At 44.1% G+C, this 564,080-nt stretch overlaps 2 protein-coding genes and 1 pseudogene across 2 annotated transcripts; 1 reads left to right on the top strand and 2 right to left on the bottom strand.

Annotated features, from left to right (window-relative positions):
* On the top strand, nucleotides 88,087-411,396 carry OSBPL10 (oxysterol binding protein like 10). Its single transcript, XM_018038204.1, has 12 exons — nucleotides 88,087-88,517; nucleotides 182,494-182,669; nucleotides 188,546-188,625; nucleotides 236,828-237,019; nucleotides 326,273-326,483; nucleotides 339,561-339,727; nucleotides 374,357-374,506; nucleotides 387,278-387,755; nucleotides 401,995-402,181; nucleotides 404,292-404,474; nucleotides 407,673-407,826; nucleotides 410,071-411,396. Exons 1-12 carry the CDS (start codon nucleotides 88,237-88,239, stop codon nucleotides 410,113-410,115), a joined length of 2,304 nt encoding a protein of 767 aa, XP_017893693.1. The 5' UTR covers nucleotides 88,087-88,236; the 3' UTR covers nucleotides 410,116-411,396.
* LOC106503406 lies at nucleotides 150,330-150,744 on the bottom strand (annotated as a pseudogene).
* Nucleotides 430,343-531,036, bottom strand: STT3B (STT3B, catalytic subunit of the oligosaccharyltransferase complex). The gene is made up of 16 exons (XM_018038213.1): nucleotides 530,241-531,036; nucleotides 478,744-478,852; nucleotides 474,880-475,167; nucleotides 463,501-463,566; nucleotides 461,886-461,985; nucleotides 453,552-453,650; nucleotides 452,412-452,558; nucleotides 451,298-451,346; nucleotides 447,144-447,298; nucleotides 443,507-443,718; nucleotides 441,910-442,097; nucleotides 441,108-441,279; nucleotides 440,060-440,233; nucleotides 437,440-437,553; nucleotides 435,172-435,384; nucleotides 430,343-431,993 (listed from the first exon to the last, which is right to left on the bottom strand). The coding sequence occupies exons 1-16, from the start codon at nucleotides 530,540-530,542 to the stop codon at nucleotides 431,913-431,915; spliced, it is 2,469 nt and encodes an 822-aa protein (XP_017893702.1). The 5' UTR covers nucleotides 530,543-531,036; the 3' UTR covers nucleotides 430,343-431,912.

Here is a 564,080-nt window from a genome sequence, read left to right as displayed (position 1 = left end):
GAATATTGAAGCAGTTAGGCGGCTAAGTGATGTGCTCATATTTATCTTTTAGATGATCATTCTGGCTGCATTTGAAGGGATGGGAGGAGGGGAAAAGTTAAGGATGACTTGCAGATTTTTGACTTGGGCCACCAGTTGGGTGACTGGTGGACGGGAGTGTTGCACCTAATAATTGCCTTGTTTTTTTTTAGCTCACATGTTTTTTTTTTCTGCTGTTCCTTAAGGTTTTATCATTTGCTCTGTTGGATCAAGTGTATTCCTATCAGTAATTTTCCCCAAATGACCAAGTGTGTTGGCTATTTTATAGATTCCATTTTTTTCCCTGGAGATTTCTTTCCCGCCGTCATCGGTCTCTTTCACCATCCTGACCTACTTGTTCTCCAAGCCTGCTTCTTGGATCCCATGTCTTTCTTCTTGGATTACTCCTTAGTTAAGTACAGCGCATCAGTCAAGAACTTGGTAAACATTCTGTTTCTAGGTCTTTAATGGTTTTGTTCTGACCTCACCTTGATACTGGACTAATATGACATCCGAGGGTAAAGATCATTTTCTCTCAAATTATGGAGACATTATTCATTGGCCAGTGATGAAGTGAAGTAAGTATCCAGTATCCAGTATCCAGTGATGTGTGAAGTAAGACAGTCCAGAGCTGATTCTTTTTGTCCTCCAGAATCCATTCCTTTTTCCTTTCATGAAAAGGAGATCACATTTCCTAGCCTTTCTTGCAGTGCACTCTGGACAGATGACTAAGCTCTGGCCAGAAGTTCCAGGTTGTAACCTGGAAGGAATCAGCATCCAAAGTCCTTGCACTTTGCCCTTTTCCCTGAGGAGGGATGCAGAAGTGATGGAGGAACCTAGGCTCACTCCCTAAACTCAGAACTAGCAGCTGGACTGTGAGGATTCCTGACATGCCCTTCCAGCTCTGGGCTCCTCTGCTGAGCTAAGGCAGGAGCTGGGAATAAATTTGTACTTTGATTACCATGCTCCATTTTCTGTATCTCTGTTTGAAAGCCACCTAGTCTATTCCCTGCTACACTGTTCCTTTCTATATGACCTGCTTTTCTTTCTTCGAAAGTTTTAGGATCTTCTTTTTATCCTCAGGGTCCTGAAATTTCATGATGATACTCCTGTCCTGGGTCTGTCTAAATCCAGTGATGAACTTTCCATTGGAATTACTATGTTTTTCAATGCTGTGAAGATTTCTTGTCTCATTTCTTCAAGAACTAGCTCTTATCCACTTTCTCTGGAGCTTCTGTCTGAAACTTTTATCATTTAGCACTTGTCTTCTTCTCCAAAGTCTTTTCTTTCCTCATTTCTGTTTGCCTGCGCCCATTCTACCCCTGACCCCCCAATTTTCTGGATCCTATATTGCAACTCTTTCTGGGCGTCTTTCATAAAAGGCTTTGTTAGTGGTTTCAGTTTCTAAGAGTTCTCTCTCTCTTTTTCTTTTATCTCTTTGAGCTTATTAAGTATAGGTTTTCCCCCTTCGTTTTCTTTTGTTTTCGCATTATCCTGTGAGTGCTATCTGTCAGGGCAGAGGGTTTTTCAGATGTTTGGTCTTGTGAGCTGTTCATAGTTAAGAGTGAGGCACCGCCAGGCGCGTTGGGCAGGCTTGTCAACAGAGAGGGGCTGGGTGGGTAGCAGCAGGTCCCAAATGCCGTTATCCTAACCACTGTTCTCCAGAGCAGGTTAATTTCTCAAAGGGAGAGTTCTGTAGTTTCCTGGCAGAGTAAAGGCCGAATGCCTTACTGTCAAAGGTGAAGGGAGAAAAGATCACACGCATACTCCAAACTCACTTTCATATATAAAGATATTATTGATTAAAAAAATTTTTTTTAATTTGGCTGCATTGAGTCTTAGTTGTAGCACACAGGCCCCAGAATTCTTGGGCTGCGTAGCTGTGGGGGCCCGGAATCTTAGTTCCAAGACCAGGGATGTAATACATGTCCCCTGCGCTGGAAGGTGGATTCTCAAACCACTGGACTGCCGGGGAAGTTCCTGCTTTTTATTTTTTGAATGATTTTTTTTTTTTAATTGGGGGTGGGCTGGGCAGGGAACAGTGTTTTTTTTTTTAATTTTTTTTATTTTGGGGCTGTGTTGGGTCTTTACTGCTGTGGGTCTGTGTGTGGACTTATCTTGTGGCACAGGCTCTAGAGGATGTGGGCTCAGTACTGAGGTGTGTGGGCCTCTCTAGTTGCCACATGTGGGATCTTTGTTCCCTGACCAGGCATCAGACCCACGTCCCCTGCATTGGAAGGCAGAACCTTAACCAGTGGACCACCAAGGAAGTCCCAAAGATATTATTGATTCACTTTAGCGAGCCGGGGATGATAACACAGGCATATTACAGCACATGTGTTTATTTACTTAACAGATATTTGTAATGACTCCCTCCTCTGTGTGTGTATTTATGGAACTGGGAAGGCAAAACTGCGAGAAACGCTGTCTCTGCTTTGGTTGGTAGCAGCTATGATCAAAGTACATGTTCAGACAGTGACTGCTGTTATGGGGGTGGTGTATTTTGGCATATTTTTCACCTGTATTTTGTGGGGAAGTGTGGAGAGTGGATGGAGGAGGGACTGTTTCTTTCTGCTCATTTTATAGATATGGGGTTTCCCTTCCTGCTTGTTCTCTCTCCTGCCCCCTCCCCCACAAAAACCCAGGTCTACAAATTATGTCAGTTGCTCAGTCTTGTCCCTGCCAGGAAACCACAGAACTCTCCCTCTGAGAAAGGAACCTGCTCTGGAAAACAGTCGTTAGGATAATGACATTTGGGAGTGCTTCATGTAAAGGAGAGCCGTGCCATTCAGTCCAAGTTCCCCTCTTGATGGATGATGAGCCAAAAGACACAACTGATCGAGAGACGGAAGGATTTACTATTTGCAGCAAGTAAGGAGAATACTCAGAGAAGGCGATGGCACCCCACTCCAGCACTCTTGCCTGGAAAATCCCACGGGCAGAGTAGCCTGGTAGGCTGCAGTCCACGGGGTCGCGAAGAGTCGGACACGACTGAAGTGACTTAGCAGCAGCAGCAGCAAGGAGAATACTGGAATCTTCCCCAAAGCAGTCTTCCGGAAAAGCAAAATGGGAAAGTTTTAAGCTAAGAGAACATACATACTAATGAAGGGGCTCGAGCAGAGGAGTCAGAATGGGGGCAAAGGTTGACAGAGTCCAAGTTTCAGTTGATTGAAGCCACAGTGTCTGTCAGAAAAGGCCAACATCATCATCCCTTTGGTTCCAATTGACCAGCGGTTGAGTTCCCAGCGGAAGTTTAAATTCTGCGAAACAGTGCAAGAAATTTCTTCAGGCAAATCTTTACCATGAACTAGAACTGGGAGTTCACAACTAATTTGTTATCTTTGCTACTGTTACTTTTCTTTCTTTGACATGCTGGGAGCCAAGTAGGATTAGTTCCCCAACTAGGGATCACAACTGCGCCCCCTGCACCAGAAGCACAGAGTCTTAACCCCTGAGCCACCAAGGAAGCCCCTACTGTTACTTTTCTTGCCTGATGACAGTTGTTTGTTCTTTTGTTCCCTTAAGATAAATACTGTTGAGACCCATTTAAGGGCAAGGATTGTGACCAGGCTTAGATAACGCAATTGTTGTTGTTTAGTGGCTAAGTTGTTTCTGACTCTTTTGCAACCCCATGGACTGTAGCCCACCAGGCTCCTCTCTCCATGGGTTTTCCCAGACAAGGATACTGAAGTGGGTTGCCATTTCCTTCTCCAGGGGATCTTCCTGACCTAGGGATCTAATCCAACAAGTCTCCTGCATTGATAGGCAGATTCTTTACCACTGAGCCACCAGGGAAGCCCACTAGATCACAAGTAGCTTAGGCCAAAAATGGCTTCTCTTCTCTCAAGAAAGACATCAGGGGACCCCTCACCTTATCTGGTTACAAGAGCAGAAATTGAAATGGCTTAGATGGGACTTCCCTGGTGGTCCACTGGTTAAGACTCCATGCCTCCATGCAGAAGGCACAGTTTCAATCCCTGGTCAGAACTAAGATCTCCCATGCTATGCTGCACCACCCTCCCCACCCCCCACCCCCCCCAAAAGAAAGAAAGAAAGGGCTGTATACAGAGCAAGAAGGGAAAAGGGAGCAAGTCAAAACCAGGCAGCCTTCAGAGCTCAGGTCTCACTGTTAGGCACAGGGAGGATTGTAAACTCTTCTTTATAAACTGTCACTTTCCTTCCAAATGTCCCATCAGTGAGTCCAAGAAGCTTAAATTCAAACAGATTCAGTACAGAATTCAATAGAAAGGATTGTCTGAAGATAGTTGAAACTCAGCAAGGTGTTTTTGTGGTTTTGTTTTTTGAAAAAGAGACTAAGCGGTTCCATCATCGAGGGTGGAGTGAGCTTACAGGAAGCTTGGAGGCCTTCCAGGTGGGACACTCCTGGGGTAGCATTAAGGGGTCTGAAATGAAGAAGGAAGCCTTTGACAGTGTGGGAGGGATGTAGAGAGCATGACTGTGTCTGTTTGGAAGGGGAACTTCTGCTGCTTTAGCTGAGATCTTAGGGATCTCCCCCATTCCTACTGCAAACCATCCTGGGTGGTCTTGGCTCCCCTCCATGCAGTATTGAGCAAGCTGAAAAGTTAATCACATCTAGCTGAATTGAAAGGAACTCCACCCAGTCCTTTGGGACACATTTATCCATTTAGAAACCCTCTTGTACTGTCCATGATCTCTTTATTTTGCCTTCTGAGACTTCAGTCTTTGTTCTCAGCTTTTCCTTTTTGATGTCTTTTCTCCCTACTTGCCCCTAGGTTTTAATGGTTTTAATTCCCCCATGCTCCCAAGATCCACCTTTATGGACATTTCCTGAGCTGTATATCTTCCTTTATTCCAATAGGATCCAGACCCTTCACCTCTCTTGCCAGTTAAACTTCAGGCAATTGTATAAAATATGGAACAGATTACTGATATATAAAGAGCTCTTATAACTTACTAGAAAGAAAACTGAATATCCTAGTAGAAAAAATGAGCACAAGGCATGCAAAGAGAATGTGTAGCAGCAGAAACACAGATGGCCAGTAAAGATATAAAAAGATTCAGGATAAGAGGTAATATTCAGGTGATGAAGACAGCAGGTAACCTTTTTAAAATTTATCTATCTCTTCTAAATTGTCTATAACAGATATGCATTACCTCTATATGAAAGAACAACAATAAAATATTTTCAAAGCAACTGGGATTCAAGTCCTGTTTTGTTCGTCTTGGCTGAGAAGTTTTAAAGGATAGAACAGGTTTTATGTATTCCCCATTCAAAAAACATTTACTGGGCTTCCCTGGTGGCTCAGCTGGTAAAGAACCCGTCTACAGTGCAGGAGACCTGGGTTCAATCCCTGGGTTGGGAAGATCCATAGGAGAAGGGAACGGCTACCCGCTCCAGTATTCTGGCCTGGAGAATTCCATGGACTGTATAGTCCATAGGGTCGCAAAGAGTCAGACACGACTGAGCAGCTTTCACTTCCACTTCCTGATGGTCCAGTGGTTAGCACTCTGTGCTTTCACTGCTGAGGGTGTGGGTTTGATACCTGGTCAGAGATCGAAGATCCCACTTGCCATGTGACCCAGAAATAAATTTTTTAAAAATGTAAGGAATCTGCCTGCAATGCAGGAGACCCAGGTTCAGTCCCTGGGTTGGGAAGAGCCCCTGGAGAAGGGAATGGTTACCCACTCCAGTATTCTTGCCTGGAGAATACCCATGGACAAGGAGTCTGGCGAGCTACAGTCCATGAGGGTTGCAAAGAGTCGGACATGCCTGAGTGACTAAACACTTTCACTTTTTACCTTTGAAGAAGGTGCTGTCATCGTGTCTGACTCCTTGAGACCCTGTGTACTGTAGCCTGCCAGGCTCCTTGTCCATGGGGATTCTCTAGGCAAGAATACTGGAGTGGGTGGGTTGCCATGCCATCCTCCAGAGGATCTTCCCAACCCAGGAATTGAACCAGGGTCTTCTGCATTGCAGGCAGATTCTTTACCAGCTAAGCTACCAAGGAAGCCTCCTTCTCTGCGTCCTATACAGCTGTTTCCATTCTTGGACAGACAAAATGGAGGGAACAGTTATATTATCTTTTTTTCTGGTTTTGTCAGGTACAGAATCTCTATTCCTAAACGGGAATGGTAAGAATTTCTGATCCTGCTTGACAGAGGAGATAAGAGATTTTTGAGCAGGCCTCTGATATTTTAGATCCTGTTTCGAGGGGCAGCTGCCTTCAGAGGGAGCTGATAAGGACTCAGCGCTGATGGTTTCCTTGTCAGTTGGTTCTTGGAAGAGAAGCCAGTCTTGGGGTGAATATGATTTGTGGGAGACATGGGGAGAGGACCAGGCAGAGACAGAATAGGCCCCGTGGAAAGGAAGGTTCTTAGCACAGGGGTCTCAGAGCAGAGGCTTGATGACTCTTCGTAGGAGAAGAAAATCTGCTAGCAGGGCCCATCCTTGGTGGACCAGGTGCCTTAAGGCTGCTTTTCTACTCTTGACATTCTGTGACTCTATTTATCAATGCAACTGTGCCTAAAGACCCACTGAAAAGACCAAGCTGAGGTTATTGTGCCCACTTTTTTAAAAATTGCACAATGTGAGAGTCCCAGGTTCAGTTTTATTGGGCACAGGTTGAGGACTATAGCCCGGGAGACAGCACCTCAGATAGGTCTTCGAGACTGCTCCAAAGAGGTGGCGGGAGGTGGGGGAGATCAGTGCAGATGTGACTTTGGTGAAGGGGGAGTACATGCAGTCAAGCACATATTTCTTACAGAAGGTTTCTGCTAGTCACAAGGAGCAGTCATCACCATGAAGGATTTTAGTGCTTTTCTAGATATGAGGAGAGACAAGAATTGGGCTCATAAAGTTGGCTCCTGAAAGTATCTAACTACCCTAAGACCTGTTTTCCCCAGAGCACAGAGTGCCTCATCTCTTTCGGGGAGGGTGGGGGTGGGGGGGTGGAAATCAGCAGCTGTAGCAGCACGTGATTTAGTCCTTGTCAAGGCAGATGCCGAGTGCCGATTTGTGGTTGACAGTCACTTGCTGCACACTACCTGCATTGTGCCTGGGCAATTGGCCCCAAGGGGAAGGCAAGGTGGAAAGGGATTAGAATGGGAGTTCAGTTTATGCCCTTTATCAGGACTGGATAAGGATCAGGAGGCAACTATCCAGGACTGGCGAGGAATTTGAGGGATTTGAAGAATCCTAAGGGACAAAGTATCTGTTGATGGCTTCCACTGAAGGGCATGAATCTTTCAGGAAGTTCTTGTTCTGAACAATCTAGCCTTTTGTCTGGGCAGAATCTTTTTGAATGGCAAAGTCATGCTAATGAGGGCGGTGGAATTCTAAAGTGAAATCAACACAGCCTCTAAAGGAGATGTGGGGGTCAGGTGGCTTCAGTCCTCAGGGCCCCAGCTGGGTGTTGGGGGAAATGGTTTCTGTTCTCCTTTAATTCCCAGATGGTGCTAGTGGTAAAGAACCCACCTGCCAATGGAGAAGACATAGAGACCGTGGGTTCGATCCCTGGGTTGGGAAGATCCCCTGGAGGAGGGTGTGGACAGAGGAGCCTGGCGGACTATAGTTCATGGGGTTGCAAAGAATCGGACATGACTGAAGTGACTTAGTACACACACACACACACACACACACACACACACAATGTTGAATGTAACAGAAGAGTGATCCTTTTTGTACATTTTAACTCACCTAGCTTTCCCAGGCTGGCTCCTTTACTGAGAATAGGACACAGTAACTATCAATCAGTTCACCTGCATTTAGATTTCTTCTTCCAGGTGAAATGAAAGTGAAGTCGCTCGGTCGTGTCCGACTCTTTGCGACCCCATGGAGTGTAGCCTACCAGGCTCCTCTGTCCATGGGATTTTCCAGGCAATAGTACTGCAGTGGATTGCCCAACCCAGGGATTGAACCCGGGTCTCCCACATTGTAGACAGACGCTTTATCGTCTGAGCCACCGGGGAAGTCCCTTCCAGGTGAGGCCTTATACAAATCAGCCCCATGTTGTTCTGTGTCCCAAACTCTTTATGTAAACCGTTCAGTTCACCTGTCTTCTTTTAGTATTTACCATGAGGCAGGCTCTTTGTCAAGCATTTCACATTCATTCTTCATGTATTTATTCATCCAACAGTTTTTCAGTGAGCACTTATTTGGAGTCAAGCAGAGAACTAGGTGCCAAATACACAATTGTGACCAGCTCCTGTTTATCCTCCAGGAATCTCATCTCCAAAGCAGTTCTGAGGGAAATTGTGTTTATGTCCTTTATGGAGGAGGGTACGGGAGTGCAGAGTGCTCACATGATTTGTCTGTGTCTTCCGGGTAGCACATGGTGAGTGTGCAGCCACCCTGGTTAATCTAACTCTGATGACCCCGCCCTTAACCTCTGGCATTGGTCTCTTTACCTGGGGCCTGGTCACTGTGATGGAAAGGCCCAAAGATCCCAAGCTGTGGAGCTGTTAGGGAAACCCCACTGACTGGAACTGGCCAGGCACCACTGTAACCATTTTCATGAGTTACTTTACGACAGGAGGTCCTGGTAAGGAACACAGAACTAACATGCCAATACCAACTGGAAGAGTTCGGGAAAGGTCAAAAGGAGATGCCACATGTCCTTCCACTTCCAAGAATCCTTCTTGCTGGCATCCACCTTGGCTGGGTGTCACCAGGAAGGACCCAGAGTCAGAATGAGTGGCCAAAGACAACCTGGAAACTAATCGTATCACCACAAAACCTGAGACTGTGAGCCACGCGGCAGAGTAGCTCTCCTGGTTCCCTTCTTCGTCCGCCAGGGCGCCCTTTTCCAATAAAGTCTCTTGCTTTGCCAGCCTGTGTGTCTCCTGGCATAATTCATTTCTGAGTGGTAGACAAGAGTCCCCTCTCGGGCCCTGGTAGGGGTGCCCCTTCCTGCAACAGAGCTGAGACCCTAAACTTCTCCTTGGGTCCTTGTCTTCACATGGCTCTAAACCCTTTGCTGCCTCAGCAGCCTCCAGCCCGGTACAAAATTAAATGGGGAACTAACTGGTCACTGGTGCTAAAAATAGTCAGCAGCCACCTCACGAGAGATATTTCAGATCAATATCATGCCTCACTTCCTCCAGAGGGAATGCAATGTTCTGCTGTTCTACCCTTGAAACCTACCCAAGTTGACTCAGCAACCAAGAAACAGAACTGAACTAGAAATGGGGACTTCCCGGGCAGTCTGGTCTGCTAGGCCTCTGTGGTAGGCCCTTTCACTGCTGAGGATCAGGCTTCCTCCCTGGTTGGGAAACTAAGATTCCCACAAGCCACATGACATGGCCAAAAAAAAAAAAAAGAAAGAAACCTAGAAATGACTTAGGGCTACAATCCAAGTTTTATGACATCCCACTGCATGGTGTTTTGAAAGACTGCTATTGTGCCCATTAAGACTAGGGAATACATAAATATTTTTAGTACATAAACTGCTGTGAATCGAGGTTATCCAAGATCTGTGACTAACTTTAGGATCTGTGTTCTGGCAGTATATTCAAGGTAAGACATACTGGAAATAGATAGACTTTATTTGAAATGCCGAAGAATCGATGTTTTTGAACTGTGGTGTTGGAGAAGACTCTTGAGAATCCCTTGGACTGCAAGATCAAACCAATCATTCCTAAAGGAAGTCAGCCCTGAATATTCATTTGAAGGACTGATACTGAAGCTGAAGCTCCAATACTTTGGCCACCTGATGCAAAGAGCCAACTTATTGGAGAAGACCCTGATGCTGGGAAAGATTGAGGGCAGGAGGAGAAGGGGAAGACAGAAGATGAGATGGTTGGATGGCATCACTGACTCAAATAACAGGAGTTTGAGCAAACTCCGGGTGATGGTGAAGAACAGGGAAGCCTGGCATGCTGCCATCTGTGGGGTCACAAAGAGTCGGACATGACTAAGTATGCAAGATGAAGCTCATAATAGTAAGTCTTGGGACTTCCCTGGTACTCCAGTGGTTAAGACTTCCACTGAAGGAGACATGGGTTCAATCCCTGGTCGGGGAACTAAGATCCCACATGCTACGTGGCAAAAAACAAAAATATAAGTAATAGCAAATCTTTTGCTGTGTCAACTGAAAAAAAAAACAAAAACAAAAAAAACCGCACAACCTAAAAGTTGAGAATTCTGTTTTATTTGGTGGATAAACCTGAGGACTTTAGCTGAGGGTACAGTTTCTCGGATGCTCTGAGGGACTGGTCTGAAGGGCCAAGGGAGGAGCCAGGATATATTGGGTTTTTTTTGTTTTTGTTTTTGAAACAGAAAATAGGTAGGCAGAACATCAAAAGATTGCTGTTAACTAAAGAAAACCAGACATCTCAAGTTAATAAATTTAGCACTTTTCTCTGTATGGAAAGATGCAAAAATCTGAGATAACTGAAATCACCCCTTTGATATGCACCTTAGCTGTCTAGGGGCTTCCTGGTGGCTCAGAGGTTAAAGCGTCTGCCTGCATCTGCCTGCAATGAAGGAGATCTGGAGATTCCTGGGTCTGGAAGATCCCCTGGGTCTGGAAGATCCCCTGGAGAAGGAAATGGCAACTTGCCTGGAGAATCCAATGGACAGAGGAGCCTGGTGGGCTGCAGTCCACGGTGTCCCAAAGAGTTGGACACGACTGAGCGACTTCACTTTCACTTTCTTTCTAGCTGTCTAGGACCAGGGTCCTGTTTTGGTCCATCCTGAATCCCCTCAGGGCCCACAGCAGGTGGTGACTTCAGTGGCAACCATCTGGCTTCACCCTGACTTCCCTCAGGGCCCTTGGGGGAGGATGGAGGTGTCTCTGCTTTTTAAATATACTGTTTAGGTTTATCATAGCTTTTCTTCCAAGGAGCAAGCGTCTTTTAATTTCGTGGCTGCAGTCATGGTCCACAGTGATTTTGGAGCACAAGAAAATAAAGTCTATCACTGTTTCCATTGTTTCCCCATCTATTTGCCATGAAGTGATGGGCCTGGATGCCATGATCTTAGTTTTTTGAATGTTGAGTTTTAAGCCAACTTTTTCATTCTCCTTTCACCTTCATCAAGAGGCTAAGTTCCTTTTCACTTTCTGCCATAAGGGTGATGTCATCTGCATATCTGAGGTTATTGCTATTTCTCCCAGCAATCTTGATTCCAGCTTGTGTTTCATCCAGCTTGGCATTTCGCATGATGTACTCTGCATATGAGTTAAATAAATGGGGTGACAGTATACAGTCTTGATGTACTCCTTTCCCAATTTGGAACTAGTCCTTAAGGTGAAAAGGTTTAATTTGCCCAAATTCTTCTTTCGCTTTGTGTCTTGAGGAGAGTGTTGTCATTGAACATCGGCATTTACAAAAGTTCTGAACTATTAGTAAGCGTTGTCTTTGTGAAACCATTCATTTCACATGCAGGGAACCTGAGGCCCAGGGAGACTGGGTGGTCTGATGAAGGCTACACAGCAGGTTTGGGTCAAGCTGGTCAAACACCAAAGCCCCCAGCACAGCCAGTGATCCTTGGGTAGCTCCTTTGTCTGCATTATCTCCCCCCTCATTTTTAAAAGCTATTTTATTATAATTAATCAGTTTGTTTGCTGCATCCAGGTCTTAGTCTCCACACATGTCTGTGTTGAGGCACACAGACTCTCTAGTTGTGGCGTGAGGGCCCAGTACCACAGACTCAGGCACAGTCGTTCCCTGACATGTGCGGTCTTAGTTTCCTGACCAGGAATCAGACCTGAGCACCCTGTATTATAAGGCGGATTCTTAACACCGGATCACCAGGGAGGTCCCCTACTCCTTGTTTCTGGTTCGGAGTGTCAGGAGCACCCCAGATTTCTGCCCTGGTTTCCTTTGGTGATGCATTTCCTCCAGGGTCACTCCTGCTCACGCGCCCCCCCGCCCCCGCCACCGTTCCTTCCCAAGCTCTGCTCTGTGGCGCCGCAGCCAGACTGAATCTCACGTATTGAATCTCCAGCCTCAAAGTAGCCGTCTCCTTTCTCCCTAAGTAGGCTTAGTTGCTCTCCAGCTGTACCAGTCCAGCAACTTGGCCTGGGACAAGACCTGAGACTGGTTGAAGGGAGAGTGGATTCCTGAAAGGGCTTTAGGCTGTAAGGACCTCAGGTTTTCCCCCACAAGTGACTTTGCCTCAGACAGTGATAGCTAAGTAACTTTAATTTTTCTGCGGTTATTTAAAAAGCATTTCTTCAGTACTCATTTATGATTTCACTTACCTAACAAATATTTACAGACTCCTACTCTGTGCCAGGCCTGGGGCTAAGTCCTGGAAATAGAGTGGTTCAAGGGCAGACACCATCGTTGTGCCCACAGCACTTACAGTTTGTCTGGAAAACAGATACTAAACACACACTCGGGACATCCCCGATGATTCAGTGGTTAGGACTCAGCGCTCTCACCACTACAGCTGCGTGTGTGCTCACTCGTGCCTGGCTGTTTTCGACCCCATGGACTGTAGCCCACCAGGCTCCTCTGTGCATGGGATTCTCTGGGCGAGAGTACTGGAGGGAGTTGCCATGCCCTCCTCCAGGGGATCTTCCCGACCCAGGGATGGAACCAGTGTCTCCTGCACTGGAGGCAGGTTCTTCACCACTAGCGCCGCCTCATGTGCCATCTCCCACTATGATCGCTTCTAGAACCTTAGATTAATTTTACCTGTTTTTACAATTTGTGTAAATGGAATCATACAGCATATCATCTTTTCTGTTGCCTTATCGTTTTCAATGACTGTTTTATTCCATGTATCATGGACTGGATGTGTGTATCCATGTATGTGGATGTATCATAATTTACTTAACCAGTCCCCTTCAAATGGTACTTAGGTTGTATCTAATCATTTACCATCATGAACAATGCTGCAATAAATTCTTCATCAATAACCTCAGCATAGTTCCAGTATATCAGGGATGTTTTTTAGCTGTGACCACTAGCACCACCTGAGAAGCCCACAGGTATCCTAAGAACTAACTAAAAGCTGCGCAGACAGCGAGGATGTTGCTTATCATACTCAGAAGTCTGGAAGCAAGCAGTCCCAGCACGGATGAAGGTCAAGGCTGGTTTTGTCCCCTTTCTGCTCTGCCATCCGCAGGGTTTAGCTTTATCCCCTGGGCTAGGTCCCCTCTGGATCCCAAGATAGCTGCCTTTTGTATTCCTTGTCCTGTGAACATTCTGTTCATATATTTTGTTAACTTGTCTGTTAGGTTGCTGTTTTTTTCGCTTAAATTTTAACTCTTAAAGCTCTTTCAGTATTGAGTCGTTTCTCTTTCCAGCATTCATGGGCTACTCCAAGTTGTCTCCTTGTCATTTAGGTCACATTTGTTCCACTTGAAACTCAATGGCTGTTTTGACCGATCACTGCTCTTTTTAATGCATTTCACCTACTTTTTAGTGTCCTTGATTTACTCTTAGTGTCAGTTTCACCTTATTTCAGAATGTCTTTCTTTCCTGTCTTCCTTTAATGTGTCTGAATTGTCCTGATACATTTTTAAAGATGTCAAATAGATTGTCTGCTTGACCAGAAATCATGCTGCCTGAAACTGAGAGTGTAATATTATTTTTTAAAAATATTTATTTATTTGGCTGTGCCGGGTCTTAATTGCAGCACAAAGGCTCTTTTTTAGTTGCAGCGTTCTATTAATAACTCTCAGTTGTGGTGCAGGATCCAGTTCCCGACTAGGGATCAAACCTGGGCGCTCTGTGCTGCTGAAAGCTCAGCGTCCCAGCCACTGGATCACAAGGAAGTCCTGAGAGTATAATATTGCATTCAGATAGCCCAATGAGTTCATTTGATGCATGCTTACTGACTTAGAACCTGTTAAAACACATAGAAGTAGTCAGAACTAAAAAACCCCATACTTCCCCATAGTCAAAACACATTTTCAGTACTTTTTCTTCTCAATTTGTTAGTTATCTATTATTATGTCAGTGCTTTTGTCTGGATATCTCATTATGAAAACTGTCAAACATACAGAAAAGTTGAAAGGATTTTTACAGAGACCATCAATATAATACCCATATATAACATCAGGTTAGATTCTATAACAGACAACATTTTGTTAAAGGTGCTTTCACTTCAGTTCATTCACTCAGTCCTGTCTGACTCTTTGCAACCCCATGAATTGCAGCACGCCAGGCCTCCCTGCCATCACCAATTCCCGGAGTTCACCCAAACTCCTCTCCATCGAGTCGGTGATGCCATCCAGCCATCTCATCCTCTGTTGTCCCCTTCTCCTCCGGCCCCCAGTCCCTCCCAGCATCAGTCTTTTCCAGTGAGTCAACTCTTCGCATGAGGTGACCAAAGTATTTGAGTTTCAGCTTTAGCATCATTCCTTCCAAAGAACACCCAGGACTGATCTCCTTCAGAATGGACTGGTTGGATCTCCTTGCAGTCCAAGGGACTCTCAAGAGTCTTCTCCAACACCGCAGTTCAAAGGCATCCATTCTTTGGCGCTCAGCTTTCTTCACAGTCCAACTCTCATATCCATACATGACCACAGGAAAAACCATAGCCTTGACTAGACGGACCTTGGTCAGCAAAGTAATGTCTCTGCTTTTGAATATGCTTTCTAGGTTGGTCATAACTTTTCTTCCAAGGAGTAAGCATCTTTTAATTGCATGGCTGCAATCACCATCTGCAATGATTTTGGAGCCCCCAAAAATAAAGTCTGACACTGTTTCTACTGTTTCCTCATCTATTTGCCATGAAGTGATGGGACTAGATGCCATGATCTTCATTTTCTGAATGTTGAGCTTTAAGCCAACTTTTTTCACTCTCCCCTTTCACTTTCATCAAGAGGCTTTTTAGTTCCTCTTCACTTTCTGCTATAAGGGTGGTATCATCTGCATATCTGAGGTTATTGATATTTCTCCCAGAAATCTTGATTCTAGCTTGTGCTTCTTCCACTCCAGCGTTTCTCATGATGTACTCTGCATAGAAGTTAAATAAGCAGGGTGACAATATACAGCCTTGACATACTTCATTCCCTATTTGGAACCAGTCTGTTGTTCCATGTCCAGTTCTAACTGTTGCTTCCTGACCTGCATATAGGTTTCTCAAGAGGCAGGTCAGGTGGTCTGGTATTCCCATCTCTTTCAGAATTTTCCACAGTTTATTGTGATCCACACAGTCAAAGGCTTTGGCATAGTCAATAAAGCAGAAATAGATGTTTTTCTGGAAGTCTCTTGCTTTTTTGATGATCCAGTGGATGTTGGCAATTTAATCTCTGGTTCCTCTGCCTTTTCTAAAACCAGCTTGAACATCTGGAAGCTCATGGTTCACGTATTGCTGAAGCCTGGCTTGGAGAATTTTGAGCATTAGCACATACTTATCCAGTTAACCATCATCATCAATTTATTTGATTTTTAATGCATTTCAAAGTTGTAAACATTGGGACAATTCCATTCATATCATTAATTAGAGTTCAAGGTTTGTTTACAAATTTTTTGAGGTAAAATATATGTGCAGTGAAATGCACAGATCTTGAGAGTACTATTAGATAACTTTTGAATGTCAGTGGTTTCCTGAAAACACCGTGGATTGTCAATCCTCTGAATGATTCCTATCATCACACCCACACAAGTGAAAGGGGAAGTTGCTCAGTTGTATCCATCTCTTTGCAGCCCCGTGGAGTATATCCTTGGAATTCTCCAGGCCAGAATACTGGAGTGGGTAGCCTTTCGCTTCTCCAGGGGGATTCTTCCCAAACCAGGGATCAAACCCAGGTCTCCCGCATTGCGGGCAGATTCTTTACCAGCTGAGCCACAAGGGTAGCCCAAACCTGGAGTAATGGCATTTATTCTTAGACTTTATCTGCTCACTCCTAGTTGATACTCTTACAAGTCCTGTCTGAGATTTTGTTTCATGGGGGAGGGACAGAGGAGGATGCTGAGTCACCAATCCCCACCCCCACCCCCACCCCCACCCCCCTGCCGCCCAGTTTCACTTCGGGAAGACGGTGTGGGAAATCTGAGAGGCTGATGGAGTTTTCAATGTACAGAGCCAATACCGCCTTTAAAAATGCTTGTCAGGACTTCCCTGGTGGTTCCGATGCTAAGACTGTGCTTCCAATGCAGGGGGCCAGGGTTTGATCCCCAGTCATCAAACTAGATCCCACATACAGCAATTAAGACCCAGCTCAGGAGGGAAAAAAAAAAAGCTTGTCACCTCTGACTGCAAGCTAAATGTCAGTTTTTGACATCTGCCCCAGCCCGCCTCCTCTAGGTGGAAAGCCAGACTGGCAGCCCTTCCCTTGTTGACCTTGCCTCCATTGGCCAAGGACTCTGCTGTGTACCCAGAGCTTCACCTTCTGCCCCCTCGCTCAGGCTCTTTCACAGCCATCTCTGCCGGCTCTTTGCAGATGGATCTGTTAGTATTAACTCAGTTATCAGTTCACTCTTATCGCAGTCACCACAACAGCTCTTACTGAAATTTACTTTTATGATAGACATGAATGGAATCTGGCTCCTAAGTGACTCACAAGTGTTTCCCTGCCTCCTGGAAAAAGCCCAGCTGAGGCTGTGTGCAGGGGGAGTTGGAATGTTCACTGGCAGGAACCACACTCTGAAATGCCTTTAGGAAACCACTCAGGACTCCACCTAGACTTTCTTACTCACATGAGTTCCAGGCTCCTACCCTGTGTCATGTCAAAAGGAAAGGCCTCTTTTATTTTGTAAACTTGTAACTATGACCAAAAAAAAAAAAAGGCAGGTTAAGGGAAATGAAATACTGTAGGTTATCTCAGACTGCAAATTAATTAATTAATTATTTTTTTAATTGGAGGTTAATTGCTTTACAGTGTTGTGTTGGTCTCATACAACGATGTGAATCAGTCATAATTATATATATATCCCATCTCTCGAGAGCCTCTCTCCCCTCCCCTACCCGCTCTAGGTCATCACAGAGCAACTGAGCTGAGCTCCCTCCTGCTATACAGCAGCTTCCCACTAGCTATCTATCTTACACATGGTACTGTTTACTTATGGGCTTCCCTGGTAGTTCAGCTGGTAAACAATCTGCCTGCAATGCAGGAGACCCTGGTTCAATTCCTGGGTTGGAAAGACCCCCTGAAGAGGGGATAGGCTACCCACTCCAGTATTCTTGGACTTCCCTCCTGGCTCAGTCAGTAAAGAATCCGCCTGCAGGTCAAGAGACCTGGGTTCGATCCCTGGGTTGGGAAGATCTCCTGGAGGAAGGCGTGGCAACCCACTCCACTGTCCTTGCCTGGAGAATCCCATGGACAGAGGAGCGTGGCTGGCTATAGTCCATGAGGTTGCAAAGAGTCAGACACGACTGAGCAACGAACAACAACAACCATGTTCCAGTTACAACTACTGTATAATCAGCTGCCCTAAAGGTTAGTAGCCAAAAACGATCATTTTGTTACGCTCACGGACACTCTGTATCAGGAATTCAACAAGAGTGCAACGGATTCCCTAGATAGAAACGCTTCAAGGCTGCCGGTGACCCCACTGCTGGGGCTGGAAGTATCTGGAAGCGTCTTCACTCCCATGTCCAGTGGTTGGTGTTGGCTACTGGATGTGACCTTTGTGGGGGTTGTCAGCAGGATACCTGACCTAGGCTTCTGTGTGCTGGGGCCTTCCTCAGAGCATGGCAGCCGGACTCAGGATGTGAAACTGATAGGTGTGTCTCCGGTGCTCCAAAGAACTCTGGTGCAGTGGTCCTTTATGTCTCAGAGCAGAAAGGAGTTCAGTGGGAGGCCCTGAGACAGAGCAGAAGTGATTTACTAGAACAGGATGCTGGTGCCCTCAAGTGCTCAGTGGGCTACATTTTTATGATCGAAGAAAGAGGGGGAGGGTAAGAGGATCTTTTTTGTCTTTCGTGAGTAGACATCACGTTTCCAGCATCAGTTCCTCCCCCAAGTTGGGCACGGAGTTTTCTTGTCCCTGTGTGGTCAGGCCAGGACTGCCGTAGCACTTTGGAAAAATATTTTCAGGTCTCAGTACAGTGAGGGCCTTTCATTTTGAAAAATCGCCTTTCCATAAATGATTGTTTTTTTGTGTGTGCACAGAGCATGTTTGGGGGGTCATTAACTTGATGCTGCTGCTGGGCAGGTTGTAGGCCTTATTCTCTGCTGTTGTTTTATTGTTTGGGGGCACTGTGCAAAGAACATGTCTTAAGGGCCAGAGATCGTGTTCTGAGAGTTATTAACTCACTGAGCTCACTGGGCAGGATGTAGGTCTTATGACACCATTATTTTATTGTTTTGGGGCCTGGCTTGTGCTTCTGTTGCATGGTTTTGTTGCTAAACAAGCTAGCTTGATTTTATCGTTAAGCCAGCCAATTTGGCTTTGATGCCAAATTTGATGCCTAGCGACTTGTTTTTGCTTTGTGAGTCAAGCAAGCCCACATTGTTTCAGAATTTTTCCATTACTTTCTTGAGGGATCATTAGTCTTATTGCGGTCTCCCAAAGCCCCCATGAAGTTTCTTGTCTATCTATAATTTCCTGATAGGGTTTCTGAGCTAATAATTTGATTATCCTACTCTCTCCCTGTCAGATGTTTCTAACTTGGTGGCTCAGGGCTTCAAAATGAGTGCTTCTGGAGAACCAGGCAGAAGCCGCACGGAGTTTTCCAATCTAGCTTTGAAAGTCACAGGGTATCACTTCCACTTCATTCTGTGGGTTACAGAAGAGCCACGAAGGTGTAAAAGACATAGACCCTCACCCCTTTGTGGGAGGCATATGGCCGTTTAAACACTTGTCCCCAGTGGGCTGAGGAGGTAGGGGGGCTCGTGGAGTGGTCTGTGTGCTGGAGTTTCTGGCGTGGAGCAGAAACAGGCAGGAAATGGGGCTGTGGATGTGGACGGGGGCCCTGGTGTGAAAACCCTTTACTGCCTTTGTGACAGGCACTGTCTCTGATGCTGTGTATCACAGGAGAAACAGAGCTTCGTTTTTCTGTGAGTCAGTCTGCTTCTTCTTTTGAGAAATTCCATCAGGGCGTGGAGACTTAATCTTGGTTCTGGAAGATCTCTGCCGCTCTGGATCACTGCAGCCCAGTCCCCCTCCTCCCTTCTCTGGGGAGTATGCAGTGGGGAGGGAGCCGGGTCAGGGTGAACTGCGGTCCCACCTGGCATCTGCCCGGATGTGAATGCCCGGCTTTGTCCCGGAATGTGATTCGCGTGTTGTCCCTTCCTGCTGTTCTTCTGCCTTTGGATGTTTATAGATTTACTACTTCTGCCTGCACTGAGCCTTACTTGCTGCGTGGGGCTTTTCTCTAGTGGTGGCAGCAGGGGCTACTCTCTAGCTGCAGTGCATGGACTTCCCATTGGGGTGGCTTCCCTTGTTGCAGAGCCTGGGCTCGAGAATGCATAGACTGAGTTGCCCCTCAGCAAGTGGAATCTTCCAGGACCAGGGCTCGAGTCTTCTGTACTGGCACGTGGGTTCTTAACCAATGGACCACCAGAGAGGCCCTGCTGTTCTTCTTGAGATTGACTCTAGTTCACCTAGAACTGTCTGTTCACTGGACTTGGGGGTGGGGGTGGTAGAAAGGGAATTCGGCTGCTCTCCTGCACCACCCTGGGGCTGCAGGGAACTCTGGAGGTGCTTTGCTATCTTCTCTGTCTACCGACTGCCATTCACTCCTGTGCCAGGCCAGTTGCACAGAGACACAGAGGTAACAATCAGGCTCCTTCCCCGCTGTTGTTGTTCAGTCGCTCAGTTGTGTCTGACTCTGCCACCCCATGAACTGCAGCGTGCCAGGCTTCCCTGTCCTTCACCGTCTCCCAGAGTTTGCTCAGACTCATGTCATTGAATCGGTGATGCCATCCAACCATCTCATCCTCTGTCATCCCCTTCTCCTCCTGCCCTCAATCTTTCCCAGCATCAGGGTCTTTTCCAATGAGTCGGCTCGGCTCTTCACATCAGGTGACCAAAGTATTGGAGCTTCAGCTTCAGCATCAGTCTTTCCAATGAATATTCAGGGTTGATTTCCTTTAGGATTGACTGGTTTGGTCTCCTTGCAGTCCAAGAGACTCTCAAGAGTCTTCTCCAGCTCCACAGTTCAAAAGCATCAATTCTTTGGCACTCAGCTTTCTTTATAGTCCAACTCTCACATCCATACATGACTACTGGAAAAACCGTAGCTTTGACTAGACGGATCTTTGTTGGCAAAGTGATGTCTCTGCTTTTTAATATACTGTCCAGGTTTGTCATAGCTTTTCTTCCAAGGAGCAAGCATCTTTTATTTATTTATTTTTTAATTTTATTTTTATTATTATTTTTTATTTTACTTAACAATACTATATTGGTTTTGTCATACATTGACATGAATCCGCCACGGGTGTGTATGAGTTCTCAATCCTGAACCCCCCTCCCACCTCCCTCCCCATATCATCTCTCTGGGTCATCCCAGTGCACCAGCCCCGAGCCTCCTGTATCCTGTTTCAAGGCTGCAGTCACCATCCACGGTGATTTTGGAGCCCAAGAAAATAAAGTCTGTCACTGTTTCCATTGTTTCCCCATCTATTTCCCATGAGGTGATGAAACCAGATGCCATGATCTTCATTTTTTGAATGTTAAGTTTTAAGCCAGCTATAGAAGCCAGACTTCCCCTCTAGACCCTCTGAATCTATCTGGTGTCTCTCCCTCACTCCCTTGCCTCTCAAAAATCCAAGTTCCCTCCCCTGCCAGTTTCAAGTAGAAGCTGCACTGAATTGCTATTTCAGATAAAATTGAGAGATACCATTCTTTGGGGAAATTATTTTACCATTTTCCTTATCTTTTTTCCACCCCAAGCAAGGATTCCTTAGATTCTAACCCAACATTAGTCCCCTGAGGCTGAGAGTTTGACCACATCCTTCCAAAACCTTTTATATTTATGCCCAGAGGATCTCACTTTTCCAAACTCAAATGTAAAGATAGGACTCAGGTCCTGGAGTCACCCCATCCCTGAGGCAGAGCTGAGGGAAGGACAGCTTCTCCCGAAAGAGAAGGTCTACGGAGTGGGAGTGAAGAGAGAGAGAGTGATCATCTCATAAAAAAACTCCCATGGCTAACCTGGTGAGGGAGACACAGAGGCCCCACTCAGAGCCCCCTCCAAGGAAGGCCCCCCAGCTCTGCAAAGTACGTTTGTCTGGCAGCTTCCAGCTTCTACAGGATCTGCCTCAGCTTTTTTAAAAATTGTGGTAAAATATACATAACATAACATTTACCATCAGTATATTTAGTACATTCACAATATTATGCAGCCATCACCCCTAACTGGGCCCAGAACATCTCTGCCCCCAAGGAAACCCCAAATGCATTGAGGCAATCCGTCTTTTGCTCCCTCCCCCCAGCTCCTGTCAACTTCTGATCTCCTTTCTGTCTCTGTGGATTTGTCTTTTCTGGACATTTCATATACATGGACAATAAGGCCTTTGTAGCTGGTTTCCTTCACCTAACACATTTATAGGTTCCTCCACTGGCCATTGTGAACAATACTGCCATGAGTATTTGTGGGTAAGTTTTCATTTGAACACCTGTTTGAGTTATTTTGGGTATGTTAACTTAGGAATGGCCCTTCAGGGTCATGTGGTAGTTTTATGTTTAACTTACTGAGGAACCACCAAACTGTCTTCCACACCATTTTACATTTCCATCAGCAATGTTTAAGACTTCCAATATTTTCACATCCTCGTCAGCACTTGTTCTGTTGTTTTGATCATAGCCGTCTTAGCAGGTGGGCAGTGGTATCTCATTGTGTGTGTTCTTAAAGGAAAAAAAAAGTATTTATTTGGCTGAGTCATGGCACACGGGACCTTTCGTTGTGGCACGTGGATTCTCTCGTGGTGGTGCTCAGGCTCAGAAGTTACAGTGCAAGGACTTCCTTACTCCATCGTGTGTGGGATCCTAGTTCTACCAGGGATCTAGCCTGCGTACCTTGCATTGCAAGGTGGATTCTTAACCACTGGACCACTAGGGAAGTCCTTCATTGTCCTTTTGATTTGCATTTCTCCAATGATTAATAACAGTGAAGACCTTTTCATTTGTCCCTTAGCCATTTGTATATCTTTGAAAATATGTCTATTCAAAGTCTTTGCCCTTTTTTTTTTTTTTAGGTTTTTTTGGGGGGATGGTGATGAGAGGGGCTACACCTGGTGGCTGGTGGGATCTTAGTTCTTCCACCAGGGACTGAACCCTGGGCCCTGGCAGTAAAAGTGCTGAGTCCTAACCACGGGACCACCAGGAAATTCCTGTTTGTTTTCTTTAAATTCAAGTATAGTTGATTTACACTGTTGTGTTAGTTTCAAGTGTACGGCAAAGTGATTAAATTTTGTATATGTACATATATATCCTTTTCCAGATTTTTTTCCTTTATAGGTTATTACAAAATAGTGAATGTAATTCATTCCCTGTCCTACATGCTAGGTCCTTGCTGGTTATTGTTTCTTCTTAAAGCAATCTGGGTAATTTTTCTGGAAGGAGCTGCACACACAGCTTGAGAAATTTCCCCAACCAGGGATCGAAACCAATCCCCGTTCAATGGAAGCTTGGAGTCTTAACCACTGGACCACCTGTAAAGTCCTGGGTAATTTATATTTTCTGCAAGTTCACCAATTTCACTTAAATTTTCAAATTCATTACTTATAAACATGCTCACATATAATCGAATTTTATAATCAAAATTGTGTCATATAGGAAATTTAGAAAAGAGAAAACAAAAACCACTTATAATTAATTTAAAGAGAGAATATCACTATTAACATTTAGGGGTATTTCCTCTGTTTTCTTTTAAGTTCAAAACAAATCCTACATCTTCATTTTTATACCTCTGTTAAAATACAATGCAACAGGGCCAAAATGGAGTCAGTTATGCTACACCTCATAAATACCAAAGGATCTTAATTACAATTTCATCCTCTCCCAGAAACGGAATCGACTTTTTTGTTTTTTTTTTAGCTGCACTGCGTGGCTTGTGGGATCTTTGTTCCCTGACCAGGGATTGAACCCCAGGCCCTCCACAGTGCAAGGGCAGAGTCCTGACCATTGCAGGGAACTGCAGGAATCTTAAGCCAGTCAATCTGAAACGACCTGATCGACACTGTCAGGCAACCTGCCTGATAGACCACTATAGTCCCCTAAAGGAACGTGACTTTACAGTCACCAACCCACTTTTTTGCCTAGTACAGCTTCCTTATTCCTGCTTCCCTCTGGCTACAAAAATCTTTCATTTTATTGGTCTGCCATAATAAAGAATGGAATCTTGCTATCTGAAACAACATGGATGGCATTGTGCAAAGTGAAAGCAGTCAGATAAAGACAAATACTGTATGATTTCACTTATAGGTAGAATCTGAAAATGAAAGCAAATGGGCAAAGATAGTAAAACAGAAGAATATTCATAAGTACAGAAAACAAACTGGTGATTGCCAAGGGAAAGCTTGAGGGATGCATGAAGTAAGTGAGGGAGATTAAGAAGGACAAGCTTCCAGTTAGAAAATAGCAAATCACAGGTATTAATACATAGAATGGGGAATATTGTCAATAATATTGTAATAATATTGCAAATGTATGGGTAACAGATGGGAGCTGGACTTACCTTGGTGATCGTTTTATAGGGTATAAAAATATTGAATGACTGTGTTGTACATCTGATGCTAATATTGTAATTCAATCATTCTTCATTAAAAAAAAAAAGTCTTCCATTCTGTGCAGCACCTCAGAGCTCCTTTCCATCTGCTAGATTAGATGCTGCCTGGTTTGAATCCATTTTTGCTCAAGCTCCAAAATTTCAATAAGCCTCAGTTTATTTTTATACATCTCCTTTAGAATTTCTATTTTCTTTTCTTTTTTTTTAAATAAATTTTTAATGAAAGCTCTTTTGATGACTTCTTTAATAGCTCCTAAATTTTTTATATTAATCTTTTTCTTTTCTAGGTAGTTGATTAATAATTATTTTATTTTAATTTACCTTTGTAGTTTACTTGGAGTAGTTTTTCAGTTTATCCTCACTTCTAGATAAGGTATTTTGTCCTTTTATTTTATTCTTCTGGTCTAGGGTGTGGTTTTATTTTGTTTCGAACAGCTTTGTGTGTGTGTGTGTGTGTGTGAGTATGTTTAGTTGCTCAGTTGTGGTTGACTCTTTGTGACTCCGTGGACTGTAGCGTGCCAGGCTCCTCTGTCCATGAGATTTCCCAGGCAAGAATACTGAAGTGGATTGTCATTTTTTCTTCCAGGGGATCTTCAGAACCCATATCTCCTGCACTGGCAGGTGAATTCTTTACCACTGCACCACCTGGGAATCTTAAACAGCTTTATTGAATTATAAATTCAAGTATCATAAAATTCATCCATGGTTAGGTGGACAATTCAGTGATTTTCAGTAAAGGTACTGAGTTGTGCAACCATCACCACAATCCACTTTAACACATTTCTGTCATGGCGTTTCATACCTCATGGCTGCTTTTTGTTTCTAATATTTATTTGGCGGCATGGGGTCTTAGTTGTGGCACACGGGATCTTCACTGCGTCATGTGGGGTCTTTTCGTTGGGGTGCATGGGCTCTCTCATTGTGGCACCAGGACTCCAGGCTACCCAGGCTTGGTGGTTGTGGCACGTGGGCTGTGGCATATGGGATCTTCTCCGACAAGGGATCATACTTGTGTTCCCTGCATTGGTGGGTGGATTCTCAACCACTGGACTGCCAGGATGTCCCAGTAACTCACGGCTGTTTGCAGTTAGCCCTCCTCCCCAGCTCCAGCCCCAGGCAACCCTTCATCTGCTTTCTGTATCAGTAGCGTTGCTCTTTCTGGATACTTCATGTAATGGAATCATATAATATCCAGTCTTTCCTGCCTGGCTTCTTTTACTAACCCTAATGTTTCTGAGGCCCACCCATGGATCAGTTGTGGCTTCCCAGGTGGCACTTGAGGTAAAGAACCTGCCTGCTAATACAGGAGACATAAGAGATGTGGGTTTGATCCCTGGGCCTGGAAGATCCTCTGGAGAAGAAAATGGCAACCCACTCCAGTATTCTTGCCTAGAAAATCCCATGGACAGAGGAGCCTGGCAGACTACAGTCCATGGGGCTGCAAAGAGTCAAACACGACTGAAGGGACTTAGCACATTACCTGTGTCAGTACTTCTGATTTTTTAGGTTTATTCACCTACACTTTTCTGGTGGTTTTTCTCTAGATTCAGGCAGAAATTAGCACTTTGCCAAGGTCTCCAGAGGACCTTTCGCAAATCTCTGGGACTTTCTCTCAGCATAACTCCTTGACTCCTGGTTCATCACTCCAGATTTTTTTTTGGAAAGATTTTGTTTATTCACTGACTTATGACCGTGGTGTGTCTTCACTGCTGTGTGGGTTTTTCTCTAGTTGCTGCAGGGAGGAACTGTTCTCTAGTTTCAGGGAGCAGGCTTCTCGTGGCAGTGGCTTGTTGTGGAGCGCTGCTTCTGGGGCACGAAGGCTTCAGGAGCTGAGCTACATGGGCTCAGTAGCTGCAGTTCCCCGGCTCTCCCCCCACAGTAGGTGCGGTGCATGGGCTTATTTGCTCTGCTGCTCCCCTCCATGTGGGATCTTCCTGGGCCAGGGACCGAACCTTTGTCTCCTGCATTGGCAAGCAGCTTCCTAACCACCGAACCACCAGGGAAGCCCCAGATCCTTCAGCTATTTTGTAAACTGTTTTGCTCTTAAATTTTGGCAACAGTGTGTTGTTTTTTTTTTTTCCCCAGAGTCCTCAGAACGATGCTCGTTTTCCTTTCAAAGCTGCAAAATCTCTTCTAGGATGTACAGATTCTGCCCTCTGTGAAGTGGGAGATGGTCAGCAAGCAGGTAACTGGACTCTCCTTACCCCTTTCATTGAGGCAGGTGTCAGATTTCTGATGGAGAACCGAACTGCACTGTCTTCCACAACAATTTCTGGGGGCCTATGCCGCTTTCTTCTGACAGAAGGAAAACTGTTTCCCGGCTGCTGAACCAGTCCAGGAAGCTGCCCACAGTGCAGTGAGAAGGCTGTCTGCCTCCTGCTTGCTGGGCCCAGCCCTCCTAGTGAGCTGGGAGGCACAGTCCCTGTTGGCTGGGGTGCGTGTGGAGCCCTTTCTTCCAACACTTACTGTTGGGGGTGCTGCTTGAGAGGATGCTCACTGCCCAAGATGCAGTGGGTGCATCAGTAATGGTAGATGTTGTCATTGAATGGGGGCAGGTGGGGGCGGGTCCGGGCAATGATGCCCAACTTTGGTTTAGACTAGCTTAGATCAAACTAGCTTGCCAAAACTAGTCAGACTCCGCGTAACTCTTTGATCAGAATGGGGATACAGTAGCTTACTTTTTGGCTCTCCACAGTGCCGAGAGCCGAGTGGATACTGCTACCAGTATGTTTTACAATCAAAGGCTGCATTTAGCAGAAAGGTCTCTTAGGCTTTGCTGTGTGACCTCTGTTTTTCTTGTCTTTCTGTGTCTTTCTGAGGAGCAGCATCTTAGCAAGTTGGGAAGCTGGTGATTCACCCTCTGTTAGCCTTGAGGCAGTCTAAGGATTTTGTATTTGATTGTATGCATGCACTCACTCAGTCATGTCCAACTCTTTGTGACCGCATGAGACCCCATGGGCTGCAACCCTCCAGGATTCTTTACCCATGGAATTTTCCAGGCAAGAATACTGGAGTGGGTTGCCATTTCCTCCTACTAGAGATCTTCCTGGCCCAAGAATTGAACCCATGTCTCCTGCGTCCCCTGCATTGGCAGGCAGATTCTGAGCCACCTGCCCATTTGATTGGGCGGAAATTAATTTGAAAATTCTTGACAGTTTCAAAATGGAAGCGGAGAGGTGAGTGGGTCCCAGGTCAGATTCATGACAGGGATGCAGACTAGTCATGGAGTTCCTGCTATTATCTACATAAGACAAAACAGTGGCCTGGCCAGGACAGGGCAACTGATATGGAAAGGAGGGAAGAGTTTCTTATGTTTTCCTTAAAACTTTTTTTATTGTGGTAAGATATACGTAACAGTGAGGTATGTGGAGTAGTCAGATATGTAGAGATAGAAAGTAGAATGATGGTTAGTTAGCAGAGGTGTGGGGAGGGAGAATGAGAAGGTAGTGTTTAGTGGGCACAGAGTTTCAGTTTTGCAAGATGAGGAACCTCCCTGGCAGTCCAGTGCGAACACTCCAGGCTTCCAGTGCAGGGACCCCCGGGTCCATCCCTGGTCAGGGAACTAGATCCCACACGCTGCAACTAAAAGTTCGCATGCCGCAACGAAGATCGAAGATCCCCAAACTGAGTATCCCAGCACAGCCAAATAAATAAGTAATAAATTAAAAAATCTTTGCAACCTCAGGGACTCTAGCCTACCAGGCTCCTCTGTCCATGGAATTCTTCAGGCAAAAATACTGGAGTGGGTAACCATTCCCTTCTCCAAGGGAACTTCTCAACCTAGGGATTGAACCAGGTCTCCTGCATTATGGGCAAATTCTTTACCATCTGAGCCACCAGGGAAGCCTAATAAATAACATAAATATTAAATGAAAAAGTTACAAGATGAAGAGTTCTGGAGACGGATGGTGGCGAGGGTTACACAGCAATGTGAACGTACTTGATGCCCCTGGACTGTACACTTAGAAATGCTCAAGGTGGGAAATTTCATAACATAGACTTTTAACCTCTGTTTTCTGTCTATGGATTTGCCTCCTTTTTTTTTTTTGCTTGTTAAATCTGAGAACATAGCTTTAGTTCTTTCCCTGCTAGAAGGTTGAGGGACCGAATGAATGGAGATTCTCTTAAGGGCTCTTCCAAGCTTTCTTTTTCTCAATATTTTTATTCATTAAAAAAGAACATGAGTATCTGTTCCTTTTGTATAGATGACACATCTGTTGTGAGTTTTGGTTGTGACATATTTTTTCCTTTTCTTAAATTTATCTGTAGTTAATTTACATGGGCTTCCCAGGTGGCGCAGTGGTAAAGAACCCGCCTGCCAATGCAGGAGATGCAAGAGATGAAGGTTCGATCCCTGGGTCAGGAAGATCCCCTGGAGGAGGGCATGAAAACCCACACCAGCGTTCTTGCCTAGAGAATCCCGTGGACAGAGGAGCCTGGAGGGCTGTGGTCCATGGGGTTGCAAAGGATCGGACACGACTGAGCCACTCAGCACATATACATACAAACTTGATTTACGGTACTGTGTTAATTTCAGGTATTCAGCTGAAAGTGATTCAGACACACACATACATGCGTGCGTGCATGTGCACACACACACACACACACACATATGTAAAAGCTTTTTCAGACTCTTTACCATTATAAATTATTACAAGATACTGAATGGAGTTCCCTGTGCTATAACTAGGTTCTTGTTGTTAATCGAGTTCGTGTATAGTGGTTTGTATCTGTTAGTCCCATATTCCTAATTTCTCTCTCCCCTTCTCGCCCCTTTGGTAACCATACATTTGTTTTCTATGTCTGTGGGTCTATTTCTGTTTTGTTTATAGACTTATTTATATTGTTTTTTATATCCCACATATAAGTGATATCATATAATACTTGTTTTTAACTTACTTCACTTAGTATGATACTTAACATATTTTTTTTCTATAAAATAGCCTCCATGGTATATCCTGCCTCCTCATTTTCCCATCTCAAGGTTCTCTCTGGGTGAGGGGATTGGGTGCGGGGCGTGACTGTGTACCTGATGCAACTGAGTGTAGACACTGCTGTTTCTGTAGAACAACCTCAGTGATAGGAGAGGACCTGTTGGTCATGTATTAAAATACTTCACAGGACTTCCCTGATGGCCCAGTGGCCAAGACTCTGTGCTCCCAATGCAGGGGCCCCAGGTTCGATCCCTGATCAAGGAACTAGATACCACTTGCTACGACTAAGACCTGGTGCAGCCAAATAAATAAATATTAAACAAAAATACTTCACATTTACCAGCATTATCACTCTGTACATTTGTGTATATATATATATATATATATATATATATATATATATGTCAACTTCTTTTTCTTAGACTGTGGAATAGTTGTATGCACTATACTTATTTTGATGTGTTTTATGGATTTTTGTAGTTTGAAATTGACTTACCATGCACTGATGAATACTGATTCTCAACAATTGTCTGACATAGTATGAATAGCTGTGAGCTCGAGGACACTGAAGCCGTGGACTGAGCCTGGAATTGTTGCCTCTTGGCAAGCAGTGTCTTGACCAAGGTTGACTGAATGCAGGCGGCATAGTAGGTATTGCCCTGAGTGAGTGAGTGAAGTCGCTCAGTCGTGTCCGACTCTTTGCGACCCCGTGGACTGTAGCCCACCAAGCTCCTCTGTCCATGGGATTCTCCAGGCAAGAATACTGGAGTGTGTTGCCATTTCCTTCTCCAGGGGATCTTCCCGACCCAGGGATCAAACCCAGGTCTCCCACATTGCAGGCAGACGCTTTAACCTCTGAGCCATCAGGGAAGCCCCAAGACCAATGCAAGTCTCCCACTGTGTGGACTGGGAGCAGTACAGGTATTTGTTTTCCCTGAAATAACTACAATAAGCTCCATCATTTGTTTGTTTTTTAAATTATTTATCTGGCTGTGCCAGGTCTTATTTGCGGCACTCAGGATCTTCCATCTTCATTGGGGCCTGTGGGATCTTTAGTTGAGGCCTGTGGGATCTTTAGTTGAGGCCTGTGGGATCTTTAGTTGGGGCCTGTGGGATCTTTAGTTGGGGCCTGTGGGATCTTTAGTTGGGGCCTGTGGGATCTTTAGTTGAGGCCTGATCTTCAGTTGAGGCCTGATCTTCAGTTGGGGGCATGTGGGATCTTTAGTTGGGGGCATGTGGGATCTTTAGTTGGGGCATGTGGGATCTTTAGTTGAGGCATGTGGGATCTTTAGTTGGGGCATGTGGGATCTTTAGTTGGGGCATGTGGGATCTTAGTTGAAGCCTGTGGAATCTTTAGTTGAGGCATGTGGGATCTTTAGTTGAAGCCTGTGGGATCTTTAGTTGGGGCATGTGGGATCTTTAGTTGAAGCCTGTGGGATCTTTAGTTGGGGCATGTGGGATCTTTGGTTGAAGCCTGTGGGATCTTTAGTTGGGGCATGTGGGATCTTAGTTGGGGCCTGTGGGATCTTTAGTTGGGGCATGTGGGATCTTTAGTTGGGGCATGTGGGATCTTTAGTTGAGGCATGTGGGATCTAGTTCCCTGACCAAGGATCGAGCTTGGGACCCCTTGATTAGGAGTGCAGAGTCTTAGCCTCTGGACCACCAGGGAGGTCCCAAGCTTCGTTTTCTTTACCGAGGGGACTCTTGGTGTTGAGTTTTCATCAGTCTCAGAGCTTGTGATTGACTGGACTGTTAACTATTGATTAGTTTTCTTGGAGGACACCTCGGAACTTTTGGAGAGGAGGACATTTGTGCTTAATATGAAGCCTTATTCCTCACCTTGCCGCTCCTCTTTCTTAGCGCTAGAGACAGAGCAAGAAAGTCTTATAATAACAAGGGCTCTTATTGCCTTCCCATCTTGAGGGCAGCGCATGTTCTCACTCTGGGCTAAATGCCCCATAACCCCCGTCATGAAGGGTATGAATAGCTATACTGGAATCTTGTCTTTTTTTTTTTTTGCCTTCTGTGGAAGTTGATGTCACTTGTAGCTGACAATGAAATGTGAATCTGAAGATTCTTAGGTATTTTGTTATACAGCATTCTTTGGCTGCAATTCAGACCTTGTCACCCTTTGACCAGGGAAGGTATTCCTTTGCTTCATTCACTGCATCTACAGACATTCCTTGAGTGCCTTTTAGATGCCGGGTATTTTATAATTGGGCTTCCCTGGTGGCTCAGTGGTAAAGAATCCTCCTGCAAAGCAGGAGACGTGGGTTGGATCCCTGTGTTGGGACGATCCCCTGGAGAAGGAAATAGCAACCCACTCCAGTATTCTTGCCTGGGAAATCCCATGGACTGAAGAACCTGGTGGGCCACAGACCATGGGATTGAAAAGAGTTGGATATGACTTAGCAACTGAGCACATTTTATCATTAAATTTCTAACCTGAGGACTGGTGTTCATGGTTTGCCAGGTTTTAAATTCTACTGGATAACTAGGTTTCAAGTTAATTAACTCTAGCTAAAAAATTAGACTTCCTATTAAGATGAAAATTAATTATATAAGATTAATACAGATAACTGAAAGCCTTCCTATATCTGAAACAGCTCTTAAGATCCTCAAATTTTGACAAGTTGGGCCAAAATTATTCTATCAAAACAAACAAACAAAACCCCAACCAACCCCTATGAGCTTTAATACGCATTGCAAATTGTTTTATGGTATGGGAAATTACAGAAGTATTCACACAACTTGTAAAATCTAAGTGAACTTTTTAGGAAATCCATCAAATTGTGGATTGACAAGCCCTTAAATATTACTACCGACGACCACAGGCATTAATAATTCAGAAGGCTGTTGTTTTTTTTTATGTTATCACTAGAAGTATATGGGATATTCTTGAGTAAAGACATGAATTTTTATTCAATGAAACTCCACAAACAAAAAATCTAATTTTTTGCAATTCTGTGCTAATAGTGAGTGCATTTGGGAATGTGCCAGAGGTTAACTTTTCCTATTGTTTTTCCTGGGCTTCCCTGATAGCTCAGTTGGTGAAGAATCCGCCTGCAATACAGGAGACCCTGGTTCTATTCCTGGGTTGGGAAGATTCCCTGGAGAAGGGAAAGGCTACCCACTCCAGTATTCTGGCCTGGGGAATTCCATGGATTGCTTCTCCTGTTCTGTTAACAGGAATCTGAAACATAGTTCCATTGGGTTGAAGGTTAGCATGCAATTCTATGCTGCACTGGATTCTGAAATACGCTAAGATTTCCAGCTCATTTTCCCATTGTACTCCTATTTCCTATTTTTCATTGTTTGCTTTTACATATATGCTTTTCCTCTATCAGTTTTTTCCCCTCTTGAGTTCATCTCCAAATAGTCATTTAAGAGTTATTTAAATATCATTAAATCAGCTATACTTCAATGAAAAAAATAAATTTAAAATAATTAAATTAATAAACAATTTGTAAAAGCTACTAACATTAGAATTTTATGGATTCTTTCAGTGTATTCTTCTGATTAAATAATGGAAGACAATCTAAAAATCTTGTTTTTTTCAAGAAGTTAGCTTCTAGTCCAAATCACATCTTTTAAAAAAGTTATGTTCATTATATGAAAAACTAAAAGTTCTAAATACCAATGACCTTGGTTTCATCTGTGAGCTTATGGTATATTCAGACAGGACAAACCCTGCTGCTCTCCCTGAAATTCTGTAATTGTGAAGTGTTTAGCTGTTTTTTGGTAGGCGAAGTTCACTTCAGTTCTCCTCGATTATTTTCAATCTTTCCCTGGTTAAAATATTTCACATTATCTTATCACCCCCTTAAGATAAAGAAGTACTTTTGGACAAAATGTGATTCCAGCCAGAGAATATTTTATGTAACTTAAGGGTTAGTAAAATTTTATTACTTGCTTCCTCAAGAAAATCTAGATACTATCAATTTAGCCTCTAACCTTCTTTGACATAATCCTCACTCTCACTTTATGACAGTCTGTTCTGTTTTATTTAATGGTTTAATAGAATCATGTTTGGAACTGGCTGGAAAGCAATTGCAAGAAATGGTTTACAGGCTACTTTTAATGGGCAGTGTTAGAGGATTTATGGCTCTCAGCTCTAACATTATTATTGTTATTAAAAATTATTTGTTGATTGCTGGTGGTTTTGCTTGGAGTCACATGAGACATAAAGAAGCTGTAATCATTGCCCTATGCTCCATTATCCAGCAAATAAAAGCAATGTGTCTCCATATGGTCTCTCTGACTCTATCTGAGCTATATCTCCCTGTAGGGAATGGATATTGCTTAGTGTGAGGTGATGCCTTTTCACCTTATTTTCACTGACTTTCTTCCCGCAAGTATTAGATTCCATGGCAGTCCAGTTGAACTCCCTAAGAGAAAGTACTGGAGTGTCAAGGTGTACCAGTGACCTCTGCCTGCAGGTCACGTTGCTTCCTGATGCCAAGTCGAGCCTTATGCTGCCCTTGCCCATGTCAGAGAGCGAGTATTGGAGATAACCATAGAGGTCAGAGTCACTTAAAACTGACTGGAAGAGACATTTCCCCACAGGATGAGATAAAGGGATTGCTTCCTTCACATTGGCAAGGACACTTGACAAACTCTGCTTGTGCCCAGGTTGATAAGAGCTGTCTCTATTTTATTTTTTCGCAGCATGTGGGATCTTCGTTCCTGGACCAGGGAATGAACCCTCTCCCCTTGCACTGGAAGAGTGGGGTCTTGACCACGGCGTCACCTGGGAGGTCCCCACTGTCTCTCTTAGGCTGGGCTGTGCTTGCCGTACATTTTATTCTCTGCAGGCCTGTTTACTGGACAGACAAGGGCAGGTGCCATGGGGGGATGCTCTTGGCTCCAAAGGCCCTGCCCCTTTTGATTCCAGCTGAAAACAGAGTTTCTAAAGCACAGTTTTTCAGCTCGCTAAGGAAGAAAGGAAGGCGGAAAGGAGAAAGGGACAGAGGCATAGAAAGAAGGAAGGGCCAGAGGAAGGAAGGAAGGCAGTTAGAATCAGGCAGTCACTCAAAAAGATGTACTATTTACTCATTTATATTGAAGTCTAGTTGATTTACAATGCTGCGTTAATTTCTACTGTACAGCAAGTGATTCAGTTATACATACATACATATGCATTTTTAAATAGTCTTTTCCATTATGGTTTATCATAGGACACTGAATATATAGTTCCCTGTGCTATACAGTAGGACCTTGTTGGTTATCCATTCTGTATATAGCAGCTTACATCTGCCAACCCTAAATTCCCACTCCATCCCTCCCCCAACCCACTCCCCCTGGGCAACCACTAGTCTGTTCTCTATGTCCATGATTCTATTTCTGTTTCATAGACAGGTTCCTGTTTCATTTTGTGTCATATTTTAGATTCCAGATATAAGTGAAAGCATATGGCATTTGTCTGTCTCTTTCTGACTTGGCTTAATGTGATAATCTCTAATTGCATCCATGTTTCTGTCAGTGACTTTATTTCATTTTTTATGGCTGAGTAATATTCCATTATCTGTATGTACCACAGCTTCTTTATCCATTCATCTGTCCATGGGCACTGAAGTTGCCTCCACGTCTTGGCTGATGTAAATAGTGATGCCATGAACATAGGGGTGCGTGTATCTTTTTGACTTACAGTTTCATCAGGGCTCATTGCAGGACCACATGGCAACTTTATTTTTAGTTTCTAAGGAACTCCATATTGTTCTCCACAACAGCTGCACCAACTTACATTTCCACCAAATGGTGTAGGAGAGTTCCCTAGGCTCTCTGGTGGCGAGGCAGGGTTGGGAGGAAAACATAGGTAAAATATAGAAGGAACCCTCCCCAACCAGAGTACAGATAATTAGGATGAAACATGTGTTCCATACCCACAGCACAAGGTCAAAAGTGGGAAGTGGCGCTGGGGAATCCAGAGGACAGAGGAGACTTCTAGCTGGTCTTCACACTATCAACAGGGACACAGCAGACTAAAGACGCTTCGTTGCTGTTGTTTGCTTGCTAAGTCGTATCCAACTCTTTGTCACCCTATGGACTGCAGCCTGCCAGACTCTTCTGTCCGTGGGATTCTCCAGACACGAATACTGGAGTGGGTTGCCATTCCCTTCTCCAGGGGATCTTCCCGACCAAGGATTGAACCTGAGTCTCCTGCATTGGCGGGCGGATTCATTACCACTGAGTTGTCAGGAAAGCCCACAAACGCACCCTACTTTCCACGGTCTCTCTTTGCTCCTACTTTGCATCAATTCTTTCTTACAAAAAGAGCATATTTCCTAGCAGTGGAAAAGGAAAGGCAACAGATGAAGAGGGTACCAAACATTTAGCAATACAAAAGAGGAGAGAAGGAATCATGGAGCGCTGAATGTTTGCTTCCAACCACCTTAAAGAGGGTTAAAATATAAAAATCGTGTCTTTGTAACAGTCCTTCCTTTTCAAGAGAAAGGAGAAAACACAGTTTATATTGCAGCGCAGTGTGCATATTACGTGTGTGGACATGCATGTCTATGTCCAAAACACAAGTTTTAGAAACTGGTACTTAAACAGTGCAAATATTCTGTATCATCTGTTCTGTAGCCGGTGGCTGGGATGTAGAAGGTAAGAGAAGACAGCCCCCTGGTCTTTGGATGAAGCGCTTGGTGTCGTTTACCGAGATGGAGACAGTGGGGGAGGGAATTTTTCAGACGTTTAGAGAGAAGCAAATGCATGGCATGAAGATTTCTGGCTCGGGCACGTTATGCTAGTGTTGCTTAGGATGGCAGCACTCACACATTTTGGCCGTGACCCACAGGTAGACAGACATTTGAAGTCAAGATCGAGCTGACCCCCCACATCTACCTGTGTGAGCACATGTGTGTGTTTGAGAGGGCGTCTGTATTTCCCCCTTCCTGAGCAGGACCACGTGAGCTCTAGGCTGAGAGGTGGGTTGAAAGATACTAGCTAAAGAGATGACTGGGTAAAGCGATAGGGCCCTCATGAACAGGGAGGAAGATTCTCAAATGTTTTCCCTCTTTCCAGGCTGAGCCTGCATCCATATTCAGGACCCCCTTCCAGAAGCCAGTGACTAGGTATTTTCTGACGGCCAAGGTGGCTGAAGGTTGGAAGATGGCTCTCCATTCTTCCCTCTGCTACACCAGGAGCAGAACAGGAAGGACGAAACTCTTGCTGTGTTATTGCTGTTGCTCAGGCCCTCGGTTGTGTCCGACTCTCTGTGACCCCATGGACTGCAGCATGCCAGGGTTCCCTGTCCTTCACCATCTCCCAGAGCTTGTTCAAACGCATGTCTGTTGAGTCGGTGATGCCATCTAACCATCTCATCCTCTGTTGTCCCCTTCTCCTCTGCCTTCTGTCTTTCCCAGCATCAGGTGGCCAAAGTGTTAGGTAGAACAGGGAAAGGAGTCCAAAATGGTGGTGGCTATAAGACAAGGAAGGGAAAAGCCCGCGAAAATAAAACAAAAGAAGGTCCGAGGACCGGAGTGAGGACCTCAGGTAAAACAGACAACACTCCTGGCTGGCCCACTTTACACAGGACAGGCCCAGGGAGAGATGAACATATTAACAGAGGAGCCAGAGCCAGCTCTCTCTCCCGCGCACTGGGGCGCTCTTCTCCTCGTGTCTTTAGATCGACGTGCCCTCACGCCTCGAAGATGGATTTTCCTGCCACCTTCTAAATAAAATAGAGCTGTAACACTGAGCTGTAACACTGATTTGTCTAAGAGCAATAACACGGTCCATTCGAGACCTGGGAGTTATAACACGGTCTATCCAAGACCTGAGAGCCGTGACACGCCGAGGAGGCTTTAATGTCCGTCCCTCCAAGTCTTTGTTGTGACGAGACAAAGAATCGGGGAACATATACTCGTGTGACACAAAGGTTTGGAGCTTCAGCTTCAGCATCAGTCCTTCCAGTGAATATTCAGGGTTGATTTCCTTTTGGATTGACTGGTTTGATCTCCTTGCAGTCCAAGGGACTCTCAAGAGTCTTCTCCAAAACCACAGTTTGAAAGCATCAATTTTTCAGCGCTTGGTCTTCTTAATGGTTCAGCTCTTACATCCATACATGACTACTGGAGTCTTGCTGTGAGAAAAAGCTAAATTATGATGCCTGAAGGAGCGTTTCCATTTTCTGCAGGATTCTGCACAACATCCTCCTGGTTAAAATCTGAACACATTCCAAAAAGAGTTTAAAAAAAGGAGGGGCGGAATTCCCTGGAGGTCCAGTGGTTAGGACTTCAGGGTTTCACTGCCTTGGGCCCAGGTTTGACTCCTGATGTTGCAGCCAAAGGAAAAAACACCCAAAACCTCCAAAAAAAAATCTGAACACAGTTCAATTTTCTTCTAGTTTTTTGAGCTAAACGTATTGAAAAATATAGAGAAAAATTTAGCAAATATTCCCATTTACAACACCAAGTTTTTTTTTTTGTTGTTGTTGTTGGTTGGTTGCTTTTTTGACCTCAAAGCCCGGCTTGCAGGATCTTAGTTCACTAATTCAGGCTGTCATCAGTGAGAGAGCTGAGTCCCAACCACTGGACCGCCAGGGAAGTTCCCCAGCATCAGGAATTAATAATTGATCTGTTTGTCTGATATGCATATCATCTTCTTATTAACAAATATGAAGCATTATAGATGAAGCCGGAGTCCCACCCCTATTCCTCTCCTCTCTTTGCCCTGACTTCAGTCAGCCCTGATGAGTTTTATCTGTGTTTTCCAATCCATATTTTATAACATTCATACATAATAGCGAATGTAGGGTATTAATTCACAGACTGTTTTATCAATAAGGGACCGCTCCACAAGCCATGGCTATTCTCACTCAAGTTTGTGTCCCAGAACTCCAGAGCCTGTCCTCTCTGGACATGACAGTAGCCTGTCTGGGGTCTGAGGCAGATCTGTGGATGTGGTTGCAGTGTCTCTGGCCCAGGAGTGAGGGTGTCACTGAGGAAGTGAGGGGGACCTCTGGGGAATTTCAGTCCTGCCTGCTTCCTCCACTTAGCGCGCTCGGCTGAAAATAGCAGAAGCTGAGCACCACCTGCAAAGTTCAGCTGTGAAGGCTCCTATTTGGAAATGAGAGAACGTTAGTAGCATCCCTGGTCATTTTCCAAGAACAGTCTTTGTTCAAGATGCCAAAGGTTCTGCAGATATCAATTGATGCAGGGTTTTCTTTAATGACCAGTGCTGTGTGTGGTAGGAAGCCCCCTAGGGTACCTGTCATTAAGGGACCTTTCAGACACACATACTTCCTTCAGCTGTCCCTTTAGGCATTCCTATAATCACATTGTTCACTTAAAAAAAAATACAAAACGTGAGTTGTGAGTTAAGCTTTACTGGGGACAAAATGAGGACTGCGGCTGGGACACAGCACCTCAGGTAGCTCTGAGAGACCTGCTCCAAAGAGGTGGGGGGTGAGAAGAAAGTCAATGTGTATATGATTTGGTGAAGGGGGAATTCATGCAACAAACATTTTTCTTTGCAAAAGTCTTCTGCTAGTCAGGAGGAGCTGATGTCATCATGCAGGGATTAACTGCTTTTCTAGATATGAGGAGATACAAGAAGTGGGCTGATAAAATCAGCTCCTGAAAATATCTAACGATCTGAAGACCTGTTCTCTCAGTTTTTCCCAGAGCACAGAGTGCCTCATTCCTTCTCTTCAACCTGACCTACTATCAGGAGGGTTGAAAATCAGCAGCTGAAGCATTACCTGATTTAATCTTTGTAGAGGTACATGGTGAGCTCCCGTGACAAGTACCGGTTTGTAGTTGACAACATCAATCTGGGTTCTACGTTGAAGTCATATTAAGCAGAATAGAAACCCCTTACGGACTTTACTGGTGGTCCAGTGGCTATGACTCCAGGCTATCAGTGCGGGAGGCACGGGTTCTATTCCTGGTCGGGAAACTAGATCTTGCATGCCGCAACAAAGACTGGATGCATCCAAGTAAATAAATAAAAATAAATATTGAAAAAGAAAAAGAATTCCTTAAAGAATATTAAAGTTCTTACAGAATCTTAATGAGGACCAACTCTTGAGCTTAAAGGCCATGGAGCCAGGAACAGTGGCCTGCTCCCAGGATTTCTTCCAACACTGAGCTTGTTTCTGTGACTCTCAGCTTGTTTGTGACTATGTTTCCTTATGATACAAGCACTTTTATGAAATAAAAATCTGTGCATGTGCGTGTGTATAGGAATACTTAATTGTACATGGTACAAAATTCAAAAGGTATGGAAAGGATAAACAGGAAAAAGAAGTCTCCTTTTTTTTGATGAAAGTGAAAGAGGAGAGTGACAAAGTTGACTTAAAGCTCAACTTTCAGAAAATGAAGATCATGGCATCTGGTCCCATCACTTCATGGCAAATAGATGGGGAAACAGTGGACACACTGGCTGACTTTATTTTTCTGGGCTCCAAAATCACTGCAGATGGTGACTGCAGCCATGAAATTAAAAGACTTGCTCCTTGGAAGGAAATTTATGACCAACCTAGACAGCATATTAAAAAGCAGAGGCATTATTTTGCCAACAAAGGCCTGTCTAGTCAAGGCTATGGTTTTTCCAGTGGTTGTGTATGGATGTGAGAGTTGGACTGTGAAGAAAGCTGACTGCTAAAGAATTGATGCTTTTGAACTGTGGTGTTGGAGAAGACTCTTGAGAGTCCCTTGGAGGGACCAGTCCCTCCAAGTCCATCCTGGAGGAGATCAGTCCAGGGTGTTCATTGGAGGGACTGATGTTGAAGCTGAAACTCCAATACTTTGGCCACCTGAGGAGAAGGAGCTGACTCATTTGAAAAGACCCTGATGCTGGGAAAGATTGAGGACAGGAGGAGAAGGGGACAACAGAGGATGAGATGGCTGGATGGTATCACCTACTCGATGGACATGGGTTTGCGTGGACTTCGGGAGCTGATGATGGACAGGGAGGCCTGGCGTGCTGCGGTTCATGGGGTTGCAAAGAGTCAGACATGACTGAGCGACTGAACTGAACTGAACTGAACTGAGTGCCAGATATATACACTGAGAACAACAAAATATTGCTGAGGGAAATGAAAGAATATATAAATAAATACACATCAAAGTTCATGGATTGGAAGACTCCTTATTGTTAAGATGGCAATTTCCCCAAAACTGACTTAATTCAATATAATTCTTATCAAAATTTCAACAGACTATTTTTTATAGAAATTGATAAGCTGATCAGAAAATGTATATGGAAATACAAATAACCTTGCAGAGCCAAACAGTTTTGAAAAGGAAAATCAAAATTGGAGGATTTCTGTTGTGCAATCTCAAAACTTATTAAAGCTCCGATATGCAAAAGGTATTATTATGCCAGTTAGGGTACCAGTATCCTGAGATGTGCTACAGAATTGATGAATCTTGAAAACATTATGCTAGGTGAAAAAAGCCAAATGCAAGAAACTACATATAGCATGATTCCATTTATATAAAGTGTTCAGAAAAGGCAAACTTGGGACATATGTATACCTATGGCTGATTCATGTGGATGTATGTCAGAAACCAACATGATATTGTAAAGCAATTATCTTTCGATTAAAAATAAATTAAAAAAAGTAGATCAGTGGCTGCCTGGGGCTAGATATGGATAGTGGGATTGTCTGCAAAAGAGCTCTAGGGAATTGGCTAAAGGGATGTTCTAAAAATCAAATGTTGAGACGCTGCATTTCCAATGCAGGAAGTGTGGTTTGGGGAACTAAGGTTCCATATGCCACTGATAAGTAAATAAATAAAGTGGGTAAGAAACACTCTTTAAAAAAAATAAAATTTGAATGTGATGATCATTCAACTTTGTAAGTCTACTGGAAATGATTGGGTGAGTGAATTTACAATGGGTGAATTTTGTGATATATAAATTGTACATCAATAACGGAGAAGGCAATGGCAACCCACTCCAGTACTCTTGCCTGGAAAATCCCGTGGATGGAGGAGCCTGATGGGCTGCCGTCTATGGGATCGCACAGAGTCGGACACGACTGAAGTGACTTAGCAGCAGCAGCAGCTGCAAGAAACTATGAAAATTGCTTATCAAAGCCAACTGTATCCTATAAGTGGAGAGACATCCAGATTTCTAATGTTTCGAGTGTGAGGCTCCTTGAGTCTGCTTCTACTGAGCTCTGTGAGTGGAAATTGAGAGAAATCTCTCCATGACTTTGGAGTCTAGGTTTGATCAACTATCTGGCGCCCACTGTGAAAGCAGAGGCCCTTGCTGCCGTAGCCAGAGATCTGTAAGTGTGGTTTCTATTGTCTAGTTAAGCAGAAATAAAGGATAAGAAAGGAAACGAAGAATCAGACCACAATTCAAGCTATTGGTGATGGAGTCAAGTGGAGATAACATGAGGAAAGATGGCAAACAAGTTCGTATTTAACAACTTGTATAACTGCTTTTAAAAAATATGTTGAATCTTTTTTATTTTAAAATTTTATTGTCTTTAATTTTATTATTATCTGTATTTATATATTTATCTGGCTGCTCCAGCTTTTTGTTCCAGCACATGGAGTCTCCCATCGTTGAATCTTTTATCTTCGTTGCGGCATGTGGGATCTTTATTTTATTTTTACTGGAATATAATTGCTTTACAATGTTGTGGTAGTTTCTTCTGTACAGCATCATGAATTAACCATATGTATGCATGTGTCCCCTCCCTCTTCAGCCTCCTCCACACCCTCCTATTCCACCCGTCTAGGTTGTCACAGAGCACCAAGCTGAGCTCCCTGTGCCAAAGCTGTGACATGTGGGATCTAGTTCCCTGACCAGGAATCGACCCCAGGCCCCCTGCATTGAGAGCGCAGAGTCTTAGCCACTGGACCTCCAGAGAAGTCCCTGAATAATTTTGTATAACTCACTTCTATTCAGTTATTAACATATGGGGCTGATCCCCATTAAGTGGTCTGCAGATATTCAGTGTATGAAAACACCAAGGTAAGAAAATGCTTTCTATTGCTACTACATAAGCAAAGCTTGCATGATCTTTGTCATCAGTGTTTCTTTGCCAGTGTTTTCCTTTCTCACAGCTTTTCCTCCTACCACACATATCTGCTTATTTTGAATTTTTACCTCTTCTTAAAGACCTAACTCAAATACCACTCCATAGCTCATTTCTTCCTAGAGCTATGATTATTTGTGTAAATAGAGGATCAAGCATGCTTGTGCACAAGGAAGGGTGCGTTACTGGTCCCGCCTCTAGGGCACCTCTAAGTGCTTGTTGCATTGAATGGAATGTACCACCCCCTAGTGGCCGAATAGAAAAACAACCTCAGCTTTTCAGAAGGATGGCCCATTTCTTCCAACTCTTGTGGACTTTGGAGGGCTCAAAATTTGTGGAAATCAATTCAAGAGTTTTGAGGGCGATGTTCTAAAATTGGAATGTGGTGATGTTTGCATGACCCCCTCAAATCAAGAGCGGCTTGGACTCTTTCTTGGCGAAGTGAAGTGGCTTAGTTGTGTCCGACTCTTTGCGACCGCTTGGACTTGAAGCCCACCAGGCTCCTCTGTCCATGGGATTTTCCAGGCAAGAATACTGGGGTGGGTTGCATTTCCTTCGCCAGGAGATCTTCCCGACCCAGGGATCGAACCCAGGTCTCCCGCATTGTAGGCAGACGCTTTGCCTGTGGAAATCACCTTTTTTCCATTTCCACCCCGCTCCCTACTCCTCTATCACTTTTCCCTTTTCTCCCTTATGGACCTTCCCCCACCCTTGTCACCAATTTTGATGTCTTGACCCTTCACTTCTTGTTATCAACATTTCACTACTCAGTTATTTGAAATTGTGATTTCCTTTTGATTTCTGCTTGTTTATTATATTCAGTTGTTCCCAATGTGAACACACAGGAAGCATTATTTTCTTTTTGTTATGTTTAAAGGACTTCCCAGGTGGCGCTAGTGGTAAAGAAGTCGCCTGCCAATGCAGGAGACATAAGAGATGTTGGTTTGATCCCTGGGTCGGGACGATCCCCTGGAGGACGGCATGGCAGCCCACTCCAGTATTCTTGCCTGAAGAATCTCATGGACAGAGGAGCCTGGCGGGCTGTGGCCTGTAGGGTCGCGAACTGAAGTGACTTAGCACACACAGGACACAGTGGGGACTTCCCTGGTGGTACAGTGGATGAGAATCCACCCGCTAGTGCAGGGCACACGAGCTTGATCCCTGGTCCTGGAGGATAATTGCTTTACAATATTGTGTTGGTTTCTGCCATATAACAAGGTGAATTAGCCATAGGTATGCATATGCCCCTCCCTCTTGAACTCCCTCGCTCAACCTCCCTCCCCATCGCACCGCTTAGTCTAGGTTGTCACAGAGCACCAGATTTGAGCTCCCTGCGTCATACAGAAAATTTCCACTGACTGTTTAATGTTACATGTGGTAATATACGTATGTTTCCATGCTGCTCTCTCGATTTGTTCCGCTCTCCTCTCTTTGCAGGCTTTGTGATGATAGCTGTTCTGACTGGTGTGAGAGTAGTCACAATGAGAACTACCTCGTTGTCGTTCTGATCTGCGTTTCTCTAGTAATTAGCGATGTTGAGCATCTTTTCATATGACCGTTGCCCGTCTGTGTGTTGTCTATGGAGAAATGTCTGTTCAGGTCTTCTGCCTATCTTTTTGGGGGGGATTTTTTTTCTTTAATATTGAGCCTCAGTCTGATCTTTGTTCCCACTGCGCATCTACTGGTGCACAAACCCATGTACAAAGGTGATTTCCAAAGTGCCGGGATCAAACTTCTGTATCATAAAGTTTCAGCAACTCTTTTAAGAGTCTGTAATCACTTATTTCTTTAAGTTTAGAGGTATAGTTAATGTAATTGCTCAGAATTCACCTGGCATGATAGAATGTTAAAGACAAGAGCGTTAGAGGCGGTCAGATGATTAAAAATCTTTATTAACAGGGACTTTGCTGAGACTTCACGCTCCCAATACCTGGGGCCTGGGTTAGTTCCCTGGTTGGGGAACTAGATCCCACATGCCACCACTAAGACTTGGTATAGCCAAATAAATATCCCCCTCCTTTTTTTTTAAAGGAAGGAGATATAGGACTTCCCTGGTGATACAGTGAATAAGAATCCACTTGTCAATGCAGGGGACATGGGTTCAGTCCCTGGTCTGGGAAGATTCCACGTGCCGTGGGGCAGCTAAGCCCATGAGCCACAGCTGTTGGAGCCTGTGGGCCTAGAGCCCCTGCTTTACAACAAGAGAAGCCGCAGCAGTGAGAAAACCTGTGCCCAGCCGTGAGGAGTAGCCGGCATTTGCCACAACTAGACGAAGCCCCCCAGCAGCAACGAAGACCCAGCGCAAGCACAGATAGACAAATTAAAAAACCCATTAAAATAAAAAAGGAGAGATATTAATAAAAACGATCTTTATTAATGAATGAGAAAATAGAGTCTCCAAGGTGAAGTGACTTACTTGATGTCACACAGCTTGCTTGTAACACAGCCAAGATTAAAACCCAGGTCTCTTAAATTCCAGTTTTGCGCACTTTGCAGAGCTCTGTGCAGTCTAAGCACAGTGTGCCAGCAGTGAAGCGTGGCTCAAAGAGCCAGGACCTTGGAACCAAACAGAAGTTATTGGAAACTCAGCCTTGCTACTTGCTAAATCATATTAGATAAGTTACATAAGCATGTCTCCTCCTCTGTAAAACTGATAGACTCTTGCACTGACCTTATAAAGTTGTTGTTTGAAAATTAAAAATATAAAACACTTAGCATAGGGAAAATATGTAGTTCTATAAAAAAATAATTATCCTTTGAGACCAGTAGATTGTAATAGCTAAGACAGTGATCTCAGCTTAGAGTCAGACAGCTGCTGGTTCACCTTGTAGAGCCTTTGGAAAGCCATGTAACTTCTCTGGATGTTAGTTTCCTCATCTGTAAGATGGGAATAATAATAACATTTCTCTTTTTGAGAATCTAGAAGCCTGAATGAAATAGTGCACGAAAAGTCAGCGCTCAGTAAAGAAATGCCGTCATCAGCATCCCTTCCGGCTCCCCGTGGCAGCTCAGACCTCCTAAAGAGCAGACCACTGGACTAGAGAATTTAGTCTAGGAAGTCTTTTATTAGAAAACAGTGTTTCCTTTCCAAAGTGGTGAAGTTTGCAAGGAGAGCTGCAGTAATGACTTTTTATTGTCAAATGAGTATTAATCACCACGTGTGAGCCATGGGGCTGCTGGGTGAGCTCTTCTTTAACTCCCTCAATAACACCACGAGGTAGGGCTCAGAATACTCAGATGCAGACAGATGGAGTAACTGACCAAGGGTCATCCTGTGTGCATGCTCAATTACTCAGTTGTGTTCAACTCTTTGTGACCCCAAGGACTGTAGCCTACCAGGCTTCTCCATCCATGGGATTCTCCAGGCAAGAATACTGGAGTGGGGTGCCATGCCCTCCTCCAGGGCATCTTCCTGACTCAGGGACATCTCCTGCATTGGCAGGTGGGTTCTTGACCGCTGAGTCACCAGGGAAGCCCCAGGGTCAGCCTAAGACCTTCTAAGTTTCATTCCAGTCCAGGTTGCTCCAAACTCTGTACCATTCCACTGCACTATTTTAATTCTGCTTCCCCAGCTGAACTGTTGGGAGAATTAAAACCTGAAACAGAAAAATTATGCTACGTTTCGACAACCTTTTTCAACCACTAAAAACCAGTAAGAGATAGCATCTGTACATGCCTTTTATAATGTCAGGAAAAGCCCTTTTCATGTTTAGTCATCCCACCAAATGTCTTAAATATTCCTAAATGTAGCTTCTACCACAATAGGCTTTTCCTTTTTTTGGCCACACTCCAAGGCATCTGGGATCTGAGTTCTCCAACCAGAGATCAAACCTGCACCGCCTGCAGTGGAGGCACGCAGTCTTAACCACTGGACCCCCAGGGATGTCCCCGACAATTGGCTTTAAGAACCTGTGTTAGTTTGCTAGGTTGCCATAACGCCATAACTAAATGCCACCACCTTGATGACTTAAACAGCAGAAATCTCTTCCTCACCTTTCTGGAGGCTGGAAGTCCAAGATCCAGGCGCTGGCAGGTTTACTTCCTCCTAAGGCCTCGCTCCTTGGCCTGCAGATGGCCCCGCTTCTGTGCACTCGCACCCTGGTGTCTCTTCTTCCTCATGTTGTGTTTATCTTTGTGGGAAGAACACTTAACTTGAGATCTAGTCTTTTAACCAGTTTTTAAGTTCAAAACACTGTATTGTAAACTAGGTTGTACCCAGAACTCTGGTACCTACTCACCTTGTGTTAACAGACATTTATACCCTGGTGTTGGAGAAGATTCTTGAGCGTCCCTTGGGCTGCAAGATCCAACCAATCCATCCTAAAGGAAATCAGTCCTGAATATTCATCGGAGGGACTAATGCTGAAGCTGAAACTCCAATACTTTGGCCACCTGATTCTAAGAACTGACTTATTGGAAATGACCCTGATGTTGGGAAAGATTGAAGGCGGGAGGAGAAGGGGATGACGGAGGATGAGGAGGTTGGATGGCATCACTGACTCAATGGACATGATTTTGAGCAATCTCCAGAAGTTGGTGATGGACAGGGAAGCCTGGCATGCTGCAGTCCCTGGGGTCGCATGACTGAGCAACTGAACTGAACTGATACCCATGGAACCACATCTCCCCATTTCCGCCTCCCCTGGCCCCAGCAACCACCATTCTACTCTCTGCTTATATGGGTTTGACTACTTTAGATTCCTCGTATAAGTGGAGTCACCCAGTATCTGTCCTTTCGCTATTGGCTTATTTCACAAAATGTCCTATAGGTTCCCCTATGTTATTGCGTATGGCAGGATCTTCTCTTTTTTTTTTTATGTATAGAATGTTTTTTGAAGTATTATTTGTAATGACAAAAATGAACATCATAAAACATCTCATTATAAGTTTTTGCTTAGACCAACTATGCTTTTGACTTGGATGGAATACTGTTAAATCATGTAATATAGCTTTATAGTATACATAGTATACATCAAAGTGCTAAATTAAATCTCTACACAATGTGGGATGATATTCACCTGTGTATGTGTGTGTGTGTGTGTGTGTAGTAGGAAAATATTAGGAGAAAGTGAAAGATTAGCAAAATGAGCATATAATTGTATAGAATTAGTCAAGTGTGGGTTGTAGGATGATGTTTTTTAAAGGCTGAATAATACTCCATTCTCTCTTTCTCTGTATACAGCATATTTTGTTTATGCATTCATGTGTCTCTAGACATTTAGATTGTTTCCACATCTTGGTTATTGTAAATAATAATGCAGTGAATGTGGGAATGCAGATATCTCTCCACGTCCTGGCCAACGCTTGTTGTTTTTGGTCTTGATAATGGTCATCCTAAAAGGTGTGAGGTGAGATCTCATTGTGTTTTTTAAAAAATCATTTTATTTATTTGTTTATTTATGGCTGTACCAGGTCTTCATTGGTGTCTGGGCTTTTCTGTAGTTGCAGAGGGTGGGGGTTATTCTTCGCAGCAGTGCAAGGCCTTTTCATCGGGGTGATTGCTCTTGTTGCAGAGCGTGGCTCTAGGGCTCTCAGCTCAATAGCTGTAGTTCCCAGGCTCTAGAGCACAGGCTTAATAGTTGTGGCTTAGTTGCTCCGAGGCATGTGGGATCTTCCCGGATCAGGGACTGAACCCGTGTCTCCTGAATTGGCAGGTGGACTCTTTACCACTGAGCCCTCAGGAAAGCCCTCATTATGGTTTTGATTTGCATTTCCCTGATGCTTCCTGATGCTGAGCACCTTTTCACATACCTGTTGGCTATTACATGTTTTCTGTGGAATGATATCTATTCAAGCGCTTTGTCCATTTTGTAACTGGGTTGTTTGTGTTTTTGATATTGAGTTTTACAAGTTCTTTATATATTTTGGATACTAACGCCTTATCGGATGTATGATTTGCAGGTGTTTTCTCCCATTCCATTGGCTGTCTTTTCATTTTGTTGTTGGTTTTCTTTGCTGTGCTGAAGCTTTTCATTTTGATACAGTCCCATTTGTCAATTTTTTGCTTTTTAAAAATAATTTGTTTTTATTTTTTAAAATTTTAATTAGCTAATTTTTGGCTGTGCTGGGTCTTCATTGCCGCACATGGGCTTTCTCTAGGTGCAGTGAGCAGGGTCTATCCTCTTCATTGTGGTGCATGGTCTTCTCAATGCAGTGACTTATCTTGATTTGGAGCATTGGCCCTAGAAGGTGGGCTTCAGGAGTTGTGCCACGTGGGCTTAGTTGTTCTGCAGCGTGTGGGGTCTTCTCAGTCTAGGGATCGAACTTGCGTCTCCACCACGAAGTCCTTCTGGACCACCAGGGACTGGACTACAAGGGAAGTCCCTCTATTTTTGCTCTTGGTGTCAAAAAAAAAATTATGTCAAGAAGCTCTCTCTCTGTTTTCCTTTAGGAGTTTTATAGTTCCTGATATTACATTTAAGCCTTTAATCCATTTTGAGTTGATTTTTGTGCATGGTATAATATAAGTGAAAGTTGTTCAGTCATGTCCAACTCTTTGTGACCCCATGGACTGTAGCCTGCCAGGTGCCTCTGTCCATGGAATTCTCCAGGCAAGACTACTGGAGTGAGTAGCCATTTGCTTCTCCAGGGGATCTTCCCAACCCAGGGATTGAACCCAGGTCTCCCACATTGCAGGCAGGTTCTTTACCGTCTGAGCCACCAGGGAAGTACAATTTCATTATTTTGCCTGTGGATTCCATTTTCTCAACACCATCTGTTGGAGAGATTGTCCTTTTCCCATTGTGTATTTGGCACCCTTATTCAAGATCAGAAATCCCTTATGATTATACAGTGGAAGTGAGAAATGGGTTTAAGGGCCTAGATCTGATAGATAGAGTGCCTGATGAACTATGGAATGAGGTTCATGACATTGTACAGGAGACAGGGATCAAGACCATCCCCATGGAAAAGAAATGCAAAAAAAGCAAAATGGCTGTCTGGGGAGCCCTTACAAATAGCTGTGAAAAGAAGAGAGGCGAAAAACAAAGGAGAAAAGGAAAGATACAAGCATCTGAATGCAGAGTTCCATAGAATAGCAAGAAGAGAGAAGAAAGCCTTCTTCAGTGATCAATGCAAAGAAATAGAGGACAAGAATAGAATGGGAAAGACTTGAGATCTCTTCAAGAAAATTACAGATACCAAGGGAACATTTCATGCAAAGAAGATCTCGATAAAGGCCAGTAATGGTATGGACCTAATGATATTAAGAAGAGGTGGCAAGAATACACAGAAGAACTGTACAGAAAAGATCTTCATGACCCAGATAATCATGATGGTGTGATCACTCACCTAGAGCCAGACATCCTGGAATGTGAAGTCAAGTGGGCCTTAGAAAGCATCACTACAAACAAAGCTAGTGAAGGTGATGGAATTCCAGTGGAGCTCTTTAAAATCCTGAAAGATGATGCTGTGAAAGTGCTGCACTCAATACGCCAGCAAATTTGGAAAACTCAGCAGAGGCCGCAGGACTGGAAAAGGTCAGTTTTCATTCCAATCCCAAAGAAAGGCAATGCCAAAGAATGCTCAAACTACAGCACAATTGCACTCATCTCGCATGCTAGTAAAGTAATGCTCAAAATTCTGCAAGCCAAACTTCAGCAATACGTGAACCGTGAACTTCCTGATGTTCAAGCTGGTTTTAGAAAGAGGCAGAGGAACCAGAGATCCAATTGCCAGACATCCGCTGGATCATGGAAAAAGCAAGAGACTTCCAGAAAAACATCTATTTCTGCTTTATTGACTATGCCAAAGCCTTTGACTGTGTGGATCACAAGTAAACTGTGGAAAATTCTGAAAGAGATGGGAATACCAGACCACCTGACCTGCCTCTTGAGAAATCAGTATGCAGGTCAGGAAGCAACAGTTAGAACTGGACATGAAGCAACAGACTGGTTTCAAATAGGAAAAGGAGTACATCAAGGCTGTATATTGTCACCTTGCTTATTTAACTTATATGCAGAGTACATCATGAGAAATACTGGACTGGAAGAAACACAAGCTGGAATCAAGATTGCCGAGAGAAATATCAATAATCTTAGATATGCAGATGATACCACCCTTATGGCAGAAAGTGAAGAGGAACTAAAAAGCCTCTTGATGAGAGTGGAAAGAGGAGAGTGAGAAAGTTGGCTTAAAGCTCAACATTCAGAAAATGAAGATCATGGCATCCGGTCCCATCACTTCATGGGAAATAGATGGGGAAACAGTGGAAACAGTATCAGACTTTATTTTTTTGGGCTCCAAAATCACTGCAGATGGTGATTGCAGCCATAAAATTAAAAGACACTTCTTGGAAGAAAAGTTATGACCAACCTAGATAACATATTGAAAAGCAGAGACATTACTTTGCCAACAAAGGTCCGTCTAGTCAAGGCTATGGTTTTTCCTGTGGTCATGTATGGATGTGAGAGTTGGACTGTGGAGAAGGCTGAGTGCCGAAGAATTGATGCTTTTGAACTGTGGTGTTGGAGAAGTCTCTTGAGAGACCCTTGGACTGCAAGGAGATCCAACCAGTCCATTCTGAAGGAGCTCAGCCCTGGGATTTCTTTGGAAGGAATGATGCTGAAGCTGAAACTCCAGTACTTTGGCCACCTCATGTGAAGAGTTGACTCATTGGAAAAGACTCTGATGCTGGGAGTGATTGGGGGCAGGAGGAGAAGGGGACGACAGAGGATGAGATGGCTGGATGGCATCACTGACTCGATGGACGTGAGTCTGAGCTGAACTCCAGGAGTTGGTGATGGACAGGGAGGCCTGGTGTGCTGCGATTCATGGGGTCGCAAAGAGTCGTACATAACTGAGCGACTGAACTGAACTGAACTGATGTTACTGACCTGGGTTCTTGGACTCTTTATTCAATAGGAATTGATAAGAGACCAGAAGGGGGATTTAGGCAAGCTTTATGGGACTCATGCTGTAGCAGGAGGGAGCAAAAACAAGTAAGTGGTGCCCTTTCTTGCTCCCCAAGGTGGGGTGAGCTGGTTGCTTATATGGGGTGAGGGTGGGAGCAGCTTGGTAGATCAAGCGGGAGGGGAGGCTGAGGAGGTCTGCCCATCCCCTGGTGGTACTGTGTGTCACGATAGTGCAGAAGACCCTGCCTTTCCTTCTGGCTCTTCAAAAGTGGCAGCTGGATTTTTGGTCTTCCTGTATCTTGTTGTTCATAATTTACCCTAAGGTGCAGGCGCACAGTTATTTTTAGTCCCTTAAGGTTTCCCAGAGAAACCGTATTCTGTTGCTCGAGGAGACGTTTGTCCAGGCGCAAGCACTGCAGGAAAGCGTCCCAGGTCCCAGCCCATCTGGGCTTTCTCTTCTGTCCCTTGGTCAATACGTTTGCTTTTCTGTCATACTTTTAACTTCTGTGGATTTGCATTAGATTTTGAAATCAGAAAATGTGATACCTCCAGCTTCATTCTTCTTTCTTGCAATTGCTTTGGCTATTTGGGATCTTTTGTGATTCCACATGAATTTTAGGATTATATTTAATATTTCCCTTAAAAATGTCATTGGGGATAATATTGAATCTATAGATAGTTTTGGATAGTATGGGCATTTTAACAGAATTAAATTTTACAAGCCATGAGCACGGGCTGTCTTTCCATTTATTGGCGTCTTCTTTAATTTCTTTCATCAATGTTTTGTAGTTTTCAGTAGGCTAGTCTTTTATCTCCGTCATTAAATTTATTTCTAAGCATTATAATTGGGAGTGTTTTCTTATTCTCTTTTGGATACAGTATTAATATATGAAAACACAAGTAATTTTTGTGTACTGATTCAGTGTTTTGTCACTTTATTAAATTCGTTTATTAGTTCTAGGAGTATTTGGTGGAATCTTTGGGATTTTCTACATATAAGATTATGTCATTTGTGCACAGAGGTCATTTTGCTTCTTCTTTCTGATTTGAATGACTCGCATTTCCTTTTCTTGCTTAATTGCTCTGATGAGCACTTCCAATACTATGTTGAGTAGAAGGGATGAGATTGGGCGTCTTTGTCTTGTTCTTGATCTTAGAGGATCAGTTTTTCAGTTTTTCAGTGTTGAGTATGATGTTAGCTATGGGCTCTTTATACCTGGCCTTTGTCATGTTAAGGTAAATTCTTTCTATAACTAGTTTTTGAGTTTTCAGTCATGAAAGATTTATGTGTGTGTGCGGGGGTGGGGGGTGGGGGGGTAGAGAACGAGGGCTGGGATTCCGGTTCCATCATCTTACTGATGTCACTCCTCTTCATCTTCTTATAAGAACACCAATCCTATTGCATTCAGGCCCCACCCTTTTGGCCTCATTTAACTTTAATTACCTCTTCATAGGCCTAGCACCAAATATAATCACTTTGCGAGGGTCAGGACTTCAACGTATGAAAATTTGGGGAGAGGGGGACAATTCAGCTTATTAAAAAATCCCAATTTTTATCCTTTAAGTAATAAGAGTGTTTTCTATAAATACTTGCAGAAACACTTTGACAGGCACAGTCATGAATTTTGTGTCCAAGTCTGCAAAATTATAGAATGTGAGTGCCAGAGGGGACCTTACGGATCATACTTTGGTGCCTTGAATTTTTAGTTGATGAAACTTGGAGCCCGGATGGGGATGAGTCTTGTGTGTAGGTCACACAGCTGGGACTCACTGGCACCCATACTGGAGCCCAGAATTCCCATGTGGAATAGGGCTCACTCGATTGCAGGGCACCAGGCTATTTCAAATCTGATTTTGTATGTGGTATTGTTCTTGCTGTTTACCACTTTGAATTTCACCAACGCTTTATGCCTAGGCAGATAGCAACTTGCTCCTGCCAAGCATTTTACTTGGAAATATAGTGTCTCATTTAGTCTCCGTAGAGAGACCATAACATTTCCTCATTTTATAGATAAGGATGTCTGAAAGATTAAGTCACTTGCTCAAGGTTCTCCAGAGAATAAGAGACATAGCCTGAGGTGGATGTAGAGTTGAAGGTTTATGTGCTGGTGAATTGAATCGCTTGTGTGTTTGCCGCCTCTGAAAGCTGAGTCATCAGCTTCTTTCTCCGATCCTATTTGACTTATCTCTTCAGGTTCAACAACAGGCAGTGAAAGCGGGCAACTGCAGACCTACACAGGGCACGGGAAAATGATTCTTTTGTTTTGCTTCTCATGCAGAAAAGGATTGAGGGGGGAAAACAAATAATTTCTGCATGACAGGGCCTGGGCCCAATAAGCTGATGGGCTACAGAATACTTTGTAACAAAAACACTTTACAGTGATGGTCAGAATAACCTGTCCATGATTTTTAAAAATCGAAACGATGTAGAAAAGTGTAAAGGAAGAATGAATTTTCTCATCTTCCTGTTTCATCCTCAGTTGCATTCTCCAGAGGTGATTATTACTGCTTTCATGCATGTAGTCGGAAATATATTTTAAGCACACATAAGCACATATCTAATATATGTAAATTATAGTGTAGAAGACTATGCTCTTGTTCAGTAATATACTTTTTTAATCCTTGACAGTACATCTTTGACATCGTTTCATATTAATATATGTAGTTTCATTTCATTCTTCTTAGTGATGGCAAAATATTTCGCTGCAGAAATATACCACGATTTATTTAATTATTCCTGTAATAGACTGAGGGCTTCCCAGGTGGCGCAGTGGTAAAGAATCTGCCTGCTATTGCAGGAGACGAGGATTTGATCCCTGCCTCAGGAAGATCCCCTGGAGAAGGAAATGACCACCCACTCCAGTATTACTGCCTGGGAAATCCCATGGACAGAGGAGCCTGGTGGGCTGCAGTGCATGGGGTCACAAAAGGGCCAGACACGACTCAAGCAACCAAACAACAGCAATAATAGACTGAATGATGTCTCCCCTCAGTGTCCTTATCCTAATCCGTGGAACCTGTAAACGTTACCTTATTTGGGAAAAAAAAGTCTTTGCAGCTGTGATTCAATTAGGCATCTCGAGATGGGGAGATTATCCTGAAAGATCTGGGTGGGCCCTACGTGAATCGCAAGTGTCCTTCTAAAAGAAAGGCAAACAGGGACTTCCCTGGTGGTCCCGGAGTTAAGACTCTGCACTTCCATGGCAGGGGGTGCAGGTTCGATCCCTAGTCAGGGAACTAAGATCCTGTATGCTACGTGGTGCGGCCAAAAGGAGAGAAAGGCAGACAGAGATTTGACTCACAGAGAAGAAGGTGATGTGAAGACAGAGGCAGAGATTAGAGTGTTGTGACCACAAGCCAATGAATGCCAACAGGGAGCCCACCAGTCCTGCCAAAAACCTAGAAAACAAATGCAACCCTCTGCAGCCCTCTTTCGTCTCCCTTGCTGCTGGAGTTCTCGGCGTGACAGCCGCACTTGAATAAAAGGTAGATGTGCCGACCGTGGAGCATGCTTCCCAGCGCTCTTACTGCCGCCTTCCTTATTGGAGCAGCGTTGTAGAGCCCAGTCACAGGCTGTGAGTGCTCTTTTTAAAAATATTTATTTATGTGTGTCAGGTTGTGGTTTCCGCACTCGGGATCGTTGCATCATGCTCTCTAGTTGAAGTGAGCAGGCTTAGTTGCTCGGTGGCATGTGGGATCTTACTGTAGTTGCCCGACCAGGGACCGAACCTCCATGCCCTTCATTGCAGACAGAGTCTCAACCGCTGGACCCTCAGGGAAGTCCCTGGCTGTGAGTGTTGAGAAACCACTTGGGAAGCCTGAGGGCCTGGCCTTTGCATTTTTGTGTCCCCTCACTAGCTCTGTGGCATAAGAGGTGTTTGTGGTGACAGTGGGGCAGCCCCCTGCCCTGTGGGTCCCGGCTCCAGGTGGGCGCTGCCAGCTGCTTCTCAGTTCTTCCTCTGAGAAGAAACAGTGCCCCTGAAAACAGTGCAAGCAGTGCCCCTGGTCTGCTCTGGGAGGCGTTCCTGCAGACCCGCCCTAGCACCTGCGTCTCCATCCCCTTTACGACTTTGTTGTTGCCGTTCAGTCACCTACTCAAGTCCGACTCTTTGAGACCCTGTGGACTGCAGCACACCAGGCCTCCCTGTCTGTCACTGTCTCCCGGAGTTTGCTCAAGTTCACTTCGGTGAAAGCATCCAGCCGTCTTATCCTCTGTCGCCCTTTTCTCCTTCTGCCATCAGGCTTTCCCAGCATCGGAGTCTTTTCCAATGAGTCAGCTTTTATGACATTATAGGCACCCAATTCCTTTTATTTAGTTAGTTATTTTATTTTTTTAATGTTTTAAAAAATGTATTTATTTATTTGGCTGTGCTGGGTCTTAGTTGCAGCATGTAGGATTTAGTTCCCCGATCCAGGGGAACCTGGGCCCCCTGCATAGGGGCATGGAGTCTTAGCCACGGGACAACGAGGGAAGTCTTCCCAATTCCCTGTATTTAAATACTTCCTGCTTACGTGACCTCTTTGTTGTTGTTGTTTAATCACTAACTTGTGTCTGACTCTTTGAGACCCCATGGACGGTAGCCTGCCAGGCTCCTCTGTCCATGGGATTTCCCGGGCAAGAGTACTGGAGTGGGCTGCCATTTCCTTCTCCAGGGGATCTTCCCAACCCAGGGACTGAACCCACGTCTCTTGCGCTGGCAGGCAGATTCTTTAGCACTGGGCCACCAGGGAAGCCCTCTGTGACCTGTCATATGCAGTTAAACCCTGACTAGTTTCAAGGCTACCTCACAACTACAGATACAAAAATTCTGAATTAAATATTAGTTAAACCTACTGGTATTTATGCATAGATATGGATGTGTGTATTATACACACACTTATACAGACATACATACATAATGCAAGGACCTTAGGAAATCTCTATGCAACTGACCCTACTAATAGATTAAAGGAGAAAAATCACAAAATTATCATAATATAGAAAAAGCATTTAGTCAAATTAAACAACTCATGATAAAAACTCAGAAACTTAGGAATAGATTATGGTTGTTTTGTTTTCTTGATAAAGGCTATCACATTAGTGTACAGTGACCTGCTAAAACAAAAAGGTGTGAACCGTGGCTCAAACAAACACATTTTTTCTTTCTCACTTAACCCTCTCACTGCGAGCAGTCCTGGTCTAGGGGATGGATGGCCCTCTCCATGTCATCGTTCAAGATTCCAAGTTTCTCCTGTGTCGTAGTTCCAGCATCCCCTGGGCGTGTCATTGTCTGTAGTGAAAGCTAGGTGGCTGCCATGACCAGGTTCCAGCTGTGAAAAGACATCATGAAGGAGGCATGCGCAGACCCAGAATGACTCCTATCATTTTACATTCCAATAATGATAGTTTAGACGCACGGCCTCGTCCAACTGCAGACACGTCTAGGAAACGTGCCAGGCTCCAGCTCTGCCGCCTGTGTACACAGCTCCAGCTTTGCATGGCTGTGCCTACCTTAGTCATTTGTGAGGGTGCCCCTGGTGGCAGCTCATGCCATTCCTGGGACCTTAGAGACCTAGAGGTCGGGGGAGAAGACCTGAGTGGGTGATGATGAGTCACCATCTGGCGTTTCTTGAACACATACTTGCTGGGAACACTGCTTCCACAGTCCAGGGAGTCCCGCCCTGCACTGCCCAGAATGGACCTGCGGAGGCTCTAATCATCTCGAAGCTATCAAGGGGGATGAGGGATGAATCCAAACATGAAGGAGGTTAAAGCCGTCAGGGGCTGACATCCAGCCCTGGGAGGCAGGGCAGGCAGGATCCAGCAGAAACCATCCTCCCCTTACCACCTCACCAGACGGCTCTGTGCCTCAGTCGTCCCACGCAGCCTCGCTGGAGCCGCACTGCACGGTCCTGGCATCACCGTGTGATGCTCTTGCCAGCCTGGGAACATACTCCCTGTTTGCTTTCCCCCGATTTCCTGCTTTACTTCTGTGACTTTGCTTCCTTGGGTTCGCTCTTTTCCCCAGTAGGGTGTCATCACGTAAACTTTTACCTTAGATTCCATTTTCCAGGGAAGCTGGGCTGATATGTCAATGAAGAAAGGAAGGATGGATTATGGTAAACAGCCAGAGTCTTTATATCTAAGATCCATAGAAAACATCTTACTCTAATGAAGAATTTTAGATGCATTCCATTAATATTAGAAATAAGGGAGAGATAGGACTTCCCTGGTGGTCCAGGGGTTAAGACTCCATGCTCCCAATGCAGGGGGCATGGGTTTGATCCCTGGCTGGGGAACTAAACCAAGAAGGGAATGTCAAGCCACTTCAGTATTCTTGCCTTGAGAACCCCATGAACAGTATGAAAAGGCAAAAAGATAAGACACTGAAAGATGAACTCCCCAGGTTGGTTAGGTGCCCAATATGCTACTGGAGATCAGTGGAGGAAAAACTCCAGAAAGAATGAAAAGAAGGAGCCAAAAAGAAAACAACATCCATTTGTGGATGTGACTGGTGATGGAAGTAAAGTCCAATGCTGTGAAGAGCAACATTGCATAGGAACCTGGAATGTTAGGTCCATGAATCAAGGCAAATTGAAAGTGGTCAAACATGAGATGGCAAGAGTGATCGCTGACATTTTAGGAATCAGTGAACTAAAATGGACTGGAATGGGTGGATTTAACTCAGATGACCATTATATCTACTACTGTGGGCAAGAATCCCTTAGAAGAAATAGAGTAGCCATTATGGTCAACAAAAGAGTCCGAAATGCAGTACTTGGATGCAATCTCAAAAACGGCAGAATGATCTCTCTTTGTTTCCAAGGCAAACCATTCAGTATCACGGTAATCCAAGTCTATGCCCTGACTAGTAATGCTGAAGAAGCTGAAGTTGAACGGTTATATGAAGACCTATAAGACCTTTTAAAACTAACACCCCCCAAAGATGTCCTTTTCATTATAGGGGACTGGAATGCAAAAGTAGGAATTCAAGAAGCAACTGGAGTAACAGGCAAATTTGGCCTTGAGTACGGAATAAAGCAGGGCAAAGGCTAATAGACTTTTGCCTAGAGAACATAACTTCTTCATAACTTCATAACTTCTTCCAAGGAGTAAGCGTCTTTTAATTTCATGGCTGCAATCACCATCTGCAGTGATTTTGGAGCCCAAAAAAATAAAGTCTGACACTGTTTCCACTGTTTCCCCATCTATTTCCCATGAAGTGATGGGACTGTACAGCCAAATATATAAACAAAATTTATTTTAAATATGGTACAAATGACAAAGTTGGCAGGTGGCTCACAGGGAGATTTTTACATCCTCAAAAAGTCACACACAAATACTATCCAGATTATAATGCAAATCTAATAGAGAAATGTACATAGGGACTATCCAAATGGCCAGCAGTTACTTGGTTAGGTAATTGAGAAATGCAAAGCAGAATGAGGTATCACGTCATAGCTTCTGGGGTAGCAAACATTAGAGTCAGACAGTTCCAAGTGTGGGCCTCTGGAGAGCAGTGTGCCCACACTTAAGGATGCCACATATATGCCAGGATCTAGCCATCATGCTTGTGGGTAAGCATTCCAGAGAAAACTTGCTCATAGCCCACGAATGGGTGGGTTCATGGGTGTTCATCTCAGCATTCTTGAGGTATTGAGTAGGTGGAAGCAACCAGAATTTAACAAGAGGGTGATGGAATAGGGCTATGGAATAGATCAGCCTATGGGTGCTTTTCAGCAGTTAGGTAATATAAACTCGATATGCAAGTGCATCCTGGGAAGATCTTATTTATTTACTTATTTAAGCCAAAGTATAGTTACTTACAATGTTACTTAGTTTCAGGTGTATAGCAAAGTGATTCAGTTATATATACATATGTATCTAATTTTTTCCAGATATTTTTCTCTTACAGGTTGTTAAAAAAAATCGAGTATAGTTCCTTGTGCTATACAGTAGGTCCTTGTTAATTATCTATTTTATATATATTAGTGTGTATATGTTAAGCCCAACCTTCTAATTCATCTCTCCCCACTTGGGTAACCATCAATTTGTTTTCTCAGTCTGTGAGTCTATCTCTGTTTTGTGTATAAGCTCATTTGTATCACTTTTTTAAGATTCCACCTATAAATGATATCATATGATATTTGTCTTTCTTTGTCTGACTTACTTCATTTAGTATAATAAATTTTAGGTCTATCCATGTTGCTGCAAATAATATTATTTCATTCTTTTTTAAGGCTTAGCTGCATTTCTTTGTATATTGTTTAGTGGCTCAGCCATGTCAGACTCTTTGCAACCCCACAGACTGCAGCACTTCAGGCTGCTTCCCTGTCCTCGCTTGTGTATACATACCGTATTTTCTATATCTATGTGTCTGTTGATGGACATTTAGATTGCTTCCATGTCTCAGCTATTGTGCTGGGCAGATCTTAAAATCAAAGTGTTGACTGAAAGAAGCAGATTCAGATATCTGGCGTGATATGACGTCTGTATATTTTAACATACTTTAAGCAACATATGCAAGAATACTTACCAAGTCCATTAAATCCGAGGAGGAGGGGAGGGAATAGGGGTGGGAACCGCAGGGAGAAAAAAAAAGGGAGACTGATGTAGATGCTGTGAGCTGAGGAGTATGATTAACTCAATTTCTGCACCTGTTTTCAAAAACCAATTAAAACTTGCAGCCCCCCTTCTTTTTGATGTCGTTGCGTCTGCAGCGTGCCCTGCATTGCTCTCAGGCCTCGGCACACTTTGAAGCACTGATTCTGCTTCTGTCGCTGCTCGAAGCTGTGAGGGTCCGGGGAGCATCTGTGTCAGTCACCCTCTGCCAGTCTCTGGGTACCCGGCACAAGCTGGTGATAAATAGTTTTGTTGACTGAAAACTCAGAACACTCTGGAAACCAGCTTATGTTTCTCGAAAGCTTAGAAACATAGTCAAACCAAAGAATGTGGTGCTTTGAACTGAGCTTTTCTAAATCTCCTCCTGCATATTTTCAAGGCTCAGGGCTGGGAAGCAGGTCCTAGCTTCCATCCTCGTGTTGTCTCCCTGACTGGCTTCCCCCTGCTCCTCTGGGTTCCCACCCCTCTCCAGCCGTGCTCTCTCTCTAGGTGGGAAAGTCAGCTGATGGTGGCCTTGTTGTCCGTCCTTCCTGGTGATGGAAGCCAGGAGGCAGAAGTTTGTCTATCTTGGCAATCATCCAGCCAAGGCAGGCCAGGGAACTGCGCTCTCCAGCTTCCTACCCCCCTCCACCCCCGACCCTGACCCCTTCCTTGGCCTTCCGGGGACCCACTCTGCCCTGGGGGTAAAGTCTCTACCTCACATTCAAGTCCTTCCAGATCTGCTTAGCCATCCGGGCCTCAGCTTTTGCTACTTGAACTGGTATGATTTGCTTCCTTACCCAAGGGTACAGCTATGGTCACTCTTTCTTTATTTGGCTGTGCTGGGTGTTTGTTGCTGCTCTGGGTTTTCTCTAGCTGCGGTGAGCGGGCTTCTTACTGCCACGGCTTCTCTTGTTGTGGGCTCTAGAGCATTCAGGCTTCAGTAGTTGCGGCAGGTGGGCTCCGTAGTTGCAGCCCCCAGACTCTAGGGCGAAGGCTCAGGAGCTGTGGCGCACGGGCTCAGGTGCGATCACGGCTTGTGGGATCTTCCCTGACTGGTGGTCGAGGCCATGCCTGCTGCACTAGCAGACAGATTGTTTAACAGGGAGCCACCAGGGAAGACCACGGTCACTGTTTTTTAGATTTTAAAATTCAATAATAAGTGACTTGAAATAAAACAGTTACAATTAAATCTAAATAAACTTTCTTGGACTTGGTGCCTGAGGAGGCAGTTGATTGTTCCACCAACCTTGGGTCTGTCCCTCTCTGCTCTGCAGTAAGTAACAACTCGCTTATCTCACTTTCTCAAACTCAGCTGTTTGGCAGGGTCAGCAGGTTAGAAAAGCCCTTTCAGCATTAACCCCTGCACTAGCAGTTTCCACCCCGTCTCTCCAGACCCATGGTTCTCCCTTCTCCACCCTCTCTGGGCCCTGGGAGGCCTGCCTCTGCAGACAGCCTCTGCAGGCCCTTCACGTCCGTAGTGAAGAGACCAGCAGGAGGACTGGCCTGTTTCAGGGGGCAGTCTTTGCCCTCCAGGAATGATGCCACCCACAGCGAAACCCAGGACTCTCCTGCAGGCCGCCCTACTCCCTGTATCACTTCATCTGCAGTCTCATTGTGCTTCCCTACAACTCAGCACTGGTTGAAGGCCAGCCTGGCTCCCCCTGTTACTGAATCCAAGCTGGCTGTACTTATCATGCCAATAATTGGGAGAGGAGGTGTTGAGGCAAGGAATAGCAGCTTTATTTGGAAAGTCAGGCATCCAAGAAGATGGGGGACTGGAGTCCTACAGTGCCATCTTATTGGGTCTGGATGCCCGTTTCTTTTATAGATCAGAGAGGGGGAATGGGGAGGCAGTAAAGTAAAGTGGCCATTCAGTTCAGCTCAGTCGCTCAGTCGTGGCCAACTCTTTGTGACCCCATGAATCGCAGCACGCCAGGCCTCCCTGTCCATCACCAACTCCCGGAGTTCACTTAGACTCACGTCCATCGAGTCAGTGATGCCATCCAGCCATCTCATCCTCTGTCGTCCCCTTCTCCTCCTGCCCCCAATCCCTCCCAGCATAAAAGTCTTTTCCAATGAGTCAACTCTTTGCATGAGGAGGCCAAAGTACTGGAGTTTCAGCTTTAGCATCATTCCTTCCAAAGAACACCCAGGACTGATCTCCTTCAGAATGGACTGGTTGGATCTCCTTGCAGTCCAAGGGTCTCTCAAGAGACTTCTCCAACACCACAGTTCAAAAGCATCAATTCTTTGGCGCTCAGCTTTCTTCACAGTCCAACTCTCACATCCATACATGACCACTGGAAAAACCATAGCCTTGACTAGACGGACCTTTGTTGGCAAAGTAATGTCTCTGCTTTTGAATATGCTATCTAGGTTGGTCATAACTTTCCTTTCAAGGAGTAAGTGTCTTTTAATTTCATGGCTGCGGGCACCATCTGCAGTGATTTGGGGGCCCCCCAAAATAAAGTCTGACACTGTTTCCACTGTTTCCCCATCTATTTCCCATGAAGTGATGGGACCAGATGCCATGATCTTCGTTTTCTGAATGTTGAGCTTCAAGCCAACTTTTTCGCTCTCCTCTTTCACTTTCATTAAGAGGCTCTTTAGTTCCTCTTCACTTTCTGCCATAAGGGTGGTATCATCTTCATATCTGAAGTTATTGATATTTCTCCCAGCAATCCTGATTCCAGCTTGTGCTTTTTCCAGCCCAGCGTTTCTCATGATGTACTCTGCATAGAAGTTAAATAAGCAGAGTGACAATATACAGCCTCGATGTACTCCTTTTCCTATTTGGAACCAGTCTGTTGGTCCATGTCTAGTTCTAATTGTTGCTTCCTGACCTGCATATAGGTTTCTCAAGAGGCAGGTCATGTGGTCTGGTATTCCCATCTCTTTCAGAATTTTCCACAGTTTATTGTGATCCACACAGTCAAAGGCTTTGGCATAGTCAATAAAGCAGAAATAGATGTTTTTCTGGAACTCTCTTGCTTTTTTGATGATCCAGTGGATGTTGGCAATTTGATCTCTGGTTCCTCTGCCTCTTCTAAAACCAGATTGAACATCTGGAAGTTCACGGTTCACATACTGCTGAAGCCTGCTTGCAGAATTTTGAGCATTACTTTACTAGCATGTGAGATGAGTGCAATTGTGCGGTAGTTTGAGCATTCTTTGGCATTGCCTTTCTTTGGGATTGGAATGAAAACTGACCTTTTCCAGTCCTGTGGCCGCTGCTGATTTTCCAGATTTGCTGGCATACTGAGTGCAGCACTTTCACAGCATCATCTTTCAGGATTTGAAATAGCTCCACTGGAATTCCATCACCTCCACTAGCTTTGTTCGTAGTGATGCTTTCTAAGGCCCACTTGACTTCACATTCCAGGATGTCTGGCTCTAGGTGAGTGATCACACCATCGTGATTATCTGGGTCATGAAATCTTTTCTGTACAGTTCTTCTGTGTATTCTTGCCACCTCTTCTTAATATCTTCTTCTTCTGTTAGGTCCATACCATTTCTGGCCTTCGTTGAGCCCATCCTTGCATGAAATGTTCCCTTGGTATTTCTAATTTTCTTAAAGAAATGTCTAGTCTTTCCCATTCTGTTGTTTTCCTCTATTTCTTTGCATTGATTGCTGAAGAAGGCTTTGTTATGTCTCCTTGCTATTCTTTGGAACTCTGCATTCAGATGGGTATATCTTTTCTTTTCTCCTTTGTTTTTTGCTTCTCTTCTTTTCTCAGCTATTTGTAAAGCCCTCCCCAGACAGCCATTTTGCTTTTTTGAATTTCTTTTTCTTGGGGATGGTCTCGATCCCTGTCTCCTGTACAATGTCATGAACCTCATTCCATCGGGCACTCTATTTATCAGATCTAGTCCCTTAAATCTATTTCTCACTTCCACTGTATAATCATAAGGGATTTGATTTAGGTCATACCTGAACAGTCTAGTGGTTTTCCTTACTTTCTTCAATTTAAGTCTGAATATGGCAATAAGGAGTTCATGATCTGATCTGCAGTCAGCTCCCAGTCTTGTTTTTGCTGATATATAGAGCTTCTCCATCTTTGACTGCAAAGAATATAATCAATCTGATTTTGGTGTTGACTATTTGGTGATGTCCATGTGTAGAGTCTTCTCTTGTGTTGTTGGAAGAGAGTGTTTGCTATGACCTGTGAGTTCTCTTGGCAAAACCCTATTAGCCTCTGCCCTGCTTCATTCTGTACTCCAAGGCCAAATTTGCCTGTTACTCCAGGTGTTTCTTGAATTCCTACTTTTGCATTTTAGTCCCCTATAATGAAAAGGATATCTTTTTTGGGTGTTAGTTCTAAAAGGTGTTGTAGGTCTTCACATAACTGTTCAACTTCAGCTTCTTCAGCACTACTGGTTGGGACATGGACTCAGATTACTGTGATATTGAATGGTTTGCCTTGGAAACAGAGATCATTCTGTCGTTTTTGAGATTGCATCCAAGTACTGCATTTCGGACTCTTTGTTTACCATGATGGCTACTACATTTCTTCTAAGGGATTCCTGCCCACAGTAGTAGGTAGAATGGTCATCTGAGTTTAATTCACCCATTCCAGTCTATTTTAGTTTGCTGATTCCTAGAATGTCGACTTTCACTCTTGCCATCTCCAGATTGACCACTTCCAATTTGCCTTGATTCATTGACCTAACATTCCAGGTTCCTATGCAATATTGCTTTTTACAGCATCAGATCTTGCTTCTAAGTCTTGCAAAATATCTCCTGGTTTGTCTGGCCTCGGTTAGAGGATGTGGGGATGTGTTCATTTCTTCCTTCCCACAGCCTTTCACAGGTGGGCAGGGTCGGAAGATCTCCCTGTGAGCTGAACAAAGGCACTTTAGTTTAACATTCAGACAGAGGGGCAGGGTTCCGTGAGGCAGGCCATTATGTATGCTTACAGCTACAGACAGCATCCTTTTAGTAAGTGTAGTAGCAAAAGCAACAGAAAGCAAAGGTTAAAGTGAAAGAAACAGATCCAATATGGAGTCAGGTTTTGCTCTTCCCTCTTATGCCTTGAATGTTCTCAGGAAGTAGGGTAGGATGCTTCAAGGCCAAGTCAACAAAAAAAACTTGCTCTGCAAGGATGAGCTGTGCCCCTAACCAGGGGCCTCAGGAAACGGCAGCCTGAGGGGTCCCCTCAGCAACCCCATGAGGGCTCCTTGCCCTTCACTTGTGCATACATAGGAAGACCATGCGAAGAACTCCTCTCTGAACCAAGAACACACACTCCAGGGTGACTGTGCCTTCCACCTTTCAGTGGCAAGAGTCTGGTATAAACTTCAATTAACTGTGTTATACGCCTCCTGCCTCCTTCCCCCCCTTACTAGGTGTATGGTGTGTGTGTGTGTTTTGGCTGCACCATGTGGCCTGTGGAGCTTCTCCGACCAGGGGCCAAACCTGTGTCACCCGCAGAGGAAGCATGAAGTCCTAATCCTGGGTCGCCAGGGAAGCCCCTTGGTGCATTGTTGATTCACCTCCTCCAGCTGGCCACCGTCTCTCTCTTAGGCCTTTGGCCAAGTCCTGACCCTCCTTCCCACCTTCATTTGGCCAACTCCAACTTTCCCCAGATGGCGTCTACCTCCTGCAGGCATCCCTCCTTAACCTCAGTGTAAATGAAACCCCTTTCTGCACTATGTTGTGATGACCCGATTGTCTGTGGCCCTCAGTGAGACAAGAAAAAGTAAAAGTTAGCACAGACTGTTAAAATCTGCCTGGCCACCCATCGGGCTAGGGTAAAAGACACATAAAATCCATTCCAGAAAACAAAAATTAATATTTCTTTCAAGGACACTGTAGCTATCAGTTTGCCACACATAAATGTATCAGAGGAACACACTGTGTACCTTAAACTTACACAATGTTACATGTCAGTTAAAAAAAAGATGTTTAAAAAAGTGAAACATCCCACTGGGATGTGTGTCTAAGTCATGACAAAGAGGGGAGTCTCAATACAAACCAGGTATGCAGTTTACAACCCAGGTGCTGAGCTTCAGATAAGAGGTTTTTGGACATGACATTCCAAGGCTATCATAACTTTGTTTCTTAAATTTTTTATTTTATTTATTTATTTGGCTGCACCAGATCTTAGTTGTGGCATGGGGGTATTCGGTCATTATTGCTACATATAGGATCTTTAGTTATGGCATGTAGGATCTAGTCCCCTGACCAAGGATTGAACCCGGGCCCCCTACATTGGGAGCATGGAGTCTTAGCCACTGGCCCACCAGCAAAGTTCTTATGTATTTTATATATAGTAATGTACAGTGGAAACTGTGTCAGACTTTATTTTTCTGGGCTCCAAAATCACTGCAGATAGTGATTGCAGCCATGGAACTAAAAGACGCTTACTCCTTGGAAGGAAAGTTATGACCAACCTAGATAGCATATTCAAAAGCAGAGACATTACTTTGCTGACTAAGGTCCGTCTAGTCAAGGCTATGGTTTTTCCAGTAGTCATGTATGGATGTGAGAATTGGACTGTGAAGAAAGCTGAGCGCCGAAGAATTGATGCTTTTGAACTGTGGTGTTGGAGAAGACTCTTGAGAGTCTCTTGGATTGCAAAGAGATCCAACCAGTCCATTCTAAAGATCAGCCCTGGGTGTTCTTTGGAAGCAATGATGCTAAAGCTGAAACTCCATTACTTTGGCCACTTCATGAGAAGAGTTGACTCATTGGAAAAGACTCTGATGCTGGGAGGGATAGGGGGCAGGAGGAGAAGGGGACGACCGAGGATTAGATGGCTGGATGGCATCACGGACTCGATGGACATGAGTCTGAGTGAACTCCGGGAGTTGGTGATGGACAGGGAGGCCTGGTGTGCTGCGATTCATGGGGTCGCAAAGAGTCAGACAAGACTGAGCGACTGAGCTGAGCTGAACTGAATGTATATGTGTTGACCCCAGCCTCCTAACTGGAAGGGGTAATTCTCCTGGACACATCCTGGCCAGATGGTTAAATTTGCCCCTAATCTTGGGTGTTCCTTGGTTTCAAGCCCAGAATCCCACCTGGAACAACCGGGGTAGCTCATGCCTGGAAGCATGAGTAGGACAGCCAGGCTTCAGGAAGAACAGACCCCTACTTGGATCTGAAGGTGTCTTTACTCAAGGGCCCCAGTGCTACAAGTTGCCTTCTCCCTGCCCTTCAACTCTTCCTGTTTGTTGGCTTGATTCTCTGTTCCTGCCACTGGCCTTGTCCACACCCTTAGCACCACAGTTGCCAAGATTACCCGCCCCAAGGCCACCCCCCAGGAGAGGACGGTCTGTCCGCAATCTCAGTTCCAAGGATTTCCAGGGATGACTTTGAGTGGCCTGCTTTAGGAAGATGTCCACCTCAGAGTATTCACGTGTGACCGTGTAAGAAAAGGGTCTTTGTCATGTAAACCCCTTGGCTGGAGTTGGGAAGGGAGCAGTTCCAGGAAGAAGGGAGAGATGCTGGGCACAGAAGCAGAATGTTGGAAACTGAAGTGTAACCTACCTGGAAGCGGTCAGACTGCATGACCTGGGGGACAGGTGAAGGGAGGGGCTGACGCTGTGCTGAGAACAGTGCTATGATTTGACACAGATGCTGTAGAGTTACCTGTAGAGTGAGTTAGATAAGTGATGGGCTCACATAGATGTAGTCATTACCCTTCACCTGTGGGCCTGTGTGCTGGCTTCCTTAGAGATGCCGTTAGCCCTCTGAGAGACTCTCTGGAGAGGTATCGTGGGCTTTTCCTGCCCCTCAGTTTCAGATAAGGAAGCCCAGAGAGGTCACAAAGCTGTTGAAGTAGCAGAACCAACTGGAGGCAGTTTGATCCTATGGAATGAACCTTTTTTTTTGTTTTTATTAAAAAAAAATTCTTTTGGAGTATAGTTGCTTTTCAGTGTTGAATGATGTGTATGTTTCTCCTGTATAGCAAAGTGAATCAGCTATACATATAGACATATCCCCTCTTTTTTTGGATTTCCTTTCCATTTAGTTCACCACAGAGCATTGAGTAGAGTTCCCTGAGCTATATAATTGGTTCTCATTAGTTATCTATTTTATACATAGTATCAATAGTGCCAACAAAGGTCCCTCTAGTCAAAGCTATGGTTTTTCCAGTAGTCATGTGTGGATGTGAGAGTTGGACTATGAAGAAAGCTGAGCGCCAAACAATTGATGCTTTTGAACTGTGGTGTTGGAGAAGACTCTTGATAGTCCCTTGGACAGCAAGGAGAGTCCAACCAGTCCATCCTAAAGGAGATCAGCCCTGAATATTCACTAGAAGGACTGATGCTGAAGCTGAAACTCTAATCCTTTGGCTACCTGGTGCAAAGAACTGACTCATTTGAAAAAACCTTGATGCTGGGAAAGATTGAAGGCAGGAAGAGAAGGGCATGACCAAGTATGAGATGGTTGGATGGCATCACCGACTCAATGGACATGAGTTTGAGTAAGCTCCAGGAGTTGGTGATGGACAGAGAGGCCTGGCGTGTTGCAGTCTATTGGGTCACAAAGAGTCGGACATGACTGAGTGACTGAACTGAACTGAACAGATCAATAGTTTATATATGTCAATCCCAATCTCTCAATGCATCCCAACCCCGCCTGCCCCCTTGTGGCCATATGTTTGTTCTTTACGTCTGCGTCTCTCTGCTTTGCAAATAGGTTCGTACCATTTTTCTAGATTCCATATATATGCGTTAATATATATTTGTTTAACTTACCTCACTGTATATGAAAGTGTCTAGGTCCATCCATGTCTCTGCAAATGGCACAATTTCATTCCCTTTTATGACAAGTGACATTCTATTGTATATATGTACCACATTTTCTTTATCCGTTCCTCCGTTGATGGACATTTAGGTTGCTTGCATGTCCTGGCTATTGTAAATAGTTCTGCAACGAACATTGGGGTGCATATGTCTTTTGGAATTATGGTTTTCTCTGGTTATATGCTCAGGAATAGTACTGCTGGGTCATATGGAGTTCTATTTAGTCTTTTAAGGAACCTCCATACTGTTCTCCATAGTGGCTGTATCAGTTTACATTCCCACCAAAAGTATAAGAGGACTTCCTTTTCTCACACCCTCTCTAGCATTTACTGTGTGCAGATTTCTTCATGAGGGCCATTCTGACCAGTGTGAGGTGATGCCTCATTGCAGTTTTGGTCTGCATTTCTCTAATAATTAGTGACGTTGAGCATGTTTGCATGTGCTTCTAGGCCATCTGTATGTCTTCTTTGGAGAAATGTCTATTTAGGTTTTCTGCCTATTTTTTTCATGGGGTTGTTTGTTTTGATGATTTTAAGCCTCACGTGAAAGTGAAAGTCGCTCAGTCGTGGCCAACTCTTTGTGACCCCATGGACTATCCAGTCCACAGAATTTTCCAGGCCAGAATACTGGAGTAGATAGCCTTTCCCTTCTCCAAGGGATCTTCCTAACCCAAGAATCAAACCCAGGTCTCCCGCATTGCAGGTGGATTCTTTACCATCTGAGCCACAAGCGAAGCCCAAAAATACTGGAGTAGGTAGTCTACCCCTTCTCCAGTAGATCTTCCTGACTCAGGAATTGAACTGGGGTCTCCTGCATTGCAGGCAGATTCTTTATCAGCTAAGCTATCAGGGAAGCCCTGAGCCTTGTGAGCTATTTGCAAATTTTTGGGGTTAATCCCTTGTCGGTCACATCATTTGCAAATATTTCTCTCCATATGTGGGTTATCTTTTGGTTTTTGTTTATTGTTTCCTTTGTTGTGCAAAAGCTTTTGAGTTTAAGTAGTCCTATTTGTCTATTTTTGTTTTTATTTTCATTACTCCAGGAGATGGGTCAAAAAAGATCTTGCTGTGATTTATGTCAAGGAGTGTTCTTGTTTTCCTCTGAGAATTTTATAGTGTCTGGCCTTACATTTATATCTTTAATCCATTTTGAGTTTATTTTTGTGTATGCTGTTAGGATGTGTTCTAAGTTCATTCTTTTACATGTAGTTTCCCAGCACCACTTATTGAAGAGACTGTCTTTTCTCCATTGTGTATCCTTGCCTCCTTTGTCATAGATCAGGTGACTGCAGGTGCCCTGGGTTTTCTCTGGGCTTTCTGTCCTGCTCTGTTGATCTATATTTCTGTTTTGTGCCATACTGTCTTGATGATTATAGCTTTGTAGTATAGCTTGAAGTCCATAGCCTGATTCTTCCAGCTGTTTTTCTTTCTCAAGATTGCTTTGGCTATTTGGGGTCTTTTGTGTTTCCACATAAATTATAAAATTTCTTATTCTAATTCTGAGAAAAATGCCATTGGTGATTTGATAAGGATTGCATTGAATCTGTGGATTGCTTTGGGTAGTATAATTATTTTCACTATATTGATTCTTCTGATCCAAGAACGTGGTATATCTCTCCATCTGTTTGTGTCATCTTTGGTTTCTGTCATCAGTATCTTTATAGTTTTTCGAGTACAGGTCTTTTGCCTCCTTAGGTACATTTATTTCTAGTTACTTTATTCTTTTTGTTGCAATGGTAAATGGGGTTGTTTCCTTAACTTCTCTGTCTAATCTTTCATTGTTAGTATATAGGAATGCAACAGATTTCTCTGTGTTAATTTTATATCCTACAACTTTGCCAAAATCATTGATTAATTCTAGTAGTTTTCTCGGTCACCTTTAGGATTATCTATGTATAGTATCATGACTTTTGGTTTTGTAAGCACATTTTATAATGGAAGTTTGTAAGTAACTCTGATCTTAATTTTCCTCCTGTATCTTGAGTGATAACTCGTCTGAGCAGAATGGCCACGGCACAGTGAAAAGGGAGAGGGAGGAGAGGGAGGCCAATGCCTGTATAAGACCCAGGACAATGAACACCACTCACCAGGAACAGGAAGAAAGCCTCAGATAGAATAACGTGGTACAATTAAGGAAGGCAGAATGAAGGCTGAAATTTCTGATAGGGACATAGTCTCTCCCACAAAGATAATCATTAGACCATGTGACTCAGACCTTGAGAAACAGCTGAGGCCACAGCTTAGCTGTTTAAAGGGAAAGAGAATTAGTCTTGAAGAGGCCTCTCAAGAGCATTTCAGCACTGATCTCCAGTGAGGGAATCGGACAATCCTTTTGATGCCCTGTCTTTAGGGCCAGCCTTTGTGACAGCAGTAAATTAAAGAGTCAAATTGGAGAGTTCCCTTATAAAATAGCCTGCTGTGTGGGCCTTATTTCCCTGGCAAGTGGGTGTGCCCTGGGACGTGCAAAGCTGTCAGGGTAGTGAACCTATTCCTGACACTGGGACATAGTTGAGAGAGCCAGGTTTTCTGAAACCCACAGCAAGATAGATGAACGGCTTACGATTTTTAAAAACGAGTTCGTACCCTTTTTTGGGAGGGGGGGAACACCTCTTAGAGCATACATAGATAATCACCTTTATTGAAAAGAAAGAAAACATTGGGGGTCACGTCATCACCACTGATGTGGAACCCAGTGACGGGGAGGCCAGCAAGGCAGAGAAAAGGAGACTTTTGGGTGGTGCCACACCCAGGTAGCTGCTGAAGCCTAGATACAGACCATTGCTGGAGTTAAAATAATGTCATCCAGAGAACAGAGGAGAGAGAGCTGATCAAGGCTGTAAGACCCAGAGCAACGAGCAGAGCACAGACTAAGTGAAAAGCAAAAATTAGACCCTCTCCAGGAGATTATCATCCACACCTGACTGACTCGAACTTCGCAAATTATGCCCTATTTTCTCTTTCATGCACCTTCCTCAACCTTGCGTTTTCTTATGAGTGCAAATTAGTTACATAGATATTAAAAGTTCATTTATACTAAAGTGCAAATGACTATCCAAAGCTGATAGGTACCCTCATTTGGAAGAATAAATTTTACTTATCCAAAACAGTAGAAAAAGAACTGAGATAGTTGGAAACTCTCCAATAGTGGTGCATACCTAACCAAAGGGGGAAGAACTCTAAGGACAGAAAAACTGAGAGAGTTGGGTCATTAGAGAACAATCAGAGAAAGGAGACTAGAGCCAGAGAGGGAACAGGCAGAGTTCCCAGTATGGACTGAATTAATGGGTAGCCAATTAGAAATAACAGCTGTAAAACAGGAAGTCCAAATTACTACATTTGTAATTTCTGTATCAGAATTCTTGGAAAATATCCAGTGAATCAGATAAAGTGATTGAAAATTGCCATGGGCTCTTTTTTAAAAAAATATCTGTTTATCTGTTTGGCTGTGCAGGGTCTGTTGTGCACACGGGGTCTTGGATCTTTGCTGTGGCATGTGGGTCTTTAGTTGCAGCATGTGAGATCTAGTTCCCTGACCAGGATCAAACCCTGGCCCCGTGCATGGTGAGCACAGAGTCTTGGCCCCTGGACTGCCAGGGAAGTCCCAAACTGCTTATGGGTTCTGCTGGTGAGAATGAAGTATCTCAATGCATGCAATCCCAAATTCATATACTTATGAAGTTCTCTTTCTGAGCTGTAAACAACTCTGCTCCAGTTCTGACCATTAACCATTCTGTCTTGGCAGCAAGGCATCAACTGACTCAGCACTCATGTGGAATATTTTGTGAGTAGTTTTCATTTGGTGGGCTGAACCACCAGTGGAGAGGTATGCTGATGGGGGTGTCACTTGATTCCATCTTCCTTTTCATCGGGGTGGGGGGGAGATGCTGAAAGGAGAACAAAACCCAAACATGTCCTCTTATTTTTTTCAATACTCTACAGTTCACAAAGCATAACACAAAATACCTTATTCGAACCTTAAAACAGCATCCATATTTTTCCAGTGAAAACACTGGGGCTCCAAGAGAGAGGGTTGGTTCCCTCCATGGCAAAGAAGAGGCAAAGCTGCACGCACACGGAAGTCCTCTGGACGCCAGGTGCCACTAAGCCACAGCCCTTTGAGCTCCCATCCCCAAACATTTGTCCAATGAAATCTGTTATAAGCAGGCTATTTGATATGGGAAGCAAAATACAGAATTCTCCTTCTGTCTGACATCTGCCAATTCACTAACACCTGTCTCTAAAAAATGAATGATGTTCATAAATGATTATGAAGAGACTATTAGGACTTAAACACTGTCTATTGCCACTGTAATAGTCATACGTATGGGACTGTGCTAGGCACATAAATCGGGCATGATTTTATAGCCAGAAATAATTTACTGCATAACGTCTGCCAGTAAATTCAAGCATATGATGATCCTAAATGTGTCTCGTCAGGAAGTAAACCACTCAGCTGTAGAAAGGGCATGATAACTATAAATAAAAGCACCTACCTTTGCATCAAGATGAATCTCCATGATCACTTCTTTCCTTTGGGCTCCGGTCCCATTGTAAATGGGGAGTCTTGTGGGGAGAAGGGGAGAAGCCCTTGGTTTTGCTTCAGTTCTCCAAGATTCACGAGCTCACGGTTATCTGGAATGAAGTTTTCACAATGAGCTTTCTACCTGTCCAGAGATACTTAGGTTTTTGTGTGTTGTTTCAGCATGTTGAATGTCACTCCCTGTGCTTAGAGTAGGAACTTGCCTTTTATCCATTCTGTATATATTCATTTACATCTGCTAATCCCCGAATCCCGATCCCTTCCGTCTGCCTCGCCCACCCCAGAACCACAGCTCTGTTCTCTACGTCTGTGAGTCTGTTTCTGCTTTCTAGATCGGTTCATTGGCGTCATAGTTTAGATTCCACATGTACTGATATCTGACAGTATTTCTCTTTCTCCTGACTGACTTTGCTTAATACGGTAATCTCTAGGTTCATGTTTGTTTTTATTTTCAAAATTCTGCACTCTCTGGAGTGGAGTGTGGGGGTTTCTCTGTTTACTGCTTTTTGGTCTTCTGCTTCAGGCAAATTTGTGTTCTTTCTTCAGTAGTTTCAACCTACTGAGATCGACTCGAATGTTAAGATTAATCTGAAAAGAAACATCAATACATGGCAGTACCTTCTGTCTACAATGCCTCTCTTTCCCATGACTGGGGAGTACAAAGATACGTTATAGATTTCCTGGAGAGTGGTCTTTTCTCTTTTTTAAACTTTGTAGAAACCAATCCTTAGATCTATGGATAAAAGCTTTAATGTCCACGGACCCCCTTTCTTCCTCGGAAATTTGTATCTTGAAAAAATTTAGATGAGAACATAGGTTGGCTTATATTTAGAGGCAGAGAAGGGCTCAAGTTAGGAGGTTGAGAAACTCTTTAAGTATTAAAAAAAATAGCCCACAATCCTGTCATTGTTCTCTCACATGGGAGAGCAGAGAGAAACCAAGAATCCTCCCCAACAGATTGTAGCAAAAAGAAAGTCACAATTTTCAGCTAAAAAGTGTCCTTGGATAGATGTTTTTCTTTATAGGAATGCTACATTGTTTTATCTTATTTTGCCTCTCTGGCATATCTTGCCTGTTTCAGCGGTCTGCCAGTCTGGTTATAAAGGCTTAGCCACTGGGAAGCTGGATTTTGCACACCACTTATTAATAAAGCTGAATTGAAGTGACTCCAGTGAAGAACATTCAGCAGGAGACTGGGCTCCAATTCCATCACCATCTCACAGTGTGACCCTGGGAAAGCCTCCTCCTCTTTCTGGGTTTCCTTTTCCTTTTCAAGAAAATGCTAAGATTGGCTTCCTCCTGTTTCCAAGGCTCCATGGAGCACTTCATCAGGTGGCGAGTTGAAGGGGATGTCGTGGATTGTCATTACTGGTGGCTTTCTACTGCAGGTGCCCTCAGCATTCATCACACCCCCTTCATATCGCTGCATCTTTCTATGGATTCTTTTAACCTGGGGCATTTGTTTCCTGGCCCTTTAGGAACCTCAACATTGTTGCAGAAGAAATGAATATCTAGATTGTTTCTTTCTTTAGCAGTAACACAGCAGGCATTTGTAATGAATTTTCAATTTATAGAGGATTTTCACATTTGATATCTCATTTATCCTCAGACACTCACTGTACTGTAAACTGAGGAGACACTGGCACTCCTTTCTAAAAGGTCTGGGAAACCTAACAATTTGAGCAGCTAATAAATATGCCCATAGACAGACATCCATCCATCCATCCACCCATCCTTCCTTCCATCCATCCAGCCATCCATCATCTGTCCTTCCTTCCATCCATTTGTCCTTCTGTTCTCTGACATAGGGAACAGATTTCCCAACATGAGGGTGACCCTTGACCTCATCTATCTTTTCTTCCTTCTTTTAAAAAATTTGTTTAAAACTCACATTTAATAAAATTTACTCTCTTTTGGTGGACAGTCTATGAGCTTTGACAAGTGCATAGAGTTCTTGTATCCACCACCAATCCTCATAAAGAGCAGTCGCATCACCCCACCTCCCTCCAGAAAAATTCTCTCCAGCTACCTCTTTGTAGTCAGACCCTGGCTCCACCCTTACCTCTTGGCAACCACTGATCTGTTCCTTGTCCCTATAGTTTAGACTTGTCCAGAATGTCCTACAAATGGGATCCCAGTATGTGAGTCTGGTTTCTTTCTGTTAGCATAATGCATTTGAGATTCACTTGTGTGGTTGCAGGGATCAATAATTGCTCTCCCTTATTGCTGAGTAGTTGTTCCTTGTATGAAAGTATCAGTTTTGTCTAGTTTTCAGTTCATTCCCCAGTTGAGAGACAGCTGGGTTGTTTCCCTGTTTTGATGCTTATGAATAAAGCAGCGGTAAACATTCATCTAGAGGTTTTATTGTGAACATAGGGTTTTGTTGCACCGAGATAAATATCCAAAGTGGGATAACTAGTTTGTGTGTTGTTTTTGTTGTTCTACTTGCTTACTTATGTATGTGTTTATTTTTTAAATAACATCAATTTATAATATTATATGTTTCATGTAGGCAATATTGTATTTCTACTTCTGAATGCCCCACAATGTGCTCCCCACCAAAAATTTGGTTTCCATCCTGTATACCCATTTCACCCTCCCTTCCAGCCCCCGCTTCCCGCCATGGTAGCCAACACTCTGCTCTCTGTATCCATTTGTTTGTTTTTTTGGTTTGATTTATTCATGAATTTTGTTTTATTTGTTGTTTTTTTAAATCAATTCTTTTATTGAAGTGTAGTTGAGTTACAGAGTTGTGTTAATTTCTGCTGTAAGCAAAGTGATTCAGTTATACATAGATTTACATTCTTTTCAAAAATATTCTTTTCTATTATGGTTTATCATAGGATATTGAATATAGTTTTCTGTGCTGTATAGTAGAACCCTGCTGTTTGTTAGTTTTTTTTTTTTAATATTAAACATGTTGACAGTAACCAATAAACAATCTATAACAGGAATATAAAAGAGTTTTATTTAGCCAAACTGAGGACTATAGCCAAGAAAAGAGACTCTGAGGAAACTCTGAGAAACTGCTCTGGAGAAGCAGGGTTTTCAGCACAGTTTTATATCTTGTCAGAACAAAGAACATCAAACAAGAGGGATACATTCCTTCAAGGTTTCAGAACAACAGGTCAGCATGTGCACAGTGAGTCAGCATGGCCTTCGTTCCTGGGAAGCAAGTCTTATCACCAAAGGAGAACCAGCATTTGCATCCGAGCAAAGGAGGCATTTAATCTTTATTTTTAACACAGACATTCTTTACTTCTAGTCAATGTGCCCTTTCCTTTAGTAATTAAAGAAAATGTACAATGTATGTTTAGTATTCCAAAATAGGTTATTTTAGTCAGCATAAAATTTAAGTGAACTCATGTTTTATTTTTATGTTCGTTTGACATCCTTATAAGTCAATATGTGAAAATTTCTTTTATTATACATGTGAGTGAAATCATACAGTCTTTGTCTTTCTCTGTCTTATTTCACTTGATAAGTGTAACTTTAGAAAAACTGCCAAAGTGTTTCCCAAAGTGGTGGTCCTATTCTTACCAGCAATGTACAAGCATTCCAGTTACTCTAATTCTTCACTAGCACTTGGTATCATTAGTTTTTTTGTGGTGTGAGTGTGTATGTGTACCATGCTGATAGGCATGTAGTATATCATTGTACTTTTAATTTGCATTTCCCTAATGACTAATGGGCTTCCCTGGTGGTTCAGACAGTAAAGAATCTGCCTGCAGTGGGGGAGACTGGGATTCGATCCTTGGGTCAGGAAGATCCTCTGGAGAAGGAAATGGCTACCCACTCCAGTATTCTTGCCTAGAGAATTCCATGGACAGGGAATCCTGGCAGGCCCTGTCCGTGGGGTGACAAAGAGTTGGACGTTACTGAGCAACTACTGATGACTAGCGATGTTGAGCGTCTCTTTATGTGCTTATTTACTATCTGTATGTCTTATGTGATGATTATTAAAATCTTTCACCATTTAAAAAATAAGGCTGTTTATTTTCTTAGTTCTACATTTTGAGAATTCTTTACTATTCTGGAGACAAGTCTTTTCTTGGATATGTGACTTGCAAATATTTTTCCCAGTCTGTGGCTTGTCCTTTGATACTCTTTGTAGTGCTTAAAAAAATATATTTGTTTATTTGGCTGTGCCAGGTCTTAGTTGCAGCATGTGGGATCTTTTAGTTGCCAGCATGCAAACTCCTAGTTGCAGCATTTGGGATCTAGTTCCCTGACCAGGGATCAAACCTGTGTCGCCTGCATTGGAAGTGAGGAGTCTTAGCCACTGGACCACCAGGGAAGTTCCCTTATCAGTGTCTTCGCAGGGGAAACTTTTTTCTGATAAAGTCCAATTTTCCATTTTTAACTATGGATCATGCTTTCAATGTGGTGTCTAAGAACTATTTTCCTGATCAGGTTCACAAAGGTTTCTCCTATTTTTTTCCCTAAAGTTTAAAAGTTTAACCTTCCACACTTTGGTTTATGATCCATGTTGAGCTAACTTTTGTATAAGATGTAGGTAAGTTTTATAAAGATGGGCTCGATAAAGGACAGATATGGTATGGACCTAACAGAAACAGAAGATATTAAAAAGAGGTGGCAAGAATACACAGAAGAACTGTACAAAAAAGATCTTCAAGACCTGGATAATCACGATGGTGTGATCACTCACCTAGAACCAGACATCCTGGAATGTGAAGTCAAGTGGGCCTTAGAAAGCATCACTACGAACAAAGCTAGTGGAGGTGATGGAATTCCAGTTGAGGTATTTCAAATCCTAAAAGATGATGCTGTGAAAGTGCTGCACTCAACATGCCAGCAAATCTGGAAAACTCAGCAGTGGTCACAGGACTGGAAAAGGTCAGCTTTCATTCCAATCCCAAAGAAAGGCAACGCCAAAGAATGCTCAAACTACTGCACAATTGCACTCATCTCGCATGCTAGTAAAGTAATGCTCAAAATTCTCCAAGCCAGGCTTCAGCAATACGTGAACTGTGAACTTCCAGATGTTCAAGCTGGTTTTAGAAAAGGCAGAGGAACCAGAGATCAAATTGCCAACATCCGCTGGATCATGGAAAAAGCAAGAGAGTTCCAGAAAAACATCTATTTCTGCTTTATTGATGATGCCAAAGCCTTTGACTGTGTGGATCACAATAAACTGTGGAAAATTCTGAAAGAGATGGGAATACCAGACCACCTGACCTGCCTCTTGACAAATCTGTATGCAGATCAGGAAGCAACAGTTAGAACTGGACATGGAACAACAGACTGGTTCCAAATAGGAAAAGGAGTACGTCAAGGATGTATATTGTCACCCTGCTTATTTAACTTATATGCAGAGTACATCATGAGAAACGCTGGGCTGGAGGAAGTACAAGCTGGAATCAAGATTGCTGGGAGAAATATCAATAACCTCAGATATGCAGATGACGCCACCCTTATGGCAGAAAGTGAAGAGGAACTCAAAAGCCTCTTGATGAAAGTGAAAGAGGAGAGTGAAAAAGTTGGCTTGAAGCTCAATATTCAGAAAACGAAGATCATGGCATCTGGTCCTATCACTTCATGGGAAATAGATGGGGAAACAGTGGAAACAGTGTCAGACTTTATTTTGGGGGGCTCCAAAATCACTGCAGATGGTGAATGCAGCCATGGAATTAAAAGACGCTTACTCCTTGAAAGGAAAGTTAAGACCAACCTAGATAGCATATTCAAAAGCAGAGACATTACTTTGCCGACTAAGGTCCATCTAGTCAAGGCTATGGTTTTTCCTGTGGTCATGTATGGATGTGAGGGTTGGACTGTGAAGAAGGCTGAGCGCTGAAGAATTGATGCTTTTGAACTGCAGTGTTGGAGAAGACTCTTGAGAGACCCTTGGACTGCAAGGAGATCCAACCAGTCCATTCTGAAGGAGATCAGCCCTGGGATTTCTTTGGAGGAAAGGATGCTGACGCTGAAGCTTCAGTACTTTGGCCACCTCATGCGAGGAGTTGACTCATTGGAAAAGACTGTGATGCTGGGAGGGATTGGGGGCAGAAGGAGAAGGGGACGACAGAGGATGAGATGGCTGGATGGCATCACTGACTCGATGGACGTGAGTCTGAGTGAACTCCGGGAGATGGTGATGGACAGGGAGGCCTGGTGTGCTGCGATTCATGGGGTCACAAAGAGTCGGACACGACTGAGCGACTGAGCTGAACTGAAGTTTCGTATATATATTTTTGTGTATGAATGTTCAGTTGTTCCAACAAATGTTTCAATCATTTGTTGAAAAGATCACCCAGGTAGGCTCAGTGTGATCACAAGGATGCTTGTAAGAGGGACGCAGGAGAGTCAGAGTCAGAAGTGAGATGATGGAAGCAGAGGTTGGTGTGAGGCCATTGCTGGAGGGGGCCATGAGCCAAGGGATACAGGGACCCCTAGAAGCTGGAGAAGGCAGGGAACTGATTCTCTCCCAGAGCCTTCAGAAAAACACATGCTCCTGTCTGCCAACACCTTAATTATAGCCAGTGAGACCTATTTTTTGATTTCTGATTGCCGTAATAATTTTGTGTTGTTTTAAAGCCACTAAGTTTGTGGTAATGTTTTATGGCAGGAACAGGAGACTAATACAGAAGGCACCATTGAATTGTGCTTGCCCTTCTGTCAAAAGTCAATTGGCTATTCTGTAGTTCTACTTCTAGATTTTCTATTCTGTTGCATTTTTCTATGTGTCTATGCTTTTGCCACTGATATATCTTTTTTTTTTTTCTTTTAGTCTGCCCTGAATTCTGTTATTTTCCCTGCTTCATAGCTTCAGGACATGGAAAATTTGGTCAACAGTAGCAAGAAGGAAATAACAGAAATAAACATCAGAAAATGACAAGTTTCAAGGTATCCATCTGTTGTAGTTATCTACTGCTGGGTAACAAATTATCCCAAATTCAGTGGCTTAAAGTAAAAAGTCTTATTGTCTCTCAGTTTCTGAAGGTCAGGAATCTGGAAGTGGCTTAGCTGGGTAGTTTGGCTCAGGGGCTCTCATGAGGTTGCCGCCAAGCTGCATGTCAGGGCTATACTCGTCCTGAGGCTTGGCCAGGGAGCACCTACGTCCAAGGTCACTCATGTGGCGGTCAGCTGGCCTCCAAAGACTTGCTTCCAAGATGACTCACATAGTGGCTGGCATGCTTTTAACTCCTCTCTGTAGGCTTTCTGGGTGTCCTTATGACATGGCAGCTGGCTTCTCTAGTGTGAGTGATGAGAGAGACAGAGAGAACATTCACCTAAGACAGGGAATCACTGCCTTTTTATAACATAACCTTGGGCTTGATGGCTCATCACTTCCATCAATGTTTTCTGCACTAGCAGTGGGTCACTAAGTCCATTCCACACCGAAGGGGAGAGGAATTAAGCTCCACCTCTTGAGAGAATTAAAAAAAAATTTTATGTTGTTATTTAGCTGTGCTGGGTCTTAGTTGAGGCATGTGGGATCTAGTTCCATGACCAGGGATTGAAACTGGGCCCCATGTATTGGGAGTGCAGAGTCTTAGCCATTGGACCCAGGAAGTCCTATTATTACAGAATTTGTAGACTTTTCTTTGAAACCACTATAGTCTGGCCACAAGTTATTTATATTCCTTCCACATGCAGAACACACTCATCCACAAGGACCTCGAAGACTCTCCTCCCATCACTGCACCAGCTTGAAGTCCAGAATCATGTCCTCTGAGTTGGGTCTAGGAAAGGAGAGGGTGATCGGGGTAGCTCCCTAATAAGATGAGCTCCTTGAGTTCATTCCTGCACCCTGTACATCTGGAGAAAGGTTGTCTGCCCTCTCCCTCCTCCACAGTGGTCAAAAGACACCAGACACAGGATAACTCCCCTGATACTCTAGTTCAAAAACGGCGAATGGGAGGCAGGAAGGCACCAGTGGTCCACAGCGATTCTAGAATCCAGTCAACAGGTTGTAAGCCCATTGCAAGTTCCTTGATTGCTTCTCTAGACCTGGGAATGATCTTCTGAGGTCCCCGACTCCTCCTCCAAACCCTTGGTTCTGCCTCCCCATTGACCTTCCCTCTTCATAAAAGGTAACGTGACTTTGCTCTGTTTTCCTAACCCCAGTTCATAAAGATTTCTTCTACACTTTTCCTTTTAAAAATTTTATCTATTTCTTTACTTTCAGCTGTGCTGGGTCTCCATGGTGTTGCGCGGGCTTTTCCTAGTTGCCCCGAGCTACTCTTCTTTGCGGTGTGCGGGCTTCTCACAGCAGTGGCTTCCTTTGGGGAGCACCGGCTCTTGGTGCCTGGGCTTCTGCAGCTGTGGCCTGCAGGCTCAGTAGTTGCGCTGGATGGGTTTAGCTGCTCTCCAGCGTGTGGAATCATCTCAGACCAGGGATCGAACCCGAGTCTCCTGCATTAACAGCTGGATTGTTAACCACTGGACTGCCAGGGAAGTCCATCCTATGCTTTCTTTTAAAAGTTAACATTTTTATGTTTCACCTTTTAGCTTTTGATTACTTTTGAGGTCATTTTTGAATAAAGTGTGAAGTATGGGTTTCTTGATTTTTTTTGCATATAAATGTCCAATTGTTTCAGCACTGTTTTTTGTTTTTAAAAGAACTGTCAATTTTCCATGCACCTTTTTTGATTTTCTAAGAGTCTGAGGAAGAACAGCTTTCTGTGGGTTCCTGTTGCAAGGAATACGAAGATATCTTCCTCTTTTACTTGTAGGACCTGAAGGGATGTGGATACAGTGCAAGTTTTCCTTTAAGTTACTATGGGAACCTGGAACATTGCCATGTGGACCCCTCCCTGGATGTCTCGGAAAGTCGGCACCTTTGTGGAAATTCGACAGAAGTGACCCTGTGCCAGTCCCCAGACCAGGCTTCCAGAGGCTTTGCATGCTTCCTCTCTCTGGAACCCTCTCCATACCCCGAGAACAAGCCCAGGTGAGGTTTCCAGAGGATGAAAGACCCTGGTGAAGACAGAGAAGCCAGCTGTCCCAGCCACGGCCAACCTAGACCATTCAGCCATTGCTCAAACACTCGAGGAGATCCAGACAGGAGCAGCAGAGTGAAAACTGATTCAGGCTTTCTGGGAGAATTTTATAATACATGAGCCATGTTTATAATAGGCAGTTTGACCCAGTCATTACAATTCCAGTATCTGACTCTAAGGAAATAATTTAACTAACGTACAAGGTTATTTTAGGAACATTTTTTTTTTTTCTATAATAGCAAAAGTTTGAAACACTACAGAGTGCCTCACTAACGGGATGATTAAATGAGGATGCACATGTACAGAATTATACTCTGAAACTTTTACAAATATACAGCTGATATGTAGGTGATACATATAGATGATAGAGCTCTAAAGGGACCTTTCTATATCATATACTTTAGTTAACGAAACATTTTAGAAAGCATATATTTTATAGCATGAGCCTTTATTTATTTATTTGGCCACACTGTGTGGCTTGCAAGATCTTAGTTCCCCAACCAGGGATCAAACCCAGCCCCCCTGCAGTGGAAGCTCAGAGTCCTAACCACCAGACCACCAGGGAATTCCCATTATGAATGTGTTTTTGAGTAAGACAGTCTGTAGCTACATTTCTGCATAGAATAATGTCTGGAAGAATATACATATAAATTATTGACAGTGATTTCCTCTGGGGAGGTGTTACAGGTATATTTCACTTTCCACAATGTATCTTTGTGTATATGAATCTTTACAAATGAATGTCCATTTTAATAATCATCAAAATAACATAATTTCCATTTTGGAAAATATATGTGTATATGGCTGTACTGCTAAGCTGCATGTGACCCTTGTAATGATCTGATTTTCCTGGATGTAACCCTCAGGGTGGTCCTCAGGGAGCTGCTGGTTTACATGGTGGCGGGCTGTCCCTACTCTCACTGGGGTGTTTTCAGCTTCCCAGCAGATGGTAACGTTGTGTGGACACGCCAGAGCTGAAGCCCAGGCAGCAGGCTGTGTGTGCAAGAACAGTGGACTTGGCATCAGAAGACCTGGGTTCAGGGTTCGTGTCGGCTCCTCCTTTTCTGTTTCGGTCGTGCTCTGCAGCTCGTGCCGGCTCAGTTCCCCACGGGATCAAACCTGTGCCCCTGCAGTGGGAGCGCCGAGTCTCCACCACTGGACTGCCAGGCAAGTCCCTTAGCAGTCCCTCCTCCTCTCTGTTTCTTCCGCAGTAAAATCAGGCTTCATTCATCAAACAATATGCATTTATGGAGGATTGCTGCATGCAGGCCTTGTGGCTAAGTGCTAGGGGCCCCAGCTCCTGCGCTGCTTTTCTTCCCAGTGGTGACAGAAGAGTCAGTTCCTACATGAACCATAACGGGAAATGGAACTCCAGGCACTGAGCTGTACTTCCAATGGTTTCATTAAGCAGAGGAAAGGAGACTGGATCCATTAGGAAGCAAGTGGAACAGCTCAGTGGTGAAGAAGTCAGGCTCATTAGCCAAACTGCCTGGGCTCAAATTCTAGCTCCAGCAAGCCGGGGGGAATCTTTTTCTTCTTGTAAAGTGGTTTCATCCAGATATTGTAAACATATTTTATTAAATTTTTAACTTTGTTTCTATGTATCTTATTTTTTAAATAGTCTTATTTATTAAATTTTGGCCGCGCTGGGTCTTAGTTGTGGCACTCAGGATCTTCGTTGTGGTGAGAAGCCTTAGTTGTGGTGCAGGGATTAGTTGCTCCTGGGCAAGTGGGAGCTTAGTTTCTGGGCCAGGAATTGAACCCATGTCCCCTACATTGGAAGGTGAATTCTTAACCACCGGACCACCAGGGAAGTCCCTAAGTTTTTTGTTAAAATTTTTAATTGAAATATATTAATAGTTGATTTACAACGTTGTGTTACTTTCAGGCTTATAGCAAAATGTCTAAGTTTTACTATGTATATATTATATATAGTATTAGCTTCTTTTCCATTATAGGGGGGTGTTGCTTAACATTTCTCTGATTCAGTTTTTCTCCACCTGTAACACAGGAGCAGTAACTGTATGCAACTCTTGTGGTGGTTGTAAAGATTAAACAAGTTACTGTGTATAACACATTTGGCACAGTGCCTGACACATAGTAGCTGCTCAATAAATATTAGCTGTTACTGTTATTACTCGGTAGAGAGCACATTAGATCAGTTGCTGCTAACACAATCGTGAGCAAGTTGAAACAGAGGGTTCTCTCTCCATTTGTGGCTTTATTTATGACCGACTACGCCAGTGACTACCTACTCTTTATTTTTTCAAATTTATTTTACTGAAGTATAGTTGCTTTCCAATGTTGTGTTAACTTCTAGTGACCACCTACTCTTGCTGGTCCATGAACATTCTCCTAAGACTTTATGTGCCATTGGCAAGAATGATAGTCCCAGCTAGAGGAGGGGCTCTGAAAACAATTACTGGAAACTCCAGACCAGCTCGCTGGGTCCATGTGGAGAAGCTAGAGTAGTCGGTTCCCTCCTGGTGGTGACTGTTTCTGCTTATTATTTGAAAAGGTGTGGTGTTTGTCTTTTTGTTCCAATCATGTATGGCTTCCATTCCCAAATTCTTCACATGACCCAAGATGGCTGTTAGATTTCCAGTTGCTCTACTTACATTTGTATTCTCCTTAATGATTTATGCAGTCTGGGTAAGTTAAGGAAATAAGTCCTTGTTTTGGGTTTGTAAGCTTTACCGATGTTTTTGCCAATTTATTGTCTTTTGTTCTCAAGCTGTTTTTCTCACGTGAAAAGAATTCTGCAAGTATCTTTTCTCAATTTGTTATACTATAGTGGGTCAAGAAGACTTTCTGGAAGAAGTAACTTTGTTTAAAACTCCAATGATCCAAGAATCCTACTCCTGGGCACGTATCTGGAGAAAACTCTAATTTGAAAAGTTGCATGTACCCCAATGTTAATAGCAGCACTATTCACAATAGCCAAGATGTGGAAGCAACTTAAATGTCCATCAACCGGTGAATGGAGAAAAAGGCATGTATATATACACGCATACACAATAGAATGTTACTCAGCCATAAATGTACTCTTGCCTGGAAAATCCCATGGATGGAGGAGCCTGGTGGGCTACAGTCCATGGGGTCGCAAAGCGTCAGACACGACTGAGTGACTTCACTTTCCCTTTTCACTTTCATGCATTGGAGAAGGAAATGGCAACCCACTCCAGTGTTCTTGCCTGGAGAATCCCAGGGATGGGGGAGCCTGGTGGGCTGCTGTCTATGGGGTCTCACAGAGTCGGACACCACTGAAGTGACTTAGCAGCAGCAGCAGCAGCCATAAATGAAACAATGCCATTTGTAGCAACATAGATTGACCCAGAGGTGATCAGACTCAGTGAAAGAAGTCAGACAAAGACAAATATCATATGATATCAGTTACATGTGGAATCTAAATATGATACAAATGAACCTATCTATGAAATAGAAACAGACTCAAAGACATAAAACATTTTTGGTAACCAAAGGGAAAACGGGGTGGGAAAGGAATAAATTAGTTCAAGGTTAGTGGATAAACGGGGTGGGAAAGGAATAAATTAGTTCAAGGTTAGTGGATACAAACTGCTATATATAAAATAGATAAACATGCTGTGCAGAGGAACTAACCCAACCTTATAAAGCAACTATATGCCAATAAAAATTAATACAACAATGAATTAATGCGTTTATTAGTAAATTACAAAAATCAATAAAATAGTAAACAACTAGGTCCTACTGTGTAGCACTGGGAACAATATTCAATATACTGTAATAAACCATAATGGAAAGAATGCAAAAAGAAATATGTATATATACGTAAAACTGAATCACCTGAAACTAACACAGCGTTGTAAATCAACTGTGGTGGTTTAGTGGCTAAGTCGTGTCCGACTCTTGCGATCCCATGGACTATAGCCCGCCAGGCTTCTCTGTCCATGGGATTTTCCAGGCAAGAATACTGGAGTGGTTTGCCATTTCCTGCATCAATGGATCTTCCCAACCCAGGGATCGAACCTGGGTCTCCTGCACTGCAGGCAGATTCTTTACTGATTGAGCTACCAGGGAAGCCCCCCAAATAGACTATACTTCAGTTAAAAAAGAACAATGATAACAAAACCCCCAATTCCATGGGTGAGGAGCTCAAGCCTGGTGAAGAGGCAGAGAAGAGCGGGGACATGTGTGCCCTTCTTGGTCATGGCCTTGCTTCTTCTTGCAGCACATCTGCTCCATTCACCTCTCGCCACTAACTTACCTCCTTGGCCACGTCTGATCCCACACAGCTGGCCTGCTCTTGGAGCATCCTGGCTGCTATGGTCTGATATCTGTGTCCCCTCAAATGCCTACGCTGAAATCCCAATACCCAATGTGATGGTATGAGGAGGTGGGGCCTTTGGGGGGCGGTGCTTAGTTCATGAAGGTGGGGTCAGCGCTCTTGTAAAAGAGACCCCACAGAGCTCCCCAGACCCCTCTGCCATGTGAGGACACAATGAGAAATCTGAAGCCCGCAAGAGGGTTCTCAGCAGAACCTGACTGTGCTGGCTCTTTGATCTTGGACTTCCAGACTCCACAACTGTTAGAGATACATTTCTGTCGTTAATAAGCTCCCAGTCTGTAGCATTCTGTTCCAGCAGCCTGCACAGACTAGGACACAGGCCTGGACTGCTCCTTTCAGCAGTAGCTCCTCTCTCCTGCAACGGGGCTGTCTCAAGGGTCTCCCTTTTTCAGTCCAAAGTGAAACTTGGCTGCAGTGGCTCATCCAGTGGACTGGATAGGATGAAGTGGTAGTGGCTGAGGTTCAATGATATGAAATTAGATGATGGCACCTGCCCGCTTGTAGCTGGATCCTCAGGTGGCAGGCCCCCATGTGGGGTGCTGTCTGGGGGTGTAATGACTGACACATGGCTCAGTATGTGCCCACTTCCCTGTCCTCACATCAGTGAAGGGCTTCACACACACTCACACACAGACCAGCTGGCTCAGGCACTGTTATGCTGTGGTATCAAAATGGTTCCTGAAATCTCAGCAGCTGACAGCAAAGACTTTGTGCATGTGGCCAGTCAAAGCTAACTGGCTTCAGCTCTGTCACACATTTCCTTAATCCAGGACCCAATCTGAAGGACAGCCTTGAGCTGAGACACACTGCTCCCCTAGAAGGAGGGGGAGAGAGATGGGGGAACCACACGATGGCCGTTAGACTTATGTTTGGACGTAGCATCTATTATATCTGTTCAGTCCACTGGCCAAAAGAATTCCGTGGCCAAGCCTGAGGTTCATATGGACGGAACATATTCCTCCCATGGGAAGAGATGGTATTTTAAACCAAATAAACATTCTCATCCCAGCCACTAGTAAAATTAGTTCCATTTTGCAGGTGAGAAGACTAAGGCTTAAAGAGGTCACTTGATCAAGGCCATAGATTTGAATTCAGCCCTGTCTGGCTTCAAAGTTCAGTCCTTTCTACCATGCAGTCTTGCGGTTGGGGGGATGGGTGGGTGGTGAGGCTATCTCTTTTTATACTGTGTGGGCACTTGGGATTGTAACTTATTTGGGGGCACAACCGTGTCTCACCAGCCCCAGAAGCTTCTCCATGAAAATTTCTAGAACTGAGCCACCTTTGAAAGCTTCCTGGAAAGATACCGAGGTAGAAAAGGGTCAGGCCTGGAGAACTGGCCCCATGAGAGCTGACTCTATTCCATTTAGTAATATTTAACTGTTGAATTATTTACCTGTGTTATGAGTTCCTAGGTAAGGACCACCTATCAATCTTTTTGTTTTCGTGTGTGTGTGTGTGTTTGTGTATGTTGGGGGTGGGTAAGATCCTCAAAGCTCTTTTCTAGGTAATTTTTAGAAACTTACAGATTGCATTGGATATTTATATGCACAAAAATGATGAGTGCAGTGGAGAGTGTAACCCATCTAATTTTGCAGAAGAGCAGCAACTCCGCTTTAGATTTAGAAACCCAGCTGCAGCTCCGTGTGCCTCCACTGAGGGTGGGGGCAGAAGTTACAGTCAATACACAGAATACTTTGCTCTGTGCGTAGCTATCTGTGATCTCTCGAGCTTTCAGTGCAGTCTGACCCATTTCGGAGCCTCTGGTTCCCAAGTGCGTCGTGCTGTCTTGATAACACCAGGTATGGTTGGATTGGCTAGGTTGACGTGTGTCCGTCAGTGTAGGGATTAAGGTGAGGCCAGAGCTGCGTCCAGGACGCTCAATTGAAGGAGGCGCTTGCAGGAATCCGAGCACTCTTGCCCCACTCAAATCCTAGCCCGGGTGTCCACTGTGCGTTTCTCACAACTCCAGTGGGTGAAAACGCCCGGGGCGAGTTTACCTGCCTTCTTCTCCCCTCCCCTCCCAGACACGCAGGAGAGCCCGGAGGACCTCCTAGTCCTGTTCCTCGGCTCGGCCAGCGAGGTCGATGTCCAGGTGACCGTGTACGTGTGTCCGGCCCAGGCTCGGTGCGGAAGACATAGAGGAGTTGCGTGTGACCGGTGTTAGGCCGGGCGGGTCCATATCCGGGTGGACCCAGTGGGTGGGGCCGCTCCTCCCGCCAGGTCCCGAGGTGGGTGCGGGGGTGGGCAGTGACGCGCGGAGATTCCCTTTCGCACCTTCCCATCGAGAGGGGGCGGCAGGGTGTGGATTCCGGGCGTGCCCACCCTGCGGATCGGCTCCGAGAGCGCCCCGAGCCCCGGGCCTGAGCGGCCCCGCGGACTGGCAAGCAGATCAGGAAGACCTGGAGGAGGGCTGGCCGAAGCGGCCACCCGCTCCGAACTTGCCAGGGAAACTAGTGCGGAGGGAGGGGCCGGGGCCGCGACGGGGGAGGGGCGGCCGCAGCTGCATCCAGCCCCTTTGGCTTCCTTCCCAGCGCTCCTCGCCTCCTCCTCCTCTTCCTCCTGTATGAGTCAGGCGTTTCCCGGGGATTTGGAGCAGCCACGCGCGGCCCGGGCTCCCGGAGCTGTAGCCGCCGCCGCGCCAGGAGCCCCAGCGCCGGGGCCGCCACCGCGGCGGGCCCCCGCGTCCCGGGCGCGCACGGACCATGGAGAGGGCAGCCCAGGGCGCGGAAAGCGGCGGGGGCAGCAACAGCAGCAGCCGCAGCAGCAGCCGCGCCACCTCGGCGGGCTCCTCGCCCTCCTGCTCCCTGGCGGGCCGGGGGGTCTCCGGCAGGTCGGCGGCCGCCGGGCTCGGAGGCGGGGGCAGCCGCAGCAGCCCGGGCTCGGTAGCCGCTAGCCCGAGCGGGGGCAGCGGCCGGCGGAGGGAGCCGGCGCTCGAGGGCGTGCTCAGCAAATACACCAACCTCCTCCAGGGCTGGCAGAACAGGTAACGCGCCCGCCGCCCGCCCCTCCCTGCGCGCTGCTCGGTGTGACTGTGAGTGTGTGCGCGCGCGATCGGGCCGCCGGCTAGCTGGGGCGGCCTCGGCACCCGGGCCCACGCCGCGTCCCCGCTCCCCTGGGTGCGCCGCGACCCCACCCCGGGCCCACATCGCAGGGGCGGGGAAGGAAGGAGAGCCTTGGCACATGCAGGGACCGGAGCGACCGGCGAGCGCGCTGGTCCCCGGGCCCTGCCGGCTAGCGGCTTCCGGCACCGTTGGAGGAGGACTGAGAGCGGGGGGCAGAGGGGCGTGCGCGATGCCTGTACGTAAGCGCTGGCCCCATCACGCCAATTCTGTCTGGATCCTAGTTCATTTAAAACTTTGTTGTTTAAAGACGCCACCACCCCCAGAAGTCAGCCAGTTATCCTCGGCAGTTTCCGGGGCGCGCTAGCCCCTCGCCCTGTTGGTGGCCGAGAGACTCCGGTCTCTGCGACGGAAGTTTCGTGTTGTTTTTTCTTTGACACTCTCTCCCCTTTCGAAATGGGCAGTTCGCTGTTTAAGTTGTTTTCTCCCTTAAGGTGTCTCCTGAAGTTCCCTGCTCACTCTGCTCTCCCACTTGGGACACGTGGAAGGAGGGGTGTTAGGGCAAGGGGTCGCGGTGTGTGTGGACCGAGGCAGTAAGGAACCCTTGAGAGGAGCAGATGGGGCTCTGCGTTTATGTGTAGGTGTGTGTGTATAGTTTTTCAAAAACAAGTCAAAAATACCAATATCCACGCAAGGAGAGTGGGGCTTTTTGGAGAGTTTGTTGATGAGATCTGTGTCAGGTCCTTAATAGCCCTTGAATATGAGGTCTTGTGGTTCTTAAGGATGCTTGGGAACACGTGTACACCCGTGGCAGGTTCATGTTGATGTGTGGCAACACCAATACAGTATTGTAAAGAAAAATGAAGTAAAATTAAAAAAAGAAAAAGAAAATCACCACCACCAAAAAAAAAAAAAAAAAAAAAAGGGTGCTTGCGAGATTTGCATCACATCCCGGGAGCTATTGCTTATCTCTGCTAGTGACTAGAGCACTTGGCGGTCTCTTCCTCTGTAAGCCGCAGAATGTCTCCAGCTGAAACTGCAGGCAGTTATTTACATGAAGCTCTACTAGGGGAAAGTGTTAGTGGATCCGTTTTGTCTGGACTCTTTGCTACCGCATGGACTGTAGCCCGCCAGGCTTCTCTTTCCATGAACTAATTCAGACAAGAATACTGGAGTGGGTAGCCATTTTCTTCTCCAGAGGATCTTCCCGACCCAGGGATTGTACCAGGGTCTCCTGCGTTGCAGGTGGAGAAGGGTGACTTCCTAAGTAAGGAAACTGAGTTGATGTTGTAGGCAGAGAACTTTCCCCAGAGTTTCCTTGGAGATCTACTACTGTGTTAAGGGAAGCTGCACCTTAACTTTGGGATCCTTTGATTTCCCAAAATAGCCCCAGTGTCAGTTCTTGAAAGCTGAAAAGGAAATAGGTAGAGTGCCAGAGAGGAGGCAGATGAGAGGACGGAATCTGATTTCAGGTCCTGGTAATTGCCTTGTTAATGGCACCTGGCTGTGCCTTGCTTGTGTAGCATTTGGTTTGTGTGTTGGACAATCACCTTTAATTCTTTTTTTTTTTTTTTCCCCTGAAGTAATTTATGAAGCCAACAGAGCTTTTACCCTGGATTAGTTATTTCACTTGGGGATGGCATTTTTCCTGCAGTATATATTAAAGGATTTGTTCTTTGGAGTGGATTTAGGGGAAATTGGAGTAACTCATGCTTTTGTGTAATTAAATCCTCTGGAGTATTTAGGTTGAAGCCCAGATTGAGAAGAAGCAAAATTTATAACAATAATAATACTACTAACAGCAACAACAACATATACTTGATTGCAGGCTACACAGGTGAAATGTACTGTGTATACTGCAGAAGTCTCATCTGTATTGAATTTGTTTACTGAGGGTTATAGCTGGCTGCCACTGTTTGTTCTTACCACAGTAGACGCATTTGTCTCAAAGCCTACCATTGCCTTCAAAAGCATTGTCTCTCCCTAGTGGTCAGTGTCTCATTGGGGTTTGTTTCCCGCTGTGGCCGAGGGTGCATCAGTGATCCGGAGAACATCTGTGATGGCTGTGTCCGCATGCTTCTCCCTCCTCAAGGGGTTTTAGAAAGGAGGATCTGGACCAGTGAAAAGGAACAGGGAAGAGAACAAAGATGGAAACTTTGAAAAATATTCGCTCATCCATTTATTTATTCAGGCACTATTTTATGGAGGCCCTGCTGTGTGCCAGGCACTGGGTCAGCAACTTTGGAGCTCCTGCTGTGTGCAAAACACATAGGCATCTTTTCATCATGTAGTGGAGGGGGTCACAGGATGCAAAAGTGGAAGGAAACCTCACCCCCACCCCCCAGGGGAACGCCTTGGTGTGAGTAGTTGGGCTGAGTCAAGCTCCCTGCATTTGGGGGCCTCATGGCATGTTCCTTTGCGGGTTTTTTTTTTTTCTTCTTCTTCAAATTGTCTGCAGCTAATGATGGATCTCCAGCCACGAAGTCCTTGGTGAGGCTGCTGTCTGTTGGTAACACACCAGCCACCCACCAATAGTTTTCACCCTGGTGTCTGCTTGCACATCCCCAAGTTGTTGTGAAGCTTGTATTTTAACATTCAGTATCATATTCTGCCTTAATTTATTTGTAGTGCTCTTATCCTCATCTGCAGTCCCGAGGAAGGCATTGTGGCCAGAATACAAGATCGGTGACATAAAGGGGGATGGCAGGAGGGAAAGCTACACGTGTGGGACTCGCCTAGGAGAGCACGCCCAGGACACTTGGCGCTCTTGTTGGCTGAGAGGGTGCCACGTAATCAGAGTGCGGTGGGGAATCCCCGTTAAGGAGTTTCTGTAATCCATTTAGTATAGTTTTTTAAAGGAAATATTTCAGACATTATAGCATGGTAGAGATTTGTAGGATGGCAAGAAAAAGTGCTTGCATTCTAACTTGCTTCAGTCATCTCTGATTCTGTGCAACCCATGGACTGGAGCCCCACCAGGCTTCTCTGTCCGTGGGATTTCCCAAGCAGGAATACTGGAGTGGGTTGCCATGCCCTCCTCCAGGGGATCTTCCTGACTCAGAGATCAAATCCTTGTCTCACACCGCCTGCATTGGCAGGTGGGTTCCTTTCCATGAGCACCACCTGGGAAGCCCCATTAAACGTAAATACCTCTAACAAATAAACACAGTTTCAGAAGGAGGTAGGTGCTCATAGATTAAACATTTATTTAGGGAATTCGTTGGTGGTCCAGTGGTTTGGAGTCCATGCTTCCATTGCTGCGGGCCTGGGTTCGGTTCCAATTTGGGAAATTAGGATCCCACAAGCAACAGGGCATGGTAAATATACATTTATGAAAGTTTGGAAGTGTGAAAGTGTTAGTCACTTAGTCATGTCCAACTCTTTGTGATCCCATGAGCTCCTTTGCCCGCCAGGCTCCTCTGTCCATGGGATTTCCCCGGCAAGAATACTGGGGTGGGTTGCCATTTCCTTCTCACATATATATGAGATATATATCATATATATATATCAATATACAAAAAAGATGGTGAAATAAAGACATGTATTTGTGGAAATTTGTGTGGATCTAGTGTCTTTGCGGATATTCACATTTTAATCTAGCGCACGATCTTTTCACCTGCTTTTTGAGTTTCATGGAGTTTTCACCCTGGAGTGAGTGTACCAGGGGGAGAGTAAACCCCAGAGACTGGGGAGAGTCAGGCAGATGCCATATCACACGTGGCCTTGTAGGCAGGGGAAGGATTGAAGACTGTTCCAGTTTCACAGAAGGATTTTAGGCAGGGAGGTGACCCGGTCTGCGACTTTCAAGAGCTTACTCTGGCTCCTGTGTGGAGATGAGAGTTTTCAGGAGCAGATTAGGAAGCAGAGAGGAGCGCAGCGTGGCGGTCCAGGCAAGAAATGCTGGGGGCTTGGACTCTGGGGCCAAGGGAAACGGAGAAAGGGACAGATCTGGAGTGGGGAGGGGGGACATGGCTGATGGATTGGATGCTGAGGTGAGCGAGCAAGAGGGGCCAAGGATAGCATAAACTTTTTAAAAATTGAAATATAGTCGATTTACAATGTTGTGTTTCAGCTGTACAGAAAAGTGATTCAGTTTTCAGTTCAGTCGCTCAGTTGTGTCTGACTCTTGTGACACCATGAATCGCAGCACACCAGGCCTCCCTGTCCATCACCATCGCCCGGAGTTCACTCAGACTCACGTCCATTGAGTCCGTGATGCCATCCAGCCATCTCATCCTCGGTCATCCCCTTCTCCTCCTGCCCCCAGTCTCTCCCAGCATCAGAGTCTTTCCAATGAGCCAACTCTTTGCATGAGGTAGCCAAAGTACTGGAGCTTCAGCTTTAGCATCATTCCTTCCAAAGAAATCCCAGAGCTGATCTCCTTCAGGATGGACTGGTTGGATCTGCTTGTAGTCCAAGGGACTCTCAAGAGTCTTCTCCAACACCACAGTTCAAACGCATCAATTCTTCGGCGCTCAGCTTTCTTCACAGTCCAACTCTCAAATCCATACATGACCACAGGAAAAACTATAGCCTTGACTAGACGGACCTTAGTCGGCAAAGTAATGTCTCTGCTTTTGAATATACTATCTAGGTTGGTCTTAACTTTTCTTCCAAGGAGTAAGCGTCTTTTAATTTCATGGCTGCGGGCACCATCTGCAGTGATTTTGGAGCCCAAAAAAAGTCTGACACTGTTTCCACTGTTTCCCCATCTATTTTCCATGAAGTGATAGGACCAGATGCCATGATTTTCGTTTTCTGAATGTTGAGCTTCAAGCCAACTTTTTCACTCTCCTCTTTCACTTTCATCAAGAGGCTTTTGAGTTCCTCTTCACTTTCTGCCATAAGGGTGGTGTCATCTGCATATCTGAGGTTATTGATATTTCTCCCAGCAATCTTGATTCCAGCTTGTGCTTCCTTCAGCCCAGCGTTTCTCATGATGTACTCTGCATATAAGTTAAATAAGCAGGGTGACAATATACAGCCTTGGCGTACTTCTTTTTCTATTTGGAACCAGTCAGTTGTTCCATGTCCAGTTCTAACTGTTGCTTCCTGATCTGCATACAGATTTGTCAAGAGGCAGGTCAGGTGGTCTGGTATTCCCATCTCTTTCAGAATTTTCCACAGTTTATTGTGATCCACACAGTCAGTCTTTGGCATCGTCAATAAAGCAGAAATAGATGTTTTTCTGGAACTCTCTTGCTTTTTCCATGATCCAGCGGATGTTGGCAATTTGATCTCTGGTTCCTCTGCCTTTTCTAAAACCAGCTTGAACATCAGGAAGTTCACGGTTCACGTATTGCTGAAGCCTGGCTTGGAAAATTTTGAGTATTACTTTACTAGCGTGTGAGATGAGTGCAATTGTGCGGTAGTTTGAGCATTCTTTGGCATTGCCTTTCCTTGGGATTGGAATGAAAGCTGACCTTTTCCAGTCCTGTGACCACTGCTGAGTTTTCCAGATTTGCTGGCATGTTGAGTGCAGCACTTTCACAGCATCATCTTTCAGGATTTGAAAGAGCTCAACTGGAATTCCATCACCTCCACTAGCTTTGTTCTTAGTGATGCTTTCTAAGGCCCACTTGACTTCACATTCCAAGATGTCTGGCTCTAGATTAGTGATCACATCATCATGATTATCTGGGTCGTGAAGATCTTTTTTGTACAGTTCTTCCATGTATTCTTGCTACCTCTTCTTAATATCTTCTGCTTGTGTTACGTCCAGACCCTTTCTGTCCTTTATCGAGCCCATCTTGCATGAAATGTTCCCTTGGTATCTCTAATTTTCTTGAAAAGATCTCGAGTCTTTCCCATTCTGTTTTTTTCCTCTATTTCTTTGCATTGATCGCTGAAGAAGGCTTTCTTATCTCTTCTTGCTATTCTCTGGAACTCTGCATTCAGATGCTTGTATCTTTCCTTTTCTCCTTTGTTTTTCACCTCTCTTCTTTTCACAGCTATTTGGAAGGCCTCCCCAGACAGCCATTTTGCTTTTTTGCATTTCTTTTCCATGGGGATGGTCTTGATCCCTGTCTCCTGCACAATGTCACAAACCTCATTCCATAATTCATCAGGCACTCTATCTATCAGATCTAGGCCCTTAAATCTATTTCTCACTTCCACTGTATAATCCTAAGGGATTTGATTTAGGTCATACCTGAATGGTCTAGCGGTTTTCCCTACTTTCTTCAATTTAAGTCTGAATTTGGCAATAAGGAGTTCATGATCTGAGCCACAGTCAGCTCCCGGTCTTGTTTTTGCTGACTGTATAGAGCTTCTCCTTCTTTGGCTGCAAAGAATATAATCAATCTGATTTCAGTGTTGACCATCTGGTAATGTCCATGTGTAGAGTCTTCTCTTGTGTTGTTGGAAGAGGGTGTTTGCTATGACCAGTGCGTTCTCTTGGCAAAACTCTATTAGTCTCTGCCCTGCTTCATTCTGTATTCCAAGGCCAAATTTGCCTGTTACTCCAGGTGTTTCTTGACTTCCTACTTTTGCATTTCAGTCCCCTATAATGAAAAGGACATCTTTTTTGGGTGTTAGTTCTAAAAGGTCTTGTAGATCTTCATAGAACCGTTCAGCTTCTTCAGCGTTACTGGTTGGGGCATAGACTTGGATTACTGTGATATTGAATGGTTTGCCTTGCAGATGAACAGAGATCATTCTGTCGTTTTTGAGATTGCATCCAAGTACTGCATTTCGGACTCTTTTGTTGACCATGATGGCTACTCCATTTCTTCTGAGGGATTCCTGCCCGCAGTAGTAGATGTAATGGTCATCTGAGTTAAATTCACCCATTCCAGTCCATCTTCGTTCGCTGACTCCTAGAATGTCGACGTTCACCCTTGCCATCTGTTTGACCACTTCCAATTTGCCTTGATTCATGGACCTGACATTCCAGGTTCCTATGCAGTATTGCTCTTTACAGCATCGGATGTTGCTTCTATCACCAGTCACATCCACAACTGGGTATTGTTTTTCCTTTGGCTCCAACCCTTCATTCTTTCTGGAGTTGTTTCTCCAGTGATCTCCAGTAGCATATTGGGCACCTAATGACCTGGGGAGTTCCTCTTTTGGTATCCTATCATTTTGCCTTTTCCTACTGTTCATGGGGTTCTCAAGGCAAGAATACTGAAGTGGCTTGCCATTCCCTTCTCCAGTGGACCACGTTCTGTCAGACCTCTCCACCATGACCCGCCCGTCTTGGGTTGCCTCGTAGGCATGGCTTGGTTTCATTGAGTTAGACAAGTCTGTGGTCCTAGTGTGATTAGATTGACTAGTTTTCTGTGAGTATGGTTTCAGTGTGTCTGCCCTCTGATGCCCTCTTGCAACACTTACCATCTTACTTGGGTTTCTCTTACCTTGGCGTGGGGTATCTCTTCATGGCTGCTCCAGCAAAGCACAGCCGCTGCTCCTTACCTTGTTTTAGATATGTATGTATATATATATATATATATATATATATATATTTAATGTTCGCTTCCATTGCAAGAAGGATAACTCTTGAGTGTGTAGGCTGGGAGGTTGAGGCATCCTTTATGGAACCCAGGGTCACAGGGGACGCACCTGCCTGTGGGTCGGATGGCGGACGACCAAGAGTTCTGTTTGCGCATGCTCAGTTTGCGAGGGGCAAATCTAGCATGGACTTGACAGTATGAACTCTCATGTGCCCTAAGGCTGAGTTTAGTCTTCGGCCAAAACGGAACTGCTTTGGGGCTGGTTTTAACATCTAGTGTTTTAGGGGAAATAATTTCTTATCGGATCTGGGAAGTGATATTTAAATATTTGAGGGTTTTCATCACCATTCAGTTTTTGATATTTGGAGGAAAAAAGACTGCAAATGTGGAGCCAGCCTCTAATTCTTTCTTGGGTGATCGGTGAGGTTGTGGGAACTCAGGAAAACACTGAAAGGCAAATCTTGAATAGGACGAAGAGGACGAGTACTGGCTTACGAAAACCTCAGGCCAGTGGACACGCATTTGGACAGTTAGAGCAGTGCGGACTCTGGGTCAAGTCCTGGCCTCAGTATGGAGCACACCTCTTGCCTTGGGCCAGCTCCCTAATTGCCCTGGGCTTCCGCTTTCCCGCTTGCTTAAATGTTGAAGACAGTGTAACCTCTGCTCTTTCCTTCAGTTCAGTGTGGGGATTAAATGAAGACCCTGATGTATAAGGGGCTGAGAATAGTTCAGGATCTCGGCTATTCTTGGATCTTCAATTTGCCCCTACTTTAGCGGACCTTTTCCAGCCCATAAAACTCTTGGTCTCTTTTTTGCATGCTGTGATGGCTCTGGGGTTCCATTAGCATAATTATCACAGAGTTCTTTGCAGAGAAGATGATGGGTTCTTTGAGGGGCAAGAGGTTATTTAAAACTTGGAACCAGGCATTTACGTTTCTGTTGGAAGTGACTTCCTTCCTCCTCCAGCCTCTAAACCCCGTCTCCCTGTCATGCTTTTCTCCTCCTTAACCCTTACCACCAGCTGACACGCTCTGTAGTTTACTCTTTTGTCTTTCTGCACTAGGTATTAGCTCACTGAGGACAGAGAGTAATTTTGCTTGTCTTGTTCTCTGCTGTATCCCTAGAGTCTAGGACGTGGCATATAATAAAGGTTCAGTAAGTGTTACCAAATGAGTTAGCAAGTAAATGAATGACAGAAAAGACAAGCCAGGATTTAGTTCTGTTTTGGCCAGCGTTTACCACTGTTATTGTAATTCTTAACTCTACCTGCTTATAGATTTGTCCTTGAGTTAGTGTGTTTATCATTTGCTCTGTTCTCTGCAACATGTCTTCTGGGTCAGCAGACATGCCCATCCTGACCTCAGACCCACCACAACCCACCCAAGATGGACCTTTAGGAACCAGATATCCAGGGCTTGCTTTTCACTTGATCTGTATTAACATACTTTGAGAAGACAGTGTTTAGCTCCTGGCATAATTTCCCAGGGTTTGGGGGCCACTTGGCCCGTTTAGCAAAGTCAGTAGAGGCATATATTAACTTCAGAAGTAATACTGCATGAAAATGAATGCTTTTTGAGAATTCCAATAGTTTTAGAGACAATTGGTGGTGATACCAGGGTTGAGAATCACTGTTCTGGTTTAATGTTCTTGTCTCCTCGTGCTCCGAAGGATTTGCACATCTTGCTGTCTGGGTTGTCAGATTGTTCTGACTCCCCACTTACATTGTTTAGGGACATTAGATGGCTTCATTGACAATAATTATAAAAGAAGATTGCTTAGATTACAAAGCTGCATATTATTTCTATGTATTGTATGTAATATATACAACTATATATGTATAAAATATACAATAATATATGCATAGAATGTTATCCTATATAATATATACAAGGGGAAGAGGGCATGGGAGGATGAGATGGCTGGATGGCATCACTAATGTAATGGACATGAACTTGGGCAAACTCCGGGAGATGGTGAGGGACAGGGAGGCCTGGCGTGCTGCAGTCCATGGGGTTGCAGAGTCTGACACAACTGGTGACTGACAACATTATATTGTATATGTTTTGTACTATAAACCTATATGTATATAACACATTATATATAATATATGTAATGTATGCCATATGTTAATCACGTCCTGTGGGATTGGCTGTCCTCTCACCCCTGCCTTTTTAAAGTGTACATGTATTTGATATTTATATCAAATGGGCTTCCTTGGTGGCTCAGATGGTAAATAATTTGCCTGCAATGCAGGAGACCCAGGTTCGATCTCTGGCTCAGAAAGATCCCCTGGAGGAAGGTATGGCAGCCCACTCCAGTATTCTTGCCTGGAAAATTCCATGGGCAGAGGAGCCTGGCAGGCTACAGTCTACGGGGTCTCAAAGAGTCGAACACAACTGAGTGACTAAAACACACACACATGCACGTGCGTGTGCATACTTGTGCACACACCCTGAATGGTTATTTTTTTCCCCTAAGATGAACGTGCATCCATTGTGCCATTTGAAAATGTTATCGAGGAAAAGGAAAGCTGCCCATACCTTCCCACATAATCTCTGAATAACTGAATTTTTGAGGGTAAATTTTAAGTCTTATATATTCATTCAGAAAAATACACAACTCCTGAAAATACATAGTTCAGTGAATTTTCATGCACAACCAGATCAAGAAAAAGCAGCCCCTTCATCCCATCCCTTACTGTCATCCCTGACCCCTGTAGGCGCCCCTATTCTGACTCCCAATACCGTATATTAGTTAGGCCTATTTTTAAATTTCAGATCGTGATGTGATCTTTTATGTCTGGCTTCTAAGCCCCATTCATGTTGTGGTCTGTTTATTTCCATTGCTGTTTGGTATTCTGTTGTATGAATGTACAAAATATATTTGTACCTATTGTAGATTGACATTTGAGTTCCTCCCAGTTTTGGGCTCATGTGAATAGTTTTGGGAAATACATGCATACCTGTCTGTGGGTGGTACCTAGGTGTGGAGGTGTTACAGGTGTCCCACTCACGAGAGGCATCCAGAGAGTTTTCCATAGTGGCTGTGTCTGTTAGTATGCCACCAGAAATGTGAGCGAGTTCTAGGTGCTCCACAGACTCGTCCATACTTGACATTGTCTGTTTTCTTTGTAGCCAATCTGGTGGGTGTGTGGCGGTATCTCCTTGTGATTTTAATTTGCCCTTTCTGATGGCTAATGAAGTTATTAGCTTTCTAATATCGGCTTTTTTCTTATTAAATTGTGGAATTTCCTGTGTGTTCTGGGTCTGAGTTCACTGATAGGTTTCTGCACACATGGGCACAGGTGTTCTATATGCAGAGAAAGCAACTTCTTTCATGCCGTGGTTTGCGAGTTCATCTCTTACTAGTGTCTTGATAAACACAGATTCTAGATTTTAATGTGGTCACATTGTCAATGTTTTCCTTTTACGGTGGGTTCTTTTTGAGCCCTGTTTAGGACATCTTTGCCTGTCTCGTGGTCATGAGATGGTCTGTGACGTTTTCCTGTTTTAAAATATTTACTTTTATCTGTGTATTTGGCGGTGCTGGGTCTCAGTTGCAGCGCATGGGGTCTTCTGTCTTTGCGGCGGCGTGCAGACTCTCTAGTCGATGTGCGTGAACTCTTCAGCGGCAGCTTGCAGGGTCTAGTTCCCTGGCCAGGGATTGAACCTGGGCCCCCTGTGTTGGGAGCGTGGAGTCTTATCCATTGGACCACTAGGGAAGTCCCTATAACATTTTGTTTTCATTAATTAATGAAAGCTTTCATTAATTTTATAATAGTGAATTAACTTCTCAGACGTTGGAGTTGATACCGGGGGAATGTGGGCCGCTGGCAGAAGCAATATGACCTTAAGGCTTCCAGTCTGTGTTAGTTTTCCTACGGCTCTTATAAAAAATGACCCCAGACTTGGTGACTTAAAACAACAGACATGTATTGTTTCATGGCTCTGGAGGCCAGAAGCCTGAGGTCAGTTTCACTGGATGGAAGTCAGGGTGTCGGCAAGGCCGTGCCCCCACCGGCTGCTCTCAGGGAAGGTTCTTCCTGCTCCTTCCAGCTCCTGCTGACTGCCAGCATTCCTTGGCTCGCAACTGCATCGCCCCAGTTTCTGCCTCTGTCTTCCTGTTTCCTTCTCCTCCCTGTGTGTCCGATCTCCCTCTGCCTCCCTTTAGAAGGACTGCTATGAGTGTGTTTAGGGTCCGCTTAGAGAATCCCTCATCTCAAGACCCTTGAGTTAATCAGCCCGCCATTAGGGCCTCCCAGGTGGCCAGCGGGAAAGAACCCGTCTGCCAGTGCAGGAGACCCAAGAGACAAGGGTTTGAGCCCTGGGTCGGGAAGATCCCCTGGAGGAGGGCATGGCAGCCCACTCCAGTGTTCTGGCTTGGAGAAGCCCATGGACAGAGATTCCAGGCTAGGGTCCGTAGGGTCGCAAAGAATCAGACACGACTGAAGCGACTTAGTATGTGCCAGACACTTTGCCGTATAAATCGACAGTCATAGGTTCCAGGAATTAGGATGTGAACATCTTGGGGGTGGGGAGTGGCGTTCCCGCGGTCATGAGTCCAAAGTGGTTCTTAAGCTCTTTGGCTCCCTTCTCTGTCCACCTTGCCTACCTTCCACTGGTTGCCATAGCGACAGCCATCTCTTTCAGGGGAGGGCACAGGTTGCTGTCATGAGTGTAAGTGGGCTTGTTAGGCCAGATTGGTGGGCTCATTCATCTCTGCCTGGACAGAGCCCTTGGGCAAGTATTAAGTAGGTAATATTGTGTGGAAAATTGTTTCTAATGCCCATGAGTAAAGCTAATTTCTTTTAACGGGCCAATCAGAGTTTCTTTGGGGTTTCTTTAAATACTAATTGAGCAATCAGTTTTGGAAGAATACATGTAATAATCTGTGCTTTCCATTTTGTCAGAATGACTCATTAGTCCAAAGACTTCTTTTTCAAGTCATAAGAAACATGCAATACGATAATCTTAGATGTTCCATTTGAATTTTGATACTTGTTTATAGCATATAACCACTGCGATTCCAATCCCAGTACTGACCCAAGAGAAATGAAGCTCACGTCCACACACAGACTTGTACATGAACAGCAGCTGGGTTTGTAACAGCCAAAAACTGGAAACCACCCAAACACCCACCTATGAGTAGACGGATAAGCAAAGTGGTATATTCACAGATACACTACGACTCAACAACAGAAAGAAATCCCGTATGAATGACTGATGTGGCAGCAAAGAGGACTAAACTCAGATCTTTCTGAGTTAAACAGACCAGACTCTGAAAAGGATAAGCTCTGATGGTTCCACCCACTGATACATGAAACCCAAAGAGACAAAATGAATTCATGGTGATAAAAATCAGAAACAGATTGCAAGGGAAGGGGATGGACTGGAAAGAAGCACAAGGAACCTTCCTGGGGCTGAATTGGTGGTCACTTTAGACCCAGTATACAGATGTTTCTCAGACCTTCCTCCCCCTGCGCTGGGCCAGGTGACAAACGGTTTTATCTGTGTAGTGGATGCTGGTCTCTGCTGGGTGTCCATCACATGGCCTGGCAGGGTGTGACCCATCAGATAACAGTTTGAGAACCCTGGGAGGAGAGGAGAGACGTGGGCCTTTGTGTCCTGAAAGCAGGATTGAGATGGTTGTGCTGGAAACGTGGGAGGCTCTCTGCATGTTTCCTCTGGGTGGCTCCTGATGAGTTTCGGGCCGGCCAAGACAGAGGTAGAAAGAAAGCCGTCCAGAATTTGGTGTTTGATAACCCAGACTTGATGGGATTTGGTCACAACCCAGTGCTGTATTTGTGCCTTGTGCAATGATACCAAGAACAACACTGCGATCAGGAAACGTGCACGATTCTCTTCTTTGAAGGCAGTTGAGTCACGAATAACTTTTTCACGCTGGGCGGTCGTTTCTAGAGGAATGTGTTTGTGTGTGGTTTGGTCCCTTTCTAGAAATCTTTTGATGAACATGTAACAAGTTGAAAGGCCCCGACATCAGTTTTTTTTTTTTTTTTGGCCGCACTGGGTCTTCGTTGCTGTGCACAGGTTTCCTCTGGTTTCAGTAAGTGGGGGCCACTGTCTGGTTGTGGTACGTGAGCTTCTCTTTGTAGTGGCTTCTCTTGTTGGCAGAGCACAGGCTCTAGGGCGTGTGGGCTTCGATACTTGGGGCACTTGGGCTTGCCGGCTCTACAGCGCAGGGCACAGGCTTAGTGGCCCTGAGGCACGTGGAGTCTTTTTAGAGCAGGGGGTCAATCCTATGTCCCCTGCGTTGGCAGGCAGATTCTTAACCACTGAACCACCAGGGAAGTCCCCAGCATCAGTTTTTAGTAACTCTTTCCCAGGATGTGTCAAGTGTTTAGGCAGTGCTGGTCACGTGGCCGGTGAACCACGAGCAGGGACTGGGAACCGCCCAGGACGCCATGGGATTCAGGTTCTCCCAAGTGCAAGTGGGACTCGGTGCTCTGTGTGAGTCCCTTGTTCCAGAGGAGTTAGGTGGATTAGGCGATGGGTACATCCCTGTGACGGTCACGCCGCCAGAACCGTGGTGGGCTGTGAACCGTGCAGGGAATGCCACCACGAAGGTTTTCCTGGGCCCTTTGTTGCTAACTAGAATCTAGACAGAAGTGGGAGACTTTCCAAGTCCTGCGTGACACACACACACTGCTCTGTGTGGAAGGGTCACACCCCACGTACTTGTTGAGGGCCTTGTGTGTAGATGCCGAACGCCGTGCGGTATAGCCAGAGAAATCTCTAATTCAAAGAGATGTGTGCACCCCACTGTTCAACAATAGCCAAGACATGGAAACAAGCTAAGTGTCTGTCAGCAGTTGAATGGATAAAGATTTGGTACATACGCATGATGGAATCTTTGCCATAAAACAATGAAATAATGCCATTGGCAACAGCAGGGATGGACCTCGAGGTGATCATACTAAGTGAGGTAAGTCAGACAGGGAAAGACAAATACTGTAGGGTATCACTTATACGTGGCATCTGAAACATGACACAAATGAACAAATTTACAAAACGGAAACAGGTTCACAGACATGGAGAACAGACTTGTGGTTGCCAGCGGGAGATGAAGGGAGTGATTGGGAGCCTGGGACCGGCAGATGCAAACTCTTATATGCAGGATGGATGAACAACAAGGCCCTACTGGATAGCACAGGGAACTAGATTCAATATCCTGCAACAAACCATAACACAAAAGACCATGCAGAAGAATATATGTGTGTTTAACTGAATCACTTTACTGTACACAGAAATAAACATGCGTTGTACATTAACCACGCTTCAGTTAAAGAAAATAAATAAATGCCCTGTGAGATGTGAGAGATGAAAGAAAACAGCACAGGTCCTGCCTTACAGGGCTGGCAGCCTGTAACAGGTGGCAGACTTTTCCCGTAAAGGGTCACACAGTTAATATCTGGCTTTGTGGGCTCCACAGTCTCCATGGCAACTCCTCTACTCTTCCATTGTAAACAAGCGGGTGTGTCTGTGTTCCAATAAAACTTTGTTTACAAAGACAGATGGTGGGCTGGATTTAGCCTATGGGCTGTGGTTTGACCATCCTTGGTCTGAAGTGACGTGCAGACCCCTTGCTCAGGTAGTCGGGGCAGCTGAGTGTGGTGGCTAAGGGTAAGGATTCTGCAGTCCAGCAGCCTGGGCTTGCACCCCAACCTTGCTGTTGACTATTAATACCTGTGTGGCCTTGGACCAGCTATTTAGCCTCTCTGTGCCTTGGTTTCTTCATCTGTAAAATGGGGATGTTACAGTGAGTGTGTCATAGGGTTGTTGGGATCAGCTGCCAGACTTCATGTAAAGGGCTTAGAATAGGGCATGGCACATGGGAAAGGAATGGCTACCCACTCCAGTATTCTTCCCTGGAGAATCTCATGGACAGAGGAGCCTGGCGGGCTACAGTTCATGGGGTTGCAAAGAGTTGGACACGACTGAGCGACTAACACTTCTATGATATGGGGTGGGGTGAGCAGTGGTAATGCTCCCCGAGAAGAAGCTCCAGGGGAGAGTCCCATCTCCACTTGCGGATAGCAGACAAGTGGCAGGAGAGGGGAGACCTAGGATCTTGAAGAGAGGGGTTCATTGTGCAGCCTGGGGCTTGGGGAGGGCTTCCCTGGTAGAAGCTCTGTGGGTACAAAGGTTGGGAGGTATGGAGTGAGGGAGATGGTTTGGTATGGCTGGAACTTGGGTGGTATGTAGGTTTGGCCAGGGACCAAACGGTAAAAGCAGCCCATGTTGGAAAAACCTGCTTCCTGAAGGACTCTCAAGCCACCGACAGCACAGGTCATAAAATGTCAGTGCTTTCAGAACCAGAAGAGATACCTCTGTGGGCCCAGGGGCCCTTGGATGCTTTAGATTTACAATTTAATCCCTAACATGAGATCAGAGGTGCTACAGGTCTATCCAGCCTCCCCTTCTTCTATAGTCATGGAGCCCTAGTTTTTAGCTGTATATGTGCTTTATCCTTGAGAAAACTATCTTTGCACTGCACATTCCCCCTTATAGGAAACAGAATTGTCACATAATAGTTTCCTGGAACCTCCTTTGTACCTTTCCCCCTTTTTTCTCTTTCTTAAAATAAAGACATGTGGCCAAAACTGGAATACAGATGTGATGGCTGGAATTGCAGCAGTCATCTTGAGTCTTTAGGCAACTGGAATGAAGGCCATAAAGACAGAAGGCACCTCTGAGGACTTTGTTGATCAGGAAAGTGAAAGTGTTGGTTGATCAGTCGTGTCTGACTCTGTGTGACCCCATGAACTGTAGCCTGCCAGGCTCTTCTGTCCATGGAATTCTCTAGGCAAGAATACTGGAGTGGGTTGCCATTCCCTTCTCCAGGGGATCTTCTCGACCCGGGGATTGAACCAAGGTCTCCTTCATTGCAGGCAAATTCTTTACTATCTGAGCCACTGGGAAGCCTCAGTTGATCACCTCACAAATCCTGGGCTACTATCTTCTGGAATTTTCTATGATGGACATAATAAGCCTCACTTTTAAGCCACTCTTCACAGCCAAATCTAACCCTGACTGTTGCAGGTGGGATCTCTATTTTGCAGGTGTAGAAACTGAGGCACAGAGTGACCTAAGTCACCTTGCTGGTAAATTGCGGAGTCAGGATTGGTCTGACTCTGGAGCTTGCTTTCTTTTCACCGCCCTGGAAGGAGCTTGGAGACCTTCTCCCCACTCATTTTATAGATGAGATCACTGAGGGCTTTGCCTCAGGGTAAAGCAGCCAGGCATTTCACTGCAAGGCAGTCATTGCTCAACATTATTCCTGTTCGCTCTCTCCAGCCCTGGCCTTCCCTGAGAAGGGCCCCTGTGCTGTCATTAGCGATTTTCTAGCCCAGCATCGAGTGGCATCTCTTTCTGTGAGTAGCTGATGTTTGGTGGGTTTTTCCTGGTCAGAAGCAGGCACTTTTTCGGGCTGTGTGTTCAGAACTTTCACCGCCTCGTCCCTTGCCTCCTGCAGCCCTTTGGAAGGTCTTTCCATGCCTGTCCTGTCCTGTCTTCACTCGGGCTCCCAGGACAGGCTGAGGGGGCTCTTGAACCCTGTGAGTCTTAGGAAGCTCTGGCCGGAGTCTTAATTGCCAGGGAGGCCTCCCAAATCCACACTCCCAAGTCAGAGTGTGGACTTTGGGTGAAGTGGGATCACATGTTTTGAATGCATTTTGCATTTGGGATTCTTATGTAGCTGGGTTCCACCCTATTACTAATGCCTTAAAAATGGGCCTCCCGACCCCTTTGGCGAACTTTACTTGGGCGAACTTTACAGAGCTTTACTGTGTACGTGTTCCAGCTGACTCATTTCATGGATTGAGCCTAAAAAATGGAGCTGGACAAAAGCCAGTTTGTGCTGTGAATGCTGTTGAGAGGGTATTGTTGCACCCATATTTTATATCTGTATCTGTATTGTACTGCGTTTTGTCACTTTTTATACTAGCAATATTCTTGTGGTCATTTTTATTCTCCTGGCTAATCTGCACCTTTTTCCTTTTTGTGAGAAGTCTGCCCTTGATACCTTGGCCCAAAGTGCGTTGTAACACTGTTTTAGTCATTTAATTAATTTGGAGTTTCCTATAACTGAAATTTTTGTTAAACATCAGTTTCTGTGATACCCTTGGAGTGAGCTGAAATTCAGGAAAAGAGTATTGAAAGCCAAAACTCTACATTTTTTTTTTCTCACATTTTTCTCACAAGATAGGATTGATATAAAAGTGCTTTAGAAAATCTCTATGTCAGAGAAACAGAACTAAACTTATGGAATCAAGCTTAAGCCTGGGGGAAGTCATCTTTTTGAACATAAGCGTAGCATAACCTAACTAGAAAGAGACTAAATCGCAGCTGCTTATGTCATGAAATTGAATTTCTGCTTATCTAGAACTGGCTTCCTTTTCCTTTCCAGCAATGTACCAGTTATTGGTATTCTTAGTGTTTTTTGTTTTGTTTATTTCCGTCTTTAGTTTTGCTTTTTTAGTCTGAAGCTATAAATTCCTTTTGAAAACTACAAAGTGTACATTTTGTACTAACTAAATATAACTTGTGATCTGATTTTGTGTGTGTGTGTGAATGACATTATTACGCCAGAAAATTTGTGTGCAGTCTATAGCTAACGGTACAGTATCCATGTTAATTGTTAGATTTTAATATTTGTACACTGAAGGATTTAGGGGTGAAGGGGCATTATTTTGGCAACTTATTCTCATGTGGTTCTGGAAAAATATATGTATAGAGAGAAAAGATAACTTTGTATCATTGTTGGAACTTTGTTAAAAGTTAGCAAGAATTTGTTTGGCCCCTTTTCCTTTTTTGGGCTGCACTGGGCCTTCCCTACTGTGGTCAGGCTTTCTCTAGTTGCAGCACGTGGAGGCATCTCCAGTTGTAGAGCATGGGTTCTAGACTGCGTGAGCTCAGTAGTTGCCCTATGTGGACTTAGTTTTTCTGTGGCATGTGGGGTGTTAGTTTCCTGAACTAGGGATCAATCTGCATCCCATGCATTACAAGGCAGATTCTTTTTTTTTAAAATATAATTTATTTATTTTAATTGGAGGTTAATTACTTTACAGTATTGTATTGGTTTTGCCATACATCAGCATGAATCCGCTGTGGGTATACATGTGTTCCCCATCCTGAACTCCCCTCTCTCCTTCCTCCCCATACCATCCCTCTGAGTCATCCCAGTGCACCAGCCCCAAGCATCCAGTATCATGCATCGAACCTAGACTGGCGATTCGTTTCAAATATGATATTATACATGTTTCAGTGCCATTCTCCCAAATCATCACACCCTCTCTCTCTCCCACAGAGTCCAAAAGACTGTTCTATACATCTGTGTCTCTTTTGCTGTCTCGCATGCAGGGTTATCATTACCATCTTTCTACATTCCATATATATGTGTTAGTATACTGTATTGGTGTTTCTTTCTGGTTTACTTCACTCTGTATAATAGGCTCCAGTTTCATCCATCTCATTAGAACTGATTCAGATGTATTCTTTTTAATGGCTGACTAATACTCCATTGTGTATATGTACCACAGCTTTCTTATCCATTCATCTGCTGATGGACATCTAGTTGTTTCCATGTCCTGGCTATTATAAACAGTGCTGCGATTGGGGTACACATGTCTCTTTCAATTCTGGTTTCCTCGGTGTGTATGCCCAGCAGTGGGATTGCTGGGTCATAAGGCAGTTCTATTTCCAGTTTTTTAAGGAGTCTCCACACTGTTCTCCATAGTGGCTGTACTGCTTTGCATTCCTACCAACAGTGTAAGAGGGTTCCCTTTTCTCCACACCCTCTCCAGCATTTATTGCTTGTAGAACTTTTGGATCGCAGCCATTCTGACTGGTGTGAAATGGTACCTCATTGTGATTTTGATTTGCGTTTCTCTGATAATGAGTGATGTTGAGCATCTTTTCATGTGTTTGTTAGCCATCTGTATGTCTTCTTTGGAGAAATGTCTGTTTAGTTCTTTGGCCCATTTTTTGATTGGGTCGTTAATTTTTCTGGAATTGAGCTGCAGGAGTTGATTGTATATTTTTGAGATTAGTTGTTTGTCAGTTGCTTCATTTGCTATTGTTTTCTTCCATTCTGAAGGCTGTCTTTTCACCACTTATCCTCAATGGTGAAAAATTGAAAGCATTTCCCTTAAAGTCAGGAACAAGACAAGGGTGCCCACTTTCACCACTACTATTCAACATAGTTTTTGAAATTTTGGCCACAGCAATCAAAGCAGAAAAATAAAAGGAATCCAAACCGGAAAAGAAGAAGTGAAACTCTCACTGTTTGCAGATGACATGATCCTCTACATAGAAAACCCTAGAGACTCCACCAGAAAATTACTAGAGTTAAGCAATGAATATAGTAAAGTTGCAGGATATAAAATCAACATGCAGAAATCCCTTGCATTCCTATACACTAATAATGAGAAAATAGAAAAAGAAATTAAGGAAACAGTGGGAAACAATCCCATTCACCGTTGCAATGAAAAGAATAAAATAGGAATATATCGACCTAAAGAAATTAAAGACCTATATATAGAAAACTATAAAACACTGGTTGAAGAAATCAAAGAAGACACTAATAGATGGAGAAAAATACCATGTTCATGGGTTGGAAGAATCAATATAGTGAAAATGAGTATACTACCCAAAGCAATCTAACAGATTCAATGCAATCCCTATCAAGCTACCAACTGTATTTTTCACAGAGCTAGAACAAACAATTTCACAGTTTGTATGGAAATACAAAAAACCTCGAATAGCCAAAGCAGTCTTGAGAAAGAAGAATAGAACTGGAGGAATCAACCTGCCCGACTTCAGGCTCTGCTACAAAGCCACAGTCATCAAGACAGTATGGTACTGGCACAAAGACAGAAATATAGATCAATGGAACAAAATAGAAAGCCCAGAGATAAATCCACGCACCTATGGACACCTTATCTTTGACAAAGGAGGCAAGAATATGCAGTGGGTTAAAGATAATCTCTTTAACAAGTGGTGCTGGGAAAACTGGTCAACCACTTGTGAAAGAATGAAACTAGAACACTTTCTAACACCATACACAAAAATAAACTCAAAATGGATGAAAGATCTAAACCTAAGACCAGAAACTATAAAACTCCTAGAGGAGAACATAGGCAAAACACTCTCCGACATAAATCACGGCAGGATTCTCTATGACCCACCTCCCAGAATACTGGAAATAAAAGCAAAAATAAACAAATGGGACCTAATTAAAATTAAAAGCTTCTGCACAACAAAGGAAACTATACAAGGCAGATTCTTAACCACTGGACCACCAGGGAGATTCCTGGCCTATTTTTATAAAAAGACTATGGGGCATGCAGCATATACTTCTTGGCTGAAGGTAGCATGTAGCCAATAAAAATTACCCAGTTTGCCTTAACTTTAATCTTCTCAAGTGGCCACTAAGGCAGCCATTCTGTGGTCTTCATCCACTACTTTTTGGAAGCTGCTTCAGGGGTGATAAGATAGACAATTCCAGGTGTTAACTGGTGGAAATTGTTCGTGCCTGTGAGCAGCTGTCCATGAAATTAGGTAAAGCTGCAGTATTTGCAGCTCGTGGAAAGAATGTTCAACCAAAGGCTTGGATGATTTGTGTGTTTATCCCTTTCCTGTTTAGTTGTTAGTTTTCTTTGCATGCCAACCATTTTGTTTTCCATCCATAAACAAGACGAAGTGGGAGGTATATTGCTTGTTCCCTCTGTGACATAGAAAGAATGAATTATCATTTATAACCACTTTAAACCTACAACTTTATTTAATAAATACATTCTGTTATCTAGAATTATGGTGATCTTTGTTGTAAAATTACCTGTAAGCATTCGTTGAATAAAGAGGACAAAGGCAGTGTGTCTTGGGAGTTTTGCGTGATGATGGACTTGCTTCTGGGAGCAGCAGCTCTGGGCTCACCTGATGGCCGTGACTTCGGGGCTGTAGATGAAGGCTTTGGGACTGGGTGTGGGCTGTTCTCAGACCTTTTCTCCTCTTCCGCTGGTTACCCTTCCACACTGTTGATTGTGTCCTTTGATGCCCAAGAATTTTCAAGTTGGATATAGTCCCGTTTGTCTGTTTTTGCTTTTGTTGCCCTTGCTTTTGGTGGCATAGTCAAGAAATCATTGCCAAATCCAATGTCATGAAACTTTTCTACTATATTTTCTTTTGGTATTTTATAGTTTTAGGTCTTATATTTAGATATTTAATCTGTTTTGAGTTAATTTTTGCATACAGTGTAAAATAAGGGCCCAACTTCATTCTTTTGGATGTGAATATCCAGTTTCCCCAATACCACTTGTTGAAGAGACTCTTTTTTTCCTGCTGAGTATTTTTGGCACCTTTTTCAGAGATCCTATGACCACATAGAGAACCACATGCTGTATGGGCTCTCTTGTCTATTTCATTGGTCCACTTGTCTGTCTTTATGTCAGGACCACATTAAGATGATCACTGTAGCTTTGTAATGTGTTTTGATATTAGAACTGTCAGCCTTGTTCTTTTTTAAAATTATTTTGGTTCTTCAGGGTCCCTTGAGATTCTGTATGAATTTTAGAATTTTCTATTTCTGCAAAAAAAAAATGCCACTGGGACTTTGCTAGGGTTTGCACTGAATCTGTAGATCACTTTGGCTGGTATGAGCTTCTTTAAGATAGTAAGTCTTAAAAAAATGTTAAGTCTTTCAATCCAAAGACATGTGGGTTAGCTTTCCATATATTTATATCTTCTTTAATTTCTTTCAGAAATGTATTTTTAGTGCATAAGGTTCTCACCCTTTTGGTTAGGTTTATTCTTCTAAAATTTTTTTTGACGTTTAGTTGATTTACAATATTGTGTTAGTTTCAGGTGTACAACAAAGTAATTCAGTTATATATATATGTGTGTGTGTATATATATATATATATGTATGTATGTATATGTTTTCAGCTGCTTTTCCATTGCAGGTTGTTGAATGAAAGGTACTGAATATAATAGTTTAGATTTATTATTAAGTATTCTTTTTGATGCTATTGTAAACAAAAACCGTTTTTTTCCTGTTGATTAAAAAAATTATTTATTTATATATTTTCCTCCCTTCCCCCTAAAATTTATTTTTAATTAGAGTATATTGTTTTACAATGCTTTTTGATTTTTGCCATATATCAGCATGAATCAGCCATAAGTATATACATGTCCCCTTCTTCCTGAACCTCCCTCCTGCCTCCCTTGCTCTGTTGATTTTTTTATCTTGCAACTTTGCTGAATTCTTTCATTACTTCTGACAGGTTTTTAAATTTTCTGTGGCTCTTCAGTAGTTGTTATACATGTCATTTGCAAAGCTAATTTTACTTCTTCCTTTCCAGTTTGGATGCCTTTTATTTCTTTTTCCTGTCTAGTTACTCTGGCCAGAACCTCCGATCCTCTGTTGAATAGAGACGGTGGGAGTGGGTGTCCTTGCCTTGTTCCTGATATTAGAGGAAAAAGCTTCAGTCTTCTGCCGTCGAGCATGGTGTTAGCTGTGGACTTTTCATAAATGGCCTTCCTTATGCTGAGATAGCTTCCTTCTGTTCCTAGTTTGTTGAGTGTCTTTATCATAGAAGGGTCTGCTACCTGCTTTTGCAAAGTGTTATTGAGACACACTCATGCCCGTTTGTTTACACATTGCCCATGTCTGTTGTCACTCTACAGTGACAAAGTTAAGTAGTTGCAACAGAGGCTTTGAGGCCAGCAAAGACTGAAATGGCTACTGTCCGGCCCTTTTCTAATCGCTGCTTTCGGCTGTTAATGTGGTAAATTACATTGATTGCTTTTTGAATTTGAACCAGCCTGGCTATTCTGGGATAAACCTCACTTGGTTATGGTGTGTTATACTTTTTAATGTTGTTGGATGCAGTCTGCTAATATTTTGTTAAGGACTTTGGCATTTTTCTTTATGAAAAGTATTTGTTTACAGTTTTCTTATCCTGTCTTTGGTTTTGGTATCAGGGTAATGTTGGCCTTAAAATGAGTTGGGAAGTATCCTTGTTATATTTTCTGGAAGAAATTGTGTAGAGTTGGTGTTATTTCTTCCTTAAATATTTGGTAGAAATCACCAGGGAAACCATCTGGCCTGAAGATTTCTTATTTTGGAAGGGTTTTTAACTACAGATTCATTTTAAAAATAGTCCTAAAGCTATTCAGATTATCTGTTTCATCTTGGGTGTGTTTTGGTAGTAAATGCTTTTTGAGGAATTGGTGCATTTCTTATAAATTGTTGAATTTATAGGATGTATAAAGTTACTTCTATTATTCCCTATTATCCTTTCAATATCTTTGAAGCCTATAGTGATATTCCCTTTTTCTTTTTCCTATTGTTGATAATTTTATGTCTTTGACAGTCTTGCTAGAGATTTACTTATTGATCTTTCTAAGAACCAGCTTTTTGTTTCATTGGTAGTTTTTATTATTTTATTAAAAAAATATTTATTTATTTGGCTGAGCTTGGTCTTAATTGCACCACACAGGATCTTCAGTGTTTGTTGTAGCATGTGGAATCTTTAGTTGCAGCCTGTGGGATCTAGTTCCCTGACCAAGAATCAAAACCAGGCTCCCTGCATTGGGAGAATGGAGTCTTAGCCAATGGACCCCCTAGGAAATTCCTATCGTTTTCTATTTAAAAATTTTTTACTTATGTGCTAATCTTCTAAATTCTTTCCTTCTGCTATTTATGTTTAGTTTCTTCTTTTCCTAGTTTCTTAAAGTAGAAGCTTACATTATTGAATTCTTTCATCGTTTCTAGTGTAAATATTTAATGCTATAAGTTTCCCTCAAACACTGCTTTAGTCGCCTTCACGTGTTCTGATATGCTGTATCTTCATTTTAGTTTGGTTCAAAGTATTTTCTAGTTTCCCTTGAGTCTTTCTCTTTGACTCATGAATTATTTAGAAATGTGTTAATTTCCGAGTGTTTGAAGATTTTTCTGTTATCTTTCTGTTACTCATTAATTTCCTTATGGTCAGAGAACATACTTTGAATTAATTCAGTTATTTAATTTTTATATGGGTTGTTTTATGACCTTGGTTATGTTCTATCTTGGTGAATGTTCCATGTATGCTTGAAAATAATATGCATTCTTTCATTATTTGGAGAATTGTTCTGTAAATGTCAATTAGATGCAGTTCACTGATATTTTTTCAGTTCTTCTATGTCCTGATTGACTTTAAAAAGTCTTTATTTCATAATTTTGGAGCCGTGGTCTAGAAAGAAAGCATAACTCCTGCTTACAATGTCATATGTATTCAAGATTTCCCCTAAATTTGTGTTCCTTCACAGACTGCCTTATTTGTATATTTAATTTTCTTGAATATAACCTGCATAAAGTCCTAGGAGCTTGATATTTGTCCATTTTGGGGGAAAGCACACAAACATTACAGGGCAGAGTGCTCTTCACTTTATTTTATGAGGTCTTCTCGCTGACTGTCTGGCACCTGCCATTATTTTAGGTAAATTCCTGAAAAATCAGTTTTAGAGCTACTTGGAAATGTTTTTGGACAGTTTAGCTCAGTCTAATGTGGAATTAATGTAAATATATTGATTACCAACTGAAGATTAATAAAAAGAATTATGCACTGGTTCTGGGAATTCCCTGGTTAGCGTTTGGGGCTTTCACTGCCATGGGCTCGGCTTCCATTCTGTAAGCTGTGTGGCACAGCCAAAAGACAAATATGTGCATTGACTCTACTGAGTAGGTGAATGGCCACTGAAGATATTCTCAGACCAGAACTCCCCCGTTAAGAGTGCCAACTAGACTGAGTCCTGGGGAGACATCTGTGCAAGAAGCCTTTAGATAAGCCAGGCTCATCCATCCCCTTAACAAGGGGTGGATTTCCCTGTATCCGCTAAGACTTCCACTCCAGCTTTGACTATGCAAAATCTTCAAAATATTTTGAGCCTCTTTTGGGGCGGGGTGGACCTCAGACCACATCTGTAGAAAAGGGGTCATTAGACCTCTGAGCCTTCCGTTAGACGCCCCCAACTGAGGACCCTAGGCTGGACTGGGGTCTGGTCTCACACAGGCAACACCTTGATTTCTCTCCTTTTCTCCCCATCCCAGCTTGTGAATGATGTCAGACTGTGCATTCTAAATGAGGGTGATAGAAAATGGTTCCTGGGATGATGGTAGTGAAAATGTGTTAGTTTTTAATGTATAAAATGCAGATATAGATAAGAGTTCATAAATAGATGTACGGTCTATCTCTTGTATTAATTTTGTTGCAGGGGGAGGACACTGAAGGAAATTTGTCTGAAAAGCCTCCCTAGGAAACTGACGATGATAACAAAGGTTGAGAAATATTGCTTTAAACTGAAGATGCTGAGAGAGGCACCGAGCTGAAGGGCTACTGGGATTTGAACAATTTCTGATTGAGGGGGGTGGAGAGTGATGCTTCAGAATTTTATTACAAGAAAATATTTTTATCCAGAGACTTTCAGTGACTGAAACAAAAGGAAAATAGGCCTAGGTTACATCATGACTGTGAGGTGGTTGTTAAGAGCTTTCTTAAATAACACAGGGAGAATTTCCTTCTGCCTGGAGTCCTTTAGGAAAGGTCCTGTGGGAAGTAAACCAGGTCTCCTGGGAGGCTGTTAGTCCACGGGGTGGCTGAGGAAGGAGCCTTCAAATCAGTATTTTAAGACCCGGGATCCGTGTTTTACCACCCATTCTCCCAGCGGTTCAGACGATTGGCAACATTAGAGTATGGAGTGTGTATTAGGTAGTTCTATTGAATCACTGTTAACTGTCAGAAATTAATAATTGCACTGTGGTTATATAAGAGAATGTTCTTAGGAAATACATAATAAAGTATTTCAGAATAAAAGGAGATGTCTGTGCTTCACAGTGGTTCCAGAAAACCAGTCTGTAAGGAGGAGGGAGCTGGTTAGGTGTGGATGGAGGGGCGGAAAGGCAGGGGCAAGGGAGGAGAGGAGAGGGAGAGAGCCAGGGTTAGGCAAAAGCAAGTGCCAGAGCATCAGTGCCTGTTGAGTATGGGTGAAGGAGATGTTGGGCTATGCAGGTGGTGCTCATGGTAAAGAAAGAACCCACCTGCCAGTGCTAGAGACGGGGATCGGATCCCTGGGTCATGAAGATCCCCTGGAGCAGCGCTTGGCAACCCACTCCAGCATTCTCGCCTGGAGAATCCCGTGGACAGAGGAGCCTGGTGGCCTACAGTCCATGGGGTTGCAAAGAGTTGGACACGACTGAGCGACTTGGCACACACGCAGTACACAGAAGTTCTCTGTAATAGTTTTTCAACTCTCTGTAAGTTTGAATCGTTTCAGAGTACAAAGAAAAAAAATTGAAAAGTAAACAAGAAAGCGCTTGCCTTCTTTGAGAAACATGAGTCACACTGTGTCCTGTGATGTTATTTGATGTGATGCTTTATTTATTTATATATTTTAATTGAAGCATAGTTGATTTACAATGTAGTGTTAATTTCTGGTGTACAGCAAAATGATTGTTATATATGTATATTCTTTCTCATCTTCTTTTTCATTATGGTTTATCGTAAAATATGGAATATAGTTTCCTGTGCTATATAGTAGGACCTCTTTGTTTATCCATTCATATATAATCGTTGACATCTGCTCATCCCAAACTCCCAGTCCTTTCCCCCCCGCCCCATAATATTATTTGAAATTGTCAAGTCATTGAGTAGTTTGCGTAAAATGTCACTATATTGCATGGTCCTGGGGAGCAGGTGTTGCTACAAGTCCTGGCACAACGTGGGGCTGTAGTAGGCGCTCAGTAAATGTTCTTTAGGACGAATGGAGTCAGAGCAGCAATGGCGTGATCTGGGAGTTCGCCTTGTCCTGGTTTGCATGTGTTTCCCTGGACACACCTCTCCGTGCCTCTGTGAATTCTGTGAAAATCACCAAGTGGACAGGGTTTGTCTCAGGAACGTTGCATTACAGCTAGTGATACGGAAGAGACTGAAACCCTGATTTTAGGCTTCTTGCTGGGAGAGGCACCCAAGCCACCTGGCAGACGCCCCTGCCTTGTTGGTTCCCATTACAGTGCGACGTCTTCACGACACTGTTCAAAGTGAAAGTGAAAGTGAGGTCGCTCAGTCCTGGCTGACTCTTTGCGACCCCATGGACTGTAGCCCACCAGGCTTCTCTGTCCATGGGATTTTCCAGGCAAGAATACTGGAGTGGGTTGCCATTTCCTTCTCCAGGAGATCTTCCCGACCCAGGGATTGAACCCGGGTCTCCCGCATTGTAGGCAGACACTTTACTGTCTGAGCCACCAGGGAAAAAACTGTTTAGGGAGAAGCTAAAGTTACTTTTTTATGGTGAAATATATATGACATAAACTGTATTTATTTTGCTGTTCATTTTTGACTGCCCTGGGTCTTGGCTGCTGCGTGCAGGCTCTCTCAAGGTGCGAGGTGCGGCCTTCTCGTTGCGGTGGCTTCTTTGTTGCCGAGCATGGGCCCTAGAGCGTGGCCTCAGTGGTGTGGCACACAGGCGTAGTTGCCCTGCAGCATCTATAACCTTCCTAGACAGGGGACTGAAACTGTATCCCCTGCTGGCAGGCAGATTCTTAACCACTGGACCACCAGGGAAGTCCCCATTTCAACCTTTTTGAAATGGACAGTTCAGTGGCATCAAGGACACTCAAACTGTTGTGAAACTGTGGCCATTCTTTATCTCTAGAAGGTTTCCATCCCCCTAAACTGAAACTCTGTATTCATTACACAGTAACTTATTATTTGCTTGACAAGCCATTTATTCTCCAGAATTATAATTGTTAGTGATGGTAGGCTCCAGGACCCCAGGTCTCAAATTGATGGCACCGAGAATAGAGAACTTAATTTAATTAATTATCTTGCTGCTGCTGCTGAATCGCTTCAATTGTGTCCGACTCTGTGCGACCCCATAGACGGCAGCCCACCAGGCTCCCCCGTCCCTGGGATTCTCCAGGCAAGAACACTGGAGTGGGTTGCCATTGCCTTCTCCGAATTATCTTGCAGGAGGACACTAACAAGTTTAATAGGAACATCTACTGCCGGTTGATAGAAATTAACTTTCCTTGAAGATTATAACATACATGGGAGGAGGGGCAAGAGAGGGTAAGGAATTAAGAAGTATGAACTATTATGTAGAAAATATGCCACAAACTAACACAACACTGTAAAGCAACTATATTCTAGTAAAATTTAATTTAAAAATAGCCACAAGAATGTATTTAAGTTAAAAGACGCTTACTCCTTGGAAGGAAAGTTATGACCAACCTAGACAGCATATTAAAAAGCAGAGACAATACTTTGCCAACAAAGGTCTGTCTAGTTAAGGCTGTGGTTTTTCCAGTAGTCATGTATGGATGGGAGAGTTGGACTATAAAGAAAGCTGAGCATCGAAGAACTGATGCTTTTGAACTGTGGTGTTGGAGAAGGCTCTTGAGAGTCCCTTGGACTGCAAGGAGATCCAACCAGTCCATCCTAAAGATCAGTCCTGAGTGTTCATTGGAAGGACTGATGCTGAAGCTGAAACTCCAATCCTTTGGCCACCTGATGTGAAGAACTGACTCATTGGAAAAGGCCCTGATGCTGGGAAAGATTGAAGTCTGGAGGAGAAGGGGGTGACAGAGGATGAGATGGTTGGGTGGCATCACTGACTCAATGGACAAGAGTTTGAGTAAACTCTGGGAGTTGGTGATGGACAAAGAGGCCTGGCGTGCTGCGATTCATGGGGTCTCAAAAAGTTGGACATGACTGAGCGACTGAACTGAACAAGAATATATTTACAGCACAGAGAATACAGCCAATATTTTATAAAAACTAAATGGAATATAACCATTACAAATCGTGAATCACCATTTTGTACACCTGTAACTTATGTAATATTATACATCAACTATACATCAATAAAAATTCTAAAAAATTATAACATACACTGTAATATATACTGTTTACAGTGAAACGTAAGAGCTCTAAGGCTTTTTAAAATACTTCTTAAAATTAACCGAATGGAGGCATAATTAGCAGACAGATGTACCTGTTTTCAGTGTATAGTTTGATGACTTTTGTGTCTTTTTTTGTTTTCTTAATACACATTTTATTGCATCCTTGTTTTTTGGCAGTGCTGAGGTCTTAGTTCCCTTACCAGGGATTGAACCTGGGCTCTTGGCAGAGAAAATGCTGAGTCCTGACCACTGGACTACCAGGGAATTCCCTTATTCTCTATTTTAATGACTTTTCTGTCTAGTTATAAAAGTATTATTTCATGTTCCTTATACAAAACTCAGAAAATTCAGAACAAAGAGGAAATACAAGACAAGAATGATCTCCTCTCTTTCTTTAAAAATAAACTCTTTTTTAAAAAGCAGTTTTAGGTTTCATGCAAAATTGAGTGGAACTGCAGAGTTCCCATATACTCTCTGCACGTCCCCCCAGCCTCTCTTATTACATTTTAAATTTTAAGTGACATCTGCCTGCTAAGATACAGTTCAGAGCTACCAGCCTCCCAAACTTCCTGCGGGTGGGGGGTCCACTTTTCTCCCGGAGCCTCGTTGGCACTTGGGTTCTTCCTTACCTTGTTTGGTGGCTCGTGACAATGTCATGTCAGGAAGGCAGCCACGGGGTTTGTGTTTGCCTGGTTTGTCTTCAGTATTTGATGGTTGAGCCAGCAGGTGATTGGAACAGCTTGAGAATTCTGTTTGTTACAGACTTGCTTAGAAGTATTCATTTGCAGTGAGTTCTACATGGAGACTCTTAAGACGGCTCTGGACAATAAAAAAATAAAGCTCTGGTTTCCTGATGAATGATTAACCGAGAGAGGCACCTGGGTATTTTTGAGCTATGAGGTGGTTTATGCTAATTTTCAGACAGCTTTTGTGTGCAAGCAGGTTGTGTTCCAACTCTTTGTGGGTGAGTTCTTTTTGGACTTTGGAGTGTATTTTCCTTTCAAAATGAGGAAGAAGGATTAAAGAGGATGGTTTGTGGTTAATTTCTCCCAAGTGGTGAGCAACATTTTATGTGTGTATATGTGTGTGTGTGTGTGTGTGAGTGAACGTGGGTTATACCCTTGAGAGGCAGAGAGATGGTCACACAGTCTGTTGTAGCAGTTTCCAGAAGTCAGGAAGGTTCAGAGACACTTGGTTTCTGAGCCGATGGAGGGGAGACAGAGCAGCGAAACTTCCATTCTTACTGGGAACTGAATAGTTACAAGCTGTGGGGTAGGGGAGGCGGTGCTGCATTTTGTAAACTAACTTGCAACCTTCTGGTGTCCATTGTAGCCTTGCTTTCTTATTGAGGTCAATTGGATCTGAGTTGGAAATTTGGCCAGACAACAAAATATTTAAACTGTTTTCCCCTATTGCATCTCATTTCCATAGTCTGTTTAGGATCCTAATTGATGCAAATGCTCTTGTTATCCTGAATGTGATTGAATGCAGGGTTCTAATTTAATTTTATATCAGGTTAATAGACCCACAGACATAGAAAACAAACTTATGGCTACCAAAGAGGATAGGGTAGGGAGGGACAAATTAGGAGTTTGGGATTAACAGATACACACTACTGTATATAAAAGAGATAACCAACAAGGACCTACTCTATAGCACAGGGAACTATATTCAGTATCTTGTAATAACCTATGATGGAGAAGAATCTGAAAAAGAATATATATATGTGTGTGTATATAGTTGCACATCTGAAACTAACACTACATTATAAATTTAACTGTATTAAAAGTAGAAACAAAATTTACATCATGTTGTTAAACTTGATTAGGGTATCTGAGGGTCTGAATGACCAGTAGGGTGTGGCTGGTGCCAGCCTTACTTTATGTGGTACCTCTGACATCCTGAGCAACATGAAGAGGGTGTTTTATTTATTTATTTATTTAAAATATTTGCTTATTTATGTGACTTTTGCCAGATCTTGGCTGTGGCACATGGGATCTTTAGTCGTGGCATGTGAGATTTGATTCCCTGACCAGGGATTGAACTTGGATCCCCTGCATTAAGAGCACAGAGTCTTAGCCACTAGACCACCAGGGAAGTTCCAGGGAGAGAGTGCTTGGTTAGGTTGCTGAAACCCAAAAGCAAGCTCAAGAAGGAATCTCCAAGGCTCCCGATTTGCAGGATCACTGGATCTTGATCTGTTTGTTGCTCATGGAAGCTTTTTGTGTAATTTTAAAAGTTTTCAGCCGGACACTAAGATGGTCACCTCTGTGCCAAGGAGTTTGGAAGAACTGTTTTTACAGTGGAATACATCTGATCCCCAGGAGGGAGAGTTTTGGTCTTCTTAACTGATACGCAACTTTTCTATTCTCTGCATTGAAGAGAACCTGATTGTAAGTAACTCTGTGACCGCATGTTACAACTCAGCAATAATCCTAACGTTTTACCACTGTCTTTTTCTGGAAGCATTTTCCAAAAGAAATAAACAGTAAAAGGCAGGCGGAGGCTGACATTTTCCTTCTCAGGGCATCATTCCAGGACCCTGAAGATCCTCAAATAAACTTGCCCTCATCTCACAGGTAAGGAAGCAACCCCAAAGAGATGACATTTAGTTCAAAGTTATACTCTGGCTTTGTGACAGTTAGAACAAGAAACTGCCTCTCTGCTCCTCAGACAATTTTGGAAAAACTCCAGAAAAGTGATGCTAAATAGGATCTTTCTGCCCTGTGGTTTCGTTATACAGCAAAGAATACCCACTGGTTTCTCATTAGCTGGCTGGTGCCCTGAAATTCATTCAGTGTTCTGGTTTATTTATTAGCTGTTTTGAGTGATGGAGAACAATTTCAAAATGTGAAGAGAGCTATTCTTGAACCCTGTGTTCCCGGGGTATGAAAAGATTGTGTTCGGATATCTCATCTCTGAGCCTGATGTTAATTTCCTCTAATATATTGCAAAGAATAAGTCACTTTTTATTTTTTTTTCTTTTGGGCATGCAGCTTGCAGGATTTTAGTTCCCTGATCAGGGATGAACCTGGGCCCTCAGCAGTGAAAGTGCTAAGTGCTAACCACTGAACTTCCAGGGAGTTCCCTATATTGCAAAGAGAACTGGGTTTAATAGTTGCTTTTATTTTTCCAAATTATGAATAAACCAGCTTTTACAACTGCTTCGAATCTATCTGTAGATATACAGGTATCTAGCATCACTCTTTCTGGTGATGCTAGAATAGAAGATGCACTTCTGAGTCCTGAAAGGCGCCTAGCTAAATCTGATTATGTTGCATTGCACAGTTGAGGCATTTCCCTGGGGACTGGTGTTTCCTCCCAGGTCTTCAGTTCAGTTCAGTTCAGTTCAGTCGCTCAGTCATGTCCGACTCTTTGTGACCCCATGAATCGCAGCGTGCCAGGCCTCCCTGTCCATCACCAACTCCCAGGGTTCACTCAGACTCACGTCCGTCGAGTCCGTGATGCCATCCAGCCATCTCATCCTCGGTCTTCAGGACAGAATATTCTTTGGTCATTTGGCAGTGATTCTACCCTGACCTTGATGTGCTGGCGGATGTGACATGTTTGTTTCTCTTGCACCTCCACTCTTTTTTAAAAAAAATCTTTGTTTATTTATATTTTGGCTGCATTGAGTCTTTGTTGCGATGCATGGGTATCTTTAGTTGTAGCTTGCTGGCTTAGCTGTTCTGAGGCATGTTGTTCTCAGTTCCCAGGCCAGGAATTGAACTTGTGTCCCCTACAGTAAGTAGAAGGCAGGTAGTTAACCTCTGCACCACCAGGGAAGTCCCACACTCCTCCACTCTTGAAGAATGGTGTCTTGGACCATACCGTGGCTCCAAGAGTCGGGTTGGCAGACTCTTTCTGTTAAGGGCCAGATAGTAAGTAATTTCAACTGTGCTCTTGTAGCATGAAAGCAACCATGGACAGTACGTCAATAAACAGGCGTGGCTGGGTTTCAATAAAACTTTATTTACAAAAAACAAATGGTGGGCCAGATTTGGGCTATGAGTCTTTTTTTTTTTTTTTTGCTGATCTCTGGCTTAGTGGTGTTTTAGAAAACAAGATTTGAAGTCCCATTGGCTTCTATGGGTGATGGAGGAGAGAGAGAATCCAGTCCTCAGGACATAAACATCTCAGTTGAGATTTAGCATCCTTAGTTGGAAAGATGCTTTTGTATCATTTTTCAATAACTTCTCAGTTGTTATAACCAAATGGCTTTTTTGGGAAAAAAATCTCCCTGAATCTCACTGCTTTTGGGATCATACCACTGTATTTTCATTTTCGTACATTTCTTTTGAGTCCTGTCATTTTGTGCTTTTCCTTTCGCAAAGCCTCGATGTGTATGCATACCAGTTGGTTTTATTCAAGAGCAAGATGCACCCACATATCTGACAGGTGCAAGTACATTGCGATCTAGTAAACCCTAAAAGGTATAAATGAGGTTTGGCAGAGAAGATTTTTTTAAGGACTGATTTGTGAGGAGCAGTATCATTTTCTTTGTTTTTGACTTTTTCAATAAAAGAGTTATAATTCACTCTTTTCTTAAGCCATGCAAAAGAACAGTAGTCACAGGGCCAACTATTGGAAGAAATTAAGCCCGGATCACAGTGACTCAGGTACAGGTCCATTCAATGCCAAAGTCACCCTGTGGCTCTGAGTCACCTTTGTGGTCCCCAGGTTTCAGGGTGGCGTGAGCCTGCCTGCACCCTTGCCAACAGTTCCAGAAGCTAGACTGTAGCATGTTTTTTTTTTTTTTTCCTTCTTGGTTGGTGCACCCAAATAAACCAAGAAACAATGACCACACTTCAGTTTCCCTCTATACGATGTGACTCTAAAGATGTATTTTCCTAAACATGAATTCTCAAATATGTATCTGCAAGAATGGCAGGAGTGCTGCCATTGCTCAAATTATTTTGAAAGCTCCTTTTCTCCTCCCTAGAATTGCCTTCAGAACCAGTGACAAGCCGCCACAGAAAAGAATTCTGACTGCTTTGTGGTCTTACCTCATTTTTGACTAAAAATGGCCCTGATTTGGTTTCAGCTATTTCCCAGTTTTGTAACCATGCTTGGAGCAGTTGGATTTGTCTCAACAAAGCTAAAGGTTTTGGGTAATGACAATAAACCAGGAGCCCCTGAGGGTATTTCTTTGGAGGAAAAAAAATATTTACATCTGTGTAAACTGTGATAGTTAAAAAAATCTCATGCCTTTGTAGATCATTAGACTATCCTCAAATCACCATGCCAACATGGCTTTTGAATGAGATCATCCTTACCCACTGAAGGGGCCTCCAAGAATGACCTGCTTTATTCCAGATCCCAGTCCAGGGTCCTTGAAAGGCCTTCACTTTGTGTGTGCTCTCTTGTCCCTGGGATATTTGAAAGTCTCTTCTAGGTTTGCTTTTCTGGGTGTCTGTGCATGTATTCCTAGAAGCTGACAGACCATCGTGTGTTCTATGCATTCCTTTCATCCTCTCCTGCCGTCCCTCCAACATGGACAGTGGGAAGCTAACATCCTGTTCTGGGGGGTTTTCTTGCCTGGCAGGCAGTGGTGTAGGCTTGTAACTTGGGAGGCAGTCTCAGAGCTGCTCACAGGCAAGGTTAGGATCTTTGTCACAGACAGTAGCTTCCTTCTAACCCGTCTAAGCAGTAGGTGATTTACTGGACAGTTTTAAAGTATCTGTGGGAGAACCAGACTTTGATGCTTCATGTTCAGCAGTGACACAGCTTAGGTCCAGATTGCAGCCATAACATGATTCTAACTCACTTCTGCCCCAGTACCTGTGACACTAGAGGCAGAACACTAAACCCTCTGCACAGCTGCTCCAAGGCATCAGACACCCCTCCCACTGTCTTGCAGCAAGTCCTGACCTAACCTGTAGCTGCTGTCTCCTGTCATTCCCCTCTGCCTTTTTAATCTTGTATGGCTGTCCAGTGGCTAAGACTTCACCTTCTAATGCAGGGAGTGCAGGTTTGATGCCTGGTCATGGAGCTAAGACCCCATATGCTTTGTGACTAAAAAAATCAAAACATAAAAAAGAACAGAAGCAATATTGTAACAAAATTTGATAAAGACTTTTTAAATGATCCACATTCCCGCCCCTCACGCCCCCCGAAAAAATCTTGCATGAGTGTGTTTCCTTGGGAGAATCTAGCTGCAAGGGAGTCAGTGAAGGCAGTGTCTAACTTTCTAACCTCTGCAGAGCAGGAAGGTGGGTGGGCTGGAAAACTGCTGGATGGTGCTGAACTTTGCAGTATTTGTGACCCAGAGTGTATGCACAGAGGTGATGGCTAAACTTCTGGTGGGTAGATAGATTCTTGCAGTACAAAGAACAGAAGGGGAATTGGGTGTGGGAGGCTCATGGGGACCGTTGGGAGAATTCAGTGACTGGAATTCAGGGCAATTGTTGGTGCTGTTACCCACTGGGTGGCAGGTGGCACTGCTGGGCAGGAGTGGCCATTGGCCATGCCTATGCCCTTGGCATGGTCCTCACCTTGGAAAGAGGGAAGAAATGCTGAGTTTATGTTGCTTTTTCTTCTGTAGCCTTGGAGTTTTGAGGCTGGCAGAGCCAGTTCCAGTTTCCAGCCTCATAACCACAGGTATGTTATTACTCCACTCTGAGTTTCAATCTGCTCCTCTATAAAATGATAATATGCTTACCTTGCAGGGAGATGGCGATTGCAAAATCAGCAGACTGTCTAACACACACTTCTAATGCGTGGTGGTTGCCCAGTGAATGACTGCTCTTGTGCTCAGCATTGCCCTGTTTCTCTTTTCCATTTGTCTGAGCAGCTCACAGCTGCCTTAAACCCCAGTAAGTACAGTAGCTTCTGTGCTTTTTGTTAGCCTTAGCTTACCTTCTTCATCCCCTGTATGTCTCACTTGCCCCTTGCTCCCTGATCATTTTATATGAAAAATTGCAGACATATAGGAAACTTTATAGAATTGTACAGGGAACACACATGTAGTGATCATTTGGATTCTGTAATGAACATTTTTAAAATTTTAATTTTCTTCAGAGATTTTTTTTTTGATGTGGACCGTTTTTAAAGCCTTTACTGAATTCGTTACAATATTGCTTCTGTTTTGTGTACTGGTTTTAGGGCTTCAAGACATGTGGGATCTTAGCTCTCTGATCAGGGATCAAGCCCCCATCCCTTGCACTGGAAAACAAGGTCTTAACCACTGGACCATGAGGGAAATCCCTACAAGGAACATTTGATTATACCTGCTTTAGCGCATAGCTTCCCATGTATCCATTCATCAACCCGTCTTCTTTTTCTTTCTTTCTTTCTTTCTCTCTTTTTTTCCACTGTGGTGTGCAACTTACAAGATCTTTGTTCCCTGATCAAGGATTGAACCTGGGCCCTGGCAGTGAAACCACAGAGCCCTAAACACTGAACCACAAAGGAAGTCCCCTTTTTATCTATTTATACATTTCTAAGTAAGTTTCCAATGTCAGTACACTGCCCTGTAAATATTTTAACATGCCTGTCATGAACAAATATCATTAATGATGTTTGTTTGCTGTTTTTTTCCCTTCATGTAAAATCTCACAGTGAAATGCATGAATCTTAAGTGTACTTTCGCTGAGTTTTGACAGCTGCATACACTTGTTACTCAAAGCCCTCAAGGTACAGAACATCACCACCTGCCCAGAAAGTTCTGGTGCCCCAGCCCCTCCCATCACGGGCAGCCACCAGTCCATTTTCTCCCACTGGAGATGAGTTTTGCCTAGTTTAATATTTCATATAAATGGAACCAGACAGTGGGTACAGTCGCTACTGCCTGGCTTCCTCTAGTCAACATAACATGTTGGGGCTCGTCTGTGTAGTTGTGTCTTATCTGGCACTGATTGCTTCTCATCGTTGAGTCCGCAGCTTTAAAATCATTGCTGCAAAACAATGATGAGCCTTCCTCGTGGAATTTGGAGGTCTTTCTTATTTCTCATTTCCAGCCAGATGGCATCAATGCACAAAGGCTCTTTGTAGCCAGGTAGAGTAAAAGGGGCTCCGAGGCCGTTGGGCCCACTCTCTTAAGAGTCTCAGCATCTTGGCCAGGGCATCCTCTCTCCGATCCATTTCCCTCCCATCTTGAGACTACTGTCAGTGGGGGTTTATGTGCAGGAGGAATGAGAGGGCTGGTGGATGGGCACCTTTGATATTTGACTGTCTTAGGCTTAAAAGAAGGATGAGACTTCCCTGGTGGTTTAGTAAGATGCCATGCTTCCAAAGCAGGAGGCGTGGGTTTGATCCCTGGTCAGGAAACTTAAAGATCCCACATGCCACACTGCCCCCCCCCAAAATCTGAATGATTTTTGTTATTGAGGATTTCATTATGCTAAGTACGTGCTAGAAATAGAAGACCAGTTGGGTGCAACAGCTGGAGTTGAAAACAAATTCCTGTTTAGCTTTTCTGTTAATGAATTAACCAGAACCTGAAGTTGCTTAATTCTCTGATAGAAAAAAGAATCACTGTCTTGCTTCTTGTCCCTAAGTTTTTGTTTTGTCTCTCCCTTCCATCCTTCCTTCCTCCTTTCTCCTCCTCCATCTCTCTGTCTCTGTCACACACACACACACACACACACACACACACTCATGTTTGTATATTTACATATAGTGACTTATCTGAAAGTTCAGGCAGATCTTTTTTCAAGGTCATTGAGATGTTTGAGGGGCAGAAGGAAGAGGGTGGGGAAAGCTTGGTGCGACTTGATGATAAGAAGCCAGTGCCCACTCTCTGGGGCCAGGTTATTAAGTGATGTGGATGAGTTTTGGATACAGCAAGGGTACATGCTGGCACCTGCCTTGTTCTCTCCTTCACAGGGGTTCTGGAACCTGCCTACACAGGAGACATGTTGGGTACGATGTTACCAAATCCTTCCTGTCCTGGACCAGCTGAAGCAGGATGTGACCCCCAACCCCACCACCGCATGCTTGTGCTAAGCTGCTTCAGTCATGTCCTCCTCTTTGCAACCCCATAGACTGTAGCCTGCCAGGCTTCTCTATCCATAGGATTCTCCAGGCAAGAATACTGGAGTGGGCTGCCGTTCCCTCCAGGGGACCTTCCCGACCCAGGGATCAAACCTGTATCTCCTGCATTGCAGGTGGATTCTTGACCTGCTGAGCCATCGGGGAAGCCCCCCACTCCCCACCCCCATTGTTAAATGGGAAGCCGCAGCTTAAAATCACGTGGGGACCCATTTTCACATACATTATCGCCGCTAATCCTAATAATCACCAAAGGCAGGCAGGTTTTAGTAAGATCGTATTTGAGCTGAGCCAGCTGATCTCAAAATGGACATTGGAGCAGGGGGCAGTCTGACTGTAGTGGCCGCGTTCTTCCCGTTACCACCCTCCCTTTATGTGGACGGGGGTCACGGCAGGATTGGTGTTTGCTCGTTCATTGTTCACCATCTGCCACGTGTGACTTGGAGGTGTTTGGTGGGTCCCTCCCTGGGGGAGCAGTGGACTGGGAAAGAGACCCTGGGTGTGGTGTGGAGTCCTGGGGCACAGAGGGAGCATGGTGGAGGGGTACCAGCTCTGGATGTGGTAGGCAAAGAATTCTTTCTGGAGGGAGCACATCTGCTTAGAGTGTGGAGGTGTGAGAGAGAGCTCAAAAGCTGAGAGCCAGCCAGGAAAGAAGACCCAGGACCTGATTACTTTATCACCTTTTCCATAAAATGATTTCTCAGCCCAACCATCAGTGCACTATGGCGTGGCTTCTCACCTGTACCAGGGAGCTCTCTGCGTTTGAAAAACTGAATGAAGATGCTTCATCATAGGTGTTCTTTAAATTGCAAATTTCCTTGAATTTTAAAGGATTTTTTTCTGCTATTTTTTAAAAAAGATTTTGTTCAGTATAACCACATGTTAAGAAGATGTTAAAAAAAACCCCGAGACTGTGACTGTAGAGCTGAGAAATCCTGAACGAAGGCTGCTTACGTCCCACCACTCCTGGAAGGCACAGGTGTTCTGTAAGAAGAGCTGAATCTTATGAATTGTCTGTAGTTTTTTTCTTCCTGGTGGAAACCTTGCAGTCTAGCATAGTCTTAAAAGTCTGGGCATTACTTAAAAGCCCAGCTTTGTGCCTTTCATTTACCTGCTTGCTTGGAAGTTATTTCTAAACCTCAGTTTCCTCATCAGTCAAAAGGAGATTGGTAATAATACTGCATATGATCCAAAAAATCATTTATTTACTGTTTGTTTCCACTTTGCAGTTTTATACTATCAGAGACTGAATAGGTGATTATTTTTTCTTGTCTTTTTAAAACATTGAAGTATAACCGGTTGACAATGCCGTTTTAGTGTTGAATGTATAGCGCAATGATTCAGTTATATATACATATATATGTATACACTTTTTCACATTCTTTTTCATTATAGGTTGTTATAGAATATTGAGTATAGTGCCCTGTGCTATACAGTAGGACCTTTTTATGTATCTATTTTATATGTAGTAGTGTGTATATGTCAATTCCAAACTCCTGATTTATGCCCCGCTCCCTCTCCCTTTCCTGTTTGGTAACTATGCATTTGTTTTTTTTATGTCTGTGATTAGACTTCTTAATTTTGCTAGGCTACTGGGTATAAATAGTAGCTCCTTGATGTTTTAATTTGTGTATATATGATTCTCAGAAAGACAGTCACTTTTCATTTGTTCAAGCATCATTTTTTTCCCTCTTTTGTGAAATTCCAGCTTGTGTCTTTTTGCTCAGTTATCTAGTAGGTTATTTATGTTTTTCACATTGGTTTATGACTTCTATTTTTGTTTTTTAAAAATTTATTTATTTGACTGTGCCGGGTCTTAGTTCTGGTGTGTGGGATCTTGTTCCCTGACCTGGGATTGAACCTGGCCCCTGCATTGGGAGCATGAAATCTTAGCCTCTGGACTACCAGGGAAGTCCAGTTTATGAGTTCTTTATATATTCTGAATACTTATCCTTTGTTGAATGTATGTGCTACAGATATCTTTTCTTAATTGGTAGCTTGTCTTTTAGCTTTATTTGTGATGCATTTGGAAAACAAATTCTTATTATTTTTGTATTATCTTTATTATGCTTCCCCATGCTGACAGCTGCTCCCTTCACTGACAGAAACAGCCATTACTTCTGGCAGGCTCATCTCAGACGCCTGGGATGCAAACACAAACAAGCATAAGTAGAATTTCCTGCAGAGACCTACTTTTTAAAAACTGCTGATTCTCAGATCACTGTGTCAACCCACAGCACAACTGACAACTCAGATTTTTCCCTAAGAGTAGCTCCCAGCTCCAGTCTAAACCCAGTCAGTCCACAGATGGCAACCTCAGGTCAAAAGGTTCTTAATTTTACTGTGATGGGATTTCTGTATTTTCTTTCCTGGTTAGAAATACACTCTTTTAAAAGACTGGAGTATAGTTGATTTATAATGTTGTATTAATTTTTGCTGTACAGCAGGGTAACTTAGTTATGTAAATATTCTTTTTCATACTCTTTTCTGTTAAAATTTATTGCAGGATATTGAATATAATTCCTTGTGATATACAGTAGGACTTTGTTGTTTATCCATCCTATATATAATAGTCTGCATCTGCTAACCCCAAATTCTCAATCCAACCCTCCCCTGCACCCCGTCTACAAGTCTGTTCTCTGGTCTATGAGTCTGTTTCTGTTTCGTATATAAGTTCATTTTAAATATGCATCATATTTTAGATTCCACGTATAAGTGGTATCGTATGGTATTTGTGGCTTGTCGCTTGTCTGACTTACTTCGCTTTGTATGGTCCTCTCTAGGTCCATCTGTGTAGTGGCAAATGGCATTATTTCCTTTTTTGGTGGCTAAGTAGTATTCCATTGTGTATATGTACCATTTGTTCTTTATCCATTCATCTGCTGATAGACATTTAGGTTGCTTCCATGTCTTGGCTGCTGTAAATAGTGCTCCTGTGAACATAGAGGTGCATGTATCTTTTGAATTATGGTTTTGTCTGGACATATGCCCAGGAGTGGGATTGTTGGATCATACAGTAGCTCTGTGTTTAGTTTTTTGAGGAACCTCCACACTAATAGTGTAAGAGGGTTCCCCTTAGAAGAATATTCTTTATTTTCTGCTGAAAGTTCCAGATGTTTACCTTTCTGAATTAAGTCCGTAATCTTTCCGGACTTCTGTATGAGTGGTGTGAGGTAGGGATTCAGTAGCCTTAGGTGTTTCCTGCACTATGTTCCCAAGCATGCAGAGGAATGTAAACACTCCAGCTCCTTACACAGTTCTGGGCACATGCAAGGTATTCTGTAAGGGTAGGTTATCGCTATTGTGACCTTCATTCGCCTGGTTTTTCTGTTGATGAGTGCATTTCTTCATGAAATCATTGATGCGTGTATTTTAGGAAAGACAATTGAGGCAGATTTGTGTTGGTTAAGAAACCAACCTGTCCTCCACAAACTCTGACCTAGTACTATCAGAAACTTGATCTGTGAGTTTAATCAAAGGGTAAATCATAATTAATGAATTAGTTGATTTGAGCATCTATTTCCTTTTGGATGTGGTTGGTGATTCAGGATTTCTCTGGCATCTTACAGAGTACCTTCTACCTCCGCCCTTGGGTAATCAGATAGTCTTTTCTCATAAGGTTCATCTCATTCCTTTGGAATTTGCTTGTTGAGCTTTGTATTGCCAGAGATGTACCCTCTAAATACATGAAGACAGGGGCTGGGGCTTCAGCCAGGGTTCTGGAAGCTCTCCTGAAGTTCATTCCTGCTTGAATATCTTGGAGCAAATTGTTCAGGTTGCCCAGAAATCTTGCTTTGGGGGCCTTTTCCAATTTCTCAGCTGTGCTGTAGTGGAAAGGAGAAGCAGAGAAGTACTTCTTGGAAAATTAAAACTGCTTGGCCGTACTCCTGGGACACATTGAGTGCACACAATGAAATCTGGAAAGTAAAACATGAAACTTTATAAGGTGAGCATAAAAAGCACTGTAAAAATTGGAGGAATGTTGTCAGTTATATGGCTGAGGATGGCTGCCCGTTTATTGCTCGGGTGTGGTCGGGGAAATCCACTCTGAGGCTGGAGGGCTCCTGGGCAGAAGGCAGATGGAACCACGGGCTGCTGTTTGTACCAGGGAACAGCCACCCCAGTGCCTGGGAGAGCAGCCTTCAGCCCGGGTTGCAAAGTTGCACAGCATGCTCAAGGCTTTTCAGAGGTGCTCAAGCACCTTGTGGAGGTAAATTTGTTAACCTCCTGCCAATTTCCAGGGAGGCAGAAAGATGGAAAGATTCATGGTCAAGAGGGACCTTTCTCTCTTCTCCCTCGGTGTTGTTCTCATGGACTTCTGGAGTGGCTTCTGTAGCAGATGTTGTCGGTACCCTGCCTGGATCCCCCTCTTGGCCTTGTGTGCCCCATGCTTGGCTGCAGCAGGGCCAGCTGCTAACACCTCATGCCTGGATCCTTCACTGGAAGATTCTGCCTTGCTGGAGAGCAGCTGCATACCCTGGAGACAACTGGAAGGAAACGTCTCATTCCCTACCTTGGAGTGCCCTGTACTGAGTGGTGGACATCAGTGACTGATGTCAGTGATTGGGGAAGAAAACCCAGCCCTTAGCCTCTGGGCAGCACAAAGTCTATAGTCCAGGTAGCTCCGGAGCTCCCTGCCAGATCAGACGGCAGCTGGCCTGCTCTCAGCCCTCACCTTTCCCTGTCCATGCAACTCCCCCACTTTGCTACAAGTTTCTCCTCTTTCTCCAGCACCCACTGGTGCAAGAATTGCCATCTCAGGCTCTTCTAGGGAGCACGACCCAAGACAGTCTCCTCTGTCTCTCCTCTCTGGGTGTCACACTCGGCTCTGTCCGTGGAATGTTTACATTGAGTCTCTTCTGCCCCGCGAGGTTGTTCGGAGGGCTGATCTCATGTCTTGGCCTCCTTTAGACTTCCACTATCCTCCTAGCTCCAAGCCCCATTCACCCTCCTTAATCATCGCACGCATATTTCTTGTCTTGGCTTCATGGCAATGACATCCGCTGAATTGCTGATGCCAGAACTTTTGTGACTCTCTCATTCTCTGTCCGATACTTAAACAGCCACCTGAGCCCTCGCTGCCTCTCTGTCCTTCTTCCTGCCCTTTACCTTGGTGTAGATGCTCCTCACTCTGGCCTGGACACTCATGGTCATCTTCTTTTTTTAAATATAAATTTGTTTATTTTAATTGGAGGCTAATTACTTTACAATATTGTACTGGTTTTGCCATACATCAACATGAATCCACCACGGGTGTACACGTGTTCCCCATCCTGAACCCCTCTCCCTCCTCCCTCCCCGTACCATCCCTCTGGGTCATCCCAGTGTACCAGCCCCGAGCATCCTGTATCGTCCATCGAACCTGGACTGGCAATTCATTTCACATATGATATTACTGGCCTCCCTGAACCCAAGCTTGTATTCTTCAGCACTGTCTCCATGGGGACCGTCCCAAAGCCAGTGGAATCCATAAAGCTCTTAGCAGCTTTCCATGATCTCCAATGAAATACATGCTCTAGTACAGTGGTGCCCAGTACTCAGCCCCAGTGTCCCACCCCCCGTCTCGCTTCCTGTCTGCCCCCCCACCCCCGAAGCCTGGCAGGTGCTTTGAGGTTTTTTTTTTGGCTGTGCTGCATAGCTTGTGGAATCTTAGTTCCCTGACCAGGGATCAAACCTGTGCCCTTGGCAGTAGAGGCATGGAATCCCAACCATGGACCCCCGGGGACGTCCCAGGCGCTCTGTCCTTTGGTAAGGGCTACGCACAGGCAGGAGCTGTTACCACCTTGTCCCACTGTGCGGTGGCACTTTTCACACGGCAGGTCTGTCCATCTGCCCATGATGCTGAAGCCATGTCTTACTTATTATTGTGTCCATAATAGGAAGCCCCATATTTTGTACACAGGAGGCAGGAAGTAAAAAAAAAAAAAAATGTAGTTTGAATATAAAAAAGAATGTATGTGTATAACTGAGTCACTTTGCTGTACAGTAAGATCGGCACAACACTGTAAATCAGCTCTACTTCAATTAAAAAATAAATTTATTTAAGTATTGAAAAAAATCATTCACCTTTGACTGTGCTAGGTCTTCATTACAGTGCGTGGGCTTCTCACTGTGGTGGCTTCCCTTGTTGAGGCGTGTGGGCTTAGGTGCCCTGTGACATGTGGGATCTTCCCGGACCAGGGATCCAACCTGTGTCCCCTGTTTTGGCAGGCGGATTCTCATCCACTAAACTACCAGGGATGTCCTACAAACTTTTTAATTGAGTGGTCTCTGATTTTTTTTTGTTATTAGTAAAATAAAAGTTTTGAGTTCCTCCTCCCTTCTTAATACTTGATAGTGTCTGCTGTTTCAGGAGATACCTCACAGCACGAGGTAGTCTGAATTCAGTTATGCATTTCAGTAATTTGGATTTTATTAGTTGCTGTGGGATCCGCAGACTTTTGAAAAATAACCATGTATAATAACACATTATTCCCATCAGACAAGGGTCATAAGAGCAAACGCTTTGCAGAGCTTAGGCCCTCCAGCTCCAGGTCAAGGGTGGCAGTCTTGGGGTCCTGAGTGGTCAGGAAGCCGGGCTGTGGGTCCACACCCCACATTGGACAGGGGAGCCGCTGCTCAGCTCTGGCCTCTCGCTGCCACGGCTTCAGTGTGGGCCTAAGGTTGACGTCCTTGGGTATTTTAAGAGGAACCAGGTGTGGATTTTTATGAGAAGCTCTTATTTTTTAAAGATAGGCATCTGGTTCAAAATTAAAAAACAAACCAAAAGAGGACAAAAAAACCCAAAATAAAACAAAACACCATTTTCTGGCTGAAACCAAGTGGACTCGTGGACTTGAGGCCGGATCCTGTGTCTCCTGCTGACTGTCATCGGGAGCTCTGGTCTGCGTGGTTCCCAGAGCACGTCTGTGGGGACTCTGGGCCCCCGGTTGCTGGTGCTGCCAGTGGGACCGTAGCGTAGACCCAAGTCCCTGGTGGGGTTTTGACCCCTCGCTGGCTGATGTGGAAGGGAAGTTTAGGGAATTGCCTTCTGTGTAGTGACTCCCAAGTCCGCTTTGTGGGTGTGGCTTGTTCCCTGTTCATGTGAAGCCCCCACCCTGGCCCGGATGGGGCTTGTCTCTAAGTGACAAGTGGGTGTCACTCATGGGATTTGTTTTAAAATCACCATTTGGTTTCTTGATGTGTTTGTTGGTGAAGTGGTGGAGGGTGGACCTGCCCTTTCTACTAAAGCCCAAGCTCTGGATTTTTCTAAGTAAATATGTTGTAGGCATTAGAGTTGCCTTTAAATCTATCCAAGGTTGGGTGGAAATGACAGGGGAGCATTGGGAAGTGAGGGCCGCTATAAGGAAGAAGGTGGTTTTCTACCAATCTTCCTCTCCACGTGTCTCTATGTGAATATATTGGTGCTTTGGCAGGTCTGTTAATTCAGAATAGGGCTTTCCACTTGAAAACTTATTTTGACAGAAGCTCACCTCTCCGGTCGTCCAGTCTGGTCACATTCTTTTCTTGAAATTTCTTGTAATTGGAGGGTAATTGCTTTGTAGCATTGTGTAGGTCTCCGCTGTACAGCAGTGCGAGCCAGCCGCAAGTGTGTTATGTCCCCTCCGACTTGAGCCTCCCTCCAGTGTCGCCCCCTAGGCTGTCACAGAGCACCGGGGTGAGCCCCTGTGTTGTGCACACACTTCCCGCCGGCTGTGCTTTACACATGGGGGTGTGCCTGCTTCATGCTGCTCTCTGTCCCACTGTCTCCTTCCCCCATGTCTGCATTCTTGCAAAGAAAGTTGTTACCACACACAGTGTAAAAACAGTTCTATTCTCCTGTTCACTTTTAATTTTGATAATATTTTATTATACTTTTTACCATTTTTAATTTTAATAATTTATGTTCTTTTTACATTAAAACATGACATTTAGCATTCCTGGTGGGAATGCAGATTGATATGACACTGATGGAAGACAGATGTACAGTCTTTTTTAAAAAAATATTCATTTGTTCATTTGACCGTGCTGGGCCTTAGTTGCCAAAGATCCTTAGCATGCAGCATCTTTGATCTTCGTTGCAGCCTGTGAGATCTTTAGTTGTGGCATATGAATTCTTCGTTGCGTATGAATTCTTAGTTGCAGCATGTGGGATCTAGTTCCCTGACCAGGGATTGAACCCGGGTCCCCTGCATTGATTGGGAGTGCAGGATCTTAGCCACTGGACCATGAGGGAAGTCCCAGATGTACAGTCTTTATCAGCCTTAAGAGTGTTCATGTAGTTTGACCCAGTAATTCTAATATATCATCTGATGGCAATTAGAGAAGTCCACCAGAATACTAATAATGCGTGGAGATGTTCACTGATGTTATTTATAACCATGAAAAATGGGGAATAGCCTAAATAGGGCAATAGTTAAGAAAATTATGCTCCACCTGATGAAATACTATTCAGATATTAAATGATGTTTCTGAAGAACTTTTAATGACAGCAGAGTTCATGCTCCTAAAATACTGTCAAGGGGGAAAAAGCTGGTGTGAGTGAAAATATCCATCTGTGTCTAACTGGACGGTAAAATTTTCATGGCATATTCCACAACATTAGCAGTGGTTTTCTTTGGGTGGTATAATTATTCTTCAGAGCTTCCTCAATGAATGCCTATTGCTTTTATAATCACGAAAAAATTAATTTTTTCCTTTTAAACTATGAAGAAACTATCTGTTGTGTGACCCAGCAGTTCCACTCCGAGGTGTATACCCGAAAGAACTGGCAGCAGGCACTTGAACAGACACTTGTGTGACAGTGTTCACTGCAGCGTTAGTCACAAGAGCGAAAAAGTAGAAACAGCCCAAGTGTCCCACCAATGACTGGGTGAGCAAAATGTGGTCCCTCCATGTACTGGACCGAGATTCACTATAGGCTGGTACGGTTCTGAGACACACGACAGTGTGGATGAGGCTTGAGAGCACTGTGCCAAGTCAGGTAAGCCAGGCACAAAAGGACAAACGCGATAGGATTCCACCTGTATGAAATTCCTAGAGACAGAGGGCACCAGGGGCTTGGGAATGTAAATGGGTACAGAGTTTCTGTTTGGGGTGATGAAATTTTGGAGGACTTTCCTGGTGGTCCTGTGGTTAAGACTCCGCTGACAATGCAGGGGCATAGGTTCTATTCTTGGTTGGGGAACTAAGATCCTGTGTGCCCTGAAGCACAGCCAAAAAGATTGAAGGCAGAAAAGTTTTGTGAATAGATAATAGTGATGGTTACACAAGATTTTGAACATAACTAATGCCGAAGAATTGATGCTTTTGAACTGTGGTGTTGGAGAAGACTCTTGAGAGTCCCCTGGACTGCAAGGAGATCCAACCAGTCCATTCTGAAGGAGAACAACCCTGGGATTTCTTTGGAGGGAATGATGCTGAAGCTGCAACTCCAGTACTTTGGCCACCTCATCCGAAGAGTTGACTCATTGGAAAGGACTCTGATGCTGGGAGGAACTGGGGGCAGTAGGAGAAGGGGATGACTGAGGATGAGATGGCTGGATGGCATCACGGACTCGATGGACGTGAGTCTGAGTGAACTCCGGGAGTTGGTGATGGACAGGGAGGCCTGGCGTGCTACGATTCATGGGGTCGCAAAGAGTCGGACATGACTGAGCGACTGAACTGAACTGAACTGAACTAATGCCATGTAATTATACACCTACAAACTGTTACATAGAAAATTTTATAATATGAATTATTGTTGTTCAGCTGCTAAGTACTGTCCTACTCTTTGAGACCCCATGGACTGCAGCACACTAGGCTTCCCTGTCCTTTATTATCTCCTGGAGTTTGCTCAGATTCATGTCCTTTGAATTGGTGATGCTATCTAACCCATCTCATCACAGTAGAAATAGTCAGAAAAGACAAAACTGTGTTGGCTGATTGGGCCATGTATTTGCTTTGACTGACAGTGGCTGTCAATCATGGTTCGTTTATCTCCATTTTTGTGTTTCACTTTGACGCCACAAATACCCCTGTGCTGTGAATGTGTTGTTTTGAAGGTTTTGGGTGCCAGGCTCAGGTCTAGAAAATGGAGCAGGGGGTTCATGTGCCATTTAGGAGAGTTTAGGAGATTTATAAAGGGAAAGGTGTTACTCTTCATCTCAGGCCGTATATTGAGTTTTTGCCAGGGAGGAGAAGGAAGAAAGGAAAGGTTTGGTGATAACTGGCAGCCCATAACAGTTCTGGAATATTCAAAAGTATTCTGGCAGATCAGACAGCCCTGAAGAAATACAGCCAGTGCATTTTTGCTTTGGAAATTCATTTGGCAGCAAGAAGTGCTGAAGGAAGAGCTTTACTTATATTCTCTGCTTCCTGATATTTAAGGAATTCATTTCACTTGCAGCTTCACATGAGCGCATTTTCTCTCCCTTGTGAAGGGGAGGCGGCGCCCTGCCGAGACACGAGAGAGGGTGGGTGGTGGAGGCTGCTTTTCCTAAAGGTGACTTCTTAGCCATCCATCTAAAAACGCTTATGGAAAGGAAGCAGTTGGGGTCAGCCGGGATCTTCAGCAGGCAAGCAGCCAGATCCCTCTCAGGGGAGTTTGAGGTGTCTAGACATGATGCCTTTGAACTATGGATGCATTTCCAGATCATTGTTCAGCTCTTCGCTGCTTCTGCTGGAATTTACACAGTTCACAGAGGTGTGTTGGACGAACGCTCAGCTCCCTTAAGTCAACTGAACAGCTGAGCACTTTTCTGTGCATCAGAGTCTTGTATCTTCAGTATGCCTTCCCTGAGATTTATTTACTTACGTAAGATGACTGTCGTTTTCTTTTTCTCTTAGCTTTTGGAGTAAGAGCTAGCTGAGCCTGTGTGTGTTACTTTTCTGTTTTGTTTGCGGCAGACCCTGATATAGTACCGTCTTCTCCTGTGTCTAAGTAGTTATTGACGTGTTCAATATAAAATATTTATTTTTTGTTTTGGAGTTATTTCTCCTTCAGTATTAATATTGAATGTTCCCATCTCTCTATGTTTAGCTTGAGGAGAAAACATGCTTTGAGTATTTCACTTTCTCATTGAACAAATATTGAGGATTTGCCTCTCCTCAGTTCTCAGCCCACCCAGCAGTGACAGGCTCTCAGACTCTGTCCTCAGGGAGTTTATGTCCTGGGGAAGCAGATGGACAGGTACATTTCAGAGTCAAAGGGGCTGTGCTATCAATAAGCACAGGGTGTGATTGGAGCCCAAGAAAGGTGTCTAATTTAATATTGAGCGATTGGGAGGACTTCCTGGAGGAAGTGACATCCACAGAGTCCTTTTTTTTAGTTTTTTTTTTTGATGTGGACCACTTTTAAAGTCTTTATTGAATTTATTACAGTATTGCCTCTTCTTCTTCATCTTCTTTGTTTTTTTTTTTTTGTTTGTTTGTTTGTTTTGGTCCCAACACATGTGGGATCTTAGCCCTCAACCAGGGATCAAATCCGCACCCTCTACATTAGAAGGCAAAATCTTAATCAGTGGACCACCAGGGAAGTCCCCCACATTGAGTCTTGAAAGATGATAGGAGTCAGCCACATCAAGGGTTGTGGGGCTGCGCAAAGTGGAGGAGGCCAGAGGTGAAAGGGGACATTATTCATTTGGGAAGATTTAAGAACTTCAGTGTGAGAGTAGTGTAGCCCATAAGGGAGGGTCAGGGAAGAAGGATTAAGAGTGAATATTGGAGAGGTGGGTAGGTACAACCTGAAGGTCACAGGACTTCCAGAAAAAATGTAAGCACAGAAATAATTTGATCAGATTCTAATTTTTTTTTCCCACTCTGTGCGGTCCTGTAGGATCTTAGTTTCCTGACCAGGTAGCGAACCCGTGCCCCTGCAGTTGAGTCCTAACCACTGGACTGCCAGGGAGTTCCAATTTTAATTCCAGATTTTAATTTTAGCAAACTTACTCCAGCTGGAGACACATAAATAAATAAATACGTGTGTGTGTATGAGGTAATATAATTATCTAAGTAAAATGGCCAGATTTTAGTCATTGGGCAGTTTGGTTGATGAGTTTTGGCAATCGTATACACTCATGTTACCACCACCCCAAACCAGATATGGAACATCTCCATTCTTTCAGAAAGTTCCTTCATGTCCCTTTCCATTCAATCACCCAACTTTCCCCCGCCCCAACCCCTACCCTGGCCACTTTCCGACTTTTATCTCTAGTTACGTCTTTCTTAGAGTTCCCATAAGTGATGTCACACAGTAGAGGCTCTGTTGTGTCTGACATTTTTTCAGTCAACATAATTTGAAAGTCATCCACATCATTGCATTTGTAAGTAGAAGCTCCTTTTTATTGCTGAATTAGTTATTGTTAAGTTAGTTACTGCTGATATCATTGTATGAATGAACCAGTCTTCAGTTCATCCAGTCTTCAGTTGGACATTTGGGTTGCTTTTAGTTACTGGTTTTGATAAATGAAGGTGCTATAAATGTTCTTATGCAAGTCCTTTTCTGGGGGAATTCTATTTTATTTGTCTCGGGTAAATAACAGTGGGATTTCTGGGTCTGCTTATCTTCTAAAGAATATATATGAGTTGAAGAGCAACAGGGAGGCTATGGTGTATGGTCCAACTGAGAGATGAAAGTGTCCAGAAATAAATCCTGCAGGTGGAGCACGGTGAATAAAATCCCTGTACTGAGGAGCTGAATAAATAGGAGGAGGTGATGAACAAGATGGAGACAAGAGATGAGAGGCTCACTGGCTGTGGGAATGAATGGCAGTGTTTTCTCTGAGCCAGTGAAGGAATGCAGGAGGGCAGAATGGTTGGGGGGGGACAGGTTTCATTGGGGACCGTTAAGTTTGAGATACTTGGCAGAGGAGGGAGGGCCGAGAGGCCATGGACTCTGTGGAGGGTGGAAGAGCGGCCTGGCCAGCAGGGGAGGAGCAGACAGTGGTCACTGTGGAGACGGTAGCGGAGGCCATGGGATAGAGGAGATGGCTGGGAATGGGAGAAAGACCCACCTGAGACGGGGAGAAGATGCGATAACCTGCCACCCGTGGTGCAGCACTTGGTTTCGGAGTGTATGAAAGAACTGCTTGCTATCAATAAGACAAAGATGACAGTCTCATAGAAAATGGATAAATGGTGTGTGTGTACTCAGTGCAGACGTGTGACAGACCCGCTTGGATTTGTGCTCAGGAGCGGAATTACTGCCCTTCTAGAGAGGACGTTCGTTATTATTAACAACGTCCATAGAAAAACAGTTTGTTTGATGCTGTAATAATAGTGAACGTCCTCTCTAGAAGGGCGATAATTCTGCTCCTGAGCACAAATTCCAGTGGGTCTGTCACACGTTTGCACAGAGTACACACACGCCAGGGTTAACAGCGACACTGTTTCTATGCACATGAATTGCAGGCAGCCCAAGGGCCCACCAGCTACAGAATGAATGAACTGTAGTGTAGAACAGGATGCATGAATCCCACAAACAAATGGCAACCCACTCCAGTGTTCTTGCCTGGAGAATCCCAGGGACGGGGGAGCCTGGTGGGCTGCCGTCTATGGGGTCGCACAGAGTCGGACACGACTGAAGCGACTTAGCAGCAGCAGTAATGTTGGGGGAACGAAAGCAAGCTGCAGAAGAACATGTGAAACATCTTAAACTTGAGTGATGTATCATATATTGCTTAAGGATTCACATCCAAGCACAGTAATATTGGGGGGAAAATGTAGAATTGGAGTTGTGGTTTCCTCCAGGAGTCCCTGCTCTTATCTGGTCAATGATGCTTTGTTTTCTTGATAGATGCTGAGTACTTGAGTGGTCATTGTGTGTCTGTCTGCCTTTTTTGCATTGCTGGGTGATTTTAAAAGGGTGGGAACCCAGGACAGAACCTTGGGAGCACCCACATGTACTCAGTGGAATTTGAAGTGTTCATTTTTTTTTTTTTTGGCTGTGCCACATAGCTTGTGGGACCTTAATTTCCAGACCAGGGATTGAAACCTGGGCCCTCAGCAGTGGAAGTGCAGAATCCTAACCACAGGACCACCAGAGAATTTCCAATTTAAAGTGTTCTGACTCTGACTTACAGTAAGAAATATTTTCTGTTCCACATATACACATGTAGACAAGTTCCAACAAGATGCAGAAACCAATGTTTAATGAAAGGTCTTTATTCTTTCTTAGGAGATGTATCCTAGTAGTTTCTATTTTATTTCATTTTCTTTAAAAAAAAAAAAAAAACTTGGGTTGCAACTCTCTATGCCAGTGGTTCTCAAATGGGAGTGATGCTGGTTTGATGATGTCTGGAGACATATTTGCTCTGTGTGACTGGCGTCTGGTGAGTAGATACTTGGGATGCTGCTGCACAGCTTCTAAGGCACAGGGTGGCCCCCACAACAAAGAACCATGTGGCTAAAATGTCAGTAACACCAATGAGAAACTCTGAGTTGATTGCTTGAAGGTTGAAGACTTACAGTTTGAAAAGCAGTGATGGAGGCAGGGGAAAAATACATCATCCAGATACAAGGACAAGCAGGAGCGTGTGTGGGACTAGGAAGTGGAGAGAGGAATAAAGGAGGTCGGTCTGAAATGTGCTGGTGGAGTTTGGCAGCTAAGACCAGGCTGGTGTGAGTTTTGCCAGAGGTGCGGGGAGGGAGGCCAGAGTTAGCAGAGGGGAGAGAAGATAGCAGAGACATCTCTAGAAGCTTGGCTGTGAAGGAGAGAATGATAATTAGAGCAGATTGTAGGTTGGAAGCAGGATGTTTTTCCCAAGATGGTAGTCTTGGCACATTCAAGTGGTGTCGGAGGGGAGGATGGTAGAACAGTTTGAGAGCATGAGGGGAGAGTGCCTGCCTGGGAAGTCAGGAGTGGATGGAGTCCCAAGCAGGCTAGGAGGGAGGGAAAAGGGCGCAGAGGAAGAGGAGCATGGGGTGTGGAGCAGGAAACTGAAGGCATTCTTGCTTCATTACTCTGTGAGGCAGGAAGTGAGGCCATTTTCTGAGAGTGGAGAGGTAAAAGGCGGAAGCGGTGGGTTCCACGGTTTGCGTAAGGTGGAGGAGGTTTGAAAAGACCGTTTGAAGGGCCTGGGAGAAATACTGAGCAGGTGTTCTGGGCAGCTCTGAGGGCCTCTTGAGAATGAAGAGCCATGAACCTGTTACACCATCAGCTTTAGCAAATATGTGGTTTTTTCCTTGGTGTTGACTGACCTGGAGATGGGCACAGAGGAGGTGATGGGATTTGGCTGGGTGAGTATATATGGAGCAGAGCAAAATTGAGATCCTTGGCCAATGAGTGGTCAGTGGAAAATGGAGGAGGAAGGAGATAGAGACAAAGGACTCAAGAGAAGTGGGAAACAGAGGGACCAGCAGATTGGAGCATCAGGTTAAATGGGGGCGTTGGTGTAGTCAGTGAGGCTCTGAGAGAGGTTTGACGGGAAAGGAGTTTATAGAGGATGAAAAGAGGTGGAGTGAGGTGTTTGGAGGTCTGGCTAGAGGTGGAGCAGTTCTGAGTGGTGATGGGAAGGTCCAGGTTGGATCTTTGGGAGGAAAGCAGTAATGCAGAGAAGAAGCTTATAGAATGAGGACAAGAGTCAACTAGGCAGAGTGCTTGGGGACTTCTAAGGCCGCTCAGAATGACAGCTGGACTTGGCATCTCAAAGAAGATGAGCCAGGAGACAAGGTCTTCAACTAATGGGAGAGAAGGGCTGTTAGGAAGTGTCACCCAAGGGTGGAAGCTCTTTGTTTGGCTTTGTGGAAGAAGAGGGTATGGTGTGGTGCCATCAAAAGTGGCTATTTCAGCCAGTATAGGAAGAGAGGAAGAGAGGTTGGGGTAAGAGGTGGTTCCAAGGGGTATGGGAACAGGAATCGAGATGGGAATCAGGATGGCGATATGGGTCTAAGATTGTGGGAAAGGGTGGCTGGGGGCAGGAAGGAGCTTCAGCTTGGTGTAGGGCAGAGAGGCATGATGGGAACAAGTAGCCATGTGGTTCTCTAGCTCCCCTCGTGGTTGGGAGGATCCCGTCTCCTCTCTGGAAGCAATTTGGGAAGTGTTCTGCTGGACCTAAAGTGATGCTCTCCTAATTTCTGACCTGGAGCGAGTTGGCTATGCCTTCTCTTTTGTGAGTGCTGCTGCTGCTAAGTCGCTTCAGTCATGTCTGACTCTGTGCGACCCCATGGACGGCAGCCCACCAGGCTCCTCTGTCCACGGGATTCTCCAGGCAAGAAGACTGGAGTGGGTGGCCATGTCCTTCTCCCTTTTGTGAGTGATGAGCCTCTAAACAGGATGGAGAATCCATATGGCTAGGACTTGGCACTCAGAGGTCTTTATGGCATCTGAATGTTTTATGGTCCTTTGTCTTTCTAGAGGCCTGTCTACTGGAGATGTGAATATTCCCAATTACTTTTTTTTTTTTTCTTTTTGTTTTCTAGAAAACAGGAGCACAGGAAGACCAGCTCAGTTCAGTTGGTTTAAGGGTTCAGTTCCATTCAGTGTCTCTGTAAGGTGGTGTTCTTGCAGGAAGGGCCTGAGAGTGGGCTCTTGTCTAACACTTGGAAATGAATTGTCCAAGGAGACATATGAGCTGACAAAGCAAAAGATTTTATTGGAAAGGTACCTGGGAGGAGAGTGATAGGGTAAGCGAACCCAGGAGGACCGCTCTGCTACGTGGCTCACAGTCTCAGGTTTTATTTTGATTGGATTAATTTCCAGGTTGCCTTTGGCCAGTCATGCTGACAGAGTCCGTCCTGGTGGCGCATGCATTGCTCAGCCAAGATAGATGGCAGCGGGAAGGATTCTGGGAGGTGGTCAGATACATGGTGTCTCCTTTTGACCTTTCTGGAACTCTTCTGGTTGGTGGTGGCTTACTAGTTTCTTGTTCCTTACTAGGACCTCCTGTCATGGAGAAGGCAATGGCACCCCACTCCAGTACTCTTGTCTGGAAAATCCCATGGATGGAGGAGCCTGGTGGGCTGCAGTCCATGGGGTCGCTGGGAGTCGGACACGACTGGGCGACTTCACTTTCACTTTTCACTTTCATGCATTGGAGAAGGAAATGGCAACCCACTCCGGTGTTCTTGCCTGGACAATCCCAGGGACGGGGGAGCCTGGTGGGCTGCCGTCTATGGTGTTGCACAGAGTCAGACACGACTGAAGTGACTTAGCAGCAGCAGCAGCCTGTCATAAAATAACTCATGCAGATGGTCACTGTGGTGCCTGGCCAGCGTGGGCAGTTCCAGGCAGTACGCTTCTCCTAGCAGTGTGAGAGCCATGTCTGGTTCTCTCGGCAGCAAATAAACCTTTCCTGTTACAGCGAATGGACTTCCGCTGGGGAGTTGCAATGCATTTTCCTTTAATGGCTTAAATGAAGTGTTGCCTTTTTCCATGAAAGTTTTATATATTTGACCTATTTAACTTTTTTCTTTCAGGAAGTAAAAGATGGCATCTTCTTACTTCTCTTCCAGAAAAGAGAAACATTGGATTTTTTGGCAAGGAAATAGTATGGGTTCTGTGGAAAATTGATGGGCTTTGAAAATGAGAAAAATGTAGTTCTTCCCCCCTTTTTAAAAAAAAAAAATCAAAGTGAATTAAAAGAAATGATTATTTTAATGGAACTAGGTATGACTGAGTGGCTTTCTTTCAAAAGCTTTAGTATCAGGATGAAAGATTATGCTTTGAATGCTTCTCCTGTGTTTTTCCTGAAAATATGAACATTTCTTCTTGGAAACAGTACTGGCATCTGTAACAGCATTTAATTAACAGCAGCCTCCGTCAGTTATCAAAGAATGGTGTTACTGAGTCCAACCTCTGTCTGCTCACTGCATGACAGACCAATAATCTGGAGATAGGTGTTGAGGCAAAGAATAGCAACTTTATTTGGAAAGCCGGGCATCCGAGAAGATGGAGGAGTAGAATCCTAGAGTACATCTTATCAGGGTCTGGATGCCAGTTTCCTTTCTGGAACAGAGGAGGCGGGGCGTAGGTGGTGAGGAAGTAAAGTTAAGTGACCGTAAGTTTTGCAAAATATCTCCTGGTTGGCCAGCCTCGGGGAGGGGATGTGGGGATGAGTTCATTTCTTCCTTCTGGCAGCCATTCACAGGTGGGCAGGGTCAGAATGTCTCCCTGTGAGCCGAACAAAGGCACTTTAGTTGAACATTCTGGCAGAGGGGCAGGGTTCCCCACACAGCCGTTATGCATGCTCATAGCTACAGACAGCGTCCTTTTAGTGGTTGTAGTAACAAAAGCAACAGAAAGCAAAGGCTGAAGGAAACAGATCCAACATGGAGTCAGGTTTTGTTCTTCCCTGTTACAATGGTGGTTGAAAAAAATTGAGTAAAAATTGTATAGAAAGACTTCACTGGTGGCTCAGTGGCAAAGAGTCTGCCTCCCAATGCAGGAGGCATGGATTCAACCCCTGATCCAGGAAGGTCCCGTGTGTCGTGGAGCAACTAAGCCTGCGCACCACCGCTATTGAGCCTGTGCTCTGGAGGCTGGAAACTGCAGCTACTGAAGCATGCGTGCCCTCGAGCCTGCGCCCCACAAGAGCAGCCACTGCGGTGAGAAGCCCGGGTACCACCGCTGGAGAGGAGCCCCCACCTGCTGCAACTAGAGAGGAGCTGCTGCAGCAGCAAAGGCCCAGGACAGCCAGAGATAAAGAAATATACATTAAAAAATTATAAAATAATATACAGGAAGAGCTTACTCAGTGCGAAACCTCAAATTGATTTGTTAGTGTAAGAAAACGGCAGAAGAAAGAAAAGTAATTAAAGCATGAGAAACGGAACCAAAGGAGAAGTGAGATCTTGGAGAAACTCCAGAATGGGCTTTTAAAGGCCAGGTTGAAATGTTCAGATGGGGGAAATGACAGAATTTTAAAAAAAGGTCTGGAGTTGAGAAGGGATGGTAGAAAGGAGATGCCTTTGAAGGCATAAAGGGGAAAGAGATGTTTTTTCCCACTGGAATTGTGACTTCACATAAAAAATGAAAACATGTCAGCTCCTGATTGTAGAATTCTGTCACTTCATTTTTTATTTCCAGAATGCTTTAATGCAGCATATTTTCTCTACCTTAAGTATGAAAACAGACTCCTTCTTACAAGTATTTTTTCTTCTTTTTGTTTCCAAAGCAGTGTGTTCCAAGATCCGTTGTGCCGAATGGTGTTTCAACAGGCTGTTCAAAGGAAATAAGGAACTTTGTGTTCAAATAAGTTTGAGAAGTGTTGTGTTAAAGCAAGTTAAACAGGTTTATTTACGGCACAATTTTTCAGCGACTTTCATATCAGACATGCATCTTTGAATTTCTAAGATTGGGTGGATCTTTTAGATTTCTAAATAACCATTCCATCTCTTGTTTCTTTCTGGTATTCTGGTTTTGCTGTAGGTAGCAATGTACCTAGTTAGAAATTTTCACCTCCCTGGACTCCTTTGACATTAGAGGTGACCCAGTGCTGGCCAAAATAAGATGTCAGTCAAGTGTCTGCAGGGCGTGTCTTCCAAGGAAAGCCATTGCTTTCTCGATAATCAGGGTACAAGGACACGGACACACGCCTGTGCCATGGTCTGTTCTAAGCTTTCCTGCTGGAATGAGCTCTAGCCAACTTGCACCAGGAGAACAAAAGCCACGTGCTAGGCATGGCCTATCAGGAAGCTGGAAGCAGTTCTTGATGGCTTCCTGAAGCTGCCCCACGGGCCTTAGACATTCCATCTTGGGCGAATTGTTCTGGTCGAAAAATAAAGGCCTATTTGTTAAACCATTGAAGCTGAGTTTTTATGACCTATTGTTGTTCAGTTGCTAAGTTGTGTCCAAGTCTTCGTGACCCCATGGACTGCAGCAAGTCAGGCTTCCCTGTCCTTCACTATCTCCCGAAATTCGCTCAGTCTCATGTCCATCGAGTCGGTGATGCCACCCAACCATCTCGCCCTCTGTCTCCCCCTTCTCCTCCTGCCCTCAGTCTTTCCCAGCATCAGGGTCTTTTCCAGTGAGTCGGCTCTTTGCATCAAGTGGCAAAAGGATTGGAGCTTCAGCTTCAGCATCAGTCCTTCCAGCGGATATCCAGGGTTGAGTTCCTTCAGGATTGACTGATTTGATCTCTTTGCTCTCTGAGAGACTCACAAGATGTAGCTGAATGCAATCCTAATTCGTATGAGGGTAATGTAGGAAGCAGTCTTTGAACTTGTTTAGACTGTGGGGACTTCTTTTGTTTTTGAAACTGTATGGAAGACCCTTTGGGAAATGCTGCCTTCAAGAAGAGAGGAGGGAGGGGTAGATTAGAAGTTTGGGATTGAGATGTACACACTACTGTGTATAAGACAGAAAAACAGCAAAGATCTACTGTATGGGACAGGAAATTATATCCAGTATCTTATAATAACCTATAATGGAAAAGAATCTGGAAAAGAATAGATTTACGTATATGTATCACTTTGTTATATACCTGAAACTAACACAACATTGTAAATCAACTATACATATTTTAATTAAAAAAAAAAAGGAACAAAAAAATATGGATACAAAGGTAGTCATAGATATTTAGCCCTTTTTCTACAAGTATGAATTTTCTGATGTTTTTTTGTGGAATATATGTTTTGAATTTTTTTTTCTTATCTCTGATCAGATGGTACCAGTATTCCATAAACACAGACCTGATAATGGATTGACTTTTGAACAGTAGTTTTTATATTTCTATCTTCTCCTTTCAACATCTTTTGGTACCTTCAAGTTAAACTTCCAGTCTTGATGGAGTTATGTGGGCGTGAATGTGTATTCTGGGCCGTTGTTGTGCAAGTCGGAGGTAGATGCCAGGGCGTGTGTCATCTGAGTTAAGAGCAGAGTATTGGGGCGTGGGGAGGGGTGGTTCACACAATAATTATTGGCTGGCAGCATGCAGATAAACTTTTAAAAGTCACCTTGATATATGAGTCAGTCCTGAAACTCTCAATTAGTGGCTTTTCCGCACCCCCCTCCCAGCCCCAGGCAGGTTAAGATAGATGCCAAATGAACAGGATGCTTCGGTTATGTATTGCCGGGTTTTTTTTTTTTTTTTAAATCAGTCCCTCTGAATCAAAGTTTTGTAAGGACCTGAGTGCTCATTTTTCTGTAGGGTTTTCAATAACATCTGCAAGTCTGTTATTTTTCTTAAAGATTTTGCGCTTTAGGATAGAGGTGATGTTATAAATGTAACTAACGTGATCTCATCCCTCGGGGGTTTCATGACCTTATTTTACTGGTTGTGGCTCATGTTTAATTTATTCTCTCTCTTTGTTCTTCATGTTGATTATGAGGCATAGCCCTTTGGGGCTTTTAAAACTTTTCACCCCTCACCTGTGTGGCTTCCTCCCAGTTCCTGAACAAGGGTTAGGGGTTGTGGTGAGTGAGAGGAACTCCGAGGCATGAACATACAAAGATATGAGAATTCACAGGTGCAGATCTCTGCTTTCGTACAGCAAGTCCCCTGCATACAAACCTTCAAGTTGCAAACTTTCAAAGGTGCAAAGGTCAGGTGTGAGTGAAACTGCAGCTTGCCCTCCATCTCCCGTTGCTGACGACCCTTCAGCTCTACCATCTCCCACCTCCTCTCCCTCCTCCGGTCAGTAGCTCTTCTTGCCTGTTCACTTGGTGTCAGCCCCTGTGGGCAAGCTGCTCTACTGTCCTACTGTACTGTAGGTATTGTACTGTAAGACTTAAAATGTTTTCTTTATTTCTTTTGTATTTGTGTTTGTTTTTATGTAATATTTGTGGGAAAAGTATTATAACCCTATTGCAGTACAGTGCTATAAAGCTGATTGTCTTAATTGGATACTTACGCTAACTTTGTTGGTGCCTGTGTGCTCAGACATGTCCAACTCTTTGTGACCCCATAGGCTGTGGCCCACCAGGCTCCTCTATGGAATTTTCCAGGCAAGAATACTGGAGTGGGTTGCTATTTCCTACTCCAAGGGAAGCTTCCCGACCCAAGGATCGAACCCACGTCTCCTTATCTCCTGCATTGGTAGCTGGATTCTTTACTGCTGTACCACCTGGGAAGCCCTCGACTTTCTTGAATTTATGAATAAATTGGACTTTCAGAAGCATTCTGGAAAGAAACTTGTTTGTATGTTAGGGACTTCCTACAGTAAGTGGAAGGAATTCCTCCATCATCCATTCACTCAGACTCTTATCCAGATAAGGTGTTTCTGGTTAATTGCTTCATACAAAATTTCCAGAAGAGCTGAATTAGAAGAGGCTGGAGACGAAGGGGCAGGCAGGTATACCGACTGCAGCAGGAATGATGGTTATAGCTTAGTGGGTGGCCCTGGAATGATCACAGGAGAAAATCAGCCAGCAGGGGCCGTTTCGTGAAGTGCTGGCCTTCTGTCCCTTCTAAACAGGCTGAGAGAGTTGTATTAGTACAATAGTAAAGTAGTTACGGTGACCCTGGGCAACCAGGAGAAGCAAATTTGACACAGTTTATTCAGTTTATGAAGGCAGAAAGGTATGTAGGGTGTTTTAGACTCAGTTATTGGGAAATTTTACCAAACAAGGATTCAGTTTTTATTTGTTTGGCTGCAATGGGTCTTAGTTGCAGCACGCAGAATCTTTGGTTGTAGCATGTGGGATCTAGTTCCCTGCCTAGAGATCGAACCCAGGCCCCCTGCGCTGGGAGCACAGTCTTAGCCACTGGACCACCAGGGAAGGCCTCAAGCAGGGATTGGAGAGCACAGATTCCTGTGAATAAGGAAGCATAAAAGATTTGTTTTAAGGGAAGCAGTTAAGTAGTTGGTGGCCAAGTTTTTCTTTAGGAATTAAAAAGATTTTGTGGTTGAAAATATCTTCTAAATATTCTAGAGTTTCTCTTACATATAAATGGCCTTGGTTCTGATGATAGTTGAAGAAGTTTTAGGTTCAGCTTTTGTAAAGAATACCGTTTTAATCTACTTTATTATTATTATTGTCATTCTTTAAAAAAAATTTTTTATTGGAGTGCTGCTGCTGCTGCTAAGTCACTTCAGTCGTGTCCAACTCTGTGCGACCCCATGGACTGCAGCCCACCAGGCTCCTCCGTCCATGGGATTCTCCAGGCAAGAGTACTGGAGTGTTTTTATTGGAGTAAGTTGTGTTAGTTACAATGTTGTGTTACCATGTTGTGTTAGTTTCAGATATACCACAAAATGAATCATTTGTGGCTCAGCTGGTAAAGAACCTGCCTGCAGTGTGAGAGACTTGGGTTCGATCCCTGCTTTGGAAAGATCCCCTGGAGAAGGGAAAGGCTACCCACTCCAGTATTCTGGCCTGGAAAATTCCATGGAGTCCATGGGGTCGCAAAGAGTGGCCACCACTAAATGACTTTCACTTTCACACGTATTTATATATCCACTTTTTAAAAGATTCTTTAGTCCCCCCCCAACCCTGAGGCATTTTATTTTTATGTATTACATCCCTGGAAAAAGAATCCAAGGATTTTCCCTCCTCTGTGTTTTTGTCTTGCTTCTTCAGGGTCCGTGATGCCGGCTGAGGTTGTCAGTACAGTAAAACCAAGCTGACGGAATGGGCACAGATTGTTCCGCCATTTTCCTTGATCCTTGGATTGTACATCAAACCTGGGGCTGCTCACTCCACACTTGCTTAGCTTGCCTGGGAGGTTCACAGCAGTTATCCCGGCCCATGATCATCGATGATTTCAAATTCACCAGTGTAACCATGCTTCATCCTCACAGTTAGAAAGCTGGTGATGGCTTTGGAGCACGGCCTAATAAGTACCCAGTGTTTGCCTCTCTTTTCGGTGTTGCTGATATTCTTGAAATATCAACAGTGGACATTCATGTGCACCATTCTGGCGGCACCGAAAGAGGACAGAAAGAGATTCTTTAGTTTTAATCTGCTGTAGATATCCAAGGTCAGTGACTCAGGAATGGTCCAGAATTTATGGCTTTTATTTCATCTTTGGTTTTGTATATGGTTGAGGTTGTCCCTTTCTCCTGCTGCCCACTTCGGTACTGTTCATATGTTGGATTAATAACTTCTGCTTGAGAGTCGCGTTCAGAGTGCTCTGTGTAACACTGTATCCACACTGCTCTTCAAGCCAATTCATGAATCTTTACAGTATGCCTGTGTATTTTTCCTTGTCTTACATTACCCTGACTCCTTGGGTGTGTTGGCTTTCTGAATATGTTTATGGCAAATGGGCTGAAAATTTTCATGACCTCTTCTGTCATCCAGAATTTGTAGTAACTTTATGAGGAAGTGAGCTGAAATTTTAAATTTGTTCCAGAGTTTCTCAACCTTAGCACTATTGGCATTTGGGGCTGGGTAAGTCTTTGTTGTGGGGGGTATGATGTGTGTGTTGTAGGATGTTTAGGAGCATCTCTCCACACACTAGATGCCAGCAGTCTCTGCCCTAGTTATGACAACCAAAACGTTTCCAGACATTGCAGATATCCCCCGAGAAGCCAAAGTATCTGAGCTGAGAACCACTGGTTTATGATAGACAAAGAATGGCTTTTTGTTATTGTAAGAAAATGAACAAGCAATTGGAGACTGCTAACTGTAGGACAATTCCAGCATCAAGCGAAGTGTACAGAGGAAACATTCTTCAAAGAAAACATAGGGGAAAAACGAAATATAATACTCTGTGATAAAGGCTATCACAGATATAAAGATGAGGGAGTGGTTACCTCTGCAAGAAGGAGGTCAGCAGAAGCACGGAAATGGCAGAGAGGAATGCGGTGGCGATGGTTTTCACAGCAGAGAAGTCCCTCACGAATGAAGGGTAAATGACGCTATTGCAGCCTGCCTTACTGTGCTGCTTGTCCCAGCACAGGTGTTAGTGGCATTCCTCTTACTCAGAAACGCTCTGTTTTGAGCAACACATGGTCGCTCTGATAAGAGCTTAGAGACTTGAACACTCATGGACAAATGATGTATTTGAGGTGTAATTCATCCTCTGATTTGTCAGAGTATAGTTTGGGGGTGGAAGGAGATGTAAAGAATGGCTGGAGATGAGGTTGGGACCAGAGGCAGAGGGCCCTGGGAGATCTTGGATGCCGTATTATGGAGATTGGACTTGCTCCATACATTCTAGGAACCATGTCGAAGCTTCCACATGAAGCCGAGTGTTAGGAAGACAGCCGCAGGGGAGATAAGCTTTCTGAGCCCTTGAGACATTTCAGTGTGATCCAGATGGGCCGTGCATCTCCCAAACACTTCCCCTTAGAGAAAATAGTTACCCGGAGAAGTGATTCTTGGCCACATTTTACTTGGTTGCATCCAGGTTCTGTTCCTGAGTCCAGGCTCATACTGCTCACTGCACAATAGGCCAGTAAATCGAGAGACAGGGTGTTAGGGCAAGGAATAGCGACTTTATGCAGAAAGTCAGCAGCCTGAGAAGGTGGTAGACTCATGCCCCAAAGAACCATCTTCCCTGAATTAGAATTCAGACTGAAAGGAGAGAGTGTGGCAGGTAGTTGCAACTTCTTGGTGCAGGAATCCTGCTACCCAGGTAGATCTGGTCACAGTGTTCCTGTAAACCACCACCAAGACAAACGTTATTCTCTATTCTGTAACTTCTTATCTCTGTATGAATGGAAGCCTGTTAATTACCTTTAAAGGTCAAGTCTGGGAGGCAGAGCCTTGAAAAAGGGTTGGCCTGTGTATTCCAGGCTGTAGGCAACATTCTTTTGCGAGAGGTGCAGGCTAGGCACACGCAGCAGAGCGCAAGGGTTAGAGCTAATGGGATAGGTCCCACATGGAGCCAGATTTGTTACCTGTTACAGGACTGTTTACACTTACGTGACTTTCAACCGAGTTTCTTTAAGCAATAAGGAGGCTTACAGCGGATTCATGTAGATTTTTCTTCCTGACTTCTGAACGAAAAGGTTTCCTTCTGTTACTGAAATTTGAATGGATGGCAACTGTTTGAGAGAAAGAGGGAATGAGAATGAGTCATCTAATTCAGTAGTTGGCAGAGTACGCCCTGTGTGTCAAATCTAGCCTGCTGCTTGTTGTCAGCAAAGTTGTATTGGAACAGAGCCATGGTCTTTCATCCATTATTGTCTACGGCTGTTGAGTGCTACAGAGGCAGTGAGGAGTTGTCCCAGATGCCCAAAGCCTGCAGTGCCTAAAATTACCATCTGGCCCTTAAGAGAAAAAGTTTGATCCAACTGAATAAGATAACTGTTCTTGTGAAATCACCAAATCACTCAAGTATTTTTCACATCATCACTCTGGCGAAGATACTTTCCAAATAGACTAAATTAGGCTGCTTCTGGTACTTGTGTTTGTTCCAAGTGAGGCTTGTGTTTGCAGTCCTACAGTAGAAATGGTATTATCCAGGATTTTACCTGAGAGAGCCATAATGCTCTAGAGCTTGGCGTTGCTGTCTTCCAGGAACTTTCGAATGCACTCACACTCCCAGCTCCCGAGCCCGTGCTGATGGACCGCGTGCATGCTGGGGCTGTGCGCCTACCAGGGCTCACTCCATCCTGGAGGTCTCTAACACTGCTGCCCCGTCGGCTTTGGAGCGTGTCTGGCAGCGTTTCTTTTTAAACTCCAGAGTTAAAGCCATGAAGGACCAATATATTTCACACTTTCAAGTTTTTTTTTTTTTTAAAGAAAAGTGTTATTTTACATGAATTTGTGTGATAGAGAATATTTTTGGCTTTTAAAAATACAAAAGAAAAAAAAAGTATTTGGTGGCCTCATGCCTTTCCTCCTCACAATCTTCCCGTCTCCCCTCATTTTAATGACGATGTTTATTTGTTTACTGCCTTTCAAAGTGACGCTTGTACTCTGATTCATAACAGGTTACGCAGCGGTGTCGGGTAGAAAGAGGACTTCTGAAGAGACAGCCAGGGACAGCTAGCTATTCACCAGAGACAATGTTAATTAAGCAAAACTGGTGGCCTCCTGCCCCCTTTCCAGACTGGATAGCTTAGTTTATTTGTGGGATTTGGCTGCTTGCCTGCAAGGATTCTCCAATAAAAGGAGAGTGATTACCCAGGGAAAGCAGTTTAGATAAATGCAGAATGCTTGTTCAGTCCTTTGTGGTCTTTGCCCCTTGTTCTTTCTCTGTGAAGTGTTCACATGAGGGTTTCCTTCATCTCACACTTGCTCCTTTAAAGTTCCAAGTGATTTTGATCCACTGTGAACCCCTCACATTAACTGCTTGAGATTTTTCTGGAAATTCCTGGTGTCACTAAAAATAGCTTCTGTTTTGTGCTCGGAAAAGTTCTTGCTGCTGATGGCTGGTAGCTGCATCTTCAAGTTAAGGAGTTTTGGCCAGATATGGGTGCGTTTGTGAGATGAAGAATTCCACCTGAAAGGAATTCCCTGGCAGTCCAGTAGTTAGGACTCAGTGCTGTTGCTGCCGAGGACACGGGTTCAATCCTTGGTGGGGGATCTATGATCCCTCTAACCACATGGCATAGCCTATGTGTGCTCAGGCATGACCAGCTCTTTGAGACTATAGCTTGCCAGGCTCCTCTGTCTGTGGGATTTTCCAGGCAAGAATACTGGAGTGGGCTGCCATTTCCTACTCCAGATGGCAAGGCCAAAAATTAAACAAAACAAAACAAAAAACCCTCAGTCGCACACAAAAGAGCATTCCACCCCAGCAAGACGGAGCTAGCTACACGTGAAGCCAGCTGGACTGGGGCCTAGGTCACTGTGACACTCCGGACACTGACGGTCCAGGCCCTTGTCTGCCTTCTTCTCTTTCTTCCCACTTTTAAACAATTAATAGAATTTTTACAGAGCACTTTTGGGTTGACAGAAATGCAGCTGGCACAGAGAGTTCCTGTATACTCCCCACGCCACCCCCACAATTTCTCTATAATGAGCATCTTATTTAATGTGGTACATTTGTTACAAGTAGTGAACTAGTATCGATACCCTATTAATATGTTTAATTTTTGGCTCTGCCATGTAGCGCGTGACGTCTTAGTTCCCCGACCAAGGGCTGAACCCTTGTTCCCTGCAGTAGATGCGTGGAGTCCTAACCTCTGGCACCAGGAAAGTCCTGTCGATACCCCATTATTAACTAAAGTATATAGTTTGTTCAGATTTCTTTATTTTTTTTAACTTCCTGTCCTTTTTCTGCTCCAGAATCCCATTCTAGAGACCACATTTCATTTACTAGTCTTGTCTTGACTGTGACAGTTTCGTCAACTTTGTTTTTGATGACTTTGACAAGTTTGAAGAGTGCCATCAGATACATTGTACGATGCCCCATGCTGGAATTTGTTTGATGTTTTCCTCATGGTTAGACTGGGGAGGTGGGTTTTGAGAGGAACAGCACAGAGATGAAGAGCCATTTTCATCCCATCATATCGAGGGGCCACATGTATGAACGTGATTTGTGACTGTTGCTGTTAACTTTGATCGCCAGGCTAGGAAGTAGGGACTGCCAGTTTTCTCTGCTGTGACGCTTCTCTTTTTCCCACCTTTCTCATCCTGTGCTCTTTAGAAGGAAGTCACTATGTGCAGCCTACACTCAAGTAGAGAGTTATGCTCTCCTTCCTGGAGGGAAGTGTATCTACATAATTTATTTAAACTTCTTTTGCATGGGTGATTTATCTGATCTCCATTTAATCATTTATTCATAGCAGTGTGGAATCCTGGGTTTTTACTTTTAGCTTCGGGTTATGGTCCAGGATTACTTTATTTTGCTGCTAAAATGGTTCCGATGTTGACCTCTTTTGGTTGGCTTCTTTGTCATCTTAAAGCGCCCCCATCCTGTGGACTTTTTTGTTTGTTTTGGAGCACTTCCTTACTTTCTGGCACTGGGAGACCCTCCAGGCTCCTCTTGTGTGTTTCCTGCTCCCGTCCTGGAATCAGCCGTTTCTCCAAGGAGCCGGGGTGTCTTTTACTGGAGAATGGCGTTAGAGACCAAGATCCAGGTGCTAGGTGTGCTTGCTGCTAGTGGGGTGTCATGTCTTTTAGGACTTCTCAGCTGACAGAAGAAAAAATTATTTGTGTGTGCTAAGCTGTATGGGTGTGTGTGGGGGTGTGTGTGTGTGTAACCATCTGTATCTGTACATGAGTTTGACCCTAGTTTAACATTACTCATATCTCCAACTCTTAATACATCACCATTTGATCACTCTAGACTCATCCTCTTGTTTATCTGCAAATCCCCAGTTTAACAGTGAGAAACTTGGATTTTACCTTCTGACATTCGTTTACTTAATTCCATTGTACATGTACAGCAGTATCAGAATTGTTAACGGGTAGCTCTATGGGAAACAACTTTATCAAGCAGAATACAGTGCTCGGGTGTAGTTTCCTTTGTCTTAAGTCTTACAGACCTCACTCATTTCCAGTTACTTAGGTGAGCGCCTCCTCCCGCTCCCTTCAGTGAGGCCGTTTCATATATCTGTAGTATAGTTAGATTCTCTTCTCACGGTCTGGCCTCTTTCCTGAAATCCCCTGACATCCTGAACGATTTCCTTTCTTACTTTGCATACACCAAGCTACATTGTCTGTATTGCATGTTCCTTGGGTTTTGACAAATGCATGTTGTATCCACCATTATGGTGTCGTACAGAATGCTTTCACCACCTGAAATGCCCTCTGCTCCATCTATTGGTTTCTCCCTCTTTCCTCCCAAACTATTGGCAACCGCTAATCTGTTTGCTTTCTCCATAGTTCTACATTTTGTTCCTTCTGTTATAAAAACCCTTTGCCTGGGCATTCCCTGGTGGTCCTGTGGTTAGAACTCTGCGCTTTCACTGCCAAGGACTGGGTTCAGTTCCTAGTCGGAGGACTAAGGCCCCACAAGCCACATGGCATGACAAAAAACCTAAACAAGCGAACAAAACAAAAAACCTCTTACATTTGCATCTCTGAAGTGAGTTTCCACTGAGGATGAGCAGTCGCTGGGAGCTTATGGTCATCATCCTGCTGCTCTGGGAGGTACAGGAACGTGGACTTCTGTTTGGAATAAAGCAGTGGATAATTAGGATAATGTATTGGGGGACAGAAGGATAAATTGGGAATGTGGGATCAACAGATCACACTACTGTATATAAAATGGAGTGAAAACACAAGGACTGACTATATAACATGCTGCTGCTGCTGCTAAGTCACTTCAGTCATGTCCAACTCTGTGCGAGCCCATAGACGGCAGCCCACCAGGCTCCTCTGTCCCTGGGATTCTCCAGCCAAGAAGACTGGAGTGGGTTGCCATTTCCTTCTCCAATGCATGCATGCATGCCAAGCCGCTTCAGTCGTGTCCTGTGGACAGCAGCACACCAGGCTCCTCTGTCCACAGAATTCTCTAGGCAAGAAGACTGGAGTGGGTTGCCATTTCCTTCTCTGACTATATAACATAGGGAGCTGTATTCAATACCTTGTAATAAGATAAAATGGAAGAGAATCTGAGAAAGAATACATATATGTGTATATATAAATATACACACATATATAACTGAACCACCTTGCTGTACACCTGAAATATTGTAAATCAACTGTATTTTAATTTAGAAAAAAGAAGCCGCCACCACCACCACCACCACCAACCAAAAAAGCATGTTCAATGAGACTTTCTGTGTGGCTTGGTCTGGGGGGCAGTCCTGCCTTGCATGTATCTCCAGCCTTGTTTTCCAGCCCAGGATAGGAGTCCCCACTGGAGACACATTCTGGAAGCCGTTCCTCCTGCTTTGAGGACTGCCTCCCACGGACCCTTGTTTATTGCCCTCTCTTGGAAATTTTAAGTTGGAGAGACAAGCGACCAAGGTGGCTTCTTGGTGGAATTCCACAAGGTGCCACCTTGGGAGCTGTAACAGTTGTGTTTATCTCTGGAGAAGCAGAGATTAGAATCAGAGAGAGACCGCGTCCTTTCTGTTGGCTGGATTTCCGGTTCTTTGCTCCTGGGGCCTTCTGAGGCCTGCCTGCCTCCCTCGTCGCCTTGAACCCGTTAGCCAGTCACCGGTGGTTTCGCTCAAGAAAGTTCAGATTGGTGTCTGCCATTTGCAGTGAAGGAGCGCTGATGGAGCCGTCTGTGTTTCAGTTTGGTCTCCTCTGCCAGGTGCTGTGCTGAGTGTCTTTGGTGCATCAGACTTACATGGCTAGTACGGTGTTACTTACTAGTCTGTGGAAGAGTCAGAGGGCCAGCGGTTGAGTCAGCCCTGGGGGAGCAGCACCTGGGCAGCAGAGGGGGGTCTGTCAGGGGGGCAGGGCAGGGTGGTCCACACAGAAGGTGCGGTGGGAGCGGAGGCCCAGACTCAGGGAGTGGAGTGATCTCAGCAGTGTGGGGCGTTTGACCTCCATTGGCACTGGCGGGGGCTGACAGGCAGGTGGGAACAGGGCTCTGAAAGTCCCATGCCGTGGACTTTGCCCTGGAAACCCGGAGTCAGGAGCAGGCTCCTGGGGTGGAGGCCGTCTCTTTGTTTTGCCTTGTTCGTGCAGATATTTTTAAACGTTCAGTTGCCATGATTTAAAACTCAAATGCTTTCATTCAAAAATCTGGATATATAAAGCGTAATTATTCAAAACTTTCTGAAGAATTAGGTGATCTTGCAGTAGTGGGGCTGCCTCCCCACTGGCCTTACAGAACAGAGTGTGTGCGCCCCTGTTGCCGTGTGTTAACTGATCTGCTCTATCCGCTGACTCATCTCCATCCTTGCAGTTTCGGCCACCCAGCCGGAGGCCTTGAGACCAGGATGGCTGGCTTGCTCCTTATTGTTTTCTGTTTAGTTGGCAGGGCTGCCAATAATGACCACCTTACCATCTTCATTAACCTTTTTCCTTTCTGAGGTTATTTTTAATTCCAAACATTAAAAAAATTTATTTGGCTGTGCCAGGTTTGGTTGCAGTGCGTGGGATCTTGCCTCTCAGTTGCAGCATGCGGGATCTAGTTCCCTGACCAGGGACTGAACCTAGGTCCCCTGCGTTGGGAGCGTGGAGTCTTAGCTGGACCACCAGGGAAGTCCTGACAAGAATTTTAGGTCAAGAACATCTCCAGCATATGCTCTTAAGGGGGCTCATTTCATTTTCCAGGAGACTTGTCTTGGTGTCTTTTTACATTGTCATTATTAGTATTTTTAAAAAGCCCAGAAAGAAGGTTTAAAATCATAACATATTGGCTAAGTGAATTGACAGTGTGTTTTTAGTAACAGAAGATGTCTTTTATACTTGGAAAGGAACATTGACAGTCAGTTGGAATTTATGTATCTTTTTCAGTGATTATTCAGTTTATTAAAATTGTAAAATTTTAAATCTAATAAACCCAAGATCAACTTGTGAAGATCATTTTATTTATTAACTAGTAAATTTTTATGTTAAAAATTGTTTCAGTTCTTTATCACCATTCACTTAACTTCTAAATGTAACATTAAATTCCTTAGGACTTTTAGCTCCATACAGACTTAATTGGAATCCTTTAATACTTTAAACTGTAATCACACATTTAAAGAATCTGCTTCTTAGACTCACAGACAAATAGATTGGTGGGTGCCAAGGGGGAGCGAAGGTGAGAGAGGGGTGGATTGAGAGTTTGGGATTACCAGATGCAAGCTAGTATATAGAGAATGGATAAACAACAAGGTCCTACTGTATCGCACAGGGGACTATATTCAGTGTCCTGTGATAGATCATAATGGAAAAGAATATGAAAAAGAATTTAAAAAGCATTAAGCTGAAGAGTTAAAGATACAAAAGGAGAGATAAGTGGTCATTTTCAGGGAAGGGCCAGCTCGATGAATCAACACAGTTGGATTCTTCAGCATGAATATGAAAACCCACTGATTTTGGTTTGGTTAATTGAAAAGAGGAAGGGAGATTAACAGGTGCCTGAGAAGTAATTAATCACAGATTTGTAGAGCTTTTATGTTGCGGGGGAAAGGTCGAGTATTGAGTGGAACAAACATTTGCATTTTTATTGCACGGATTAACATAATCCGTGGTGAGTGGTGGATTCTGGGAAATGATCGTTTCGGGGGATGGTGGTAAAAAATTGACTTTGAGTCAGTTTAGAGGGAGGTTGGTTTCTGAAGAAGGTATAGGGTATCTCATTTCTGCTCTGCTCACGAGAACAAAGGCAGCATCATGTCTAAGAATCCTGTCACATCTGACCCCTCTGATTTTAGAGGCAGGGGAATGGCCTCTCTCTAAAACCTGCCAGATCCACCCAACCAGAAAGAAAAACCAGGTAGGAACATTTTACGGCTACTCTACAATTGAGGAAATATGTGGGTAAGAAGTTGAATAAAATCTGTACACTGCTTTTTGCATTTTGACTAATTCTCTGGTGTTCTAGGATGGAGGCCCTCTGAGAAGAATTTAGTATCTATCAATGGGGGTTTTAGACTTTTTGATAGAATTTGAACCATGTCAGAGTAAATGGGCTTCCCAAATGGTGCTAGTAGTAAAGAACCCACCTGCCAATGCAGGAGACGCAGGAGACACAGGTTTGATCCCTGGGTTGGGAAGATCCCCTGGAGAAGAACATGGCAACCCACTGCAGTATTCTTGCCTGGAGAATTCCACGGACAGAGGAGCCTTGTGGGCTACAGTCTGTGGAGCCGCAAAGAATCAGACATGACTGAGCTTCTGAGTGCGCGCACGCGCGCACACACACACACACACACACACACAGTAAATAAAAACTAACTATGCATTAATAATTGACTTATGGAGACAGTGCTGGACCCATGTTGAGGAGATCTTCACCTAGCTTTATGAGGTGTAATTGACATACCTGGATGTCAGTGTATAACTTTCAGGTGTAAGAAGTGATGATTGGATACATGAATATATTGCAAAATCATTGCCGGAATAAGGGTAGTCAGTACATCCATCACTTCATTTAATTACTGTGTGTGTTAAGAGCAGTTAAGGTTTACTTTTTCAGCAACTTTCAAGTGTGTAGTATAGTACTGTTAATAGTTGCCATGTTGTACATTAGATCCTCAGAACTTACTCACCTTACACCTGGAAATTTGTATTTGAGGCATAAACATGTACCTGGGGGCTTTGACCAGCATTCCCATTCTTCCACCCCTTAAGCCTTGGTGACCACCAGTCTACTCTCTGTTTCTGTGAGTTTGCTTTTCTTCAGGTTCCACATGGAAGTGACACCGTACAGATTTCTCTTTCCCAGACTTAGTTCACTTAGCATGATGCCCTCAAGGCCCCTCTGTGCTGAGGGGTGCTGCAAGACAGGAATTGGGAGGGGAGAGGGTGTGGAGACAATAATGGCGGAGCAGGACAAGTCTCATTCGTGGTCATTTTTACGCTGTTCTCATCCACCAACTCTTTATTAAATGCTGTGTTCACAATCCTGTCCTGGGGGCCTCCCTGGTGGCTCAGTGGTAAAGAAGCTGCCTGTCCATGCAGGAGATGCGGGTTCGTTCCCTTGTTGGGAAGACCCCTCATGCTGTGGAGCAGCTCAGCCTGTGCGCCATGACCATTGAACCTGTCCTCTAAAGGTGGGGAGCGGCAACTGCCGAGCCCACGCACCCTGGAGCCCATGCTTTAGTTTTTTAAAAAAATGTTGTCCACATTCTGTGGCATGTAGAATCTTAGTTCCCCAACCAGGGACTGAACCTGGACCCCTGCTTTGGAAAGCAGAGTCTTCCTGGAATGCTGAGGAAGCTCCTGTCTAGTCCGTTTTCTGAGTTAGCGTGTGATCTAAGATAGCCTAAATTAATACATGCATAGAAATGTTGAACAGTTTGATTTTACTTTTTTATGTATTTGTGTTTATAAATTAGTACTACTCATGTGACCACTTATGCCCTCTGCCTTGATTTACAGAGGACTCATGGCTTTTGTTTATGCTCCCTGATCTGCTTTGTTGTAAATTAAAAGCAGAGAGTCTAGGATATCTCAGTCCATGTGGTGTTAACAAAATTCTGGTTGGATTGTAGTATATACATCAGTTGTCACTATTTTTTTGCTTACTTGTTATTGAAGCATAGTTGATTTACAAGTGTTAGTTTCTGGTGTACAGCAAAGTGAGCTGTTTATATATATCCACATCTATTTGTACCTGTGTTCTTTTTCATATTCCATTCTGGTTTATCACAGGATACTGAATATACTTCCTGTGCTATACGGTAGGACCTTGCTGCTTATCCATCCTGCCCATGGTGGTTTGCATCGGCTAATCGCAAATTCCCAATCCAACCCTCCCCTGCCTCCCCTCCCTCTTGGCAACCACAAGTCTGGTTTCCATGTCTGCGAGTCTGTTTCTGTTTTGTAAATTAGTGCATTTGTATCAGTTGTAGATTCCACCTATAAGTGGTACTGTGATATTTGTGTTTCTCTAGTTCAGTTCACTTAGTGTGATCATTTCTGTTGCATCCATGGAGCTGCAGATGACATTATTTCGTTCTTTTGCATGGCTGAGTAATATTCCATTATATATATATGTACTGCATTTTCTTTATCCGCTCCTCTGCCGATGGGCATTAGGTTGCATCCGGGTCTTGACTGTTGTAAATAGTGCTGCAGCGAACATTTGGGTGCACGTATTTTTTCAAGGTATGGTTTTCTCCAGATATACGCCCAGGCGTAGGATTGCTGGATCATATGGTAACTCTATTTCTGTTTTTTTAAGGACCATCAATACTGTTCTTCTGAGTGGCTGCACCAATATACATTTGTCTACAGGTGCTCAGCAGAACTGAGTAGTTAAGGCAGAGACCCTGTGGCCCACTGAGCTTAAAATATTTACTTTGGGGACCTTCCCAGAAAAAGTTTGGTATTCCTTTTCTAGGGCCTCTGCCATTGGCCCTGAGGTCAGCTGTGCATGTCTGTACAGCCAGGGACAGGGGCAGTGGGGTGCTGGCCAGGCTCCGTGTTGCATTTAATAGGGACCTTCCTTTGGTGTCCTGAAAGGCCGTGCCATTGTGATACCAAAATCAAAGTAATAGCCCAAGTGTGGCAGACCTTGAAACCATGTTCTTTGATTAAGGAGAACATTTTATTCCGGTCTGTGTTTGAAATGAGAGCCTGCTGGCTTACAGAATGATTGGGAGAAAGGAAAGAGAGGCCCTTTAATTCATGAAGTGGATTAAATTGAAGTAGAAGGCAATTGAAGCATGCTATAAATATTGGTAAGTCTTGGGAGACTTAGGCTTGCTGTTGAAGGAAGTGACATTTTGCAGTGGAAGACCAAGCCGTATTTCAACAGGACTGCCTCTGATCTGGGCCACATTGTGTTTGCCAAAAACAGCAGATTGGGGCGCATCTCTGGACTCCTGGCCTCCCTCTGAATTCTGTAGTTGCCTTGTCCCTGCCTGAAGCCCATGTCCCTGTGTTAAAAGGCTAGAGGACGAGGGTGCTACCGGTGGTCCTCATCTCTCCAGGGCAGCAATCACTTGTTTTGCTCAGGCTTTGCTTTTCAGTGCCTCTAACTTATCAGATTTTCTTCTTGTTTTAGTGGATGTTACGTGGTTGGTTTCAAGGCTGCAGCTTGGAGTGGCGGCAGTTCAGGGAGATGGATGTGAGGTTCACAGACAGCACAGTAGCCTGTGTCTCACTTGGGATGTGGAACGGCTGGGGAACAAGAGCCAGTGTGGACACTGAGGTTCTATGGAATCGCAGAGCCTGTTTGACCGGAAATTGCTGGGCACCAGAGTCTCTGCTGAGTCAGTCAGTCACTATAGGAATGCAATTTGCGTTTTTTTGCTAATGAAATAATTTGCTGAGAGGAGGCTATTTAGTAAGCCATTCCCCCCTCCCTGCTTCTTTTTTTTTTTTTTTTTTAACCTTGAGCGGCACCAGGCATTGCTTTCATCAGCCACAAGAGTCATCGAGTTAATGGAATCTTTCATTTCCATTATATTTGTTCTTTTCCCCAGGACTAATTTCCAGGTGCCTCAAAAACAGCCTCACAAAACAGTGCACAAGACCAGAAACCAAATTGAGAGGTGTTCTGGCTGAATGCCAGCGTGTTTCCCTTGGTGGAGAACACTGGTTGGAAACAGGAGGTCATGGTGATAAGAGGATGTAGCCTGTTAGTATGAAGGAGAGTGGGTGTGGAGATGAAGCCGTGAGAGGCTGCTGGAGGCCAGGCCCTGCCGCTGGAGGAGGCCATGTGAGCCTCAGGTTACTTTCTTCACCAGCCTCGAAGGAGGGTTCCTTAGCTCAGCCTATAGAAAGGAAAATTAACATCACTAAGAAGTGGAAGCACTCCGGCTCTTTGCAACCCCATGGACTATAGCCCGCCAGGCTCCTTGGTCCATGGGATTCTCTAGGCAAGAATACTGGAGTGGGGTGTTATGCCCTTCTCCAGGGGATTTTCCTGACCTAGATCCAACCCACGTCTCCTGCATTGCAGGCAGGTTCTTTACCGTCTGAGCCACCAGGGAAGCCCAGTGTCACTGAGTCCTGATGCTATTGTTGGAGGGTGGAGGGTATGAAGAGAGCCCACTGAACTGAGGAGGTGTCTGCAGGTAGAAAAACGAGGCAGGGAGCTCTATAATCCATGGACCAAGTTGTTACGGGGAACTTACAGGGTGAGGTGGACAGTGATCTAGAAGCATTCCTAGAATGCTAGACACCCTCTGTACCTCCAAGGGGCCACTAGGATGGTTTTAGATAACCTGGGGGTGGGGTAGATGCTCAGAAACAGCACATGCCTTCCTAAATTGAGTTTATGAAGGGTAACTGTTTGCACGGGTGCCAGGAATATGTCAACCAAGGTCTCTTATCATTGTTTGGGGGCTAACAGAGCATGGAGGCCACCTGGTCCTAGTGATTATTAAACAATACCTCTTGACTACAAAGGCCCTAATGACAGAGGTGGGACTTACCGCCCAGTACAGTCCTGGGTGGGGTCAGCGTGAGGGCAGGAAGAGCTGCCTGGGCCCAAGATGGCGTCAGTTATGCTCACAGCCGTACAGTTGTATGTTTAGGTTTTTGTTTATTTTTATTTATTTATTTGGCTGTGCTGGGTCTCAGTGGCAGCACACAGGATCTTTGGTGAGGCATGTGGGATCTAGTTCCTTGACCAGGGATTGAACCGTGCATTGGGAGTGCAGAGTCTTAGCCGCTGGACCACCAGAGAAGTCCCAAGGTTCGTTATTTTAAGAGACCTCATTCTACAGTGAGACTTCTTTCCAGCGACCTAAAGTCAGTGTTACTGGATGGCTCTTGATGCTGTTGAAGAGGTGATCCCAGGTTTCTTGTTGCTTACAAATCACGAGTTAGGTGAGAGCCAAGCTGTGTGCAGTGCCCGAGTGGAGCTGCTGCCCATCCTCTCTTCCATTTCTTTGTCCCCAGTGCCGCTGTCACCTATTGGAGATCAATATCTTCTGGTACTTAAAACACATCCTGGCCTATGGGAACAGAGTATCAGATCAGAGAACTGATGGCCGCAGTCCAGAGAATCACAGGCTGTGGAGAGTCAAGCAAACATCTTCAAATAATAGAAACCAAAGTCAATGCCGGTCCTTTCCTTAACCTCATCCTCACTGTGGACCATGGCCAGTACAAGCAGGCCACTGACACAGTGGAAATGCCTGGCACCCACATCCCTGGCTGGACACCCTGTCTCTGAGTCAGGTTATCAGGACACAGGTGGACAGGACACCCTGTCTCTGAGTCCCAGGCTGGACACCCTGTCTCTGACTCAGGCTATCGGGATGCAGGTGGAGGAGAAAGGAGAAAGGGTTGTTTTTTAAGTTGTGCTGGAAAATTCTACGTGGCTTATGTATACATGTTACATGTGGTCCGTGGGGGGTACATCTCTGCCTGGACTTTGGCAGTTAGCTCCTGATGGACCTCCCAGCTTCTCCAGTCACCTGCTTAAGCATTGTTCCGGAGTGACCCTCTAGTGTCAGCACCCTCGGGAGGCCTCCCATCTTCCCGGGAGTAAAATCTGAGGTCCTTAGCACAGTCTGCAAGGCCCTGTGGCTTCTGGCTCCCTACCAGTCCGCTCCCCTCCCTGGCCCCCTCGCTTACCTGCTCCTGTCACGCCTGCGTTTCTCCCGCTTTTTTCCAGCGTGCCCAGCCTGCTCCCACCTCCGATATCGTACTTCCTGCCTGGAACACAGTTTCCCCTTCAGCTGACACACCTCACCCGTTTCCTTCTGGGCTCTGCTCAAGTCCTCCATATAGACAGAGCTTCTCTGACCTGGGGAAATTAGAATGCGCCAAATGGCAGCCTGTTTTTCACTTTCTGACACTGTATTTTTACATATTATAGGTCTGTAATTTCTGTCCTCCCACTGAAATGTCAGCTCCATGAGGCAGGATTACCTGTTTTGTTCACTTCTCTGTCCCCAGCATCTAGAAGAATGCCTGGCAGTGAATGTAAACACGAGTTGGGGCAACCTCATTATTGAATGAAATAAGCAGTGGACCAAAAGTTCTAATAGTTGGTCCTAGTCCTGGCCCCTCTATCAATTAGCTGGAAATCAGGGGGAAATTTACCAGCCTTAGGTTTCCTGTTGGTAAAATAGACTGAAGAATATCCCCTCCTGCTTTAGGAGATGATGAAATGAAGTCACCAGACGAGTGTGTTGATGCTGAGTGCTGGTCAGGTTTGGGGCTATAAGATCCTTGAAAGGTAGATTCTCGGGGACCACTGTCTCCATGTTGCTTGCCACCCCGCCCGGCAGAGACCCTGGAGTAGGTACCTGGCATTGCATAGGGGGTGTGACCTATGACCTAGCAGAGAGACCTTTCAATAAATTATGACATCAGTAGTTCAGAGGGAGGCTGGGCAGTTTCCCTGCTTCTCCAGAGGGTTAGGGAAATGTTTAGCTTCCCACAGCTGTGAGCATTCTCTCGACATAAAATCTTCTACACAAGTGGGTTTGGCAGGCAAGCTGTCTTCAATGAGTGATGGGTCTTCAGAATCAAGTTTGCCGTGAGGGAGTTCTCCGTTAGCCATGGGTGGCCTCACACCACGATCGTCGTCATCAGGTGCAGCTGCTCTTATCCCTGAAACTCGAGTCCGATCTGCTCGTGGTCGGGGGACTGGGGGCTCAGGGTGGTCCCCAGATGAACTAGGTCTTGAATGGTTGTGGATTGATTATTCTGCGGACTGGCTGGTCTTTAATCAGGGATAAGTACACTGGGTAAGAGGCAGTCAGTGATGTTAACTTTCCCACCCTAGTGTGGCATCTTAGGCATATTCATAGACCTAAAAATGTCCTTGATGATGGAGAATGGTCCTGATGTTAGAGAGTTTTATATTCTGGTTGTGATGGTGGCGACAGTAGATAAACGAGGACAGTGAATGATAAGGAAGCGACAGACACTGTTTTGTTTACTGACCGTCACCCTGGCCCATCAGGGGACATGTGTTAGAGTCCTCCATATATGAGATTCTGTGCTGAGCCCAGAGGGATCCTCCCATCAAGTGACGTGGCCCTGAAGGAGTTTCCAGGTTAGGTGTCAGAGATGGTCATGGAACCTGATGATGGTGATGCTGGTAATAATAATCGTAACAGTTAATAGGGAGCCAAATGATTTCCCACTTTTTCAGCCCCACCGGTCTGCTGCAGGGTGGGGGCAGGAGGTTGATGAAAGAGATTCGTTCTGGTTGGGAGTGGTAGGAGCAGGTGGGTCATGTATCTTTTATGAAAAACAGTTTAAGAGGTGGTTGAGGGAGGGCATAAGAAGCTCCACGAACGCCGTGAACAGAAATTGGCTTTTCATGAAGTGGACTGTTTCGTTTGCTCTTGCTGGGCAGACTGAAGTGGCAGGTAATCGACGGGGCAAGAGAAGGAGCTGGCATGCTGCCTGACCTTGGTCCTTCCACCTGTCTTCTGTGTGTTTGTGAAACCTCACACAGCTTAGCAGGGCAACCCCCAAACTCACGCTGTCCCCACAGGAGAGGGGATTAACAAGGTTGAACAGTGGCCGCTGGTGGTCAAAATTCAGGCTGGACCAGAAGGTGGAGAATACACGTCTTGTTTTCCCCTCTTTGGGGGATGGGAGGGGTCAGAACAGTGACTCAAGTGACAGTCTCTTGGCGAGGAAGCCTAGGCTGTCTTGCTGAGAAGGCTTCGGTGTTTGTCCTGGAGATGGTGTACTGGTGATTTCAAAGTAGATTCAGAAAATATCATTTTTGTTTGGGATTTGGTTGATGTTTACTAGTCTCCATCGGAGAAGACGATGGCACCCCACTCCAGTACTCTTGCCTGGAAAATCCCATGGACAGAGGAGCCTGGTGGGCTGCAGTCCATGGGGTCGCTAGGAGTTGGACACAACTGAGTGACTTCACTTTCGTGCATTGGAGAAGGAAATGGCAACCCACTCCAGTGTTCTTGCCTGGAGAATCCCAGGGACGGGGGAGCCTGGTGGGCTGCCGTCTATGGGGTCGCACAGAGTCGGACAGGACTGAAGCGACTTAGCAGCAGCAGCAGCAGTCCCCGTGCTCTCCTCTCATTAGGCCTTAATCTCACTATTGAGATGAGCAGCCAGGAGGCTGTGGGATGGGGTGCTCTTTATGGGATGCCGTGTGCTCTGACACGGACAGGTTTGCTGTCGTCACGTGACTTGTGTGTATCCAGTACGAGATCACAGGATTCTCCATGTAAGAACACTGGAGTGGGTTGCCATTTCCTTCTCCAGGGGATCTTCCCTTCCCAGGGATCAAACCCGCGTCTCTGGTGTCTCCTGTATTGGCAGGCGGATTCTTTACCACTGTGCCACCTGGGAATGCTTCTTTTAGGCAGAATAGAAATAATATCTATGTCACAGAGCTGTTAGCAAATAGAACAGAGTAAATTAAATTCCATAACCTGCTGTTTCTGACGATAAAAACAATGAAAGCTCTTTCCTTAATTGTAAAATGAAAAAAATAAGACCACAATTTTTGAAGGCAATTGCTAAGTATTGCCTTAATATATTATTTGAGAAATAACTGTATGTATATGTAATTTCTATATGTAATATATATGTTGCTAGCTATGTGTCAGACACTGTTCTCAGCATTTTACAGAAAATAACTTGTTTAATTCTTAGAAAAGCCCTGCGAGATACATACTTTTCTAACCTGGCTCCTTTGTTGCATGTATTTTTGTTTTTTGGCCACTGTAGACATGTTGGCAGTGGCCTCTAGAAAAATTCTTTCGAGAAAAACTTCAAACTGGGAATTCTGTCCACTCACCCTGATAGCTCAGTGAGTAAAAAAAAACTGCCTGTAATGCAGGAGACGTGGGTTTGATGCCTGGGTTGGGAAGATCCCCTGGGGAAGGAAACAGCAACCGACTCGCTGTATTGCCTGGAGAATCCCATGGACAGAGGAGTCGGGTGGGGTCACATGGGGTCACATGGGGTCACATGTGGTCATGCACGTTGACTGGCTGTTGGCAGCGACACTGCCTCTTCCCCAGAAAATCGGGGAGGTTCCATGTTTCCTTGAGCTCCTTGGCAGAACACCGGTGACTTCCGGCGCAGATCTTGACAAGGTCAGACCAGGTGGGAAATGATATTGACTCAGGCTCCCTGAGAGAGCGCGTGTGGAGAGTGGGCATGTGTGGACAATTGGGCCTTTGTGTCCCCCGCTTGGGACTGTGTCCCCAGAGAGGATACTGTGCTCACAACTCCCAGGAGGACCTGGTGACCTCGTGGCTTTATTTTGCCCTTGATGTTGTGCTCATGGTGGCTCATGTTGCTGGGAGGCCTTGGAGCATGTGTTGGAGAAGCAGGTGAGACTTTACTCTTGTTTGGGCACGCTGGACCCCTTCACGTTAGTCTAATGACATGCCAGGTAGAGCTAGCCAGCGCGCGACTTCCCTTTGGGATGTGTTTTTCCAGGGCCCTTGGCGGCAGCCAGATCTGAGCTGCCCGTTGGTCGCGTGAGCTGCTTCTTGCATGAGTGCCTGGGGCTAGTTGCCAGGCTGGTCCTGTCCTTCCCCTGCCCTGAGATCCGCAGGCGACTACGATGCTCCTGCTGAGTGTTCGGTTCCCTGCAGGGCTGGGAGCCTTGGGATCTCATGCTGGGGAAGGTAAGCAAGCTATAGACTAAAGCCGGGTGTAAGCAGGATCACAGCAGGTGTGGAGGACCCAGGGAGAGAGTGGGTGGCCGGAAGAAGCAGGAGGCGTGATCTCTCCCGGGTGAAACCCATCAGCCTGGTGAGAATTCTGTGGACCGTCCCATTTAGATTTTAGCACTTTCATCTTCTCTCCTTCCCATCTCCTAGGTGTTAGCTGCCTGCAGAATACTGTGAGAACTTGGCCCCAGGCAGCTCACTGGTCTGAGCAGACATCCCGTCTTTGCCTGCACTGGGCTTTGTTGCTGCGCGTGGGCTTTCTCTAGTTGCGGCAAGAGGGGGCTACTCTCCAGTTGCGCTGCTCAGGCCTTTTGTCGCTGTGGCTTCTCTGCTTGGGGAGCACGGGCCGTCGGTGCTCGGGCTCCGGTAATTGTAGCTCATGGGCTTAGCTGCTCCACAGCATGTAGGGGTATTCCCGGACCAGGAATCAAACCCGTGTCCCCTACATTACAAGCTAGATTCATAACCAGTGGACCACCAGGGAAGCCGGACATCCCACCTTTGACGTGAAGTCTGAATAGTCAGCATTTCCTGAGCAGCGTGTCCCTCCTACCCCACACCTCTGCTTAGAAGGTGCTGGAAGGCTGAGACAGGCAGGGTGGTGCAGGGGTTAGGGGAATACTGCCTGGGCTCACATCATCTCTGCTGATGGGCTGTGTGACTCTGGTTTCCTTGTGGTTAGTAAGGGATAGTAATGATACCTACCTCAGAGAGGGTAGGTGGGTGTTTTTGTTTTGGTTAACCTTAAGATCCTTCTTGTTTAGTCTTTATTTATCTATTTTATTGAAGTGTAGTTGATTTACAATGTTGCGTTAGTTTCAGGTGTACAGCAAAGTGATTCAGTTGTACATACATCTATATTATTTTTCAGATTCTTTTCCCATCTGAGTTATTGCAAAATATTGAATACAGTTCCTTGTGCTATTATACAGCAGATCCTTGTCGATTATATTCTATATGTGGTAGTGTGTATCTGTTAACCCCAAATTCCTAGCTTACCCTTCCCCCTCCACCTTTCCCCTCTGGAAGCCTTCAATTTGCTTTCTGTGTCTATAGTTCTGTTTCTGTTTTGTAAATGAGTTCATCTGTGTCTTTTCTGAGATCCCACAGTAGAAGTGACACCGTGTGATTTGTCTCTGTCTGATTTACTGCTCTTTCTTAGTATGACCATGTTGCTGCAGATGGCATAATTTTATTCTTTTTAATGGCTGAATAATATTCCATTGTACATACATGATTTTTTTTTTTTTTTTTTTGCTTAGTTGTTTCAGGGTTGCTGTAGGGGATCCACAGATTTCAGAGGCTCATGCTCTTTTTAACTTGCTCCTTCACCATTCCAGGGTGTGGCCATGTCCTCAAAGTTCACAAAGAGCGTTGGAGTTCCAGCTGCTATGTCTGCCTTCCAGCAAAGCAAGTAGAGGAGGGGAAGGAGTCTAATCCATCACTATTCTTCATTAGATAGAACTTAGTCAGACGGCCACATCTAGCTTAAAGGGAGATCGGGAAATGTATTCTGGCACTGTGTATTGGCTCAGATAACAACTGGAGTTCTCTTGATTTGAGAGAGAAAGTGATTATCTTATAGGTAGGAAAGATAGTCAGCTGTCACCGCTACATCTGGTTTCAGACCACAAGCTAATTGAGCCAGAGCCGAGGTTGTAACCCTTGCTTTCAACCCAGAGATCTGTCTTTCCACTGACCCCAGTAAAAATGGAACATGAGTATCGGGAAGCAGCCGGTGGACTTAGACAGTACATGTTTGCAGGAAAAGAGAAGTTCTTTTCCTGTCTCCCTTGGGCTTGCATGCCAACATGAACTGATTTGCTTTATGGTAAAGTCAGGGTCATGGGAATCCTTGAGTCTTGAAATATACAAATAGATCCGTGTGTGGTCACAGGGAAGACATGTTTCTGTCCTTACCTTACTGACATCTTGTTAGCACTTGACATGGCCGATCACTCCTGCCTTCGTGAATGTTCTCTTCCTGGGGTTCTGGTTTTCCTCCTGTCTCTCCGTCTTGTTCTCTTCATCTCTTTTTCCTGTTTAATGTTAAGAGTTCCTCACGTCTTGATGCTGGGCCTTCTCCTCCCTGTCTTCTCTTTCTGTGCAGGTCTCAATTGTGTCTTTAGCTCTCTTGGCTACTTATTGTCAGATTATTCATCTTTAATCCCTATCTGGACTCCAGCTCCATTCATCCATTTGCCAGTCAACACCTCCCAGAAGTTGTAAAGGCTTCTGAAGTGTAAATAGCCCCCAGATGAAATTCCCAGGCCCTTATCAGGTCTTGTCAATTGTACCCTGGCAGTAATTCTGACACCTCCGCCCTGGTCTAGGATATTGCCAGGATTGCTGAAGTTTTAAAAACACTTTTATTAAAGTAGAATTTGAACACTATAAAATTTACCCATTGCAAACATACAATTCAAGAATATTTAGCTAATTTATAGTGTGCAACTATCATCAAAATCCAGTTTGAGAACATTCCTATCACCAAAATAATTCCCTCTAGCCAGAGTGTAGTTAATATGTTCTCATCCTCAGCTCCAAACAGTCACTTGCCTGCCTGCCTGTTTCTTGGTTTGTTTTTAGCATGTGGGGCCTTAGTTTCCCAACCAGCGAGCAAACCTGTGCCCCCTGCAGTGGAAACATGGATCCCTGAACGCTGGACTGCCAGAGAAGTTCTTATCCGCTTTTCTCTCTATAAATTTCCCTTCTCTGGACACTTGATATACATGAAATCATACAACGTGTAATCTTTTTGCATCTGGTTTCTTTCACTTAGCGTGTTATTTCTGAGGTTCACCCACATAGCACGTATCAATGTTGTGTTCTTTTTATTGTCAGATAGTATCCCGTTGTGTGGATATATCACACAGTTTGTTTATCCATTCACCAGTTCATGGACATTTTGTGTTGGGAAATCTCTAGCTGGGTCACATTCTGCTTTCTTCTTAACATGAGACTCTCAGCACAGCTAAAGTTGTGTGTTCATTTTTGTAAATACCTTATTGTTTCTTGGCACATTTTCCATACCCCCATCAAATCAGAGACCTTGTCCTGTACCTCCTATGTATTAAATTTTTAAAAAATTTTCATTTTATTTGCTTTTATTTATTTCTGGCTGCGCTGGGTCTTCATTGCTGCCCCTGGGCCCTTCCCTTCTTGCAGAGAATGGGTTCTAAGCGTGTGGGCTTCAGTAGTTGGGGCACACGGGGGCTTAGTTGCCCCGCAGCACATGAAATCTTCTGGGCCCAGGGATCGAACCTGTGTCCCCCACGTTGGCAGGCAGATTCTTAACCACTGGACCACTAGGGAAGTCCCCTCCTATGTATTTTTAGCATTTAGCATACAGTGCCTAGCAAGTATGGTACTCATTAAAAAATATATATCTATATATATATTTTAAGAAATGAGTGAATTCTTAGAAATAAGACTTAGTTTTGGAACCAAAGCCAAATTCTTTCAAATTTAGCTGGGTTTATGTAAATTCTCTTTTCTTTAACCATAGAATGAGTAAATGTATCCACAGTGCTCTATCCATATCACAGAATGTGGTCCAGCTGACCACATGTGAGAACCTTGTCAAATCATATTGCCACAGCACCTCCAAGAAAAGAGCAAACACTGGCTCTTGTTTTAAGTTCTATCTTGTCGGCTTTGTTGCCAATGAACTAAACCGCTGATATAGAGTAATATGAGCATGGGATCCGATTCACTGTCTGCATTTGGAAAAGTGATGTGGACGCTGGGAAGTTCTTGTTTTATACCCACTCGGACCTTGAGGCACAGGGATGGTGGAACAACAGTTCAGAAGAGAACGAGCCAGCTTTCTGCCTTTGCAGATGCAGGACTTGGGGCTCTGAGTGGATGAGTGCCGTGGCCAAGGTCGCAGAGTGAGGACCAGTGCTCTCAAAGTGTGGTCCCGCCTGCAGCATCAGCATCCCTGGGAACTTGCTGGAATTCTCTGGCTCCACCCAGACCTCCCGAATCTGTGGGAGGGGCCCAGGAACTTGTGTTCTTAATAAACTTGCAGATGATTCCGATGTAGCAAATGTTTGAAAACCACAGGTCGAACCAGCCATCTTCCTGCCGGATCACACCTCTTTCCTCTATGCCACGTAGCCTGTAGGGAAAAGTAAAGGATGCTTTGATCCAGGGACAGTGGAGTTTAAGGTGTGATTTCACTGGATTTGTGTTGTTTGGTTGCTAAGTTGTGTCTGACTCGTGTGACCCCATGGATTGTAGCCCACCAGGTTCCTCTGCCCATGGATTTCCCAGGCAAGAATTCTGGAGTGGGGTACCTTGCCTTCTCCAGGCGGATTCAGTTGGATATTTAGGGGCAGAAAACCTGAGCCTAGGGGCCTGACTCTGATCCTAACTGCTTCCCTGGTCTCCACAGGCCAGCTTTCCATCTCTCTTCATCCTGGTGGGCACCAGGCTGCCCACACACTTTTGCCCTCGGGCTTTAGCCAGTATTCTCTTCAGTGTGATTTGATGGGTATGTTCAAGATTTTAGTGTAAAGCAAAGACGTGATTCAAGGCTCCGCCCATCTCAAGGATTCCCAGGTAAGTTCCCTGTGTTGTCCATGGCAAGAATGAAAGTGAACCGTGAGCATTAAGATGGGTCTTGACATTTTACAGTTTAAAGTAGTAGTAGTTGAAGTTCTTAGCCAGTGGACTTGGAAACTTGAGTGAACAGGAGTTCAGGAGTGCCTGCATTAACCCTCGTTAGAAAGGTCTCAGTTCTTGCTCCCGGAATGTAATGACCTGGTCTTCCAAGGCAGATGGAATCTCATCATACATGAGATCCAAGTGCAGTGCATCCAGTCTTGTGTTAAAAATTCACTCCTGCTTTGTCAGGCGAGGTGGTCCACGAGGCAGCGGCCGCTCGGCCTGGTCCCTGGGGCCGCTGTGCCCAGGTGAACCTACATGGTGCTAGTGGATGATCCAGTTGTGCAGAAGCTCCATTCCCGGTGACATAATTTTTCGTTAAATCTTTCTCAAAAACACTCCCGCAGTGACAGAGCCAAGGTACCTACTGCCTGAGCTGTTGTGATTTAGGAGCAGGGCTTCATCTCTTTCACACAAAGATAAAATAAGGTCAGCTCATATTTAAACAATACGTTCCGCCTTGTTGGCTGGGCCCACAGTGCTCAGATGTTTGCTGAATGAATGATTAGGGGGAAAAGCTTGAAAGGCTAGGGGGAAAAAAAGGGGTGTGAATAACACGCTTAAGGTTTTTATCCTGATTCGATTTTGCACTGGTTTTTTCTACTTGTCTAGGGCTTCCTTGGTGGCTAAGACGGTGAAGAATTCACCTGCCATGCAGGAGACTTGGGTTTGATCCCCTGGGTGGGGAAGATCCTCTGGAGAAGGGAATGGCTACCCACTCCAGTATTCTTGCCTGGAGAGTTCCACAGACAGAGGAGCCTGGAGGGCTATAGTCCGTGGAATCCCAAAGAGCTGGATACAACTGAGAGACTAACGCACACTAGGGAAATTTTGAAATTCATATTCCTGATTTCCTGATCTCAGCCACAAAGATTCCGATTCTCTACGGGATGGGAGTCTGGAATCCACATTTTAAACTAGCTTCTCTGCTGATTCAAAAGCAGGGAATAGCTGACCCAAACTGTAAGAACATTCTTTTTACAAGAAGACAGTTAAATACTCTTTTTTAAAGCTCTGCTTTATTGGTTGTCTTTTGTTTTATTTATGGCTTATTTTTAACTGGGGATTGTTTAAAATTTAGAAATATGTGTAAATACTTTTCTTTATGGTTTTGCCTCTCCTGTTTTGGTGCCTTCCCCATGCTAACAGTTTAAAAATACCCACCCATATTTTTCCTAATATGAATATATTAAGTTATATGATATATATAATGTATTATTAAAACTAATACTACTAGTTTTTTTTAAGTCTCTAACATGTCAGATGTTGTTGTGAGGTCTAAAGATTGGCCCTGTAAAATTTTTACTTTTTGATGCCGTTTTTAGCCAACATTTTGCAAAATGTTCCATGCACATTTAAAAAGTTTATATTAAAAAGTTTGTGTGTGTATTTTTCATTTGGGTATGTAATTATTTGTAACATTTAAAACAAAACTTGGGAATATATTGTTTTGAATCTATGTTCCCATTCATTTTTACATATCTGTCCAACTCTGGGCAAAAGGATTCTAGACGTCTCCTAATCTGATTGTGTTTTATTTTTTTCTTATATTTCTGTAAGTTTCAACCCTGTGTTTTTGCATCTTTGTGGTGAAAATGGTACTTTAATCAACACATACTGTCTGAATGGTTTTGAGCCTTGGGCCTTACGGCTAGATTGCCTGATTAAAATCTACGCCATAGTTTCCTCTCTATAAGATCGGGAGCGTGCTGTTTACCTTTCCGCACTTGAAATTTTCATCTGTAGAAGAGGCAGGTAGTCAGTCACTCAACCAGAGAAGGATCTTTAGCTGGAGAACAAGGCCGCTGTTGCCAGGGTCAGAACAAGGCACAGGTGGAATCCGGGAGTCTGAGCAGGAGCTTCTCAGAAGGCAGAGGGCCTCGAGTATGCAGATTTCTACAGAAATTATGATTCCGTGAAAGATTTCCAGGACATGCCTTTCAGAGTACAAAGTGATTTTGGAATATAAAGAATTTGTCTGGGTGAGGTCCATGGGAGTTTGTCACTGAGCTGTGTTCCCGAACCATGATGTGTGAATATTTGGGCTGGAGACTAGCTTCTCGATCAATAATTAGTGTGGGGTTGGAGGTAGAAACAGAGGGCCTGGGAAGGTGAGGCAGATCCCAGCAGGTGGAACACCAGCGCTAGCTGGGTCCTGGGCCCGGGTGGGCGAGGCCTTGTGCCTGGCGTGGAAGGAAGCACGAGCCCCACATGGAATGGGAGGGGCCCTTACTCCCTTCTAGAAATAGTAACCTGGGTGTCAAAGGTGTCTGCTCAGGCGTCAGGGGCTGGGCAATCACCTCCCTTCTCAAGCCCTTTCCTCTTGTTTTAATTTTCACTTTTAAGTTTAGATGAAATGGCGTAGCTTTTTGTCAGTATCAGCCTGTCTGGCGAAGTTCCTCTTCAAAAGAGTTTTTTTTCACTGCAATTTTTCCGCTTTGTAATTCTCTTGTAGTTTGCTTGTGATTTCTGCCTCTTGGCATGAATGAGCTGCTTCCCCCTCTGTTCCACCACCCCCACCCCAATCCTTTCCCTTTATTTTTCTGCTGCTAACTGGATGCTGATGGCAGTTGGCGCGCCTACCCGCTCCCAAAGTAAAAATGTCAGATTTTCAGCTTTCAGATCCTGAAGTCGAACCTTCATGAAAGTAACGCAAATGGGAATTAAAGGCTACAGGTGTTGACATATGCCTCTCCTTGATGCACGGATTGGAAAGCAGTTAAGCCTAAGGGCAGCCGCCTTGTATGTACGCATGCGCAAGTGAGTGTGACTGTGTGCACGCAGGTGTGTCTACGTGCAAGCACGTGCTCACGTGTTTCTGAAGCAGTGGCTGGTTCTCAGCCTTTTCGAAGTGGGCCTGCTGCTCCCCGCGGGTCCCAGCTTTGGAACGGGGCTAGGTTGCCACTCTGAGCCTGGCCTGATGAGGACTGACGGCTTGTCTCCTAGGTTGGTTTGATGTCTCCTCTTTTCCTCTTCTCTCTCCCCGACACCCTCCCTGGTTTGTGAACAGAGCCCGGAAAGTATGTTCCCTTCCTATACAGTTAGGCTCACCTGCTCATCAGTCAAGATGCAAACTGGAGCTCGAGATGATGATTATTAGCACAGAACCCACTCTAGGAATTAGGCTCGTCCTACTCATTTCTCCAGAACGAAAGGCCTTTAGGAAAGTTTCAGGAGTTTATCTGGCGTTAGCACTTAATTTGGTGAAGCCTTGTCCCGAAGCGCGTTTAACTTTTCCATTTAGGATGAAAGCTGTAAATTTCTGATGCAGCAATGCCTGACAGAGCTCTGACCCTGTGGGAAACCAAATGTAATTTCCTTCCTCCCAGGGGATGTGACCCCCAGGCAATGCGTTTCTTAACGCTGGGTGGGCAGCTCCTACCTACACGTGACAGCTGCTAACTCAACTTTCAAAGGCGGTCCTGGAAGAACGCTTTCTGTTTAGTCTGTTGCAATTTTTAATCGGATATTCTCCCGTCATTTCCTTCCAAATAGGATCGAATTTTTAACTGTCTTTAGAAAAAAAGTAAATTATTGATAACCTTCTTTAGTGCACCTGATTCAAACCTGTATTTTCACTGAAACTGTTTTAGGAAGCAGTGGAAATGTGTGTTTGGTTTTTGTTTTTTGTCTGAGTCAGGGTGTTAGAATTAACATGTCATTTTGAAATAGGCAATGTGAAAAATCATTCATGTGTTCCCATAGCCTGCATAATGTGTGCTCTTTGGGTTATTCTGTCATCCTGATTGAGGGGAAAAAAAAAAACCAAAACCAGAATTCAGTTCATTTTTTTGGTACCAATTTGGTTCAGTTCATTTTTTTCAGTTTCTTAGTAATGTCCTTTGCAGATATATGGTTGGTATGAATGAGGTGAGTGTGTGAAGCTGCCTCTGGGAGCCGGAAAGGCTGATGGGCCTGGGTGATGAGCGGATGGAGCAGAAAGGGAAGAGGTGTTGAGTCTTTCTCCATTCCAGCAAGGGCGCAGGGTGGATGGGGAGGGTCAGGGTGTGGAGGGCAGCTTGGCTTACGCCTTCTCCTTGAAGCTTGTTGAGGCTGTACGCTACCTTTTCTGCTTTCCTCTGTGTAAAGGGGGCGTGTTTATAGATGGGAACCCTGCACTTCTGCCAGGGTGGTTGGGGGGGTGCAGGGGGTGGAGACACAAAATGCTGTAGGACGAGGTTCCTTCCCTACACTCTACAGATCATTGCTCTCAACGCTCTGACCTGCCGGGAGCTGCGTCTGCCTACCGGCAGTCACTGTGACAGGAAATACAGGCCGCGTTGAAACCATGACTCCTAAAGAGAAGGCAGGGTCAGCATTTGAACAGCGTGACCCCTGGTGGCTCAGAAATCACCGCAACTCCTCTCTCATGGATAGAATTCGGTTTTCACATCTGTAGGGTACGGGAGTTAGAGAAGGCGAGGTTTGGAAAGATGGAGCGGGCACTTTACAGGAACAGATCACCTTTAATGAGGCCAGAAGGGGCAGCAGTCAGATTCGTGAGCGGCTGCACTGACCGAGAAAAGAGGAAGTATACAGAGGCATGTATGTGGAAAGCTACTGTCTTAAGGGGCCTGTTCTTCTCCAAGGTTGTTCAGAGTAGTTCTCTCTTAAACAGCTGGGGCAAGGAATTCTGGAGCTCGGCCAGAGGCTGGACCGGCTGGGAGCTGGAGTAATCAACCTTAACGTCCATTTTTTTTCCCCTTCGGGTGAGAGAGTTCTTTGTTTTGCATAGAGTGGTGGGGAGGACCGGAGGGGAGCTTTAACTCCAGGCTATTTTGAGCCGTGTAACTTTCCTTCAGCATCACAGAGAGGAGGAGCAGGAGGACACGAAAATAGACGTTTTGAAAAGGTTTTTGGTGAGTTTGCCAGGCTGACTCCCATCACAGATCTGAAGCATAAGATAAGCGGAAGCCTCTTTCTCATCCTCGTGGAAATGATAAGGGTGGTTTTTAGCAGGTGGCTGTCCTCCAGGTGGTGGTTCAGGGGCCCAGGCTACCCTCTCTGGGGGTCCTTGGCACACTCATTGTGGATCCCCAGTGGCCCCACAGGATGTCTCCCTCCCAACCTGTGTGAGTGTCTGTCTGTCTGTTGTGTGCCTGTCCTGCGTTTTACTTCCGCTCACTTTCTGTTGCCACAGCTCACATGGCCACACATCCCGACAAAGAAAACCGGGAGATATGTTCTGTCCTTGCATCTCATGTCTCTTGGAAGAAGTGGGCGGGATTTGGTGATGAGCTGTTAGTTTAGACCATGCTTCTCAGACTTGAGCTGCATCAGAGTCACCTGGAGGCCTCCTTGACCCCTTCCCCAGTGTTTCTGATCCAGCCGGCCTTGGATGGGGCCCAAGGATTTACGTTTCAAACAAGCCTCCAGGTGACTTGATACTACTGCTGGACCCGGGACCACACTTTGAAGAGTCCTGGCCCATGACGGCATCTTTGTATCTTGATTTATCCACGGTGGTGGTGGAGACCAGAAGTATAGCCTTATTTTTGTGACCCAATAGAGATCGGAGGGGAGGAGACAGGTAACCAAGATAGTCTTGGCCAGGACTTTTGGAATGTTACAAATGATTAAAAGTGGAAGATTTCTTGGAGGAACTGGCGTTCTGGAGGGTTGAGACCTGGGTTGTTGGGTGTGCCTGCCCTGTGGACTGGGAATGCGGTGGCACCTCTGCGGGCAGGCAGGGCGACTTCCAGCTGCGCTTGCTCTCTTGGAGCCCGAAGGTTTGGAGAATGAAGCACCTTAGTGGGTAAGGAGAGGTGACCCGGAGCAGGGGGTGAAGGAGGACTTGTGGGATACTCAGAGAGTTTGCCAGCTGGACTGAACCCGGTGTGGATGTGGACACAGACAAGCAGGACTTGGATTTGGAGTTTCTTTGAGTCCCAGCACCTGAAAACTGAGGGATAGTGATGGCTGTCTGTTGGATACTGAGAGAATCAGGGTGGCAGTTGGTAAACTTTCTTAGTTTGTGGTGCTTCAGTCAGTTCAGTCGCTCAGTCGTGTCCGACTCTCTGCAACCCCATGAATCGCAGCACGCCGCCTCCCTGTCCATCACCAACTCCCAGAGTTCACTCAGACTCACGTCCATCGAGTCAGTGATGCCATCCAGCCATCTCATCCACTGTCCCAGTAGCATATTGGGCACCTACCGACCTGGAGAGTTCCTCTTTCAGTATCCTATCATTTTGCCTTTTCATACTGTTCATGGGGTTCTCAAGGCAAGAACACTGAAGTGGTTTGCTTTTCCCTTCTCCAGTGGACCACATTCTGTCAGCTCTCTCCACCATGCCCGCTCATCTTGGGTTGCCCCACAGGGCATGGCTTAGTTTCATTGAGTTAGACAAGGCTGTGGTCCTAGTGTGATTAGATTGACTAGTTTTCGGTGAGTATGGTTTCAGTGTGTCTGTCCTCTGATGCCCTCTTGCAACACCTACCGTCTTACTTGGGTTTCTCTTACCTTGGGCGTGGGGTATCTCTTCACGGCTGCTCCAGCAAAGCGCAGCCACTGCTCCTTACCTTGGACGAGGGATATCTCCTCACCGCCGCCCCTCCCGACCTCTAGGCCCTCTGGCACCTGCGCAGCCACTGCTCCTTGGGCGTGGGGTTGCTCCTCTGGGCCGCCGCCCCTGGCCTCGGGTGGGGTAGATCCTCTCAGCTGCTCCTGCGCTGTCGCAGCCTGGCACTCTCGGCTGCTGCCCCTGACCTCGGATGCGGTTGTGGTGCTTAGAGGTTAAGAAAATGCCCTGCGGTTTCATTTATTAAAGCAGTCATCTGCAAACAGCTTCATGTACATTTATGTCCTAGCAACTCAGTAGCCATTTGAAAAAGGGATCACCATAGAAGAACAATACGTTTCTGTGTTAAGAACCGTAGTCACATGTTAATGGACTGCGTGTGTCTGCAGATTCCAAACTGGCTGAGTTGTCTGTGTGCTTGGTATCTGACTTGCAGGCATCACTGTGTAACCCTCAAATATGGGACATATTTTCAGCTGCCTGTGCGAGTTCCCAGTGGTGACCCAGCTGCTTGGGTGCATGGATTGAAAACTGGAATCTGGTAGTCTTCCCCCTTCATTGATTCACTGAATAAATACTGTCAGTGAGGTGAGAGGCACTGTCTGTCTCGGGATAGGGTAGAGTCGGGGGAGAGGGCCAAAACCAGACATTAAATTGGATAATCCTGCGTGGGTGGAGCAGACAGTGGGAGGCGGGGAAAGCCGGCAGGGGCTATGCTGAGCCTCCGGGCTCCAGGGGGAGTGTGGGTCTCTGATGAAGACAGCTTGTGGAGAAGGGCAAGTTGTTTGGACTACTTTCTGCTGATAGATTGTGAGTGTTGATAGGCCAGGTACTCAGCTCCCAAGATTTGTTTTAGCCATTCAGACAACTAGCAGTTGCTCTGTTTTTCCCGTGGTTATAGACTCCAGTGGCATTGTGGCCTCCCAGAGCAGAGGGGATTCTTGCCCTGTTGTGTGAAAAGTGTTCTGTGGAAGGACTCGCTGGAAGTTAGAGAGCTTTGTGAGCACCTTTAGTTCCTGGTTGGACCAGCCCTGGGGCTCAGGCCCCATACAGCGCCCAGGCTGCCCCGGAGTCCAGCCCAGCTTGCTACTTCCAGGGTGTGAATTTCAGGTGTTCCCGCGAAATCACGTCCAACCTGTTACCAGATTCTGTATCCCAGTGCCTTGCTCTTCTTTATCATCCCGAGGCTCACGTGTATCTGTGGGCATCGTACCATATCCCAAATGGGCCTGGCCTTTGTTCAGGAGCCACGATGAGCTCCATTCTGACTTAAGAATCAGACTCTCTTTCACTCCCCAGGGTTGGCTTGTGTGGGTGTCTGGCAGGGACTTTTAGCTCCCAGCATCCTGGATTGGGACCCTTGATGTCAACATAAGGATTCTGTTCCTCTTCTTTGCTCGGAGAGAAAACTGACACCCTGTGATCTCTCCGCCCAGGTACTTTGTGCTGGATTTCGAGGCTGGCATCCTGCAGTATTTTGTGAACGAGCAGAGCAAGCACCAGAAGCCTCGAGGAGCCCTGTCTCTTTCCGGCGCCATTGTGTCCCTGAGTGACGAAGCACCCCACATGCTGGTCGTGTACGCTGCCAACGGGGAGATGTACAAACTGAGAGGTATGTTCACCTCCTGGGAAGCTTGCAGACGGGCCTCTTGGATTCACAGTTAACATGGTGATGGCGGTCTGGTTTTTCAGTTTTTTAAAAATCACCTTTAATAGTTTGCCGTATTTGAGGACTCTGGTGACGGACACTGCCTGTCCTCTTGAGGTGGGGAGAGGAGCTGAGATTAGGAAGTATTTGTCCTCATTAACCAAGGAATTAAGGACAAATGCAAGGTGAGTGATCTCAAAGCTGGCTGAACCTTAGGACTTCAGCGGATTTTTCATATTAGCTCAGTATATATTTGCTTGTACCTTATATAGTGACTCTTCAGTGCCCATGAGGCTGTGCTCTAAAGATAAAAGAAGGCTTTCCCCGCCTATTTTTTTTTTTTTTTTGTGGCTGCGCTGCGTGACATGTGGGATCTTCCAGGACCAGGGATGGAACCTGTGCCCCTGCAGTGGAAGCGTGGTGACCTAACCAGTGGATCGCCACGAAGTCCAAACAAGTCTTTTAGGGATCATGGTGGGGACCTTCCTGGTGGTCCAGTGGCTAAGACTGCCTTGCAATGCAGGTGGTGCGGTTTTGATCTCTGGCTGGGGAAGCTGGGATCCCTCAGGCCTTGCAGCCAAAAAGCCAAAACATGAAACAGAAGCAGTATGGTAACACATTCAATAAAGTCTTTAAAAATGGTCCACATCAAAAAATATATATATAAAAAAATAACATCTTTTATTTATTTTTTTAGAAAAGGGCCATGGTGCCCTCCACTCAGAGTTTCTCTAGAACCAGCTGTTAGTAAAGGCCCCTTCACTTGTACTTTATTTGGGGGGCTGCATCAAGCAACTCATGGGATGTTAGTTCCCCGACCAGGGATTGAACCCAGACCCTCAGCAGTGGTAACGCTGGGTCGTAACCACTGGGCCACCAGAGAATTTGCCCTACTTGTACAAGTACAAGTGGCCCTAGAGCCTGGCGAAAAGCCAACTGGTGTTATTTCCTGTTGTCTGCTGTCTCCCCTTCTCTTTGCTTCTTGAAAGCCAGGAGCCCAGCATTTGGCCACAACTGGAGGTGCTAACTGGGCCTTCCCCAGGGGCTCAGCAGTAAAGAGTTTGCCTGCACTGCAGGAGATGCAGGAGGCACGGGTTTGATCCCCGGGTCGGGAAGATCCCCTGGAGGAGGGTATGGCAACCCACTCCAGTACTCTTGCCTGGAGAACCCCATGGACAGAGGAGCCTGGTGGGCTACAGTCCGTAGGGTCACAACAAGTCGGACACGACTGCAGCGACTGAGCAAACACACACACACACACGGAAGAACTAGCCACCACCCCCACCAAGGCATACCCACTGCACAGATTTTCAGATGGGGCACACTTGTCTGCGGTGATGTGATTTGATTGCTAGACCATTCTACCAGCATTCTGTCACAGGAGCATTGCCGGAAAAATAGTTGTCTTCTCATAGGATAACAAAACCGACCCCCAGGTGCACATTTGGTCACATGTGTGTGCACACACACAGTCAGTGTTGTTAAGGTCTGAGGAAAGAAGTGTCTGTTAAGTGCTGGGAGGTGGTTGGTGATCATACCTCTTGTGTGTGCTCAGCCATTCGGTCATGTCTGACTTTTCTGCAACCTCATGGACTGTATAGCCCACTAGGCTCCTCTGTCCATGGAATTTCCCAGGCAAGAATACTGGAGTGGGTTGCCATTTCTTCCTCCAGGGGATCTTCCTTACCCAGGGATCAAACCCCTGTCTCCTGCATTGCAGGTAGATTCTTAACCGCAGAGCCACTGGGGAAACCCATGCCTTTTCACGTATTTATTTAAGGGAAGGCTGAGTACAAAGAAAGGGCCCCTCATTCTTTGTGCTTGACCTGGGGGCTGGCAGTGGTGGGTTGGCCTTTGCAAAACCAGACTGAAGGCTTTGATTCCCCAGCTCAGAGCCCAGTGTTTGCTGACTTTCCTCCAGGCTTTGCTACCAAGGGGTAGGCTAAGCTGTGTTTCCTTTATTATATTTGTACTTTATTTACTTTTGACTGGAGAAGACTCTTGGACAGCAGGGAGATCACACCAGTCAATCCTAAAGGAAATCAGTCCTGAATATTCGTTGGAAGGACTGATGCTGAAGCTCCAGTACTTTGGCCACCTGATGCAAAGAGCTGACTCATTGGAAAAGACCCTGATGCTAGGAAAGATTGAGGGCAGGAGGAGAAGGTGGTGACAGAGGATGAGATGATTAGATAGTAGCACTGACTCGATGGACATGAATTTGAGCAAACTCTGGGATATAATGAAGGACAGGGAAGCCTGGTGTGCTGCAGTCTGTGAGTTGCTGCAGTGAGTCAGACATGACTTAGCAACTGAACAACAACTTTTGATCAAGCCACAAGGCTTGTAGGGTATTAGTTCCCCGACTAGGGATCGAACCCAGGCCTTTGGCAGTGAAAGCTCAGAGTCCTAGTCACTGGACCACCAGAGAATTCCCTCAGGTTCCTTTATTATCTGTATACAAGTCATATCTCAGGATCTGTTAAAAAAAATCCCCAAAACTTGTGAAATAAAAATGCCTTTAGTTGAAGAAAGGTTTCCGTTTTGGGGAACCATGAGAAGAGTCGTGTTTTCTTTTGAGATTCACGCAGTGCATGTCCTGCATTTATATGGTCCTTGGTTTCGCGTTGCTGTTTATTGGTTAATAAACTGTCAAAGTGGAAACAATCGCAGGTGAAAACCTTAATTGCTTTCCCTCCCCCCAACCCAGGGCTGTCAGGGTTTGTAGAAATGACACAATCCTTACAGAAGAACAGTCTAACCAGTTTGCCAATGGAGACATCTTTTTGCCTTTTAGTTTTTCTCTAGATTATCAAGCCCCAAACTTTTTTTTTTTAGGATAGTTTTAATAGCGAACATCAAAGTTTTATTATCTGCATGAACTAATCATAAGGGCTAAATTTAGCTTGAAGTTATCCACTACAACAAATGCAGGATACATTTCCGCTGCTTTCTGGCTGGTCCTTAGTCCATCCCCCAAGGATCTGGGCATCGATTTTCTCATTTCACATCTCGCTACACATAGAGATGAATCTTGATGTTAATAGATGCACAGCTTTGAGGAATGTTTCTGGGGCAGAGCCTTTGGGTACTGCCACAAACCAGCAATGTTTCTGAAGAAAATGACTCTAGTTTTTGCAAAAATCCTTTTTTCTTTGGAGTTGAGGTTCACCGGGTCTACACTTCCAGATTTCTTTACCTAAAGCTGACAAATGACACTGAGGTTCATTTTTGTAAAAAGTACAGACTTATAGGGGAATCATTCTGTTTTCTGCATAGAAAATGTTTTCAACATTTATGCAGTATTCTTTTAAAATATGTATGCAGTAAGTTATGCAATTAAATTAATTTGGATTTTATGAGACCCTGTTATGTATCCATGGTCTTTTAAGAAAATGAGTTTGTATATTTGAGAGATGGGGCTGTAGATGGAAGATGGTGATGATGCAGTTGACTTATCCTTAAGTCTCTTTAGGGGACAATTGAGGGTCTCTGAGGCAGCATTTGGTACCTTGTTCTGTCCAATCATAGTAACCCTTGAGAACACATATTAAAATGATAATTCAGCTGAATGCTTATTTTGCAAAGGCTGATAACTCCACAGTACAACTTCAGTAGATAACAGAGGGGCCCTGAGTCACTGCACTCTGATCTTCCTATTAGCCACGTGTGGCGGCAGCATTAAAAACAATCATGTTTGGTCTTCTCTGCGGCTTTTTAAAGAAGTAAAAAATGCTTCTGCACAGTAGGTTAAAAACTGGCCAAATTGTTCTTAAGCATGTCAGAATACCTTATTAACATGGTTTAAGAGGGAATTTGGGGGTTTCTTCTTCAGGGAAGCCTCCCTTAAGCACTTGTCCTAGGACTATATCAGGTGCCCCACTATATAATGAAGCAAGGTGTTTTTGTGTGTGTGTGTGTGTGGGGGTTGTCTTTTCATTTCTGGGCTTCCCAAGTGGCTCAGTGGTAAATCCACCTGCCAGTGTAGGAGGCACAAGAGAAGCAGGTTCGATTCCTGGTCAGAAAGATCTCCTGGAGTAGGAAATGGCAACCCACTCCAGTATTCTTGCCTGGAAAATCCCACAGACAGAGGGGCTACAGTCCACGGGTCGAAGAGAGACATGACTGGGTGACTGAACACACACACCTACCCACTTTTCATTTTGTTTAGTGTTTCCTTTACTGTGCAAAACCTTTTGAGTTTAAGTAAGTCCCATTTATTTTTGTTTTTATTTCCATTATTCTGGGAGGAAAAAGGTCTTGCTGTGATTTGTATCAGAGAGTGTACTGCTTCTGTTTTCCTCTAGAAGTTTTATTGTCTCCAGTCTCCCATTTAGGTCTTTAACCCATTTTGAGCTTATCTTTGTGTATGGTGTTAAAAGAATGGTCTCATTTCATTTTTTTACACGTAATTGTCTGGTTTTCCCAGCACCATTTGTTGAACAAACTCTTTCTAACTTTAATGTAGACTTGCCTTCTTTGTCATAGATTATTTGACCATAGATGTATGGGTTAAAGGTATTTTTTTTTTTTAAATTTGACTGTGCCAGGTCTTAATTGTGGCATATGGGGTCTAGTCCCCTGACCTGGGGATTAAGTTCAGGCCCCCTGCATTGCGAGCACAGAGTCTTAGCCACTGGACCACCCAGAAAGTCCCAGGTTAAGATGTTTTAACAGGGCATCTTTGCAGCCGCTTAAACATGCCCCACCAAAAAGCAAATTCCACCTCTTACCCTCTTCTAATGACAGGAAATCTTATTCATTTTTCTTCTGCTTGAAATTTCTGAGTTTGTTGTTTATTAGTTGAAAATGCCTGGAGAATCCCAGGGATGGCAGAGCCTGGTGGGGTCGCACAGAGTCGGACATGACTGAAGCGACTTAGCAGCAGCAGCAGTTGAAAAGAGACATTTAAAAAAATGTGTTAGGGTAATAGAAATGCTACAGTGTGGATGAACCTCAAAAAATGTTAAGCTAAGTAAAATAAGGCAGTCACAAAAACCCACATATGCATGATACCATTCATATGGAATGTCTAGAATAGGCAGATCTCTGAGACAGAAAGCAGATTAGCAGTTTCCTAGGGATGGGAGAGGGGGTGAGAGGAGAGAAATGGGAAAAGACTGATGATGGGAACAGGATTCTTTGCAGGATCCTGAAAATATTTTAAACCAAGATTATGGTCACAGTTGTACTATTCTGTAAATATATTAATACTCAAAATCACTCCATACTAAAAACAGGTGAATTTTACGTATGTAAATTCTATCTCAGTAAAGCTGTTTAAAGATCTGTTAGAAATTTAAAAATATCTATTTGTCTATTTAACTGTGTTGGGTCTTAGTTGAGGCATGGGGGATGTAGTTCCCTGACCAGCGATCGAACTCCAGCCTCCTGCATTGGGAGCCTGGAGTCTTAGCCACTGGACCACCTTAGAAATTTTTGTAAAAATAATATAGGTGTACTGATTCAACTCAGTTCAATTGCTCAGTTGTGTCTGACTGTTAGAGGCCAGGCTTCCCTGTCCATCACCAACTCCCAGGGTAATGTACTGATTCCTTTTGGAGAAATTGATCTGTATAGATAGGCTCAGTGAATTCCATCCAGGAAAATGAAATTCTGAAAATGCCTTTAAGTTTCTCAATAGAACTGTAGAAGTTTCTTTAAAAAGAGAGGGGGAGATTTTTGGTTAAGACTTGGTGTCTGCTGTTTTTTGCCATGAGTACAATCTGTGTTTGCCTTGCCTTCCTTCATCTCCAGGCCCCCAAGCCCTCAGGTGTGTGTAGAAACAGGCTGGATGTGTTTTGGCTCAATTGCTACAAGCCTTTGTTTCTCTATTTCAGCTGCTGATGCAAAAGAAAAACAGTTCTGGGTGACTCAGCTTCGAGCTTGTGCCAAATACCACATGGAGACGAATTCGAAGGTAAGTAACTGCAGAAATGGAGGGTCCTGGGGGGCAGGTTGCCCCAGCTCGGATGGCTCCCCTTCAGCCCAGGATCAGCTTCTTTGGGGAGCTGTTTTCCATATTATCTTTAAAGTTCACCACCATTAGGAATTCATACTTGTCCTGTGACATTTACTTTGAAAGCCGAGAGACAAGTGGGAGGATTTGCTTGTAGAGTGAGGGGGCAGGCATACACTTGATGGGAGCTGATCCTGGAAAGACACTTCTAGAGCTTCCTGTGTTGTCTGGTTAGGCAGCCGGTCGTTGGTCTGCAGAGAACTTGAGCAGGTGGTTTCACTGTGGCAGCAGAGGAGTCTGGTTTACTGTTCACGAAGACTCGTTGTCTCAGATCCTTAAATAAGATGAGGCCCCAGATTGTTAAGGCGCTTGTGCCTCTAAGTGTGTCTGCATGTTCTCGGGCACTTCGGCATCCAAGTGGGACTTAGTTTCTCTTCAGGATTCAGTCTGAGATCTTGGGTCAGATGTGCAGGGGGTAGGAGGTAGGAGGTAGGCATTCTCAGGGATTATTCAGAGGATCTCTTGTCACTAAATACAGAAAATAAGTCAGAGAAAGTAAACCATCTCATGTTGCTCATGCGTGCGTGCTGTCGCTTCCGTCTGACTCTGCAACCCCAGGGACTGCAGCCTGCCAGGCTTCTCTGTCCATGGGATTCTCCCGGTAAGAATACAGGAGTGGGTTGCCATGGTGCCCTCTACGGGGTCTTCCCCGACCCAGGGATCAAACCAGCATTTCTTAGGTCTCCTGCATTGGCAGGAGGGTTCTTTACCGCAAGTGCCACCTGGGAAGCCGGATATTGCTTATATGTAGAATCTAAGAAATAAAACAAATGAATATATGTACAAAACAGAAACAAACGGACTTGGAAGACAAACTTGGGGTTACCGAAGGACAGAGGGGAATTCAGTGTCTTGTCATAACCTAAATGGAATATAATCTGAAAAGGTCACTTTGCTGTACACCTGAAACGAACACAGTATTGTAAATCAACTATTTCAATTAAAATGTATAAAAAATAATTGCCCGATGAATTTATTCAGGGCAGGAAATATTTGTTAAAATTATTCAAAGGGCTCCCCGTTTATATCATAAGTTCAAGCTTAGTTATGATATTCAGTTGCAGTCTTTTTCTGTATTCCACGCACCTGATAGGAAGACCCACGCTCAAAACTTCTTAGGATTCCATTGCTTGTGACCTGTCTGCTCGTGGAGATGTCTTGTATAGGTATACCTCTGTTCTGCCTCCAAATACAGCCTGAAATGACTTCTTCACAAGGATTCGTTCATTTTTTTTCTTTCTTCTCCTTGACTTGCTCACTACAGCTGCACTCACTGTAATGCCTTTAGGCTTGCCCCCACTGGTGTCTGGGTAACCATAAGGAGGGCCGCTTCTCTTTTAGAAAATGTATTTTATTGAAGGATAGTCGATTTACAATGTTGTGTTAATTTCTGCTCTGCAGCAAAGTGATTCAATTATATATGCATTCTTTTTCATATTCTTTCCCATTATGGTTTATCACAGGATACTGAATATAGTTCCCTGTGCCATACAGTAGGAGGGTTTTTGTTTAGCCATCTGTATATAATAGTTCGCATCTGCTAATCTCAAACTCCCTGTCCTTCCCTCTCCCACTCCCGACCCTTGGCAACCGCAAGGCCAGTCTCATGTCTGTGAGTCTGTTTCTGCTTTGTAGATAAGTTCATTTATGTCATATTTTACATTCCACCTCTGTGATATCATATGGTATTTGTCTTCATCGGCCTTACTTTACTTCGTATGATCATCTCTGGTTCCACCCACGCTGCTGCCAATGGCATCAGTCATTCTTTTTTATGACTGAGTCATATTCCTGTGTGTGTGTGTGTGTGTGTGCACAAACACACGCACATATTCTTCATCCATTTATCTGCTTATAGACACTTGCATTGCTTCTGTATCTTGGCTGTTGGGAAAAGTACTGTGTGAACACTGGGGTACATGTGTCTTTTTGAATTACGGTTTTGTCTGGATATACGGTAGGGCCCCACTTTTAAAGCTTTTCTCCCTCTGGCCTCCTTTATTCTCTAGGAATCACAGTAGGCATTCTGGGCATTTCATCAATATTTTATAAATACCTAGGCAGGGCAATATAAAGTTATTTTCTTTTTCTATGTATCGTTTTACTTTTTGTAAAATAGAACAGAAGGGGATAGGATACAAAAGACGTATCTTTACCTGTTGCTCATTGGACGTGACTTGGTGAATGAGTCTAGTAAATTTAGGTGTGTGTGAGTATGTGTGCTTGGATCTGTAGCTCTCAGATGTTGAAAACCTCAGGTGTTTTTATACAGATGGATCCTATCATGCACACTGTTCGACATTTTGTTCTTTTCATTCACGAAGATATCTTGGAGATTTTCCCCTACTGGGTATCTGCATCTACCACTCTTGTAGGATGGCCAGATGCTGTTCTGAGGGGTGGATGTCAGAGCTTTAAGCCTGTCACTGCTGGATGCTTAATTTGATTGTGGTTGTGGTACCTGATGCTGTAATAAACGTCTTTGGACACTCATCTTCTAGTGCCTCTAGGGGTGTATGTCTGTGAATTTATATCAGTGGAAGTACTGGGTCATGGAGAATATGTCTTCTAAATTTTCATGCTGTTGCTGCTAAGTCGCTTCAGTGTGTCCGACTCTGTGCGACCCCATAGACGGCAGCCCACTAGGCTCTGCCGTCCCTGGGATTCTCCAGGCAAGAACACTGGAGTGGGTTGCCATTTCCTTCTCCAGTGCATAAAAGTGAAAAGTCAAAGTGAAGTCACTCAGTCTTGTCTAACTGTTAGCGACCTCATGGACTATAGCCTACCAGGTGCCTCCGTCCATGGGATTTTCCAGGCAAGAATACTGGAGTGGGGTGCCATTGCCTTCTCCCTCAATTTTCATAGTCATTGCTAAATTGTCTTCTTCAAAAGTTGTCCTGATTTGCACTTCCATCCGTTCTGCGTGTAAGGATGTTTCTTCCCCCTCTCACTAACCATAGCTCTCACGAGTATTGAGTTTTTGATAGTCTCACAGATAAGAAAATGGACCCTCGTGATTTTCATTTTCACTTCTAAAATCATGACGAGCTGAGTATATTTTCAGCTCTGGCCACTTGTGTTTCTTTTATGTAAACTGCCTATTTATACCCTTCACCCATTTTTCTGTTGAATTTGTCTTTTCTTCTTGATTTGCAGTAGCTGTATATGTGTTAAGTCTATTTGTCCTTTGCCTGTCATTTGTACTAGGTATTTTCCCCAGTAGGTAATCTGGATTTTGACTTTGAATACATTCTTTTGCTATGTAGAATATTTTTGTAGTCAAATTTACAAACATTTTCATTTTGGGGTTTTGAATTTGCATTGTGTTTTGAAAGAGCTTCTCTGTTCCAAAATTAAGAAAACATTCTTCAGTTTTCTTGCAGTGAATTTGTAGTTTAATTATCGTGTGTAAAACAATGGATTCATTTGGAATTTATTCTGGGTGTAAGAATTGAGGTGGGAAAACCAGTTTTAAGTGTGTTGATGTTTTGAGAGATCACTGCAGACCCAGTGTTAGTAGAAATAGTTGAATCTGAAGATTCTCGGAAGGAGTAGCTTTAACAATCTGGATTGATCTGTTAACATTAAAACCCAAATAAATAATAAATTAGAAGTTAGGGCCTGTAGCCATCACTGCTCATTTATAGCATAGCAACTGGGATCAGTTAGGGAAGAATCATTTTTAAATTGTGACCAGACCTTGTAATGCAGCAGAAGTATGATCAAGTCCAAGTTTGCTCAAGCAGAAGCAGTGAAAATTAAGTTAGGCCTGAGGTGAATATCAACTTGATAACCGGTTCACTGAAGGATGGCTGTTGAGTTTGTGTTGTGCTTGCTGGGAACGCAAGTTAAGCCTTCCCTTCCTTGGGTTCCTCTCATCCTCTCTGAGAACACTATCCATACAGCTGCTTGGAATTTTACCTTTAAAAACAAATACTGTGGGACTTCCCTGGTGGTCCAGTGGGTAAGACTTTGCTTTCCAGTGTAGGGGGTGTGGGTTTGATCCCTGGTTCAGGAAGCTAAGATCCCACATGCCAGGGACATAAAACAGAACATCGTATACCCGTGGCAGATTCATGTCAATGTATGGCAAAACCAATACAATATTGTAAAGTAATTAGCCTCCAAAAAAAATAAATTAATTAATTTCATGAAAAGAACATAAAAAAGAAACCAGAACATAAAACAGAAGCAATATTATAACAAATTCAATAAAAATGGTCTTTAAAGATGGTCTACATGAAAAGAAAACCCACTTAAAAACACTTCACCTGCTATCATATATTAATGCATGTATATGGGATCTAGAAAAATGGTTTAGATGATCTTATTTGCAAAGCAGAAATAGAGACAGACGTAGAGGACAGAGGTATGGACACCAAGGGGTGGGTGGCGGGTGGGAGGAAGTGGCAGGTGGGATTGACATGTATACATTATTGATACTGTGTGTAAAATAGCTAACTAATGAGAACCTACTGCACAGCACAGGGATCTCGACTCAGTGCTCTGTGGGGACCTAAGTGGGGAGGAAATCCAGAAAAGGGGGATATATGTATATGTGAGGCTGATTCACTTTGCTGTAGAGCAGAAAGTAACAACGTTGTAAAGCAACTATACGCTAATAAAATTTTTTAAAAGCTTTTTTGATTTAGAATCAGCCGTTGCCTGGAACAGATATTTAGGCAGATGAAGTAGGGTTATTATTCAGACTCAACCTGGTGAGAATGTTGAGAGAAATAGGATTTATTTGGGACTGCTCAGGGCTTTAAGGATGACCAATCCAGCCCTAGGCGCTTGGACAAGCTCCTCAGAGACAACAGGTGTGTTTTGATGCATTTGTGAGTGTGTACCTGCTTTCCCATAGGCTGTGTTCTTTTCAGATGGTCACACAGAGAACTTAGGGTCCTTCAAAATCAACAGAAGCAGATATCGGAGGGTGGGGTGGCGTGTTAGGGGAACTTATGAATAATACAGGTTCCAGGTTACTTTGCCCTGTGTGGGAAGTGGGATGATGAGGACAACAGCCAAGCCGTTGAAAAGTGTTTAAAGGAAAATCAGATTTTGAAGGTTGTAGTTTTACTAGCTTTCATTCTGGCCAGGTAAAGGAATTTTCAGAGGCTCAACTGGATGGAAACTTAAGGTGTCTCTTAACACTTCTTTGGCTTGTCTCATCCAGACATGGAAGGTGTATTTGCTTGTGGGGGTGACCCATAGACTAGGTTCATGAGTCTCCTCTGATGCTAACTAGACGTTAGTACCAGGGGCCACTCACTAGTGGCAAAGAACCTGCTGCCAGTACAGAAGACTCAAGGGACATGGGTTCGATCCCTGGGTTGAGGAGATCCTCTGGAAAAGGAAATGACAACACACTGTAGTATTGTCTGGAGAATCCCATGGACAGAAGAGCCTGCCGGGCTACAGTCCATAGGGTTGCAAAGAATCGCACATGACTGAGCCGACTGAGCCCAGGCACACCAGCTCCCTTACCTTTCGGCTCCGAAAGGATGAACACGTGACGGGAGGTGAAGGTTCTCGCTGCCTCTGAAGTCGAATCTCCAACCACCCCCACAACGGGGGGAGAGAGAGGGTGTGAGGTTCAAACTCTGGGGGTGCCCAGGGCTCCCTTTATGCTTAGCTGCCTCCTTTCTGACCAGCGCCCCCATCCCCACCAGAAACATACTCTTGTTACAAGTTCACTGCTGACAGCTTGTGAAGGCATCTTTCCCCGTGTACTGGAAGTAGCATTTTTAAAAAATCTGTGAATGTTTCCTATACACAATGCCAAACATTCAGAAGATAGGAAAGTATAAGGAAGGAAAAAAATCGCCCCAATCCCAGCTGCAGACCTAATCTCTGATGATACTGTTTGGGTGTGTATCCTTCCAGACCCTTTTCTCCGCAGGGACATAGCGGTCGCGTGGCTCCACGTGTGGGGCCGGCCTTCCAGTCTTTTCCACATGTGCCTGTGCACACAGGCCCACGCTTCTGCTCGGGAGGAGCCCGCCTCTCCTGAGGATGGACTCTGAGACCAGCTTTGTCTGTGGGTCTGTCCTCTGTGTCTGGGCTGGTTTGTCTTTACAGTGACTGTACGAGGTCGTGATCTTGACCTGTGTCTCAGAGCATTTCTAGGTACTTCCTTTTATCGTCCTGTCACTTGGCATCCTTTATTCATTTTCCTGCTCTTGTTTAGATCCAGATGGAAACTTGAGGACACAAGGGAAGTCCTTTTTTATTTTTTTAAGATTTGCAGAGTATGTATCTTTTATTTATTCATTTGGCTGCGTCGAGTCTTTGCTGTGACATGTGGGAGATTTGTTGCATCCTGTGGGATCTTCCGTGGAGTTGTGTGGACTCCAGAGTGCGTGGGCTCAGGAGCTGCGGTGTGCAGGGCTTAGTTGCGCGCGTGGCATGTGGCATCCAGCCAGGGATGGAGCGGGCGTCCTCTGCATTAGAGGGCGGATCCCTTTTACTTTATTTTAAGATTTGTTTATTTTGGGCGGTGCCGGGTCTTTGTTGCTGCACGAGCTTTTCCTGGGAGTGGCGAGCATCTGCCCTCTAGTTGCGGTGTGTGGGCTCCTCGCTGCTGTGGTTTCTCTTGTTGAAGAGTACCGCTCAATTGTTGCGGTGCCTGGGCTTGGTTGCTCCGTGGCACGTGGGATCTTCCCGGACCAGAAACCAAGCCCACGCCTCCTGCCTTCTTGGCAAGTGGAATCCTAACCACTGGGCCACCAGCGAAGGCCCAACAAGGGAAATCTTGCCTGAGATGGATCCATCTAAAAAAACATGGAAAATGTAACTTAAAAATCTATGGGGATATTAAGTAAGGAAAAGTAGATATTTGGGGGCATTTGAAGTAGTTCATAATATTGTATTTGAAGCCCTTTGTTTGGGTCAGAAGGCCCAGTTCTGGCTCCATCCTCACGTTACTATTTACCGCTCCAATGATCTGGTTCCCAGGCTGACTTCTGCGAGCAGACCACAGCCAACTCATCCCCTCAGGAATGCAGTAGGTCCTAGGAAATTTTATCTGGTAGCGTTTGAAGACACTGCAGTGAGATCAGATAGATATATGGTTAGGTCTCCTCATCCTTGCTACCATACCATCTACCAGGGGTTTGAAGACACTGTGGTGAGATCAGATAGGTACATGGTTAGGCCGCCTCATCCTTGCTACCATACCATCTGCCATAGGTTTGAAGACACTGCAGTGAGATCAGATAGATATATGGTTAGGCCTCCTCATCCTTGCTACCATATCAACCATAGGTTTGAAGACACTGGGGTGAGATCAGATAGGTACATGGTTAGGCCGCCTCATCCTTGCTACCATACCATCTGCCATAGGTCGCTCAGTCGAGTCCGACTCTTTGTGACCCCATGGACTATAGCCTATCAGGCTCCTCCGTCCATGGGATTTTCCAGGCAAGAGTGCTGGAGTGGATTGTCATTTCCTTCTCCAGGGGATCTTGCCAACCCAGGAATCGAACCCAGGTCTCCCGCATTGCAGGCAGACGCTTTACCGTCTGAGCCACCAGGGAAGCCCACAGGTATATGGTTAGGCCTCCTCATCCTTGCTAGGGAATTCTAAATTAAAACACAAATTTTGGGGTAGAGGATTATGCTGATTTAGAAATGGAGGAACGTGATTGTCTAATATAGATTTTTAAATTCATTATAAATCTTGGGAGGTCTTGAATGAGCTGGAAAGCTGCTGAGTTTCAGGGAGTGTTTATGTAAATATTCATGGTGGAAGCTGCCCGATTCACAAGTATCTTTCTTTTCCCTTTGTTTTTTCCCCTTCCGCTGGAATGATAGTTGATGTACAATTCATGTGAGACTTCTTGGTTTAAGAGCACCATCTCCTCCATGGGAGGGGGCGTGGCTGGGGTCTGGTGACCCCAGGCCTGGGCAGGACTTCTCTTCTCTCCTGCAAGCTAGTGTCCAGTGAGGACCTGCCCATCTTTCATAACGCCCCTGTGGCAGTGGGCCCTAGCGGTACAGTCCCTAACTCTCACCCCTGTTTTTGTCATGACATCTGGTCTACCTCCCCTGTCTCAGTGATGTAGGGGTTCCATCAGGGCAAGACGGGAGGGTTATTGGACAGAAAGGAGGCTGAAGAGTGATGGGATGGCAAACTGGCTCACACTGGTCACCTCCATGTCCCCTCTGGCTCAGGAAAGCATGCTCTGTGAGCACCTTCTATCCTAAAAGCACAGGAGTAGCTGTGCTGGTGACCTCACCCCTGGCAGCCATGTTGCCAGGTGCAGGGAATCCAGTTGGGGTGGGCGGGGGGAGGCTTTTGGAGATTTTATCTGGGGAGGCGTGGGGGATGTGTGGACTATTTCTGGGGGAGGCTTATCTGTTTTGGGGAGGTATGGGTGGGGACTTGGATCAGACTGTGTGTGAATTCCACAGCCTTGGGTGAAGAATGAGGAGGAGATGCTATTTAATGGGTTCTCCCAGGAAACTTGGTTTCTGCTGATGAATGACTGCAACTCTCCCGACTGTCTGCTGCCCTGGGGTGTGAGCCAGAGGGCTTGGGGAGGTGGTTAGCTGTCTTGGCTGGGGGCCCCACTACAGGAAGCACCTGCTGCCTGAACTAAACCAGTGGCATCTGCAGACTCTGAGACCATGTGCTTGTGAGGGACTTAAGATGTCATCCGGTCCTGGCCCCACCTTCTCCCACCATCTGCACAGAAACACGCACCAGAATATTTACGGTAATCATGAAGACATGTGAGCTGGTCTTCTCAAAACAGCCCCCGCTTCTGTTCACCTAGGCTGGCTCATTGAGAGAATGCTAAGAGTTGGGGGAGAAAAATGACGAAGGACATCAAATACTTCTCTTTTATGAGTAAACAAATTTGAGATCCCTCTGAGCCGTTTGAACAGCTCAAAAGTAATAGAATGATTAAAAAGTGGGAAAGGAACCCAAACTCCTTCTGCTCCCTGTGTCTAAAAACAGTGGCTGTAAAGAATAGGACAAGCATGCGTGTGTGTGTGCGCTCAGACAAGAGGTAGGTCCTAAATCTGTGCGGTCCAGTATGGAGGCCTCAGGCCAGGTGAGGCTGTTTAAATGGAAATTATTTGAAATTAAATCTGAAATCCAGTTTCTCAGTCTCGGCCACTTTGCAGAGCCTCAGGAACCATGCTTGGCTGATGGCTATACAGTGCAAGGACAGAATGTTTTCCATCATCACAGAAGGTTCTGTAGGGCAGAGCTGATGAAGCTCCAGTTACGGCTTTATGGTTTCCAAGGAGGAGCTTACCAGTGTCCAGTATAATCTGTGCTTGTGCCGTAGACAGTGTTCTGTTCTCTTTAAATCTGAAAATGTTGATTGGCACTCCCCAACCCCTCTGCCCTTGCTTCAGGGCTTCCCCTGCACCCTCCTGGTCGGGCGTTCTCGTCTACCCCCCCAGCCTTGGCACTGAACATCCTACTCACTCTCACTTCTCCCATGGCCTTGTCTGTGCAACAGGGACCCTGACCTTACTTGTCTGAAGCCGGAACAGGTGTGATCAGACTCCTCTCCATACTCTCCGCACTGCAGCTGTTCACCAGGAAAACTAGTGTTAGCTGTTTTTTTAAGCTTTTATTTGCCGTTATCTTTTTGCAGAATTTATTTCCCGGCCATAAGTTTTTGTTTCTTCGGTTTCTCCTGGAATATCCTTTTTCTTCTGTACAACCTCCTCTCCTTGTTTAGGGCCAGGTTGCTCTTTTTCGGTCAGGATCACCTCAGTGTGGCCGGGAGAGCTCATGTACGGGTTGATCCGACTGTGAGCTCTGTAAGTCCTGCGCCCCGTCTTGGGGGCTTTGTTCTCCTGGATGTGCTCGTTGTTCAGGGGATCTGCATCCAGATCCCAAAGTTCAGCATTACTGTCTGTGGGGTTTTTTTTCCGATTTTTTTGTTTTTTGGACTGAACCCTGTGGCATGTTGCATGTTCCCTGGTGAGGGATTGAACGCACACACCCCGCACTGGAAAGGTGGAGGCTTAACCGCTGGACCACCAGGGAACTCCTACTCTGCATTTTTGAACACGTGCAGTAAAAATTCAGCGCTCGTGTGGGGCCAGCCGCCTGCATCCATCCCCACTGTTGGACTTGGGCACACCTACCAGCTCTTTCACTGGATCAGCAGAGTGGGGTCCATCACTTCTGTAAATTTAGGGCCATCCTCCACATACTCGGTGGCTTTTTGAATACGCGTATCATTTACCGCCTGGGCAACTTCACAAGTGTTCTTAAAACGAGCGTGGAGCTCTTGATTTGCACGGTTTTGTGGCGGTTTTCTGGGTCAGGTGAATAGCAAGCCGTTTTCAGTGGTTACCTCGAGGCCGCGTACGGGGAAAGCTAGTCTGAGCTTTTGCGAGGCGCCGAGGAGCAAGGGCAGGGTGCCCGTGGGGCTGCCCGCTGGGGCGCACGGCCTTTACCGCACCCTGTCCTCAGACGCAGCCCAGAGCCGCCCCCCACAGGCCAGGCCTGCTTTCTGCCCACCGCTCTTCCAGACACTGCCCCGGCCCCACCCCCGGGCACACCCCATCCTTCCTGCTTCTGCGCTGCCTGCTGCGCTAGGAGCCGCCTCTGCCTCTCCTTCCTGGTGAATAACCGTGTGGTCGTCCAGGTACAGGTTCTCTGATGCCTTCGTGACCTGCCTGCTCAGAGTGGATCTGCCCTCCCAGTGCTCCTGTGCGTACCAGGACACACCTGTATGACCGCGCTTCTCACGGTAAGGGTGTGTGTGTGCACGCGCGCACACCCGCGCGCATCAGCTGTGTCCTTAACACCCAGGACTGTGGGGAAATCAGGGCTGCCGCCTCCGTATCTGCCACTGTCACGACAAGTCGCGATGGAGATGAAGCACTTGGTGCATTTGAAGCGCTTGGTCATCGTGTCGGCGCTGCTTCCTCTTCCTCAGTCCTCCTGGCATGTGTATGAGTAACAGGAGTGTTAGTGGGGTACTGGTGCTGGATTTGGGTTCCCTCAATTATATCCACGTTATCACAGTCTAATTTTTCTTGACTATTACAGTATTTTATATTAAGTATTTGAGGATTCTTTTTTTAAGAATACAGTTGTTTTACAATGTTGAGTGTGTTTCTGCGGCACAAGGAGGTGAATCAGCTATTTGTATCCATATATCCCCTCCCTCCTGAGCCCACTCCCATCCCTCCCCCAGTCCCACCCCTGGAGGCCATCTGAGCATAGAGCTGAGTTCCCGGTGCTCTTCAGCAGCTTCCCACTAGCTATCTGTTTCACACTCAGTAGTGGAAGTTTTTTTTTTTTCCTTAAGGTAAAAAGTGTTCTGAGCTTCCTGTAGCCAAAAATCATTCAAGAGTAACAAAATGAATCCTGACTTTTTTTTTTGAGAGAAGAGAATAGCAATCAAAAGGAGCATATTTTGGGGAAAAGGAGATAATAGTGAATGGACTCTATCAGCGTATTTCCATGTGGCAGATACTAAGGGAGGGGCTTTCCCTGGGTGATCTTTGGTATTTCTCCCAGTAGCCCTGCGAGGCAGGTACAACTAATTTATTACCACATTTTATAGGTCAGGACAGAAAGGTTGACAATATGCCTGCCCATGCCGAATAGCTAGCAAGGACTGCCATCTTTTAAAAAAGATTTGAGATGTAATTCACATACTGTAAAATTTACTCTTTAAAAGTGTAAATTTAGTATATTTGTGGAGTTGTACAGCCACAGCACTCTATCAGCCCAGAATCTTTGATCACCCTCAAAGGAAAACCCCCTGTGCCCATCAGCAATCAAGTGTCCTCCTCCAACCGCCTCCTCTCCCAGCCCCTGTTAACCCCAAACCACTGTCTGGATAGAGTTGCCTGTTCTGGACATTTCATGTAAACAGGGTCATTATCTATGTGGCCTTTTGTGTATGGCTGATTTCACTTAGCATAATGTTTCCAAGCTTCTTCCATGTTGTAGCATGAATCAGGACTTCATTTTTTTTTTCTTTTTCTTTTCTTTTTTTTTTTAATTTTTATTTTTACTTTATTTTACTTTACAATACTGTATTGGTTTTGCCATACACTGACATGAAGCCACCACGGGTGTACATGAGTTCCCAATCTTGAACCCCCCTCCCTCCTCCCACCCCACATCATCTCTCTGGATCATCCCCGTGCCATTCTTTTTTTAAAAAAGATTTTTATTTATTTTAAATTGGTGTTCAGTTGCTGTACGATGTTGTGTTAGTATCTGCTGGGCAATAACATGACTCAGCTGAAAGCACACATACATCCCCGTTCCTTCCTATGACTGGATAGTATCCCATTGTTGGGATATGCCACGTTTTTACGCATCAGTTGATGGATATTCGGCTGACTTTCACCTTTTTGTTGTTATGAATGGTGTTGCTGTGAACGTCTGTGCACAAGTTTTTGTGTGGCTGTATTTTTTTTCCAGGTATATGCCTACAGGTGGAATTGCTGAGTTGCATGCTAACTCTGTTTAATTATTGGAGGAGCTGTCATCCTGTTTTCCAAAGCAGCTGGCCCAGTTTACGTTCCCCGTGAACGAGGGCTCCAATTCCACCACCTGTTGTCAGCTCTTGATTTTGTCAGTTTTTGATTATAGCCATTCTAGTGGGAATGAACTTGTATGCCATTGTGGTTTTGATTTGCATTTCCCTAATGACTGATGTCATTACTTTGCCAACAAAGGTCTGGCTAGTCAAGGCTATGGTTTTTCCAGTGGTCATGTATGGATGTGAGAGTTGGACTGTGAAGAAGGCTGAGCACCAAAGAATTGATGCTTTTGAACTGTGGTGTTGGAGAAGACTCTTGAGAGACCCTTGGACTGCAAGGAGATCCAACCAGTCCATTCTAAAGGAGATCAGCCCTGGGATTTCTTTGGAAGGAATGATGCTAAAGCTGAAACTCCAGTACTTTTGGCCACCTGATGCGAAGAGTTGACTCACTGGAAAAGACCCTGATGCTGGGAGGGATTGGGGGCAGGAGGAGAAGGGGACGACCAAGGATCTGAGTGAACTCCAGGAGATGGTGATGGACAGGGAGGCCTGGCATGCTGCGATTCATGGGGTCGCAAAGAGTCGGACGTGACTGAGCTACTGAAGTGAATGACTGATTATAGTGGGCCTCTTATCACATGCTTATCACACACATTCATGTATCTTCTTTGGAAAAATGTCTACTTAAATCATTTGTCATTACTTAGTTGTTGGGTGGTGAGGGTTCTTGATATATTCTGGCTATTTAGACACATCAGATACATAATTTGCAGATATTTTCTCCTATTCTGTCACTTGTTTCTTCACTTTTCTCATCTTTTTTGACATAAGTAAAAGTTTTGAAAACAAATGGGACATCGATATAGTGGAGTAGGGATTGGGGTTAAAGGACCTGGTTTTTGGCTATGCCTGGACCACTCGCAGCAACTAACCAGTCTTGTTGTTTAGAGTAACTTAATCTCTCTTTTAAATTAAAATAATTTTTTTTTGGCTGTGCCACGCAGCGTGTGAAATCTTAGTTCCCTGACCAGAGTTTGAACCTGGGCCCACGGCAGCGAAAGTGCTGAGTCCTAACCACTGGCTCACCACGGAAGTCCCAGAAGAGAAATTTTTACCTATTTTAATAGCCAACATTAAAATGGATGGAAAGTTGAAGAAAAACACTCTGGGGGAAGGTGTACCATTGTGGAACCAGTCAACCAGTCAAATACAAAGGACTTCCATGGTGGCCTGTAAACAAAAATCCACCTGTCAGTGCAGGGGACACAGGTTCTATCCCTGGTCCAGAGAGATCCCACATGCTGAGGGGCAGCTAAGCCCATGCTCCACAACTACTGGATCCCAAGCACCCTAGAGCCTGGCTCTGCAACAGCAGAAGCCGCTGCAGTGAGCAGCCCACACACCGCAGCAGAGGAGTCCCCGCTGTCTGCACCCAGGGAAAGCCTGCATGCAGCAGCAAAGACCCAGTACAGCCAGAGATAGATAGAATTATTAAAGAAAAACAAACACCCCCCAAAAAAGCCAGAGCAAGTAGAAATACACAACATATGGTCTTTGGAAGGACACGCTAGGGCCTTATAGCAGTGGTTGCGTCTGGGAGAGAAGAGGGGGAACTGGAGATTTAGAGTTGAAAGAATGTAGGGATTTTGATACTATTTGACATTTTCATGTTGTTAGTTGACATATGTAAGTTACTCAGATGGTTAAACTCTGGCTTCATGAAAGTTTCCCTTTTAAAGAGTGCTGCTGAGGCTGTGTGGTTAAGTGCTGTGGCTCGCAGGCCACAGTCTCGTTGGCTCTTTATCTGCAGACAGAACTCTCCCAGGCAGCCGGTGGTTCACCTGGCTCTCTTTATAGTCTGCCCTTGAAAGTCTTAAAAACCAAATGTTCTTGAAGATATTCGATAATTCCAGATTCCTGCCAATTCACAGGAGGCTTCTATTTTTGTTTCTTTGAATCGATTATACTTGCTGTGGTTTGAGGTGTTTAAAGTTTAATGCTGTTTAGGGGAAGAGTTCCTTTCCCCCACCCCTGTGTTTGAATTTATCAGTGATGAGGGGCGAGCATGCCTGCCCTCTTGCTTGGCTGAAACCTCCAGTGTTGGGGCAGTTGGCAGAGGAGTAGGGGGCCCCCAGGTGGGTTCAGGGTTCTGCAAACAGAGCTTCTCCACTGGAGGTTGAAGGGAGTTCATGCTGATTAACTGATAACATTTTTAGAAATCCCATGTATTAAAAAGAAATTCAACTCATTTATCTTACTGTGTAAATATACTAGCTTAATTTAATATTTAAACATGTTTTCTTTCTTTCCCCAAATTGTTGGGTAAAAAGCGAGATGAATTTCATCTTCTTTTGAGACCCTCAGGTAGAAAGGGCCCCAGGTTGAGAAGCAGAGCATCCTGAGGTTCTGTGTTCCTCAGTAGCAAGTCTGCATGGGGAAACATCCAATATGGTGGGTTTGAGCTTGATAAACTCCCGGAAGTAAAGCTGGACAAGCCCATCGGAGGATTTACTCTTCTTGGCTCCATCTTCTTGTTTCCTGTTGTTGGGCAATTTTACTTTCATGTTCTATTAAGTGCAGTGCCATTTTTCTTTTAGAAGTTTTCACAGATAATTACCCTTCTTGTACTTAAAACTAAGTGTAAAAGCATCACCCTCTGAAACACACCATCAAATTAGGTAAATAAAACACAGTTTAAGAACAGCTTTTATTAAAACGATAAAGTTTGGAAGTTTTTATTGTCTTAATAAAGTGCAACAATTTTGCGTACCTTCTTGAGCATAATTTTAAAATTAAGCTGCCTGCCTTGCCCAAAAGGGAAGTGTTAGTGTTACCGAGGAAGATGATGTAAGCTAAGGAGGGAAGAGGGTTTTGTAAGTAATAGATCTTTCATGTGTTAATGTAGGAGAATGAAAATATTTGGAAAGTGAATGGAGCAGTGTGGCCTTAGTATCAGTGGAGTGGGTTCTGGGCTGGAGCACCCGTCTAACCCACCCACCCACTGGGCTTGGGTCCTCAGGGTGACTGTGTAACCCCACTTTGTAGTTTTCTTGGCTCTGCCAGCCAGCTACACCCCCAGCTTCTCTGGCCCTTGGTACAGATTTGATAATCCTAGTTCTCTACCACAGACTGTACCCCCAGCCTCATCTACTCTTAGCTGCTTTCAGAGCCCCCACAGACTCTTTGGCACCCAGCTGGAGAGGTTATGAGGCTACCCTTTGGAGTTAGGACACAGGGACATTTCCGGTGACCCCTGAGTTCTATTAGTAGGTTGGCATTCACCTTCAGGATCTTTCTTCCCTCTGAACCCCCCTTTGGCCAGGTCGGCAATTGGAAAAGTTTGCTGATGCTGAAACCAGCATTTAAGATGTATCTTTTTCATGCATCTACTTGGCAGCTTCACTTCTCATTCTTTAAAGAATATTTATTTGTTTGGCTGTGTCAGGTCTCAGTTGCAGCCCTTGGGGTCCTCGTCGTGTAGTGCAGGGTATTTCATTGGGGCGCACGGTCTCTCTAGTATGGTGTGCAAAGCTGTAGTACTTGCGGCGCATGGGCTTAGTTTCTCCTCGGCATGTGGGATCTCAGTTCCCTGACCAGGCACTGAACCCTTGTCCCCTGCATTGCAAGGTGGATCCTCAACCACTAAAGCACCAGGGAGATCCCTCGGCAGCTTCTCTTAATGGCATCTTCTTTTTATCCCCTTGCTGCTTGGCAGACCTGAAGACCTCTTAGAATTTGAAAGCTGTTTCCTCTGTGCCCTGGATGGCAGGCATTTATTGAGCTCCTACTGTGTGCAGTACACTTTCCCTGGCACGCTCTCCTTTACAGCTTATAGGGTAGCTCCAAGTTCTTAGATCCACGTCGTGTATTACAGTAAAAAAAGGCAAGAACGACAACAGGAAACTATTTTTGTTCCGTGGAAATAGTTTGTTTAGATGCCAAAAAAGAACATGTTCTTGTGATCATAGTGATGAGTGGTGTCCTGAAATTCCTAAATTCCTTCCACTCAAATCACCTGTGACCAGGGTCCCTTGGCATCTGCACTGCCACCGTCTTTGGCTGCATCATTCTTTGCTGTGAGGAGCATCCTGAGTGCTGTTAGACACGCTGCGGTATCCCAGGCCTCCACCCACTAGATGCTAGTAACACCCCCAACACAGCTGACACCCAGAACAGTCTCCAGACTGCAGATGCTTCTTGCTGGGGAGGGGGACTTGGGGGAGGAAATCCCCCCTAGTTGAGAACTGCTGCCTTGTATAATATTCCCAACAGTCCTAGGAGGTAGGTGTCACCCTGCCTCACTAGGACCTCACTGAAGAGGAAACTGAGGCTCAGGAAGGTCCAGTGGCCCCAGGGCTAGGCCGCAACTGACTGAGACCTGAAGCCACGCCCACACGGCTGCCTCTTCCCCGAGACTCTGCTGGGCCTGAGGCTGCCGGAAAGCTGCTTCAGTGCACAGGGCGCAGCCAGGCCTGTGGGGCTGCAGTGCACTTGGGCCTCTACTCTTGGGAGAGCCCTTGTTCTCTTGCCAGGCGTGAGACAGCCCATCCATCACTTCTCGAGACCCCTGGGCCGCTCCCCCCACAAGGGACACAGTGAGGAACTAAGGAGCTTAACAGTGGAGCACGGGTGCATTGGCAGTCCCGCTCCACCAAGCCATCTCGGGTTGGAGGAGTTCCTCAGGCCCAGCCATGGAGTGAAGGGGACCCCACACTCTGCAGCCTTGGACCCTAGCCAGGATTCTGCTCAAAAAACCTGAGAAGATCTGGTGGGACCCTGGCACGTGTCTCTGAAGTAGAGTCTCCCGCACGTGCTATGCTGCACTGGTGTGTGAGAAGAAGCAGAAAGATTGTTTGCTGGAGGATGAAGCTTGGCGGCCCGTGTGTGATCTGGGCTGGGCCCTGGCCGGGAGCTCTGGGCCTCCCTGTGGGCTGCGGCCACTCAGCCACTGTCAGGACCCCCAGCAGCACGTCCTCCTGCCTCATCCCACTGTGGGTGGGGGCGGAGGGAGGTTCCTGCCCACCCCCTCATCCCTGCTCATCGAAGGTAAATGGGGTCCTGAGAACTGCAGAGGGGGTTTGAAGGGCACATTTACTCATCAACTCCCCTTCATGTCTACCTTGGAGAACATGGTCTAGGCTCCCAGGGCCCCAGGGTTTCTGCACATTTTAAAAATTTTTTGTATTTATGCGGAATCTTAGTTTCCTTATCAGGGGTTGAACCCCTGCCTGTTGCGGTGGAACTGCAGCGTCTTAACCACTGGACTGCCAGGGAATTCTCTGCACATTTGAAGCTTAAATATTCTTTCTGCTAGTGTGATGCACAGTCCAGAATAACTGAACTTGAGGAGGTGTTTCTTTAGAATCTGATTTTTGAAATAAAAGAGTCCTGGAGTTGGTTGACCTTGGAAATAAGAAAAAAATGATCCTTGTCTTCTCTCTTGTGAAGACTTGCTGCTGATTCAGCTACTGACCTCAGGTGGCTGCTTAGATTTGCAGGCTTTTGAAGCCAACACGAGTGGTCATGTGAGTTGCCCCTGCTCGTCTCAAAATACGGGATGATGTGCACACAGCACGTGAGTGGGGACAGCTGAGCTCCGAGAGCCAGGAGACGGGGGTGTTCTGGTGGTGCCACCCCAGGCCTTGACCTTGAGCTGTTTGCTTTCTTTTATACCATAGTGTCTTACTCGGTAACAGAGGTGGAGCCTGCCTGCCTCGTGTTTTGTAGAGATACTGCAAGAAAAGTAAATGAGTACTTTCAGAGAGGCTGAATGAGAGCGGCTATTCATATTGTAATTATGATGATGACGAATAGTTTAATTGTCAGCTTTGTGTGTTCAGAGTGCCCACGAGGGTGACTTGGGGTGGGGGTGTGCTGCAGACCTCTGTATTTCTGTTGGAAAAGAAGAAAGCGTGTTTCTTTTGCACTTAACTTTCAGTTGGAAGTGGACAGAAAGTAGAGTTCAGATTTGCTTTTTTACGTGTTGGAAGCTTTCTGCTTGCTCTCGGCCCTTCTGTTCAGTTCCCATCCTGAAAGTCAACATCTTAGGCACTGCTTTCGACAAGACAGGGAAACGAGGCCCTCTTTCATGAACTGTTTTGAATTTTACAGAGTTGCTTTTCTGTTTGTCACGTGATAGTCCTGGGAATCTTTCCATGCCGGTATATGAATCTGTCTTAAAAAAAATCAGCTGCATGGAATGGAATGGATGTGTCATGATTCTCTTCATAATCTCTCCATAATCTGGTGAGCATTTTCTGGGTACATAATGGACCCTTGAATGGAGAGAAAGACCTGCTTTATGTGTGCTACGAAGTGATAAGGCTTGTGAGTCTTAGAACAAGGGGATCTCCCAGTCTTTCTTGCCTCTGTATGCCTGGAGTTTGTGGTTCAGCTTCTTTGGGCCTCAGGTTTCCTTTTTAAAATTAATTTTCATTGGAGTATAGTTGTTTTATGGTATTTTTTTACTGTCTCCTTCGTTTTTCCTTCTAGAGATTTGGACTGGAAGGTATTCTCAGATCCTCTCCAGCTTTCAGTGTTACCAGTTCATCCTGAGAGCTCATGTGCTAGTTATCTCCTGCTGTGTAACAAACAACAGACGTGCTAAAACAGAGTGCTTTGAGACCACCACCGTTTTACTCAGCTCACAGCCACGCTGAGCCCCTCGTCTTGCCTGAGCTGAGCCCCGTGGCTCTCGTGTGGTCGGCTTACATGTCTGTAGTCGGCAGGTGGGTTGGGCCTGGTGTTCGTGGATGGCCTGACTCATAATACTGGCTGTTGGCTGGCAGTTAGGATGGGAGTCAAAGAGTGTTTCTCAGCCCCTGGCAGGCCACCCTGGTTCTGGTCACAGCTGGCTGGCCAGGGTTCCCAAAGGAGAAAGAACAGAGGCTGAAAGGCCTCTTGAAGCCTTGGAGTGGAACAGACATAGTGTCACTTCCAGCTAGACACCACCCCTCTCCCCCTGCCATGGGAAGAAGTGCCAAGGATCGTGGACATGTTTATAGTTTTGTTTTTTTTTAATTTATATATTTGGCTGCGCCGGGTCTTAGTTGGGGCATGTGAACTTTTAGTTGCTGCAGCTTGTGGGATCTAGTTCCCTGACCAGGGATCGAACCTGGGCCCTCTGCACTGGGAGTGTGGGGTCTTAGCCCCTGGACCACCAGGGAAGTCCTCCATGTTTATAGTTTAACGTACCCTATTAACTAACTGAGCCATAGAAGAACAATGAAAGATGGTAGAAAAAGGAGGAAGAAGCAAACAGAAGCTGGCCACAGAGATTTTAAGGACTGCCTGTGAGGGGTAAATGCCCTTTATATTTAAAAAAAAAAAAAAAAAAAAGGCAACCAAAAAGCCCTTCTTGGAACTACTACTGTGTATATGCTAAGTGCTTTCCCCAGCACCAAGGCTATGAGAACAGATTCCATGTGGCTGCTGCACTGAGACTATTTAGTGTGGACTTTGGTGGCTAAACAGCAAGTCATAATCTAGAACAAAGGCCAGTGCTGTGCAGTCCCAGAGGAAGGGCCTCTCTGTTCTGTCTGGAGGGTGAGAGAAGTTTTAGGGGGATTTGGTTCAACCAGCATGAGTGAGTTGATATTTACTGCAGAGAGAAGGGCTGGAGTGGGCTTGGGAAGAGGGTGGCAGATAAAAGACACAGCGTGAATGGAGGTTCTGTGACCTGGAAGGACAGAAGGATTCAGGATCAGGAGATGGTGGGGTTGGTGAGGTCTGAGTTTAGGAAGCAGATGTGGCGAGTGTCACAGACGTGATGCCTAAAATGCTCATCTCATCTCTGAGAAAGATGGAGCCAGACAGGCTTATGAGCTCTTTTTACTTTTTTTGAAATGGTGAAAATGAACCGGACGTTTAACATTTCCACTGAATTTGTCCTTGTGTGTTTTGGAAGACAAGATAACGTATTTGTTTTTCCTTGTCTTCATTTCTGAGGCACTTGTTGAGTCTCTTACATGTATGAAGTGAAGTGAAGTGAAGTCGCTCAGCCATGTCCGACTCTTTGCGACCCCATCGGCTGCAGCCTACCAGGCTCCTCCGTCCATGGGATTTTCCAGGCAAGAGGACTGGGGTGGGTTGCCATTTCTTTCTCCAGAGGATCTTCCCGACCCAGGGATCGAACCTGGGTCTCCCACATTGTAGATAGACGCTTTACCGTCTGAGCCACTGGGGAAGTCTATGTCATATACCAAATCTGTTACAGTGAAGGAATAAGATTTATCTCTTATTTAGCCCTGGCTGCTTCCTAGATGCTAAGTCGATTCAGTCATATCTGACTCTTCGTGACCCCATGGACTCGAACTTGCCAGGTTTCTCTGTCCATGAAATTTTCTAGGAAAGAATACTAGAGTGGGTTGCCATTTCCTTCTCCAGGGGATCTTTCTGACCCAGGGATTGAACATGTGTCTCTGAAGTCTCCTGCATTGGCAGGTGGGTTCTTTACTACCAGTGCCACCTGTGAAGCTTCCTAGATGCCTTTGAGGTAAACGAGAATAGCTGCAAAAGCCCGATGAAGAGAACATTGGCATCTTATTGTGTACTCGAAGTGTGTTCTTTCTTTCAAGCGGCCTAGACACACGATTCTGGGGAGGATGATTGCTGCCTGGGATCATAGACGCTTAGTGCCGGCCTGACAGCCATTCCTTCTTTTTTCTTGCCACTGGAACCCTGATTTGCTCCACAGGCAGTGGTCTCAGGCCCGGCAATGAACTGTGCTTGGTCTGAGCCCCTCATGGCCAGTACTCACCCACCAGCCCCTCCTGTAGCTGGGGATGGTCACAAGACCCATTTTGAGCAGTTGGGTGTGAGGAGGAGGCTGCTGTGGGCAGAAGGGGGATGTTTTTGATTTTGGTTGATGAAAGAAGAAAGCTGCAGAAGGAGGAAGTCCCTTAGTCTCATCTCCTTTCCTTCCTACTCTGGGTATTCACATGTGATGACTTGGAACCCGGAGCAGTGGCAGCCACTGTGTCGCCATGAGGGACTGTGCTTTGGGCCAAAGCCACTACACCTAGGGTGGCTGAGCAGAGGGGTGGAAAGGATCACCAAATGGACTCTGGGCCCACTCAGCTCCGAACTTCTTGCTATTAAAAGGATCCTAAATTTCAGGCCCATATCAGTTTTGTTACCTGCAGCTTTTCGTAAATGATAGGAAAATGTCATGATCAAGAATATGATTAAATAAAGAAGAGTACCAGGTTGTCTGTACCTTTTATCCAACCCCGTTTTAATGTGTGGGAGGGCAGTATTACAGACCATTTTGCTGTGCTTTTAGATGGCCTGGCATCCTTAGCTTTTGGTTAGAAATGCTCCCAACTATACTGTGTTAAACCTACAACATGGGCAGAGAGGTGACAGCAAGGAGTGGGCATGTGGGGGGCAGGCATTGCTCCCACTGATTCTGGGGCAAAAGCACCATTAAGAGAATGGGCTCTGGCAGGGGACCTAGTTTTTCTTCAAAATGTAGGCTTCTTTTTGTTTTAAACACAGTAGGTGAGTTGAGGGTGGTAGAGCATGAGTTGTTCTTTTTTTTTTTTTTTTTTTTAAAGAACGGAGGAAAAAAGTCCCTGGGTGGAGTTAGAACCAGCCTAATGGAAGTTGGGATCTTCACCTTCGGAAGGAAAGTTGTACGATGTTTTTAACTATGACCTTGTACCTGCCATATAGCCATTACTTGAACAAGGGGTTGGGGGAATGGGTATTTCTTGCAGGGAGAACACATAGTGACAGCATGAGAGAGAACAGTGTGTCCCTGAGAAAGGGTGGGTGGTCCACAAGCGGTAAGGGGGAGGGTTAGAGACCTGGAGAAGAGATGACGAGACTTACGCCAGTCTCCATAACCACCCCACCCTCAGGACCTAACACGAAAACACCAAACATTTATGGCAGGTGTCCTGGCATATAAAACGATTGTGAATAACCTCATAGGGCACAAATTTGCCTGTTTAACTTTTTGTCAGGAAGGCCTTTATGGGATGCCTTGCTGTGTGTTCCAGCCATTTCAGCCTGTTGTGTAGAAGCTGGGTGGGCCAGGGCGCTGGGGAAGGAGGGTGGGCGTGGCCCCACTCAGTGTCTGGGCAAGGAGGGTGGGCGTGGCTGTCCATGTCCTGCCTCCAGAGGTGGGCGTGGCCCCGCTCAGTGCCTGCCTATGGCGTCCAGCCCTCTCTGGATGCTGCTCCCAGCCTTCTTGCTAGGATCCCTCCAACCCTAAAGGCAACCTAGAGGTTGCATGAACCTCCAGGATGCCTCACCCTTCTCTGGTGGTTCTTTCTGTTCTTCTGTTCTCTATTTAACCAATTTTCCCAGTTAAATTCCCCATGAGAAATCTCCAGTTTCCTGATTGGCTCAGTTTTGTATCTCCCAGTGTGCACGCTTCTGCGTGGAGGAGGCCCAGTTTGGACCACCTGTTTGGAGCACTTCCTTGGGTCAGCACAGATGTGGACTGGGGTGGTGGCCGAGAGTGGGACAGGAGTGGAGAGCTCTGAACAGGGAAAACTAGACATGAATAGTGAGAAGTAGAGTGGGGAGGATTTAGGATGACCTGTGAATGGCGGCTGGGCCAGGAGAAGCCAGCCTGTGCTGGATGATGTAAGAAAGGGGGAAACAGGGCAGAGAGAAGGGTCTTTTAAGTGAAGGCATTTTTTGGGAATTAATTTTTGTTGGAGTATCAGTTCAGTTCAGTCACTCAGTCATGTCCAACTCTTTGCGACCGCATGAATCACAGCATGCCAGGCCTCCCTGTACATCACCATCTCCCGGAGTTCACTCAGACTCACGTCCATCGAGTTGGTGATGCCATCCAGCCATCTCATCCTTGGTCGTCCCCTTCTCCTCCTGCCCCCAATCCCTCCCAGCATCAGAGTCTTTTCCAATGAGTCAAGTCTTCGCATGAGGTGGCCAAAGTACTGGAGTTTCAGCTTTAGCATCATTCCTTCCAAAGAACACCCAGGACTGATCTCCTTTAAAATGGACTGGTTGTATAGTTGATTTATAATGTACATTATGTAATGTACATTGTAATGTATATGCAAAAGTGCTGTACACTTTTCTGCTGCATAGCAAAGTGGCTCAGTTATACATGTATCCACTGTTTTTTAAATTCTTTTCCCATATAGGTCATTACAGACTCTTGAGTAGAGTTTCCTGTGCTATACTGCTGCTGCTAAGTCACATCAGTCGTGTCCGACTCTGTGTGACCCCATAGATGGCAGCCCACCAGGCTATCCTGTCCCTGGGATTCTCCAGGCAAGAGCACTGGAGTGGGTTGCCATTTCCTTCTCCAATGCGTGAAAGTGAAAGGGAAGTCGCTCAGTCATGTCCGACTCTTCGCGACCCCATGGACTGTAGCCTACCAGGCTCCTCCACGGATTTCCCAGGCAAGAGCACTGGAGTGGGGTGCCATTGCCTTCTCCCCTGTGCTATACAGCAGGTCTTCATTAGTTACCTATTTTATGTGTAGCATTGTGTATATGTCAATCTCAGTCTCTCAGCTAATCCCCCCTTTCTCCCTTGGAAACCCTGTTTGTTTTCTGTCTCTGTGACTCTTATTTCTGTTTTGTAAATAAATTCAAATGAAGGCATCTTATAGAAGATTGGAAATCTGGAGTTCGTTAGAGGGCTGACATTGGGTATTTGTAATTCCTGTGAGTAAAGGCAACAGTTGAAGACACAGAAAGTGTCCTTTGTAGAGAAAGGTGTCTGCGTGCTGTCACTTCAGTCACTTCCAACTCTTTGCGACCCAGCAGACTGTAGCCCTCTGTCCATGGGGATTCTCCAGGCAGGAATACTGGAGTGGGTTGCCATGCCTTCCTCCAGGGGACCTTCCTGACCCAGGGATTGAAAAGGACATGCAGAGAATTGCAGACTGGCTCTCAGGGTTCACCCACAGCTGCTGGTGGAGGATAACTAAGAAGACCTCCGTGAGGAAAAGGGTGTGTGTGCAGATGCAGGAGGGATCTGGAGAGGGTGTATATCTGGGAAACTTTGAAAGGCCGGGAATGCTGGGTGGCCTCAGAGGCTGCAGAGGAGAAGTGTAACTGGGGAAAAGCCTTCCAATTTGCCCCCGAGGAAGGTCGAGAGAGCAGGATGTTTATATTTAGCCACCAGCATCAGAGAAATTGTTTCAAGCAGGGTTTTTTAAAAAAGCCATTTCTTAACTGTATTACTGTTCAGCTGCCCCAGAGTTGCCCTCCGCGAGGCACCCATCACATCTTCTCAAGGCCCCAACCCGCTCAGTGGCACGGGATCCTTCTCCAGGTCATGAAGTGATGCTCACGTGAGCAGGAGACTGTCAGTAGGCCAATGCTGAGACTAAGAGAACCTGCCTGGGGCGCCCACGGAGGCGTGGGGATCTCTGGCGAGAATCGGCTTGCCCACCCCTCCCTCTCTCTGGGGTACCTGGACTTGTGTGAGAGAGTCTCTTCGTGCGTGCTGATTGGAACCTGTGCCTGGCAGCATCACGGGCTGAAATCGGCACTGCCCCCTCCCGCGTTTCTGTGCTATGTGTAATACGGTCGGCATCAGAGGAAATTCCAGGGCAATAGAATTAATTGAAGTTTTTCATTTATGAAAGTAGTATAATTGGAATAAGAAAGCTTGGAAACTAGAGGAAAGAATGGCACAGTTTTGCCAGTGCAGAACTCCCACGGTTAGCAATTTGTGATAGTTCGTGCAGATAGTTTCTACTCTTACGTTAGTTGACTTACACAAAAAGTTTTGCTACAAAAACTTGAGCTGAGGTTTGTAAATGCCTTTCAGTTTTTATTCCTGGGTTTACAGTTCTGCCTGCATGAAGGGGAAGTACGATCAGCCTTAAAATAAGTTCCATAAAAACTTATTTAAAAAGAAACAAAGAAGCCCTTTCAAGGTGAGTAGGAGGACATGGGGAGAGGCTGGCAGACACGGATTGTGTGAGAGTCGTCTGTGCAGGGTAGTCTGATTCTTAAGGCATCAATCATTTTTTCTCATTTTGTAAAACCCAAGATGAAGTTCAAATAACATGAAGCAACCATTTTTTTTTTGGCTGCACCTCACGACTTGTGGGATCTTAGTTGTCTGACTGAGGATCTAACCTGCATCCCCTGCATTGGAAGGAAGATTCCTAAATACTGGACCACCAGGGATGTCCCTGCCTTTTGGCTCTTGTGAATAGCACTGCTGTGAATATTTGTGGATGTGTACGTGTATTTGCGTGAGAACTTGTTTTCAGTTCTTCTGGGTGAGGCTTTCATCTTGCTCCTCACACCCTGGGTTGTAAAGTAAAATCGTAGATTGAGGAAGACCACTTAGATCCTGGGAGCTTTCTGTGGGAACCCGCACATATTGCCGCCTGCAAAGCATTTCTCTGCTTCGTATTGATTTTGGTCACCATCCCAAAGTTGGAGAGTCTTTTGCCCAATTGAGAGTGATTGGTCCTTTGTTCTAGGAATCCTAGTTCAGCATCTTCTGTGTGTGGAGGAAAATAGAAGACGGAGTCTCGTCGGTCTTGTAACAACTGCTCACAGGGTCAAGCAGTCTTTTGCTGTCCTGCCTGTCAGCAGATCTTAGTTCCACAGCCCCAGGTCCCGCAGTCCTGCCATTGCTTCAGACAGGGTGTACCTTTTAAAGGGATGCATATATATATAATTTATTTGACTGCGCTGGGTCTTAGTAGCAGCATGAGGGATCTAGTTCCCTGACCAGGGATTGAACCCGGGCCCCCTGCATTGGGAGTCTGCAGTCTTAGCCACCGGACCACTGGGGAAGTTCTGAGAGGTTTGGGGAAGTTCTTGTTTGTTTGGCTCACACCTGAGGGTCCAGGGCTGCGGGCAGCTGTGGGATCATTAAATGTGTGGCTCCCCATGTCCTGGAGGTGTCCTACCGTGAACTTTTTAATCAGTTATATTCTACTGACAGTCTCTAGATTGGGCCCTTGTCTGGAAGTGTAACTCTGTATTCCTCAATATAGTTCTTTAACGATGGAAGGAGGAAATGAAATGTGATGTCATGCTGATGTCACCTAGGAGAGTAAATCTGGATGGGAAAGAGAAGAGGGTCAGCAAATATCAGATTTGATGACAGGTTAAAGCCAGCATCCCCTTTCCCCCTGTAACAGTGCATAGCTATTGTTTTTGGTTCTTGTTGTTCTGTTGCTAAGTCGTGTCCAACTCTCTGCGCCCCCATGAACTACAGCACACTAGGCTTCCCTGTCCTTCGCTATCTTCCGGAGTTTGCTTAGTTAGGTTTTGGTAGGTTCTCCCACAGGGCAGAACCTGAGAGATGAAGGCTTGGGTGCAGGATTGTGGAGTTAGGGAAACCGGCAAGAGGGAGATATGGAAATTGACAGAGGCAGCCAAAAATCAGGTTATCGTGCTGGTTACCCCTGAGGGAGATGTAACCAGAATCACCATTCACCAGTGTAGGCATGTGCTTCAGAATTCTCCACCCCAGGTTTAGAAGATGGGATCATTTATCCACTGGCTCCCAAAAAACCCAGTGATCAAGGATTTTCTCTTGCACTTTAAGAAATTTATTTATTTATTTTTGCTGCGATGGGCTTTCTCTAGGTGTGGCGAGCAGAGCCTCCTCTGGTTGTGGTGTGGGGGCTTCTCTTCTTGTAGGGCACAGGCTGAGGGCTTCAGTAATTGTGGAGCATGGGCCTAGTTGCCCCCTGGCAGGTGGGATCCTCCTGTACCAAGGATCGAACCTGTGTCCCCTGCATTGGCAGGTAGATTCTTAACCACTGGACCACCAGAAAGTTTCCACTTCTTTTAGCTGCACTGCATGGCATGTGGGATGTTAGTTCCCTGCCTAGGGATCGAACCTGCATCCCCTGCAGTGGAAGTGCGGAGTCTTAACCACTGGACCACCAGGGAAGTCCCTCTCCTGCAGTTCTAAGTTTGCTCTTGAAACCTGCCTTGTACTTCTCAAAAGTTGATTCCCATCGACTTTTTGAATTGGCTCCCATAGAACAGCCCCAGGTCAGAAAGTAGGAGTTTTAAAATTTTAATTAATTAATTTGACTGCACTGGGTCTTTGTTTTGGCATGGGAACTCTTAGTTGCAGCATGTGGGATCTAGGTCCCTAACTAGGGATCGAACCTGGGCCCCCTGCATTGGGAGCGCAGAGTTAACCATTTTGCCGCCAAGGAAGTCTTGAGTAGGAGGTTTTAAATAGCTCAGCCAAGGCTGGTACTAGCATCTGGGCACTGCTGGATGCCTCAGAAACTGTTGGAATGAGAACGTGGGCTGGGAGGATGGAAGGCAGGACACACTTGGGTCTGGCACATGCCATTTCTGCATCCCCCATCTCTCTCTCGCTGCCCCCTGCTGCTGTGTCTCTCAGAGCCTGAGGAATACCAAGAAATGCTAGTATCTGATCACAGAGGATTTTCTCAGCCAGGTTCCATGAAGGTCATGTATTTGCCCCAGTGCGTTCATGTCTTTTTTCTCCTGTTACTTATTTTGATGGAACTAAGTCACTTGATCTATTCAAGTTACTAAGTGTTAAGACAGCAGGAAGCCAATTAGATTTTAATACAAGACAAAACCCTCTTGTTAAAAATGACTGCTTTGAACTCTTCAGCAGGTAGTGGGGTCTCTGGAGACAGTGAGGAATGAGGAGGAAAATCTCTCGTGTACCATCACGCAGGGAGCGGTCAGAGTTGAACTCTCCCCTTCATGTGCCCTCGAATCTGTTGTAACAGGGAGACATTAGCCCAGAAGCAGTTTGAGTCCTAGAAGGACCTGCTGTGTGTCTGTGAAACCCAACAACTTTGCATCCACATTTCCCATGAGGGTCAGGCTGTCCTCCTCCCTGTCCCCTGAGTATTAACGTGTAGCCGACCTGCCCAGGTACAGACAGCTGGAGCCTATTCTACCTCCCCTGTGATGAGCGGGAGCTCTTGGCTCAGCCAGTGTTGGCGCTGGTGGTGTCATGCTCACTCACTGGAGAGCAGGGTTTAACCCCAGGGCTGACACTCCAGGAGAAGTTCTCTCAGCTGATGGCTTGGGGGTGCTGTCTCTGAATGAACAGCAGTTGGCTAAATATGGAGAACAGTATGGAGGTTGTAAAAGGCCAAAAATAGTTACCATCAGATCCACTAAGCCCACTCCTGGGCCTACATCTGGAGAAAGCTATAGTTTGAAAAGATACATGCACCCCAGTGTTCATTGCAGCACTGTTTACAATAGCCAAGACAAGGAAGCACCCTAAGTGTGCATCGATGGAGGAGTGGGTAAAGATGTGCACATATACGATGGAACACTGCTCAGCCGTCAGGAGGAACGAAACAGCGCCATTTGCAGCAACGTGGATGGACCTAGAGATGGCCATACTGAATAAATAAGCCAGACAGAGGAAGAAGACATCACGTGGAATTGCTTGTATGTGGAATCTAAAAAAAGTGGCGCCAACGAACTTATTTTGCAAAACAGAAATAGGCTCACAGGTTTAGAAAACAAATTTACGATTACTGAAGGGGTAAAGGATGGAGGGATAAATTAGGGGTTTGGTATTATCGTGTACACATTAATATACATAAAATAATCAGCAGGTACCTACCATATAGCACAGGGAACTAGACTCAGTATTTTATAATAATCTACAAGGAAAAGAATTTGAAAAAGAATATATACACACATATATAGTATAACTATATAGTATAACTACTATAGTATAACATATATAGTATAGTATATGTATAACTGAATCACTTTCCTGTGTACCTAAAACTTAACATTGTAAATCAGCAATACTTCAATTGAAAAAAAAAGGAAACCTTCAATTTAAAATATTAAAAGCCCCAGATGAACAAGTGGCTAAAGCTAGGAATCATGACCTTAAACACGTATTCCATTTTAACTTAAAATCCCAATCTTCGGATGTAGTTCCAAGGCCCTTTCACCAAACCTGTGTTTATTGGCAGAAGCCTGCTTCTTCTCTTCTGTAGAAAGCGTATCTATAATGTAATCTGTTTTGGTTTCTTTAAAGGACAGAGCAAACTAATTACAGAATCTTTCTAGATTTTTCGAAATGGTTTCTAATATTTTACAGCTACCCTGAGCACATCTAATTCAACAGCAGTTTCTAGCAACTTAGCTCTGTTGACATTTTTCAAGTTATCCAGCTTAGTTTCATAAGGACTTTGTGATTTCATAAGGAGTTCATTATATGTCTGAATTATTTTTCATCTTTATGTTTTGTCAGTTTGCTATGTAAATTATTCCAGTAAAATAATACATATACCAACCTCAACAGAGTGGGGACTACGTCCAGTTGGCTCTTTGTCGTCCTCCCAGCTCACCTGGAGGGTAGAAGCGTGCAGACATCACTGGGCCAGGGGTGGGTAATGTGACCCTGTGAGCTGTTAGCATCTGCTGGGCTGGAGGATGGATGGAAGGAACGAAAAGGGGTGAGAAATTCAATTACTTGGTTAAATTGAGAACATTGAGAACATCCACTGGAGCTTTTCTGACTCTGCTACCTGATATGCTGAGACTGGGCATTGCAAAAATCCCCACGTATAATCTTGCCTAAACCTTTCTCTGGGTTGCCTCTAATGACAGACTCTCTGCATGGAAATTACTGGTGCCCACTGGGGGTCCTTCTGGCTCTCCAGCTTTGCCAGATACTTATTTGCTGGACCAGGTCCTGCAGATTTCAGTGATTGGAATGATGGGGCCAAGTGCTTAAACCACTTATACTTCTAATGACAGCCTGTCTCAGATTCTTCGAGAAAAATGGAGAGATCCGAGAGTGAGTCTGGTTCTTTTCCTTTGTGGTACAGAAATCAGTTGCAGGGGAAAATAATCTTTTGGGCTCTGTATACTTGTCAAGTCTTGTGTCTGGTTTCTTAAAAATTCTAGACACAAAGTCTAAATTGCTTTGTGTTTTAAATCTTATTTGCAGAGCAGATAGAGAAACACAGACATAGAGATCAAACATATGGGTACCAAGGGGGAAAAAGGGCAGGGGTGGAATGATCTAGGAGATGGGGACTGACATGTATACATTATTGATACTATGTGTAAAACAGATATTAACTAATGAGAACCTACTGCATACAGGGAACCCTACCCAGTGCTCTGTAGTGACCTAAACGGGAAGGAAACCCCCCAAAGAGGGGATATATGTTAGCGCATAACTGGTTCACATTGCTGTACAGCAGAAACTAACACAGTATTGTAAAGCAACTATACTCCAATAAAAATTAATAATAATAATAAGCCTAGCTTAGTTTTAGCGTAAGCTTGTGAACCTTCCTCTCACGTTGATGGCTCAGACGGTAAAGCGTTTGCCTGTAATGTGGGAGACCTGGGTTCGATCCCTGGGTCTGGAAGATCCCCTGGAGAAGGAAATGGCAGCCACTCCAGTACTCTTGCCTGGAAAATTGCATGGACTGAGGAGCCTGGTGGGCTAGTCCGTGGGGTCACAAAGACACGGCTGAGCGACTTCACTTGGTGAACTTACAGTTTGTTTCTCTTTGGTAAGAAGTGCTTTTCGGAAACTTAGGGAGGAGTGATGATGGCTCAGTGGTAAAGAATGTTTCCGCAATGTGGGAGACACAGGTTTGATCCCTGTCCCTGGGTTTGGAAGATCCTGGGCTTGGAAAGATCTCCTGGAGAAGGAAATGGCAACCCATTCTAGCATTCTAGCCTTGGAAATCCCACGGGCTGAGGGGCCTGGCAGGCTACGGTCCATGGGGTCACAAAGAGTCAGATATGACTGAAGCAACTAAACACTTTACTTAGGTGCAGGATATTGACATGTGTCTGTTACATGCATATAATAAGTCCATCGGGAAGGAAAGGGGCAGATATCAGTAGCTTCAGAGTTTCTGATCAGATACAGCATTTTCAGGAAAACTAGCTTCCTGTGGGTTGCGTGCATGCATGCTAAATCCCTTCAATCATGTCCGGACTCCTTACAACCCTGTGGCCTATAGCCCACTAGTCTCCTCTGTCCATAGGATTCAGTCTCCAGTATTCTCCAGACAAGAGTACTGGAGCGGGTTGCCATGCCCTCCTCCAGGGGCTCTTCCCGACCCAGGGATTGAATCCACATCTCTTCTCTCTCCTGCATTGGCAGGGGGCTTCTTTACCACTAGTGCCGCCTGGGAAGCCCCGCTGTGGGGTTAGTCAGGTGCTGTTTACCCAACTTCCCTGAGCTATTAGCAAATCTTGCGTTTCCATATTAACTTCAATGGTAATACTGAACTTGAAATACATAATCAGTGGGATTTTTTTTCACAAATCCTGTAGAATTCTGCATGCAGCTGAGGCATGTTGACAATGGTGTCATTGAATGTTTTTCTACAGGAAGCATTTTGAAACCCAAGGAAGAGTGCCCTTTGGAGCTTCATGCTTTTGTCCCTGAGCATTTGGGGAGGAGGTAATGATCTCTAAGTAGATAGGAGTGCATCTGTCAGAGATTAGTTATTGACTGTAGGAAAATATCACATTTGCTTCTTGAAACGTTCTGTCTGAGAATTGCCTGGACTTTTAAATCCCCGTTGCTGGCTCGACCTGCTGTAAGTGACAGAAGCTGAAACATGAAATCAGAGCTGCTCTCCCCACATGTTATGGGGTGATCATTTATAGAATCTCTTGGCATGCAGTCTCCTTTTGTTCTGTGATTCATTCCTGGTATAAAACACCTTCTGGGTTGATGATACTGAGAGGTGAGAAGAAATAGGGAAGGGAATAAATCATGAATATACCTGGGTACCCATCTGCAGGGCAGTAGTAATACAGTTTTACTATGAAAATGACCCAATGGATGTGATCTGTGCTGTATAGACATATGTAAATTCTATGCAAATAACCATTTAATGCCTGAATGTGGCCCCGAGGAAGAGAGCTTCATGGCACCCGGTGTTCTTTTGGCTCATCACTCCGAATGCCTGAATCAGCCCAGGCGATACCAGGTGCCGTGGCCTGCCTGGCATTGTCTGCAGCAGCTAGTACAGGAGCGCATTTCTCCAGTCGTTCCCTTCTCTGGCCTCAGCTCCTGCTTTGCTCACTTCACCCCAGACGTGCTGTCCTCCTTTCTAAAACATGCCAGGCAGACTCCTGCCCCAGGACCTTCCTGTTGCATTTCTGCCTGGAACACTGCCCCCCAGTTGTCGTCCTGGCTCACTCCTTTGTTTCACTCAGCTCTTTACATCAGCTGTCGCCCTTTCTCTAGGCCTTCCCTGGCCACGGATCTAAAACTGGAAAGCCCTCCTATCTCTGCCTGGGCTTCCCTGATGGCTCAGTGGTAAAGAATCTGCCTTTCAGTCAAGCAGATGCGAGTTTGTTCCCCGGGCTGGGAAGATCCCCTGGAGAAGGAAATGGCAACCCACTCCAGTATTCTTGCCTGGGGAATCCCATGGACAGAGGAGCCTGGAGGAGATGGTCCACAGGGTCACAAAGAGTCAGACGTGACTTAGCAACTAAACAGCAACTGTGTATTACTTTAATTGTTACTCCTGTTTCAGGTTATTCTGTAATATCTAAAACACTTTCTTTTATGTCCGTCTCTGTCTCCCCCAAAAGGCTGCTTCCATGAAGGCAGAGCTGTTCATCTATTTAGCTTATTGTTTTATCTTTGTTGCTCAGAGCAGTGCCTGGCGCATAGTAAACTGAAAGTGTCAGTCACTCAGTCGTGTCCGACTCTTTGCGACCCCATGGACTGTAGCCTGCCAGGCCCCTCTGTCCATGGTATTTCCCAGGCAAGAGTACTGGGTTGCCATTCCCTTCTCTAGGGGATCTTCCTCACCCAGGGATCAAACCCTGGTCTCTTGCATTGCAGGCAGATTCTTTACTGTCTTAGCCACCAGGGAAGCCTGCCTGGCACATAGTAGGCGCTCAATAAATACCTGTTGAATCTCTCAATAATGTGTGTTGGTTGCTGCTGTACTCAGTTACGTTTTGAACATTTTAGGTCTTGTGTATAGTTAAGCAGGAGTGGTATCTTTTCCAGAGTCTGCTGCCTCTTGGGAAAGGAGAGGAGATATTCAGCGAGTCATTGATATTTTTAAAATTAGGTTTTGGGGCAGGGAGCAGTGGTGTAATCTGTGGTTAAAATTGGGCTTGAGGGATTCATTGCTCTGATTTGCTGCATTCGTAGTTCTTACGAGATGAGGCCTGCGTCAGGTTCCGCAGGGTGCATGGTGGCTGGTGAGACACCGTCCTGGGCCTGGGGGAGGTCACGGTCTTGGGAGGACACTGGGGCCTGGACAGACTGCCTCTGGGTAAAACGCACTAAGTGCTATGAAGAATGTGAGCTGCGTTTTATCCTTGACATCTCTAGACATACCACATCACCTCCATTATTATGGGTAATTTATTTAAAATGATTAAATCAGTGTGTTTTGGCCTTAAGGAGCTCATTGTTTAAATATTTGAGTATTTAAGTATTTGAGAATGGGCACGCTGTATAGGGCTTTGATATTAAAAAGAAAAATTTCACCCCAAATGCTAACTAAGCTATTAGTTATGGTTACAAAGAGGGGTGGTGACTTTTTCAGACCTCAGTTGAAGAGAATGATGAATCACTCTAGCCAGTGCAGTGGGCTGCAGAAGCAGCTCGTGTGAACTTGAGTCTCAGCTCCATTGTTTCCGGGCTGTGTGACCCGGGGAAAACTGTGTCTCTCTGTGCCTCATTCCTGAAATGGAAACCGTAGTACCTGCCTCGTGGTGTTATAAAGATGGACTGTAAACCTTTAACGACTTACATCATTTGAAGATTTATTAAGTCCTTATTATAATTCATAAAGTGATATAAGGTGTATATTACTTAACAGTTTATGGTATGTAGTGGGTATCATAAGTTGTCATTCAGTTGCTCAGTTGTGTCTGACCCTTTGTGACCCCATGGACTGCATCCCGCACGCCATGCCTCCCTGTCCGTCACCAACTCCCAGAGCTTGCTCAAACTCACGTCCATTGAGTCGGTGATGGCATCCAACTATCTCATCCTTAGCCATCCCCTTCTCCTCCCACCTTCAATTTTCCCAGCATCAGGGTCTTTTTCAATCTTTCCTTTGCATCAGGTGGACAAAGTATTAGAGCTTCAGCATCAGTCCTTCTAATGAATATTCAGGACTGATTTCCTTTAGGATTGACTGGTTTGATCTCCTTGCAGTCCAAGGGACTCTCAAGAGTCTTCTCCAACACCACAGTTTGAAGGTATCTATTTTTCCACGTTCAGACTTTTTTATTGTCCAGCTCTCACATCTGTACATGACTACTGGAAAAACTGCAGCTTTGACTAGACAGACCTTTGTCGGCAAAGTAATTTCTCTGCTTTTTAATATGCTGTCTATGTTGGTCATAACTTTTCCTCCAAGGAGCAAGCGTCTTTTAATTTCATGGCTGCAGTCACTACCTGCAGTGATTTTGAAGTTCAAGAAAATAAAGTCTCTCACTGTTTCCACTGTTTCCCCATCTATTTGCCATGAAGTGATGGGACTGGATGCCATGATCTGCGTTTTTTTGAATATTGAGTTTTAAGCCGGCTTTTTCACTCTCCTCTTTCACCTTCATCAGGAGGCTCTTTAGTTCCTCTTCGCTTTCTACCATAAGGGAGGTGTCATCTGTGTATCTGGGGTTATTGATATTTCTTCTGGCAATCTTAATGCTACCTTGTGATTCTTCCAGCCTGGCATTTCACATCATGTACTCTTCGTATAAGTTAAATAAGCAGGGTGACAGTATACAACCTTGACATACTCCTTTCCCAAGTTTGAACCAGTCTGTTCCATGTCCAGTTCTAACTGTTACTTCTTGACCTGCATACAGGTTTCTCAGGAGACAGGTAAGGTGGTCTGGTATTCCCATCTCTTTAAGAATTTTTCACAGTTTGTTGTGATCTACACAGTTAAAGGGTTTAGCATAGTCAATAAAGTAGAAATGGATGTTTTTCTGGAATTCTCTTGCTTTTTTGATGATTCAGCTGATGTTGGCAATTTGATCTCTGGTTCCTCTGCCATTTCTAAATCTGGAAGTTCTCCGTTGACATACTGTTGAAGCCTAGCTTGAAGGATTTTGAGCATTACCTTGCTAGCATGTGAAGTGAGTGCAGTTGTGTGGTAGTTTGAGCATTCTTTGGCATTGCCCTTCTTTGGGATTAGAATTGAAATCTGATCTTTTCCAGTCTGTGGCCACTTCTGAGTTTTCCAAATTTGCTGGCATATAGGGTACACTTTCATAGCATCATCTTTTAGGATTTAAAATAGCTCAGCTGGAATTTCATCACCTCCATTAGCTTTGTTCGTAGTAATGCTTCCTAAGGCCCCTTGACTTCACCGTCCAGGATGTCTGGGTCTAGGTGAGGGATCACACCATCATGGTTATCTGGGACATGAAGATCTTTTTTTTATAGTTCTTCTGTGTATTCTTGCTACCTCTTAATACCTTCTGCTTCTGTTAAGTCCATACAGTTTCTGGGTATCATGTAAGTGTTAGCTATTATAAATATACTTGTAAATAAAGTTATAACCATCATTACTGGATCATGGAAAGCTCATCAATCCAAACAAGTCTTCTCGTAAAAATTTTTTTGAAGAAACTTATAATTATTTTCTTTTTTCCTCCACTCTCGTTCCCCTCATCCCTGTCGGTACCGATTCCTAGGATATACCCACGTCTTTGTTTGCCTTGTATCTGTGTTTTGAACTTGACGTAAGTGGTATTATCCTTACTGTCGTCGTCTTAAAGTTTTCTAACTCAAAAGTACGTTTCAAATTTTACTGATGTTGCTCTGTGCACATCAAAGTCATGCCTTCTAACTGTTGCATGTATATTATTGTGTGAGGTCTGTTATTTATAGATTCTTACTGCTGTACACCTACATTGGCTCTGACTCCCCACCCTCATTAGCTGTTAACGCCTTTGTATGTATCACTGTATGTATATGATTGGGAGCGTGTTTGTTCAGTGCCTGCCCAGAATGTTTGAGGATCGTAAGGAACACACATCTCTCTTTTCACAAAATTCTGCTGTCTTGCTACCAGAACGGCTGTAGCAGTCTGTCCTCCCGCTAGCACTGCAGGGGTCCAGTTTCTTCCTTTCTTTTCCATTATTTGGGAATGTTTGGCTCTTTGGGCAAATCTGGTGGATGTAGAATCTCCTGATTATTTTAGTGTGTATTTCTCTGATTGTCTCGATACATTGTTAGCCACTCAGGCGTCTCCTTCTATATAATGCCTGTTCTTATCCTCTGCACATATTTTACAGTATTTTCTGACTTCTTTTTCTGGGAGCACCTGTTATATTCTAATATTAGTCTGTCCTCTCCCAGTCTCTGCACACTTGTGATTTTTCCAGTTTCCTCATGGAATCAAAATTTATTCACAGTGTAGTCAAGTCCATCGAATTGTTCTGCTTGTGATCTGAGCCTTTGGTCTTGATTCAGAAATGCTTATCTATAGATTACAGAGTTGAGCTCCTACCTTGTCTTTTGTTAGCTTGTGTTTCTGCTTTTTACATTTAGATTTTTGCCTCTGTATATACCCTGTGAGGCAGAAAACCAGCCATATTTTTGCTTTCCCCAGTAACATTTGTTCTGTCCTACTGATTTATGGTTTGGGATTCCCTGGTGGCCCGGTGGTAAAGAACCCGTCTGCCAATGCAAGAGACCCAGGTTCGATCCCTGGGTCAGAAAGATCCCCTGGAGAAGGAAATGGCAACCGACTGCAGTATTCTTGCCTGGAGAATCCCATGGACAGAGGAGCCTGGTGGGCTTCAGTCTATGGGGTCACAAAAGAGTTGGACTCAACTTAGCAACTAAACCACCACCATCACTGGTTTATGGTGCTGTGTCTGCAGTATACCAGATTCTCATGTATATGTAAACTTATCTCACACCCTCTTTTCTAGTTCTCACTGCAGTTGCTAGTTCCTGCATGAATACCACATATAATCACTGTGGCTTTGCTATTTTTAGTATTTGCATCTGTTGGGAGGGTGATCCCCTCTTCTTTTTCTGAGAAAAATTTACTTGACCCTTCACAAACCTTTATTCTTCTATTCATGTATTATACTAAATGTGTTGAGTTGCTCAAGAAATCCCACTGGAATTTTTATTAGAAAAACAATATAATTATTTGGGAGATTTGACATCTATAAAAGTCAGCTATAAATACTATAAAGGTGTTGCTCCATTCATTCACCTGGCCTGTGTGTCTTCATTTTCTTAATCCTTCATGGATTCTTTTTTCACAGAATTAAAAGAACTTCTGAATTAAAGTTTCATGTATTCGTTATTGGATTAATACCTGTACATCATAATTTTTATTGTTATTATGAATATCTTATTTTCTACTGTATTTTCTGGTTAGTTATTGTCGATACAGAGGAATGCTGTTGACTTTTCTAAGTTTATTGTGTATCTGGCAACTTTGGACTCACTAATTTTCTTTTTGTTTTCTGTAAAATGGTCACATGTACAATCAGTGACTGTTTTTGTTCCTTCTTACTCTTCTACCTCTTTTTTTTGGTTCCTATTTTGTTGGCTCATGCCTCTAGTACTGTCAAACAGTGATGATATTGGAATCCTTATCTTGTTTGTAAGACTAAAAGCAATGAAACTAAAATTTTTATAGTAAGTGTGGTGTTTACTCTGGGTTTTATGTGGTGGCTCTAACATAATTAAGTTAAAGAAACTTCTAGTTCTTGTTTTCAGAGTTCTTTTTCTGTTAAAAAGAAAGTCTTTGTTAAAGATTTAATGAAGCCTTAAAAGCCTTAGAAAGTCTTTGTTTCATGTTATTTACAAACATATATTAAATAAGATGATTTTCTTGGAGGATCTGCAGTTCTAAGAGAATATAGTACACATTTTGCTTTCAAAGGAGTGTTGTGTATGTATTTTTATAACAGGTGAATGTGCAAGAGGCAAGGTGAAAATGGATAATGGATATCAGCTTTCATCCTTTCTATCAAATATTTTAATGTGAACCTTGTGTCAGACACGGTTTTTTTAGTTTAAATTTTTATTGAAGCACAGTTGATTGGTTTCATGGGGTCGCAAGGAGTCGGACACGACTGAGCGACCGGACTGAACTGATTAGTTTCTGTTGCACAGTGAAATGTCCGTTGTAGATGCAGCCTCTCTTTTTTAGATTCTTTTCCCATATAGGCAGTTTTATAGAGTACTGAGTTGAGTTCCCTGTGCTATACAGTGGGTCCTTATTGTTGTTGTCCAGTTGATCAGTCATGTCCAACTCTTTGCCACCCCATCAGCTGCAGCATGCCAGGCTTCCCTGTCTTTCGCTGTCTCTGAGTTTGCTCAGACTCTTTGTCTGTTGAGTCAGTGATGCCATCCAAGCATCTCATCCTCTGCTGCCCTCTTCTACTCTTGCCTTCAATCTTTCCCAGCATCCGGGTCTTTTCCAATGAGATGGTTCTTCACATCAAGTGGCGAAAGTATTGGAGCTTCAGCATCAGTCCTTCCAGTGAATATTTGGGTCCTTATTAATTATATCTGTTTCATATGTAGTCGTGTGTATACGTCAATCCCAGTCTCTTGATCTGTCCCACCCCTCTGCCAGACTCTGTTTTAATGATTAAGTCCTCATTTAATTGAGAAGGACCAGCTGGATGGGCTGAGTGTCAGGCTCTTTGGTTAAATCTTGAACGAGACTTGTAGTCTGGGTCCTCCTCTGGTATGCTTCATTCTGCCTTGTTGAGGCTGTAGTTTTTAGATCTATAAAGTGGGAGGAGTAGACTTGAAGTTTCTTCTAGCTCTGAAATTCTGTAATTTCACAGGAGGAGGAATGGAGAGAATGGGACTTGGACAGTAGGAGGGAATCCTCATGCTCTTAGAACAAAGCATGGAACAGGAGTTTCGGGACCTGGAATCACAAGGTCCCCAGCACGGGATATGGATGAAAGAAGCAAGAGCTGAGAGGGTAGATGTATGGACGGTTTTAAAATTGTGCATAGGGACTTCCCTGGCGGTGCACTGGTTAAGCGGAGATGGCAATGGCACCCCACTTCAGTATTCTTGCCTGGAAAATCCCATGGATGGAGGAGGCTGGTGGGCTACAGTCCACGGGGTCACAAAGAGTTGGACACAACTGAGTGACGTCACTTTCACTTTTCACTTTCATGCATTGGAGAAGGAAATGGCACCCACTACAGTGTTCTTGCCTGGAGAATCCCAGGGACGGGGAGCCTGGCGGGCTGCCATCTATGGGGTTGCACAGAGTCGGACACGACTGAAGTGACTTAGCAGCAGCAGCCACTGGTTAAGAGTTTGCCTTCCAACACAGGGGATGTGAGTTTGATCCCTGGTTCTGCAATTAAGCTTCCACATGCTGTGGGGCAACTAAGCCTGTGCTACAACTAAAACCCAGTGCAGCCAAATAAATAAATATTAAAAAAATAAGGTTGCATATAATCATTTTCTAGGTGGATCTGGAAAATGGCAGAAGGTGAGGAAGTGGGGAAAAAAGGATTTTGTGTGATAAGGGTGCCAAGTGCATGAGACCAGTGCTTTAAGCCCATTTGGGACCCTCAACTTGATCTAGACGGAGGTTTGGGTCAAGAGTATGGGTTAGGGATTCTGGAACAGTTAGGTTAGCTGTAAGAGAAGAGTCAGCAGAATTTATTTGGGGGCTGAAAATGTTGAGAGAGAAAGCAAGCTGGAAATGTCAAGTTTTCTTTCCTTTTATCTGCAAGAACTAGAAATACTGCACTTGCGTGTCCCAATTTTTCAGAGATCTAGCATTTGCATGTATAATCAGGGTGATATGTTTAGAAACAGGAGAGCGCCCGCCTCTCGGGGGAAAACCATGACTTTTCCTTTGCACACATGTTTGCACGCATTTTTATGTGTGTATTTTAAATCTTAGTGGAACGTCTTTAAGATGTGTGAAGGATTCGCAGAGGACAGTGGAAGAAATTTCCAAAGCTTGCAGCCCAAATATGTGAAAACTAAGCATTAAAACTATGGCTTATTTCCTTTCTTCCAAAAGTACACATACCTCAACGTCAACCAAAAGAGAAAAAGCCTAAAGTTTTTAAAATATTACATTCAGGGCCTTAAAATTATTCAGAATTTTGATTTCCTGGCAGTCAGCATCTGAATAAATGTGGAATATTTTTAAAATGAATCTATTCTACTAAATATTTGGCTTAATAGCTTCTTAGAGATGGTTTCATTTGCCCTTTTTATTTTTATTTTTATTTTTTTTAATATTTTGTCACTTCAGCTTAAAACCTAGAGTAGAAATAAAATGTTTTAAACTGGGCCATTTTCCAAGTTCATTCCCAAGATTAACTATTCAAAATTATACTCAGCTCTCTCTTATTTTCCAAACTCCTGCCCTAGTGGCTCAGACAGTGAAGAATCTGCCTGCAATGCAGGAGACCCAGGTTCAATCCCTGATGAGGAAGATCCCCTGGAGAAGGAACTGGCAACCCACTCTGGTATTCTTGCCTGGATAATTCCATGGACAGAGGAACCAGTCCATGGGGTCACAAAGTCAGACACGACTGAGCAACTAACACATGTATTTAGAAATGGCATATTATTTTTTTTTTAAGAGGAAGAGGGAAAGAATGTGATGAAATTATTTGAGTTGGTTGAATTTATTTTTCAAAATTGTAACCAGGCCAGTTTGATTTCTCTGCCTTCCTGGAGCTATTTGACTGAAATCTAGTGTCTCTTTTTTCCCTTTGCTGTGGAAGAATTCAGGGCCGTGAGGAAGATGTGCACCAAAATTAAATGGCATTTGCAGGCTGTTATAATTTTCTCTCTGAAGTTTTTCCCATCAGAAAAATCTTCTACAGAAGCAGTTGCCACGGACGTATATTTGAGATAACCACCTCCCTTACTCCTTTTTAGCTTTTTAATTTCATCTCTGGCAAGCCTAGTTATAAATTTTTGATGCACGTTTGACGGCATTTTTAGGACCAGCTGATGATCTTTTCAATTTGGGGCTTTGTTTATTCCAAAATCCTAACGGGAAATGGCCCATTACTTATTTATACTAATTCTCTGCTTTCAGTACCCATGCCGCACTGGAGCCGTCTACAGGCACTTTGTGTTCAACAACAGATGGATTTTCACAAACGTGCAATCATAGTAGATGCGCTTTGTACTTTTTTCTCTGAAGCAAACTGGTTTTTAGTAATTAGGATGATTATTCTTAATTTACCCTTTTTGTTTTTTAAGTTAAGAAAGTTAAGGTAAGGCTATGTCTGCTCAAAGTACTCTGATAAAAACAACCTTTAAATCCTTAATTTGACTCTGGGACCACTTAATCTTTCATTTTCACAGTGCCTCATTTTCATTATTTTATGAATGGTAATGGTGACGTGTATTGCATGCTTTCTACATGACGCGCTTCACCTATTTCTTTCCATGTTATTCTCCAACAGCGCTATGAGGTAGGTGATATAATTTTAGAAAGTAAAATGCTACATGAGTTTACCGTGCCTCCCAACTCATGAGTGGCAGAGCAGAGATGTGAACCCAGGCCAATGACTTGAGAAAATGCGGTCTTGACCGCCTCCCACCCTGCCCGCGTCCTGTGGGACTCAGTTTCCCTGCTGCGCTTGTGGAGGGTGCAGCGATGGCAGGAAGCCTCAGGCGGTCCCCGATTCTCCTATGAGCTCCCCAGGCTAGACTCCCTGCCTGGCTTAGTGCTGGCTTCCCTGGCTGGAAGCACTCTTTCTAGTGTTGCTTCTCCGTTTCCAGTCTCATCTCTCCTTCATGCCCGTGTGGGCCAGTAAATACAGAGAGAATGTCTGTGCGTCCCTTCCTCCAATGCTTGGGCGCCCAGGGATCCAAGGAAGAAAGCTGGGAAAACCAGGAGGCTGGTAGATGTCACGAAACCCAAGTGCGTGTGCAGTCTTGGACACGGTCTGAACATCTCTGTGTTCACGGTCTGAAGGCACTTTCTCTGCTACCTGTTCCCCTCTTTGGCCTCACCCCCATTTGTCAGGCAGGCACCCCGCTGACCTGGTGCAACTGGCTAAGGGAGGGGACACATGGGGTGACTCTTCCTAGGTTAGGGTGAATCATATTCCCAGGTAGAAGTGGTGACTCTTGCCTCAGAATTTTCTGCAGATGGCTATACTCAGCATTTCTCATCAGCCCCCCTGAAGTCAGTATGCGGAGCAAAACCCTGACATGCTGTACCTCAGGCTTTGAAAATATTTTATTTTTAATTAGTAGCAGGGAGGGGTGTGTATGACACCTAAATGTGATTCTTTTTAAAAGAAATTTGGCCGTGCCACGCAGTTTACAGGATCTTAGCTCCCCAGCTAGGGATCCAGCCCACATCCTCAGCGGTGAAAGCATGGAGTCCTAACCGCTGGGTGGCCAGGGAATTCCCTAAGTAATTTTCAAATACAACCTGAACATTTTCAAGAGGCCACTTAAAAAAAAATCCTTTTAATTTAATATTGGAGTTTTGCCAAATTGTGTGATAGTTTCAGGTGGACAAAAAGGGGCTCAACCATATATTTATACGTATCCATTCTCCCCCAAACTCCCCTCCCAGCCAGGCTGCCACATGACATTGAGCCGAGTTCCATCCAGTAGGCTGGCCTTTCATAAAGGGCATGCTTTTTGTAGTGGTGGCAGTTGTTGCTTCTTTTTCTGCCTTTTCCTCCCAGTTCCGGATGCCCTGTGGGATTTACCAAGAGACTTCTTTTTTGGCTCCTGTTTGAAGGAAACTGCAACCCACTCCAGTATCCTCGCCTGGAAAATCTCATGGACAGAGAAGCGTGGTGGGCTGCAGTTCATGGGGTCACAAAGAGTCGGACACGACTGAGTAACATTTTTTTATTTTTGCCCTCAGGAAGAGGCATGGGTATGAGTAAAACTGTGAGAAACGCACAGTGAACAGAAAATTAAAGGTTTTTTGACTCAAATTTACTGCTTGTGAATTCAGATGGCAGCCATTAGATAATAAACATAGGATTAGCCATCCATTAGATAATAAGCATAGGATTAGCCATCCACAGCAGAATTCTTTGGCTCCCGGGTGACTTTCCTGGTTTATTGCTGTCTATGGGACAGTCCTTCAGGCAGAGAGAGGCCTTCCTTTCTGATTTCTGATGGATTCTCATTCTACTCAGAATCTAAAAGTATGCTTCTCCTTACAGTCTTGCTGACCATATAGATTCTCCAGTAAGTATTCAATTACACCTTGGACTTCATCACGACTTTGATCCTGAAGAAAATAAGGAGCAGGTCAATGGCTGCTTACAATTTTGTGCTAAGCAACTTCTTAACATTTTAAAAATCGACAATGCCACCATCGATCAAGTCTTAAGGGCTGTAAGGGAAGAAGCGAACTGTGGCCACACAACTCCTGCACGGCAACCCCTGTGCTAAGCGTTTTTTGTGCCTGAGCTAATTTAACCTTCATGATGGCTCTTAAGGGTCAATATTATGATTCCTTTTTTAAAGATTAGGAAATTGTTGCTTAATAAGAAAGCTTGAATAACTCACCTGAGGTCACACAGCTCGAAGCCGGTAGTGCTGGGATTAGAAGTGGGGGTGAAACCTGGCTGTCTGGCTTCAAAGCCCAGTAAAAAAAATCTGCCTTTTCTTGGGTTGGAATAAGGCTCCCAAACAATCAAAGTGTATTTCAGTGGATTAGGCAAATTTGCTGTCGTTGCAGATTGAAGAGGGCGTTCCCTGGTGGTCCAGTGGCTAGAACTCTGTGCTTTCATTGCAGGGGCACAGGTTCTATCCCTGGTCAGGGAACTAAAATCCCACATGCTGTGCAGGACCACACAGTTTGTGGGATCACACACACACACACACACAAACATATATTACATACAAACAAAAAAGTGTTAAAGACATAGCTTCTTTCTTCTTCTTCACTCCAAGGGAAAAGTTTGAAGTTGAAAGTAGATGACTAGTGAATTTCAGTTTAATCAAAGTATATGTAATTCTCAGACCACACATTTCTCCAGTTACCTATTTATAAGGTAACTGGAAAGCAGTACAGTGCTTCCCAAGTTTATCTGTCTTATTAATTCTGTCCACGTTCAAATCCAGAGAACTGCATGAGCTACCGTGGTACTGCATGCTAACACAGAATTCTGGGTTCTACCCTGGCTCCTATGCAGCTCCCCAACCTCTTGGAGATGTGCAAAATTATGAATCATCAACTTTTGGGGAGGGGTAGGACAGTGAAGTGAATCAGCTGTATGTGTACATATATCCCCTCCTTCTTGAGCATCCCTCCCACCCCACGCCCCTCCAGGTCATCACAGAGCGCTGAGCTGAGCTCCCTTGCTGTACAGCAGCCTCCCACTAGCTGCCTGTTTTATACATGGTGTGTGTGTATGTCAATCCCAGTCCATCCCACAGTCTACCAGTCTGTTCTCTACACCTGCGTTTCTATTCCTGCCCTGCAAATAGGTTCATTTGTACCATTTTTCTAGATACATATATGTATTAATATCGGAGAAGGCGATGGCACCCCACTCCAGTACTCTTGCCTGGAAATTCCCATGGATGGAGGAGCCTGGTGGGCTGCAGTCCATGGCGTTGCTAGGAGTCAGACAGGACTAAGCGACTTCACTTTCCCTTTTCACTTTCATGCATTGGAGAAGGAAATGGCAACCCTCTCCAGTGTTTTTGCCTGGAGAATCCCAGGGACGGGGGAGCCTGGTGGGCTGCAGTCCATGGCGTTGCTAGGAGTCAGACAGGAGTAAGCGACTTCACTTTCCCTTTTCACTTTCATGCATTGGAGAAGGAAGTGGCCACCCTCTCCAGTGTTTTTGCCTGGAGAATCCCAGGGACGGGGGAGCCTGGTGGGCTGCCGTCTCTGGGGTCGCACGGAGTCAGATATGACTGACGCGACTTGGCAGCAGCAGCAGCGTGTGTTTGTTTTTCTATTTCTCACTTCATATTCTGTATGACAAACTCTGGGTCCATCCACGTCTCTGCAAATGACTCAAGTTTGTCCCTTTTTGTGGCTGAGTAATATTCCGTTGTCTATGTACGTACCACATCTTCTCTGTCCAGTCATGTCTTGATGGACGTCTAGGTTGCTGTCATGCTCTAGCTGCTGTAAATAGTGCCGCGGTGACCGTTGTTGTACATGTGTCTCTCTTTCTTTAGACCTGGGACTGTTAGCCAGGGCTGCAGACTTTGAGCTTCCTGTCTGGATTGCTTTGTACACCGCACGTGTCTCTCTGTCTCTGCCAATTCTACTCAGGCTTCAGGTGCTTTGCCCTCAGTACAGCCTCCTGAAATGAAGTCAGTTCACCTTGATCATGCTTTTCCTCACTTTGGCATTTTCTGGTTGTATCGCCAGATTAGCATCTTGTCATGCACTTCCTTTCTGTGTGTGTGTGTGTCTGTCTGTCTTGCTGTCTCTGGTCTTTGCTCCTCTATCCCCTGTAACAGTGTAAGCATCTGTGGTGAAAAACGGCCTCGTACATCTTATGTTTCTGCTCCACATCACATTTCAGATATTTTCCTTGGTGCACAGTAGGCATTCAGTAAATATTTGATAATTGAAATAGAAAAAATGGCACAAATCTGCCAGTTTTTGTCAAGCTGTCTTTTTTCCTCGAGCTGAAATTACAGAAACATCTAGAATACAGATTTTTTAATGTAGAATTTAGAAAATCCATTCACTATAATCCAGTCACGTGGCTCAAAATGAAAGAATCTCTCTCCCTCTCTGTTATTCACATCTCCTCCGTGGAATAAGCAGCCACTTGGAGTTCAGCGTGTATCCTTCTAGATGATTTTTGTGTTTTAAACAATGATAAAAATACTCATTTTCCACATTTTAACACAGAACTTTGCATACTATAGCACAGTTAGGCACCTTGCCTTTTTTAACTTAACTACGTAGCTTAGAGGGTTCTTTTCCCAAACCAGTTCACGGAGGCTTTTCTTCTAATCCTCTTAGCGTCCTGGTAACGTTCCATCATGGAGATGCACTGTGTCTTGTTAACCTATCGTGTATGGAGGGACATTTAGGTGGTTTCCGATCCTTTCCATTAAACATGCGACTTTGGGGCCTTTCTGCCTGGGTGCACTTGTGTGGAGGAGACGTTCCCCAACAGGATGCTGCTGGGTCATGGGGAAGTGCAGTTGTAGCTGGGACAGGGCCTGTCAGGTTGCCCTCCGGGTGTCTGCCGCTTCACACTTCCGCAGCACTGTGTCTCCGCGGTCTGTCGGCAGACTGCGTACTGATGCTTCTGGGTTTTTACAGTCCGATGGTGAAAGATGGTATATCTAAATGTGGTTTGAATTTACATTTATCATGAGTACAGTTGAACACATTTTCATATGGCTTAGGGGCCATTTATGGTTTTTTTGGTGAACTATCTGTTCATATCTTGCCCAATTAGAATGCTGTGCTCAGTCTCATCAATTCCTAGAAATTCTCTTACTTACAAATTAGAATGATGAACCTTTTGTCTGTGAAGCTAGTTGAAAATATTTTTTCTGGTTTATCGGCTGACTTTGTTGGTGGCAGGAGTGGGTTTTTGATATTTGTTTCCGTGCAGAGGGCTTCCCTGGTAGCTCAGCTGGTAAAGAATCCACCTGCAATGCAGGAGACCCCGGTTCGATTCCTGGGTTGGGAAGATCTGCTGGAAAAGGGATAGGCTATGTACTCCAGTATTGAACTTGCCTGGTGCCTCAGCTGGTAAAGAATCTGCCTGCAATGTGGGAGACCCAGGTTCAATCCCTGGGTTGGGAAGATCCCCTGGAGAAGGGAAAGACTACCCACTCCCGTACTCTGGCCTGGACAGTTCCTTGGACTGTATAGTCCATGGGGTTCACAAAGATCAGACACAACTGAGTGACTTTCACTTTTCCCCGTGTATAAGTTTTCAATTTTTAGGTCATTAAATTTATTGAGTTTTTCTGTTATGACCTTATAGTGTTCTTTCTTCCTTTTTCCTTAGTCTTTGATCTGTTTGGGGTCTGTGATGTGAGAGAGAAATCTGGTTTTCAGTTGGCTGCCCAGTTATCCCAACACGTTATTGAAAAATTTATAGCCACAAGGTTGAGAGGCTGTCCTTATACCCAGTTACTATTTGTATGATATGCCACAGTAGGATGAAATTCCAGCAGTGCACGGACAAATGGGGATTAGTTGGTGGATAACTTAATTCATTCTTAGTACTCATGCAGCAAACGTGTATTAAGTACTTAATATATTAAACAGTCATGATATGTCAGGTCGTGGGGGTATAAAGATGAGTTTGAAAGAATCTCATATGGTTTAGCTGGATAATAAACATAGCCTCAGTGTAGTGGAATAGGAGGGTAGAGAGGCTGAGACAGACAGGGAATGCTTCACACAACACTGAGCGCTCAGCTGGCTTTACCACAGGAGGGGGGGCTTTTAGGAAGAGGAACACTTCCTAAAGACCCCTGAGAGCCTGTGGTGTTTGAAGGCCTTGGAGTAGCTCTCCATAGCCGTAGTTTGGGGCAGGAGACCCTGCTGGAGTGAGACCAGAAGCGTAGCTAATGGGGATGGTCTCTCCGGCCTGAGTGAGCGTAAGATGAAACCATGCACTCCCCAGGCCCTCATCTCCCTTAAAGATGAAGGGGAAATCCCGAGAGGTCCAGCATAGATGGAAGGCAATGCCAGGCTGTGTTCTGCAGGCCGGTTGTTGAGTTTTGACCCCTGTTGCTTTTTCTAGACGACTCCAAGCTCCCGAAGCCGAAGTCTCACTTTGCTCCCCCATGGAACATCCAATTCTGCGTCTCCCTGTAGCCAGAGACACCTCAGCACGGGGGCCCCTGGCGTTGTCACGATCACGCATCACAAGTCGCCTGCTGCCGCCCGAAGAGCCAAGAGTCAGTATTCCGGCCAGCTTCACGAAGTCAGAGAGGTAGGCCTCGTTCTCCCCTTAGGTGGAGTTGTCTGTGGAAGCTGAGGGCTGCGATGTTGCTCCCCAGCCCCTTTTCTTTAGTACCGTCTTGATGGATGGGGAGAGAGGACCAGAAGCAAACCTCCCAGACACAGCCATCATGATTCCTCCTGGTTTTAAAAAAAATAATTTATTTCTGTTTCATGGGTTAAGTGAGTTGTCAGGAGACCTCTGCTACCCAAGCTCAGAAAGCAGGGGACTCAAGCCCATAGAAACTTGAGGGAGGTGGAAGGGCTGTCCAGGGAGGTCTCCAGGCTCGTAGCAAAGAGAAAGAACATACAGTGGATCATCAGGAAATAATTGAGGGCGTTTGAAATTCAGAAAGCACTGGATCTAAAGCTGATCTCCCCCTTTCTCCTTCACTTTATGAGGTGCTTATCCTCTCGCACACTTCAAGGGGGTGTGAGCCAGTGAAAAGAATTCTGTCCTTGGAGGCAGAAGGCTTTGTTGCCTTAAAGCTTGGAACCCACATTCGTGCATCTGTGAAATGGAAATGGCACAGGCCTTCCCAGCCTCTCAAGGGATCACATGTGATAGATAATGTGCATGAGAGCCCTTCTGCTGAGAGTCTCCTGGGGGTTATGTTTTGTTTCACTTTTGATTGGCTGGGAAGTCATCAGTTTGGGGCTCCCAGGATCTTTAGTGGTCATACCATCCTCTGCAACTATTACCGAGAACCGACTGTATAAAGTAAATGATCATGGTCTTGGTTTTCTTTTTCTTTTTAAATTTTTCATTTATTTATTTGGCTGCTCTGGATCCCAGTTGTGGAGTGTGGGGTCTTCTTTAGTTTCGGCATGCAGTGTCTAGTTCTCTGACTAGGGATTGAACCCTGGGCCCCTGCGTTGGGAGCACAGAGTCTTAGCTACTGGACCAGCAGGGAAGCCCTGTGGTCTCGCCTGTCTAACCTGTGTTGAGTACTGAGGCTCTTTGCCCTGCAGCTATCTCATGTGGAGACCAGCCGGTCCTTTTTGAGAAGCAGCCGAGTCCTCACTGTGTCAAGCAGGAGAATGGGGCTCCCAGAACACGTCTGGCTGCTGTCTGAATTAGCATGTCTCTCGCTTTATTTTTTAAGTGTCGTAAGCCAAGGAGTGCTATGTCAGCTGGCTATCTTGTTCTAATTCTGGCCCAGAACAGAAAATCTGAAATCTTCTGACTCAAGTTTGTAGGTGCATATGAAAGACATTTTTGGATAGATTTACACATGCATTTACTTTTTATTGCCTGATAAGGAGAAGGTACAGAGTCAGATGCACCCTTTGAAATAGTCACCCTGATGTGGGGGAAAAAAAAAAGTATCTTTGAGCTTAACTTTGCTACCTTGGATGAAATAAGGAATCATTTGCTGCACTTGTGTATATGGCTTTTCACTTATAGCACATTTTCAAAAAGCTCTATTAGGGAAAACCTTGAATGTACACGAAGCAGAATAGAATAATGGTCCCCACCACCCAATTTAAATAATTTCAATCCTCTTTTGTTCTTGTTTGATCTCATTCCCTCAACACTTTTTTTGGCTCGAGTATTTTAAGGGAATTTTAAATATTTTATTACTGCCAATAAATGTTTCACTATTTATCCAGTGGGTAAGGACTTAAAAAGAAAACAGTGTAACCACAATACCATCATGTTGCTTTTATGTAAACCTCATTGAAGCTGTTTTTTGCAAGTAATTTAGAGACTTGAACCCTAAGAAGAAAAGAAAAAGCAAGTTTGTGGTCTCTTGAGAATTCTTTTAAATGTGCAGTAATGAATCTCGGATAGACTTATTGATTGGAGTCCTGGTACATATGAAAAAAGAGAGGTGCTTGTGTTTAGTGAGTAGTAGCCGAAATAAAAGTTAGGGTATTTGGTTTAATTACTAGTAGCATTTGCTTCAGTATAATGCCAAAATCTTCTCTACATCCATTTTTAGAAATTCAAGCCTTTAAAAGGATAAAAGTATGTGCTTTTGATATGTGTGTATAGAAATATTTAACTGTATGAAGTATATAATGCAAAAGAAATCTAAAGATCAGAATAACTCATAATCCTACCTCCCTTCACATAAGCACTGTTAATCTTTCAGTGAATTTACTCCTTTTTTTAACCCTTTATTTTGTGAGATTCCTTATCAGCCATACCCATTTTCCTTTCTTAGCTTTTATTTTACTTTATTTTTTAAATTGAAGTAAACAGTGTCAGACTTTATTTTGGGGGGCTCCAAAATCACTGCAGATGGTGACTGCAGCCATGAAATTAAAAGACGCTTACTCCTTGGAAGAAAAGTTACGACCAACCTAGATAGCATATTCAAAAGCAGAGACATTACTTTGCCGACTAAGGTCCGTCTAGTCAAGGCTATGGTTTTCCCAGTGGTCATGATGGATGCGAGAGTTGGACTGTGAAGAAGGCTGAGCGCCGAAGAATTGATGCTTTTGAACTGTGTTGTTGGAGAAGACTCTTGAGAGTCCCTTGGACTGCAAGGAGATCCAACCAGTCCATTCTGAAGGAGATCAGCCCTGGGATTTCTTTGGAAGGAATGATGTTGAGGCTGAAGCTCCAGCACTTTGGCCACCTCATGCAAAGAGTTGACTCATTGGAAAAGACTCTGACGCTGGGAGGGATGGGGGCAGGAGGAGAAGGGGATGACAGAGGATGAGATGGCTGGATGGCATCACTGACTCGAGGGACGTAAGTCTGAGTGAACTCCAGGAGATGGTGATGGACAGGGAGGCCTGGTGTGCTGTGATTTATAGGGTCGCAAAGAGTCAGACACGACTGAGCAACTGAACTGAACTGATAATTGATTTACAATGTTGTATTAGTTTCAGGTGAATTTACTACTTTTTTCATATATGAGTTAAATATGTGTTGGTCACTCAGTCGTGTCCAACATATGTAATAATTCTAAAGTATGATCTCAACTTTGTAAATGACTATATATATATATATGCTGCTTTTTCAATGGAGGGAAATTATTGAAATTTACTAGGGAGTTTCATTATGCGGAAGATAATTAGGTGACGTGCTCCATAGCTGTTTTGATTTGGTTTTGTACTTCTGGGCGACAACCAGGTATCTTCTTCAGGTGATTGCTTTTATATCTGTGATGACCTTTCTTGCCGAAAATTCATTCTGAGCCAGTTTGTTGAGACGTGTATAAAACACTGGCAATTGAGGATTGCAGGGTGTCAGACACCTAAGAAGGAGGTGGAAGTTTTGATTCTCAGATTTCATGCCCAGCTTTCCTCCTGATTGGAGACGGGTAACTGTCTTGTGACATCTGTCCTTTCATGATATGGGCCAGTCCACCTTGGGAACTGAGAACATTTCACTCCGACCAGAAAGTTCTGCAGTTTTAAAAGTCTGTATCTCAAAGTATAAAGGTGCCTTGGCTTTTGGATTCCGCTGTATTTATTCATAAAATAACTAGAAGAAAATGGAATAGTATTTTTAACCCAGTTGTACCAGGAAGATAAACTTATAGCCACTGAAGCAAGCCAGAAAATCATCGTCCACAAGACAGATGTGCCCGAATAGCTAAAGAACAAAAGAAAAATAGCCCAGCCCAAGTAACAGAATAAATATTAAATGGAATGCCACAGCATGGGTAAAAATAAAGGGACAGTGTAAAAGATTAAATGGTTATCATCCAAAATATTGAGATCCCAAAGGTCAGTACACAAAGTTCTCTCTGGAAGTGGTGAGGAGAGATGAAGATAGAAAATTCGAGACAAAAAGAAAAAAAAAAGAAAAAAAAGTAAAAGAAAAAAAGAAAGAAAAAAGAAAAGAAAAAAAAAAGAAAGTTCGAGACATGACCTCATTGTGAAGAACAGGGATATCCTCAGCAGTTCAGCAGATGGAAATCCAGTTTATTTTGTCTGCGAGATTACTCGAAATAATTATAGGTTATGGTGGTAAGAAATACTGGTAGTATTGCATTTTTTTTTTTTTTTGCTACAGTTTGGTGATAAATAAGAACAACTAAGCACAAAGAAGCTGTTCGTTGCCATTGACCCACAAATTCCCTGCTGGGAACTGTATTCTGAGGAAATAACTCATGGAATTGGGGGTAGAAGAGGAAAGTTAATTTGGGTTAAGCTGTTGATACTAGTGAAGTGATAGATTCAACACAAAGCATTCTGGGGATGACTGAATAAACAGTGATACAGTTAACACTCTGAATTGCTATACAGCAATTTAAGATAAAAGTCACAGAAGTATCATTCCACTTGGACATGTGTATGTAGAATGAGACAATCAGGATAGAGAGTAATGTGCAGACATGGCCCCTAGGTTCATCTTTGCTTTTTTTTTTTGGCTGCTCCCCATGGCATGTGGGATCTTAGTTCCCTGACCACGGCTCGAACCTGTGCCTCTGCACTGGAAGCATCAAACCTTAACCACTGAGCCGCCAGGAACTGTGAGCTTGCTTATTCAGTCATGCCTCCACCCATTCTTCAGGTATTAATTGGGCATCTCTTATGTTGGAGAAGGAAATGGCAGCCCACTCCAGCACTCATGCTTGGAAAAAATCCCATGGACGGAGGAGCCTGGCAGGCTACAGTCCATGGGGTCGCAAAGAGTCGGACACGACTGAGCAACTTCATTTCATTTTCATTTCATTTATGTGCCAGGCATTGGATTTTTATGCTGAAAGCCATGTCTTATTCATCTTTGCATCTTCTAGCCCTAACAGAAATTGGTGGGTGTGTCGGTTGGACACATTGATTTAAGGACCCATTTTCTAACGGAAGGCTTTAGAAATGGAATTGCGTAGGCATCAGGGGTTGCTTGGGTCACCGTACCAGGTGGTTGGTGCTTGGTCGAGGGTTGAGTCAGGTGTTGACATGGTCTCCTCTGACTCTGCAGGGGCACTGCGGGGAGCTGTACCTGGTCTCCTCTGACTCTGCAGGGGCACTGCGGGGGCTGTACTGGGCTCCTCTGACTCTGCAGGGCACTGCGGGGGCTGTACCTGGGCTCCTCTGACTCTGAGGGCACTGCGGGGGCTGTACCTGGTCTCCTCTGACTCTGCAGGGGCACTGCGGGGGCTGTACTGGTCTCCTCTGACTCTGAGGGCACCGCGGGGGCTGTACTGGGCTCCTCTGACTCTGCAGGGGCACCGCGGGGGCTGTACTGGGCTCCTCCGACTCTGCAGGGGTACTGCGGGGGCTGTACTGGTCTCCTCTGACTCTGAGGGTGCTGCGGGGGCTGTACCTGGGGAACCGTGCGACTGAGGGAAGAGCAGCGAGAGGGTGAGCCTCTGGATGTGCCGCTGGAGTCTGTTAAACAGACTCTAATATGTTCTCAAAAACCCATTTGGGCCTCTCGCTGTGTAAGCACTTACTGACCTGTGTGGTCTTCACTTGATTCTAACTTTTATACTTTTAGTGACTTTATAACGGGTTTTAAGGTGGTTCACATTTACTTAAAGGGACATAAGTTTGGTTGGTACAGGTGCACGGTAATTTCTATAAAATGCTTGTGTGCTAGATGCTTTCTGGGAAAGCACATCTCCCATGCCTGTTCTAACTACGTTTCTGGCTGCACTGGGTCTTTGTTGCTGCGGGGGCTACTCTCGAGCTGTGGGTCGCGGGCTTCTCATTGTGGGGGCTTCCCTTGTGGAGCGGGGGCTTCCCTTGTGGAGCACGGGCTCCAGGGGGGAGGCCTTCAGTGGCTGCAACCCATGGACTTAGTTGCTCCGTGGCCTGTAGGATCTTCCTGGCCTGGGGATTGAACCCATGTCCCCTTGGCAGGCGGATTCTTAACTACTGGACCACCAGGAAAGCCCCTCATACCTGTTCACACATGTGTGCTCTCTGTGTGTATACAGACCTGCATACGTGAATTGAAGAACAAGAAGTAGGAAAGTCAGAGGTTTCTCCTTTCCTAATTCCTCATTGCTGTTTCCCAGGAGTGGCTACTGAGGAAATGATCTGAATATCTGCACACATGAGAGCATGTGTGTATTTGTGTCTCTGCTCAGAACTGTGTGTATGTGTAGGCTGTTTGTGATCTCCAGCAGGTTTTATTTTCTTCCTTGACTAGAGTTAAGAACATTCTCTGAAGAGAATCCCTACTAAAATTTTTCTTTTAAGTCCAAATATGGTAATTGGCCCAGACATAACAAATGTTTGAGCAACAGAATAAGCTTTGTAGAGCCTGGTTTTTGTGATTTTGACCAAATAATTTTTTTTTGGTGACATTTGAGACTTAAATACACCTAATTCAATAGATAGACTTTGGATTCTGTAGCTTGGTGGGCGAAAAAGTCATGCTATGAAATTGTAGTGGATGTATGTGAGGCGTAAGTTTAGATTTAATTAAGCCTTCAGTGATAATTTGTTGACCGATAGAAATTATCCTTCTCTTACACTTTTTTAAATTGTTAAATAGCTTGCTTCCAGCCACATACCCTTTTTATGAGAAGGCTTTGTGCTGCCCTGGTGTTTAATGGGTAGATAAACTGTATTGAAGTTGTGTCCTTTAATGTGGCCTTAAATATTAATAAACCTTTCACAGAATATAATGTGTGGAGCAGAGTGTGTTTATGTGGTTCCAATGGTGTGAATTCATATATATATATACATACATATGCTTTTTCATATAATTGCACTATGTTTACTTAAAACATAAAAGGAAAGATGCTTTAATGAAGTGCCATCTTTACAAATGGTACTTTTGCAGCAAAAACAAAAATGAATAAACAGCCTCTGGCACATACCAGCCAAACAGGTCTGCAAGAGTTAAACAGTCTTGGTTATTCTTCAGCTGTTACTGCTGACAAACACTTGTAGCTAGACTTGTTCTTCGTAAAGCTAAACAAAGTTAATTGCTCTCTGACTTCATCTGAGTTATCCTCTGCATCTGGCATTCTTCTCCCCCTGTACTCTTTTGTAGCAGTCTACGTTTTAAATGAACGTCAGGGGCCTGTAACTTTGGGGACACCTGACCCGGTTACTGAGTTGCCTGAGGCCAGGAATGGCCGTTTTGAAACTTTGCAAAAGGAAAAAATGGAAGACCTTTATGAGGACATAAACCCTCTCCCTATTCCTGAGAGAGGGCTTCCCTGGTGGCTCAGTGGTAAAGAATCCACCTGCAAAGCAGCAGTCATGGGTTTGATCGCTGGATTGGGAAGACCCCCTGGAGGAGAGCATGGCAACCCACTCCAGTATTGTTGCCTGGAGAATCCCGTGGACGGAGGAGCCTGGTGGGCTACAGTCCATGGGGTCGCGAAGAGTCAGACACGACTGAGCGACTGAACAGCTACAGAAATTCCTGAGAGGTGAACACAGTTGTTGAGGTGCTGGCCTGCTGTGTTTCCTCTTTGTCTAGCAAAAAGGATAAAGCTATTCTTTCTGTTTCCTCCAGACTCTATTTCTGTTTGGGATCAATGGACAAGGAGCCAAGATTTTGGCAACAGTGCTGACTCAATATTCTTCCTTCAGGATGGTTCGGTTTGATTCAGGTGTACACAGTTATAGGGAATGCCTGCTTAGAAACCTTGATTGATGTACAGCCTCTGCTCTGGAAGCAGGAGCTGTCAGCACCCTGAAGTATGTTATTAGTCAGTCAGTGTTAAGGTAGCACTCAGTACTGGCAGCATTGAACACAGCCCATCGCATCACCAGGGAAACCACATTTAGAGTTCTAAGTGCATTTTTCCTTTGTATGAATAGGATGATTATTTTTTTGTTAAGGCCCAAGTTAATTCTCCTGTGTACTTTTTGAATCAGTGATGGCCAATAACTCTTGCATGTGTTGGAGTGGTGATTTGCAACCTCTCAAAGTAAGTCAGCCCCAGACTTCAGTTTTCAAAAAGTGGTAACATGGACTTCCTTAATAGCAGTGATCCTCAAACATTTTTAAAGTAGCAGAATATTGTTTTCAAGAAAAATAGTATAGATCCCCACTACATAAAAACAGTGCTTTATTAGTGCAGATTTACTAGAGAAAGCGGCATGGACGTTTATTACAAAGCACGTTGCCTTGGAATCGTGAGTATTTATGACCACCACTGCAGCCTCTCTCTATCAGCTGCTGTATCTGTGCAGTGTGAAACAAACATTGCTGTGGTCCATGGAACCCCTCGGAGATCCTCTAAGAAACCAGTTGGAGAGATTTGGGCACTAGCAGTGTTTCGGGTGAATCATGACAAAAGCAAAGAAGTGAGGTCCCATCCCCTTGACTAGCTGTCTCCCAAGCTGCTCCCCTGAGGGCAGGAATCTCTGCCCACTCAGGGCGCCACTGGGGACAGCTGGGAAGAGGGTGGTGGGGGTTGGGGAGGAGTTGGAGGAGGAGGCTGAGGGCAGGACTAACCACCTGGACTCCCAGCAAGCCCCGGCATACACAGTTTTGTTCTTCACCTTAGGTATCCTGGTGGGCTACAGGCCAGGGGGTCACAAAGAGTCGGACACGACTGAGCGACTTCACTTCACTTCGGTATCCTGCACTCGACTGAAAGATAGGTTCTGGTCTTGCTGGTTACAATTCTAATCCCTCTTTTCCCGCTTCTATCCCAACTTCTCCCAGAGTTCCTTCTTTACCCTGTTTATTCTCTTGCCAGGCTTTACCTTTCCTTCACTATTCTATTCGGTTCAGTTGCTCAGTCGTGTCCGACTCTTTTGTGACCCCATGGACTGCAGCACGCCAGGCTTCCCTGTCCATTACCAACTCCCGGAGCTTGCGCAAACTCATGTCCATCAAGTCGGTGATACCATCCAACCATCTCGTCCTCCATCATCCCCTTCTCCTCCTGCCTTCAATCTTTCCCAGCATCAGGCTTTTTTCCAGTGGTTTAGTTCTCTGCATCAGGTGGCCAAAGGATTGGAGTTTCAGTTTTAGCATCGGTCCTTCCAATGGACACCCAGGACTGATTTCATTTAGGATGGACTGGTTGGATCTCCTTGCAGTCCAGGGGACTCTCAAGAGTCTTCTCCAACACCACAGTTCAAAAGCATCAGTTCTTTGGACTGTAAATTTCCTTATAGTCCAACTCTCACATCCATACACGACTACTGGAAAAACTATAGCTTTGACTAGATGGACTTTTGTCAGCAAAGTAATGTCATGCTGTCTAACTTGGTCATAGCTTCTCTTCCAAGGAGCAAATGTCTTTAAATTTCATGGCTGCAGTCACCGTTGGCAGTGATTTTGGAGCCCAAGAAAATAAAATCTGTCACTGTTTATGTTGTTTCCCATCTATTTGCCATGAAGTGGTGGGACTGATTGCCATGATCTTAGTTTTCTGAATGTTGAACTTTAAGCCAGCTTTTTCACTCTCCTCTTTCACTTTCATCAAGAGGCTGTTTAGTTCCTCTTCACTTTTGCCATAAGGGTGGTGTCATCTGCATATCTGAGGTTATTGGTATTTCTCCCAGCAATCTTGATTCCAGCTCGTGCTTCATCCAGTCTGGCATTTAGCGTGTTGTACTCTGCATATAAGTTAAATAAGCAGGGTGACAATATATAGCCTTGACTTACTCCTTTCCTGATTTGGAACCAGTCTGTTGTTCCATGTCTGGTTCTAGCTGTTGCTTCCTGACCTGCCTAGAGATTTCTCAGGAGGCAGGTCAGGTGGTCTGGTATTCCCATCTTTTGAAGAATTTTCCACAGTTTGTTGTGATCTACTCAGTCAGTGGCTTTGGTGTAATCAATAAAGCAGAAGTAAATGTTTTTCTGGAATTGTCTTGCTTTTTATATGATCCAGCAGATGTTGACAATTTGATCTCTGGTTCCTCTGCCTTTTCTAAATCCAGCTTGAACATCTGGAAGTTCTTGGTTCATGTACTGCTGAAGTCTGGCTTGGAGAATTTTGAGCATTACTTTGCAAGCGTGTGCTGCTGCTGCTGCTAAGTCGCTTCAGTCGTGTCCAGCTCTGTGTGACCCCATAGGTGGCAGCCCACCAGGCTCCCCCATCCCTGGGATTCTCCAGGCAAGAACACTGGAGTGGGTTGCCATTTCCTTCTCTAATGCATGAAAGTGAAAAGGGAAAGTGAAGTCGCTCAGTTGTGTCTGACTCTTCACGACCCCATGGAGTGCAGCCTACCAGGCTCCTCTGTCCATGGAATTTTCCAGGCAAGAGTACTGGAGTGGGGTGCCATTGCCTTCTTCATGCTAGCATGTGAGATGAGTGCAATTGTGTGGTAGTTTGAGCATTCATTGGCATTGCCTTTCTTTGGGATTGTAACGAAAACTGACCTTTTTCCAGTCCTGTGGCCATTGCCAAGTTCTCCAAATTTGCTGGCATATTGAGTGCAGCACTTTCACAGCATCATCTTTCGGGATTTGAAATAGTTCAACTTGAATTCCATCACCTTCACTAGCTGTATTTGTAGTGATGCTTCCTAAGGCCCACTTGACTTCACATTCCAGGATGTCTGGCTCTAGGTAGTGATCATACCATCCTGGTTATCTGGGTCATGAAGATCTTTTTGTATTCTTCTGTGTATTCTTGCCACCTCTTCTTAATATCTTCTGCTTCTGTTAAGGTCCATACCGTTTCTGTTCTTTATTGTGCCCATATTTGCATGAAATCTTTCCCTTGGTATTTCTAATTTTCTTGAGAAATTAGCCACTGACTTATTTACTTATTTATTGTCTGACTCCTTTTATCCATCTAGAGGGTCTTTTCTTTTAAAGTGTGTTTTCCCCAGTTAAAGTTCTTAACATGATGGTGAGTTTTTAATGGTTGTGTTCTTTCTTTTTTATAACTTATTTTGGCTTTGTTGTGTTTTCCCATTTATGGCACGTGAGCTTAGTTGTGGCCTGCAGGATCTAGTTCCCCAGCCAGGGATTGAACCCTGAACCCTGTGTTGGGAGCATGGAGTCTTATTCACTGGACCACCAGGGAGGTACCTGGAGGTTTGCTATTTTTAACCTCTTTATTCCTCAACCCTGAGCACAATACCTGGCACATAGTAGGTGGTCAGTAAAAATTGGAGTGACTGATTTTTAAAAGGGAATCATAGCTGTTGGGTAACACTCCTCTGCACCCTTGGTTAAAAGCTTTTGGTGAGAAAGGAGTTTCCTGCCCTGTTGTTGCATATTTTGAGGAGAGTTATGGTTCCAAATGGAAGCAGTGGAGCTCTTTTTACCATGGGCTGCTTTCTACTATGCCCCAGACACGCATAGGTCTTTCTTTCCTTAGTTCCTGGTGCAGTTTATATCTACCTATACTTTTAGCAAATATGTCTTTATGTTATAATGGTCTTTAAAAGTCTCCCCACTCGTGTGTAAACTTCTTCCCCAAAGGCATGGATTCATTAATAACATAGTGACTGTTACATGAACAATATTTCATACTCATTGTAGTCTTACTCTGGGCCACGTACTGTGCTCAGCTTCACCTGTGTGATCCTCAGGTCAGCCCTGTGAAGTAGATATTGTTGTCTGTTTTATAGATGAAAAACTGAGGCATTGAGAGGTTAAGGCAAAGAGAAGGGGTATTCATTCGCCAGGGTTCCACCAGGGAAACAGATCCACTAGAAAATACATGTGAAGGGATCTTTGCAAAGAATTGGCTTATGTGCAGTTGTGGGCCTGGTTCTCAGGCATTGGCCCAAGTAGCTCTCTACTCACAAAACTGTTTTTTCAGAGAAGCCTCAGCTCTGCCCTTAAGGCCTCTCAGTGGAAGCAGGCCCACCCAGATTATCTAAGTAATCTCTCTCACTTCAAGTCACCTGATTGTGAACTGTCATCACCCTTACAGAAGACCTCACAGAAACATTTAGATGAGCAGTTGACTCACTGCCAAGTTGAGACACTAAAAAGGCCATCACAAGAGGTCACACGGGTAATGAGTGGTTGATTCCGACCCAGGTGTCACTTCCTAAGCTGGTAGTTGTGCAAAATGTGGGATTCCTGATTCATCAGCCAGTCTACACAGGAGACACTAGGATTCCATACCTGTATGAGTCATATATGGATTTCTCTGAGCAGACCCCACCCTTGTCATTAGTGATTTTTAAATAAAAACTGGAGGTGGTTTGAGTGATGAATGATGACCAGCCTGTTGAGTTTCATTCCATGAGAGTCTACCATTCTGAACAAAGCTGTTAGACCAGCTTTCACTGCCTTGTTCTCTAGCCTGGTTATGGGACTTCCAGGTGGTCTTCAGTGGGAACAGAGATCAGATGCCCCTTTAGAGAGGGAATAGGAAGCCCAGAGATGCCAAGTGGTGGAGAAGTAGTAGTTAGTGGAGAAACAAACTGCCGTCAGCAGAGTGTAAGCAGCTAAAGCACAAGCTGGTGGACTCCCAGAGGTTGACATTGTATTAGAGTTCTCCAGGGAAACACAGCCAGTAGGGTGTGGGTGCGGAGAAGGCGATGGCACCCCACTCCAGTACTCTTGCCTGGAAAGTCCCATGGACGGAGAAGCCTGGTAGGCTGCACTCCATGGGGTCGCAAAGAGTTGGACACGACTGAGCGACTTCCCTTTACTTTTCACTTTCATGCATTGGAGAAGGAAATGGCAACCCACGCCAATATTCTTGCCTGGAGAATCCCAGGGATGGGGGAGCCTGGTGGGCTGCCGTCTATGGGGTCACACAGAGTTGGACACGACTGAAGTGACTTAGCAGCAGCAGCAGCAGCAGGGTGTGGGTGATGATGGGGGTGCAGAGGAAGGAAGGAGGTTTATTTTAAAGAAGTGGTTCTTGTGATTGTGGACACTGGCAAGTCCAAAATCTGCAGGGTGGGCTGGCAAATCGGAGACCCAGGGTAGAGCCAGGGCCATGGCTCAAGTCTGAAGGCTGTCTACTGGCAGAATCTCCTCTTGATCGGGAAGGATCAGTCTTTAGTGCTATTCAGGCCATCAACTGATTGGATGAGACCCACCCACATTGTGGAGGGCAGTCTGCTCTGCTCAGAGTCAACCAGCTTAAATGTTTATCTCATCCAAGTCCCTCACAGAAAAATCCAGAGTGTGTTTGCCCAAATATCTGGGCGCTGTGGCCCAGCTGAGTTGACACATAAAATGAACTATCACAAGCACCCTAGACTGTCATACTCCCGCTGAAGTTTTCCTATGCTTGTCTGTGCTAAGGTCCCGGAGCCCATTTCTGGGAAGCTCACAGAACTTGACTGTCACCAGTCAGATCAGGCTCAGTTATTGCACTGACCGTGGGTCCAGCCGCTCGCCTCTGATGTGAGTGTGGAATGATGTATCAGCCCTGGTTCTTGTCCAGGGCCAGGATAGTCTAGGTGGTTGGTTAAACTAGTATGAAAATTATTAATTTAATCATATTAAAAAGCAGAGACATTACTTTGTTAATAAAGGTCTGTCTAGTCAAGGCTATGGCTTTTCCAGTGGTCATGTATGGATGTGAGAGTTGGACTATAAAGAAAGCTGAGCGCAAAAGAATTGATGCTTTTGAACTGTGCTGTTGGAAAAGACTCTTGAGAGTCCCTTCAACTGCAAGGAGATCCAACCAGTTCTTCCTAAAGGAGATCAGTCCTGGGTGTTCATTGGAAGGACTGATGTTGAGGCTGAAACTCCAATACTTTGGCCACCTCATGCGAAGAGTTGACTCATTTGAAAAGACCTTGATGCTGGGAAAGATTGAGGGCAGGAGGAGAAGGGGATGACAGAGGATGAGATGGTTGGATGGCATCACTGACTCAATGGACATGGGTTTGGGTGGACTCCTGGAGTTGGTGATGGACAGGGAGCCCTGGTGTGCTGTGGTTCATGGGGTCGCAAAGAGTTGGGCACAACTGAGCAACTGAACTGAATGGCAATAAGAATTCACCAGAAGGTGACGCCAGTGTGGGCTGGCCCCCCTCCACATGGACCTCCACCCTCTGGGCTCTGCATGTCACCAGTACCCCTGGAAAAGTTACCCTAGATCATTAGATTGTTGCTGAGAAAAATGATATGGGTCGGGAGGGACCCTCTGTCTGTCTCTGACTCTCTGGCACACAGAAAATGCATGGATCAGATATCTTTGAAGTGTTGCAGAAGGAAGCAGAAGGCTGATTATTTTTTCTGTCACTGGGCTCCAACATAAGACTTGTGCATGTTTTTACCCCAGGTGGCAATGTAATACAAGGAGTCTTCCTATGAGTGCCTCCGGCCGGTGAGATAATAACGTATTTTGGATATTGACAAAGAGGGAAGTTAGCCAAATTCGCCCTTTGACTCTCAGACCATCCTTGGAACTTGTGCTTTACAGTCTGACTCTTTTGTGAAGGATGTTTTTTCCCCTAGTGGCTCATAGTAGCGTTTCAGTATAAGACAGGGCTCCTTCGTCATTTAAACCCGATCATCTCATTCTTTGAGCAGAGAAGCTGCGGTCACACCTATCTCCCACCCTCACGGGGTGCTTGGTCACGACAGACCTGCATGTAAATTACAAGATTCCCTTAACTACTCACCTTCCTTAGCTGCCTCCCTGCAAGAACCATGATCATTTTCCATTGCTTTGATCCAAGTTTTGTCTGGTTCGTGTTGTTTTTATTTACGTGTTTTCAACTTTGGCTGCGCTGGGTGTCTTTGGTGCAGGGGCTTCTCTTGTTGCCTGGCAAGGCCTTGCTGGTTGTGGCACTCGGGCTCTGGAGCGCATGGGCTCAGTAGTTGCACTGTGGCATGTGGGATCTCAGTTCCTGAACCAGGGATCAAACCCGCACCCCATGTCGAAAGGCGGATTCTTAACTTCTGGATCATCAGGGAAATCCCTCTAGTTCATTTTAAAGGTGTGACATCGTTTGCTTCCACTTTGACAGTAGAGACTGAGCGATCTCTCTTTCATATTAGGGATTGAAAAATCAAAGCTCCAAAGGATTTTGATTCCTTTTTCTACCACGGCAAGCAGTTTGCAACTGGCTGTGAAGAGGCCACAGTCACGAGAGTAGAAAAAAGTTTTTAAAAACTAATGGGATAGAAGACAATTCACAGGTTTCCTGAGAGGCTACAAAGGAAACCAGTAGAGAAGCAGCTTTTTGGTTTTTTTTTTTTTTTTTCCCAGTTAAAAATCAAAGGGTACTACATGGTACCACAGAGTTCCTGTTTCCTTTTAACCGCAATCTGTTGCTTACTTTCTTTTCTCTTTTGGCTGTGCTGGGTCTTTGTTACGGTGTGCGGACTTTCTCCCTGTAATAGTCTGGCTTTTGGGCTTAGTTGCCCTGTGGCGTGTGAAATCTTATCCCCTGACCAGGGATTGACTCTACGCCCCCTGCTTTGGAAACATGGAGTCTTGACCCCTGGAGCACCAGAGAAGTCCCTGAACTTAACATTTTGAACAGCACTGTTGAACCCAGTCCAGAGCCCCGTGAACTTAGGTTCTGTTTGGTCGCAGCACTTGAACGCTCTTCTTCCATTTTTCACTGTGTGACGGTGATTTAGTACAAAGAGCTGTCCACATGGACTCCAAGCTCTTGGGTTTGTTTTTCAACATGGCAGGCCTGGCGTTGGAAACCCAGCTCTCCTGACCTCAAGGGTGCGCTCCCTGGGATAGCTCTGGGCCAGGTGGAGTTTGTCAGGCATGGAGCGAAAGTTGTCTTGCCTTTGAGGTTGCCTGTGCTGAGAGGTGAGCGAGGCTTTGAGGGTAGCATGGCTAATGGGACCAGCTTTGTTGGAGATTCTGCGTGTGGTTTATTGAAGCCTTGGGCAGTGGCAAGGCCCAGCCTGGGGTGCTTAGGGTGCTCCTCCTCTGTCTTGATTCCTCACGTGGGCCCTGGGTTTCAGTATGTACACCCATCCCTTCTTGGAGGGAGCTCCCACCTATCAGAAGCTGACATGTATGTCCTGGGTCCTTGCCCTGTCAAGTGGGTTTCACCCCCATGGTACCGGTGAGGACATGAGGCCTCAGGGACTGAGCTGTGTGCTCAGCTCCTGCAGAGAAGCAGCTGGGCCCAGATTTGAGCCCACGGAAGCCCCACCCTGGCCCCATCTCTCAGCCAGGTGCTTAGAGTCATCCATACGGGTTCCTTGTCACCACTCCAGCCTCAGAATCGTACCTGCATTTCTACATAGTGAGTAGGGCAGGAATAGTGCTCCTTGCCAGTGGTAAAGAACCCGCCTGCCAGTGCAGGAGACATAGGAGACATGGGTTCAATCCCTGGGTCAGGAAGATCCCCTGGAGGAAGGTGTCGCAACCCACTTCAGTATTCTTGCCGGGAGAATCCCATGCAGAGGAGCCTGGCGGACTACTGTCCATATGGTTGCACAGAATCTGATGTGACTGGAGTGACTTAGCATGCGCGCACAGTGGTCTTAGCACCGAGCTTTTCTCAGGCTCAGATACTCTTTTTTTCCCCCTTTAAAAATGTTTTTACTTGTTTATTTGGCTGTACCCAAAAGTCTTAGTTGCAGCATGTGGGATCTTAGTTCTCTGGCCAAGAACTGAACCCAGGACCCCTGCATTGGGAGTCTTAGCTGCTGGACCACCAGGGAAGTCTCTCAAGTACCTTCTCGTGCATGTTATTCCCAGCTTACAGTTGGTACTAAAGGCAGTGACAGGAAGTTTGGATATTTATAGCTTTTCTGTATTGATATATTAACACTTTGTCCCATATGTCGTTTCACAGAGAGAAAAACCTGCCTGTGTAGAAAATGAGTTCATGGCAGAGGCTATGGGGCTGGGGGTACCGATGTGAAGTTGTGGGTCTGCGTTCTGAGTCTGTGACCTGTTCTGTGACCCTTGGGCGAGTCATCTGAGCTTGGCCGCCACCTGTGAAAATGAGGGCATCCAACTGGGCCACCAGCTCAAAGATGCTCCGGTCGTTTGTAAACCAGAACTCGGTGTCACAGTGAAAAGGACATGATAGGATTTCTTCCTGAAGGTTCTTCATCCCTCTGTTTACTGTCATTCTTTGAGGATTACTCTCTCTCATGCAAGAATATAGTCTTTGCAGAAAATGTGTGTTTCAGCCATGTGGCATTTTATTTATTTTTGGCTTCTCTGGGTCTTCACTGCTTCTGCTTGAGCTTTGGCAAGTGGGGGCTACTCTCTAGCTGTGGGGTGGAGGCCTCTCATTGCGCTGGCTCCTCTCGTTGCAAAGTGTAGGCTCTAGGCATGCAGGCTTCAGCAGTTGTGGCTCGTGGGCTTCGTTGCTGCACGGCATGTGGGATCTTCCCAGACCAGGGATTGAACCTGGGTCTCCTGCATTAGCAGACGGATTCTTAACCACTGCACCACCAGGAATATAGTCTTAAAATAGATCTGTGAAGAAACATTTCTGTATTTTTATTTACAGAGAGATTCCTCGCAGAATGTATTTTTCCTTCCTCACATTGGAGAGGTTCCAATGGAAAACATATGATATTTACACTGGTTGTCCAGTGTTGAAATAAGAATTCTAAGGGCCTTCCCTGGTGGTCCAGTGGTTAGGATTCCACACTCCCAAGGCAGGGGATATCCCTGATCAGGAATCTAAATCCCACATACGGCATGGTGTAGGGAAAAAAAGAAATACTAAGTACCCTAAAAGTAAACAAAAACTTTCGCCCTATATTTGGGGAGAAAAATAGAATTTATATCATTTTACTACAAATTTTTATCTCCAACATAAAAATAATTGTCCTTCTGACATGCTGTTGAGTAAATCTTGGTGCTTTTTTTTTTTTGGCCTGTTGTCAAACTGTTCTAAGCCTACCTCCAGAATAAACATCTATCAGCTTAGCACTCGGGAGATGAGAAGGTAAGGTGAAGATTTCTCACCGGCAGAGAAATTATCACAGGACGGCGTGCTACTTAGGATTTACTAACATCGGGGCACAGAAATCGCAGCCATAATACTTCATAATCACACAGCACCTCTCACTTGAGAGTCTGAAGAGTGTTCTAGACCAGGCTAGGAGCTGTGACAGTCGTATTAAACCCTGTGCTTGGAAGGTACTGACGGATGAGGTTCAAGAACGAGAGTCTGGACGCCGGGGAAGGTGTCCATTCTTAATGTTTTTTCCATTATGGTTGATCACAGGATATTGAATGTAGTTCCCTGTGCTAACAGTAGGCTCTTGCTGGTTATCCATCCAGCACACACTAGCCTGCATCTGCCAACCCTAAACTCCCAGTCCGCCCCTCCCCGCCCTCCCCTCCGCCTTGGCAGCTGCCAGTGTGTCCCTGGCGGTTGTGTCCCTGATTGTGTTTCATAGGTAAGTTCATCTGTGTCATATTTTAGATTCCACGTACTAGTGACATCACATGGTATTCTTTTTCTCTTTCTGACTGACTTCCCTTAATATAAACTCCAGTTTCATTCATGTTGCTGCATGATTTCGTTCTTTTTATGGGTGCATGGTATTCCACTATATATATATGTAGTACATCTTCTTTATCATTCACTTGTTGGTAGACATTGAGGTTGTTTCCATGATTTGGCTATTGTGAATAGGGGTGTGTGTATCTTTCTGAATTCGAGTTTTGTCTGGATATACGCCCAGGAGCGGGATTTCTGGATCATATGGCAACTCTAGTTTTTTGAGGAACCTCCACACTATTCTGCATGCTGGCTGCACCCACTTACCCTCCTACCAACAGCATAGGAGGGTTTCGTTTTCTCCTTTCTGTCTCCTCTCTCTCTCTCAGCCTTCTACCTTGGCCAAAGGCAACAACCGTCACTCGCTTCTTGTGTGTTCTATATATATGTTGGCACATACATTTGTATATACCTACATCTTTATGTATATTCTTTTAAAAAAATAGTTTTGTTTTAAAAAACACCAACTATATTGTACATATGGGTACGGATTTGTTACATCTTGTTATGAACTTTGCTTCTTTCATTTGGAGATGGCTCCTTATCGATCATGTAAGAACTCTTTCTTTATGGCCTCGAGAGAGTGTTCTGGATAAGCCGTGGCACTTGAAGGCTCCTCCTTTCCAGACTTTGCAGGAGTCTGGAATCCCACATGTGATCTCTTGGCTCTGGCACTGCAGTTACACGAGTTTTACCTGGTGGGCCTTGTCGGGGGAGCTGCCCTCCCAGAACCAGCCTGGATGTGGAGTCTGGAGGGAGTGAGAGTCTGTGCTCTTCCAAGCGTCTGCCTTGCCAGTCCCGGTGCCTTCATCCCAGGCCTCCTTATCCACGGGCCCTGGCCACGACCCTTCCCAGGCACCTCTGCTGATAGCTCCTTGTGAAAGGAGGGGGCTTGAAGACACTTAACTGTACTCTGACTCAGTCCTTGGGACTTCTCCACTGGTAACCATTTTCCCCGCCCCCTTGGCAGTGAGAGGATTGCCTCTTCCTGCTACCTACGTAGATGTGACCTTCCCTCGCCTTGTGCTATTCCATAGGGAAACGTGCCCCCATTTCCCCTGTCCTGCCTCTGGCTTATACAGTATGCCCCTCTGTATCAGTGGGTGACTGGGGCCAGGACCTGCTGTGGATACCAAAACCCGTGGATGCCCAAGGCCCACAGTGGATCCTGCTGCTTGCAGGCTGCACGGCTGTGGCTTCAGCCAGCAGCACAGTGAGTACTATCTGTTGTTGTTCAGTCGCTAAGTCAGGTCTGACTCTGTGCCCCGTGGACTGCAGCCCGCCAGGCTCCTCTGTCCATGGAATTTCCCAGGCAAGAATACTGGAGTGGGTTGCCGTTTCCTTCTCCAGGGGATCTTCTGGACCCAGAGATCGAACCCGAATCTCCTGCATCGGCAGGTGGATTCTTTACCACTGAGCCACCAGGAAGCGCTGAGTGCCATTTACCATCTGCCATTGGTTGAGCTCGTGGATGAGGAAGGAGGAATGTACTGTCACAATAAGTCAATAAACGCTCAATTGTTATTCTCGGTTTGGCTTCTTCTCCTAATTGACCTCCTTGTCACCGAATAGCTCAGCTCTTTATACTCTTAATGAGCGATTTTGTGGCTGTTCAGTTGCTCAGCCCAGTCTGACTCTTTGTGGCCCCATGGACTATAGCATGCTAGGCTTCCCTGTCCTTCACCATCTCCCAGAGCTTGCTCAAACTCATGTCCATTGAGTCGGTGATGCCACCCAACTTTCTTATCCTCTGTTGTCCTCTTCTCCTGCCTTCAGTCTCCCAGCATCAGGGTCTTTTCTAATGAGTTGGATCTTCATCAGTTCAGTTCAGTAGCTCAGTCGTGTCCGACTCCTTGAGACCCCATGGACTGCAGCACACCAGGCCTCCCTGTCCATCACCAACTCCGGAGTTGACACAAACTCATGTCCATTGATTCGGTGATGCCATCCAACCATCTCATCCTCTTTTATCCCCTTCTCCTCCTGCCCTCTATCTTTCTCAGCATCAGGGTCTTCTCATATGAGTCAGTTCTTCACATCAGGTGGCCAAAGTATTGGAGTTTCAACTTCAACATCAGTCCTTCCATTGAATATTCAGGACTGATTTCCTTTAGGATGGACTGGTTGGATCTCCTTGCAGTCCAAGGGACTCTCAAGAGCCTTCTCCAACACCACAGTTCAGAAGTATCAATTCTTTGGTGCTCAGTTTTCTTTATAGTCCAACTCTCACATCCATACATGAATACTGGAAAAACCATAGCTTTGGTTAGACGGACCATTGTTGGCAAAGTAATGTCTTTCGTTTTTAGTATGTGGTCTAGGTTGGTCATAGCTTCTCTTCCAAGGAACAAGTGTCTTAATTTTATGGCTGCAGTCACCATTGGCAGTGATTTTGGAGCCCAAGAAAATAAAGTCTGTCACTGTTTCCCCATCTATTTGCCGTGAAGTGATGTGTTTGGATGCCATGAACTTCGTTTTTTAAATGTTGAGTTTTAAGCCAGCTTCGTCACTCTTCTCTTTCATCTACATCAAGAGGCTCTTTAGTTCTTCTTCACTTTCTGCCATAAGGGTGGTGTCATCTCCATATCTGAGGTTATTGATATTTCTTCGGCAGTCTTGATTCCAGCTTGTGCTTCATCCAGTCCCACATTTTGCATCATGTACTCTGCATATAAGTTAAATAAGCAGGGTGACAATATACAGCCTTGAAGTACTCCTTTCCCAATTTGGAACCAGTCTGTTCTTCCATGTCCAATTCTAACTGTTACTTCTTAACCTACATGCAGGTTTCTCAGGAGGCAGGTAAAGTGTTTCTGGTATTCCCATCTCTTGAAGAATTTTCCACAATTTGTTGTGATGTACACAGTCAAGATTGCCGGGAGAAATATCAATACCACCCTTATGGCAGAAAGTGAAGAAGAACTAAAGAGCCTCTTGATGAAAGTGAAAGAAGAGAGGGGAAAAGTTGGCTTAAAGCTCAACATTCAGGAAACTAAGATCATGGCATCCAGTCCCATCACTTCATGGCAGATAGATGGGGAAACAGTGGAAACAGTGGCTGACTTTATTTTTGGGAGCTCCAAAATCACTGCAGGGGTTGACTGTAGCCATGAAATTAAAAGATGCTTACTCCTTGGAAGGAAAGTTATAACCAACCTAGACAGCATATTAAAAAGCAGAGACATTACTTTGACAACAAAGGTCTGTCTAATAAAAGCTACGGTTTTTCCTGTGGTCATGTATGGATGTGAGAGTTGGACTATAAAGAAAGCTGAGTGCCAAAGAATTGATGCTTTTGAACTGTGGTGTTGGAGAAGACTCTTGAGAATCCCTTGAACTACAAGGAGATCCAACCAGTCCATCCTAAGGGAGACTAGTCCTGGATGTTCGTTGAAAGGACTGATACTGAAGCTGAAACTCCAGTACTTTGGCCACCTGATGGGAAGAGCTGACTCATTGGAAAAGACTCTGATGCTGGGAAAGATTGAGGGCAGGAGGAGAAGTGGATGACAGAGGATGAGATGGTTGGATGGCATCACTGACTCGATGTACATGGGTTTGGGTAGACTCCTGGAGTTGGTGATGGACAGGGAGGCCTGGTGTGCTGCGGTTCATGAGGTTGCAAAGAGTTGGGCACAACTGAGTGACTGAACTGACTGACTTACTAGCCTGTGAGATGAGGGCAATTGTGTGGTAGTTTGAGCATTCTCTGGCATTGCCTTTCTTTGGGATTGGAATGAAAACTGACCTTTTCCAGTCCTGTGGCCAGTGCTCAGTTTTCAAAATTTTTGGCATATGGAGTGCAATATGAGAAATTTAGGGTATTTCTAATTTCTTGCACTTATAAACAACTCTATAGGGACTATCTGTGCCCTGTGCTGTTTAATGAAGGTAAAGATCATGAGTGGAGAGTTGCTTGATAGTACCATTTATACCCCTCCCATGATGTTTGTGAAAGGAGGTTTCCTTATGCTTTTATGGACTCCTTGCTTTTTTCAACCTTTTGCATTTGCCAGATACTTGAAGAAAAACAGTATCTCAGAATTTTAATGTTATTTTAAGTGAGACTAAGCATCATTTCATATTTACAAAAGCAGTTCATTTTTTTTTTGCCTGTTTTTTTAGTAGGTGTTATTGATTTCTAGGAGTTGTTTATACATTAAGGAGATTTGCCTTTCCTAATTTGTCAGTTCTTTATTTAGGATGTTTTATTCTGGTTGAAATTTTTTATTTTTATGTGGCAATTTTTTATTTTTATTCACGGACATGTGTTACCATTGCCATAGTCAGCTCTAGAACATTTTTATCAAAAAGAAACTCCATACCTTTTAACTGTCACCCTTTCAATTTCCCATTCTTTTCTCCCAGGTCTGGGTAACACCAATCTATTTTCTGTCTCTCTAGATTTCTCCTATTCTCAACATTTCACATGGATGGAATAATATAATAGATCTTTTGTGACTGGTTTCTTTCAATTCAGTTAATTTCAGTTGCTCAGTCGTGTCCAACTCTTTGCAACCCCACGAACCGCATCACACCAGGCCTCCCTGCCCATCACCAACTCTGGGAGTCCACACAAACCCATGTCCATCGAGTCGGTGATGCCATCCAACCATCTCATCCTCTGTCATCCCCTTCTCCTCCTGCCCCCAATCCCTCCCAGCATCAGGGTCTTTTCCAATGAGTCAGCTCTCGCATCAGGTGGCTAAAGTATTGGAGTTTCAGCCTCAACATCAGTCCTTCCAATGAACACCCAAGACTGATCTCCCTTAGGATGGGCTGGTTGGATCTCCTTGCAGTCCAAGGGGCTCTCAATAGTCTTCTCCAACACCGCTGTTCAAAAGCATCAATTCTTCTGCACTCAGCTTTCTTTATAGTCCAACTCTCATATCCATACATGACTACAGGAAAAACCATAGCCTTGACTAGATGGATCTTTGTTGACAAAATAATGTCTGTGCTTTTTAATATGCTGTCTAGGTTGGCCATTACTTTCCTTCCACGGAGTAAGCGTCTTTTAATTTCATGGCTGCAATCACCATGTACAGTGATTTTGGAGCCCAGAAAAATAAAGTCATAGCATCGTGTTTTAAGGATTCATCCTGTTGTAACATGTATCAGTACTTCCTTTTTATGGCTGTATTATAATATTACATCGAACACTGCACATTTTTTTATATTCATCAGCTTATGGACATTTGTGTTGTTTCCATGTTTTGGTTATTATGAATAATGCCACTCTAAACATTGGTGTACAGGTTTTTATGAGGATAAGTCCTTTCTCTTGGGCATATATCTAGGAGTGGAATTGTTGGGTCATAAACTTATGAGTCATTTAGGTTTACAGTTCAGTGAAGTTTAGCGAATTTTTATTCATGGCCACCATCCTGCTTTAGAGCACTTCCATCACTGTTTTGTTTTGTTTTAAATATTTCAAAAATTTATTCTATTTCAATCTTTGAACTTTTGTTTGGTCTGGAATTTGGTGCAAACAGAACAGCGTCCATCCGCATTGGTAAATTTGCGCGTATTCATTTTTCCAACACCGTTTCTGGAATAGTCTTTTTCCTGCTGATAAGGCAGTGCCAGTTAAATTGCATCCTAAATTAGGTGTGTGGGTCCATCTCTGGTCTTTCTTTCCTTTCTCTTTGATTTGTCAGCCTGTTAATGTGCCAGAATTGTAATATTTTCTGTAGTGCCACTTTAGAGTATGCTTCGGTGTCTGATGAGGCTAGTGCACCTGAGCTGTGCTTCGTTTCAGCTGTTCCTGGGTGATTGTTTCCATAAGAACTTCGGAATCAGCTTGTTCAAGTCTTAAAAACTCCTTGGCCATGATCACCTCTTGGGCTTTTTTTTTTTTTTTTAACTAGGCTTGCAGTAAATTTATACATTCTTTGAGAACTGACGTCTAAAGGATGTCCTTTTTAAGAATCAAAGCATAGCTATTCATCTTTCAATTCACTTCAGCATTCTTTTGTGTCCCTCAGGAGAATTAAAGTAACATGTCCCTACATCTTCCCTTTTCGGGGGAGCTGCTGTATGGCTTATGGGATCTTAGTTCCCTGACCAGGGATTGAACCTGGCCCCTCCACAGTGAACACTGTGAGTCCTAGCCTACATGGTGCTTTTAATTGCTGAGTATTTTATCCCTTTTATTGCTGATGCAAATGAAAATTTCCCCCTTTATATTTTCTCCCTTACAGGGCATCTTGACTGGGTGGCTTGTAAATATCAAGATTGTTGTTTTCTGTGGGTGGAATTTATTCCCAGAAATCTAAATACCTTGTATTGTTTTGCTTGTCATGCCTTCTCTGTTGATCTTCTCTGGTTTTGCCAATGTACAATCTTATCTGTAACAGATAGTGATCATTCACCTTCTTCTTGATTTTTATCAGGTTTCTTTTAATAATTGTGCTGGCTAGTGTATTTTTTTTTCTAAATTGAAGTATAGTTGATTTACAATATCATGTTAGTTTCAGGTATACAGCACAGTGATTCATATACATTCTTTTTCAGATTTTTCCCTTTATAGGTTATTACAAAATAATGGACTGTAGTTCCCTTTGTTATGCAGTAGGTCCTTACTGATTATCTGTTTTATGTATAGTGTATAAGTCTTAATTTTAGCCTCCTAACTTATCTCCAAACAAACTTAAATCATAGTGGTTATGGTGATCATTTGTGCCTTAGTCTTAATTTTGTCCAAAATGCTTCTAGTTTCCCCAATAAACATAAATACATATATATAATAGATAATATACATATTATATAATGTATATGTAAGATGTATAAAATATATGTGCATCACTTTAGTAAGAGCTTTTAAAAAATATAGGAGAGATACTAATTTGCTCATTTGATAAATGTTATTACAGGTCTGTGGTGTTTTAGGCAGGATTCTAGTTCTGAGGACATGGTGGAAAGTGAAACAAAGCCTTTGCTGTCAAGAAGCTGAAAGGCTAGTGGAACGGACAGGAAAGAAATCAAATAATTAATAAATGTCAGGTTCTATGAAGTCAAGTGAGGGGAGAGATAGGGAATAATGTGGTGAATTTAGTTATGACGGACAGAAAGGGATTTAGAATTTTTCAGGTGTCTTTTCATTAGCTTTATCTTTTCCTTTTTATTTAATTTGAAACCCTGGGTACACTTGCCCCCATCCCAGAGTCTAGCATTTTTACCAGGGCTGTAGGGACCTCAGGGCAAACCCGACGCATGATATGCTGTCTTAGTCCACTGGCTGGTATTTGCTTGCTCTCATCTCATTTCCAGGATACCGATTATTTAAGAAATGAACTGAATGTGTAGGAGAGCAGGGTAATTTATCACTGTGGATGGAGATAGTGTTGCTAAGGCAACCGGCTACATCCCGAGATCACCGGCTGCAGACTCCCCACCCGACAGGACCTTGGGGGTCCTGGAGCTTCCCTGGCCACCAGCTCTCTGGCTTCGCTCTGGCCGCTGCCAGGTGGCTTCTGTGTTTTGTCCTCACTCCCTGGTGGTTGCTCTGCTGAGGTACCCACCAGGCTGCCGCTGGCCAATCCTGACTGACATGAGGGTTATCATAGCTAGTTGCTCATTTGACAAAATCAGGATAGACCCGTGGACCTTGGAATCATCTTCATGCTACTTAATTCCCCCCTCCCCTTTTTTAATTGAGATATAATGGACTTATTATATTAGTTCCAAGTGTATAATTCCATATTTGTATAAACTGTGAAATCACCACAGATCTAGCTAATATCTGTTATCATACATAGTTATTTTTCTTATGATGAGAACTTGTAGGATTTACTCTTTCAGTAGCTTTCTAATATGCAGACATTATGAGCTATAGTCATCTGTTGTACATAACATCTCCATGACTTATTTATATAATTGGAAGTTTCTACCATTTGACCCCCTTCCTCCATCTCCCCCACTGTCTTTCTGTTCAGTTCAGTTGCTCAGTCGTGTCCGACTCTTTGCTTTAGCAACCACCGATTGCTGTTCTCTGTATTTATGAGTGCTAGAGGATGGAGGGAGCCAAAAGTGCCCACTGAACTGAGAAGGTGTCTTGAGAGAGAAAAGCAAGGCAGACAGTTCTGTATAATCAATGAACCAGATTATTACAGGGTAACTTGCCAGGTGGGGTCTGGATCAGGTGGATAGTGACCCAGAAGCATTCACAGCTATACTCCACACCTCCAAAGGGACATGGGGATGGTTTTATAGTTAATCTAGGGTGTGGGGTAGGTACTTGAAACAGGATGTACCTTCCTAAATTAAGTTTATGAATGGGTAACTGGTCTCACCTGGCGTGCTGCAGCCCTTGGGGTCTCAAAGAGTCAGACACGACTTAGCAACTGAACTGAACTGGTCTCATGGATGCCAGGATTCATCATTATTGGTGGCCTAATAGAACATGCAGGCCACCTGCTCCTAATGATTATTAAACAGTATCTCTTAATTACAAAGGCCCTAATGACAGAGAGGGCTTTCCTGATAACTCAGTTGGTAAAGAATCCACCTGCAGTGCAGAAGACCCTGGTTCGATTCCTGGGTTGGGAATATCTGCTGGAGAAGGGATAGGCTACCCATTCCAATATTTTTGGGCTTCCCTAATGACTCAGCTGGTAAAGAATCTGCCTGCAGTGCGGGTGACCTGGGTTTGATCCCTGGGGGAAGATCCCCTGGAGACGGGAAAGGCAACCCACTCCAGTGTTCTGGTCTAGAGAATTCCATGGACTGTATAGTGGCAGGGTTGCAAAAAGTTGGACATGACTGAGCGACTTATTGCCTGCCCTGTACTGTCCTAGGTGGGGTCAGCAGGAGGACAGGAGGAGCCGCACGGGCCCAGGATGGCTCAGTTATGCTCACAGCCATACAGTGAGCTTGGTGTGTGAGTTCTTTTTTCCCTTTTGAGAGTCTGCCTAAAAATGAGGTCATGGAATTTGTTTTCCTTTGTCTGGTCTGTTTCACTTAACATAATACCCTGTGTGGTGGTCTTCATACAAAAAGATAAGGTTATTAATGCATCATTATATCATGGCCGAGCCTCTGTATTCTCATCTTTAAATATTTTCTAATTCTTAGAACATCCCTTGTGTCCTTAGTGCCTCTGTCCTCAAGGAGTTTGGTTCTAAATTTGGCCAAACCACATCTCATCACCTCTGCCATCATTGCCCTGGCCCAGGCACTGTCGTCTTGCCTTAACTCCCCCTTCGCCTGCTGCTGGCGCCCACCGTGTATGTTCCACAGTGGCTGGACTGAATCTTTCTCGTGGCCACATGAGATGAGGAAACTGTTAGGAAGCTGTGGTGGATTTCCGCTCCACCTACAATAAATCCCCCCCCCATTCCGATCTGTGGCCCCAGGCTCTGTGGGCCCAGGTCACTGGCTGTGTCTCTGACCTCATTTCTCAGACCATTTGCACCTTCCCTTTTCTCGGGTTTGAGATACCTGGCCACTTGCTGCTTCCGCACTCACCCAGGCACCCCATTTCAGGGCTGAAAGCACGTAGGACTGAGAACGAGGCATGCGAGGCAAGTTAGTTAGGTTGACCAATTGTCTTTCAGCTTAGAAGAAAAGTCACTTCTGTGTTTAGTTAGCATTGTGGTCTTCAGGAAGGGAACCCAAGATGAAGGACTGGTGGACGTGACCAGGTTTAGTGGGTTCCCTGGTACCCACAGACTGCAGTCATTTCCTTGTGTGTGGAGACAGTGAGTGAATTCCCAGAAGGGGTTAACATCTGTAGTACCTTGGCTGACTGGGGATTTTGTTTGAAAGTTCACCTGAAAGGAAGAGCCTGAAACACCTTGCTGAAATCACATGCATAATTCATTTTTAAAGAAAATAGAAACCCATGCTGATTCATTTAAAGCATCGGTGAAAGGTAAGTCTTGAAACTGAGAATGAGTTGGCAGACCCTGCACACAGTTTAGATTAAACAATAATAATTATTATGAATTTTCTTGGTGATGTAGCAAACCAGAAGGAAAGTTGGGCATGATGTTGAAGATAAGTGTCATCAAGCAGTAAGATGCTTCCCTGGGGGTAGTTCTCTTGTTAAGTTTAAAATCTGAAATGTTCCCACTGAGCAGACACGCACAGTGAGAACCTTGATCAGTTAAACAGTCCCAATAAACTGCAGACCACAGCAGATCAGGTGGTTGGGAAAGTGAAGGCTTATTGAAGTTGAATAACCTCTGAAACAGCTTCATTTTTAAGCTTCATTTAGATCACTAATGTGGCTCTTCATTGCTTTGGCAATCAGCACCTAAGTGTGTGGTAGAATTGCCCTGAGTCCTCACAAAGTGCCTTTGATGGGTTCTGTCCACTGTGGGGGTGGGGTGCTGGCTGGGAAGATGGCAACTAATTTGGGGAAAGTAATTCTACTTTTTAAGATGAACTTCCCTGGTGGTCCAATGGCTAAGACTCCTACTCCCAATTCAGAGGGCACAGGTTTGATCCCTGGTTGGGGAGCTAAGGTCTGGCTTGCTGCTCGCACAGCCAAATAAAAAAAAGGGAAGGCTTCAGGTGTTTTTTTTCTTTTTTCCAGCTCTTCTGTCCTAAAGTGTGCTTTCTAGTTCTACTGGCTTTGTATCTAGGCTCCTGACTGGCTGAGTGACCTTAGGCAAGGCCTTTAACCACTTCCTGCTTCATTTTCCTCATCTGTACAATGGAGATAATACCAGAATTATCAAGATCAAAGATTTATTGTGTGGAGAGTATTGGGTTACAACCCTTAGAATAAAAGTGTCCACAATCTGGGCTGCTATTAACAAATAATTGAACAAAAAAAGCCAGCGGGAAAGAAGGAACAGCTCTTCATTACAGTAGAAGTCCCATTAGTAAGTGTAGAAAGGATGAGAAATAGAAGATCACTACCAGGCCAGATACATAATAATAATTGTTGCAGGCAAGAACTGTCAGAGGATACCAAAATTAGTGAGTGAAAGTGTGATGAGAAACAGGATATTTGCATAATTTCAAAGTATCTCCTCATAAGAGATAAATAATTACAAAGAGAAAATAGTACTTGATAACAGACTTATGCAGAAGACACCCTGGTGACTGAGCAATCAAGGTTAATATCACCAGTAATAACATGTTGTGTTACCGTGTACTCCCAAATATGATGCATCAATCAGAAACACAATGGCACATATACCAAAAATATGTATCATAACTTCATTGTCATTGTTAGAAACAAGAGGGCCATTTTGAGGCTAACTGGCCTGGACTTGTCAAAAGTATCACAGGTTAGAGGAGGTGAAGAGACCTGATGGCTAAATGTGAAATGGTATCCTGGATCCTGAAACAAGAGCTGAATGGGACAGCTGGTGAGATGCACGTAGGTGTGATGGGTCATGAGCTTGCTGTGTATCAGTGAATTTCCTGGTGTTTTTTTTTTAATATAAATTTATTTTAATTGGAGGTTAATTACTTTACAATATTGTATTGGTTTTGCCATACATCAACATGAATCTGCCACAGGTATACATGTGTTCCTCATCCTGAACCCCCCTCCCTCCTCCCTCCCTGTACCATCCCTCTGGGTCATCCCAGTGCACCAGCCCCAGGCATCCAGTATCATGCATCGAACCTAGACTGGCGATTCGTTTCATATATGATATTATACATGTTTCAATGCCATTCTCCCAAATCATCCCACCCTCTCCCACAGAGTCCAAAAGACTATTCTGTACATCTGTGTCTCTTTTGCTGTCTCACATACAGGGTTATCGTTACCATCTTTCTAAATTCCATATATATGCGTTAGTATACTGTATTGGTGTTTTTCTTTCTGGCTTAGTTCACTCTGTATAATGGGCTCCAGTTTCATCCACCTCATTAGAACTGATTCAAATGTATTCTTTTTAATGGCTGAGTAATACTCCATTGTGAATATGTACCACAGCTTTCTTATCTATTCATCTGCTGATGGACTTCTAGGTTGCTTCCATGTCCTGGCTGTTATAAACAGTGCTGCGATGAACATTGGGGTACACGTGTCTCTTTCAATTCTGGTTTCCTCAGTGTGTATGCCCAGCAGTGAGATTGCTGGGTCATAAGGCAGTTCTATTTCCAGTTTTTTAAGGAATCTCCACACTGTTCTCCATAGTGGCTGTACTAGTTTGCATTCTCACTAACTCTGTTTGCAGATGACATGATCCTCTACATAGAGAACCCTAAAGACTCCACCAGAAAATTACTAGAGCTAATTGATGGATATAGTAAAGTTGCAGGATGTAAAATCAACACACAGATATCCCTTGCATTCCTATACACTAATAATGAGAAAATAGAGGAATTAAGAAAATAATTCCATTCACCATTGCAATGAAAAGAATGAAATACTTAGGAATGTATCTACCTAAAGAAACTAAAGACCTATATATAGAAAACTATAAAACACTGGTGAAAGAAATCAAAGAGGACACTAATAGATGGAGAAATATACCATGTTCATGGATCAGAAGAATCAATATAGTGAAAATGAGATATTACCCAAAGCAATCTACAGATTCAGTGCAATCCCTATCAAGCTACCAATGGTATTTTCACAGAGCTAGAACAAATAATTTCACAATTTGTATGGAAATACAAAAAAACCTCGAATAGCCAAAGCAATCTTGAGAAAGAAGAATGGAACTGGAGGAATCAATCTGCCTGACTACAGACTCTACTACAAAGCCACAGTCATCAAGACAGTATGGTACTGGCACAAAGACAGAAATATAGATCAATGGAACAAAATAGAAAGCCCAGAGATAAACCCACGCACCTATGGACACCTTATCTTTGACAAAGGAGGCAAGAATATACACTGGATCAAAGACAATCTCTTTAACAAGTGGTGCTGGGAAAACTGGTCAACCACTTGTAAAAGAATGAAACTAGAACACTTTCTAACACCATACACAAAAATAAAGGTGCTGCTTTTATGTAAACCGGGGGGAAGCTTGGTAAAAGGGGCTCCAGAAACACTATATACAGTTGTGGCAGTTTTTCTGCAAGCCTAGAATTATTTGAAAGTAGCATGTTTTCCAAAACCCGTGACACACTGGACAGAGTGCCTGCACACAGTTTGTGCTCAGAAATACAACGGAGGCATCTGCCGCTGCTTTTGGTTTGAAAGAAGGTGGTTACAGATGTTGCTGGTTCTGCCGGGAGCTCAGCATGGCTCTGTGACATGGAGACGGTGCCCTTCTGTTTGTCATCGGGTTACAGCCCTGATCCCCAACCTTTTTGGCACCAGGGACTGGTTTCCTGGAAGGCAGTATTTTTTCACAGACCAGGGGTGGGGGATGGTTTCAGGATGATTCAAACACATTACAATTTTAAAAATTATTTTTTTTATGGCTGTGCTGGGGTCTTTGTTGCCCTTTGAGGGCTTTCTCTAGTTGCAGCAAGTGGGGGCTCTTCTCTAGTTGCAGTGCATGGGCTTCTCATTGCTGTGGCTTCTCTTGTTGCAGAGCAGGGGCTCTAGGGCGTGGGCTTCAGTAGCTGTGGTGTACAGGCTCAGTTGCCCCATGGCATGTAGAATCTTCCCAGACCAGGGATCAAGCCCATGTCCCTGGCATTGGCAGGCAGACTCTTAACCACTGGGCTACTAGGGAAGTCCCAAGCACATTCCATTTATTGTGCACTTTATGTCTATTATTATTACATCAGCTCCACCTCGGCTCAGCAGTTATCAAATCCTGGAGGTTGGGGACCTCTGGGTTACAGGTGTGTGAGTGGGATCCCTTGATGGTTGGCTGTCACTGACTCTCCCTGGGAAAGCTCAGGCCCCCAGGTTGACCTTAGGCCGGAGCTCCTCTGGGAGAAGCAGGGCTGTAGCTGGTCATGGGCCCAGTGGAGCTTTGCTTGGAAGCTGGCAGTGGGAACACCACAACCTGCTTCCTTGTTGCCATTTTCTGACAGCATCGTGTCCAAGTGGCAGCTGATGTTTATAGATGATGCTCATTGATTCAGGAAAAATCATTTGAGGGCGTGCTCATGGAGTCATGTGAGATTTTTAGGAAATCCATTTTGTAGATTGAAAGAGTATTAGTCAAGCTCAGAGGCTGTAATGAAGAGACCCCAAATACCATTGTCTAAATAAGGTCCAAGTTGGTTCTTTTATCATTGAAGTATAGTTGCTTTACAATGTTGTGTTGGTTTCTGCTGTACAACAACGTGAATCAGCCATGTGTGTACATACATCACTCCCTCTTGAGCCTCCCTCCCACCTACCCCATCGCACCCCTCTAGGCCATCACAGAGCACCGAGCTGAACTCCTGTGCTGCACAGCAGCTTCCCGCTAGCTGTCTGTTTTGCATATGGTAGCATATATGTGTCAGTGGTACTCTCCCAACCCACTCCACCCTCTCCTCCTTATTCTCCCTTAGGGGATCCAAGAGATTCCCACCTGGAGCTGGCCAGGTGGCTCTTTGGTCATCAGCCAGCTGCCATCCCGGTCACACCAGGCTCTCTGGTTGGCACCTTCCCCAGCTGATGGGAAGAAGGGAAAGAGAGGCCCAGGCTCTGAGCTGATTTTGTGGTGAGATGGAGAATGTAGACCTCTGGCCTCTGCTCAAGAACCACGTGCATGACCCTGACCTCATGGTCACGCCTTTGGTGCAAGTGAGGCTGGCAACTCAGTCCCCAGCTGGGTGGCCGAATGCCCTGCTGACACCTGGGGAGTGTGATGGATGAAGCGGTATGGATACCGGGGCGGGGGGGGGCGGTGGTAGCATCGCCACCCGAGAGCCCTTTCTGCTGTCATGGTCTAATTCAGAGAGGTCTGTGCAGAGCAGCTTGATTAGTGTTCCCTACGCCCGCAGCCCTGCCTGGTGTTACCCGTGAGCAGGTAAGGTCTCATCTCTTACAAGCAGAGAGCATGGTAGTCTGTCTGATCATAATCCCATGATGTCAGAAACTGACGCGGATTTCCTGGCGTAACACACTGTTGAGGACATTCGTGGCTCTTGGGTGTCTAAACGGCACCTATTGTTTCCTTGCAGTGGGTTATGTTTGCTGGCAGGCAAGGAGCCAGGATCTGTAGAACTGTTGAAGGTGGTTGGTGGTAGGAGGCTAGAATTCACTCTCTCAGATGAGGCCAAGGTTGCTTTTCCGCATCTGGTCAGTCTTTCCATGTACCTGGTGCGAAGAGCAGCCGTTCACTGCAGGAACTGTTGGAGACTCAGGGACCGCGGCAGTCCCATCACTGCACGGCGGAAATGCCATGCTGTCTGAGTGGACTGATTTAGTTCCACTAGAGAGAGTCCTCATCCCACGCCCTGTGAGGCCACTCATCCTCACACCTGACCCCCAGCACCCTGGGACCTGTAAGAAGGTTGGGGTGGCAGCACCCTCATCCCCCAACTCCTGCCCCCTTGGAGGCAGCCTGGCTCTGCAAGTATCAGCAGCCTTATCTTTATCTTGGAAGAAAAGAACATTTGAAAGGTTCACTTTTTCTTTTGACAGAGGAACAGTAAAGCATTATTTTGTTGCTGAATGAAAACCAAAGAAAATATGAAGCAGAGTTCCTGTGTTAGGCATATTTCAGAAAAACTTCAGAGAGAAAGCCAAAGGACATTACCAACTGAGTAATCCTGGTAGCCCTTTTTTTTGGGGGGGGGGGACACATATAATTTCCCTGTCTCCTCCACTGTTATCAGCACAGTTTTCATTTTAAAATTAAAATGCGTACTGTAAGTTTTTATAGTGTATTGAATTTCACGGTATAGCTATGAATCTTAACTTGCCCCCAAATATGGCTCATTAAAGGCCTTTTTTTGCTGTAGCCCTGGATGGTTTTATGCTGATTATTTATCCCCATAAGCAGTGGTGGTTTTTTTTTGTTTTTTTTCGGCTGTGCTGGGACTTCATTGTGGCCCGTAGGCTTCTCTAGTTGAAGTGGCTGGCTTCAGTGGTTACAGCACATGGGCTCAGTTGCTCTGCAGCATGTGGGATATTAGTTCCCTGACCAGGGATCGAACCTTTGATTCCTGTATTGGAAGGCGGGCTCTTAACCACTGGACCATGAAGGAACTGTCAAATAGTGGTTGTTTTGCCTGCTCATTGGCTTTCAGTGCAGGAAGGTCGTTGGAAGAAGGGAGAAGGGAAGTATCTTTCAGGGAGAAGGATTAGCAGGGCTGTCAGGCTGTGGACTGAAGCTCTCTTTGTTGGGATGTCCAGAAGGGCCTGGAAGACGCACACTTCGATGACTGCATCAGCCCCTGCAAGCAGGCTGGTATCGGCGCTGTACTTGGTGGGTTACTGAGACTTGTCATGAAAACTTCTCTCCTCTCCTCGAGAATTCCATGGACAGACCATGGGGTCGCAAAGAGCTGGACACAACTGAGCGACTGACACTTTGACTGTCTCCTCCCCGAGAGGAGTCCCACCTGTTACCTGAGCGTGATGGGTACAGCAAGATGCGAGCATCCTGAAATCTTGCTGCCTGCTTGTGATGGGCCAGTACAAATTCATTGACCTGGACGGTTATTGAGGATTTTTAATTTTTTAAAAATTTTATTGGAGTATAGTTTTTTAACACTATTGTGTTAGCTTCTGCTGCGTGTCAGAGTGCTTCAGATATACACATATCCATTCCTTTTCAGATTTTTGTTCTCATAAGACTGAGTAGAGTTCACTGTGCTGTACAGTAGGTCCTTGTTGGTTATCTATCTTACATAGAGTAGCATGTAATGCCAATCCCAAGCCCCTGATTTGTCCCTCCCGGCACCATGTTTCTCCTTTGGTAACCATAAGTTTGTTTTCTGAGTCTGTAAATCTGTTTCCGTTTAGTGAACAAATCCATCTATATCATTTTTTTACAAAAATTAGATTCCACGTATGGGTGATATCATATGATATTTTTCTTTGTCTCATTTACTTCACTTACTATGATAATCTCTGGGTCCATCCATGTTGTTGCAAATGGCATTATTTTGTTTTTTAATGGCTGAGTAGTATTCATGTCCACTGACTTGATGGACATGAGTTTGAGTAAGCTCTGGGAGTTGGTGATGGACAGGGAAGCCTGGTGTGCTGCAGTCCATGGGGTCGCAAAGAGTTGGACACGACTGAGCGACTGAACTGAGTATTCCATTGTATGTATGTAATATGTCGTCTTTATCCTCTCCTCTGTTAACGGACATTTAAAATGTACAGCAGAGAATGTGGGGAGATGTTCCATTTTAGAAACATCTGTAGTTTCTACACAAGAGTGTGCAGCCCCTGGGGCCAGGTCATCCGTGTGATTCAAGTTCACATGAGAAGTTGGACAATTCCTAAGATCATTTTCTGCTCAGAACTTCTTGCCCTTTTACCCTTTGGCTGAATTGAACCCAGACAGTGAGTGTTAAAGGGCTTCCCAGGTGGCACTAGTGGGTAAAGAACCTGCAGGAGACATGAGAGACACGGATTCAATCCCTGGGTCAGGAAGATCCCTGGAGAAGGGCTTGGCAACCCACTCCAGTATTCTTGCCTGGAGAATCCCATGGACTGAGAAGCCTGGTGGGCTACAGTCCATGGGGTTGCACAGAGTCAGAGGTGACAGAAGCGACTTAGCACGCATGCACAGTAAGTATTAAATATGCAGCTTTTGCTTGTTTAATAAGTTTCTGGAGGTGTTGCATCAGATTCATGGGATTTAGAGCAGGCAGCTTCTGTCCTCGGCCCCTCATTTTCTTATCTGTTAATGGAGTTTGATTGTTGGTTTCGTCCACTATTTCTGAAATGTCAGCCAGGCACCAGGTGCTGTGCTGAATACTCATTCATCTTCACCAACGACTCTGCGAGCTCTGCCCCATTATGGGTCATCATCTTACAGATGAAGTGCTGCAGGCACAGCGGTCAGATAGATAAAAAACGTGGGATTGAAATTCAGAGTGGCCCTTCAACTCCCCATTCTCCGTATCCTGCATATGCTTTCATCCTCCGCTTGCTCTCGGCACATCTGAAAATCAGATCCAGAGAGGGACACTGCCTGGCAGACAAACACCCCCATGAAGCACCAGAAAGGGCATTGGGTGTAAAAGACCAGCTGACATGTGCCTTAGAGTGACAGTTTTCTGTACTCCAGACTCAAACTGTACAGAGGACTGGAAGAAACCCATTTTCCACCAATAAGTAAAAACTGACTTAGCTGCCATTGAGTATGGCCTTCGGAGTGGGGTCAGTTAGCTCAGCATGAGAAGTGAAAATGATAGTCGCTCAGTGATGTCTGACTCTTTGCAACCCCGTGGACTGTAGCCCACCAGCCTCCTCTGTCCATTTGCCATGGTCCAATAGAAATATAATGGAAGACACTTGATGTAATTCAGGTATTTCTCTAGCCATGTTAAAGGTAATAAGAAACAGGTCAAATTAATTTTGATGATATATTTTATTTAATCAATACATTTAAAGTAGATGATTGCAGCATACGATCAATATTAAAACATAGTAAGATGCCTCACGTTTTTTCTCCATATCAGGTTTTTGCAGTTCTGTGTGTGTTCTGCACACACTGCACACACATCCCAACCAGGATTGGCCGTGTTTCATGTGCTTATAGCCACATGTGGCTAGGGGCTGTCACCTGTATTGGTAGATAAATGTATTATGCTAAGACTGCCTTGCACGCAGCCTCTTGAGCCTGGACCCAGAATCTGAAACAAGTTGGGCAAAAGCAATGTTTTTCTGTTTTATACCATAGCCTGTGAATGTATATGCAGTCTAGTTGAGAGCATTGGGTTAAACTGTTGCTGTCTCTTTGTTATGGGGCCAAGCTTGTACTACTTACTGCATGACAGGTCAGTAAATTGAGAGACCAGGTGTTAGGGCAAGCAATAGAGACTATTTGGAAAGCCAGCAGACTGAGAAGATGGTGGACGACTACTGTCCCAGAGAACCATCTTCCCAGAGTTAGAATTAAATCTTTTATACTAAAAGGGGGAGGGGTATGATTGGTTGTTGCAAACTTCTTGGTGGCCTTTGTTTGCACAGTGTCCGTGAAGGACAAGTCACGTGGTCAAACCTCCAACCAGACAAATGTTATTCTCTGTTGTGCAACTTTTTATCTCTGAATGAATGGGAAAATGTTATACCTTTAAAGGTCAGAGCTTTGAGAATGACTACCTGTATATTTCAGGCTATAGGCAACATTCTTGCCGCCAAAGCAGTAGAATAAAAAGGTTAAAGTAAAAGAAACAGACCCAACATGGAGTCAGGACTCTATTACAGTTTTGTCCTTTTTGTCTGACATAGACTACCTCCCTCTCCATTTTACAGATGGATGGTATAAACGAGGAAAAACTTCCCTCCACCCTTCTGAGTTCTTGGCTGGAGATCCCTGTTAAAAAAAAGGATCAATGGGAGAAAAACAAACAGAAGTCTGTTAACATGTACACCCCATGTAAACATGAGAGCTACCCAGAGAAAGATGAGTTTAGGAAGTGGCTTAGAATTCTGGTTTATTTAGCATCTTCAAAAAAGGTCAGTAAATCTGAGGAGAAATGACAGGACAAAAGAAGTCACTTTTGGGGGTTCCTGGGCAGAGATGAAGGCTGGGGAGTAAAGTTGGTTACCTAGGTTCCTCTGGTATCACCAGGTGGATAGGGTCTGAAGCTGCCTCTGGGGGTTAACCTTTGTCCTTGGTGGAGGGGGAGGAGGAACACTTTTGTCAACTTAAGCTTTCCTGGAAAATGGGAGAGCAGACAGTTTTTCTTATATCTGCTGCTTCCCATTTACCTTCAGCTCATAATAATTCTTACACCAAAGTGGCATCTTTTGGAGTGACCTGATCTGCTACCCTTCAGAGAAGCACAGATGCTGAGGAAGCTGTCTGGGGTCACACAGGCTTTGCTGGGACCCGAACCCAGTTGATCTTTCTGACTTATTGTGCAAAAGGCGAAAGGGACCATGGCTCCCCTCCTTGTGTGTATGTGTTTGGATTTTATTTGCTTACTTTGAGTTTTATTTCTTTAGCTGTGGCTGCGCTGGGTTTTTGTTTAAAGGCTTACCCCTCGTTGCCGTGAGCGTCGTCTCCTCTGCGTCGCAGCGTGCAGGCTCCTCGTTGCTGTGGCTTCTCTTGCTGCAGAGCGCGGGATCTAGGCGCATGGGCTTCAGTACTTGCGGTACACGGACTTGGTTCCCTCGCGCATGTGAAATCTCCCCGAACTGGTGATTGCACCTGTGTCCCCTGCATTGCCAGGCAGATTCTTAAGCACTGGACCACCAAGGAAGCTCTGTGTGTGTGTGTGATGTGCCCTCTTTTATGTAAGAAATTAGCTGAGACCCTTTGCAGGATTCATACAGTAAAGAATCTGCAGTGCAGGAGACCTGAGTTCAATCCCTGGATGGGGAAGACCCCCCTGGAGAAGGGATTGGCACCCCACTCCAGTATCCTTGCCTGGGAAATCTCATGGACAGAGGAGCCTGGAGGGCTGCAGTCCATGGGGTCGCAAAGCGTCAGACACGCCTGAGGGACACAGAAGAGAAACGGTAGATGGGAGAACTGAACGTTCCCTGAGATCACCTGGTCCAACGTCATGTTCTTCCCTGGGCCCGAGGGTCCGGGAGGCGAGGTGGGCCTCTCGTCTTGTGGCTGTCGTTTTCCTGTCGCCCGTGGAAGACCTTCCCAGGCACCCGGAACTTGAACACGGAGCAGAGTGAGGAAAGTCCATTTCAGTGCTAAGGCTCTTGGGAGCATTCAGCTCGCGTTTCCGTGTTGCCCTGCCGTTGCTGGTGAGATTTGTCCCTCTGGAAGGAGCTGGTGTGAGGATGGGAGGAAGTGCTTCCATCCTGGAGAAAGGGGGTCAGTGACTGCTGGCGGAGATGAGGAATGAGGTGGACACCTCCCGAGCTGGCACCCTGGGCAGCCTTCCTTGGCCAGGAAAGGATCAGCTATGAGCCGTCATTCACAGCAGGGGTTGTCAGCCCCAGGGCGCTTGACGCTGTCTGGACACGTTTGCTGACTGGCGTCTCGGGCAGGGGCCGGGGTTACGCCACTAAACATCCTGTAATACACAGGTCAGTCCTGCACAGTCAGCTGCACTCACATGTCAAGAGCTTTGAGGTTGGGAAGCCCTGACTTGTAAGAGACTGGGGCAAAACCTGGAGATGCCCAAACTCTGTATTCTCTTTAAAACATCTGAACACTGTTGTTTCGTAAGAGTTTGAATGTAATTACAGTGACTTATTGGGAAGTCTTCATGATTCTGTGGTATTTTCCATAAACCAGAGGAGCTTTTTAAGAAGGAGAAAGAGACAACCAACAGGGACCTGCTGTATAGTATAGGGGACTCTGCTCAGTATTCTGTAATAACCTACACGGGAAAAGAATTTGAAAGAGAAGAGAGATACATGTATATATGTAACTGAATCATTTTGCTATACATCTGAAATGAACACAACATTGTTAATCGACTGTTACTCAAGAACAACAAAACACTATCAATAAAAGAACATTAAAAACTATGCTCCATTATGAAGTAAAATTTTTTAAAAAGATACAGTCATGTTTGTGAGATTATCTGATTTCAAGATGGTGAACATGTATTTGGGGCTGGATTTGAAGGTTTCTCACCATAATTCCGACGTGCTACCCCCTTCCTTAAACCCACATAATGCTGCAGAGTAACAGCACTATAAAGATGCTGATATCATCTATATTATCAGGCGTTTATTGCTAATTAGATTACGTCTAAATTTAGAAACGAAAGAAACACCTCTCTGTATGTTTTAATTTTCTGCATAAATTATGTATATTGCAGGGATCCTACAAATAGGTCCTTGATCTTGGTGCTGAAAACTTCAGCGAAGTGGAGGAAGTGCAGTGTCTGGCTGCTTCTGCTGGCGTAGCTATTTTAGGCAGACAGACAGTGACAGGCGTGCTCCCAGTCTGGCTGGGAGTTCACGGGAGGTACAGATGCCATTGGCAGGAGGAGGAGGCAGGGCCAGAAAGTGATGAAGGGATTAGGAAGGTGTTTCTGCCACCTTTGGTTCTGGGGGAAAATTGGGGAGCTGGTGAAATGGGCTAAATTGAAATATATTTTCTCTTTGCCCTTCACGGCTACGACAAAGGGAATTAAAACTTGTTTCATGCTTAGCTTCCAGGAAATCCAAATTGTGTGAGTTCCTGAGGACAGAGTCAGTGTCTGATACTTTCTGGAACAGCCAGTGTGTCTAGATAGCTGAGAGTTTGAATCACATGGACAGAGTATACTGTCAGTCCACTCCATACAAACGAGTTCTGTTCTGAGAGTGCATTCATCAGTCCAGTTTGTTCTTAAGTCCAACAGAGTTAGCCTTGGCACCCAGTTAACCTAACTGGCTATGTCCCACTGCTTTTACACTTGCTCCCAGACATCCTTGGCTTGAAATACACTGTTCTGCTGTACAGTCTGTGGAGTCCACAAAAGCACAACCACTTGTAGAGGATGTACACCAGACGTGAACTAACACGTGGAGAAGTGAACACGTTTGCCTGTTTGCAACTTAAATGTTTGTATGTAGGGAACTTACTGTGTACAGACATGCGCACATACAAAAACAAAACAAAGAAGCTGCTGTGGTGGTCTCTCATTTCTAGGTAACTATAAGCCTTTCAAACATCTCATATGCTGACTAAGGGGGAGAGGAACTTCTTTGTCCCTTGCTCAAACTGGGATGTTTGAAAGCTACCCTCCTTGGCTTTCTCAAAAACTTGCAAAACCTTCACTGAAATGATCAATCCTACAACTTGATAATGATTTTTTCCCCCTTCCTGAATGTTTACTGAAAGTAACGCATAAGGTTTGATTGCTTGGAAGCTCCTGTAGTGTTTCCAGGTGATAATACATATTGCTTGGGTTTGTTAAAATGCATTTATTTGGGGCTGTGCTTGGGCTTTCTCTGGCTGTGGAGAGCGGGAGTTCCTCTAGTTGCTGCGCATGGGCTTCTCTCTGTGGTGGCCGCTCTTACTGTGGACCACAGGCTCTGTAGCGTCGTCTTCAGTAGCTGTGGCACACAGCTTAGTTGCCCCAAGGGATGTGGGATCTTCCTGAACCAGGGATTGAACTGGTGTCCCCTGCATTGGCAGGGGGATTCTTAAAACCACTGGACCACCAGGAAAGTTCCTAGCTCATGTTTTAATCCCCCACCACACCTATACCCACCATGTACATGTTGGATGCTCTTGGACTGGAGTGTGCTGGCTTCTCTTTCCTTCTTATAAATGCTGGCCTTTGAAATGCAGTTTTTCATTTAAACACGGGGTGCTTTTAAGATCATAATTAATCACAGAATGATCTGTTTGTCTCAGTTGGTGGTAACTAGCTCTGTTACTTAGGCTTCATACAGCTTAGCTCAGCAATGCTTTATGAAGTAAAAGGAACTAGTCTCCTTGCTTCCATGAGCCAGTCCGGACTCGCATTTTCCCTGGGCTAAAGCCCTGAGATCAATGCACATTAGAACATAACTAAACCCATTGCAGGGTGTAAGATTGAGTTTTTCCTGCCGTGCAGCTAGTACAAACAATGCAAGGCCATCAGAAAAATGTCAGAACCCCAGGGCAAGTGCATCTGTATTTTTATTTGCTGTTAATCCTGCTTTTATAACTCTGTCCTCAAGACTCCCACCAGCTTCACAAATGTACTAAATACCACTACTGACTGGCCTTTCCTGAAAGGGAGTTATTAGCCCAAGAACGTGCCCTGTACATCGTTTCTTCCTCTCAAAGCCACTGTGCATGCAATCCCAGTCTCCGAGGTTTGCAAAGATGCAGTATGGTTTTCAAACAACAAGATTTTTCAGCTTGCTTGAAGAGCCAGATCTTTAGAAGAGCAGACTGTTCCAGTGTGAAAAATGAAACTTCTATTTTAAAACAAAAAATGCTTCATTTTGCGCAAAGGACACACAGGTATTTTGTCCCAGGACGTTCATTTTCATGATCCAAGTGGACCAGACCCGAGCCTCTCCATCCCTCTCTCTTTCTGCACTTCGGTAACTTGTTTATGAGTCTTAAATGCCCAATTCCATATGCCAGCCAGCCAGGGGACCCTCAACCATCTGGGGATAACACGCAGATGAATTCCAACAAGCAGATCTGTGTTTTCTGCACCATCTGGCCTTCAGACACATATGTGGTAGATCTTCCGTGTCTGGGCCGGGGATCTGCTCTGGATGATGTAAGCCTATTACCCGGGAAGGACGGTTGTGTAGGGCACATCACGTGGGTGATGGTTTATTGCAAGGTTCACCCAGGGGGCAGTGGGTGCTTGGGGCTTTCAAATCTTCAAATTGAAGCTCTGGGGTCAGACCCCAGGGACTGATCCCCATTCTGAGGACCCTCTCGGCTCTGTAGGCATCTCATGGCGTCTCTGCCTGCAGGTGGCTGAGAGAATGCCGTCACATGGCCCCTTAATCTTTATCCTGCATCAGTATTTAGTGCTCGGCAGATGGCCACTGCTAACATCTGGGATTCAGAGATGTAAGAATTTGATACATGTGATGTGCAGACCAGCCCGACTGTTTGAGGGTAATTCAGGACACGTTCCTCATTGAGCACGTACTCAATGGTTTGCCAGTGGGGCCGCACACAAATGGTCTTTGAAAGGCTCTGGGAACGTATTGCCAAATGGCCCAGAGAAAAGTCATACTAATTTACAGCCTTGGCCAGCTGTCAATGTGAGTGCCCACTTTCCCGAAGCCTTGCCAACACTGGCTTTTATTATATTTAAAATTTCTTGCAACTTGCTCAGCTGACAGTGAAAGCATCTGATTGTCTTCTCATCTGAGTTTCTTTAATTACTTAGAGATGGAAAATGAGATAGAAAAATGTCATGTTATCAATCATTTGTAATTTTGGTAATCATGTTACAGTTTTTTAAAAATTTATTTTATTGAAGCAGAGTTGATTTATAATTTTGGAGGTTAATCATTGCTTACAGTTTTAGTGCATTAATTTCCACTCAGCAAAAGTAGGAATACCCACGTGGTGGGATACCAGATAGCCCTTTAGATTATGTTTTTAAAAAATATTTATTACCGTAGTGAAGTTTTCATAATTTATTAAGCGAAAGAAAATCAGTAGTAAAAATGTCTCATAATTCTAGCTTAATAAAACATTAATGAGATGTATGACTATAGCACAGATATTTAGGAGTCACAAATTTATATGCCCTACAACTCAGATTACAAGGAAATAGTGTTCTGTTTATTTTTGGTGACTGGTCCAGTCATTTTAGGAGCCTCCATCCTGGGAGGGAGGAGAGAATTTTCCAGAGTGTCTTTGTCACTTCTAGTTTGTACTCTTGATTTAGCCAGGGCCCAGTGGTCCTTCCAGAAAAATGACCCGGCCTCAATTTCCTATGATACTGTCACCCTCTGACCCCCAGTCACATCCGCCTCTATCGGAGTGGGCCCTGGTCCTGGGAGCATCCTTCCTGAAGCAGCATCCCTCCTGGAGGTGCTGCTGGCTCTCGATTTGGCCGCACTCCACCTTTCTCAGGCAGGTGCTAGGCTCTCGGGCCTCTTGCCCTGCAGGGCAGCATCATCCCTAACCGCCACCCTGCTCCCCAGCTCTGGTCCTCTCTGCCCTGTAGCCTGTGGGAAGGTTACAGTTCAGACTTCCAAGGTGTGTTAAGAAGTTTCAGAATCAATTCTCTTTAGCAAGGCCTGACTTCACCACTGTCTTTTGTGAATGAGATAAGACCTGAAGAATGACCCCTTGATGGTATCTCTTTCACCCCCATCACTCCCCCATTCTATTGAATCCATGGATTGGGTCTTTCAGGCCACACAGTTTATAAGATCACCTGACAATATTTCATTTAAAAATATATTTAAAAAATACTGGAAGGAAGTACACCAACATGATTTTTCTTTGGATTAATGGGTTTATACGTGAATTTTATTTTTTTCTTCATGCTTTTCTGTATTTTCCAAACTTTCTACAGTGTCTATATTATGTTCTTATAATTCTCTAAAGCCACTTAAAAATGAAGTATTTTTTTCTTTTTTACTTCCTTAAATGTTAGAGAAAAGGGGCTGAGGAGGGATGAGATATAGAATGCTATTTGGATTATGGAGTTTTTCGTATTTCAGGTTCCTTTTTCTTTCAACTGCCTTTCTCCCCCCTCACCCCAAGTTTGCAAAACAAGATCAAGAGTTATATAGGCACGCTGGTCACCAGCAGATGGAACCAGGCAATGGCTAAGTGGAAATAAGAATAGAGGAAAATCACTCTTCTGTCATTTTTTACATTTTTTAAAGCCATTTTTAAAAATTAAAGTAGATTTACAGTGTTGTGCTAGTTTCTGGTGTGCAGCAAAGTGACTCGGTTATGCACGTGCATGCTTCCCGTTCGTTTCCGTTACGGTCTGTCGCAGCACATTGAACAGAATCCCCTGTGCTCTACAGTTAGGGCGGCGGCGTCTATTCTGTGCATGATAGCTTACATCTGCGAACCCTAGCTTCCCGTTCCATCTCTCCCCCCAGTCCCCATCCCACCCCCTGCCTTGGCAACCACAGGCCTGTTCTCGCTCCATGAGTCTGGTTTTGTTTTGTAGCTAGGCTTGTTTCCTATTTTAGGTTCCACACATAGGTGATGCCCTGTGATATCTGTTTCTCCTCGTCTGAAATGCTTCCCTTAGTGTGACCATCTCTAGCTGTATCCATGTTGCTGCAAGTGGCATTTTCTCGTTCTTTTTGATGGCTGAGTAATGCTCCATTCTGTATCCACACACCGCATCTTTATCCATTCATTTGTCAGTGGACGTTGAGGTTGTTTCCACGTCTTGGCTACTGGGACTAGTGCTGCTGTGAACACTGGGGTGCAAGTGTTCTTTCAAAGTAGAGTTTTATGCAGATATATACCCAGGAGTGGGGTTGGTAAATGTTACGGTAATTCTGTTTTTAGTTTTCTGAGGACCCGCCATACTGTTTTCCATAGTGGCTGTACCAACTTTCATTCCTACTAACAGTGTGTGTGGGGGGGTGTCCTTTTCTCCATACCCTCTCCAGCATGTATTGTTTGTAGACTTTTTGACTGGTGTGAGGTGATACCTCACTGTTGTTTTGATTCACATTTATATTTACATTCTAATAACCAGTGATGCTGAGCATCTTTTCGTGTGCCTGTCGGCCATCTGTTTGTCTTCTTTGGAGAAGTATCTGTTTAGGTTTTCTGCCCATTTTTCAGCTGGGTTGCTTGTTGTCTGCTATTGCGCTGTATGAGTTATTTGTATATTTTAGAAATTAAGCCCTTGGCAGTTGCATCATTTGCAGATATTTTCTCCCAGTCTGTAGGTGGTCTTTTCATGTTTTTAATGGTTTCCTTTGCTGTGCAAAAGCTTATAAGTTTGATTAGGCCCCATTTGCTTATTTTTGTTTTATTTCTGTTGCCTTGGGAGACTCACCTAAGAAAACATTGGTACTATTTGTCAGAGAATGTTTTGTCTGTGCTCTCTTCTAGGAGTTTTATAGTGTCATGTCTTATGTTTAAGTCTTTAAACTATTTTGAGTGTCTTCTATCACTTCTTTGATGCCTTTTTTGACATTTATTTCCCATGGATAAAAGTTATCTTCTATTAAGTAACATTGTGATGAGTGACCCTTTTATAGGATAAAACTTGGTGCAATGTTCTCTTTTTTTTTTTGGTGCACATTGATGATCTAAAAAAATAATTTCTGTAACCTTGCCAGAGTTAGATTACTGAGAACTCTGAAATCTAGACATAGGCTGATCCCTAGACAACCTTGAAATTTATTCCAGAATCATCTTTTTCTTGGGGAGAAAAACTTGTAATAATGTGAAAGAAAATTAAAAGAAAATAACCCCACTTTAATGGTTTTATAACATTTTCTCATCTTTGCATAGACAGTGTTCATACATTTATTATGCTTGTGGTTGGCAGAAAAATGTATAGTCTTCCACTTAATACTTATCTTTCCATTTGTGTTTTAAAATAAACTATATTTATATATTTATTTAAAAATACCAAAATTCCCTTATAACTTATTTCAATGAATCATTCTATTGTTGGGTATGTATTCTGCTTGCCATTTTTACATCTTTGTTTTGGAGATTATTCTAAAACTGTGTATAGACAGCATGTAGATCTCAAATGTTTCCAAATGCACTGTGCAAGGTACATAGTCCGTGAATGCATTTGGAGTGAGTGGTCTGGCTCTGATCTGTCATCTTCTTGATCCATAGGATTGATAAGCCGACCTCCTTGGCTTCCAACAGTCCCGCAATATTAATATATTACTATCTTTCAAATCTACTATATACACAGTTAAAGAGACTGCACTTACTGTAGTTAAATCAATCCGCAACTAGCTCTGAGGCCTAATTTTAGCCGTGATCAAATCCTCCCTCTTCTTTTCACAGTTAAAAGCAAAGAAAATTGACAGGTTGCATTCTCTGTGATATTTTCATGTCCTTTGATAAGCTGTAAATTACTTTTTAAAAAAGGCAAGCAGATTAAGGAAAATGAAGAACTAAAAAGGAGGCGGCCAGTCGTGTCTTGACCACCTATTGTGTGGTGGGCATTGTGCAGAGTGCTTCTCCACAGTTGTCTCATCTAATCTCGGAAAAACCTGGTAGACAGCTAGAGTCATCTCTACTTGATGGAGGAGGAAATTGAGAACTGGATAGGTTTAAATAGTTTGCCTCTGATCTCTGGTAGTAAGGAAGTGAACTGGCTCAGATCTGAATCTGTTTCAGTCTCACAAGCTTCTGCTGTTGGTTTGGCCCAAGTTCATACCTGGGATACTACAGTTTGAAGTAACTGGTGGTAACCTGAGAGGTATGCCAGGATGCATTTTTCCTTTCTTTTATTATTTTACTCTTTAGAATGTATTTTATTGAAGTATAGTTGATTAATGTTGTGTTAACTTCTGCTGTATAGCTGAGTGACTTAGTTATACATATATGCATTCTTTTTCATTTTCTTTTCCATTATGGTTTATCCCAGGATATTGTAGGTAGTTCCCTGTGCTACACAGTAAGACCTTGTTGTTTATCCATCCTATACATAATAGCTTACATCTGCCAATATCAGACTTCCAATCCATCCCTTCCCCACCCACTTCCCCCTTGGCAATCACAGGTGTGTTCTCTGTATCTGTACGTCTGTTTCTGTTTCATAGGTAAATTCATTTGTGTAGTCTTTCAGATTCCACATATGAGTGACGCATGCTAAGTCTCTCAGGTGCGTCCAACTCTCTGTGACCCTATGGACTGTAGCCCACCAGCCTCCTCTGTCCAAGGGATTCTCCAAGAAAGAATGCTGGAGTGGGTTGCCTTGCCCTCCTTCAGGGGATCTTCCTGATCCAAGGATTGAACCCAAGTCTCTTAAGTCTCCTGCACTGGCAGGTGTGTTTTTTTTTTTTTTAAATACCACTAGCACCACCTTCAGTTCAGTCGCTCAGTCGTGTCCAACTCTTTGCGACCCCATGAACTGCAGCACGCCAGGCCTCCCTGTCCATCACCATCTCCTGGAGTTCACTCAGACTCACGTCCATTGAGTCTGTGATGCCATCCAGCCATCTCATCCTCGGTCCTCCCCTTCTCCTCCTGCCCCCAATCTCTCCCAGCATCAGAGTCTTTTCCAATGAGTCAACTCTTCGCATGAGGTGGCCAAAGTACTGGAGCTTCAGCTTTAGCATCATTCCTTCCAAAGAAATCCCAGGGTTGATCTCCTTCAGAATGGACTGGTTGGATCTCCTTGCAGTCCAAGGGACTCTCAAGAGTCTTCTCCAACACCATAGTTCAAACGCATCAATTCTTTGGTGCTCAGCCTTCTTCACAGTCCAACTCTCACATCCATACATGACCACAGGAAAAACCATAGCCTTGACTAGACGGACCTTAGTCGGCAAAGTAATGAATGGGAAAGACTAGAGATCTCTTCAAGAAAATCAGAGATACCAAGGGAACATTTCATGCAAAGATGGGCTCGATAAAGGACAGAAATGGTATGGACCTAACAGAAGCAGAAGATATTAAGAAGAGGTGGCAAGAATACACAGAAGAACTGTACAAAAAAGATCTTCATGACCCAGATAATCATGATGATGTGATCACTAATCTAGAGCCAGACATCTTGGAATGTGAAATCAAGTGGGTCTTACAAAGCATCACTATGAACAAAGCTAGTGGAGGTGATGGAATTCCAATTGAGCTGTTTCAAATCCTGAAAGATGATGCTATGAAAGTGCTGCACTCAATATGCCAGCAAATTTGGAAAACTCAGCAGTGGCCACAGGACTGCAAAAGGTCAGTTTTCATTCCAATTCCAAAGAAAGGCAATGCAAAAGCATGCTCAAACTACCACACAATTGCACTCATCTCACATGCTAGTAAAGTAATGCTCAAAATTCTCCAAGCCAGGCTTCAGCAATATGTGAACCGTGAACTCCCTGATGTTCAAGCTGGTTTTAGAAAAGGCAGAGGAACCAGAGATCAAATTGCCAATATCTGCTGGATCATGGAAAAAGCAAGAGAGTTCCAGAAAAACATCTATTTCTGCTTTATTGACGATGCCAAAGCCTTTGACTGTGTGGATCACAACAAACTGTGGAAAATTCTGAAGGAGATGGGAATACCAGACCACCTGACCTGCCTCTTGAGAAATCTGTATGCAGGTCAGGAAGCAACAGTTAGAACTGGACATGGAACAACAGACTGGTTCCAAATAGGAAAAGGAGTACGTCAAGGCTGTATATTGTCACCCTGCGTATTTAACTTATATGCAGAGTACATCATGAGAAATGCTGGACTGGAAGAAACACAAGCTGGAATGAAGACTGCCGGGAGAAATCTCAATAACCTCAGATATGCAGATGACACCACCTTGATGGCAGAAAGTGAAGAGGAGCTAAAAAGCCTCTTAATGAAAGTGAAAGTGGAGAGCAAAAAAGTTGGCTTAAAGCTCAACATTCAGAAAATGAAGATCATGGCATCTGGTCCCATCACTTCATGGGAAATAGATGGGGAAACAGTAGAAACAGTGTCAGACTTTATTTTCTTGGGCTCCAAAATCACTGCAGATGGTGACTGCAGCCATGCAATTAAAAGATGCTTACTCCTTGGACGAAAAGTTATGATCAACCTAGATAGTATATTCAAAAGCAGAGACATTACTTTGCCGACTAAGGTCCATCTAGTCAACACCACCTAGGAGAAGACAATGGCAACCCACTCTAGTACTCTTGGGACGGAGGAGCCTGGTAGGCTGCAGTCCATGGGGTCGCTCAGAGTCAGACATGACTGAGCGACTTCACTTTGACTTTTCACTTTCATGCACTGGAGAAGGAAATGGCAACCCACTCCAGTGTTCTTGCCTGGAGAATCCCAGGGACAGGGGAGCCTGGTGGGTTGCCGTCTATGGGGTCGCACAGGGTCGGACATGACTGAAGCGACTTAGCAGCAGTAGCAGCAGCAGCACCACCTAGGAAACCCAATATAAGCGATGCCATATGGTAACTGTCTTTCTCGTTTTGACTGACTTCGCTTAATATGCTCATTTCTGGGTCCATCCTTGTTGCTGCAAATGGCAGTATTTCATTATTTTTTGTGGCTGAGTAGTATTTGATTATGTGTGTGGGTGTACACACCACATCTTCTTTACAGGATGAATTTTAAGTGGAGCCAAGACTTAGGTATTAAAAAAAAAAAAATGAAACTAGAGTACTTAAACCACACAAGAATTGCTTTTGGCCCCTGAATGGGGAAGGCCTTTTAACATGACTTAAAAATCTTAAGCCAAATCCAAAAAGAGATTCAATAATTTGACTTCTTAAAACTAAAACGACTTTCTTTTGGCCTAAAATATATTACAGGCAAAATCAATTTGGGGAAAGAATACAACTCTTAACCTAGATAAAAGCCGATTCCTCAGTTGCGTAAGGAGCTCCTAGAAATGATGAAGAAAAGCCGGTGACCCAGTGGGAAAGTAGGGAAAGATTATGAGGATACTGTTCACTGAAAAGGAGAGAAAAATGACCTCCCGGGTCTTTGCCTGCATCCACATCTGGTTCTTATCAGGCTTTTGCACTCACGAGCATTACGGGAGTGATTCAAAAGTCAGGTTAAGACCCTTCAACAGAGCACATTGCCCGCACCTAGAGTGATGAGCAGTTTGGATGGAGCCCTTCAGAGTCACTGGGAATCATAACTGTATTTTGTCCAGAAATTTCAGTTATTAGTATCCCAAAACCATGCTAGGAGTTGAGTGTAGTTCTCTGAAGCTCAGAAGACAGTTTATTGAGGGAAGGACAGGACTTTTGCCAGAGATGGTTGTCTGTCATTGAGTAGGAATGGTCTAGCTTCTTCCGGTTCTTAAGAGAACATGCCTTGCAGAAGAAATCCCAGAATGGATCCTTGTTATAACTGAGAGCCATGTTGAAGTCTGTCTGGTTCAACGAGAAAGCCCAGCTCAGAGAGGTCGGTGATGTTTGAAGTCACGTACAGCTATTCATAGTTGAGTTGAATCTCTTGATTGTGAGTCTAGGACTCCATCCTCTGCTGTGGGCTTATAAGTGGGACTTAGGGGCCGAAGAAACAGCTTTAAGACAGATGCAGGCATGTCTGGGTATTCTTCACTGAAATGATTTCTTCTGCAGTTACCTGACCAGACCTGAGGTTTTTTCCCTTTCTATGTTTTTGCTTGGAGTAGGAAATGGCAACCCACTCCTGTATTCTTACCTGGAGAATCCCATGGAACAGAAGCCTGGCAGGCTGCAGACCATAGGGTTGCAAAGAGCTGGATATGACCGAAGTGACTTAGCGTGCATAGCATGTTATGGCTACACTGTGTGGCATGTGGGAACTTAGTTCCCTGCCCAAGAATCCCATGTCCCTACAGTGGAAGCTCGAAGTCTGAACCACTGGACGTTTCATCTTGACTCCTTCCCTATCTCCCTTTTTCCCTCCCACAGACACTAATTACACCCCTACAACGTGCCCTTCTCTGTGACAGAGAAAAGACCATACTACCAACTGACTTGAATCACATTCTCATTAGTGAACCACCAGGCTACTGGGACAATTGTAGGTCACTCACTTGTCTCACAGAGGGGAACATGTATAATTTAAATTAGCTACTATGTTCTAATAACTAATTGGAAAGTGTCACTGTTATTCAACATTCCTTGGACCCAGAAACAATGGGTAGATGAGCCACAAGTGTGGATCGGGTGTGTTGGGAGAGTCCTTGCACAATTTGCTTTTTAGTTGCGGGTTTTAGAAGGCTTTGGGTGTAGAGAGCCCAGTCCCCAGTCTAGTGGCACCTTGCTCCTAAATCTTGGTATTCCTTGTTCTTCATGAATTTAAACATTAAGTACCTTTTTTAAAATTTGTTTTTAGTGCAGGATTACTGACACTCTGATCTTGAGATGGGTGAATTAATACTTAAACTTTTTTCTCTAAAGTATTTTTTTTATTAAGTGAACTACCATAACATTAAATTGACCATTTTAAAAAGAACAATTCAATGACTTTTAGTGTATTTATAATGTTGTGCAACCACCAACTCTGTCTAGTTCCAGAACTTTCTCATCACCCCAAGAAGAAATACCACACCCATCAAGCAGTCAGTCTCCATTACCCTCTCCTCCTAGCCCCTGGCAATCTCTAATCTTGGTTCCATGGATTTACCTATTTTGAATATTTCATGTAAATGGGATCATACAGTATGTGACCTTATGTGACCTTTGCATCTGGCTTCTTTCACTTAGATAATGTTATTAAGGTTAATCCACACTGTAGCATGTTTTAACACTTCATTCCTTTTCATGGCTAAATAATACTCCATTGTACAGATATGCCAAATTTTGTGTACCCATTTATCTGCTGATGTGCATTTGAGTTGTTTCTACTTCTGGCTATTGTGAGTAGTGCTGCTATGAACATGCGTGTACGTGTACTTTTCAGTAACTTGGGGTCTCTGCCTGGAAGTGGGGTTTCTGGGTCCCATGGTAATTCTCTGTTAAACTTTTTGAGGTGCTGCCAAACTGTTTTCTACCATGACTATGATTTTACTGTCTCACAAGCAGTGGATGAGGGTTCTAATTTCCCTATATCCTCACCAAAACTTGTTCTTTTCCGCTTTTGTGACTGTAGCCACCCCAGTGGGTTTGAAGTGGTGTCTCACTCTGGTTTTGATTTGCCCTTTCCTCATGACTAATGATAGTGAGCATTATTAAGTGAGTTACCGTAACATTAAATTGACCATTTTAAAAAAGAACAATTCAATGACTTTTAGTGTATTTATAATGTTGTGCAACCACCAGCTCTTACAGTGTGCTTCTTAGATAATTACTTAACTTTTATGTATATTAATAATTCATCTTGACTTTAAGTCCTAGCACTTGCTTGAGACTGTGGACTCTAAATCCCATCATACCCATGAACCCAGAAGGTGACTGTGACTCTGCATATCTCCCCTCACTATGTTCCCCAGCTCCAGGAACCCTTTCGTTGTGCTTCTTGGGGTTCATGGTCCATCATCAAACTTAAGTCCCTACACCCTCAGCCTGCTCTCTATGCAATCTCTTAACCTTGTTCTCCCTGGTAACCCTCCCGTGTGGCCATGGCTGTCTCTTTTCCTCTTTCCATGCAGATGGAAAAGTGACCTATTTGTTTCTCTTTGCCGCTGCAGGGTCATTTTGCTCCCTCTTCCCTTCAAGCACCCACTCTCGAAATCTCATGCCATCGTTATGTTAATACCACGTCTCCACTGTCCTTCCTTCATCCCTTGATGGTTTGAGCTCCTGAATTACCATTACTCCCTCCAGCCATTTCCTCATTAACCTGTTTAAATTTTCTGACCTCTCTCTGTGTCAAGCCCTTTCACCCTCCCTTAGATCTCTTTACCTTTCTCCCTTGGCTCTATTCATCTGGCAAAATCCTAGCCTTGGTCCAGTCCTCAAACCTGCAGCACTGGAGTATAGAAAAGTGGTACAGATGCACCTATTTCCAGGGCAGGAACAGAGACGCAGATGTCAAGAATGGATATGTGGGCATGTGGGTGCGTAGAAGGGGAGGGTGGGGTGAGTGGGGAGACTGGGATTGACTTATATGCACTACCACGTGTAAGATAGCTAGCTAGTGGGCAGCCGCTGTATAGCACAGGGAGCTCAGCTTGGTGCCCTGTGATGACCTAGAGAGGTGGAATGGGGCAGTGGGAAGGAGGTTCAGAAGGGAGGGGACATCTGTACACATGTAGCTGATTCACTTTGTTGTACAGCAGAAACTAATGATGGCATTGTGAAGTAATGATCCTCCAAAAACCCATAAAACCCCCCAAACTTGCAGCACTTTCTTTCCCACCTTTGCTCTTAGGTGATGACCTTCCTTCTGTTTCCCTAGAAGATAAAAGCCCCCAGCAGAGAACTTCCACCAGTCTCCTTCCTCCACTGCACCCCCGCAACCTGCCTCTTGCAGACACTCCGCCTTCCCTAGTTTTGGCTGGTCCCAGCACTCACGTGCTCACTGTTGCCCTATCTCTCCTGCTGTAGACCTAGAAATTTTCCCTCCTATAATGTCAGTCTATGGGATTATTCCAGTAAGAGAGGAGAAGCTTAACTTTTTTATTCCCCCTCCTAAATTTGTCAGGAGCCCTGTGCATTAGACAGACAAAAGACAGACTAACAAGGGAAAAACACAAATTTGGGTCTTAAAGCCTGCACCTTGCATACACAGAGGAGTTTTCAAAGCATCTTAAGCAAAATAATGTTTTGTTGTGAAGTGACAGGCAAAGGAAAAGAACCGCTCCTAAGGGCCTCACATTCAAGAGGTCAAGAGGTCAAAGTATATGGATAAGTAGGGATAGTTGTTGAGGTTTGCTGTGTAAATTCCTCTATGCCTTTTAAGGCTGGTGAGAGTCGAGAGTGTCTAGAATTAAGAGTCCTCTTGCCCTTCCTGGAAGAAAGGAAGAAGGCATAGAATATCCTAATCGATCCTAACTGCTTTCAGCTTAAAGTAATCCTTAAGCCAGAGGGACATGATTTGCAGTGGCATATTCTGCTGTGTTCTCATCAGTGTACAAATCAGCTGTAATTTTTTCCATCTTAAAACCCTTCTCTTGATCCCACACTCTCTCCAACTGTGGTTCACTTTTATGCTCCCTTTAACCTTGTTTCCAGTCTTAAGCCTTTCCTACTAAGGCCCTTTTCCTCCACAATTTCCACTGAAACAGCACTCTTTGAGCTCACCAGGGATCTCCAGCTTGGTAGACTTCGTGGTCGCTCCCAGGCCTCATCCCACTGACCAGTCAGTGGTTCTGGATCCAGCGGGTCCCTTCCTCCTTGAAACACTGTCCCTCCCCACCGCCACCCCCTCCCACCGCCGGAGCATTCACGACACCGCGCATCCCGCCGGAGCGTTCACGACACCCCGCATCCCGCCGGAGCGTTCACGACACCACCGGAGCATTCACGACACCGCGCTGTGCTGCTTTTCGTCCCGTCGCACACGTCGCTCACTCTTAGTTTCTCTTGTTGATTTCGTTTACATCCTAGTTTCTAAGATGCTGGAGTTTCTCCTCTGTCTTTGATTGCCCTTTGGTGATCTTTTCTAGAATCATCCATGTGCCGACAACCCCTGTGCTTGTCACATGTCCAGATGCCTCGTTGCATCCCCACTTGGACGCTTGGTCTCTGTGTTAGTCACTATGTTCATGAGGCTAAAACTGAGTTTTTGAACATCTTCCATGTCTTTTCCGATGCCCCACAAACAGCAATAACAGTAACTTGCTCCTCTCTGTTCCTGTGGGTTTTTTTTGAACATACATATTCTATTTTGTTTTTTTTTTTCATTATGGTTTATTATAAGATATTGCGTATAGTTCCCTATGTTATACAGCAGGTCCTTGTTGTTTATCTGTTTGATATATAGTAGTATGTATATGTCAATCCCAAACTCCTAATTTATTTTCCCACTTTCTCCTTTGGTGTCCATAAGATTGTTTTCTAAATCTGTGAATCTGTTTTGTAAACAAGTTCATTTGTATCATATTTTAAATCACACATATAAGTGATACCATGTTTGTCTGTCTTTGTGTGACTTAATTCACTCAGTATGATCGTCTCTAGGTCTGTCCATGTTGCTGCAAATGGCACTACCTCATTCTTTTTTATGGCTGAGTAATACTCCACTGTATACACGTACCACATCTTCTTTATCCACTCGTGTGTTGGTGAGCATTTGGGCTTCTTCAGGGTCTTGGCTGTTGTAAATTGTGTTTCTGTAAACATTGAGGTGCCTGTGTCTTTTCAAACTAGAATTTTTTCTTCTCTGGATATATGCCCAGGAGCGGCACCTCTGGATCGTATGGTAGCTCTGTTTTTAGTTTCTTAAGGGCCCTCCACACCATTCTCCGTAGTCTGTGCGTGCTAAGTCACTTCAGTCGTTTCCAACTCTTTGTGACCCTATGCACCATGGCCCGCCAGGCTCCTCTGTCCGTGGGATTCTCCAGGCAAGAATACTGGAGTGGGTTTTCATTCCCTTCTCCAGGGCATCTTCCCAGCTCCGGGATCGCACCCATGTCTCTTACATCTTCAGCACTGGCATGCAGGTTCTTTACCTGTAGCATCACCTGAGAAGCCCGTAGTTCTCCAGGGGCTATTACCAATTTACATTCCCACCGACAGTGTAGGAGGGTTTCCTTTTTTCCACACCCTCTCCCACATTTGTTGTTCATGGATTTTTTAATGTTGGCCATTCTGACCAGTGAGAGGTGATACCTTACTGTAGTTTTGATTTGTGTCTCTCTAATAATTAGTAGTGTTGAGCAGGTTTTCGTGTGCCTGTTGGCCATCTATATGCCTCTTTTTCTGTTCCCACATTTATAATTGGAAACTCCATCCTTTCAGTGGCTCAGACTCCAAACCTGGAGGTCATACCCCAAACCTTGTCACTTATTCTGTTTTTTTTTTTTTTTTTTAATTCCTCATCAGAATTGTAAGAATACTCCATTGCCTCACCCGTCAAAGTATCACCTATGGCCCTGTTACGAGCTTCTCACCTGGACACCAGTGAGAGGAGCCTGGTTACTAGTCTCCTTGCTTCATTTGACCTTCCTCATAGCACCATTCTCAATCCAGCAGCTGGAGGGATCCTTGAAAAAGTCCAATAATGTCTCTATATTTTTTTTATTCAAAATCTGCCAACTCTGAAATGACTGATTCAGTCTGGAATAGGGAAAGTACAAAATAAGCCTGGGACATCATATGGTACCTGAACGGAAGTGCTCAAGGCCCATGGGTAAGTGTCAAAAAGATACTTTTTGGTGGTGATTTGAAACAGTCGAATAGGAAAGGCAATCCACAAGTCAGTAGTGGGAGCAAAATGAAAAGTGGCAGGTGGTGGGGAGAGAGAATATCAACTAATGTATGTAGAAAGCAAAGAGAGTTAGAAAATCGTCATTTTGGCATTCCAGAGAAATAATAGATGTAGGCAAAGACCATTAGAGGATGCCTAAACCATTAGGTGAAGGATGTCAGGGAACGAGATATTCATGAGGCGTCCTTGTGGGGTTTTTGTGTTGCTTATAAGATGCCAAAGAGCACTTGCTAATTACAGAAGTGAAAGTATGACATCCAGGAAGGTAGCAGCAGTCCCCACCTTGTTTGTTCACCCTGGTGTCACTTAGTGTCGATCAATGGACAGATTGCAATCCAGTGTGCCCGTGGATGGGCTGTCATGCGACATTTCTCAGTGGCAGATACAAAATATTCCCCAGTCCACACCTAAGCAGGCCTTTAGATGTACTTACCAGCTTGCAGAAGTTCACGGGATAAAGCAGCAGGTGAATAGCGCTAGGAGGGCACGGGTGGACACAGCCAGGAGGTGGGACTCCCAGGAGACCCACAGGTCCTGTCTCTTAAGAAATAGGAAAATAAGAGGAGCCCTTGCAGTTTTAAGGAGACTCCTGAGACATAGCAACCAAATTCTCCACATGGACCGTGATGTTTTGGACAATCCGGCATCTTGGATTATGGACTGTATATTGGCTTTTTAAAAATATGTATTATTTTATTTATTTACTTGACTGCACTGAGTCTTAGTTGTAGCACATAGGATTTTTTGCTGTGGCATTCGGGCTGTAGTTCCCTGATCAGGGATTGAACCCTGGGCTCCCTGCATTGAAAGTGTGGAGTCTTAGCCCCTGGACCACCAGCAAAGGCCTAGGACGATGTATTAGTTAATTTAGTGGGGATTATTTTTAGTTTTATGGATTGAGGTGGTGGAAATGTGGGCAAGTAGGTGACTGTCCTGGCTTCTAGAAGACACATGCTGAAATATTTAGGAGTGAAGTGTAACTTGCCTGTAACTTAACTGCAAACATTTCAGGAAGAACAGGTATGTGAGAGGTGTGCACATATTCTTACACACAGACAAAGCAAATATGGCAACGTGAGCAGTTGCTGGATCTTGCTTCTGGGTATGTGGGTTTCCATTCTCCTTTTTTTTAAAAAAAAATCCTTATTTATTAATTATTTTGCCACACTATGTGGCTTTTGGGCTCTTACTCCCCTGACCAGGCATTGAACCTGGGCTCTCTACAGTGAGAGTGCAGAGTCTCAGCCACCAGACCGCTGGGGAATTCCCTGGGTTTCCATTTTTTAAAAATTTATGAATATTTAAATTTTAAGAGAGAATTTTAAAAAACTCAACTTAGGGACTTCCCTGGTAGTCCAGTGGCTGAAACTCCACATCCCCAGTGCAGGGGGTCCAGGTTCCATTCTGGTCAGGGAACTAGATCCCACGTGCTGTAACTGAGTTCACATGCCACAGCTTAAGATGCTGTGTGCTGCAGTGAAGACCCAGCTCAGCCAAACAGAGAAGGAAAAAACAACTTAAAATTCACTTAAAATGTGCCCCTCCTCACACGAAGTGGTATCTGAACCTCACAGCCAGTCCAAACAGCCCCACATGTGCCAGCCCCTCCTGGCCTCTTGGAGGCCCTCCCCACCTCTCTCCCTCCCGGACTCGAGTCCCGTCGGCCTTCGTGTTTGTTGGCTGCCCCCACCTCAGGGCCCTCGCACTTCCACCTCTCCTCCTTCCTGGGATATCCTGCCTTTGGATCTGTGCTTGGCTTCGTCTTGTTGCCTTGAGGTGTTTACTCTAAGATTGTTTAGTGAGGGCTTCCTAGGTTACCCACCTGCTTAACTCACTACTGATCAGGGTTTTTTGCAGAAACTAACACTCGTGGCCTGTGATTTTTCTTTTGGCCGGCCAAAAATTAGCTCTGTTTTTTCACTGGCTCTTGGTGGATTATTGCCTTCAGTAGTTATCCCTGCCACGCCTGTAAAGTCTTCTGATTTTTGTGCAATGTTGTCCTTAGTCCACCCTTCTGGAGAAGCAAAGGGGTGTTCTCCCACATCGCGAGTTTCATATTCACTTTCCATATCAGAATCAATCACGAGGCTTTTTCTCTTTTTGTGGGTTTAATATTCATATCGTCGGAATCAGAACTGTATTCTAGAACTATCATTTTTTGAAACACTAGTGTATATGTCGCCCAGAGAAGGTATCTTCATAAAATTCACTGAGAAATTCTAATTAACTCAAAATTTCGCGACACATCATTTTTGAAAATTTTCTGTTTAGAATATACATAAGGTTGGGACAAAAACCTAACGGGGCAAAATGTGAATGAAAACAGCAGTCATAAGCTGTATGTGAGCCTTTGGTCAATTTTAAGCTCTAACAGCTTCACACGTTGTTGTTAATTGTGTCACTTTCTGAAAATGTATTGATGCCTCAGTAGTGTTTGGGGAACAAAAGCCGTATTAATGCGTCTGTGGTCAGTAAAGTGTTCTTAATATTGCAGCCCCTGGGCCCCCATCTCTTGCTCTTTTCCCTGCCTCAGTTTTCTTCCCCGTAGCGCTCATCACACCTGACACGCTGCACATTTGTGTGTTTACTTACTGGCCATCTTCCTCCCCTGGAGCGGATCATGTGGGCATAGATTTCAGTGCTTCATTCCTGGCTCTACCCCCTTGCCTCGGAGAGTGCCAAGTTAAGCCTGCCAATGTTTAAGAGGATGTTTTCTACCCAGAAACTTTAAATAGCCTTAAAAACACCTCGCCTTTGTGAACGGGGAAGGAAATGACAGCTCTGAGAGGTAACAGAGAGGGATCCATAGGTGAACATCATTTGGGAGCTCAAATGATGATTTGGACTATGAAATCCAATAAAATCTGTTGTGTAAGGGCTGCCTGAGAATGATTTACTAAAAAAAAAAAACGCATTTGAGAAGCTTTATTCTACATTAAATCAATACCTTTAAAGCTGAAGGGGCATGTCTGGGAGCATAATTTTCTGAACTTGGATAACTGCAACGGTCGTGATGGTTCCAATTTATTATTCATCACAGAACTTTAAAATAATTGAGTCAACTTAAGCCACCTGTTTTGAAGTGGAGATAGCACTGAATAATAAGCATCTCTTCTCAGTAATCAGCCACCTACATTTGCCTGCAAAGTGAATAGCTCACAGTGGTTTCATGAAACCACACACACACACATGTGCTCACACACAGCACAATATGTCCTTTTTCCTCTTTTTTAAAAGCTAAGTTTTATTAGAGCACAGTTGATTCACAATGTTGTTAGTTTCTACTGTACAGCCAAGTAAATATACATTCTTCGTTTTGAGTTTATTTCTGTTAATTTGATCGCTTCAGGATTTCAGAATGTATTAATACTTTAAAAACATATAATTTGTTGGTGGGAACGCAAACTAGTACAGCCACTATGGAGAACAGTGTGGAGATTCCTTTAAAAAACTGGAAATAAAACTGCCTTATGACCTAGCAATCCCACTGCTGGGCATACACACCGAGGAAACCAGAATTGAAAGAGACATGTGCCCCAAAGTTCATTTTAGTATTGTTTACAATATCCAGGGACATGGAAGCAACCTAGATGTCCAAAGGCAGGTGAATGGATAAGGAAGTTGTGGTATATATACACAATGGGATATTACTCAGCTATAAAAAAGAATGCATTTGAGTCAGTTCTAATGAGGGTGGATGAAACTGGAGCCTATTATACAGAGTGAAGTAAGTCAGAGAGAGAAACACCAATACAGTATATTAACACACATATATGGAAGTTAAAAGACAGTAACGATGACCCCATATGTAAGACAGCAAAAGAGACACAGATGTAAAGAACCAACTTTTGGACTTTGGGGAGAAGGCGAGGGCGGGATGATTTGCGAGAATAGCATTGAAACATGTATATTGCCATATGTGAAATAGATGACCAGTGCAATCTTGGTGCATGAAGCAGGGCACTCAGCCCTGGTGCTCTGGGACAACCCAGCGGGATAGGGTAGAGAGGGAAGTGGGAGGGGGTTCAGGATGGGGGGACACGTGTATACCCGTGGCTGATTCATGTCGATGTATAACAAAAACCACCACAATATTGTAATTAGCCTCCAATTAAAAAAGTTAATTTTTAAAAAACATATAATTGAGGGACTTCACTGGCAGTCCAGTGGTTAAGACCCCGTGACTCCATTGCGGGGGTTGTGGGTTTGATCCCTGGTCAGGGAGCTAGGATCATGCATGCCATGTGGCATGGCCGAAACAACAAGACCAAAGGAACATAGAGTTGAACCTCATTGTTCATGGGTTCTGTATCTGCAAATTTGTCTGCTTGCTGAAATGCATCTATAACCCAAGAATCGATACTTGGGATGTTTCCCTGGTCATTCACAGAGGCAGTGCAAAAGATTCTGAGTCCCGAATTTCCCTGGAGTTCTAGTGGTTAAGACTCTGTGCTTCCCCTTCAGGGGGCGTGGGTTCAATCCCTGGCCAGGGAACTAAGATCCCGCATGCTGCACTGCAGAGTCCCTGCCCCCCGTATAATCTGAGTTCCTTGACCAGCAGGTCCCAGCTGAGGCTGAACAAGGCGACCTTCAGCCTTCTTGTCTGGACTCTCCCCTTATAAGCAAGTGTGCCTCTCATTTTGGTTAGTGCTACATTTTGGGCATGTCTGTGCTTTTGTTGGTGATTTTCTGTGTTAAGTGGTCCCCAAGTGTTAGTGCTGAAGTCCTGTCAAATGTTGCTTGCCAAGTATGAGAAGGCTGTGGTGTGCCCGACAGAGAAAATACATATTTGGTGAGCTTCATTCAGGTGTGAGTTATAGCGCTGTTGGCTGTGAGTTCAGTGTTCATGGAGCAAAATATGGTATATCCAAAAAAAGAAGATCCCTGATGATCTGTAAGTGAGGTTACTCTGGAAAATGCAGAAGTAACATCTGGAGTGTGTGATAAAACTATGGAGAAAATGGAAAAGCAGCTAAATTAGTGAACTGGTGAGACAGCAGCTGATTGTTAAAAGCGTAGTGAGCAGCTTCGACGTGGGACTGAAAGCCAAACACATTGTTGGTCATGTTCCCCAGGGTCAGAAAAATGGTAAACCTTCCTTGTCTAGTGCTGGCTGACTCACGTATCTCAAAAGGTGATACAGCGTGAAAATGTTAAATGTTTATAAGATGAACAAATTCTAAAGATCAAGAGACTGAGGAAGAATTTGAAAAATAGTCTATCTTATAGGCTTTCAAAAAAAAACAACCGTATTTGATCCTTGTTATTGATGTATCCTGTATTTACGAATTCTCCCACTTGCTAAAATGGAGACGAAACACCAAAGTGGACGCTCATGGTGGTTTTGCAGTCACTGGCAGACACACAGGGCATTAAGATTGTCCCGCAGCGCACACATTCCTGGCTAAGGCCACTGAGCCCTCTGTGAGCTCAGTGTATAGGCGACCTGGGGATGGAGACAGAGGGTGATTCCTGCTGCCGCCTCCACATTTGGGTCAGTTGAATGGGAGTTGATCCCAGCTCTGGCTTGGGTTACTGGGGCAGCCCTAGGTGACTTAACACCTCTGAACCTCATTTTCTCTTTTGTAAAATAGAGAAAAGAGAATCTACCAGACTAAGATATTTTCAGCATTTGAGATTATAACCTATGTGATACACACACACACACACACACACACACACACACACATATGTGCGTATACACACGTATCCTAGAAATAACAGCTCAGCATTTGGTAATTGACTGTTCATGGTGACTGTAGAACATAATTACTGTGAATAATGAGAATCTACTATACCTGCTCAAGAAAAGGATACTACAAGAAAAGGATTATATGGAAAAGCTGGATTTTGATGCTAATGAAACTAGCATGTTTTACAAGGACCTTGGCAGACAAACCTAGGTGGACCAGAATGTCACAGTAGGCTCACGGGACCCTCACAGTGTATTTCCCTTAGCAGCGATGGTCCGTCCAGTATTCTCTAATTAAGCATTTGCAGCAGCTTTGTGGATGTAACTACTGCAAATAATGAGACTCGACTGAAACCAGTTTGGTGAATTAATTTTAAAAACACAGAAGGCAGCGCTGATAGGAAAGCACATGAGTCTGTGGAGATGTGCCTGACGTCGACGCCACTGCTTCCCAAATAAGTCTCATGGTGTCTGGCGAAAGCCACAGGGTGGAAATTCCGGGTCTGCGTTTATTCTCCACGGGTGCTCACCATCGCGTGGCTGCTGACCTGCGTTCAGTGTTTCCTGTGTTCCCACTCAGCTCGTTATGTGTGAGCTCCTTTAACCCGCGGAGTGACAGTCATGGGGGTCATGGAAGGAGTGGGCGCAGCAGCTGCTGCAGACGCTTTGTGGGCCGCTTGCTGTGTCTTAGGACCATCTGTCAGCGGTTCACGGTTATGGACTGATTCACCCCTCAAAGGTGCCTCTGCCAGGAGAACAGTTAGGAGCCCCATTTTACAGATGAGGAAACTGAGGCCCCCAAACAAGTAAACAGCATGGCCAAGGTCACACTTAATAAGTGGTTCTGAGTCTGTTCTGTTCAGATCCTAATTAATGCTGCTGCTTCCCAGAGTAGGGGTTTGGGGGAGGCTCTTCCTCCACCAATAAACCAATTCCCTGGGTAGGAACCAGAATGCACTGTCCACACAGAATCTTCAGTGTTTGTTGTGGCATGCAAATTCTTAGTTGTGGCTTGTGGGATCTAGTTCCCTGAAGTGGGATCTAGTTCCCTGATCAGGGATTGAACCTGGGCCCTCTGTTTTGGGAGCATGCAGTCTTAGCCACTGGACCACCAGAGAATTCCCTCACTTTTTATTTATATATTATTAACTTTGCATGCCTTGAACTCAGATTAACACTGGTGGGCTCTTCAGCTGATTGGTTTCTATAGGTTGTAACTTAAATGTCAGGTTATAAACTCCTGTTTCTCAAACCAGAATTGTAAACAGAGGCTGGCCTGTTTGCCAAGGAGAACTTCACTAAATGAGATCAACGATCAAGATTTATGGTCTGCTGTGGTCTTTAAAAACTTTGTTGGTTGAAAAAAGTGCATGGGGTGAGAATTGTGAGTTAAGTTTTGTTTGGGGCATGTGAGGACTCTAGCCTGGGAGACAGCGTTTCAGATAACTCTTAGAAGCTGCTCCAAAATAGAGTGTGGCATGGGCAGGGGGTGGTGGTGGAGAAGGTTAGTGTTATATATGATTTTAGGGAAGGTGGGTATGTGCAGTCAACCACATATTCTGGCAGAAGGTTACTACTAGTCATGAGGAGCAGGTGTCAATGTTAATGATTTTAGTGCTTTTCTAGATGCGAGGATATGCAAGAATTGGGCTTTTAAAATCTTTTGAAAATGTCTATCTGAAGACCTGTTCTCTCAGTTTTCCCCAGTGCGCAGAGTGCCTCATTCCTGATCTCCGCCCTAAACTCCTTGCAGGAGATGTTGGAGGTCAGAGGCTGCAGTGACTAAGGACGCAGTCCTTACAGAGGGAAATGCCAAGTGTCACGTTTCAGTTGGCAGATTGTTTTTGCTTTCAAAAATTGGAGTGTATTTGCTATGTGCCACTGTGTCAGTTTCTGCTGGGCAACATAGTGAATCAGCCATAGGTATACACGTAGCTCCTCTTTTTTTGGATTTCCTTCCCATTTGCTGGCATTGTTCAGTTGCTAAGTGGTGTCCAGCTCTTTGTGACCGCATGAACTGCAGCACGCCAGGCTTCCCTTCCTCACTCTCTCCCTGAGTTTGCTCAGACTCGCATGTAGGTCTCCACAGAGCATTGAGGAGAGCTCCCTGTGTCATGCAGTAGCTTCTCGTGAGTTAACTGTTTGATACAGAGAAGTGTGTGTGTGTCTCCCAGTTCATCCCACTCCCCGTTTTCTCCCTTGGTTCCCATACATTTATTCTCTGTGTCTCTATTTTTGCTTTGCATATAAGGTCATCTATACCATTTTTCTAAATTCCACATATATGCATTAATATAAGATTTTTATTTTTCTGATTTCCTTTGTATGACAGTCTCCATCCACATCTCTGCAAATAACCCAATTTCATTCCTTTTTGTGGCTAAGTAACATTCCATTGTATATACGTACCACATCTTCATCTGTTCCTTTGTTGAACATCTAGGTTGCTCCCGTGTCCTGGCTATAGTAAATAGTGCTGCAGTGAGCAATGAGGCTCATGTATCTTTTTGAATTATGGTTTTCTCTGGGTATATTCCCAGGAGTGGGATTGCTGGGTCATATGGTAGCTCTGTTGTAGTTTTTTAAGGACCCTCCATACTGTTCTCCATAGTGGCTATACTGATTGACATTCCCACCAACAGTGTAAGAGGGTTCCCTTTTCTCCACACCCTCTCTGACATTTATTATTTGTAGACATTTTGGTGGTGGCCGTTCTGACTGGTTTGAGATGATACTTCATTGTTGTTTTGATTTGCATTTCTCTAGTAATTAGTACTCTTGCCTAAAAAATCCCATGGACAGAGGAGCCTGGTACGCTGCAGTCCATGGGGTGGCTAAGAGTCGGACACAACTGAACGACTTCACTTTCACTTTTCACTTTCATACATTGGGGGAAGAAATGGCAACCCACTCCAGTGTTCTTGCCTGGAGAATCCCAGGGACGGGGGAGCCTGGTGGGCTGCCGTCTGTGGGGTCGCACAGAGTCGGACACAACTGAAGCAACTTAGCTGCAGCAGCAGCAGCAGTAATTAGTGATGTTGAGCATCTTTTCATGAGTTTGTTGGCTCTCTGTATCTCTTCTTTGCAGAAATATCGATTTTGGTTTCTGTCCATTTTTTGCCTTGGTGGTGTTTTTTTTTTTTTTTTTTGATAATGAACTGCATGAGCTGTTATGGATTTTGGAGATTATTCCTTTGTCCATTGCTTTGTTTGTGAATATTTTCTCCCAGTCTGAGGGTTGTCTTTTCATCTTGTTTATGGTTTTATTTGCTATATAAAGGCTTTTAAGTTTACTTAGGCCCCATTTGTTAATTTTTGTTTTTATTTCCTTTAGGAGGTGGGTCATAGACGATCTTGCTGTGATTTATGTCAAAGAGTGTTCCGCCTGTATTTTCCTCTAAGAGCTTTATAGTGTCTGTCCTTACATTTAAGTCTTCAATCCATTTTGAGTTTATCTTTGTATATGGGGTTAGGGAGTGTTCTAATTTCATTCTTTTACATGTAGCTGTCCAGTTTTTCCAGCACCACTTTCTCCATTGTAAGTTCTTGCCTCCTTTGTTATAAATCCGATGACCACAGGTGCCCGGGTTTTTCTCTGAACTTTCTATCCAGTTGCATGGATCTATATTTCTGTTTTTGTGCCAGTACCATGCTGTCGTAATGACTGTAGCTTTGTAGTATAGCCTGAAGTCACAGGGCCTGATTCCTCCAGCTCTACTTTTCTTTCTCACAATTGTGTTGGCTATTTGGGCTCTTCTGTGTTTCCATACAAATTGTAAAATTTTATGTCACTGCTAATTTGATGAGGATTGTATTGAATCTATAGATTGCTTTGGGTAGTATAATCATTTTCACAATATTGATTCTTCCAATCCAAAAACATGGTATATCGCTCCATCTGTTTGTGCCATCTTTGATTTTTTTTCATCAGTATCTTATAGTTTTCTGCATACAGGTCTTTTGCTTCCTTAGGTAGGTACATTCCTAGGTATTTTATTCTTTTTGTTACAGTGGTAAATGGGATAGTGTCCTTAATTTCTCTTTCTGATCTTTCCTTGTTAGTGTATAGGAATGTGAGATTTTTCTGTGTATTAATTTTGTATCTCACAGCTTCACTAAATTCACTGATTAGCTCTAGTGGTTTTCTGGTAGCATTGTAAGGATTTCCTATGTATAGTATTGTGTCATCTGCAAATAGTGACAGTTTTACTTCTTTTCCAGTTTGGATTCTTTTCAGTTCTTTTTCCTCTTTGATTGATGTTACTAGGACTTCCAAAACTATGTTGAATAATAGTGGTGAGAGTGGATGCCCTTATCTTGTTCCTGATATTAGAGGAAATGCTTTTAGTTTTTCACCATTGAGCATGTTTACTGTGGGGTTATCATATATGACTTTTATTATGTTGAGGTAGGTTCCCTCATTGCCCACTTCCTGGAGAGAATTTTGTCAAAAGCTTTTTCTGCATCTATTGAGATGATCATACGCTTTTTATTCTTCAGTTTGTTAATATGGTGTCTCACTGATTTGCATGTATTTATGAATCCTTGCATCCCTGGATAATTCCCACTTGATCATCATGTATGATTCCTTTAGTATTGCTGGATTCATTTTATGACTTAAATCAAATCCCTTACGACTATACAGTGGAAGTGACAAATAGATTCAAGGGATTAGATCTGATAGACAAGAGAGCCTGAAGAACTATGGATGGAGGTTCATGACATTGTAGAGGAGGCAGTGATCAAGACCATCCCCAAGAAAAAGAAAGGCAAAAAGGCAAAATGGCTGTCTGAGGAGGCCTTACAAACAGCTATGAAAAGAAGAGAAGTGAAAGGCAAAGGAGAAAAGGAAAGATACACCCATTTGAATGTAGAGTTACAAAGAATAGCAAGGAGAGATAAAAAAGCCTTCCTCTGTGATCAATGCAAAGAAATAGAGGGAAAAAACAGACTGGTAAAGACTAGCAATCTCTTCAAGAAAATTAGAGATACCAAGGGAACATTTCATGCAAAGATGGGCTTGATAAAGGACAGAAATGGTATGGACCTAACAGAAGCAGAAGATATTAAGAAGAGATGGCAAGAATACACAGAACTATACAAAAAACATCTTCATGGCCCAGATAATCATGATGGTGTGATCACTCACCTAGAGCCAGACATCCTGGAATGCAAAGTCAAGTGGTCCTTAGGAAGCATCACTACGAACAAAGCTAGTGGAGTTGATGGAATTCCAGTTGAGCTATTTCAAATTCTAAAAGATGATGCTGTGAAAGTGCTGCACTCAATATGCCAGCATATTTGGAAAACTCAGCAGTGGCCACAGGACTGGAAAAGGTCAGTTTTCATCCCAATCCCAAAGAAAGGCAATGCCAAAGAATGCTCAAACTCCCCCACAATTGCACTCATCTCACACGCTAGCAAAGTAATGCTCAAAATTCTCCAAGCCAGGCTTCAACAGTACATGAACCATGAACTTCAGATGTTCAAGCTGGATTTAGAAAAGGCAGAGGAACTAGAGATCAAATTGCCTACATCCCTTTGCTCATTGAAAAAGTAAGAGAGTTCCAGAAAAACATCTACTTCTGTTTTATTGACTATACCAAAGCCTTTGAGTGTGTGGATCACAACAAACTGTGGAAAATTCTTCAAGAGATGGAATACCAGACCACCTGCCTCCTGATAAATCTGTATGCAGGTCAGGAAGCAACAGTTAGAACTGTACATGGAACAACAGACTGATTCCAAATTGGGAAAACAGTACATCAAGGCTATATATTGTTACCCTGCTTATTTAAGTTATATGCAGAGTACATCATAAAAAACACTGGGATGGATGAAGCACAAGCTGGAATCAAGATTGCCAGGAGAAATATCAATAACCTCATATATCCAGATGATGCCACCCTTATGGCAGAAAGTGAAGAAGAACTAAAGAGCTCTTGATGAAAGTGAAAGAGGAGAGTGAAAAAATTTGACTTCAATAACTCAACATTCAGAAAACGAAGATCATGGCATCTGGTCCTATCACTTCATGGCAAATAGATGGGGAAACAATGGAAACAGTGAGAGACTTTATGCTTTTGGGATCCAAAATCCTGCAATGGTGTCTGCAGCCATAAAATTAAAGATGCTTGCTCCTTGGAAGAAAAGTTATGACCAACCTAGACAGCTTATTAAATAGCAGAGACATTAACTTGCCAGCAAAGGTCCATCTAGTTAAGGCTATGATTTTACTAGTGGTCATGTATGGATGTGAGTTTGATTATAAAGAAAGCTGAGCACCGAAGAATTGATGCTCTTGGACTGTGGTGTTGGAGAAGACTCTTGAGAGTCCCTTGGACTGCAAGGAGATCCAACCAGTCCATCCTAAAGGATATCAGTCCTGAATATTCATTGGAAGGACTGATGCTGAAACTACAATACTTTGGCCACCTGATGCAAAGAACTGACTCATCTGAAAAGACCCTGATGCGGGAAAGATTGAGGCAGGAGGAGAAGGGAACGACAGAGGATGAGATGGCTGGATGGCATCACTGACTCAATGGACATGAGTTTGAGTGAACTCTGGGAGCCGGTGATGGACAGGGAGGCCTGGCATGCTGCGTACATGGGGTTGCAAAGAGTTGGACATGACTGAGTGACTGAACTGAACTGATTGGTAGATTCAGTTCGTTAGTATTTTGTTGAGGATTTTTGTGTCTGTGTTCATCACTGATATTGACCTGTAATTGTCTTAGTTGGCAAATTGTTGAAGGGAAGTGATATGTGGGGTATTAGGGTTCGGTGGAGTTAGTATGGAAAGGAAAAATAGATTTTTTATTTTCAGGAAAACAAAGCCAAAGATACATTTCCTCTGTACTATATATATATATCTATATCTATATATCTATATATATATATTTCTTTTTTCTTTAATTGAATCCAAATGGAAGCCTCTCAGGGTAGGAACAGGAGGGCATGGCATCTCCTGGGAAGTACGCTCTTCACCCTTTACCTCATCTGTCCTGGTGGTTCCTAGCTGGGCATTGTCGGCCTACAGAGTTCAGTTTTGCTTGCCTGTCAATTGATTTAGTGGCCACAAGTGCCTTTGAGAATCTTATGGAAGCAGAGGACTCTTTCCTCGGGAGTAAAATGCTTGCAGGCATAAGTAACCCTGTCACTGAATCCATTTTGTGGGCACCAGGCCTCCGCAGGAGCCCAGTGAGAAAGCCTCTTAAAGTTCATGGATTCCAGAACCTTCTGTCTTGGGGGGTTCTGTGAGCTATTTTTACCATTCTGTTTCATTTTTTTTTTTTTTAATATGTATTGATTCGGCTGCACTGCCTCTTCGCTGCCACACATGGGATTTTCCGTATGCCGTGGCATGCGAGCTCTTAGTTGTGGCAGGTAGGATTTAGCTCCCCAAGCAGGGATCCAGCCCAGGGCCCCTGCATCTGGAGAGTGGAGTCTAGCCACTGGACCACCAGGGCAGTCCTTGTTTTTACCATTTTAAAATCCCTGACTGAAGCCAGGCAACTGTCTACGTTTCTTTGCTCTTGGCTGGGCTTAGATGGGCATTTGCTGGGCACTCTGGCTTTCTTACGTAGACACACTGGTGACGGCAAGGAGTCCATGCTGAGCAAGGTGGGGTTCCTCAGCGTGAAAGGCTGAGAACCACTAGCCTGACTGGCTCGTCTCTCTGTACTGGCCTCACCCTTTTCAGAATCTTGTTCGTCTGGATGGCCCTGACTGCATAATGCAACAGTATGGCTTTATCTGTTTTGATGGTTCGTATCAACATGTTTTGTCTTCTCTGTTCATCCTTAGAATCCTTAGGGAGCTGTGGCTCTTGCCCCTTTCGTCTCCTCCATGGGACTTGGCACCCTCTAGGCCAGTGGGCTTATTATTGATATTTTTTTGGTTATCTCTATTTTTTTAAATTTAAGTACAGTTGATTTACAGTGTTAATCTCTGCTGTACAGCAAAGTGGTTCAGTTATATATTAACATATTCTTCCACGTTCTTTTCCATTATGGTTTATCACAGGATATTGAATATAGCTCCTTTGTTGTTTAGCCATCCTGTTCATAATAGTTTGTGAATCCCAAACTCCCACTCCATCCGTCCTCCAACTCCCACCTGCCTTGGCAGCCACCGCTCTGTTCCCTGAGTCTGTGAGTCTGTTTCCTAGATATGCTCGCTTGTTCCCCGTGTTAGATTCCTCATGAAAATGTTCGTGCGCTTATTTTGTCGCAGCCACCATTTTCTCCAGGGAGGTGGCATGGGAGGGGTGTGTCCGGCGAAGGTGTTCATGCTTTTGTCAGCAGGGGGCAGCATTGGAGAGGGTAAAAATGGTCAGAGTTCTTCAGATTCACCAGTGTCAAAGCTGGGGAAGTTGTTAATAAATGCAGCTCTGTTAGAATCTAGCATGTATTGAAGTTTGAAGCAATACTTTTAAGTTTTCTTTTACTAGAGAAAATGGCATCTTTTGGATAAATAGTTTTGTTTGTTTTGTTGGCCCATGCCACGTGGTGTGAGGTCTTAGTTCCCTGACCAGGGATTGAACCTGAGTCCCCCTGCGGCGTGAAGTCTTAACCCCTGGACCACCAGGGAAGTCTCACTTTTTTGTTTTTTGTTGCTTTGGAGTAGGGTGGAGGGTAACATATACAGTCAGAAGCACGAGTATCTCTTCATGCCAAGGGTTACCTTTGCTCTTACTATTGCTACTAAATGTACACGAAAAGTGAAAATCGCTCAGCCATATCTGACTCTTTGTGACCCCATGGGCTATACAGTCCATGGAATTCTCCAGGCCAGAATACTGGAGTGGGTAGCCATTCCTTTCTCCAGGGGATCTTCCCAATCCAGGGATCAAACCCAGGTCTCCTGCATTTCAGGCGGATTCTTTACCAGCTGAGCTACCAGGGAAGCCCATAAAAGTAAAGCCAATTGATCCCTAGGGTGAAATATGTATTTACATTGCAGCTGTGGAAAGAATACAGCCTGTTTATTTTGCAGTTGGGAAACTGGAGGTAAAATATGAAGAGTCGCTAATACTGTACAGTTTCTAAAAGATTAGGTCAAAGCTGGTAAATTAACAGTACACAGGTAGGCCTAGAGGGAGATAGTTATCTCAAACTATCTGAACCGAAGAAAAAGAATGCATTTTTCCTTCTGTAAATGCCCAGTTTTGCCTAAATTAGGCAGCCCCAACTACTGACACAAACACAACGGAGGCAGAGCATTTTCACTGAGAAAGTACAAATCTGGAAACTGAAGCAATGGCGCAAAGCCTGGGGATGCATTTAGCCAGAGCAGCATCGAAAACTAGCCAGGTGCTAAGGACATGGCCGTGGGGCTGCCCCGTTGACCTCAGGAACTTAAAGGAAATTCCCTGGTGGTCCAGTGGCTAAAACTCTGAGCTCCCAATGCAGGGGATCTGGGTTTGATCCCTGGTCAGGAAACTAGATCCCACGTGCTGCAATGAAGATCACATATCCTGCGTGCTGCAGCTGAAACCTGACACAGCTAAATAAATAAATATTTTAAAATGAAGAAATAGATAAACCCCCTTTAAACTGGGGGGCCCTATTGACCTTGCATTATGAGATGATGTCACAGATAAGAGAGAGCTTGGGGGCGAGGTCTGCGTTCAGTTGGAGATGGGTTTTTATCATACGCCTTTGTAAGAAGTTAGTAAACGTCTAGAACCCTCTGGGAAGCTGTGCAGGTGAGACAGTCATGTCACGCATGCAGTAAGTGTAGGGCAGCACCTCGGCATTGAAGTAAGTGTTCTGGGTGAAAGTTGACTGCTGTTCCAGTTGAGACGTACATTTTCCTGTGAAGTGAGTTTTTAGGGGGGTTGTAAACAGTGTGCATCCTTGTATCATGCATATCAGAATCTTAGACCACAGTCAGAGAGAAGTGAGTCGGGGGAGAGCCCGTTCTGAAGGGAGGTCCGTGCCTGCAGGGCTGTGGCGTCACATGGCGTCATTCTTTACATCCCCCGCATCTGCTGATTGGACGAGGAAGGTCATCTGATCCACGGCCAGATTCACTCTCTCTTGACTCTGAATGAGGAGCGCCATGTGAGATGGAGTCCGTGTGACCCCAGGGGCTCTGCTGGGGTGCGTCCAAGTGCAGGACGTTTTCAGCTGAGCAGGAGGAGCGAGAGAAGATGCAGACCTCAGCCTAGGGTGACCCGAGGGATGCAGAAGGGAGACTGTGATGTTGGTGCAGAGGATGGCGCCTCTACCCTGGGTCCAGCCAGTGGGCTCCCTTCTCCTTGAACTAATATGGGTGCATTTCTGCTCTTTGCTACTAAAGGCTCTCTTTGACCATGCTGGCCAGACCTGAGCGGCACGTGAGCAGAGGGTGAAACCTTGTCCCCTGACCACTGCAGTTCTCCGACGTGATGTTGTTGGAAAACAGTTCACCCGCTCCTGTTCGTCCCCAGAACTGGCAGGGTGCCTCCTTCCCTTGGCCATTCTGAAGGCTCGTGGCTGTCGCTCAGAAGGTGTTTGGATCTTTTCTTCATGCAGATGCGTCTCACATCCTCACCTTCTGTTGTGCCTGTGAGGGGGTAGAGAACGCTACTCTCAGGAGATGCCTGGATGTTCCCCTTCATTTCTTCATTCACTCATTCTTTCCACTGTATTTTTTTTTTTTTTTTGCCTGTGGTTTGCCAGAACTTTCCTAGGTGTTAGAGAAACAGCAGAGAAACGAAACAGTTAGAGAAACAGAGAAACGAAACAGCCAAGGTCCTCATCCTCATGGAGATCGGAGCTCCCTAAGAGCCAGAGAGAGGAATCAGCTAATAGCATAGCAAATCACTTAGTTACAGCCATGACGCGCTCTGTGGCGATGAGCGTTGTGAGCTTTCTGGAGATGGTGGAAGGCTACCTGCTGAAACCAGCCTCTAAGATGAAGTCATAAGAAAGAGAATCTCCCACCAGGAGATACACTGTTGGTGGGAAGGTAAATTGGTGCAGCCATTATGGAGAACATGATGGAGTTTCCTTTTAAAAAAAGTAAACATATGATCCTGAAATCTTCCTCTTGGACATATATCTGGAGAAAGCCATAATTTGAAAAGATACATGCACCCCAATGTTCATAGCAGCACTATTTACAACAGCCACGACGTGGAAGCAACCTAGATGTCCATCACCAAATAAATAGATAAAGAAGATATGGTACAATGAAATACTACTCAGCCATAAAAAAGAATGAAATAATGCCTTTTGCAGCAACATACGGAAAAGGTGAAGGCACCCCACTCTAGTACTCTTGCCTGGAAAATCCCATGGATGGAGGAGGCTGGTAGGCTGCACTCCGTGGGGTCGCAAAGAGTCGGCCACGACTGAGCGACTTCACTTTCACTTTTCACTTTCATGCATTGGAGAAGGAAATGGCAACCCACTTCAGTGTTCTTGCCTGGAGAATCCCAGGGATGGTGGAGCCTGGTGGGCTGCCGTCTATGGGGTCACACAGAGTCAGACACGACTGAAGCGACTCAGCAGCAGCAGCAGCAGCAACACAGATGAATCTTGAGGTAATCATACTAAGTGAGGCAAGTCAACCAGAGAAAGACAAATACTATATGATATCACTTATACGTGCAATCTTAAAATGGTACAAGCGAACTAATTCACAAAACAAATAGACTCACAGACATAGAAAACAAACTAGGATTACCAGAGGGGAAGTGTGAGGGGGAGGGATAAATTATGAATTTGGAATGAGCAGATACACACTATTATATAAAAGAACAGTGAAGTGCAGGGAACTACAGTCAGTATCTTGCGTTGAGCTTATAATGGAAAAGAATCGGAAAAAGCATATAAATATGTATAACCAAGTCATTTTTCTGTACACCTGAAGCATTGTAAATCAACTATACCTCAAAAAAAAAAAAGAATCAGGAAACCAACATTTCGTGGTCGAGGCTAGAGCCCAGTCAGGTAGGGCTTTGTTTTCCCCAGGGACGTGCAGATTGATTTAGAGGCTGTAAGAAATGTGGGGCAGTCGTGTGCCTGGAGACAGACGTCTCTTGTGCAGTTAAAGCCTCCTGCTTCCTCTGTCCTCTGGGCTGTAGGTCCAACATTGCAGGATGCAGAGGGCAATGACCTTTATTCTTCAAGGAGAAGGAGCAGCTCCGGGTGAGGGTCGCTTGAGAGGAGTTCTCAGATGTGCTAGAGGGCTTTGCAGCCGGTGCGCTTCCTGAACCTGTGGTGCCTGTGCCTTCCTTCCCGCCCTGTTCTCCCAATTCCCCTTCTCCCCTCTCCTCCTGCCTTTTCTCCTCCCGCCCTCCTCCACCCCCATCCTGTCACTGCCCTCTTCCTCCCTTCTCTCCTTTCTCCCGTCCATCCTTCCACCGTCCCTCCCTTCCTCCTTCCCATCCGTTCGTCCATCTGTCCATCCACCCGGCATTCGTCAGGTATCTGCTGTGAATGGAGCCCTTTGATGAATCAGATGCCATATGGTCGCGGGTTGAGGGATCGATCTCGTCGGTAGGCTCGGAATCTCGAGATGGGCAGGTATGGAAGTGATTGCAAGCTTGCCTTTGTGTGTTTATTCCTGTTAAGAGGCCAAGGGCTACACACTCTTCCACTTCCTTAAAAAATGGGTGCCAGAGTCGTGAGGAAGAGTGGGGAAGGAGTGAAAACGGCCAGTTCATCTCCGTGGCATGAAAGCCATAGTGTATGTTGTCACTGTTCTAGCTCATATTTGAGCACTCTGAAGATTACATTGTAAGCTGATGTGTGCAGGAATTGTGTCCTCTTTTCTTTAGAATGGTGGCTGCAATGCCACTTACCCAGTGGGGATACAATTAATACTAATTACTGGTGGCTCATCCCTTACCATAATTTTCTCTTCCAGAAAATGAAAGCAGACTCCTGATGAATGCATTTGTCTCTCCAGAGTTTCATATGCCAGGGCTCAGACGCTATAAAGGATTTGCCTGGAGGCGAGAAGTTCTTGTCCAATTTCTCCCTCTCTCTCAAGTGCCCTTTGGAGAAGCATTTCTGCCTGCAAGTCATTGGCGCTTGTGAAATTAATTTTAGCTGGAAAAAGAGCTGTGTTGTCATGGTCTTGTCTTGGTTTGGGTAGATAAAGTTTTAAAAAAGAGAAGCAGGCTTTTAGTAGGTAGAGCGATGACCCAGTCTCTGAGATAAGTATATGCTACCATCCTGAAATTTTAGATATAGATATCTGTTGGCTTTTCCCCCCTAGGAATTCTTAGAACAACCTTCTCTCCCCGAAATAAAAGGATTTCCCCAAATGAAGATTGAATACTCAAAAACTTAGAGGTTCTTTGAGGTAGGCTGAGCATGGCTATGGAATATGAGTGTAAACAAAGGCAGAGCAGACTCCAGTAAGTGCATGCTCATTGATGTTTGGTTGTGAGGTTTCATTCTGCAAGAGATGGAAACCTGATTCACCAGCCAGCAACGACTGAGAAATGGTGGGTTAGCTGGAAGGCTGACAGTGTGGGTCTGTACAGCAGCATTTTAGTCTTTGGTGTTCATATGGGGGTGTGTGCGTGTGTGTGTGTGTGTGTGTGTGTGTGTGTGCGTGTGTGTGTGCGTGCGTGCGTGTGTGCGTGCATGTGCGTGCATGTGTGTGTGTGCATACATGCATGTGTGTATTTTTAAGCATGGTGTATATTTAAGTTTCTGATGAGATGACTTCTGAGTGAAACTTAAACATCTGAGTGAAACTTCCACACCGCTTGCAGGACACATCCTTACCCTTTGTTGTTGAGGCTTTGTTTATGAATCATGATTTCTTTTCTGGGGATTTTACCCAGGAAGAATTTGTGGTCTAACTTGTTCTAGTTCAATTCAGTGGGAGTTGCAACTAATTTCTTTCAGGCGGAAGGCCGCGCCACGAGAGTGTGTGTGTGTCTGTACGCGTGTGTGCATGTGCTGTGATCGTGAGTTGTCTAGAGCACTGCCATTCTCTTTGCCTCCTGGGAGTGAGGCAGGCAGGCAGAGGATTTTGGCTCCAGGACGTGGGACTTCAGTGCTCACCTCTCCAGCTGCATGGGTCATGACCTGGGCCCCAGGGTGGCGCATCACAATGACCAGCCTGCTCGGTGACCAAGGCAGAGGGGGAGGTGAGACGATGAGCGTAGAAGCACTTTGTACGCTGTTCACCTTCCCCTTGACCGGGAGGTGAAATGGCCCTGGGCCTATTACTCATGTCGCTGCCTGCGGCCGGCATGGCTCTGTACTGCAAGCAGGTGGAGAAGTTGAGGAAGTAGTGTGGGAAAGCCAGGAGCTGCTCTCTGCTTTCCTCTGCAGCTTAGAGGCTGGACCCGCATCAGGTGCAGGGCCGCTTGAGCTTGGCAAAGGTGGACAGTCCTTCCCTTATCTGGTGGGTCCTGGGAGCAGAGCAGGCAGCTGGACAGGGTTCAGGGTCAGGCATTATTTCCTATTGTTTCCTTATCCTTGATGTTTTAGAAGAGAACTATGGCTGCTTCATGAGCTTTCTTTACACATTTTTTAAAAGATTTATTTTTGGCCGTGCTAGGCCTTCACCGCTGTGAGAGGGCTTTCTCTAGCTGCGGTGAGCGGGGGCCACTCCCTTGCGGAGGTGCTCGGGCTTCTCCCCGGGATGCCTCTCTCGTGGGCTCCAGTCACATGGCCTTCGTTGCCCTGCGCCATGTGGAATCTTCCCGGACAAGGATCGAGCCTGTGTATCGTGCACGGTCAGGCAGGCTGTCAACCACTGGACCACCAGGAAGTCCCTCTTCTGAGTTTCCTGAATCCCTGGATTCTCCTGGTCATTCTTCCCCTCCCTTCCCAGGGCTGAGTGTAGCTTTCCATCCATTGCTGGGACCATCTTGTGCTCCGCCCTACAGGAGTGCCCACCCAGCCATCCACGTGGCTGATTCCACTCTCACAGAGGAAACACCCTCCCTGGACTCCCTTTCATCTTATTTTGCTTGAATTTTCTTGACTGGATATGGAAACTGCTCTTCTGTTTTGGCATATAACATGGTGTAAATTTAAAGCGCTGCTCCTGTTAATTCGATGCATGTGTATAGGGTAATAGCATTGCCACTGTAGCAATATTTAGCAACTCTGTCACATTACATAATTATCCCTTCTTTTTAGTGGTTGGAATAATTAAGTTCTAGTCACTTAGCAAAGTTGATTATCGTACAATATTATTGTCTATATTCATTATACTGTACATTAGGTCTCTTGGGCTTATTTACTACTCATTGCTGGATGTGGAAATTTCTTAACATTTTTTGAAACCCCAGATTATTCAGGAACATGGGCAGTGGATTAAAGCAAAAAAAAAAAAAAAAATCCAAAAACGCTGGTTTTAGATTTGGTGGGGGGGTTCTTTTTTTTTTTTTTTGTCTACGTAATTGATTATGAGAAAAAGGAGATTTTTAGAGAGTGTCGAGGAAGAAGACAGCTCTTACACTGCTGAGAACACACAGGGCTTTTGGCTGCGCTGGGTCTTCACTGTGGTGTGCGGGCTTCATAACTCCACAGCATGTAGGATCTTAGTTCCCTGGCCAGGGACTGAACTTGATCCCCTGCCACTGCTAGGAGGATTCGTAACCACTGGACCACCAGGGAAGTCCTGCATTGATATCAATTTGTATCAATACAAATTGACAACAGGTTTTTTTTTCCAATAGTAAGATGGCAGTGTTTCTCAAAAGCCTTAAAAATTAATGTTAAATACCTTCAAATTCAGTTATTACTTTTCTAGGAGTTTAAGAAAATCATTGCAAATTTGTGCAGAGATCTACCTACAGAGAAGTTTATGGAACTGCGATTTGTCCCAGAGAAGAAAGTTAGACCTCATCGTAAGGGCCATTGGTGGGGATCTGGGCAGTCAGGTGTGGCCCACTGATGTGCTGGAATGATCTGCAGTGTCTTAAATGGCATTGTCCCGATTTATTGACATGGTAGACGGAGGAGCCTGGTGGGCTGCAGTCCGTGGGGTCGCTGAGAGTTGGACACGACTGAGCGAGTTCACTTGCACTTTTCACTTTCATGCCTTGGAGAAGGAAATGGCAACCCACTCCAGTGTTCTTGCCTGGAGAATCCCAGGGACGGCGGAGCCTGGTGGGCTGCCGTCTCTGGGGTCGCACAGAGTCGGACACGACTGAAGCGACTTAGCAGCAGCAGCAGCAGATATAATTTAAAAAGCAGTATTATGATATGCAACCCCTTTCGTAAAAAGTCAAAGAACACGTTTGTACATCAGAATGTTGTAAGTATATTTGCCTAAATTTTAAAGTTTATTTCTCTATGTGTTATGGGTGTATGTTTTTTTCTATTTTATTATTATTTATCCTATGATAAGTATTGCTTTTGTTAAAAAAAAAAGAAAGATATTTATAAGAAAAGCAGTGGTTGGATCTCCCACCAAAGCCCCGGTCATGGCCTTTGTGCCGGGGAGGCCAGCCTTGTACGCCTTCATTACATCTAGCACCCCGCCAGGGCCGTGTCTGTACGAGGGAGGCAGGAGCTGTCAAGCAATGAGGGGTGAATGAGACAATTATTTCCTGACCCCTTGCCTTCTATTCACAGTCCTGTTGGCCTGTTTCTTTGACAGCAAGAGATGATTCCTTTTGTCCCTGGCATCCCTCATTACCAACTTGGTAACATTCAGTGCAAACACATAGAATTTAAAAAGTATGCTCTTAACCTGTGTATCACCATCTTCTGTTACCTCTTTTTAAAAGTTGGAGTATAACTGCTTCACATAATGTTGTGTTCGTTTCTGCTGTACAGTGAAATGCATCAGCTGTGTGTATACATATATTCCCTCCTTCTTGAACATCGCTCCACTCCACCCCCCCCCCCACCCCATCCCTCTAGGTCATCACAGCGCCGAGCTGAGCTCCCAGTGCTAGGCAGCAGCTTCCCACTAGCTCTCCTTTTTATACACGGTAGTGTATATATGTCAGTGATGTTCTCCCAATTCATCCCACCCTCTCCTACCTCTGCACGTCTGTTCTCGGCTTCTGCAGCTCTATTCCTGCCCTGCAGATAGGTTCATTCGTACCATTTTTCTAGATTCCTCATTCTGAAAATGCATTCTCTATCTCACTTTTCCTTTAGTAAGAATTCCTTGAGAAAACAAGGGTGACATTGCATGCAAGCAGCCTCTGCTGCAGAGCCAGGGTCGACTTTGCCTTTGGAATGAAAACCTGCTCCACAGGGTAGCCGCTAAATTAAGACATCTGTGATGTACCAGCTTCTTGGGGCTGCAGTAACAAAGTACCACCAACTGGCCGCTTTGTCTCCTGGTGCTGGTCCAGGCATTGGCAAATTGGTGCCTCTGAGGGTCTGATCCAGGTCTCCCACGGCTTCTCTCATTCGCCCTCCTTGTGTGTCTTGCTCATAATTTCCGTTTTATAAGGACACTGTATTGGACTAGGACCCACTCTAATGACTGGATTTTAACCTGATGACCTCTGTGAAAAAAAAAAAAAGGAGACTTTTTCACTGCTATGAATGATTGCAGCAAGGATTGAAACTCCTGGGTAACATCCAATCATATTAATAATTTCCTTCCTGAGAAATATGTGATTGGAGTCCTACACATGTGGAAGCAAGTTGGAACCCTTCCTGGCAGGCCCTGGATGGGGGCTCCTCAGGCTTCTGCTGCTGCTGCTGCTGCTGCTCAGCCGCTAAGTCATGTCCGACTCTTCGCGAGCCCATGCACTGCAGCAGAGCTGCTGCTGAGTGTCCCCCAATCTCAGCCTTGCTCTTGGCCTTTCTGAGAGTTGGTTGTTCAACACCTTTAATCTTCAAGAAACTCCTGTATTTTTCTAATAAATTTTTTATTGAGGTATAGTTAATTTACACTGTTATATTAGTTTCAGGTGTACAACGCAGCAATTCAGTGTTTTTATAGATTATAATTCAAAGTTTTTACAAAATAAAGGCTATACTTCTCCTTGCAGAAATGTTACATTTAAGCCAAGAGAGTTATGATGCTAACATCCTTAATTTGGAGAGACACAGTTCAACCCATAACAATGTATTTTCCTCCTATTGAAAAAAATTGCATTAGTTTGAAATTTTTCAAACATAAAAGCATTAGGGACGGCAATATTAAACCTCCATGTCACTATCAACAGCTTTAGCATCCTCCAACCCAGTATCATTTCATACTCTCTCTCCCTTCAGTCCCCAGTGGAGTATTTTGAAGTAACTCTCAGCCGTAAGAAATGATGCATTCCATGTGGTAAAATTAGATCTAAAGATCCTGTTAGATAAATTAGCATTGTGTGTGTGTGTGTGTGAGTGTGTGAGTGTGTGAGTGTGTGAGTGTGTGAGTGTGAGTGTGAGTGAATTGGGAGAGTCAGAGCAATACCAGACTGTTAGGGCCTATCTCTGGGAAGTAGGATCTCAGGTAATGTTTACTTCCTTTTTTAGAAGTGTATTGACTGTCTAATTTTGTTGGGACAGTGGTTGAGGGAGTAAGTCAACCTTTTCTTAATGAGAAAAACAGACACTGGGTGTCTCCAGGTGGTGAGAATGCTGGGCTGAGGGCAGCAGCAGGACCTTCACTGCAGTTGTTTTCGGAGGCAAAAGGGCTATTTTGCTTTCAGAATATGAGAAGGCAAGAGGAGGAAGTACATCAGCCTGTGAAGTGAAGAGGCCCCTGAGGAGGAGAGTGAGGGCTGCCACTCCGGATGAAGCTGTGTGGCCTCAGCACAGATCCCCAGCCTCTCTGACCCCAGGGTTCCTGCCTGCGAAATGGTTTTGATTGTGAATCTACAGCCATAGATTTCTTTGGCCATGAATACTATGATCTCATAGTTCTTTCTTTTTGTTCAATCGCAGTATCGTTGGTTTTAACGCTGTGTGAATTTCTTCTGTACAGCATGGTGACTCAGTTATGCGTCTGTATACCCATTCTTCTTCATATTCTTTTCCATTGCAGTTTATCTCAGGATACTAGATACAGTTTTCTGTTCAGTAGGACCTGTTTATCCACCCCGTATAACAGTCTGCACCTACGAACCCCGCACTCAGTCCCTCCCGTCCCCTTTGGCAAGCACAGGTCTGTCCTCCGCGTCCGCGATTCTGTGCCTGTTTCATATGCCGGTTCATTTGTGTCCTGTTTTAGGTTCCATGTGCAAATGATAGCATGTGGTGTTTGTCTGTCTGACTTACTTCACTTAGTTACGGTCGCCTCTAGCTCACCGTGTGGCTACAGATGGCATGACTTGGTTCTCGTACGTGGCTGAGAAGTAGTCCCTTGTATGTGTGTGCCACGTCGTTTTATTTCTCTGTCGTGGATGTTGAGGTGGTCTCTACGTTTTGGCCATTGTGAATAGTGCTGCTGTGAATGCAGGGGTGCGTGTATTTTTTTGAATTAGAGTTTTGTCCAAATGCGTGCCCCAGGGTGGGATTACGGAATCCTACGGTGATTCTATTTTCACTTTTCTGAAGACTTTCCACACTGTCCTCCACAGCGGCTGCACCAACTTACATTCCCACCGATACTGTAACAGGGCTCCCTTTTCTCCACACCTTCTCCACCATTGGTTATTTGTAGACTTTTTAAATGATGGGCATTCTGGCTGGTGTGAGGTGGTACCTCACGGAAGTTTTGATTTGCATTTCTCTAATCACTAGGGATGTGGGGCATCTTCCCGTGTGCCTGTTGGCCGTCTGTATGTCTTCTTTGGAGAAATGTCTGTTAAGGTTTTCTGCCCATTTTTTATTGCATTTTTTCCTGTTTATGGTGTTATAGATCTTGAACATTGTGGGTCTGTCTTACTTATTTTTGACAGTGCCGAGTCTTCGTTGTTGTGCGGGGTTTCCTCTGGGTGCGGTGAGTGGGGGAGATCTCCAGTTGCATTGCGTGGCTTCTCACTGTGGCAGCTTCCCGTGTTGTGGAGCACGGGCTCTAGGCTCCTGGGGGCTTCCGTAGTTGCAGTGCATGGAGTCAGTAGCTGTGGCTCCTGGGCTCAGTTGCGTAGGCTCAGTAATTCTGGTATGTGGGCTTAGTTGCTCCGTGGATGTGGGATCCTCTTGGATTAGGGATTGAACCCACGTCTCCTTATGCCCAAAGGCATAAAAGTGATTTCAAGCCTGAGACTCCCCTCCCTGACCCAGAGCCCAGGGCAAGGGGGATCCTGCCAAAACAGGCACCTGTCCTCTGTCCGGAAGGCCTGGGCTCTCAGGCCAACCAGCAGGGACCAGTGGAGGCCTCGGACAGGAGGCAAACCAAGCAGATCAAAGTAGCAGCGTTAAGGTTTTGAAATTAGATCGCCATTGAAACCGCAGGCCATGAGTAGGCAAGGGCTTGTGTGCTCAATCCAGGCATATGACTGCCTCCTAAAAAATTCACACTGGACCTGGAGTCTCCTACCATGATAGCCAAGATGTCCGAGGTAGGCTCAAAAAATCACCTCTCACTCCAAGAGCCAACGAAAGTACACCTTGAATGAAAAAAGAGAATTATCTGACATCTAAACCGAGATGTTAAATGCTGAGCACAGCCTCAGCCATCTGTTTACACTTGGACCTTGCCTGCCTTCAAGCTGCAGGGGCTGAGCTAAGCACAGAGACCCCGTGGTCTGCAAAACCTTTAATATTTATTCTCTGACCTTTTATAGAAGTTTGGCGACATGTGCAGTCAGGCATGAGACACCTAATGGTCCATTTGGGGGAGATCTTTCCTTCTTTTTCCCATTTTTAATTTCCCTTGGTTTGTAATATAGAATAATATGGTCTTTACCCTGGTTTCTCCATTCTCTTCCTACGCTTTGTCATTTTGTTCTTCCTCATTATCATAGCCTCATCCGTGTAGCTGGCAGCCTCGCCCCGTTGGAGAGGGACCCGATTTCCTCCTGCTCTGCTTTGTTCCTTATTGTTGCTGTCACCAGCCCCTACCGAGCAGTGAGGGTCTGCAGGTCTGCCTCCATGGGGTTTTCTTTGTGTGCTCACCTGACGAGCCTGGAGGGAGAGCTGGGAGTCCTTAAGATGTTTAGGACTAGCCTGCATGGGGTCATGCCTGGGACCAAGGAGAGCCGTGCACAGAGACCCGGAGCCCTGCCTCAAGGAAGCTCTCGGCTGGTTACAGTTGAGAGCTACATTCCAGTAGGTGTTGTGTCAAGAGCCAGAAGGACAGACAGAGTACAGGAGGACGCTTGAGAGGGGGGTGAGTCAGCAAGGAGGAGGAAATCGTTCAGGTGAGCCCAGGAATGACTGTGTTCCCAACACTACACCTGGAGAAAGGCTGGAGAGGTGGGAATGTCACCTGTCCAGGTGCCACTACTGCCCTCTGGTGGCAAAGCAAAGGGGCTTTATGGTTCACACTGTAGGGGAAACAGACCTCCAGGGGGCAGTGTCTCCCAGCGGCGGGGGCAGTGTCTCCCAGCGGCGGGGGCAGTGTCTCCCAGCGGCGGGGGCGGTGTCAGAGTTAAGGGGGATGGGATGAACTGGGATATGCGGCCTGACACGCATACACTACGGATACTGTGTGTAGAACAGATCATTAATGATGTGCTGTGCAGCATGGGGAGCTCTATGTAATGCTCCCTGGTGACCTACATGGGAAAGAAATCTAAAAGAAAAAAAAAGAGGGGATGCATGTGTACATACAGCTGGTTCACTCTGCTGTACAGCAGAGATTAACAGCATTGTAAAGCAACTACAATAAAAAGTTTTTAAAAAATCTGGGAGTTAGGAATTTGGTTGACAAAACAGAGGCTTGACAGGGATCAAGGAACAGTGGCTCAGGACTGGCAGAAACAGCAGGGTGAGGATGCTGAGGCAAGGCACTCAGTGAGTTTTAGGGTGCATGCTGTATGTTGATGGGTATTTTAGGAAACTTCTGTAACCAGCTAATCAAGTCATTTCTGGGTGGGGAGTCTGAAATACTAAAGTAATGCTGCTGAAGGTAGTTGAAGAGTAAATCTGTTAATGGAGATGGCAAGCTAGTTAGTAGGTTAGTTAGTTTGGGTTCTAAGGTCTTTGCTGCCTGGCTTGTAAGCCTAGGTGATGACTTTGGCCAAGTGAAAAAAATTGCCCTAAGGTGGTCAAGGACTGATCCGTGACCCAAATGTGAGACTTAGCAGGGGCTCTGGGGTCCCATCAGGCTGAGGAGAAATGCCAAAGCAAGGCCACCTCAAGGTTGACATTGAATTGTTTGGTCTCCTCCCAATCAGGACAGATTGAATTGCTGAAGGCTCCGGGTTGTCTGGGAGCCTGGGAGGTTCTGCCAACAAGGCCAGCAGCTCTGGTGACATTAGGAGAAGAAAGCGGTGCGTGAGGCTGATGCTTTGGTTGCCAACGGATGGATGAGTGACGAGCTGGTGTTTGTTGATGTCTGACCTGTCAGGACGGGACCTTTCTGGTGCCTCTCTGAACCCACACCAAGCTTTGCAGGTCAGAACAGTCTAAAGTGATTGAAGCAAGTGTAGCCCCTGCTCCTCCGGTCCTCCTTTAGCTGGGTCTCATCTTGTTGAGCTGATGTCATTGGGTTTGGTCTTTGCCTTTAGCTTTGGTTTCAGCTTCACTGAAAGAAAGCAGTGCAGCCACTGACTTCCTCTGCACCACCCACACTTTGACTTTGCGGTGCGCATGCCATTGTTTACACCACGAGGAATGGGTCATAGAATTTTCGCTTCACTATGAAATTGGACTTGACCTACGGTTTATCTATTTTAGAACCTCGGAGTTGATGTGTTCGGGGAGTAGATCTCTGAAATTTGACGAGGGTCCCATTTGCACCCGTGTTACAAGGTGTGATGCCCCTGACTGTAGAAATGAAATGCCAGCAAGAAATGAAACGTGTGCCTTTTGTTCGCCCTGGTTTTTAAACGCCACGCATGGTTCATGTTGTGCTTCAGAAGAGTGTTTAGGGACTTCCTGGTTGATCCAGTGACTGAAGACTGCGCTTCCAATGCAGGGGCACTGGCTTGATCCTGGGGAACTAAGATCCCGCATGCCTCATGGAGCAGCCAAAGAATAAAATAAAGAAGCGTTCAGAAACCTGATTTGAAATCCATGTAATTAGCGGTTCAGGCTGTTCCAAGGCTGGTGGCCATCACTGACCACGCTTCGTTCTTATGTTGAGGTTGTGGGAACCTGCAGGACAGAGTGAGCTGCTTAGAGACTTTGTGTCGCGTACAGCTTTGTGACATCTTCTCAAATGTGCCCTTCATTAAAATCGGATATGAAAACGGATAAAACTTGTTCTTCCCAAGTCTGATGGGAGGTTCTCCTCAGGACCTCCCAGTGTGAGGAATGTTCTGGCAGCAACAGCCATGATACATCATCCTGAGGCTGGCAGTCCTGCGTTGCTTGCTGAGTTCATTCAGTTTCTTTTGGAGCCTGCTGATGCTCATAGGAAGTGAAGGTTGGCGTCAGTTGTGTCTGTAAAGACTAAAGTTCTGTTTCCGTCTGCTTAACATGTCAAGCACTGCGCTGGGATCACTCTACTTTCAGTGCACCGTTTCACAAGAAGGATGCTGAAGTCCATCCAGTGCCTGGTCACTGGCACTCTTTAGCACAGGGTGACTCAGGGGGGCGCTGTTGGCATTTTGGAGCAGGAAAGTTCTTGAGTGGGACTGTGCCCTGACTTGTGGGGCTTGTGTCACCCCCGCCCCCTCCCACTCAGCACCAGCTGTTCTGCAGTCACCGTAGCTGACAAATCCACCCACCGCCAGCTCCGGTGTCCCCTCCAGGCGGCCATCCTGTCTCTGGCGCTGGCAACAGGCTCTCAGTAAACACCGTCAGATATTTTCCAGGTATGTGCCGCCCATCTCTGGGTGGGAGATTCGGGGAGCCGGCTTTGTGTTTATTGACTTTTAGCCGTACTGGGTTTTCGTTGCTGCTCATGGGCTTTCTCTGTGTGCAGGCTTCTCATTGCGGTGGTTTCTCTTGATGCAGAGCACGAGTTTGAGATGCTCAGGCTCAGTGGCTGCGGCTCAAAGGGTCTAGGGTGAGGGCTCAGTTGTGGTGCCTGAGCTTAGCAGCTCCACAGCCTGTAGGATCTTAGTCCTGTCTGACCAGGGGTTGAACCAGTGTCCCCTGTGCTTGCAATTGGATTCTTAACCACTGAACCACCAGGGAGGGGTCCCCAATTTTGTGTCTTTTTTACCTGAGATTTGCATCATATTTTATGCTTGTGAAATAATTACTTACCCTATGCTATATAATTGGAATATAGTTTTTTGTTGATTAAAAATGAGTATATTACAACTACTATATAGAATATAGATAATCCCCAAGGACCTACTGTATAGCACAGGGCCCCTATTCAATGTCTTGTGGTGACCTATATGGGAAAAGAATCTGAAAGAGAATGGATATATGTGTAGATTCGTAAGTGAATCATTTTGCAGTACACCTAAAACTACCACATATTGTAAATCAGTTATAGTCCAACGCAAAATAAAGATTAAAAAAAAGTGGATTGCATAGTTAAGGCTTCATTTAGTTACCTTTTCTCTTAAGCATTATGACATCTTCTGTAATAGTCAAGAGCATATGCTTTACATTCTGGTGTTAAGTTTTCGTCTTCTCTTTCAACACATCATTTTTCTGAGACAAGTTTTTATGGTAGGAATTTACAGAAATGCTGACTATGACGAGTAGCTCGAAGTCGGCTTCTCCCTAAATGTTAGCAGTTCTCCATAGAGTTGACTGTCAACGAATATGTAAACACTTTATCTTTATGATGTTAAATTTAACCATTTTCTTGGCAAACTGAAACTGATAGCAGAGGTATTACTTTTCCTGAATCTTCAGCCCTGTTGTCCTAACTGACTGTGATGATTCTTGTAGACTCTGTGTCATAAATGGATTCTTTTGCCCCTCAGTGAAGAGAAAGGGACCCTGGGGGTTCATTCATTCATTCAACAGATAGTTGCTTGGGATCCATCAGTGAATCACACAGACAGAATGGTTCCTGCTTTCATGCTAGTACAGATGATTTTAAATTATATGGTGCAGGAAGCTTTCCCAAGAAGGCAGCTCTTCAGCAAAGACCTGAAGAAGAAATGAATTCTTACTGAGCCCCTGTTATGCCTCAGGTACTGTTTTAGGAGCCAGAATGGCTAGCTATAACCTCTGTAATCAGAAAATAACTTACATGGTCAGAGGATGGGCGTGTAATCTGTTTAATGTCACTATTTAAAAAAATCTTTTTGAAGTAATGGCACCAATTTTGGTTAAGTAGGATTGCAGTGGGCAAACTGTTTGTTTTTAAGGCGATGACTACACAGAGTGATAGGAAATAGGAGATATTTGTCTTCAAAAGAAAATAGAAAGAGATGCCCACGTATGGGATGGGTTTTGTGTCCAGGTCCAGCGGTCTTTGCAGAGGTATGGCTTCTCCCCAGCTGGTGGCGTCATGATGGTCCCAGGTATCCTCCTGGGGATGATGGAAGCAGGAGCAACTGCTTTAGATTATGGATGGCTTTTGTGGGAGATGCTTAAAGAACAGTGAAGGGGTCCAGGGAGCAGGAGTTGGTCCCTGCCTCGAATGCTGACCTATGACCTCAGGCGGGCTGCCTTTGCTCTCCCACACATCAGCTCGACTGCTTATTTGCTGGCCATGCAATTTATGCTCATCATCTGGTTTAGCAAGTTAAGGTGTAAAAACAGGAGGAGGAAGCACTTCCCAAGACCACCAGTCAAGTCCTTTTCTAGTTCTCAAATTCCTTTCTCCTTGATTTGTCCAAGGAAACATTGCTTGTCTGTAGCTTTTGAATCGAAGCCAGGCCACTATGGGGTTAACTGGTTTGTCACAGCGTTAGCTGTGGAGCAGGGCTGGCTCTTGAACTCCTGGTTTTTCTCCTCCTCTTGGCTCCCTACACATGGTGTTAAGGAAGTTGCTGGCTCTCCGAGCATTTTAGGGGCAGAGTGGGTCGGCGCTGGTTTTGCTGTGTGTGTGGTCTTACCCCCACAAATGCTAGCCCCAGATTTCACTTTTATTTCCTGAACTTCAAGGAGGACCACCAAGGAGTTAGGGATGGACAGGAGATGGAAGCAAAGCAAGGAATTAACCTTGCTCTGAGACAAAGCCAGGGGTGCCCATTGTCTCGGATAACCTTCCTGTGGTCCAAGGACCTTTAAGTTGATCACAAGACTTCTACTTTTAGTATATTTATTTTCACCTTTCAAAGATGTGTAAAAGATATACCTGGATGGCCCGGTGGTCCCCTTCAGGTCTAAAGTTCTAAAGTTCTCTTGCGTGCAGAGCTGCAGAGGCTAAGTGCCTTTGGGTAGATGGATCCGGATGGATTTCATCCAAGGCCTGCGGCATCCCAGGATGGATGTGCACTGAGCATCCTCAGACTGCATCTTCACGCTGCTGGTAGTCTGGGTGGTGATGCTGTCTTGCACCGCAATTTTTTTTTCTTTTAATTAATTAATTAAATTGGTGGCTAATTACTTTACAATATTATAGTGGTTTTTGCCATACATTGACATGAATTAGCCATGGGTATACATGTGTTCCCCATCCTGAACCCCCTCCCACCTCCTTCCCCATCCCATCCCATCCCATCCCTCAGGGTCATCCCAGTGCTCTGGCTCTGAACACCCTGTCTCATGCATCAAACCTGGACTGGTGATCTATTTCACATATGATAACATACATGTTTCATGCTATTCTCTCAAATCATCCCACCCTTGCCTCCTCCCACAGAGTCCAAAAGACCGTTCTTGACATTTGTGTCTCTTTTGCTGTCTCACATATAGGGTCATCATTCCTATCTGTCTAAATTCCATATATATGCATTAATATACTGTATTGGTGTTTTTCTTTCTGACTTACTTCACTCTGTATAATAGGCTCCACTTTCATCCACCTCATTAGAACTGATTCAAAGGCATTCTTTTTAATGGCTGAGTAAGACTCCATTGTGTATATGTACCACCGCTTCTTATCCATTCGTCTGCGGGTGGCATCTAGGTTGCTTCCGTGTCCTGGCTATTGTGAACAGTGGCACCGCACTTTGATCCACTCCCGTGGTTTAGCGCTGGCTCCCGGACGCTGGAAGCGAGGCCTTCCGACTCTCACCTCGGGCTGTCTCCCTTTTCCGCAGATGATGACCCAGGTGGAGGGGCAGCAGAAGACCCTGGTGCACGCCATCGAGTCTCTCCCGGGGTCTGGCCCCCTCACTGCCTTGGACCAGGACCTGCTGCTCCTGAAAGCTACCTCTGCTGCCACCCTCAGCTGCCTCGGGGAGTGCCTGAGCCTGCTCCAGCAGAGCCTGCACCACGCCGGCCAGTCCAGCCACAGGCCGGCGGCCTCGGGTAAGACCTCCCCGGCGGCGGCGCGCCCGGGTCTGCGAGAGCGCGTCGTCGGGTGTGCGCGCGTGCCTGCCTGTCCGCTGTGACCTTCTTCCTTTAAGTCGGTCCATCTCGCCTTTTATGCAAGTGCTTCTCCGTTTTCCCCTTCTCAGCCTCGCTTGGGCTGTCTGTATTTTTTTCATTTCACCCATTAGCAGTGTGCCATCCTATCGACAATTTAACGTTTTCATGAATACTACAGAACTCTTCTGAAACGTGTTAGCATTCAGTTCTCCATTGCCTTCTATTTGTGAATTGTGCCCTCAGTGTTGTGATGGCAAGATCCGTTGCTCAGCAGCGTCTGGTCCGCTATTTCCAGCTGTGCCTGTGGGGCGTGTCCCCGACACCCTCCCATGATGAACAGCCGCCTTGCCTCCTGCTCTCTGCTCCGGGCCACCCTGCCCTCCTCTTTCCTGTCTCCTCAGGGCCCGGTGTGAGATTTTCTCTGGGATACATAACAGAAGCATTTCTAGCTGTTTATCAAGAAGTTCGAGATAATAATAAACTCCCCGAAGAGGCGCCAGTCCTTTTGAAGGAAGGTTTCATGGATAAGCAGACAGAAAGATATTAGGCAAGATTAAATTAAATGATAAAGGTGAAAATGCCTTCAGATGGGTCATGTCCTAGAGAATTATAAAATATTAGAAGAGATGCGCTGAAGTCTCACTGAGCTTTGTTGCCCAGGGTTCAATTAATTAACGAAGAATGAAGCAATTCAGGTGATGGGAAGCCAAGCCAGGTGATGATGAATGGTCTATACTTCACATTTCCTCCAGGTCCCCACTGCTCTCCTCTGTCACCAGGGTTAAAGGGGTGATGTTGGTTTCCCAGAGTCAGCTGTAGGGGTGGGGGGGGGGGTTGAGTTTCTTCTGTAGTACCCACCGTCATTTACTAAGCTCTGATTCTATCGGTGTCTACCTTTTGCTACCCATTTTATGAAATCTTCACGAAGTGTGTATCATTATATGCCCATCATGTGGGTGAGCTGAGCCGAGGCTCAGAGCAGTTAAATGACCTGCCCAAAGCCACCCTGGTACTGCAGAGCGAGGTCCAGGGGTGGGCTCTGCCCACTGTGGCAGGTGCCTGGGGTCCTTTGTTCAAACCAGAACAGACCACCCAGTGGACTCTGGATTCCCCAGACTGGGGCTGGTCACATCTTAATTTTCTGGCACTGTCCTGCTCACATCTTAATTGTCTCAGGGCAGGTATTTGTATTTTTTTTTTATTATTATTTGGGAAATAGTTTGAGACTTTCAAAAAAGTTACAAGAATAGTATGAAAAATTCTCATCAATCTCCAGATTCTCCAGATGCTATTACGATGTTTGCTGCATCTTCTCTGTATGTATAAGCCTATTACAATATTCTAGCCACTAAGGAGTAAGTTGCCGACGATATGTATCTTTACTTTCCTATACCTCAGTGTGAATTTCCTTGAAAAAAGGGCACTCTTCTCTGTAATAACAGTACAGGGATCCAAATTGAGAAATTAACATAAATACAATCCTCTTCCTAATTTGCAGACCTTACTAAAATTTTTTTAAATTGTACTTGTTTATATTTTCGGCTGCTCTGCCTTCGTTGCTACGTGTGGGCTTTTTCTGGCTGTGATGAGCAGGGGTTTCTCTCTCGTTGCAGTGCGTGGCCTTCTCATTGCGGGGGCTTCTCGTTGTGGAGAGCAGGCTCTGGGGCACACGGGCTTTGGCAGCTGTAGCTCTTGAACTCTGTAGAGTGTGGCTCAGTAGATGTGTTGCGTAGACTTAGTTGCCCCGTGGCATTGTCACCTTCCCTGACCTAGGACTGAACCCATGTCCCCTCCGTTGGCAGGCAGATTCCCTGACCACCAGGGAAGTCCCGACTTGACTGAATTTTCCCTATGACTCTACCAGTGTCTTCTGTAACGAAAGAAGAACATTCAGGTGCTGGATCTGGGCTGGGAGAGGCGTGTGTGTCCAGGTGCAGAGTGAAGGCACTCCGTGTGCTTTTTCTCCTTGCTTTTTCCTTCTCTACTTGAAAATTGAGACTCCCTGACTTTCCCTGGTCTGGTTTGAGCCTCAGTGACTGCTTTAGGCATTGGGCACACCTCAGCATTAGACTGGGTACTTCTCAAAGTTCCTAGAATTCTTCTTGCACCAGAACCTGCTTCTAGGCTCTGCGAACAAATGGGCTCATTCCAAGGAGGAGTGGATAAGAAACTTGAGCCATTTTCTTGTGCCTGAAATTTATGCCTTACCTTTTTCTTCAGGGTGACTTTCTAGTAAGTTTCGAATTTTCGTTCCAAATTCTTTCTCTGGGGTTTTTAAGGGCTGGAGGGATGAAGCTTGAGGTCGAATTTCAGATGTGGTGAGAGGTTGAAGTGGGGACTGTCTGTGGGGGAGGCGGGAGACCGCGCAATGTCCTGGACGCTACCCCACCCACCCTGCTGCCTCCTGGGGGAGAGTGGTCGTCCTGTCCTTTCCTGCACCTGACTCCATTGTCCGTCCACCCTTCCTTTTAGCCGTTTTTACTGGGGAACTTGGTTGAAGGTTGGAGAATAGAGCATAAAGCATCACAAAGGTTATTGTGTTTCTTTGTCTTCCTAACCCTTTCCAAAGTGGCCCTTTGGATTTTAAAACATTCTGCACATGTCTTTTAAATCTGTGCCAGCCCATTTAGGGGAAAAAAGGTGGAATTACATCCTTATCCAAAGCATCGTAGTTGCCTGCAGTTAAAACAGAATTCCAGGATCTCAAGCTAATGGAATGGAAGAACCTGGTGACCCCAGGAGTGTCATCTCAAAATGCGTTTGTTAAGAACCTCAGGGCTCTTTGGGTTGATAGGGACGGTAGCAGCCTGACTCCTGCTGATAAAAACTTAATGGTTATATCCAAGGAGTGCCAGACTGGGTTGATGGAAATCAAAATCTCATTAAAGCGAACCTCTGTCAGGCCTTCCTCCAGAGCAGCAGTCCCCAGCCTTTTGGGCACCAGGAACCGGCTTTGTGAAAGACACTTTTTCCATGGACCGGAAGTTGGGGGATGGTTTCTGGATGATTCAAGTGAATTCATTTATTGCTCACTTTATTTCTAATCTAATGCCATGACTAATCTGACAGGAGGTACCAGTCTGTGGCCCAGAGGTTGGGGACCCCAGCTCTAGAGTTTCAAGGGGCAGGGGGTGGGGGTGGGGGTGGGGCACAGATCGCTCGGCATAGCCGACATCTGTAGGCACTGTTCATGAAGTCTCTTTGCTTTCTGATCCTTCTGCACTGATTTTCTTTTTTCCTTCTGACCCTCTTCGGAATCAAAACCTAATCTGTGATCTCACGGCATCTTCTGTAGCTTCTTGTTGCATCTTCTGGGGAACCTGGCAGCTCTCAAGACTTTGTCTGAAGATGTTGCTCCCCGACCTCAATTTCATTTCAAACAGAGCGACTGGACCAAGGTGGAGATTACTTGAGCTCTCATCTGTGCCCACCTACACATTTCAGGCTCAGGTCCTGTCTCCGATGTTACCTCTGAGATAATTCAGGGCTGAAATGCTTCATCTAACTTCTGTTTATGGAGAGGTTTGTAGCTAAAATTTATAAAGGAACTTGGCTTCTTGGTCCAGGCTTATGTTCCCTGGTTCTCCTCTGTCCTGGTGACTGAATCTTCTCCAGCATTTTGATAGAGGCAGATGCGTGATGGGATAGGGCAGGTGGGCATCTGGTTTCCCGAGTCCAGATATGTGCCTCTGATTTTCCGCGGTGTGACAAGTCAGGGCTGCACCAGAGCTGGAGACGGCTGGGCTGCTTGGGAGTCTGTGCTGGAGGGGGATTCCAGACCTTAAGGTGGTCTAGCGGGGCAGAGCAGTCTGTTGCCTGTGCTTCTGGGGAAGTTCCTCACCTGATCAGGGAACATGATTCAAAGGCAGCACAGACACCTGTGATCAGACCAGCACGTTCTAGTGCACTGTGAGAGCTGGCTACCACCTTATGGTGGGTGCAGGACATGCTGGGAGAGAACACTGGGGTTAGAGCTGCTGGAGTGGGGTGGCAGAGGAATCCCCATGGATAATGCTCGTGCCCTTGGACATGAATCAGGGCTAGAGACCAAGACACATGTAATTGAAGAGAGGGGAACCAGAGCAGAACTTAATATGCACTTCTTAACTTGCCCTTCCAGTAACTTTTTCTTTTAAGATTTATAAGGATTGTTGGTTAATAAGCCAGTTGCATTGGTTCCTGCTATTTTGGGATTTGGCGAAAGGGTCAAATAGATGAGACTTTTTTCTTTTGGCTGCACCATACAGCATGTGGAATCCAGTTCCCTCATCAGGGTTTGAACTCAGTTCAGTTCAGTTCAGTCGCTCAGTCGTGTCCGACTCTTTGCGACCCCATGAATCGCAGCACGCCAGGCCTCCCTGTCCATCACCATCTCCCGGAGTTCACTCAGACTCATATCCATCGAGTCCGTGATGCCATCCAGCCATCTCATCCTGGGTCGTCTCTTTCTCCTCCTGCCCCCAATCCCTCCCAGCATCAGAGTCTTTTCCAATGAGTCAACTTTTCACATGAGGTGGCCAAAGTACTGGAGTTTCAGCTTCAGCATCATTCCTTCCAAAGAAATCCCAGGGTTGATCTCCTTCAGAATGGACTGGTTGGATCTCCTTGCAGTCCAAGGGACCCTCAAGAGTCTTCTCCAACACCACAGTTCAAACGCATCAATTCTTCAGCACTCAGCCTTCTTCACAGTCCAACTCTCACATCCATACATGACCACAGGAAAAACCATAGCCTTGACTAGATGGACCTTAGTCAGCAAAGTAATGTCTCTGCTTTTGAATATACTATCTAGGTTGGTCATAACTTTTCTTCCAAGGAGTAAGAGTCTTTTAATTTCATGGCTGCAATCACCATCTGCAGTGATTTTGGAGCCCCCCAAAAATAAAGTCTGACACTGTTTCTACTGTTTCCCCGTCTATTTCCCATGAAGTGATGGGACCGGATGCCATGATCTTCATTTTCTGAATGTTGAGCTTTAAGCCAACTTTTTCACTCTCCTCTTTCGCTTTCATCAAGAGGCTTTTCAGCTCCTCTTCACTTTCTGCCATAAGGATGGTGTCATCTGCATATCTGAGGTTATTGATATTTCTCCCGGCAATCTTGATTCCAGCTTGTGTTTCTTCCAGCCCAGCGTTTCTCATGATGTACTCTGCATAGAAGTTAAAGAAGCAGGGTGACAATATACAGCCTTGACGTACTCCTTTTCCTATTTGGAACCAGTCTGTTGTTCCATGTCCAGTTCTAACTGTTGCTTCCTGACTTGCATACAGATTTCTCAAGAGGCAGGTTAGGTGGTCTGGTATTCCCATCTCTTTCAGAATTTTCCACAGTTTATTGTGATCCACACAGTCAAAGGCTTTGGCATAGTTAATGAAGCAGAAATAGATGTTTTTCTGGAACTCTGTTGCTTTTTCCATGATCCAGCGGATGTTGGCAATTTGATCTCTGGTTCCTCTGCCTTGTCTAAAACCAGCTTGAACATCAGGGAGTTGCTCTCAGGCCTCCTGTATTGGAAGTGTGGAGTCTTAACCACTGGGCCATCAGGAAAGTCCTGGTGAGATTATTGTAGGGTCTTTTCTGGGCTTTTCCCACTTGTTGACGTCTGTCTTCTGTTCTGCTTCAGTTTTTCCCAGAAACATCTTCAGATTCTTAACTTTCATCCCTTTTCCCCACTCAGACCCCTTTTTCCCCTCTGGCCCTACAATGTCTATCTTTCCTCTACCTCTGTCTGTCCTTTCCTGACACCCAGTGCTTCTGGTCGCAGTGCATCCCATTTAAGTCACCTTCCCTTATTTTGTGATTAAAAGTCAAGATAAAAATGTGATGATCCCTTCAGTAAGCAGCATACTGGGAAACACTACCATTGCAGAATCTTTCTGATGGGCAGTTTTATTTATTTACTTTTTTACAGCGGTCAAAACAGATTGATTGGCAGTTCCTCCATAAAGAAAGCCGTCAGATCCTACCATACCAGCTTTTCATCGTAAATATACCCTATGTTTTCCCCATGTTTGTAAACGTCAGTCTTACTCATTTGGGGAAAGCCCTCAGATTGACTGCACCCCGGAGGCGGGAGTTCACTGTGTTACAGGAACAGTGGGGGCTTTCCAGTGCCTCCCCTGTCACTGGCGTCTGGGCAGAGACATCACAGCGCTGGTGTGGGTACTGCAGCCTCCAGAGCTCCAGCAAGGGGTAAGCTGAGGCCAAGAGCAGAGTCAGACAGTCCCACAGTCAAAGCTTTAAGCCCATGGTTAAATCTTCTGTAGCTGTCTTTCTGCTTCTGGTTGGTTAAAAGAACCAGAAAGTTATTTCCCCCGCCCCCTTTTTCTTGGGTTTCTTGTGTCTACTAAGGCGTGTTGTGTGAGGAGCTGCAGGCATGCGTCAAAACCAGTAAGCACTGGTTTGCAAATTGGTGAACACCTGACCCATTGCCCTCCTCTTCTCTCCCGTTGGATCATCTCTGACAGTCTGCCACTCAGGAGCCTTAGGGTGGACTGGAAAGTGAAAGGTAATTGACATACGACCAGCAGGCTACGGTCAGCAGCCACGTGGTGATGTTAGACCCTGGTTTTCTTTGCGTTTGTACTTGCTGGTATGTCTGTGATCATCTTTCTGTCGTAGACCGTCTGAGTCACTTTCTATAGGTGAGGCGTGTTTTCTCACCTGTCCAACGCATCCGTAGTAACACATACCATGAGCCTTTGTGCCACTAAGGAAAAGGTGCCAATTAAACTATGCCACATTGTGGAGCATAAGATGAGCTCCGATTTCAGAGATGTTAAAATGTGAAAATTGGTGTGTCTTTGGATCAATGAAATCTGGTTTAGACTTGTGTTTTGTTTTATGACACAGTCTTGAGAATCCATCCTTCAAACACGTCATGCAGGCCAGTTATTTTTTTCCTAACCCTGCTGCGTGTTTCTCTGTTAGTCTCCATTACACTTTTTGTCTCTGTGTTTCTATGCTGCTTTTCTTGTTTCCTCTCCTTTTCCTACACAGGTTGTGTTTCCTTTTCTATATAGCATTTTGAGGGAAAAAATATATATAAATTATAGTAGTGGTTACACTGCAGTCTTTGTAAAGATTCATTGACTTGCATTATTGTAATTGTCAAAATCAAGAATGACGCATTGTATAGAGTGATGAAGACGAAATATTTTAATTTCCTTTTTTTCTCAGTAGACTTCCCAATTTTTGATTCAAATATAATGCAGGAGATATTATCAGTATTTTAATATTAATTTAATACTCAATAGTGTGTAGTAATGATTAAATCTCTTTAGAGGAATTTTGACTTAATAGTCAGTGGTGCTTCATGTCTTCAAGAAGTGTTTAAATTCAGTTCCAGGGCTAGGATGGGGTGTGATGAGTGGAACACCTACTGTGAGCACAAATTTAATGGTACCAAAGTCATTGAGATAAATGATGTTTTAATGCAATATCTTTAAACCAGAATTAATGCAAAAAAGTCCATGATGAACAAAATATCAAAATCTTAAAGATAGGAATTGACTGGGAGAGGCAACTGAGTCCTTTAAGACATTTTTTTGTTTTGACACTAATTTTGATTTAAACAATATTGCATGAACGTGCCATTTATCTTGATTACTGTCTTGGTGCCTCTTTAAATTTCACCCAGAGGCAAGTGCCTTTTCCCTCTCGAGTCCCAGTCCTGCTCAGCCTTGCGTTCAGCTGGGTTCATCGCTCATTGCCACTCCTTTCACACAGCTTCTCCAGTCTTGAGTTCTTTATCCTGCTGCTTGTCTTCATGTGTTGGGCTATGTCCTCAAGTCATTTTTTTCCCAGAAAGTGGGATGTTTTCTGAGTCCCTGCAGTGGTGCTCAGAAGGCATAGAGGGTAGAGTTTGAGAGTCTGGGCTCTGGGCACAGGTGGCCTGGGTGTTCATCTGCCATTTACTCCTGACACTTACTGGCTCTGCATGCCTCCTTTGTTTATCTGTCAAGAGGTAAGTCCTGGGACTTACCTCATGGGTCATCATTAGAATTAGATGAGTTAACACAAAAAAATTCCATCTGATAGGGACTTGCCTGGTGGTCCAGTGGTAAAGACTCTTCGCTCCCAGTGTGCGGGTCCAGGTTTGATCCCTGCCTGGGGAACTAGATTCAGTATGCCGCAACTGGGAGTAGGCATGCCACAGCTAAAGATGCTGCAAATAAAAGAGGAGGAAGAAGCTCCTGCATGCCGCAAATAAGACCCGGCCCAGCCAAATAAATTAATATTAAATAATAACTTTAAAAAGAAAATTTTTTGTATAGTAGTCCTTGGCACCTAGCAAGAGCTCAACAAATGCTGACTGCTTTCAGCAGAGGAAAGATAGTTTGTCTGAAGACCAGCATTATCTTTCCAGCCCCGCAGCCACCCGGAAATATGTAGATATTCATGTACATTCTTCTCTTCATCTGTCGTCTTTTGGCATTTAGCGTTGCGGCAAAAGCCAAGACTAGCTTGATTTTTTTTTTTTTTCTCCCTTTAAGGCAAGTCTAACTGTTCTGCCTAAATGATTGGAAAATTTTTCCTCTTGATTTTTTTTTGTTTTTAATTAAAAAGTGTTGCCAAACTTCATGAGCCAGGCATTCATTAAACTCTTCTATTTTTGTGTGTGTTTGACATTTCAGTAAGAAAAAAACCTAAGAAAATATTGAAAGCTGTGTCTAGATGTGAGTCTTTTCTGATTGGTTCTGCTGGACTGTGGTGGGCTGTTTTCACAGGACCCATAACCCGCTCTTCAGCTCCGGCTGTGTGTTGCTTTACTCCTGTTACTGTTTATTGGTTTTGTTCCATTTGTCCCACTGATCTCTTTCAGCTTAAAGGTCCCTGCCGTGTATCTTCTGTCTTGAAGGCAATCTCTATTATTATTATTTATTTTTGTCTGCACTAGCTGTTTGTCGCTGTGCACAGGCTCTCTCTGGTTGCAGTGAGTGGGGGCAGCCTCTAGCTGTGGTTTGCGGGCTTCTCACTGTGGCGGCTGCTCCTGCTGCAGAGTACGGGCTCTGGAGCACTGGCTCAGTTGCTGCGGTGCGTGGTCTTAGTTGCTCCATGGTGTGCGGAATCTTCCTGGACTAGGGATCGAACACATGACCCCTACATTGGTAGATGGCTTCTTAGTCTCTGGACCACCAGGGAAGGCCTGAATCTTCTGTCTTATTGCTGACCCTTGTGCCCTTGGCAGCTGCTCACTAGTAGAACTTCATCTTGACACACTACCTACTTGACTTTCTACAGTGTTGATTCAGTTTTAACCTTGTTTCAACACTGAAACCTTGTTTCAGTATTAACCTTCAGTTCAGTTCAGTCACTCAGTCGTGTCTGACTCTGCGACCCCATGAATCGCAGCACAGCAGGCCTCCCTGTCCATCACCATCTCCCGGAGTTCACTCAAACTCATATCCATCGAGTCAGTGATGCCATCCAGCCATCTCATCCTCTGTCGTCCCCTTCTCCTCCTGTCCCCAGTCCCTCCCAGCATCAGAGTCTTTTCCAATGAGTCAACTCTTTGCATGAGGTGGCCAAAGTACTAGAGTTTCAGCTTTAGCATCATTCCCTTCAAAGAACACCCAGGGCTGATCTCCTTTACAATGGACTGGTCCAAGGAACTCGCAAGAGCTCTTCTCCAACACCACAGTTCAAAAGCATCAATTCTTCGGTGCTCAGCCTTCTTCATAGTCCAACTCTCACATCCGTACATGACCACAGGAAAAACCATAGCCTTGACTAGATGGACCTTTGTTGGCAAAGTAATGTCTCTGCTTTTCAATATGCTATCTAGGTTGGTCATAACTCTTCTTCCAGGGAGTAAGTGTCTTTTAATTTCATGGCTGCAGTCACCATCTGTGGTGATTTTGGAACCCTGAAAAATAAAGTCTGACACTGTTTCTACTGTTTCTCCCTCTATCTCCCATGAAGTGATGGGCCCGGATGCCATGATCTTCGTTTTCTGAATGTTGAGCTTTAAGCCAACTTTTTCACTGTCCTGTTAACCTAAAGTCTGCTAATTAAGCCAACATTATGGCTTTATTTCCTCGTAATAATCCTCCTGCCTCCATCTCTCTCTTCACCTCAGCCTGTTTTCTTCTTCTGCCTTGGGGTTCTCATTTCATAGTGGTCACTTTATTTTGTATTGTTTCAAGGATACACCTCTCCTGATGTTTTCTCTGACACCTTACCATTAGAGTAAATTTCAGAGATACAGTGTTCCTCTCAGCCTTCTGAGTATCCTTCTCAGGATACTGTTTCTTTTCTCAAGCACTGTAGAGTCCTTTGAAAACGAAACCAAAAAAAACAGTGGAAACTTTAGAATTAGCTGGCTGCACTCAGTTTAGATGACCCCAATTTTATTGGCGGCATCCAAAGCATCACAGTCAGGAGCCAGTTGGACATGTGCCTTCTTCCCTCCATCAGGCCTGATGAGGGTGTTGACCTTGGCCATGTTGATGTCATAGGGCGTCTTCACAGCCTGTTTAATCGGGTCCTTGTTGGCCTTGACATCCACAGTGAACACCAGGTGTGCTGTGCCTTCTGTTATCTTCGCGGCTGACTCACTGGTTGAGGGGGAACTTGATGGATAGTGGTCAAACTTGTTTCCTCCAGGGGCACTCGTCTGAGGATATCTGGGCTCCCTCCTGAGCCACGGTATTTTGGGCCATTGGAAGATGAGTAATGTATGGATCATCTTCTTTCTTCGTTTTATGGCAGTGGATGCCTTTAATCACTGCTCTCTTGGCCTTTCAAGGTCTTTGCTTTGGCTTCCGCTTTGGGAAGGGCTGGAGCTGAGAGGAAGAAAGAAAATGAGGGTGCAGGGGCTGCTACTACCGATCTTCACTGCAGGATTGATCAATTTATACAGCCTTTTTCATTCACTCTTAGAATTTCCCTCCTTTATCCTCACACAATGTAGGTCTATGCAGACTCCCCAACCAGTGATTGGGGATCAGAGCGGCTGGACTGGTCTGAGGTGGGCTTCTCTCCTGTCCTCACTCACTGGGCTTTAATGCTCGGAATCTGTAGAATGTGCAAAAAGCTGCATTTCCCAGCATGCATTGCCACCTCCCCTTCCTGTCCTGGTCTTTGCTGAGTTTTTAGGGAGAAGAGGAAGGCAGACAATAAATGAATGAACAGGTTGAGTTCAGTTCAGTCGCTCAGTCGTGTCCAGCTGTTTGTGACCCCATGGACTGTAGCTCCGGCCATCTCCCGGAGCTTGCTCAGACTCATGTCCATCGAGTTGGTGATGTCGTCCAGCCATCTCATCCTCTGTTGTCCCCTTCTCCTCCTGCCTTCAATCTTTCCCAGCATCAGGGTCTTTTCTGAGGAGTCAGTTTTTTGCATCAGGTGGCCAAAGGATTGGAGAGTGAGTTCAGGTAGCACTAAGGGCCGGAAGACAGTGAAACAACTCATCCCAACATATTGGGGTGGAGGGGAGCCTGTGGTATGCTGCCTTGCCCAGCATGGTCCTGGGCAGGGGGCCTGTCTGAGTGAGTGCCGGTTGAGTCGATCCCTGGATTTATGTGGGAGACCTCCTCCACCAGGTAGATGAAGGAGGATGTCAGTCTTAGCAGGGAAATAGTGCCCACCAAGACCCTCATTACTTTGAGGAGCTTGAAAAAACGTAGCCTTGCTTGGGCATTGTGAGCAGCAGGGGGAGAAGAGCAGATGGCGGGCAGCGTCTGAGCGCTGAAGGGCGACTGAGCCCTTCTTCGTGTGAGGCTGTCTGCATGAGCCACCCTTCCCTGCTCGCTCACTCCTGCTCCCAGGCTGAGGACGGAATCCCCGCTTCAGCTGAGTGTGAGGCCAACTCCTTTTCTAATGGCAGGACTGCGGTGGGGTGTAGAAATCTGCCTCCAGGTACTTCCTGCCCCCTTAGGAAGCATATACAATTATTCTACAGTAACCCATGACTCTTAGGAAGGTCGGGGATGCCCTGGTGACTCAGTGTTTAAGGAACCCGCCTGCCAGTGCAGGAGCCACAGGAAACCCAGGTTCCATCCCTGGGTCAGGGAAACCCCCTGGAGGAGGGCACGGCAACCCACTCCAGTATTCTTGCCTGGAGAATCCCAGGGACAGAGGAGCCTGGCAGTCTGCAGTTCGTGGGGTCGCAAAGAGTCAGGCACAACTGAGCATATACGCTTACAAAGGTTAGTATTAGAGTTAGAAAGGCTTTCTTGTTCTTAAGGATCTAGGGAAGATTAGAAAAATGCTTTACAGGGAATTCGCTGGCAGTCCAGTGGTTGGGACTCTTGATTCTGCTGCTGGAGGCCTGGGTTCAATCCCTGATAATGGCACTAAGATCCTGCCAGCCATGTGGCATGGCCAAATAAAGAGAGAAAGAAAACCAACGTTTTATAAACACCAATCTGGTAACCCCAGAAGTGTTTTTGCTGTTATGGCATGACCGCATCTGTCTTCAGTGATGTGGCTTCTTGACTTCTGCCGCGCTGGCTGCATCTCATGGCTGTGGGCTTGTGACGTCATCACACTGCAGATGTCTTTTCTCAGCTCTGCTCGTCAAACTGCACTCAAACTGCATTTTGAGCAGCCTGTGTCTGATAAAATTCTACGTTGTTTTTATTTTTCACTTTTTGCCCACATCGTGCAGGATCTTTCCTGACCAGGGATCGAACTTATGCCCCCTGCCTTGGGAACTACGGGACCGCCAGGGGAGTCCTCGACTTTTGGTTTTTTATTGTAAATATTTTAAAGTATTTTTAAACAGATAAAAAAAATAATAAAAACACCCTTAAGGAAATGTGGCAAACTTGTTTTTGTCCAAGAATGGGGAGAGACACAGCCTATGGTGATTCTGATATGGCCATTATGCAGAGACCTGTTTATGAATAGATGATCTGAATCTACACTTCAGTCCACTGAATCAACTGAAATCCACCACCGTCCACTTAAAGCTGGGCCCACGTCACTTTGGGCTTCTTATCTAGTGTGATTCCTCTTGAGCTCTAAATGTTGGATTTGGAAAATGCTTGGCATCATCCTTGGTCTTTATTTCAGAAAGCATCCTGGGATGGCACAGGCCCAAGTCGCACTCCGCAGAGCAGCTGAAAAATGGGACACTTGGCTCCTTGCCATCAGCCAGTGCCAGCATCACCTGGGCCATTTTACCCAACTCCACGGAGGACGAGCAAGCCTTCCCGCCAGAGCCAGAGCCGGAGCCAGAGGTAAGCCGCCTGTCCTCTCTAGCACCGTGTATGGCTTGTGTTAGTGCCTGCTGGGAAAGAGAGTAATTATATTTGTAACTTGCTCATCTCAGGATTTTAAGAGGAGACCAGCGATAAAATGGAAGCATCACTCGGGGAGACAGAATCACCCCCGAGCACGCCTGTTCTGCTGCCTGGCAGCTGCCGTGGGCGAATTATGATGCAACCGATGGGGAATCTCCTATTTTCATTGAAATGGAAGTTATTTTCATATTGAGCAGGAGAGATTCTAACACACCCACGGACGTGACGCCTGTTGACGTGATGGGAGCAGTTACAATATATTATATCACTCCCCTAAAATAGCGGCTTCTTTGTGTTGGTTGTGCTAATACCGTGAGCGCCTGCCTTCCACGCTCACTCCCCGCATGCTACAGGACCGGGCGAGCCCACGGGCAGTGGCTGGGGCTCTTCCAGGTGCTGCACTGCAGCCCAGGTCCAGGGATGAGCAGCTCTGTCGACCTTAGCGGCCAGCCAGACCCCCACAGGCTCCCCGGGCCCTGTGACCTGCCTGCACGATGCTCCTTGCCGCTGAGTGACAGCTGGAGAGAAGCCAAATGCAGCCTGCATTTTGTTCGTTTCTCCCATGTCACGAGTGAATTTCTGTTTTCTCTGTTTCTTTGGATGCACGTTTCCTGTTGACATGATCTCGTGAACTGGGCTGGGACCTACTGTAACCATGTGTTAGAGGTAGTTCTTCATTTCAGTTGAAATCACTTTGGCTTCACAATTATAGAACAAGATCTATTTTGTAAGGGTGCAAGCCCCAAAGCAGCATCTTGGATCAAATGGTCTTGGTTCTCCATTGGCATTTTTCTCCCAGCTTCATGTGGTTCTTTTCTCCAAGGGTGACTAAAGGGCCTAGGTCTTCCAGAGGCAGGGTTAGCCTGCCCACAAAGTATTTCATCAGCATCTGTAAGGTGACTTCACAGATGATGAAATGATAGGGGATGTGAGATTTTGAAAGGCCTTTGCCTCTGGCCATGCACCGAGTTTCAGGTGGGGAACACTTGCAGCTGACATGTAGTTGCCTCACAAGGTAAGTTGGCAGCTGAGAGGATGATCAGAGCTTGGCATTGGGTAGCTCTTTTGAGAGCCTTGGGTGGGGTCACGTTTGAGGAGGGGCACTTCGCTGCTAAGGGGCTGAGAACTCCAGTCCCTTCCATTCCATTGGGAAAGAAGCTTTGGGACTTCACACCATAATACACATACTTAAAACTTGCTCTAGAAAGAAATGAAAAGAGAAATTCTTAGATCTTCAGAAATAATTGTTTAAATCCTGTGCACAGCAACATCACGGAAACCCTAGCAGACTGTCATCTAATAAGCTTTTAAAAAAAGATTTTATTTATTTATTGAAGTTTAGTTGATTTATAGTGTGTTAATTTGTGCTGTACAGCAAAGTGATTCAGTTATACATAATACTTTTATAAAATATTCTTTTCCATTATGGTTTATCACAGGATATTGAATATATCAGTAGTCCCTTGTGCTATACAGGGTTATAGGATCTTGTTGGTTATCCATTCCCTAAAAGAGTTTGCATCTGCCAACACCAACCTCCCAGTCTCTCAGTCCCCAGTACCCCCCGCCTTGCTGACTACAAGTCTGTTCTCTGTGCCCATGAGTCTGTTTGTGAGAGGTTCGTTTGTATCATATTTTAGATTCCACAGGTAGGTGATATCCTATGGTATTTGTCTTTCTCCTTCTGACTTACTTCACTTAATGTAATAATCTCTAGTTGTGTGTGTGTGTATATATATATATATATAATTTATATATCATGGAATACTAGTCAGCCTTAAAGAATGAGCAACATGGATGCAGCTAGAGGTTATTACACACACACACGTGTGTGTGTGTCTGTGGTGTGTGTATCCTTTCTGCATTCATCCGTCAATGGATATTTAGGCTGTTTCCATGAACACTGGGGTGCAGGTATTTGAATTAGAGCCATGTCTGGATATATGCCTAGGAGTGAGATAGCTGGATCATGTGGTAATTCTGTTTTTAGTTTTTTTTTTTTGAGGAACCTCAGTAGTGTTTTCCACTGTGACTGCACCAGCTTACATTCCAAACAACAGTGTAGGAGGGTTCCCTTTTCTCTACATCTTCTCTAGCATTTGTTATTTGTAGACTTTTTAAAGATAGCCATTCTGACCAGTGTGAGGTAGTGCTTCGTGGTAGTTTTGATTTGCATTTCTTTAATAATTAGCTTACTCCTTGGAAGGAAAGTTATGACCAACCTAGACAGCATATTAAAAAGCAGAGACATTACTTTGTCAATAAAGGTCTGTCTCGTCAAGGCTATGGTTTTTCCAGTAGTCATGTATGGATGTGAGAGTTGGACTATAAAGAAAGCTGAGTGCCAAAGAATTGATGCTTTCGAACTGTGGTTTTGGAAAAGACTGTTGAGAGTCCCTTGGACTGCAAGGAGATCCAACCAGTCCATCCTAAAGGAGATCAGTCCTGAGTGTTCATTGGAAGGACTGACATTGAAGCTGAAACTCCAATACTTTGGCCACCTGATGCGAAGAGCTGACTCATCTGAAAAGACCCTGATGCTGGGAAAGATTGAGGGCTGGAGGAGAAGGGGATGACAGAGGATGAGATGGTTGGATGGCATCACCGACTCAGTGGACATGAGTTTGGGTGAACTCCATGAGTTGGTGGTTTACAGGGAGGCCTGGCGTCCATGGGGTCTCCAAGAGTCAGACCACGACTGAGAGAGTGAACTGAACTGAATAATAGTGGCCTTGAGCCTCTCTTCATGTTCCTGTTGGCTGTCTCTGTGTTCTAGGAGAAATGTCTGTTTGGTAACCTAATTAGCTGATTATCAGGGCTGCTGGCATTCTGCATTCTGAGCTCTTCCCTGCCTGCGCTGCTTTCCCATGGGTGCTTCCTGCAACCCAAAGTCTGAGAGATCTGGTTTTTTTTAAACATAAGTTATTGCCCACTTTGCTTTCCGGTCAGTAGCACAGGCAGATGATAGTATATCATTATCCCTATGAAATAACTAGCTCCGAAGTTCAACTTAAATATACCTTGAAGGAGAAGCATTCAGGAGAACTTTCCCCCCTGAAGTTAGGGACAATCATTAATTTCTTGTTGTCACTTTTGCCCTTACTCTTTTTGTGGGCCCAGTAGGAGATATGGTCTGGTAATCCCTTATGGCAGGCAAGACTTACGGGTTGTGATGTGGGTGTGATGGTTTTCCGAGAAGGAAGGATTAAGAGTTCTTTTGCAAAGCCTTCCCTCATGTTTTCCAGTAATGCCTCTGGTAGATGATTTTTGCAACCCAAACAGCTAGTGTTGGCTGGACGCTAGTTTTATTTTAGGCCGTTGTGCTTTGTCTTTGGTTGTTGTGAGGATTGAAGAAGCTAGCGTCAGCCACCCAATAGTGTTCTTGCCAGAAAAAGGATGTTTTCATTGTCTCCCTTTGGTATAGTTTTGGAGAAACAACCCCAGAAGAAGTGAAATGAAATTCCTGAAGGCCAAAAAGTTCCTTATGAGAATGTTCCTTATCCCTTATGATATTGAGAATATAGTTACTAAGTGGGTGGTCACTGGGAGACTAGGAATTGTAGCTATTGTGATGCTTTAGACAAATACGTTCTTCTGGCTTATTGTTGTGATCATGTTCCTCTTTAGGAGCGTAAGTTAGGGTATAAACACTCCGATGTATATTTATGGTGTTTATTTTATTATTTTTTGGCCATATTGTATGGCACTCGGGATCTTTATTCCCCCACCAGGGATTGAACCCATGCCCTCTGAGGTGGAAGTGCGGGATCTCCGGACCACCAGGAAAGTCCCTGTTCGTGTGTTTTTATGCCATCAAGGAATTCAGTTCAGTTCAGTCGCTCGGTTGTGTCCAACTCTTGGCGACCCCATGAATCACAGCACGCCAGGCCTCCCTGTCCATCACCAACTCCCAGAGTTCACTCAGATTCACGTCCATCGAGTCAGTGATGCCATCCAGCCATCTCATCCTCTGTCGTCCCCTTCTCCTCCTGCCCCCAATCCCTCCCAGCATCAAAGTCTTTTCCAATGAGTCAACTCTTCCCATGAGGTGGCCAAAGTACATCAAGCAATTACCTCAATCCAATTCCCATCCCGCACAGACTGGGCATCCTCCAAGTCAGTTCTGATGCTGTCCACCGGGAGGGGGCGCCAGATGGCACAGGGGAAGGGCTCAGACTGCGAGACTGAGCCCCGCCTTCCACCAGATGCCAGTCACAAGTGCAGGTTGTCACCTGTGCTTCTGACCAGCCGGCTATGGACTGGAGAGTGCCGTCCTTCTCTCAGGTGTGATGAATTTGCTAGAGTGGCTCACAGAACTCAGAGAAACATTTACCGGTTTCCTACGGAAGGATGTCATTCAGAAACAGGAGGAAAAAAAGCTCAGGGCAAGGTCTGTAGGGAGGAGCTTGGAGCTTTGCTGCCTCTGGGTGTCTGTGCGCCTCCCTGCACCCCACCTATTCACCTACCAGGGTGTTCTCTGAACCCTTTAGAGGTTTTATGGAGGTCTCATTGCATAGGCAAGAGTAAAGAAATTCTTGGCCATTGATGATTCTCCAGTGATTAAAGCACCTCCAGCCCTTCTTCCCTCCCTGGAGACAGGGCGTGGGACTGAAAACTCCAACCCTCTCATCACAGGGCGTCAGCCCCGCGGACAACCATCTCCCATCCTTAGGGGACCAGGGGCTTACAAGAGTCACTCACTAACATAACAAATGACATATTTAAAGCTCTCACTTCTTAGGAAATTCTGAGGGTTTAAGGAACTCTGTGCCAGAAATAGAGACAAAAAAGCAAATGTACATTTCTTACCCTAAATCACAATTTCACACTCCCCTCCCCTGGTTCAGGCTTACCATAAAGCAACTTACACGTATCTGGAAATGAATGCATTTTCAAGCTCAGTCTGTTTCATTCTCAACAGAACAGATCTCAGAGCAGTGTGTATTTAATAACGTGAGTTACAAGAAAGTCATGGTTGGCCTTGTTATCAAATGCAGTGATCTCAAAATTTTATTCTGCTGGGGCTGGAACTAACTAAATGTGAAAATGAAATATTCTCACATAATGAAGCAAGTTAGGATCTTGGTTTCCCCTGTTAGTAGAATGATAATTCAACTCTCTTAACGTGTTTGAAATGTTAAGTTTAGACAGAAAAAGGTTTTGGTTGTGCTTTCTTTGTCGAAGTACACCTTGTTTTAGGACAGGAGAAGGGGAGATGTTGGGCCTGGTGCTCTTGACTTTTATCCACCCTCTGGACCGAAAACCCACCAGCTCAAATCCAGGTCCCCAGGTCCTTTGCTTTTTCACAGTGAGGTCTCTAAACGCATGGCGGTTTCCTCGGTGCATTTGTGTGGGAGCTGGAAGCTGAGATGGGGCCCATATTCCTTCTGCTGGTGTAACTGGTGGTCAGGGTCATGCAGGGATGTGTTCAGAGGCAGGTGCAGTGGTCAGAACTCTGTTCAGTTCCCCTGCACTGGCGGGAGAGGCTGCTGAAGCCGCCGCCGCAGCAGCAGCAGCATCCAGATCCTGGGGTCAGGGCCACCTGCAGAGCTGGCTCTTGAGTTAAAAAGCCTAAGGCGGGGGGGTTATGTTCCTCCAGACCAGTGACACTGTACATACCCAGTTCCCGTATCACATCCCTTCCTGGGCAAAACACCTGAAGTGGTTTCCATTCCCAGCACCGGGTCTGGACTGGTCGGGTGGTTGTTAAAGTAAGGAAGCAGAGGACGGCATGGGGGCAATCCTGGATGCTGACCCATCTTTCTAGAGCGGGGTTCCCCAGCCTCTAGGATCTAGGGCCTGATGATCTGAGGTGGAGCTGATGTAGTAATAAGAGAAACGCAGAGCCCAATAAAGGGAGTGCTCTGGAGTCATCCTGAAGCCACCTCCCACCTCCACCCTGGTCCATGGAAAAATTGTCTTTCATGCATCTGGCCCCTGGTGCCAAAAAGATTGGGGACTGCTGTTCTAAACAACATATCTGAGGGGTAAAACCCCTCATTTGTCCTAAAAGTCAGGTTTATAGAGGTATAATTCATAAATAATAAAACTCACCCCTTTAAAAATGCAGTTTTATCGCTTCTGTCCTTTGATTTGTTACAGCAGTTCCATCACTTTCCAAGATTCCCTTGGGTTCCTGTATATTTAGCTCCTCTGATCCCTGGTGAGCACTCATCTGTCTTCCTTGCACGTAGTTTTGCCTTTTTCGGAACACCCATCTAAATGGAGTCGTGCGGTCTGTATTCACGAGTCTGGCTTCCTTTGTTGGGCATATCACTGGAGGTGTTTATTTGGTGCCCAGACACCTACCCCTGGCCTGGAGAGGAAGTGGAGCGACATCTCGCTAATCCCCCGCTGTGGCTTCCCAGGTGGTGCTGGAGGTAAAGAACCCACCTGCCAGCGCAGGAGACATGAAAGGCTTGGGTTCGGTCTCTGGGTCGGGAAGGTCCCTGGAGGAGGGGATGGGAACCCACTCCAATATTCTTCCCTGGGGAATCCCATGGACAGAGGAGCCTGGCGGGCTGCAGTCCACAGGGTCACAAAGAGTCGGACACGGCTGAGTGACTTAGCACACACGCACGGGTACCTTCAGCGGAAAGTCCTGATGCCGTGTCTCAGGCGCATGCTGTCAGCGCCTGTCAGCCCTGGGTTGACTGTTTCATTAGAGCACTTTGCTTGGTGAATCATCTGCTCGAAGTGGCAGCACTGCCATCAAGAGACCATGTGCCCTGCATCCCCCAAGTCTAGCAGGTCCAGAAAGAACTTCTCCTGACGTCCCTACTAAGGACTGGATCAGCATATAAGTTAGCTAAGTGGGCTTTGGTTAGAAAATGGCAGAACTGAATTTTCAAGCGCTTATGTCATAATTCCTCCTTCTCCAATGAAGGGTATTGTCTTGCCAATGAGGGGAAGAGACAGATATAAAAGATTTAGCTGAATGCTGGCTCAAGAAGAATTGTCATGCCCTTGGTTGAATTGTCATTTTTAGCCCAGAACTTTTGAACCACTCACTTAACATGAGGGCTGTCAGATTTGAAAGACTCTGAAATTCAAGTTGAAGCCTGGCCAGTCTAATCTCAAGCCATTTTGATGATGTTTTATGCCTCACCTCCGCAATGCATCAGTGTATAGGTATGTGTAGATTTGAGCGTAAGGATGAGGCATGGGATGGTGATAGATTTTTCAAGGTAAGGTGGTATGCTATTTTGATCATTTGGATGATTTTTTTTAACTAAGTCATTATTGTGGCTGTGCTGGCTCTTGGCTGCTGTCCCCAGGCTTTCTCTCGTTGCGGTGACTGGGGACTGCTCTTCGATGCAGTGGGGCGTGTGGGCTGCTCCTCGCAGGAGCTTCTCCTGTTGCAGAGCCTGGGGTCTCGAGTGCAGGCTTCAGTGGTTGCAGCTCACGGGCTCAGGTGCCTCGTGGCGTGTGGGATGTTCCCAGACCAAGGATCCAACCTGTGTCCCCTGCACTAGTTCACAGATTCTTAACCCCCGGACCATCAGGGAAGTCCTGGATAATTCTCTTAGCATACATTTTCAACCTTGAAGATTTGTTCAAAATATTTGACACACATTTGTTTGTTATCAACTGTTTGACCAGGGACTGAGACAGCTAACCCATCGTCATAATGGTGGGAAATTGCTTTTGTGATTTCTGTGATAGGTCCGCAAAGGTTAATGGTTGCTCTGTAGGAAATGTTGTCGACCATGTCCAGACTTTGTAACAAGAAAGTTCACAGGTGACATGATCACCTGTTTTCTACTCCATTCTCCTTCCTCAGTCAGAGAGTTTAACCGCATCAAACTTTCCAGATCCTGTAGAACATTTTTTTCCTCTGTGAACCATGCCTTTGAATCACTAAATCTCAGAATAGTCTTTAGGGGTCCAGTAGCTACTCCCCAGACTGGAGTGAGTTACTGGCTTGCCAAGAGTCACAAGACTGATGAGCAGTAAAGGCAAGGTGGAAGTCTGGACTTCTTTATCCCCAGCCAATGCCCTTTCCTATAGACCACACCATTTCCTGTGTCCAGAGGGAATCTTCACCTGCAAGTAACAGAGAACCCAATTAGAAGCTCAAGCAGTAACAGCGTTTAATTTTCTCACACAATTGGACTTCTGCCGATAGCGGTCATGGGCTTGTTGCAGTCAGTCCTGATGCCCTTGAAGATACAGGCAGTTAGAAAATGGTATGCAGGTTCCTCAGAAACAAAAAACTAAACCCGGAACTACTGTCTGACCCAGCGATCCCACTGTGCGTCTTTATCCAGAAGCACTGCAGTCAGGATCTTGAGATGTTTACACTCCAGTGTTCGTTTATTTCAGCCTTGTTCCTGAATAGCCACACAAGGTGGGAACAACCTAAATGGAGGAATGAACAAGGACAATGTGGTGTATGGATACAGTGGGTTGTTAGCCAGCCTTAGAAAAGGGGTGAGCCTTCAGGACATTATGCTAAGTGAATACGCCATAGAAGGACAAATACATGATTCCACGCATAGGAAGTATCTAAAGTTACCAGACTCATAGAAACAGGAAGTAGGATGATGGTGGCTGGGGTAGAGGGGGATGAAGAGTTTGTTCTCCAGTGGGTAGAGAGTTCCATTTGTACGAGATGAAGGGTTTGGAGGGCCGCTGTGCGGCCGTGTGCATGTAACTAACACCAACCATACTGTACACTTCAGCATTTGTTATGAGAGTAGGTCTCGTGGGTCCTTTATGATGCAAAACATCAGTTACCTCTTTTAAAAAAATAAAAATAAAAGCAGGTCTCTTCCATTATTCCTGAGTTATTCATCCCGGTGCTTGTCATGGTAGCAGTGTGCCAGCTACAGCCCCAAGCAGCAGAAACCCACAGCATTCCTTTAGAATGTGGGACGAGATGAGGCTTCCCCAGGATGCTCCCTGTGGGAAGGGAAGGCCCCAGCACACTTTTCCTGTGTGTCCCAACCAGAAGTAGATTCCCCTGGGGCCCCACCCAAGAGCTATAACTCGAGCCTGGCACCTGGGTTTCCATGGCTGCTCTAGAGCAATCAGCCACCCTCCGTGGCTGTGGAGGAGGGTGCTGAATCACAGTCAGTCTCGAGTCCTAGGTGGCCCCACACTGGGCCCCATTAGCAGGGGAGAAGTGGGGAGAGCCTTGGGGTGTGGGGACAGTGTGACTGGACCCCCCAAACCTGCCCCAAGCAGGTTTTCTTCCTGCAGCACTCGTCTGCAGCCTCCATAAGGCTTTTCCAGCCCTACCGTTTCATCTCATAGGCCAAGTTCTTTGATGAGTGAACATGAAAGGTCCGTCTGTACCGTTCATGTGCTGAGGGCGTCTCTCCCTGTCCTCATCTCTGTCCCTTGCTCTCTTTAGGAGTCTGGATGCCCCAACAGAAAGTCTAGGGACTTCCCTGGCGGTCCAGTGGTTGAGACTTTGTGCTCCCAGTGCAGGGGGCATGGGTTCCAACCCTGGCCGTGAAACTGAGATCTCACATGCCGTGCAGCGTGGCCAAAAACCTAAGAAAAGAAGTAAGTCTAACCGCTGAGTGGCACATGAGTTATGAATCCTGCTGTAATAAGAGATTCATCAATGACCAGCATCCTGGCCTCCCTAAGTGAAGGCCCGCCTACTCATTAGTCCGTTTCTCGTGATTGGCCTTGACCTGTCCAACACGTACTAGATGGTGGTGGTGATATGTGGAACTCTTACTATGACCGTTTCAGAAGATCCATGCAGGGCATTCCAGTTTAGGTCCTTCATTATAGGAAAGAGCAGTGGGTTTTAATCATCTGGATTTTTTCTTCTCCTCTTCTGGCTGTAGGTCTGCAGAGACAGCAGTCCATCCACTCTGCAAATGTAGAAGATACGCCTCCTAGTTACCAGACCCTCAGGACTTAGAAATCAGAAGGATCCAGGTTGTTGCTTGTGTTGAAGATAGATCCTTCCCTCATAAGTTAGCTGTATCCCAATATAGTAAGATAGTAATTATTCATCTTCTTGGTTATTTGTTTGTTCATCAAATACTAATTGAGCTACTATGTGGTGACATTGAATGGAAGACTCCTTAGTTTAGCAGATTTCATAGCTCAGTACTGTGAGCTAAATCATACCCAGGTGGCCAGTGCAAGAGACTTAAGAGGTGCAGGTTTGATCCCTGGGTTGGGAAGATCCCCTGGAGGAAGGCATGGCAGCCCACTCCAGTATTCTTGCCTGGACAATCCCACGGACAGAGAAGCCTGGTGTGCTACGATCCATAGGGTTGCAAAGAGTTGGACATGACTGAAATGACTTAGTCCGCATGAGCTTCCCTACAAGTTCATATGTTGAGGACCTAACCCCTAGTAGGACTGTTCTGAGAGTCCTTAGGAAGCAGTTAAGGCTAAATGAGGTCATGTGGGTGGAGCCCTAAGCCAAGAGGACTCTCTGACTCCACCCTGGGAGGACAAGGCGGAAGGCAGCTGTCTGCAAACCAAGAAGAGAGCCCTCATCAGAACCCAGCCGTGCTGGCCCCTCATCTTGGACTTCCAGCCTCTAGAACTGTGAGAAAATAAACTCCTGTTGTTTAACCCAACCCAGTCTATGGACTTTTGTTTGCCCAAGCTAAGACACTCAGCTTATTAACTCCATGCTTTTCTCACAATAGTCACAATTATTTTTCGCTCTTTATACCTTGAGATTAGAAGCAGGAGAGAGGGTTTTTAGCTCAGTGATGTTTCCAGGTTAGTTTGCCAGCACTGGGGGGGCCCTGGGGTCTGGGACTGTGGGCTGCCTGTGGCCCGTGGCAGTTATGATGACCATGTGTGGGCTGCGTGGCGTCTGGTGATGCTCTCATAGGATCCGATTGGTGTTCCTCGCGTGGCTGAGAGCTCCTGCTGTAAAAAAAAAAAAAATTTTTTTTCTGTCCTCTTGACAATCAACAGCAAACATAACCATCGCGCACAAGCCTAAGCTCTGCGCGCGTCTTTCGAGGGCTTCTTGAACCGGGATTCTGACTGCACTGATGAGCTCTCAGAGGCTACCGGATACAGCAGCGCCATTTCCTGAGCAGCTTTGGGGGAGTTTTTGTTATTTGTTCAAGGATTTGTTCCTCCCTTCTTTCCTTTTCCTTTTTCTCCTCTCCCTTCCAGTGGGTGATAATAAAGTTTTGTTTTCTTGGCTGGTGTTGCTTTCATAAGAGCAGGTGGAATACACTTGGAGGTCCCCAGCCACACCTCCTTAGGGGCTGCTAGGGTGTGTCTGGGGCTTGAACCATCGGGTGCAGCCCTGAAACAAGCTGGTCTGCGGCGGGTCTCCCTCCCCTCCCCTCCCCTCCCCTCCCCCCCCCCTCCCCTCCCCTCCCCTCCCCCCAGGCCACTGTGTCTTTGTGACATAAACACCCACCAGAGTGTTGGGGATGCAGCCACCGTGGATTTGCCAGTTGTGAGCTGGAGCTATATGAAAAAATCAGCACCAAGTGGTATAATCTCTTCTGTCCTGCAGCAGCCCCCAAAGGATTAAGTGCTTTGAAACTGGTGAATGAAAAGGACTTAGAATTATGCAGTGTTTCCTGTGGGTTTCTCCCCTTCTCCCCTCCCCCTCCTCCCTCTCCCTCCCCCTCCTCTCCTCCTCTCCACTCCCCGCTCCTCATCCCCTGCTTCTCCCCTCCCTCCTCCTCCTCTTTGCCTTCCTGCCAGTCCTGTGGCCACAAAAAGGGAAAGCCTGACCTGAACCAGACGTGAAGAGTGGAAGAGAATGTATGCAGGTGGTATGAGTATTTTTAGTGTCCTGTTGTTTCGGGCTTATTTATTCTCTTCCTAGCCAGGTGGCCCCAAATTTCACAACTCCCTCCGCTTTCCCGCTGGCCTGCCTTGCCCTGTGAAGTGCTACCAGCAGAAAGAAGCTCTTCACCATCTGCCTGGCTTACATTTTTATTTGCCCACGATGAATAACTCTTCCCAGGGTGATTTATATGCCCCCTCTGATGATGTTCACTTTCCGGAGATGGGAAGTCGATGCTCAGAGATTTATGATCTTGGGAAAACAATGTTATAGAAGAAACGAGGAAAGTCTTTTCTCACATCCACTTCGGGCTCTGCCTGAATTAATCAATGAGTTCTTGGATCCCTTTTGCGATGTGAAATTGAGTTTTGTAGATGGATTATGGGGCACAGGGACTGCCTCTGTGCTGTACTGCAATTCTAAATTCTAAATTTTGGGGTGATGATGAAAGATGAGCAGCTCACCAGAGCAGAGACAGTGTGTGTGTGTATGCGAATGAGACTGTCTAAGTTCTGGTAGATTTCTCTCCGTGCGGATATAGGACTCAAACGACCGCCGCTCTGACGCTGGATCCTACTTGACCGGCAGCTCTTTGGCTGTCCGTCCTGGTCCCAAAGCTCTCCTTGTCCCTGCAGATTTTAGAGCAGCAGGGGTCAAGCAGGTGGGCTTTGTGAGGTGACAGGTGTCATGTGACACCTGGCGCCACCATCTTCTTTCTCCCCTGGGAACAGTTTGTAGTCATCACCTACCCAAAACCTTGACCCCGCTTCTCTGCTGTTCTCCGCCTGCAGCTGGCTCGTTAGACACTGAACTGTCCTCCGTCACATGTGGCTCTTTCTATTGGCTACAGTAATCCCAGCCAGTGACCTCATCGCTAATCAGTGTAAGAAGAGGGACAGACACACAGCCATTTGGAGGAAAAAGAAACCATAATATTTTTGGAGATGAAGTTAAACCTGAGTGAGAACACTGTGTCAATTGTTAAAGCCCTAGAACTGTCCTTCAGATTGCCCCCAAATCTCTGTTTTCCTCAATCTTATCAGAATTGCTTTCCATGAAAGAGAATAAGCAATGTATAGACCTTGATTGCCTTTAAGTAATGCTGCAAGGCATCAGATCTTGCAGTGGATTTATAGTATTTAGTCCACACTCTGAGTTTGAAAGAGTTTTGTGGGTCATTCTGGAAATGGACCCCACCATGAATGACATTCTTTTTTTGAAAATGTGTTTCAGACTCCAAATATCTTCTTTTCACTGGCTTGTGGACTAAAATGCAGGGCCAACTTGTAGTTTTGTTTTAAAAAATTATATAACTGGGGGAGAAAACAACCCCTTTGGGGAACATGAGGTTTTCTTATAGTGACTGAAACCAGTTTCCCACACTGAAGTGAGAAAAGAAATGCAAGCAACAGAAAGAGACTGCTCTTAGCTTTGCCTGCCTTTTTGTTTCATTATGGTGCATTTTTAGAGCTAAAAACTTTATTTAGGATGAAATCTCAGGTAGAAATTCCCAGAACGAGGAAACACCCACCCATGTTACATGCTGTTTTGTGAACTCAGCGGGTCTTCACCAGAAGAGGGGAGAGGTGAGGTTAGATGGCACAGTGGCTTCTTCCTGAGCATTCACAGAAGCCCTTTATGAAGCAGCAGTGGGCCCATCTCACAGAAGCAGGCTCTTTGTGTATGTATGTATGTGCGTGTGTGTGTGTATATATATGTATATATATATATATATTTTAGAACGCAGGTTCCTGGTAGAATGTAAGAGACAAAACAATAACTGAGAAGGGGAGATCCTCTTTTTGATAGTCTGGCTGTTGAGATGAATAAAAAGTGTTTCAAAGCTGCAGGAGTGTTTTGGAGAGGTGAGGTTAGATGTTTGCATGCCTAGATCATAGGACCGAAGCTGGCACTCTGTCTTCTCTTGGGCATTCTGGTCTAGGGTTGATGTCAGGTTGAGCCATCCCTTGATGCAGAGGAGCGGGTGTTAGTTAGCACGATGTGTCTTTAGGGTCCCCTCTGTGGAGGCTGGCAGAGTTGATTGGACCCCAGTCCGTTTATTTACTGGTTTTGAGAACGTGGGCATGTCAGTGATCACTGGTAATGATCGTAGTAATTTCCTGGTGGAAATGTCATGAGAACCAGTTGAGACAGCGCCTTGTCAGTGTTCAGCTCTGTGCCTCGCACTTAGTAGGTACTCGCTAGTCTAAGTCAGTCCCTGTTCAGATCGTCTTTGACCTGCCTCTCTCATCCCTGGCTGTGCATACAAGTTAAGTTGAGAAACCCCTCCGAGCGTTTGTTGTTAAGCGAGTTTGATTTCTTCACATGAGATTCATTTCTCTTATGTCATTTTCCTAACGAATAGTCTGGGTGTAAATGATGAGAGATGCATCTATTTATATGGTGACCCCGATTTACAAAGGTCTTCCACTTATTCAAATATGGCTTCTCCAGCTATTTGAAGAAATTATGAAGGCGCTTTTGTTGCAGGTCAGGCCTCTTGCCAGGCTCCTCACCGAGGAAGTCCGAAAACTAGCCATCCAGCTGCAGAGTGGGCCCAGCTCCCTGGGCTATATGCTGACTTTTACACCCCAGCCTTGCTCAGCAGAGGAAGTCGGGAGTGTAGAGAAACAAAGGAAATCTTACGGGGACTGGATTAGTTTTGTATTGCTGCTGTAACACATGGCCACAAACGTGACAGCGTGTAAAGCACGAGTATGCCGCCTTGGAGTTGTGCAGGTTAGAAGTCTGACACAGGCCTCGGTGGGGTAGAGCCCAGGTGTCAGCAGGACGGCATTCCTTTCTGGAGGGAGGCTCTACGGTGAGTCTGTTCCCGTGGCTCTTCCAATTTCTAGAGGCCGCCTGCCGTCTTGGCTTGTGGCCTCTTTCTCCCATCTTTTTTAAAAATGATTTTTTCTGTGGCTGCACAGATTTTTCTCTCATGGTGACAAGCGGGGGCTACTGTCCAGCCGCGGTGTGTGGCCTCAGTAGTTGTGGCCTCGGGTTTCGTTGCCCAGTGGCGTGTGGAATCTCCCAGACCAGAGACAGAATTCGTTTTCCCTGTATTGGCAGGTGGATTCCTATTCACTCTACCGCCAGGGAAGACCCCTTCCTCTGTCTTCAGGGCCAGAGACCTTACATCTCTTTGACTCTGCTTACATACTTGTATCTCTCTTCCACTTTTAAGGATCCTTGTGGTTACATTGGACCCACCCAGATAACGTAGGACAGTCTCCCTACTTTAAGATCAGCTGATGAGCACTCTTGAATTCCCCACTGCCTAACAATAATAACCTAGCACAGTTAATAGCCTAACACAGTCGAGCCCTGATTACTAGAACAGAACATCTTTGGGCCATTATTCAGCCTACACAGCAGGCAAGTTGGTTGGCAGTCACCAAATACATTAGACAAACCAAGGAAATGAAACTGGGATCGACCTCTGGCTTGAATTAGAGCCAGTGGTTAAATTGTTCCCTTTAAGGAAAGCAGTCCGCTCAGCTGGATGTATTATCGGGAGAAAAGTGACTGGCTTTGCTTTTTGTACACAGTGAAGCTTTTCCCAGCCTGTCCCTGCTGCCCTCCCCCCACTCCCAATGCTCCCAGGAGCCTCAGAATTAAGTCAGATGTGACCCATGAGGTCAGCATTGACAGTTCACACGGTTCAGAGCTTGTCAGTAGGAGGAGGAGGACTTGAAAAATTACTGTGAAACAACATAATTGTTCCATAAATACAGCATAGGATTTGTAGGAAGTTGGAAATGCTCACTATTTCTTCCTTCCAACACGACTACCTACAAGGAGCTGCTCTCTCTCTTCTGGGGACTCTGTTTGCAGAGCAAACATACATACTTTAAACAGTTTTTACAGCGGTGGAATCACACTATAGATAACATGGCTCTTTCATTTTTAACAATAGACCATAGGTATATTGTTTGCATTCCTTTTAACAGCCGCAAAGCATTCAAGTCCGTGTCTCATAATTCATGGAATCACATACCGTAATTTATCAATATTTAACCACTCATTTATTTAACCAGACTCCAGGAGAGACCTTCAGATTGTCCAGTTTCTTTTACAAGTACTGCTTGACACATATTTGGCACACTAATGCACAGATGTCTTATATAGGGAAGCTGTCTAGTAGTGAAATTTAAGTGGAATTCAGCCAGCATATGTGGGAATTGAAACTGTTGCAAAGTGTTACCAAATTGCTCTCCAAGACTCAGCCAAATTTACCCTCTCCCATTGTGTGAGGGCTGCTACTGTCCTGTTCTTTTGCCATTAGGAATGAGTAGCAAGGTCTTGTTTTCTTACCGGTGCTTTTTAAGAAGAAAAATGGTTTCTTATTTAATTTCTGTTTTTATAATTACAAATGAAGTTAAGGATATGCTTCGAGTATTTATTAGCCCTTTGTATTTCTCTTGCTTTTAATGTTTTAGTCACAGCCTTTGTATTTTTTTTCAGTTCAGTTGGACTTTCTAATCAGTGTTCTATAAGAATCCTTTTTGTATTAAGCCAATCAATCCTTCATTGTGTGGGAAAAATGTTTTGCCCTCCTCTTGGGTATACTTTGAGTGCTAAGACATGAGGATCACAGTCATCGTTACAATAGCCAGCATAAGACTTGACCCCGTGGAGGAGCCCTTCCTTGAGTCAGTCTGAGAGTCAGATTCCCTTCGTGTCCTTTCGTAACTCAGCGCTCATTTCAGAAGACTTTTGTGCATTGCCGTCTAGGGTCGCCCACTGGGATGAGCCGCCGTGTTGCAGTGTTTGTGGTGGCAGTTGTGTGGGGAAGCTCGACATTGTGGGAATGTACCTGAGCTGCTGTGTACACCCATCCTTCCTGGAAACATCACCTGCGAGAATCAAGCGTCCTGTCGTGGAGAGCACGGTCCTCCTGCCCGCGGAGCTTCTCCCAGGGCCCCCGACCTGCTTGGAGGCAGAAGTCAAAATGAGTAGCCGTCATTCTGCAAGTGCTCCTGGCTTTGACCCTTCATCTCCAGCCACCGTTGATTGTTGCTGGTTTTAAGGCAGTTTCTTTAAGGGTCTTTTTTCAAAAATGTATTTATTTGGCTGTACCAGGTCTTCGTTGCGGCGCTCAGGATCTTCAGCCGCTGCATTTTGAACTCTGAGTTGTGGTATGTGGGATCTAGTTCCCTGACCCCTTGCCTAGGAAGCACAGGGTCTTCGTCACTTGGACTACCAAAGAAGTCCCTTAAGACAGTTTTATGCAGGATACTTACCAAGTTGAAAAAAAAAACAAAAACAATAGTTTTATTTCTCAGAAAATGAAACACATAATGTCAGAAGTTAAACTTTTTTCTTTTTTTTTTTTTAGTTCTGAAGACATTGGATGGTAGCATGATAAAATATTCAGTTAAATATCAATTTCAAATAAGATATCATCTACCACAGGGTACTTTTAAACTCGCATGAAGGATGTGTTTCATGATCATGCTTTACGAACGGGATGAAGATTTATCGTTCAGGAATAGAGCATTTATCAAACGTCTACCCAAGTGACAGGTAGCCTAGCTTTGAGAGTCATTGCAGGGCTCTGTTATGCTGGAGAAATGGAAATTCTGTGCCTCAGAATGGTCTTAAAAAGAATTAGTGTTTAAAAGAGTGTGGGTCCTACCTGAGGCATTCATACCTTAAAATTCACTGTGGTCTTTTTGTGCTAAATATCATCCAGTTTTTAAAAAATTGTATTTTAGTGAAGTATAGTTGATTTACAATGTGTTAACTTCTGCTATACAGCAAAGGGATTCAGTTACACTTATGTGTTATTTCTCATATTCTTCCCATTATGGTTTATCACAGGATATTGAATATAGTTCCCTGTGCTGTGCAGAGACCTTGTTTAGACTTCCTGTATAGACTAGTTTGCATCTGCTAAGCCCCCACTCCCGACACTTCCTGCCCTCCCACCCCTTCGGCAGCCACGAGTCGGCTTCTGTGTCTTGTGAGTCCGTTTCCATCTCACAGGTACGTTCATTTGTGCGTCATATTTTAAGGTCCGCATGTGAGTGATGTCATAGGGTCTTTTGTCTTCCGCTGTCTGATTTACTCCGTCATCCCCAGGCCCCTCCATGCTGCTGCAAATGGCACCATTTCATTTTCTGTGGCTGAGTCGTGTTCCATTATATATAATACACAGCATCTTCTGGATCCATCTTCTGGACAGAGGTTGTTTCCATGTCTTGGCTGTTGTAAATAGCGCCTCTGTGAACTTTGGGGTGCATGTATCTTTTTGAAATCTGGTTTTAAACCCACAGTCCTGATCATGAATAGCTCCCACCATGCAGTTTTCTCATTCCTCTGGGATGGTTACAGCTGTCTCACACATTTCCCCTTGAAGTTTCCACTGAATGAAGCATTTGAAAGTGGGGCAAGGCGGAGTATGATACTGTGATGGTTTTTAAAGGAGAAGATGTAGTAAGCCTCATTGGGATTTTATGGCAGTGGAATAATCTGGAAAAATGAACTGTTGCAGTTACCCTCTTAGATCCCGAGTATCAGTTCCCATTCAGATAAAAATATAGGGAAACCTTCTTTAATAAGATCTATCGCAGTGGCTAGAAAAATAGTCATACAAAATGCAAATTAAAAAGCAGAGAAAATGCCAGCTATTTGAGCCAAACTGTATTGAGTGGGATTTAGAGACTGGAGCATCACTGGAGGCTTATTGGTGCTTCCTCACTGCAGAGTTAAGAGCTGTGGTGGTTTTGTTTCTGGTTTATTCTTTTTCTTCCCCCCAGGGGCCCCCCCCCAAAAAAAAACCCTAGATAGAGCCTATTTTCTCCCAGATGCTTTTCCCTTAGTTTATTAGTTTTTATAGAAATCAGGACATGATAGACGTACACCGGGGACTTTTTAAAAAATGGATGGATTTTATTTATTTATTTATTTGGCTTCACTGTGCAGCATGTGGGCTCCTAGTTCCCCAACCAGGGATCGAACCTGTGCCCCCTGCACTGGACGCGCAGAGTCTCAGCCCCTGGACCTCCAGGGAAGCCCCCCTAGAGACTTTTTAAGAGAAGTAAAGAGTCTAAAATTGCCCAAGCTTCAGATTATTTCTAAAATTTCTAGCTCCCCCGCAAATGGTGTCCCTGGTGACCTGGACAGAGTGTTACCTTCAGAACAGTTTAATGAGCTTTGCCTTTCTCGTTCACGATGCGATCCCATTTTACCTGCAAAGGAAATGAATGCCTGTTGCTTCTAATGGCTCAGACGCAAGTCTGTAGTTTGTGGGACCACCAGTTATCTCCTGTGGCTTATCATCCCCTCCCCAAACTTTCACTGTGTGTGCTCACTCAGTCGTGTCTGACTCTTTGGGACCCCAAGGACTGTAGCCCCCCAGGCTCCTCTGTCCACGGGCTTTCCCAGGCAAGAATACTGGAGTGGGATGCCATTTCCTCCTCCAGGGGATCTTCCTGACGCAGGGATCGAACCCAGTTTACTCCATTGCAGGCAGATTCTTTACCCACTGAGCCACCTGGGAAATTTTCCCCGGAGATAATCAACTGGGAATTTTCAGGTGAGAGACAGAAATGATGAAATTGGACAGATACAGTCCTGAGTCAGCATTAAATGAACACCTGCTGTAGCCACTGATGGTCTTCCAGTCCAAGCTTATGACTTTCTCATCCAGCTTTTGGGTCTTTGAGAAAAATTTCCAGGACCTGGTCTAATGTTGAGAAATATAATTTCCTTCTTCAACTTGTGCCTACCTGAGATTTGGGGGAAAGTTGTCCGTGTGTCCATGATTGGATCCTGTGTCCACACTGAGCTCTCAGGATTAAGCTTGGAAAGGTGTTAGAGACCGTGACACACTTCCTGCTACCGGCTTTCCTGGGGCCCAGCCCTCCAGCACGCCTGCTGCTTTTCTGGGCTGGTCCTTGGAGTCCCTCTGGCCTTTCATCATGGCAGCGGTGCTTTCCTCAAGTGCTAACGTGTGTCCAAATCACTTCGGGGCTCAGGAACCCTCAGGCTCTGCAGGGGGAGGGGCGGAGGCAAGGCGTGTTCAGGGGGTATACAGCTTCAGTTTCACAAGATGAAAAAGTTCCAGAAATTTATTGCCCAATAACATGAATAGAATTGATACAGCTGAACCGTACACTTAATAACAGTTAAGATGTAAACAAGTAGCTGGATGTGTAAAGTGATTTTCCATAACTATGCAGTAAGGCCTGTACATTGCATCGTATATAAATTCTGCTTTGATTCAAAAATAGAATCAGAACGCAAACAGGACACAGGGCTGGGCACCTGTCCCCAGAGTTCCTGGTTCTGAAAGTCTGGGATAGGACCCAGACTTTGCATTTCTTTCTTTTTTTTCTTTTCTTAAGCCTTTTTTGGGGGAAGTGGGCTGCGCTGGATCTTCTTTGCTACGTGTGGGCTTTCTCTAGTTGCAGCAAGCAGGGGCTGCTCCCTAGCTGCAGTGTGTGGGCCTCTCATTGCGAAGTGTAGACTCTAGGAACTCAGGCCTCAGTAATTGTGGCACGGAACTTACTTAGTTGCCCCGAGGCATGTGGGATCTCTCCGAACCAGGGACTGAACCTGCGTCCCCTGCACAATTGTTAAGAATTGGCCCACCGGGGACGCCCCAGACCTGGCATTTCCATCAAGTTCCTGGTGATGCTGGGGCTGCAGGTTGGAGACAGTGTGTTAGGCAGGCCAGATCCCGAGCTCCCCCCGAATCCATCCTGCACCCTGCCCTAGCTTGGTGTCTTTTTTCTGCATCCCTGCCTTGGAGGCTGAGCCCATGGCTGTGCATAATTTGTAGGAAAAGCTAGGTGATGCATCAGTTAGCAGCATCAAGGGTAGAGTCTGGAACAGCCACTCCGGGGGCGCCATCGAGTCTAGTCTCCCGGGTTCACTTTCTGAATAGAGGTGCTTACCCTCGGCCGAGTCAGAAGTCCGTCATACAGCACAGAGCACAAATCAGTAACTGTGGATGTAGAAAGTCAGAATTCTATCCTCCATGTGCGTCTGTGGTTGGGACAGAAGCAAATCATAGAGGGTAGAGCTCCTTGAAGTTCGTAGTTACAGAATCATTTTCCATCACCCACCTGCCCCTCCCCGCCAATGCCATACATCCCTCCATCGCCTTTTCGTTTGGGCGGTGAAGGCCCTTGTAGAATTGTTCTTCTGTGCTTCAGTCGGCATTTTAGATTTTTTAAACGATCTGTTCTCACTGAGCTTTTTGTTGTGAAAATGTTAAGCGAAGATAGGCATGGCGGCGGCAGCCTGTGAATGACCCTGGGGAGGCTTCCATGTGGGGTTTTAGAGGAGAGAGGGAATCCTTCGGCCCCAGGATCATCAGTGCCTTCGTCAGGACACGTGTGCTCTTGCCGCAGAGAAATAACTAATGCTGGCGCCCCAGAAATGAGTTGGGAGGACGTTCACTGTAAAGCCTGCTGCAGTGATGGACATGTTTTCTTTGCACACCGGCCAGTAAGGAAGCCACCAGCCACCTGTGGCTGCCAGGTGCTCACAGTGAGGCTGGGTAAAGTGTGTTTCATTTGAATTAATTCCCGTATCTGCTTAGTGCTGGTGGCTACCACGTCAAGCAGGGCGAGTCTAGGCTGGAGGAGGGTCAGGTGAGCAGCAGGAGGGGGTGTGAGAAAGGTGACCTGGGGGAGGAAGGCCCCCAATGCTGGGGCTGAGTGAGTAGGTCATTGTCTCTGGGCAGTGGGAGACTTTAAACAGAGAAGCGGGTGTTCAGGGAAGAACGTTCTAGTGGTGCCAGACGAGTGTGAGAGGAGGGGTCTGGAGCAGATGAGAGTCTGGGAAGAGCTGGGGTTCTGTGAGATGTGCCCAAGGCCCAGAGTGTGATGGCAGGGGGGTGTATAAGCAGGGGGTTGTTGGGGTGCTGGGGAGGGGTCCGTGAGCCTGCAGGCTCAGCCTGGGTGACGGGGAGGATGGTGAGCGAAGCAGGAAAGGTGGGGTGCTGGGGGCCTTTGAGCTGCGTGTGGGCCTGGGAGGGGAGGAAAAATGCTGACGGCTCTTTCCCAGTTGCGTGATGCCACGGCTGAGTTCTCAAGCGCTGCTCCGCCATCCCTGGTTGGCTAAAATAATGCCACCTGCTAGTATTGGGACCAGAGAGCCGCTGGTTCCACCTGCTGCCTCCAGGGCCCGCTTCTCCCCTCCTTCTGAACTGCCTGCCACCACCTTACTGCTCCCCACAGCTCCGGCAAGAGCTCCTGTTGACTCTACAGCTGGGAAAGCAGCCCAGCCCCGGTCCACGCAGGTCCAGGGGAGCCCAGGCCGTGTCCTGGACCGTGTGCCTCTCTCCTGTGCCTCCCCCGGAGCCTGGCAGGTCTGTCTGGATAAGGGAAGGGGCAGGGCATCCTCCGGCACCCCTACTGCTCCCCACGCTCCCTCACGCTGGGCCGCGGCTGCAGGAAGCTTCGAGAGTGGTTCTCAGTGCCCAGCGGCCCTGTGACAGCCACACTGCTGATTAGTTAGACAGGCCATCTCCCCAGGGACTGGGGTGTGTTCATCAGCCTCTCAGAGATCTTCAGTAGTTGCTCACTTCCAAAGGGGCAAGCCAAGTGTGTATTTATTCCTTCAAAGGGTATGTGAGTGTCAGTAGGTATGTCCTGTCTTTGTTGATAGAGAGACAGTGTGAATAAAACACAGCCTGGTTCCCGAGAGCGGGCCTCCTCTGCAGGGAGATGTGATCTGTCAGTATGGGGTGCGATCCGTGCTGGGAGAGGGAGCAGAGCTTGGGGGAGGGGGAAGGTGGAGAGGACCACGAGGCTGTCACTCAGGTCCGGGGACACTCGAGTGAGACCTGAGAGGAGGGAGGGAGGGAGTCAGGCAGGAATCCGGGCCGGGAGGCTGGTAACAGCAGGTGCAAAGGCCCTGAGGTAGTTGTGCACTGCACGTGCCCGAGGAGCAGGAAGTGGATGGTGGGGCCCGAGGAGGGTGCGGGAGGGTCGTGCTGGGAAGGAAGGAGAGAGAAGCAGGGGGGCCTCGTGGGCTTCAGGGAGGATTTTGATGTGGAAGGAAGCGGGGAGGGCTTTGAGCACTGGAGTCAGAGGATCTGCCTTATGACGGAAGATGCCTTCTGGCTGCCGAGAGGAGACAGGGCCATCAGGGCGGGGGCCCCAGAGACTGGCTGGAACGGGGGTGCAGTAAGTAAGTGAGGGTTGACAGTGGCTGGTGGCAGGGTGTGGAGGCTGTAGGAGCAGTCAGCGCCGAGATGCGGCTTGTAGAGTTTGCTGGGCCGAGCAGTGTCGGGGGAACATGAGTAAGCGTGGGCTCGGGGGTGCTGCCGAGGCTTTCAGCTGAGCCACAGAGGGGCGCGGTTTGGAGGCGGGAGCTGAAAGGTGCGTTTTGGCCGCGATACGTTGAGACGCCTATTAATACGCTAGCTTTCTATTGCTGCCGTAACAAACCAGCACAGACTCATTGGTTTAAAACAATGGAAACTGGTCACCTGGTAGTTCCATAGGTCAGAAGTCCTGGACAGGTCTCACGGAGCTAAAATCAAGGGTTTTTTCTGGAAGTTGTAGGGGACACTCGGTTTCTTTCTTTGGCCATATCGCTTGCAGGATCTTAGCTCCCCCGTCGAGGACTGGACATGGGCCGTGGCAGTAAGAGCACCAAGTCCTGAGCACTGGAAAGTGAAGGTGTGAGTCGCTCAGTCGTGTCCGACTCTGTGCGACCCCATGGACTGTAGCCCACCAGGCTCCTCTGTCCATGGGATTCTCCAGGCAAGAATACTGGAGTGGGTTGCTGTGTCCTCCTCCAGGGGGTCTTCCCGACCTAGGAATCAAACCTGGGTCTCCTGCATAGCGGGCAGATTCTCTACCATCTGAGCCACCAGGGAAGCCACACCCTAACCACTGGGCCGCCAGGGAGTTCCAGAGGCTCGGTTCCCTTGCCTCTTGCAGCTGCGAGAGGATGCCTGTTTTCCTTGGCTCATGGCCCCGCTCCCCCATCCGCAGAGCCACCAGTGCTGTTTCTCTCTGACCAGTTCTGGGGACACCTCCTTCTGACCACAGCCAGTTGAAAGAGTCTTGCGTTTTAGGGATGATATCATTCTGTTGGATCCATCTGGATATCCCAGGATCAGCACCCTGATTCCAGGCTTTCATTACATTTGTAAAGCCCCTTTCTCATGCGAAGTACCATATTCACTGGTTCCAGGGTGAGGGCTTGGACGAGTCTGAAAGTCCATGGTTCTGCCTAATTGCTCAGGCAGGTATGGACAGGCAGTCAGATACGCGAGGCTGGAGGTCAGGGGAGAAGGCTGATCTGAGACGTACGTTTAGAAGCCATCAGTGTACAAACGGTTGTAAAGCCAGTCAGTCGCACGGGCTCTCCCAGTCGAGGCGTAAGGTCAAAGCCATGGGTCAGCTGGGCTCAGCCAGACCTCCCTGACTGCTGTGTCTCTCCTGTTGGAAGGGCCCCTTCTTTCTCTGCTGCCCTAAGCATTGCTTCTTGGTGAGACTCGGCCCAGAGTCTGGCAGCGCACAAGTCACCTTCCTCCTGGCCTTGTCTGCCTTTGCATCACGTGTCTCTTATTTTTTAAAAATGACGGCTTTACTGAGATCGTTCACAGGCCAGGTCAGTCCACCCATTTCAAGTGTGTTTCAGGATGCTCCCAGCACCGCAGTCAGCATTAGGATATTGTCATAAAGGACCTGAGCGCCTAGCTGTCACCCCAGATCCCCCCAGCCCCGACCAACCACTAATCTACTTCCAGTCTCTATAGACTGACCCGTGCTGGGCATCTCACATGAGCGAGGTTGTAGCATTGATAATCTTCTGTGATTGGCTGGCCTTTTCAATTTAAATCTGGATTTTGTCCATGCATGCTCTTTTTACATTTTTTCTTTAGTTTTCTTCATTCAGTGCTTACAGGTGGTGGTTTTTTTTTTCAACCGAGCACCTGTTACGAAACCAGCCTCTGTGCTGCGATTCTAGAGTGGGAACCCGAGGCGTGCAGCCTGCTGTCCGCACGGAGCTCTGAGCTGGGTGAGCTGACAGCCTCTCTCTCCCTGCCTGAGCTCCCCGCTGACTGCTGATAGATCAGCGCCTTCATCCTCTTGCAGCCTGGAGGAGGCTTCGAATTCACACTGACCCAGAGCCCTAAGCAGCCAGCCCGAATCACCAGTATTCCTTGTACCGAGAGAGTCCTCCTGGCAGTCCTGCTCTGACGGGAAAGCAGATAGATGTGCTGTTGCATAAACACGGTAGGGGAAGGGACTTCCCGGGCAGTCCAGTGGTTAAGACTCCGCACTCCCAATGCAGGATGTGAGTTCAAGCCCTGGTGAGGGAACTAAGATCCCACATGCCCTGAGGCATGGCCAAGAGATAAATAAACTTTCTGATAACAAATTTTTAATATATATCATCCTTTACAAAAAAAGCACATAGCAATCGAGCCTCCCATGGTGCTTAGAAATTACAGTGCTCGTGTTTTTTAAAAAAAATGCAATTGGGTAAGTGCCAAATTGGGCACAGACAGGGTGCTCTTGGATTGCTGATTAGGTTAGAGGCATTGCCTCCACCCCCAAGAAGCGCAGCTGAACTAAGGTCTCGAATGATGAGTTGAAACTTGGCACTCCCGCCCAGGGCTAGAGGAAGACGGGTCTCCTGCAGACCCCCACTTGTAGGATGCAGGGACCGTACCTTGAGCATCCTCTGTCTTCAGTATCTTAGGTAATGCTTGCTGATCATGAGCATTTAAGGAGACTGGTGTGGTGGTGACTCATTCACGTCTGGCACCTGCTTATCCCTCAGCCCTCCCTCAGGGTGGGAGGTTTGTTATGTCTTAAACCACCACTTTTTCTTTCATCAGAGTCCAGAAAGGCTAGGATGGACCTCAGGGAGTTTCTTCCCCACCTTTTCTGGGTAGTGCTGGACAGCAGCCGCCCACTCCCATCACCCCCCACAGACCACAGCTGGACCCCTGGGGCCCGGGACGGCCTTCGTGCTCCGAGTCTCTGTCCTGGCTGCCGTGCTGTTTGTCCTGTGTGATGCCCGGATCTGCCCGGGATCCTCGGGTGAGATTTGCGAGGGGGATCCTGTGCATCCCTTCCTGCTGCAGCCCCAGGTCTGGGATGCTGCCTCTGGCGGTCAGGCCCATGGACTGTTCAGGGGGCCTGGATCTTTGTGGCCCCAGAGCCCTCGGGGTCCTCGGCTGAGGAGGGCCTGGGACACAGTGTGGGCGGCGTCCTGCAGCTTCCAGGAGGGTGCTGCCAGGATGGGAATGAGCCCAGTGGGGGTGGCGGGCGCTTCAGCTGCGGCTTCCAGGTCCTCGCGCCAAGGGTCCCCACGTCCCTGGCAAGGGTGCCTCAGCCTCAGGAGAGCAGTGGGATTTTGCCCAGTGTTCCCTGTGCACCCATGCCGCATCTTCCCTGAGCCTCTCCGCGGCGCCCCCCTCCCCAGGGCCGGGTGGTGCCATCTCCACCTCACAGGTGAGGAGACGGCCTGCCAGGTGGAGGGCGGCATTCGGGATTCACGTCCAGGGAGTGTCTGCAGCCACCGCTCAGAGTTCTCCCTGACTGCCTGGCTGCCCCGCAGAGCTGCGATGATGTGACCTCTTTCTTGCCTTCTCGTGACCTTTATCCCATCTTCAGGGGCTTCCTGTGAGTTGGGAAGCGTGACCCGTGCTGCCAGCACCGTCCGAGGACCAGGGCGTGGTAGGCACACCCTCAACCCCGCAGAACTCCGCGGAGCCCGCGCCCAGCTGTGAATTCAGGCTGGAAAGGGCCGGACTTTTGCTGATGCAGAAAAGGTCACAAAGCCCCGGACACAGCCCTGGCCCTCAGCCTGATGCACTGCGTCTGTGCCCTCACCTCACTTCCCGGTGCCTGCATGCCTGGGCTGGGCCCCGCTGACCTGCTTCCCAAGCCTCAACCGCAGCGCAATCACCTCCCGCTTCATTCGCTGGTGCCGGTTCCCCTGCTGCTCTTTCTGTGGGTTTCCTTTGCTCCTTGGCGACTCCTTTCTTTTAAGATGGTTTCCAAGCAGACACGCAGACATGGAAAAGGGCTTGGCCATGCTCCTTCCCCGAATGCCTCCCTCGTGTGTCTTGAAAGGAATGCCTTTACAGTGCTCCTGGTGTGCTGTTCCTGATGAGGAATGCCCGCCCCGCCTCTCCAGTTCCCTCTCCCCAGCGGCATCTCTTCTTATCTTCCTGGGTATGTTTGATGTACAATTAACCTTTCTGCAGGTCGGCCCCTTTGCTCAGGACGAGCATCTGTCCTTCCAGTCTATGAGAGCCAAGTGTGGGAAGTGTGTGTGTATGTGTGGGTAGCGCCAGAGAGCCATCGCGGCCGCTGCGAGGCAGCAGAGAAGGATTGTGACATCAGCGGCACCCAGCCCAGCCTCCCCCAGGCCTGGACATAAAGCTTGTCCTTGCAGCTGTCCAAGCTAGGAGCCGGCTCCTCCATTGGGTCTTCCCTGACCGTGGCCTTGTCGTATCGACCTCCAAATGGCCAGATAAGGTCCTCCAGCTGCGAGGGCAGCCTCCGAGGCACAGTTGGTCGCCTGAGGCCACTGCAGCTCCATACAGAGGACAGTACGTGTGAGGAGCCACCCTGAGTCTGGGCCGAGGGGCATCAGCCGGACCTGACACCCCCCGAAGACCCGCGCCTGTCAGCAGCCCTCTGTCATGACTTCTGACCGGAGACGAGCATCCATCCTTCGAGCGAGAACCCTCCGACCCAGCCAGAATGGCCTCCTTTTGGGGAATTAGAGACAGGCGCAAGAGAGATTCTTCTGGAGGAGAAACCCTGCGTGCGCTGAGCGTGGGGAGAACAGTAGGTCCCCGCGGTCGCCACCGCATGTTCAGAGGACAAGCATCACATCCGTGTCTGTCCTCGAGGAGCAATTGTTCCAGGCGCGTGGTAGCAAGGGCCGTGCCCTCGGTCGTCCCAGGGTACATGGTTCCCACTGGGGAGCGAGGGCGGACGTGACCAGTGGAATTCGCTGCCCAGCCGGCCGGCCGCGGGGGCCCCAGGCTCCGCCAGTGCTGTTGACGGGGTCCCCAAGTTGGACTGGGACTTTGGACCCCTCTGTGCCAATCCTCGTGACCTCGGGCTGTTAGATGGGGCTTCTTAGGATGCCAGATGACACTGATGTGCCGATGTGCTCTGAGGATGGAGTACTGTTGTGACCACTTGGTTACATGCGCTGTAAATACAGAGATGGAGGGAAAAAGGCCAGGGACTGAAGAGACGGTAACACCGTCATCAGTAGAACCAAAAACATTGGTTTGGTGGTTGGTCCCTGGGCACCTGGACCTCTTAGACACTCAGATCCTCTTGCGGTTCTGGGATTTGCCATGTTCCCTGTTTTGTTCCCGTAGTTGGTCTCTGTTTCCCCGCCCTCCCAGTTTCTCTGGCCCCCCTCAGCGCTCTCCATGTTTCAACTTCACGTTCCCGCTTTTTCTAAAACCTCTCATTTTGGGAAGACTACCTTCTCTTGACCCGTATCCCTTAGTGAGCAAAAGCCGACTCGCCCTGGTGGCTGTGATCGCATGCCGTTGCATGTTCTGTGTAGCTGTGACCTTGAGAAGCAAGTGGCATACGAGGCCACGTCATTTCCCAGTTACTCCTCCGCCCACTGCCGTGCTCATGACATGGAGAGCATCTGAGGGTGGTGACACTTGGGGTCTTCTTCCCCACCGCCCGCCTCTTGGTGGCCCTCAGAATACCAGACAGTGTTCTTGGCGTGGCTGGGTCCCCCCTTTTCCTGTAAAGACAATGTCTGGGCTACGTCTAGTTCTCGCATTCAGTGCCAAGGTTTTTGGGTTGACTCAGCCCACCCATACCTCCATGCCAAGATACCAGCACTCAGGGAGAGATGCCAGACTTGAAACACGATTGAGCTGCCGCGCGTTCGCTGCTGGAGGAGAAGCTGACGTTCATTCTCCAGCTGGCTTTCTGTCTTGATCAGGTAGACTTTTGGGGAAAGTGGCAGCTCAGCAGGGCTCAGTGGGTTCTGTCGTTCTGTTGAAGATGTAGTCCAGTTAAAAATACCTCTTGTCAGGATGCCTGTTTTCCTGGCAAAGGTTGGCTGCCAGCATCCATCTAGTCCTTGCTGGAGGAAACCCTTCAGACCTGCACGGCAGTATTTCAGGGCTCCACGGGGAACTGCTCCCTGCCCAGCAGTGAAACGACTTCTCGGAAGACTGGGTAAGGCACAGGCCTCTCTCCAAGGCCTTGAGGCGGAGGTTCAGCCCTTTGATTTAAGTCACTGGGTGAAAGCGGACATTAGTAGTAGACCCAGCTGCTTGTATTGGCCCCAGGCCTCAGTCCAGACAGCCCAGCAGATCACTGTGGAGAAAGACGGACACCGTCTGAGGAGGGGAAGATAGAAATGAGGCTGGGAAGAGGGTGGGTTTGGGGAGCGTGGCGTGGAGTGAGGCCTCAATAGGGGACTGCATGGACTCTGAAGATAAATGTCTGTTTCCTGGTTGGCTGATTTCCCTGGAACTGACTCCAACTGTAATTACATCACACGTGTGTATTGAATAAAAGAGATTGGAATTTCAGTCTTGCTTGGAATTTGCATTTGTATGAAGGAGTAAAGATTTTTGTGAAAAGGATGAGGCACCAGCCAAGTTCAACGTGTCTGCAACACCGGTGTTCCCCTTGACAGGACAGTGGGACCCACATGGGTCTAACACGAGTTGTGGTGTTGCTTCTGGCTTTGGACCCCAAAGCGGGGGCGAGCTTCTCCCTCCCAGATGAGGCGTAGAGATCGGTAATGAGGCAGGGGCGTGTCTGGTGCTGGGACCGTCTCCGGTTCGATCACTTCCCAGCCTGAGAGCCCAGCTCACTTCCATGACCCTTCAGACCTTGAGAGGCCTGAGGTCAGTCTAGGCAGACCCACTCTATAAAAATGCCCTCCCTCCCCAGTTTGAATGTGAAATGTCAAGGGTGACAGATATCATTTTTTAAAAAGATTTTTGTTTTGTATGTGGACCATTTTTAAAGTCTTTGTTGAATTTGTTATGATGCTGCTTCTGTTTTATGGTTTTTTTTTTTCTTTTTTTTTTGCCTGCAAGATCTTAGCTCCCCAACCAGGGATTGAACCCTCGCCTCCTGCATTGGAAGAGGGAGTCTAAACCACTGGCCGGCCAGGAAAGTCCCATGGCAGTAGGTGTCTCATTGAGTATCCTTGGGATCCAGGTTAAGAACCCTTGCCCTGGGGGCCAGGTCACTGCTGAGCCACCAGGGGGCGCCGGCTGCCTGTTGGCCTTTTCCGCCCCCCAACCCCAACCCTTTGCTTGTCCGCCCTCCCTTTTGCTCCCAACGCCGAGTCACTGACTTGTACCGCACACTCTGCGGTGCTCATGTGGTAGAAATCCTGAGTCATAATTTTTGTTTTTACTAAAAGCTTCATTTTTCCAAAGCCTGCTTTTCTTTACAGCATATCCTAATTCCATTATATCTTCAAGTTTGCAGACCTTTTTACTGACCAGCTGGCTCATTTGCAGAGCTCTCCAGGGGATGGGGGAGGGGGATTTGAAGATGCTTCTTGATCAGGTCTTAGGAATTTTCTCAGTGTTATAAAGCCGTTTTTTTTCCTTTCAGTTTTCTTCTGAGGTGGAGAAACACTGTTCAGCCACCTCTGATCCCCTGGGGAGAGAAGCAGACCTCGATGAGCGGGAGGGGGAGGGTACGACCAGCATGTGGGCCTGGCGGTGGGAAAGAGATTGGATCCACTAACCGTTACCGCTGTTGTGGATTTCATGTCAGAGCAGCACAATCTGCACGCCCGTGACCTTGAAAAGGAAGGTTTTCTGCCTTTAAAACTCCATCAAAGCTGGTTCTTCAAATTCTCCGTTTTTCAGAGACCTTGCTAACTGTGGGCGCTTTGCAGGTGCCCACAAATTGGTGTTCACACGGCCAGTTGCCCTTCAGCCTGATGTGCCCTCTTGGAGATGTCTACCCTCCATCCACGCGTGCCTGTATTGTTTTATTTTTCTAATAATTGCTACTTTAAAACTCACTTTTATTCCTCTTCGGCTGTTCTGGGTCTCTGTGGCTGTGAGTGGGCTTTCTCTAGTTGCAGCCAACCGAGGCTGCTCTTTAGCTGCAGCGCACAAGCCTCTCATTGCTGTGGCTTCCCTTGTGGTGGAGCGCACGCTCTAGGCACGCAGGCTTCAGTAGTTGCAACACATGGGCTTAGCTGCCTTGATGCCTGTGGGATCTTCCTGGTCCAGGGATTGAACCCATGTTCCCTGTATTGGCAGGCAGATTCTTACCCACTGGACCACTAGGGAAGTCCCACAGATCCCCATTTTGAGACCCACACAAAAAAGTGGTCTCACCTTCTGCAGGCGAATCGAGTTCCAGTTTGGGTAGAATTGGAGGAGAGGTGGTTCTGTAATATGTTCACTGACAAAGTGATGACTGAAACCAGCTTTTTTTTAGAAAAAGAAACTTGATTATTTATTCAAGGTTTGGTAGGAGAATCTTTTGCAGGTTCTCAGAAGCTGGGAGAAACAGGAATATTACTGGATCCTTGTTTAAGCTCAGGGCACAGTTTGCTAAGGATCTGCACCAGTGAGAGGATGTGTCAGACTCCCCGCAGCCTTTCTTCCCTTGATGGGGACTTCAGGGCCCCCAGGAATTCTGGCCACCAGTCACCCTGGAGTGAGTCAGCTCCTGGGGCCTGGCACCAGCCTGCTTTCTCTTTGCTGGAGCCAGCGTCCCTGGTGGTATCATGAGACACGGGAAATGTGACGTTGATTGGAGTGGGACAAGCTGGAGAGGCTTGTGTGCACAGTAATGCTTGTTTGCTGAGGCAGGATCTTGCGAAAGGCTTCTTGGCTCCTTGGAGATCAGGGACCGGCTAGGCTTGGTCTTCAAGGAAGGCAGACGGCAGGAGATGTGTGGTCTGGGTGGTCTCTTAAGTGTCTCCCTGCGAGCAGCCATGGATGGGAGGGGCAGAGAGTTCCCCACGCACTGGCCTGCAGGCAGATGGGAAAATCACAGTTTCGGAAAAGAGAAGCCTTCTTCACTTCGCAAAGCTGACTTGAGCTATTGATTTGTTTACCTCACATTCAGTACTTTGCGAGAGCAACTCATTGCAGGCAGAACAGCTGCAGTCCGAATGGATCTCCCTCTCTTTGTGAATTTGTGTTTCGGAGAACAGTTGAGGAACGATGTGGTGTTCCTTTCGGGTGTCTAGCAGTGATGCGGTCGTACACCTGCAGGTATCTGTTCTTCAGGGTCTTTTCCCATGGCGCTCCCTTTCTTGCTGAGATCTGCAGGGACCTTGAAAGCCAGGCCTGCCTCCTCCAGTGCAGGCTAGTAACTGATTTGCTTTCTTTTTTAAAAAGTTATTTAAATGTACTTGGTCGTGCCAGGTCTTAGTTGTGTGAGGTCTTTACTTGCAGCAAGTGGGCTCTCAGTTGCAGGGTGTAAGCTGAACCTGGGCCCCCTGCATGGGGCTTGCAGAGAAGAGCCACTGGGCCACCAGGAAAGTCCCACGATTGCTTTCGATTGTGCTTTCTCCTCCTGACACAGGATGCCCAGGTGTTGCCCTCTCCTGCCCCCTGCCCCGGGGGGAGGGAAGTCTGCTAGCGCTTCCCGCCCGTCAGATCACTGCAGAGGAGCCAGCAGCTGCGTCACCGAGGCACGGGCCTTGCCGGTGGCTCAGAGGTAAAAGAATCTGCTTGCCAGGGCAGGAGGTGTGGGTTCAGTCCCTGGGTTGGGAATCCCCTGGAGAAGGGATGGCTACCCACTCCAGTATCCTTGCCCAGAGAGGAGTCTGGCAGGCTGTGCAGTCTGTGGGGTTGCAAAGAATCAGACAGGACTGAGAGACTAACACTTTTCACCTTCGCATTGAAGGGTGAGTGTCTGAGTTTTCTGGCTTTGGTGGCACCTGATTGGAGATGCAAACTCACAGAGCACAGAGGCAACCGCCCTTTAAAATTCACCTAAAGTGCCAAGGAGAGGAGCGAGGAGAGCGAGGAGGACAGGTGTGTGGGAGGGTGGCCCTGCCTTAGCCCGTCGGGTGCAGAAGTGCAGCGGCCTTGATCACCACCGGCGCTGCAGCGGAGGAGCTGAAGCTGGAGGACAGGGCCGCTGGCCGCTAGCCTCCGGTCCCCCTGCCCCTGGTTTCCCAGCATGGCCCCAGACTTCGCTCAGGTCCATCCGCTGGATCACGATGCGGGGACAGCAGCCCTCAGTTCTTTCAGTATATCCAGCAAAGCACCTTTCTGGTGATGTCATGTAAGACTGGCTTGAGTCTGGGGAACCAGGTAGATGATGGAAACGCAGTTCTTGGCTGGAGGACAGCCCTGTGGACTTGGGAATCGTTTGAGAAATATGTCTAAGGAAAAGGTCTATCTCAGTTGAAGTCTTCCTGTTACTTTTAAACGGCATATTTATGTATGTTTTTGGCTGCGTCATTGAGGTCTTTGTGGCACACGCCCTCTCCAGTCATGGCCTGGGCTTCAGCAGTGGTGGCACACGGGCTGAGTTGCTCCACGGCATGTGAGATCTTAGTTCCCCCACCAGGGATCGAACCCGTGACTCACTGTGTTGCAAGGTGGGTTCATAACCACTGGGACCATCAGGGAAGTCCCTCAATTGACATTTTAAAAACTGCTACCCCGGTGGGAAAAATACCTTATTTCCTCTGGAGCATTGGGGAGGAACGGCCAGCATGTGTGTGTGAAGCCATATGATTATCAACACCGTGACAGCTACGTAACTTTTGTGTATCGGAAATAGATGCGATGGTTCTGTCTCCTGAGGCTGAAAATTGTTAGTTTCTGTGTGGATATTTGGACAAGTCTGTATCCTTTTATATGAAAACGTTCAAGCTCCTGTGTTTCTGTATTTTAAGTTCACTGTGTCTGACCTGTCAACAGTAATTAGAAACAATTATGACATGGTTTGTGTGGAGTGCTTTTGCTGATAGAGAAACAAGTACTTTGAGAACATAAATGAGGAATGGTGAATACAATGGTGATTTCTTTCAAGAGAAGAGCTCTCTGGTACGTAGGTGTCAGAAAATTTTGCTATCAGCAACCACCCCCCCCGGCACATTTGATTAATTTGCCTGCTTTCTGTGTAATTTGGAAAATGGGAATCAAGCAACTGAATGAATAAAACTTGCATCAAGGAAAGCACAGGGTCTGCTGGTGGATTGAAGCTTAGCATTGTTGTACCACTTCAGACTTTTTCTTTAGGTTTTTATTTTTGTTTCCCTGCCTAAATGAATGCCAACAACTGAGCCGTTTTTGGTCCTACTTGCCATCTTGATATTAACTAATGGGAGTAGAAATAATTTCAGAGTAAATTTTCACATAAATAAGGGTAATGTCAATTTCAGAGGTGTCTGGCGTTTGCTGATAAACAGAAATTTGCATTACTTACAGTGTAAATTTACATTAGCTGTAGCAGGTTGTACAAGTTAACAGGAGAACATCATTTGGGAATAGTGGAGGTGAATGGATTCATGCTGGCATGTTACAGTTATTAATAGCTTCTTGGAGGGCAGGAACCTTTTTGTCAGGGGAGGTGCTCAGGTCAGAATGTTCACTTATGGATGAGCGGGGAGATGAGCGAGTTTCTGCAGCGCTTGCAGGCGGGGCCCGCACCCGAAAGATCGTTTTCGCCCCGCGGCCGGGAGCACCAGCTGGTGGAGTTCTTCCTGGGCGAGCCTGACTCTCTGCCTCCTGCCAGAGGACATGCGTGCGCGCCGGCTGGTGGGGAGGTTCTTCCTGGGCGAGCCTGGCTCTCTGCCTCCTGCCAGAGGACATGGGTGCTGTGCTGTTCCTCTCCCTTCTCGGGACCAGCTGGTGATTTTTATTGATGATCTTGTTTTAGCCAAATTCAGGCCCTGAATTGGTTTTGTCCGAAGATGAGAAAAGCGACACTGAAGATCAGGAAGAGACGGAGCTGGGCGTCATGGAGGACCAGCGCAGTGTGATCCTTCACCTCATTTCTCAGCTCAAACTTGGGATGGATCTGACCAAGGTAGGAGGGCGCGTCCCCAGGGACTTGTGGCCGGTCATCTGGGCGCTGGGTTTCCCTCTTAGGCTTCCCTGTCAAGAATGGATGCCCCAGGGACGATTGGAAAGGCTTTTTTTGTTGTTTGACTGTGTCACACAACATGTGGGATCTTAGTTCCCTGATCGGGGATTGAACCTGGCGCTTAACCACTGGATCACCCAGAAAGTCCCTGGAAAGGATATTTCATGCGGACACCCATGCCAAGGGTGAGAGCCTGGCATTTGCCTCTCTGGAGGAGCTGAGATGCTCCAAGGGCGGGGAGAGCACATGCGATGATGAGGACGATTCCGGATGGGATTTGTCTCCCACTGTGTCCTCGAGAGGATGGAAGGTGACCTGGAGACGGAAAACAGGAGGAAGCAGGCGGTGGGGGTGGGGGTGAGCCTGCCTCCTGGCACCTCCTCCTGGGCAGCTGGCCACCTGCCGCTGCCGCCTGTTGCTGGCCTTCACCCTGCTGGTGACCAGACCTCAGTGCCCACGTGGAGAGCTGTGTGCCCGCTGGTTGGTGGACATGCAGAAACTCCTGCTGGTGTGCACTCACCCTGGGAAACTGTGTTGAGAGGACTCAGCATCCTCACGGTGATGTCCAGGAGATGGCCCATGTGGAGCCGCCCCCACTCTGGGCAGTGTCTTTGTTCTGGAGGCGAGGGGAAAGGCCACCGTGCTTGCTGTGGAGAGGTGAGGGCGGGCATCAGTGGCCTTGTGGGCCGTGTGAGGTGCCTGGACTTGACTGCCCGACCTACCTTGGGTTCCCTTGCCTTGTCCTGATTCTGATGCTGGTAGTTCAGCCTCTGTGCACCAGTGCCGAAAGGAATCTCAGAGACAGAGTTTTGGGTGATGTAGAGAAGAATAGCTTTATTGCTTTGTCAGGCAAAAGGGGGACACAGCAGTTTAATGCCCTCGTCTGTGTGGCCCAACCCAGGGGGATCTGGCGAGGAGCTGCGGAGCAGCGGTTCAAGGGCGGAGCTGCTGCTGAGGCTCAGGGTGCGCAGGGCCTATTCTCCTTTAGTCTGGCCCAGGTGATCTCCTCTGGAATGGGGTTTATCCACCTCCCATTTGTCTATCCATCTTGTGTATACTGTTGTTTATCACCTTATGTATAATAGTTTGCATCTGCTAATCCCAAACTGCAACGACAACCCAGATTAGGACTTGAACCCAAGGTCTTTTAATTGCGATCGCACAGCTGGTCTCAGGATTTAATGAAGCGCATGTTCTTGATGTCTTACCACAGAACGAATTCAGTGAGAGACAAAGTGATAGGTAAGAAGTGGATTCGTTTAGAGAGAAGTACACTCTGCTGACAGAGTGTGGGCCCTCTCGGAAGGCGAGAGAGGCCCCCAAATACGCATCTTTAGTTTTTATGGGCTAATGAGCAGGAGGATCACTGCAACTGTTTTGAGGGAGGGGCGGGAATTCCCAGGCCTTGGGCCGCCACCCGCTGCTGGATGTCTGATGGGCAGCCCCAGCTCCCCTGGCCTGGTGCGTGTGTCGCGTCGTTGGCTGTGTTGCGCTGAGCCTATGCTAAGGCGCGAGGTCTGGCGGAAGTCAGCTCGCCCACCATCTTGAACTAGCTGCTCTAGCCAGTTGTGGGCGCGTCCTGTGGCTGTACCAGTCTTTTAAAGGCCTGCCCCTCCCCTTCCCTTTTGTTTCAGACCTCACCCTCTGGCCCTTCCCCATCCTCTCCTTCCCTTGGCAACCACACTTCTGTTCTCTGTGTCTCTGATTCTGACTTTGTTTTGTGGATGGGCTCATTTGTGCGGTAATTTAGATTCCGCCTGTCTGTGATATCACATGGTATTTGTCTTTGTCTGACTTACTTCACTAAGTGTGGTCATCTCTGTGCCCATCCATGTTGCTGCAAATGGCATTGTTCTTTCTTTGTTAATGGCTGAGTAATATTCCATTTTTTATATGCACCTCGTTTCTTTATCCACTCATCTGTTGATAGACGTTTTGGCTGCTTCCACCTCTTGGCTGCTGTGAATAGTGCCACAGTGAACACTGGGCTGCGTGTATCTGGGTATATGCCCAGTACTGGGATTCCTGGATCATATGGTAGTCCTATTTTTAGTTAGTTGTTTTTTTTTTTTTTTTGAGGAATCTCCATTTTGTTTTTCACAGTGGCTACATCAAATTATATTCCCACCAGCAGTGTATGAGGGTTCCCTTTTCTCCACACCCTATCCAGCATCTATTGTTTGTAGATCAAGTCTTTCCTGCTGTCTCCCTGCCTCTTCTCAGCTCTTGACTATTCAGTGACGCTTGTGCTAACCTGGCAGTGGATGAACCTGGCCTGAATGGCACTTGGTCCAGGGAGCGGGCACCCTGGAGGGGAAGATTCCTCCACTCAAGAATGAAGCTCTGGCCTCTCCATAAAATAAGAGCATGGCTCTGTCTCTGCAGAGATGGCCAGGGCTGCCACATTCGCGGGTCAGCTGCCTCACCAGGCCTTTAGGGCTGGTCATTCACAGGTCAGCAGCCTCACCAGGCCTTTAGGGCTGGTCATTCACAGGTCAGCTGCCTCACCAGGCCTTTAGGGCTGGTCATTCACAGGTCAGCTGCCTCACCAGGCCTTTAGGGCTGGTCATTCACAGGTCAGCAGCCTCACCAGGCCTTTAGGGATGCAGTTTCCTGGACATGTGACTGGTGGCGTCGTACAGTACCCCATGCTCAGAAGCACCCCAGGCTGGGTTACCACTCTGCTGTTGCCAACTTGAAATTCATTTTGGACAGGAGGACTTGCATCGTCACTTTTCACTGGGCCCTTTCACTGGTCCTGCTTCGAAAAGCACCCTTGCCTGCCCTCCATTTTTGGTTGCGGTTCCAGAGGCCTAAGTTGCTGGTAAACTCCTCTACTAGATAATCTGCTGCATGTCCACAAACTGTGGGTAACCCAGGAAGGGAAATACAGGAAGAGAAGGGGTTGTAGAAGATGCAGGTCACAGAAGGTCACTTTGACAAAGGGACTTGTAGGTGAGCCTGAAGAACAAGTGGACAGGAGTGGGAGGAGCGAGAGGAAAGGTGTTCTGGCAGAGGGAACAGCATGGGCAAAGCCAGAGCGTACAGTGGTGGGGTGTGCAAGGAGTGTGTACTAGTGGGGCTCGGAGGAGCCTCAAGTCTGGAGGGGTCAGATCTGCAGAGCCCTGTGGGCTGCTGAAGGACAGTGGACTTGATCCTGAGGGCTGTAGGAAACCTCTGGAGCGCTTGGAGCAGCTGGGAAAGGTGTTCAGAGCCACTGCGCTGCCAAATCATGGGCTCCAGGGAGGCGGGCCCCAGGGTGCAAGGTTGAGCTTGGTTTATGGTGATTTTTCCCTTGTGTCCAGGGCTGTGAAAGGCAGCCTTTACTGATGCATGTGCTCTCTCATCTAGTATGTGTATAGGGACTCCACACCTGCCATGCTGGGAGTGCCACCATTCAGAATCCACACCTTCGTGGAGCCTGTGCGGTGGTGGAAGGAGACAGACAAGAAACAAGAGAGTGAAAAGGATGCAGGGATTAGAAACGCAGTGCAGAGTCACGGAGCATGGCGGGCCCGGGTCGGGGTGACGGGGAGGGCCGGGCCTCCTCGCTCAGCTGCTCCGAGCAGGGCTCCCCAGGTGTCGCTGGAGTGCAGACCCCAGATGGAGTTGCAGAAGTCAGGCGGGGACCTCACAGTGGGAGGGCATTCAGGCCAGAGGGGACCGTGAGTGGACAGGGCCCAGGGTGGATCTTGCCTGGCGTTTGAGGATGACTGCTATGCCAGGACGAGAGTGACTTGTGTGGGTTGGCAGGAAATTAAGTTGGCAGGATGGCAGGGGCTGGATCAGAGAACCTAGTCAGACATTGTGAGGACTTGGGTATTATTCTGGGTGATGTGGGTGCTGCTGGAGAGTTTTGAGCAGAGGCGTGCAGGGCCTTCCTCGTATTGTTTTAGTATTTCTTTTTGTGTCTTTAGTATTTCTTTTTGTGTTTGGCGTCTTGGCTCTTGGTGGTGGACACAGGATCTTTGTTGCCCCTTGTGGGATCTCTTGTCACAGTGGGTGGACTCTGGTTGGGGCACGCAGGCTCCAGAGCGCACAGGTTCCAGGAGTTTCCATATGTGGCTTAGTTGCTCTGTGACATGTGGGATCTTAGTTCCCCAACCGGGGATCAGCCCACATCCCTTGCATTGCAAGGCGGATTCGTCACCCCTGGACCACCAGGGAATTCCCTTCTTTATATTTGTGAAGGTTTATTTTGACTCTTGTGTGGAAAGTGGACTGAGAAAAGGCGAGCGGGGTGCAGGCAGCAAGGTCATGGTGGAAACGGAGGAGGTCAGTCAGTGGTAAGGGTGGTGGCAGATTCTAGGTGTACATAGAAGCGGTGCTAGCGGGCTGTGACTGTCCTATTTGCATGTAGATCGGATGTAGGATATGAGCTAAAGAGGAATAAAGAATGACTCTAACCCAAGCCACTGGGATAATAAAAATTAGAACTGCTATTTGCTTCAAAGATCTCTTACTGAGGAATTGATCACCCTAAACAAAATGACTGAAAGGGACCCTTTTCCTTCTTCACAGCCATGCAGTCTAGGCTGGGCTCAGCTGAGCAGCCGTCCTGTTGGTCTTGCCTGTGGTCACTGCCTGTGTGCCTGTCTTCAGCTGTTGGGCTGACTGGGCTGGACTTGGTTGGAACAGCTGGGCCTTTCTCTCACCATGATGTTCTAGGACCTTCTCTCTCCATGAATCCTTCCTTCGTGGTCTGTCCAGCTTGGTAGCTAGCTCAAAACTCCCAGGAGGGCAAAAGTGAACACTGATAATCCTTAGGCCCCAAACTGACACCATGTCAGCTCTACTCTGTTGATGAATGCATGGCAAGGGGGCTGTGCAGGAGTGTGACCTCCAGGGGCTCAGGTTCGCCGAGGGCCACAGTGGAGCTGACCACCACCCCCGCTTAGCAAGGGAAAGAAGGTATAGAATGGGGAGGCCCCCAGGTTCAGCCTTGAGTCTCTTGGGTCTGAGAGATCCATTCACTCCTAAAAGGGAGTGAATAGAGGCATAGGAGGAAATTCCAGAGAATCTCCAATATGTAGAGTCTGGAGAGATGCTGCTGCTGCTAAGATGCTTCAGTCGTATCCGACTCTGTGCGACCCCATAGACGGCAGCCCAGCAGGCTCCCCCGTCCCTGGGATTCTCCAGGCAAGAACACTGGAGTGGGTTGCCATTTCCTTCTCTAATGCATGAAAGTGAAAAGTGAAAGTGAAGTCGCTCAGTCGTGTCCGACTCTTTGCGACCCCATGGAGTGCAGCCTACTAGGCTCCTCCGTCCATGGGATTTTCCAGGCAAGAGTACTGGAGCGGGGTGCCATTGCCTTCTCCAGGAGAGATGGAGAGTCAGTGGAGAGAGAGGACAGGAAGCAAAGGAGCATGATAGCATGAGGTCACACAGTGTTTCAAAGAGAAGGGAGTCTCCACTGCATGGCATTCCAGCTGAGTGGAGAAAAAGCATGCTTGCAGAGGGACCATTACCTTTGTTTTGGTCAAGGTATGACTGGGTGGCTTCAAGGGAGGATGGGGAGAAAAAGTGGAGACGGGCAGTAAAGTTTCAAGGAGTTTTGATGCCAAGGGGAGCAGAAAATTGGAAGGAAAGTCTGAAATTGACAAGTGTAGTTTCTGAAGATGTTTGAATGCTGCTGGGAACAGTCGGGAGAGAGGGTGGAGATGCCTGTGGGAACTTGAGAGGGGAGGGGCTGGGATCCCGTGAAGGGGCAGAGGGCTTGCCCATAACCAGTACCATTCATCGTTGGAGCAGGAGGCAGGCAGCGGAGGAGAAGTGTGCAGACCCCAGGGACTTGCAGGAGAGCCCTGTGTTCATGCCCATGGCTCTGAGCCTGGATGCCTCCCAGCTGAGTCACCTTGCCTCCGAGCGTCTCCGTTTCCTTCCCTGTAAATTCGGGATAATTGTGGTCAGAACTAGTGCAAGGCAAAGAGTGTATTGCACTCTCCTTGGGTGCCCCATGCGTATCCCGTCCATCAAGGATGCTAGCCAAGATTCTGTACATTGAGAGAGAAACTCTCTGAGATCATTGTGAAGTTTCTCTGATTCTTTTTTTTTAAAATTTCTTAGAATTTATTTTTTATTCTTGTTTCTTTGTCTTAATTTTCTCTGATTCTTGAAGAATTGTTTAAATTGTTCCAGTATTGCTGTTTGTAAAACCAAGAGGTTTAGTTTGTGGCTGTGGTTCGTGGACCCCCCGGATAGAGAGTCGCATCAGGACAGACAGCTGCATGCCTGCACGGAAACTGTCTCATGGCTTGCATTCATGTTCACGGATGGATAACCTCCCAGCAGACTGTTTCGTTGTCTTCATGACCTCCTCAAATGGCTGCTTGGTATTATACAGTGGACATCCTAAACGCACAGCTTTTCCTTTGATCATATTATTTTATTAGGCCACATTTCCAGGCGCAGGCACAACATGCACAGATTAACAGCACTGCTGTGCTTACGCTCCTTTTTCTCCGGGGGGAAGTTTGCCCAGGTCCTCACGGCTGCCGTGGCCAAGAGGTGAACCTCGACCCACAGCCTCTGACCCTCTTACGAGCCAAGGTCTTGAACCCTGAGGCTACGTGGGACCTGATTCCAACAAATGCACCTCTCTATATGTAGTAAATATCTTCCCAGAAAAAGTAAAATTTTTCTTTCATCCCAAATCAGTTTTAATGAATGCCTTTTGTGATGTCCCAAGCCCCATGAAATAGGCATGAAGGGAGCTGGCCCTTTAAGGGAACTCAGGGGAGCATCCTCTCGCCGAGTAGAGACCCCTGGGCAGTGCAGACCCTCTCCTGCTTGCTTTGTAAGGCTGGGCTTGTGTGTGCGTCCTCTGGCTGCCTTAAATGATTGCATAGATCCATCTCGGGGGCTGGTCTTGGTCTCCTGTCCTTGCTGTTTGCTCTGGGTGGATTTGCCAGTCTTAATGGCAGAGTATCAGGTAGATGGCTGTCCCCGTTACCAAGTCAATGGATGTTCCTTTGGAGAGGTGGCTCCCGCCCAGCCCTTCCTTAGAGGAGGCCCACTGTGCTCCCCTTTGTGGGGAAGGGACGGGCCATCACTCTTTCCGGGGACCCTTTGACTTTCTCAGTGGGCAGTCAATTGTTTCCAGGTTCTAGGAGCCCAACCCAAAGGGTAGTTCGTTATCTCTAGACTGCTGCAACTTTAGCTGTAATTAATTTTTCTCTGATTCCCAAGTGCAGACCTTTTTTCCTTTTCCCCAAAGTAGTTCACGGTCTTAATTATGTTGATGGCGGCAAAGGCAGCCCTGACGATGGCTGGACAGACCTGCAGCAGTGCCTCCAGCGCTTTGGTGCCGTCGTCTGAGCAGCTGGGCCGTCGCTCACCTCTCTGCTGGAGACAGACGGCCCAACTAGTCCTCCCCACTTCTTGGCTCTCGTGCCTACAGTGTCCACCACCCAAGACACAGATGATGAAGTGACTGATTTGCAAAGGAATGTCAGGGAGGGACCGTAGGCGAGAGAGGATCTACTTCAGAGGGAAGGGTGGCGTCTTTGCCCAGGATGGTCACGGTGCTGGGTTGAAGGACTTGGGTTGGATATGCTGCACAAACTCCAGCAAGAGATAAACGGGGAGACAGTCACCCCCTGGCTGCCCTTTCTCCTCCCTCTCTCCGGGAATTCTGCTTTCCCCAGAGCTGACAGGGCCACAGCGTCACATGCCTAGTGGGTGGGACCTGCGGTTGGCTGTGAGACCGCATTCCCCGCGTCTTTGATTTCAGGAGCATTGTCTGGGACAACTCGTAAATTCCCGGGTGTTGCATCCCTCGTAGAGCCTTTTCTTCTTTTCCTTTCAGCTCTCTGTTTTGCACGTTTTCCCGTCTACGGCCGAGCTGCAGGAAGAGAACAACGAACTTGCACATACATTCTTCACCTTTTCTGGCCAGTGGTTAACATGTTGCCATTTTGCATTTTTCTCTCTCCTTCCTGCTCTCCCGCTCCTCTCTGTCCCTCACAAAACACATGCGTGTATGTGCGTGTTAGTTTCCTGATGAGCCGTTTCAGAGCAGGTCGCAGACTCCTCCCTGATGTCCCTCAGTGAGTGGAGCTGGGCAGATCATCGGTTACCTGACGGGGACGTACTCCTGCACGCCTCATTTGTCGCCCTGGGAAAGTTTCACATCCATGCTGTTCTGGTGCTCACACGCCTGTTTCAGGAAGGGGAACCCCTTCCAGCGCCCATGGGTGGGCTCTTGTCTACCACTCGGAAATGAACCGTCCGAGGAGGCACCCGTGCTGACGAAGCGAGAGACTTCACTGGGAAGGGGCACCGGGCGGAGAGCAGTGGGGTGTGGGCCCCCAGGAGAACTGCCCTGCCAGGCGGCCCTGCAGCCTTGGGTTTTTGGCAATGGGATCGTTTTCCAGCCTGTCTCCGGTGATGCGTGCATTGCTCAGCCAAGATGGTTGCCAGCGAGAAGGAGGTGGGAGGTGGACGGACACGTGGTGTCTCCTTTTGACCTTTCCCAAACTCTTCCGGTTGGTGGTGGCTTAGTTGCTTACCAGCACTTCCTGTCGTAAAATAACTCACACAGATGGTTACTGTGGTGCCTAGCCAGAGTCTGCGGTTTCTGTTAGCCTGCTTCCCCTAACAAACCCGTAGTAAAATTTCCCCCAGTTGTTCCAGGAAGGCTCTGTTTAGCATTGATCAAAGCAAGAGTGCCCTAGAGATGCTACAATGGGGGTGTCTGATGGTTACAGTCAAGGAGCTGGTGGGTGGGCTCGCCTGGAAGCGGGAGCTGTGAGGAAAGATCTCCTAGAGGAGGTTACCCTTGAGCTGTTTCTCAAGACAAGGCAGGAGGGAGGGCAGGCAAGAGAGACAGGACTGAACGTGTGTGTGTGCATGTGTGTGCAAGCACATTTGTGAGGGCAAGGCTGGAGGCAGGAAATGAGGGCTAGTGTGAGACTGGAGAAGGTGAGGGACACCCTGGCCTTTGTCTCTTGCAGAGAGTTTAGAAAGACGAGTCCAGCTGTGGCGGGGAGAAGCAGTGGTGGGCGTGGCAGCTGGAAAGGAGGGTGGGTTGGGGAGCGCCAGCTGTGCTTTTCCAGAGACGGGCGCCGGGAGTGTCCGTCCTTAGTCACCACCGGCGCCCTCCCATCTGCATACTAACGCCAGGTTTGGTTCTGTTCTTCCGGCCGTGCTGGGTCTCTGTTGAGGTGCGTGGGCTCCTCTAGTTGTGGCTCCTGGGTTCAGTTGCTCCGCAGAAGGTGGGATCTTAGTTCCTAGACCAGGGGTTGAACCCAGGTCCCCTGCATTGGAAAGCAGATGCTCAAACCCTGGACCACCAGGGAAATCCCCTGTCTGCATATTAATGACAGTTTGGGGCTGGTGGATTGCCTTGTCGTCCTGGAAAGAGTAAAATGGGCTGGAAGGTGGGGCTCTCATCCCACCCTTTCCCCTGAGCCGCTTCCTGACCCCCTTGCCGTAATCAGGGACAGGAGAGGGGGTGGCCCGGCCATCCATTCTGATGTCCAGGGAACGCTCACCTCATTTGTCACTGAGGGAAAGAAGATGCTCTCATTGGCCAGAAGCAGAGAATTGTGGTGTTGGGGTGATGGATCCAACTTGGGGAGCAGTCGGGGGCCCTGAGGTTCCCTCCACACACCTTCCCTGCCTCCTCCCCTGTCTGTCCCTCACCTGTGAGAGCAGAGGGCTGACCACAGCATCCCAAAGAGGCTTTCAGGCTTGAATGATCCGCAGCTTGGGATTCCGAGTGGCGTTCTTTTTTCCATTTGTTTCATTAAAAAAAAAAAATTGTTTACGTATGTGTTTATTTGACTGTACCTGGTCTCAATTGTGGCACAGAGGGTCTTTAGTTGTGCCTGTGGGATCTAGTTCCCTGACCAGGGGTCGAATCCAAGCCCCTTGCATTGGGAGTGTAGAGTCTTAGCCACTGGACCACCAGGAAAGTCCCTATTTAATTTGCCTTAATCCTCTAGTTTCTGAGTCAGAAATGCTGACTTAGGGAAAGTTCTTAAACTCTACCCTTTGCCCAGGAGAGCAGAAACATCTGCATGATTCTCTGCCTTCACGTTCAGTCTTGGGTCCCAGAGCTGGAGTGGTTGACGGAGACCCCTCGTCCCATGGGTGGGAAGAGGAGCCAGGTCATGGGACCCCCTTCATGTGTCCGTTGGGCTGGAGGCCTCAGGGTGGCTCAGCGCCCAGCCCCCCGCCCCCCAGCAGAGGACCGCTTGCCTGGGAGGGAGAACAGGGTGGAGTGGTGTGGGAGGGTCTGGAGATGGGGACCCTGGAAGCTTCTTTTCTCTTTGAAAATACGTGTGTGTCTAGCTGTGCCGGGTCTTAGCTGCAGCACTCAGAATCTTCAGCTGTGCCTGTGGGATCTAGTTCCCTGACCAGGGATCCCCCAACCCCCCTGCATTGGGAATGCAGAGTCTTAACCACTGGACCACCAGGGAAGTCCCTTTCTTTACTTTTTAAATTAATTTAACTTTACTAGCCGGAAGGAGGGGGAGTTCCAAGGCTGCTTAAATCCACAGCTCCCAACCTGCACAGCCTGTGTGGGAGGCATTCCTGGGGGGGCCTCATGTGGGGGAGGACATGAGAGGCATAGCTGGGTCCCCACAGAGCATGGGGAGGGGGGCTGAACTTGACCTCCTCCCACCCAGAGCCGTAGGAGCCGATACCAGTGGGGTCTGAAGGCAACTCTGAGCCAGAATGCGTTTTTCCTAGTCAGCTGGAGTCCTCTGGCACCAGGTGCTCAAATCTGTCAGGCTGTGGCTCAAAAGAAACTTAGGAGGCCTCCGTTAGTTTGTATGGCCGTAGTTTAGATGTTTCTTCTTGCAGTTTATTAGAAAAAGAAAGCAGAAAAATACTCACAAGAAATGCAGAGACACTTCTGTCGCCAAGAGAGACGTGTTGAACGTGGGGTCCTTCTGTGGCCCGTGGCCCATGTCACGAGTTCATTCTGGGTCTGGCTCCTTTTGACTCATCACAGCTGCGCTGTCCTCTGACATTGTTTTCAAGTGAAAGACAGAAAAGCATTAAGAAGGATACCGGCCTCTCCTTCCCGGTGGGCTGGCCTTTCCCTAGCTTATTCTGAGAACTCTTCGCTGTTCTCGAGGCTGTCCGTCTCGTGTCCGCCTGTCTTGTGTCCACCTGTCTGTCTTGTGTCTGCCTCGCCTGTCTGTCTCACGTCTGCCTGTCTGTCTCATGTCCTCTTGTCTCAAGGCTGGCTGTCTCGTGTCCACCTTGCCTGTCTGTCTCGTGTCCGCCTGTCTCACGTCCGCCTGTCTGTCTCGTATTTGCCTCGCCTGTCTGTCTTGTATCCGCTTCTCCTGTCTCTCTCGTGTCCGCCTCGCCTATCTTGTGTCCGCCTGTCTCTCTTGTGTCCGCCTGTCTCTCGGGATACCTCGCTTCCACTGTGTCTCCATCTTTCGAGAGGAACGGTCCCAGCGAGGGCCGAGCTGGGGATCCGCTCACAGGGCTGTGTGCGATATTCCCGGTGATGCTTCTGAATGGCCTGGTGCCACAGATGTGACAGAAAGACAGATGCAGCCACACAGGGAGGAGCAGAAGCCAGCCGTGCGACCTTGGCCAGCCCCTCCCCTCACCCGGGCAGTTCAAGGGTCAGGACTGGTCTTCTGGCTTCGAAACCCGGTGAGCCTAGCGAGAGGAGCCGAGCGAGAGGGCGTTCCGGGTCAGCACAGGCTTGTCTTGCAGCCGAGCAGGCGCGGTTACTGGCCCACAGCCGCCTGTAGTGAGCTCGCTGAGGGGTGCTAGCAGGCCGGCGTGGTGAGGGGCTACCTGTGTCCCAGAAAGCCCCTCACCTGCTTTAGGTGGCCTAATCCCTGGGTTCTGGGCACTTGGGTGTGTGGCACACGAGGGACCACTCAGATCCATGCTGGACCAACAAGGAGTGCCGTAGCCCCTGGTGGACCCTCCAGGCTCCTCCCTGTCCTCAGTCATGGGCCAGTGACACAGCGAGGAGCTGACCCCTCTGCCAGGCAGTTTACCAGAAGCTTTTGCTGTCAGCCCAGTCTGTTTCTTCATAGCTCATTTCTCCTGACCCAGCCCGCGGAGCAGCCTCCAGCTGTGGCCCTCCTGTGTGTGGTAACCCTGCCTGCTAGCTGGCCTTGCCTCCAGAGACATGGGCCAGGCCCTTTCTATACTCATTTTCTGCCCCGATCCTGGTAGGGTTTCTATACTGCTCTTGCTATAGCAATTTCCAAACAGATACTCTCGTGGGTGGTGGTCTATCTGGACCCCCTCTGACACGGCAGCCCTGAGCCCCAGGATCCGTGTTTGGGGGACACACCGAGTATCGCCCTTGGCAGTGCCCGAAGGCAGGAAGAATACACAAGAGCCCTTTGGAGCTGTTTTCTTCACGTCTCTAAACGGTGGAGAGCTGGGTGTGGACTGAGGGCTGCGTGTTAGCAAGGCGCCGGCTGTGGAGGGAGACCCAGAGGCTGTGGTTTCAGCCCAGGTGAGCAGAATGGAAGACAGCTCAGGACAGTGTCGCCCACGAGGCTGGGCGGGCATCACAGGGGCCGCCGCATTGCCAGTTCCGCAATTCCATTTCCAGTTCCAGTTCCTTGGACGTGCTGCCGTCTGATCTGTCATGTGTGCGCACATCCAAGGAACTGGGCTTGGCGCCGGCCCTGGGGACCGTGCCTGAGGGGGTGGCAGCCCCAGCTTTCGCCTGTAACCGCAGGGCTCGCTGTCTGACCTTACCTCCTCCGGGCGCAGGTGGTGCTCCCCACGTTCATTCTGGAGAAGCGGTCCTTGCTGGAGATGTACGCGGACTTCCTGGCGCACCCCGACCTGCTGCTGGCCGTCGCGGCAGGGGCCACGCCCCAGGACCGGGTCATCGGCTTCGTGGAGTATTACCTCACCGCCTTCCACGAGGGCCGCAAGGGTGCCCTGGCCAAGAAGCCCTACAACCCCATCATTGGCGAGACATTCCACTGCTCCTGGGAGGTTCCCAAGGTCAAGGTCAAGGCCCGGAGGACTGCCCTCCCCGCCCCCGCGGGCCACGAACACCCGATGGCTGACGACTCTTCCAAGAACTACAAGCTGCGGTTTGTGGCCGAGCAGGTGTCTCACCACCCGCCCATCTCCTGCTTCTACTGTGAGTGCAAGGAGAAGAGACTCTGTGTCAACACTCACGTGTGGACCAAAAGCAAGTTCATGGGCATGTCCGTGGGGGTCTCGATGATCGGGGAAGGTAAGCCGTGCCGAGGGGTGGAGCTGGGCTCCGACAGAGGGACATTTGTGTACCTGATGGGTGCTTGAGGGTGTGCGTGTGGAGTCCTTTCTTTCCACTTCATCAGAGCTGGGGGTAAGTGGACGGGTGGGGACTAGGGATGGGGCTTGCCCTTGGGGACCAGGTCCTGGCTCTTTCCCAGTGGGGCCGAGGTGGTGCAGGGAGCGGGATGCAGCTCTTTGCCTGTTAGGCTGCCCACCTGGGTTCTTCACCTGCTCCTCGTGTGCGGGCCACCAAACAGATCCTTTTATTTCCAGCTCTGTGTGAATATTAGAGTTGGCTTCAAATCTATGAAAACACATCTTTACTCATTCTCATTGGTGTCCTGGCTCACAAACAATGTAGTTGCTCAGTCGTGTCTGACTCTTTGTGACCCCCATGGACTGTAGCCCACCAGGCTCCTCTATCCATTAAACTCTCCAGGCAAGAATACTGGAATGGGTTGCCATTCCTTTCTACAGAGGATCTTCCTGACCCAGGGATCGAACCCGGGTCTCCTGCATGGCAGGCAGATTGTTTCCCTTCTGAGCCACCAGGGACGCCCTGAGCATCATAGCACTGCCTGTTCACTATCTGCTCATAAATGATTCCCAAGACAAATCTCTGGTTGCTGGGCTTGCAGTTCTGAATCGAGAACCCAGTGTAATCAGGCCATGTGTGCATCACACATTCCCCTCTTAGCAGATAGCTGTGAATGCAGTGTATTCATTGTTAGAGGAAAACTATAATCATCCTTGTTAAATTCAGGTGCCTATATAAGTGTTTCTTCAAATTCCTTTTAGTCATCAGTCCCTTTGAGATTCTGGCCACAGACTCTCAGAAAAGAGAAAAAAATCCAACACGAAATTTGGCTTGCGGGTTCAGGGTATACATGGCTCCTCAGAAGCCCTTCCAGAATTCCAGGAGATTAGAGAACCTCCCATTGACTCAGCAGGCTTTTATTGAGCACCTAATGTATGCCAGCCATTGTTTTGGGAGCCTTGAATACTTGAGGGAAGAAAATGTGTCCCCATGAAGCTCTCTTCTGCTGGGGAAATACACTGGCAGGGTGCTTTAGAAGGTGTTAAGTTCTAGAGAGAAAAATGAAGCAGGGAAGGTGGACCTGGGAATGGGGGGACAGGGTGGTGGAGCTAGAGGATGGGCTGGAGTGGCAGCTGGATAGACCCCACTAAGGAGGAGGCAACTGGGCGAAGACCCCAGGGGGTGATGAAGGACCTCAGGGGGTGATGAAGGATCCCGGGGCTGATGAAGGACCTTGGGGGGTGATGAAGGACCCTGGGGGGTGATGAGGGACCCCGGGAGGTGATGAGGGACCCCAGGGAGTGATGCGGGACCCTGGGGCTGATGAAGGACCTTGGAGGGTGATGAAGGACCCCAGGACTGATGCGGGACCCCACAGAGTGATGTGGGACCCTGGGGCTGATGAAGGACCTCAGGGGGTGATGAACAGGCCTTGTCAATGGCTTGCTAAGTGTGTCGGACACAGGGAAGTAGGCCCTGAGGACCAGGGGCAGAGGGGCCCCTGCTTGCTGGACTGAGACAGGAAGTCGTGTGCCAGGAGAAGGAAGGGAGAACAGGGGAGAAGATGAGGTCAGAGAGGTAACTGTGGCCGAGGAATGTGGGAGCCTGGGGGCCGTCCCCTGGGGTTTTTGCTGTCACTGATGCTAAGTGAGCCGCGAAGATGAGGGCTTTGAGAAGATTCCGTGAACTGACTTGCATTTTAGCAAGATTGTTCCAGCTGCTTGTTGCCACCAGGTCATAAGAGGAGAAAGGGGCACAAGGAGATCAGTCAGGAGATTATGCTGAGAATCCAGGCAGGAGATGGTGGTGGCCTGGGCCAGGGCAGAGATGGTTGGGGTGGTGACATGGGGCGGGAATCTGGGTGAATAAGTGGAGTGATCAGACATGGGGTGTGAGCGGAAGGTGATGCCGAGGCTTTCTGCTTTGTTTCCATGTGTGCTCAGTCACGCAGTCGTGTCCAACTCTCTGTGACCCCATGGACTGTAGCCCACCAGGCTCCTCTGTCCATGACATTTTCCAGGCGAGAGTACTGGAGGGGGTTGCCACGCCCTCCTCCGGGGGATCTTCCTGCCCCAGGGATCGAACCCGTGTCTCTTGTGTCTCCTGGGATTCTTCAACACTAGTGCCACCTAAAATACTGCATAATTGTTGATGCTCTTCCCCGCACTATACACTTCCTACCCGTGACTCATTTACTTATTTTTCAGCTGGAAGTCTGTACCTCCTAATCTCCTCCCCGCTGGCAGCCACCTGTTTGTTCTCTGAATCTGTTTCTGCTGTGTTGCGTTTGTTCATTTTGTGTTTTTAGATCCCACCTATGTCATACAGTGTTTATCTTGGTCTGACTTACTTCACGTAGCATAATAGCCTCTAGGTCTCTCCCTTTTGTCACAAAGGGCAACATTGCAGTAGCTTTTATCATCACTCTTTCACCGTGGATTTATACCACAGTTTCTCGGTCCCTTTGTCTGTTGGTGGGCACTTGGGTTGCTTCCATATCTTGGTTATTGTAAATGATGCTGCTTGAATGTAGGGGTGTGTGTATCTCTTCCAATTAGTGTTTTCGTTTTCTTTGGATGAATACCCAGAAGTGTGACTGCCAGGTCGTGTGGTGGAGCTGGCCTTAGTTTGGGGAACCTCCGTGCTGTTCTCCATAGTGGCTGCGCCAAGTGACACTCCCACCACCCGTGAACAGGGCGCCCTTCCTCCACACCCCCACCGGCGCTTCCTATCTCTGATCTTTCTCACGACGGCCGTTCTGACAGGCGGGAGGTGACATCTCGCTGTGGTTTTGATCTGGGTCTCCCTGGTGCTTTGCGGCGTGGAGCATCTGCTCCAGTGCCTGTCGGCTGTTAGGCGGCCGTGCCGACTGCTGTGTGTCTCTTCAGACCCTCCACCTCGTTGTCAGTTGTTTGGTTTCTTAACGTCGAGATGTGTAGGTTCTTTGTCTGTTTGGAATATTAACCCCTCATCAGGTGCATCTGGGGCTCGGATGTGAGCTGTGAGAGGCAGATGACTCCAGGCTTTTGGCCTGAGCAGCTTAGAAGGAAGAGCCCTTCGCTGAGGTGACGAAGACTGGAGGCGGTGCTGGTTTGGAAGGAGTCTGCAGGGGTCCAGGTGGGTTATGTTAGGGTTTAGATATTCGAGGGGCGACTTGAGCAGACAGTGACTCTGCATGCTGGGCTTCTGTGGGGAGGTCCCAGCTGAGGTTAAACTTGTCACTTAGGACCTGGAGACTCATGTCTGCTGAGTGTAGGGTCAGCCTCTGACGTTCAGGATCTGGGCTCCCCCGTTCCTTACGGGCAGCTGGGAGGGGCCGCAGCCTTCATTCACCTTGGACACCTGGGGCAAAGCTCTTAATGACGTGTGTTGGAAATCATGTCACACCCTTGCTGTAGCATCTCGAGCAGAGCTGGGATTTTCTGCTCTCATTTTTCCTCTGTGCCTGAAAATTCTCCTTCAGATATCTCAGTGGAGTGAGGAAAGTGAAGGAAGAGTCTGGAGAGACTCTGCAGGGACCCCTGGGGACTCGCACCCCAGGTACTCCTGCCGTCGACGGGCCTGGGGGGCTTGCCTCTCATTCTTGTGGAGCTTTCAGTCTCTCTCAGTCCTTTCAGTAGCCCCATCTCCCTTTCTTTCATATAAATTAAGGGTGGGCTCTGTAACCCACCATTTTTCTGACTTTTCACAGAAAACGCTTCTCACTTCAGTTCAGTCGCTCAGTTGTGTCCGACTCTTTGCGATCCCATGGACTGCAGCACGCCAGGCCTCCCTATCCATCACCAACTCCTGGAGCTTACTCAAACTCATGTCCATCCAGTCGGTGATGCCATCCAACCGTCTCATCCTCTGTCGTCCCCTTCTCCTTCCGCCTTCAATCTTTCCCAGCAGCAGGGTCTTTTCCAATGAGTCAGTTTTTTGCATCAGGTAGCCAAAGTATTAAAGTTTCAGCTTCAGCATCAGTCCTTCCAATGAATATTCAGGAATGATTTCCTTTAGGATAGACTGGTTGGATCTCCTTGCAGTCCAAGGGACTCTCAAGAGTCTTCTCCAACACCACAGTTCAAAAGCATCAGTTCTCGGGCGCTCAGCTTTCCCCACAGTCCAACTCTCACATTCATCCATGACTATTGGAAAAATCCTTGACTAGACGGACCTTTGTTGACAAAGTAATGTCTGCTTTTTAATAAGCTGTTTAAGTTGGTTATAATTTTTCTTCCAAGGAGCAAGTGTCTTTTAATTTCATGGCTGCAGTCACCATCTGCAATGATTTTGGAGCCCCCCAAAAAAAACCAAAGTCTGTCACTGTTTCCATTGTTTTCCCATCTATTTGCCATGAAATGATGGGACTGGATGCCATGATCTTCGTTTTCTGAATGTTGAGTTTCAAGCCAACTTTTTCAATCTCCTCTTTCACTTTCATCAAGAGGCTGTTTAGTTCTTCTTCTCTTTCTGCTGTAAGGGTGGTGTCATCTGCATATCTGAGGTTATTGATATTTCTCCTGGCAATCTTGATGCCAGCTTGTGCATCATTCAGCCTAGCATTTCTCATGGTGTACCCTGTAAATAAGCAGGGTGACAATATACAGTCTTGACATACTCCTTTCCCCATTTGTAACCAGTCTGTTGTTCCATGTCCTGATCTGCATACAGATTTCTTAGGAGGCAGGTCAGGTGCTCTGGTATTCCCATCTCTTGAAGAATTTTCCACAGTTTATTGTGATCCACACAGTCAAAGGCTTTGGCATAGTCAATAAAGCAGAAGTAAATGTTTTTCTGGAACTCTCTTGCTTTTTCGATGATCCAATGGATGTTGCCAATTTGATCTCTGGTTCCTCTTGCTTTTCTAAATCCAGCTTGAACATCTGGAAGTTCATGGTTCACATACTGTTGAGCCTGACTTGGAGAATTTTGAGCATTACTTTACTAGCGTGTGAGATCAGTGCAATTGTGTGACAGTTTGATCATTCTTTGGCATTGCCTTTCTTTGGGATTGGAATGCAAACTAACCTTTTCCAGTCCTGTGGCCACTGCTGAGTTTTCTAAATTTGCTGGCATATTGAGTGCAGCACTTTCACAGCATCATCTTTTAGGATTTGAAATAGCTCAACTGGAATTCCATCACCTCTACTAGCTTTGTTGGCACTGATGCTTTCTAAGGCCCACTTGACTTCACATTCCAGAATGTCTGGCTCTAGGTGAGTGATCACACCATCATGATTATCTGGGTCATGAGGATCTTTTTTGTACAGTTCTTCTGTGTATTCTTGCCACCTCTTCTTAATATCTTCTGCTTCTCTTAGGTCCATACCATTTCTGTCCTTTATTGTGTCCATCTTTGCATGAAATGTTCCCTTGGTATGTCTAGTTTTCTTGAAGAGATCTCTAGTCTTTCCCATTCTATTGTTTTCCTCTATTTCTTTGCATTGATCGCTGGGGAAGGCTTTCTTATCTTCCTTGCTACTCTTTGGAACTCTGCATTCAGTTGGGTATATCTTTCCTTTTCTTCTTTACCTTTCACTCCTCTTCTTTTCGTGGCTGTTTATAAAGCCTCCTCAGACAACTATTTTGCATTTCTTTTTCTTGGGGATGGTCTTGATCACTGCCTCCTGTACAATGTCACCAACTTCTGTCCGTAGTTCTTCAGGCACTCTGTCTATCAGATCTAATCCCTTGATTCTATTTGTCACTTCAACTGTGTAAAAGACTTGATTTAGGTCATACCTGAATGGTCTAGTGGTTTTCTCTACTTTCTTCAATTTTAGTCTGAATTTGACAATAAGGAGTTCATGATCTGAGCCACAGCCAGCTCCCAGTCTTGTTTTTGCTGACTGTATAGAGCTTCTCCATCTTTGGCTGCCAAGAATATAATCAATCTGATTTTGGTGTTGACTATCTGCTGATGTCCATGTGTAGAGTCTTCTCCTGTGTTGTTGGAAGAGGGTATTTGCTATGACCAGTGCATTCTCTTGGCGAAACTCTGTTAGCCTCTGCCCTGCTTCATTCTGTACTCCAAGGCCAAATTTGCCTGTTACTCCAGATTTTTCTTGACTTCCTATTTTTGCATTCCAGTCCCCTACAATGAAAAGGACATCTTTTTGGGGTGTTAGTTCTAGAAGGTCTTGTAGGTCTTCATAGAACCATTTAGCTTTAGCTTCTTCAGCATTACTTGTCGGGGCATAGACTTGGATTACTGTGATATTGAATGGTTTGCCTTGGAGACGAACAGAGATCATTCTGTCGTTTTTGAGATTGCATCTAAGTACTGCATCTCGGACTCTCTTGTTGACCATGATGGCTACTCCATTTCTTCTGAGGGATTCCTGCCCGCAGTAGTAGATATAATGGTCATCTGAGTTAAATTCACCCATTCCAGTCCATCTTCGTTCGCTGATTCCTAGAATGTCGACATTCACTCTTGTCATCTCTTGTTTGACCACTTCCAATTTGCCTTGATTCATGGACCTGACATTCCAGGTTCCTATGCAGTATTGCTCTTTACAGTATCGGACCTTGCTTCCATCACCAGTCACATGCATAACTGGGTGTTGTTTTTGCTTTGGCTCCATCCCTTAATTCTTTCTGGAGTTATTTCTCCACTGATCTCCAGTAGCATATTGGGCACCTACTGACCTGGGGAGTACCTCTTTCAGTATCCTATCATTTTGCCTTTTCATACTGTTCATGGGGTTCTCAAGGCAAGAATACTGAAGTGGTTTGCCACTCCCTTCTCCAGTGGACCACGTTTTGTTCAGAACTCTCCACCGTGACCCGTACCCAGGACTGGGAAACAGACCCTGGGAGGGCACAGACAGAAAGAACCCTGTGCCCACCAGGACCCAGGAGAAGGGAGCAGTGACCCCACAGGAGACTGACCCAGACTTGCCCGTGAGTGTCCAGGAGTCTCTGGTGGAGGCGTGGGTCAGCGGTGGCCTGCTGCGGGGTCAGGGGCACTGATGTGGCAGTGGGTGCGGGGCCTTTTGAAGGAGGTCGCCATTATCTTCATTACCTCTGCCATAGTGGCCTCAGGTGAATAACAGGGAGGGAACACAGCCCCTTCCATCAACAGAAAATTGGATTAGAGATTGACTGAGCATGGCCCTGCCCATCAGAACAAGACCCCGTTTCCCCCTCAGTCACTCTCACCCATCAGGAAAATGCTTCTAAGAGTACCAAGCTTCCCAGATTCTGGTTGTTGTGCTCGAGGCGCCTCTGGGGGCGGGTTGTGGGTGGGGGGCACTGGGGGAGGTGGGTTGTTTTTCTTTGCCTCACTGCCTTCTTTGTGCTGATCTGGGACATGCCATGAATGCGTTGGTTGGGCTTGAAGTGACGATTTGCAGCCCTCCATCCTGTAGATTAGATGGGTCTACCTGAAATCTTGTGCTCAGCTTTTAAAATCCATTTTGCTGTCGGATCTTTGTTGCAGCATGTGGGATCTAGTTCCCTGACCGGGGATCGAACCCGGGCCCCCTGCACTGGGAGCGTGGAGTCCTGGCCACTGGCCCCGTAGGGAAGTCCCAGGGAAGCTTTAAATGAGTGTCTTTAGGCTGTGGCGCGTTTGGCTGTGATCAAATGCCCTTATCAAGTGCTCCATTGTGCCTTGACTTTTCCTAGTTGCTCCTCAGAGACCTCCCTGAATGGTCCCTCAGCGCTGACACTGTTTAGCCCTCCCCGAGGTGGCATCACTCTGTGAAAGGAGGCATGGGTCCCTCTGCTTGGCACCCACCGGATTGCTGGGGACATGGCTCATCCAGCCGGCCTGGAAACCCTTGCCCCCCAAGAGCTCCAGACCAGCGCCCAGTACACGGGTCCAGGGGATAGGCCGGGACTGGTTTGCCCATGAAGGCTGGTGCACGAGGCCTGCAGACTAGTCCCCTGGAGTCGCTTTCCATGCTTCTGTGCTTTCTTTCCAGTGTCAACGTCCTGGTGGAATATTCTGGTTCCTCAAAATTATTTTAGATATGTCAGTTTCAAAGTCTTCATACTTGGCCTTATGTTTATTGATAAATCAATTGGTGGGATTTAAAGCAGAAACCTCCCAGCTTGAGGACTAGCCATGATCCGGAAGGCTGGATTATTTGCTGTTTTTAAGCTTGTCTCAGCTCTTAGGCAAATTAAAAAGGAGCTTTCATTTGTGAGCCCATTTGCAAGTCTAGTTTTAATATAGTCTTTTATTCATTATTAGGGACAGGTTTTTGTATGCAGTCTTGAAAACAGAGTCTTGAGAAGGCATAATTGCTGGTGATTTAATGAGTGAGAACACATTTATGAGTTTTCAGAAAAGAGCCCAGGAAAGCGGTCTCAGCAGTGCAGTAAGTCAGCCTTGCTCTGGGGCTCGCTCCTCTGATTTCAGTGGGCTGGAGGGAAATTTCACCTTGGTTTGGGCAGGCGGAGGCTGCCTCCCACCTGGCTCCCCAGCCCCCATGAGCATCACCCATCACCTGACTTTGTGAGTTCCTCTTCATTCCTGAGCGGAAGAAGCACTGCTAAGAATTCACCTGCCCAGAGAGTGGGGCTTCCCTGGTGGCTCAGAGGTTAAAGCGTCTGCCTGCAATGCAGGAGGCCTGGGTTCAGTCCCTGGGTCAGGAAGATCTCCTGGAGAAGGAAATGGCAACCCACTCCAGTATCCTTGCCTGGAGAATCCCATGGACGGAGGAGCCTGGTGGGCTACAGTCCACAGGGTCGCAAAGAGTCAGACACGACTGAGTGACTTCACTTTCACTTTCAGGGAGTGGGGAGTGATCAGTATCCTAGCAGCATAGCTGTGTGCTCTTAGCTGAGTTTTAGGGGTCACCTTTTCACATCCCCGTGAGGTCTGGGTTCCGTTACCCTGCCTCAGCTGAGGGGCAGAGGAGTTAAGGTCACCAGGCTGGTGAAGGATGGGGGACGTGGAGTGATGCAGGGCTCCCCAGCCTCCAGGACCTAACGCCTGGTAACCTGAGATGGAGATGATGTGACGATAGAAATAAGGTACTCGGTAAACGTAGTGTGCCTGAGTCATCCCCAGACCACCACCCCCAGCCCCCATCCGTGAAAAGAGCTTCTTCCACGAAACCGGTCCCTGGTGCGGTGCCAGTGTTGGGGATTGCTGACCTCAGGTCTCATCTGTGCTCGGGCACGCCCGATTCTTTGCGGCCCCACGGCCTCCGACCGCAGGCTCATCGTCCATGGGGCTCTCCAGGCGAGAACAGTGCAGCAGGTTTCCATTTCCCACTCCAGAGGATCTCTCCGACCCAGGGATTGAACCCATCTCCCGCACTGCAGGCAGATTCTTTCCCCCCGAGCCACCTGGGAAGGTCTCATCTAAGACGTTTTTTTAAAAATGGTGACGCATGTTGTTGTTTAGTTGCTTCTGACTTTGTGACCCCGTGGACTGCAGCGCGCCAGGCCTCCCTGTCCTTCCCTGTCTCCCCAAGTTTGCCCAAGTTCATGTCCATTGAATTGGTGATGCTGTCTAACCATCTCCAGGCATATGCTCCAGGTAAATACGTTCTAAAGAAACTATCACTTGTCTGATCCTAGCTCACCAAGTTTACGCTCGTGAAGGAGACCGGAAGACCCAGCACGTGGGGCTCACGGCTGCCGCACGCTCCTGCTCTGCAGAGGCCACCGTGGAATGTGCCAGTGGGCTGGGGTCGCCGAGGCTGGGAGGGCTGACCACAGACGGGGCCAGTGTGGACGGCAGGGGTGGGTGGTGCTCTTGGGGATACCTGAGTCCCCTGGGAGGATTGGACGTCAGCGAGGAGGGCAGGGATGGGGGACAGAGAGCCGCCTTCTCTGCGCCCTTGGAGACAGGTGACGGAGGCATCTGCAGCTTCCTCCTCCCGGTCGCGGGGCCCCTCCTCACTGCTGCAGGCCCTGAGACCTCAAGGCTTCTGAGCAGAACCGGAGCACGGGGGAATCAGTGGGGCCTCATTCTCCCCAGCTTCCACTTCCAGTCCCTCTTGACTTGTTGGTCTCAGATCTGTTTGGCATGAGCTGAAACTTGCCACCTGCCTCTATCTTTAGCAGCTTAATTCTAGGAAGGGCGCAAGTAGCCTTAAAAATGAAAGCAACTCAGGCCTGCCCATACTTCCCCAGGGTCCTGAGCAGGAGCCGTGAGAAGGGACAAGGGTCAGGTCCTCCTGGGAGACACGGGTCCACCCTCGCCTGCATCTCAGGACAGGGCCCCAGGGGTTACCTGGGGCCTCTCGGCTGTGGGAGGATGGACAGTGAGGAGAGGGAGGCCTGAGGCTTGGCTTTGGGGAAGATGCTGTACTTAAGATGGTGCAGAGGTCAGTGTGCTCAGAATTTTGGCGTATCTGGTGGAGTGGAGCCGTGTTGCCTGGGCGTTTATGTTATAGGGATTCATGTAACATAAGAGGGTGAGAGGGAGAGATTTCAGTGTTGCTGTGACCTCTGCCCCTCAGGCCTGCCCCGTGATCCTGAGTGACCCATAAGCCTGCTTTTCTCAGGGATCTTCACTTCTCCAGGTGCCTGCACGTGAGCATCCTGCCCACCCCCCACCCCCCCACGCAGCTGTTCCCCCCTGGGGTAGACTGTGACACCCCCCCCCCCCACCCCGCCACACACACACGCAGCTGTCCCCTGGGCTCACAGCCTGCTATCTGTGTGCCGGCAGGTCTGACTTGGCAGGACTTCACCCGGGGTGAGCGTGAGGGTTCTGAACGAGCCTGGTTTGTTCCATCCACTGTGGCTCATGGGCAATTCAGGGAGTTTTCAAGAGTAAATTGAGTGACTCCTCCAGCACATCTTTATGTGGGCTTTGGAAATTCAGTACTCGTGACCCCTCTGTATCTTCAGACTCTCTTGGCGAGCTCCCTGGAGCTGAAAGGGACACAGCCACACCCACAGTGTCTCTCTGCTGGGCAAATTCCAGCTCGATTGATTGGTTGATGTTTTTATTTTAATTTGTTGGCTGTACAGCAAAGTGACTCAGTTACACACACACCCACACACCCACACACCCACACCCACACACACACACATACACCCCCCCCCACACACACACCCATTCTTTTTCGTATTCTCCTCCATTACGGTTTATCACAGGATACTGGATGTGGTTGCCTGCGCTATGCAGTAGGACCTTGCTGTTTACCCGTCCGATGTACTCTAGTTTGCATCCGCTCACCCCGGCCTCCCGAGCCATCCCTCCCTTAGCCCCCTCTCCCTTGGCGACCACAATTCTGTCCTCCACGTCTGTGAGTCTGCTTATGCTTTGTTGCCCAGTTGCTAAGTTCTATCCAGTTCTTTGGGACCCGATGGACTGCAGCACGCCAGGCTTCCCTATCCTTCATCATCTCCTGGAGTTTGCTCAAATTCATGTCCATTGAGTCGGTGATGCCATCCAACCATCTCATCCTCTGTCGGCCCCTTCTCCTCTTGCCCTCAGTCTTTCCCAGCATCAGGGGCTTTTCCAGTGAGTCAGTTTCTTCACATCAGGTGGCCAAAGTATTGGATCTTCAACTTTAGCATCAGTCTTTCCAATGAATATTCAGGGTTGATTTCCTTTAGGATGGACTGGTTGAATCTCCTTGCAGTCCAAGGGCCTCTCGAAAGTCTTCTCCAGCACCACAATTCAAAAGCATCAATTTTCCAGCACTCAGACTTCTTTATGTTCCAACTCTCACATCTGTATATGACTACTGGAAAAACCATAGCTCTGACTAGATGGACCTTTGTCTGCAAAGTGATGCCTCTGCTGTTTAATATGCTGTCTAGATTTGTCAATGCTTTTCTTTCAAGCAGCAAGCGTCTTTTAATTTCATGGCTACGGTCACCATCTGCAGTGATTTTGGAGCCCAAGTTTCTCACCATTTCCATTGTTTCCCCATGTATTTGCCATGAAGTGATGGGACCAGATGCCATGATCTTAGTTTTTTGAATGTTGAGCTATAAGCCAGTTTTTCACTCTCCTTTTTCACCCTCATCAAGAGGCCCTTTATTTCCTCTTTGCTGTCTGCCTTTAGAGTGATGTCATTTGAGATTGTTGATATTTCCCCCAGCAATCTTGATTCCAGCTTGTGGTCCATCCAGTCTGGCATTTTGCACGATGTGTTTTGCATGTAAGTTACACGAGCAGAGTGTTTCACAGATAAGCTCATCTGTGTCATGTTTTAGACCCACATGTAAGTGGTACCATGTGGCGTTTGTCTTTCTCTGCTTGACCTACTTCACGCAGTGTGCTCATCTCTAGTTTTATCCATGTTGGTGAAAATGTGACTTTATCCTTTTCATGGCTGAGTGGTACCTAGGCCTGTTGATTCAGATGCTTATCTAGCCTCAGAGGGAAGTGCCAGCTGAGTTTTCATTTCTTTGTTTCCAAGGAATGCTCAGTGAGTAGTTGTGAAGGCCCTGGAGCAAGGCAGGGTCCCCAGGGCGCATTGAGCCTCCTTATTCTTCCTGGTAGAGGAACCAGAGGCCCAGGGAGGGGACATCACTGATGCTTCTGGTCGCATGGATCCGAAGCACACACTGGCTTTCCTGAGGCTCTCGGTGCCCTTGCCCACTGCCAGGCCAGTGTGGACAGGAGTGGAGGCAGGAGGGCATTTCTACAGGAAGCAGAGCCCCAGGGTGGGGTGGGAGGCTGGGAAGACTCTCACACAGAGTGAACCTCAGGAAGTCCATCCTGCTGGTTCCCAGGCCTCTGCCGGGCAGGGAGGTGCTGGCCCTCGGTGGGGCACCCAGCAGGCAGGAGCTGGACGCTGATGCACCCGCTCTCTAGCAGCCCGGGGAGATGGTGCGTACAGCGGTGCTCACAGCGGTCTTTGAGAACTTGGTCCAAACTATCGTTCTTTTCCCCAGAAACAGAGAGAACCCCAAATCGTTTGCATTGTGGCAGGAGGGTCAGAGCTCTCCAGGTCTAGTGCTCAGCTTCCGGGGCGGACTCCCCTGGGTGGTGGCAGCGCAGTGCGCTCTGATTTCTAACTTCCTGGAACCTTTGAGCCTGTCTCTGTTGCCCTCAGGATAAAGGCAGAACTCATCCACAGGCTTTTAGAAGTTTAAAGGTGCAGTCTGGCCCCTGTAGACTGAGCAGCCTCCACACCTCTGCCCACCACCAGCCTTTCTCCTCCAGGAGCCTTTTCTCAGCCCCCTTCCCCCCCACCTCGTGCTCACCTGGCTGCTTCCCACCACAGGGCCTTTGCACACGCCTTCCTCAACCTGATACTCTCCCCTGCCCTCCTCCCCAGCTCAGCCCTTAGCCCAGCTCCTGCGTCCCTTCCCCAGGGGAGTCTCTCCTGCCAGGTCAGCTCCTCCCCGTCCCTCCTCATCACAGTCGTGGCTCTGCCGGCCCCTCACTCACACCCACCTGTCTTTCGCCTTCTTGAGGGCAGAGGATGAGTCTGTATGGGTCACTTGTGTTCCTGGTGCCTGACAAGCAGTAGAGGCATGGCACACAGGACTGGCAGGGAGGCGGCTGCCAGGGGCGCCTGGGCAGAGGCAGGAGGCGTGACGTCCGTGGCAGGAGCAGGTTTGGTTTCTCATCTTTGCACTGGTCCCCAGTGATGCTGCAAGCTCAGCTTCTATGCCTGGTGCCAAATCAAATCTCAGAGGCCAACTTCTGGGTGAAGTAGAAGACAACAGCTTTATTGCTTTGCCCAGCAAAGGAGGACACGGTGGATTCCTGGCCTCCAAGCTGTGCGTCCCAGCCCGGGAAGATGGGGTGAGGAGCTGAGTAGTTCAGGGGCGGGGCTGCTGAAAGATGAGGCTGTGTGCAGGGTCCACACGTCTACTCTGTACATCTGTGTCTCTGTTCCTGCCCTGGAGCCAGGTCCATCTGCGCTGTATTTCCAGATTCCGTGTATGCGTGTTAATATGTGGTACTTGTCTTTCTGACTTCACTCTGTACGATGGACCAGGTCTGTCCGCATCTCTGTGAGTGGCTGCTTCACTCTTTTCATGGCTGATACTCCTCTGGGCGCGTGTACCGCATCTCCGCAGTCCACTCCTCCATCGGTGGGCGTGCAGGTGCCCAGGTCCCGGCTGCAGTCAGCAGCGGCGCTGCTCCTGTCTTGGTTAGCAACTGTGCGGGTTTGCCCTTTGGACCTCCGGGGAGGTCGGGGAGGCTTGAGTCTTGCCGATGAGGAACGGGGGGCACGAAGCCCCGCAGGGTCGCGCTGGGTTTGACCAGCCGCCCTTCCGTCGTGGGCGAGCCCGACGCGCAGTCTTCCCCCAGGCGTGCTGCGGCTCCTGGAGCACGGGGAGGAGTACGTGTTCACCCTGCCCAGCGCCTACGCCCGGTCCATCCTCACCCTCCCGTGGGTGGAGCTCGGAGGCAAAGTCAGCATCGCCTGTGCCAAGACCGGCTACTCGGCCACCGTCATCTTCCACACGAAGCCTTTCTACGGGGGCAAGGTCCACAGGTAGGCGGTGGCAGGGGCCGGGCCCGTGTCCGTCTGATCATGAGGCCCCAGGCCTCCTCTCTCCATCCGAAGCCTGGGTTCCAGCCGGGAGATGCGCTGATAATCAAAATCCAGTTAAGGGATCTTTTTCAGATGACGGGTCTCCTGGGGCAGAGCTCTGGACCCTTCCTGGCCTGGTGAGCTGCTGGTGGAGCACACAGCAGAGAGCAGAGGGCTTCTGGGGTTACTGTCGCCTCTCGCTCCCCAGGCCTCCGCCTGACCTGTTCTGATACAGCTGGTCCATGAGCACCACGCAACGTCCTGAATCCTGTGTCTTTGAGAGCAGGACTGTTTGTCTCCTTTGGGAAGCTAGGAAGCATGCCTTAAGAAGAGGAAGGAGAGGGCTTGGAGCAGAGCTTCACCTCGTTTTCATGGTTCTGGTTATAAGATTCTCTCCCTTTGGAGCAGATCCCTGGATAAGCAAAGGAGGACTTTCTTATGCCTTTCTCTTGGAAAGTTGTCCCGGGTGGCGTTCACCTAGGGGTGTTGGATGGTGGTGTTCATCCCGGGAAGTGGATGCCCTCCTGGCCATTTTGGAGCTGGACACACTGGCTCCTAAGAGCCAATTGTGTGCATTTCTCCCCCGCTCTGCAGCCCCTCGTCCTGCCTGATGGCTTGAGATCTACCAAGGTTGGGGCAGGGAAGAAATTCACAGAAGGGCTGCAAACCGGGTGTTTCCCTCGTGGTGAGCCTGTTGTTAGAGCGTTACCAGCACAGCACAGACACCCTTCCCACAGGATCCGCCAGAGGATCCCGGGTGCACCCTGGGCCCCCAGCTGTGTCCAAGCTCAGGGGGAACGCTTCCAGGCCTGTGTTCAGAAACTCCACATTCATCCGGAGTGGGGATGAAAAGAGGAAAAGAGGCTCCTCCACCTGCCATTCCTGCTCCTAGGGAGAGGGAGCGGGCTCTGCCTTCACCCAGAGCTGAGCCCGAGTCCCCAGGCAGGGTGGGTGAGGCGAGAGGCCACGCACCTCCACCAGGGCCCTCGTACCCCAGGCCGCAGGGAGTCGCCCTCGACAAGAGATTGAAAAGTTCTCCTGAGGCTCTTATGTTCTTTTGGTGGTTGAAATGTTCACTATTATTACTACTATTATTATTACTAAAAAAAGTTTTTTTGCCGCACCCCACAGCATGCAGGATCTAGTTCCCTTACCAGCGACCCTAGTTCCAGCAGGGTCAGACCCACCACCTTGCAGTGGCAGTGTGGAATTTTAACCACTGGACCGCCAGAGAGGTCCCAAAATGTACACTGTTAGATGCTATTTGAGGAAGAAGGGTGATTTCCACTGCAATAATAACATTTTGTAAAACCTTTGCATGTTTATCAAAGCTAAGAAATTGATGAGATTCAACTCAACAACTCACAATAAAGAGCAATAAAACACATATAATTTTAAGCTGCCTAATTTATTGTCAAAAATCAGTAAAGCAATATTAATTGAAAACAAACCGAGAAAACTGAGCAGGGAATCAATTAGGACTTTGGGATTAACATATACATACTTTATATAAAACAGGTAAACAACAAGGACCTCCTGTACAGCACAGGGAACTCTACTCAGCATCTTATCATAAACCTATAAGTGAAAAGAATCTGAAAAAATCTATATACATGTTCATATATGTGTGTGTAAACTATATGAATCACTGTTTTCTTGAAACTAACATACATCGTAAATTAAGAATACTTCAATTAAAAAAGCTAAGCATGGATGACCCAGATAGATGTTATGGGGAGGGAGGTGGGAGGGGGGTTCATGTTTGGGAACGCATGTACACCCGTGGTGGATTCATGTCAATGTATGGCAAAACCAATATAATCAAATAAAATTATTAAAAAAAAAAAAGCTAAGCAGTTAACATTGCTGCGTGCTTAGACGTTATTCAGATCTACCTGTTTGCCCACGGATGCTTTCCTTATCTGATGTTAGATCACATTTTAAGAGCTAGTCTTTGAGCAAAAGAGCAGCCCCATTAAAAGAAAAATCTCTCGAGGCGAGCACACCTTTTGAAGTGAGTCTGTGTTCTGAAAATCTCACAGTGTGCCCATTGCACTCTTCGTTCGTTCAGGGTCACAGCAGAAGTGAAGCACAACCCCACCAACACCATCGTGTGCAAAGCCCACGGGGAGTGGAATGGGACCCTGGAGTTCACCTACAACAACGGGGAGACCAAGGTCATCGACACGACCACGCTGCCCGTGTACCCCAAGAAGATCCGCCCCCTGGAGAAGCAGGGCCCCATGGAGTCCAGGTGGGGACCAAGCTCTGCTGACCTTAGCACGTGACCCAAGGGGCAGAGAGGACGTCTCAGGGGACGGGGCCAGAATCATGTTCTGACTCCTTTAGAAACTGGAGTTATCCTCCGGGCGTCACTTAGGAGTAGACCGGTTGTCGCTTTCAGTTTATTGTTCTGCAGTCGTGGGGTAGAATGTGAAGACAGCCTGCCCGGACTTTCCTGCCCGTCTTACAAGAATTTGTCAGCTCTGCTGGCCTGTTACTTAATCACTAAGTACAGAGCGATGCCAGTAATCAAAAAACTGTGCAGTTAAGCAGTGAGATACTTTTATTTTCTTACCAGATTAGCTGTGAAAAAATTGACACTGGGTCCTGTGCAGGCAGGTGCCAGGTGCGCTGCAGGGACCGGAAGCTTTAAATTCGCGACTTCTCCTTTATTTTGTAGTCTGCTTCTGGGAATCTCATCTAAGGGAGACTCCTTCAGTTCACAAAAGGTTTTAAAAATGAAAGTTTTTTTTAAAATTAAACAACAGACAGAAACCATTTAACAGTGCAGTGATTTGGAGAATGGTTAAGTGAGTAAAGGAGAACCCACTCTGTCATAATGAATATTCTGCAGCCACTTAACGTGATGTTTATGCAAGTACAGAAGCAGAGTCTTCTGGAAATATGCCATTAAAAATTTTAAATCCAGGAGTTCAGCCAAGTTTGCCCCGCAGGCCAGATTGCACCTTGTAAACGATTTTTGTAAAATTTTGTGGGAACACCGCCGTGTTCATCTGTTTGCGGCCACCGTCTTGCGACAATACTAGTGAAACGGCCTGCAAAGCCTAAAATGTTGCCTCGCTGGCCCTCACAGGAGAACATTTGCTAGCCCCTGCTCTTATCAAAAAGCATGCTGCTCTATAGAAAGATGACATGGGATTAAAATGAAATCACAGATGATCCCGTGAAAGGGTTTGCCATGACCAGAAAAGTTTGCCGCCACATTGGAAAAGTGCTTATTGTGTGAAATGAGCCAGGGGTCCCAGTGTGTGTAAATAATACGTTGTCACTGAGCTTACCAGAAAGAGGGCTGCGGTGTCCTGGAAATCTGGTTGAGCTGGGAGTCCCCCACTGGTGCTCATTGATGAGAGTGTGACCTCCGTGTCAGAAGGGAGGGCGTGAACCCAGCCCAGTGAGCTGTGATGGGATGCGTCCCCCACCCTCGTGGCCACTGACTGATGCCAGTCAGGAGCCCTGTGGTTCCTGTCACAGCCCCCCTTGTTTCTGGCCTGGCTGTTGAGCACTAAACTCTGATTCCCTGAGCTAAGCTTCCAAGGACATCCGTGGCTCAGCTGGTCCTTAGGGAGCCTCTTTGAGCAGGGAGCTCAGGCCCCTGCCTGGAGCAGAGCGGATGGGGGATGGAGTGTGGAACGGGAGAAGGGCGGGGGTTGATGCTTCTTGTCTCACACACGTGGACTTCCTGGCACCTAGAACTGGGCTGTCGGCAAACCCAGCTGTCCACCTTGTTGTCTCATGGTAGGAATGGCCCAGAGGTGCGGCGTCTGCCATTTGGAGCACCTGAGCCCGCTTACATGCCCGCCAGCCAGGCCCACCTGCGAAGGCCAAGGAAGGACCGCCTGGTTGCCTTGGCCCCCCTCCCCACCACCCCGTGGAAGGGAACCCCTGCCCCATTGTGGGAAGAGAAGCTGCTTTTCATCAGGCGCCCCGTCAGCGTGCTCACGATGCCCCGAGCCTGGCCTGCGTGCTGCTGCTGACCACCCCTGGCCTCCAGGACCTCCCTGCTCTCCGCAAAGGCTCCCTGGGCTTCCTTTTTGCTTTTCACGCTGACCTGCTCCTACCCTCCCAGCCCTGGAGGCTTTCCTGCCCTGCATTTTGGCCTGAGGTTCAGCGCCTTCCCCAGTGAGCCCTGGCCTTGCCCCTCCGGGGGTTTCTGGGTGGAACCTGTGAATGAATGGGCAGAGCCCTTAAAGTGGGGCCGCTCCTTGCTCATCATCCCGTCTCCAGCCATGGGGGCTCTCTGCCCTCTAGTTTTGAGGCCACTATCCTATGATGGGACTTGTCAGGGGAAGTCCTGCCCTGGGAGCACCCCCACCCTAGATGTCCAGGCACCTGGTCATTCCCTCTGCACGAGATGTGTGTTGAAGGTGGGGGCAATGGAAAAGCCAGTTTGAGGCAGCAACCATCCCGCCCTGTCTGCTTCCCCACCCCCTTTTCCTCTGTGAGCCCACCTCTTCCCCTCTAAGCTCTCAAGGTGCAGTAGAAAGAGTGAGGGCTGGGAGCCCGGTTGGACCTGGCTTCCTGCCCCGCTCCAGAGCTTTCTCCTGTGTACGCTGGGAGCTGGGACGCCACTGTCCCCGGGGCTTTGTGGGGTGGGCACTGACTGGGGCGGGGGCAGGCAGTCTGGCCTCTGCAGCCTGAGCCCAGCTCCCGTCCTGGACTCGGATTCCCCAGGAGGCTGCTGCCTTGGACAGCTTGGCCGCTCCACTGCTGACTCCCTGCCCTAGGAGCTAACAGGGCGCCTGTGCTCAGCCTGCTGCAGAGGCGTCCGTGTCCCCCAAGCCAGGGAGGGGTGCTCTCTGTGGAGAAGTCTGCTGTTTCCTTTGTGTGGAATCTGGGCGGGTTCTGATATGAGAAAGTGAGGAAGTGACCCTTCACCTAAATGTGGGTCCCCCCCCAACTCAGCTCCAGGACAGAGTGGGACTAGTGGGGAGGCGTTTCCTCAGGAAGGAAGCTGATGGCTTCTCCAGTAAATGAATGAACAAACGAGTCTAACTTCGCATGTAGACACGGGCAGGTGGTGGATCCTCCGGTGTCTGTGACTCCTAGTCTGGGCTTCCCCTGCGGGAGCAGCCACTGTTTGCGTCCCATCAACTTGCTGACCTCGGGCAGGTGGCTGCCCTGGGTGTGGGTCATCTTTTCTCTGCTTTAGGATGGGGTCCTAACGTCATGTCTGTGTCACTGGTGTGTTGTGGTGATGAGTTAATGTACACTGCTTATATACAAGGTACCTGCCGCGTGGAAGGGTCTGCGTGGATTCTGGCTGTAGGAGCAACAGGATTCCTTCCATCACCCCTAGACTGGTCCCTCGGCGCTCAGAGCCGGGGAGGGTAGAGGGGATTCAGGGTTGGGTGCAGATGGGGCCCCGGGATCACAGCCTCGGGCTGCTGGCCGTGCCTGACTGCTAACTGTGCCCCCCATGTTCCCCCAGGAACCTCTGGCGGGAGGTGACCCGGTGCCTGCGCCTAGGGGACATGGAGGCGGCCACCGAGCAGAAGCGGCGGCTGGAGGAGAAGCAGCGGGCGGAGGAGCGGAAGCGGGAGAACCTCCGCGCGCCCTGGCGGCCCAAGTACTTCATCCAGGAGGTGACGTGGGCGGGGGACGGGCAGGGAGGACGAGGGAGGGCTGGGCATGGCGGCCGCGGCCCCGGGGCCCTGAGTGCCCGCCGCTCTCAGGTTTCCTTTAGAGGAGCGCCCCTGCCGGGGGCGAGGCGCGCAGCGGGGGCGCGCTCTGGGCACCTAGCGCTTCACAGAGGCCGCAGACTGCTGCTCCGTCTTCTATAGCGAGTTAATGGGAAAGGCCTGCCCAGCCCGTCTCCTCACCTGGGGAGGTTGGAACCTTCCTATGACAAGCACCTTTTTAGAGCTTTGCCTTTCGTGGGGCCAGTGGAATGGACTTGGAGGGAGAGACCGGTGGGGCTTGGGGAGGGTTGTCCCAGGTCACCAGCAATCCTGGGGAAACCACCCTCAGCCTGCTGGCCACCTGCTGGTCAGAGCGCCATGTGCCAGGGGGGGAGGGTGTCCCAGTCACCAGCATCCTGGGGAAACCACCCTCAGCCTGCTGGCCACCTGCTGGTCAGAGCGCCATGTGCCCAGGTGTTTGTGGCGCAGCTGGGCGGCGTCCTGAGGACAGAACTGGGAACAACAGAAGCGCGGGAGCCGCAGTGTTTCAGGCAGGCAGCCAGGAGTCTGAGACAGTCGATGAGAGAAACCGGCCGGTGGGGACCAGACAGACCCCAGTCTGTACTGAAAGGGGTGGCTGCTACCCACCTCCAGGCCATCACAAGCCGATTCCCCAGTTTTCACGAGAAGCCAGAAATCAGAATTTCTGAGAGATCAGATACTCAGCTGGTGACGAGGAATCTGTAAAAGTTTAAACACTGAGAGCCAGTGGCAGTCTGTCTGGACTTTCTGTGTCTGGGCGCTGGCGGCGTCTTGACTTGCACTCCGTGGAAGGATGGCCCCAAGTAGCCGGAAGGCTGCAGGGAGAGAGGGTGACCATGAGGTGGGCTGGAACCAGGGCTGTGGGCTGAGCGTCGGCGTCACGGTTGGCCGCTGCTTTAGACAGGAAGCCTGCTGGGGGACACTGGGAGCGGTCCCTGTCTGGAGGGCTTGCCCAGGGCAGGCGACTCTCTATTAGTCAGGGTTCCCCAGAGAAACAGCACAGAACCAACAGGGGATAGGAGCTCGTGTAGATCTATGATGAGATGGTGGGGGCTGCAAAGCCACGAGATCTGTGGGTCGCAAGCTCAAACTGCAGGAGAGCCAGTGGTTTATTCAATCCAAAGCCTGAGACCCAGGGAGCTGATGGTGTGAATCTCAGCTCAAGGGCAGAAGTCCAGATGAGTGAGGCAAGACAGACAAGGCCGATCCTCACCTCCTCCCCCTCCGGTTCCACTCCGGCCAGGGAAGATGGGGCTATCCCCTCCCCTGCATGGGGGCAGGGTGTCTACCGCACTCTACCCACCCAACCCACATGCCACCCTCCCCCAGAAACACCTTTACTCAGGCTCAGAAACAAACTTAACTCGGGGCCGGTCACATCGACACATCAAAGTAGCCATCACGGGATCCCCCAGGATCTGACCGTGAGTTAGATCTCGTCTCCCAGAGACAACTACTCGGCGTGGCTTCTGAGGCACGCTGCATGTGAAGAAGTAAAATGACAGCGAGTCCCATTCTTTCTCCCGCTAGAGGGTGTATAAAAGCTAGTCCATCTCTAACAGGCTTGAGGACACCTAAAGGGTGCAGACCAGCCCAGCCTGGTTGCCGTGCAGTGCGCTCCTCGAGGCTGGCGCCAGGTCCACATCGCCGGGAGTCTCGGCTTTTCCTCACCAGTACCGCCTGTGACGGGTGTCGTCTCCTGGGGCTGCTGGCGTGTTTGGGGCTGCCGCCTGCTGTGTGCCTTTAGTGGGCTGTAAAGTCGTTGCTTTGGGCAGGTTCCTCCTACTCAGGCCCTTGGGTTTTCTCTTCCCTGTCCGTTTATCCAAATACCTTCCTTTTTCCCTCCTGTTCTGCCCTTTCAAGGTGCTTTTTCTTTTGGGGCCAATTAATCTTCCTTGACGGAAACCAAACAGGCCATCTGCCTCCTCTTTGTTGTTTTGGTCATTTCGTGGGGTTTCCTCCTGAAGTGGCAGAGGCGCGGGTCCTGTGGGCTCTAGGAGGGGTGGCTGGGCTGTGCGCCGTGAGGAGCGAGGCAGGGGCACAGGCCGGTGGGAGCCAGCACTGCTCTTCAGGGTCCTAGGGGCTGGGCGGGGAGGACCCCTTTGCTTCTGCCCTCGCCTCGCTGACAGGTCTGCACGTATTGATGAGTCCTCCTGTCTCTTGCAGGGTGACGGCTGGGTGTACTTCAACCCCCTGTGGAAGGCACACTGATGGGTGGAGATGCAGAGCTTTCAGAAATAGCCCTGATTTTGTAGCAATTAAAGTGGTACGGTGTCAAGGTTCTGGTCTTCCCTGAGGCCACCTGAGAGCCCTCAAGACGCGGCACCTGAGAGAGATTCTGTTGTGAGCGATGCGCCCCCAGACTCTGCTGTGGGATCGAGCTTATTCAAGAGCCATTTGGGCTTGCGTGTGCACATGTGTCTGTGCGCAGAGCTCCCCGCACACCGTCTGTTCACACGCACGTGCTCTGTCTGCTGGGTATCACTACACGTGGAAATCCCACACTTACCAACAGCGACGCGGGTGATTATGAGCTCCTTTTTATCAATACGGTTTCAAGTTTTCTAGTTTTCACTTTTGCCAAAAAACGTTTTGTACTCACAAAGTATTCTCCAGTTGATGAGTCCTGTCCAGACGAAGGTGAACAGGCGTGGCCGGACTGCTGTCCGTCTGGTGGAAGGTGGCCGCTGCTCCCCATTATGGCTGGGATTCCCACTCTGCCCCCAACTTCGTTGTTTTTTTGTCCATGGTCAAGACAGATGATCTGCATCTCCTGCGGGATGGGGAGTAGGCAGGAAGCTGTTACAGGTGTAGGCGGGAGCCTTCCCGGACGGAGTGCCCCTCCGGGGGAGCCACAGCCAGGCCTGCCTTGGGACGGTCCTCCCACGTCCTTACCCCAGAAGCTCTCTGATGATTTCTTATGCTCAAAGCGCTAGTCATACAGTTTTCAGAAGCTGCTGCTTTCATGGCAGAAAACAAGTCCTATGGAGACTTCAGTACTTTTATCTTTGGGAAAAGGGCTTTAGAAGTGAGACATACGCATGCACGTACAAGCACGCACTACCACAGCCTTGCGTTTCGTTTGGGGAAGGAGAAAAGAATACCCAGTGGATTTTTTTTTTTTTTTTTTTTAGTGCATCTCCCTCTCTCGTTTGACCCAAACTCTGCGAGGAAACCACTGTGATTAAAACACCCATGCAGCCTGCCTAAGTGTTCCATGGTTTCAGTTCTGTTTCAGTCTTCAGCCTTTACAAATGTGGTCAGGACATGACCAGAACATAAAGCAAGGAGAAAATGAAGTATTTGATCTTTGCTGAATGCTTAATTTATTTTTTACTGTGCCACTCTGAGAATATTTATACAATCCAGTAGCATGAATGCTTCTCTGTAGTAATACTAATTCTGTGCCTTTCGTCTGCTTTCTTAAGACCAATTGTTCACACTTTGTAGACATTAGACAAATATATTTCGATTAAATACTATACTTATCTGCGTGTCTGTGCTTGATTTTCAGGGATTCCAAAGTTCTGTTGGAATTGGTGGCTCTGCATGAACTCATATTTTATTGATTAGTATTCATTTGATGTGAACAGCCATTATATTTCCATCAAAACAGTGTTTTAAACACATTAAACATTATATAAGGATATTTTCTCATAAGGTCATAAAATTTAACTTATATCCAGGGAATGATCTTGTTTTGAGAAGCGACTTACCAGGCAAAATGATAAGGTAAGCATGTTCTGGTTCATTGTCTTGACATCTGGGAGAAGGAAGTGGAATCATTTTATTTCTGAGAGGGAAAGCAGAATAGATGTATTCTGAGAGGAAAATCTTTAATGAGGAGACTGCAAAGTAATCACTGTGGTGTTTTTAGATGTTCCAGTGTTATGCCAGAGCATAAACCATCTGGGAGGTAAAAAATGGAGATCCATCACTTTTCCTTGTTTTGGTCATGGCGGGGAGTTCATTTGGCCTTTTAAAATATTGTGAAACATCATATAAAGAATTACATAAAACATATTACAGTTTCAGGAATAATTATAAACAAACACCCATGTACCCACTGCCTAGGGAAAGAAACCTGTTTGTCCACACCTTGAAAGCCACCTTTGTGCCTCTGCAGAATTGTGTTGTTTTTACAACAATCATCCTAATGGGTGTGAACAGGTATCTTATTGTGGGTTTGACTTGCATTTCCCTAATGATTTTTAGTGATGTTGACCGTCTTCCCCATGTATTTCTTGACCATCTGTGTATCTCCTGGAGAAATGTCCCTTAAAGTCCTTTGGACAGTTTCTGATTGCGTTCTTTTATATATTGTTAATAGACATGATTTGCAAATATTTCCTCCCATTCTGTGGGTTGCCTTCTCACTCTGTTGATAACTGTCCTTTGATGTACAGAAGTATTTAACTTTGATGAAGTCCAATTTTTTCCTGGGCCTCCCAGGTGGCTAGTCTTGTGCTTTGGATATCATATCCAAGAAATTATTGCCAAATCTGCTTTCATGGAGCTTTGCCCTTATGTTGTCTTCTAAGAGTTTCATAGTTTTCGCTCTTATGTTTTACATTTTTGATCTAGTTCAAGTGAAATTTTGTATATGGTGTTAGGTAAGTGTCCAATTTTATGACTCTGCATATCCTGTTTTCCTGGGACCATTTGTTGGAAACACTGTTTTTCCCATTGAATGGTTGTCTTATCGAAAATCATTTGATCATCTGTGAAGGGTTTATTCCTGGACTCCCTAGTCTGTTCCATTGGTATATGTCTGTGATTCTATACCAGTACCAGTTTTGAAATCTGGAAGTTAGACTTTCTCTATTTTGTTTCAGTTCAATCGCTCAGTCATGTCCGACTCCATGGACTGCAGCAAGTCAGGCTTCCCTGTCCATCATCAACTCCTGGAGCTTGCTCAAACTCATGTCCATCGAGTCGGTGATGCCATCCAACCATCTCATCCTCTGTCGTCCCCTTCTCCTCCTGCCTTCAATCTTTCCCAGCATCAGGGTCTTTTCCAATGAGTCAGTTCTTCGCATCAGGTGGCCAAAGGACTGGAGTTTCAGCTTCAACATCAGTTCTCCCAGTGAACATTCAGGACTGATTTATTTTAGGATGGACTAGTTTGATCTCCTTGCAATCCAGGGGACTCTCAAGAGTCTTTCCCAGCACCACAGTTCAAAAGCATCATCAGTTCTTTGGTGCTCAGCTTTCTTTATAATCCAACTCTCATATCCATACATGATCACTGGAAAAAACATAGCTTAGACTAGACACCTTTGTTGGCAAAGTAGTGTCTCTGCTTTTTAATATGCTATCTAGGTTGGTCATAGCTTTTCTTCCAAGGAGTAAGCGTCTTTTAATGTCATGGCTGCAGTCACCATCTGCAGTGATTTTGAAGCCCAAGAAAATAAAGTCTGTTACTATTTCCATTGCTTCCCCATCTATTTGCCATGAAGTGATGGGACCAGATGCCATGATCTTAGTTTTCTGAATGTTGAGCCTTAAGCCAATTTTTTCACTCTCCTCTTTCCCTTTCATCAAGAGGCTCTTTAGTTCTTCTTCTCTTTCTGCCATAAGGGTGGTGTCATTTGCATATCTGAGGTTATTGATATTTCTCCCGGCAATCATGATTCCAGCTTGTGCTTCCTCTAGCCCAGTGTTTCTCATGTTGTACTCTGCATATAAGTAGGGTGATAATATACAGCCTTGACGTACTCCTTTCCCAATTTGGAACCAGTCTGTTGTTCCATGTCCAGTTCTAACTGTTGCTTCCTGACCTGCATATAGGTTTCTCAAGAGGCAGGTCAGGTGGTCTGATATTCCCATCTCCTTCAGAATTTTCTACAGTTTATTGTGATCCACACAGTCAAAGGCTTTGGCATAGTCAGTAAAGCAGAAGTGGATGTTTTTCTGAAACTCTGTTGCTTTTTCCATGATCCAACGGATGTTGACAATTTGATCTCTGGTTCCTCTGGCTTTTCTAAAACCAGCTTGAACATCTGGAAGTTCACGGTTCAAGTACTGTTGAAGCCTGGCTTGGAGAACTTTGACCATTACTTTACTAGTATGTGAGATGTCAATAACGTCAGATATGCAGATGACACCATCCTCATGGCAGAAAGTGAAGAGGAACTAAAAAGCCTCTTGATGAAAGTGAAAGAGGAGAGTGAAAAAGTTGGCTTAAAGCTCAACATTCAGAAAAGGAAGATCATGGCATCTGGTCCCATTACTTCATGGGAAATAGATGGGGAAACAGTGTCAGACTTTATTTTGGGGGGCTCCAAAATCACTGCAGATGGTGACTGCAGCCATGAAATTAAAAGATGCTTACTCCTTGGAAGGAAAGTTATGACCAACCTAGACAGCACATTAAAAAGCAGAGGTATTACTTTGCCAACAAAGGTCCATCTAGTCAAGGCTATGGTTTTTCCAGTGGTCATGTATGGATGTGAGACTTGGATTATAAAGAAAGCTGAGTGCCAAAGAATTGATGCTTTTGAACTGTGGTGTTGGAGAAGACTCTTGAGAGTCCCTTGGACTGCAAGGAGATCCAACCAATCCATGTTAAAGGAGACCAGTCCTGGGTGTTCATTGGAAGGACTGATGCTGAGGCTGAAACTCCAATACTTTGGCCACCTCATGCGAAGAGTTGACTCATTGGAAAAGACCCTTATGCTGGGAGGGATTGTGGGCAGGAGGAGAAGGGGACGACAGGATGAGATGGTTGGATGACGACACCAATTCAATGCACATGAGTTTGGGTGAAATCCGGGAGTTGGTGATGGACAGGGAGGCCTGGTGTGCTGCGATTCATGGGGTTGCAAAGAGTCAGACACGACTGAGCGACTGAAATGAACTGAGATGAGTGCAATTGTGTGATAGTTTGAACATTCTTTGGCATTGCCCTTCTCTGGGATTGGAATGAAAACTGGCCTTTTCCAGTCCTGTGGCCACTGCTGAGTTTTCCAAATTTGCTGGCATATTGAGTGCAGCACTTTCACAGCATCTTCTTTTAGGATTTGAAATAGCTCAAATGGAATGCCATCACCTCCACTAGCTTTGTTTGTAGTGATGCTTCCTAAGGCCCACTTGACTTTGGACTCCAGGATGTCTGGCTCTAGGTGAGTGCTCACACCATCATGGTTATCTGGGTCGTGAAGATCTTTTTTGTGCAGCTCTTCTGTGTATTCTTGCCACCTGTTCTTGGTATCTTTAGCTTCTGTCAGGTCCACACCATTTCTGTCCTTTATTGTGCTCACCTTTGCATGAAATACATTGTTTACTTCTATGCTAATCTTTACCCACTCCAGTGTTCTTGCCTGGAGGATCCCAGGGACAGGGGAGCCTGGTGGGCTGCTGTCTGTGGGGTCACTGAGTCGGACACGACTGAAGTGACTTAGCAATAGCAATGCTAATCTTTTATTAGTTCCTTCTGTTAGCTATGGATTTAGTTTTATTTATCTTGTTTGTTTACAGCTTAAGGTTCAATGGTTACTGATCTCAGAGCTTTACAAACTCAAGTATTTATAGCTATATATTTCCCCATTAACACCATTTTTGCAGCATCCCATACATTTTGGTATGTGTTTTTATTTTCATTAGCCTTGAGATAAAGTTCTGATTTCTCTTGTGGTTTCTTCTTTGACCCATTGGTCAAGAGTATGTTGTTGAGTTTCCACTTACCTGTGGATTTCTCAGTTTTCCTTCCACTACTGATTTCTAGTTTAATTGCACTGTGATTGGAAAAGATACTTTGATTTCAGTCTTAAAATTTATTGACTTGTTTTGTGGGCTGACATACAGTTTATCCCGTGGGATGTCCCACACACCTGAGAAAAATGTGTATTCTTCTATTTGATGGGGCCATCAGTACATGTATGGTAAGTCCAGTTGGACTACGGTGATGTTTGTCTTTTCTTATTGATCCTGTCTTGGTTGTTTTTATCCATTATCGATAGTGGTGTATTGAAATCTATTATTTTACAGCTGTGTATTTCCTCCTCAATTCTATAATGTTTGCCTTGTACATTGTGGAGCTTTGATGTTTGGTGGATGTATGGCTAGAATAGTTATACCTTCTTAGTGAATTGATTCTTTTATCAGTATATACTGTCCCTGTGTCTGGTAAGTTTTTGACGTAAAAGTTTAATTTACCTGATACCAGTATAACCATCCTTGCCTTGGCTACTGTTTGCATTAAATATTTCCTTCCTTTTACTTCGAATGTACACATTTTCCTAGATCTAAGGTGAGTTTCTTACAGAGAGCATATAGTTGAACGTTGTTTTAAAATCCATTCTGGGAGTTCCCCCTGGTAATCCAGTGGTTTAGAATCCACCTGCCAATGCAGGGGACATGGGTTTGATCCCTGGTCCAGGAAGATCCCACCTTCCATACAACTACCAAACCCACACACCACAGCTACTGAAGCCTGCATGCCCAGGGCCTGTGCTCTGCCAAGAAGCCACTGAAACGAGAAGCCCGCGCACTGCAATGAAGAGTATAGCCCCTGTTCACCACAGTTAGAGAAAGCCCTCACACAGCAATGAAGTCCTAGCACAGCCAAAAATAAAGTAAAAAAAAAATCCATTCTGCCTGTTGATGTCTTCTGATTGAGGAATTTCATCTATTTACATTTAAACTAATTACTGATAACGATGTGATCCTGCCATTTTGTTTGTTTTCTGGGTGTCTTACAGCATCACTGTCCTGCATTTTCTCCATTATTGTCTTCCTTGGGATTTAGTTGATTTTTCTTTTCTTTTTGAAGTGATAAATTGATTCCTCTGTCATTTTTGTCTGTATTCTATAATTTTTTCACTTGTGGTTATTAGATTACATATACCATCCTAAAGTTATAACAATGTATTTTAAATTAATACCAATTTTAGTCATGTAAAACTTTTTTTAAAATATAAATTTAATTGGAGGTTAATTACTTTACAATATTATATTCATTTTGCCATACATCAACATGAATCCACCACAGGTATACACGTATTCCCCATCCTGAACCCCCCTCCCTCCTCCCTCCCCGTACCATCCCTCTGGGTCGTCTCAGTGCACCAGCCCCAAGCATCCTGTATCATGCATTGAACCTGGACTGGCGATTCATTTCATATATGATATTATACATGTTTCAATGCCATTCTCCCAAATCATCCCACCCTCTCCCTCTCCCACAGAGTCCAAAAGACTGTTCTATACATCTGTGTCTCTTTTTGCTGTCTCTCATATAGGGTTATCGTTACCATCTTTCTAAATTCTGTATATATGCGTCAGTATTACTGTATTGGTGTTTTTCTTTCTGGCTTACTTCACTCTGTATAATGGGCTCTAGTTTCATCCACCTCATTAGAACAGATTCAAATGTATTCTTTTTAATGGCTGAGTAATACTCCATTGTATATATGTACCACCGCTTTCTTATCCATTCATCTGCTGATGGACATCTAGGTTGCTTCCATGTCCTAGCTATTATAAACAGTGCTGCGATGAACATTGGGGTACACGTGTCTCTTTCGATTCTGGTTTCCTCAGTGTCTATGCCCAGCAGTGGGATTTCTGGGTCATAAGGCAGTTCTATTTCCAGTTTTTTAAGGAATCTCCACACTGTTCTCCATAGTGGCTGTACTAGTTTGCATTCCCACCAACAGTGTAAGAGGGTTCCCTTTTCTCCACACCCTCTCCAGCATTATTGCTTGTAGACTTTTGGATCGCAGCCATTTTGACTGGCATGAAATGGTATCTCATTGTGGTTTTGATTTGCATTTCTCTGATAATGCATGATGTTGAGCATCTTTTCGTGTGTTGTGTTAGCCATCTACATGTCTTCTTTGGAGAAATGTCTATTTAGTTCTTTGGCCCATTTTTTGGCAGGGTCATTTATTTTTCTGGAATTGAGCTGCAGGAGCTGGTTGTATATTTTTGAGATTAGTTGTCAGTTGCTTTGTTCGCTATTATTTTCTCCCATTCTGAAGGCTGTCTTTTCACCTTGCTTAGAGTTTCCTTTCCTTTGTTGTGCAGAAGCTTTTAATTTTAATTAGGTCCCATTTGTTTATTTTTGCTTTTATTTCCAATATTCTGGGAGGTAGGTCATAGAGGATCCTGCTGTGACTTATGTCGGAGAGTGTTTTGCCTATGTTCTCCTCTAGGAGTTTTATAGTTTCTCATGTAAAACTCTTAATCCTTTACAGCTTCATCCTTTTTTCTTGATGTCACAAATCATATTTTTATATATTGTGTACCAATTAACATAGGTTTATGCTTATTTCTATGTGCCTGCCTTTTAAAGCATGTAGAATGTTATATTCAAAATTATAGTAATTGGTTTTCATATTTCTCCATGTGTTTACATTTTTTATAGCTTTGAGTTACTGTTGAAAGCCTTTCAACTTAAAGAATGACTTTATAGAGTGGTAATGAAACCTTTTAGCTTTTGTTCATCTGGAAAGATCTTGAAAGGTATAGAATTCTTGGTTTACAGTTTTTTTCTTTCAGCATTTTAAATGTACATTCCTACTGCATGAAGAGATAAAGCCTTCTTCAGCGATCAATGCAAAGAAATAGAGGAAAACAACAGAATGGCAAAGACTAGAGATCTCTTCAAGAAAATTAGAGATACCAAGGGAACATTTCATGCAAAGATGGGCTCGATAAAGGACAGAAATGGTATGGACCTAACAGAAGCAGAAGATATGAAGAAGAGGTGGCAAGAATACACAGAAGAACTGTACAAAAAAGATCTTCACGACCCAGACAATCATGATGATGTGATCACTAATCTAGAGCCAGACATCTTGGAATGTGAAGTCAAGTGGGCCTTAGAAAGCATCACTACGAACAAAGCTAGTGGAGGTGATGGAATTCCAGTTGAGCTGTTTCAAATCCTGAAAGATGATGCTGTGAAAGTGCTGCACTGAATATGCCAGCAAATTTGGAAAACTCAGCAGAGGCCACAGGACTGGAAAAGGTCAGTTTTCATTCCAATTCCAAAGAAAGGCAATGCAGAAGAATGCTCAAACTACCGCACAATTGCACTCATCTCACATGCTAGTAAAGTAATGCTCAAAATTCTCCAAGCCAGGATTCAGCAATACGTCAACTGTGAAATCCGATGTTCAAGCTGGTTTTAGAAAAGGCAGAGGAACCAGAGATCAAATTGCCAACATCCACTGGATTATGGAAAAAGCAAGAGAGTTCCAGAAAAACATCTATTTCTGCTTTATTGACTATGCCAAAGCCTTTGACTGTGTGGATCACAATAAACTGTGGAAAATTCTGAAGGAGATGGGAATACCAGACCACCTGACCTGCCTCTTGAGAAACCTGTATGCAGGTCAGGAAGCAACAGTTAGAACTGGACATGGAACAGACTGGTTCCAAATATGAAAAGGAGTACATCAAGGCTGTATATTGTCACCCTGCTTATTTAACTTATATGCAGAGTACACCATGAGAAACACTGGGCTGAAGGAAGCACAATCTGGTATTAAGATGGCGGGAGAAATATCCACCTCAGATATGCAGATGACACCACCCTTATGGCAGAAAGTGAAGAGGAACTAAAGAGCCTCTTGATGAAAATGAAAGAGGAGAGTGAAAAAGTTGGCTTAAAGCTCAACATTCAGAAAACTTAGATCATGGCATCTGGTCCCATCACTTCATAGCAAATAGATGGCGAACAGTGGCTGACTTTTATTTTTGTGGGGCTCCAAAATCACTGCAGATGGTGACCGCAGCCATGAAATTAAAAGATGCTTACTCCTTGGAAAGTTATGACTAACCTAGACAGCATATTAAAAAGCAGAGACATAACTTTGTCAGCAAAGGTCCGTCTAGTCAAGGCTATGGTTTTTCCAGTGGTCATGTATGGATGTGAGAGTTGGACTATAAAGAAAGCGGAGCTCCAAGGAATTGATAGTTTTTAACTGTGGTGTTGGAGAAGACTCTTGAGAGACCCTTGGACTGAGAGGAGATCAAACCAGTCCATCCTAAAGGAGATCAGTCTTGGGTGTTCATTGGACGGACTGATGTTGAAGCTGAAACTCTACTTCGGCCACCTGATGTAAAGAGCTGACCCATTTGAAAAGACCCTGATGCTGGGAAAGATTGAGGGCAGGAGGAGAGGGGGACGACAGAGGATGAGATGGTTGGATGATATCACCAACTCAATGGACATGGGTTTGGGTGGACTGCGGGAGTTGGTGAAGGACAGGGAGGCCTGGTGTGCTGCAGTTCATGGGTTTGCAGAGTCGGACACGACTGAGCAACTGAACTGAAATGACCTAATAACTTCAATTACCTCTCCAAGATTGATTGTTTCTTCCTGTTAAAACACTTTACTGAACTTTTTTCAGCTCCAGAATTTGATTTTTTTTCTAAAAGGATAATTTCTTAGTTGGTATTCTGTATTTTCTTGAGTTACTTTAGTTCGCTGTTTTATTTCTATGAGCTTATCTTTGTCTAATATATCTGATGTCACTTTCTTAAAGATGATTGCTGTTATTTTCTTCCTCTATTATATAGGACTTGTTTTTTCTGTTTCTTTGTATCTCGTGATATTTTGTTGAACACTGGGCATTTGAAGAAAATAACCCTCTCTCCCAGGGTTTTCACTGCTGCACACCGGGGAAGACCTTCACTGATGTGTAAGGCGTTTGAGCCTTAGGATCAGCCTGAGGTGGTATTTCTCTCAGGTGTTTTTCTGAACACATGTCCTCTCTGGGGCTGTGTACCCCTGAGTCCTCCTTATATGTGACTGTTTTTACGTCTTTTCAGTTTCCCTTTAGCTTCTTCTCAGGACCTTAGATACTCTGTTTTATCTGTAATTTCTTGCCCAGGCATCTGCATGTCTGTAGTCTCACTATAGCCATTCTGTTGTTTTTTAAATACTGGAGTAGAGCTGGAGTAACGTTTCAGGTGTACAGAAAAGTGATTTGACTTTATACACACACACACATCTATTCCTTTTCACTCTTTTCCTACCTAGATTGCTACAGAACATCTAGTGGAGTTCCCTGTGCTATACAGTAGGTCTTTGTTGATTATTTTATATATATTAATGTGTATATTCCAATCCCAAACCCCACTCTCCACCTTTATCCTGCCCCACCTTCCCCCTTTCATAACCGTAAACTAATTTTTAAGTCTGTGAGTCTGTTTTGTAAGTTTATGTATGTCAGTTTTTTTTAGATTCCACTTAAGTACTATCATATGGTATTTCTCTTATTTAACTTATTAGTATGATAATCTCCAGGCATATCCATGTTTCTGCAAATGGCACTATTTGAACCATTCCATTGTGTATATATACCTATCTTTATCCATTCATTTGTTGGACATTCAGATTGCTTCCATATCTTGGCTATTGTAATCAGGGCTGCAGTGAACACTGGGGTGTGTGTGCTGTTAATTATGGTTTCCTCTGGATATATGCCCAGGAGGAGGATTTCTGGATCATATGGTAACTTTTCAGTTTTTTAAGGAACTTCATACTGTTCTCCATAGTGGTTGTACCAATTTACATTCCCTCCAACAGTGTAGAAGAGTTCCCCTTTCTCCATGCCCTCTTCAGCATTTATTATTGTAGACTTTTTGATGGTCTCTCACTGTAATTTTGAGTATGTTTCCATGGGCCTCCTGGAGAAATGTCTAGTTCTTCTGCCCTTTTTTTGACTGGGTTTTGTTTTTTCTACTGAGCTGCATGAGCTGTTTGTAGATTTTGTAGATTAATCCCTTGTTGGTCGTATTATTTGCAAATATTTTTTTCCTCATTCTGTGGACTTTTTCACTTTGTTTATGGTTTCCTTCACTGTGCAAAAGCTTTTGAGTTTACGTATTTATTTCCATTGCAATGGCAACCCACTCCAGTACTCTTGCCTGGAAAATCCCGTGAACAGAGCCTGGTAGGCTGCAGTCCATGGGGTCACGAACAGTCGGACACAACTGAGCAAAACACATTCACTTTTCACTTTCCTGCACTGGAGAAGGAAATGGCAACCCACTCCAGTGTTCTTGCCTGGAGAATCCCAGGGACGGGGGAGCCTGGTGGGCTGCCATCTATGGGGTCGCACAGAGTCGGACACGACTGAAGTGTCTTAGCAGCAGTATCAGTAGCAGGGGACAGCTTGAAAAAGATACTGTTATAATTTATGTGAGTGTTCTTCCCCATGTTTTCCTGTTTTATAATTAGGTTCTTACATTTAGATTATTTTTGTGCATAATGTTAAAGAATGTCCTAATTTGTTTTACACGTAAGATATCTAGTTTTCTCAGCACCATTTATTGAAGAGACTGCCTTTCTTCCATTGTATAGTCTTCCCTCCTTTATCATAGCTCGACCATAGTTGTGTGGGTCTTTTCTGGGCTTTCTACCCTGTTCTGATGATCTATATTGCTGTTTTTGTGCTAGTACCACACTATGTGACTGTAGCTATGTAATACAGTTGAAGTCAGGGAACCTGATTCCTCCAGGTCTGTTTTTCTTTCTCAAGCTTTCTTTGGGTGTTCAGAGTATTTTGTGTTTCTATAAAAACAGTAGGTTTTATGAGCAGTATCTGCCTTTCTTCAGCTTTCCCAGCCTGAGATCCGAGCCATACCACTTTTCTCTAACAAGAGTGAAAAAGCCTTTTTTTCTTCAGGTAAGATACATCAGACTGTTGCCTGTAAGTTCTATTCTTTTCCCTCCTATTTGAGAGGGGATGCTGAAGTATATGCCCAGTAGTGGGATTGCTGGGTCATGGGGTAATTCTATTTTTAGTATTTTATAAAACCTCTAGACTGTTCCCCATAGTGGCTGTATCAGTTTACAGTCCCACTAACAGTGCAAGGGTTCCCTTTTTTCCAGAGCCTCTCGGCCATCTGCTTATGTTTGTTGGAGAAATGTCTATTTAGATCTTCTGTCCATTTGTGATTGAGTTGTTTATATATTCTGGAGATGAATCCTTTGTTTATTGCTTCATTTGCAGCTATTTTCTCCCATTCTGAGGGCTGTCTTTTTGTCTTGTTTATGGTTTCCTTTGCTGTGCAAAAGCTTTTAATTAGGTCCCATTTTTTTCCTTTTAAAATTTTTCATTACTCTTAAAGATGTGTCAAAAACTACAAAGCTACAGTAATTAAGACAGTATGGTTTTGATATAAAAATATGAATCAGTGATATAGGAAAGTCCAGAGCTAAACTCATACAGTTATGGTCACCTACTGAGTGACAAAGGTGGCAAAAACACACAGTGAAGAAAAGACAGCCTCTTCAATAAGTGGTGCTGGGAAACAGGACAGTTCCATGTAAAAGGATGAAATCAGTACTATTTTTAACGTGACTTTTCCATGATTGGGCATGTGTTCAGTGCTGTAGACCAATGACCATTTTCCAGTTTCTCGTTTTTTCTTATTTTAAATGTCTCATGAAGCATCAAGGGGCTTGGTCTTGTGTGTGCTAAAATCAAGTGCACAGTGTAAAGGAGCAGCAGACACATGTAATCACAATCCAACTCAAGTGGAACATGCCATCACTCACTCCAGAGCCTTTTTCTAAAATCAGTGTCCCCATTATTGTCCCCCAACTCTCCTCCTCCAGAGTTGACCTATAATCCAACTTTGTGAGTAAACCACATCCTGCTTTATAGCTTTAATACTATGTACACATTCCTAAATGATACATAGTTTGCCTGCTTTTGAACTGTATATAAATGGAATCATATAATCTTTTGGCTTGTAAACTCAAAACTTTTTATGATCATCAATGTTATTCCTTATCAATGTAGTGCACTTTTTCCTTCTATACTGTTCCTTTATAAGAATATGTTACTATCAACTTAGCTACTTTTGACAGACTTTAGAATTGCAGGGATATGGGATATATATCTTCAGTGTGCATCAGCTAACTCCTGAGTTGTCTTAAATTTTAAGTTCCCATCAGCAATGCATATGTTTGTATTTTGGCTAACCTGATGGGTATGTTTCTTTTATTTCTCATTTGGATTTCTTCTGTTAAGGACTAATCAAAAATCATCATCTGTTTTCTCCCTAAGCATTCTTTACAGAGTCTGGACATTAATCCTACATCTGCTGCAGGCTGGGCGACATGTCCTCGCTTAGCCCAGGCACCCAGTGAAGGCCTGCAGCCTCAGTCAATATTTAAAGGTCACTGAACAAAGGTAGAGAGCTCACATTACCCAAGTTCAAGACTTACTTACTGAAAAGCTGTAGTCATCAGTGTATCAAGAGTATACACACAGACTGATGGTCAGTTTTCAAGTCTTTTCAACAAATGATGTTGGCTCAACTGAAAAAACTCACACCTCAAGTCATATACAAAAACGAATTCAACAGATTACAGATCTAAAAGTTAATTCTATGTTGGCCAAAAAGGTACGAAATGGGAGGTTAACTAACGAGTCTGTTTTTCTATTCCTGGACAAAGGCAGCGTAGATAAACTTATCTACCTTCTATACTATCTGTTGCCTCAAATAGCTAGAGCCATAAAAACATTAAAAAATAGATCATATTTATCGAAAGACAAAGAGGATTATATAGTTCCTTCAGCAGGGTACAGGCCTGAGTTCTGATTCATGTTAATCTAAGTTTGTCAAAGAACAGATCTTGCTTTATCTATTTGGCCTGTTTGAGTAATTACCAGTGTGCTGAGGTTAAGAGAATGCACTGTTATCACAGTCAGTCTGGCTGCCATTGACCTTGAGTTTTCATTCATTCAGTCTTGTATCTCCAGCTTTTATTGAAACCCCATTCAACAAAAGTACACAGTTGGTACTCTAATCAAAATGCCTCCAAGATCTTAGAAATAAGACAACTCACCAAGAATATTCCATATTCTCCAAGTAAATAAAGAGCTAGATTTTGTCCCTAATATTCTGCTTCTGACAATAGTGAACTGGGGGAGTTTGGACCAACTCTTTAGCTAAAGCCAAGTAGTAAAGCTAGACAAGGGAAAATTGCTTAATCGTGTCCAACTCTTTGCGATCCCATGGACTATAGTCCATGGAATTTTCCAGGCCAGAATACTGGAGTGGGTAGCCTTTCCCTTCTGTGGGTGACTCATCCCAACCCAGGGATCGAGCCCAGGTCTCCCGTATTGCAGCTGGATTCTTTACCAGCTGAGCCACCAGGGAAGTGGACAAGAAATAATATACCTGTTTTAAGACTTCACAGAACCAAGACTGCATCACCACACAGAATCCAGAAGATGGAAATCTTGAGACAGAAGGCCTGGCATTTGAGGCCATTTCCCCCTGGAAACTGGCAGAGACTTCGTAGAACTAAGAGGACGAAGGCTGGTATTAAAACCTGCATGGATGAGGTCCTTGCAGGGTTTCTAGTCTGGGAATCATGAACCAGCCCTCAGAGAGATGGCAGGCTAACTCTGTGATTACACAGCATCCCTTGAACTGGATGAATGTGATTACGGCTTGCTATGAATCATGAGGTACCTGGCAGAAACAAAATCTTCTATAAAGGAAAATCTCTTAGACCTAAAGTTACTTGTACAATTTCTTATGTATGTTCAGGGCACACCATATGCCCCCTCTCCTCCACACATTAAGAGGAAACACACCAGAAACAAGACCCACAAGAACTCCAGTGAATTAATGGGCTAATCAGACATGCTTTATGTTCACTAGATCAAAGACTGTCAGTAGTAAGCTTTTTATAAACCATAAAAAGAAACAGTAGATTTGGCATGAGGAGGAATTCTAAAATTGAAAATAATAACTCAATGGACGGCCAGCCTTAAAACATCAGATTAGTAATAACTGACGAGAGAAGCAAATAAGAGAAAATACACAGAATGGAGAAGGCTTAATTATATGTTCAGCTGGAATCTTGGAAAGCAAAGAGAATGGGGCAGAAGCAATATTCCAAGTGATGATTGGGAACTTAACCCAACAAGCTACAAAGCTAAACGCTGAACAAATCCAGAGTAGGATACATTGAAGGATGAAATACATACATCATGCGGTCATCTGAAGAAAGCTGACATAATCAGACAAAATAGGCTTTAACAAAAGGCATTACTGAAAATAAATCCTGGTAGTCCCCAAAAACTGAAGGTTCAATTTACCAATAAAATTGTAAGTGTAAATACACCTAATAATCTGGGTCCAAACATACAAAAAAGGTTCAAATAGGAACAGGCAAACCTGCAACAGTTTACAGTGTTAATATATCCTTCTCAGCAAACAGAACAAGCTTCACGGAGGTTTTATACACATAAATTGGACCACAGAAAAAATTTCAAACATCTTCAAAGGAGTAAAATTTAGAGTATCTGATTACAGTGCAGTTAAGGTAGAAACTGATAATAAAAGGATAACCAGAAAACCACTACATCTGAAAAATCAAGAAATGTACATCTAAATAAACAACCCAAGGTTCAAAGAAGAAAGTACACAAAGTATGCATTAAACTCCATGACAGTTCACATGAAAACTTTTAGAGAATGAAACAGACTATGCTTGGAATAAATTTAGAACTTTAAAATCATGTATCACACTAAGATGAAAAGAATACCACTCCTTTAAGGAAACAATTAAAACATACTGTAGAAAATGTCAACAAAGCCATAAATAAGCTGGTCTTTGACAAAAACTGAAGGGTAATGAGGGAGAGACAAATGGAGAAGAAAGAAAACCAGCCTCAGAAATGACAAGGACATCGCTATAGAATCTGTGGACAGTAAAATAACTGTTAGAGTGATATCAGCAACAATTTCACATCCACCTATTTGAAAATTTAGACAATGGACAAATTCCTTGAAAACTTTACCAAATCTGACAAAAATTTAAAAAATCCAACTGTGTAATAAGATTATTAAATCTATTCAATTTAATTCAGAATACCAGAGTAGGTAGCCATTCCCTCCCATATTTAATTTTATATTCAAAGAGAAATATACGCCCAAATGTTTGCACCAGCAAATTCTTTGAAACACTGATTGTTATCCCAGGAAGGCAAATTTAACAATGTTAACAAAAAATCTCTATAATTCATTCACTGTGTTAACAGAATAAAGGAGAAAAACCAAAATCATCTCAATAAACCAAAAAAAAAAAAAAAAAAACCAACCAACTTCACGTGTAATAAACTCAGGAAACTGGAAAAAATATGTACTCAATCCAAAGATACCAACAGAAAGTCTACAGTAAACACACTTAAGGGCTTCCCTGACAGCTTAGATGGTAAAGAATCCACCTGCAATGTGAGAGACCAGAGTTCGATCCCTGTGTCGGGAAGATCCCTTGGAGAAGGGAATGGCTACCCACTCTGGTATTCTGGCCGGGAGAATCCCCATGGACAGAGGAGCCTGGTGGGCTACAGTGCATGGGGTCACACAGTCGGACATGACTGAGTGACTAACACTTAACATATTTAAAGAAGAAACACTGATAACTTCCTGTGTGAGACAGGAACAAGATAAAGATGTTACCTATTCTATGCAGTACTAGACTCGTCCTGACCAGTGCAGCAAAAACAAAGTCAAATATATAACCACTACAAGAGAGAGATAAAACTGCCATATATTAACAATCTAAAATTATTACAGTGATTTTTAACAGGTTGTTTAGTATGATTTTAACACAAAACCACACATTTTATATCCTGACAGTTGGAAAATAAATTTTTAGGACATACTGCAATACAACTTATGAAAATGAATAACACCTATTTAAAAACAATACAGAAATTAAAGATGACCCAGACTTCTATAAATAGTAGGATATGCCATATTCAGTTATTAGACTCAATATTAGAAGACTCAAAGGTGCTAATTTTTCCTAATCTATAGTTTCAATGCTCAATGCCCACTCAAAAGCTCAACAAGTTTTTTCTTTCTTTTCTGGTATCACTTTATAAACTGGTTCTAAAATTTACATGGAGAAACAAAAGATTGCAAATAGCCAAGCTAGGTCTAAGAAGATGGAGTGGGACTTACATCACTATCTGAAATATGTTAAAGCACATTAAGTCAATACAGAAAACTAAGAACTCTATGGAATATAACAGTTCAGACAGATTCATGTACAGATTTCCTGCAAAAGGAGAACTGCAGAGCTGCAGGAAAAGGATAGTTCTTTAATAAATGCAAAAATTAGACTCACATATGGAGAAAAAAACATAACCAACCCAAAACAAAACCCAAACTATTCACACTGCACTCAACTGAATTCCAGGCAGACTGCAAAGCTAAATATAAAAGATAAAACAATAAATTTCCCAGAAAAGACCACAAGAAACTATCTTCACACCACAGGTAAGGAAAAGATTACTTAATGGCACAGAAAGCTACAGGCAGGTAAGACTGAAAAACACAACATTAGAATACTAACTAGGTGGTTTGTAACACAATGATGAAGAGCTTGTATATAGGATCTATTAAGAACCCCTACTAATACAATGAAAAAATAAAAATCAACAGAACACCCAAAACCTTGTAAAAGGGAGATTTCCAAATGACCAACCTCACTAGTAACCTAGAAATGGCAACTAAACAACAAAAAACCATCACTCACGTACTGGAAAGAAAATCATAAAGCTTGACAAGGGCTGATTAGGATGTGGGAGTAAACAAGAACCTTTATACCTTTCCCAGTAATTCTACTTTATTCTGCTAAGTCACGTCAGTCGTGTCCGACTTTGTGCAACCCCATAGATGGCAGCCTACCAGGCTCCCCCATCCCTGGGATTCTCCAGGCAAGAACACTGGAGTGGGTTGCCATTTCTTTCTCCAATGCATGAAAGTGAGAAGTGAAAGTGAAGTCGCTCAGTCGTGTCCGACTCAGCGACCCCATGGAGTGCAGCCCACCAGGCTCCTCCATCCATGGGATTTTCCATTAGGTAAATACAAAAATGTGTGCATATAGTCTCTGAGAGAGAGATAATAGAAACTGCGATAGCCTTAACTATAATATCCTCAAACTGGAAACACAAATATTCATCAACAATAGAATGGTATGTGAGACAAAAAAATACTATACATCAATGAAAATAAACGTATAGCTGCATGCAACATTCTGAATTTCATCAAAATTAAGCTAAAGTAGCTATAGATACAAAAAAAAAATCTATTTTGATTGCATTTTGTGTTCAAAGAATGGGTACAATTAAATATGTTTACAAAGAGTAATTATTGTAAAAGCTAGGAGACCAATTACCTTCTGGAGGGGCGAGGGGACAGGCCAGGGACTGGCGGGGGCATGAGGAAACTTCCAAGGCCCCAGCAGTGCTGTGGTCTTGATCTGAATTGTGGTTACAGAGTTGCTCGTCTGATGGTAACTTGCTAAGGCAGACATTTGTCTTCTCTGTGTTATACTTCACACTAAAAAAGACTTACCTTTTCATTTCAGACACCTGCCATTTCTTACAGGCTGCTGTTTCTACGTTCACTCATGATTCCACCTACTTGGGTAACAAGGTGGAGGTCTGAAGTCCCCACTTCAACAGCGGCTGTTCCAGCAAGAGGACAAGCTTCTGGAGAGGGTCGCACAACAATGTGAATGCACTCAACACAACTCAACTGTAATTTTACAGTGGTCAGAATGTTAAATCTTCTGTTTTATATTTTATCACCATTAAAAAAAATGTGTAGTAGCTCCAGATTTCATAATCCTCTGACCCCCGAGTATAGAAACACTAACACTCTACAGAATGCTTTTATACTCTTCAGTCCTCTGGCCTTTTGGTCATGGCCTGGGGGCTGAGAAAATTCTATAAATGCACTCTCCAGTAGGTAACAATGTGAGTTTGCAAAATGAATTTTATCTTTGGATTTGCAGCCTAATGTGTTTTTACTACAAACCACTCAGTTTGCTCAATTCTAAGATGTTGAATAAAACAAAAGCTATTTAATATATTGATAATTTCACTTTTCTGTTATAATAAAACCGCAAGTGTCATTACAATATAGTTTTTACTGAGATAATCCCCTGAACCAGAACTGGAGGTTAGAGGTCATTCCTGCTCTTAATGAGAAAATTAAATAAGACTTCAGTGATGTTTAACTAGAACTTTACAGAGAAGAGCTTTTGTTAAGAGTTCTGCCCTCGTTTACATGGAGATAAGCTCCTTTTTGGTTAGGTGTCTTCCCCTCACCCATAAAAAGTCAAAATGAAATTTTCACTCTGGGCGGGGTGGGCGGGGGAAGGCATAACACAATAGTAGGTCTCAGTTGAACTAGTTTTGGGGAACCCCATTTTGGTTCCATGAACTGCATCAGTAAAAGCTATATTGTAATGACACTTGAGGTCTTAATGTAGCAGAAACATGAAATTAGAGATATATAAAAGTGAAATAGTAACTGCCTTTGTTTTTATTGTTTTTGATTCTCCACATGGGTTCTCTCAAACCTTTGTCAATGCGAACAAGACGACAGCGTGTGCTCAAGACCCTGTAAAGAAAAGATCTGTAAAAACACAACACTTAACACAAAATTTGAATTAACTTTATTTTCCCTACAGTCAACAACTTCTCTGCATTAAATTTTAAAGCAACAAAGTAAGATAAAATCCCCCAAATGACAAGGTATCAGAAATCCAGATTCAGTTACACTTCATTTGTGAAAATGTTGGACCATTTTATTTGTCTGTAAAAGAACCATCATCTGGGTCAAAAATGAATTCTATAAATCAGAGAGTATTCTACACTTTGGAAAAAGAAAATTGGCAGTAACATTCTCACTGAATATTGTAAATTACACTTTTCTTCATAAAAGGTACATACTATTCTGCATTTTTCCACCAAAAACAGTGGTGTAAGTTATGCTTGTTTATATTAAAAAAAAGAAAATAAAAAGGAAAGATATCCTGTGGCAGGAAAAACCTTTCTCTTTCACTTTTACTAAACAGGAGAAAAATTTCAAGTCTATATAAAGTTGCCTATGAGTTGGAAAGTGAACATGTTCAATCTCCATTGACATTTTAGTGCATTTTTTGACAACGGTCACATTTTTAATAAAAGTAAGAAAATGCACATAGCATTAAAGAGTGTTTCATCAAATGCTTAAGGGATTAACAAAATATGGAGCAAAGGACAAAAGTCACTGTGATGGATGAAACTGTTGTAAAAATGAGAGAAAGCCAGAATTTTACAAATCCTTTGTCATTTTGAAGAGTCACACAAAACAAACTCTGGATACCTGTCCACTTTAAGGGTTTCTTCCTTAATCTTTATGTAAACATAGTGCTCAACTCAGGAGTAGGATGCCAAACCCCAGCCTGCTAACAAGCAACATTCTGTGCGTTGCCATGATTGCCAAAGGATATAAATTTAGCCCTTGAATGAACCATGTATGGTATCTGCTCTGTAAGTACCTGGTGAAAACAACTGCTAACAGCAGCAATAATATTTCAACATAAAAAAAAAACAACTACTTGAATCAATGAGTTAGAGGTCCATCTTTAAAACAGCAGCTTCTTCTCAGAGCAAACAGTAAGCAATAGAAAATGTACATTTGATGAAACATTCTTTGCACTGGAGAAACATGAAAATAAATACAGTTCAAGGAAGTGTCCTCCTCATACCTCTTGCTCAGACCTGCACTAGCTTTACTGGTTCAAGAAGCTTGCATCACATTGTGTCATTTGTATTTTACATATTGCTATCTGGGTCATTCAAATAAAATGCAGGTCTTGTAAAAGAATAAAAAACCTTGACAAGTATGCATGTGCCAGGGACCAAATTAGAGGGTTCTTTGGTGCCATTTGTCCAAATTTTCAGATTTGAAGGATAATATGTACCAATAAAAAAAAAACAACCTGCTGTTAAGACATGTACAGCAGTGCTCTGTCTTGCTTCACATTACAAATCGAAAACAGCTGTTCTCAATAAGCCAATTTTATTTTTTAAATCAGGTGTTGCCAGAGTTTTGTATGTTAACCTGGACCAGTGATGGTTCTGTACCCTCCGCTGCTGTGAAACACGACATGAGCTAAAGGCAAAGACCGGTTCTCACAAAGACATCTGCTTCAAGTTAGGAACCAGAACAGTGTTTTTAAACAGTCTTCTTAGATATTTTCTTGCCTTTCTTAAAAACTAGCTTATTTTTAATGTAGCCACGCTTCCTTTTCGCAGTCTAAAAAGAAAACAGAATACCTAGTGTTAGTGCAGGTTTCTTATGGATTAAAAATACGGATACACACATGGTTTACTGCAGAGTGGTGAAGACTGTCTCAATAAGCACTCAGCTCTTCCTGGGTCCGGTCTCCCTGAACTGTCAACGAGTACTCCCTGCTGCTCTACACCGAGGATGTAGAGATCCAGGATGAGCGGGACAAGGTCCTCAGCTTTATGAGGAAAGGACCACCACAGTGCTCCTCCAAAGCCTGTCACATGTCTTCGTCATCAAGTGAATGGACCCCGACCTGCCTTCTCAACCACGAAATGCTTAGCTATAATGACTCACATTTCTAAGCATGCCACAGTATGCCTAGACTAAGGATTCAGAAACCGTTACTGGTGCTGATTTAGGCTCCAAGAATTAGCTATGTCAGAAATCCTAATTCACTTGGTAACTTTTGGAGCCCCAATTCTCTTATCTGTAAAAATGAGGATGACCTATACCTATCCACAAAAATAAAAGAGAATAAAGTTACCTGGCACATTCTCCAGCACTTAAATATTCAAAACGAAACAAAACGCAAACACCAAGGGGAAAAAAACAAAACCGTAACATCCTTTGAGTTTCATACATGTTTAAAAAAATACTGTCAAACTGATGTCTGTGGTGTAAGAAACAAATTACTGCAAAAATGTTTGCTATCTTAGAGTCTCACAAGATAAATCATATAGGACATGTGTCTGACAATCTGACATTTTTGTAGACACTGAAAAAAAAGCAACACTTTATCATAATTCAATTCAACAAGTAATTCAATGCACCATCAAAGCACTGGGTTAGCAGTGGGTGAAGATTCAAGAGATTGATCCCTCGATTCAATTCTCATATTTAAACATAACTATGGAGGTGGTTTCAGAAACTTTGGTAGCTCAGACGGTAAAGAATCTGCCTGCAATGTGGGAGACCCGGGTTCAATCCCTGGCTCAGGAAGATCCCCTGGAGAAGGGAATGGCAACCTACTCTAGTGTCTTGTCTGGAAAATCCCCTGGACAGGAAAGCCTGGCAAACTTTAGTCCATGGGGTCGCAAAAGAGTCGGACACAAGTGAGCGACTAACACTTTCATTTTTCAGAAACTTTGGCAAATGCTTATCGTGTACGTACCTATTAGGATGCTCACATTAAAACAATTTAAAATTTTTCCAACAGGAACAAAAATATGGGGCAAAATTCAATCCTTAAGATCACAAAAATTAACTACTGCTAACTTGTCCACAACATATATTACCTTATTATTAGGACAAAAAGTAAAAAAAAAAAAAAAAAAAAAAAAAATCAGAGGGTACAATTTGTAAAACTATAAACCAGGCCAAGAGTTTATTATCATTATCCCCAGATTTCTAACCTGAAACCTCTTCTAGGAGCTCCTGTAAGATGCCACAGGTCTCTCCAAGCATGAACTAGGCCCTCAGGGTGCTGGCTCTCTCGGAGCGCTGAGCAGGCAGTCCTGGACTACCATTCCCAGGGCCTTAGCCCCGCCAGCACAGCAGTGGCCGGACAGCTCTCACAGTGGCGGCTATACTCACCCCCTCAAAAGCAGAAACTGGGACGGGGACAGGAAAGCAGAACAAAAAGCATTCCTGCTGGTACAAACTACTTATAAAGCCATGGAAATCAGAAATACAAGCTTCACATTGGTGGCAACTAGAATACATGTTTGGGGCATACAAGACAGATGGATTTTTATTTATCCATTCACTTGTCTATTTGGGAGAAATGATGGGAAGACAAAAGAGGTCAGATTAGGATCAGTAGGACCGCTAGTTCAACGGCTATGTTTCTCAGAAGAAGGGGACCTTAACGGGGCTGAGATGTCTGAGGAGGGACTGACTGCCTTGGGCCCAGCAGCACGCGCTCTGGCCTCTGCACTAATGTGACCCACCAGTTTCCCCCACCATGTGCTCACGAGACACCGATCACTTGACACGACTGACACAGTTGAGTGCCAGCTCTCTGACACTCTTCAATACATTAGTTAAGACACGGTAACCTATTCCTGGCACAGGAAGGATTCATTTAAAGTTTCCATTTACATATCATACAGTTAATAGTTAGCACTTTTATAGTATAAACTGAATTTGTATTCTGAGCATATCTGAAGTATATTTTAAGTAATACAAAGTGAAAAGTGTTAGTTGTTCAATCATGTCTGACTCTTTGCGACCAGGGGATCTTCCTGACCCAGGGATTGAACCCTGGTCTCCTGCATTGGAGGCAGATCCTTTACCGACTAAGACACCAGGGAAGCCCCTTCAATGATTTAAAATAACTGATCTGGACAATGTAAACACAAGCAACTTTCAAGACTTAAGACTAAAATCAGTCTAATAACAACTAGTATTATTAAGGGTTGTACTTTAAAATACAATCTTCATATTTCATCTGACTGCTCATTATTTTCCATCTCCCACAGAGGGCAAACCATATAAATACTCATTTTCAATAGTTTTTATAGCAAAGATCAGACCTATTTGGTTTAAGTGAGCCATAATGACCTCTAATAAAAGGCTTCATGTCTTATTAAGTATTACAAAAGGACTGCAATGGTCTCATCATCATAATTCTGCCTACAAGGTTTTTCGTGACTATTATACTTAATAATTATCTAAAGATAAATTTTTGGAGGATTCAGGACTCAATTCAACTTGAGCTTTTTTTTAAATTCAATGAATAATATAGTAACTGTACTGAGACTGGAACGTGAAAATGCTATATAAATTTGCTTTGACCAAAAGATCATGAATGAATCACAACTGTTAGTGTTTGGCATTTTTACTTTCACAAAGGTTCAGAAACTGATGGCCACAGACACATCTTACTTTATAAACTAGTCTTTGTAATGGGAATGGCACAAATTAAAGCTAGAATGTCTCCGGAAACTCTTGGCTCAGTTCACTGATAACCATTCTTCCCATGAAGAACTCTCCAGAAGCAGTTGCTTCCTGGGGTAGCTTGAGTGCTCAGTTTGTAAGGACTGCCCTCAGCAGGCTGGCGCTTGATATCTACTTTGTATTTAAGCCTTGGTCTTTACAAATCTGGCAAATGAAAACCTATTAGCAATTTTTAATAATTTTTCAGACAAACTGACCGATCTTGAGTTACTCTTTTATAGACCTGACTTCATTTGGTACCCACCTTCTTTGACAAATACTTCTGTTTGGGGAAAATGTTGGTTACTCGAGGTTTGTGGTCTAGTGTCTCCCTGTTATCAGGGGCTTTCACTTTATATATTCTTACAAGCCAGTGCTCTGACGTGAAGGCTTCCTCCAAATGCTTGAATTTAATGTCCTTGTTTCCAATCTCAGCATTACGTGTCCGATCAAAACCTGGAGGTGTACGGAAATCCAGCTGCAAAAGTGACATGAGTACTGGATGTTAAACATACTGGAAACATTCAGTATTAGAAGGGAGTGTTATCACCAGAGTACAACTCTCTCCTTTTAAACTAGGGAAACAGAATCAGAGGGATATACTGTTAACAGTCCTCATATGCTGCTCACCAGACAGGAAGAAATCAGCAAGAGAGAAACTCAATGTAAGAATTAGAATGGACAAGCAGCCTGCAGGCACAAAAAACCCAAAATAGTAAAATGAAATCCATGAAACCCTTCTTACAGGTTTTCAGAGCAAACACACAGAAGGGCCTCCCTGCCTGGACCTTGCACTACCAGATTACTTTGTCAGCCTCAAAGTTCTTCATCTGGCAATTCTGCATGACTGGCTCTTTTCAATTCTCTGGTCTCAGCCCAAATACCACCACTTCAGGGAAATCTTTTCTTTAGATTGATGACTGAGAAGTCTCCTCCACTGATTCTTTTATTCTTTTACTCTATAGTGTTTGTTGCTAAAATTTTTATTTTCAAAATTATCTGTATCCTCCACTAGGCGGTAAGGTGCACGATGACTTTACCTTATTCAGTGTGGCTCTATCTCACCAGCGCTACTTGTGAAATCAGAGCACAAGCAAGCCTGATGCTAACCATCCTGAAAGTGGCAACTAAAAAGGACATTAAACCAAACCAAGGGAAGATTAACCAGGGATGAGAAGAGTAAAAAATGGAGGAAAGGGAGAGGATTTTAACAAATTCTCAGAGTAGGTTTATGCTGTCACACAGAAACTAAGTGAATCCAATTTAAAAATAAGACCAGAAAACAAATCTTGTCCCATGAGGGAATAACCTGTTATTACGCATCTTATAACAGGAAAGGTGTACTTCACATCTTGAACACATTCTTGAGGAGGGAAAGCATCAAAATGAACGCATGCTGGATGCACGGCTTAGAGCTCTTGGTTAGACAGGAACAACAAAGGTCCTTTAATACTATTACTAGTCAACAGAGAAACTAATCTTCCACCCATTTTCTGGGGCAGCTAATTATTGTGCCCTTAGTGCTTCTCTCTTAGCATAGCATGAGTTTAGAGACCAGGCAGTTTGCCTTCAAAAGAAATCAAAACACAAACAAAAACTTAAACCTAGTAGTAAAATTATTATTTTTTAAAGCTACTTGCAGAGTAATTCCAAATGAGTAATGCAGAAACATCTTGATCCATGGTATTTGTACAAAATTAAACAAGCAATTTTCCTTCTGCCTTCTAGTATCAACCAGAAAGCAGCATGCAACCACAAAGTTTTCAATATAACCTTAGCACGAAGGTGTAACTTGGTATGACAGTCATGCAATATAAGGTTAGGAAGAACAGCAGAGGCCACCGGGAGCCCCATTATATACAGATAAGGAAAAAACCAAGCCCAGGGAGAATGTGACTCATCCAAGGATTACACGACATGATAGAGCCCGATCTGGACCCCAGGTGTGTGGCAGTTGCCGTTTGTTCCTTCTGCCACAGTGCTTCCCTGCCCATTCATTCCTTTCATTGACTAAATCTTTCATGGCACATCATTCTAATTTTCTGGGAAACGCTGACCTAGAGAGTCCCAGCTATCTGAGGTAATGGAGAACAGGGATAGTGAAGTGACTAAATAATCCAACCCTTTAATTTCTGGCTTTCCCTCACCAGGCAGTAGATCACACTGCTTCCCAACTGGAAGACCTCTCCCTGGGAGAGCAATGTTTTCCAAAAACATGAAGTCAAAAAAAAACCAGGATGGCAGGCAAGGGTTGGATTTAAGCCTCTATTAATTAACCTTTTGGAAAGAAACCTCTGCTCTAAAAAATATTTCCTCATTTTTCCCACAGAAGTTTCAGAAAGTAAATTTAATAGAGTAGAAAAAATTTTAGATGAGCACATTTTTCTTTAGAGCACAACCAAAATATTATCCTGCTTTTTAGAGTCAAACAAGACTATTGTTAAAATATTCCTGTGAATAAACATTACAGAAAAAATCTAGAATGAAGCTTATAAAATAAAGATTACAGAAAAAAACAAGGATTATAACTAACCTGCATTTCTCCAAATCTGTAGTATGACATTTTATACATAAGGCAATTCAACAAAGTAGGGGATCCTGCTTTGTCTACGCGGAATTCTCCTTGTGAGGTGAAATAGTCACTTTCCTATAGGAAAGAATCCAAAAGTTTCTGTGTCAGTTTAATATGACATATTCACAATTAGAGGTTTCCCTTTTCATTTCCCCATAAGAGCTAGCTTTTGAGGTTATCATCATAAAGCCATATTTAGTTAAATCTCAAAAAAAACCAGTATCAGAAAACAAACTTATAAATTTAATGTGATCTCTTAAAAACCCACAATACTATCATGGGTGTTTAACACTCAGTCCAGAAATTATTTATTAAAAGAAAAAAAGTATCCAAGAAAACATAAAGAGAACAATAGTTTGCTGGATGATGGAGAGTAATTAATTTTACCAGATTTTAAACCATGTTATAATAAAACCTCAATAATTATTTTAAAAAATGGTACTACCACCATGAATTAATACTAGGTATGCTGACTCTCTCCAACTGTGTCCCCTTCCCCAGCCATTCATTATTCCTTTCCAGAGTTTTCCTAAATTTGTTTTATTTTTCCACATGACCGTCAAAACAATTTTTTTAGTTGGGAGAGGAACATTTAGAAAACTCTTACAGCAATTTTTATTGTGAGCTCATCAAATTTATAAATTAACCTCTGAGAGGGCCAATCTGATACTACTGACAGAAATTTCTTTTCTAGGAATTTACCCTACAGAGATACTAAAATGTGGGCAAAATGATGAGAGTTACTTATTGCACCACTGTTTCAGATTTAAAAACTAGAAAAACCTTAATATCCATTAACGGGGACAGGTTAAATAAATCATAGTGCACACATGCAATGGAACACACTCAGTTCAGTTCAGTTGCTCAGTCGTGTCCAACTCTTTGCGACCCCATGAATCACAGCACGCCAGGCCTTACTATACAGATGTAAAAAAACAGAAATGAAGAAGGATTCCCGTATTTTAATATGTGAAGATCTCCATAGAATATTGTGAAGTTAAAAAAAAAAGGCAAGAACAATGTGTATATTTTTCTACTAGTTATCTGCTTCAATTAGAATAAGAAAATAACAAGAGATTACCATGGACTTTTTTTTTGGGGGGGGGTAAACTTTTACTGTATGTCCCTGTATGTTTCATTTTTTGAACCATGTGAATGTGTAAATTACCTCCTCACAAAGCACAGAAAATTAGGATTTTTCTCTACACAAATGTTCAAAACATACCTCAATCTATCATGTCACAATTTTAACATTGCTAAAAGCAAATCCACAAGTGAAAACACTCACAAACTTGGAAGATTAAGACCAATGTAAATACAAGGAAATACTATTTATTAATGGTAGTTAAGGGATAATGTCAGGTAGTAAAGCATTTATGTTTAAATAGGAAATCTGGGGTTTTACTCAACTTTACCCCTGTCACACAAAACACATTCCCATGTTTTCCCAAAAGGTCCTTTTATTCTGGATCAGCAGTGAATCCTACTCTCCTCTTTTATGCCTTCATCATGTAACCTCACTGCTGGGTGCCCATCCTCTCTGAGCTCATAGCTGAGTGGGAGGATACAACAGAGTTTACCTACAAAACAGGCTGGACATGACCTGATGAGTAGAGACATGGATGTACCGCAGAAGGACCTCTGCCAAGGGGACAGAACTGTTGTAGGGAAGGTACCCCAAGAAGAGAAGATTATAACATGAATGTCAGATGAGCCAAGGAAAGAAAACACAAAGCAAGTTTCATGGGCTAGGGGAGAGTGACAGAGTGGGAAACGCTGCTAGAAGGACAAGGAGCCAGCAAAGGGAAGTATTAAGGGGTTGCATTCTGAGCTGAGCGGTTTTGATTTTGTACCAATGTTTTCCTATTTCAATCATCATTCTGATTATTCTAAACCAGTCATGAGGCTGAGGGTTCATCTATCTACATTACCAGAAAATCTCATAACAGCACTACAAGTGAATTATTCCTGGCATCTCTATTAGTTATCAACTGAAATGGCCCTAATCACCACCATTAATACTAGAACCTAGAACAAGACCTACTGCTCGAACCATATAATGCTGACTGGCTGAAAAACAACTTGCCCACAGCACCAAGCTGACAGCAGCAGGGTTTGGTTGCAACTCCTATCTGTCATTTTTTTCCAAGGCTCCTTTCCTTAAACTAATGGAGGCTTAAACAAAAAAAAGCTGTAAAGTAACATGATCAATGTCATGTTAGATTGGGAGAGGAAACAGACTAAGGCAAAGGCAGCAATTTGAAGGCTACTGTCCTATTTCAGGTTTATGAGCACTGGGGTCAATACCAGAGTGGAAGCAACAAAAATGAAAGGAAAGGGTAGGCTGTAGGAGTAAAAGCAAGAATCTTGAAAAGAAATTGTTTCCTAGAGGAGAATGGGAGTACCGGATTTCAAAAGTTTTAAACCTGGGAAAATGCTTATGCTGTCTTTAGTAAACAGTAGAGTGAGGGACTGCTCTGGAGACAGGATGATAACAAATACAATGCAGTCAGAAAGGGAAGAGGGTTACCTGCACTCTGGGAACGGTCCTTCACACACCAAGAACGACCTAAATTCTTACCCGAATATCTTTTGGATGTTCCCCTTCAGCTATCCTAACCATCCAGAGAAACTTGTTGATGTCGTCACCAGAATAGCCAATAACCCCTCCAAAAATAATCAAAACATAATCTACGTCCAGACTCCTCATGATTTTATAGGCTGCTGTTTCATTTGAAGACATAGCTTTTCCCACCTAAAGAATAAAAAAAAAAGTGAGAATATGTGCTCTTAGTCCCCAAATAACACTACAAACAAACATGAATGCACATTTTTACCTTAAAATAGAATGCATCTCAAAAGTTTGATTTACATGGAATTTCTTTTATAGAAACAATCTATGAATTCAACAAATTCATGAGATTTATAAGCACCTCCCTTACTATAACCAACTACAGCATAAATGTCAAAATCAGGATATGTGCTCTTATATTTTCCTAATAATTTGGTCGCATTAAATTAACATTTTAATATGAAAGCAAACAGCTTAAAAGAAGTAGAATTTCTCAAAATCCCAGGCTGGGGATGACCATCCATCTAGCTAGAACAATTATATCCTTTTCTTCAGTCTACCAAACATCTAATGATTAGCCACAACACTAATACAAACAAAAGTCATTTGGCTAACACTTAGCTATCTATTTAAAATCTTTAGAGAACACAGAGGTGATTACTTTAATTAACGTAGATTAGTTATTTAATAGCTAGAGAACATAATGTGCATGTTCATAAAACACAGTGCACTTGCCTTACACATCTGCAAATAATTTTAACTTATGAAAAGGAAAATATAAGACAAATACAGTTAAGTTTCAGATTTTGCCTCATTCTGCAGCATACAGTCTCTGATTCTGAATAATATGTAAACAAATTCTAGTCTTAAATAACCAAATAAGGAAGCATACCTTGAATCACTTTACTGAACAAATATACAGAGAACTATGTTGAAAATTCAGCAAACAAAAAGTACTTTCCCCCACAGTTTTCCTACTTAATCACAAGTGAAGTCTGATGTCTAAGTAGTGAATAAAGGGTTGTAACTTTTGGTCTTTTGTTGGTCAAGCTCTTACCAGTGCTATGTGGCTGTTATTCCAGGTGTTGTTATCCACCAGAGTGGTTCTGTTAGCCATCCCAGCAATCTGATAGCCATAATCCCACCAGGACATCACTCGGGCATGCTCATCTGTATTCTGCCTTAGCCAAAAGTAAGCTTCTCTGAAATCATCTAAAATATTCCTGGTTCTGAAAAGAATCACAATATTCATTTAAATAAGACCTTATAAATGTGAAGATGGTTTCTTAAAATCTTGGGGTGCCAGGCCACTAAATAATTTCATATTTTAAGGATGGTAGTTAAAAAGCCTCCAGGGTAGGGAAAAAGGAAAAAAAAAAAAAAAAAAAAAGAAGAAGAGCTAGACTAGTGCTTCTTCTACTTTCATAGGCATACAAACCACCAGGCTATCATGTTAAAAAGCAAATTCTGATTTAGTAGTTCTGAAATGGAGCCTGATATTGCACAAGTCGGAAGAACACCCACGTGAAGCAGAAGCTGGGGTGGGAATGTAGGGGCAGTACAGAAACCACCTGTTGTTAAATTTCAGCTACATCAGAATCCCTGGGGCACTCCTTAAAACAGATTTCTGAGTCTCACCCCCAGGTTTCTAACTCTACATGCTTAGGTGGGGTCAAGAATGTACATGTCTAATGGGTTTCCTGGTAATGATGATGCTGTGTCCAAGCACGACACTTTGAGAAAGACTAATGTGTATGTTATACATGCAAAGATATTCAGATAGACCTCTCAATTCTATCTTTTGAGACAAGAGAAAAGAGCAGGTGTGGAATCCTTTCGTAGTCAAGCCAACTTCTTACCCATCATGATTGTAGGAAGCTAGGACCACGCTTGGGCTGGAGTAAGCATTGCTTGTGACCCAGGTGCAGTGGACTGCAAACATCATCAACAGCATCAGCATCAACATGGTGACAATGCTTTTTATATTAGGGCCTAATCCCTCTTCCGTTTTTTCCTGCTCAGTTACATGCTTCCTCACTTTGCCTGCCTGAAAATACAGAAAACTGATGAGACAAATTCATCATCTGACTTGCTTTCATTCAGACATTACATGGAGAAGTTGGGAGAATGTCATCTATCAATTTAATTCTTTCAAGAGGAGAATCCACTAGGAATTCTTGTGTGGGTCATACAATGTTTTCTAAAAAATTATCAAGGTAGATTGTCAACGAGAAGACTTCCTGGAACTAAACCCAATCCAGGAACTGGTTGCAGAGCAAAATATCTCCAGTAAGAAGTTGCTTCGGAACTCAATTGACCTTATGTTTACATAAATACAAAGGGGAGAACCAAATGGTCTCATCCTGGCAACCTTTCCTTATAAAAAAATTGAATTCCTCATCCTGAAAAAAGCAAAGTTCAGCTATAATCCAGGACTTTGTAGGACTTTAGTACAGGAAAAAAAAAAAGTTATCAGAATGAGTTTTCCAATTTCCAAACCCTAAATCAATAGGCTTGTTAAAATCAAGATTGTATTTTTGAAAACAAAACAATAAACCTCATCAAAAACCAGGATAGAACAGGACAGAGTCATAGGGTCTAAACTGCAGGTTAATTATTAAGAAACCACAAAACAAAAATAACCACAACAGCAGGCATGTGCTTTAATAGCACTAATCTGTATGAATGATATTGGACCTATCATAATAAGGAAAGAAAAATTTTAAACTGCTACTTAAACACCTAGTTAATATAGTAAAGTTTGTTGTTCAGGTCTTTCCACACTTCCACCAAATCTAATTCTGCTCTGTTTCCTGAGATCTTAAAAGTGAATTACATTATATGGGCCCAGCACCTAGTACTAATGAACTGGAGATTTTTTTTTTTTTAAGGCATTTAATACCCTTCATATGGGGTTTCCTAGGTGGTGCAGTGGGTAAAGAATCCACCTGCCAATGCAGGAGACGTGGGAAGATCCCCTGGAGGAGGAAATGGCGACCTACTCCAGTATTCTTGCCTGAAAAATCCCATGGACAGAGGACCTTGGCGGGCTACAGTCAATGGGGTCACAAAGTGTCAGACAAAACTGAGCATACACAATATCCTTCATTTACTATTCAGTCTACCAGATATTTAAAAAGTTTACACTGAATATGGACTTCAAGGATAAACCCTTGTGCACATGGTTTCAGAAAGAATTAGAGTGTTAAATTTTATGTAATTTAGTAAGAACATCAGCTTTTTGCTCTCAAAATAGGGTTTTAGTTTAAAAACCTGACCCAAAAGGTGATTATATACTCTGGTGACATTCTATTTTCTTATTTGGAGTAAAAAGACAAAGTAGAAATGTCAGTCCATCTAGATTCTTGTTTAACCACACTTAACATGTATGGTTCTTACTATGGTGGAAAAACAAAACACGTAAAACTTTTAAAAGCCTTACTTTAGATTTCCCACCTTATCATACAAATTTCCTGGGTTTCTCTTGTCATCCTCATCACTGCTGTCCTCCACAGGCGGGTTTTCCCTTTTCATGTCATCCCCCAAATAGTGCTCAAAAACATTTGAGAAGGCAATTGCAGACAGCATGCAGACGACTGGAGTCAAGGTCAACATCAGCCGCACCATCACGCCCGCAAAGTAGACGGCACTGATGGCGTACAGTGCAACTGCAAAGACAAGTTCTCTTGTAATACTTCAGGAAAGAAAGGGTCCCAGGAAGACCCACTGATTATTCAAAACTACTTCAAAGGACAATCGAAACACTGACAAACATCTCATAAAAGGGCTGTTTTTAAACTGATAATCTGAACCAATTTCAAAGTCATATTTAGAGATTATAACTAGTATTGACCAAATAAACACTGCATATCAATAGCTGAGAGAAATGTATCAAGATTCAAATTAATTATAGCTATTATGGGGAATGAGACAATTTGTTATTTGTCAACAGCGTCACATATTAGAAAAATCCATAACAGAAAAATGTGTTTGGTGAATTATATTATTAGGCACAGTAAGTTTATAGAATCAAACAGAGTCTATGAAAAGCTCATGCCAATATTTGGCATAAAGCCTGCTTTAAAGTAAGAACAGGATGAGAAGAAAATAATTTATTAACCAAAGGAGGAACTTATGAAGCTATTGCCAAGAAACTTTAAAAATCTGGAAGTACTTTCCAACAGTCAAACCGTTCCAGATAATGTGCTCACCACGGGGAAAGGCTCTATTCATTTCTAGCTAGAGGCTGTAACTTTACAAAGTTACTGAGTCATCTGAGTGCCCATCTCACTTGAAACGAATTCATATTTTTTCCTGACTAAAAAATAAATTTACTATACAATATTGTTTATCTCAGTGAATTTTTATATGCACACACCTATGTAATTGCCACCCATACACAAAACATCTGTATCCCTCCTCAGGAGAAGCCCTCATGCCTCTTCCTAGTCAATAACCACTACACTCTCCCATGAAACAGGTAATCACTATTTGAACTTTTAAAGCAATAATTTAACTTTCCTTATTGTTAGTTCAGTTCAGTTGCTCAGTCATGTCCAAATCTTTGTGACCTCATGGACTACAGCAAGCCAGGCTTCCCTATCCACCACCAACTCCCGCAGCTTGCTGAAACTCCTATCCATCAAGTCAGTGACGCCATCCAACCATCTCGTCCTCTGTCATCACCTTCTCTTCCCACCTTCAATCTTTCCCAGCATCAGGTCTTTTCCAATGAGTCAGTCCTTCACATCATGTGGCCAAAGTGCTGGAGCTTAAGCTTCAGCATCAGTCCTTCCAATGAATATTCAAGATTTATTTCCTTTAAGGATTGACTGGTTTGATCTCCTTGCAGTCCAAAGGATTTTCAGGAGTCTTCTCTAACACCACAGCTTGAAAACATCAATTCTTCAACGCTCAGCTTTCTTTATGGCCCAACTCTCACATCCATACATGACTACTGGAAGAACCATAGCTTTGACTAGATGGGCCTTTGCCAGCAAAGGAATGTCTCTGCTTTTTAATATGCTGTCTAGGTTTGTCACAGCTTTCCTTCCAAGGAGCAAGTGCCTTTTACAAAAGTAACATGGCTGAAGTCACCATCTGCAGAGATTTTGAAGCCAACTGTTTCCCCATCTATTTGACATGAAGTGATGGGACTGGATGCCATGATCTTTGTTTTTTGAATGTTGAGTTTTAAACCAGATTTTTCGCTCTTCTCTTTCACCAAGAGGCTCTTTAGTTCTTTGCTTTCAGCCAAAAGGGTACTATCATCTGCCTCTCTGAGGTTAATGATATTTCTCCCAGCAATCTTGATTCCAGCTTGCGCTTCATCCAGTCTGGCATTTCTCATGATGTACTTTGCATATAAGTTAAATAAGCAAGGTGACAATGTACACCCTGGACGTACTCCTTTCTCAATTTGGAACCAGTCCATTGTTCCACATCTGGTTCTAACTGTTGCTTCTTGACCTGCATACAGATTTCTCAGGAGGCAGGTCAGGTGGTCTGGTATTCCCATCTCTTTAAGAATTTTCCAGTTTGTTATAATCCACACAGTCAAAGGCTTGAGCAAAGTCAACGAAGCAGATATTTTTCTGGGATTCTCTTGCTTTTTCTATGATCCAACAGATGTTGGCAATTTGATCTGGTTGTACCTTTTCTAAATTCAGCTTGAACATCTGGAAGTTCTCAGTTCATGTACTGCTGAAGCCTATCTTGGAGAATTTTGAGCATTACTTTGCCAGTGTGTGAGATGAGTGCAACTGTGCAGTAGTCTGAGCATTCTTTGGCATTGCCTTTCTTTGGGACTAGAATGAAAACTGACCTTTTCCAGTCCTGTGGCCACTGCTGGGTTTTCCAAATTTGCTGGCATTCTGAGAGCAGCACTTTAACAGCATCATCTTTTAGGGTTTGAAATAGCTCGGCTAGAATTCCATCACCTCCACAAGCTTTGTTCGTAGTGATGCTTCCTTATTCTTAAACTTTATAGAAATAAAATCATATAAAAATATTCTCTTTTGTACTGTCTTGTTTACCCACGCTACTCTTGTATTAATTGCTGTGCTGTATTCCACTCTAAAATGCATAAGAATCTCTTTTTTCTACTGCTGATAACCTTTGGAATGTTTCTAACTAGGGGGCTATTATGGATAAAGCTGCTATGTACTTTGTTAGACATGCCCTTTGTTAGACACACACACTCCCTTCTCTCAATATCTAGGATTGGGACTGCTAAATCATGAACGGGGCAATATGTTAAGCTAATTCTTCTTGAGTGATGTAGTATTAACATGGCTTTCTCCAAAGTCCACTGACCTATATAAACCAGAAAAGAATGAGTGCCATTCTTTGGTTAGCACCTGCTGCTGCTGCTGCTGCTAAGTCGCTTCAGTTGTGTCCAACTCTGTGCGACCCCATAGACGGCAGCCCACCAGGGTGCGTCTATGGTTAGCACCTATGCAGATGCTATTTTCTCTCTCCTGACTTCACTCTGAAACTCTAACTTTTGGATGTCATGCATGGTCCAGGCCACGAACTTGTACAAGATATTTGCTTGTGTGACCCTGTGCATATTACAAACCATTTTCAGTTTCAGGTTTTATCTTAAACAATGGCTTTAAAACAGTTTGCAATTCTAAGTCTTGTTGTTGAAAATTACACAAATCTATCAGCCAACAGGATATTTACTTACAGGTGATTCTTATTCTATTACAAAATGTACCTTCCACTGAAATTTTTTGGATCATGGATGCCCCTGCAAAAGCCTTCCTACTGAGACAGAATTAACTGAGAAAACACAGCCAAGTCTATTCTATCAACAAAGTTATAATTTCCAATTCTCAGCCATAGACTATCATTACATTAACTTCTCAGAAAACAGTAAGTTGAATGAAAAGCTTATATACTAGTCCAAAATTTTATAATTAAGAGTATATATAATGCAAATTCACTTAATTTTTCTTGGTAAAGCACTTATGCAAAGTAAGAGAGGAAAGTTTATCTTCATGCAAAGTCAAGCAATGACAAAACTTTAAGGTAGAATGATAATCTCAATAACAAAAATAAACCAAAGTATATATTAAAAACCTCTTACCAAATACTCTTTCATCGTTGATATTTTTAATGCAGAACCACAGGCCTGCTGGGAAGGTACACACAAGAATATGTAGATCAAAGAAGAAAGATACCCAAGTTGTAGGTTGATGCTCAGACACTGATGCAATAATTGGAATGTGTATTTTTGCATACCTGGTATTAAAGAAGTTAACGTTATTTAAAATTAAATGATAAAACAGAAGTTCCTTTTAGGTGAATAAACTTTCTTTGATTGTACTAATAGATATGGTTCCCGTCTCTCCCTCTTCTGGCTTAAAAGTACATTCCAATGTTACTTGCTGTATCTGACACACACTGGTAAAACCAAAATCAACATACTTCCCCCTAAAATTAGAATTATCTAAAGCCAGTTATAAAAGTGTTGGCTCTGACTTCTACCACAAAAATCCTTGCTCAAATAGGAATTTCTTTGGCACTTGTTCTGATGCTGTAAAGAACAATATTGCATAGGAACCTGGAATGTTAGGTCCATGAATCAAAACAAATTGGAAGTGGTTAAACAGGTGATGGCAAGAGTGAACATCAACATTTTTGGAATCAGTGAACTAAAATGGAATGGAATGGGTGAATTTAACTCAGATGACCATTATATATACTACTGTCGGCAAGAATCCCTAAGAAGAAATGGTGTAGCCATCATAGTCAACAAGAGTCCAAAAATGCTGTACTTGGATGCAATCTCAAAAATGACAGAATGATCTGTTTGTTTCCAAGCCAAACCATTCAACACCACAGTAATCCAAGTCTATGCCCTGACCAGTAATGCTGAAAAGGCTGAAGTTTAATAGATCTATGAAGACCTACAAAACCTTCTAGAACTAACAGCAAAGGACGACATCCTTTTCATTATAGGGGATTGGAATGCAAAAGTAGGGAGTCAAGAACTACCTGGAGTAACAGGCAAATTTGGCCTCGGAGTATAGAATGAAGCAGGGCAAAGGCTAATAGAGTTTTGCCAAGGGAACACACTGGTCATAGCAAACACCCTCTTCCAACAACACAGGAGAAGACTACACATGGACATCAGCAGACGGTCAACACTGAAATCAGACTGATTATATTCTTTGCAGCCAAAGATGGAGAAGCTCTATACAGTCAGCAAAAACAAGACCGGGAGCTGACTGTGGCTCAGATCATGAACTCCTTATTGCCAAATTCAGACTTAAATTGAGGAAAGTAGGGAAAATCACTAGACCATTCGGGTATGATCTAAATCAAATTCCTTACGATTATACACTGGAAGTGACAAATAGATTCAAGGGATTAGATCAGACAGAAAAGAGTGCCTGAAGAACTACGGATGGAGGTTCATGACACTGCAAAGGAGGTAGTGATCAAGATCATCCCCAAGAAAAAGAAATGCAAAATGGCTGTCTGAGGAGGACTTACAAAGAGCTATGAAAAAGTGAAAGGCAAAGGAGAAAAGAAAAGATATACCCTTTCGAATTCAGAGTTTCAAAGAATAGCAGGGAGAGATAAGAAAGCCTTCTTCAGTGATCAATGCAAGGAAATAGAGGGAAATAATACAATTGTTTTAGGAAAGACTAGAAATCTTTTCAAGAAAATCAGAGATACTAAGGGAACTTTTCATGCAAAGATGGACACAATAAAGGACAAAAATGGTATGGACCTAACAGAAGCAGAAGATATTAAGGACACATGGCAAGAATACACAGAAGAACTATACAAAAGAGATCTTCATGAACCAGATAATCATGATGGTGTGATCTCTCACCTAGAGCCAGACATCCTGGAATGCAAAGTCAAGTGGGCCTTAGGAAGCATCACTATGAACAAAGCTAGTGGAGGTGATGGAATTCCAGTTGAGCTATTTCAAATCCTGAAAGAAGATGATGCTGTGGAAGTGCTGCACTCAATATGCCAGCATATTTGGAAAACTCAGTAGTGGTCAAAGGACTGGAAAAGGTCAGTTTTCATTCCAATCCCAAAGAAAGGCAATGCCAAAGAATGCTCAAACTACCACACAATTGCACTCATCTCACACGCTAGCTAAGTAATGCTCAAATTTCTCCAAGCCAGGCCTCAACAGTATGCGAACTTCCAGATGTTCAAGCTGGATTTAGAAAAGGCAGAGGAGCCAGAGATCAAACTGCCAACATCCGCTGGATCATCAAAAAAGCAAGAGAGTTCCAAATCGGGAAAGGAGTATGTCAAGGTTCTATATTGCCACCCTGCTTATTTAACTCATATGCAGAGTACATAATGAGAAACACTGGGCTGGATGAAGCACAAGCTGGAATCAAGACTGCCGGGAGAAATACCACTAACCTCAGATATGGAGATGACACCACCCTTATGGCAGAAAGTAAAGAACTAAAGAGCCTCTTGATGAAAGTGAAAGAGGAGTGTGAAAAAGGTGACTTAAAACTCAACATTCATAAAACTAAGATCATGGCATCTGGTCTCATCATTTCATGGCAAACAGATGGGGAAACAGTAAAAGACTTTATTTTGGGGGGCTCCAAAATCACTGCAGATGGTGACTGCAGCCATGAAATTAAAATGCTTGCTCCCTGGATGGAAAGTTATGACCAACTTAGCACATTAAAAAGCAGAGACATTATTTTGCCAACGAAGGTCCATCTAGTCAAGGCTATGGTTTTTCCAGCAGTCTTGTATAGATGTGAGAGTTGGATTATAAAGAAAGCTGAGCGCCAAAGAACTGATGCTTTTGAACTGTGGTGTTAGAGAAAAGTCTTGAGCATTCCTTGGAGTGCAAGAAGATCCAACCAGTCCATCCAAAAGGAAATCAGTCCTGAATATTCATTGGAAGGACTGATGCTGAAACTGCAATACTCTGGGCACCTGATGCAAAGAGCTGACTCATTTGAAAAGACACTGATGCTGGGTAAGACTGAACGCAGGCAGAGAAGGGGATGACAGAGGATGAGATGGTTGGATGGCATCACCGAATCAATGGACTTGAGTTTGAGTAAACTCTGGGGGTTGGTGATGGACAGGGAAGCCTGACATGCTGCAGTCCATGGGGTCACAAAGATTTGGACACAACTGAGGGACTGCACTGAACAAGCACTTCCTAAGTTTGCACCAATGAGTTCGATTACCTTTTGGATGTGTGACTAGCAGAATAACTCATCCAATAAGATATCCTATTGTGGCAATACCTTTCTTAACACAGAGATGGCACAGAGGTGGTTGGTGAGAGACGTGGAAAGGACAGGACAGATTTTCTCTGAAATGTCCTAAGATTCCAAAGTGGGCAAGTATAAGTTTGAAAACAAGAGTAAGTATGACTAATAAAATCTTAACCTAGAATTTTTAACCCAGTCAGAATTAATTAACTTCTACAACTGGGATTTTTCCCTCAAACTCTCTGGTGATGCAAAGGCTGATCTCTGGGAGTATGTATCTGTTAGCTTCAGCCACCCATACATCATTTGCTTATGCCCTTTAATTAGGCTTGACTTGGGGCCTTTTTGGTATTATATCAAAGGGCAGGCCTGATCAATAAAATGTGGTAGGTTTTTTATTGGGCCACATGGAGTAACAGAATAGCAGAATCAAGGGAGAGAGATCAATATCACCAAGAGATATTTTCTTATCCTTAAGAAAACATTTTTAGAGTTAAAAAAAGTATTGAGCTAATGTAAAAATATTTTTTTTATTAACTCATCTCATAAAAGCACTCTTAAAAAATGCAACAAATATCCTCTAGTATATCTGATGGTTAAAAAACACCAAGAAACTTAGATAAAATTAAATTTTTTCTCATATCTACAGCATATGGATTTATAACATAGAATCTATCCTTAAGGGTTAAAAATTAAATATTACTAACAGATGGAAACTTTGAATACATTGGTAAAAACAAAACAAAAAAAATCAATCATTAAAATGGCACGTGATACCTGAAATGTTTTAATAAACAAAAATAAGGAGCTGCCCATAAAGAACAGAAATATGACTTACATATCAAACTACAGGTGAACTCCAAACGGATATTATAACAAAGACAAAATACAACATTTACTAAACTGGCATATGCTAAATATTTTAGAATGTTGCCTGGTATTGACAGTAGATATTATCAATAAAGAAGACAAAAGAATATTTAAATAACATGAGGGCAAATAACTTATCTGCACTTACCCAGTGTCCCACAAGGAATAAAACCTGCCACTCCATGGTGCAATGTAACCTTGGAAGGAAAAATGCAAAGGAAATTCATTGCCCTTTCATTGTTTTTATTGGTTTTATGTTTACTGATTATTTGGACTAATTTTAAGCTAATGTTAAAAGAACTGCCTTAAAAAAAAAATAAAGGTTATACTGTATTTCACACAGCTGGTCATCAGATATAGTAGTAGTAGCGTTAAGCCACTCAGTCATGTCCAACTCTCTGTGATCCTACAGATCCTTTGTGATCCTCTATCCATGGAATTCTCAGGCAAGAATACTAGAGTGGGCTGCCATTCCCTTCTCCAGGGGGTCTTTCTGACCCAGGGATTGAACCCGGGTCTTCTGCATTGCTGGCAGATTCTTTACTGTCTGAGCCTTAGGGATCAAATTTAAAAAATACCCATGGACATTATATTTCCAAAGAAATACAAGCTGACTGAAAACACTGTAGACAGCTTTCCGATTCTTTTAAACTTCTGACTGACTAGTAAAATAAAGATATTAAGAAAGCACTGGATAATTTTTAAAAGTGAGAGGTGTCCAGCATGCCAAATTTAGATCAATTACAAAGGTGATTTTAAACATTTGTGCCTTTTACTCCTGTCAATTAATTCTTAATGATTTTATGAGCTAAGCTGGTACATTAATTTGACATACCTTCAGAAAGAATTTGATTTGTTTCTAGTGACTGGTAAAGTCAGGAAAAGAAAGTAACTTAGAATCCAGCTGACTGAAAACTGATCTGGTTGGCTGTTTAGAAGCAGGAGACAGAGTATATAACACACTAGGGAGGGTAAACCTATGCCGTTAACACTGGAAACTTTGAATTTTATACATTTTGGGCCTTATGAAGAGGATGCTAGAATGTGGATTTAACAGAACCTGAAGCAACAAATATATCGTTTAAAAAAAGAAATTTGTAGTGCTGTTCAGATTTTAGAACCTTTGACTTATTTTCATACTGTTTCTAAGGAAACAATAGCTGACCTACTAGGATAAATGGAACATGTACAAAACTTGCAAAAGAATTTACCTTGTGCAATGACAGAGACAATATTCACGTCCAACAGGTGATGACACCTACCTGTATAAGTCAAATAGATGACACTAAGGAACACAGCACCTGCAGCTAGTGACACGCCCAAAAAGAACAGGGTTTGGAACTCTTGTTTTGTTAGCCGGTCTCTCAGATACTGCAAGAAAGCATAAGCTTGCAGCAATGCAAAGACACCTAATTAAAGAGAAGGTTCATGTAAGTAATCAATGAAGCATTTTTCCAAGAACACTGAGAAACATTAATTTGGAAAACTGAGAATACCCCGTACAATTCAGTGATCTGACATTTCCTTTGTCAAATGACAGGTAACCAATTAATACATCCAAAAAATTCTGTTACATATTTTTTTTTCTAATAAATGAACAGAGAAGTCTGGTGTGCTGTAGTCCGCAGGGACATGACTTAGCGACTGAACAACAATATGCGGTTATTGTTCATAGTTGGGGTGGGTATGTGTGGTTCCGGATTCTCACTGAAAATCTGATGATAAAAGCTATGGATCATCATCATCTCAGGAAGTTAAATATACTGATATTTATAAAACGCTACAAACAAAATGACTGCCCACGGGTTTTCTCTGGGTCATGGACCTTGTGCGGAAATCTGATGAAGTTTTATTCACAGATCTCTCATTGTATCTTGTTATCTGTGACCCAGATTAATGATGGCAAAATGTTCTGCTTTAGGGAGAATTATGTGACTTTATAATCAATATAAAAGCCCTTAATTCTAGTTAGTAGGGATGGATAAAATATTTTAGTAAGATGTAAAGAATATAAAAATGAAATGTTCCATTCCACCTAAATTTGGTAAAATGACAACTCAGTGGTATAATAACTCAGTATACAGATACATTACTATTTAATATTTGTTTATACAAAGCAAATGTTATTTAGTGTTGGCAAAATAGGATGTTTTACCTTCTCAAAACAGCCATACCTGGGAAGACAGGCACTTTCAGAAGCCCAATACCAAAGTCTCAATAAATTCTCCGGTCATATTTTACTAAATTCTCCGGTCATATTTTACAGTGGTGATGTTTTAGAACTAATACAATGAAAATTAGAAACAGCAACAAAACCTCAAAAGAACCCTTCATTCTACTGAAGATCAGCAGTCACACATTCATGGATTCTTCAGAAGAAAGAACACAGATACTTTTCCTACCTGCAGCTGCCATGTGTTCACTTGTTCTGATTGGCTGGAATCCCACAAAAGGTATCTGCATGGATAATATTAGGCCCACAATATAGAAAGTGCTATATGCTATAAAGACAAAATAGGAAACAAGGACAATTTACTATTACCATTAAGTACTTCAAACATAGATATATGCATGATTCATATATTTTTTTAGCAAAGTTTTAACTGAACTTATTTTAATAGAATTTTGAAGTGACTATTCTATTTGATACATATTTGATGATTAATCAATCATACATTATAAAACATATAATTATTTTCTGCCATTTAAAAAAAGTATTATTTTAAGGAGACTGGTGCTGTTTTCTTCTTCTGAAAATGGAATCAAATTTTTTCAATCCATCATTAACAATTGTTGACATGACCCAAGAAGCATGTAAACACCATTCCTATTAGCATTAACACAAAGTATGCATGACCAAATGAAAGCTTATCATTATCCTATATGAGCAGCTTGCAGTCTGAAAAGCTTTTAAGTATTTCACAACCTTTTTATAATCTCCTAATATTTTTGTACAGTAATGTAACCAATTTAAATACTAGTTTTCTATGATTAAAGAACAAAAGAACTAAGTGCACAGAGGTCAAGTCATAAAACAGATTAGTTACAGATTTATTAGGATCTAATAAAGGATATTTACTTTCTGCACTGAATATACTATGTAGTATTCTTGGCTTTTATCAACCTAAGTGTATAGGCAAACTGGGGAGCGGTTACAGCTTGTATGAAGGACTTGTTTTTGCATTAAGGTGTTCACAGATCATTACGGTGAAAGTATTTGGAATAGTCGTAATTAAAACTTACTTTGAAAAAAAGTTAAAACTCTTCTGAAATAAGTAAATGTGAAAAATATTCCATTTATAAAGGTTATTATACACATCACTTTATGAAGGATAGTCAATATTTAGTGTTTGGCAAATAAAGTACTCTACTAGGAAAAAAGACTGCAGGAGAACGGTTCAGCAGACACATCTGTATGCCACACACTGCGCAGCACAGCACACGCTTCTCTCTGCCCAATGCAGCTGAGAGAGAATGCTTATCCACTGCTAAAAGAAACCCATCCATATGAGGAAAGTGATAGAGGCTAATATTTCAAATGTTAAGGTGCCTTCCAAGCTGTCTCATCAGAGAGGATTACAGTATTAGGAAAAGGCTAAGAAGCTTAAGTAAATGTAATAGGAAGGACCGATACATAAAGTTTCTGATGACCTCAAGCTAACAGAGAACTGGTCGAGAGGGTCCTGAGGAACAAACTCATCGAACAATCTACTTTCCAGACACATTAGTGTTGGACTAGAACTACTCTCAATCAGATGCGTGAATGCAAATGCAATAAAAGTAAATATGAACAAGAAATTCTTGACTGTGTGGATCACAGTAAACTGTGGAAAATTCTGAGAGAGATGGGAATACCAGACCACCTGACCTGCCTCTTGAGAAATCTGTATGCAGGTTAGGAAGCAACAGTTAGAACTGGACATGGAACAACAGACTGGTTCCAAATAGGAAAAGGAGGATGTCAAGGCTGTATATTGTCACCCTGCTTATTTAACTTCTATGCAGAGTACATCGTGAGAAACACTGGGCTGGAGGAAGCACAAGCTGGAATCACGATTGCCGGGAGAAATATCAATAACCTCAGATATGCAGATGACACCATCCTTATAGCAGAAACAGAAGAACTAAAAAGCCTCTTGATGAAAGTGAAAGAGGAGAGTGAAAAAGTTGGCTTAAAGCTCAACATTCAGAAAACAAAGATCATGGCATCCGGTCCCATCACTTCATGGGAAATAGATGGGAAAACAGTGGAAATAGTGTCAGACTTTATTTTTGGGGGCTCTAAAATCACTGCAGATGGTGACTGCAGCCATGAAATTAAAAGACGCTTACTCCTTGGAAGAAAAGTTACGACCAACCTAGACAGCATATTAAAAAGCAGAGACGTTACTTTGAAAACAAAGGTCTGTCTAGTCAAGACTATGGTTTTTCCAGTGGTCATGTATGGACGTGAGAGTTGGACTGTGAAGAAAGCTGAGCGCTGAAGAATTGACGCTTTTGAACTGTGGTGTTGGAGAAGACTCTTGAGAGTCCCTTGGACTGCAAGGAGATCCAACCAGTCCATTCTGAAGGAGATCAGTCCTGGGTGTTCTTTGGAAGGAATGATGCTAAAGCTGAAACTCCAGTACTTTGGCCACCTCATGAGAAGAGTTGACTCATTGGAAAAGACTCTGATGCTGGGAGGGATTGGGGGCAGGAGAAGGGGACGACAGAGGATGAGATGGCTGGATGGTATTACTGACTCGATGGATGTGAGACTGGAGTTGGTGATGGACAGGGAGGCCTGGTGTGCTGCGACTCACGGGGTCACGAGTCGGACACGACTGAGCGACTGAACTGATGTCACATATATTTGAAATGCCAACCATTTTGGTTGATGGTGTTCAAATAGCAGTATGTTTCTCTTACAAATCAGCCTGTGTAGATGCACAAAGAGTCAAGCAGGCAGAATTAGGGAAAAAAATGGGAACATCATCATTTTGTGACCTTGAAGAACTGTTGTTGTTATTCAGTCACTAAGTCCTATCAACTCTTTGTGACTCCATGGACTACAGTGCATCAGGCTTCCCTGTTCTTCACTATCTCCTGAAGTTTGCTCAAATTCATGTCCATTGAGTTGGTGAAGCTATTCAACCATCTCACCCTCTGCTGCCCTCTTCTCCTTTTGCCTTCAATCTTTCCCAGCATCAGGGTCTTTTCCAATGAGCTGGCTCTTCACATCAGGTGGCAAAATTACTGAAGCTTCAGCTTCAATATCAGTCCCTCCAATGAATATTCAGGATTGATTTTCTTTTAGGATTGACTGTTTGCTCTCCTTGCAGTCCAAGGGACTCTCAAGAGTCTTCTCCAACACCACAACTCAAAAGCATTGTTTCTTCAGTGCTCAGCCTTCTTTATGGTCCAACTCTCACATCCACACATGACTACTGGAAAAACCAAAGCTCTGACCAGACAGACTTTTGTCAGCAAAGTGAACTACCTTCACTTCACCAACTATCTCTGCTTCTTAATACACTGTCTAGATTTGTCATAGCTTTCCTTCCAAAGAACAAGTGTCTTTCATTTCATGGCTGCAGTAACTATCCACAGTGAGTCTGAAGCCCAAGAAAATCTGTTACTGTTTCCACTTTTCCGGGTATATTCAAAAAGAGACTAAATCTGCTAATATTTTCATTTCAGTGGTTTCATGCAGCTACAGAGGCATTCACTGCATTAGGTAAAGAAAACTTTATAAAGAAGTGGTACACTAGAGTTCAAGTTAATAAAAAAAAAGTGATGGAGATGGGTTCAAGAAAAAGAAACTCAATCTCAAGAAATATAAAAAAGGCCAGGTGGGACTTTAACTTGCAAACACATTACTTTGTAAATATGAGTTAGTGTTAAGCAAATTTCAACTAATAGAAACTGACATGTTCTCAACAATATTTTACCTATAAATATTCCTCTATCCAAACTAACCTCATTTATACCTACTTACTTATTTATACCTACATTGATGATTCAAAGCTAATAAACGTGATAAATGCAGTAATCCGAAGATAACCATTTTCTTTTAAAAGAACTTGATTCATGTCTTCCCTATTTTTATCTTTTTTGGATCAGTGATACTGAGATGTTTACATAGAGGGCTGTATGTTCTACTTCATAGTACTCTTTAATACACAAATATTTCCATTGTTACAGGCCCCAAATGGAGTCAGCAGTGCTGAAATTCAAGACTCAATACCCAATCCTAACTGTAGTCACAACCTTCCCCAGGAATACTATTCTACTAGGTCGGCATGGAATGTTCTGTCAGCACAAATCACGTAATTCTTTCTAACCCCCACTGCCCAAAGAAAGAGGAGGGAATCTGCCACAAAGACCCTTTCCCTCCCCCACCACAGGTAGGTTACCTAAGCCTGAAAGGCTTTTTTGGTTATGAATTCCTTGTCTTGCCTATAAAAATCTTTCCCTTACTGTGGTTCTCTGGAGCTCCTTTCTACTTGGCTAGATTAGTGATGCTGCCCAACTTATGAATCATTAATAAAGCCAATTAGATACTTAAAATTCAGTCAGTTGAATTTTGTTTTAAAAAAAAAAAATTCCAAGTTCATCTTGCTTAATACTGCCCTTCTTCTTGAACCTGTAAAATTAGACATGCATCATACCTCAATTTAAATCCCATTTACAAACCCATGTTTTTAAACACAGAAAATAAGAATTAGCAATACGTATAAACAAACAGTGAAACTAGAAAACAGTGAAGTAACCCTCAATTCTTAAACCATTCTCCAATGCAAAATGAAAACGTGTTTTTCTCAAGTCTTTGTACCATATGTTTTAAAAATTATCTCTTTAATTCATTCAAATATTAAGTTATGGTCTATTATGGTCAAGACATTCTAAAAATACAAGCTGACCTTCTAAGAATCAGATACCCAATTTGGAAAACCACGCATGCACACAAATTACCGCAATACAATGGAGCAAGTACATGCGACATTGGTGAAAAAACCCTGGCTCTGTAAGAACTTAACGGAGGGCGAGAGCTCTGCTTCCTGACCTGGACGTTGAAGACGCACGAGACACCGCCTGCGCCCTTCTCCGACACGCCCAGAGCCCCCTCAGCAGGCGCACAGAGCAATCGTCCTCCACCAGTTCCTCCTCCAGACTCTGAGACTTGGCCAAACTATGGCCTGCATCTTCACAGCCTTCTGCCCATTATCTTGACCTACATGTTTTTACCCTTTAAACCAGAAGAATAAAGCTTTCTTTCTATCAAAGTAGTGAGTTCTAAGGAAACAAACAAGACCAATAGTGTGGTAAATCATTCATTACATCATGACAATGTTACCACACTGCCATCCTGTGGAAGTATAGTTACTGGCAATTTACTCCTGCAGATCAAACTTCCAATCTGTTAGAATTCCCCTCAAATTATCAATAGGAAGATATATACAAAGTCTGTTAGCTTATTTGTAAGCAAAGAAAATCTCTTTGATTTGGGACAAATAGTAATCTTCTAAAACAGAACCTAAACATCTTTTCACTTTTACAGTACTTTTTTCAAGGGTATTGGGTGGGACTAGATTGATACAGAAAAGAAACAAACCACTGTTCTTGGCTTAAGGTGCACAAACGAGCTGGTTTGTAAAATAAAAGGCACCAAAAGGCCTGATTCGAGTACCAAGGAAATGCCCAGTTTTCAAGAAGCTCTTGCTGTTCCCCAAAGTAACCTTTAAGTACTTTCTTTCTCCCTGACAAAGCATCACAATTTAAGTTGACAGCACCCTTCATGCTTTTAAAATACTATTGTACGTCCCTTTATGTAAATAAAGTTAGAAAAGGTTTTGTGAATATTATATTCCAGTTAACTCTAATCTACTATGAAATCACCTTAGGATTCGCTCTATCTCCTGGGTGATATTTAATAGAAAGGGCTGGCAAAACATTTTCTCTCTCAACCACAACAGCACTAACCAAAAGAAACAGAAAATACTTTAAAACTCAACCAGTTTTGCTTTATTATTAATAAATATGATTAAAGGTTTACAAGACTGTTGAAATCTTTGATTAACAAAGATATTTTACTGTTTGGTTACTGTGAATGCTGATAAATAAAGGGAGTGAAAGATAAGAAACATACATGAAATTACAGCTTACAAGACCCCCCCCCAAAAACACAAAACAAACAAACAAAAACCCTCCACAGATTCTTCTTGACCAGCAGAGAGAAATATAATGACTAACAGATACCCAAGAGAAAAAATAATTTTTCTTTCTCAAGGATGTGGTTCATTATAAACTGTATTGAATGAATCTTTTAAACTATTTTACAAGCTCTATTTTAAGAGCAGGAAGAAGTGACTTGTGCAAAACATCTGAATGGAGACACAATGACAATTTTAAAAATAGCAAATATACCTAGTACTGATACTTAAAATGAAATCAAGCATAGGATAGCAAAAAGAACAACAAAGAAATATAATTTAAAAATGTAAGATGATGCTCCTTGGTAACTTCTAGAGCTGAATAGAAATGAGGAGGGTAGGGAAGTTAGACTTTGCTAATCTAACTTCACTTCCTTTAGCTCTTCTTCCTCTTTCTGATTCAGGGGCATTTCACAAAGGTCTATCCCTCAATCTTTTCCCTAACTCTGTCCTCCTGACCATTACATTTTTAGGGCCCTACATTTTTAAAATTAAACAAAGAAACTCTCAGTTCTTCCCCATAACCATTTAATTTAAAAACATTTTTTCCTTATACCATTCCAAAACAAAAAGCTCAGAGTTATTGTTTAATCCATCATCTTCTTTTCTGGATTCCAATGCTGGCTTATAGTGTTTTCAGGGTAACGAGATATATAATCACATGTTGATATATTTCTACAATAAGGTAATTATTTATATGGTAGGCAACACAGTTACAATGATTTTTTGCATCACAGGGTATTGAGCCAAAATATCTACATTTAGGCTTCAGCTCCATTACTAGCTACATGATCCTGAGCAAATTGTCTTCTCTTGTTTAACAGGACCTATCCTCAATGTGAGGTTGTAAACAGTAAATGAGTTCAATACATGCAAAGAACTTAGGACAGCTCATGGTGTATAAGAACCACCTGATATATATATGTACTATTTCAGTGGTGATTGTTATAAAGTATGCTGAAGTGGGTATAAACCTAGTTAGCAGATTATAACTTTTTAAAAATACTGATATAACACATACTAAAAAAACCCCACCCTTTTAAAATGTACCACTGAGTGGTTATTATAGTCACAAAGTTGCGTGACTATCACCACTATTTAATTCTAGAACATCCCCCACCCCCCGCCCGCAAGAAACCCCGTATCTATAAGCTGTCACTCTAGTCCCCAAACTCTTGGCAACATCTGAACCAACTTTCTGTCTCTAACCTGCTTGCTGTCTTTATAGATTTGCCACCTCTGGACATTTTATACAGAAAGAATCCTACAATATATGGCCTTTTGTGTTTGGTTTATTTTACTTAGCACAATGTTTTCAAGGTTCACGATATAGCATGTATCACCTTTATTCCTTTTCACTGCCGAACAACATTCCACTGTACGGAGACACCATATTTTATCCATTCATCAGTTAATGGACAGTGGGTTGTCTTCAGTTTTTGGCTATTATGAACAATGAATGCTGCTATGAACATTACAAGTTTCAGTGCAAGTATATAATTTTCAATTCTCTTGGGTATATACCAAGGAGTGGATTTGTGGGTCACAGTAACTTTTAAGTTTTTGATAAACTGTCAAACTACTATGGTTTTTAATCAAGTAAACAGCTTTATTATGTTAATGTCTTCCAACATTATTATAATAGAATTGTATTACTTCATTATAAAGACACTGGTTTCAGATGACAACTTCTCTGTGATTAATACAACCTACAACCTATAAAAGTTCTGTCTCTATCACAGAAAGTGAGTTCTAAGATTCAAGACACCATCTATTACTAAGCATCTTATTCTAAAGATGTGTTCTAAAACCTGCAGAGCAAATTAAAATCTTGCAGACAAAAACCCTCAGTCTACACTACGGTCTGAATGTTTATAAACCCAATACCCGAGGAGAGGGTGTTAGGAGGTAGCCTTTGGGAAGTGATTAAATAATGAGGTCACTGGGGAACAAGCACCTTTTTAAAAGCGGCCGAGAGAGCTGGCTCATTCCTTCTACCATATGGGGACAGAGACGGTATCAAGCTAAGAAACAGGAGAAGAACCCTCAGAAGAATGTAAACATTCTGGTGCTTTCTAGCTTCCAAACTGAGAAATTTCTCGTTTATAAACTACCCAGTCTGTGGCATTTTTGTTATAGCAGCTTGAATGGATTAAGACAGTGTGCTGTATATTATTCAGAAAGGGCTTTCAAAAGCTTATCAAACTGTTAAGATGCTCAGTCTCTTGCAAGTAAGGTGAATCAGAATAGTGTGTATATATAATGTAATAGTGTGTATATAGTGCGTATGTATCATTTCCCCAAATTAAAAAAAAAAAGGCTGGTAAATATTGAGACTTATTTTGCAAAAACAAAACTAATTAAGGAAAAATTGATAATAACACACTTCAGTAAAAATGCCTAACCCTCCTTATGAATACAAAAAGGCAAAACACTGTAAAGTTAGCTTTATTACTCATAGGTAATACCAACCAAACAGCAATGAAAGAATGTATACGAAACACCTCTTAGAAGTTGACAGATATCAGAAGTCTAATCACTTACCTATGTAGACTCTCTTGCTGTATCTCTGCATCAGTAACAACACAAATACATGCAGTGGAATAAGGTTGATAATAAACACATAACCACCCCAAGCAGAGACCTATGAGTAAAGAAATGCTAAGTTAAATAATTTACATATTTGCTTCTTAAAGTAGATAAATTCTGCCACAAAAGTCTAAACATGAACACTAGGATTTTCAGCAATTTTGAGATGCTTCAAAATAACCTATTTTTTCTATAACATATAAATAACCTACTTTTTGTTTACTGATAATTAAAACAACACAATCCCATAATTCCAATACACTTTTCCATATCCACTGATATCCACTAGAGGAATGGTCAAATTAAACTTATTAAGAACACTGAGAACAGTTTGTGAATTGGCAAGAAAAACACTGTCACAGAGATACAGACTTTAGAATACATATCATAAACTTTTAAAAGCAAAAAACCCTTTGCTCTCCCCCATTTTTTATGGTAAATACATTACAAGAGACTTCACAGAGAGTAAGAACAATGGACGTTAACATCACTCAACACCTCAACTAAAAGGAATACTCTGATGATCTGGATATCCTTTGTGATCCTCAAGATAAAAGGTGCTACCTTGGGTATAAATTTCTTCCTACTAATGGATACAAACCAGGATCCCAGTTTAATGTTTAGCCTGTATCACAAAGCTAGAAAAATTCTATTTATCAGTATGTTCTGGTCTAAATTAATAAAGATCCTAAAGATTATGCTTATTCCAGACCCAAAGAACTTATTATTTTTTAAGAACATTCAATTCAGTAACAATAATAAGGTCTGTCAAGATCAAGTTCTTACATGTGCTCTAATAATGAAAAGCTTGATAGAACCATTTGAATCAACAGTCACCTTAGGAGACTATATGTTAACATACATTCTAACAATGTTTCAGTCATGTGCTATTTTTTCACCAAAGACAACATTCCTCTGGTTGAGCTCCAGTTCTACCTGAAGGACTTCTGGTTATTTCTAAAATTTAAGTCTAAACTTAGAAGAGAGTAAGTTTGCTATTACTGAGCACAATGTGCCTAGGACACATTAATTAGGCACATATGTCCTAACCTTTAACCACTTTAAAAGGGCCATGGATAATTTGGAAACACCAATTCCATGACATTTGTTTAACAACCAAAAAAAAGTTACCTAAGATTATCATTAGTTTTCAGCATAAGAAAACCATATAGGCTGTGGTGTGAAAAGAAAGGCAGGAGATTAAAGAGGTGATACTGAACTCCAATCTTAAGTAACCTGTTGAAAAAAATTAGACAAGCAGTTCACAGGTTAACCCATTATTTACAAAACGTTGTACAGCTGAAAGAAAATTTTTGTGTTCACTTGCTTGCAAATATTATGTTTTGGGAGATTGAGTATTAGTCCTCCATCACCCGTAAAGTAGAAGTCCATACAAGACCCTGAAGATAGGAGTAGGGAAGAAAATGGTAGTAAGGAAAGAGAATGCATGAAATAAGATCTTAAAGACTTCAGGAGAAAGGAAGTGAAGAACTGCCCTGACTGAGAAGGCACTGGTCTAGTTGCCGAAGACTTAGACCTCATGTATTCAGTTTCAAGTATGAAATCTTACCATATAGAAATACGACAAGCAGCAGCACATCGTCCAAAAAACTGACCCAGTTTTTACAGATTTTACCTAAAAAACAAACAAGCAACTGATATAAAAATGTTTATCAATGTTCCTGTTGATTGAAAAAAGGTTAAGTGTTTAGTAAACTTGTATTATAAAAAGCGAAAATTATTCTTTAAAAAGGGTAATGAGATTACACAGATACTTAGATTCACTTACTAACACTGGATAGTAGTCAGACATTTTAGGAGTAGCTTTGATTTTTTTAGCTATGTAGTTTTTAGTAAAAAGAATCATATCAAAAGAAACAATGTATATTTTTCCATTTGTTCTACTTTCTATCTCAAAATGATTAATATCAACAAATTAAGATTTTAAACTAAAGAATAAATTTGTTTAGTAACTCTACATTTTTATATGGCAGGTTTGCTTAGACCTAACACGTTAATCTGTGGTTTTTCTTCATCTGAATGTGACCACCTATATATCAATATTAATTATGAACATTCATTTCTGAAAACAAATTAAGCTGGAAATTTTATGATATCACAATCAACATCTTCATTAAGTTTATATTCTTAAATTTCTAGAAGACCTAATGTCAGTAAAATTCTCAATTACTCTCAAGACAACAGTCTGTAAACAAAGGTTTAAAAAGCTGACAAATGTCTATGGTCTAAAAAGAAACTAATCAAAGAGTTTATATGTTCACCTGAAAGAGCATAATACCTTAGCACCTTCAGAAACAGAATTTAAAATTTTAAAAGAATAAGCTCTGAATACTTCTGCCAAGAGCAATGGGTCATCTTTAAGATGAATCAAGTGAGGGTCCTAAAGAAATGATAGACATAAGGCCCATTATAAGCAATCCTGTATTAAGAGCTATCTTTATGTCCTGATATGATAGGAAGTTCAACTTAACGGTATTATACAGAGTTTATTTCAAGGAATTCTTATTTTCAAAATGGTCTTCTATTAGTACATTAAAACAAACCACAGGTGACATCAACCTTTGGGGAAATTGTAACAAAAAAGGAAGGGAAAGAGGAAGAAAAGAGAAAACATTCCTAATTCACAGCACTTCGAGCTGCCTGAGACCTCTAAAAGACTATGAAACACTGCTCGGAATTCAGAATTCAGTGTTCCAAAACACTGCTCGGAATACAGTGCACGTGTATGCCAAAATATACTCTGGTCTTCTCCCCCAAACCATGCCAACTTTGAAAAGGTTTCCCTTTGGACAGGGTAAAATAACGGGTCCTATGGGGAGGGGATATGTTAAAATATTTAAATTTTTTAAAGCAAGAAAATTATAATCTGGAAGTTTGTTTTATAACTTTATTCATATACTGAAAGCCACTGAATTGTATACTTTGAAAGACTAAATTTTATAGTATGTAAATTATTTCTCAAAAAAAGTTTGTGCAGTGAAGTTAAAATAGTCCATAGTGGGAAACTGCTTATATTAGAAGTGTATGAGTGCTCAACTGTGCCTGACTCTTTGCAGCCCTATGGACTGTAGCCTGCCAGGCTTCACTATCCGTGGGATTTTCCAGGCAAGAACACTGGAGTGGGTTGCCATTTCCACTTCCCAGCCCAGGGATCAAACCCGCATCTCCTGAGTCTCCTGCACTGGCAGGTGATTCTTTATCACTGAGCCACCACCCAGGAAGATTCCTTCCATTACAAGAGATGATCTCAAATGACTAATATAATGATCTAGAAAAATTTAAGCAAAAACTGAGAAATAAAATAATAAAAAGAGATACCATGTTCTGAGATGACACTCAGAAGTATTATGCTGTATGAAGTAAGTCAGACATAAAGGGCCACCCTGAACTGTCTGTTTCTATAACATGGCATTCCGGAAAAGAAACTCCCAGAGATAATACAGACAGAAATCAGATCTGTGATTGCAAGTAATACAGTTTAAGGACAAGGCTGATTACAAAGGCACAGGAAGAAACTTAAAATGCCACAACTATAGGATGCAATGTGGTGAGAAGTATTGTTCTAAGTACTATTCTATCTACATTAGCTCTATTTTTGGTGATAGTAACAATGGAAACAAACATTTACTCATCCCTTTCTGTGTTCTTACAATGTTCTGTACCTTTACATGAATTAGCTTATTTAAACCATATGAGGTAAATTTCTTTTTTCACTTTGCAACAGGATTTTATTTTTCCTTTATATCCATTATAGTGTTTGAAACCTAAAGAAATCATTTATTCCCTCAAATTTGGATGTGTATAAAAGTATCACTTGTCTTTCATTTTATAACTGATGAAATAGACATGGAGGAGGTTTAAACAACTCCAAGTGATAGAACTGGAATTCAAACAAAGAGGAAGATGATCCAAGAAAAACAGTGAAACAAACTATACTTGAAACTATAATCAAAGACAGCTTTCCAGAAATAAAAATAAACAATATATTGTGTTGAAAGGGTTTACCATTTCCAGGAGTACCAACTTTGGTACATATCTTAGGAAATCTATTAGATTTCAATGCTATATAGGTAAAAAACAAAAAACAAAAAACTCATTATTTCTTCAGAAAAAAAAAAAAAAGACATATCTTATGAAACACATAAAATTAGGTTAATAGTAAGAAGCAAAATGATGGTAGTACAACAATTTTTTGTTCAAAAATTTAAAGTAAAGAACAAATGACCTAGACCTTTCTATCTAGCCAAACTCACATATGAGACCAGCAATACCATGTATAAAAAAGTGTAAATGACATTAAAATACAAAATACTATATATTAGTTTATAAAATATATTACATACTTAATAATATGTAATACATAACAAAAGCCATATATGAAAATTACAGTAAATATACTCAATGGTGAAAGACTGAAGTTTTTCCTCTATGACCAGGAAGAAGACAAAGATGCCTACTTTCACCACCTCTATTCAACACAGTACTTAAGTCTTACTCAGAGCAATTAGACAAGAAAAATAAATAAAAGGCATCCAAATTGGTTGGAAAGAAGTAAAATCACCCTTGTTCACAGATATGATCTCATATGAAAAAAGCTCCCCCATACAAAACCTGCTAGAGCTAATAAATGAACTCAGCAAAACAGCAAGATACAAGTCAACACAGAAAAAATAAATAAATAAACCCCACTGCTTTTCTATATACTAACAGTAACAGATAGCAATGCAAGAAGGATATTACAAAAAATTTCCAACAGCATCAAAAAGAATAAAATCAAACTAATGAAAAAGACTTGCATGATAAAAAGTGTAAAACACTGTTTAAAGAAAACAGAAATGGAAACACCCCATGATTATTCATGGACTGGAAGATGACAATACTACCCAAAGTAATCTACAGAGTCAATACGATCCATATAAAAATTCGATGATTTTTTCTTTCCAGAAGTAAAAACCCACCCTAAAATTTATATGGAAACTCAAAGGACCCCTAGTAGCCAAAGGAATCCTGAAAAAGAACAAAGAGGATAAACACCTCCCGATTTTAAAACTTACTCCACAGCTAAAGAAATCAGTGTGGTGTTGGCATGAAGACACATATATACTGAGAGGTCAATGGAACAAAATAAAAAACTCACAGACTTTTGTATATGTGGTCAATTGATTTTCAATAAGGGTGCCAAGTGTTTTCAATGGGGAACCACAGTCCCTTCAGTACACAGTGCTGAGCAAACTGGACATCAATATGCAAAATAATGAAATTGGACCCTTACCAGCATATACAAAAACTAACTCAAACAGACCTACTGCTAGTAGGAACGTAAAATAGTACAGTTGCTACAGAAAACAATATGGTGGCTCTTCTCAAAAAACTGCAATAGGACTCACCCATGACCCAGCAATTTCACTTCTGGGTATATACCCAAAATAACTGACAGCAAGGTCTGTAAGAGATATTTGTATACCCACGTTAGCCAAAACATGGAGGCAACCACACTGTCCATTGACGAATGGATAAACAAAAGGTGGTATACAGATACAACGGAATATTATTTTCAGCCATAAAAAAGGAAATTCTGACATATGCCACAGCATAGATGAATCTTGAGGACATTACACTAAGTGAAATAAGCAAGCCAGCCAAAAAGAGACAAAAATGTACAATTCCACTTATATGAAATACTTAGCAGCTGTCAAAATCATAGAGACAGAAAGGAGAATGGTGGTGGGTCAGGGGTTGGGGAAGATTAAAATGGGCAGTTAAGGAACACGATGGCGATGGATGGTGGTGACGACTCTGTAACATTATAAATCTACTGAATGCTAAACACTACTGAACTCTATATTTACAAATGGTTAAGATAGTATATTTTATGTTACATATATTTTACCACAATTTAAAAACACACACAAAAAACCCAAAGCAACAACCATGAGATACCACTTCATACCAACAGTCAAGTAAAACAAACGAAAAAAAACTAGAGCAGGGGGGAGTTTTGGTGAGGATCAGGAGAAATTAAAATCCTCATACACTACCAGTGGAAATGTAAAAGGGGGAAACCACTGTGGGAAATAGTCTGGCAAATCCCCCAATTCCACTCTTACATTACATGGAAGAGAAATGAAAATATATGTATGTCCACACAAAAACGAGTACACAAATGTGCACTGGCAGTATGACCCCTAATAGTTAATACTTGAAAACAACTCAATGTCCATCAGCTAATGGATTTTAAACATGTGGTATATATACACTGGGGTTGAAAGGGAAAGTGTTACTTCCTCAATAATGTCCAACTCTTTTGAGACCCTATGGACTGTAGCCTGCCAGGCCCCTCTGTCTATGGAATTCTCCAGGCAAGAATACTGGCGTGGGTTGCCATTCCCTTCTCCAGAGGATCTTCCCAACCTGGGGATCAAACCCAGGTCTCCCGTATTGGAGGCAGATTCTTTACCATCTGAGCCATCAGGGAAGCCATACAATACAATACAATGCAATGCAACGGGTTATTCAACCGCAAAAAAGAAATACTGATACATGTCAAAAATAACAAAGATTATGCTAAGTGAATGTACTGTTTATGTGGATTTTACCTACGTGAAATGTCCAGAATAATAAGTCTTCAAACAGAAATTAAAAAATAAGGAATGGGGAGGTTCAAGATTTCCTTAGGGGGTATAAAATGTTCTGCAAGTAAACAGAGGATACCAAAAGCTGTGTATGCGAGACAGCAAAAGAGACACACGTGTACAGAATGGACTTTTGGACTCTGTGGGAGAGGGAGAGGGTGGGATGATTTGGGAGCATGGCATTGAAACATGTATACTACCATGTAAGAAAAAAATTGCCAGTCTAGGTTAAATACAGGATACAGGATGCTTGGGGATGATGCTGGTGCACGGGGATGATCCAGAGAGATGATACGGGGTAGGAGGTGGGAGGGGGGTTCAGGATTGGGAACTCATACACCTGTGGCGGATACATGTCAATGTATGGCAAAACCAATACAGTGTTGTAAAGCAAAATAAAGAAAAAAAAAAAAAGGTTGAAAGTGAATTTATGTCATGAATTTTGTCTCAATTTCTTAAATTTTTAAATGATGAAAGGTAATTAACATGCCAGTTAAGGCACTACTGCAATGGTTCAGACTCATGCTATTTTTTTAAAGAATAAAAAAACTATTTAAACAGTAACACTTTTGCATTTCATAAAGCATGAAAAAATTTTAAACTATGACAAAATGCAAATGACAGTAATACCTGGGTGATGGTTTCTTTAGTTTTCTGTTTTTAAATTCCCAAAAGATAGAATATATTATTTTAAAATTTTATTACAAAAAGTTTCAAACATACAGTAGAGAATAATAGCCATCCCAACTTCCAAATGCAAATAAAACATATTTGCTCTAGATGATCTTATTAAAAAAAAGTTTTTAACAGACATAGTTGAACCTCCCCCTTCATACTTCCTTAGTATCACTCACCCATACTCAAGAGTAACCACTATCATAAAGTTGGTATATATGGATAAATGCCATATTTTTATACTTTCATTATAAATAAGTATAAACTGACAATATACAATATAGTCTGTACTACTTAAAATTACTGTATGTATTCTACCTCAATTTATTTTTCCACTTGGCTTTATACTATCAAGATCCAGCCATACATATTGTCAAAATATATACTTAATATATGTTAAATACTATGTATTGGTTAAAAGACCTCAAAAGATATAGCATACATGTAATAAAAGTACCAGGAGAGGAGAGAAAGAATATTTGAAACAATAACTGATAATTTCCCCTAAATAAAGTCAGAAACCAAACTACAGATTCAGAAAGCTCAAATGTTAAGCAATAAATAAGAACCAACCACACCTAGGCGTATCTTTTTCAAACTACAGAAAATCAATAATGAAAAAACCCTAAAAGAAGCCAGAGGTAAACACACCTTACCTCTAGAAGGACAAGGATAACGATCACATGACCTCTATTCAGAAATCAGGCAAGCAAGACGAGATTAGAGTGAAATATGTAAGAACTGAGAAAGGAAAAAAAGAAAAAATAATCTAGAAATTTGGGCCTGGTGAAATTATGCTTCAAGACTTTCTCAGATAAATGAAAATTGAGGAAATTTGTTGACAGCAGACTTGTCTTGCAATAAAACCTAGAAGTTCTTTAACAAGAAGGAAAACAACACAGATCTGAATCTAAAGAAAGGAACAGCATCAAAGTCAGAATAAGTGAAGGGAAATTAAAAACTTTTAGTTTTCTTATTCTTAATTGATTCAACACATAAGTTTATTGAAAATAATACCAACAATGTAATCTACTATGTACGTATTACATATGAAAGTAATGACAGTAATGATACAAGGATTGTTTTGATACTATAAAGTACTCACACTGCCTATAAAGTGGTACATGCAGAGTTCAGATATATAGCAGGTTTAGTTCCAGACCACTACAATAAACTGAATATTGTAGTAAAGCCAGTCATACAAATTTGTTTCCCAAGGAATATGAAAGATATGTTTACACTAAGCTGGAGTCTATTATGAGTTGTTGTTTAGTTGCTAAGTCATGTTTCTTTTGCTATCCCCATGTACTGTAGCCCACCAGGCTCCTCTGTCCATGGGATTTCCCACACAAGAACACTGGAGTGGGTTGCCATTTTCCTTCTTCAGGGGATCGTCCCAGCCCAGGGGTCGAACCTGCAACTCCTGCACTGGCAGGTGGATTCTTTAGCACTGAGCCACTTGGAAAGTCCCCAATATTAAGAGTACATTATGTGTACTAAAACAACACATAATACTTTAAAGAATACTTTCTTGCTAAAAAATGCTAACCATCATCTGAACCTTTAGGGAGTTATAATTGTTTTGCCAGGGTAACATCAAAAATCTGATTACAGATCACTGTAACAAATATAATAATGAAAAAGTTTGAAATATTGTGAGAAAAACCAAAATATGACAGACATGAAGTGAGCAAATGTCTAGTGCTGACAGACTCACTTGATGCAGGGTTGCCACAAACCTTCAATTTGTAAAAATGCAGTATTTGTGAAGTGCATTAAAACGAGGTATGCCTGTATAGTATTCTTTGAAAGTGAACTTCAATCAGTTGTGTATGTCTGCTGCAAACTCTATGGCAACCACTATAAACAGTTTAAAAAAGCATAACTGATGTGCCAGAGAGAGAGAAAGCAGAACACAAGAAATGCACAGTTCAAACCACAAAAGGCAGAAAAAGAATAGAGAACAAGAGTACCAAACAGAAAACAGTCACATGTGTGGTAAATATTAAATCAATTATAGTCAAGAATCACTTTGAACGTCAATGGTCTAAATGCACAAATTAAAAAACAAATTGTCAGGGTGCATCAAAAACCAAGACCCAACTATATGTTGCCTACAAGAAACCCACTTTGAATATAAAGATACAGGGCCTCACCTGGTTGCCCAGTGGTTAAAAATTCACCTGTCAATGCAGGGGACATGGGTTCGACCCCTGGTTTGGGAACTAAGATCCCACTGAACCCAAGTGGCACGACTACTGAAGCCTGCCCGTCCTGGATCTCGTGCTCTGCAAGAAGTCCACGCACAACTGAAGAAAGCTCACATGCAGCAATGAAGAGTACTGTGTGCCACAATGGAGATCCAGTGCAGCCAGAAATAAATATTTTTTTAAAAGATTTAAAAAAATTTGAAGTATATATAAAGATACTTATACGCAGAGCACATCATGCAAAATGTCAGGCTGAATGAAGCACAAGCTGGAATCAAGATTGCTGGGAGAAATATCACTAACCTCAGATATGTGGATGACACCACCCTTATGGCAGAAAGCAAAGAACTAAAGAGCCTCTTGAGGAAAGGGAAAGAGGAGAGTGAAAAAGCTGGCTTAAAACTCAACATTCAGAAAATGAAGATCATGGCATCCAGTCCCATCACTTCATGGCAAATAGATGGGAAAACAATGGAAACAGTGACAGACTTTATTTTCTTAGGCTCCAAAATCACTGTAGATGGTGACTGCAGCCATGAAATTAAGATACTTGCTCCGTGGAAGAAAAGCTATGACCAATCTAGACAGCATATTAGAAAGCAGAGACATTACTTTGCTGACAAAGGTCCATCTAGTCAAAGCTATGGTTTTTCCAGTAGTCATTATGGATGTAAGAGTTGGACTATAAAGAAAGCTGAGCACCAAAGAATTGATGCTTTTGAACTGTGGTGTTGGAGAAGATTCTTGAGAGTCCATTGGACTGCAAGGAGATCAAACCAGTCAATCCTAAAGGAAATCAGTCCTAAATATTCATTAGAAAAAATGATGCTGAAGCTGAAGCTCCAATCCTTTGGCCACCTGATGCAAAGAACTGACTCATTAGAAAAGACCCTGATGTTGGGTAAGATTGAAGGCAGGAGGAGAAGGGGACGACAGAGGACAAGATGGTTGGATGGCATCAGCAACTCGATGGGCATGAATTTGAGCAAGCTCTGGGAGTTGGTGATGGACAGGGAGGCCTGGTGTACTGCAGTCCATGGTGTTGCAAAGAGTTGGTCATGATTGAGTGAACTGAACTGATAAAGATACATATAATAAAGCCTACCTCAAAGCAAGGAAAGCTATCAGAGATCAAGAAGTGCATTATATAATGAAAAAGGGATTAATTCTCAAAGACAGCAAAACAATCCTTCAAGTGTACATGTCTAACAACAGAGTGTCAAACTACATGAGGAAAAACTGATAGAGCCACAAGCATAAATGGGTAAATCCACTATCATAATTGGAGACTTAAAACCCTTCTCTCCGCAGATGGATCTAGCAGGTAGAAAATCAGTAAGGATAAAGCTAAAACTCAACACCACCACCAATCAACTGGATACTGGCTATGGTGGACATCTAAAGACAAATTCATCCAGTAATAGAAGAATACATATTCTTCTCAAGTCAGCATGGAATATTCACCAAGATAAACAACATCTGGGCCATAAAACACATCATAACAAATTTAATAGAATAAAAGTCATGTAATATGTATTCTCAGCCCACAATGAAATCAAACAAAAAAATCACTAATAGAAAAATAACTAGAAAGTCTCAAAATATATGAAGTTAAACATATCTTCAAATAAGTACATTCAAAAGTCAAAACCTCAAGAGAAATTTCAAAATAGTGCTCAATAAAAATGAAAACACAACTGATCAAAATTTATGGGATGCAGCAAAAAGCAGTGCTAGTATGGACATTTATAGCACTGAATGTAAACAATAGAAAAGATAGATCTAAGACAATTATCTAAGTTTCCACCTTAGGAACCTAGAAAAAGAAGGGTAATTTAAATCCAAAGTAAGCAGAATTAAGAACCAGGGCAGAAATCAATGAAATTGAAAACAGCAAATTTATAAAGAAAAATCAACAAAACCAAAAACTGGTTCTTTGAAAGCTGAACAAAAACCAATAAACCTCTAGGCCAGGCTAATAACAAAAAAAGAAGACACAAATACTAATATTGGAAATGGAAGAAGAAACATCACTACAGATCCCATGGACATTCATTGAAAGGATAATGAAGAAATACAATGAACTCTATGTCCAAAAACCTGATATCCTAAACGAAATGAACCAATTTCTTGAAAGAAAATATCTGCTAATACTCAAAAAGAAACAGAAAATCTGACTAGATCTCTATCTATTAAAGAAATGGAATAAATAAATAATTAATAACATTCCAAAACAGAAAGCACCAGGCCAAGGGGGAGTTCACTCGTGAATTCTACCAAATGATTAAAAAAGAATAAATAAAAATGACAACAATTCTCTGCAATCTCTTTCTGGAAACAGAAGCAGAGGAAATACTTCCTAACTCATTCTACAAGGCCAGTACTGAACCAATAGTAAAACCAAAGACATTATAAGAAAAGAAAACTACAGACCATTATCTCTCTCATTAGATACAAAATCCTCAACAAGATGTTAGGAAATCAAGTCTAACAAGATATTTTAAGAATTATATAGCATGACCAAGTGAGATTTATCCCAAGTATGAAATACTGGTTCAACATTTGAAAATAATGTATTCATGACATCAAAAAGTCAAAGAATTTACATATAGTTACAACTATGTTTAACTATAATTGACCCTTGAACAAGGCAGAGGTTGCAGCAGTGACTACTTCCTTGGCATAAGAAAATCCACATATAACTTTTTAGTAGGGCCCTTATATAATCCTTGGGTCCAGATCTATGGATTCAACCAAATTGTGAAGTACTGTAGTATGTATGTAATAGAAAACAATATATATGTATAAATGGATCTGCACAGTTCAAACCTGTGTTGTTCAAGGATCAATCATGTATCAGTAGAGAAAAAGCATTTGACAAAATCCAACATCCACTCATGATAAACTCTCTCAACAAACTAAAGTGTATCTTCTTCAACTTGATAAATAAGATCTATCAAAAAAACCTATAACCAACATGTTTAATAGTGAGAAACTCAAAGCTTTCCCACTAAGAAAAGGAACAAGGCGAGGATCATCTTACTACACCTCTTCAACATCATACTGGAAGTACTAGTTAATACAGCAAGACAAGAAAAAGAAACAGAAGGTATACAGACAGGGAAAGAAGAAATAACTTGGCAACAGTAAAATGATGCAAATTTCACACACAGAATTCAACATCCTAAGCCAATGAACCACACTTCAACTTTCTTAAGTAATTTTAACCTCTCTCCCCACTAATAAAGAAACAACAAAAAAATCAACAGCTTACTTTCTGATAGCCTCTTTTATTAGAGCTGTGACTTATTTGTCATGAACAGTAACAGTTTTCTGCATGCAACTATAATGACAACTTTCAGTAGAAAGTTCATGGGTATTAAGGATAACAAAACATCAAGTGTTACTTACCCACAAGTAATATGTGAACTGAAGTGCAAAAATAGCGATGCCTTCATTATCAAAGGACCCAGCTACTGACCGAGAAATGTAGCCTGGCACAATGGCAATGAAGCAAGCGGCTAACAGCCCTGCACCTTGGTTCCACAGTTCTCTGGTAAGCAGGAAAGTAGATATAGACGTAAGGCCGCTGAAAGTTGGTGCAAGGAACACACATACATCTCTGATGTGAACTGTTATGTTCAACGTATTTAAAATCCAATGGATAAGGCCAGCTGTTATCATCAACCCTGGGTAAACCTATGGGAAAAAAAAAAAAAGGAAAATTTAATTACAAATATAAGGAGGTAGCTGAAAACACTAAGCTCTTTATTATTAAATAATTAGGTTGAGAATAAGCTCGCACAACAGTTTGCATTCTTTACATACTACAAAATTAAATGTTCTTTTTCAACTGGACACAAAAAATTCTCATATGTAGAAATACATATTTAAGCAAAAGAAGAAAGATCAGATTGAATGAAGTATTAAAAGTAAAGATGTTTAATGATGGAACACTGGGTAACTTTATAATTGTCCCCACTAACTCTATCTTTCACTATAAACAGGATTCTAACACATCCTTAAGTATGAGGTTTTAACAATTTTGCCCATACTTGTGTTTAAGGAATTGAGAAACAAACAGAAGATGAAAAAAATTTATGTGCAGTTATTATTTAAGTGATATTTATAAATGATTTCTTCCTCCCTTCAAAGTCAAGATCTGGAAAGTGAACAATTCTAGCTAGGAAAAGGAGGACTAGTTAGTGAATTCAAAAAAATATTTTGGAACTCCTCGAAGGTTGACATTTTTACACTTCTTAAAATACTTAACAATGGAAGGCAAATCAACTAGAATAGGCCCAGTTTACAGCTGTACTCCAACCTCTCCCCAAAGGAGGAACATGAAACATTTAAGATTCAACGAACAATAAACAGGACATTAATTCTGAGCTATTTGTGATTAAACTGTGTATTTACATAGCTCTTCCATCCATGGGATTTTCCAGGCAAAAGTGCTGGAGTAGGGTGCCATTGCCTTCTCCGTTTCATCCTTAGCTACATCCTAAAAGATTTTTTCTTTCTCCATCACTACAAGAATGTTATAAATTTACTTCCTGAACCATACTATTTGCAAACTGTCCATGGTCTTTAAACCCACTCCTTTGCTTTTTCTCCATAGCACTTATCACCATTTCACATAGTATTTATTTTACTTATTTACTTACTGTCTATTAAGTAAATACCCTTGGGGACTTTCCTGGTGATCCAGTGATTAAGAGTTCGCACTTCCAATGCAGGGAGCATGGGTTCAATCCCTGGTAGGGCAACTAAGATCCCACATGCTGCACAGCACGTCCAAAAATAAATAAATACATAAACACTCTCACAGAATACAAACTCCAGGATAACATGAAAAATTTCCCCAGCATCCAAATAATAATGATAGGCATAAAATAGATGCACAATATCTATTGAACGCATGGAAGGAGAGTGGGGTAAGAAAAGGGGAAAAAGTATGGCAATCATCACCATTCTTAAAAATTAAAATTTCGTTCCATTACATATACAATACCAGGTCCCAAGTAAATAGTTTTACTGACAATATTTTTTTAATGGAAATAAATCTGAAAATATCTAAATATGGTAGATTGAACTGACATACAAAATAATACATAGAAGTATTAGATGGAAAGATCAAGGTATTCTAGACAGACAAAACCACTCACCAACAAAAAAGGCATGTTTAACCTTAAAAGAAAGAGAACCCGGAAGGGAATCCTTCAGGTTCTAAACATAAAGAAGCATTTCAAACTAGGCACTGATACCACGGAAGTCTTAAAAAAAAACAACACTCGAGGCCCTAATATATACTTTAGGTACTTGAGGTGGTTGGGGGATAGTTATTGCTCACCACTGAGATTTAAAAAAAGGCCTAATTCCCAGCACAAACCCAGGGCCTGTTTATGAAACTAGATGAATTCTACCCATCCATCAAATGAAACAGTAAGCAACTTCTGCCTTACTTCCAAACCTGTAAGTAGAAACAAAACAAGAAATAACTCATTCACCACATGGTTGAGTATGGGTTCCACATTTATACATGCAAGCTCAGTCACTAAGTCATGTCTGACTCTTTGCAACCCCATAGACTGTAGCCAACCAGGCTCCTCTGTCCATGGGATTCTTCAGACAAGAATACTGGAGTGGGTTCCCTTTTGCTTCTCCAGGGGACCTTCCCGACCCAGGGATCCAACCTGTATCTCCTATACTGGCAGGAGGGTTCTTTACCACTGAGTCAGCAGGGAAGCCCTCTCCACATTTAAAACAACTTCACATATAAGAAACGTAGACTGAGAAACAACCTCTAAAAACAGTCCTAAACTTCTGAGGACTCCAGCAAAAGGAAGTGAAAAAGATTATTGTAAGGATGGTTCCAAATACCAGGACACTAGGAATCTCAGAAAACCAGCCTTCACTGAGGGTGAATTCCAGATAAAAAGTTATAAACATACCAGGAAACAAACTATAGTAATCAAAGATTAGTACAATAAAATATATGACAGCATTCACACCACAAGCAGTACAGATAACAGTCATCTACCACACCTTTCACCATTCAATACCTTTCTATCAACCTCAGAGGCTATCATGACTATTCTTCTGTATCATTATTCCTATTTACAAAGATAAAAAGATGTCCCAGATTTTATAAATATAACATCTCACTATCATGGAGAACATATTCCTTCCAAATGAAGAGGGAACATTTATAAAACCTGGCTATATCTTGGGGCCACAAATCATGACTCAATAAATTTCAAAGGATTAAAATTATAGAATTTGTTTTCTAACATTAATATATTTGAAGTAAAAAGCAAAATAAGATGATGAGGAAATTCTCTTATGTTTAAAAGTTAAATACAGTCCTAAGTAACTCATGAATCAGAGAAAATTATACAGAAATTAAAATACATTTTGACTTGAATGATAATGAAAACACTACATATCCAAACTTGAGCAATGTAGCTAAAACAGTAATCATGAGGCAATTTGAAGCTTCAAAACAAATACATTAGTAACAAAGGAAAGTTGAAAATTATTGAGCAAACTATATCAGGAAACTAGATAACAACATCAAACTCAAGAAAGTAGGAGGAAGGAAACAAACAGAAGGTAACACAAGACAAATATTTAATAATCAACAAAGTTTAATGGGTTAAAGACTCTACTAAAATTGATAAACCTCTAACAAAAGTGATCAAGAAAAAAATATTAAATGCATATGTTTCTCCAGTAGGTGCCTTGTCTTTCATTTTCTCTCAAACCATTCTCCTTACATCCCAAATCCTAAAAACATTTTCCTTTCTATCATCCTCTGGATATTATAATTTCCCATAAATTATCAACAATACCTAATCCACCTGGAGTAATTTGAGACAGATTTAGGACCTGGAAAATTAGAATTATCTGACTTCTACATTTTTATCCCCTTCCAAATGTTTTTTTTCAATAAAGCTTCTATAGAACAAAACAAAAACACAAGTAACCTGAATTTAAGAGTGTGACAAGAGCTTCTCCTCCTAACCTTCACCACCTGTCAGAAATAATGGCTAGTATGAGATTACCCCAAAACAGGCTGGGGAGTGGGGGTGTGTGAAGAAGAGTATCAAGAAAAGAGATTTAACAAATTAAATAACAGATCATTAGCCACAGAAAACGTATCAGTTAACTATAAAAAAACTTTTAAGAACTGCCATCACCTTAGTGATGAATGATTTACTCAAATCACTGAAAAAATTTAAGATTAACATGAATAACTGCATTTATACTTACAGTACCACCTACTATTCTTCCTAGTGGATACCATGCTCTTTCATCAAACCAATTTAAAAATTCATAAAACCCATGAGACGCAAGATGATGTGTTGATCTATAGTTAAACCTAGAGAAAATAGGAAAAAAAGAAATGTTATAAAACTTGGTTTACTAGAAAGAAATAGCTCTAGCTTTCTAATACTATACTTTATATTTAACTCTTTATATATAAATCTATGGCTATATATCTTTCATAACAATTTTCCTCAAACCTGAACAACAGATTATTTTCTAAGAAATTGGCTTATACCTCTGAAAATAACTAAAAACAAAGCCCATTCTCCCGCCAAAAAACAAGTCTACAAAACTAGTAATGATCAAATTAACATTTGGCCATTGCTTGGGGTACAGATGGTAAATAGCTATGCATCTGAACAAAAAATGTGACGGTACATAAAATTTACCAAATCTTCAAAGATGTCAATGACTCTCAAAAGATTAAAAACCACTAACAGAATACAGCACCAAAATGAAGCTTGTACATTCAATATAATTGCTTTCAATTCCTGCTTATTTAACTTATATGCAGAATACAGCATGCAAAATGCTTGGCTGGATAAATCACAAGCTGGAATCAAGATTGCCAGGAGAAGGATCAACAACTTCAGATATGCAGATGACACCACTCTAATGGAAGAAGAGGAACTAAAAAGTCTCTTGATGAGGGTGAAAGAGGAGAGTGGAAAAAGCTGGCTTAAAACTCTACATTCAAAAAACTAACATCATGGCATATGGCCCCATGGCAAATGAAAGGGGGAAAAAGTGATTACAGTGACGGATTTTATTTTCTCGGGCTCCAAAATAATTGTGGATGGTGACTGCAGTCACAAAATTAAAAGATGCAAGCCTGCTCCTTGGAAGGAAAGCTATGACAAATCCAGACAGGTATTAAAAGAGCAGAGACAGTACTTTATCGACAAAGGTCTGTATGGTCAACGCTATGGTTTTTCCAGGTAGTCAGGTACGAATGTATATGAGAATTGAATCATAAAGAAGGCTGAGCACCAAAGAATTGGTGCTTTTGATTTGTGGTGCTGGAGAAGACTCTTGAGTTTCTTGGGATCAAATCAGTCAATACTAAAGGAAATTAACCCTGAATATTTATTGGAAGAACAGACATTGAAGCTCCAATTCCTTGGCCACCTGATGTGAAGAACTGACTCACTGGGAAAGACCTTGCTGCTGGGAAAGACTGAAAGCAAAAGGAGAAAGGCGGCAGAGGATGAGATGGTTACACAGCATCACCAAATCAATGCACATGAATGTGAGTAAATTCCAGGAGATGGTGAAGGACAGGGAAGCCTGGCGTGCTGCAGTCCACAGGGTTGCAACGAGCTGGACATGAGTTAGCGACTGAACAACTCTAAAAATCACAGAAATAAAGAGTTAAGTTATAAATAACCATGGGAGATGAACTGTAACTTTACTGTAGAATAAGAACATGACCTTAACGAATGAGAATTTTGATCAATGAAAGACAAAATAATAGGAAGAAATGAGATGGAAGAAGCCACAGTCCAAACTGCAACCTGAAGTAACTGCAAACTATGGTGTGTGTGTGCACGTGTGTGCATGCTTGGGTGTTGGAAGGGGGAGAGATGAAGAGGCAATATTCAGGATGGTTCATGTTTAATATAAAGTTGCTGAGGGCGTGAGAGAGGCAAGAGAAAATCCTGCATCAACCTCAGGGTAATGGGCAATAGGAACTGCTAGGCAGGTGGATCCCCTTAGACGACCATTGCCAAGCAAGGAAGTGGGCCTCATGGGTATCTCCAACACACATAGCCAAGCAATTTAAAGAGTGGAACAATGCTTTCCAGATGAATAGGAAATCCTCATATCCAAAATCAGCTTGCTATATCCTTCCCAAACAGCAAGTCATGACTTTCCAACGCATGATCACTAGAAACAAAATGCTGTAACAGACTTGATCTAATACAAAATAAGCACACATCCAAAATTCAAACATGAGAAAAATAAGCAATATGAAAACTAAGCATCGAAATCAACCAACGAAATAAATAACTTCAGAAGTAAGATAAGCCACACAGGCTGAAAGGGAGGTTTAGAGTACAAGTTTTAGAATCATACTGCCTGGGTTTGGATATCCTGTTTCCACACTTACTAGCTATGTGACCTTGGCTAGACCATTCTCTGTGGTCTAGTTTCTTCCTCTGTAAAGAAGGAGTAACAGTTGTACCCATGTCAATAAGGTGGCTTTGATAAATAAACAATACAATGTCCCTAAAGCACCCAGAGGCTACTGTTACTCTTACTGTGAAATAAAGTATGGTAAAAGCACTATTTGAGTTTTTGAATGTCAAATTAAAAATAAGCTAAATATTAAAAAGGTTAGAGATGCAAAACAAATTAGTAACAAGACAAAGAGTGTCTTGAGAGGCGGCATTTGAAAAGATGGCACAGTAGGTGACAGCAGCCTTCATAACCCCAATAAAAAGTAACAGACAGCTATCCACAAAGGAAAATATTTACAGGAAGGTCAAGTAGAACTGAGATCCTATAGCAGCACAATGAAGCAAAGGATGGAGAGCAACCACACAGATGGAAGGAGGATCACTAGGGTGACAGACTTAGCTGAAGCATCTGGAGACAACCAGGATCAGCCACGTGGCAGGCACCCCTGCACTCCCCATGGTCTGCTCTGTGGTGGACCTAGGCAGGACAACACCACCCATAAGAGCTTTCACAAACGGGGACCCCGTGAGTATTCATCAGAGCAGACCCCAGTAGCCTGCTCTACAGAGGACAACAGCTTTCAACAAAAGTCATCACTGCCACAGGGCCCCTGGAGAGGGAGACGCTGCCATGCCCTCAACAAGAAAGACTTGCTGCTGCACTGCCCCAGCACTCAGGCTACCACGGTCCCACAAATACTACTGAACCCCAGAACCACTGTAAGTGCTTACACTTCAGATTCCAGCTCTGCAGCCTCCTGAGCTCCAGATCCCAGCTCCATGGTTGGCTCGACGAGTGCCTATGCTCTGGGCCCCAGATCTGCAGCTGAGCCACCACTGCGTGGGCTCTAGCTCACAGCTCCATGGTGACTCCATGGGCATTAGCCAGTAACACCACAATTAGGAGAACACCGGTGAGCAGAGCCGGGTGCCAAGAAAGATTTCCTTGGCCACAACAACTCGCCATGGGAGAAAAAAAGATCAGAAGGTCCCCCGTAGCCCTTACAGCCCCCATAGACACTTGCAGCCTTGGCCACTGAGAACCTCTGCAGTGTGCACTCTCCACTTAAACTCAGCTGTTAGAAATGCACGAAGATTACACCCCTGGATCTTACTCGGGGTAAGGACTGCCAGTCTATCCAGCTGTCACTCTTGCACTTACCCACAGGTAAGGTCTTTCCCCACCAAAACTATTGCATAAAATGGGTAGACGTAAAGGTGGCTCAGACGGTAAAGAATCTGCCTGCAATATAGGAGACGCAGGTTCAATTGCTGGGTTGGGAAGATCCCCTGGAGAAGTGAATGGCAACCCACTGCAGTATTCTCGCCTGGAGAATTCCATGGACAGAGGAGCCTGGTAGGCTACAGTCCATGGGGTCAAAAAGAGTTGGACACGACTGAGTGACTAACACACTATACAAAGTAAGGCTACAAGAAATGTTAAAAAAAAAAAAAAATCAAGAAAACATGACAATGCCAAAGGAACACAATTATTTTTCAGTAACTGACCACAGAGAAATAAATCTATTTCTCAATGAAGATTTCAAAGTAACTGTTTCAAGGAAGCTCAGCAAGCTACAAGAGAACCCAGATAGACATCAAATCAGGACAATACCACATGAACATGAACAAAATAAGAAGTTCAACACAGACAGAAATTACACTTAAAAAAAAAAAAAGAACACCAAAGAGAAATATTGGAGCTAATTAAATTAATAAAATGAAAAAGAAAATGCAGTAGAGAACATTAATAGTAGACTTGAACTAGCAGAAGAATCTGAAAACCAGAAGAAAGGTTACTTGAAATTACCAAAGCAAAGCAAAGTAAGTAAAAAATAGCCTACACCAACTGTAGGCCATCATCAAGAGTAATGATTGCATTATAGGAGTTCTAGAAGGAGAGACAGGGGTAGGTAGGTTATTTAAAGAAATAATGGCTTAAACCTTCCCAAATCTGGGGAGAGAAACTGAGTCATCCTGGAATGTGGTGTTCACATGCCCCAATACATATTCAACTCACACAGGACTTCACTGAGAGATAATCTAATAAAACTATCAAAAATCAAAGACAAAGAGAGAACTCAGAAAGCAAGAGGAAAGAAACTCATACATGAGACCCCACATAAGGCTATCAGATTTCTCAGTAGACACCCTGCATCAGAATAAGGTATATAGATTCAAAGTGCTAGAAGAAAAAAACTGCCAACTAAGAATACTCAGCAAAGCTAACCATCAGAAAAAGACATTCCCAAACTAAAAAAAGAGAGCGAGAAAGAAAATTTGCAGTTCATCACTACCAGACCTGCTTTATAAGAAGATAAAGGGAGTTTCATCTCAGTTCTACAAGCTGAAATGAAAGGACAGTAATTAGTAACTTAAAAACATATACAGTATAAACTCACTGGTAAGATATGGACATGAGCAAATTCAGAATATTCTAGTACTGTAATGGTGTGTAAATCACTAACTAGTATAAAGGCTGAAAGACAAAAATAAAAATATCTGCATTCAATAATGTGTTAAATATAAAACATAAAAAGACTGACATAATGGCTTAAAGTTGACTGTTACAAAACGTTTTGTTTAAACCTCAGGGTAGTCACAAAGCAAAAACTTATAGTAGATACAAAAAGAAAGAATACCATGAAGGAAAACTATCAAATCACAGAGGAAGATAGCGAGAGGAACAAAAGAACTACAAAACAATCATAAACAATTAACAAGATGGCAGTAGTTAAGTCTTTCAGTCAGTCAGTTCAGTTGCATCTGACTCTTTGCAACCCCCTGGACAGCAGCACGCCAGGTTTCCCTGTTTATCACCAACTCCCAGAACCTACTCAAACTTATGTCCATTGCATCAGTAATGCCATCCAACCGCCTCTACCTATCAATAATTACTTTCAATGCAAACAGATTAAATTCACTAATCATAGAGTAAGTAAATATATTAAAAATGCAATACCCAAACATATGCTAACAGAAACTCACTTCAGCTTTAAGGACACACACAGCCTGAAAGTGAAGAGAGGGAAAACGATATTCTATACAAATGGAAAGTAGAAGAGACCAAGATTGGCTACATTTTTATCAGACCAAAAAAGAACCCCAAAATTGTAACAGAGATAAAAGGTCATTCATTATATAATGATAAAGGAATCAATTCATCAAGATACAACAATTGAAATAGATAGCAATGCAATAATAGTAGTGGGCTTTAATACCCTACTTTCAAAGAATAGATGAGAAGGAGAATATAAAGAAGGAAATAGTGGACTTGAACTACACTTTAGACCAAATGAAATCTAACAGAAAACATTCCATTTAACCGTAGAACATACAGTCCTCTCAAGTGCACAGAGAATATTCTCCAGGATACTTCATATCAGTTCAGTTCAGTCGCTCAGTCGTGTCCGATTCTTTGCGACCCCATGGACTACAGCACACCAGGCCTCCCTGCCCATCGCCAACTCCTAGTTTACTCAAACTCATATCCATTGAGTCGATGGTGCCATCCAACCATTTCATTCTCTGTTATCCCCTTCTCCTCCTGCCTTAAATCTTTCCATGCAGCAAGGTCTTTACAAATGAGTCAGCTCTTCACATCACGTGGCCAAAGGATTGGAGTTTCAGCTTCAGCGTCAGTCCTTCCAATGAATATTCAGGACTGATTTCCTTTAGGGTGGACTGCTTGGATCTCCTTGCAGTCCAAGGGACTCGCAAGAGTCTTTTCCAACACAATTCAAAAGCATCAATTCTTAGGCACTCAGCTTTCTTTTATAGTCCAACTCTCACATCCATACTTCATATGTTACGTCACAAAACAAGTCTTAACAATTTTAAGAATGAAATTATATCGAGTATCTTTTCTGAGCACAACGGTGTGAAATTAGTGATCAATAAGAAAGTTAGGAAATTCACTAATATGTGGAAATTGAACAGTATTTTCCTTAATCAATGGGTCCAAAAAAGGAGACAGACCCAAATGGAAACACAGCAAAATGTAGCAAAAGCAATCTGAGAAGTTTATAGCAATAAATATCAACATTAGTAGAAAACAGATCTCAAATAAATAGTCTAACTTTATACCTCAAGGAACCAGAAAAAGAATAAATTATGCCCAAAGAGCAGGTGTAAAGAAATAAGGATCAGAGCATAAATGAATGAAATAGAGACTAAAAAAAAAAGAGGAAAAAAGTTTTATTCCACTTTTTAAGATAAGCAAAACTGACAAACTTTTGGCTAGATTAAGAAAAAAGAAGACGAAATCAGAAAGGAAAGAGGAGAGGACTTACCCAGTGGTCTAGTTCTTAAGATCTGAGCTTCCAATACAGGGGGCACAAGATTGATCCTTGGCTGGGGAACTAAGATCCCACACGCCACATGTTAAGGCAAAAAAATTTAAAAAGAAAAAAACTAAGAGGAGAGATTACAACTACTACCAAAAATACACAAAGGATCATAAAAGATTATTATTAACAATTATATACCAACAAATTGGATAACCCAGAAGAAATGGACAGATTCTTAGAAACAACCTATATCAAAGACTGAACCAGAAAGAAATTTTAAAAATCTGAACAGACCAATAACAAGAAAGGTGAGTGTTGGGGGCTTTTGATTACTAATTTGAAGAAATGTCTAGGACCAGATGGCTTCACTGGCAAATTCTACCAAACATTTAAAGAATTAATGCCGACCCATCTCAAACTCTTTTAAAAAAATTAAAGAAAAAGCACTTCCAAAATCATTTTACAAGGCCATTATTACCTTGATACCCAAGTCAGACAACACAACAAGAAAACTACAGGCCAGTGCCCCTGATGAACAAAGATATAAAAATCCTTAGGAAAACACTAGCAAATTGAAATCAACAGCACATTAAGAGGATCATGCACCGTTATTAGGGGCTGCCATTTAGAATGGGTTTTAAATGGCGCTAGTGGTAAAGAACCTGCCTGCCAGTGCAGGAGACCTAAGAGATGCAGGTTCAACCCCTGGGCTAGGAGGGCACGTCAACCCACCAAGCATCCCTGCCTGGAGAACTGCATGGACAGAGGAGCCTCGCAGGCGACAGTTCACAGAGTTACAAAGAGTCAGACACAACTGAAGCAACTTAGCACACAGCACACCACGATTAACTGGAATTTATCCCTGGGAGTCAGGAATGGTTCAACATACGAGAATAAATAAATGTGATCCCATATAACAGAATGAAGGCTTAAAATCATCTAATCATCTCAACAGATGCAAAAAAGGCATTTGATAAAATTCAACATTCTTTCACAACAAAAACTAAAAAAGTAGGTATAGAAGAAATTTACCTCAACATAATAAACGCCATATACGACAAGTCCATAGCTAGCATCATACTCAATGGTGAAATGGTGAAAGCTTTTTAAGATCAAGAACAAAACAAGAATGCCCACTCTCACCCTTCTATTCAACACAGTACTGAAAGTCCTAGCTTTACCAATTAGATAAGAAAAAGAAATAAGGGCTTCCAAATTGGGAAGGAAGAATTTGTTTGCAAATGACATGATCTTATATACAGAAAACTCTAAAAACTTTACCAAGGATTCAAGAAAAACATTAAAAAAGCAGTTGCATTTCTATACATTAAATATGAATTATCTGAAAATAATTAAGAAAGCAATACCATCTACAGTAGTATGTTTTAAAAAAAAAAAAGTCAGTAAAATACTTAGGAATATATTTAACTCAGGAGGTGAAAGACCTGTACACTGAAAAGTATAGGACACTGATAAATGAAGACAAAAGCAAATGGAAAGATACTCCACACTCATGAATTGGAAAAATCAGTATCATTAAAATGTCCATATATACAACATTGTAAATCAGCCATACTCCAAGAAAAAAAATTTTTTGAAGTCCATATTGCCCAGAGCAATCTACATATTCAATGCAATACCTATAAAAATTCCAATACTATTTTTCACAGAAACAGAAAAATAACCCAAAATTTGCATGGAATCCCCTGAGACCCTGAATAGCTAAAGCAAACTTGAGAAAGAACAACAAAACTGGAAGCATCAAAGTCCCTGATTCCAAACCATGTTACAAAACTATAGTAACCAAAACAGTATGTTACTACCAAAAAAAAAAAAAAGCGAGAGAAAGAGAGAACACTGGAACAGAATCCAGAGCCCAGAAAAAAACCACTTTTACAGTAAACTAACCTTTGGCAAGGGCATCAAGGACAATGATGGAAGACTAGTCTCTTCAACAAATGGTGTTAGAAAACCGGATATTACATGAATGAAACTGGACCCTTATCTTACACCATACAAAAAAATTAACTCAAAATAGATTACTGACGTCAATGTATGATGTGAAACCATAAAATTCCTAGAGCAAAGCATAGAGGAAAAAAAAAAGCTCCCTGACATTGGCATTGGCAATGATTTTTTCAGATATGATGCCAAAAACAGGCAAAAAAAAGTAAAGAATATATAAGCAGGAGTATAATATTAGAAGGCTTGTGTACAACAAAGGAAAGAATACACAATATGAAAAGGTAACCTGTGGAATTAAAGAAAATGTTCACAAACCATATATCTAACAAGGGGTTATTATCTATAATATATAAGGAATTCATACCACTCAAAAGCAAACAAAAAATCCAAAAACCCATACAAAATATGACTTAAAAAAAGGTTCAAAGAACCTGAAAAGGTATTTTCCCAGAGACACGCAAATGGCCAATAGGAAAAAGAAAAGGTGTTCAACATCACTATTCAGAGAAACGCAACTCAAAACCACAATGAGATAGATATACCCTTCACATCTGTTAGGATGGCTATTATCAAAAGGATGAGGTAAAAAATGCTGTCAAAGATGTGGAGAAAAGGGAACCCTTGGTATACTGTTGGTGGGAATGTAAATTCATACAGCCATTATGGAAAATAGTGTGGAGATTCCTTTAAAAATATTAAAAGACAACTAGTATGTGATCCAGAGATCCTATTTCTGGGTACACTGTAGACCTATGAACAATATGGGGATTAGAGCATCAAGCCTCTGCAGCTGAAAAATAAATCGGCTCTCTGAAATACTTGGTTCCTCCACATCTTTAGTTCCTCTGCACCTATGGATTCAACCAGCTGCAGACTGTATTTATCAATGAAAAAAATTTTGTGTATCAGTACACTTGTGCAATTTAAACCAATGTTCAAGGGTCTACTGTATATCCACAGGAGACAAAATTAGTATACAGAAGATGTATCGGCACTTACTTCCAGGTTCACTGCAGCATTATTTCTAATATCCAAGATATGTAAACAACCTAAGGGTCTGTTGATAATGAATAATGGATAATGAAAATATAGTTATATTATAACATAAATAATAACATGTATATATACACACATTTTATAATTATGCATTTATATAATGAAACATTTGGCCACAAACAGAAGGAAACCTAGCCATTGGAGATTTGTGACCCATATACAAACTTGAAAGGCATTTATGCTAAGTGAAATAAGCCAGACAGAAAATGAAAAATACTGAATAGTATCGCTTACACATGAACTAAAAAAAAAGTTTAACTCAGAAAGAGAGTAGAATGGTGAATGTCAGAGGATGAGGGATGGAACAAATGGAGAGACACAGGTCAAAGGTTGCAAACTTCAATTAAAACATAAGTTCTAAGGCTCTATTATACAGCAAGATGATTACATTAAGTAATACCGTATTATATACTTGAAATTTGCTAAGAGAAAATGGGATCTTAAAAGTTCTCACCAAAAAGAACTATGTGAGGTGATTATGTGAAATGTGTTTATTGTGATAATCATTTCACAATGTGTATGTATATCTCAAATCATTATGTACATTAAATACAAACAACTTTGTCAACTGTATCTCAATAAAGCTGGAAAAAAGCATTAAGGAAAAATTTAAGAAATCATAAGTAAATCCAGTTTTTACATTTAATCATTAAAAAAAAGAATCACTATGTTTCACAGATGATTATGAAAAAACACTAATTTCAAACCACTAATGATAGGAGATCAAATCAGTCAATCCTAAAGGATATCAGTCCTGAATATTCACTGGAAGGACTGATGCTGAAGCTGAAGCTACAATACACTTTGGCCACCTGATGTGAAGAGTTGATTTATTAGAAACAACCCTGATCTGATGCTGGTAAAGACTGAAGGCATGAGGAAAAGGGGACGACAGAAGGCGAGATGGTTGGATGGCATCACCAACTTGAAGGACATAAGTTTGAGCAAGCTCCAGGAAATGGTGAAGGACAGGGAAGCCTGGCATGCTGCAGTCCATGGGGTCACAAAGAGTAGGACATGACTGAGAGACTGAACAACAAGCTTAAAGTCTAACTTAAAATCATCCACAGAAAACAAACATTTTCTCTGAAGGAGTATCAATTAATTGCCATCACTGAATGCTACAAAGGCAATGAAATTTCGGACTATAGGAAAAGGATTTTAAAATCAGAACTTAAAGTAAAACAACATTTATTTTCCAGCAACAATTCTGAAAATCTAAGCTAGTGCTAGAAATGCTACACATGCTCCAAAAGAAAATATGGGAGTTAATTTTAAAAGAGAAATCCCCCAATACTAGCAACAAAATATTTATTGTACTTAAAGGTGGGACCCTGGAAAGACTACCACTTTAGAGATGAAAAACAAGGCAGCCACCAGAATAGAAATGGCTAAATCTTTTTCTTTCCAAGGGAAGAAAGACTCCCATAAAAAAGGTAAACTCTTAACCTTCCTACCATGAATGACAGTCTAAATTTACCAGGAATCTCCAAATCAAGATATTAACACTGAAACCAAGGTCCCAAAACTTAAATTAATAGTTTAAGCAAAAACCAAAAATAACTTTAGAAAAAACGAGCTCATAAACAACAGTAACAAAGTATAAGAGGTAGAGAATCACTATTAGAAAGTACACAAGTAACAGCCCCAAAACTGGTCAAAGTATTTCAATGACAGAAGGCCTAGTATTTTAGCAAGAACCAGGGCTTTAAATTTTAAATGCAATTGTTCAGATTAAAAACACAAAAAAAGGACTCCAAGGGATAACGAACATGTTTTGAAAACTAAGAAACATGGGGCTCCAACTCTATAAAGTTGTTCTGCATGATATTTTTAACTTTTCATTTTACATAATTCTTGACCTCTCCTCCCTCTTTGCTGAATCATTCTCTTTCTTTGGCTTTTAAAACTACAATAGTCTCCTGATTTTTACCCTACATCTCCAGTCCTCTTCTCTGCTTTCTGTACAGGCAGACTCCTCTACCCAAGATCCTCTTACCAACTCTTAACTCTTCCCCAAGGGATTATGATTGTATGCCAGTATGCCCACAATCTGCCAATGTTATTTCCCTATCTACATGTTTCTCCCCCCTTGAATGTCACAAAGGCATCTCAAAGTCAACATTCAACTAGACTCATGATTGGACACCTCCTCTCTAACTTCAAAACAAGCACATATACTGTCTCCTTTTAGTGCTTCCTACCTACCACCTAAATTTAAAAATCCAAAAATCTAGGTGTCATCCCGGAGTGTTCCTTCTATTTAAATACCTTTGAAATTTGTCTAATCTTTTCCTACTCTGATACTAGCACTGAAATCTAAGCTATCATTTTTAAACTACACTACTTACTACAATAGCCCCTAACTCAAACCCCTACATCCATTCTGCCTATCTCATTCCCCAATCTGTAAATACTGTTTCTCAACAAGGAATGCTGTTTCAAAATGCAAATGTAATTACATTGCAATCCTCTGCTGAACTATTCAAGGGCTTCATCTCTTAAAATTAAATGGAAGGAACTTTAACATAAAGCCACACGTACTCTAGCTCTTACGTAACTCTAGTCTTGTCTCACATTTTACCATCTCCCTACTTTTCCATATACCTATCTTTCAGTCCTCCAGACTCAGCTTGTCCCCTCCAACCTCAGCATCTTCAGACTGCCAGTTCCCTACCTGTGTATCACTGCTATCTCCCCTCTTAACCTAAATAATTCATCCTTCAAACTTCAGCACATTCCTAGGGGATGCTGTTCTGAGGGGAAAAAATAAAGGTTCAGTGTACTTTTTTCTCCCTAGCACTTGCCACAGATGCAATTTCACATTAGTTTACCTGATTAATATTTACCGCACTAGGTTAAATACTTCCACAAGGAAACCGCATGTCTCCAACACCTAGCATAACACCTGGTACATGCTGCTGCTAAGTCGCTTCAGTCGTGTCTGACCCTGTGCGACCCTATAGACGGCAGCCCACCAGGCTCCCCCATCCCTGGGATTCTCCAGGTAAGAACAATGGAGTGGGTTGCCATTTCCTTCTCCAAGCATGAAAGTGAAAGTGAAGTCGCTCAGTGTCAGACTCTTCGTGACCCCATGGACTGCAGCCTACCAGGCTCCTCCCGTCCACGGGATTTTCCAGGCAAGAGTACTGGAGTGGGGTACCATCGCCTTCTCCGACCTGGTACATAGTAGCCCTAAAATATTCGTTGAATAAATAACTGATTTCATAAATATGTTTTAACTCGAGGAAATACAACCTAGATAGCTTCCCAGAGAGCTACCTAGTGTCAACTTTAAGTGGTATCCTCAAAGCTAAAGACCAGTTTAACTATACCTCCTGTGATTCAAAACTGAAGGCAGAATTACAGAGTTCAAACAAACAAGCAAGTTCATTAAGATTCTACTGAAAACCTACTCAAAGAATAAAAAAACTAAACATGAATGAAGAATGCTTTTTGCCCTATTTTATCCCCAGGGTCAAGTCAATCCTGATACGCAAGGCTCCCCAAACTCCCTTAACTCTTTCTTATATACCCATTTTTGACTTTCAGTTCACTTCCTCCTTTTGATTTGCCATTCATTTTTCTATCGTATTTTCTGGCCCAGTTTCTAACCCACCACTATGAATAGTTTACTGAATGTGCTTATGGGTTTCCCCTCTTATCTACTATAAAGCACAGCACTCTCTTACTTCACTGAGCACTTTCAAGTAATAGCAGTCACTTCTCTTCTTTCGGGCACATAATACATTACTGCCCCTGTGTGTTAGTCATTCAATCGTGTTCAACTCTTTGCAACCCCATGAACTATAGCCCGGCGCCAGGCTCCTCTGTCCATGGAATTCTCCAGGCAAGAATATTGGCGTGGGTTGCCATTTTCTCCTCCAGAGGATCTTCCTGAGCCAACGATCAAACCTAGGTCTCCTGCATTGTAGATAGATTCTTTGCCACTTGAACCACCATGGAAGCCCTATCTTCCCCCATACAACACACCACTACCACTAATCAGTCCTGTCAGCTAAATAAACAAACTACAGAGATATATAAATGGGGGACAACTTACCTAAGAGTTCTTGCTGCTTAGTAACATTACCAACACTTAGGACTACCAAAGGCTTTTGCCAACAAAAGTAACTGAATTTCCATGATGCCTTCTGAGGTTGAACACTTTTCACATATTTATTGGTCTTTAACCTTCCTCTTAAGTGTGTGCTGAAGTGCTTTATGCTGTTCTTTTGTCAGTTATATGAGTTTATAAACTGCTGTCATTCCACAGCTTCTTTTCACTCATAATGGTATTTTTTTAATAGAAATTCTTGACATAAACCTAATTCATCAATTCTTTGCTATGGGTTAGTGTACTTTTTCTAGTTAAAAAAAGTCTTTTGGTGCCCCAAGGTCATAAAGGTATTGTGTTCTTCTTCATGACAATTACCAGCTTAAACAATTATTTAGATATGTAATACACCGGGAATCAATTATTTTATATAATGAGAAATAAGGGTTCAACTTTATTTCTTCTGTATTAATATAAATAATTGTTCCCTACCATTTATCGAAACAACCAGTTTTCAACTAGCTTTCCTTTCTCCACTGCTGTACAGTCCCACCTCTACCATAAGCTAAGGATTCATTAGTGCAGATCTGTTTCTGGACTCTACTCTGCTTGAGTAATCTTTATGTCCTCCCATAATATGCAAACTTTGTAAGTAGAGCTTCAAATAAAATCTTGAGTTCAAAGAACATTCTAAAACTGTGCCTTTTATAATTTGCCCTTCTGCATATTCACATAAATTTTAAAATAAGCTTGCCAATTCCACCAAGAAACTCATGTTGGGTTTTGACTGAAAGTCCATTAATTCCACACATTAATTTGGGATAATTAATATATTTACAATACTGACCCATCCAATCCATAAATACACTTTAACTCTTTCATTTAGGTCTTCTTTAATATCTCTCCAGAAAATATATAATTTCACCTCAGAGGTCTTACACATTGTTTGCTTAGATCTGATTCCCATTTTTAATAGAATCATTTATTTTTTAAAAATTCTGCTTGACATAGTGACAGGTACCTCGTGATATTTTACATTGATTTTATAACTAGAAACGTGTCACTAGATTCCTTCAGGCTTTAAATCTGAAAATCAATAAACACCCCTATGACTATGTTAAAAGAGAGCAATGTCTCAAAGACTACTACTTGAAAAGTTTCAAGTTTTTAAAACCCTGTTATAAGAGGTAATACTGTCTTCCCAAATCACTTCATTCTTATAACTACCAATCTTTTCAATTAGCAGAAAATACAGATAAACATTAATTTCATCCAAAGATATTTAATTGAAATAGTTAATTAAGATATGAAATATGAAATTTCAAAATGCAATAAGCTACATTCTCAAACTATAAAGATCTTGAACCTTTACTCAAATAAAATCTTAAAAATAAAGGAAAAATAAAAGTAGTCTTTAAAATAGAAATTTAAGCGTAAATTTAAAACGTTTACTAGTAAGTCAATCATTAAGAACAATTAGGTTCTTTCAGAAACAGAATCTTAAACTTGAGGTTACATATCATAGTTGCAAAGATGCTAACCATCTCATCAAATTTGTTATTTTCTTTTGGTCACAAAACTGTAAAAAATTTTTACTTAGATGTACCTGTCAAACAGTAATCACTTTTTAAAAAGTATTCCTTGCTGTTAAAGATACCCTTCAATTAAATGATGTGAAAAGTTTAGACCCTAATAGGAAAGTTCAGTTCAAGATTAAGTAACTATTATGTAACAATGCTTGTATTTCTCATTATATGTATACACACCCACATACAAATTATAGAGAGTAAACCAGAAGTACCCAAATTTTAATTTGTAACACTGTGTAATAGATTCAGTTGTTACTACAAGTAGAGTCTGGTTATTTGCTTCTATGTGAATTCCCAGGAAACCCAATCCAAACTGATTAGACATTTTCCCAAAGAAAACATATAAATACTAACAGTTAGATGAAAAGGTGTTAAATATCTTAATCACGAGGGAAATGCAAATCAAAATCACAAGAGATAACACTACACACCTGTCAGAAAGCCTATTACCAAAAAGACAAGAAATGTATGCTGGTGAGAATGTGAAAAAAGGGAACCCACGCACACTGAGTGGAGACATAAATTGATGCAGCCGCTATGGAAAACAGTATAGAGGTGCTTCAGAAAACAAAAATAGGACAATCACATGACCCAGCAATTACACTCCTGGGCGTTAATCCAAACTACTATCCTTAATAGGTATCTGTACTCCCATGTTTGTTGTAGCAAAGGCAAAGTATAGAAACAAACCAAGTATCCACCAACAAATGAACAGATAAAAGAAAATGCGGTGTACACATGTCCGAGTACACACCCACAAAGGAATATAGTTCAATCATAAAAGGGTACGGAATCGGACACGACAGAGCACATACACACACATAAAAAAGAAGGAATCCTGTCACTTGAAACAATAAGGATGGACCTTGAGGGCATTATGCTAAGTGAAATAAGTCAGAGAAAAAGACATACACGAGATCTCATTCATGTGGAATTTAACCCTCTCTCCCAAACAAAACAAATAAAAAATCCCAAAGCACTCAGATACAGAGAACACACTGCCAGCTGTCAGAGGTGGAGTGGGGGAAATGGATGAAAGTAGTCCAAAGGTTCAAATTTATGGTTTTAACAATACTGTATTCTATATTTGAAAGTTATGTAGATCTTAAAAGTTCTCATCACAAGGAAAAAACTCTAACTAGGTGCGGTAACTAACATTCAGTAAACTTACTGTGGTACTCATTTCACAACATATACCTATATGAAATCATTATGATGTATACTACATTGTTATATAATAGTCATACCTCAACTGGAAAAAAAAGAATCCGGGTGGGAGGGTTAATAACCGGGGGAAAAAATTCAAAACAAATATAAAAGGCGTTTGGATTAATCATACAACTATTCTTTTCCATTACAGTAAATAACCAAATAAAGAATACGTCTATCACTCGTTTTGCCTTTTTATGGAGCAATTTTAGCATGATCTTTTTAAGCTCTTTTTTCCATCCACATAGAAACCACCACAGCCATGCATTTTATTCCCCTTTCTTCATGCAAGTCTCCTCAAGTCTGAAATTCATTCTTGAAGAAGCATTTTCTAATACTGTATCCTCCCTTTCCCAATCCACTTGAATTTGTGCTTTGAAAGCATCAAGTTGGAACCTTTACTCTAGTTCACCTGGCAATGGAATATTTTTTTCTTAGTGACTTTTGTATCCTTGGAGGCATCATATAGTTCCCGGCACTTCGCTTATGAGGGTCAGTTAATTCTCCTTTGTAGCATACTAGTAGTGAGTGTTAACACTGACTTCAATCTTAGCTATTTTCTTCTTCATTAAATGCAAGCTATCACGTTCACAAAAGTAGTCTTCAATTTTAGTATGTCCAATTTACATATTCAAAAAACATTTAAATAGCTGGGGAGGGTGTTATAGGTGAAAAAAGATGGACCGTAAATTGAAAACTGTTGAAGCTGGGTGATATATGAAAGTTCATTACAGTATTAGCTCTTTTATGTCTGAAATTTTCCACAATATTGTGCATGTGTATATGTGTTTGTGTATATATAAAACATACATTATATATGCAATTACATAGATATATGGTCTACATAATCATATATGTGAGTAATGTAACACATATTGCTAAAAATTAATAAACTCCGATTAAATAGAGTAGGAAGACCAGAAAAGGGAGCTCTCATGCCCTGCAAGGAGAGCACAGCCCAACAGGAAAAAGGTTCCTCTTCTTCCTTGGTGAGGGCTCAGTAGCCAATGAAAAGCCACGGATTCTGTTTACTACGGCCGCTCTAACTTCCTTTTCCTCTCTATAAAACGGCGTGCTGGGACCTGCACAGGGCCTATGTGCTGCAGACCCCAAATTGCAATTCTCTGTTGATCTCAAATAATCCACTTTTGCTGAAGGAGTATCTGGCAGTCTACTTGTTTCAAGTCAATTGTCAGAAAACGTCACACACATACAACACACACAAATACACACATATGCCATACATATAACTTAGTTTCCCACAAGTAAGACTAGGTGAATTGACTGAGAAATGATGTATTAAAGGTTAGGAGACACCAAAATAAAACTGCAATAAAAGAGAAAGATAAGCGGTAAAATAATATCTAACTTAAAATAGTATGAGTAAACCATCACATTTTACATACACTTTTATCAATATTGTAAGAGCAACTTTCGCTATTTTAAGTTCAATAAAATAATGTGTTTTGAAACAAGTGTGACAAAAAGATAATTACTGAATACAGATAGTAGATATATGTGGTTCATTACAGTCTCTACTTAACATTCATTTGACATTTTCATAAAAGCTCTTTTAAAAAATAAATGAATGCCTTCTCCCAAATTCTCTTAACCCAATCTCTAGAGTCACCCTGAAATTCCAATAAAGTGTGGGATAATGATTTATTAAGACAGACAAAATTATTCTCACATTAACTTTTTCATTCTGAAAGGGGCATATAAATAATTTGGCTACTTCTGAGTAACAAACTATTTTATGGTGTAAGAGGAAACTGGGTATGAAAATGAAATATGAGTTTTAAATCTGATAAAAGAGAAACAGCCACATGACAAATTAAAAGAGGTCTTAGAGATCCAACTTCACATAGAAGCTAAGATATATAAACTTTATTTCCTTCTTCAACATATTCCTATAAAGACCTAAGGTGTCCTTTGGCTATTCAAAGACACCACATTTTATAATGGCCTTTCCCTCTATCTATAGGGAACAAATGCAAAGAAAGAAGATAGGAATAAAAAACTTGCTTCTGAAAGCCACATATTCATTTTAAATCTTTGTGAATGCCGTAGTATTAACTCTTCATCCCAAGAAATTCTTCAAAAGCTAAGAAAAGTTTGTGCTTAAAGACTACAGTAGCAAGATGAAATTAAATTATGGAAGCCTATTTATGGAAAAATGGGTTATACTTCTTGGATTCTAGTAGAGATTAGTCTAGTACTTATATTGAAAACATAGCTTAAACAGAATTTCAGAAACTGATTTAAGGCTTATCAACATATACCATATTGTCTCCTGAGGAGAACACTCAGTACCAATCCATTCAGAAACTAGGGCTGCCCTTAGGAACAACCGCATTTTCCTCTATAGGTCTTGTTGATGACCTAACCACTTGATACATTTCATCTTAGGTTTGTTATTTCATTTTATGCTATTTTGAACCACTAACATACATTCAAAACCAAACACAGAATCTCACAATTATGTACTAAAATAAAATAAGACAATATACCCTTAATCTTGAAGGTTAAAAATATATATACCTTAGTCCTAATATTAATCAAAGGCTTCTCTATCTTCAAGAGGAAACTTTGGAGGTGGCAAAGGGTTTTGTATGTTTAACATTTCCAGTCCTCTATAAAAACATGGCACTTTAGCATACATATATACACAAAACTAATATAATTGGAAAATGTCTAAGAATAAGCAGAACAGTATATTCTTAGCTTAAAGTTGTGACCGACCTGAAGTCATCTGAGACTGCTATGACTAGCTTTTGTAACAGAATATACAGTATATGTAGAACTTGAGCTAGACAAGCTGAGAAATAAAGGTCTCAATTTATAGCTATGCACGTAAAAGACAGAAAAGGTTCTAGGCCAAAGAAATGGGCTACGGGCAGTGCTATGAAAGTAAAACACAAGGCAAGTTTCCCAAGGGCCAGTTCTGTCCTCCTTTTCCCTAAACTATTACTTCTCTACAACTATCTACCAAATGCACATAAATAAAATTAAACTCTTAACTACAGTTTGCTACTTGACATTTTCCAGGGGCTATGTCATTGCTTTTTGGCAAGACTGGCATCAAAATGACTGTCTCAAAATAAGTGCCTCCTGTAATAACCCCTACTCTTTTCACGTCTATATTAGATTCTTATATAGATCCAATATTCACACACTTTTAGAGGAATAAAGTAAAAACCTCAGAAGTGCAGAAACCAGGCTTTACAGAAACAGATGCAAATTAGGAAGTAACTAAGAAACAACAGAAAAAGAATGTTTTTGGCAATGAAACAGCAAGATAAACTCGGAGAGGATGGAAGACAAACATGTCCCACACCCACAAATGGTCAGCGCACAAATCTGACTTTCATACAACAACGCAAGTCTAGTTTAGCTTAGTCTCTGCAAATAAAACCTAAAAAACAGAAGAACCAACCAGAAACAGTGGAGGAAACAAAGGCAAGGCAAGCAGCTCTGCTCCAAGATGATGAAGACGACCAAGTGAAAGCAGCAAAGGGAATGGGAGGAAGGAGATGCGACAGCAGGGAGGGGGCGCAGAGCTCGCACCAGGCGCCGGCACCAACAGTCCCCTCTCCAAGACGCAGCCTGCACTCGCACCCCATTTTAATCTGCTCTGCACTGAAATGCCAGGTCAACTACACTTCAGTTTCTACCAAAAATAAGGATACATGGCTCAAGAGTTGTCTACGGCTCCTATGTCAACTTGACAGCACGTTTTTCAAAGTCTTCCTCAAAGTTTCTTTTAAAATTAATTTTACTCTGGCTGACAGAGATCCCAATAATATTATTAAGAAAATAAATTAAAAGTAACCCTCCTTTTAGAGTACATGAAGCAACACAAATTCAGTCACTTTGGTGAATCTAATCCAATTTTGGCATTTACTTGCATAATTCCACTAGTTTTATAATTTATCATGTACACCCTACTTTTTTCTTTACTTATGCACTTAAGTGTGATTAATTTCTTATTTTTTAAATATTTTTAATTAAGGATTGCCTCACAATATTGGTTTGATTTCTGCCATACATCAACATGAATAACTCCCGCAAATTTTTGTCTGTCAAGGTATTATAATATGTGCCTCTAAGGACTGCTATTCTACATTGAACATTAGTGTGGTTTTCATTTTTTAAAAGTAATAATCATTTATTATTGTTATTTTTTAAAATTCTAAGCAAAGAATGTGTCACAGATATCTGTTCAGCACTAGAACAGAGCAGTGAAAAAGAGGCAGTATCTCTCTCCTGGAGCTTTAGTACAATAAACACAAACCAGATAATTATAGGTTGAAGCAAGAGCTTTGGAAGACACTAAAGGGACAGGATAAAACAGTGAAATGGGAAGACGGGTAAAGGTGCCTTTGCTGCTGCTACCGCTAAGTCGCTTCAGTCGTGTCTGACTCTGTGTGACCCCATAGATGGCAGCCCACCAGGCTCCGCCACCCCTGGGATTCCCCAGGCAAGAACACTGGAGTGGGCTTTAAGTGGGTATAAATGCAGTCTTCTAATATCTGTGAGACCTTAATGATGGGAGAGTAGGGGAGAGCCATCTCCAGTGCATAGACCTTGAGACGGGAGAGGTTAGTGTATTTAAGGACAGAAAAGAATCCAAGAGGAGGAGCGGTAAAGAAATGCACTTTCAGCACTATTTATTTACAATCAGGGCTTCCCTGGTGGCTCAGACTGGTAAAGAATATCCTGTAATGCGGAAGACCTGGGTTTGATCCCTGGGTTGGGAAGATCCCTGGAAAAGGGCATGGAAACCCACTCCACTAGTCTTGCCTGGAGAATCCCCATGGACAAAGGAGCCTGGCAGGCTACAGCCTAAGGGGTAGCAAAAAGTTGGACATGACTGAGAGACTAAGCACATTCTTTTAAAAACCATCAACAACTGTCAGGTACTGTGGTAAGAACAGCTTTCTTCACAAAAAACACAAACCATTGACGTAGGATACTATGCCCAATCTATCAGAGACACTAAATTACTTATCCAAAGTCATACAGCCATTAACTGGTCAAGATGGAATGTGAACGAAGCAGCTTGGACTCCAGAGCCCACATTCTTGAGCATGATGATTCCAAAAAGTAAGAGTCATAAATCCAAATAATAATTTGTATCACCTTCCAGGCACGGTGAATCTTAAAAGTGAACCTTAAATAGTTCCCCGTACCTCAGATTCCAAAGAACCCCTACCACTCTAACAGGAGTGGGGTACACATTTTGAAGCGAATGGAATATATAGTTTTCAAGGGAATAGGGAACCATCCCGTTTTAATCATACTTATCTGTTTATATATTAATTAGGCTCTTGTATAAACTCTCATTTAAAGGGTTCAAGAGCTAAAAACAAGTGTCTGAAAAACACTGGCATTTATTTAAAATTATATAAGCAAAATCATTAGCAAAGTTCTCAAGATTAAGATGCAGCTTTGAACCATGAAGCTTTTGCTCTCAAATAACTTTGGAAACAAACAGACGGAGAAGCCCACTACATCTCTAACTGTATCATTTTACGTTTTACCTCTCTGGTACAGACACTACCTTTTAAACTATCACGGTCTGAACAGCCACTACCTTGAATGTTGCCATCATTCTGCCTGAGAGAAGCGAACTTTGAAGGCTCAGGCACAACAAATTTTCAGGTGGAAGGAAATGCACATCATTTACAGTCTTGATTCACCACTAGTACTAGTCACATGGCCCAACTCGTGTGCTGAGAAAAGAGGGAAACCAGATACTGGTGAAAAGCACAAGAGATACCGTATGTGTGTGCACGCTCAGTCATGTCTGACTCTCTGCAACTCCAGGGACTGTGGCCCACCAGGCTCCTCTGTTCATGGGATTTTTCAGGCAAGGATACTGGAGTCGGCTGCTATTTCCATATCTCACGCTTTTTTCTTCCCTGGTGGCTCAGATGGTAAAGAATCTGCCTGCAGTGCAGGAGATTCGGGTTCAATCCCTGGGTCGGGAATATCTCCTGGAAAAGGAAATGGAAACCCTATCCAGTATTCCTGCCTGGGAAATCCTATAGAGGAGCCTGGCAGACTGCAGGACATGGGGTCGCAAGAGCCGGACAACACTTAGCTACTAAGCTGCCACCACCACCATTAACAAGTTTGTCCTGCATTCTTTTCATGAGAACTGACACTGAGTTTTCTATCAGATAAGCTTTTCACCCATGTGTAATAGAAATATTATAAAAGTGAACTGGCCTTTTTAGATGAAATAGGAATCCTCCAATAAGTACAGCTGTTTCTCCTCTTTTAATGAATTTTAAAATCACAGTTTATTCCTTATCCCATTTTACCCATAAATCTGTAAATAGTCTTGTTACCGACAAGTGAGAAAATTATTCATATAACCCATTTCAGAAATGAAGTCTGAGACTTACTTAGTCTGTCTTTAAAAGTCATTCTCCCTCTCTTTCCAAGGAAAAATGTCAAAAATGTGCAAGAGTGGGCAATTTTAGCTCCCTTTGACTTGCACTCTTTTCAAGTAAAATATTACACTACCAAAAAGGAGAGTCTACCCTAAACGATACAAGGGAAGGTCACCTTCTCCACTGTTGTTGCCATTGTTTAGTCTCAGTCATTTCTGACTCATTTGCAACCCCACGGACTATAGTCTGCCAGGCTCCTCCGTACATGAGATTTCCCAAGCAAGAATACTGGAGTGGGTAGCCATTTCCTTCTCTAGGGGAATCTTCCCAACCAAGGGACTGAACCAGGTCTCCTGAATTGGCAGGCAGATTCATTACCACTAAGCCATCAGGGAAGCCCCACCTTTTCCTTTATATACTTATAGTACTTAACTATTTCAATTAGTGTCTTTTCTTGCTTGCATTACTCTAGTTATTTTGTAAGAGAAAAGGAACTTTCCTATTTCTTCAAATATAGCAGTAAAAACTATAATATGAAAACACAAGAAGAAAAAGCACTGTCTTCTAAAAAAGACTGGTTTTATGGAAAAGATCTAGTTTTCTAATTTCAGAGTTCTATATTGCTTCCTAAAGAACCCTGTTTAATCATCATCAGCTTTGTTAGAGTAAGAAAATCAATGCTAAGCTCTATCAAAGCTAGATCTGTCCTGAGAGAGACCATCTATATATCGAAATTCCAAATGAGACATCCCTCACCAAATGCAAGCATCTCAAGGTTTATATTGTGATTTTTGTCTGTAAAACTGACCTCTGTCCATTTTTTTCCTCATTTAATACTGATTTTTCTGCTCTACTTCATGCTTTAAAATTAGTAGGATAGTCAACGTTTTTTATACTTACTCTCACAAATATCTCAGGATATATATTAGCTTTTTCAAATTAAATTTGCTACATTCAATCTGTTCAATTATGATCCAGCAAATAAATTTCCAAAAACTCAACGGGTTTTTTTAAAAAATGCATTATTTATTTATTTTCGTGGCAAGTGGGGTCTAGCTCCCTGAACAGGAAGCCAGGCCCCCTGCGTGGGGAGTGTGGAGTCTTGGCCCGTGGACCATCAGGGAAATCCCTGTAACAGAGATCTTACATGCTCTCTTTGACAGAAAGGAGAGTATCTCCACACCAACAGTCTACTGTGCCTTCATCTGGAACCCTCAGAGATTTTTATAGCTCAGGGCAACATACAGGGACACATGAGTGGGATGGTTTCCTTTTGGAAAATGGGAGATGGATAACTGTGCAATGGGAGATGGGGAATAAGAATCTCCATGTGGCCTGGACCTCAGTTTTAAGAAAAAGTACATCAAGAAGCCGGGCTTCCCTGGTGGCTCAGCACTGAAGAATCCGCCTGCCAATGCAAGAAACATGAGTTCAATACTTGGGTCAGGAACATTCCCCTGGAGGAAGAAATGCCAATCCACCCCAGTATTCTTGCCTGGGAAATCCCATGGATGGACTGGGGGGCTACAGTCCATTGGGGCACAAAGGAGTCAGACATGACTCAGAGACAGACAACAACATAAAGAAGAACCTGCAGAGTCTCTTCCAAGTGCCCATTCCCCTGAGTCGCTTAAATGAAAAACAAAATGTGTATCACGTGCACAAATTTTCTTAGTCACTCTGCTTCAAAGATTGATGTAAAGAGCCTGACTGATGCCAGACTCTCTTCACTGCTACCTCTCCTCTTTCCTTGTCCATCTGACTACCATGGATGATTCCTAAGAATTCCTCTGCCTAAATTCTCAATCCTCATATAGAGCAGCCCACCAGAACAGCTGCTGAGACAGCTTCACATTGGAAATGACAGCACATTATACTCAACATACTTAAAACTGAACTCCTACTTACTCTGCTCTCCACTAGTTAAAAAGGCTCTCTTCTTAGTTAAAAAGGCTACCATTATTACAGAGGTATCGGGATCATCTTATACTCATTTCCTAAATCCACCTCTTAAAATCCCCCAATGAAAAGTCCTCTTCAGGGACTTCCCTGGCTGTCTAGTGGTTAAGACTCTGTGCTCCCAATGCAGCTGGCACAGGCTCAACCCCTGGTCAGGGAAAGAAGACCCAGCATGCCTCGAGGAGCGGCCGAAAAAAAAAAAAAACCTCTTCATATTCTATTTCACGTGCCTCTTTATTAACTTCCTGCCTCCCAATTCATCCTCCACAAATTCCTTCTGAAATGAAACACACTAGTCCTTCACTATTTCCCCAAATCTACAGGACAAAGTCCTAATGTTTTTAGACTCCCTTCCCTATCCCCACCCTGAAATGGCTCCCTACTACCTGTTTCTTACTTCATGGATCCAAACTTGTTTTTCCCTAAACATATACTGTTCATGCTTTCTCCTACTGCTATACCTTTGCACAAGCTGTTCTTTTTTCCTCAAGAGCAAATCCTCCTCCAAATTCTCCCACACTTATCTTTCAAGACCTAACTCAAAAGACTTCTGCTACTAAGTCATACTATCCTTTTCAGCTAAGGGGTGGAAACCCTCCTTTATGCCTCTAGTGGATCTTGTACTCTGCATTTTACTCTTTCCAATCAACATACTAAAACAGCATAAATTGACCTATTTGCTTTCATCGTAAGTTAATTGGTTGGTTGGTCAGTCACCAAGTCGTGTCCAACTCTCTGTGACCCCATGGACTGCAGCCTGCTAGGCTCCTCTGTCCATGTAATTTTCCAGGCAAGAATACTGAAGTGGGCTGCCGTTTCCTTCTCCTAGAGATCTCCCACACCCAAGGATCAAACCTGTGTCTCCTGCATTAGCAGGCAGATTCTTTACCACTCAGCCACCTGGAAAGCCCCCCTGTAAGTGAACAGTACAAAATTAACAAATAGTTAACATTAATGAGTACCTTTTATGAATTATATACTGTTTTAAGTACTTTTATTTGTATGAGTGCATTCCATCTTTATGGTAATTCACTGAGATGGGTACCAGTGTCAATCCCAATTTTTAAAATTTATTTTAATTGGAGACTAATTACTTTACAATATTGTAGTAGTTTTTGCCAAACATTGACATGAATCAACCATGTCAATCCCAATTTATAGATGAGAAATGAAATGCAAATAGTTAGCTTGGCTCAAGGTCACCCAACAAACAGCAAAGCCACACGATATGATGTACAAAGATGAATGACTTGATCTTACTATCCCCCTTATCACCAAGCACCCTGAATATAATAATTTCAATAAATGTTAAAGCGCTTCTGAACACTTTATATATGATCCAATTTTTAAATATTTTCCCACAGATGTTCCCTGAGTAAGGTTATATAACACTAATGTGAGTTATGAGTTGTGTAATGTTTTAACTCCCACTCTAAGGTAAACTACTCTTCTATAGAAATAGAATTCAGGTAGAAGGCAATAAAAATACTGTAACTGGTTTAATCAAATTTCCACCGTGTAAGAGACTCACAAACTTAGAGAATGAACTTATGGTTATCAAGGGAGAAGAATGGGGAGAAGGGAGAGTTAGGGACTTCGGGATGGACATGTACATACTGCTATATTTAAAACAGATAACCAACAAGGAACTACTGTATAGCACATAACTCTGCTCAATGTTATTGGCAACTTGCATGGGAGGGGGATTTTGGGGGAGAATGGATCCATGTATATGTTTGGCTGAGTCCCTTTGCTGTACACCTGAAACCATCACAACATTTTTAGTCAGCTATACCCAATACAAAATAAAAAGTTTTAAAAGGTCTTTAAAGAATTTCTGTTGTGCTGAAGATGAAACACCAATACTTTGGCCACCTGATGCGAAGAACTGACTCATTGGAAAAGACCCTGATGCTGGGAAAGACTGAAGGCGGGAGCAGAAGGGATGACAGAGGATGAGATGGTTGGATGGCATCACCAACTTGATGGACATGAGTCTGAGCAAGCTCTGGGAGTTGGTGATGGACAGGAAAGCCTGGCGTGCTACAGTCCATGGGGTCACAAAGAGTCGGACACGACTGAGCGACTGAACTGAACACTCCATATGGTCAGTGCTATTTGGTTACCTCTTCAGGTTCTGGCCTCTTAAGTCTTTCATCCATCCTGTGTGTCACCCACAAAACCACTCAGTATTATACACAGAAATGAAAAACATCTGTTACAAATTAATTTCTGTTCCACTTATTTTTTCAAACTAGTCTGCATTCAGAGTTTAACCCCCACAATCCCCAATCTCCTATCCTATCCCCATTCACACTGTATCCTTTCTCACTATATCCTGGCCACAGGGGCCTTATCTTCCTTCAGCATGCCAAATTTGTTTCTGCTTGCAGAGATAGCCTTTAACCCAGATCTTCACAGAGCTAGCTAACTCCTTGTCATCTTCACAGGCTAGCTAACATCTTAGGTCAAATACTGCCTCAAAAGGGCCGCATTCGCTTCCTTCTCTATAGTGGTAGCCCCACAGCAACATCCCAGACACTAGCTAGCGTATTATTTTTTCACAGCTTTTATCATTAACTAAAATGATCTAGGTCTTTCGTTTATATTTTCCTTGCCAGAAAATAAGCTCCATTACAACAGAGACCACATATATATTCCAAACATTCAGTACAGGGCCTGGCACATGATTATTGCTCTTTAGTCGCTAAGTCATGCTGACTCTTTGTGACCCCATGGACTGCAGTCTACCAGGTTTCTCTGTCCATGGGATCCTCCAAGCAAGAATACTGGAGTGGAAATGGAGTCCATTTCCTTCTGCAGGGGATCTTCGCGACCCAGGGATTGAACCTGCATCTTCTGCATTGGCAGGCAGGTTCTTTACCACTGAGCCACTAGGCAAGCTACACAGTAAATATTTGTTATGTGACTTGAATGTTAAAGGTAAATTAGAATGAAAAGCATTTACTCTACTATAGTTCAGATATGCAATCAAGGCCTGTGGGGGGAAGAAGGAAATCAATGCTTTTCCAAATTCTAAATTCTATCAGCTGTCTTATTAATTTCCACAATAATATCTAATAAAAGATAAAGAACAAGAGAAATATACATATACAAAAATTCAAGACTAGGTAAAAACACACCAAATAAGTCAAAAGAGCCTATGAATTTAACTTTAAATCTGACTTCATTTCCCAGCAATCAAGGCAAAACAGGAGAGGCATGAGTAACATAACTCAACAGAAAGCACAAAAAATGTCATTTCCACAATTAAACTTTGATTTATCTCAATATGACAGTCTTTTAAACTCAAATAAGAATATCAAAATGCAGCAACTCTAATATGAGTTTTCTTAAAATATGAAGCTTATCCTAAATAGTTTTTTGCAGGAATCATGCTATTTCATCTTTTTATAGGTTATTATAGCTAGGTACCACCTCAAGGAAAGAGTGGCAAGATTTAGAAATAGGACAGAATAAACTAACAGATGACAGAATATGCATGTAGCCACAGTTGCAGACTTTGACATTTTTAAACATCTTGCCAGAAAGTATTATTTTCCTCCAAAAAAACTGGTATCATAATTGAGAACAAGCATTTCTGACCAGAGATTCCCTAACAAAAATCAGGTTTACTTATGGAAGTATTTTTCCACCATTCTTATACCTATGTCTATAATGGTTTGGAATGCAGAAGCAAAGGGAACAGCCCGTGGAACTCAGTAATTATGATTTAGCTGTGCAACCCAAAAGGTCAGAAAAACAGTGAAAAAAACAATGAAGAAATATAGGGAACCAACTGAAACAAACACTACACTTTCAAACTGTTCAGTACAGGTGAACACAGTACAGAGTAATTTCCTGCCTACTGAGAGCTGGTTATGTTTCTGAAAAGTTGGCAACCCATCAGCTGGCAATAAAAAAATCCTAAGAGAAAAAAGGAGGGACAGGCGGGATTTTTAATCTTTCTAGATGAGGGCCTCTGAGAATCTGATGAAAATATGAATTCTCTCATCAGAAGACTATGCAAAAAAAAAATTTGCAGAATTGTTCATTTATTTTTAGAGACCCCCAACATATAAGTCACAATAGGAAGGCATTTTTTTCCGGCACTGAAAAACCTATTCTGAGTTATCTTTTTCAACAGTTCAGAAAAACTACACCTGTGATCTACCAGTTCCAGAGTATACTTAATGGTTTGTGACCCAACCATTAAATCATTTAAATTTTACTGTTATTTTCATCAGAGGAAAAAATAACACCATGACTGCAAGGGATAGCACCAGTTAGGCAAAGTACTATGGAGCCATCTCGTTCTTTTTCAAATTACTGTGGTACTTAAGGGCTTTTTGTATCAAAACTGTAAAACAAGAGTGTCTCCATTCTTTGCTCCCCATCAAAAAATTAGAGATGGCAGAAAGAGGAGCAATATCTAGTTTTCACTTAAGAGGAATATAATAAACTTAACATTTTTAAAAAAAATCTGATTTTTAAGTTTTGGTATATAAATATAGCACGGTGTTATCTCAAACTGGCTGGCAAAGATGAAAAGAGCAAGATTACCAACACTTAAACAGAAGCGACATAAACACCGATTACAAAATTCTGAAACAATACAAATATTTTTCTTGAAACACACACCCGTGAAATATGGCTACCAACTTATGAATAAATTACAGTTGACAAACAACTTTTCCCTCAGAGGAAATAAGCCTGGGCACTATGCATACAAGCACACAATTCTAAGTAACAACCAGAGGCAAACTCAGTCCCTGACCTCATGAAGTGCACAATCTTGGACAATCTTAGAGGAGGGATAGTCAACAAGAAAATACAACCAGAGAAAAGAATCCACTGAAGGATACTAAATCCACTGAAAGATACTAAAGGATAACTAACTTTTTTTATTTTTAAAATTTGAAGTATAATTTACATGCATTAAAACACACTGATGTTTTATGTTTGATTCAATGAATTTTGACAATTTTATATGTATCATCAATCATAACTATCACCCAAAATCATCACTAAAGAAAGTTCCTACATCACCTTTTGAGTCATTTCCCCCTCCCATTTTCTGAGTTCTTTCACCACAGACTGATTTTGTTTGTTCTCAGATTTCCTATAAATGGATCACATATCTTATTCTCTGTTGGTGTCTGGCTTTTCCACTCAACATACTGTTTCTGAGACTGGTTCATGTAGCAGCAGTTTATCCCTTTTTTCTCACCGACTAGTATTCCATTCATAAACACTACAGTTCATTCTCTTATTGAGGAATAATTAATTTGAGGCAATAATAAGGCTGTAATATAGTTTTCATAATGCTAATAGAAAATAAAGCTAGATCAAGTTTTGTGATGTTAGAATATACGGCCAGTAGTAAAGACAGAGAGACAGTGGTGGAGTGGGGGTGGGGGGGAGGCAACCTAGGAAGAGTATTTTTGAAAGTAGAATAAGTCCTAAAGAGACACTCATGTTTCATTAAGTCTATTAGATGCTCTTGTGGTATGGCCTTCACACCATTTGTCATTCTTAATTGTTTCAAGTCTATCTCCCCGACTAGACTAGAATCATATCTGTCTGGGTTCACACCACTGGATCCAAATACCTGGCAAATACATAACATTCAGAGATGGGAAAGGTTTATCAAGGGTACTTGTATTCGTTTTCTACATCTGTGTAACAAATTACAACAAGCTCAACTGGCTTAGAACAACATATATTCATTATCTCATGGTTTTGTGGGTCAGGAATCCAGGCCCAGCTTAATTGCACCCCTGTACAGTCTCACAAGGTTGCGATCAAGGTGTGACCAGGGCTGGGCTGTCATTGGGACTCAATTAGAGAAAGAATTTACTTCCAAGCTCATTTAGATTACTGGGAGAATTCATTTCCTTGAGGACCCTGGTTTCTTGACAAGAGGCCGCCCACAGTTCCTTGCCACATGGACTTCTCCAACATGGCCACTTAGCACTTGATAATGCCAGCAAGGGGAGTTGCTGATGTAAGTCCAATAGTAAGACAGAATCTCACATAATGTTAAGATGGAAGCTACATACCACCACCCTAGCCTCTATCCACCACTCCATTCTCTAAAGACTATCAACAGACAAGCTCTTTCAAAAATAATTCATTCTGTAAAAAGATTCACAGTCAATTATAACTCAGAGGTTTTTTTTTTTTTTTTTAAAACAAAGTATAGCACACGATCTTACAAAATTAGCTGGGTTAATATGTATTCATCTGGTAGATGAGAAGGCAACTAGTTATCACCAACAAAAATGACCAACTACAGATACCAATGTAAACGTAAGAGAATCAATAAAATAAAGGAAAGGAATGGAATTTCACAAAGATAATCAAAGTGAAACCCAAAGTGTTAGAACACCAGTGATTACATCCAGGATTAAATGTTTTTTGTTTCCCTCTCTTCTCTTTTACCTTGTCTCGGAATGGAGAGACTACGCAAGGTACCAGATCTACATATAAACAAGACTATATATATATACCACCCCCCCCAAATTCAGCACTAATGGGAACAGAAAACAACCAGGCCAGGGGAAAATATTAATACAAAGCAGCTAAGGCTACCAGTTCATATCAGCATTTCAATATACCTTTTTTTTTAATTCTTGCAATCTAGTGGCAGTATCAAAAACAAAAGTATGCCACACTGAAATGCTGAGAAGAAAAAAATCCTCAATTTACTAAAACTACTAAAAGGAACAATCTAATCCTAACATGTTATACATATGAACACTTTAGCCGATTGGAAACTATGGAAACTTGTATGTAGAGATATATTAAAGCCTAACACAATTATAGAGATCCATACCAATATTAAGTGACAACAGCAAAACAAAATTTCAAAGGATTACTAACGGTACAGAATAAAGAAGCCTTTTTTTTTTTTAACCTGTTTTATTAGGTCAACCTTGAAGTTTGAAAAGACCCACAAATGCAGACTAACCGCTAGCACACCATCAATGACAACTCTTTTAGGAAAAGTAATTGCTACTGGGTCTAAGACTACCCTCAATAACCTCCCTGGTTATTGCACATGATGTGTGTGGGTCATTTTGCCTCAAGATCTTCTGTAAGCAGAAAGCATGCTGTATGTTTCACATGGACAAACAGTCTGCTTCTCTACTCCCGAGCAACACATGGGGGGAGGGGGGGGACACGGACTGTTCAAAAGCTGGGGATGTCCCACAGAGCTTCTCTGTGCCATCCCACAAAGGTAGGATCATTAAAGACAAAAGATATTAGATCTCACAAAAACACAGAGCAAAAATATTATTACTTCTCTCTCAATTTTTGCCCTGACAATGACAGCTATCAATTTTCATAAGTAACCATTTGAAAAAGGAGTGTGTTCTGCTTTATAAAGGACACTTAAAACTGAAAAAAGGAAATGATGATAGGCCAGCACCAAAAACTTCTACCAAAATAAGTGTCTTAATGTCATACAGAAGGGTCATACATAAAATAGTGTATTTGATACATTAAGAGTATACATGATACTTTGTGCTCAGTTAAATGCAATGCCGACTGAAATCTTAAAAAACATACACAAGAGACAGTTACACACACTTGCATGTATTCTTTCTCCCTACAAAGCACACACATGTTTATGTCATGCACATTTTAGTCAGGCACACATCCATACATAAAAGCAACAAGATCTCCAATAAATGTTACACATAAAAACATGCTGTACATTCTAAGTCACTTCAGTCATGTCCAACTCTATGCAACCTCATGGACTGTATAGCCCACCAGGCTCCTCTGTCCATGGGATTTTTCCAGGCAAGAATACTGGAGTGGGTTGCCATTTCCGTCTCCAGGGAATCTTCCCAACCCAGGGACTGAATCCAGGTCTCTTGCATCTGCTGCACTGGCAGGCGGACTCTTTACCACTAGCACCTGGGAAGCCCATTTATCTAACACTGCCATTACATAATTATATGCACTATACTGTAATATACAATTTAATTAATTTCCAACTAACAAGCACTTGATATATAAACATGTATTATAATACATGTATTTAACCCAAGACATGTTATATACTACAGAAATAAGATTTCCAACTAACAAGGTGGTTAGATGGTAAAGAATCTGCCTGCAATGCAAGAGACTCAGGTTTAATCCCTGGGTTGGGAAGATCCTCTGGAGAAGGGAATGGCAACCCCTTTTAATAATATTCCTGCCTGGAGAATCCCATGAACAAAGGAGCCTGACGGACTACAGTCAATGGGGTTGCAGAGAGTTGGACAAGACTGAGCAATTAAGCACGCATGCACATGTACGGTATTAATATCCCCTGATCCACAATTTGCTGATTAAAGAACCAAAGTGGGTAATTCAAAAGCAAAGTGAACAACATTCAGGGGGAAAGCAATACCGAGAGAGAAACTGAAACAGCCACTTAAACAGCAATGTATATAGGCCCTCATATTCATAAGCCAGAGTGCAATGTTAAAATCTGACAAACTACCAAGTACTGAAGAGTGTCAAAACACCCAACTTTGTCACCAAGACGAATGGGGTGATGGTATAAGCGAGCAGATACCTGTTTCATTATGAAAAAATATACATGCTCCCATTATAAGGTAGATACACTTGATGTTCACAATGCAGTAATTCAAACTAAAAAAAAAAGATGGAAAGATTTCAAACTTGCAAGGCTGTCAGTCCTAGCTGTAGCTCTATGAAGTTACTTAGTATCATCAGGCCTCAGATTCCTCATCTATTAAATAAAGCACCCATATCAGTCTTTCCCAAACTGCATTGTACAGAAAATTAGGGAAAAAAAAAAAAAAAAGCTACAGAGATTCTCTAATATGTAGACACCAATACTAAATAAAATCAATACTACGGTCAAAAATGTCTCAGCCTTTAACATGTTTATGTGTACTGTAATAAAGAGCACAGGGTATTCAGGTTTTTCCAAATTTAAATTATAATAGGTTATTTTTTAGTTTTGAACTATAATTCCTGTGATACGTGTTCTGCACAACATTTTGGTAAGCACTCTAACAAATAATGACCTTCCCAAGTGGCTCAGTGTTAAAGAACCCGACTGCCAATGCAGGAGACTTGGGTTCGATCCCTGGGAAGGGAAGATCCCCTGGAGGAGGAAATGGCAACCCCCGCCAGTATTCTTGCCTGGAGAATCCCACGTACAGAGGAGCCTGGTGGGCTACAGTCCACAGGGTCGCAAAGAGTCAGACACGACTAAGCATGTGTGCATGCTAACAAATAATTGCCATGTTCTCTTCCAGGTATGAAGTTCATTCTACATTCCAGGGGTGGGGGGAAAGTGATCCAGTTTACCTAGTTTTAATCACCCCATTTTCAAAGTATCAGCAAATATACTCAAAGAGTATTGAAAGAGTAAAAGGAGAGTGATTCCATTTTCTCCTCCCTTTTGACCCACATTTCAGGCTCGAGGAAAAGATGACAGGAAACAGTGATTTATAAGAAAACTTTGGTGTCCTTCACATAGCAAAGGTAATTTTGTTAATTTCTATAAACTAATAACATGTATTAAACGCGTCAGAGACTCAAGAGAATAGCATATTTTTGGTATACTCTATTTTAAAAGTGTTTATTCTAAGAATTACAAATGTTAAGTGCATTTACTGAATTTTTAAATGAACTTAATTTTTTCCTTTAAAAAAAATAGCATTGTTCTATACTCACCTGGGCTATCTAGTGTTAAGCTTTTTGCCACATGACCTGACAGCTATACTTTATCATGCAAACAGTATAGCAAATACGTTCTATCTCAGCTTACTTCCTGAGGAAGGGTAACTAATCTTCATATGCAGGACACTGGAAATGGAAGAATATGGGGCTGGGAAAAATAAAAATGAATGAGAGGCTCAGTCCTGCAATGGCTGTTATCACTGGGAAAAACATTCTTAAGTCAAAGCCCAAATTCTGAATTCCACTATTCGTCAAAAACTCCTCCAGTAAGTACAATTACTATTATCACTTTTGTTTCTGCCTTTGAATCTTGGACCCAAGAAATCCTGAAATGACATGAAAGTCAGTCATGCTGCCTGAAGCATTGCTTTTACACTGGAGAATTGTACTGAGGTGTCTGAATTTAACATATATTAATAGAATTGTAATGATCAGAAACTATACTTACACAAAGAACGATTTTCCTAAATTTGAGGGTTGGGAAATGTCCACACACTTATTTCTATATACTCTGAATTTGCTCAGGCATGAGAGAAAGCTGCTTCATTTTAAAGTCTTGCTCCGTGCCATTTTCAGTTTTAAAACAACTCAGCTGAGCTTGATGCAAGCCTACAGTGTTCTTTTTAAAGTACATACATATGGCGGATACTTGAATATCAGTTGTGAATCTCTAGGCTTACTAGAATTCTGACCACAACACTTATGCATCTTAATTTCCAATATACAGTTTGTAAGCAAGGTTAGTCAAGGAAATCTCCAATATCAGCCAATTCCTTTCCACTGTGTTCTGAGAACTTCAGCAAATCCTCAAAGTGAGAGGCTGAGAGGAGAACTAGTTCGGCTATCAAAAACACAAGTGTCTGAAATGTACTAGCAGATCCTGCGGATGATCCAACTGAAGAATTTAGAGGAAAAAAAGTGAGGATGGGGGGAAGGCAGGAAGACTATAGAGAACTTGGACCTGAAGGTACTGGTTCCAGCTGTCACTCTGGCATCACCAAGCCTCAGCTTACTAACGAAAGCCACACTTCACCCTAAACACTGAAACTGACCATAAATGAATGAAGAGAAACTTGTAAACTTTTCCAAGCTTCAGTCTTCTGGTGCGGGGTGGTGGCAGGCAGATTGATGGAAGCATGTCATTTCGTAATTGTTCATGTTTACATATGCTATTGTTTATACCAGAAATATCCCGAGGCTGGCTGACTTAAGACCTACTTTAACATACTAAGCAGCACTGATTTTACCTGTAAAATGAATGTAATAAAATATCTGTCTCACAGGACTGCTTTTAAGGATCAATATGCCAAAATATGCAGTAAAATTTGCAACAAATTTAACCTAGACTTAGTATCAGCACCACCACACCCCCTCCACACACAACAAAATACAAAACCCAGCTTAAAAAACTGACCAAAAACTTAACAGTTATTTCACAGAGGAGATAAAAGTGACACACTGTGGCAGTCAGTCTCCAAAGATGCCTAAAACAATTCTGTCCCTATCGGTATATGCATCTTCTCCCTTAACTCCAAGACTAGCCTGGCAACTTCCTCTCTCTCCGGAGGCTCTTTCTCAGAACCCAGCCACCATGCTGTGAGGCAGTCCTTGTAGCCCACATGAGTGAAAGTGAAGTGAAGTTGCTCAGTTGTGTCTGACTCTTTGCGACCCCATGGACTGTAGCCTACTAGGCTCCTCTGTCCATGGGATTTTCCAGGCAATAGTACTGGAGTGGATTGCCATTTCCTTCTCTAGGGGATCTTCCCGACCAGGGATCGAACCTGGGTCTCCCACATTATAGACAGACGCTTAACCGTCTGAGCCACCAGGGAAGTCAGCCCACGTGAAGGAGCCAAAAAAAGAAAAAAAGACCCTGGCTGAGCTCCCAAACAAGAATCCAGATGACTCTCAGCCGTCCACATTGCAGCCATTCTAGCCCCTGCAGACTGCAGCCTGTTGACTATAATCATCCCAGCACCACAGCTGATACCATGAAGCAAAAGAACCTCCCACTCAAGACACAGATTGCAAAATAATGAAACGCTGTTTTGTCACTCAGTTTATAGTAGTGGTTTGTTTTTACCAACAATCAAAACACATGACAAAATTCCCAGGTATACACTCTAGCAAACATGTACACATATGCATCAGAAATTATAGTTTTTAATGTTCATAGTAGCATTACTCATAAAAAATGAGTAAACCCAAATGTTCACCTAAAAATATATATATATATAAATCCAAGACAGAGACCCTTTATAAAGGATATATTTTTTAAAGCTCCAAACTAAGCAAAATTAGCAATATACTGTCTAGAAACATATACATGAGCTTTTTTCCCTCAGTATTTCAAAGGAAATGTTAAACTGGTTTCCTAGGGTGAAAAGGCAAACAATGAGGATAGGCTTGGGAAGGAACGCAGATAATGTGAAGCTGGTAACGTTCCAGTTCTCTAGCCGTGTAGGAGTTTCACAGGTGTTTATCATGTTCCTAACTATATATATGGGTTTATACATTCTTTTATACGCAAGTTGCATTCTCAATATAGTTTGACTTATAAAAATTTTATTTAGAACATTATAAGGCAATTCACAACCAACAATTATGACCTCCAACACTAATTACACAAACACTAATTAAAAGTCCAAAACGATCCTTATTTCAGAAAGAAAATCTTTGTTGCTTTGTTTATATCAGACACTTCATTTAAATGCAGCAAATTATTTAAACAACCAAAATAAGTATCTTAAACAGGAGAAAAGATCTCCCTTTCTAAGGAAGTGACTAACTCATTTTTAACCATCTTCAAAAAAAAAAAAACAAAAAACTCTTATATTTAATAAGATTTTAGTCACTCCTCAAGCTCATTCTTCTGTTTTGAACAAATGACCGGACTTGACAGTTTTAAGATTACAGTTCATCTGCTGCACATTGTTTCATTATCCTGTTCCTTCAAATGCCAGAAAGCTGCTTAGTATATTAAAACAAAACTCTTTTTTAGCTAACTAGAATAAAAATATTATTAGGACTAAAATTAAACTTCCATGAAGCAAATTCATTAAATTTTTTAATTTAAGAACATATTCAATGTCTTAATTGTCAATATATTCAACAAACTTTACTCACTATAATAGATTTTTTTTAAAGGCACCCTGAGGTATGAAGGTTAAAAAAAAATCAGCTTTAAGCAAAAATGTCACTACCGCACATCAGGTTTAGGACTCACAAGAATGTTGTTATTATTACATGAATAACAGTATAATTAAAGAGCAGATCAATCATTTTGTTAGAGTCCAATACACAGTAAAAGAAGATAAAGAGTTTATATCTTGGTTTACTTTACTCTTAAAATCTACAATATTCAATGATTCTCCCAGTGATTAGACATAGACAAAACTATTTCCACTGTGGACACTTTAAAGGAGACAAACAACTTATTTCATCCCTAACGAGTATTTTTATTTAGTATCCTTTAACAGTAAAGCTTAAAAATTTCGATCAAACAGATCTGGAATGCTTCCTAAAGTGTTGCTTAATTTCCATATTAATTACCTGTTACCATAAAGCTAAGTCACGAAGAGAGAAACCAAAGGGATCATTAATTAATCTAACCACATCCAAACCTATTTTTATGAATTTAGTATATTCTAACTAGTACCTGTGTATATAATGATCATTCCTATTCTTCCACATCAAGATATTATTTCTCAAGTTCAAACAAAATGCCAGCTTGTGAATTTTACTTCTATAGCTGATATCTTTCCTCATTTATCATCTCAAAAGAACAGCACTGAAACTTTATCATTCATGATTTTTAGATATTAACTTACCTGTCTTTTCTTATTCAATGTTCCTTAACTAGGAAAACGTGAGACAAAACTTTTACTTAAGAGTTGCTGGTATTTGGAAGAAATATTTACTCATGTAACTAAAATCTCCCTCCCTTAAAATTATTCCTAAGGTATCCATCCATCCAAACTAGCCATCTCTCAATCGCTGATGGCAATTCCTGATGCTCAGGTAGATTACTTCTACAAACATTATCATCTACTTTCTTCAACTCTTTCTTTCTTAACATTAAAATGACATCTTTATTGAGAGTAAGATCTTGATGTTCACTATAAGCAGTTCACCACAGCTTTCCAGTGTGTGACGGGGGCAGGGAATGGGGGCGTTTTCCCACACCACCAAGAAATTTTCCAACACCAGCTGCGTGTCCTACAACTCAACTGACATTATCTACCTGGAGACAGCATCAGATCCCACAGGTGAAGGGCTCACACCTGCAAAACTGAGCACCTCATCAACTTCAGATGCCAATCACAAGTCCCCGTTCACCTGTGCTTCTAACCAACCATGACCCCTTGAACTAGCTCACAGAACTCAAGTATCTCATTAAGTAGATCACTGGTTTAATATAAAAGGAGAGAAGTCAGGAACAGCCAGATGATGAGCTGGTGTGCCGGATGGGGCACGGAGCTTCCACGCTCTCTCCGAACCCATCGCTCCATCTCCACAAGGTTCTAGAAGTTCTCCAAACTCCCGCTACTTTGGTTTTTATGGAGACTGTTACATAGGAACGACTGATTCAATTACTGGCCACTGGTGATTCTCCAGTGATTAGATCACTCCAGCTCCTCTCCCTTCCCTGGAGGTCAGGGGGTGGAATTAAAAGACCCACTGGCAACCATCTCCCATCCTCAGGTGAGCCAGGGGCTTCCCAACTTCACTCATTAACACATAAATGACACATTCAAAGCTCTCAACATTTCAGGAAACTGCAAGGGGATTTAAGGTTTCCGAGGTGGCACAGTGAAGAATCCGGTTGCCAACGTAGGAGACACAGGAGACAAGGTTCAATCCCTGGGTCGGGAAGATCCCTTGCAGGAGGAAATGGCAACCCCCTTCAGTATTCTTGCCTGGAAAATTCCACAGGCAGAGGAGCATGGCAGGCTATAGCCCATGGGGTCACAAAGAATCAGACATGACTGAGTACACACAGAAGAGGATTTAGACCAAATATGACTTATTATCACTTTATCCCAACTACACATGATTTTCCTGACAGCACGGTCAAAGCCAAACTTTATCAAAGTATTACACAATAAGCACTTCTTGTTCCATCACTGTCATGACCAAAACATAAAATGTGGTTATCATCATTGATCATTCACTACGCTCCCAATATAATGTAGATATTCTAGGAAGATGATGTTCTTAAGGATCTTCCTTTGTCTTTGTATAGTAATAACAATAAATTATAAAAACTATAAATCTTCAAAATGGCTCTGACCTATTTGGTTAAATGAACAGTCATAAACAAAATTTAACTGAAGTCTGCTTTAAAGTGGGATTAAGAAAACTTGTACCTAAATCTCTCACATAAAACAGATAAACTATATTGGATTGTTATTTCTGAAAGAAGTATGCTGGGCATTTCCTAATAGTTAATACATTTTCTTTAGAAAAACAGCCCTACTTCCCTGAAGAATTCACACGAGAAACACTGAAGGTGTTAAAATAGCTTAAATCATTAAGTTGGACCATTATACAAATAGAGCCTAATTCAAAGTTTCTCTCTGGCATGCATTACATGGGATTTGGAGAAAAAAGGATAATAAATACATCTTCCTTATGAATACTGGTTAGCTCAATTTGAAGTCTGAAGAAAGAACGTCCAAGATTAATAATCTTCAACTGTTAATAACTATATATTCTTTTTTGTTTACAAAAGGAACCAACTGTTATCCATTCAAGTAGCATGGGTTCCATACTGCTGCTGCTGCTAAGTCGCTTCAGTCGTGTCTGACTCTGTGTGACCCCATAGATGGCAGCCCACCAGGCTCCCCCGTCCCTGGGATTCTCCAGGCAAGAACACTGGAGTGGGTTGCCATTTCCTTCTCCAATGCATGAAAGTGAAAAGTGAAAGTGAAGTCGCTCAGTCGTGCCGACTCTTAGCAACCCCGTGGACTGCAGCCTACCAGGCTCCTCCATCCATGGGATCTTCCAGGAAAGAGTACTGGAGTGGGGTGCCATTGCCTTCTCCGGGGTTCCATACTAATGCACAGCAGAAAAATACCACTAAATTTGATCAAAATCATTCTGACCAATAAACAGAAATGCATTAGAAGCATTCATATGTGTGTTTCACTTAAGAACTGCTAATTAGCAGCTCATAATCTGGAATAACGTCTCCAATAGTATCTTTAAATCACTTCCTAATACATGACAAATTCTCACACCCCAATAAATACTAAGTTCCTACATAAAAATCAATGACCTCTTCTTTACCTTTCTCTGAAAAAAATTTTTTATCCCCTCAAGAAGCTTTTGAAAGGATTCTACCATCACCCCTCTCACATTTTTCTTGAAGACCAAGATAACTACTAAATCAATAAAGAAAAAAAGATACTGAAACTGGCTGGGACCTGGGACCATTTCCTACTGCACTTGTACATGGACAAACATCTCCCTGAGCAACAGAATACAAAGAAACTATAAGGGACTAAAAATAACTCTGTGCATGTGCAGGTTGGGGCAAATTATGCAAAAAGGCCAAAAAACTGCTACTTCTGAGGTGCCAGGACCAAAAGCAAGTTGCACATTATCCCTGCACACAGCATCAACGGGGTAGAAAGACTACCTGACCCGACCCTCCAATCCTACCATCATCCCTAAGGGACCAGCTCACCTCTCTGCAAGGTGCAAGCAAGGGACCCCGTTACTTATTTCTGTTCCCTCCTGCTGCAGGAGTCCTTTTATCAATATATATTGATTAAAGAGGCCTCTTATCAATTTCTATTGACTGAAGAACCCAGAGTGAAAGTCGATCAGTTGTGTCCGACTCTTTGTGGCCTCATGGACTATACAGTCCATGGAATTCTCCAGGCCAGAATACTGGAGTGGGTAGCCTTTCCCTTCTCCAGGCGATCTTCCCAACCCAGGGACTGAACGTGGGTCTCCCTCGTTGCAGATTCTTTACGAGCTGAGCCACAAGGGAAGCCCGAAGAACCCAGGTGGGTAACAATATGGGAAAAGAATAAAAGTGGTGCCCATGGAAGGCTGGAAGAAAGCAACAAGAGAGCAACACTCAGAGAAAAGAAAGCTATTCAAGAGCCAGAATATCTCCACAAAATCACAACCAACCTGGAGTCAACAATCCTCTACAAAAATATTAATGCATTAAACAGTTCAGTCTTAGGGTTTTCCTAAATTCCTATAGTTCAGATTCCCTTTCAACATTCTCTTTCAAGAACTACAGCAACTTTTTATGTAAATTTTAGTGTATATACTTTAAAAAGAACAACACTTGGCAAAAGCTACAGTTTAAAAAGCCAATAATTTTGCATTTATCTGATTATCATTTGTCTCCTGAAAGTGATGTCTCCTCCCCAACCTCTCGTAGTCTTACTGTCTGAAAAGATTAAATCTCTCCATACCTTTAAAAAAACTTGTCTTACAGATACTTCTGATGCAAAAGAGCAGGCAACCTCCTCAGGTGGTTGAAAAGTATGGTGAATCAAATTATTGTCAAACCTTATTTCTGACATACTCTCAACACTCTTCAAGCACTGAAGATTAATCTTACAGTGATGAACAACAACAAAAAAGCAAGACACAAAAGCCACAAGTTCATTTTTCTAAAGTTCTAAGATAAGCAAAACTGTATTATTTAGGAATGCACTCAGAATTATACCACCTAGGAGAAAAAGCAGAATGTAATTACTACCACGTGTGTCGTGGGGAGGGGGACGGACTGAGAAAGCACACAACAAGAATTCTGCTACTGCCAAGTCATGTCAGTCGTGTCCGACTCTGTGCGACCCCACAGAAGGCAGCCCACCAGGCTCCTGTCCCTGGGATTCTCCAGGCAAGAATAGTGGAGTGGGTTGCCATTTTCTTCTCCAGTGCATGAAAATGAAAAGTGAAAGTGAAGTCGCTCAGTCGTGTGTCCAACTCTTCACGACCCCATGGACTGTAGCCCACCAGGCTCCTCCGTCCATGGGATTTCCCCAGCAAGAGTACTGGAGTGGGTTCCCATTGCCTTCTCCACAAGAATTCTGAGGTGGCAGCAATTTTTTTTTCCTAAAAAAATACTTATTTATTTGACTGCACTGGGCCTTAGTTGTAGCACATGGGATCTAGTTTCCTGAGCAGGGATCAAACCCGTGCCCCTTGCATTACAAGCTCTGTCTGAGGAGTGGACCACCCAGGGGACATCCGCTGGTGGCAATTCTTTTGATGATGGAGGTGATGGTCACATTGGTGTTTATTTTATAATCAGTCATTACACTGCACATTAGGTTTATATACTTTTCAGAATGTGTTTCACTGTAAGGGAAAAATTTTTAACAGACTGAAGCTGAATATCTTCTCACTGACAGAATATGATTCTTTTATGTAAATATTTAAGACATTTTCAGAATATCTCAAAAACTAAAAGAATGCCACCTTCCAGTAATTCTGTACTCCATTATTTTTTCTATGAATTGCACAGGTAAGACGGTCCGAAAACTAGTTTAATAATAAAAACTACTTAAACAGGTTGCATTCTACTTAACAGGAGTTACTGGTGTTTTAAGAATAAGCATGGGGAGGTGGGAGGGGGGTTCATGTTTGGGAACGCATGTAAGAATTAAAGATTTTAATAAAGAAATAAAAAAAATAAAAATAAAATTTAAAAAAAAAGAAAAAAAGAATAAGCATGAATTGCTAAGAGAGTAGATCTATAAAGTTCTCATCACAGTAAAAAAGTGGGGAGGGTAACTATATAAGGTGATTGATAGATGTTAGGTAGAGTTCCCCTGGTGATTATTTCAAAATGTATACAAATATTAAATCATATGTTGTAGATCTGAAACTAATGTTATAAGTCCATTTTACTTCAATTAAAAGAATTAAAAAGGCATGATAGTCACAAGTAAGTTTCCAGGTTTTGGCCAGCAGCACATTTAAGGTATGCATATACTGGCATTTTAGAAATTAATTATGAATTACTAATTTTAATTTTTAAAATAGTATGAAAAAGTATATGCTGTAATATTATCTATCCATCTATCTAAAAAAACAGAATCCAATAATTTAAATTTAAAAACCCAATTCAGTCCAAGTCATCTGTAGGTTGCAGAGACTGCAAGATATCACTAAAGAAAAGAAAATCCATAGTATGAAGAAAAATCTTTAACTACTTGAGAATAGCTAATAAACCTGCAAGGCATGAAAAAGAAATTAAAAGGAAATTCCAAAAGAAACCTTACCAACTTGGTTATCAGCAAATCGCTAGTACTTTACTAACAGAAACATAGAATTTCTTTATGTTTTTCTGTGGTAATATTTCCCTTGAGATAAGAATAAAGAAAAAAAATCAAAAATAGAAGCTTGATAAGTTGAACTATGGAAACTAGTAACTTATAGAAATTACAGATAACTGATGGAGTTTTGAAAATCACTAGTTCTAAAGAGTCAAACTTCACCTAAAAGCCATTTCCATAGCTAAACTTGAACTGCGAACATCTCCCAGACAGATTTAAGTCAAGGTAGACACTTTCATGCATTGGAGAAGGAAATGGCAACCCACTCCAGTGTTCTGGCCTGGAGAATCCCAGGGACGGGGCAGCCTGGTGGGCTGCTATCTACGGGGTCGCACAGAGTCGGACATGACTGAAGCGACTTAGCAGCAGCAGCAGCAGCAGACACTAACTTCCCCTCATCTTTTGAAGTAATAATCTCCAAACAACTTCTCAAAAAACTTCTAATGCAAACACAGATGCAAAGAAAATACAAAAGAATTTGGCCAACCCACAACTATACTACCTTAGAAAGAGTACTCCAGTCCTCTGGCAGTCAGGAAACAAGCTGATTCTTTGTCCTGAAAACAAGACAAGCTGACCAACATTAACTCTCTAACAAGTCCTGTAGACCATAGAATTCCAAGAGCAAAGAGTCAGACACTACTTAGCCACTGAACAGTAACAACCATAATTTCCTTAACTGGAATGGCTTAATACTTCCAACTTCATTTCTCTCAACTTTTTATAGACAAATCTAAATGAAAACATTGAGTTGGATTCAATCATTTTCCCCTCTCATTCAGCTATTCCCTTAAAAGCCCCTCTCTGAAAATTGCCTAGTCATTCGGGTATAACAACTTTAAGCCACCATCGACTCTTCTCTCTTCCCTACATCAAAACAAAGAAGTAATTAGCCATCATCCAACTAGTGAGTGTGTAGTTAGTCAGAACAGGAACTGTGTGTGCCCAGGCATTTTGATAGGCCAGCGTGTTAAGACTTAAATCAGGGCGGCTGATTAAAAAACATAAATTAAATGGAGGACGCTGTCATTTAATCCTGCCTTGGAGGCAAAAGATATAATAAAAAGGACAGATTTTGGAGAACAGGCAGACCTGTATTATTCAGTTTTTGAGAGTAATATTGCATTGAAATATTTTTTATCTACTGAAATAAAAGATGTTACCTTATCTCTTCAATTCTAAGATCTAAAATCAAGTTATAAGACCATGTAAAAACTAAGCATTTACCACTTTTTAGAACATACATTCAAGTTACCCTGCAGTATTAAGTTCCAAAGAAAGAAAAGTCACAGATGACATGTATACCAGTCACAATTTCCTAGAAATTTGCTTTTCTAAAAATAGTACAAACTTGAACAACATAAAGATATTTACCAACTTAAATACAGGTTATATTCCAAAATATTTGTTTAAATGTCTTTCATTTAAAACTATGAAAGTCCTTTTCCAAAAAAATAAGGCTCCAAACAGTAGTTCAGTTTCCTGGCAAGTCTACAAATGCCAATTAACCATTTACCTAAGATATGAGAGCCTTGAGTAGTTGCTGTTTCTTCCAGCCCTGCTGCTGCTGCCACTGCTAAGTTACATCAGTTGTGTCCGACTCTGTGTGACCCCACAGATAAGCCCACCAGGCTCCTCTGTCCCTGGGATTCTCCAGGCAAGAATACTGGAGTGGGTTGCCATTTCCTTCTCCACTTCCAGCCTGACTCTCCCCTAACAGATTTTTCTTTTAATCTTATAGTATTGCCTGGTAGCTCAGCTGATGAAAAACCCACCCTCTATACAGGAGACCCTGGTTCAATCGCTGGGTCTCCCTGGGTCAGGAAGATCCCCTGGAGAAGGGATAGGCTACCTACTCCAGTATCCTTGGGCTTCCCTGGTGGCTCAGACTGTAAAGAATCCACCTGCAATGCTGGAGGACCTGGGTTTGATCCCTAGGTCGCGAAGATTCCCTGGAGGAAGGCATGGCAGTCCACGCCAGTATCCCTGACTGAAGAATCCCCATAGACAGAGGAGCCTGGTAGGGTCCATGGGGTCGCAAAGAGTTGGACACAACTGAGCGACTAAGCACACACTTTCTATCAATTTCTAAATTCCTGGAAATTATCTTTTTATGTAAGAAAATAAAGTAAGGTCATAGAAACCCTCTCAGAAAAAGAGCAAAAGGTTTAAAAACAAAAAAAGCCACCAGAATCAAGATTAAGCAAATAAAGGAGTAAAAATGGAATAGCAGGTTAACTATTTATATATTTTTCCCTTTCAGAATTATTAATTTTGCCCATGTGTTACAACTGTGGGTCCTACATTGTTTGAAAATGTTTTCCTTTCTTCCCATTTATTGCAGGGACTGAGAGAAGCCACTTTTGGAATCATACATAATACTCAATTACACATTCCATGTGGATAAAACATGGCAAAAAAAGCACGAATAAGACTCATCAGAAGACTCCTTAGTGGTCCAGTGGTTAAGAAGCCACCAGTCAATGCAGGGGACAGGGGTTCAATCTCTGGTTCAGGAAGATTCCATGGGCCAAGGAGCAACTAAGCCCATGTACAACTACAGAGCCCTTGCGCCCTAGAGGCTGTGGTCTGCAAGTCACCACAATGAGAAGCCCAACTAGACAAAGTCTGTGCACAGCAATGGAGCACAGCCAAAACGCTAAAAAAGAAAGAAAGAAAGAAACTCATAACAAGCACAGGCTCACCAATAAAAGGCTTCTAATAATTCAAACGAGTTTAGCGGTTCCACAAAAACTAAATCTAATAAAACCTTCAGAATTTCTCCTGAGACACAGGATTCAACTTTGGAGAAGGGAATGGCAACCCGCTCCAGTACTCTCGCCTGGAAAATGGACGGAGAAGCCTGGTAGGCTACAGTCCATGGGGTCACAAAGAGTCGGACACAACTGAGTGACTTCACTTTCTTTTCACTTTTAAGTCGTTTAACAGACTTGGGCTAAAAGCACTGACTTAAAATGTACTCAGGTGAGTTACTAACCAAAACCCAGAATGACAATCTGATTCTAACCTGCAGTTCAATTTGAAGATGATATATAAACTGTATTTATGCTCATTATATTCAAGTATTATAGAAAATAAATGCTACCTAGAGATAAGAGCTCCTCTTTATCACAGAGTTGAGGAACAAAGATAACATTCTTCACATTACAGTGTACTATTAGTATCCTACAAGCAGGATTTAAAAGCAGTAATGGACAGATAGAAAGACATGATAAAGCAAATTAAGTAAATACTAACTGGTGAAGGAAATGGCAACCCACTCCAGTATTCTTGCCTGGAAAATCCCACAGAGAGGAGCCTGGCGGGCTACAGTCCATGGGGTCACAAGAGAGTCGGACACGACTTAGCAACTAAACAACAAAGTGCAGTATGAGTGCTCACTGTAAAAATCTTTCAACTTTTCTGTATGCTTGAAAATTTTCATAATATGACAATCAAGCAATATACCGAGCTGCTGAACTGTACAGTGCTTTATAATACAGGTTAACTGCAGTATTGTCTTTCCCTAACAGCATTAAGTTTTCAAAGTAAACAAAATGATGGGAAGAAATATTTCAGTCACTTGAGAATATCCATCATTCCATTATTTCTGAGAGCATGTATGCACTGATTCATAATAAGATACTACGATAAAGACAACTTTTAACACTTTCTCATACCACACAAAGCACCCAAAACTTACTGAAAGCATAAAAATCAGAGAAGACAAAGCATGGACAGGCTAGTAAGTCTGCCCACATTCATAATAACTGGGTCAGAACCTAGATGCAATTCCTTAATCAAAGTTCCTCAGACCAACATTGTGCAAACTGCTTATGGTAGTAAGGGGTGTGCAGTCTTATTCAAGTTGGCCCTCAATACACGAATAAAGACAGAAAAAAAGTTCCAGAGTGGTTGTTGACAGAGCCTAACTTCCCCAGCACCTATGAGACGCCTCAGGAAACCTGTGATTATGACCTACAGGAGCCACCACACTCAGCCAGTGGGAGCAGGTCCAATCCCCTCATTCAACCCAGGAGCTCCACACACTTCCTGCGCCTCCTCCTTAAGTGTTCTTAGAAGTGGAAAGATCTCCAGGGCTCAAGGCTTGAGAAGTTTTAAATTACAATGAAATCAGTGACAGTATACCTGTTCTGAAGGGCCTCTGGATTGCTGTTGCTAATGATTCTGTAAAGAGACTTAAGATTTTGTGACACTCTGGCTCTAAAATTGGTTTTGTTACCCATTTTGTCATGTTCAGAACTGAGGTCAACAGCCTCTTTTGTCATTTGTCAAGTGAAGAAAAACATGGAGACTTCAAAGTACAGGAAGCAGTCCCCAACTTACAAACAGCTTACGCTACGTTCCAAAGGTTTATCACTCCTCTGAAAACATGTTTGTACTAATTAACCTATTTATACCAAAGTTTCTATGAAAAATTGCCTCCCAAGTTTCAACTCCATAAACTGCAGCTTTCTGCCCTGCTACCCTTTTATAGTTAACTGCAGTTAACTCAAGGCTGAGAGAATTCTCCTTCCAGGGCTCCAGGGAGAACCCTTCTCCAACCTTGCAGGCAGGGGAGAAGAGCAACTCCTCTTTTATAGGGAGCTTTTCCACTGCATTTGTGGGAAAAGCTACCACAATTTAACAAGATAATAGTTATGGGAAAAGCACTTGGTTAATATAAAAGTATTAACAGCTACAACAAAAATAAGTAGAAACTACATTCTGCGCCAGATAAAAAGATAAAATTAGGTGCTGTTAAACAAGTTGGTCAACCAAATGTTTGCCAAGTACAAACAACAAATTCTCAAACTGTGTCCTCATGTATGATCAACTCAACTGATAAGGGGGAAAATTACTAAAGTGAAGTGGGGAACAGATCATTACCCAAAATGCAGTGAAGTTCTAAAAAAGTGCAGTGTACTTTAAAATTCAATAAATATTAATGAACATCACATACCACACCTTCTAACAACTGGTAAGCTTTATAAAATAACTTAAATGACAAAGTTTTTAAAAAACAAGTATAACTTTGTGACAATGAGTCACCTTTGGCAGCTAACTAGAGTCTTACACAATATAAGTACTACTATTAAAATTTATAGAAATAACTTACAATCAAACAGAGGAAGTAAACTTTCACTAAAAAGACCTCAGAAGTGAAGCCAGTGTACAGAAACATGAAAAAAAAGAAAAAAAAAAAAGGATCAGGGAAGGTCAGAGAAAAACTGGTTTGTGGGTTCAGAACCTGAGAGGAACATTCAAATATTATTAAAGGTTCATGTCATTACTACATGTTAAAACAGTAATCTGAGAGACTCCAGAGACAGTATAATATTTGAGTGTTTGTAGAATCAAAGTGCTGGTAATATTAGTAGCTTTAAAGAAAAACTACTTTTAAAATTTAAATTTCTCAGTAAGAATGGGTTTTAAAAATAAGATACCCAAATTCTTTGAAAGACATGACAGGAAAAACATAAAAGAGCAAAAAAGGAAATTTTTTTTTTTTTGACTGAAAATTCTAAGTCATCTGAATTCTATTTAAGATTTATACTGGCAAATCTCCATTCACAATAAAAGATAGGGAAAATTCCTTTATTATAGAAAGCTATTTACTACTAGTCAGAATTATCTAACATTATGAACATAAATGTTTAACCTAGAATATAACAAAACATAAATATTAAAACTATCAGTAAGCTTAACAGCTACATCAAATAGATCTTTAAGATTTCTGAGGTTTATATACCTTTAGAGTATATGAATCAAAGTCAAACGTTATATATTCCACTCAAGGATGCTTCTAAAATGTGTCTTATACATAGAAAAAGGGGCACAAAACACATTTTCGTGTGAGCAAAAAAGGATTTTGTTCTCCAAAAACCCTTGGAGTATATTTTCAAAACTAGAGAAGAAATCAACTTTTAATTTTTTGCCATACTAAAAAAAAACTTATCTGTGAAGCAATCCAGTAAGACTTTTCATGACTATAATATTCAATTTTAGTAGAAACTCTTTGGCTGGCTTGATGCACAGGTCTAACCTTCCTTCAAAATAAGGAAAAATACCAATGCAGCTGTTAATTTCTCTGCAATCTTTAATTTAAGCCTCAATGTTACTATTAAAAATTGTGCTTTTAAAACTTATACTCTCCAGAAACAGAATTCACAAATTTTGTCACCCGAAACGTTTGGTCAACCATGCACTTCTGCTCTTGTAATCTGAAAAAACAGAACTTTCTCTTTTCACATTGTTCAGCAACATATTAGCAGTTTTCATTTTCTGGTTCCAATTTCATTTTTATCTCTCTTGCTTATGTGTTTAAAAGCTAGGACTAAGAATACTCTGGTTCATAAGGCTTCACAGGAATTTATTTTCTTCTGATTCCAAGTAACACAAAAGTTATTTTTAAAAAGAAAAAAAACCACACCTCTAAAATGCTTTTGAAAACGTTTCATGGAAGCATGTCACAGCTGTTAATTGTCTATGTAAATTGAATTCTCCAGGAGTGGACCCCTCTGGTGTTCAACAGACGATGCACTACCGATTTTTCTATCTGTGACAGAACTTCAATTGGTGTTTTAACATCACTCCCCCAAATATTTATTAGTCATATATTTAGTAACTCTCAAGAAGATTTTCTCTCTCTTTAATCCCAGCGATAAATACCAGTTTAGTCGGGTCTGATTATAAGGAAGTAAGATTAACTCAACGGTGATGGGTCAAGATGAATTAAGTTAGTTAAAAGGCATAGATTCAGACTAAAATAAAACCCACAAGAAACTTAACCTAGGCTGGGCAAGTTGCAAAAAATATTCAAGCACTCTTCCTATCACAGACCAATGAATTAAATTAGATAAATTAGCCAGTGCTCTTAATGGGGTAATTTCCTAAAACCTGAAGTCAGTCCCTGATGCCATGTGCAAATTCAGTATTAAAATCCAAGGCTCCCCTCCACTATGCTACTGTTTGTTCTCTAATCCACAAACCTTCCTACAGAGAGCAATAAAGGAACTAATGTAACGCTTTTGGATATTGTGCATAACATAGAGGGTGACAGTTTGGCTAAGTCATGAGCCAAGGTAATTGTGGACCGGTGAGGTGCGGAATGCACTTAAGGGCCGTGAAAAAAAAGCCACTCTTGACAACATCTCACGTTAAATAAATTAGCGTCCCTAGCTTTCAGATCACTTTCAGGGATATTATTTCCTTTGCTCCAACACCTCGCTCGCTCGCTTTTTCCCTTCCCATCTGAGAGCCCAGAGAGAACGTAAAAGCGTGCAACTGCGAGTCTGAGCAGATGAGGCTCCGGCACATTGGGACTCACCTCCAACTGCAACGGGGCACCCCCCCTGGGCGATCCCACCCCAGCCAGCCGGAAAGGCGCCCGAGAAGCCGAGAGCCCCGGGCAGTGGGGAGGCGGGGAGTCCGCCGTCCGGCAGCCCGCGAGGCGGGTAGGGCTCCGGGGGCCGAGCCGGCCGCGAAGAGCCACGTTCGCCCTCCCGGGAGTCGGCAGGCTCGCCCGGCCCGGGGTCAAGGTCCCGGTCGGGCCCCGACGCCCCGCCTCGAGCCGCGCGGAGAAACTTCGCCGCGGACGGGGGCGCGCCCGAGCTCCCCGGACCCACGGCCGGTCCGGGCAGAGCGGGCGGTGGGGGTGGGGGTGGGGGGGGTAACGGCGGCGGGGGAGGGGCGGCGGGCACTCACCACGGGTCGAACTCGTGGATGATGCTTTCGAAGCGGATGACCGCGAAGAGGCGCGAGCTGAAGCCGGCGAGCCAGGCCAGGAAGAGGATGGTGAAGGAAAGCAGAGACTGCCAGCCGGCCGGCTGCGACAGCCCCCCGGACAGCCCCGCGGGGGCCGGCTTAGGCGCCGCGCCGCCCGCCGCCTTGTGCGCACACTGGGATCCGGGCCCGTGCCGGCTGTTCCCCAGGGCCATGAGGCCGCTCCACGGGGACGAGTTGAGGGACGACTTGTGCTTGCTCTCCGGGGCCGAGGGCTCCGCCATGTTGTGCCCCGGCGGCGGGTCTCGCTCCGCGCCGCCGCCGCCGCCTGGTGCGAGGGGTGCTGGGCGGGGACCCAGAGGAGGAGGAGGAGGAGGAGGAAGAATGAGGAGAGGGAGGAGGGAAGAGCGCGGCGCGCGCCCGCCCTCAGCGCCGCGAGGCCAGAAAACTGGGGGTGGAGGCGGCGGCGGGGAGTCTCCGCCTCAGCAGTGGTCGCGACCGCCGCTCTCTCAACTCGGATGGCCCTTGCGCCCCTCTAGCCATCCGTCTCCTCAGTGCAGCTGCGGCAACGGCGAAAGCTGACGGGACGAGGGCGCCAGAGAAAGAGCAGGAGCAGTCGGAGGCGGCACCACCTCTCGGAGCGGCAGTGACATTCCCCTCACAACCGCCGCCCGCCGCGCCGTGAGGAACAGGAGGAGGAGCCCCCAGGCGTCCGGGCGGAGCTCAGGCTACCCCTGACTCCGCCCCCGACCCAACAGGAACTGGCCCCTCCGCCTGTCACAATGCGACAGGTCCGTAAGGGGGCGGGCCCAGAGCCCTAGTGCCGGCCAATAGGAGTGCGAGCTGGGGCGGGGCTTGGCCCAACCGTTCTCCTCTCCCCTCCCCCTCCCCCTCCCGGCCTCGCGCCCGTTGGCCCGCAGCGGCCGTGCTGCGCGGCTACGGCTTCATTGTCAGTTGAAAGAGGCGGTTTCACGCGCCTGTGTAAGCGGAGAGGAAGTGTGCTAGGCGTTGCGTGGAGCTGAGCCGGGCCGAGAGGGCGGGAAGTGATAGAGGAGAGCCGGACGGCCTCCCTTAGAACCGGCTTAGGGGACTCGAGGAGCGCCGCGCGGACCGGCGAGGCGCTCACGGGCTCTCCGCGGTCGTCACTTTTAACCCGCTTTGCGCTGAGCGCCCAACACGTGACTGGGCGCGCAGGCGCTCTGCCCTAGTGCCCGGCGCGTAGGTCGGGCGCGCAGAACTCGGCCGCCCCTAGGCGCCCGCACTTGGCGCGTCAAGTGAACCGCCCGCGGCAGCGCTCAGATTCCGTTCTGCGAGCTGCGACCGCCGCCTGCCTTAGAGGTCGCGCGCGAGGACGCGTTTGCGGGCGCTGGAAATTCGTTGGAACCGGCGGAGAAGCCCCTAGCGCGGAAAGGACCACGTGGGGCAAGTGAAGTGCGACTTTCGCCGGCGTTTTTCACTTCTTGTATTTTCCTGAATGCAGAGATAACGTTGATTCTCTGGAAATGTGGGCAAATGTAGGAAATCGTTGTTAACGGTTGCGTATATTCCATCAGTCGAGTGAAACTTTCTGTGGACTTTCAGCTATTACCCAATCCTGTTTTTAGCAGGTGATAGCGAATTACGGATTCCTGTATACGAATTTTTGCACGTCTAGGTTGTATTTTTACATCTTTCTCCCCATTTACCCACGCCCCTGCCCCCCAAAAGAAAGTGCTACCGGGTAGACTAAACTCAAAGCAAAATGAGTTTAAATATAAGTGAGGTAATCAAGTTTTATTGAAACTATATTTCAATAAAAATTTGCGTATATAAAGACTAGAAGTGCTCTGATATGAGCTAAATGAACAAGTATCATTAGAGGCTGCTCTTTATTTTTTTTTTTAGACGCTGCTCTTTAAAACAACTGGATCCAGCTACGTAATCTTAGCCCACTAAGTGATTAACTTTTCTCTCCTTTCCTTACAATAATAAATAAATAAATAGTCTCATTAAAGAACGAAAAGGTTTCCAGAAATAAACTTTCCCACCAACGACTTAACAGCCATTTATTAAACATCCAAATTTTAATGAAAATTATGATAGAATATTAACTGAGTCCTGTTGTACCAGAATTCTAGGTGACATGCTGTTTGTCAGAGCTCTAACCTATGCAAACATGCCAGCATTTAGAGAACTTGCGCCTACAATGAACCCAGGTTCTATCAGCCTAAAGTAAATTGTTTTTATTTTAATTTATTTGGATAATCTCTATTTATTGCCTTTTGTGTAGATGCTGCCTATTCAGTTGTGCATTTTCTTCTTTTGCTTCCTTTTTGTTGTTTAATGGCCAGAGCCCTGGTCTGAAAATTAACAAGTCTTGGTTCTGGTCCCACTTTGTTGCTTACTAGCCGTGTAACACTGGACAAGTCATATGCAAGTGGTTGCCCTTTCTACTCTTCAAGTCAATTGTTAACATCAAATTAGACCACTTACCTGGAAATATTTTGAAAATTTATTAAGGTACATACACAAATACAGAGTATCCGTGAGGGTAAAAGCAGCAGGGAAAACTGTTATTCTTGATCTTCACTTACTCACTCACTCACTCACAGACTCCCTTATTCATTGAATGAGTTTGCGACACTCTTTATCAAACCCCAAATCTGAAAGAGATAGGAATACCAGACCACCTGACCTGCCTCTTGAGAAATCTGTATGCAGGTCAGGAAGCAACAGTTAGAACTGGACATGGAACAACAGACTGGTTCCAAATAGGAAAAGGAGTATGTCAAGGCTGTATATTGTCATCCTGCTTATTTAACTTCTATGCAGAGTACATCATGAGAAACACTGGACTGGAAGAAACACAAGCTGGAATCAAGATTGCCGAGAGGAATATCAATAACCTCAGATATGCAGATGACACCACCCTTATGGCAGAAAGTGAAGAGGAACTAAAAAGCCTCTTGATGAAAGTGACAGAGGAGAGTGAAAAAGTTGGCTTAAAGCTCAACATTCAGAAAACTAAGATCATGGCATCCGGTCCCATCACTTCATGGGAAATAGATGGGGAAACAATGGAAACAGTGTCAGACTTTATTTTGGGGGGCTCCAAAATCACTGCAGATGGTGACTGCAGCCATGAAATGAAAAGACGCTTACTCCTTGGAAGAAAAGTTATGACCCTGCCTAGATAGCATATTCAAAAGCAGAGACATTACTTTGCTGACTAAGGTTCGTCTAGTCAAGGCTATGGTTTTTCCTATGGTCATGTATGGACGTGAGAGTTGGACTGTGAAGAAGGCTGAATGCCGAAGAACTGATGCTTTTGAACTGTGGTGATGGAGAAGACTCTTGAGAGTCCCTTGGACTGTAAGGAGATCCAACCAGTCCATTCTGAAGGAGATCAGCCCTGGGATTTCTTTGGAAGGAATGATGGTAAAGCTGAAACTCCAGTACTTTGGCCACCTCATGTGAAGAGTTGACTCATTGGAAAAGACTCTGATGCTGGGAGGGATTGGGGGCAGGAGGAGAAGGGGACGACAGAGGATGAGATGGCTGGATGGTATCACGGACTCGATGGACGTGAGTCTGAGTGAACTCCAGGAGTTGGTGATGAACAGGGAGGCCTGGCGTGCTGCGATTCATGGGGTTGCAGAGAGTCGGGCACAACTGAGCAACTGAACTGAAACCTATGCTAACTTGTTGTTCAGTCTCTTAAGTTGTGTCCAATGCTTTGCAACCCCGTGAACTGAAGCACACCAGGCTTCCCTGTCCTTCACTATCTCTCTGAGTTTTCTCAAACTCATATCCATTGAGTCAGTGATGCCATCCTACCATCTCATCCTCTGTTGCCCCCTTCTCTTGCCCTCAATATGTTCCAGCATTAGAGTCTTTTCCAATAGCTCAGCTCTTCGCGTCAGGTGGCAAAGTATTGGAGCTTCAGCGCCAGTCCTTCCAATGAATATTTAGGGTTGATTTCCTTCAGGTTGGTTGACTGGTTGATATCCTTGCTGTCTGAGGGATTCTCAAGAGTCTTCTCCAGCACTGCTGTTTAGAAGCATCAATTCTTTGGTGTTCAGCCTTCTTTATGATCCAATTTTAACATCTGTACTTGACTACTGAAAAAACCATAGCTTTGATTATATGGACCTTTGTCAACGAAGTGATGTCTCTGCTTTTTAATACACTGTCTAGATTTGTCATAGCTATTCTTCCAAGGAGCAAGCATCTTTTAATGTCTTCGCTGCACTCACCATCCACATTGTCTTTGGAGCCCAAGAAACCAATTTTATATAAATCTTAGTTTACTTGAAAAATTAATCAAGTGTTTACTTACTGAGCATTGATTATACTGAAAGCTTCATGCCCTTCCTGGGGCTTATATCAGAACACCTTTATGCCAAGCTTTATGTGGACCATGGGACATAAGAGGGAACATGAAGGATGTGGTTGCAGCCCTAGGGATGTGGACATTGACTAAACCATCACATTACTAAGTACCAAAAATGGAGTGTGACAAATACAGTGGAAGGGAGATACAGGGGGGATTTGACCCACACAAGATGAAAACCTTACCCTGAGGAGGCAGCACTAGAGCTGAGGTCTGGAGGTAAGAGTGAATGGACCAGGGGAAGAAGGATGGAAAGAATTATCCAGAGAAGCACAGGCAGAGAAGCCCTCAGTGGGGCTAGGGAGACAAGTACAAGGAACCCAGAAAAGGACCAGTATGGCCACAAACACAGATAGTAGATAGGAGCTGAAGAAAAGGCCAGATGGTGTGGATTATAGTAAGAGGTGTTTTTTTCTTTTTTTCTTTTGTAGCCAAAGAGTAATAGGAAGCCATGAAGAGCTTTAAGTAGGATGTAGTATGTGTGAAATGGGGTGAGAAAGATGATCAGGTGTGTGTTTTGAAATGATTACTGGTGTGCAATGTGGAAAGAACTTTGGAAGGGAGAACCAGTGAGAAATCTCATCAAGCTACGTGTGCCAACATCTGATATTTCAGAGGTTACTTCTGAGAGGAATGCATTACTGAAGAACCACGAAGGAACCCACAGAAATAAGTTGCAATAAGGTTAATTCTCAGTTTCCAGCTCACCAACATAGAAAAATAGTTTCCAGTTTGCGCGTGAAGCTGGGTGTACTGTTTTGTCTGTCTGCACTTCTTGATCTTACTAGGTGCTTATAACATCCTCACAGAGTTCGAATCTCCGGGGAGTTAGACAGTCAGCTGTAAGCCATGCAGTGTGATTAGTGGAGTGGTGATACATCAGGAGCAGAGAGTGCCCAGTTCCACCGCAGGGCTTCTGAGGAGGGCAAATGTTTGAGATGAAACCTGAGTAAAAATTCACTAGACACACCAGGAAGAGGGATGGGGGAGGGCAGGATTTCAAACAGGAACAAGGAAGTCCTTGGAAGGAATACTCGAAGCTCAGTGTTAATGAAGGTGTGTTGGAAGATGAGGCTGCAAAGGAAGTAAGAACCATATTATCAAGGGTTTGTCTGCCTTGTTGAGGAGTTGAGGTGTTAACTTTCAACCAGCTGGGAGTCATCAGAGCATTTAGGACAACAGTAAAACCATCAGACTTGGTTGATGCAAAAAAAAAAGGTTTGATATGAAGAGTATACTGGAAAGGGTGAGAGTTGAGGGTGGGATCCAAAGAGGAAGAACTAGATTAGAGAGGTGTCAAGAGAGCAGAATCCAGAAACTGATGGTGGAAGTCAGAGTTAAGATGAGTCTGAGGTGGAGGCAGTGTCACAGAAACGGGGAGCACAAGAGACAAGGCACAGATTTGGAGGGAAGATGATCAGATCAGCTTTGGACATGTTATCAGACTCTTGAGGACATCCTAAATGTAGACAAAGAGATCCATCCAGGCACATGGATAAAGAGATCTGGGGACTTCCCTGGTGGTGCAGTGGCTAAGACTCCCTGCTTCTAATGCAGGGAGCCCAGGTTCAATCCCTGGTCAGGGACTAGATCCTGCGTGCCACAGCTAAGACCCGGCACAGGACTTCCCTGGTTGTCTGGTGGTTAAGAATTCACTGCCAAGGCACGGTACATGGGTTCAATCCCTGTTCTGGGAAAATTCCACATGCCGGGGGGCAACTAAGCCCATGCACCACAACTACTGAAGCCTGGACACCCTAGAGCCTGTGCTTTTCAACAAGAGAAGACATATCAATGAGAAGCCAGCACTTAACCACAACTAGAGAGTAGCCCCCACTTACCACAACTGGAGAAAGCCCATGTGCAGCAAAGACCCAGCACAGCCAAAAAATAATAATATATTTTAAACAAAGACCCAGCACAACCAAATATTTTTTAAAAAAGAGGAAGAGAGAGATTTGTTGCTCAAGAAGAAGAGGTTATCTAGGGATAAAGGTTGGGCCATTGATAAAATGTTGGTGGAACCAAGTTTAGAAAGAATGAGAAAGGGATTGAGGACAGAACCCTAAGGAACTCCCAAATTAAGATGAAAACTGAGCCTGCAAGGGAGGTGAGACAGGAGCCAAGGAGATGGAAGAATGAGCAGAGAGGGTGATGTCCCAGCAGCTCCATGGAGAAAGAGGAACAGAGGGAGGCCGGCACTGGCAGAGAGAGTAGAGCCGTGCAGTGTGGCCCCACGGGAAAGTGTGCCGTGTTTGTTAACCAGGAGCTGGTCAGTTACCTTTCACAAGGCTGGTGTGGGGAAGCGGTGAGGAGCAGGAACCAGATGGCAGTGGACGAAGTGGGGAGGGAAGCAAAGGGTACAGGGGCGGGGCCTGTAAACTACCCTTTTCTAGAAGTCTGGCTTAGAAAGCACATGGAGGATCAAGTCAGGCCAAGAAAAGACAAAGTGACTAATCCTCAGTGCCTGGCTCTTCCGCTGTAGGCAAGATTTAAGTGATGATTCTGTGTCTCATGAGAGGCCCAGGTCTCAGAGAAGGTTTCCTCCTTTCTAGAGGAACAGAACCAGCACGACCAACACTCCTCTACTGGACACGCCACAGTCTGGCGTTGAATTGGCATTTATAAATCTTTGTTGACTGAGGAACTCTTGACTCTTACATTATCCCATGTTGATAAGTATCAGTCAGAGGACCTGATGGTGACCTGTAGCCCCAGAGAGGAGAGGGAAGCAGAGAGGGAGAGATGTGGGAGAAAAGTGATGAGTTTGTGAACTCCCAGAAGCAGAGATAGCTGGTGGTGTAGAGCACAGGCTCTGGAGACAGCCTGCTGGAGATCAAACCCCGGCTCGACTTCTGAGTCATGCGGCTTTCGGCCCATTTCTTCACCTCTGTGTGCCTTGGTCTCCTCCTCTTCAAAGCGTGGATAAGGGTTAGCACCTTCCACTTAGAGTCCTGCGCTGTGTGCTTAGTCATTCAGTCATGTCCAACTCTGCGACCCTATAGATTGTAGCCCGCCAGGCTCCTCTGTCCATGGGATTCTCCAGGCAAGAATACTGGAGTGGGTTGCCATTTCCTTCTCCAGGGGAAATTCCTGACCCAGGGATTGAACCCAGGTCTCCTGCATTGCAGTCAGACTCTTAACCAACTGAGCTACGAGGGAAGCCCCCACTTAGGGTCCTACTGAGGAATAAAGGTGGAGAAGGTGATGGCACCCCACTCCAGTACTCATGCCTGGAAAATCCCATGGACGGAGGAGCCTGGTAGGCTGTAGTCCATGGGGTCGCTGAGTCGGACATGACTGAGCAACTTCACTTTCACTTTTCACTTTCATGCATTGGAGAAGGAAATGGCAACCCACTCCAGTGGGCTGCCGTCTGAGGGTCACACAGAGTCGGACATGACTGAAGCGACTTAGCAGCAGCAGAGGAATAAAGGAAACAATCCAGGACAACTTGGACCAACACCTGGCGCAACGAAAGCATACAATCCACGTTGGTTTTTGGCACTCTTACTGGGACTATTGTGTCTAGAATGATGACAGATAGACTGTGAGACTTACTTCTGTGGATCTCCTAAAAAGAATCCCCAATGACCTGAGTCCATCTGAACACTTCTCCATTTCTTTAAACTAGAAAGTGCCTGCCTCAAATCAACCACCACCTACGAATGCTGTTTCATGGAAATATCTCCTGGATAAACTAGCGGGCAGCAAGGTGGCAAGAAAATCTCAGAGACTGGGTGTAGTAGACAACCTCTGGTGATCCTTGATGTCTGGTGTTCGTACCCTGTGATCCCCTCCACTAGGTGTGGGCTGGATTGAGTGACTCACTTCTAAGCAACAGAATACAGCAAAAGTAATGGGTTGTCACTTCCAAAACTAGGTTATAGGACTTCTCTGGTGGCCCAGTGATTAAGAATCTGCCTGCCAATGCAGGGGATGTGATCCAGGAAGATCTCACATAGAACTAAACCCACACGCCACAATTATTAAACCTGTGCTCGAGACCAGGAGCTTTCCTTGGTGGCTCAGACAGTAAAGAATCTGCTGCAATGTGGGAGACCTGGGTTTGATCCCTGGCTTGGGAAGATCCCCTGGAAAAGGGAATGGCTACCTACTCTAGTTTTCTTGCCTGGAGAATTCCGTGGACAGAGGAGCCTGGCAAGATACAGTCCATGGGATCACAAAGAGTCAGACACGACTGAGTAACACTGGAGCCCGAGGCTATTGAAGCCTGAGAGCCCTAGAACCCATGCTCTGCAACAGGAGAAGGCACCGCAATGAGAAGCCCGTGAACCACAACTAGAGCGTAGCCCCCGCCTGCCGTAACTAGAGAAAAGCCCACACAGTAACAAAGACCCAGCACAGCCAAAAATAAACATTAATTGTAAAAATCAGGTTATAAATAACTAGTTTCATCTCCTTCCCCTTCCCCATCCCCTCTCCTCTCTGCTCCCCCCCCACCCCCCGCCTTTTCTCCTCCTCTTTTTCCATCTCCTTCTTCTTCTCTCCCCTCCCAGGAAACCAAACAATGATATTATGAGGAGTCCCATAAAGGGCCCCTGTGTAGCATGGAACTATTTTCTCTGGCCTGCAGCCTGTGAGGACCTGAGGCTGCCAACAGCCACAAGAGTTTGCTTAGCAGCAGATACCTTCACAGCCCAGGCCTGAGATGACTGCAGCCTATGGAGGCATCCTGAGCCAGATTCCTGATTCACAGAAACTGTGAGATAATACATGTGTATTGTTTTAAGCCTTGTGTAATTTGCTACACAGCTATGGATAAACTAACCCAGAGGAAATACAGAGTGACAAGGTTATCAGGATTTTTCTCATAAGTTTTCTAACAATGTACCTAAATAACCTGCAAATATGAAAAGAAACCATTTAATCACCCAAACAATTTCTAAGGCACACTTATCCCATAAGATTCTTTGGGAGAAAACAAAAAAGATTTCCTAGTTGAAAAAATAGACATGGGGACTTCCCTGGTGGTCCAGTGGTTAAGAATCCACCTGCCAGTGCAGGGGAACCAGTTCGTTCCACCCCTGGTCTGGGAAAAGCCCATGTGCTGCAAAGAGTAACTAAGCCCGTGCGCTGCAACAAGAGAAGCCACAGCAATGGGAAGCCCATGCACCTCAATGAAGAGTCCTCACTTGCCGCAACTAGAGAAAGCCTGTGAGCAGCAACAGAGACCCAGTGCAGCGCCCCCCGCCCCCCAGGAAAAACCAACAGCGTTTATTTTCCCCTTGGGAATTTGTGATCAATACTGCCATACTCAATGCTCTGGAAAATTTTGCAATAACTTGAGTTTACCCTGCACTGCCTAAGCCTATTTGACCCTAGGACCTCTTTGCCTCATAATACCCATTAAGAGGCTGTGAAACGCCTAGTCCTCAGACATAGTTTGGGAAACAGCATGAGATTAAAGTTGACATTTCAACTTCGGCTCTAGAACTTGAAGAGCCTTCCATGTGGAAGAGCCCTGGACGGGCAGCTGAGAGCTGGATCCTGGATCAGGTCTTGACAGTAAGTCAAGTGACCTTAGCAGCTCCCTGAAGCTGCCCACAGTTCAGTTCAGTTGCTCAGTTGTGTCCGACTCTTTGTGACCCCATGAACCGCAGTACGCCAGGCCTCCCTGTCCACCAATTCCTGGAGTTCACCCAAAGCCATGTCCATTGAGTTGGTGATGCCATCCAGCCATCTCATCCTCTGTCATCGCCTTCTCCTCCTGCCACAATCTTTCCCAGCATCAGGGTCTTTTCCAATGAGTCAGCTCTTCGCATCAGGTGGCCAAAGTACTGGAGTTTCAGCTTCAACATCAGTCCTTCCAATAAACACCCAGGACTGATCTCCTTTAGGATTGACTGGTTGGATCTCCTTGCAGTCCAAGGGACTCTCAAGAGTCTTCTCCAACACCACAGTTCAAAAGCATCAATTCTTCGGCGCTCAGCTTTCTTTATAGTCCAACTCTCACATCCATACATAACCACTGGAAAAACCATAGCCTTGACTAGACAGACCTTTGTTGACAAAGAAATGTCTCTACTTTTCAATATGCTGTCTAGGTTGGTCATAACTTTTCTTCCAAGGAGTAAGTGTCTTTTAATTTCATGGCTGCAGTCACCATCTGCAGTGATTTTGGAGCCCCCAAAAATAAAGTCACACTGTTTCTGCTGTTTCCCCATCTATTTGCCATGAAGTGATGGGACCGGATGCCATGATCTTGGTTTTCTGAATGTTGAGCTTTAAGCCAACTTTTTCACTCTCCTCTGTCACTTTCATCAAGAGGCTTTTTAGTTCCTCTTCACTTTCTGCCATAAGGGTGGTGTCATCTGCATATCTGAGATTATTGATATTTCTCCTGGCAATCGTGATTCCAGCTTGTGCTTCCTCCAGCCCAGCATTTCTCATGATGTACTCTGCATAGAAGTTAAATAAACAGGGTGACAATATACAGCCTTGACATACTCCTTTTCCTATTTGGAACCAGTCTGTTGTTCCATGTCCAGTTCTAACTGTTGCTTCCTGACCTGCATACAGGTTTCTCAAGAGGCATGTCAGCCGCCCACAGGAACCTGTCAAATAACTAGAGCAGCAGAATTTTTAACTCTCCACAGCCCTGCAAGGTTGGTTTTTATTCTCTTGACTGCTGCTTCACCATTGTAAAATAGCTGCTGCAGCTCCAGACATCATGTCAGCATTTGAAGCAGAATGTTAAGGGAACAGGAAGTGTCAATCATGTGTGTCTCCCCTTTTTAAGGAAAACAAAGTTCTCCCAGATATTATCTTAACTTACCTTCTCTTAGGTCGTTGGCAAGAACCCACTACCCACCCCGCCACCCCACTGTGATCACCTTGACTTTCTATTGCCCCAGGGCTACTGTGTCACTTCTTTAGGCATATCTCGTCTTGTGGAGAGTTCAAGCAAAAATCCTAAAGTTGGGTTTTAGTGAGTCTGATTGGCCTGTCTTTGATCAAGTGCCAATTCCTGACCAAATACTTTGGCTAAGAGGATAAGAAATACTCTGTGATACACAGTGAGGGGGCTGTGTTCCAATAAAACAATTTATCACAACCTGTTGGGTCAGATTTGGCCTGCACGTTGTAGTTTGCCATCTCCTGAACTACAGTATTCCTCATCCCCGAAATGATGGACACTGGAGAGCCTGATTTATCACTACTACTACTATTATTACTATCATTACTATTACTGAACGCTTTACAGAGGTAATAGAGTTACGTGAAGACCCTGCCTCCCTTCCTTTGTCCTGAAGCTAAATTCCTTCACTTTTCTCCCTGTAGGTAATCATTTTTATTATTTCCTTTTGTATTCTTTCAGCATTCTTTATGAAAAGGCAAGCACATATGTTTTCTTATTTTTCCATCCTTTTTACATGCTTGACACACTTTTCTCTATCTTAATTATTTTTTCTAAATATTTATCTTCACTGTCTTTCCACATCAGTTCATAGAGAAAATTTTCATTCCTTTTTACAGCTGCATAATATTCCATAGAATGGATGTAGCATATTGATTTAATCAGTAACTCACTGGTGGGTGTTTGAGTTGCTTTTAATTTTATGCCACTACAAACAAGGACAAAATGAATAGATTATAAAGAAGTAATTTTTCCCAAGTATGTTGATTGGATAAACTTACAGAAATTTGTAATATCTATAATTTCAGTAGATAAATTGTGCATTATATCGGCTCGAATCAATTGCCTTACCAGAATGTGAGAGACCCACCTTCCAGGGCTCATCAACAATGTACACTGAGAAAGGGTTGGCTTGGGAACTTCCCTGGTAGTCCAGTGGCTAAGACGGCATGCTGCCAATGCAGGGGACCTGAATTTGACCCCTGGTTGGGGAACTAGATCCTGAATGCTGCAAATAAAGATCCTTCATGCCGCAACTAAGACCCAGCACAACCAAATAAATAAAAGAAACAGTTGTCTTTTTGCCAACTAGTGAGATGCAAACTCATGGTTTTAATTTGTATTTCCCTTATGCGTAAAGCTTAAGGGTACCTGATTTTATGTTTAAGGCAATCTTTTCACATCCTCAATGAGGCAGAGTTGCCAGCATTGATTGTGTATCTTTTAGCATACTTTTCAGGGTAGTAGCTCCAATATTATGGAAACCATTAACATGTATAGTTTTATTTGCTGGTTGCTCAGAAAATGAGGTCATATACATTGAATTCATGCAAACCTGTTCCTAAAATATTCCCAAACTCTTTTACTGTTTAATTTAGCATATCCTGTAGATTATCTACTCTAGATCATGTACTTTATGAAAGTACCTTTGAAGTAATGAAGGGATTTTTTATGGTGCATTAAGAAATTCAGGTAGAATATTTCTAAAGATAAAGTAACTGCTAGAAAATGCCTCCTCTGATAGAAAGATGGTTGTTTCATTTTATTTTAATGTCAGGAAGTTTTGTGCTTTCCTGATATGTAGCTAAATTGTGCACCTCTTCCTGAGAGCCTTATAGGAGCAGACAAGTAAATAGGTTATCAGTTCAGTTCAGTTCAGTCGCTCAGTCATGTCCGACTCTTTGCAACCCCATGGACTGCAGCATGCCAGGCCTCCCTGTCCATCACCAGCTCCCAGAGTTTACTCAAACTCATATCCGTTGAGTTGGTGATGCCATCCAACCATCTCATCCTCTGTCGTCCCATTCTCTGCCTGCCTTCAATCTTTCCCAGCATCAGGGTCTTTTCAAATGAGTCAGCTCTTCACATCAGGTGGCCAAAGGACTGGAGTTTCAGCTTCAGCATCAGTCCTTCCGATGAATATTCAGGACTCATTTTCTTTAGGATGGACTGGTTGGATCTCCTTACAGTCCAAGAGACTCTCAAGAGTCTTCAACACCACAGTTCAAAAGCATCAGTTCTTTGGTGCTCACCTTTCTTTATGGTCCAGCTCTCATATCCATACATGACTACTGGAAAAACCATTAACTTGACTAGACAGACCTTTGTTGGCAAAGTAATGTCTCTGCTTTTAAATATGCTGTCTAGGTTAGTAAATAATTTTAAATATATTTCAGTTACAGTCATAGTGATCTAATGTACTGCAATCACCCATTCCTACACACTGAGGATTTTTTAATATAAATTGTAAAGTGATCACAGAATCAATAACTGCATTATTTGTAAAAGACTGTGTTAAATTATATTCTAATGTTAAAAAAGTTTGGGCTTCCCAAGTGGCGCAGTGGTAAAGAATCTGTCTGCAAATGCAAGGGACACAGGAGAGGTGGGACCAACCCCTGGGCTGGGAGGATCCTCTGAAGGAAGAAGTGGCAATACATTCCAGTATTCTTGCCTAGGAAATTCCTCGGACAGAGGAGCCTGGCAGGCTATAGTCCATGGGGTCACAAAAGAGTCGGACACGGCGGAATGACTGAACACCACAAACACACACTCACAGACACACACACACACATGCATAAAATAAGTCAGAGTGAAGTTCAAAATTTATATACTATGAAGACATACTGTTTATTTCATCCTATAGGTATCCAGAAAGCAGGAAAACTTGACATAAGGGCTTTTTTCTTACTGAACCAGAGAATTTAATATATATTAGAGAATTTAATATATATTGAGCTTTAGAATTTATATATTCAGTTTTTAAAATCTCCCCACTTCTTTCTACTATAAATTGTTCATGTCTCAAATATTTAATTTTAAAGTTAGATACAATAACTATTTTGCTAAAGAAATATCTTCCCCTTAATAGCTATACAAAACAAACTCACTTACTAAGACATTAGAAGAGATTTTGTTGGTTATTAAATTAGTGACATAATGAAGAATGGAAGGCACATTAGCTGGAAGTTGTAAAATTGAAAACTATGTTATAATTTGGATAATAAAAATAAAATTAAAAGGAGCTGAAGGGATATATTAATTGTAAAAATATTCTGAATACCTAAAGCATTATACATGCATGTATGATTGGGGTGTTCATTTTATTTCGGATAGTGTGGATTTCTTAGCCTCTTCTAGTTTTCAAAGAACAGATGTATTTGGGTTCCGGGTAATGGAATTCATTGAAAGGATGCACAGAGGAAGAAAAGAGAGACAGGAAGACCCCTCCACAGCTGCACAGCCAGACCGCAAAGAAAACAATAAGTTGTTTTGGGCTGCACAGCAGTTCTGGTGTCTCAGCACAGCTCCGCTGGGCCAGTTGCATGACTTGTCATCTTCCTTGCACCCTGTCCATGTGCTGACGCCGTTATTCTGTCTCGGTTCCCATTGTAACTGCTTTCCTGTCTTCACCCTTTAACACACTCACTGTTCTTGTTCTCAGAGCCTCTTCCTCAGGCTCCCTTGTGGCTCCCGTTCCTCTGGGGCTTAGTGCCCTCTCTCTCTCTCTCTCTCTCTCTCTTTTTAATTTCTTTTTTGATTGAAGGATAATTGCTTCACAGAATTGTGTTGGTTTCTGCCATACATCAACAGGAATCAACCATACACAAAACCATACGTCCCCTCCCTCTTGAACCGCCCTCCTGCCTCCCACCCCGTCCTACCCCTCTGGTTGTTACACAGCCCCGGTTTGAGCTCCCCGAGTCATACAGCAAATTCCCATTGCAGTGCCCTCTCTTGAACATCTTTCTGCTTTTCATGAAATCTTTGCACATCCATTTTAGATCCGTTTTCCCAGAAGAAGCCCCTGAGATGAGCTTGTGTGTGACTTACTGAGGAAGTGCCCTCAGGAGAAATTGTCAAGGGAGGGAGAGGTCAAGGAAAGGGAAAAACCCCAATAAGGATGCAGCTAGGATAAAAAAAAAAAAAAAAAAGACCTGAATGCACAGGCAGCAGGCATTAAAGCTGTAAGCTAAAGGTGACGCGCTGGTGGAAGGATGTCACCAAGAGACTGACGGTCAGCAACTGTGTTCCAGACAGAGTGAGTGTGTGTTTGATGAAACACCAAGAACGTCAGCACTTTATCCTTGGGCCATGTGGTAGGGCCAGGAATGCTGTCCTTGATGTAGGATAGCCTGAACACGTCCATGGAGTTTTGAAGTACGACTTTTGATCTAAATAAGAATGCAGGAATTGGATGGGGCCCACATGCTGTCATGGGCTTCCCTGGTGGCTCAGCAGTAAAGAATCTGCCTGTCAATGCAGGAAATGCGGGTTTGATCCCTGGGTTGGTAAGATCCCTTGGAGAAGGAAATGGCAACCCACTCCAGTATTCTTGCCTGGAGAATCCCATGGACAGAGGAGCCTGGCAGGCTACAATCTATGGGTCGCAGAGTTGGACATGACTGAATGACTAAGCACACAGCGCAGGACTCTAAGTGGAAGGTGCTAACCCTTATCCACGCTTTGAAGAGGAGGAGACCAAGGCACACAGAGGTGAAGAGATGGGCCAAAGGCCGCATGACTCAGAAGTCGAGCCGGGGTTTGATCTCCAGCAGGCTGTCTCCAGTCCATTCTAGAGGAAATCAGTCCTGAATGTTCATTGGAAGGACTGATGCTGAAGCTGAAACTCCAATCCTTTAGCCACCTGATGTGAAGAATTGACTCATTTGAAAATTCAGACTCTGATGCTGGGAAAGATTGAAGGCAGGAGGAGAAGGGGATGACAGAGGATGAGATGGCTGGATGGCATCACCAACACGATGGACATGAGTTTGAGTGAACTCCGGGAGATGGTGACGGACAGGGAGGCCTGGTGTGCTGCAGTTATGGGGTCGCAAAGAGTCAGACACAACTGAGCGACTGAAATGAACTGAACTAACCTGATGGTCTGCAAGACATTCGTCTATGGAAAACAGCTTAGACACTCCAGTAGGCAGAAAAGTCTGACCGTAACCTTGCATATTTGAAGACACAGCCTGTGTTCCTCCTGCTGAGTCCCTGTGTCACTGCACGCGTCGTTACGGACTGAACTGTATCTCCCCAAGTCACACGGTGAAGCCCTCATCCCCCATGCGACTGTGTCTGCAGACAGGGCCTTTAAGGAAGTGATCAAGATTACATGACAGCCCAGGGGTAGGAATTAACTCCAGTATGACCAGTGGCCTTACAAGAAGGGGGAGAGACACCAGTACTGTCTCTCTCTCTGTCCTTTGCACTCAGAGGAAAGGCCGTGTGAGGACGCAGCGAGAAAGCAGCCTCTGCCACCCAAAGAGAGCGATCTCACCAAAACCAGCCCCTCTGTCACCTTGATCTTAGATTTCCAATCTCCAGAACCATGAGAAAATAAATGGAAGTTGTTTTTTTAGCTACCCAGTTTGTGATACTCTATTTGGGAAGCCAGAGTTGATCACAACCTAGCTGATCAATATATTTTTCCTTAAGTGACTTTCTCTCCTCTAGCATATTCACATAAAAAACTAAAATTACAGGATCTTAAACTTAGAACGCAACTAAGGTGTATTCCTCACTCATAGTTCACAGCCCAATGGGCTTGTGGAGGGTCATGCGATTACTCACAGATGGGCTAACTGAGGCTTTACCAACCTTTAGCAACAGCATCTAGACCACAGTGGTTTCCTCCACCACCATGGAGGTGAACAGAGACCCAAAGGACCACCATAGGACTGAAGAATTAAAATTTTCTGTCCAGAGATAGCCTGCATCACTTGTACTTTCCACCTATGCCAGAACTAACCACATGGCTTTAAATGTTACCAGGGGCTTAGAACATTCAGGGGAACCCTTGGTTATCCAATGAGCAGCAAACTTCACGACTAGAGAAAATCAAAACTCTCCCTGACTATAAAATAGGTAATCTGTCCATTAGACCCTAATGTTTTGGGGGTCTGGGGAGATGTTTTGTCTTGATATCTTATTTCACTGTTTTTTATTTCTTGTTTTTCTTTAATTGCCAAGTCCTTTTTCTTTAAATTTTATTTTTATTTACTTATTCGGCTGGGCCTAGTCTTAGCTGTGGCATGCAGGATCTTTACTTGCGACATGTGAACTCTTAGCGGCAGCATGGCAGATCTAGTTCCCTGATCAGGGATCAAACCCAGGCCCCCTGCATTGGGAGCTCAGTCTTAGCCACTGGACCACCAAAGTAGTCCTTTGCCAATTCCTTATTTTATTTTTTGACCATGCCATGGGTCTTGTGCAATTTAGTTCCCCAGCTAGGGACTGAACCTGAGCCCTTGGCAGTGAGAATGCAGAGTCCTAACCGCTGGACCACCAGGGAATCCTCTTATTTTACTGTTTTAATGTACTAGTTGCAAATGATTTCTCTTCTAGTAATGGAATGATTAAGAGTGGGGGCCTGAGAACCAGACTTCCTGAGTTCGTATCCTGGCTCTTTTCATGGGCTGTGTACCCTTGGGTGAATTACTCAGTCTCTCTGTGTATCCGTTTTGTCCATTTATTAAAGGGAATAATAATGGTATTAATAATAGGGTCTATAAAACAAGGTTGTCAAGATTAAATGAGTTTGTTGAAGTGAAGCCTGAGGACTGAGCTTCATACAGTGGGTGCTCAATAAACCTTGTCATTATTTTTACTGAACCACTTTGCTTTTCACTGAAGAAAACTATTCTCAGCTGCAGCATCTAACTTCAGCCAGAGCTTGTGGACACATGTGCACTGGGTCACAAAGGGAAACCACATAAGAGGGAATAACAGCTCAAACCTCAAACCACTCTTGGAAAAACAGCTCAAAGGTCATGTTCAGTTGAAAGTGGTTGGGCTGTGTGGTCTTCAGCAGCAAAAGCAAGGGTGTGTGCGTGCAAAGTACAAAATGTCAAGCAGAGAGATACTGGACAAACCACACATGAAATTCAGTCTTGACAGTCCATTCTCATGTAGCCTTTACATAACATTATGTGCTCAGACAGGGTCTTGTTATTTAAAAAAAAATTTTTAATCTATATTTTGAAGTATAGTTGATTTACAATCTTAGTTTCTGCTGTACAGCAAAGTGATTTAATTATATATAAATATATACATTCTTTTTAATGTTCTTTCCGATTATGATTTATCACAGGATACTGAAGATAGTTCCCTGTGCTATACAGTAGGACCTTGTTGTTCATCCATTCAAATATAATGGTTGGCATCTGTTAATCCCAAACTACCAACCCATCCCTTCGCTCTCGGTGAGTCTGTTTCTGTTTTGTACGGAAGTTCACTTGCCGTAGTTTAGATTCCACAGAGACGTGATATCACACGGCATTTGTCTGGCTTACTTCTCTTGGTATGATCATCTCTAGCTCCGTCTATATTGCTGCTAGGCAGCATTTCATTCTTTTTCACGGCAGGGTAATATTTCATAAATAGTGCTGTTATGACATTGGGGTGCATGTATCATTTTGAATTATAGTTTTAAACAGAGTCTTACATATACATGAATCAAGAATGAAAAATAGACTAAAACACAGATTTCATTTAACGTACTCTCATTTCACACACACACATGAAATCTCTTCAGTCTCTCCTTGGCTGCTGAGACTAGATAACATCCCGGAAAACCCCAGTACTCCTTGGACTTTTCTTTCTTCTTTTCTGGACAGTCTCTGTGGGGAATGTGATTTCCCAGGGACTCTGTGCAGGACTCACCGGCACGATTACGGCTTCCAGCCCTCACCGGGGACACGAGACTGAAATCCGGCTCCCGGGCGTTTGCCTGACCTGCTGGTGCAGCCTTCCCTCGCCTGCCAGTGTCTCCTGGGTGCACGTAACCCCCTTTCACTTCGCCACTGAGAACCCAGACATGTGGGAGAATGAAATCTTATTCAGGTATATATACCGAGAAATCGGAAGCCTTAACTTTAAAACTAAATTGATTTCTGCTTGAATTCACGTTTTTCTTTCCCTACCTCGAGAGCACTCATTAAGTGTCTGCAAACTTACTGTGTCACATAGATAAGGAAAACACTCGAGACTCTAAGTGCACTTTAAAATTTACTTTAAAAAAGTAAGCAGTTTTGAAAGAAGACATTGAAGTCTCCTTCACTGTACATTATTTAACAAAAATCATGAACTGCTATTAGTAACTTCCGTGAGTATACTGAGGATGTTAATTTAGTTCTTTCCTATTTCCCCCTATTCATCTTTGTGCGCTTTGAATAAAAGACATTTATTTTATACTCTACATATAATTATGGTTTTGTGCCCCTGCATTAGTAGTAGGGAATGCCTTGTTCCACTTCAGCTTCAAAAGAAGAGGTTTTATAGGTTTAGAGAAATAAATAAGCATCTTAAAGGCAGAGCATGTCAGCCCAGTTTACACAGTAAACACTGACCAGATTTTGTTGAGAGTAAGATCTACACAGGATAGAGAGTGAAGTAAGTCAGAAAGAGAAAAAAACAAATATCATACATTAACACATATGAATGAAATCTAGAAACATGGTATAGATGATCTTGTATGCAAAGCAGAAAGAGAGACATTGACATAGAGAGCAAATGTATGAAGACCAAGGGGGAAAGAGAGGATGGGAAGAATTGGGAGGTTAAGACACTATACACTATTGACATATATACTACATAGAGTATATATATATATACACTATTGATGCTATGTATAGAATAGATAACTAATGAGAGCCTACATATAGCACAGGGAACTCCACTGAAGCTCTGTGGTGACCTAAATGGGGAAGAAATCCAAAACAGAAGGGATATAGGTATATGTATAGCTGATTCACTTTGATATACAATAGAAACTAACACAACAGTGTAAAGCAACTACAAGCCAATAAAAGTTAGTTTAAAAAAAAGATCTACACAGGAATTCAGAACACTCAGAGAAAGTGGCAAGAAATAGCCCTGAGAGGTCTCAATAAGTTTAAGAGGTTTTTAACTTTGCAGACCAAGATAAATGTAAGGAACATATTCAATGAATATTTATGCTCCTCTCCACCAGGTACAAGACATTTCCACCAAGTCAATGGCACATTTATTATTCTTGTTTTGTTTGGGTTCAGGTTGAGCTATTTATTTTCCAAACAATAGGCTGTAAGAATGAATTCTGTTCTCTCTTTCTTTCTTCTGTTTTTTTAATAACTGTTTCTGGTTCTCCACATTAATTCCCTTTGCCAAGTGTATACATGATCTATATTTTAAAAAGTGACTTGCTTTCTGAAAACCACAAAAACACTAATTCAAAAAGATACATGCCTCCCAATGTTCATTGCAGCACCATTTACAATCGCCATGATGTGGAAGCAACCTAAGTGTCCACCAACAGATGAAGGGATAAGAAAGATGTGGTATGTATCTACAATGGAATATCAGCCTTGAAAAGAATGAAATTTTGCCATTTGTAGCAACATGGGTGGACCTGGAGGGCATTATGCTAAGTGAATTAAGTCAGATAAAGACAAATACTGTATGATATTTTGCACTTGTGTGCAGAATCTAAAAAATACAACACAGTGAATATAATAAAACAGAAGCAGACTCATAGATACAGAGTGCAAATTAGTGGTTACCAGTGGGAAGGGAGGAGGGATAATATAGGGGTGGGGAAATGGGAGGCACAAACTCTTGGTGTAGCATAAGCCCAAGGATGTATTGTACAACATGGGGAATGTAGCCAATATTTTGTAATAATTATAAATGGAAAGTAACCTTTAAAAATTGTATGTGTGAGTGCTAAGTCTCTTAAGTCGTGTCCAACTCTGTGTGACCCCATGGACTGTAGCGCACCAGGCTCCTCTGTCCATGGGACTCTCCAGGCAAGAATATTGGAGTGGGTTGCCATGGCCTCCTCCAGGGGATCTTCCCAACCCAGGGATCAAACCAACATCTCTTATATCTCCTGGACTGACAGGCTGGTTCTTTACCACTAAAGCCACAAAAAGAATTACTAAAAAATTTAAATGACTTCCTCTGAAGTAATAAAACATGCTTGAGGTCAAGAAAGTAAAACGTCTTGGGCACATTTTACCCTAGGCTGAGATGCCATTGTATAGATTTAAGTAGAGGAAAGTGATGAATTCTGGATTGACTCTGAGCACTGTACACCTAAAAAAGAAGTGGAGGTGGGTTTTGTGTTTAAGATTTAAAAACACATCAGGTACTTTTCTTGCTCTTATCTTGGTAGTTCCTTTCAACCTTCCTTAGAAATTTCAAACCATGTGAGAAAGAGATGTGAAGAGAGAGCAAAGAGGTGAAGAAAGGAAAGAAAAGAAGTGATGTAGTTATGGAGAGACAGAAGCAAGAGAGGCTTCTCGGGAGCAGGGAGAGTAGGGGAAGGATCTCATATAAATGTCGTTTGCAAATAATCGTAGTAACTAAGAATAAAAGCACAGCTAACTCTAGCTGTGATACATCAACTGGCTGAAAGTAAGAGGTCTGCGTGCTGAGGGAAGCAAAGCAGCTCAGCTGTTGACACAGCCGACAAGCCTGTGCAGCAGGGGAGGCTGAGCGTCAGATGGGGAACCGTTGTATCCCACTGTCCATAGCTTTCTTTTCCACCTTGGTCAGCATTTTGTTATTTTTCTACTACTGCTAATAGGCAGAATCAAAGCTTGTTTTTCAAAAATGGGCACAATAAAGGACAGAAACGATATGAACTTAACAGAAACAGAAGATATTAAGAAGAGGTGGCAAGAATACACAGAATAACTATATAAAAAAGGTCTTCATGACCCAGATAATCACAATGGTATGATCACGCACCTAGAGCCAGACACCCTGGAATGCAAAGTCAAGTGGGCCTTAGGAAGCATCACTGTGCACAAAGCTAGAGGAGGTGATGGAATTCCAGTTGAGCTATTTCAACTCCTAAAACACGATGCTGTGACAGTGCTGCACTCAATCTGCCAGCAAATTTGGAAAACACCGCAGTGGCCCCAGGACTGGAAAAGGTCGGTTTTCATTCCAATCCCAAAGAAAGGCAATGCCAAAGAATGTTCAAACTACCAAACGATTGCACTGATCTCACACGCTAGCAAAGTAATGCTCAAAATTCTCCAAGCCAGGCTTCAACAGTATGTGAACCATGAACTTCCAGATGTTCAAGCTGGATTTAGAAAAGGTAGAGGAACCAAAGTTCAAATTGCCTATATCCATTGGATCATCGAAAAAGCAAGAGAGTTCCAGAAAAACATCTACTTCTGCTTTATTGACTATGCCAAAGCCTTTGACTGTGTGGATCACAACAAACTCTGGAAAATTCTTCAAGAGATGTGAATACCAGACTACCTGACCTGCCTCTTGAGAAATCTGTATGCAGGCCAGGAAACAACATTTAGAACTGGACATGGAACAACAGGGAAAGGAGTATGTCAAGGCTGTATATTGTCACCCTGCTTATTTAACTTATATGCAGAGTACATTATGAGAAACGCTGGACTGGATAAAGCACAAGCTGGAATCAAGATTGCCAGGAGGAATATCAATAACCTCAGATATGCAGATGACACCACCCTTATGGCAGAAAGTGAAGAGGAACTAAAAAGCCTCTTGATGAAAGTGAAAGAGGAGAGTGAAAAAGTTGGCTTAAAACTCAACATTCAGAAAACAAAGATCATGGCATCTGGTCCCATCACTTCATGGCAAATAGATGGGGAAACAGTGACACACTTAAGTTTTTTGGGGCTCCAAAATCACTGCAGATGGTGACTGCAGCCATGAAATTAAAAGACGCTTGCTCTTTGGAAGAAAAGCTATGACCAACCTAGACAGCATATTAAAAAGCAGAGACATTACTTTGTCAACAAAGGTCCATCTAGTCAAGGCTATGGTTTTTCCAGTGGTCATGTATGGATGTGAGAGTTGGACTGTGAAGAAAGCTGAGCGCGGAAGAATTGATGCTTTTGAACTGTGGTGTTGGAGAAGACTCTTGAGAGTCCCTTGGACTGCAAGGAGATCCAGCCAGTCCATCCTAAAGGAAATCAGTCCTGAATGTTCATTGGAAGGATTGATGCTGAAGCTGAAACTCTAGTCTTTTGGCCACCTGATGTGAAGAGCTGACTCATTTGAAAAGACCCTGATGCTGGGAAGGATTGAGGGCAGGAGGAGAAGGGGACGATAGAGGATGAGATGGCTGGATGGCATCACCGACTCGACGGATATGAGTTTGAGTAAATTCTGGGATTTGGAGATGAACAGGGAGGCCTGGCATGCTGCAGTCCATGGGTTGCAATGAGTCGGACATGGCTGAGCAACTGAACTGAACTGATTAGTGTACTTCTAAATTTATTTGTATGTATTTATTTCAAATTATAGTTGACTGACAATATCATGTTAGTTTCAGTATACAGTCAAGTGTTTCAGTTATATACACACTCACATCTATTCATTTTCAGATTCTTTTCTCTTACAGGTTATTACAGAATATTGAGTATAGTTACCCGTGTATTTGTCTTTATTTTTAAATTTTTTATCTGGAGATTCCAGAAGTGTACCAAACAGAGTTCCTATATGCTCTTTATTCAGCTTCCCCTATTGCTAGCATCTTACATAACCATAGTGCAATGATTAAAACTGAGAAATAAGCTCATTTGTACCATTTTTAAAGATTTCACATATAAGTGATATGATATTTGTTTTTCTCTGACTCATTTCACTAAGTATGACAATCGCTAGGTACATCCATGTTGCTGCAAATGATATTATTTTTTCTTTTTTTTGGCTGAGTGGTATTCTCTTATGGAGAAGGAAATGGCAACCCATGCCAGTATTCTTGCCTAGAGAATCCTGTGGACAGAGGAGCCTGGTGGGCTGCTGTCCATAGTGTCGCAGTCGGACACGACTAAAGCGATGTGGGATGCATGCATGCATTGGAGAAGGAAATGGCAACCCACGCCAGTCTTCCTGTCTGGAGAATCCCAGGGACGGGGGAGCCTGGTGGGCTGCCGTCTGTGGGGTCGCACATGACTGAAGCACCTTAGCAGCAGCAGCAGCGTTCTCTTATATGTACATTTACCTGCTGCATAGCACAGGGAACTCTTCTCTCAGTACTCGGTAGGGACCTACATGGGAAAAGAATTGTTTGAAAGAACAGATATATGTATACATACAACTGATTCACTTTGATATACAGCAGAACTTAAGATTTTAAATCAACTATAGTCCAATAAAAGTTAAAGAACAACATTGGTGCTTGATTATTACTGCTGCTGTTAAGGTGCTTCAGTCGTGTCTGACTCTGCAACCCCATAGACGGCAGCCCACCAGGCTCCCCCGTCCCTGGGATTCTTCAGGCAAGAACACTGGAGTGGGTTGCCATTTCCTTCTCCAATGCAGGAAAGTGAAAAGTGAAAGTGAAGTCACTCAGTCGTGTCCGACTCTTAGCGACCCCATGGACTGCAGCCCACCAGGCTCCTCTGTCCATGGGATTTTCCAGGCAAGAGTACTAGAGACTTTGAATTTCACCAGTTTTTCTATGACTGTTCTTTGTCTGTTTTAGAATCCTGTGTTGCATTTAGTTGTATTAGTCAGTGTTGTGTACTGAATATGTCTCCTCACTCCAAATCCATATAGTGAAGCCCTAATCCCCATTATGATGGAATTTGGAAGCAGGGCCTTTGGGATGTGCTTAGATCATGGTGGGTAGAGCCCGAGGTAGGATTATGTAAGAAGAGACGAGGGACTAAGCTTTCCTTCTACATGAGAGAATGTGGTGAGAAGTTAGCCGTCTGCCGCTTGAGGGTCCTCACTAGAATCCAACCATGATGGCACTATGCTCTGGGACTTCCAGCCCTGACAACTGTGAGAAATAAATTTCTGTTGTTAATAAGTTGCCCAGTTATGGTATTTTGTTATTGCAGCTTGAGTTGATTAAGATAGCTATCTAATGTGGCAGAACAAATTGCCATAAACTCAGCAGCTAAAAACAATACATTAATTATTTCATAGTTTTTGTGGGTTATGGTTTCAGGCATAGATTCACTGGGTTCTCTGCAAAGGGTCTCACAAAGCTGTGATCCAGGTGTGAGCTGGGCTGACGTTTGAAGGCTAGAATGGGAAGAATCTGCTTCCGAGCTCACTCAGGTGTTGGCAGAATTCGTTTCCCTGAGACTCTAGGACTGGGGGCCCTGGCTTCTTGCTGGCTGACGGCTACTCTCAGCCTGTGGGTGGGTCTCCCAAATGGCCACTTGCTTCTCCAAAGGTGGCTGGAAGAACTCTCTTGAGCGGGTCTGCCAGCAGCATGGAGCCTTATCTAACATGACACCATCACAGGGACGATGACATCCATCACCACTGCCAGATTCTGTTGTCAGAAACAGCCAAGGTGGGGGGCGGGGTGGTGCCACAGTTACCGCCAGGGGGTGGGGATCATGATTATTCACACGGACTTGGTCCTCCATGGTGGTCACACCTCTTATCTGTGGCAATTACACAGTCCTCTTGTCCTTCAGAACCTTGGCACTTTAGAATACTGAGCTGCTTTTATTGATGTGTGTACTTTTGACCATTGTGGGGTTTGTTTGTTTTTTTTACTTTTTATTACAATTTATTTATTTATTTTAATTGGAGGCTAATTACTTTACAATATAGTAGTGGTTTTTGCCAAACATTGGCATGAATCAGCCAAGATGGTAAAGACGACCCTATATGTGAGACCACTGTGTTTTTAACAATTACTAAAATGTTTTTCTTAGATAACTGGGGACAGACATATACATGTCATTTACCCTCCCTGCAAACTTTAGCCTGTGAATCATCACGTGTCTCTTGTCTCTGCCCCTCTGTTTTCACTTCCTGAGAGATGCTGGAGAAGAGACATAGCAAGCATAAGAGACCACCTCAAGAAATCATTGGCAGACAGAGAAAAACAAGCATCATATGATATTGCTTTTATGTGGAATCTAAAAAAATGGTACAAATGAACTTATGAGCTTAATTACAAAACAGAAATGAGTCACAGATGTAGAAAACAAGTTTATGGCAGGGGGATAAATTGGGAGATTGGGGTTGACACATACACAGTGCTGCTGCTGCTGCTGCTGCTGAGTCGCTTCAGTCGTGCCCGACTCTGTGCGACCCCATAGACACCCACCAGGCTTCCCCGTCCCTGGGATTCTCCAGGCAAGAACACTGGAGTGGGTTGCCGTTTCCTTCTCCAGTGCATGAAAGTGAAGTCGCTTAGTCGTGTCCAACTCTTAGCGACCCCATGGACTGCAGCCTACCAGGCTCCTGCGTCCATGGGATTTTCCAGGCAAGAGTACTGGAGTGGGGTGCCATTGCCGTCTCTGATATACAGTGCTACATTTACATAAAATAGATAACTAAAAGGACCTACTATATAGCACAGGAAACTCTGTTCAATATTCTGTAATAACCTATATGGGAAAAGAATCTAAAAAAGAAATGTATATGTGTGTAGATATAACTGATTCACTTAGCTGTATACCTGAAACTAACACAATGTTGTAAGTCAACTATAATCCAATAAAATAAAAATAAATAATGAAAACTTACAAAAATAATGGGGAGGCATAAATTAGGAGTTTGGGATTAACAGATACACACTACTATATATAAAATAGATAATTAATAAGTATCCACTGTATAGCACAGGGAACTCTACTCAGTGCTCTGTAATAACCTATGAGGGGAAAGAATCTGAATAAAAAGATAAAATAAGTGAATCACTTTGCTGTATACCTGAAACTAACACAACGTTGTAGATCAACTATATTTCAATTAAAAAAAAAAAAGAGGTAACAGATTAGCTATAAAAGGTTGTGAGCTTAGAGGAATGATCACATCTTTGATAGAAATCAGAAAATTAAGGGGAAGATTCTGGGTTGGGAAGCATGCTGCTGCTGCTGCTGCTGCTGCTGCTAAACCCCTTCAGTCGTGTCTGACTCTGCGCGACCCCATAGACAGCAGCCCACCAGGCTCCCCCAACCCTGGGATTCTCCAGGCAAGAACACTGGAGTGGGTTGCCATTTCCTTCTCCAGTGCATGAGAGTGAAAAGTGAAAGTGAATATGCTCAGTCGTGTCTGACTCTTAGCGACCCCATGGACTGCAGCCTACCAGGCTCCTCCATCCATGGGAGTCTCCAGGCAAGAGTACTGGAATGGGGTGCCATTATACTGAACATTTATTGCTTGCCCTCTGGAAACCTTGATGAATCTTAGCCAAAGTGATACAGATGGAGAGAACGGCACCCCAACTTTAGTGGCGGGTGTGGCTGCGAAACCTTTCAGAGCCCTGGGTCTCAGCGATCAGCTCAGGAATTGGCCCATCCTGATCAAAGCCATGGAGATGCTCAGTTGCATCTTCTTAGAGCTTTCGAGGAAGAGGCAGTAGTCTGCAGAGTATCCTGCAAAGCTTTACCCCACGGGAGATAAGCCTGGATCTGTGGTAAGCATTCTGCCATGCATGTTAATTAATATTAGGTTTTGCTCAGAGACAGAACCCTCACATTTACAATAATTTAAATAAAATACAGGTGTATTTTTTCTTACATGAATGAAGTCTGCAGTAAGCAATTCAGGGAGGCTGTGTGGTGGCTCCGTGGCCAGCAGAGTGTGGTTTCTCTCTTGCTCTGTCATTCCTGATAACACGGATGGTTCCAGACAGATGCTTGAGTTTTCAGGCTGTAGGGAAAAGGGAGATGGTGAAGAGGGATCCATCAAGGACAACTTTCTGAAAATTGCTCATGACGCTTCTTCCACTTGTGTGCCATTGGCCACACTACCATGTTTAACTGCAACAGAGGTATGGAAAGGCAGTCTTTACCTCAGGAGGCTGTTCCCAGCCACAGGTGAGAGGTTTTATGATAAAGGAAGCAAAGGGGAAACAGCTGTGGGTTGACAATGAGCTTTCTCTGCTGCTCCCTCCGCCAATGGAGAGACTGACTGTAAATAGAGTCTGCTCTGAAGGAGCAGAGTTGAAAGATGAGACTAAATCAATCTTGTCCCAGTGATAGCTTTGAATCCCTGGATCAAGCTGTACCTGAAGCCAAAATACCCCTGCTACTTAAGCTAATAACTCTCCCTTCTTTCCTTATTCCCTCGCTTCTTCATTCCTTCATTTCTGTTTTTCTTCCTTCTTTCTCATTCTCTGTTTTAACTGAAAAAATCTCAACTGGTACAGAAAGGAGGATTTCCCCCAAACAGCATATAAGATCACCTTATTTCTTTGTTCTCTCAAGCTCTCTGTTCCCCTCACAGTTACTCAGAAAGGCAACTGAATTTTCCCTTGTGTCTCCTAAGGGCCAAATTATGCATCTCATGCTCTATTTCCTTTCAACCTAAAGGAAAGGGAGCTGTTGATGTTTCTTAGAACTTGCCTTTTTTGGGATTGGATTAAAAATTTAAAAATATGTTGGCTTGTAAATCTCTACTAAGACTCATAAGCTGTAAATCTCAGCTCAACCTATTCTAGGTATTTTTACTTATTTTTAGCAAATGTTCCTTGGAATTCTTTCCCTATTTAGTAAAAACTCCTCTGTCCAATATCTTGGCTGCATACCCATGTCCTCTCCCTCAGTTCTGACTTTTATTAACGTTAATAGCATCTGTGAGAATTAGAGCTTAATGGATTGCTTTCTGTTGATCTGAGAACCCTGCCATAATAGATCTTGTTTTAAAGGATTCCCAACAGTTAGTTGGTCAGCAATCCAGCCTTTTTTTTTAAACTAACTTTGCTGCTGCTGCTGCTAAGTCGCGTCAGTCGTGTCGGACTCTGTGCGACCTCACGGACAGCAGCCCACCAGGCTCCCCCGGCCCTGGGATTCTCCAGGCAAGAACACTGGAGTGGGTTGCCATTTCCTTCTCCAATGCGTGAAAGTGAAGTCGCTCAGTCGTGTCCGACTCTTAGCGACCCCATGGACTGTAGCCTACCAGGTTCCTCTGTCCATGGGATTCTCCAGGCAAGAGTACTGGAGTGGGTTGTCATTGCCTTCTCCGAAACTAACTTTGCTAGTAGAATCAATTTGCCCAGCCTGTTCCCTTGGCATCTCTTTTTCTGGGTCTTTCCTTTGAAGCAGTCAATCCAAAACATTAGGTTTGGAGGTTTTTTTTTCTATCAGATTCTGAAACCACAGTTTTCACTTAAATTATTATGCGCCTCTGTCCTTACTTATATCAGTAAAGTGATTAGGAGTGTCTACCAACTGCAATTCTCAGGCTATGAAATCTGGATTTTTGAATTTAAATTATACCACAGCGCCATATGGCTGAGGAGAGAGGAGTGCTCAATTTCTTATCTAACAGAGAGTTCCTCTCAAGCAAGGGAAATTGCCGTCACAGTCCAAGTTTTCCCCAGGTCTCAAAGCGCGTGCGCCTAGGATTTTCTGAAGCGGCTCAGAGAAACGTTGCTACAAAACACAGCGGCGAGGAGAGCTCCCGCGAGTCCGCCGTCGCCCGTCTTCTCACTGATGCCGACGAGGCCAGAGGCCAAGCTCCGGAAATGGGAGCGCTCTGGGTGTCCTTCACTTACGAGCATTAAAAAAATGTATTCAACTTGAGGCGTGTTCAGAACTTCATTCCTTTCCCCGAGGGCATGGTGAGCAGGGGCCCCCAGGCTAATGCAGTTATGTGTGGGAGCACCACCGAGACCCCTACAGCTTCTGAAGCACAAGGGCAAATGCTACGACAGTCTAGGTGCGTCGGGGGATGCGGCTGATTTATGATTATGAGGACTCTTCTCTCTGAATCTGCCATGAATTAATGGGACTCGGGAGCTACACATCCTCTTTAGGGTTATAAATGGCATCCTGACGTTTTAGACTCGGCCACCTTTCTCTCACACCCGGTATGAGGGGACACTTGACTGCCTCCCGAGACGGTGACCTTGTACTTGCCTTCCCGCAGGTTAGCGTCAGGACTATTGCAGACAGCTCAGGGGTGATCTCTCTTATTTGCCGGGCACAGGAACCGAGCCGGCTCCTTTTGTGCGCCAGCGGCACTGGATACCTCCTCCCGTCCTCCGAGCCGGCCCTCCGCGGGCCCTTCGCTCCTGCTGGCCGACCTGGCTGGCCGCCGCCCCCGTGGCCCCTGCGCTCTGCCTGCTAGCTGGGGTTGTCGGTCGGTGAGTGCAGGCAGGGAGGCGGGGGTCTGCTTCCCTGGCCTCCTTTGGTCAGCAGTGCTGACACCTACGCAGCTCCCGCCACGTGGCCTTCTCCCCTCCGATCTCAGGTGACATCTCACTCCCTGTGCCTCTGCATTCTGAACCTCCTCCCTGCCTTCGCGGGCCCTGAATATTACACCGCCCAATGGTGGTTTCCCTGTACCTGCCCACACTTACCTAAATAATATATTTCTTAGACTCTCTCCACATTTCTGCTTCAGTGTGCCCTGCGTTTCTTGCTGGAAGCCTGTGTGTTAAAACAGCATTGTCTTGATTTGTCTGACCTCCCTTCTGCCTCTTCCACCTGCTCTGGCTCCGTCTTTCCTCTTAAGTGTCTGTAAAAGGCCACCATCTATGTTTGCTTGTGCTTATTTGCTTAATGCAGTTGCTTCAGCTCATTTTCAGAAGGATGTGATTATGCATGTTGGTTGGTCATGCCTCCGCACTGCCTAGCCTCTGCCCACTTAAAATGCACTGTATCTTTAGGTCACCTACACAACCGTTTAAGAAATCGGGGGGAACCTTCAATCTGGCTCTTCCCTGACATGAAGACAACCTCTGAAGATACATCTTATTCATGTCAGTCCTTTAAAATAGAATTTAACTGAACCTTCTTGGCATGACTATAACCTTAGAAATATAATATGTACTTGCCTGGTGACACTGAAGTGTCTACTATTTTGGTTAGTACAGATTTCACTTTGATTTTTTTGAGATAATTGTCTTTTTAAGATGGAAATTTCTTTTTTTCTCTTTTTTTAAAAAAAATATTTATTTGTTTGGCTGCATTAGGTCTTGGTTGCAGCACGCAGGCTCTTCACTGGGGTGAGGGGCTCCTCATCATGGTAGAGGGGGCTTCTCTCTCTAGCTTTGGCATGCATGCTCCGGAGTGCACAGGTTCAGTAGTTGCCCCACAGGATGTGGGATCTTAGTTCCCCAACCAGGGATGGAACCTGGGTCCCATGCATTGCAAGGCAGCTTCTTAACCACTGGACCACCAGGGAAGTCTCTAAGGTGAACATTTCTTAGGTAGCCATTGTCCTATCAGAAAAAAATGCCGGCAAGAAAAATGCCAATGTACCACACCTGTGATTAAAAATAAATCCAGCTATGAGTACTAATTTTTAGGCTATTCAACATTGGGAAAGATTATTCAGGACTCAAGTAGATACAGCATAGTTTTTAGTACAAGAGAAGTATAGGGTGTCTTCAGATAATGTTAGAATGTCTTGAATCCTTGGTATTCTGATGATGGCTTTGGTCCAGAACTAACTTTTACCCCAATGAGAAAAGGAGGTATGGCAGGTGTCCTAAACGGCCCACTCACTTCCCTGTCCCCCTGCCCCTTCCCCTCCCACAGAGGTGGTCTGCTGCCCATGGAGAACCCCTCTACTCGCACGAAGTTCCCCCTTGCCTGCATCTCTCTGCCAGGGGCATGTGTGGGGCCTGGTGAGGCGGGCGCCCCGACAGCCACCTTCACCCCCACAGGGGCAGGAGCTGGAGGATGAACGTCCACATCTCTTTAGCCCTTTGGGAGAAGGGGCAGTTCTGCGACGTGTGCTGTGCAGGCACCAGTGGTTCCCCGGAAGGACTGAAACTCAGTTGCCAGCAGCAGTCACATCCTTGTGAGCAGACGCTTCATTGGCTTTCCTCCTTTCACTGTCTCACTTCCCACCTCTTTCTGTGCTTCTGTGATTGCCTCCCGAATAAACGGCTTGTACCCAAAATCTTGTCTCAGGCACTGACTTTTGGGAGCATACGTTTAGGACAGGATGCTCCAGAAGGACAACGAGAGAGGAGACCCACAGAAGAAGAGACCAGGCCATTCCTAGCTTCAAGAGAATTGTGCCTTTTCCATTCTTCTGAATTATCTCTTATGAATTATTGAGAACACTGGCTGTTTCTAATCAACTCTATAAATCTCTACCATCTACACATGCAGAGAAGGAAGACTCAATAAATATTTGATAATAATGACAGTTCTAAGATTATGCTATTTATGGTAACCATTACCCTAGTGAAGGGATATAATTATTGCAAAAGAGCAAATCAAGTTCTGCATTTTGTGAAAGGTAAGTGCCATCAGTCCTCTTTGAGTCATCTCTAAAGGCTAAAAAAAAACAGCGTCTTCCTCAGATGAGCACTGTTAGGGGGTGGTAAGGTTATGCAATTGTGTTCAAAGCAAACTGAATTTCTTCTCAGGTGACATGGCAGTTTTTCACATTCCTCCACTCATGTTGAGGGCCTAAGTGGACTGATTGTAATATCTCTGTGTATTTCCATAGGCAACAAGACTGTTTCACCAAATGTATACTGAAGGTCTATCTTTGCATGTACAGCTCAGTCTTAGCATTTTAAAAAATATTTTTTCTTTTTTTAAATTTAGCTTTGCCAGGTCTTAGTTGTGGCATGCGGGATCTTTAGTTGCAGCATGAGGGATCTAGTTCCTTGGCCAGGGATCAACCCCAGGGCCCCTGCATTGGGAGCTCAGAGTCTTAGCCACTGGACCACCAGGAAAGTTCCCAGACTTAGCCTTTAGAACTGGCTGCAGACCTTTCTAAACCTTATTGGAAGGAGTCCAGACCAAACATAAATGGTGGAGAATTCAGTGTAGAAAACAATGATGAAACAAAAAATATGTGCATTATTTTGCTCTTAGCAACCTTCCAAATTCTGGCCTTTATTCTTTGATTTATCATCTGCCCACTCTTTGGTGAGATGAATGGTTTTCTGCATATTATTTTAGGAATTTTTTTCACCCATGAATTACTCACTAGCATTCATCATATAGTAGAAGAGTGAAAAGTCACACCCAGGATAATATCAGACAATTTCTTCGTCTAGCTAATATTAATGAAATTGAATAGACTTGCTCCAAAATTCATTGGGAATCATTATTCACTGTCCTGTGATGCATTTAATCAGATCCAGTTGTGCAAAGATTATGTTACACATCTCCTCAGGAGGAAAGTTATGATAGAAAGACAATCTTCCAGGCTGTACACAATAGGACAAAATATGTGATAAGGGCTCTTGGAAACCCAAACAGGTTGGCTTCATTTAAAAACTTCAAGCTTCATTTAAAAACATCAGGCTAGAATGTAGCCCATCTTTGCAAAACATGGTAAAGTGCTCTTTCCAACGATCACACATTTCATCCTTCAAAATGTATTTTTTGGTACATTCTTTTTCATATTCTTTTCCATTATGGTTTATCCTAGGATATTGAATATAGTTCCCTGTGCTATACAGTAGGTCTTTGTTGTCTGTGCATGCTAAATGTCAGTTTGTGTCTACCAACCCCAAACTCCCAGCCCATCCCTCTCCTTCCCCCAAAATGTATTCTTGATTTATTTTTGAAACCATCATCCTAAGTATATTTAGTTAGGCATTACTTGCAAATAAGCTAATGGGGTAGCGGCACAAAATGCTGAGACAACTACAATTATCTCTTAATTACACACAGCAGGCTCCCAA

This window comes from Capra hircus, chromosome 22, assembly GCF_001704415.2.
Source record: "Capra hircus breed San Clemente chromosome 22, ASM170441v1, whole genome shotgun sequence".
Lineage (NCBI taxonomy): Eukaryota > Metazoa > Chordata > Mammalia > Artiodactyla > Bovidae > Capra > Capra hircus.
This window is presented reverse-complemented; position numbering and strand designations above follow the sequence as displayed.

Excerpts from the sequence above, each read along its gene's own strand:
- OSBPL10 (XM_018038204.1), top strand. The coding sequence starts at position 88,237 with ATGGAGAGGGCAGCCCAGGGCGCGGAAAGCGGCGGGGGCAGCAACAGC. Across the intron at positions 237,020-326,272 it reads AGCTTCACGAAGTCAGAGAG|ATGATGACCCAGGTGGAGGG; the intron begins GTAGGCCTCGTT and ends CCTTTTCCGCAG. Across the intron at positions 339,728-374,356 it reads AGCCAGAGCCGGAGCCAGAG|CCAAATTCAGGCCCTGAATT; the intron begins GTAAGCCGCCTG and ends ATCTTGTTTTAG.
- STT3B (XM_018038213.1), bottom strand. The coding sequence starts at position 530,542 with ATGGCGGAGCCCTCGGCCCCGGAGAGCAAGCACAAGTCGTCCCTCAAC. Across the intron at positions 461,986-463,500 it reads GCTTGTCGTATTTCTATATG|GTCTCTGCTTGGGGTGGTTA; the intron begins GTAAGATTTCAT and ends CTTTACTCATAG. Across the intron at positions 447,299-451,297 it reads TATTCCTTGTGGGACACTGG|GTATGCAAAAATACACATTC; the intron begins GTAAGTGCAGAT and ends CTTTAATACCAG.